This window comes from Tiliqua scincoides, chromosome 5 (assembly GCF_035046505.1).
Source record: "Tiliqua scincoides isolate rTilSci1 chromosome 5, rTilSci1.hap2, whole genome shotgun sequence".
Lineage (NCBI taxonomy): Eukaryota > Metazoa > Chordata > Lepidosauria > Squamata > Scincidae > Tiliqua > Tiliqua scincoides.
This window is the reverse complement of record NC_089825.1, coordinates 30,667,440-31,244,155: the sequence shown is the minus strand read 5'-3', so window position 1 is coordinate 31,244,155 and position 576,716 is coordinate 30,667,440. Positions and strand designations below refer to the sequence as shown.

General features: G+C 43.3%; 5 protein-coding genes, 1 long non-coding RNA gene and 1 pseudogene across 8 annotated transcripts in view; 3 read left to right on the top strand and 4 right to left on the bottom strand.

The window, feature by feature from the left end:
- Positions 1-12,689, bottom strand: part of C5H7orf78 (chromosome 5 C7orf78 homolog) — a 13,610-nt gene extending 921 nt beyond the window's left edge. Inside the window, exons 1-5 of the mRNA XM_066629136.1 lie at positions 12,430-12,689; positions 12,246-12,399; positions 5,598-5,682; positions 4,024-4,166; positions 1,741-1,821 (exon numbers count right to left, since the gene is read on the bottom strand). Coding sequence (XP_066485233.1) covers positions 1,741-1,821; positions 4,024-4,166; positions 5,598-5,682; positions 12,246-12,399; positions 12,430-12,689 — 723 coding nt within the window. The remainder of the gene's footprint in view (positions 1-1,740; positions 1,822-4,023; positions 4,167-5,597; positions 5,683-12,245; positions 12,400-12,429) is intronic.
- A 41,777-nt stretch (positions 12,690-54,466) lies between these two features.
- VWDE (von Willebrand factor D and EGF domains) lies at positions 54,467-110,693 on the top strand. Its single transcript, XM_066629134.1, has 31 exons — positions 54,467-54,810; positions 55,880-55,890; positions 58,250-58,428; positions 59,165-59,396; positions 64,114-64,373; positions 67,384-67,473; positions 68,894-69,038; positions 70,768-70,982; positions 71,445-71,518; positions 74,423-74,696; positions 75,963-76,171; positions 77,944-78,944; positions 80,488-80,624; positions 83,357-83,512; positions 84,346-84,450; positions 86,395-86,509; positions 89,102-89,352; positions 89,474-89,582; positions 91,419-91,556; positions 95,458-95,625; positions 97,761-98,444; positions 100,224-100,319; positions 100,402-100,497; positions 101,549-101,644; positions 105,024-105,119; positions 106,783-106,878; positions 107,743-107,838; positions 107,925-108,020; positions 109,397-109,492; positions 110,410-110,533; positions 110,600-110,693. The coding sequence occupies exons 1-31, from the start codon at positions 54,467-54,469 to the stop codon at positions 110,691-110,693; spliced, it is 5,883 nt and encodes a 1,960-aa protein (XP_066485231.1).
- Positions 110,694-120,215: 9,522 nt separating this feature from the next.
- Positions 120,216-133,133, bottom strand: LOC136652206 (wnt inhibitory factor 1-like). Its single transcript, XM_066629133.1, has 5 exons — positions 132,893-133,133; positions 126,363-126,458; positions 125,169-125,273; positions 124,646-124,741; positions 120,216-120,586 (listed from the first exon to the last, which is right to left on the bottom strand). The coding sequence occupies exons 1-5, from the start codon at positions 133,131-133,133 to the stop codon at positions 120,477-120,479; spliced, it is 648 nt and encodes a 215-aa protein (XP_066485230.1). The 3' UTR covers positions 120,216-120,476.
- Positions 133,134-164,378: 31,245 nt separating this feature from the next.
- Positions 164,379-185,752, bottom strand: TMEM106B (transmembrane protein 106B). 3 transcript variants are annotated; one of them, XM_066628678.1, is made up of 8 exons: positions 185,640-185,752; positions 174,794-175,003; positions 174,473-174,536; positions 172,769-172,925; positions 172,515-172,655; positions 172,285-172,334; positions 171,704-171,757; positions 164,379-170,066 (listed from the first exon to the last, which is right to left on the bottom strand). In XM_066628678.1, the coding sequence occupies exons 2-8, from the start codon at positions 174,999-175,001 to the stop codon at positions 169,928-169,930; spliced, it is 813 nt and encodes a 270-aa protein (XP_066484775.1). In that variant the 5' UTR covers positions 175,002-175,003; positions 185,640-185,752; the 3' UTR covers positions 164,379-169,927. The 3 variants fall into 3 exon arrangements, with proteins under 3 accessions (XP_066484775.1, XP_066484774.1, XP_066484773.1); XM_066628677.1 differs by lacking the exon at positions 185,640-185,752 and adding an exon at positions 182,020-182,146; XM_066628676.1 differs by lacking the exon at positions 185,640-185,752 and adding an exon at positions 182,051-182,146.
- LOC136651927 (uncharacterized) lies at positions 182,454-189,049 on the top strand. Its single transcript, XR_010794551.1, has 3 exons — positions 182,454-182,979; positions 187,109-187,140; positions 188,739-189,049. It is a non-coding gene; the product is annotated as an uncharacterized lncRNA (long non-coding RNA).
- Positions 189,050-305,333: 116,284 nt separating this feature from the next.
- THSD7A (thrombospondin type 1 domain containing 7A) lies at positions 305,334-557,199 on the top strand. The gene is made up of 29 exons (XM_066628571.1): positions 305,334-305,493; positions 408,466-409,297; positions 420,241-420,489; positions 423,568-423,749; positions 426,179-426,247; positions 428,100-428,255; positions 431,776-431,979; positions 464,404-464,595; positions 472,969-473,203; positions 476,254-476,369; positions 479,852-479,984; positions 486,192-486,295; positions 499,148-499,342; positions 504,080-504,343; positions 518,256-518,434; positions 524,680-524,685; positions 526,081-526,214; positions 529,029-529,182; positions 530,956-531,097; positions 531,824-531,939; positions 540,423-540,540; positions 543,519-543,664; positions 545,237-545,411; positions 546,739-546,912; positions 547,227-547,322; positions 550,283-550,365; positions 551,245-551,458; positions 552,957-553,044; positions 557,115-557,199. Exons 1-29 carry the CDS (start codon positions 305,334-305,336, stop codon positions 557,197-557,199), a joined length of 5,001 nt encoding a protein of 1,666 aa, XP_066484668.1.
- Positions 550,733-550,855, bottom strand: LOC136654526 (5S ribosomal RNA; annotated as a pseudogene).
- Positions 557,200-576,716: the final 19,517 nt, after the last annotated feature.

Below are 576,716 nucleotides of genomic sequence, written 5' to 3'. Positions count from 1 at the left end.
TTTCCTGTTTACTCAGCATCTCCCACCACTCCCTCTATTAGACCCCATGCTGAACTTTAAGCTCCTTGGGGCAGGGACTAATTTTCTTGTTCAGGCACACTAATAATAATGATGTAATATTTATTTATTTATTTATTTATTTTTCACATTTTTATACCGCCCTTCCTCCAAAGAGCTCAGGGCGGTGTACACAGCTGCTCCCCTCCTTTTGTCCTCACAACAACCCTGTGAGGTAGGGGAGGCTGAGAGAAAGTGACTGGCCCAAGGTCACCCAGGGAGTTTTGTGGCTGAGAGGGGATTCAAACCTGGATCTTCCAGGTCTAAGTCCACCTCCCAAACCACTACACCACCCTGGCTCTCCACTACAAACCACTACTCCCAAACCCACTCTCCCAAACCACTCTCTCCACTCCCACTCTACTCTCCACTCCCAAACCACTACACCACCCTGGTAATAATAATGATGATGGAGTCAAGAACAAAATGCTTTAACGCATACATCCAGAAAACCCTGGTTTATGTTGCCCTTTTTCTGCAAAGCAAAGGGCGGGTGATGGTGTAGCACAGGTGGTCTTCAAACTGGACACAGCTGCATGCCAAAAATCACTTCCCTGGTGTGAACAAAGCTTACTATCTGCGGCAGAGCCTGCTATATTCCTCTCTGATCTCTCCCAAAGTTTGCACTGGCTAGCCACGCCTGCCCACAAATCCAGGAGCAGAGCATGCTGGGGTGAAGGAATGTGGAAGTGGCTGGCCAGCATGAGGAGTGGGGGAGATCAGAGAGGTAGATAGCAGGCTCCGTTGCTGAACAGTAAACTCTGTTCACACAGGGGAGGAATTTTCACAGGCACTGGATCCGGCCCACGGGCTGGGGTTTGACACCCACTGGTGTAGTAGAACATGGGTATGTGCTGAAATACTGTCAACCACATCACACCTGTGTTCAAACTTAAAATTGTGGTTTGATTCAATTGGAAAACTGCCAGGAGCTGGCAGACATCTCAATTAGACTTAGTACATTGCAGAGAACAGAAGTTTGGTTTTTAAAAAGGAGCTACATACTTCAAGCAAAATCAACATTCAGTTCCATTTCAAAGAAAGTCAGATTCTGTGTACAGGATATGACCATACTGATGTGGACAGGAAAGCAAGAGGTGACCCATTAATGGAAGTGGGAGTAGCGGAGGATGTCTAGGAACAAAAAGCTGGAGCAGTGATTTTCAGCATTTTTCTACTTATGGCACACTGACCTCTGTGGTCTTCTCTATGGTCTTCGCCTCTTGTGATGTCACTTCTGGTTTCTGGGAGAGTGTTCCAGATTCTGCACCTCTGTATCTAGGGCAACTATAGTAAGTGAAAGTCTGCCTCTCTTCCTCTTCTAGTGGAGGAAGAGGGATAGATAATTAGTTACTACAGTTGCCCTGAAAACAGCTGCAGAACCCAGAAGAGTTCTTCAGCTATTTTCAACCACTGTGCTCCAAATTCCTGCAGAATTTTAATGGCACAGACTTTTCATGGCACCTCAATGTGCTAGTTGAAAATTGATTAGCTGGGGCAACATACGGTTTCCCAAGTGCAAGAACCCATTAACTCAACAACAAAGAACAAGACGGACTTGTCCACTCCTTGAGCCTATGAACTCTATCCAGAGATGGTTGTTTAGGGGACATCAAGCTAGTTTAATGCTGCGTTTTTGGGATCAACACATTCAATAAAGAGTATTACTACAATACCACATACCTCTTCCTGCCACAGTTTGCTTAATGTTTCTTCAACACGTTCTATGAAAGCACTGTGAGCACCCCGGTGGCCTCTGTGCCTCTGAGGATGAAATTGTTAAGAGGAGATGAGAGAACTACTGACAACGGCTGCCTGAAGCTGCCAGGCAGGCAGTGTTTTGACTAAATGTGGATCCAGAGATATACTTTAAAAATGTAAACAACCTCAGTCTACAGTTTAGCTTTTATAAAGGAAATTCTTCGGCAATTAGAGTCTAAAAGGGAGGTGCAACTTGGCCAATTAGTTTCCCCTTCAGGGACTGAAGAACAACCATATCAGGTTTCAGACTGATACCGATTAACAAATCAGCATATGCAATAGGCTTGGTTTATAATGCAAGAATCACTGAAGAATTTAGGAAGGATATTAAAATCAAATCTGGTTGCATAATCTGCACTAATCTCCAAATCAAAATTCTGAGCACAGCAGATTCCCACCCACACACATCGCTCAGAATAACTTGCGCATGCAGTATGCATACATTGACAGCCTAATCCAATACAAGCAGGCCACTGCCTAAACTAGCATTCTGATGGTGGAACATGCTTTCTGGTGTTACAAAAAGTGCTCCAGAAGCAGACCAATGCCAGAGAGGCCACAGGAGCCCAGCACGTGCAGCCTAGCAATGCTCATTGCGAACACATGGAAGGTTTCTCTGTGCATTTTGGAACCTGGGATGAACAGGGGATATTTACAATTGGCTGATACAACCTTTTGGGCCCACCACCCCTGTACCGAGGCATTCAACAGTTCTTGAACTGTCAGCGGATCCCGTCTTACTAGATGCTATAAACCAGGAAGGGCAAGGATTGTATGAACAAGTTATCAGCCACATCCCTCCCAGCACCTTGTCTACATCCTCAAGACACAACTGAAATGCACCCATATGAAATACATACAGTCTGGATTATAACTACCATGGTACCCCGAACTATGGATGACTGCGTTGGCACTTTCATGCAGGGGCAATACATCCTTTGGTGGGGTTTTTGTGCAGGTACAATAGCACTAGGCCTGCAAGAACTTGATTTTCAAGTTAAGTATATTTCAACTTAAGTACAGAACCTCTGGAACCTAACAGGTACTTAAGTGAGGGACTTATGGCCCAAACCTATCCTTGGCCAGTACATAGTGTGCAACAGCACCGTGGGCTCTCCTGCATGGCTGTGGGCTGGCTGGAGACCATAACCTAATGGAAAGGTAAGTAAAATCATTTTTTCTTACCGACTCTGCCATGGGTCTGCTCAGGTCTGTGCCGTGCTTTGGCTGGTGCAAGTCTGAGTGAACCCAAGGGGGTGTGACAAGGACAGGAAAGGAGCATAGGATATCAGTGGTGCAGGGAAGGATATCAGGGAAGTGCTCTCATGTTCACAGATCCATTAGATAAGGGCCTCCTAATTGCAGTGGAACTTTCCCATGCACATATTTAGATTCCTGGTTTAAGAACACCTGCGACTCCAGCAATATTGTTAATTAGTTGTATGCAAGAATCTGCTTATCTACTTATGGTATCTACTTATACCACCTTCGAACCTGCATTTCAATTTCCTAGACTCAGCTGCAGCCAGTGACTTCTCCCATTTCTTAAATAGACCAGGACAAAATAGTGCTGAATGGCTAACTCTGGTTTTGGTTCCTCTTTAAACGAGAATCATTAGCAGAAGTCTAGTCCTTTGACTCAGAAGGCTGCAGAGTTGCTTCTGATTCTGGAAATGTGGGTGAATCCAAGGCTATTTCTTTCAACCTGCAGTGTAGCCATTGTGAAACACACAACGTAACATGTTGATTTTGGCTCCCGCCAATTATTTTCATTGTACAAGGTGTATCTAGGAGATCTAAGTTGCAATTCTATGCATGTTTCCATTAAATTCCATTGAATTTAATGGGGTTTACTACTAAGTACACACACTCAGGATTGCTCTGTTGGCGAGGTAAAGCAACACCCCAATGTTCATAGCATTGTTCAATGGAAACAGCTATGCATTTTTCAAGCCAGACTCTGGGTAATATCATTCCTACAAGTTTCCTCTTCAGTTGACGAGGATCACGTTCCGAATAAAAATGTAAAAATATCCTTTCCCACAATTTCAGTTTCTCAGATTTCCACTTGGCAAATCACCAGTATTTCTCTGAAGCACTCCAGCAAACAGATGCCCCCATGAAAAGCACTCACAGGTTGCTCTTGAAAGACAAACTCAGTATATGGAAGAAGACAAATAGCAAGTAGCAGTGTACTATACCAACCGTAAAAGACCCAGATTTTGCAGGCCAAGGTTCCTTTGGCAGAAGTAATTTGGGATCCCACTTGAGTTCTTGAGGTTTATAGGTGATGAACCTTTCCTTAGATACCCTTTTTTTTTCTTCCTTCAAAGGATGAAGGCCATGGACTGAAGGGGTAAGCAAGCAAACACAGCAATCACATAATGATACATGATTTATTAACAGAAGAGGACTTTGAAAGATTCAGTCAGGCAGCCAACCCTTTCCTCCCTGTCACCACCAGGTGCAGTAGCGCCAAAATGGCCGCCGTTCTATCCAGTGGGGCCAGGGAGGCTGCTAGAGGTCTCCTCAAGGGGACTTTTGCCCCTCCCCCTGAGGAAAGCCCCAGGCCCCGCAATGGGGTTATTTGAGTCTGTGCCAGCTATTTTGCTATTTTGCAGCTATTTTGCAGACTGGTCACTAAAGCATGAGTCACCGTAGCGAGGTCTAAACGGCTCAAATATGGTTTCAGTTGGCATACCAGCTTAAGCTGGGTGAATGCACTTCTAGCCACTGCTGCTACCTGATTTTCCAGGGAGAGCTGAGAGTCCAGGAGAACTCCTAAGCTGTGCACTTGTTTTAGTAAAGAGAGTGCAGCCCCATTCAAAGTGGGTAGATGATTCAGTGCCTGCATTGAGGATTTCTTGATCAGAAGAACTTCTGTCTTTTCAGGATTTAGTTTCAGTTTATTGGCTTTCATCCCATCCCTAATGGCATTCAGAGAGTGTCCCAGGACTTCCACAGTTTCCTCAGAGCAGGATGGCAAGGAGAGATAGAGTTGGGTGTCATTCGCATATCGGTGGCACCCCACACCAAATCCCCAGCTGATCTCCCCCAGCAGTTTCATGTAGACATTAAAAAGAATAGGGGATAGGATAGACCCTTGTGGCACCCCATACTGTAAGGCCCAGGGTGCAGAGCAGCCTCTCTGTCACCCAGCATTGCCATCTGGGACCTGTTAGATAGGAAGGAGTGGAAACATTGCAGAGCAGTGCCCCCAAGCCCCAGTTTGGCCAGCCAATCCAGGAGGATACCATGGTCAATGATGTCAAAAGCTGGTGAGAGGTCCAGTAGGACCAGCAGGGATGCAGATAGAAATTAGAAATTAAGCCCGAAGCTCATCTATCAGTGCCACTGCTGCATCCTATCCAGGCTTTTAAGTAGACCGATTTGATAACTGAAAATCCACTATTGTACCCTAAAAAATGATTTGTACCCTCCATTCTAACTTTGCAATCAGTCCTCTGTAATGATTTGTTGAATGCTGAGTGCCCACAATAATTCACTTCAGCACTAATTATCAGTCCCTTGTATAAACTGAGAGCCGGCATGATAATATCATAATATTTGGGGTTATTCTCAAGAGCTAACCTTTACTGCAATTGTTCCCTAAAGAAATGAATGATCAAGCTGTGAATATTTATCTTTCTTCATGATTGAGTCACTTATCACTGTCCAAGCCGCAGCCTTGTTCGGCTTCTTAAACTGTTTACATCCTAATATTTATTTACTAATACAAGATACAAGGTTATGTTCCCCATAATAGGTTCCATACTTACCTTTACTTAAACACTGCAATTTGAACTTTAAATTCAGAGGGTCTCTGGCATAGCTTGTCACAAAATCTGGGATACCTGTTTCATACTGCATGGGGAAAAAAATGGGAAGGGGAGAACACCATAACTTTATGTGGGTAATCCTATACGAAATGCAAAACTGGAAAGAACATCATTAAGTAGGAGAATCACACCAAGCAAGCTCATGTCAGAGTCAAGTAACTGCTTATGGTCACATTGCAACCTGAGTTATGGGCAGCTGTGGCAGTGCTTTCATACAGGCACAGTAACTCCTTTGTGGTACTTTTGCACAGGGGCAATAGTGCTGTGCCAGCAAGAACGGGCTGTTTCGAGGTACATCCAATTTTTGGACAGAAATTTCTGGAATGGAAGTGGTACGGAATGGAAGCGGTACATATGTTGGCAACCTAGTGTATGTAGTTTCAAACTTAAGTCAAAGTCATAGCCAGATTCAGTGGCGTTGCCAGGGAGGTGCAGGGAGTGCGGGTCGCACCGGGTGACACGCACGGGGAGGTGGACACCACTAGAGACCAAAATCGCGGTTCGTAGGAATAATACCATCATGTTATATATCAATTGATGTGTAATTTCATGCAGAATGCAGTGAAACAAACTGTGTTGAAATATTTGTGTTCTGTCAAAAGGTACAGCCAAAAAACCAGCAGGGCAAAGTGATGGTACCTCACCACACGCCCTCCCCACCTGGGGTATTGCCATGCCCACTGCATGGAAGGAGATCCATCATGGGGGTGACACACTGACCTCCCACATGGGGTCATGCAAAACCTGGTGACACCGCTGGCCAGATTATCAGTAGCTGTGTTAGAATACGCAGCAATGTTTTATTATTGCATCTGTACTAGTAGGAGGTAATAAGGATAGTTAGGAATTGGTAAGGGGACAGAAGCATTCTCTCTTTGTATTTAATGTCTATACATTTGTTTCAAACTATTGCCACTAGTAGTGTTTGGTACGACATAAGCTAGATCTTTAAATGGAGTATAGTGAGGCTGTGTTTGTTTTTTAGATTCTAGCACTAGAAGCACCAGAGAGCTGGTTCCTTCCTCCCCCTTCAAGCACACATGCCATGCTAGTGAACTTCCCTGAGAGCTCACAGTTAGAAAACATAGCTGCCTCCCTGAATAAAGTTATCATAATGCTGTGTTCTGAGGAAACAACTGGGCAAAGCCATCTTGTGTAGCAAATAGGGAAGTTGGTGGAGGAGGGGTTTTTGAACTTGGAGCCAGCTTGGAACATTAAAAGGAGCCATCCATTCCTCCGATTATAAAAGCAACATACAGAAGTTAATAACTTTAATAACTATAAGGCAGTGATGAAATGTCAAGAAAACACCCTAAAGTATATTGGGCACCATTTTCCTTCCATTTTTTAAATAACCGTGTTTCTAGCATTCTAGAGATATGTTGTGATTTCTTCCAGCTACTTTCTAGCCAAAAATCAAACTCAGCCTTGGTTTCAAAGTAGAATTAAGTGGCAAGAGAAGAAAACACTTTAATGGACATTTAAATTTGATTTTTTTTTCTGTATGTGTGTGTGAGGCATGGCTATGGGGGGGGGGGATCATGATGAGCTCATGCACTCCAAAATTTACCACCACTGAAGTGCTGAAGAGACTTTTGCTGGTGCCAGTAATCAGGAATGATGAATTGTGACAGTAATCAGGAACTGGTAAATCAGGTTAGAGCAGTTGTGGGGTTGCCAACTCTCCAGGATTGTCCTGGAGTCTTCAAAAAACCACATCAATCTCCAGGCAGTCACTAAAGGCAATTCTGGAGATTTTAACGGTGCCTTCAGGAATTTCCAGCATTACATCAGACTGGAAATAAATCTCCAGGAATCACTTCAGTCAGATTTGGCAACCTGATGCAGCTGTCGAACCTCAGGAAAAGGTCCTAAGAACATAAGAACAGCCCCACTGGATCAGGCCATAGGCCCATCTAGTCCAGCTTCCTGTATCTCACAGCGGCCCACCAAATGCCCCAGGGAGCACACCAGATAACAAGAGACCTCATCCTGGTGCCCTCCCTTGCATCTGGCATTCTGATACATAGCCCATTTCTAAAATCAGGAGGTTGCACAAACACATCATGGCTTGTAACCTGTAATGGATTTTTCTTCCAGAAACTTGTCCAATCCCCTTTTAAAGGCATCCAGGCCAGATGCCATCACCACTTCCTGTGGCAAGGAGTTCCACAGTCCAACCACACGCTGAGTAAAGAAATATTTTCTTTTGTCTGTCCTAACTCTCCCAACACTCAACTTTAGTGGATGTCCCCTGTTTCTGGTGTTATGTGAGAGTGTAAAGAGCATCTCTCTATCCACTTTATCCTTCCCATGCATAATTTTGTATGTCTCAATCATGTCCCCCATCAGGCGCCTCTTTTCTAGGCTGAAGAGGCCCAAATGCCGTAGCCTTTCCTCATAAGGAAGGTGCCCCAGCCCCGTAATCATCTTAGTCGCTCTCTTTTGCACCCTTTCCATTTCCGCTATGTCTTTTTTGAGATGTGGCGACCAGAACGGGACGCAAAACTCCAGGTGTGGCCTTACCATCAATTTGTACAACAGCATTATAATATTAGCCATTTTGTTCTCAATACCTTTTCTAATGATCCCAAGCATAGAAGCCATGCTGATTCTCCCTCAGCAAGGCTAGTTTGTCTATGTGGTTTGAGATTCTATCTTTGATGAGGCATTCCACCATCTTACCCAGTATAGATGTTAGGCTGACCGGCCTATAGTTTCCTGGGTCCCTCTTCCTTCCCTTTTTAAAGATCGGTGTAACATTTGCTATCCTCCAAGCTTCTAGCACTGTGGCCGTTTTGAGGGACAAGTTGCATGTTTTAGTCAAGAGCTCAGCAACGTCATTCTTCAATTCCTTAATGACTCTTGGGTGGATGCCATCAGGGCCCGGTGACTTATTAATCTTTAATTTATCATTGAGGTCTGCAACATCTCTTTTAACCTTTATCTGACTTAATTCCTTGGTCAGGAGGGGCTGTTTAATGCTGCTGGCCATGTGTTCCTCATAGTCTCTCTTGGCCTCCCATATCACCATCTTACATTTATTTTGCCACAGTTTATGTTCCTTTTTATTCTCCTCATTAGGGCAAGACTTCCACTTACGGAAGGAAGCTTCCTTGCCCTTTATGGCCTCTCTAACTTGGCTGGTTAGCCATGCGGGCACCCTCCTGGACTTAGTCGAGCCCTTCTTCCTTTGCGGTATACACTTCCGCTGGGCCTTTGTTACTGTTGTTTTAAGCAGCCTCCATGCACTCTGAAGAGATTGGACTCTTTCTACCTTTCCTTTTCAACCTCTTTCTATCCAGCCTCCTCATTTGAGGGAAGTCCGCTTGTCGGAAGTCAAGTGTTTTTGTGAGAGATTTGCCTGGTGCTCTTCCCCTGACATCCTTGTCAAAACGGATTGCAGCATGATCACTGTTCCCCAATGGCCCAGTAACATTGACTTCTCTAACATTAACACCCTGTCCTGAATAAAGAGGAAGATGTGGTTGTACCACAACTATTGAAACTGCAACTGTTTTGTGCCAACTTCCGTATTTCACTAAACAACTGAGACATATGATACTAGCACTATGAGCCCTTTCTGATTGTGTCATGCATGCATGTGTTTTGTAGACAGATGGAAAACTGAACTTGTAGATTAGAAGAGAAACTGTGGAAGCAATGGAAAGCATACCATGGTGTCTCCCACCCCACTACCACCACCACTACCATATAATTCATGTGTTGTGAAGGGAAAGGGAGAAAGTAACAAGGGTCAGGGAAGACTCCCCTGACACTCCCCTGACATAATGCCTGACACTGAATCGGTTCCGTCCTTGTTTTCCTGACTCCCCATTCACAATGTTCTACCAATAGAACAAGTTCTCAAACAATGACCTATACTGCAACACACAGCCCTGCAACTGGATACTTTCTTGCCCCAACCAACTGGTGTTACATCATTTATCCAAGAACATAAACCGTATTTATAAACTTTTAAGGCCATAAAGAGTTATAAAAGGCACACAAGTGCCTGTTAACATAAAGTCACTTCCTGGTTGAAAGTATAAATAAGTGATTTGTTAAGTCCAGTATATCTGTAGGAATGTGCTAATCTCAGTCTTTAAAGCACCAGAATTAATCATCTCTATACATTAAAGATATATTATATGTCTTAATTTGCCCTGTTTAAGTATTGGTAAAGGCAAGAAAACAGGTGCCTTTTGACCACATTATAACTCTAACTGGAGAATTGGAGCCATCCCAATCATAGAAATCTTATGTCTAATTCTATGGGCCATTTGCGACAGCGGGAGGAGCATCCCTTTGTCACAAAATGCCCAGCAATGATGTGCAGAGAGCACTGCCAGCAGGCCAGTCCAAGCTGCTGCCACAAACCTGCATCAGAACCCCACTGCCGCAGACTCCAAGCTGCATCAGCCTTGGTAAGTCAGTGGCAGGGGCATGTCATAGACTGAGAGAGCAAGGGAAGTTTTGGGAAGGATCAGGAGAGGGCAGGGGGAGTTTTTTTTACTTACCTCTGGGTTTTTATTTACCTCTGGTTTGCCTTCATGTCGCCCCCCCCCCCCCACCAAAGCATGCAGCGTGCATCTCTGTGGCACAGCTACACACTATACTGTGACAGGGGATGGGACTGGGCAGCATTCAATTAAAAATGTGAACTTTGGGCATAATCATGAGCACCCCTTTGGCCGTTGCATGGTTGTGCAGCGGCCTCCCCACACTGATGCAAGCCCCAGGCCAGGTGAGTTTACGTTGGCGGAGGTGCTTGGGGGGCATGGAGAGGGTACGGAAGAGACAGGAGGGAGGCATTTCATGGTGGACAGCGGGTGTTTCCGGTGGCAGGGAGCATGAGGCAGGGCCAGGATCTGGCAGTTATTCCAGATCCTAGCCCTATCCCAGGCGACCCAGGGCAGCTCTGGGCTGCTCAGATTTGCACCACCTCTTGAGGCGGTGCAGATCCAAGTAGACCCATTGGGGCTGCTGTGGCTCTCACCTGAGTAAGGGAAAAATTCTCCTGTTTCCTTGGGTCGAGCCTTAGACAGCCCCAGACTTGCACTTGATACAGTGTAGGCCCACTGGTCTGCCTATTCCAGCACAAGTTAGGATTGGGCTGCCCAAGTCAATGATTGAAATTTTGTATAGAGTTGTGCATGAGCAAAAACCATGTTTCTATTGTCAAATGAGGCATGTATAAGTTGTAGCAGGCATCATCTTGGAAGACTACACTAGACGCACACTAGACGCTGTTCCAGAACCACCTTTCAGAGCGAGATACCATAGTCTTTCGAGACTGAAGGTTGCCAACAACGTCTTGGAAGATGCAGATCTGTGCAAAAGAGTAGGGGAATTGCTCTTTCTAAAGGAGCTTTTGCCATCAGGATGGCTGAGCCATAATCCATGGTCTGAAGTTCAGTCCTCGGCATTACCAAGCAGGACTGGGAAAGACCCCTGTATATGGAAAATCACTTCCATGCAGTGCAGATAATATTGAATTAGCACAAGCGTTGATCTGAGTGAGATAATGCAGCTTCCTATATTCCTAACTGCATATTCTGCTCCACAGATGTGTTTTTTGGAATTACTGCAGTGGAGAAATACACATGAAAGCGTTGCACAATACACAGACAGTCCTAGAGTAATGCTTTCCATATGTATCCCTCAATGGGCGGCCTTTCCAGAGCACTCCCACAGAGAAAAACATGGAGAGACTCTTGTTCCAGCTGGGACTGCTGACGTTCACTGCAGTATTTGGAGTATAAATGGAAATGCAGTGGGGAGGGCTAATCGGTGAAGTCATGCCACGACTATGGGGAGACAAGCAGTGTCACAAAGGAGGAATGGATGAAGCAGACATGGGGAACTATGCTGAAAAAACTTGAGCCCCAGAAAAAGAAAACAAAACAAAACAAAAAAACCAATACTCATACAGCATCCATGATTAAAGATGAATATTCCAATAGCCAAGAACTTTCTACGAACTCCTGGGGTTTCAAAGACATTTTTCAAAGGCTAATATAAGCCACATAACCCAGCTGCACTGTAAGGAAAAGTCAAATGGGCCCCATAGTGTGGAATCAGTTCAGCCAAAGCTTTTGTTGCAAGAGTGTCATCTAGTGGGTAAGTTCATTCTCTACATCCAGATAGATAGATAGATAGATAGATAGATAGATAGATAGATAGATAGATAGATAGATAGATAGATAGATAGATAGATAGATGGCCCCTGTATTATGTAGACTAGAGCAGGAATTCACAGCACTGGGACCAGGATCTCTACTGCTTGCAACCTGGAAGTTGCTTCCGGGTCATGCATTCTCCCTGCATCATTGGCCATGTCATGCCACTGTGCCAGCACGACACACACTTTGGGAAATGCAATGCAGGCAATGTCACGGGAAGTGTGCATGTGTGACCCAGAAGTAACTTCCGGGTAGCCTGCCATGTTACCCTGCACTGTCCTGGCCTCAGCAGGCCCACAACCCACCAAAAATTGGGTCAGTTTGGGAAATGCTGGACTAGAGCATGTTCTGAATATATTTTCCTCTTGGCAGATGCTTAGACCTCAATTCACCGTTATTGTACCTGTCTATAGTCATGTGGTTTGGGATCTTGGTACTTGCTGCTTTTAAACTTCCCCTTCTTCACAAACATTAGCTGGGCTTCATAAGGGCCCACATGAGGAAAGGTCGTGATGATCTTGGGTGGCGGCTCCTGATGGATGACTTGGAGAAGCATGCTGGACCGGATTCTGTACAATTCTTCAAACACCGTGCTCGTCGTCATTGTTTTCTTCTTTTTCTTCTTCAGCTCTTTGGACTTCTTACTGAGGAGAGCCGAAGTTATATACAGTTTGTAGCTAAAATCTGGAGGCGGCTTGATCCAGCTGTCTTTCTTAGGGGTACTTCTGGGCTGCTGGGATGCATGGACTTGATCTCGGGCTAAGGCTAACTCCAGATTTGTAGTAAACAGTCCCTTTGAATCAAAAGTACACTTGTACTGGTTGCTACCAGGGATCCTGGGAAACATGTTGCCCTTGCCAGTCTATGCCAAAGCAAAAGAAAACAACATGCAAATTGTTATTACTGTTTATTCTTAAGATTCATTTCATTATTATATTTATTCAGCTCTTCTTCCAAATAGCTCAAAGCAGTGTATGCACTGCCACAGTTCAGCCTCACAACAACCCTGCAAGGGAGGCTAGGCTGAAAGATGGTGTCTGACCCAGGGTCACTCAGTACATTTTATGGCTGACTGGCAATTTGAATCGAGTTTTCTTTAAGTCCAACACTCCATTAAGTCCAACATGTGTGGCCATTTTGCCACACAACAAAATGTGTTTTTTTTTTAATCTTATAAACCTGCAGTACTTCTAATGCTCAGATTATTGCATTTTGCATCGCTGTGGTCCTTCAGCAAAATTTGTTCTGGACATGAAGGTGCAGGAAACACTGGAATGGCTTGAAATGTGACCACAAGGAGAATACAAGAAGAGTCCTGCTGTATCAGGCCGAATGGCTGGCAACCTTCAGTCTCAAAAGACTATGGTATAAGCCTACAGCCCCTGGTATTCCCAGGCGGTCTCCCATCTAAGTACTAACCAGGCCTAACCCTGCTTAGCTTCTGAGATCACACAAGATCAGGTATCTACAGGCCAAAGGCCCATCTAATCCATATGTCTCACAGTGGTCCACCAGATGCCTCAGGAAAAGCACAAGACAACAAGATACCTGCATCCTATTGCCACTCCCTTGCATCTGGCATTCAGTGATAGCCTATTTCTCATGGCTTGTAACCTGCAGTGGATAAATATGCAGGTTTCATCCATAAATATGTCCAATCCCCTTTTAAAGGCATCTAGGCCAGACACTATCACCATATCCTATGGCGGGGAGTTTCATAGATTCTTTTTCCATTACCATGCTGCTCTAGTAATCTAGGAACAGGCGCTATGAGAGAAATAGATTAAATAAGAGAAAACTTTGCAAAGTTAGGAGAAGCATGGGACAAAGTTAGAGAACAGCTGTTTCAGCATCCAAAAATCTATGAACCAGTGTTTTTCAATCTGTGGGTCAAAACCCACTAGGTGGGTTGCGAGCCCATTTCAGGTGGGTCCCCATTCATTTCAATGTGCATTTTGTTTTTAGACTTGATGCTACCATGGTATGTGACAGCATTTGGGGAAATGTTACAGATCTGTACTTTAACAGGCTGCTATGCATATGCTTTTAATAATGAGAGTCAAAGGGGCTTACTCCCGAGTAGAAAGGATTGCAGCCTTTGGGATGTTTGGGGAATTTTTTTTAAACAGATCAGCTACTATTTGGGAGGGTTAGGAAGGTTCTTTTTTAAATAAACTTCTAAATATATATTGTCAACTTTTAATTTACTTACTTAATTTATGGATTTGATCTTGTCATATGGGGGTGTTAAACATTTTACAGCTTGATGATGTCACTTCCGCCACGACATCATTTCCAGGTTAATGACATCACTTCTGGTGAGTCCTGACAGATTGTCATTCTAAAAAGTGAGTCCCACTGCTAAAATGTTTGAGAACCACTGAAATGGAGGATTCGTTCATTTATGCTACACAGGGTGGCCAACCCTCCTGGATTGATCTGGGGACTCCAGGAATCTGCCTCAATCTCCAGGTGGTGATTGAAAGCAATCCTGGAGATTTGAACAGGGCTTCAAGGAATTGCTGACCTAACATAATGTCAGGAAAAAAGCAACAACCCAGGAATAGCTTCAGTCAGAGTTGGGACCCAAATTCTGCAACTATTTAAGGTACAGATAATCCAATTTAAAGAGGTGAAATAACCCTCCCCAGGCACTGTGGTCCCAGTCCTGAACCTGCATTCTTGAAGCTAGTTTAATTTAAAAGAAAAATAATTCTTTTTAAAAGCATTTAAAAGAAAAATAATTTTCTTTAATAAAAAATTTAGAAGAAAAATAATGCAAATAATGCTTTTAGTATCACGTGTGGTTTGACCATAAGTTAGGTGCTCCTAGTTTGGCCACTGCTTCTCTCCAGCTGCAACTCGCAATTCCATCCCTGGGCTTTGCACCGTTGCTTTTCAAGTGGCATGGGAAACATGAATAGGATTTCATGTTGCACTCTGATCACATGGCCAATTCATCAAGAGCAAAAACTGGGCCCTCAAATGTGTTGATTGCATTCACACATGTGTAAACAAGCGGTACACACGCATGTGTGAAGCAGGCAGCATAATTCAAGCACAAGACCCAGACCTTTCACAAATCTTCAGACACAGACCTTTTTAATGGAGGCTGTTGGCACCCGAATGGAACACTGAGCGATGCACATTCATGTGTGCATCAGTTACTACCCCTGCTTTAAAGATACCTTTGGCTGTGCACACTCCCTTGCATGATTCGAGTTCCTTATGAGTTATGAATAACAGTCAAACTGCAACTCCTGTAGCTGCAAAAGCAAAGCAATTCTACTTACCAACACCAAGTCCATTCCCCTTCAGACTTCACAGGCTGGATCACTGAGGCTGGATCACTGAGACCCCAAGTCTTTTCTTCCCAGTGCTAGAGGAAAGGAAACAAAGAGAAGGATTCACAGAAATGTCTGTTCCAAGAAATGTTTATGTTTTTGTTGTGCAAAGTGTGCATGAATAATTGCATTTGACTCATCCGAGTTGCTAAGAGACCAGGTGATGTTGCCTCAGGGCTTCATTCAATTTCAGCAACAACAACAACAACAACCCCAAAAAGAAACTGTGCCTTCGTTGGCTGCAAAACATTACTTTGAAACCAGGGAAACAGGGACACAAGTTAAAGGCTTGTTTTAAATACTGAGAAACAGAATGCAAGGAGACAGAAAATACAATCTAAGGAAAGGGACGAAGATCAAAAGGGCCGTTGAAAGAGATTTACAGAAAGCATATATATAATTATTAATAGCTCTTTTGCTTACATGGCTTCAGGGCCAGCCCATCCATGAGGCAAAATGAGAAGGCTGCCTCAGGCAGTGAACTGGTGGAGGATGTCAGCTACTCCCCTCTGTTCTCACACCTCTGTTACTCCTCCTCTTCCTCTCCCTGGATTCTAGAAGGAAAAGGGGGCAGAGTGTGCGAGGAAGCACCCTCATCCACCCCCTTCCTGACTTTCTTGCTGAATCCAGGAAGCAAGGGGAAGAGCAACGAGGGCTGGTGCACTGAAAAGAGGGGCACTGCAAAGCCTCTAATGGGCAAACACAATCGCCCTCAAGGAGATCACAATGCTAGAGCAGTCTTGTAAATTAAAAAAAAAACACACACCACATTCAAACTACATGTTATGTTAAGCACACCATTTGAGAAGGACATACTGTATTGACTTTGTCTATTGCGATCAGAAACTTTTCTTTTGGTAAAATGGAACCATAATTTCGGAGGAGGACATAGAAAGGTCAAGTTTTTTTTTCTTTATTTGTATTTTATTTTTGATACTTTGTTTAGCTATTATATTATTGTTTTATTATTCACCAATACAAGAAAATCATAAGACTGGCTCTCTGAGTATTAAAGCAGAAAAGGAGTATCAGACATGTAAAAATGGGAAATTTTTTTGTGCGCCACTAGATGGCAGAGTATTACCTGGACATGAATGAGAATGAGAAAAGAATGAGAAAAACCAAAAATAACTTAATTTGGCAAAGCAAATTGATGTTTTTCTAACCCAAGGCTTTATTTATTTTACATCTAAATGAAAGCAAATAAATATTTGCTCTCTTCGCAATAAATGCAATCAAAGTGCCATAGCATCTTGTTTTGGACAAGGTGAAGAAAGAAAAGATACTTAGATGGGGGACAGGAATGAAGAAGGGATCCCCTAAAAACGCCAAAAGGTTTTCAAGGACTTTTCAAGGGTCAGGGGAAAAGATGAATAAAGATGAATGTCCAAGTTGCTCTAATACCAGATTGAGCAGCCCACCACAGCAGACGTGATACGCTGCTGGCATACAGAGCAATGGGAGGATTCCCAAACACTGGGGGGTGTCAGAGCACAGACAGTCCAAGGGAGTGTTTCAGCTCCTCTCGAATCCAGCCATGGCCTATATTCTCTGTCTTAAAAACTAGCAGCGTGATCTCAAATTCCGTCTGATTTCATTCACATGGGCCGCTTCACTCACTTTTCAACCTCCCTCTTGCTGTTTGTGTACAGTTGTCAAATACAGAAATGCAGGATTTTTTCTTCCAATTGTTTTGTATCAGACTTTTTATTTACATAAGAACATAAGAACAGCCCCACTGGATCAGGCCATAGGCCCATCTAGTCCAGCTTCCTATATCTCACAGCGGCCCACCAGATGCCCCAGGGAGCACACCAGATAACAAGAGACCTCATCCTGGTGCCCTCCCTTGCATCAGGCATTCTGACATAACCCATTTCTAAAATCAGGAGGTTGCACATACACATCATGGCTTGTACCCCATAATGGATTTTTCCTCCAGAAACTTGTCCAATCCCCTTTTAAAGGCGTCAGCACGCCAGCACGCCTTTAAAAGGGGATTGGATTTGATTTACAACTACGCAGGGATGGAATTTAAAATGGCATTTCAAACTTGCAGAGTTTGTGTGTATGTGTTACCTGTGGTAATGCATTCTATCTGAACTGCATTTTTAATCCTCTGTTCCATTTTCTTCCATAGGGTTGATCCCATCTGGGAATAGTGTCCTGCACATTTTTAACTTCTCTTCCGTGTACTGAAGGGGTGGTGGGGAACCTATAGCTCGATCCTGCGCTTCCAGGTACCCAGAGGAGCAGAGGTGCCAAAATGGCTACCACTGTATCCAGTGGGCACCAGGAAGCAGCTGGAGGACTCCTTGGGGGAAGGGGACTTTTGTCCCCTTCCCGCAGGAAAAGCCCTAAGCCCCACAATGACGCTTCTCAAGTCTATGCAGGCTACTTTGAGAGATTCTGTGTCGGGCCAAAAGGTCCAACACAGATTTCTGAATCTGGCGGAGCAGAGCTCCACCGGTCCGCCCCCCCAATCCACCCCATTTCCTCTCCCTGCCCTGGAACGCCCCCCCTGCACCAACATTACCGCCGCCTGGAGTTCTTCCCTTGCTCTGGGAAACATGCAGCTGGCACTGGGCTCAGTGCTGATTGGCGCTGGGCCACGCCAGCACTGACTTGATGGGAGATGTCGTAGGTGTGCCTTACAGCACATTTGCAAGACCCAACGCATGCAGCACACTCACACAGCTGGCGCTGACGAGCTCAGGATTGGGCTCCTACTCAGTGTCACACAGATTTCCTTCATTATCCCCACTTGCTGGTGAAACAAGTCACAGGAGAGGAGGAGTGGTTGATTTGTTACCTTCAAAAGGACATGTAAAGCACAGTGTTACTTAATTTTTTTAAACCAAAAGACCTGGCAAGGCACTGATGAAGCTGACAAGGTAAATACTCTGAAGAATCAATGTCCAGGAGTACATGGGAGATCACACATTCCCACCCACAAACCTGTCTGAAGCCATTTCATAAATCTCCTATTGCAAATGATTTGCATTCCAGCAATCATAGTGCTAAAGGTGCTGTTTGTTGACATCACCGTTCAACATGCAGTCGTGCTTGTCTAAAGAGGGGGGATTATTGGGCTTAACCTTCCTGAAGTCTACAGTTTGGGTTTTAGATTGGCATTCCTGTGTATTGTGTATTGTGTTTGTGCAGGCAGCCACCTCCATTGCTAGCAGTTCAAAGGCCTGGGGCTAATATAGTTACTGAAAGATCAGGGACCTCTTCATAGCACCAAGTTGCCCCAAGAAATGTCATAATAGTGGCATATTGGGACAGGCCCATCAACCAAAAATGGACTGTAGTTCACAAAAGTTTATGTTGAAATAAACTGGCTAATTTGACTCTTTGTTGTGTTTCCTGCACTAAGGAAACACAACTAAAGGCTCAATCCCTTAGGACTGGGGTCCAATCCTAAACTCTCCCAGCACCGGTGCTGAGCTCTAGCGCTGGCGCTGAGTGCCATAAATGTGTTGTAAAGCACGCTTATGGCACCAGGAGAGCAAGGAGCACCAGCGCTGGGCCTGTGCTAGACAATGCTGGTTCCAGCACCAGGAAGCCGCTGCCAGGGGAGCACCTGTGGTAAAGGCATGGGCAGAGGTGTGGGGTTTCTGGGCAGCAGAGGAGGTGTTCTAAGGCAGAGGAGGACAGGGTGGGAGAAGAAATCAGGGTGGGAGGGGGGTGGGACTGGTGAAGCCCTACTCCACCAGATCCTATGAAAGAGGAAGGTTATATGTGTCCTAGAGCTCTGGCCAGAATGGAGAATGTGAACAGGCTGCTTCCTAGGTCAGCCTTAGTGTACTGTACACAGAGAGCTGTCATTTGTGTATGTGTGTGGGGGGGGGGGTTTCAGGAGGGTTTGTACATGACCAGGGGTTGACACATTCATGGAGAATAGCTACTAGTCTTGATGGCTCAGCATTACCTCAAGGTTCCATTGCGGTATGTGCATTAATGCTAGTTTCAGGGAAGCAACTGTCTTTTCGTTCCTGCTCGTGGATTTTCTAGAGGCAGCGGGCCACTCTGGGAAACATGTCATTGAACTGGATGGGCCTTTGGCCTGATCCAGATGGCTGGCTGTGTTGCCAGAGGGGTGGTGGTGCAGTAAGTACAGCGGATGTTGTGACGCACCGTGTAAACACCCCTTCCCACTTGCCGTTGGAGCCAGTGGGAGGGGCCACTTATATGGTGCATTGCAGCACCTACTGTACTTACCACCCCATCACCCCTCTGGCAACGCTGCTGCAAATGGCTTCTCTTATGTTCATGTAAAATTTATTTATAATTAATTTATTTATAATTAATAATAGCCAGCAAACATTTTGTTGTTGTTGTTGGCAACCTTCAGTCTCGAAAGACTATGGTATCGCGCTCTGAATGGTGGTTCTGGAACAGCATCTAGTGTGGCTAAAAAGGCCGATTCAGGAGTGACAATCCCTTCCACACCGGGAGCAAGTGCAGTCTGTCCCTGGTCTGTCTCCCTAGGTATGGGCCTTCATTCTTTGCCTCTTTGCCTCAGACTGTTGGCCAAGTGTCTCTTCAGACTGGGAAAGGCCATGCTGCACAGCTTGCCTCCAAGCGGGCCGCTCAGAGGCTAGGGTTTCCCACTTGTTGAGGTCCACTCCTAAGGCCTTCAGATCCCTCTTGCAGATGTCCTTGTATTGCAGCTGTGGTCTACCTGTAGGGCGCTTTCCTTGCACGAGTTCTCCATAGAGGAGATCCTTTGGGATCCGGCCATCATCCATTCTCACATGGATGATATTTACACATACTTGCAAACTGCAGGAGCTGAGCAATTTGCAGGGTAATTAGCAGCTAGAGTATCTGATTTCTGAATAGCCTCTGGGCTTGAGGCAATTAGTTATCTGATCTTTTCATCACCCTTTGGGGACACACCAACAATCAGGACACAACCCATCAGTGGGTCCCAACCATAGCTTGGGAACCGCTGCCTTAAAGGAAACAGTTCGGACAGAACTGAGGAAACCACAGCAGTACCCCTACTCAACAATCGCCATACAACAATTAGAAATAACTTCCAGTTGTTAATACTGTATATAATTACTTGCCATTACCTACCATTAAATCAATTACATTCTCTTTCCTAAGCTCTGAATATAATGAATTTGGATGTTCACAGCCTGTAGGTTAATTGGAGCCTGCAGTGTATCAAGGGCAAAGCACAGCTTTCCGGATATATTTACTACATTATCATCTTGCAAGTGTAAATAATTCAGCCCATTTCCTGTAGGCCTTCACAGCTTCATCATCCTACCTCTTGTTCTCGCTCATATATTTTTCCCCCCTCTCTGATTTATACCGCCTTCTACACTCAATTTCGTGTACACAAAATGCTTGACTACACAGACTTCCTCCAGTTTCAACAGCCATATATTTATCTGGTAGTTGATGATTGTTATGTCTCCCGGGGCAAAAGGATTGGGAGATTTTGTTACAGATAATTAAACAGGATGTTTGTGTCATTTTCAGCCACAAATTCTGCATTAATTCCTACAGCTCAAGACTCTCATGCTTCAATGAAACATGGGTCACGTCTGCTGTGTTAGCTTATTTTATAGATGCTACAAGGTTTGTCATGACATTCCAAAACCACTGTCATGTATATAATCTGATTTGATGTGTATAACCTTAAATACACATCACATTTAAGATTCGCTGGGATTAAGTACAACTGTAGATGAAGGCTGTACAAGTGTGAAGTCAGAAGCTTCTCAGGTGCCAGGGTCATATAGTTTTCTAGGGCACCTGAGCACACGATGCATGTTGTTGAACCAGCTCACAACAGCAACTGGGTGCTGTAGTTTCCACTGCATCGGCTGTCCCCACTCAGGCACAGTTGAAAGCTACATTTCTCAAGGCTCTTTGCTGACCTATGCATAATTATAGGCACAGTTAAAATTTGACATGGACAAGAACTTCCTGGGGAAATAGTGCTCAATTCTTGTTGCATCCAAATTTTACTAGATGGAATAAATGGTATTCCAGAGGAGGCGAATATGAACTTTGGCAGCATACCTTCACAGACGTGTCAGTCATCAAATTTTTATATTCCAAACCAAGATTTCCACATACTCCCAAAATCAACATATGCACTTGACCCAGAGGTCACACCAAAAATGGCAAGAATATTCTCTGCATTTCTTTCATAGTATAAGAGGCACTTTTTCGAGCGGGTGCTCCTCTTTTTTAAGCAGGGGGAGAGTAACTGGCCCTCCTCACCCCAGCAGTGTCTTTTCTAGTGGCTACCTGCTGGTGTTCTTTTGCATCTTTTTAGATTGTGAGCCCTATTGGGACAGGGAGCCATTCGTTATTTGATTTTTCTCTGTAAACCGCTTTGTGAACTTTTTGTTGAAAAGCAGTCTATAAATAATAATAATATAACAGCAATTTTCAAGGCGCTAAACTTGTCAAGGCACGCCATCAGTTTTTTTGATAATTGCCAAGGCACACCATGCTGCTGGGGGGAAGCTAACATTCCCCAATAAATGGCCTTTCCCCAAATTCCCACAGCACACCAGTAGACCATTTGCAGCGCACCAATGTTCCACGGCACACTGGTTGAAAATCACTGCAGTATAACATAAAGCAAGAAAGTATGCATACATTAAAAATACATATGGAGATGGTTTAAGGGAATTTCTGGGACTAAGGTATTCTAACCAAATGCCTAATCCTTTTTAAAAATGTAACTGGAAAGGAAAAACGGATCACTGGGACACTTGGTTGGTCAAGTCAGAAAATATCACATTGGCCATTGGAGACACTGCTGAGATATACACATTTATTTACAGTAATTTCAGCCTTGCTAGAGATGCTGGCTGTATTATCCATTAAAATTGTGTACAAGCTATCAATATCCCTATGTGACCTCAGCCAGTCTGGAATATTAGTTACTATTCCACATGTGAATTAAGAAAATGTTAACAAAGCTTGGAAAGAAGAATAGAACTGAAGTCATTTTGTACTTTTCCATACCTTTCCCCCAGTCCTTGTCACCCAGCCCAGAAATGCCATTACTACCTTAGTATGGGTCCAATATAGAGAAATGAAAGAAACTGTAGTAAATCCCATTGGATGAGAGCCTTACAAATAGAGCTCTCGTATCATGGCTCTACTAGATGATGGAGAACTCCATCCACCAGTGATCTCACAAAGGCCTCTTTATGACAAGCACTTCTAGAGAACATTCATGGAGGCTGCAGTGACTTCACAAAAGCCAGTTACATGGTGGTGACATCAGTCTGTTCAGCACAAGACCCTGCCTTGAATTAGCCAGTTGTTCCTCAAGCTCAGTGTTGTCTATATCAAGGCTGTGCAAACCCAGGCCCGGGGGCCAGATCCAGCGTTTGGCCAGATCCGTCTGCCCAGTGAGCGGACCTTTATGTTCCACTCCCATGCGGCTTGTCCTCCTGGTAGATCTGGGTAGCAGGGTGCCTTCGGCAGTCACGTCTGCCCAGATGTCCTGTAGAGCAGACTTCTGGGATGCTGGGCAACAGACACAACTGCCCAGAGTGTCCCAAAGCCCAGACCTACCCAAGAGAGCAGCTGAGTGGAGGTGGAAAGGAAAGCTGCAGTCCGAACGGGGACCACATTTTCCGAACACAGCAGTCGCGACTTTGGGCACCCCTGGTCTATACTGACTGACAGCAGCTGTTCAGGGTTTCAGAGAGGATTCTTTCCAAGCCCCATGGAATGTGCCATGGATTGAAACTGAGACATTTTGTACACAAAGCACATGTTCTCCCGCTGAGCTATAGCTCCATGTTCAGGGAGCTATTTCTGAATTTGCTTATTACAATATAACCTTCTACTCCAGGGTGTAAGTAGGTAGGACTGATATATGACCTGGAGGTCTATGAACATATTTGGATTCCAGCCACACCACATGAAATCCAGGTAGCTAAAGTACTAAAGGCTGAAGCGTTTCACATTTTGCAAGTAACTGGGTTTTCCATGGCTGCACTAATATTACACCAGTGTATACTGTGGGCATGTACCATGGTAAAGAAATTAACAGCCTAGTCCAGTGCAAATTCCCCCACGCTGATGCAGCAGCATGGCATGGCTTGTGCTGCATCATGTGGGGGGATTTAGCAAGTGGGAGGTGTTACTGCAGTAAGAGAACATTTGTCCCCTGGCCCTGGGATAAGCCCCAGCAACTGCAATAGGGCAACAAGAACCTGCACTATCTCAATTGCTGATGCAAGTGTATGTAGACCGGTGTTGAGGCATATATTCCTCCATCATAGTGTTATGAAAACTGGAATTCTAGTTTAGTGTGGAAACATACCAGGCAAGAAACCAGGGGAGAAATAACAGAAGAGACATCAATCAAGACTCTGAATTTTACCTACAAAAAGAGAAATTGCGAAAACTTAGCAATTGCAGCTAAATAAAAAAATCAGAAACCATGACTAAACTAGACACTGGAGAAGTTTAAACTGTGTCAGATACCTATTAATATTTGACCAAACCAATCCATATAAATATTCTTTAGGTAGAAAATTGTCCATATTCACTGAAGAAACATATGCAGAATGAGATATCAAATCTTGATTTTTCTATTCTCTATCTAGTTCAAATAAACCAGGATGGCAAGAAATCCATTTCCCACACGCCCTGCAATCACTTTGATTCCCATAATGAATTAACAGATAATACAGTTAGAAATGCCATATTTTATCATCTCAGGAGTCCAATTCTTCAGTGCCCTCTTTATGCACTCCCTGGTACACCAAACCCATATGACCACAGTTTTACGAAAGATAGCCCTTCCCTGGTGCCTGAATGACAGAGCAATTGCTTCTGAATTTCAGGAAGGAGCGCACAGGAGGAAGTTCTCCCTATTGACAGGTCATGTAGGTGAGCCATGTCAATGGGCAGGCAAATTGAGGATGGATTCAGTTACCCCTTCATCTCTATACAGTTCACGCTTGGAAAAGTATCAGCCATGCTAATTTTCTGCAACAAAAACATCAAGTCCTGTGACACCTGAAAGACGAATACAGTACAATAATTGACGTCTCAGTCTTTGGGGGCGACACAGGCCATAACCAGAAATTCTGTACTGAGAGATCCACAGTGGGGGTGGGGTAGAGAAATTGAACGCTTTTAAAGTGTTTTTAATTCAACTAAATATAATTTAATTTTATAAATTTTAAAATAGGTACATATTACAATCTTGAGATTTACTAATAGATAGAAGACAAACACTAATAACTAGTGGTATATCTGAGGGGAGGGCAAGGGGGGACAAATGCTCCAGGTGCCAGGCTGGGGGGGATAGTGCTGTGCTGCCACTCCCCCCCACGGTGCCAGCTGTGGCACTCAGTCGGCCGGCAATAGTATCAGCACATGGAAAAGGTGCAAAAGAGAGCGACTAAGATGATTACAGGGCTGGGGCACTTTCCTTATGAGGAAAGGCTACGGCGTTTGGGCCTCTTCAGCCTAGAAAAGAGACGCCTGAGGGGGGACATGATTGAGTCACACAAAATTATGCAGGGGATGGACAGAGTGGATAGGGAGATGCTCTTTACACTCTCACATAATACCAGAACCAGGGGACATCCACTCAAATTGAGTGTTGGGCGGGTTAGGACAGACAAAAGAAAATATTTCTTTACTCAGCGTGTGGTCGGTCTGTGGAACTCCTTGCCACAGGATGTGGTGCTGGCGTCTAGCCTAGACGCCCTTAAAAGGGATTGGATGAGTTTCTGGAGGAAAAATCCATTATGGGGTACAAGCCATGATGTGTATGCGCAACCTCCTGATTTTAGAAATGGGTTATGTCAGAATGCCAGATGCAAGGGAGGGCACCAGGATGAGGTCTCTTGTTATCTGGTGTGCTCCCTGGGGCATTTGGTGGGCCGCTGTGAGATACAGGAAGCTGGACTAGATGGGCCTATGGCCTAATCCAGTGGGGCTGTTCTTATGTTCTTATGATCTGAGGGCCACCCCCTGAGGGCCTCCCCCCAGAGGCATTCTGAGGGCTGGAGAGGCTGCCCATGATTTTCCTAGCCTTCAGAATGCCTTCTAATAGCTGAAAATCGTCACTTCCATTTTTGGCCAAAACACACTGTATAGCATTATAATTGCACATCGTGCAACAAGATTTGGGGGGGGGGGGGAATCTGATTCCAAGTCTTTTGAAATGTGCAAATATGGACTATGGTTGGGGGTTCCTAGCCCTGCTACATCTGATAGAAAGGAGAGGAATTATATTAACAAAATCGAGAATGATTTGTGAAGCAAGGAGATTAGGCTAATGGGAAAAAAGACCCAGAAACAATGTTTACACATGTTTACTTGGAAGTAAATCCTACTTTGTCCAAGGAGGCAAGACGCCCAATCCTAATTTGTGCTGGAACAGGGAGGCCAAATGGCCTGCACTGTATCCAGCTCAAGGTAGGTGCCAGGTGGAGCGCAACTCAGAGTAAGGGGATATTTGTCCTCTCACCCCAAGTAATGCCCCAGCCACTCCAAACGGGCTATTTGGGTTTGTGCCAGCAAATTCGCTGGCACCAATCCAGGCAGCCAGTGTGAGGCTGATTGGGCCAGGAGTGGGGGTTAGGATTCGACCTGTGCTGCTGTGGCCAATCCCACCCCCCTCCCAGGCCCAATCTGCCTCTCAAACCACCCACCCCACCCCAAAACACCCCCAGCCCTCCCACCACCTCTCCAACCAGCTTGTATCAGCTGACACAAATTCACCTGGTCCTGGTCAGGATCTAGTGTGAGGATGCCGGCTCACTTCCTTTTGCTGGCCTAGCCTGCTCTTAAGGAGACATGAACATGCTTTACAGCACATTCACGACGCTCCTGGGCAAGTGCAAGGGACTTTGCTGGCCAAAGGCCAAGTAAGGATTTCACTCTTATTCCCTAACTGTGCATTGGGTTGGCAGACGGAACCTGTGTCCTTCAGCATGTGCACAACACGGATTATGCTTTGCTTTTGTTCAATTGTTCTGTGGGTCTCATCTCTCCGTTTTTGGTTTTCTTTTCCTGGAAGCAGAAGTCAAGAAGTCGAAGCTTCAGTAAATAACATTCAGTCACAGATGGAATGAAGACACACACCGTGGCAGAACATGATATCATTTACACACAAACGTCCCCGCTGTGACTAATCTTGAACATTCCCTACTGATATTATATACCGTATACACTAACCTGTTCCAAATTGCTCAGGAATTGAGACAATTCCAACAGCCGTCAATGTTTGACTGTCAGCACAGTTAACTCAAGAAGGCTCATTGTCTGTTTCCTGGTCTGCCGTCAACATATGTGCCAACAGCCACATTGCTAGGCTGGCCATTTGACCCAGATAGCCAGGTCTTACCTGTGTCCTTTGCGTGCCAGCCCTGCCTACTAGGACCACTGGCTGACCCATATTACAGGTTTTCATGATTGTTTGTTTTTTTTAAAGCATACTTCTAGCTGCTGTGGTTGTTGAGATATGCTCCCAAATGTACAGGCAGTATTCTGTCCAGTTGCTTAATGATAAACAGGAAGAGAGGAGCAAACACTGCAGTACACTTGAGCAAGAACACATTCGTGCTGTCACTGGAACTGTGTTTTGGTGGACTGGAACTGGAGCAGAATGTAGTCATAGAACTGCTGCTTTGACTTGCTCCAGGTGCTGGGTGTGTGTATATGGGGGGGGGGGGGAGAGAGATTGTCAGCTCCTCAGGGAACCCTCTTTTCAGTCTTCATAAAGTCCCATTTATACTAATGGCACTATAGAATGAATGAATGAATGATATACAGCTATAAAAACCATTTCTAAAATGAAGCTGCCAAGCTCAGCCAACTTAGTCTCTTATCTTGAGTCTATGCCTGTAATTCTGCCTATATGCTAGTGGGCTACAGTGTTACCAAAAAGGGCTGTTATGTTTTAAGGGGAATTATTTATTTACCCTTTTGGAAACCTCAGGATCGCAGGCTGGATAACAAAACAGCGTAAAGCAGAGAAAATCCCTTGTTTAGCTTAAAGAGGAGACTGGGAGAAAGATAACGTTCAATCAAAGATTATATTTTTATTACAAAACACACAAAGGTAAACATAATACATTTCTTGGTTCTAGTACTTGAAAAATGTACCTAGCTTTTATGGTGGTTGCATGTGCTATGTATTTGGTGCATCCGAGAAGGAATCAGAAACGGATAGGTTGTAGGGAAGGATTTTAGGGGTCCCTTAACCTGCTAAACCCAGTTTGCTAACTAAAGATGGGGAAAGAAGGGAAGAATAGATGGGGAAGAAGGGAAAGAGTTTCAGAAACGCAAGATAGTTACCTGTCCTGGGGAGCAGTTGGAGAGGGGAGAGTCCTGTGGAGGACCTTTTGCCTTGGAGGGGGCAGCCAGGGAAAGAGCCATGTGGCGGAGTTCTCTCTTAAAAGGGGCTTGGCTGACCTGGAAGCTGACCTAGAATGACCGGATGTATCCCAGAGCTGTGCACATGCTCGGTATACACACAGTGGTACACGTGGAGTATGTAAAACAGTGGGAGGGTCCAGAGATCAGCTATCAGCAAGGGCTGACCCTGGGGTAGGGGGGTAGCTTGCTTCCTGTTGCTACTGGACTTTGGAGTCAGGATGTAGCTTAATGGCTGTGATTTAGTTAACAATAGGTGGAGGCTAGGTATTTAGACTTTGCTGCCAAGGTCCTCCTCCCTTAAGGTGTTTGCATATTCAGTGATTGACTTAAACAATAAAGACATTTCCAGTGTCTCTAGAGAAAATGAGTCTTTCCAGACTGAAGGTGGCCAACAACATGAGAAATGAGTGAGCTTATGATTTGACTCCTTTTGTGGCCTGTAAGAAGTTTTAGGCCTGCATTTTAGTCCAAAATACATAACCAGATATAAAACCACAACTTGGAAGGGAAAAGGGGATTTTCACGTAACAACAGCAGCTCAGTGACAAATTGAGAATACGTTCTGCACATCCCGAGAGGCACTCTGGCTTCACACACTGAAACGTCAAGCTCTGAAATCCAGCTCTGGAGCTGAGCCCAGGTAAGCCACATGAAAATGTGTGGACATATATCAGCTACACAGCAGCACACACAACATCTTGGAGGTTGTTCCTCAATGCTCTCTCTTTCTCTCTCTCTCTCTGATTATTTGTGCAGGGCAGGGGGAGAGGAGGAAGAAGAAAGCGAGAGAAAAGAGGTGGAACATGGATGCATTAGGTGACTTGCCTCAGTTGCCCCAGAACCTTGGACTGCCCTGATAGGGATACGGAAAGTGGTGCCCTTCCATTGACTTGCCTGGCAGAATTGGCCCCTCTGACTTCCCTCTTGATCTGCAAGATGTTTGTCATAACAGTCAATTGCCAGTTTTAAAAATACATCAGTGCCTCAGAAAATCTGTGACACATTTTTCACAGAAGCCATCAGAGGGATGATAAGCAGGGAAGAGAAGATGCACAGACCAAAGTATTATTGCTTTGTGATTCTAAGAGCTGTAGGTATTTCAATAGCCACTTAAATTGATGTAGGCCCATTAGAGGAGTCACTGAATAGCTCCCCAGTGCAAGATTTGCGAGCTAACTACGATGGATGCTGTGCAAGACTACAAGGCATTCAACAGTACAACTGGCCTTCGATACACACAGTACAATCTGTGTGTGACCACGCTGCTGTCAGTGAAAAAGACAATGCTCTCTTCGCATCGTTCATCTTAGCTCTTAGCAAGAAAAGGAAATGGTCTGTTATTTGTGATTTAGAACTTCCCAGTGTTTAGAATCAAATAAGATCTTTGCCTTCAATCCCAGAATCCAAATGCAACATTCCAACAGCTTCGCTCAAAGGTATCCTTTAATAAATACTATAAAAAGGGACAAAAATCCTATTGATGCAGCTCAAAGGCTCAGCATTTCCATGAGCAGGAAACAAAACTCAACTTTTATGAACCTCAACCTGGGGTGAAGGGATCTTATTATTTTGCTAATAGCTCAAAATACTGAGGAATAGGAAATTAAGAACAGAACGACGCCTTCCTAGACCAGGAAATTCACCACTTCACTCAGATTACTTTAAAAAAAAATCTGTGTAATACTTTTACCATTATATCTATATACATCCACAGAATACACCCACATACCCACATGGTGGTGGGGGGTTTTCTTTATAAAACCACCATACCAAAAAGGCACTACAAAAGTTGGGAACAGTTTGATTCATTCCAAGGAACCTAATATCTGAACGAACTCTGATCTAAGAGGGCTTTTTGTTTTTGAATAATCTACTACAGATCATGCGAGGAGGTGACACACAGTGCTAGCCTTATCTATTCTAAAATTAGAGTCCAATTCTAGCTGAACTCAGTAGAAAGCTTCATTATACTCAGTGGGGCTTACTCCTAGGTAAGTGAGGATAGGATTGCAGCCTAAGGACGTAATCCTAATGTGCCCTTGGACTGACACAAGTCCCTTGCGCCGGCTCAGGAGTGTCGCAAAAGTGCCATAAAGCACTTTTGCGCCACTCAACAGGGAGATAGGCCAGCACACGGGCATGTGCTGGCCTTTCCACATTGACATGGGCCCCAGAGAGAGCGTGAGTTGGGGTCTGGGGGGGGGGGTCTGGGAAGGGTGTGAAAGAAGCAGGAGGGAGGCATTTCAGGGTGGGGGAGGGGGCAATGAACGTATCCTGCGGTGGGCAGGCGGGGAGCGGGAGGTGGGCCAGGATTTGGCAGTTATGCCAGATCCTAATCCTGTCCCCGGGTGGCCTAGGGCAGTCCCAGGCTGCTCAGATCTGCGCTACCTCTTGAGACCCGAGTAGCCCCATTGGGGCTGCTGTGGCTATACCCAAGGTAAGGGGAAGCAATTTCCCTTACCCTGGACTGAGCTGCTTTCAGCCCCAATCCTGCCTTGGATGCAGTGCAGGCCTGCTGGCCTGCCTGCTCCAGGGCAGGTTAGGATTGCACGGCACGTCTCATTGTGTTTCATGGGGTTTACTCACTAGCAAGCTAGGATTGCAGTCCACATTCCGTTCCATGAATTGTCATTGTGCTCCGTTTCTGCTGCGGCCGCCCCACCAGCAGGCCTCCTGCTTTATGACAGCTGGAGCTGGAGAATGTGGCTATACGTGTAGGGAAGGAGTTATGATTGGGGCAAAGATGAGGGTTGATCTGGGCACCTTGAGTTAGTTCGGACACTCGTTTTTGCAGGCATGAGTGACATATGACTTCATAAAAGTTTTGAAGAGTTTGTCAAAAAATCATACAGAACCTAATAGACTGACAGCCCAATCCCACTGGGCTGCCCAGCTGATGGAATGAGTGTTCCATCAGCAGTGACTGCCTTATAGAAAGATAGATCTTATAGACAGTTGTAATGTTTCCGTGGAGGCAGGCTGTGCAACATGGCCTTTCCCAGTTTGAAGAGACACTTGGCCAACAGTCTGAGGCTAAGAGGCAAAGAAGGAAGGCCCATAGCCTGGGAGACAGACCAGGGACAGACTGCACTTGCTCCCGGTGTGGAAGGGATTGTCATTCCCGAATTGGCCTTTTCAGCCACACTAGACGCTGTTCCAGAACCACCTTTCAGAGCACGATACCAGAGTCTTTCAAAACTGAAGGTTGCCAATACAAAATGTTTCCTTGCCCAGAGGAAACCTCTGTGACTACCCCCCCCCCCGCAGGATGCAGCGGTAGCCTTTTTGGCACCACTGCATGGAGGGGGAATGAATAAGATTGGGCCCAAAGTTAGCTAACTGCCCAAGCCTATGCATCTCTACTCAGAAGCAAGTTCAATTGTGTTCAATGGGGCTTCCTCCCAGGTAAGTGTGCATAGGACTGCAACCTAAGACCTTTATCTGCCCTTCAGTAGAAGAAAAATTCAAACCCTAGCAGAGTGCAGGCAGGACACTCATGAGGACACCCCTCATTTGTGAAAAGCTAAGAGGATTGAGGTGTGGAAAGCTGATTATGGGGAAAGACGAACATGAGGAAGTGAGAAGTGTGTGTGTGTGTGTGTGTGTGTGTGTGTGTGTGTGTCTCCAAAGGCAGCATCTGTGGGTCAGAATATTACAGGGATATTACTGCAGATATAATGAACATAAGTGACCATAAATGCCACCAAATGAGACCTAAAGGCCTGAAGGATTTTCAGAAATTGTTTGCAATTGCTGTTTTTCCAGTCCAGTTAGCCTGAGCATAACTGCCCCGTTTCAAGACTTACATGAAGCCATCCTTGCAGTGTCAGTAGGTTTGAACTTCGCTATACAACAGAATTTGTTATCTAGTTTATCTCTATGCCATATAATGCATTTCCTTCCACAGGCCAATTGTGCGCATTACTCATGCTAATATTTGTGGTTTGAATAATAAAAGCTTCCAGTCATTAAGGGTTTCCTGCCATGACAAGGCTGGTTGGAACACTTAAGTCGTCCAGCGGGGCATTTATTTTCTTAATCAAATCACTTTAGAACCACTTTGCCGGGCCTTTTATGGACCAGAGATCCTATCTCAGTGCTGACATTTCAAAAAAAAATCCCTTGTTTTCAAGTGATGAACAAAGCATCTGCTGTACTCACAGCCCAGAGTGTTAAAAATGCTTGAAAAATGAAGCCTCTGAAACCCCCATCACTACAGGAGGCCGAGTGAAAGGAAGTGTCATTTTACCAAATGGAAATGGGGGGAGCCACACAAAAGGGGAATGTTATAGTATCTCAGAAAATATGTTGAAGGCTACTTCCACATTGCTCTTTTAAATACTCTGATTTCCATAGACATTTCCAGCCACCATATTTTCTAATTTGGTTACAGTCGACTGGTCTTACTTACATACATCAGTTAAATCGTGTCACTATTTATGTTCTAGTCTGCCAAAACTCTATTTTGCTTATAGATAACAGACATAGGATTTTAGTGTATTGATCCCAGGGGACTGTATTTCCATCAATAAATGGAGCTGCTGCTTAAACTGTTATGATGACTTGAAGATGGGAAATATTTTTAAAAAGACAATGTTTGCAAAAACCTCTCCACAAGTGTCAGCTTACAAATTATGTGAACTTCAGTTCCACCAGCACATAAATCTTTGCTATCCTAATCCTGAACATCTGGATTGCTGCATGGATTCACTGGTGTATCTGGGGGGGTCAAGGGGGCAAATACCCCAGGGCGCCGTGCCTGCAGGGGTGCTGCCACCTTCCTTGCCCTCCCCACCACCTTCCTTGCCCCCCATCTTGAGGCTTCTGAAGGGCTACTGTGCATGGCCTCCACAGCCCTCCAAAGGTGTCCAGAGGGCCTTAAAACATCGCTTCCAGTTTTCAGCCAAAAAACAGAAATGACATTTTAAGGCCTTCCACAGACCACCAGACATGATGAGGGGTAGCATTCTCCCCAGGAGGAGGGGTGGCATTCTGCAATCCTGGCCCCGGATGGCACAGAAGTCAGGATCACCAATGCATTGATCCCCGTTGGTTTTATGACAAGCGACTGAAATGGAACTATAACTGTTGGGAAAAAGAGTCTCCTCAGCTCAGTCCAACTCTCCCCCACCAATGCAGCCATGTCAATGGGATGCCAACTGGATCCCATGGGGGGAGTTTCAATCCTGATCTCTTAATTTGGATGGACAGTATTTGCCTATGGATTTGGAGAGCCAGGCATGCACTGTATTAGCAAATGGTGCTCCAACATCCAGATTTGCTTCTTGTTGCTGAAGTAAGTAAATGTCCACTCTGGAGGAAAAAAAAATAAATTTGCAGCGGGAAACCTATGTCCCAATCATATCTCCAATTGGCAGAACTAGCGTTCCAGCCACAGGACATGCTTCATAGCCACCTTAAATGGCCTTCTGGAAGCGTGCAGAAACACATGCTTCTGGCCCATCACTGTGGTGGTGGAAAGGATAGGATTGGTCTGCAAGATTTCATATATGTTAGGGTCGCTTTCAGAGTTACTGTGAGCACCCAAAGGTTTTATGAGAAACTTTCTTTGCATTTTAAACAGAAGCATTTGTTAACAAAAGTGACTGGAATGGAGTCCGCCCAACTGACCTCGTGGTTTGCAGGTCATCAGGGATTAGCATGATCATAATGGAAGCAGCTCTCACAGCAAAACCGCAATTATATCTCTGAACTGCCCACAAGGAGCACTTCGTGTTGCGCCTGCTACAATTGCTCACTACACTGCGATACAAGGCTTGTGCCTGACATCTGTTTTCCATGCTAAAGCTTAACCCTGAAATATACAAAGAGCAGATTTTTTAAGCGCCTCTGAGCAAGTGCATAATGCTTTTCTCCCTCCATCAAGTGGCTACAGAATCCGGAGTCTCTGTAGGCAGTGGTGTAGCTAGAAGGGATGCAAAGCACTAAGTTTTTCAGGGAGCCTTACTGTGGTATGCAAGCGCCCCCCCTCCCCTTCAGAGCCATTCTGGGCCACAAGAGCAAAACATTAAGAACATAAGAACAGCCCCACTGGATCAGGCCATAGGCCCATCTAGTCCAGCTTCCTGTATCTCACAGCGGCTCACCAAATGCCCCAGGGAGCACACCAGATAACAAGAAACCTCATCCTGGTGCCCTCCCTTGCATCTGGCATTCTGACATAACCCATTTCTAAAATCAGGAGGTTGCGCATACACATCATGGCTTGTACCCCGTAATGGATTTTTCCTCCAGAAACTTGTCCAATCCCCCTTTAAAGGCGTCCAGGCCAGTCGCCATCACCACATCCTGTGGTAAGGAGTTCCACAGACCAACCACATGCTGAGTAAATAAATATTTTCTTTTGTGTGTTCTAACTCTCCCAACACTCAATTTGAGTGGATGTCCCCTGGTTCTGGTGTTATGTGAGAGTGTAAAGAGCATCTCCCTATCCAATCTGTCCATCCCCTGCATATTTTTGTGTGTCTCAATCATGTCCCCCCTCAGGCATCTCTTTTCTAGGCTAAAGAGGCCCAAACGCCGTAGCCTTTCCTCATAAGGAAGGTGCCCCAGCCCCGTAATCATCTTAGTCGCTCCCTTTTGCACCTTTTCCATTTCCACTATTCTGGGCCATTCTGGGCCACAAGAGCAAAACATTCTGGGCCATTCTGGGCCACAAGAGGCAATGCACCCTTTCAAGCTATGCCACTGCCCATAGGAATCAAGGGGCCATTGCTCCAGATTAGAAGATGGCCTTTTCAGAGAGTTACACCCTGTCTGTCTTTTTGTAAAATTTAAACAACATCAAAATGGCAGTGTGTGGGAGTTCCTTAACCTGAACTTCATTTCATTTTAGGGCTCAACTGACTGAACATAAGAAGCTTTCTATACATGATATTTACATTTGAATGACAAACCTAAAGAACCTCCCCCTCATGAAGTCCACTGAGATGAGACTGCTTTGTTGCAATGCAAATAAAAGAAGCGCTCAATGATCCAGGATTGGCTCTAGCAATTTCCATTAGCCCCTTCACTACAGTATTTTTTTTTAGTACAAGAGAAGAAAAAATGGCAAGATTCTGCTTCAAGTTTTTGCTGTGCATTTTTTTAAAAAATTGCTTTTAAAAGCTACTCCATGGAGGCTTTTGATTTTTCAGGATACTGCCTGCTGTTCCCATTCTTAAACACTAAGGTTTTAAAGGACATGATTTGGTTTCAAGCTGCTAAGAATTAGACATGCCTGACATAAACTTACCTAGCTGTGTCAAGTTTGTTCCGCAACTGCCAGAGTGACTTGTTAGAAGATCTAAAACTAGGAGCAGCATTAAATTAAGTTAGCACAAATCACATTATTTTTAATATATTGCAAAGTGTTTCAGATGAGCAGAATAGTCTGGGTGACATTTAATTGCTTGTCCGATAGACAGCAGCAAATAGCTGGCGAGAGTGTATTGTTATGGACAAGAGATCTCAGAGCATTAATGAGCAGGGATATTAATGAGAATGATGTGTAAATACCTTTGTCTTGAAAAGTCAAATTATATAGCCTTCTTGGGGTGGGGGGCTTATTGAAGAGCCCCTTCTGTAAGGATTCTTGAAAAATCTGAGAAAGACGTTTTCCTTATTCCTTACTGGAATAAGTTTTCCTCATTCAGTATTAAACTGCTTTGTTATGGTTGTTCCTTAGGACAAAATACATGGGGCCTTAAAAAAAAAATTTGCTCTCTCAGCAACAGTATTATTAATAGATGCTTCAAAAATAAAACACAGATATAAAACCCTGTTTATATTTTCCACTTAAAAAAATGATAAAACATGTAAATTAAAAGATCTCAAGTTTTTTTTTTTTTTTTAAAAAACAGTGTTACATATGCAATTGCAGATTGTGCATGAAATGGAGATGGGTGGTCCATCTTTTTGAGATTCATCAGAGTAGATTTGAGTGGGTTGTTTTGTTTTTAAAGGTGCACTGAAAAGTAATCCTAACTCAAGCATTGCGAGCATGGAGAAACTGACCGATTCAACAATTTGACAACTTCCGTGTGGCTTCCTCTTAATTTGGGCTTCTACAGAAGGGATGTTGGATGCGTCTTGCTGAATCAGGTCAAGAATTATCTAATCCAGCCTCTGATTTTCAACACTGACCACCCCGATGTTCCTAGGAAGCTTTAAAGCAAGAGATATGCCTCCGAGAAGACTACAAGGAAGACATTTCTTGTAATATATCCTGGCAGTGGGACTTTTGTGGGTTTTGCAGAGGAATCTGGCTGGCCAGTTTGGTAAATAAGATCCTAGACTAGATGAACTTGTGGTTAGACCTTCTTGCATTCTTATGGTTGTTCACATATTATTATGTCTGGGTGATGCTGGAATTATACTGCCACATTGGATCACGCATTGTTGGAATTGGTGCAACTCCGTATGCTCTCAAGGGGTGGCAGGAGACTGTCCTAAAAAGGGTTAAGCCATAGGCCAGTGTCCTTTGCAATCTACCTGTCCACTTCTAATGACCTATGTGGGAGGGGCGTGACCCAGACCCTATATAACTCCTGAGCACGCTGTCCTCCCCCCCCCCTTACATCTTCCTCACCACAACTGAGCAGACAAGATGGCATGCAGCAGGGATCTGCTGGCGCCGCCATCTTGACCACATGGCATGCAGGACAAGGCAGCTATAGGGCCTTGTTGTCTTACGTCAGTGTACCTCTGAACATATTCAGATGCTGTAACCGTACTACTAAGGAACTGTGAGTAAATGAATCTATTCTTGCAACTTCAACCAGCCAATGTTGTTTGTGTTTATTGACTAGCAGTCAGCTGGGTGTGGGAGGCTCCCTGGGGTTGATTCCCAGCAAAGGGGGGTTCTGCTGCTGAAGCGACTCTGCTCCCCCCCCCAAGGAGGAACCCAGGCTTAAGAGATTCCTCCAAAAGGTTATGGGCCCAGGGACCGTGCACTGAGAAACCCAGGGACCTTGCACTAAGGGACCCAGAGACCAGGTACCAGGAAAACTTGGTGGGTTGTGCATTGGGAAGCCCAGATACCTCGGAAAGATATTTTTGATTTTTGGGAACTCTCCCCACCCAATCTAGAAGGCTGAACTTGCTTGGAATGCAAACAATGGCAGAAGGAACAGAAGTAGGGGCCTTAGCCGGCCAACCAACGGCCAGGCTGAACCCCAAGAGCTTCCATAATAGGCATTGCAGAATTTTGGCAGAAATTCAAATGCATGGAGCATCGTCCGCACTAGAGACAGAGCGTCCAACTAGTGGAGAATCTGCAATTGCGGCATGGAACAGAGAAGATGGCAAAGCAAAATGCCTCATTCTCAGATCGTTAACCGATCTCCAATTGCCCTATGTGCAGGAGGCTAAGACTGCAAAGGAGATGATGACAATACTGACTGATACCTATGCAAAGATGGGAGTGAAGGATCAGTTCAGATTGATCACTGAATTGTGTCACCTCAAGTTGGAGAGGAAAGAGGACTGTGATAAGTATTGCAGTAAACTGACTGAGCTTTTCAGTGACCTAGCGCTCACAAATTTGGTTTTTTCGGAAGACCAGAAGGTGGCATACCTTGTAGGATGTCTTGATGAATCAATTTTGGGTGGCTTTGCATCATCTGTGTTTGGAAGAGAGAGAAGGGAGTATAAAGTAATACTCCAATAGTTGAGGTCATATTGTGCACCCTTCAGGCAAGAGGAACTTGCAAGTGGCTCAGGTTACAAAGCAGAGTATAAGTCACACAAAAGACCCATCCGCTGTTTTGTCTGCCATGAGGAAGGTCACATGGCAAAATTTTGCATCTCAAAAGAACCAGGGAGGAGGGAGCATCACCTGAGCTCCGACCAAGACAAAGGAAAGGGTCGAAAAGAGAGGCAAAAGAAAAGTGGTAATCCCGCCCACAAACCTGCAAGAAACAGCTCAAACCAGGATAGCAGTTTCAATCACTGCCTCAGAGAAAAGGTGGAAAATAAGGAGTGGATTGTTGATTCAGGATGCTCATTTCATACATGTTCCATCCAAAGTTTCTTTCAGGAAATGGACACAGATGAAGAAGGTCAGATTACCATAGCTGACGGTAAGAAGGTCCAGATCCAAGGAAAGGGGACAGTGAAATTGAAATGTGTAGCAGGTGGTTCAATTAACAACTTTACCATAAAAGATGTTAAGTACTCCCCAGAGATAAGTGGAAACATGCTGAGTGTATCAAAGTTGGTCAAAGGAGGATGCACAGTTGTTTTCACAGAAGGGGGCTGTGACATAAGACGGAAGACTGATGACCTTTTAATAGCTCAAGGTTTTGAAAGGAATGGAGTCTATGTCTTAGATTTGTGCAACAAGGAAGCACAACTAAGGAGTGCCAAGAAAAATTGCAACAAAGACTGTTTGGATTTGTGGCACCGCAGGCTAGGACACAGGGACACAGCAGCAGTCCTGGACTTGCAGAACAAGGACATGGCAAAAGGGATACAGGTGAAGCACTGTGAGAACCATCCGGAGAGGTGTGTGTGCTGTATCAAAGGCAAAGCGGTCAGTCCATCCTTTCCAAAGAGGACTGAACAACGCAGCACCAGCGTTCTGGAAATCATACACAGTGACCTGGTAGGTCCAATGCCCTCACTAGGGAACTATAAATATATACTAACGTTTGTAGATGATTTCTCTAGATATACAGTGATTTATCTGCTGAAAGAGAAAGGTGAAGTTCCCGACATGCTGAGCAAATACCTGGCAATGGTAAAGAACAAGTTTGAGAGAAATCCTGGCGCACTGCAGACTGACAACGGTGGTGAGTACACCTCATGACACACAAAGTCAATACTAGAGAGCCAGGGAATTAAACACAGGTTATCAGTGCCATACACACCACAGCAAAATGCCACCGCAGAACGCAAAAATCGGAGTCTGTTAGAGATGGCCAGATGCATGCTAACAGATGCAGGTCTGCCTACAAATTTTTGGAGTGAGGCGATAATCACTGCCAACTATTTGCAGAACAGACTACCTACAAAGGGTGTCGTAAGCGACAAAACCCCTTTTGAGCTGTGGCATGGCAGAGCACCAGACATGAGTCATCTTCGCGTGTTTGGATGCAAGGTATATGCTTTCGTTTCAAAGGAGAAGAGGTCCAAACTAGACCTGAGAGCGGAAGAAGGTATCTTCATAGGATATGCTCCTGGAACGAAGGGTTACAAAGTTATGGACATGCACACCGGAAAGGTGACCACCAGGCATGGTCTGTACTTTGCAGAAAATGAGAAAGCTGATAGAAGCAAGAGATTTATTAATGATCTATCTCAGACAGATGAGGAGCTCACGTATGTGCCAGTTTGTCACAGCAGCATACCAGGACTCTCATCACCAGAGTCTGAGGCGAGTGCAGCAGAAGAGGAGACCAATGCAGAAGAGGAGGCTGATGAAGGAGAGGAACTGCTGGAGCCAGAAGTTGCTGCAGACGCAGACCAAGTACCAGCAGAACCCAGACGTTCATCTCGAGAGAACAAAGGCGTTCCACCTCCACGACTTGGGCTGACCTACCTCGCAGGGTCATCGTCACAACGCAAACCAGAGTCCTGGGAAGAGGTAGAAGCGATGCCCGTGTATGAATCAAGTAAGTGGAAAAAGGCTGCACAAGAAGAAATAAGTGCATTACACAAGAACAAAACATGGACACTTACTAAGCTACCGCCAAACAAAAAGGCGACAGGGTGCAAATGGGTCTTCAAGGCCAAGACAAATGCACAAGGACAGATAGAGCGCTACAAAGCAAGGCTCGTAGCCAAAGGCTTCTCCCAAAAGTATGGAGAAGATTTTGATGAGGTTTTTGCTCCTGTAGTGAAGCACACTACCATAAGACTGCTTCTAAGCATAGCTGCTTCCAGAAAATTGTCTGTCCAACATTTGGATGTAAAGACTGCTTTCCTTCATGGAGAAATTAAGGAGGAGCTGTACATGAAACAGCCACCTGGTTTCATAGATAGCAAGAAGGCACATTTGGTATGCAAGCTTCAGAAGGGGCTGTATGGCTTAAAACAATCAGCCAAGGCCTGGAATGAAAAGCTGCACCACATGTTGACACAACTAAACTTCACACAAGGTGCAGCAGATCAGTGTCTGTACACAAGACAAAAAGATGGAAAATTGACTTATGTATTGGTTTATGTGGATGACTTGCTGTGTTTCTATGAGAGAGGACAAGACTACAAAGAGTTAGTCAACCACTTAAACAAAGAAGTGGAAATCAAAGAACTGGGAAAAACTCATTATTTGGGTATGCATGTGGAGAGAGAACGGGATGGAAGTTTTCTCCTCAGCCAGAGAACAAACATTCTGGACTTTGTGGAGTCATTAGGACTCAAAGACGCGCACCCAGTAGCTACACCGATGGAGACCAACTTTCTAAAACAAACAGATGAAAGTGAACCTCTCCCTAACAACACACAGTACAGAGAAGCAGTGGGCAAATTGCTTTATCTTGCAAACACGACTAGGCCGGACATTGCAACTGCCACTGGGATTCTGTGTAGGGAAAACAATTCTCCCACAAAATGGGACTGGCTTGGAGTGAAAAGGGTTGCAAGGTACCTGAAAGGCACTCAAAACTTCAAATTGAAGTTGCCAGCCAGTGAGAGACCCAGGTTAGTGGTCTACAGTGACTCAGATTGCGGAGAAGATAGAACTGATCGGAAATCGACCAGTGGACATTTGGCTCTGTATGGAGGTGGAGCAATCAGTTGGGCAAGCAGAAAACAAACCTCTGTTGCTCTTTCCTCTACAGAAGCAGAGTATGTGTCTGCATCTGAGACATGCAGAGAGGTAATGTGGCTTTGTAAACTGCTGGATGATTTGGGTATAGAAGAACCAAGGCCAATCCAGATGTTTGAGGACAACCAGAGTTGTATCAGGTTGGCACACTCAGAAAGCCACAATGCACGCACTAAACACATTGACATTAGAAACCACTTTGTGCGTGACATGATAAAGAAAGGACTTGTCAGGATGGACTACTGTCCAACCCAAGAAATGACAGCAGATATCCTGACCAAGCCGCTGACAAAAGAAAAGTTCCAGAGTCTACGAGAAAGTATGAATTTGCTGGACTTGAGCATCCGGAGTTGAGAAGGGGTGTTGGAATTGGTGCAACTCCGTATACTCTCAAGGGGTGGCAGGAGACTGTCCTAAAAAGGGTTAAGCCATAGCCCAGTGTCCTTTGCAATCTACCTGTCCACTTCTAATGACCTATGTGGGAGGGGCGTGACCCAGACCCTATATAACTCCTGAGCACGCTCTCCTCCCCCCCTCTTACATCTTCCTCACCACAACTGAGCAGACAAGATGGCATGCAGCAGGGATCTGCTGGCGCCGCCATCTTGACCACATGGCATGCAGGACGAGGCAGCTATAGGGCCTTGTTGTCTTACATCAGTGTACCTCTGAACATATTCAGATGCTGTAACCGTACTACTAAGGAACTGTGAGTAAATGAATCTGTTCTTGCAACTTCAACCAGCCAATGTTGTTTGTGTTTATTGACTAGCAGTTAGCCGGGTGTGGGAGGCTCCCTGGGGTTGATTCCCAGCAAAGGGGGGTTCTGCTGCTGAAGCGACTCTGCTCCTCCCCCCAAGGAGGAACCCAGGCTTAAGAGATTCCTCCAACACACATCCTATCTTGTAAATAAAACCTGTTCATATTCCTCCTTGGTCACCTTCTGGGTGATAATTTCCCAGCTCTGTCAGTCAAGGAATCAGAGGGAGCTGGTGCTAGCTGATGTGATGCATGGCTACAATGTTGGGATTGAACATAGCAGACTCAGATCCAAAGTCCTGGGCAAATTGCTGTCTCTTCCCACAAGGCAGTTGCCATGTGATTGTTCAGTCTCTTCAAAGGAAGTGTGGAACACCAAATATAATAATGGGAACAATGGCTGGGAGAGAAAGCTGAATGCACATGGGGGAGATATACAGGAAATGAGCCAGGGGACAATGTTTACTCTGAGTATGACAAGTTAGCATGTCAAAGTGAGCAAAAAGTACATTTTGGATGGGATTAGATATTTCTTAAAAAGATAACTTTTTATTCTATATATAATAGAATATATTATAAAATAAGTTATAAGTATGGGGTTAATGATGATTATCAAGGGTTGAACCAGGCAAATAATATTCTACATATTTTATCCAGGACAAGGCCAAACTCCAGAATGAACATACCTGAATCTGAATAATAAAACCTCAACCAATTTCACGCAATGAGATTTGGCTAAGGCCGCAATCCTGTAATAATGTACACCCTTTAAAGCCCCCTTTTAAAAACACTATGGGACTTACTTCTGAGTAGACATGCCTAAAATTCTGTGGCTAGAGTCTTATTGTTTACACTTCATATCATCAGTTCCCCATCTACAAAGCCCTTCATCAAGCTGGTTTTTTTCATTACTGCCTGGACACCAGGTGCCAATCAGTAAACCTCTCTCTGTGGCTGAAGAGGATGACCAAAGAAAGCAGATCCCCTGAAGCAAATTTCTGCTTTTGTCCTGGTCTGAAGAACACAGAGCTTTACAAAGCCCTCAGCTTTATCCTCTGAAGGCATCATTATTGCTATCCTAAATTGCATCCTCTACAAGAAGCCACATGCTCTTTCAAAAACAGGTTGTGTGCTTTGTAACATTCACATAACCCTTTGCTAGGACTAAAGGATCCATTTTTTAGCATACTGAAAAAGCTGCCACACTGGAAAATTGGATGGAACCAAGTTAAGGTTGTTGTAGAAAGATCTTCTTCCAAGGGTTAATTTTCCAAGCAAGCCTGGGTTTTCACTACTTGTTCCCCTTAGAAAACAATGCATTTGTAGTTTGCTGTTGTTGTTTACTTTGATCACGGCTTCAAAGTTGCAGATACATAATAATGCAATTTAAATGCAGGTGCAAATTGCAATTTCAAATCACTTTAAAAATGTGATTATGATTCAAACCAGGCACAAGACGGCCTCAAGCAAGCCACTCTAAACCTCAGTTTGAATGTAACATTCACTATTTTGCAAGGTTGCCATAGGATGACAACATGATAATCCAAAGGAGGAGGATGCCTTTATGAGAACCAACCAAATGTCAAATAGCGCAGAGCTCTCTCTCAGGGAGATGGTAAAGAACAGAAATGGAGATGCAGGGAGGGCCTGTTGTCAGAGCCTCAGAGGCTGGCAGCTTGTAAAATCTAAAGTGAGAGTTCAGTGGTTCCCAAACTTTTTCAACTGGATCTACCTTGACCTACTGGCCCATTGGCCTCAGCTCCCCATTAGGGTTACAATCCTATACATTGTGAAGTTTTTGCGTGGATTCCACAGCTCCCCTGGCTAGTTTTCGTGGCTCCCTGGAGAGCCACAGCTCACAGCTTGGGAACACTGGTTTACAGAGTTTCTTGCAGGTCGCCCAGCTTCTGCGGCTCGGAGGTCTCCCAGGCATGGCAAGTGGGGGCGGGGACGGGGGCGGGGAGAAGGCGTTCCAGGGAGGGGGTAGGCCGGCAGGGGGCAGAGAGAGGGCGGGGGCAAGGCGTGATATGGAGACGTGACGCGGGGAGGGGGGCGGGCTGGAGGCGTGCCTGAGGGAGGGAGGCGGGTCCACGGAGCTCCACTCTGCAGGGTCCAAGGTGCTCGTGGAGGGCTCCGTGCCCTACACAAGGCCTTTACCTTACCACTGACCTTTTGGTGAGTAGCCCCATTGCAAGGCTGCTTACCTTACCTGGGGGCAGGGGATGAAAATCCCCTTCTCCTGAGGTGCCTCCCGCGGTAGCCCAGGGCTTGCAGGATCCGGCGGTAGCCGTTCTTGGTGCCACCGAGCCTGGGCACCCCGGGCAGCTCAGGATTGGGCTGCCCATCAAGTCTTTTCTGGACTGTGGTCAAAACAAGTCTCAACGTGAACCTGAATCTAGATTTAAGATTTTCCCTGTGATCTATAGTCTTAGGGTGCAATCCTAACCGCTTATGTCAGTGCTTTCCAGCACTGGCATAGCTGTGCTAATGGAACAAGTGCTGCATCTTGCAGTTGGGTGAGGCCTCCTCAAAGTAAGGGAATGTTTGTTCCCTTACCTCAGAGCTGCATTGCCCTTATGTCAGAGCTGGAAAGTACTGACATAAGGGGTTAGGATTGCACCCTTAGTCACCTTTTCATATTCTTGGTGCATCTTATGGAATTTATGTCTGAAAGGTAATAAAGTTGTTTTTCAAAACTCCATGTTCTTCTAGCTTTTATTCATTGTCCTCAAGTACTTTCAGTCATCTCCGCAAGCTTTTTTTCCCATTTAAATCAGCTTTAAAGTTTTTAGTGAGACTTTAAGGGAAGTCTTGTTCTTGAAAACTCTGTACTAACTATTGTAGAGAAACTGGCTCAAGCCCATGATCTTGGTGGCCTTGCAGAGGTAGATTAACAGCACAGAAATCCTTCACAGTGTTCATAGCAACAAATGGTAAGGCTACAAAATGTAAGCTTTTTATAAAGCTGAAGCTGGCAGTATATTTGAGTGCTACGCTCACAAAAAATGGGACCCAACAGGTGATATGTGCTTGTCTGATCAATTCCTCCTGGATAACTGATTTGGTAACCTGATGCTTACAACTTAGGAGTTACTGTGAATATCTAATAAAAAAGGAATTACTGTGAATCAGTCAAATTCTTTCTTCTCTCCCCAAAGTCTACCATAATTCACTCAATTCTACTTTTCTAAGTTCCCCTTTCTCTTAATTCCACATGCACACACACACACAAACGTGTGTACCTCCCAAATATACTGGCACCGTTCAGGTGATCCAATAAGTCATATAAGTTAACCAAACATTTAGATAAGAGAGAAGGAACAAGAAGGGGGGTGAGGGGTATGTGTGGGCTTTTTGCTCCTTCGTGATTCAGCAAGACGCAGTTGGTTCAATTACAAACAAGCAAGGATGGTTCAATTACAAACAAACAAGCAAGCCCACACACACCTTTCTCTCCCCTACCATTCCCTTCTCCCTTGCCCTTGAGGCCTTGACTAAATGAAATTTGTTCCTGATTCATTAAACCACAGTTTCCTGTGATATCCAAATCAGGAAACTTGGTTTAAGCCAGGCGTGTTAAATATAAGGCTTGCAGGCTGGATACAGCCCACGGAAGCCCATGTGATAATTGGGCTCTCTCAGAGCAGCCTTTAGCAGCACTACTTCTGCTGATGCTCTGGGAAGGAGAGACGGAAGGAGGTCTCAGGAGGCAAAAAACGCTATGGGGGAAAGGGGTAGATCAAGAGGGATGAAGATGCTGCCAGGAGAGAGTCCAGTTATCACATGGCTGGCCCTTTCAGCCACATCGCTTCTGCCAAAGCACCAAAGTGGTGCCTCAGTGGCACGGCTGAAAGGCTGAAAGCCCACATGATAATTTGAAAATATGATCAATATGCACACATTTTCTCTTCTGTCATTTGTAGCGTGAGTTTCTATGTGAGAACAAAGTGCTTATTTCTGGCCATCATCTGCTTGATTACATCACATCCTGCTTAATGATGCTTAATGATGTCACCAGCAGACACCATGAATGCTATTCAGTCCACTATATGAAATGAGTTTGACACCCCTAGTTCAAGCAATCTCAACAAATCAAGAAATCAAACCATAGTTTGAACTTGGTTTGATGTCCTGGTTTGTTGGAATTTTAAAACCCTTTTCCCAGATTGGATACCACGGGAAATGCCCAATCTGAGAAACTGACTTAACAAAGGAGGACGTTTTGCAGCTGGCCATGTGCAAAGGGAAAAGGAGAGGGGATAGGAAGGGAACGCACATGCAAGTTCATTGCTCCTTCCTTGTTAGTTCACAATCCAACAAATAATGGTTTGTTGAATTCTGCGAACTGGGTCACTATTATTACTTTTGCTATATGGGGTGGGTCATAAGAACATAAAAACATAAGAACAGCCCCACTGGATCAGGCCATAGGCCCATCTAGTCCAGCTTCCTGTATCTCACAGCGGCCCACCAAATGCCCCAGGGAGCACACCAGATAACAAGAGACCTCATCCTGGTGCTCTCCCCTACATCTGGCATTCTGACTTAACCCATTCCTAAAATCAGGAGGTTGCGCATACACATCATGGCTTGTACCCCATAATGGATTTTTCCTCCAGAAACTCGTCCAATCCCCTTTTAAAGGCGTCTAGGCTAGACGCCAGCACCACATCCTGTGGCAAGGAGTTCCACAGACCGACCACGCGCTGAGTAAAGAAATATTTTCTTTTGTCTGTCCTAACCCGCCCAACACTCAATTTTAGTGGATGTCCCCTGGTTCTGGTATTATGTGAGAGTGTAAAGAGCATCTCCCTATCCACTCTGTCCATCCCCTGCATAATTTTGTATGTCTCAATCATGTCCCCCCTCAGGCGTCTCTTTTCTAGGCTGAAGAGGCCCAAACGCCGTAGCCTTTCCTCATAAGGAAGGTGCCCCAGCCCCTAAGGAAGGTGCCCCAGCCCCTAAGGAAGGTGCCCCAGCCCCATATCTACAGATCCCATATTTTTGGTTTCGCTTATCTGCGGATCCATGGGGCCCCCCAAGCCTCCTCCAGAGGCAAGGAGGAGAGCAGGGGACATCCCTCATATCCATTCTGTATCTGGAACGGAACCCTTGCAGATATTGGGGCGTGCCTGTGTATATTTTTTTATTAGTATTTTACCATAAAGGGCCACTTGATTCATAAGGCATGTTTGTGGTCTGATCTTACAACATATTTACACAAAAGTAAGTCCCACTGAGCTTAGTGGGACTTTGAGAATGCTTTTGCTGAAAAGCAGTATATAAGAATTCCTAATAAAAATAGTAACTTTCAATACACATGTGCATAAAATCGAAGCCTAAAAGCATCTCAATGAATGGCCTTAATGCAACATAAATTTATCTGTTCATTACCCCTTTATCAATGTGAATTTTAATTATTGCAATTTTGGTATACAGTATACATTTTTAACAAAAAATCAATAACAATCAAACGAAGGAGGAAAAAAAAGAAAATTGGAGCATTATCTATAATGATGAACTCCTGTTAACTCCAAAGTAATTGGACAGTTTACAGACTGTTGCTTGCAGAGCTTTTGTAGACAAAGCGTGAGGGACAGTTAACTGGTGGGAGAAAATTGCCCTGGCCCAAAACAAGGTAACAAGTCTAGATTGACAGAATAATTACTTTAAGTTGTCCTGGAGACTAGTATGCATGAATCAGCTCTCCTGAAGCCTGCTGTTCAGATTATACCTTTGGAAGCAGGGATATTGTTGTCTGGTGATTAATGTTGCTCACTGGTGCCTGGTCCTGTAATCAACCTGCCAGATTGCTCAGAAAAAGACATTCCAACTTTTCAGCCAAGTCTGGTTCTCTCCTTAGAAGGGGGAAGGGTGCTTTCTTTTTTGTTAGTTTTGATTTTTAATCAATAAATAAAAATAAACACATCGTCTTGGCAATGCAGGACTGAGAATTCTTTAGCGGCATTTAGCACAATGGCAAATGTAGAGATGATTTTGAGTAGCGAATAAGCAGGGCCAGCTTGTCTATGATGACACTTGAGATGGTTGCCTCAAACAGTGTGAATCGAGAAGGTGCACCCAACTCTTCCCAAGCATGCATCTTCACTATTCCTTCTCCTCCCACTTCCTGGATCCAGAAAGAAAGAAGAGTACAGAATGGAGGAGAACAGGAAATATGGGAGAGAGGAAAGTGTTGGGCTAGAGCGTCTCTGACTGCAATACTGAATATTCTACTTTCGGCAGCTGAATAATTTTTTTTTTCCTTTTTGGTTTTAGTTTTTCTGAGCCCAATCCTATACTTACCTCCCACTGGTGGTGCTACTCTTCCACTGGTGCTGACTGTCGTAGAGCATCAGTCGTAAAAGGCACTCTGGCAATATGCTACTCAGAGCAATGCCGGGAATGCTGGTGGAAAGGCTGGTCATCAGTTGCCTGCCTGTATCATCAGCTGTCCCTTCATCCACCGGAGGAGGTAAATCAGCAGGAAAGGGTGGGGGAGGGTGGAACAGGGGTGCTCCAGGTCATGCAGACCTGCTCCAGTTATTTAGCTAGTGCAGGTCCGAGTAGACCCCACCCAGGCTGCAGAGGCTTTCCAGAGGAGACCTTCTCAACTACTTACCACACATGTAGAATTCAGCAGTAGCCATTTTTGGTGCTGCCGCATTGATGGTGGTAGAGGGCAAGAATAGGACTGGGCTCTCAGTTTAAGTTTCTTGACTTCAGTAAAAATTGGCAAATTCATTGGGTAGCCTTGGGCTATTTGCTTTCTCCCAACCTAACCTACCTCACTAGGTTGCTGTGAGCATAAAATGAGGGAACTAAATGTACCGCTCTGAACTCCTTTAAATGAATATATGTCAACTTTCCATTATTCCTTACATAACATGTCGGTAACAACAGAACTCGGTCTTGTTGGTCAATATAACATGCATCTTTTTCCATCAGCCCCTTCTCCATTTCTGTCCTCAGGGATTCTCTGCTTGTAACACTTTTATCGACAGTTTGGTTCTTTGTAGCTTCACGCAGCCTGCCCAGAATCTTTTATACTGACTTCAGCCGACAGTTTTGACAAGGATTTGCTCAAAGCATTCCCTGAACCCCGGGGTGGTCTTGCAATTGTTGCTGTACAAAGTGCCAAGAAGAATCAAGGGATGTAAGGCAGGCGAAGAGGGAGGAGGTAAGCTACAGCCTTTCCCATTTTGCTGGAGTATAGGCAAAGCAAATGTTTCGTGGAATCGTAACTAATGTTTTACTCACTAAGGATAGGAATTAGACTGAGATTTTGCTGGAGATCAGGAATGGACGACTCTTACCTGTCAGTCACGAAACCAATCTAGCATCTTGGTGGTACAACCCACTCACTGGCCCTTTCATGTTGCCTCGTGAATCCAGCCTGGTAAAGGGTTCATTCAGAGAGTAACTTCCTTCCTTCTCATTCTAGCATTTATATGGACAGGTCTCCTTTGTTTTCACCGGGTCAGTCATATTTGTCTGCAACTGCAAAAAAAAGACCAAAAAAAAAGACAAAAACATAAGAACCTTGAGGCAGCCTCAAGGCTCACAAATCTATTATATGCCATTGTTTCGAACAACTGTATTTGATAAAGTTGGCTATTTACACTACAAATACATTTGGAAGTCGTCAAAGTACCACATGACTCTTTGACGTTTTAAGGTACCTTCTGGAAGGTTCTCTGAGTGTCACTGCTGTGCTTCAGCTCAAATGGCTGAAGTTGAGCCCACAATAGTTTCACAGGTACTGTAGTCTGACAGAGGATCAGTGCAGCTTTTCAGCCTAGGAGCCAATGAAGCAGGGCTCCACAGGTCCCACACCACTCCCACCCCAGTTCTTCTGCCCTCCCCCCACCTGGGACAGGTCCTCTCCTGCCCAGATATCCTGCACTGCTGCCTGGTGGTGCACCTCACCGAGGGCACTTCTCTAGCATAGGCCTCCCAGCACTAGGCCCAGCGCCAGCACTCCTTGCTCTCCTGGTGACGTTAATGTGCTCTGCAGCACCTAACAGCAGCACTAGAGCTCAGTGCCAGTGCTGGGAGAGTATTGAACCCTTATACTGCAGGATGGAAAGCAAAATCCCCTCCAGATGTGGAAAGATGGATAGTGGTCAACTTTGGTCACATACTAGACCAGGTGGCCAAGGTAAAAGCAACATCACAAAAGGGCGAACAACAACAAGTTTCTGGCCTTTCAAATGAATTTATACATTTGAGCTTATCAGTCAATGGGTGATTGAGCTTATCAGTCAATTGAGCTTATCAATCAGTCAAAGATGACATCCATCTGCTGACAAGCCTTCCCTCTTTCTTCTCTGTCCCTCCCCCTTCTTATATTTTTCTTTGTACTATTTTACGATTCGCAGGAAGGGGAGATCTTCTAGGTTAGAGCTACAGGGGGGAAGTGAAAGTTGGAGACTGACTAGGTTATTATGGGAGAGGAGGAATGAAACATTGCAAAAAGGGACTGGAAGGATATGACAAAACTGTGCGTATACTCAATTTTCACTTTGTTCTCTTCTCCAAAATAAACAATAAACAACAACAAAACCATCAAAACCATCATTTATTTGAAGAAGGGAAAGGTTGCAACACATTAATGTGTTTAAGGGCCCAATCCTATCCAACTTTTCAGCACCGCTGTAGCCGCAATGCAGCCCCAAGGTAAGGGAATGTTCCCATATCTTGAGGAGACCTCTGGGACTGCAAGTCCACCACAGGATGCAGCACTTGCCTCATTGGCAAGGTTGCACCAGCACGGGGAAAATGGGATAGGATTGGGCCCTAAATCTGCATACATTTGCATATGAATAAAGCAGTGATCTGCATACATTTGCGTATGAATAAAGCAGTGAAGAAGGAAGGATCCTTTGGGGATGGTGCTTAATACATGTTACAACATGCTCCATCTTAAGATGAGACATTCCTTCTTGCGCAGGAGGGAAGACGGAACACCTTTTGTGAGTTTGTGTCTGCCATCTGCCATTTCATGTAAGTACTTACATAAAAAGTAACATGACATTTAAAATATATGTGTTATGTTACCCAATTATTTGGGATGCCGCTTCAGTCAATTTAAATTAATCTATTCTAACCAGTTCATAGACTAAAGGGTAGAGCCCTAGCGAGCACTACTGAATGTTCCTGGACTTGCCGCCAAGTCAAGATGTATAGGATCTGATTGCACATGTGTTGCTTTTACTTTCCCACAAAACAGAATGTGACACAGCTGTGGAATATTTTAAGAGGCTGACGACGGCAGAGCAAAAATGTGCTAAATGTTAAATTCTTACACAAACAAAAAGTGCATTGATTTTTAACACAATCCTTTCTAGCCTTGGGTTTTTTGCAGACAGAATGCTTCTTAACCATTAGGGATTCTGAAGACATAAGCTAAAGCCAAGAAGGTTAGCTAAACAAGAAAAGTGGAGTATTCATTGGTGCTTACTTATGACTTGTTCCAAAACAAAAACACACGCTGCACTTAGCCAAGAAAAGTGCTGTCTCTGCTCACAAGTCCTACTCCAACTCAATCCAAGAACAATAAAACGATTGTGTTCTGCCTGCTGTACACACAGGACAGTTCCCTCCCAGCATTTTCTTGTACAGGATATTTAGAATCCTTTGAAGGTTTGCTAAAGTGATATTAAATACCCCCCCCCCAGTCTCTTCTCAATTTTTATCCTTCTCTGCTACATATTATAAACAGTACTCATTTTTTGCTCTTAAGTTTCTGTTTGGGAATATTGGCATTAAATATACTGAATATACTAATTTTTAATGTATTTATTAAAGCAATGCATTTTTTTCTTTTTTTGCACTTCTGGAACTTCAGAGCAAAGAAGGTCTTCAACTATTACATTAACAGAAAGTTTTATATTATGTGAGTTTCTGGCCAATCATTTCCTTACAATAAACAGGACACTAGAGCAGTCCTGCTAATCAGTGGCAGAACTGCCATTATGTAAAAGGGGCAAATGCCCCAGGGCGGAGCCTCGCACCCCTTTAGGACCGCATGGAAGTCTCACTGAGGCTCCTGACGTGGTCGGAAACTGTGCTTCTGGTTTGCCAGAAGGACAGTTTAAGAGCCTGGGAAAGCTTCAGAAAGCTTCCCCAGTGCATCCTGGAGTTGCGTGAGACTCCGTGAACTCCATGTAAGTGGGGGGGGGGCAGATTTTGCGCATGGGGCAGTGGCATCCCACAGGGGGGCACCATTGTGGACCTTTGCCCCAGGGCACAGGGCTGGGACAGTCTGCTGCTGCTGCTAATATGGCACGCCCAGAAGTACAACTATATAAATTCTATACATGATATACAATACAGATGGACTGGAGGGAGGAAAAGAAAAGGAAATGTCAAGGAAAGGAGAGTGATTGGCTGCTAGAGCATTTCTCTAGCTCACCACACTCTTCTCCTACACACTTCCTCTTCTGTTCCCTCCTCCCTTTTCTTTTTCAATCCGGGGCATGGGAGGAGGAAGAGCAGCAGGGGAGGCAAGTGGACAAATGAAGGTATATACCCCTCACCAATCTGCTGCCTGAGGCAACCACCTCAGTTGGCCTCAGGAATGGGCCAGCCCAGAATGCACAGGTTCAACAAACTTCAGTTGAAGCTTTGAATAAAAGTCAATGCAATATATACCAATCAATACCATCGAAAATAAGATGCATACATAAAAATAACATTGGGAGTAAGTTCCCAGATCTCAGAAAGCCCTCATGATGATGATGAGTGATGATGATGATGATATATTATTACTACAATACTATTACTATTATAAATAGTATATATAAATAGTATATCATATATACTATTTTATATAAATAGTATATCATATATACTATTTATATACTGCTTTTCAACCAAAAAGTTTACAAAGCTGTTTACAGGCAATGTAAAGACACAGTATTTTAATAGATACGTAGTATGTAGAAGTAAACACAAATATATATAAGCACAGGATCTGAATTTGGACTCACAGCAAATACCTATTTCCTTTTTAAAAATTTTTTATTAAGAACAAATACAAAGAAAAATTAAAAAGATATTGCAAGTTGTGTGGCAAATGCAGAGATCTCAATCTACATTTCTTTGTTCTACTACAAAATCATACAACATATGAGCTATCTGATCTTAAACAGTCTATTACTTATTGAAAAGTACATTTTCAACACCTGTTTCCTTATTGGTATTAAAACTTATTTTACTTCTTCAGATCAATTGGTACTAGATTCCTACATTGAGGTCCTAGTTCACAAATCAAATATGGTCATTCCAACAAGTCAAATGTGGAAAAAAATTAAGTGAACTGTGAAAAAGAATTAGGAAGGGAGGAGAATTTAAAAGGTAATTATTGCAGCATATTAGACATGCTGTCAACAGACTGTCAGCATATGTAAAAGGATGTGTGAAAAATACTTGGCAAAGATGTTACAACTCTTCTGCAAAACAAATGCTATTCAGAGCTTAAGCAGATCTTAATAAAGCTTCAGAATGAAATAAATACAAATAAAAGCACATTTTCTCATAGGCCACAGTTGCACTGTCTACACCAGGGGTGTCCAAACTTTTTGGCAGGAGGGCCACATGAGCTCTCTGACACTGTATCAGGGCTGGGGAAAAAGCAAGAAATAATTTACATTTAAAATTTGAATAAATTTACCTAAATGTATATATTAGAGATGGAACTTCTATGAATTAATGAAGGTCTTGCAATAACTCAAGGCCTATAAAGGGCCTTGCACAAAGCAAGACTGGCCTTTCTTTTGCTGCCGCTGCTGCATCACAGACATGAAACAGCAAGCAGGGGAGGGAGCACTCGGCAATTCATGCGAGAGGTCAAACAGTCATGCTGAGAGGAGTTGTGTCAGGCCAGTGCGGGCTCCAGCAAGTCTCCAGTGGGCCAGAGGCTCATTGGAGACTGGGGGCTCCCCGCAGGCCAGATTGGGGGTCCCCGAGGACTGCAAATGGCACCCAGGCTGGAGTTTGAGCAGCCCTGGTCTACGCTGTACAAAATGCCACCTATAACTCCCTGGCGTTTTTCTTAAATACAGGTCTGAAGGTGGGTTTCTCCTAGCTCAAGGGCAGGGGGGTGATGGTGGCTGCAGGTTGCGGTGTGCTGAAGGCAACAGGGCACAGGTAGTTCAATGCTGCGGGTTAGGATTGGGCAGTCAATGGTCTTACTTCCCATGCAGCATGGATAGGGTTGCTACCCTAGGATAAAAAGCACAGAGGAGCACAAACATAAAAGCTCAGCAGTTCGTTGTGCAATGTTTTAGATCAATAAAAGACACAACAGCAACAATAACAACAAGACAAGATAGGACTGGGAGGCAAAATTTCTGCATGTTGTAATTATCATAACATTGTATCACTTTTCCAAGCACTGATTTCTGTCTAATGGGCCCAGACCAACAAACCTGAATCTCCGTTTCTGTTTGGGATCCTCCCAATGTGTCCACTGCTCTCGGGCTCTGAATTGTGTTATTTAAAAAATTTATACCCCACCTTTCCTAAAGTTCAAGGCAGCTTTCAAAACTTAGTCCATAAAAACATAGAAGAAAATGATTTTTAAAAAACCAATTAAAATCTAGATAGTTAAAAACCAGCACAGCAGTAAAATAATAAATATAATACATTTGTTTTGCTTGAGTCCAAGTGGATCTTAAATAAAGCTTCAGCAAAGAGCTCAACTCCTGCAGTTTGCAAGATAGCTGCTAATTGCGCAGCTCCCACAGTTTGCAAGGAACTCTGGTCTTGCAGTTTGCAAGCTCATGTACACATAATGTGGCGCACCCTGCCAAAAGGTTTCCTATTGGGCCCCGCAGCTCCGTAGCTCCTGAGAACGGCCCTGATACCTTGTGCTCCTAAGGTCGGCCTTGATGCTCCTATACTTTGAGAAGGCACCAGTGACTATCCCTTCCACCACAGGATGCGGTGCACCCCGCGAAAGTGTTTCCTATTGGGCCCCGCAGCTCCTGAGGACGGCCTTGGTACCTTGCGCTCCTAAGGCCGGCCTTGATGCTCCCATACCTTGAGAAGGCACCAGAGACTATCCCTTCCACCACAGGATGTGGCGTGTACCCCACTGGCACAACTGCACCAGCACTGTCAAAATGGAGAGGGCTGGGCCCCAAGTTTGGCAGGTGCTTGGCACTTGCCACCCCCTCTAGCTATGCCACTGCTGGGGATGTTCCCCAAGGTGGTGCCCCCCCCCCGGCTCATCAGTGCCAGCTGCAGTGCGCCTGGGCACAGAAGGGTCCAGGGAGCGCAGGGCGCGTGCGCTCCACTCAAAGTCACCCGCAGGGGTGCCTGGTGCGCTCGGGGGCTGCCACTGGGATGGAGCGGAGAGGAGCGGCGGCGCACAGGCTGCTCAGCTCCCTCCCTCCCTCCGCCCAAGTGACCGGGCTGCAGGGAGAGGGCGCGCCAGGCGGACCCGAGCTTGGGAAAGAAACTCAAGCAGCGGCAGGGAGAACTTTGCGCGGCGGAGGAGCCGGGCGAGCCTCTGCCAGGCCACCTGGAGCCGGCGCGCGCCCCCCAGTCCCTGCGCGCCCTGCTGGGGCTGAGCGGAGGACCAGCGAAGGGAGCGATGCGCCCCCGAAGCCCGTCCAGGAGGACGCTCGCCCGCCTTTGGGTGGCACTGCTGCTGCTGCTGTGTCTCCAGGCAGCGCGCGGCCAGCAAGGTAAGGAGGGCTGGCAGGGAAAGGGCAGGGGGCTTCCAGACCCTTCCAGGGTGTTCTCCCCAGGCACTCTGGGAACCCCGTCTACTCGGAAGTAAATCCCATTACAGTCAATGGAGTTTACTCCCAGGTAAGTGAGGACGGGATTGCAGCCCTGGGGCACAGTAGCATGGCTACGCAGACGTCAGTCCATTCTGTTCAGTGGGACTTGCTCCCAGGAAAGTGTAGATAGGGTGGCAGCCAAAGGGCACAAGCCTAACCAGGTCTTACTCAGAAGTAAGTCTTGTTATGTTCAGTTGGACCTATTCCCAGGCAAGTGAGGTTAGGGTGGCAGCCAAAGTGTAGTATTGCCACCTAACATATCATCTTGTACTTGTTTGCTGATATCAACAGGAACAAATACAAGAGGGTATTTTATGTGACAGTCGTGGTCCAGTCCTATGCATGTCTTGATCAGGTTTGATTTTCTTTCTCAAATAAAATCAGTACAAATCTATTATTATTATTATTATTATTATTATTATTATTATTATTATTATTATTATTATTATTACAAAGATTTACAAATAGGAATTGAAAGGCTGTGGCAGAAAAAGCCCAAAGTAACCCCAATTGGCACTCTTGGTGCTATTCCAAAACACCTTGAAGAGCACCTGAACAGCGTAAGGCCACAGAAATTATTATCAATCAGCTGGTCCTTGGGAAGGATTCGATGTCTGGATTGAACAAACCAGTCAATAACACCTACCTGACTGTGCAAAAAATCTCAAAATAATAATAATAAGAATTAATTAGGCACCTGAGTGGGGCCCGACGAGTAGTTAACGCCAAGCCCAACTAAAGAGCAGGCAGCTGTGATATGTAAGAAATAAATCTTTATACTATATGGATCCCTCTTTTATAAAAAGCCCACAAAGTGGTTTACATAACAAAAGAAATGAAATAAAAGTTCCCTGTTTCTTGCATGCCTCTTTGAGCGCTTGGATTAGAAGATGCAAGTTTAAATAAAATGCAACTAGTGACACTACTACTTATAGTAATGATAATGTGAATTGCAATGTTGTGTTCAAAGGTGGTTGAGAAGTGAGTTATCTTGTCCCCTCCTGGATGGGGATTGATCTATGTAAAATGATTGGAAGTACTGTAGAGAACTAGGAGGCAGTAGTGGTTGTGGATAAATTAATACAGTACAGTATAGGCCCCCTACCATTGCCTTTCATTAGAACACCTTCAGGGTGCCTTCACAGCCCACCACCCCCACCTCATTAATAGAATACAATTTTGAAGAACTGAAAAGGGCTGTGGGAAATCAGTGGACAGGATCTCCTGTGGATTTAAAAAAAAAAAATTGATGGCATCTGGGAGGGGTATGTGATGTGGATTGTGGCTAGCAACCTGTGCTGTTTCCAAGATTTTAAATGCCCCACCCCACTGAATTGTGATTTGCTCTATTGAGAAAAAGCTTATAGGTATTTTTATACTGCTTTTATGTACTTCTTTCCAATCAAAAGTTTGCAAAGCGGCTTCCATCGCTAGGCAAATAACTTTTTCCGTGCCCTGAAAGGTTCCCAGTCTAAAAATGACAACAGAGAGATCAGCAACAGCCACTAGAAAAGACACCATGCTGGGGTGAAGAGGGACAGTCACTGTCCCCCCTGCTAAATATAAGAGGATGCTGTTTTATAAGGTGCTGCATTGCCCATTTAGCAAGGATACATACCTATAAAGGTGTGTAAAAAATATATTAAATAAAGTAAATAGGTAGTGACCCAATCCTATGAGCCTGCTGCGCCACTGGAACTCATGTTCTGGCAGTGCAGCATACCTTATGGCAGTAGCAAAATGCAACCTGTCGTTCTGTGGAATAAAAGGGGATTGGACAAGTTTCTGGAGGAAAAATCCATTACGGGGTACAAACCATGATGTGTATGCGCAACCTCCTGATTTTAGAAATGGGCTATGTCAGAATGCCAGATGCAAGGGAGGGCACCAGGATGCAGGTCTCTTGTTATCTGGTGTGCTCCCTGGGGCATTTGGTGGGCCGCTGTGAGATACAGGAAACTGGACTAGATGGGCCTATGGCCTGATCCAGTGGGGCTGTTCTTATGTGGAGCTACCACTGCAAGTGACAAGCAGCCATGGTTGTGTGGCCTCCTGAACAGCCCTGGCACTGGCAAGTCGGCATGTGAGGGAGTGGGCCGGGTGGAGAGAGGGAGGAATAGGGCAGAGACTAGAGCAGTTGTGACTTGCCAAAGCTGATTCACCTATTCACCAAATCTCATTAACCTAATTCATTCACATAGGCTGCTAAATCATAATTCACCAGGACTGTATATCTGAGCTGGGCCATGCTTGGCAATGAATGTGCAATTGTTCATAATGTTATATAGCACATTCATATTATAATCTCTTCCAGATGCCCATTTAACATATAATTGATTTCTTTCTCCTTTCTTTGGATCCCCAGTTATGCCTGACACAGATAGAACAGCCATCTCGAGCATAAGAGTTTGAAGTGTAGTATTAAACAAGGACACTATTGCCTTGAGTAACCAATAGAAAAGGACACGCAAAGAGTACTAAATGAAGTGGTCTTGGCTCACTTGACATTCAGACCAAAGCACAGCAGTTTTATAATCTCTTGAGTAGGTACAACATGTCTAACCTGGAAAACTGTCAAATGGTATTTATATTAGTGCCATCCACTGAAGCGCCTAATATCATAAACAGCAAGCATACTGTCCATATAAAGAATATGGTCACATAAAAATCGGTTTACACTTGCCAAGACAATCTGTACAATTTAGTATTAATTGCTACCTTGTTCAGGTATATTTGTCCTGGATTTTCATTGTCTCCCTCTGGCTCACTCGCTACTCCAACTATACAACCAGTTCCCTGAACTTGCTACAGCAGCAGTGATCAGCCATGACTACTGAGGAATCTCTATCATGCTCTGGTGTAGGCAGCTTCCATCTGCTCTCAGTGTGAACACTTGGTGGGTGAGATAGGCTCCGAAGTGCACTTCATGCGATTTGACTGGTCCACGATAGCCAATAGCAGCTTCCAGTCCTGCCACTTAGCATAAACCATGCATAAAACAATGAGCCCCCTGGCATGTTAAAGCATGCAGAAGCATCATTTCCTGTTTGAGCTGGAGGGGGGGGAGGGAAGTAAAAGATGTATGCTCCAGAGCTGGGAGAGCCTGCAAGAGCATCAGTTTTCTTCTGTTGAAAGAAAAACCCATTTTCACTAAGGTATCTATAGAGCTATAGATCCCAAGTAATTTTATTGAATTGAATGCAAAAGCTAAGTTGTGCTTTTTGCTTTGACTCATAGTATCATGACACCTTCACACTATCTGGTTAAAAGTACTGAATTGAAAACTAGTATGAACAAGTAACTAAAAACGCTTCTGTCTCTATTACTTCTACATCTCTAGAATGTCATTCCAGTGGCCATCAGATCCTTCACAGTCCATACCGAAGTGTCGATTTTGATTCATCACAGCTTCAGCAATCAGCTATTCAGGACTTAATATGTGACCATTCACTGACACCAGGATGGTACCGCTTCCTCATTTTCAATAAGCCAGCAGAAATGCCAACCAAGTGCGTGGAGGTATTGGTGCAGTTCATTAAACCTATAAGCAGTAATAGGATTTTAAGAAAACAATGCACAAAATGGTATTATGGGACAGGCTCCTTTAAACAAATTACTGATGGGAATTGTCTTCCATACATGCAGATCATGCCTAGCTATGCACTGCATGCACTTTCTGGGGTGCCTAATCTGCTGCTGCATCCTGAATCCTTTCTGCACATTCTTGGTCTAACATGATGATGAAGAACTGGAAAGGGAGAGCACTGAGAAGGGGCAAGGATTACTACTGTTTTGCCTCCAGTACACTGCGTGAAAAAGCACATATGTGTCATATAGACATACATTTTTTTATTCTCATTCGCATAGTAAAAAAAAAAGTTTCTCTCCCTCTTCATAGTACTTACCTTGCTGGAAGCTGTTCAGTGGTAGCTGCCGCTATGGGTCTGTGCAACTTGTGAACAAACCAAATCCCTCCCACCAGCCATGTATGTTGCTAGGTGCTTGTCCAACCTCTTGTTTGCAATGCTGGGCAAGGACAAAACGAGAGATTTGCAAAGGCCTCTGTGTACATACTGTACATAGTTGGTGGCCTGCAATCGTCTTGGCGTATCATGAATTCTTTGGGCCTACCAAGATGTAAACAACAAAGGGCCAGTATGTTTCTTATTCCTCAGACTGCTTTTACGTACATTGGGTGGTGGAAGTTTTGTGCAAAATGACTTTTTTCTAATGTTTTGCTTTTGGGTACTAAAAGATGAACCACTGTGGAACACAGGCACCAGTGTGGTTGTCCCTGAGAGACTCAGAATCCTTGCCTCAACCAGGAGAGATCAAACAGTTAACAGCCTGCGCGACTTGGCAGTTTTTCTTCAGCACTGCGAAAGACTGCTGCCTATTCCGCATTCCTATCACCGTGAGGAACTGTGGAGATTTCTTTATATACTTACTCCAGCCCACCCAGGGGTGCATGGGATATTGTGCAGAAGGTGAGGAAGCACACACTGCTGCATTGCTAAATATCAGGGAGGGGGGGGTTGCATTTGTTTCTCTAACCATTAAGTCTCTGTTTTGTTCATTTGTTTGTTTAAAGCAGGTGTCTCCAAACCCCGGCCCGGGGGCCAGATGCAGCCCACAGCCAGCCTTTATCTTTCCCGCAGCCAGCCTTTGATCCTCTGGCCCAGTTGACCAAATACAACTGGAGTTGTGCTTCTGGGGTGGGGGAATGGGGGCCTTTTAAGTGTGTGCTTTATTTCTTGGGCTATGTTGCTGCTTGGAGAAATCCTGGCATTTGAGCCCATTCATTTATTAATTCATCTAAGTTCCATCTCTGATGTATTTATTTAAATTTTATTCTTGAATTTTTTTTCCAGCCCTCAACACTGTACCTGCTATTTGATGCGGCCCTTTGGCCAAAAAGTTTAGAGACCCCTGGTTTAAAGCATTTATACCCTGCCTTTTCAAAAACTCAGAGCGGCTTACTTGATATATAGATAAAATACAAAATAAAATTCAAAGAATAAGGGTCCAATCCTATCTAACTTTCCAGCACTGGTGCAACCACAATGCAGCCCTGAGATAAGGGAACAAATGTTCCCATACCTTGAGGAGGCCTCTGTGGCTGCCTCCCCACCACAGGACACAGTGCACACCCCATTGGCACTGCTGTATCGGCAGTGGAAAATTGGATTGGGCCCTAAGGCAGCAAGCATATAGTACATAATAAAAACAACAGGCCAGATAAAAACAACCAGGAATATCCCACCCTTACCCCTCCATGAAAGCTAATGTAAATAAAAATGTTTTTAGGCCTCACTGGAAACTCTCAATGGAAGGGGCAGATTTTAGATTTTCTGGCAATGAGTTCCATAAAAGTGGTGCCACTGCTGTGTATTTAGAAGTATGTCTATGTGTGGCTTGAGTGCATTACGCCAAGCCTACACATGTAGAGAGATGTGGAGGTAGAATTCTGAGATGGTAGCATGGCATACATCACAGCTGACTACCGAGGAGCATGTCATTTATAAATGTTCCTTCTCTTAAAAACCTCGCTGAAATTGCTTGCTCTGCTGGTGCGCAGTGTTGCAAACGTGCCATAAAACACACTGTGACACCGCAGTCTCCAGGCCTGCTGGCAAGAAGGCCGATGCCTTCGCACACTCACCAGCACAGCAGAGTACACTCACCAAAGCAGGTGTAGTTCACACTATGCAGTGCAGGAGTGGGTGGTGGTAGAACGGGGTGGGGGGGATAGTGATGGGGGCTGGGTTGGGAAAATCGGGCCTGGGAGGTGGCAGGGTTGGTGTAAGCACTTTGTCCTATCCCCCTTTCTGAGCCTGATCTGCCAGTGTGGATTAATGCAGATTTTTGCCAGCTGTGTAACTGGCACAGTTCCGAAATGACCCATTGTGCAGGCAGGGGCTTACCCAAATGTCTCCCTTTCCCAAGGAGACTTTCTGCATGCTAAATTTATGCATGGGATGCGACATCGCCTTTGCTGGTGTCACTGCGTTGGCATGGGGAAGTTTAGGTAGGATTGGGCTGTGTGTCAGATATCAAAAATAATAATTTTTGGTACCTTGGAACAGACCTAGACATCAGTGGTTATTTAAGGGATAGGTTTTGTTCAAGGAGAGCAGTTGCAAGTTACAGAATAAATAGGAAAGTACCATGAGATGTCTTTTTAGCTGATGTGATACAAACTGAAATCATTGCTCGTAGTAGTAGTAGTAGTAATCCTTTGGCTCCAGTAGTAATTTTTGCTTACAAAAAAAAAAAAATTGCACATGTGCAATGCTCTAGCGCAGTGGTTCTCAAACTTTTAGCACCAAGACCTGCTTTTTAGAATGGGAATCTGTCAGGATCCACCGGAAGTGATGTCATGATTGGGCATGACATCATCAAGCAGGAAATTCTGTAAGAGTCCTAGGCTGCAATCCTACCAACACTTACCCAGGAATAAGTCCCATCTACTATCATTGTTAAAAGCATATACACAATAGCCAGTTTAAAGTATAATTCTGTAACATTTCCCCAAATGCAGTCACATACCATGGTAGCATCCAGTCTACTATATTAAAAATAAAATATTGAAATGAATGGGGACCGGCCTGAAATTGGCTACGGCCCACCTAATCCTGACCCAGTTTGAGAAACACTGCTCTAGTGAAAGCAATCCAAGCAGTCAGTGATCACTAAAGAATGGATAGACAATCGGCTTGCTAAACTACCAAAATCATGGTTGTTTTTTCTTTAATGCATCTAATTTGCAAATAATAGTGATTGAACATATATACTGAGAGAAAACTGCTGCTCCATCTGTAAGAATCAGTTGTTTTAGTGAATAAATAATTGATACTCTAAACTGGGTTGTTTTTCAAAACCTTAATGAGTAGATTAGCAAAACTATTTGCATCAGATAGCTTAACAGAGAAGAAAGGATATCGTATTAAAGCTGCTTTGCTCTCAACAGAGGAGATTTCAGATTAGTGCATCTGATGTTTTAATTAAAAGAATGAAATAAACTTTTTATCTTCAAGATGAGGTATCTGTTACTTACTCTGAGCATTACAGCATAATACTGTAATGTGTTTTATTACTTTTAAATGCCAAAGTAAATTATTATTATTTAACGGCTTTTTTTATTATACAAGAGACGGTAAAAAGCATAAACACACTCCATATTTCCATGCAACTTATTTACTGAAATGTTAACTGTGTATAGTATAATACACCATTTATTTTTATGGTGGAGAGAGCAATTTCAATATTAAAAACATTTCCATTGCAACATTAAAACTAAAAGCCAACTTGCTTTCTTAAACAGAAAGTAATGAGCTGTCTTTAAAAGAGAGAAATGCATTTTGTTTAAAAGCTTAATGCCATTTAGTGAAATTACATACTGAAAAGTTTAAACAGTTTCCACAACTTTAATAGTTCGTAGTAAAAACTAAACTTTTAATTCCAAGCTTTTATTTTTCAGACACTTATAGCCCAGTCCTATTAAGAATTGGCCTGCTGCATTGCAGTCTTTAGCGACTGCAGAAGCAAATTCCACTGTCACAAAATGGCTGCTGATGGAGTACATGGTGCTTCATCAATAGCCGTTTGGGAAAGCCGCTGCACAAGGCGGCAGCATTCCTAGTCCGCCAGCAGATCACCAGCCTTCTGCCGGAGCTGGTAAGGCAGTAGTTGGGGTGCAGTGGGGTTGTAACAGGAGCAGGGAGGCTGTCACTTCGAAAGACTCTAGTAGCTTGCACTGTTAACATCCAAATCATTAAAGGCTAGCATGAGCAGACTTCAGGCTTAAACCTTTTTTGCAATACAGGTTGAGCCTCATTATTCCTGTGGGTTTCATTCCAAGCACTCATGTGGATGGCAAAAAAAGGCACTATAGCAAATCAATTTAAAAAACAAAGTTTCTTTGCTCCAGTGATTTAAAAACAGCCTTGCTGACCTTTGTGATGTAAGATAAGGGTCATTAGGAGTCATCCATCAATCAGTCTGCTTCACTCAGTCCCTCCCTTCACCAATGCAAAGTGAACACCTTTCTTTCACATGCCCAGGGGGATGGGAGGGGTTGCCTGGAGAGAGAAGGATTGATGGATTGTCAGCCAGCTGCCCTCTCTCTCATTAACAAGGCTATTGTTAAAGGACTGTTCAGTTTTTTAAACTGATTTTAAAGGGGTGCATTTTCTCCCTTCTCCAGGGATCAGCACATTCCTTCTCATTTGCAGTGGCCGTTCGTGTTGAGTCAAATCCGTGTATAAAAAAATTTGTGTATTAAAAGGCTGGACCTGTACTATGGAACTCTTCATTGTTTTTGCTAGAATATGCTGACATGACTACCCTTCTGGAATCTGCCAGGATAAAAACTCAGACGCTTTTGGATAATTCATGATTGTTTTTTAATTCATGATTTTAGTCAGACTGAAAACAAAACATTAGGAATGCCTGTCAAATGATTACCTGAAACAAGCACACTCATATATGGAATATCTCTAGTTATTTCAGATGCAAAACTGCATGTCTGCCAGCCTGGTGACCCAGAAGCGGAAATGGCCTGTAGCAGTAAGTATTTTGCTCTTAGTGATTGCAGTGTGTTTTATACCATACTCTGATTTTAATTTTGGTAAAATTAATTTTTTTAAAAAGCGTTTTTGCTTAAGAGTCCTTAAGGCAGCCAGAAACTATTGTTCAGAAACTACATATAATTGCAAAGTAAGTAATTGTCACAAAGAGGAAAACCCATATAATGTTTCTGTTGTTTCACGTTTCCACTTACGTTTGTAGGTTTGAACATATTTATTGTAGGACTAAGATTCTGTCCATGTTGCAGCCAGTGGAGGTTTAGCTATTGATTTCTTCTGGGATTCGATTTTGTTCAGGTCTGAAATTGTTTCATGAAATACTATAGGTGTAACGATACATTAAATGGATCTGTGTATAATTTGTGTTGTTTTTAAATCAACAACATATTTCCCTCCCAGCCATGTGTGTTCTGTCTCATTATACTTATATTAGTGTTTCTTTAATTTACTTGTTTCAGATTATTTGCAGGAACCCTTGCTGTTTTGCTTGCTGCTTTATTACTGGGATTCTGCTTTTGCGTATTTTGTACAGGGTTTTTTTAAAAATGCAGTGAGGGGTGTTTTTTTCAGTGTCAGTGGTGGCAACTTGCTTCCCCATTTATTTTTGTCTTATTAGGTAATGCAGCTCCTTCACAATTGCCACTTCCATCACTGCCCCCTCCAAGCACACCTGAAATTGTGGCAGAGTTACTTGAAGGCAGCGTGTTCTTCAGGTGCTCCTTTGATGTCCCCATCACAAACACCTCGGTGGGCTTTATTGTGGCTTGGTCGAGACTGTCTCCTGAAGGCATCAAAGAAGAACTAAGACAAGAGACGACAGTTCAGGCCTTCTCCCTTTTAGAACTGGATGGTATAAACCTCAGGCTCGGAGACAGGGTATATTTAAGGGCAATATTACTATTTTATGTTTCTGCAGACTGATGGCATTCCTCAACAATTTTCTAATAAGGGTCCAAAAAGATAATCCATATTCAGCAGAGACTCTGTACTAAGTAATGAGTAGCTTTGCATGTTATTCTCTTAGTGAAAGCACCATCATTATCTCCCAGGTTGTGATTGTTTGTAGCTATGATTCCAAGGATCATAACAAGTGAATCTGTTGTAATTATAGGATTGAGGTGAGGCTGCTTCTATCTGTACCTGTCTCAGCTCTTGATTGCCAAAAGTAGTTCAAACTACTGCTTAAACTATCTATCTCAGATACTGTCGCAGGCAACAGTTTACCTGGCCCATTGCAAACTCATAAAATGGATCTCAATACAACTCCTTGAGAGCTGACCAAGAGCATTTGGTCTGGAAGCAGTGAGGATCTGGATGGGGGCTAACAAGCTGAAATTAAATCCGGATAAGACAGAGGCTCTCCTGGTTCGGAAATCCTCGATGCAGGTGCTGGATTATCGACTTGCTCTGAATAGTGTTGCACTCCCTCTGAAGGAGCAGGTTCGCAGCTTGGGGGTCCTCCTGGATTCGCAGCTGCTCCTGGATTCCCAGGTGGCGGCTGTGGCTAGGGGGGTCTTTGCTCAGCTTCGGCTGGTGCGCCAGCTGCGACCGTACTTGGATCGTGCAGACCTGGCCACGGTGATCCATGCCACGGTGACATCGAGGTTAGATTACTGTAACGCGCTCTATGTGGGGCTGCCCCTGAAGATGGTTCGGAAACTACAATTAGTACAGAATGCGGCGGCCCGTGTGGTCACCGGAGCCAGGCGGTTTGACTCTGTCAGCCCGCTTCTCCGGGGGCTGCATTGGCTGCCCATTCGTTTCCGGGCCCAATTCAAGGTGCTGGTTTTGACCTTTAAAGCCCTATACTGCTCTGGGCCAGGATATCTTAGAGACCACCTACTCCCGTACAATCCGGCTCGCCATCTCAGGTCATCAGAGAAGGCCTTTTTGCAAGTGCCGCCACCCAAGGAGGTCCGGGGGGTGGCTGCAAGAAATAGGGCCTTCTCGGTAGTGGCACCAACATTATGGAACTCCCTTCCCCTTGACTTGAGAATGGCTCCCTCTCTTGAGAGCTTTCGGCGAGGCCTGAAAACACTGTTGTTTAAACAAGCCTTCTGATTTCTGGCCTTCTTAACTTTTTATACATCTTTTAGTTTTACAGGCTTGATTCCTCGGTGATCTGCTCTTTTACTCTTTTAATCTGACTACTGTTTTATGGCCCTGTAGTGTGTTTTTAAATGTTTTTATCTGTTTGTATTAATGTTTTTTAAATTCTATTGTTTTTTAATATGTTGTTAGCCGCCCTGGGTCCCGTTAGGGAGAAGGGCGGGATAAAAATAAAGTTTTATTATTATTATTATTATTATTATTATTATTTTGCTGTTCCCTCTGTCAAGGGTCAGGTGGAGGATGCGTCTACAACTAACAGTACCAAGCCTATAGACCACTTACTTTTAGCAGAATGAGTGCTCCACTGTTGTAAGAGGCCCAGTGATGGCACAAACATCATTCTGCTCCTGGGCCAATCACAGCCTACAATGCAAAGTGGTGATAGCTTTGCACCCCCACTGCTCCAGAGCCCTGGCTGCAACACTCAGTAAATTGGTGGCAGGGGTGTGTCATGGGCAGGAGGACCTTCAGGGTGAGGAGGAGGCTGGGGAGAGGTAGATCCAAGTGACACCAGCATGCTCCAAGATCCTATCCCCTCTTTTTGAACCCGCCTCATCCCTTTTCTCTCCTCCTAGCTGGTGTAGGTCCAAGGAGACCCATAGGTCACTAGAAAGCCTGCACAGAAATAAGTAGAACATATTTTTACTCACCTATGGCAGGCCTCCTGATCACCCCCAGCCCCCATTGGCACAGCTGCATCACCATTAATAGGATTGGGGCCTTAGTTTCATTTCATTTCCTTCCCCCTCCCTCATAGCATATTGATGGATTTCTGACTGTAGCTCAGTGATAGACCACCTGCTTTGCATGTGGAAGGTCCCAGGTTCAATCCCTGGCATCTCCAGGCACTTCTGGGAAAGATCTTGATTAGAGATCCATGGCCAGTCAGTTAGTACAGTAGAACAGACTGAACTAGACCAGTGGTTTGACTCAGCGACAAGGTAGCGTCCTATGTTGACCTTCTAAGCCATTATAAAATGCAGTTGTGTTCCTTCTATTTAGACTCAACTACCTATTTTACTAAGGGTGCAGTCCTAACCAACTTTCCAGCACTGGCTTAGCCGCAATGCAACCCCAAGGTAAGGTAACAAACATGCCCTAACCTTGAAGAAGCCCCCTTGACTGCCTCCCCACTGCAGGTGAACACTCCCCAGTGCAGTGCACACTACATTGGCACAGCTATGTCAGTGCTGGAAAGTTGGTTAAGATTGTGCCCTATACAGATCTATACAACTTTTGTCTTATCTTGATGAGTACAGCGCACTAGTCATGCATAGTGACCCACCAGAGGGTTGATAAATATCCTGTTTTTACTGCTTGAACTACAGAAATGGGAAGGTTGTTAAGCACCTTGCAGGCCACCATATATTACTGAGTTAACCTTACACAATGTGTGCTTGCCTATTATGAGTGAAACATCCTTTATGTTACAGATAAGAGAGTGTCAAATCAAGATCACACTTGGTTTAACAACTTCTCTTTTCCTTTTTTTTTTCCACTTGAAATGCCAGTTTCAAGATGAGCCTAGTGTGAATTGCTAATAGGGAAGGGGTTGCCTTGCAATCTCTCCTTTTTCATTTTTATTAACATGGATACTAAAACCTGAGACTTTATACCATTATAACAACCTAACTCTGATATAGGGAAAATCAGCCATTAAAAAAAAACCTTGCTTTTTGCAAGTTTTCTACAGTGTATATTCTCTTTATTCATAAATAATTGCTCTGGTACCCTGTAGGACCTTTAACACAGTCTTATCTTACTCCTTTCATAGATTTACTGTAGCAGTTCTACCTTTTCCTTAGAGAAACCAGAAATGCAGAGCTCACGCATTGAGAGCATGGAATTTTTTGCAGGAATTAAGGTACGTAGAAAATAAAACAATGCATTCTGCAATGATGGTAAAATTGCAATAGTGCAAGTGCTCTAAAAAGCAATATTGTCATTTTTCTTTAGGCTGTGAACAGATATAAAACTCAACCATAGTTTAGTGTTAGATGCATGAACAGAACTGAAGACAGCTGAGCCTAGGGCTCACAAGCTTCTCTTTCCTTCTCCTCCTCCTTTGCACATGAGAGGAGATTGAAAGCTTTCACTCTCAGGTTAAAATAAACTACAGTTTACCATTACAGTGTCTCCAAATTCAGGTGACTGTGATTTAATGCTATTCTGACCACAGTTCATGAACCAGAAACTGTAACCACAGATTGTTCCTGGTTTGAGAACTGTTAAGGATGAGAGGGAATTTTACTTTCCTCACTAAGACAGAGTAGCAGTGGGCAGCTTATCTTAAGGCAGAGGCAGTCCGGCGAAAGAACAAACACAGATAGTCTAAGTTTCAACACTAAATCTGTATTTAACTGTGTACAGGATCAAGCAGCTATGAAGAGAATTCAACAGCACCTCAGACATAAAACCTCACCCCCTAATAACTGACATATAACTGACATAACTGACAAATAAGTGACATAACTGACAGTTCCTTTGGGGATCACATGCCCCTGCTCCAATCAGGCCACAAATTTCAGGGTCCTCTGTCTAGGTACCCTGACAAGAACTAACCACAGTTAGAATAAATTGCAGTTTCCTGGTTTCAGATGTAAAGGCAACAGTGGTTTATTCTAACCTGGAGATGAAAACTTCTAACCACTTTTAATCATACATGAAAGAGGAGGAGGAGGAGAGTGGAGAGCGCAAAGCTCATATTCTCTTCTGCTCTGCCCAATTCATGGAATATGGTTTAGGGCACAACCCTAACCAGGTCTACTCAGAAGTAAGTCCTATTGTGTTCAATGGGACTTACTCCCAGGAAAGTGAGGTTAGGACTGCAGCCTTAGTGTTACATCTCCATGCAGTCTGAGTGAGACACTTTAGCTCAGCAGAAAATAAGTAAAATCAAATAATACATAGCAGACACTCAAAACATCTTTCATTCTGTCTATAATTTTCTTCCGTTGACTTTATAGGCAAAATAATTGCATCCATTCTTTGGTGACTTTTTGAGGAATTTCTTCATAAAACCAGAAAGCTTTCTATTCCTTTAATATGGGGCATCTGTTTTGCCAGATTACAAATATTTAATTTTAAGGAAATGTTCATCCTTCAGTAGTATATTTTATTGATTAGTCTGTCAGATCTTTGGGTTTGTTTGTTTTTTACAAGTGCAAAAACATTTTTCTATTTCACATCCTTAAACACTGTTCAGAAAAATGTTATGCAGGTCACACAGTGAGATAATTCCATGTAGAGATCTTGCATTCTTACCATGCTGTCTTTATACCCAGTTGCATCCTGAGGCATTAACTATATCAGAAGATGGAAAGGAATACAGACTGACAATAGAGAGCAAAATTCCCATTCCTTGTCCTCAAGCCAGTCAACTGGAAAATGACTGCAAAATCTCATTAAAATTAAATACGATAGAAGAAGGTAATTTCTGCTCTGATTTTTTAAAAAATTGGTTTGTGCCTTGAATTTGTACTTTTAATCATCATTCAGACGATATCACATTTTTATGATAGTGATGAATTTTTATGACACACTCTAGAATGTATTGACACAACAGGAGAACAGTGTTGATTCTGTTTAATCGAGAGCTGTAGAAGAAATCAGAAGTAAAAGTTTTGCCTGGAAAAAGAGCATTTGTGTGTTGAGTGTATATATCGTCAGCAAAGTCATCACTGTAAACATGCTCCAAATCTATAGTGCATCTAGGTCCTTGTATGAATAGTAAAATATCCAAAAGTTGTTGGTTTTAAACATTATTTGGTACATTTGTGGAGGTTATTGGTTATTCTAATCTTGGTTGTGGCTACAGCGATCAGGAATGTGTTTGCTTTCTCATCTAAGAACTTGCTTTCCTCTGAGGCCACACATAGTAGCATCAGGTGGTACATTAGAAACTGCCACTACTCAATCAGACCATTGCTCTGATTAGCTCAGTATTGTCATTGGAGACAATATTCTCCAGGCAGCTTTTTTCTGTGATCTTTTTCAGCCCTTTGGGAAAGTGTTAGTGTTTGGCAGTCCAATTCCAATGGCAGCAGTGCTGCCGGGTGCAGTGGTGCCAAAATGGTGACCGCTGTATCCAGCAGCCCCGCCAGAACTGCCGGAGACCTCCTTGGGGAAAGGGGATTTTCACCCCCTTCCCAAGTTAAGGGCACAGGGGCCAAAATGGGTCGTCTCCAATCTGCACCCGCTATTTTGCTTCTCAGCCCAATACTAAGCATAGAATCTGACAGAGTAGATCTCTGCCGGTCCCGCCCCACCCTCCCCCATTCCACCCACTCCACACCTCCCCCTGCCTGGAAACTACTCACTGCTGACTGCTGCTAGAGCACCAGCCAGCCCACCACATGGCGCTGGCCTAGCGCCGGTGGCTCCCCTCTCCGGGTGCCGCAGACATGTCTTATGGCATGTTTGCAACACCCAGTGTTGGTGCTGAGGATGTTTAGGATTGGGCCCTAAGTGTCCAGGATCTGAGATCTTCTGCGGATGCTTCACCAATGAGCTACAGTCCCTCTCCAAAGCATGTGGTAGGGAGTAGTTAAGTAGCAGAGCACATCTTTTGCATGCGCCAGTTCTCAGGTTCAATCCCTGGCATCTCCAGGAAGGAAGGAGAGACCCTTTTCTGAAACTCTGGAGAGCCGCTTTCAGTCATTGTACTGTGCTTGATAGGCCAGTGATGTGACTCAGTAGAAGGTTAGCAATCCTACCAGTATTTAGTCTTGTCCTGTGGTATTTTACTTGGTTCACTTAATTGAGGGCTTGACATTGTTTTACTCGTCCTTGCCTATCATAGCTGTGGTATGATACTTTTTTTCTTTTTGGCTGCTGCTTACTGCTTGTGGGGCCATCATAATCTGGATGGTGGGAGTTAATCTGTGTGAATGCCTAGCTTTGAAAGCAGGGAAAGAGAGAAGAGGGTCATGTACAAACAATTCTGCATGGGGTTGCCTTTCTGTTGCCATGCAGGCTTATGGTCCTATTTTTTTTTCCCATCCATTTTACTGTTACTGACACTTAGAGTTGGCATTCAGTGATAACAGACTAGTTTTTGTCTGTTAATTCAAATCAAATAAAATCAAATAAATAATTATTCTTTTTTTTTTTATCCCTAGGAGGATACTTTATTAATGGCTTATTTATATTGGAACAGGTAAAGATCAACCAAGCTTAAACTTGGCTTTTTCTTCTTGTCACGTGGACCTTCTTCAGCATCCCTGCTACAATGGATCCTGTAGCCAGGCCAGTGTTCACTATACTGCTGTGACCAATTTCATTCAAGATGGAGACAAAGTCATCAGGATTGTGGTGGAACCTATTGCGAGTGACAGTTTTCTGTGGGATGGTTACAGGCCGGAAAGCATTCAGGTGGAAACTCATTCCGTTCTCAATTGATAAAAGAAAAAAGAAAACTACACTGTAGGGAGCTGTCTGATACAAACTGGTTATTCTTAGGGTGTTTTTAACAGTCATTTGTGCTTACTATTATTTTGCTTGTCCTCAATATAATCTTAGAAGAAAAGTCACTGTGGTTGCCATTGGAGAACCTGTGAAAAAGTGTCTTGCTGTCTGGCCTCACTATAAGCAGTACTTCAGTCATTTCCAAATTCCTATCTGGAGAGAGGAAATATGAACCTTGAATGTCTATCATCATGTATGATGACTATATTCATTTACCCATTCAATTCTGTGTGTCCCATCCACTTCCCAGTGGTTCTACAGCGTATCTAAAGTACAGGGTTGCAGCTTGAATCAACCTGTGAATAGCTTGAAAGATTCCTTAGCCATTTTAGCATCAGAATTTATGCTTATGTCTTAATTTTTTCAAAGGTTACTGTGAAGGATCTTCCCTCTGCTTATTGCTACTCTTTCACCGACCCACACATCATCACATTTGATGGCAGGTAAGCCATCAAAGTATATTTTCTGCTGAGTTGTTGTTGGGTTTTTGTTTTTTTTTGTAAGGGGGGGATGTATATAACCACATGCCAACACTCTTAAGAGCATATTCAGGTGTGTTGCCATCCATTATTCTTGGGATTGAATTGCAAAGTAGGGGGAAGATGCTTTTCCATTAGTATTGGCTTTGGCTTAATGGTGCTGGTTGTTATATTTCTGAAGGAAAGCTGCTCTCCTTCACTGTGTAGCAATGAAATACAACCTGAGAAAATTACATCTTGGAGCGGTTCTACAAAACATGCCCCTTGAGAAGAGTGATGGTTACACAGAATGCTCCATACCCGCAGTGCATAGCCAGGGACAGCACGCTGTTATTAAAACCTATATTGCATGAGCGTCGGCTGGGCAAGGAAACACTGATAGATTTTGTTCAGTGCGGTCTCCTAGCAACTACCTGAGAGTCACACAGCTAAGTGCCATCTAGCTTAATGGTGTTTCGGGGCAGCTGTTCACCTTGCCTTTCTCACATTGTCACAGAGCGTTTGCATTTATTAAAAAAAACCAAATTCTTCCATGCATTCAGATGGTATTGTGAGCAAGCCTTTTTTTCCCCTGCTTGCTGCTTGTTTAGAGGGATCATCAGCACTTAAGGGAATCCATTGGGAGGAGTTGCTGATGTCCAGAACTTTGTAGGGATAGTTTCATTCCTCACAGTTCTCTTTGCAAAACAAGGGTTTGGGCTGGGACAAATATATTGCCGACAAGAAGGGAATTGACCTGCTTACATGCTTTGATTAGTGGGTGTAGAAGGGGAGAAGATCGTCTTCTCTGTTTGCACAAAATGGGGACAACAGCAGATCTAGGAAGAGTCATTGGTGAAGCACATACTTTGCATGCAGTCTTGGATTCATTCTCCAGTGGGATCTCCAGTACTGGGGGGAAAAAACTACTTGGGATTCTGGAAAGCTGTTGCCAGAATAGATAACACAGGATTAATGAACCAGTGGTTCTGTCCTGATATAAAACAGGTTCATACATTTACTAGTCACAGGATTTCCCTTCAGTACTGAACCCAAAGTGTGCAAAGTGGTCTACCCAATTTGAACATTCCCAATTGCAGACTTGTGCAGTTTTTTTTTATTAATTTCTCCCTGTGTGTATTGTGTCACCTGTGCTGACCCCATGATTCTATGAAAAAACCTCCCTACAGAGAGCCATCAGGCCTCCCTCTCTTCCTGTTTTTAAGCCTTAAATACTTCCTTGTCTTGACAAGGTTTTGATTTTTAACTCTGAACTCTTCCAAGGAAGGATCTACTGTTTTGATTGGTTATTTAGTGCTTTCTTTTTAGTGCTGCTTTTTTTGTGTTTTTGTGTTGGTTTCAGAACATGTTTGAATTTAAGAAATATTAAACTAGTTTTGAAGCGTTACAAAAACCTTCAGAATGTGTTTGGCCTGAGACAGTAGTGAGACAAAGAGAGCAATCCAAACCTGTGCTGTGCCAGGAGGCTTGCGCTGCATCCAGCGCAGGTATGTTGGCAGCAGTGGCTCAGCTAGAGGCAAGGGGAAACTCTTTCCCTTACCCCTGGGTAAGGACTGCTGGCCCCAATGGTCTCTTTGGACTTGCGCCACCTCTGGAGGTAGCGCAAGTCCAAGGAGAGCGGAGCGACTTGAAGCCGTTCTGTTCTCCCTGGAGACAGGGGTTGGGATCCGGCATAACTGCTGGGTCCCAGCCCCGCCTCCGGCTCCCTGTGCACCCGCCCCCGGGGCCGCCCATCTCCCGCCCTCCCCCCGCCCAGAAACACCTCCCTCCCTCCTCCTCCCCGCCCCCCCACACCTACCTTTGCCGCTTGTGTCGGCACGGGCGCAAAAACACAAGCGGTTGCAGGGGAGCTGCCACGGAGGCTTCTGTCAGCCTCCGCGCTTCAGTGTATCTAGATGCACTGACTCGGCTTCCTCCCACGGAGGTGCAAACATGCTTTATAGCACGTTTGCGACCCTCCTGGGCTGGCCCAAGGGACTTGGGCTGGCCCATGTCAACTTTAGGATTGCGCCCAAAGTAAATGAGTTTGCATGCCATAAGAAACCCTGTATCTTTTTGTTCATGGGGGAAAATGCTCTTTCTAAAGGCCATGTGGTTCTTTTCCCCTAAAAACCGTTTTTCTCTCCCTCCTCTTCTGCTTTTTACTTTAGATCAGTGTTTCTCAACCAGTGATATGGGTACCACTAGTAGAACTGAGGTGGTGTCTGGTGGTACTTGCAAGACCCCTGGACACCTGCCTCTTGGCAGCAAGACCAGGAATGTGTTGCAATAATCAGCAATAGGAGGTTCGGTTCAGTGGACAGAGCTCCAGAGCATGCTTTTCCGCATTCGAAAAAGCCATCTCGTCCACCCTGAGCTTCTTAACTGGTGTTTGTTTGTATTGCATCTGGCTTCCGAGCCGAGAAGAAACTGGCAATGATGTCATCGCCAGTTACTTCTGGTGGTGCTTCAAATAACTAGGTGGACCATGTGAAGTGGTACAGCAAAGGTCGAACCTTGAGAAACACTGTCTAGGTGGGAAAAGATACAGATACATGAATCTGTGGTGACAATGCCAAGTATTCCACTTTTAGCTTCCAACATCTGCCAGCTGCATTTTGTAAAAACAAAAACAGAAGGTAAGGGTAAGAAATAGCACACAACTAAAGAGGCCTGTGAGTTTGGCCCTGAGGAAGGCTGCAGTCCTGAGCTATTAAGCTCAGTTGTGGTCCATTAAGTCCATGTGCACCATCTCTTAGTAAACATGCACAGGATCAATTTGTGCAAAAGTGGACAAAAATTAGCCTTGCATTTAAACCAGTCCCACCCAGTCATCATGAGGACTGTAAAAAGAAAGATAATTCTACATGCTCTTCTTTTTGTTTCTAGGATGTATGACAATTTCAAAACAGGAACATTTGTGCTGTACAGAAGCGCCTCCCGTGATTTCGAAGTCCATGTGCGCCAATGGGACTGTGGAAGCCTTTACTACCCAGCATCATGTAACTGTGGCTTTGTTGCCAGAGAAGGGAGTGACATAATCGCATTTGACATGTGCAGTGGCCAGTTACGCGACTCGCAGCCGCACTTATCTGTCAAGAGCAGAGACTCGGCAGACAGCAATGTCAGGATCACTGAGTCTTACCTAGGAAGAAAAGTCACGGTGTGTTATTAGTGTTATATCTTTAGTAGAGTTATTCAGTTCAGGAGGACTTGGGAGGGGGGCAGTTTCCAACACACTGATTAGATGTGTTAGATTAGAACTTTCTGTAGCAAAAAAAAAAAAAAACACCTCTTCTGTAACCATTTTACAACTTGAAAGATGCTTCAACTACTGCAATTTAAAACAACAGAAACGTAGCTCAAGAAGCGGGTCACAGTGCTCAAATCTGTCTGCCCCAGCTCATTTTGACAAAAAATAGAACAAGGAGCTGGTACAGTCTGCCCTTGATCCTGTTTTCTGTCCTTGGTTTCCCTCCTTAGCATCTCACTTCCTTCGTATTTTTTATCCTGAGGTTTAAAAGAGGCATTAACCACTCCGATAAGTTTGAACAAATATATTATGATGTTCCCATTCGTGATTCTGGATTTTCTCCATCATGATCAAAGCCCTTTTATGTTCATTAAGTTATCTTATTATTTTCAGTGCATTCATTTTGAATGTATTTTCTCATTCTTGATAGACTTCTTGCTAACTTCTTCTGCTGGTTTCATTTGGTAATGAAACTTTATGACCTTGCATGTGCCTGGGGGCTTCATAAAGAGTAAATTCCCAAAGACAGTATATAAAGGGGATACTTAATAAAGGAAAAAAAAGGAGTAGGATAAATTATTATTATTATTTATGTACAATTTTCAACAAAAAAGTCATCTAAGCAGTTTACATAGCCAAGGGAATCAGAAAATGATTCCCTGTTGCAGTGAGGTTCAAAATCTAAAAAGGAACACAAGGGAAATACCAGGAAGCAGTCACTGGGGGCACTGTTGTGCTGGGATGAATCAGGGCAGTTGCTCTTCCCCACATCTGACATAATACAGATGTGAATCGCTCAGTGACCTTCCGCTTAACGATGGTCCACATTTATGACGGTGGTCAAAGCACAGCAAAGAGGCTCTTAATGCAAAGAAGAGGCAATCTATCTCCAGTAGCCTGTGCAGGCAGCTAGTGTCTGGCAGGGAGTGTCTGTTTACACAACAAAGGCACTAGATTGGGCTGAATGTTCGCTTAACAACCTAATTGCATAACAATAGGATTGTGAGGCACACCTGTATAAGAGGATCATCACTTTAAAGATGCTTCTTTGCAGAGGTAGAAAGGATAAATGGGACAGAACAAAGAACTAATTTTTTCTTATCTCCAAAGCAGTCCACAAGCGGGGACCGTATTCCAATCAAGTCTTCCTATGTTTGCCATACCATTTGTTTCTAGATCTCGTTTTCTTCTGGAGCTTTTGTTCGAGCCGATGTGGGGGAATGGGGAATGAGCCTGACACTCAGGGCCTCCAGTTCAGATTACAAACACACTTTGGGACTTTGCGGAACTTTTGATGGCAATGAAGAAAATGATTTCCATGATGCAGATGGAATTGAAATCGCAAGGGGAGCTGATGCATATCTGTCTTTTATTAATGAATGGAGGTAATAACTTAGAACAGTTCCACCAAAGGCTTGCTGTTGTTTTTTTTAATCATGTTTTGTCACTTACTGAAAAGGGCTGGTGTTAATGCAATAGACATTGTCCAACATTTTAACTTAATAATGGTCAGTGGCTGTCAGACCAATCCTACACTTCCCTAAGCGTACAGCCCAGGGCTGTAGCTGCACCAAAATGGTGACTACTTCATCCAGTGGTGCAGGGAGGCAGTGCCAGATCTGCTTGGGATCTGGGATAAGGGACTTCCAGGTGGCCCCAATGGGTCTCCTCGAATCAGAATTGAGGAAACCTATGTTGGGTTTCCTGGGACAGGAGGTGAGTTAGGATATGGTGGTATCGCCACCCCCTCCCAAGTCTGCTCCTCCATCCCCCTGCCCAGTTCTGCCCCTCCCTGCCCTCCCCCCACCCCCAAAAGACCTGCTGCCAACCGGTGGTAAAACTTACCACTGGGAGCCCTCGCCACTCGTCTTCCAGCACTGCAGTCCCACACCAGCTGCCGCTTGGCCCAGTATTGGTTGTGTGGAAGTGCCTTACAACACTTTTTGCGACAGTCGGGCCAGCAACACCAGCAGAGCCCCGGTGCCGCAGCACATAGGATTGGCTTCTGTATCTCTTATTTCCTGTACGCTAACCTTTGACCCCCTACCCTTTTTTCCCTTTTCCATCTCCATTGGTATATGTATATTTGCCAATTGACATTTCATGCATCTGATGAAATGGATGCTAACCCACAAAAGTTTATGTTGAAACTATGCTAGCTAGCATAGAAGTGGAATCTATTGGGCAAGAGTTCCAACTGTCTGAACCCCCCAAGCCTAACTTCCCTGAAGAAGTAGTCTCAGCCATAGCAATCCCTCCCATTTCCAGTTCCCTCTTGCTTCCTGTACCCTCATCAGTGAGCCTAAAGTGGAGGAGGAGAAATGCAAGGTTTTTAAGCCAAGCCCTGAGCACTCTTCCCTCTCCAAACCGCAAGGACGAAGCTTAGGCCTCAGGACATTTAAGACCTCAGTTGAGCTCCGGTCATGTCAGAGCAGAGTGACAGATGGCCCGATCCTATCCAATTTTCCAGTGCCAGAGCAACAGTGCTGATGGGGCATGCAGTGCATCCTGTGGTGGGGAAGCAGTCACAAAGGCCTCCTCAAGATATGGGAACATTTGTTCCCTTACCTTGGGGCTGCAGTGTGGCTGCACTGGTGCTAGAAAGTTGGATAGGATTGGGCCCAGAATTCTCTGTGGTCCTGTGCATCCTGCCTAACCTTCTTTACCTTGCCTTACAGAGACCCCACTCAAGCGTCTTACAAGACACCACCTTTCTCCTTTGGTGGAACTCAAAGCAACATATGTGGAGTTCCCCAGTGGTCAGCTATTGAGGCACTGGTCTGACTCAGCCCTGTTTAGCTTCAGGAAGCTGGCTGTGTTATCTGCCCTCAGATCGTTCCCTCAGCTAATTGCAAGCGTGGGACTTTTAAGCCATTTGGAGACAGAGCAGGATACAATGCCTTTATTTACATAATAAATAAAGAAGCCATGTGCCTAGCTAGAGTGTGTGTGTGTGTGTGTTTACCTCAGCATTTCTATTACCAAAGGGGCAAGTCACCTGTCAGTTTGAAAAAGGTCTTTAGAAGTGGGAAGCTGCTTTAGTGACTCCATCACAAAACTCCAGCTGTGTGAGCGCTTCTTCCCTTCCCCTCCACTGTGCATATTGTCTCTCTGGCTGGCAGCCACACTGAGTTTTTCTCTTGTTTTCTTCTGACAGGATCTCACCAGGAGAGAGCCTCTTTGACAAAACCCCAGCTCCTTCAACTTCAGCCAAGAAAACACTTTTCTGTCAATGCAGTGCCAGTGGTGCAGTAGCAGAGCAGCCGAAAAATCAACTGAACTCTGTTTCTGAGGCACAAATGGCTTTGTCTTGCAGAATACATGAACAGCATGCCTGGCTTCCCGCTTTGATCCCAGGACTGGATGTTACTACTGAGTATATTAGTTCACTTGATCATATCAGGGGCTTAAGTAAGCGTGCATCTGTTCTCCAAGAGGCTTCCTCTGCTCTTCTCTCCACAGAGAGTCACGCTCTTAATCAAACAGCTTTTCCGACAGTGTTCCCAGCATACAGAGCTATCTTTCCAAACTCAAAAGCAGGTACTTCAGTAGATAAACAAGCTGCTGGGAGCTCAGGAGCCCAGAGCCACTCTGAAATGCATGGCAGTCGTCCGCGCCACAGAAGACATGCTGTCAGCAAGCGGCGCAAGCGACAACATTATTATGAGTACCTTCCCGTATTTCCATCCCAAAGTCTAAGTCAATCGGATTTGGATGGATTTAGTTATTTCTTCCCCGAAGACCACACAGCCGACACACAATATGAGCCTGCCTCCTTATGGCCCACCCCTTCCGGCCTCACTGAGGCTGATGCGCTGGATCTGTGCCTAGAGGCAGTAGCTAATTCCAGCATAGGGAGGGCTTGTAAGGCTCTCCTTGGCCAAAGAATCGAGGATGTTGTTCACATGTGCGTCAAAGATCTGCAGCTGAAGGACGATCTCAGCTGGGCAAAGGCAGGTTTGGCCCTGTTGGAAAATGAATGTGAAAAGAGAATCTTCGAAGAAGTTAATGGCCACACAAAAGAAAATGACGGCTTAATTGAGGACTTGCTCTTAGCTTTAAAGTGCCCCAACCTCTGCAGCAGGAAAGGTCAATGTGTGGAATGGGGCTGTGCTTGTTTTCAAGGATTTAGCTCTTATGACTGCAGCGTGTCATCTGGTGAGTCAAGCTGCCCAGTTATCAATGTGTTCTCTTTCTGCTGCTTTTGGCTAAGTGGCTCCACACGAGGCCTTCTCATTACCCCACATCTCCATTCAAATTTAAAATGGCTTTTGCTATTCGTTCTGCATGCATCCTTTTTCCTCTAGGTAAACTGTAGCCTGATTTAAGCACTGCTCAGTACATCTGCAGTCTCAGCTACTGGCCCAGGAGAATAATAGTTTCACATCGCTGGCCTCCATTGTGAAATGCAGCCAGATGTGACCATTCCCTGTTTCTGAATTCCTTAGAAAACATTTGACTTTTAAAGGAAAACAGAACAGTTTTCCTTTGGAACTTGCTCCTTTTCAAGCAATATTTCATTTGTTGCCCTGATACTGAATTACAGAGGAGGGACTGTAGCTTGGGGTAGAGCACCTGCTTTGCAAATGGGAAATCCCATGTTCAATCCCTGATTTCTTCAGCTAGAGCTGGGAAATACCTCTCTGAAACAGCTGATGGCTGCTGCTGGATCAGTGCAGGCAGTACTGATGGAAATTGACCAATGGTGTAAGTATTCCATTAGCATAAGGCAGGGGTGTCCAAACTTTTTGGCAGGAGGGCCACATCATCTCTCTGACACTATGTTGGGGGCCAGGAAAAAAAGAATTAATTTACATTTCAAATTTGAATAAATTTACATAAATGAATATATTAGAGATGGAACATATGAATGAATGAAGGTCTTGCAATAGCTCCAGGCCTATAAAAGGCCTTGAGCAAAGCAAGGCCAACCTTTCCTTCACTGCAGCTGCTGCATCACAGACATGAAACAACAAGCAGTGGAGGGAGCCCTCATCCCACAGCTCACTCAAGAGGTCGAACAGTCACCCTCACGCTGAGAGCAGTTGCGCCAGGCCATCACAGGCTCTAGCAAGTCTCTGGAGGGCCAGAGTCTCATTGGAGACTGAGGGCTCCCTGTGGGCCAGATTGGGAGTCCTTGAGGGCCAGAAGTGGTCCCCGGGCCAGGGTTTGCGCACGCCTGGTATAAGGCAACTTTATATGTAACTGAAACAATTTTCTAGACTGTACCACCTCAGGTGATTACTAGCTCTTCAGTATCAAAATTTAGCTGTAGCTAGAATTCCTGATAGTATAAAAGTAGCATATGAGAGAGTAAGCTACACCCCATCTCACTGACATGCTACCTTTCTGTGGGCAGGGATTTTTTTTCTGATTTAAAAATAAAGTGAGCTTCCACCTGCGGCCTGAAGTTATATCACCCAGAAACAAGTATACCTGCTCATCTGCTGTTCATAAGAGCTTGACCTGACTCTAATTGAATCTAGTGTATAAAATTCTCTGGAGGAAATCGGTTCTAGGAAAAACCTGCTCGGTTTTATTTTTCCCAGGTGTTTATTTTTTGTCTGCCATGCCCTATCTTCTCTATGCTTGCTTGACCTGGTAGGCACGTATTGCTATCTGCCTGTGCTTTTTTATGCTGTTTGCATGAAGGGTCCATTTATTGACTTCATGTTTCACTTTCTGGTTTGTATTTTCAAAGATCAGGTTCCAGAAATCACAGAGCTGGAAAATGGAGGATTGTGTGATGTTCGGCAGTATGACTGCACAACTTTAAGAGCTTTTGGCCATGGATTCAGGGAGTCGCCTGGTCTCAGATGTGAAATTAACAAGTTGCAGGTGGCTTATTTCATGCTGTAAAACTGACATTAAGATACACTGATGGTGTATCTTTACTAACAGGAGTTTAGCACTTAGAGTCCCTGCATCACCACATAGATGATGCACTGATGATGTACTACACTGTTTCTTTTTCCCCCCATTCTGATCCCTCAATTGTTCTCATAGCATTTTGCAGGAACTGAAGAACCTGCAAGTTAGAAAGTTCAACATCTGGTTGTCTTTCTTTGTGGGTGCTGTTCCCTATTTTTGGTTCTGTGCAAAACCAAGTCTGAAAACTCTTATGCAAATCAGGGGTGGAAAGAACTGCTTAGTTCTGCTCCAGAAAAGTTCTCCTAAGCTGGACTTTCCTATCCAAATTCTGCCAGATTTCCAACTTCAGGATCTATGGGAATTCTGAGTGGCTGTTCTGGACTCTGGGACAGCCCCAAGCCTTGCCATGCATACACAGGTTGTTCCTGCATGTTACACCAGTAGATGTCACTAACTCATGTCCGTGATCAGCATCACCATCTGATGTGGCAGAGGACTCCATCAATGTGTGGAGAGCCCTAGCATCACCTAGATTTATTTTGTATCAAGCTAGGCCTTCCTGTGCACAATGCAGAGGCCTCTCACATCATTCATTGCAGCCTGTACAATGTATCAAAAGGCATCTGCACACTAAGATGAAGCATAATGCAGCCTATGAAATTCTGGAACCCACCAGAACCACTGATAGATTCTGATATGTTCAAGACTGGGTTTTCTGAGGGTTCCACTGTCAATTCAATTGTAAACAGAGTTTGACTGCAGCTGCATCTTCCTGCCACAATTCCAGTGCAGAAACAAGGGCTGCAGGGTAATTTGTGCCTTTAAATCATAGTATGGCATGGTGTATGTAGACCGTACACCTTGCTAGGCCATACTTATCAGATTATGGTTTGTTAGTTAAACTGAACTGGTCCAGCGTATGCTTCTTACTCCTATATTTACAGCATGGCTAGTTTCATTGAACGTCTGCAAATGAAATTTACAGCATTTTTTTTCTTGGTGGGGGAAAAGCAACTATTCATACTGATATTTATCCGAGATTAATGAGTTATGTTGGAAGACCAGAGCTGAAATTAAGGCTTAGTCTCCATTGTGAAGAAGGAAACATCTTCTTTTCCTGGTGAGTTTTTGAGCTGGCTAACTCCAGCAGATGCTAAGGTTATTTTGAAGGATTCCTTTACAGTACAGGCTATGGATTTTTTTCCTTGAGCACAACATGGATCCTCTCATCTGCAAGTCAGTCTGAAATGAGAAAGTCAAAAGCACATTTACACTCCATTAAGTTAAAAGCCTTTCCGATCAAACTCCTAGAGAGACAATTATTGGGAGTTCACTTACCACAGTTTGAAATGTCTCACTCCTCACTCATTCCAAAGGGGTTTTTTTTTTTTTGGTTACAACACTCTCAGCAGCAGCTTTCTCAGTTCCAAGTATTCCTCTTCCTCCTCTGCCCCCCCAAAAAAGAAGTCACCATACAGCCTTTATTAGTCTTCTGTATTTTCACATGGAGAACAGCCTCTGCCTCATCTGGGGTCATGTACTTTACCAAGCATGGTCTAAAATTCAACACAATCCTGTACATATTTCGTTGGAAAGCGAGTCCTGCTGTGTTCAGCGGGGCTTATTCCCAAGTAAGGACCAAACTCCATATCATGTTAAATGCATCTGGGCATTTATGGACCTGATGTCCATAAATGTTCTCTACTAAATTGTAGCTGCATGAGTGGGAGTGCTTATGGGGATGAATCCAGATTCTGATCTCACCATGGGGAGGTACTATAACCCTTTACTGCATCACAGACCCAGTCTAGATTGGGGCCCCAGGGCTTGCTCTTTGCCCCAGCAAGGAAGCTCCCTTTGGTATCAGGGTCCCTTTCGTATCAGGGATCTGGAAACAGGCATGGAATAAAATACTAAACTCCTCCCCAGCAGTACGGCCCTGGCCTGAATCAGGGGCTCTTATATTTGTATTTACCCATTTTAAAAGTGTAAGTAATTAAGGAGCTGTAGCTCAGTGACAGAATGCTTCATTTGCCTGCCAAAGGTCCCAAGTTCAATCCTTAACAACTTTTCTGTTAGTAAGAAAGCGGAAAACCGCTTTTCTGAACCTTGGAGAACCACTGTCAGTCGGTGTCAGCAATACTGAGCTATAAGAACAATGGTCTGACTCTATAAGGCTGTGTCATGTGTTCATTCATATACTTCCCAATATCTCATCTAGTTTGACACCGACTTGGTAAGGCATAGGAACTACAAAACACTTCCCTGTTTTGTGCACCAGCGTTAGTGGCGGTCCTGTCCCCTGTGTTGCCCCAGGGCTAGAACCTTAAAATCCTCCCCCACCCCACCGAGGAGGCTTTCTGAGGCCTCCGAAAAGTATTTCTGGTTTTTCCTGAAAAACACAAAGTACTTTTCTAAGGCCTTCTGAGAGCCGAAGAGGCAGTGTGTGGTCTTCCTGGGCCCCAAAAGACAAGTAAGGGAGCAGCATCAGACCAGGCAGCATAGCTAGAAGGGTGACACCCCCCCCCCAGCTGTGCCATCCAAGAGCACTTGCATCCATGGACCTCCCCCTCAGTACACCACTGACTAGAGCTTCTTCCCCAGGTCAAAAGTACTAATAGTTCTGTTCAAATATTACTCTGGGCAGCTTTGTTATTTGTAGTTTAAATTACATTTGGCTTTTCTGTTCTTTAATTTAGTACAGTGATAACAAATGGGTTCTTGGGGAATCAGTATTCATCTATGCTGCCTTCCATAATAGCAGAACTGTTGATTGTCAACTTCCGACCGAAGAACACCAGTCTTCCACTACAGGTCTGGTGGATGACAAACCCATTGCAAGATGGCAAATCAGGGTAATCTCCAGAATTTTATTTTACGTAACAATGAAGTTGATTTACTTTATTATTTTAACAAACTGTTATCCCATCTTAACTGACCACATAAAGATGCAATAAATTATAAAACCATTGAAAAGCATAAAAGTGTTCAATATGGGGAAAAAATCAAAATCATACAATGAGTGGTATGCAAAAAAAAAGTGAATCTCAACTAAATACCATGGAAGTCTATGAGACAAATTAATCATAAATATCTTTAGGTCTCATTGATTTCAGTGGTGCTAAGTTAGGATTCTCTTAGATAACAGCCCAATAAAAAGAAATGAATGTTGCTGTGTTTATAATAGATACATAAAGTTGTTGAAAAGAAGGACTTCCCTTCTGGAATCCTCTGAATTTCCTATGTAAGAGAGTAGAGAGAGAATTCATAGATTTGCAGTCATCACAGTCAGGACTCAGCACTGTATTCAGCTAGTGTTGCTTTTCTACTACTAGCTGCAGTGGTGTTAAATGGTGGTATGTGGAACAGAGCCTTGTTTGAGAGGCTAATAAGGGAAGAGCCAGTCCCTAAGATTAGATGCCATAGATCAGAGAACATTTTTCACGTGCAGAAGGTTCCAGAATTATTTCGTGGGCTACTTCCTTGAAGAGTTCTGCCAATGAAATCAGACAACACTAAGCTAGATGAATGGTTGACTCCATATTAGCAGCTTCTTGGGTATTAAGATAGGAGGGTCTGGACTACGAAGGGCTAATTTTATGTTGCTGATTGTAAAATGCTTGATAATCCTGTGTTAGCATTAAAACAGGATTATAACTTGGAGAACTATTGCTATGAATCCAAACAGATTTCGAATGATGGCTTCACTTATAGCAACCCTAAAACAGTGACTTTATTTGATGGAGCTTGTCAGATATGTGATCCACAAGCAGAAGGATTGTGCAGGTTGAAGGCAAGTACTTCCTTATTCTTATTTTGGATATATGAAGCTTCATTAGTGCTACAAAGTTTAATATAGAAGAACTGTGGTTTGATTAAAGAAACTGTATACAGAAGGTACGTGGCTCATGCAAGGGTCCTATTCCGGAAAACCTTACTTAAGTCGCTTTTTGCACATATTAAAATCAGTCCATCTTACCTGCCTTTTCTTCTGTGTGGGCTCTTTAAACAAACCAGAAAATAACAGAGTGTGGTAGAATTGATCCCAGAGTGCTGCACCTGCCCTCTTTTGTTTAAAGAGCCTGGTTGGAGAAGGGATGAAAGCCACTGCTTTCTGATCCACAGAACACAGTGATTTGGCCCTTTGTCTTCCCAGTGAAGGAGGGAGCAATGTGAAAAGACAAAGGGCCAGATCATTGCACTCTGAGGAACAAAATGCGGCAAACTCTCTCTTTCCTTTCCAAAGGCTCTTTAAACAAAAGAGGAAATGTACTGTACAGTCCTTTAATGGCACAGTAAATATGGTGGTGAGTATGGTAGTGAGTATGGGCGACCCAAATCCCAACAGCCCCTGTTTACTCTGTAGACCTGAGATATCAAAGTTAACATGGTCAATTGCTGAACGTAAGTTCTTATTAGATAAGAAGCTTATCTGTTCCAATATAAGTGATTCATTTTTTATGAATGTACATTTTTTATGAATGTACACGGCACGTATATTTTCCATGTGTATGCCAATATTTGCAGTTCAATTGCAAGCTTGCTTACTAAACCCGCCCTGTTTAAGATAGGGTGCAGTCCCTCTGAAAGATCAGCTTCACAATTTGGCAATGTTCCTAGATTCAGCTTGGTCACTGGAGGCCCGGGTTGTATCAAAACCCTTTGTGGTGAGTATGGGCAGCTTCTCTTGTCTCTCTCAGCTGAGACAGCTGAGCATTTACAAACCTTGCATAAAATCTAGTTTATGTAAGCAGAGTTTTCTGTAAGTCGGGGACCTGCAGTACATTTTCATTGTGTCATTTGTGTATTCATTGTATTCAATGCATTCATCAATGTATTCTTAAATCTATATAAATGTGCATGTGAATGAAACAATAGTTAGGAAGAAAAAGAGCATATTCTCTTTATTTTTAAATAAATTGTAAATTCATTTAACTGATTTGTTTAATTGATTTAACTAAATTTATTTAACTAAATTCATTTAACTGATTGTTTTACTAAATGGTACATCCCTAAAATATCACAATAACAAATGAAAAAGCAAAGTGAAAACTTTGAAGCCCCTTCAGTAGTCTTGATGGAGAAGTCAGTATATCTATTACCTGAAATGCCTTGTTTCTTAGGTCTTTTACTTCTCTGGTCTCCCAGGGAGAGGGTGACTGGCTTTGTCCTAGAACAGCTCCTGATGTACGTATATGATGGTCCCAGGAGGAGGAAGGCTTTTTTTTAACCTTTCTCACCTGTTTCCAGGACATGCCAACCCCCTTCTAGTTTAGGGTAGAACAGTTTTAATATTCAGGCTGCTTCAGACCCAGAAACAATGTCATTTCCTGTGTGTGTGTTTTGAGTCATTGCACATTTCCTAGATAATTTCTTAGATCCACATTTCTTAGTTCCTAGCACCACTGCTCCAAAGCAAAGATGTTCTGTGTGGATACATCATCATTACTGATAGAGGTCAGCAACTAACTGTGATGGCTGACACTCTGTACCATTGGCATAGCACAACACTGGTCTAGTACAACCTTACTTCATTTTAACAACAATTGTGTGGGAGATGGTTCTGGAGATTGTGCTTGCTGCTAATTAAAGTTGCTAAATCTCTCTGATATATGTATACTTTATGCAGAAAAAAGAGTAAGTAGCAGGACATTTTTTCCTAAATTTCATGACCTATAAATAAATGTATATATGCAGAAAAGCATCCTAAAGTTTGAACAATGTTGTTTCTGTTAAGGAGAAAACATGCAATATAGATGGATTGTGTTATGGTGACGGCGACCCAAATCCCAACAGCCCCTGTTTACTCTGTAGACCTGAGATATCAAAGTTAACATGGTCAATTGCTGAACGTAAGTTCTTATTAGATAAGAAGCTTATCTGTTCCAATATAAGTGATTCATTTTTTATGAATGTACATTTTTTATGAATGTACACGGCACATATATTTTCCATGTGTATGCCAATATCTGCAGTTCAATTGCAAGCTTGCTTACTAAACCCGCCCTGTTTAAGATAGGGTGCAGTCCCTCTGAAAGATCAGCTTCACAATTTGGCAATGTTCCTAGATTCAGCTTGGTCACTGGAGGCCCAGGTTGTATCAAAAGCATGGATTGGCATTTACCAGTTTATGCTGGTGTACCAGCTGTGACCTCTCCTGGACAGAGACAATTTTCTCTTTGGTTGTCCATGTTTGGCATCTTCACATATAGGTTACTGTAATGTATTGTATATGGAATTGCCCTTTTGTCCACCTAGAAACTTCAATTTGTTCAGAATGCTGCAGCTAGAATTTTAACCACCAATCAGCTGTAAAGTTCAGCATTGGTTGGGTCAAAGTTACCTACAATAAAGGAACACCTGCTGTCATTATATCCTGCCCATAGACATCAATCGCCTGTCAATTCTCTCCTCTGAGTGGTCCCATCATCAGAAGTGAGTTGGGTGGCAACCGGGACATGATGTTAGGCTACAGCACCCTAGCTGTGCATCTCCCATCTCAGTTAAATTGTCTTGGCACCTATTTTGCTGCCTTTTTGTCACCAAGTAAAATCTGAAAACTGGTATAGTTCAGTGGCTGAGTGACTGAGCTGCAAATCATAGGTCCTCTGGTTCTGATCTCACCTTAGCCACTTAGGGCACAATCCTACCCTGCGCTGGAACAGGCAAGCCAAGAGGCTTGCACTGTATCCAGAGCAGGGTAGGGTCCCAAGGCAGCTCAGCCAGAGGCAAGAAAACTTTTCCCCTTACCCCTGGGTAAGGCGCCCTGGCCCCAATGAGTCTCCTCAGACTTGCGCCAACTCCTGAGGGGTCACAAGTCCAAGGAGAGCAGACCCAAGAATGAGGGTTGGGATCCAGCATAAGTGCTGGATCCCAGCCCTGTCTCCCACTCCCGCCCGCTCCTGGGGCTGCCCACCGCCCGCCTTCCCCCTGCCCAAGAACGCCTTCCTCCCACCCCAGAGCCTTGTGTCGGCCCAGCCGGGCCAAGGCAAGCCTTGTGGAAGAAGCCGCCACAGAGGCTGGATAACTCCTGAGGAGGCACAAACATGCTTTACAGTGTAAAGGTCTGCTGCAAAAGTCCCTTGCAGCGGCCCAACTCATTTTCAAGATTGCGCCCTTAGGCTGCAATCCTATTCACACTTACTTGAGAGTGAGTCCCATTGAATTCAGTGGAGTTTACTTCTGAATAGACATGCACAGGTTTGCACTGTTAGTCACTCTCTCTTAAGCATGATCTCCCCAGCAGCAATATGCAACAATAATACGTATTTACCTTATAGGATTGTTGTAATGGAGATCTGTGAAATGCTTTGCATACTCAGAAAATACTATACAAATGCATTTTTCTGTTCTCCCAGGCTTTTAAGGTATTTACTCATCTTAACCTAGAGTTGACAATCTGCTGCTTTATAGTTTTGATTGTTTTATTATAATTGTATTTTGTTTGTCTTGATATGTTGTGAACTACCCTGGAACTGATTGATGATGGGTAGTAAAATGAATCAATCAACCAAGATTTGGGGGGGGGGGTTTGAATGCACTTGGACACCTCTAAGTAAGCATACTGAGGATGGCACTGCACATACTGTAACCTCTTAAGGGGGAGCACATGTCACAAAAGAGTTGGGAGTATACAGTAGTTACTTGCACTCAGTGTTGCACTGCAGAGTGTGTCCTGGTGTTTGAACCTGAATCAGTTCATCTCCTCTTCTTTATGGTGTTCAGCACTGCATACCTCAGCATCCGTGCAGCAAACATGAATACAGCACTGCTGTCATTAATCTAGGCATGCGAAATTAGGAAAACTGTGGATGAAATCCACTATCTAGCAGATGTTTATCGTTTTCCATCAGAGCATTTTGTTCTTAAGCTCTGGAGCAAGAATGAGAGTTCCTAATGGTTTTGTTATTTCCTGATGGGTCTGTGCCATGTTGCTCTGCAGTTTATGCTTCTGAGATGACTGTGTTTATTGAGTGAGTTGTGCCTATTGTAACGTTATATAAAATTAAAACAATAGCCACCGTTTGGTGATGGTAATAATATTTACAATGACTCTGTAAGGTAAATAATGATGGCAGCAATATAATATGCAAGAAGCTCTTTGCACTCTCAGACATCATTATACAAATATTAAGAAGCTCAGGGTTCAAACCTATCCAACTTTCCAGTGCTGATGCAGCCAGACCAATGGTGTGTGTGCTGCATCCTCCAGTGCATGGGGGGGGGGGTTCTGTCATGGAGGACTCCTCAGCATAAGGGGACATTTGTACCCTTACCTTGGGGCTGCACTGAACTACATTAATGCTGGAAAGTTGAATAGAATTGGAGCCCAACAGGGGCTAGCCAAGTGCTTGGATCAGGCTGAAGAGGATAGGAGCTCATCAGTGTTCTTGACTGCTGTCCATCTTTAATTGTCCCCAACCCACTACAATTATTTCTTTCAGACAACCAACCTCCTGTCTTTCAAAATGTGCAAGAGAGACTGCAGACATTTTACAGGGAGGATTTTGTGTATCAGTTCACAGCAATGGACCCAGAAGGCTCTGCCATTGCTTTTTCATTGAATTCCAGTCCACCAGGTGCCAGTCTCTCTCCTGCGGGACTCCTGATATGGAAGGCGGAGTCAAACCATACCCAGAAGTTTACTTTTTCGGTGTCAGATGACTGCAATGCCGAATCCGAAGCTACAATAGAGGTAATAACTATTGTGGTCAAATACCCAGCACTAATTGTTGTAATCTAGTCACAGTCCTTTACAAATGGCACTTCTTGCATTGACAAGGAATAACCTGCTGTTTACGGGGTTTATTTTGTAGGTCAGCGTGAAACCGTGTGACTGTTTAAACGGCGGCTCTTGTGTCACAGATATCAATTTCCCCCCTGGAAGTGGGAAATATCTCTGCGTCTGCTTCCCTGGGTTTGAAGGTGACCTTTGTCAAGTGAACATTGATGACTGTGCATCTAGTCCCTGTGGTCTCGGCAGGTGTTTAGATGGAATAAATAGCTTCTCCTGTGAATGCACACCTGGGCTGCAGGGTTGCAGGGTGAACTGTCACTTATTCTGAATTTGCATTGCAATAATTCAATTACATGCATGATTTCAGGATTAAGTTACTGTGATATTTACTTAAGCAGAATAAATATTTTATAATGGTTGCATGCTGAGTTAGAGTTCACGTATATCTACCCAAGCTTGTTAAATTAAATGAGCCAGAGGATGGCTAGTGCGGAAGGCCATAGCTCAGTGATAAAGCACATGCTGAAGGTCCCAAGTATCTTCATGCTCAGTTGGGTAAACCCTGAAGAGCTGCAGACCAGTGTTTCTCAAACTTTGGGTCAGGACCCACTAGATGGCTCATGAGCCAATTTCAGGTGGGTCCCCATTCATTTCAATATTTTATATTTAATATATTAGACTTGATGCTACCGTAGTATGTGACTGCATTTGGGGAAATGCTTTTACCTGTACTTTTAACAAGCTACTATGTATATGCTTTTAACAATGATAGTAAATGGGACTTACTCCTGGGTAAGTGTGGGTAGGACTGTAGCCTAGGATTGTTAAAACTCTTCCTGCTTGATGATGTCACTTCCGGTCATGACACCACTTCTGGTGGGTCCTGATCACTGGCAAAGCTAGAGGGGAATGGAGCACTAAGTTCTGCAGGGAGCCTCCCCGCAGCATGCAAGCAGCCCCTCCCCTTCTCCTTGGGAGCCATTCGCCTCTGTTTTGCCCCCTCCCTGCCCAAATGGCTCCCAAGGGGAGGGGAGGAGCCGCTTGCACACTGCGGGGAGACTCCCTGCAAAACTTAGTGCTCCACCCCCCTCTAGCTACGCCAGTGGTCCTGATAGAGTCTCATTCTAAAAAGTCCCAGTGCTAAATGTGTGAGAACCGCTGCTATAGTCAGTATAGAACTAGCACTCAATGGAGGTCTGACTCGCAGTCAAATCCTATTGTGCTATTACATTCCCAGAACATATGTTCCATTGACATAGCATGTTCCAGGTGTTGGAAAATCAACACCAGAGAGTGCAGCCTGGCTGCTGCCACAAGTGGCATGCCTCCATATGCGGTAGTAGATCAGCGACACCCATTCTCTGAGCTGAGGCTGTACAGGGAGCCGGAGGAAGGTAAGGAGGGGTGGGACATGGCAGGAGCCGGTAGAACAGGGAGGGGACAGGGCAAGGAGGAGCACAGATCATGCCCAGGAAGGAGAGCAGGTTCAGTGGTGGACATGCTCGCTGAATCCTGATACCCTTCCCGAGGAGGCTTCCCTAGGCCAAAACTTTCTTGCAAGATACACAAGATGCCATGTTAATGCTGCTGCATCACCATGCAGGGAGTTAGGTAGAATTGGGCTGCTTGTGTATGTTCAGTTTAGCCTTAGTTATAAAAGTCCTTAAATGCAGCAAGTTAAAGGAAACTGCCTTATACTGAAATTAGGCCATTGATCCATCTAGCAACTCTCTCCAGGATTTCAGAGAGGAATTTCTCTCTGCCCTACATGGAGATGTATGGAACTTGAACCTAGGGCTGCCTGCAGGCAAAGCATGTGCTCTACCGCTATGCCACATCCCCTCCATATTTTGTTTCTTTCCAACCAATCCAGGGATGCCATCAGCCAAGCATCCTCTCCTGGAGGCAAATGTCCTAAATTGTTTTTGATGTCAGATATATCAAAGACATCTTTGTGCTTATGTGGGGTATAAACAAACATCTGACAAAGCTCTTCAGTGCCCCTGAGTGTCTTTTCTGTTTAGGTAGACATTGCCAAGAAGAGAGTGTTGGGTGCAAATCCAGGCCATGCTTCCCTGGCGTCGCTTGCTTCACTACAATTGATTCCTTTTATTGTGGCCCATGTCCAGAAGGCCTGTATGGAGATGGGAAAACCTGCTCTGGTAAAAGTGAGACTTTTTTCCCCCCCATAAGAGTGTTAACCATCCTGCATTTCAGTACTTCTTTGTTTTGTTTGTTGTACTCGACACACCCAAATGAGTATACCTGATGTAACTCTCTGGATCAGTGTTTCTTAAACTGTGGGTCGGGACCCACTAGGTGGGTCTCAAGCCAATTTCAGGTGGGTCCCCATTCATTTCCATATTTTATTTTTAATATATTAGACTTGATGCTACCATGGTATGTGACTGCATTTGGGGAAATGTTACAGACCTGTATTTTTAACAAGCTACTATGTATATTCTTTTAACAATGACAGTAAATGGGACTTACACCTGGGTAAGTATGGGTAGGATCGCAGCCTAGGATTGCTAAAAATGTTCCTGCTGGATGATGTCACTTCCAGGTATGACATAACTTTGGTGGGTCCTGACAGATTCTCATTCTAGAAAGTGGGTCCCGGTGCTAAATGTGTGAGAACTGCTGCTCTGGATGCCTATAGTGACATTGAACAATTGTGTCCATATGGTGGCTTCCCTAGCCACAGTAGCATTAAGCAGGTAGAGGGAGAAGGTGCAGCTACTTATTCAATTTAGGACCCAATTCAAAGTGCTGGTCTTGATTTTTGGGCCTAGGTGATCCAGAACTATTATACCTTAAGGACCAGGTCCATATGAACCCGCCTCTGCTGTCCAGTCAACACTGAAACCCTGTTATCACTGTCTGCAGTATGGCGGGTAGCAATATATTGCTGGGCCCTTTTCAGTTGTGGCACGTAAGTTGTGAAATGCCCTTTCTAAATAACCTCTTGACTGCTCACCTCAGTGGGAAGCAAATATTTAAAGGCCAGCCTTTCGTTGAAGCAACCTGTAATGGTTACTGTAGGCCAAAGATTGTTTGGAGCAGTGCAGGCCACTGTTGCCGCGTCACCACTTCGTCTGCTGGCAGCCGCTCAGCAGCAAGGCAGAGAGCTAAGTCCTCCTTTTTGTCCTCATTGTGCTGTATTTGTGTTGTGAAAGAGGTGCTGTGAAAAAGGGGGGCAGAAGAAGCGTGGAAGTGAGGAGAACGGTGGGCTAGTGCTTCTCAACAGACTTGTGGGCTGGGGAAACATTCTGTGTTGCCGGTTCTAATTTATCACCCTGTATGTTCTACTTTATAACCCTGTCCGCACCTTGTCTGATTTTGCTCCCAAATGTTTTTTATTCATGATGTTGCTAGTTTTTGTTGGTAGCCTCTTTGCAGGGGGTTGAAACTGAAAGGTGGGTTTAAAATTTCTGTTTAAATCAATAAGATATTGATTTAAACAGACATTGAGAGCCCAATCCTATGCATGTCTACTCAGAAGTAAATCCTATTATAGTCAAAGGGGTTTACTCTCCAGTAAGTGTGGATAAGATTGCAGCCTTAATACATAGTATTGGGTTATAATGCTGATGTCACTGATTTTTGTGTAATCTTCGCTGTTGTGTCTGCACTTATCCAAGCCAACAATTGGTCTGGCATAATCTCATGTGGATTGTGTGGGGCAACTGATAGCAAGCACATAAAAAGGGTGATGATATCAGGGCTGGCACAAGGCCTTCTGGCACCTGAGGCAGCATGCAGAATACTAAGTGCTCCCCTTTACCTGATAATGGGACAGCCTTAAACTCTCTGGAATGGAAAAGGAAGAGAGGAAGTGGAGCAGAAGGAGACTCTATACTTTCTCTCTCTCTCTCTGTCACCTTCTTCCTTTTCAGATCCAGAGAATGAGAGAAGGAGGAACAGTGGAAGCAGGTAGGCAGAAGGAGGTAGTTGCCCCTCTGCCATTTGAGGCAACCATTTTAGTTGGCCTCATGAATGGGCCAGCCTCGGATGTTCCACAACAATCAGACTATTTCCAGATGTACTTACTTGGTGACAATTAACATTCTCAATCCACACACTATGTACGCACAAACTTCATACTGACAATGCTACCCCCCATGCCTTTTGCAGCCAGTTCAGATAGCTTTGACGTGGGCAGCACAGCTCCTGTTGCACCTAAGTGCCAGTGATAGGGCTTACATAACAAGGATTTCTTACCTTCCCTCAACAGGGGATACCTCTTCTTTGGAGTCCCTCCTCTTTTGATTTGTGGATCATTGCCAAGAGCAATATTGGGAAATACCATAACAGGCACCATGTGATGGGCACCATGTTCTTCTGGGGATAAAATTGGGCACCATTTTTGCCCACCTGCAGTGTATTTCTAGCCACCAAACTCTCTCTCTCTGCCAGTAAGAAATTAAAAATGTTATACCTGAGGAAAGCACAGTGATGTGTCTGTGTCCTGGTTTGAGTTGTGGTGACATCATCATATTTAAAATATTGATGTACTGCCTTTCAGCAAAAATGCTCACAAAGTGATTTACGTCGCAGAATAAATGAAGAGATGGCTCCCTGTCTCAAAATGAAAAAGACAGACAAGTAATACCAGCAACATCTGGGAAAGGCACCGTGCTGGGGAGAATAGGGACTGTTGCTTAATATAAGAGAACCTCCACTTAAAATGTGCCTCTTAGCCCATCGAGCAGAGACCTGCCAGGAGGGAACAAAGACCAATTAATTAAAAGGCCAATTTAGGAATGCCTTGGCTACAAGTGACAGGAAGCAGCTAATTAAAGACTTAATAGCCAAAGAAGGTGAAACCACTGTAGGGAAAAAGGGGGGCAAGGACAAAAATCACTAATTAAAGGACCAGTGGTTAGGAGAAGCAGGATTTTTGCTGAATGGGATTTACTTCTGAGAGCATGTATGTTAGAATCTTTCCTGTGAGATCATGTTTCATGAGATTATTGTGGGGAGCAATCCCCTGGGGGCTGGGGATAAGAATAGGCTCTCAGTTTGGCTGTACTTGTTGTAAGAGGCGACTAAACAGCCACCGGGTACATGGGACTCAATAGCCTGGGAAGGCAGCTCATCTGAGAGAAGGAAAACTCTGATCCCAAATCTCCACTGCCTTGTGGCTACATCCAGTTATGGAAAAGGCTTCAGGAGCCAACCTCAAGGCAAAATCCGGATCCGGAGTCCCTGAGGCAGTTCATGGCTGAACACAGTCACGTTCTGTGTTCTGGCAACTCCTGCGATGCAGCTGGAACCAACAGTATTGGCCTCTGCCTTTCCATTGGACCATTTCAGCAATGTGGAGAGGGGGAATTTGCTGCATGGGAAACAGTCTATCCTCCATATCTACTTTACCCAGGCTTCGCGCACTGGAGAGGACTCTCTGTTCCAGAACCATCATTCAGAGCGTGATACCATAGTCTTCCGAGACTGAAGGATGCCAACCTGTGGGGAGCAGAGGGGATAGTGTGACCTGGAGCACTGCCCCATACAGATGTCATGGTTCTCTAGAGAATTTTTTTTTAAAAGCTTCATGTCATGCTTCTTGCATTGCTTTGTCAAACCGGAAAGTGTATGATTTCTGGGTTTATCTCAATAAATCCTACACTTTTGACTTTAAGGAGGGAGGATGATCTGTTACTTGCTTGAGCAAGCAGGAAGTGGATACTTGTGGCTTATATGCTCAACAGGCAGAAGGGGGGCAACAGCAGTGGCAGCACCCCAAATCTGCCACTCATGCTTCAGCTCACCTCATGCTTAGGCCAACAATGAACAGATATATTAACCACGGTTTTAATTCCACCCTTAATTCCACAATGATCATGCAAGAGCAATAGTTCAGTAGTGGTATAAAGTTCTAGTGTGGAAATAGCCTGTAAGGAGAGAAAATAAAGAAACTGCTGGGCAGTGGAGACGTCTGAAAACCATCTAGCTTGCCCTCTCCTGAATCCTAGAACTGGCTCACTGTGGTCAGAGGACCACAAAAGCTATCTTTTGCTTGCTAACCATTTCACTGCAATTCTTTTATGTATGTTTCAGCTGAAATGAAATCAACCAGCAAGGCCCCTTCTTATCCTTTGACCCTAGAAGATGCTTATAGGAAAAAAGAGGACCATCCAGGAGAAACTAGAATGCAAGTGGACATACATCTTAGTACTGATCAAGACTATCAAATTGCTGGTGCCCATCCTGATGAAAATGTTTCTGGCAAGTAAAGGTCTCAGGTTTATGTTATTCATATACCTTTGGTAAAATGGAAGGGGGGAAATGTGAAATCGTTATTTCTGATTTCTTCAAAAGTAATACGAATGCAGCAAAACTAATACCAACTCATCTTCAGTTGTCCCCGATATACTGCAGCCAGATTGCTGATGCAGCAAGGCCATTTATACATATAACATCTACAGGGTGTCTCAAAAAAAATGTACACACATTTTAATGAGTTCTGATTCATATATACTTGTAGAAAACCTGCAATACTCAGGCACCTAAGGCAGAGGTTTTCAGATTGGGGTGTCGTGACACCCCAGCCTATGGGCCCTGGCCTCCTTCCCCTTAAGGGGCGGGGTCAGCCAGGAGGCAGGAAGGAGGCAGCGGCGCCATCCCCAGGATCGCACCACTCAGGGGGCTGCAGGGGCTTGGGTGCACTTACCAGAGCCTCCTGCAGCCTCCTGGGGGTGCGGGGAGCCCTGCACGAGCCTCTGCAGGACCCCCCAGGTTAGCAGAAGTGAAAGTGGAGCGATCGCTCTCCACTTCCGCTTTTGTGGAGGCAGAGCACGATCGCTCCTCTTTCACTTCTGCTGACCTTCGGCGCCCTGCAGGCGCTTGTGCAGGGCTCCCCACACCCCAGGATTGCTGCTGCAGGGACTGGTGAGTGCATCCCAGTCCCTCAAGCCCACCGAAGCGACACAATCCTAGCAATTGCATTGCTGCCTTTCCCCCGCACCCCCTCCCCTCCCCCCCAACTTACTGTGGATTTCAAACTCCCAGAGAGTTTGAAAACTGCAGATCTAAGGGAAGCAATTGAACCATACCTTTGCACACCTGTTGGTGAGTCTGCAAATCCTTTAGTCAACAATGTCAACGGTGTACAGACGCCAGTGGGGAACATTCTGAGCACTTGATCTATTCATTTTACTAACTAATTAATTGTCTGGGTCAAGCAACTGCTTCTTTGTACACCATATGCAGTATTATAGCATAATCAATTTGACACAATAAAGTGTATGTACATTTTCTTGACACTCTGTGTATTTTAAATCAACTCCCGATAGGTGCCAGTCCACCTCCAGATGCAATTCAAGGTGATTATAACATACTATAATTTAATGAACAGATTAAGATTTATGATAAAGAAAGCAACTATCAGCCCAAACCTATGGGCTTTTCACGCTGGTGAAATGAGCGCAAGCTCATTCCGTCAGTGCTTGCTGCTGAAAAGCAGCTATAAAGCATGCTCCAGCAACACGCCAAGTAGTGTGCTGCTGGAGCACCAGTGGGAAGGCCAGAGTCTTCCCATGGGCTTCACCAGACCACAGGCCACTCTCTGGAACAGGTCAGCCAGAAGGGGAGATGGGAGGTGTGAAGGGAGGGTGGAAAGGCTTGGGGAGGGGGCAGAATGGGACAGGGAGGGGGGAGGAACAGAGGATGGGGAGGGGTGGATCTGGTGGCAATGGTGCACGCAGAATCCTATCCCATCCATCAGCAGCTTCCCTGCCTACTTTCTGTCAATGCACTTGAGCCAGCAAAATCTCTGCCTCTGGATACCCATTGTGGGGCAGGAGGCTTACAGAGGGGAAAGGGTATTTAAGTCTACTTCCCCACTGAAGCCTCCTGTTCCCGTCCCCGTCCCCCACTGGATACAGGGTGAGTCTTTTCAGCATGGCTGCACCACCAGGGGTATAAGGATCAGCGACAGGCCTCCCCAGCCGCGCACCCGGGGCAAAGGTCCACAATGGCGCACCCTCCCACAGGCTGTCACCACCCCCCACACAGAAATCCGCCCCCCCCCCACTCATCTGAGGCTCACGGAGCCTCACGTGACCCAGGGCTGCTGTCAGAAAAGCCTCTCTGAGGTTCCCTGACGCTATAAACTGTGCTTCCGGAAAACCAGAATTATAGTTTCCAACTCTGTTGCGAGCCTCAGAGGGGCTTCCACAGGGTCCTAGAGGCTCATGCCTGGGACATTTGTCCCACTGAACCTAATGGTAGGTTCACAAGTGTAAGGATTGGGCTGGGTTTTTACTTAAATCATACTATTTTTACTGATTTAAGAAGGTCTCCTCCAAAATGTAGATCTTGTAATAATGCTCTTGCTTTTCTCCTTCTCTCTTGTTTGGCAGGTTTCCTGCAACATTCAATCGCTCAGGTTTCTAATACTGCTAGATCTCCTCCTAATCCTACAAATGACCCCAAGGATCTTACTCCCACAGAAATAACCAACAGCATCCCCCCAACTTCAACAGCCAAAACAACGTTATCCTCAAAACTATTCATCACCCAAAGAACAGCATTTAGTCAACCTGTTAGTAATGAATACTCAGATTACGCAGTTGGTGTCAGTACTGTAAACATCCTTTCCGGCCATCCAGAGAAAAGCTCTGCAATAGATTCTACGTCTGACACCTCATTTAGGAATAATACAATATCTCCTGGGAAAGCAGTGAGGTCACGAGGACAGGGCAATTCCCCCCTAGAGACTAACATAACATTGGGAAATAAAATTAACTCAATTACTGAGACACTGCTAACAAACAAAGAACTGGAAGAAAGAAGTGATCACAAATTTGAAAGCCTGTTTGACAAGGGAAAAGATAACACTTTGCAGTCCACCTTTGAGAGATTCTCTGTGCCACCCAAAGGTCCTGGCACAGACCAAAAACCTGGCATAACAGCAATGCCGCATCAACTAACCTGTGCAGATTCACCATGTTTCCCTGGAGTTCCTTGCAAGCCAAGTCAGGAGGGAAGCTTCAGATGCGGCCGTTGTCCTTTTGGCTATTATGGAGATGGAATCATTTGCAGAGGTACTGGTGCATACTATAACAGTTGGGGAGAGAAGGTGGTAGGGACCAGGCAGGGGAGGCTGTGCTGAGGGCAGGGGGTTGTAGTTATTGGCAGTGGCAGCAGTTCCAAAATATCCTATGCCCCTTCCCAGTCTTGACCCATCTCCTCGATTCCACATGGAGTTGTGCCAGCTGGAGAGTTGCCACAGGTGTGAGAAGACCTATTGGGAAGCAGACGCTTACCCCGAGGAGGTCTTGTAACTGCTCCTGCCTGCAGGATGCAGCTTGTGCTCCGTTGGTCAAGCTTCATTGACACAGTAGGGGGATGTTAGTTAGGATTAGGCTGAAAACCTTGTGGCTAGGATCACATTTAGCATTGCTGCTCCCCTCTCCTTCCCGGAGACAACAGCTCTTTATCCAAATCTGAACTGTACAAGTTTCTGACCATTCAGCTGTGGTCAGAGCTGAGATTTAAACTGGGCAGATCCTGATTCCCAGCTCAGGGCTGAACAAAACATTATGCAAAATGTGTGTTTTGGTTAGTTCTTTTTTAAAGTTTTTTAAAAATAGCATGCAGCAAAACCATGATGAGGTATAGAGAGACTTCACTCTTTTCCCCATTGTGGGGTTTTGATTGGGTTTTTGTCTTTCCCCATGTTATTTATAGGATAATAACTTCCATTGAACAGCATCCTTTTTTCCTTCTAGACCAGTGTTTCTCAACCAATGGTACTTGTACCACCGGTGGTTCTTGAGGTGGTGTCTGGTGATATGTGCAGGACCATCAGACCCCCACCGTTTGGCAGTGAGACCAGCAATGCAGTGCAACAAGCAGCAGTAGGAGGCACAGCTAGGCAGGCAGAACTCCAGTGCACACTTTTCATGCACTCAAAAAAGCCCTCTGATCAGTGTTTGGCAATGACATCGTTGCCCGTTACTTCCGGTGATACTTCCAATAGGTGAACCATGTGAAGTGCTACAGCAGGGGACAAACGTTGAGAAATGCTGTTCTAGCACGTGGAGGAAGGGTGCAATTCCAATCCAGAGTACAGTGGGGGGGAAACAATAGCATCCTGTCCCCCAACACTCCATCCTGGCACTATTTTAAGGAAAACTTATTTAAAAGAATGGCCAAAGAATGCATTTCTCGTATGTATAGATTAACTTTTAACTGCTGTGCTTCACCAACTCTATAATAAGTTGTTGGCAACCTTCAGTCTCGAGAGACTATGGTGTCACGTTCTGAATGGTGGTTCTGGCACAGTCTAGTGTGGCTGAAAAGGCCGATTCGGGAGTGACAATCCCTTCCACGCTGGGAGCAAGTGTAGTGTGTCCCGGGTCTGTCTCCTTGGCTATGGGCCTTCCTTCTTTGCCTCTTTGCCTCAGTCTGTTGGCAAAGTGTCTCTTCAAACTGGGAAAGGCCATGCTGCACAGCCTGCCACCAAGCAGAACACTCAGAAGTCAAGGTTTCCCATCTGTTGAGGTTCATTCCTAAGGCTTTCAGATCCCTCTTGCAGGTATCCTTGTAGCGCAGCTGTGGTCTACCTGTAGGGCGCTTTCCCTGCACAAGTTCTCCATAGAGGAGATCCTTTGGGATCCGACCATCACCCATTCTCACAACATGACCAAGCCAATGCAGGTGTTTCTGTTTCAATAGTGTATACACACTGGGGATTCCAGCTCATTCCAGGACTGTGTTGTTTGGAACTTTGTCCAGCCAGGTTACTGAGGATGCGTCGGAAACAAAATAAACACTGAATAGAATGCTAACTGATTTTATTTTGCCCCTGACTCTTATAGCAATATGCAGGCATACATGTGGCAGAAACATGGAGTGTGTGGCTCCGAATACCTGCAGGTGTAAACTTGGTTACTCTGGACGTAGTTGTCAGGCTGGTAAGCACCATAAGCATACTCACCATCTGCAACTGAGAATTCTGAATCACATACCTAAGAATTTTGTTTTTGTTTTATACAGCTCTGTGCCAACCAGACTGCAAAAACCATGGGAAATGTATCAAGCCAAATGTCTGTGAATGTTCCCCAGGATTCAGTGGTTCTCTCTGTGAGGAAGGTAACTAGGCTGCCTCTTTAGTATTGAAGGATGATCCCCCAGTTGTGTTCTGGAATTCCATGAATGCTGATCCTGAAATGGTGGCAGTCATTTCATGCTATCCCCATAAAGCACATAAAGCCAGGTTTAAATGGACCTGCTTTGATTTATTCAGTACATTTATACCCTGCTCTTCAATGTCTCCAGGGATGGTATTTATTTCATGCAGCTGTTCACTTGCTTAATTCAAAGTTGGAGGGTTGGCAGGTGACCTTTTCTGTGGTGGCATCCACATGTTGGAGTTCCTTCTCCAAACACAGTTGCCAGTACCATCCTTGTTATCTTTTGGATACCAGGTGACAGCTGCTCTTTTCTTGTGTTATTATACTGACTTAGGCCATTGGTCCACCTAGCTCAGTATTTACACTGACTGGCAGCTGCTCTCCAAAATTTAAGGTAAGGGTCTTTCTCACTCCCTGCTGCCTAATCACTTCAAGTGGAAATGCCAGAGATTGAATTTGGAACATCCTGCATGCAAAGAAGGTGCTCTACCACTGATCCATAACCCTTGTGCCCCATCTTTTTTAGTTCCAATCTGAATATCACCTTTATGTGGTACTTTTTTGTATGTGATATATAGGTGAAAAAACACACTTTCCTTGCCCCTTTGACTATTATAATTTTACATATGCATTTTCTGTTCATATGCATGGTTGAGAGCTCTATATTTTTCCTGATTTTAGCCTTTGTCCTCGGGACTCTTTAAATGAGAGGAGTGGAGAATAGATATCTTACTTATAACCTGTCTTTCTTCCATCATGCAATTCAAATCAAAGCACTATACCTGGGGTCTCCCTTCTAGATAATGACCAGAGCTGGACCTGCTTAACACCAGTAGGGTTGCTGTGTTATGTTACTGGAGTCCACAGTATTCCATGAAATGTACTTCTGCTCCAAGCCATCCCTGAATAAATAGTAGAAGCTTATTTTTTAAACTTTGTTGAAAAGAAATATCTGATTTTAGTGAACTTTTTGGAGCTGATCTCTTGAACAGTCTTATTTTGGCCCACAGCACATTGTGATCCACCTTGTCAACATGGAGGGACCTGTCTGCCTAGAAACCTGTGCACTTGCCCTTATGGTTTTGTGGGGCCATGGTGTGAAACAAGTAAGTAATTTAAAATGTGAGACTCATATAAATGAAGTTGTGCTAAGTGTTAGAAAATAACTTGTCAGATGAACAAAGGTGCTAGATACATACAGGCAAGTGCTATTCTACATTTCAGATTTTCTATATCAACTATCATAACATTTATAAAGATGGGCAGAACCTTTTGATGAACTTTCACAGCAATAAGATATATTGCCCAATCCTTTGCATGTCTACACAGAAGTAAGTCCCACTGAGTTCAATGGGGCTTACTCCCAGGAAAGTGTTTATAGAATTTGCAGCCATATAGTATTTTCTTCTCTTGTCTCTTCAGGTGATCACTCAAAATGTCTATAGCATTTTGATCAGTTATGTTGGTCCTAGATGCTTCAAATTCAGAAAGACTTGAGATAGCTACTGAAAGGTCAAAATACAGTACTATATACCGATTTCCTTTATAAGGCCTTTCCTGTTCTCGTTGCCTGTGAAATTCTTAAGCTGTTTGTTTTTTTTAAACATCTAGTTCCATTGCAGCATGTTTATTTGGGGGGGGGGAATTGTTTTTCAATATAAAAATTGCAAATGGAAGGCATAACATAATTGGCAAGTGATATTAAGGACTATAACATGCTGACTTAAACATATATCATAACTATAAATATGCACTTTAAATGATTCTAAGTAACTTGTTATTCAGCCATGTGCTCTGTCACAATAATTCATTGAAATTAAGATGAAAATGATATCATGTAAAATTACTATACATCTATTTCTTGAATAATTAAGTTATAAAACAGATGAATACATTCTTGATCATCTTTTTTTCACTGAGCATTGGCTGATTCAACAGAATAGTCCAGAGGTTCTCAAACTGTGGTTTGCGACCCACTTGGTGGATCACCACCCAATTTTGGGTGGGTCGCAAAAAGCTGGGCGATGCCATCTTGGAACCTGGCAAAATGATCTTGGAATTTGGCCGTGGGTGCCATCATTTTCCAATCCTGCATCAGTCCTGGGAGAAGCTTCACTCTCTCTGGGTCTAAAAGAGCAGCAAGTGCAGGTACAAAAGAGCAAGTCAGCACCTGTTTCATTTCTCAGTGAGCCTGGTGATCTGCCTGGATGTGTGGGAAGGGGGGGAAACTGGGGTGCCTGGACTGAGCATGTTGCTGATCTGCAGGGTTATGTGAGATGGAAGACTCCTGTTGCATACAAGTGTGCAGACAAGTCTGGTTTTGCTCTATCTGTAGGAGGCTTCAGGTTAGTTAGTTTACAAGGTGCCATGAACACTGATGGGCATATTCAAAACATATCAGTGCCATGCTCAACAGAAGCAAGCACACCCTTCAACACAGCTCATTACAAGAAGTATATTGAATTTTACAGGTGAAATAGTTGGTAGCAATGGTAGCATGGGACAGAGAATTGGAAAAGCTTCTGTGCTGAAATGTCTTCTCTTGTCATTTGAAGTGTATGAGTTCCTAGGTGAGAACCTGGAAGTGATGTCCCTTCCTGCTTAATGACATAACTTCCAGCATTGGTATTGCAGTGATGTCACTTCCTGCTTGATGATGTCACTTCTGGGCATGACATCATTTCCAGGTTAATGACTTCACTTCCGGTGGGTCCTGGACAGATTGTCATCATGAAAAGTGGGTCCCAGTCTAAAACGCTTGAGAACCACTGGCATAGTCTATTATTACTCCACTTTGCTGATGTCACAAAGACTCGCAGTTCTTCCAGGCAATCTATCTTCCAGGCAATCAGTCAGTTGCCAGCTACTTATGGCAGTAAGGGAATAATGGGATATTTCTTTATTGTTGGTGGGTAGCTTTCAGAATAGCATTTATGCAGTCTGTGCTTCTTGGCATCCTTCAGTCTCGAAAGACTATGGTATCGCGCTCTGAATGGTGGTTCTGGAACAGAGTGTCCTCTCCAGTGCGCGAATCCTGGGTAAAGTAGATATGGAGGATAGACTGTTTCCCATGCAGCAAATCCCCCCTCTCCACGTCGCTGAAATGGTCCAATGGAAAGGCAGAGGCCAATATGGTTGGTTCCAGTGGTGTCGCAGGAGTTGCCAGAGCATGACTTTGTTCAGCCATGAACTGCCTCAGGGACTCCGGCTCCGGATTTTGCCTGGAGCCTTTTCCATAACTAGATGTAGCCAGAAGGCAGTGGAGGTTTGGGATCAGAGTTTTCCTTCTCTCAGATGAGCTGCCTTCCCAGGCTAACGTCCCATCTACCCAGTGTTTAGTCGCCTCTTACGACAAGTACAGCCAAACTGAGGGCCTGTTCTTATCCCCAGCCCCCAGGGGAAAGTCTGTGTTAGTGCAAGCCATTTTCCTTGTACATATCCTCCTTCATACCAGAGCTCTCCAGTTCCCTCAAAGTCCTGCTAAATGGTGGACCCTTGGCAGGAGTCTGAAATAAAGTGTATTCTCACCTCTCCTTCATTCTCTTGCACCTCATCCTGCACTTTTACTTGGAGGGGTCCCCTGATCCTCAGGAATTATTTTGGGGAGCTCAGAGGGGGCTGCATTTGGGAGGAGGGATGGGGAAGATATTGAATCATTTCAGTTATGTGAGAACTACTCTGGAAGCTACCTAGTATAAACCATTGAGGGGTCAGTGTTGTCTATGCTAACCGAAGAAGTAGGTTGAGGATACCATCCAGCAGTTGGTAAGAAAGAGGTTATGCTACTAGCAGGAACTGATGATTCAGCACTGTTCCATCAGTATCCTCCAGAAATTAACTTATTTTTGTCAAGCCTATACTCTTATGAGTACAGATAACAATTGTTGATGTTTACCATAGTGCTTTGTTTTATACAGTATACATATAGGCCTGACAGAAGTTAACAGCATGGCTATGCTGTAGCTACCATCAAAAGACCAATACATACCTGAGGCCAGTCAGTTCACTAAAATGAGCTTTTGCATTTGGATTCATGCACCTTAGTTTATAGCAGAACTTTGAGACTCACAAAGCAGAAAAGGAAACTCTGAAACCTTTCACTCTGGAAGGGAATATAGTTAGCCTGTGATTTTTATTTAATCAGTGTGTTCTGGTTGTGAGTCCTTTCTTCAGTCATGCTTTTTCTCAGTCATTCCATATTGTAAGAAAGTATTTGAATTGATGTTCTTTTGAGCACTCTAGGAACACGGAGGAAAGCGTTGCATTGTTAAGGTCTTGTAATCTGTTTTTACGCTTTTCTGTAGCACTGAAACAGGGATATATCTTGTGATGGAATTCTTGTTACTAAGAAGGCAAGGGATAAAGGCATTTTCAGACAAAGTCAGGAGAATTATTTATATACATTACAGTTATAAAACATGACCGTCACCTTTTGTAACAATCTTTTTGTTTTTGTTCTGTTTTGTTTAATTTTGCTCAATGCAGTGGTTTGCAACAGGCACTGTGAAAATGGAGGTGAATGTCTTACTCCAGATGTCTGCCAGTGCAAAGCTGGCTGGTATGGACCTACCTGTAGTACAGGTAAAAGCATCCTCCAGAGGAAATTGCAATGCGATAGAACCACTTGCCCATTGCCACAGACTTGCAAAAGTGTCTCCAGAATTCTGTCATCCACAATTGTGATATTATCATGCTGGAATGTGACATACCAGAATTCTGTCATAAATTGATCTGGATGCAGAGACTAGCTCTTATAGGACTTCCTTGGTACTGCTGTGCTCAGAATTGCTGAGCAATGAAATAATAGCCATTGGAATTATGGTCAAATGTTTACACAGGCCAACACACATTTTGCTTCCTTAAACGTTACACCAATTCCTGGGTATATTTGGAGTGTCTATTCCAAAAATGGCATCCGTTTTGCCCTATCACATGTAGTTTTGCAGACATGGCATAGCCTCTTTAGTGAATGGTTCAAGCAGCTTCCTCATGAGGAAGCCTGCACCATACCTTCCTCATGAGGAAGCTGCTTGAACCATTCACTAAAGAGGCTATACTATAGCTCCAAAACTAGAAGTGATAGGGCAAAACGGATGCCATTTTTGGAATCAGCACCCCAAATTCACATCAAACCACCATAAAGTTTGGGAAAAACTTTTCTGACCTTCAATTTTGTAGGCCTGTGTTTTATGCCCCTATAGTTGTGATATAACAGCCATGTTACCCTGAACATGCTCAATCTTGTCTGATCTCCGAAGCTAAGCAGGGCAGATGCTTTGAGAATGGGTGAGGAGGAAGAGGGGAGGAAGCTTTGTTGCTAGGAGTTGTGTGCACCTGTCCTCCCCTGGGCAAAGCAAAATGCAGGTCGGAGGAGGCAGGAGGAGCCTTACAGAAGCAGGAGAGAGGGTTGGACTCATGGACGTGTGTTTTGGGTGGTGATGAGGGTGCCCTTGGTGGTGCGTATTGAAGGGAAAGATGTTTGTAGGAGTGGTGCAAAGCGTGTTTTCTATGTAGCTTGGGCACATGTATGGAAAGGAGTGCGAGAGACAGAACTGCACATTTTAACTTTCTAACCACATGGTTAAGAAAAAAATATTTTAAGTTGCTGAGGGCCAGATAAAATCTTGTGACAGGCCAGTTGTGGCCCCCAGGCCATAGTTGGAGACCCCTGGTATAGGTGAACATTGCATCCCTGGAGCCCAGTTAACGTCTTCTTTAACTGTCTAATACGCTCTTGTGCTTCTGAGGTCAACTTTGTGTCTCTTATTGCTCACTCAGCATTTAAAAACTGAGTAGGACAGCCACCTGACTCATTTTAAACCAACTTGCTGGGGATTTCCCATTTTTGCATTTTGTTCTCTTGGAGCATTTTTTTCAAATTACAGTCTCAAAGCTAGCTAGTCAAAAGACTGTGCCTCTGTTTAAATAAGCTGCCTCTGCAAATAAGCATAGCTTCTTCTTTTTCAGTATTTATCCTTGTATCGAGCAGATAGCAATCTCATTTCCCAATAAGAGTCTGCAATAAATTACATTTCAATTATCTCTCCTGTTACGATGCCCAGCATAGTTAAAGTTAGTCCAAAGAGTGTTTGCAGGCAGTAAAAATGTAACATGTAGCTTGGGGAAAGGTTGTATAGGAATCTTTTAAATAAATAAAAATAAAAATGCAATACATTCATTACATGCATTTTATATGTGCTTCCACTTAAAATATATTTCCCTCTGCCCCCTTTGTCTTCTATAGCGGTGTGCGACCCAGTGTGCCTCAATGGTGGATCCTGTAGTAAACCGAATATTTGCCTTTGCCCAAATGGATTCTTTGGGGCCTATTGCCAGAACGGTAAATTAAAAAAAAAACTACCTATTTTTGAAAGCAGCAATGTGTTCGTTTAAAAGGGTGAGATTCCTTTTATTTTCAGGGGAGTAACACTGATAGACTAGTGCACAGTTTGGTCTACGTAGTGCTTAAGATTTCATTGTTTGAAGTATTAAAGATGCCTAGTACTTTACACTCCTACCCTAATAAAGGACTTTATGGACACAACAGAAATGAATACTTGCTGCGGTGTGAATGATGGACAAGCCCAAAGGTCTTGCCAGAGTTTCTAGGAGCCGGTGTAAAGTACAGTAGTTTCTCCTTATCAGCAGGCTCAACATCCGTGAATTTGAGCATCCACAGATGCTGAGTCCGCAGATCAGAGGGCTGCAGAACGCCTCCCAGACACAATCAAACGCCATTTCACAGATGTGACTTCTGGTCATATCTGGAAGTTGTTCTGAGTCTGGGGAAGGCCCACGGTCCACTCCACAAAGTTTGTAATTTTAGAAACTTCAAACATGTCTCCCCAAAACTCACCTTTTGTTGAAAGTAAAAATCCCCAATTGTCCTGGTCTTTCCTCATAAATAAAGTGCTCCACCACCACCACCACCACCATCATCCCAATCGCTTTGGCTGCCCTTTTCTGCACCATTTCCAGCTCTACAATATCCTTTTGGAGATGCAGTGACCAAAACTGTATGTTGTATTCCAAATGTGGCCGCACCATAGATTTGTGACCCCAGGACAGACTAATCGCAGCACCCAACTCTATCCTTGCATAGGTTCATTCAAACCCTCAGAGGAAACACAAAGGGATATACCTGTGTGGTGTGCATTGATGGAGCATGAATCTCATTTCTGTGTGTGTGTGTTTTCTCTAACAGCTGTCTGCAACCCTCCGTGTAAGAACGGTGGCCACTGCATGAGGAATAATGTTTGCGCCTGTCCTGATGGCTACATTGGCAGAAGATGTGAAAAAAGTAAGGCAGCTTCAGAAGGCTTGCAGGGAGCTGCTACCAGCACAATGAAATGCACACAAGCAATTCTAACTGCTCTTTGGTTTCAGGTATATGTGACCCAGCGTGCATGAATGGAGGCAGATGTGTTAGCCCAGATGTTTGTTCTTGCCCATCAGGATGGAGAGGAAAGCGATGCAATGCTCGTGAGTGTTTCTCTCAGCACCTTAAAGCATAAAAATGAAAGCCTGTGGCTAAATTGGGTGTATCACACACTTCCTCCAAGCTGCAGCAATAATCATTTAATTTACATTCAGTTGTACTTGGAGAGCACTTTTTCTCTGGTACTCAGTGTGACCCTCAGGGTTTTCCTGTCTAAATGATGGAAGCAGGTCATACCTACTGTTCCAAAATAGCATGTGTAGCTTTCCTTTTTTGTCTCAGTTCTTAAGCATGAGAGCTTTGGGTGCTTAACTCAGTATCTCACTGGCACAGCAGGTCTCTTTAAGAATCCTTTTGAAGAGTCTCCATAGATCCAAGACAAATTTTCATCTCTCATGCAAAAGACATGATATGGTGACTTTATTACACTCATATCAATGGGATCAAAATCAGACTGAATTACTTTCATATATAAAGGCCAGCACACACTGTTACCAGAAGTAGGGAGCAAGGCAGGAGAGGGTTTGTAGAAATGCCCAACTCTTGCAAATAAAATATGTCGGTGTGTTAGAACAACTTCCTGCTTCCTCAAACTAGCAGGAGCCAAAGAATATAGCTGGCAGCAGAGAGTTGCAAGTAGACATAGGCTGTCAGACACCCAGGTTGAGTGTTTGAGAAAGCAGTGGTTCCCAAACTGTGAGTCATGGTGGGAGCCGCGGAAGACAGCCAGGGGAGCCACAGAATCCTCACGGCAAACAACCCATGAGCAATGTATAGGATTGTAGCCCTAATGCGGAGCCGCAGCCAATGGCCCGTTAAGTCAAGGTAGCCGCCAGTCCAAAATGTTTGGGAACCACTAACAGATAGCATGTGGCAGGACCAGTCAGCTTATTAGCATTTTGGAAACTGACTCAGGTTCCAGGAGGTCTTGGGCTGGCCTAAGAATGGCCTAAAGTGCACATATTCAGGCTGGGTGGGCAGGGAACAGATTGGGCTTGGAGGACAGAGACCATGTGTCATGCATTCTCCAAGCTCATTCATTAAAATCCATTTGTCCATGCATCATGCGGTCTGCATTCTCCAAGCTACAAGTTCCATAAGGAGTCCTTTAACTAGTTACAGTTACCTCCCTGCACAAATGATTTGTGGCAAATCACTCAAAGGAATGTATTCCCTTGCATTTCTGATGCTTTAAAAATACCAGATCAAATCTGTCTGTTAGTGACATCTTGCCGGTTGCCAAGGTGCCATAAGACTACCTGTTGTTTGTGCTGATACGTACTGACACATAGTCGTTTTTAAAGTGACATATATAATTTGACATATATAATTTGATCCTATCCTTTTCTGCAGTGTTTGTAAGTTAGGTCTGAAGCAATTGGAAAAGTTAACAGTGCATGCATTTGTCTGTCTTGGGCAGCTATATGTCTCCAGAAGTGCAAGAATGGGGGAGAATGTATTGGACCAAGCACTTGTCATTGCTCTCCAGGATGGGAAGGAGTTCAGTGTCAAACACGTGAGTCAGCCATATAGTGGAAAGATTAATACTTCTGCTAAAGTTTTCATTCTATCACATCCAGAGACACAGTGTGAACAGATCTTTATTGATAAAGTTGAAATAAATCATTGAGTTGAAAGAGAGTCGACAGTAACTCCTGTTACATCAGGTGTACAGGCTTTCAATTTATCCTAAGATAACCAATCACATATACAAACAATGCTGTGGTTTTTCTCTCTGTTGAGCTGTGTTCTCAGTTCCAAAGGTAAATCTAGTGACCAGTGAATGTTCAAGAAAGTCAGCACAGAGTATGCCTGAAATATCCTGGAATGTCTTGTCCATTTAGACTGGTCTCTTTTATTGCAGAACAGAGAAACACTCTGTAAAATAAATCATGATGGTTTAACTGAGTGATGCAGGGCTTGAACAGCCCCTAAGAGCACAATCCTAACCAACTTTCCAGCACTGGCATAGCTGTGCCAGTGGGGCATGTGCGGCATCCTGCAGTTGGGGGCAGTCATGGAGGCCTCCTCAAGGTAAGGCAAAGTTTGATTCCTTGCCTTGGAGCTGCTTTGTCCTTATGTCAGTGCTGGAAAGTTGGTTAGGACTGCGGCCTAAATAGCTGGTGACTCAGTATGGGTTAATATCTACATAGCTACATCACTTGGAAACTTGGTGTTATTGTTGTGAAGATGCATCCCTATATTGTGGGCCATTTGAATGGAAGCTGAAACAGGGGTCTTTCTGATTGCAAATTTCCAGGTTGTTCCTTGCACTAGAGTAGACTAGTAGATGTATTCCCCCATGGCTTGTAGCATCTGAACATGCACTTGTGCAGCTTGCAGTTATTGCAGAATAATTTGGACTTCTTTTCTTTACAGAGAGGAGTCTGCTTTTGTTTGCTAGGTCATACACATGTGCTTTGTCTATTTCAGCTGTATGCAACCAGAAGTGCCTTTATGGAGGTACATGTATACTGCCTAACGTATGCTCTTGTCGACCTGGCTACACTGGAGTCATCTGTGGGAAGAAAATTCAGGTAATGATATTAATACTTTTGTAAAGACAAGGAAGGATGGAAGAAAGTGTTCTAATTGGCCTGGCTTTTTGCTTTTTTGTTTCAAGGTACAAAGACGTCACGCTTGAAGAACCAGTACCTGCTACTTGGAGTATGAGGTTCTTGGACATAGAGAGGTTCTCTGAAGGCACTGTTCCTTAACGGAAAAGATTCAGCCCCTTCATTTTGCAGAGTACAGAGGTGCTACACATAGGCATGCACTGAAGCTCTTCCCTCCCATGCTAGACTGACAGAGAGTGTAACACAGGCATGTTGCAACCTGCCTATCCTTTCAGATTAAGTTGAATTGCTTCTACACCTGTATGCATCCAGTGGCTTGCTTCTCCTCTGGCTCATGGTGCATTGACTCTTTGCTGCAGAACCAGAGTCAATGTAGGGGTCTGGGAATTGGGCTGTTGCATGTCTCTAGGTGAGGTGGACTTTTAGGTGAGGTGGACTCTAACTTGTGCTGGAAGCAGACAGGCCAGTGGATCTGCGCTGTATACAGCGCAAGTTTCAAGCAGTTTGTGGCTCGCCCCAAGGCAAGGGGAAACTTTTCCCCTTACCCTGGGGAAAGTCACAGCAGCCCCAATGGGGCTGCTCAAATCTGCACCACCCAAATCGGTGACACAAATCCGAGCAGTTGGGGACTGCTCCAGGTTGCCTGGAAATGGGGTCAGGATCAGGCATAACTGCTGGATCCTGGCCCCGCCTCCTACTCCCCACTCATTCATGGTCCTACCCACCATCCGCCCTCCCCCTGCCCCAAATGCCTCCCTCCTGCCGCTTCCCCACCCTCCCCCCAGACCCCTGCATCCGCACAGATCAGCCCACACAACTCACCGTTTCCCACATCGGTGCAGGGAGGGACTTGCATCAGTCTAAGTGTGGGTCTGGATTGCACCCTTAGGGCACAATCCTAACCAACTTTCCAGCACTGACATAGCTGTACCACAGTGGCATGCACTGCATCCTGCAGTGGGGAGGCAGTCAAGGGGGCCTTCAAGGTAAGGGCAGGTTTGTTACCTTACCTTGGGGCTGCATTGCGGTTAGGTGAGTGCTAGAAAGTTGGTTAGGATTGCGCCCTTAGTGTACTAGAGCTTACTTTAGCTGAGCAGGTTGCAGTTTGAAAGCATAGCAGCACTGGCCTGCTGGGAAAAGGCAGGACTGCTTCTGCACATTACTATGTGAATCCCATCGTACCCTGCAGTTTGCCAACAGAAGGGACTAAACCGTGTTCAAAGTTTGTTAAAGCAAAAGGACTGATGTTGACAAATCTCAGTTTTATTTAAAAAAACAAAGAGATAATTTTTTTTCAGAACTGGTATAGCCAAAATGATAATATCCAAAACACAGTACACCACTAAACATTTTAATTGGTTTGTTCTTTTTGCTACCTCACAGCTAGAAAACAAAACTTTGTAATTATTGCATTCGACTTTTGGATGGATAACGCAGAAGAGTTCTTTCCTAGCCCCTACTCAGATGATGGCTGGGGAAACATGTTTCGGAAAAGAAATGTCTACATATTGCTTGGAAATCTGTCTTGTAAGTGGCCAGGTGTTTCTTATTGCCTAGGCCTGGCATCCCATACCTGTAAGGTTTGTTTAGGACATGTTGTTGCCACTTTTCTTTTTGTGCTTACAAAAGGAGTTCATTAATCAGCGTAGGAAGGAAATCTGCTGAAAGTGTTTCAAGCAGTTGCTCGCTGGGGGTAGCAAAACATCGCCTGACCTCCCGCAAAGGAAAAGCAGAAGTGTACAATTGGAGGGGTGGCGTTGTCGTCACTTCAAACAAGGAACAGCAAAAAAAGGAGCAGGTTGGACACACAGCCGTTTCAAGACTCGGTAGTCTCTTCTAAGCTTTGTTATTCATTTTTCCAGCAACTGTGAGACAACCATGGGGAAGCACCCATGGGCAGTGCTGTGAGCACTGGTGGAAAGGAGACCTATGGCAGTCAAAACACAGTGGTGGAAAGAAGACCATAGGAGACCTTTGGCAGTCAAAACACAGTAGGGCAATGTATTCAAGAAGCCACAAATGCCGCAAACTTTCCATTTGCCCTTATGAGCACTCCCAATAAAAGCCTAACAGTAGTGTCAAAAGACCAGGCGTGGTGGTTGAGGATCTCTCATTGGGTTTTCTTGTTTGAAAGTCTCTTCCGATCAGCAAAGGCGTGACACGTTTTAAGCAGCTACCGCACATGGTGGAAAGGGAAGCATTTCAGCTTATCTAGAATTTATTTCATTTCAGTCCATGTAGATATGCCAGAGAACAGCTCTTCTCCATGGATTCAGCTAATGTGCTTTGGAGACTACCCAGTGTCAATGAAATTGGAGACGCTAAGGAACAATCTAAAACAAGCCTTAACAGATAGGCAGTTTGTTTGAACATTAAATGTAAAGTGAAAATTAAAACTAAAGTAATTTTAATTTAATTTTGCTAAATAAGTCAAGTTTTAACAGGAAAAAACAAATGTTCAGATCTTGCAACGTGTCCACCTGTCCAATCCTTGTTTTTCTAAAAATTACGATACAGGACTAGAAGAAGAAAATAAACCACCACCACACTGGCTCTCAATGCAGTTCTGCTGTGTCCAGCCGCTCCTTCATGCCTGGGGGGTCCCGGAGGGTGGAGGGCCTGGTGCTTGCTGGCGCTTACCATCTTCTTCCTCAGCACTTCAGGAAGGCTCCCCCGGACCTCGACTTGCACTTCAGATCTTGTTGCTACTTAACTCATCTGTTTATGGCAAGAATTGAAAAAAGCATTAGATCCTACCCTTCAATATACTAATCATCGGAATTTGAAACTCTGGGACAGTTTAAGCATTTATTTACATGTAACATGCCAGCATCATCAAACTGCTGCAGACCCTGTGAACCATTGGAATGCCATATATGTTAGCAATGGACTTTTTCACTGTTAATTAAAGGTTAGACAAACAAAATGATCAACAATCTCTGCTTGATGCTCTGTGAAACTTTATGCACTCTTATGCACTTATGTAGGAGGTTATTGCAAATCCACACCGGTAAGTTTGGGGGCTTTATGGCAAACTTGGAAGAGCTGTCAGGTTCCACCCATGTCTTAGGGATCAGTGCTTCAGCTGCAGTGAAACTTCTAGGGCTGTTGCAGCTTTTGCAAAACCATTGGGCCTCAAGGCAGTAACTAGTAATCACAACTCCCTGACCTTCCATAACAATTCATCTCCTACATAATAATAATAATTAATAATAATTAATAACTAGGTATTTATATACCGCCTTTCTGGTCATCAGATTACTCCTCTGACTTTATTCAAGGCGGTTTACATAGGCGGGCATTTCTAAATCCCTCAAGGGGATTTTTGCAAACATAGAGTTTCTCTCTTTCAAGAACCAACAACATTTCAGAATGGATCTTCCTGGTTTGGTCTCACTTCTGGCCTCCAGTTCTCCCACGCAGGCTGACAAGCAGCTCCATCTCTCACATGGAGGGCAGCCAAGATGCTTCTTGCTCGCACCAAGAGCAGGTGGAATCACTCAGCTTGGCTTGTCAGCTGCTTCATGGTCTTGCCATTCTCAGCCGTTCAGGGAGCTGCTGGTGTCCTCGAGCTGACAGCCTTCTGATTTTATCTTCGGGCTAACAGAGGCTCTACCCTCTAGACCAGACCTCCTGCCATAATCCAGTCTTGCAATATCTTACGTACTTCACTTTAGTAAGTCTAGTTCATAGTATGTTGTTTATCAGGTTTTTATTACTCCATTGTCCAAACAGGCCCAGTCAGGTCTTCAAGTGAGTTGCTTTTTGGGAAACCCAAAGAAGCATTTCAGTTACCCTTTCCATATAAATAGGGAAGACTTGGACTTGTGTTATGACTCCCAAGACCTCAGTCTTTGTCTCTTGATGGTGCCCCATCTAGCCTAGTCCCAAAGCACACAGAATGAAAGCAAAGGGAGAGGAAGTGGTTTAACGAATTGGGGTATGCTTTATGGACCATCCCCTTGCAACTGAGCACACAGGCTTGTGAGCGACAATGTGTGGCACTCATGCATTTGTCTTGCTATAAACTCATTGTCTGGAAAGCCTCCTGACTCTTCAGTAACTTCAGCTGCTCTCTCACTCTTCCACATTTTGGCAGCCATTGCAACCCATGCCCCAGGAGCAACATCAACCATCTTCTGAGATCATTTTCAGCAATAACAAAAATTCATCAGTATTAATGTGGCATTAAAAGTCTGTATAACAAGGCTATTCAAAGTCTTTAATTAGAGCCAGATTTACAGCCTATAATTACAGTAAGTCTCTGCTAATGAAGAGCAAGGGAAATTGTACATCAGCCGCTTACAGCTGTTTTGAGGTTATTTTTGACAGCATGAACATCCAAATGTCTTTACTTCTGTGAGAACATACTCAACTGCATTGTTCACATCAAGTAAGGCTTAATCACACATTTATCTATTGTGGCTAACGGGCCTTATACTGCCTTCGTGGAGATACAGTCATAAGAACATAAGAGCCCTGTTGGATCAGGCCAAAGGCCCATCTAGTCCAGCTTCCTGTATCACACAGTGGCCCATCAAATGATCCAGGGAGCACACAAGACAACAAGACGCAACCTGCGTCCAGGTGTCCTTCTTTGCATCTGGCATTCTGAGGTAGTCCATATATAATAGTAATTGTTTCCTTTGTATGAGCTGCTCCACGATTCTTTATCTGCAGATCCTGCTGATAGTTGTTTTATTGAAAACCTAAGTACAGTGGTTCTTGGGTGTTTTAGACCAGGACCCACTTTTCATGATGACAATCTGTCTGGGACCTGGGAAGTGATGTCATTAACCTGGAAGTGATGTCATGCCCAGAAGTGACATCATCAAACAGGAAGTGACATTGCTGTGATGCCAATGCTTGAAGTGATGTCATTAAGCAAGGAAGGACATCACTTTCAGATTCTCACCTAGGAACTCATAAATTTCAAATGACAAGAGAAGACATTCCAGCATGGAAGCTTTTCCAAATCTCTGTAGCATGCTACCATTGCTACCAAGCATTCCACCTGTAAAATTCAGTAGACTTCTTATATTGAGGAGTGTGTGAAGGGTGTGCTTGCTTCTGGCTAATGTTGAGCATGGCACTGATATATTTTGAATATGCCCATCATGGGAGTCTTCCATCTCACTTAGCCCTACAGATCAGCCACTTGCTCAGTCCACTCACCCCACCGCATCTTTCCTAGCCCCCAGATCACCCACATGCTCAGTCCACTCACCCCATCTCTCCTAGCCCTCTGATCACCCACATGCTCAGTCCAGTTCCTCCACCCCTCTCTCTCCTGGTTGTGTCAGTGCTTTAGTCTCTGTATGTGCTGCACATCAAAACTTTCACCATGAATCCTTCATTATGGGAGGAAGATCCTTTTCTGAGCCCCGAATCCTCCCTCCCAAACTTTGTGCAAGAAGCTTTGCAAAGGAGCCCATCCAAGGCAAGGGGGGAAAGGGGCAGCTTCAGACTCCCACATGAAATTTAAGAGTCAGGCTCTGCTCTGTTCTGCCAGTACAGCCATGCTCACTGGAGAAATGAAACAGGTGCTGCCTCGCTCCTTTGCGCCTATGCTTGCTGCTCTAAAAGAGCAGAGGGAGCAGAGCTTTAGAGCAGAGCTCTAAAAGACCCAGAGGGAGAGGCTTCTCCAATACACGACTGACGCAGGCTTGGAAAATGGCTTGCCCACTGCCAGAATCCAAGATGTTGCCACCCAGCTCATTTTGCCAGAATTCAAGATGGCGTTGCCCAGCTTTTTGTGACCCATCCAAAAGCGGGTCACAACCCACCAAGTGGGTTGCAACCCACAGTTTGAGAACCTCTGCAATAGGAGATTTGGAGTGTGCTCCAAAATCTGTAGTCACATTGGGGACTGGGGCTGTACCTTAGTAGAACAGCAGCTGCTTTGTATGCTTCCATCCCTGGCCTCTCCAGGCAGGGCAGGGAAAAATCCCTGAAACGGCTGATATCCCAGAGAGCAGCTGCTCATCAGTGTAGAGCACACAGCTCTTAGTTCATGCATTCATGAAGCACCACAAGATTACTGCTTATTTGCAAAGCCGTCATAACCCAGAAAGGCAGTCTTGAGGGACAGCAGAGGTAGACCACCTCTGAACATCTGGTGAAGGGAATTTTTGACTTACTGTACATTTGGGGGGCCGACGGGAGGCCTACTCAGGTAATTGAGCATTCTGGTGCAGGCACCACTCATCTGCACAGAGACAGATACAGCCTCACAGTGATGGCCACATTTCTCCTTCCTAAGTTTTATTCTCTTACCTTTGGAACTACAGTAGTACTATATTAGGAATTCCTTTCATTGTTTGTGTCTGTTACATTTGTGCTGGGGAGGGGGGGGGGTTTGATGTCCTGCCAAGTCCATTGGGAGGCAGGGGTGCTCTGTTTTCCTTCCAACCCAGAGTCAGAATCCCAGTCTTCAACTAGGAAGAAGCACTTTTTCAAAAGTGAAGACCGCCTTCTGGTCACCTACGAGAATGCAAATTTATAATAAGTCCAAAGTAGCCCTTTTTCTGTAAATAACATACATCATAATTTTTAAAGTTTATCATCAATGCAGAGTACATGTATGTGCTGCACATAACAATGGTAAACATTTTATTTTTTTCTTCCCCAGAATGATCCTTGGTTTAGAACTTCTTTATGGGTCTAGATCAGGGGTGCCCAAACCGCGGCCCTCAGGGCCTCTCAATACGGCCCTCCAGTCACCAATGAGCCTCTGGCCCTCTGGAGATTTGTTGGAGTTCGCACTGGCCCGATGCAACTGCTTTCAGCATGAGGGCAACTGTTTGACCTCTTGTATGAGCTGTGGGATGAGGGCTCCCTCCACTGCTTGTTGTTTCATGTCTGTGATGCAGTAGCAGCAGCAAAGGAAAGGCCAGCCTTGCTTTGTGCAAGGCCTTTTATAGTCCTTGAGCTATTTCAAGACCTTCATTCATTCATATAAGTTTATTCATTTACATATTCATTTATGTAAATTTATTCAAGTTTTAAATGTAAATTAATTCTTTTTTTCCCTGGTCCCTGACACAGTGTCAGAGAGTTGATGTGGCCCTCCTGCCAAAAACTTTGGACATCCCTGGTCTAGATTTTCAGACACACAGACAACTCACATAATTTCTATTCCTAATTTTCTTTAATAAGTTTATTGTCTTTTGACATTGTTTCTGTGCCGAGAGCAGAATAGGTGCCTTTAACTTGAAAGTCTCACTAGAGCAGACTTGAGGCAAGTTTGACATTCTACAAGCTCCACAGTAGAAGGCCAGAGGCAATGTTGCTATCATCTGAATATAAAGGCACTTCACATGTGCAGCAAAGATGTGCCTAAGGGAGAGAGAGAAGCTTGTTTCATTTTTTCCTCTTCCAGGTTCTGTTACAAAAGTGCACAGTAATGTAGAATATCTCCTTAAAGGCTGATCCCATGAGCCAATCTTTTTAGATGGCAGCTCATAGGATTGGATGTAAGAATTGTAGCATCCGTGCTATTGTGGGACCACACACACACACACACACACACAAAATCCCCAGCATTGCTGTAGCCATACTCTATCATCAGTGGTGGTGTTGCTTTCCCATGTGCGGCAGAAGGCACTAAATGTGAGACAATAATATCGGCTCCTTTGGCCCTGGAACAAAAGTGTAATCCTGAGCCATTGTTCGGTTGTAGAAACAGCTTTGTAGCTTTCTACGGCAAATGAGGCGGAAGAGATGGCTCTTTCAACAGGGAACACAAACCCCAATTTGCACCACAGCAACTAAAGTCAATTCATATAATTAGGCTTCATTCTTATCTACCCCTTTAAATCAATGTAATTATACCTCCATCTACAACACAGACATTGAGATTTTCAAGTTGCAGCCAGCAGTTTGTAGGAGCAATTCATCTGCCCAGGAAAAATCTTAAATGAGGAGAGCAGTCTAATGAGCAAATACTCATTTGCACTTTTGTTCTTTAATGCTGACAGTAGTAGTTAAGCCTTTGGAGTCTGCTGAATTCAGCATGCATTTTAGGAAAAGGCAAAAAAGAGCAACCGGGTTACGTTCAGTATTACATGAATTCGGTTTTAACGCACAATTTGCCTGTTTCAAATGTGACTTCTACCATGACACTGACACTGTTTAAAAATGAACCACACAATATTAGTGTTAAGGTAGTCTTTGTGACTTGAGTTGTCAGCTTCTAGTTTGGTAAGAACTGCATTAAACTGTACCTATGAAAACCTATTCCTATGCTCAGCAATAACATGGGCAATCAAGAAAAAGTTAAAACCTGAACAGCCAGCAGATGGTGCTATATTCAAGCAATATTTTGATTTTTTTTTAAACTACAGTGGCAGTAGTCACTGCCTGACTTTGAGTCCAGACATTGAGCTCTCTGACTAGAAATCCCAGATTAATTTTTTTTAAAATATTGCAGCAACCTGAGAGTTAAGAGTTCTGAAAACATGTATGTTCTGATATATACCTGATCACAACTACAATAAAAAATTCCTTCCTCTTCTGAGAAATCTGGGCTTTTTATAGACAGAAGCAGCCCTGATTGGTTGACATTTATAGGAAGCACACTTACACTTATAGTTACTTTGGATCTGATTGACCTCTGCCTAGCAATAGTCACATACAGCAAGGTTGTGTGTTACAAGTTATGTGCAGGTCAAACAGCCCAAACCTAAACAACTTTCCAGCATTAATGCAAGTGTGCCAAGGAGGGCTGCAATTCTGACATCACTTTCCTGGGAGTAAGACCCATTGAACACAATAGGACTTACTTCTGAGTAGATCTGGTTAGGATTGTCCCCGGGGCGTGCACTGTATTCTGTGGTGAAGGGGAGGACACAAAGGCCTCCTCAAAGTAAATTTGTTCCCTTACCTTAGGACTGCACTGCGGCTGCATCGGCATTGACCAAAGGTGGTCAAGATTGAGCTGATAGCCATGCGAGTTAGCTCCAAACAGAAGATGTATATCCCATGTGCACAACTCTTATGGAACGGGTGAATTCACATTAGCCCTCTTTGCACACAAAATGCTCCTCATATTCAGTAAATCCTGGGAGTGAGGCTACATCTCCCTATGTATTTGCAGCCCACACCCCCCAACAGGTGCACATTCAGGTTTCATGAGAAAGGAGCTGTACCTGTGTACTCCTTGCTGGTAGAAGTCCTGGATTACCAAGACTGCACCATGCAATATATGGCTACTGCCTCTTTCACATAAAACATGAAAGTATGACTGCCAGCAGGTGCAGTGATCGAATGCAAGGAATGTTTTGTGAAAAGGGATCTATGGTGGTGCCGATAGGGCTTGCACAGATGGATGCACCTTTGGGTGTGGATGTGCTTCCATCTCTCCCTGTCATTTGCTGTACAGAGGTAACTGCCAGCTGGTTCCTGTACACATGAAGACCCATGTGTGCACCCAAATTTCTGGACACAGGCATCCAAGCACAGGGTACCCACAGGGTACAGATTCTGATCCAGCAAGATTCTGATCTGCATCTGATCTGATGCAGAAAACTGCATCTGCCCAGAGATGTCTCTTGCTGGATCAGGCTCCTTGAAAACAACAATGCTTATTATATTCATTATATGGGACAACACATTCCATGCATGAGAGTGAAACAACAGTGTTATAGAAAAATGCTTTATTCAAATAAAATAATGTTATATGTGCTAAAATGAAAGTACTCACATGCATTCAAATTCTCCACATTCACATATACCTGGAACACCCTCAATTGGCTTTGTTATTGTCCGGAATATATAAAATGTATTTGCTCTTAAATATAAGAGAGCTTTTTGTTAACATATCAGAATTTGTTTTAAAAACTATTTTAGAACCAAGCAAACATTATCCTTTTCTCAATGATTATTCATTTTAAAAAATGGAGCTCATCTTCAGAGAAGGCTATTTCATTGCTTGATCTTCTTTGTACAATGTAGACCAGAATATGGTGAACGGCATCTGCACACATCTGGAGCAATACATTTCCCTCCATGGTGACAAGGTAGTCTACACAGTGCTGAAAAACAAAACATTGATAAGGGTGCAGCTTCCATATTATGAAACTTCTGCTATGCAAAATATCACTGGATTACTGCAATTATTCCTCAAATGATGGCACGAAGAAAATTTCAATAAAATATAGCATCACAATATCCATCTTTGGCAAGGTCTGAATTTTTTAAGTCCCATTTTTGCAGAAACAATCACCATTATTTTAAAATAGGTAAATGTCAAAGAGGCTGTGGCATCTAAAATCCACAGTTTATTTTAATGTTGTAAGTTCCATGAAGGGTTTGTAAACCTTTTTCAAAGGGATGCCAAAATTGTCCCAAACACAGGAGCCAAAGGCAAAACTATGCAAGTTCCAGGCAAGCAAGTTTTCCCCTCGTAGATGCATTTTTGATATTGGGTAAGGTGTTCAAATGCAGCTGGGGGCATGTATGGTATGTGGTGCTCCTGTAATGGCTAACCCAGCAGATGTGAGCATTTCTCCTACTTTCTCTTTCTGAATGTGCACTGAAAGATAGCTTTTATGCCCCTAAAGAATGACATTGTAGATGCTGCAATTGTGCTCAAAATCAAAGGTAAAAATTAGCCATGAGGACTTTGGCAATTCTCCTTAAAAACTCAGTGAATGCCCTTGAACCTCAGAGTATCCTCTGCCCTGTCTTTGCTGGCTAAAGGTGCTAGAGATAAGCTACCTGGCCTGGGATGGATTTGTGAGAGTTCCTTTTAGACCCAACTAGATTAGAGCACTTAACTGCAGAGTCTAGCAATCTCAGCTGCTTGGGTTTTTCTGTAGTGCTCTGAATCTGTATTACTGGCATTTCAAAATAGCCCCTTTCCACTGGCTATCCATTTCAAAGGATAAACCTACAGGATTAATCCAGAGACTCAAAAGGAAGTAGCTAAGTACTACTTAAAAGTTCAAGAGCAATCTCTAGAAAAAAAGTCTCCCCCTTTTAGAAGCAGGAGGAAGTTGCCACTGATACTTTTACTGATCTGCAAGCGGCTGCATATTGAAAGACGTTGCAGTGAATCTCAATCTATTTGGGAGCTAGAGGTAGGATTAATATTGGATTGCAAACTTTACTCTTCCTACATATAGTTACTTCTACATATGCACTTGTCAGAACAGCATAGTTACCATATTAGTCCTACAGCCCAATCTCACAATCCACCACCATAACTCCAGGACTGACAGTGCAAAGGTTTCTCCACTGTTCCACAGACCATGCAACAGGCATCACTAAGGCACTGTCACTAGTACGTTGGTGGCAGGGACATATCAGGAGCAGGCTGGGTTGAGGGTGGTTCAGGCCAGAGGCAGCATGGGGAGGATCTCAGTAGCAGCCATGCATGCAGAGATCCTATCCACCATTCCCAGCCCCAACCAGACCCCAGGAAACTCCTTGGACTTACGCCAACAAAAGAGCTGGCATATGTCCAAGGAGACCCATTGAAGACCAGGCAGCCTAAAAAAATAAGTTTTTTGTGTATCTCTCATATGCTGTCTGCTCCTCCCTGCCCATAGCATGCAGTACGCACTCTGTCAGCAGGGCTGCACGGTCTGGGCTGGCAGGGGACAGGATCGGGCTCCTAAGAACATAAGAACAGCCCCACTGGATCAGACCATCGGCCCATCTAGTCCAGCTTCCCGTATCTCACAGTGGCCCACCAAATGCCCCAGGGAGCACACCAGATAACAAGAGACCTCATCCTGGTGCCACAGAAAGACAGACAGTTGCCAAATTCAAGTGACTGTATGCCTGAAGATGAATCCTGTCCCATTTTGGGAAGCTTGTCTCTCTACTCCCCAAATATGCTGAGTCCAGGAAATGGTCCAACAATCTGAACTATTTGGGAACTTAACCATACTCAGATATCCTTTAACATTCACCTATGTCCCAGAGCCCAGAAGCTGCTCTCTTATCCATTTGTATTTCTTTGTATCCAATGCTCATGATGCAGTCCTGTGACCCACACACTTGACTCCTCTTTATGGGCTCTGACCCACCGCCCCCATTTTCAAATCACTGCATTAAGAGACTTGCATGTCTCATTCTGGGTCAGCAGTGATGATAGGGAATCTTTTAGGCTGCCCCTGTGAACATTTTTCTTCCTTTTTTTGTGCCCTGCTGAACTGAAAAGAGAAATACTAGAAATTATCTTGTCAAAACTCTAATCTGTAATGTGGTATGATCATCATGTTCACCCATAATGTCCTTACTTTCTCCAACTGAGCCTGCATCTGGGTGATAACAGACATACAACCTCTAGAACCTAAATTTAAATTAGAGAGCAAGTTTCACACAGAACAGACTGCATCAGATGCAGGGCAAAATCTATCACAAACAACCATAGATTCGCCATGGAATCACCATTCATTTCAATGGGGCTTCCTCAAGGATGCAAACAGGCGATCCATTCCACACAGGGAGTCTTCATCCAGTGAGGAATGAAGTTGGGGAAGGGCTGTAACTCAGTAGTAAAGCATCGGCTTTGTATACAGGAGGTCCCAGGTCCAATCCCTAGAGGCCCAGATGGGGCTGAGGAAAACCCCTGCCTGAAACAAAAGCTGTTACACAGCCCAATCATGAGCTGCCCCGAGTGCAGGGTTGCAGCAGCCCCAAAAATGGCTGCTGCAGTGTTCAGCGTGCCCCAGGCAGCAGCCACCAGCTCCTTTGGCAAAGGGGTAAGGGAAGTAGCCCCACAATGGGGCTACTCGATTCTGCAGCAGCTCTTGAGCCAGTACAGAATCAAAGACTCCCATAGGCTGTGAGGCCCAACATGAGCTCAGGATCTGGTGGAGCTGAGCTCTGCTAGTCCCATCCCTCTCCCTCCCCTGCCACGTCTCCTCCCCACCCTCTCCCTGCCCTCCCCCGCCCTGGAACGCTTCCTCCCCGCCTGCCCCCATGCCCCCATTCACCTCTCCAGCACCTGTCAGTCTGAGTGAGTGACGGACAGCAGACCGCCAGCCTCCCACCAGTGCTGGCCCAGCACAGACTTGTGCTGGGAAAGCTCCAGTGCTCGACTGGCGCTAACCCTCGCAAACGTGCTTTACGGCATGTTTGCGACAGTGCACACCAGCAATAAGCTCGCGTGCTGAGCTCAAGATTGGGCTCACAGTCAGCATAGACCAGGGGTGTCAAACCCGTTCCATATAGCAGGCTAAATAGTGCTCATGGTGCCTGCTGAGGGCCAAAAGTGACATCATTAAGCAGGAAATATCGTTAAGCAAATGATGGTCAGAAATAAGCACTTTGTTTTCAAGCAGGAACTCATCAGCGGCAAATGACAGAAAATATGCAAATTTTGATCATATTTTCAAGATATGGAAGAGGTGCTCTGCAAAGTGATACCTCAGCAGAACCAGTGCTGCTGAATGGGCCACCTGCTTGATACTTGAGCTGTTCCAGAACCTCAGCAATGTCTCCCTCTCTCACCTCTCTTGGTCTGCCCCTTCCCCACAGCATTCCTTGCCTTCTGAGACCTCCTTCCATCTCTTCCTTTCAGAGCCTTGGCAGAAGCAGCACTGCTGAAAGGGTGGCACTTGGAGAGCCCAATTATCACAGGGGCCAGATAAAGAGCTTCCAGCCTGTGGGCCTTATGTTTGACACTCCTGGTGTAGACCATACTGAGCTAAATGAGGCAGAGACTCCATGGCACTTGTTCTTTGCTTTTTTAGTTTATGTTCGAGTGTCATGTTTTATTTCATGAGGCCTCTTTTCACCCCCAAAACATTTCTCGTTCTTTAAGATTGTAAGATGGGGTCAGGACTACAGTACTAACATGGGGAGTCCATGGGCTAGAGCAGGACACAAATCAAAATAATAAAAACAACAACAATTGTTGCATTCTTGTTTTAAAGTTCTGTTATAAGCTGCCTTGGGAACTGTCAGGAGAAGGACAGGATATAAATATTATAAAGCAATGTGCAATTTTATCCATGCAAGATCAACTGAGTGAAAGGAGATGATGCAGCATCTTGGTGAACCGCCAACCACCCACCATTACAGTTAGCATTCCTGCAAAGAGTTCCCTTTGCAGCTTTGGCAAATGTTGTGTTACTCACCTAAATGACAGGCCCCACCAACCCATCCGGTGTTACAGCTGCAGATTCCAGGAGCTAAACAAGCTCCCCCATTCCGACACCCTTGGGGACAAATTGCTGAACACAAAAGACCAACAAAGCAAAGTTATCTCTCTGGTTTAGGCTGCAGAATTTACTGATGTTGTAAAGCATTACAAAACTTTAAATGGAAAAGAAATTAATTTTCCCTCTCAGAACCTTATAAAACCCTGCTATCATTAAAGGCATAAAACCGTCAGCTGAACTGCATCTTTACATCTTTATTTTTTCATATTTTTATACTGCCCTTCCTTCAAGGAGCTCAAGCTGATGTTACAGGTTCCTTCCATTCTTTTGTCCTCACAAAAACCCCAGGAGGTAGGTGAGGCTGAGAGATAGTGGCTGCCCCAAGATCATGCAGGAAGCTTCGTGGTTGAGCAGAGATTTGAATCTGGATCTTCCAGGCAGAAGTCCAACTCTCGAACCACTACAGGACACCATTCATAATTGACTGAAGAGCCCTTACCTTCTTGGCATCTTGATCCTGCCCAACCTGATGCACAAAGGCATTTTACCACTCCATTGACAGAGATGCATTCTCCACCATTCTGACACCCTCCTTCACAGGTTACTGGAAGGAAATCACACAAACAAAGCATGTCAGCAGAGGCAGCACTCTGTATCAAAGTGTCTCATTTCAAGTAAGCTGCTTCTTCCAAATAGCAATTCTAGGATGGAGGTGAGGATCTAGACAAAAATGTCCTAATTTAGCAAACTGCCTCTAACATGACATTTGTATCAGCGTGTTTTATTCTTCTAATCATCTCCACTGGCATGATGCAGCGCTTCATAAACGTAGATCATGTAGATCATGGAAGCATATTAACATGAGCCACAGGGCTGTGGACCATGAATCTTGGGGTTATAAGAAAAGGTAATTAAGTGGAGACTTCCAGGTCAAGGCATGGGATTTGCTCTATTAGAGGTGGGCAATATGTTGCCCACAATTTGCTGCATGAGGGCAGCCCAGCTCTCCCTGCTGAGAATTCCAAAGCTTCCTCCAACCCCTGGCCACCTACAAGAAGCAGGTCATCCTTCTCCGGCTGTTAATTTTCTCTTACAAAAAACTCTCTCTTATGCCACTGTTTCTCTCCTAGCTTTCCCTAAGAGCTAGGAGGGGGTGGAGCAGTTAAAATTAGCCAATAAAGAGTCAAAAGATAAATGTAATCAGCCAGATGACAACAGGCTCTTCCTTCCTGGTATGATTGCAGTCCCCTTCCAGCCTTCATTCCTTGTAAGCAGGGCTGCCTTCAACATTCTTCAGGCAAAGACAATTGCCCTAATGTGGCCAGGGCACCATTAGTCCAGCTTTGAATGCAACAAACCTAAGCCCTTGGCACATATTGTGCTGCCACTACTTCATGTATTCAATGGCCATGTATAGGAGGTGGTGGTGGATGCCACTTCCAATCCATACAAATTCACAGAATGCATGACAAGTGCACATTATGCATTCACATGTACAGCTGTATGTGCAGAAGACTCATGAAATCACGAACCCTGCCTTTACTACAAAAGGCTCAGTGCCGGTGCTATGTAAGTATAAGATTGGGCCCTTAAGCAAGCCAAGTTACAAGCAAAAGGCCAACATACACCAGCTAGCTCTTTATTCTATAGTTGTGGGGGGAAGAGACTGAAAATTGTCAAAAAATTAACGCACCTTTATGACAGTATCTTCCTCCATAGCCAGGCTGGCATCTGCATTTTCCAGGTCGGAGACACTTTCCACCATTTTTACATTTTGGATAGCAAGTTGCTACAAACCAAACAAAAGAACAGAAAAAGGATAAAGTGTTTCTGTGGGGGCCGGGAGGGGGGGAAGACTGCAGAATTCTGGCACGTCAGAAATCCTACCAGTGAATTCTCTAGAGCAGGGGTGCTCACACTTTTTTGGCTCGAGAGCTACTTTGGAACCCAGCAAGGCCCGGAGATCTACCAGGGGGGAAGGAAGCGTCTGACAGACACCCCCTTTAATGTATGGAGCCCCTGCTGGAGTCTAGTCAGTTTAGTCAGTTTTGTTGCTGCATGCCTGAAGAGCAGCTAAAGTGTCAGTTTCAGTGTCAGTTTAGTGTCAGCTAAATATGTCAGTTTAGTTTAGTCACTAGACGAAACTGACATATTAACAGTTTGGAGAGACAGGGCTCCAAGATCTACTCATTTTGCCTCACGATCTACCGGTAGATCGCGATCCACCTATTAAGCACCCCTGCTCTAGAGTAAGTGACAAGCTATTTGGTTCAGCTTTTCACTCAACACGGTACAGTAATTGCAAATTTTATCTGCCAATTGGTTGCGAAACGGAAATCATAAACATAAAATATTCTTATCATGTAAACGCAGTACTATCAAGTGGTAGGAGGGAAGTTCATGGTTTGATAGCTACTACCATAACTGATCATATTAATTCGCTGTAACTCTCACATTACAAAATGAAAGATTTTGTAAAATATATGAATCAGCAACAGGAAGTTACTAAACCAAATCTGCAGGGTAGTGACTAGCCCCTCAGTTGCCAACCCAGACACAAAAGAGAGGTGTGGAACAATCAGCAGCTGGATAATAGGACTTGCCCTGATGTCTGGTTAAAAATGGACTGACTTTCATAATGCTAACAAACCACTGAAAAAATTTCCTGGTTTCCAGGCTGTGTGGCTATAGTGCTGGTGACAGCTATGAACTGACATCCAGCTGGCTTTTGGTCCAAGGGGCATGATTCTTGCTTTGGGTGCAACTCAATTCCCAGACAAGACTATGCTCCAAGCAGAAGAGGCCACACATTTTAGAATGTCTAAAGAGACGATTGGTCAGCAAAAGAGCACATGTTTTGTAAACAGAAGATCCCTGGTTCAATACCTGGCATTACCAGGTAGGTCTGGGAAAGATCACTGTTTGAAAACCTGGAAAACTGCTGACTGTCATAAAGACAATATTGAGTGAAATGGACCAGTGGTCTGACCCGGAATAAGACAGCTTCCCTCCTACAATATACCTCCAGCTGGAGATCCTGAGATGATTTTTGATTTGTGCTTGGAAGCCATGTGGAACTACATAACACAACCAACAACCACATAACAATCACAAAACACAACTAAAAACAGATTCTATCCTCAGATCGTACTTTTTTCCTCTGTTTCCAATGCCACCAGATTCTCCCAGAGCCAAACCAGCCTCCCATCTTCTCCCTCATTTTTCTCCAGAAATGGTTTTCCTAGAGCAAATACTGTTTTTCTTGGAGTTCATTCATGCTAAACATGGTTTACAATGAAAATTTGCTGAGAGGACATAATTCCTCCTAGATTCTGAGGACTGACTGACAGCTAAAAAATGTGCCTGCATATGGGACAAATAAAAAACGGGAGATTGTCCAGTTTGAAGTACAGCTGCTCCGATGATTTCGTGTAAACAAATTATCTGACAAAGTTTAGCTGGTTCTTGCTTCATAAATCATTCATGAGCTAGTCCTGATTCCTATGTATTTTTTATCTGCAAACAATTTTCAATAGGGCATTTCCAGGCTTTCCTCTGGACTTTCATTATGGATTACATTGAGATTCAGGGGACCACCAGGAATTTACTGGCAGCACTCTATAATGTGTAGTGGTGGTCTGCTCCCTGAATGAAAAAATGAAATGTCTAGAAAGCAAGGGGGCAAGAGGGGGAAGTGAGCAATGCACACAAAAAAAATAATGAATGGCAAACACTAAGCTTATCACACAAAGAATAACCATTCCTCAAAAACTCATTTGCGAACAAGATCTATTTGCATAAATGCTCATGAATGACAAATAGTAAGAACAAGTACAGACCACATGGAAATTTCATGGTTTGTTGTAATTAGTGTTACCCATAAATATTAGAAAGATGAGTCCATTTCTACTATTTGCTCCCCCTATCCAACCCCCCTTTTTATAATTAAAAGCTGAAACCTAATTTTCAAGACTGTTGGATAAAGACTGCTGTATAGATGTAATTTTTAATTTAATTCAAGTAGTTGATAAAATATATTTTAATACATTTATTATAATTTGTCTTCATTCTGCTATACAATTTTTATTACTATTTCCATTTTTCATATCTCATTCTCTCCAGAGTCTCATTTATCATATGCATTTATACCTGCATGTTTTCTTAATTCTTGTTCTTTTTGTTTGTTCATTTACCATAATTTTATGTTACAATTCATATGTCCATTAACATAGAAAGTGGCCTTATACTGTCAGACCATTAGTTCATCTCCGTCAGTACTGACAGCATCTGTCCAGGGTTCAATGGGGGGTCTTTCCTAGTCCTACTTGGAGATGCCAGGGATTTAGTTAAGTGTCCTTTTGAACACATACAAAAATGAAAACAGTTCCAAAATTAATATATCCCATATAACTTCTTTTTACATTGCAAACACATTACAGTGCTCCACATATATTTTGGTTTCGATCCTCAAAGAACCAATGGCCCAATACTATGCTGTGCCAGGATACTGCACATTGCAACAGCAGAGGCTGCTTTAATGGCAGATGCAAAGCAGCTCCACCAGTGCATGGCGCAGAGCCGATGGTGGAGAGGCCAGTGCAGCCTCTTGCATGCCAGTGGTTGACTAAATACCTGCTGCAGCAGGTAAGTTCACACACATGAGGTGGAATGCAGTGCAGGAAGGCAGAATGGAGGAAGGTGTGAGTGGAACAGGGCAGTGATGGGGGCGAAGAGGAGGGCAGATCAGGCCTGGGGGGGGGGGGGAGAGATTCAGTGGCAGCAGCACACAGTGAATTCTGACTCTCTTTCCAGGCCTGATCTGCCATATCAGATCAACTCAGATCTGCTCCAGCAACAGAGCTAGCGCGGGTCCATGTTGACCCATAACGGCTGCTGGGGCTTTTCCTGAGGCAAGGGGGAAAAATGTGCCCTTACCCCGAGGAGACCTCCAGCATCCAAAAATTCCCTGAGGGATACAGCAGAAGCCGTGCCAGTACAACCGCACTGCTTCGTGGGCATTTAGTTAGGACTAGGCTGCAAGTGCTCTTTTCATGGTGGGGGGGGGGAAACACACCATATCCGCAGATTCCATATCCATGGTTTCAATTGTCCATGGATCCGTGGCCTCCCACCCACCCCCTACACCCACTATGGAGGCTCTTCTGAGCCCCACAGAGGCCACATGCATCTGCCTGTGGCCTCTGCAGGGCTCAGAATGATTATTCCAAGCAAAAAAATTACTTCTGGTTTTTTTGGCAAAACCGGAAGTGACATTTTTATGCCTTTAAAAGGCATTATGTTGGCTGGGAAAGCCCCTCTGGGGCTGTGTATATGCTCTGCCCAACTTTTTCTTTTTTTTGGGGGGGGGGGAAGATGAGGTGAGGGGAGAGATGCATGGTCTTCTTTATAAAAACAAATATTCCCTGCACATCTTGCAGGGTCTTTTCCCCCCATCTTCAGGGACCCACTGCTTTTGCATACATTGGCCAAACCTGGACAGGGACCATTTATTTCTTACTGAACAATTGCACAGACTTCTGCTTGCCCAGTTTTCCTTCTGTTTCCACAAGCAAAAGAACTAGACACATACACGCACATAAAAAGAACATATGAAGCTGCCAACTGGGGTGGGTGAGTGAGCTCTGGTAGCCTGGCCCCCTCTGGAAGATTCCACGCCCCTACCTATACATATAAACATATGTCTATCGCCCACCCGTTGCTGGGAACTTCATCTGTTCTTCCATGCAGCTCTGCCTGGTCTTCTCATTGACTCTCTCTTATCCTGCTGCCAGGATCCCTTAGGCAACCTTCCCTTTACTTGGTCCCCTAATAAATCTGCCCACATACCTCTGCTCCTTCAACCCCTTTCTGACTGAGAGATGCCAATGAACTACAGCAGAAGCCAGCCTCACTCCCTATCACTGCCCTCTGCAATGTGCCACCCCAGGGTGACCTTAGTCCATTTCTGCCCAACACACAGGTGTACGAATTTGGTCCATGTTGCTTATATGCAACATCAGGCAGAAATGGCTTAAAGGGTTGACATTCTTCAGTGTCTTCTCTGCTTTGTGGTCAACCCCTTTAGTCTTCTGCACCCTCAACTTGGCTCTTCCAGCACTTTTGTCCTTTACAACCATGAGCAGAACAAGTGCTTTCAACCTCTTTCCAGACCTTACTATCCTGGGGCCTTCCTCTGGACCTGTTGCAGCTTCTCAATGTCCTCCTCTTAAAATGTGGTGCCGGAACTGACTGCAGGTCCAACATGTGACTAGCCTTTAAGACAAATTATTTGCCCCCTTCCTCCCCCCCCCCCCATGATCAAAGCAGTTTATCCTGAAGACAAAACAGGTTTACAAAATAAAGATACAGTACTTACTATTTCTTTATACAGTCTTTATACAGTATTTTCACCCAGATATTTATTCCAGGACTGCCACTGGCTGAGAGGCATTTGTCAAGTGCTACAGCTTTCTTAGCCACCCCAACAGAAGAATACTTTGGTCACAATTCACTCACGCTTCTCAGGTTACCACAACATTCCTGCTGTCACTCTGAGAAGGGAGAAGACATTTGCTGTCCCAGCGGCACAACTAGAGGGGGGCAAGGCACTAAGTTTTGCAGGGGGCCTCGGTGTGGCATGCAAGGGGCCCTTCCCCCTGCCCTTTGGAGCCATTCCAGACAGGGGAGCAAAACAGAGGCAAATGCCTGGAATGGCTCCAAAGGGGAGAGGCCCCTTGCATGCCACAGTAAAACTTCCTGCAAAACTTAGTGCCTTGTCCCCCCTCTAGCTACGCCACTGCCCTGTCCACTGGGCAAGGTCTCCATTGCAATAAAGAACTCTCTTGTCTTAAGGCACTGAGGCATCCAACATTGCAGCTCAACAACACACATTTAGTCTGGAATAAACAAATAATGGTGGGGAGGTGTGTGCCTTGATTCAGGCACATCTGTCCTTTGCAGGCTTACTTAGAAGTAAGCCCCACTGTGTTCAGTAGAGCCCCTACTACTCCATTGCACAGGATTGCAAGGAACAGGGTGACCAGATGTCATAACCACAAGAGGACAAGGCACCCCAAAATGTAGGACATCCAAGAAAAATGTAGGACATGACAAAATAAAAGCCAAAAACACTAGTATACGTATTGATATCATGTGGTTAATTTAAACACTATTACTTATTAAATTTGAAACTATATTATGTATTATTTATTGCATATAATTTATTAATTACAAGAATGCACTGACTGCAGGGTCCTACTCTTGAGGAAAAGGAGGGCATTTAAGTTATTTTCCAGGACACAAGGATAAAAAAAGGACACATCCTGGAAAAAGAGGACACCCGGTCACCCTGCCTGGGAAACATGCACAAGATTGCAGTTTTGCAAGATTGCAAGTCCAGCTCCCTAAAAGCCCCATCTTAGGCATGTCTACTCAGAAGTAAGCCCCATTACACTCACTGGGGCTTACTCCCAGGAAAGTGTGAATAGCGTTGCAGCCTAACAGCCCGATCCTACGCATGCCTACTCAGAAGTAAGCCCCTGCACAGTCAATGGGGCTTACTCCCAGGAAAGTGTGGCCAGGGTAGCAGCCTAACAGCCCGATCCTACGCATGTCTACTCAGAAGTAAGCCCCTGCACAGTCAATGGGGCTTACTCCCAGGAAAGTGTGGCCAGGGTAGCAGCCTAACAGCCCGATCCTACGCATGTCTACTCAGAAGTAAGCCCCTGTACTGTCAATGGGGCTTACTCCCAGGAAAGTGTGGCCAGGGTAGCAGCCTAACAGCCCGATCCTACGCATGTCTACTCAGAAGTAAGCCCCTGTACTGTCAATGGGGCTTACTCCCAGGAAAGTGTGGCCAGGGTAGCAGCCTAACAGCCCGATCCTACGCATGTCTACTCAGAAGTAAGCCCCTGTACTGTCAATGGGGCTTACTCCCAGGAAAGTGTGGCCAGGGTAGCAGCCTAACAGCCCGATCCTACGCATGTCTACTCAGAAGTAAGCCCCTGCACAGTCAATGGGGCTTACTCCCAGGAAAGTGTGGCCAGGGTAGCAGGGGTGGGTGCAAGTGCTGCTCCCTGCCGCACCAACAAGTGGCTGTGATGACCCACCCGTGAGTAGGGAGAGGCAAGGCTGGTGCGGGGTGGGGGAGAAGCCTGAGGAGCTCTCAGCAGACAGAGAGCAGCAGCAGCAGGAAGCCCGGCAGCCCTGCGGGGCGATACCAACCGTACTGGCAGAGCTCGCCCTCGTAGCCCCTGGCGCAGAAGCAAGTGGCGTTGCGGATGCAGAGGCCGCCGTGCTGGCAGGGCGGGCTGCAGACGGCGCGCGGGTCGAAAACGAAGGGCACGGCCACGCCCCGGGAGGCCTTGGAGGGCAGCGCGCGCGCCGGCTGCGGGGCAGAGAGCAGCAGCGGCAGCAGCCACAGCCACAGCCCGGGCGCGCCGCGCGCCGCCACGCGCCACCCCATCGCGGCACGCGGCGACCAGGGCGCTGCTTCAGCCTGGCCCTGTGCAGCGGGAGGAGCGCCCTCTGGCTCCTTCCTGCAGCCCTCCCTCCTTCCCCTCCTCTGCCAGACCCTTCCTCTCCTCCCGCTCCCCCCCCTTTCCTTTCTTGCCGCATTGCATTTGGCTCGTGAATGGCAAAGGCAGAAGTGCCCTTCCTTAGCCTGCAACATGAAGACCTGGCAGGGGCAGATCCAGTGTTTGTGTCCGGAAGGGGCATGAGCACTACCAACTCCAGAACCCAGGTTCACCAGGCGGGTAGACCTGGGCTCCTGGTTGAACTGGATGGCCTCTCATGGCCAAGGTCTACCAGCTGGGTAGACCTGGACTCCTGCCGGGCCTTAGAGCCCAGTTCTCCTGCCTGGATAGACCTGGGGTCTCGCCTGGCCCTAGAGCCCAGGTCTGCCCCCCTGCTTGACCCACCTGGACTTGGAGCCCAGGTCTGGGTAAATCCTGGCTCCTCCCTGGCCTTAGAGCCTAGGTATACCAGCAGGATAGACCTGGGCTTCCGCCTGGCCTTGAAACCCAGGTCTACCAGCTGGATAAACCTAGGGTCTCACCTGGCCTTAGAACCCAGGTCTGCCCCCCTGGTTGACCCGCCTAGACTTGGAGCCCAGATCTATCCTGCCTGGACTTGAAACCCAGGTATATTAGCTGAGTAGACTGGACTCCCGCCCAACCTTAGAGCCTATATCTCCCGGATGGATAGACCTGGGGTCTCGCCTGGCCCTAGAGCCCAGGTCTGCCCCCCCTGGTTGACCCACCTGGACTTGGAGCCCAGGTCTGTCAGCTGGGTAAACCTTGGCTCCTGCCTGGCCTTAGAACCTAGGTTTACCAACAGGATAGACCTAGGCTCCCACCTAGCTTTGGAGCCCAGGTCTACTGGTTGGGTAGACCTGAGCTTCCATTCCAGCCAATCTCACCGGTGCCCGCCCATGGCATGTTCCTCTGGAACCCAATTTTGCTCCTCAGCCCAGCAGGCACCCTTCCCTACTGACAGTTTGGGGGGACCATGCACCCATGGCCCCCCCTTGGATCCACCCCTGAGTCAAGGAGTGTTTCCTTATGCTCCAAAAACCAATTGTAAGCATCTAGAGAAAGGCTTTAGATTAGCAATTTTCAACCTCTCTCATCTCATGTCACACTGACAAGACACTAAAATCGTCAAGGTACACCATTAGTTCTTGGACAATTGACAAGGCACACCCTGCTGCTGGTGGGATGTGCACACCTCCGCCCTCATGGCCCTACTAATAAATGATCCTCCTCCAAACTCCTGCGGCACACCTGTGGACCACACATGGCACACCAGTGTGCCTTGGTACATTGGTCGAAAATCAGTGATTTAGGTAGAAGTTGATGTGACAGTTTTATGTTCAGCTCTTCGCTGAACATGTCACAAGAAGAGGGTTGTAGATAAACAAACCCAGGCTTCAGGGAAATTCAAACCCCAGGCAGCAGAATTTCCCCAGTCTGGACTTCCTGGTGGGCTGGGCCATGACAAAACATTCTTTTAAATATTTTTGGAATGATATAAAAAATTGAAGTGGGGGTCACATCATGAGGAATGGGAGAGTTTATCTTGTGTCTGCAATTTTCAGCTGTAGAATCTCATAATTTCAGTCTGGTTATATTTGTAGTTATAGAAAACAATGTCACACTTTGACAGAGTAATAGCCTGTAGCCTACCAAGAGCGGGGGGGGGGCAGTACGCCCCAATGTGTGCTATAAGGGGGGTGCCAATGAATGCTTGGCTAGGGGTCCTATCCAATTTTTCAGCACCAGTGCAGCCGCAATGCAGCCCTGAGGTAAGGGAACAAATGTTCCCATGCCTAGAGGAGGCCTCTGTGTCTGTCTCCCCACCAGAGGATGCAGTGCACACCCCACTGGTACGGCTGCACCAGTACTAGAAAATTGGGTAGGATTGGGCTGTAGATCTCCCATGAGGACCTCCAAGTGGAGGCCAGGTCTACCAGCTGCTTTGAATTGCTTCTGTGCAAGTCAATCTAGTAGTCCATCCAGTTACCATAGTATTGTTCAAACTGACTGTCCATGGCTCTGCAGTGTATCAGAGAAGGCTCTTTCCAAGTCCTACCTGGAGAAGTCAGGAATGAAATTGGAGCATTCTATGTGTGCTCTTCCACCTTCACTCATAAACCTTCTATGGAATCATCTGACATCTGACTGAGCCCAAGCTCCTCTCTCCTCAGTCCCACCTAAGCAATAATTGGGCCTGAAAGAGCTTCCGCTCAGCTGTCCTGCTATCAAGAGTGACCTTCTGTAGCTTTTGCAGTTCTTTGAAATAGGTTTTTTCCTCCCATTTTCCTATGCAAGCCTTTTCTTCTAAAACAGTAGAAAACACCAGAGCTTCCATTAATAATTCTCAGTTTTTATTCTTGAGTTCAACTATCGAACAGCTAAATATTTTTTTTCTTGAAACACTAGATGCTTACATAATTACTATTTATGCACAGAGCCCAGTTTTTAATATGAGGAGGGATGGAGCATTGGCAATACTCCATAATACCCCAGAATATGATTTCCAGAGGTCCAGGTTAATTAACAAGCTGCTTTTTTTTTCTATTTTCATCTGTGCTTCCTTTGAGGGTCTTAAAAGGATTAATATGAAAGAAAAAACAACCCCTTAGTATGAAATGTAGTAACTACCCCTTCAATTGAGCTAATTAGATGCAAGGATGAATTAAATAAGCTTGTGCAGGTGTCTCATTGAATTAAATACATTTGTTTAAACATTATCTCCACTATTCGGGATTCGGTTTAATCACCATCTTTGTGCACCTAAATTCATGTAAGGGTTTATCAGTTGGGTAATCTGCATTTTTTAAAGAGCCTGAGTCATGCAGATTGTGCCTCATTTAAAACAGAAGTGTTTGCCTTCTCCTTAGGCATATTTTTTTTTTAATTTCCAAATAATGTTATCTCTTAAGAAAAAAAGATTCAAAAGCACAGATGCTGAACACATGGGTTCAGGATACTGAACCAGACATCCAAATAAATAGATACATTCAGGAACTATGGACACTTTTGAAAACAAAATAACATTTCACCCACCATCAATGGATATTAAAACAGGGTTATACAGTTGGATATACAAGTTGTCGTGCTGGCACTAGGGGGCATTTTGTCACCTTGCAGCAATACAGTGGCCAACCTGCAGCCCACATGCAGTTGATTTTCTTCTGTGCATTACCACTGTGTCACTGAAGAGGCTTGTTTGGGATGGGAATATGAGGGGGGGGCAGTATTTTATATTCGAGGGTAATTACTGCCTGTGGAAGCAGAAAGGAACAGAAGCACAATTCACTACTCCCCTATAGTAAAAGGAATGCTCAAAAGCAATGGCAGTGATGTTCAGTAGTTTCCACCCAAGTTTTTCAGCCAGAGTTGGCCACATCAGGCACTGACAGAGGGCTCAAGTTCAATAGAGATTATTAGAGATTGAGAATAGAGATAGGTTGAGAATGCATTCCTGGGGCTTGTGCTTCCCCAAGGCTGTCCCTTTAAGTGCTGTCCTCGGCCCTGACCTAGAAGTAATTACAGTAACATGATGACACCACTGCATTTACTTCCAGCATGCTCCGAGGCTGCAGTCACTCAGTGGCCAGGCCGCCTGCTTTTTTTTAGCTTTGGAAAAAGCAGGAAGCTGTTCTGAGTGATCACCCACTTCTTTCAAAGTGGGCGGCCAGGCCACACCGAGCAACCATAGCCACTCTGAGTGGTTATGTGTCACTCAGAGCAACCGGACTGCCTACTTTTGAAAGAACTGGGCAGGTGCTTAGAATGGTTCCCAGTGCGCCATCAGGGAACGGGTAGGGGGGAAATTGGGCAACCCAGTACAGGGCGTTGACCCAAGGCCTCTAGCAGCCTGACGGCAGCATTGATTTCAGCCCATGCGCATTGATTTTTATTCCATTAGATTTCAGTTTCAGTTTATTTGCTTAAAACCATAGGTCGTCGCAATACATTAAAAGAAAAACAACAACAAAATATATAACAGTAACCAATAAAAAACACTCATCCTTAAGGTTTATGGAGTTCCGCTCGGATCTTTTTTGCGGCTTTGGCAAACTTTCCTACTTGATAGGTGATAGTAACATCTGTACCCGCAAGCAAACTGCATAGCTGAGCAGGCAAGGGTCTATCATGCAATAATCTAAGTATACCAGCAAGAAATTGATTCCTTGGATGTTCATACAAGGGACAATTAAATAAATAGTGAAAGATATCATCAATAACCCCAAGTCCACATAGACAAATTCTTTGATAAAAGGGGGTATTATTATATTTCCCCTCCAACCAGGCCGATGGCATACATTGAAAGCGAAGGGCCATAAATGCTTTTCGTAACGGAGCAGCAGTTAAATTTATAAAATAATTTTCCAAACCAAAAGATGTTTTATAAACATGAAACCAAAATGCAGATGACATTTGGGAAATAATACATAAATCCATCCTCTTAGAATAAAGGCTAATTTTTTCTTTGAGCAACTTCTTGATTTCATTAGTAATAAGAGTAGGAAGGGACTCTACATATTCCATTAGAATTTTATTTCTATTTATTTTTGTGTATTGCTCTTTCGCTTCAGAGATGTGCCAGATCCATGTCACAAAAACAAGGAGTAGGCTAGACAAAGAAGCAACAGAATAACCACAGGTAACCCTAGTATTATACAAAGAGCATTGGTCTTTGAAGATGTTAGCACTGAGGCTCTTTTTTTTAAACTTGGTAGTATAATATGAGATCTGTTTGAGTGACTAACAACATAACATGATCATTATTTCAGCTATGATTTATTGCCTCCGTCAATGAAAAATTACATCACAGATTAGCAGCATTAATCAAGGCATTTTTTTTCCCAGCCAAAGAATACATCAAGACTTTCAAATAATGACAGTTTAGGGTAACATCAGCCTTTAATTCAGTCAGGACAACTGTATCTTTTAATCCACCGGAACAGTGTGATTTGAAATATATTGGGAAAGCATTGCTGTAATTCTACTGTAAAGTATTATTGCTTGCAGAGTTCTACTCAGTGGAAGGGTTGTGAGAGTGTGTGTGTGTATATATTTAACGTACATGCGTTGATTTATGGCAGATTTGCATCATTAGGCCAGTGCAGTGGCTGCAGTGCTGTGCTGGCAGAGTGGCACTTTTGGATTGTGCTGTGAGTCATCTTGTCAGAACCGGACAGCACAACCCTAAGCATGGCTACTCTAACTAAGTAAGTTCCCATAGTTTTCAATGGGGCTTCTTCCCAGGAAACTATGTACACTGTAGGATTGCAGCCTTCGTCAGCCTTACTCAGTCAAAAAGGCAAAAAGAAGTTCCAGTTAGAAAAGAATTCCAGCATCAACAATTTGAGCTGGTGTAGCATAGTGACTAAGCAACTGAGCTGCAAATCCAGACTTTCATAGTTCATATCTCAACTTTGCCATGAACTCTTTAGGCAAGCCTTCCCAGCCTCAGCTGCAATATGGGACGATGAAAATTAGAGGCGTTTGAAAATGGTGTTTCTGTATTGACCTTACTCTGAAGTAAGCCTATTGTACTCAGTAAGACTTGGGATGTAAACCTGTCTTACTCACCAGAAACAGGTGTTGTAAAAACAAACACCTGTAATCCTATTTATAGAGGCAAAGAAGGAAGGCCCATAGCCAGGGAGACAGACCAGGAACAGACTGCACTTGCTCCGGGTGTGGAAAGGATTGCCACTCCCGGATTGGCCTTTTCAGCCACACTAGACGCTGTGCCAGAACCACCTTTCAGAGCGTGATACCATAGTCTTTCGAGACTGAAGGTTGCCAATACAATTTTTAAAAAAAGTACTTTGTGGTACTGACCTTACAAAGTTGTTTTAAGGGCTACATTATAATACACGTGCTCTGCACACTCAGAAATCCCAATACAGATACGAAGGAAACATTGGCTTGCATCCTAATTATTCTTGTGCTTGCAGAAGGGGCTTTCTCACAGGGCAGTGATAGTGAAGAGTTGTCAAACTGAGAAATCTGAATGGAATCCTGACTAGATTCTGCAAGTGTGCAGTGTTTCACAATTTTGTCACTGGTAAGCACAGCATGTTTAATTCACTGTTGTCATTTACATGTGCTTGTGCAACCATATGAGGGAGAGTGTGACATCATGCCTTATTTTCTTGTGAATGCTTTAGGATACAACCCAGAATTATTTATTTTGCTTAACACTAATCCCAGTCTTACAGCCCTATCGAGCCTGGGGCCAGCATTAATCTCAAGCATGCTGCCCAGAAGACAGGAGTTGCAAAAGTGCAGTAAAGGTTAGAAGGAGGCCAGAAGGAGGGAGGACCTAGCGCCTTGGCCAGTACAGGCAAGTGCTGAAGTTCCACACTGGTTGGAGGAGCCCTGGGAGCCTTTGGCTGTAAGTCTACCTCCAAGCAGCTCTGGGGTGTTCTGTGGCAGAGAGAAGGTGGGGAGGGGCAAAACAGGGCAAGAGAAGGCAAGGAGAAGAGCGGTTCAGGGTTGCAAGGACTGTGAAGGAGGCTTCTGCCAGTTCCTAACCCCCCTCCCAAACCGGAAAGCCCTACACAGGGCTACTCTGTTTTGTGCGAGAGATTTTGGTGGTCCAGTTCGGAGTAGTAGGGATGGGAATGAGTCAGGTGACTCAAGTCTGAGTTGCAAAAACATGTATTTTTTGCTGACTCGTACACTTGAGTCAGGCGTGTCAATGACTCAGACACTGACTCAAGTCTGAGGTTACTGACTCAGCATTGAGTCCCCAAAGGCCCATCTAGTCCAGCTTCCTGTATCTCACAATGGCCCACCAGATGCCTGCTGGGACTTGTGATACCATCACAGAATGCAAGGTTGTTCTTGATCAAAAGACGTTAACATAAGATTAGCAGGAGTTTGATTTGTAATTAAAACTTATACAAATTATATAGTATTTGGATTAAAGAAACCTCAGAAAAGAATTGGCTACTTTGCCATGCTTTTTGCTTTTTAAATGAAGGGGGGGGGAACCCACATCATGACTTCTGCAGTTCTGCAAATGAAATGCAAAAAAAGTGCAAAAATCCTCCTCATTTGATCCATCAATTTGCTTTGATTGTAAAAAGATTAGAGCAAACATTAACTGTAGTAAATGAAAGACAATCAGCAATTCAGCCATCATGCTACAATCTTTATTGGGCTCTTATCTGTCAGAAACATTTGGTAACAACCAAGCTAAGAACCTTTCAGAATTAGCCAATAGCCACTCATTTGGTTTTCTGTTTGGAAAAAATTGCTCTCCCAGTTCACAAAACAAAGGCTAAAGAAATCCTCCCATTATTGAAGACACAAAGGATATTGTCACTCAGTGCTAATATTAAAAAAAGGGGAGGGAGGTCAGGAAAAAAGTAGTATTGCATGAAGGTCATACGGTCAATGATACATTTTTCAATGACAGTAGGGTATAAATCATTCTAGATTTTCGGTTCCAGGATTTCAAACCTGGTTGGTTGGGAATTTCTGTGTTCTTGCAAATGATGGCTCGTTTGCATCTGTAATAGCTGTTCCTTGCAGAATATGCACTTACTTATGTACTGTAAACACCTGCTACAATCTGCACTACATGCTGCACTGTAGGGAGAATAGGCAGTGTTATTCCCCACCACCACCACTCCCCACAGCACTGTATTATAACTATGCCAGCTTTCCCTTTCTTTCAAGCAGTATATTGCCATGTCTCCTTGTAAGCACATTTGCTCATAAGTAGTCGTGATAACATGCTATTTCAGGCAGCAAGCTGCCAGGCATAATCAAGCAAATAGTTACTTGCAAGTACAGGTGGAGCCTGTTTTTCCGCAGATTTTACATTGTGGATCTGGCTCAACGCAGGTCCCCCCAACCTGTGTTGAGCCAGACTTGGCTCCACTTGAACTCTTCGAAGGGGACCGGAGCTATGCTCCAATCCCCTCTGGAGGCTTTCTGAAGGCTGCACACTTTCACCCATGGCCTCTGTGGGCTTCAGAATGACGCCATAGTGCAAAAAAGGCTACTTCTGGTTTGGGGGCATGGCCCAGAGAGCTTCCCCAGCCCTCCTAATGCCTTCTAAGAGCATAAAAATGTCACTTTCAGTTTTCATGGATGCACACAGCCTCTGTGGGCTTCAAAAAGCCCTCCAGAGGGGACTGGAGCACCGCTACAGTCCTCCTCAGAGGGCTTAAAGGGCCAAAAAACTGCAAAATTTCATTATCATAGTTTTCTGTATTGGCAGGGAGGTCCAAAAACAAATCCCCCACAGATATGAGGCCTCTCCTGTAATCCTAGATAACGTGCTTTTTTCTTTTTTCTTTTTGAAGCATGTCTACTGCAGATAAATTGAAAGCCATTAATCCCCGCCCTTTTAAAACATAAAGACCCAATTTCTAAACATATTCAAATTTAGTTTGTTTTGTTTCTGTAGAAGCATCCTTTAAAGAAAGAATCATCCCTGTCTTTGCACATATGTACATAATAGGTGGTTATGTGCAATACTTAGAGAACACACAAGGACAAATCAAAACAGCTGTTAAGTGTAGATGATGCTGAAGACCCAAACAACACTCAATGCCCAGCAATAATAAAAAGACTTAACACAATGTCTAGTGCCTTCTGAGTGTGCAAACCACTTCACATGTATTATCTTGATAGACTCTTTACCTGTAAGGTAAGTTATATTGCAGCCAGGGAACTGAGGCAAAGATGGAATCACTTGCCTAAGAGTATCTAGTAAGTCCATGGCAGAGATGAGCTTCAAACCAGGGAAGTTCTAACCCATAGCTCAGTCTCATAGACACTGGCCACACTAGCAATGCCATCTACTAAAATGAAATGGTGAAGTGCCTTGGAGGGCCCATATGAGGTTAGAAGACAGATTAGTTAATTAGTCAAGTAATTAAATGACACCAGGCCTGCCGTTAATGCAATCCAGAGATGCAATCCAGTTCATCTGGAAAGATATTGCATTTGCTTCAGTTGTCGCTGATATATATTGTGTCCCTTCTCTCCCTTGAGGCTTTCATCTTTTTACACAGGCAGGACCACAAGAGAGAAAGCCTTTTCACCATTGTTTCATCATGTTTTTGTGCCCTACAGCTTCGCTGAGCTCCCACAGTGGCTACTAAAGAAGCTGATCTCAAAAGTGCTCCTTTATTTGCTTCTAAGGAAATTGTTTTCTTTCTGGCAAAAAAAAAGAAAAAATTGTATCCTCCCAGAAATTGTGGCACTGCACAATGAAGAGAAAATTTAGATAAGGTTCCCTTCGATTTTTCCTTAACCACCTATTTGTCACTTGGAAAGTAGTGCTAAATCCTGTATAATTTTGCCCAAGTGACAGTGATCCTACCTCTGCACCATATTATTCCAGTGCCAGTCCATGGGGGCCCTTGGTCAAGTGCCTTTTTGGCCCCTTTACTGTGGTGGGGAAGTGATGGAGTCACCACCTTCTTTATAATACAATGCCCCATCCAGTGATTCATTGTTAAGGACAGGGGCATTGCATTATATGGAAAGGAAGGGCAGCCACAGAGTGGCTGCTGAACAGCTAATGCCATTGCTAACGAAAGCCGCCACAAGCATTCCGAGAAGGCTTACCACAGTCACAATGGCATGGGGCGCTTCTCATTGGTTGCCATCTTTTTTCAGCAGTGCCCTTGTTGGCTTACCCCTGACGCTAGTCCTAATCTAAAGCATTTGATTCTCACCCTTCAATGTTATTTCAACACAGCTAACAAGATATAGATTTGGAAGCAATCTTAACATGATGAATTAAAAGTTCAATTCCTAACAACGATTGCTGGTCAAGTAGCAATAAAGCAAAACAAAACGGCGATAAGAAAACAGTAAAACAGCAGTGACAGAAGTAAAAAAATGGACCATCCATACCAAGCTTGTGAGAAGGAGACTACTTTAAAACATGGCACCTCAAAGTAAATAAAATACACACTTCCTATGCTTGGAATCCTGTCCTTGTAATACTACCTCCAGCTTGCTTCCCCACATTCTTCTATGCATTCAGCCAGGAACTACCCTATCCCATTGGCATAGCTGGGTCTTCTTGTACACAGGGCCATGACATCAGACGTAGCCCCTCCTTGGAGGCTACCCAGAAGTAATTGCAGTGAAATGATGACATCACTGCCAATTATTTTCAGGTTTATGGCAGCTCAGGGCAGTTGTGAGCTGACTTTTGCTCGCTGGGAGAAAAACATGAGAAAAGCTGTTGGCTGTTGAGAGCGGCTCGCAACCGCTTGCGAGGGGAGGTGGTGCTGGCGCTGCAGTACCTTCTCCAATCAGCACTTGGTTGCAAGTTGCTGAGCAGCCTACGGTTTTTCTCCCTTTTTCCAACGAAAAAGGGGTGGAAAGCCATCTGATTCTCAGCAGCTCACAACCACTCCAAGTGAGTGTTGGCAAAGGGGATTTCGGAGTTGATGTTGCCCCCCCCCCGAGGTGTGCTGCCTGGGGCCTGCACCTCCCAGCCCCTTCTTAGCTATGCAAGTGCCCCTATCAATCTGTACGTATCATTGTACCAATAATGAGTGACATCTTTTTTTATTCTTCATGTCTGATAGTAATAATTCCACCTGCTCTTGGTATGAGCAAGAAGCATCTTGGCTGCCCTCCATGTGAGAGATGGAGCTGCTTGCCAGCCTGCGTGGGAGAACTGGAGGCCAGAAGCGGGACCAAACCAATAAGATCCATTCTGAAGTGTTGTTGGTTCTTGAAAGAGAGAACCTCTATGATTGTAAAAACCCCCTTGAAGGATTTAGAAACGCCTGACTATGTAAACCGCCTTGAATAAAGTCAGAGGAGTAATCCGATGACCAGAAAGGCGGTATATAAATATTATTATTATTATTATTATTATTATTATTATTATTATTATTATTATTATTATTATTATTAACAGTATTTATATACCGCTTTTCAACTAAAAGTTCACAAAGCAGTTTATAGAGAAAAATCAAATAACTAAATGGCTCCCTGTCCCAAAAGGACAAACAAATACCTTGTTGTTGTTGTTGTTGTTGTTGTTGTTGTTGTTGTTGTTGTTGTTGTTGTTGTTAATAATAATAATAATAATAATAATAATAATAATAATAATAATAATAATAATAATAATAAAAGTCTGCAGTCCTGTGGCTTTGCAAGTGCCACTGAATTCCATTGTTCTTACTTCTGCCCCATTGTACTTATTGTTGAATATGCGTAGGATCTGGCTTGATGGCATGCATTATAAGCATTGTTTATATTGTGTTCTCATTAGTGTCCTAGGAAGGCCTCTGTTTCTCTGAAGCAGCCCAGGAACTCATTATAGTGTAAGAGTTAATTAATGTTAGTAATGCTGCAGATACCAAGGGTGAAAGGTGTTGTATAAACACACAGTAATCTTGTAACTGAGTTGCTGTAACTTACTGGAATCCATGCAAGCAAGGAGGCAATTTTTCCCTTGATGTGTGATGTATGCATTGAAGCAAATAATTGCAATTATAGTTGTGGCTGTGTCCTTATGCATAATAGCAAACCTAGCATTCTAGGGGTCATAATTTGCTGCTTATTTTTATATAATCTTGACATACAACATTAAACACAGTAACAAGATATTTCAGACCGAACAAAAGCCAGTCATGCATACTGGTTAAAACACTAGAGCCCTGATCCAGCTCTGCTGGAATGTAGATGGGGATGTTGATTTGAACATTGAAAGCAAAGCAGTATAAAACAATGGCATCCCCAAGCAAATGTGCTTTGGATATGGAAGTTACGCTTGCATTTCTTGATGTAGCAAGTGATGACACAGATGGAAGCATGCTTTTGCCCATCGATATCCTTAACTGTACTAGGGCATCTGAGAATAAAACCTCCAGATACTTGATCCACAGACTGCTTGGATGTCAATCTTAGAAGCCATCTTAATGGGTTGGGTTGAGTTTTTGCAGAGCAGGTGAACTATTCCAGAAACATAACCATATAGCAGGTGTGGCCAATTCCCAGCTGGCCATGTGCCACTTTTTACAGACATAATCTTGCATGCCCACCTTATTTCAATCCTCTTGAGAACAGCTCGGCTGGCTTTGCTGGTCCATGAGATCTGCCAAGCCTCCGTCCTGGTATCTTAGCCCTATTCTGGCCTTTTCATTACCTTTCTGGGCTTTGAGCTGAAAGAAGCACTGTGCTGTTACAGCTGTAGAGCCTTGCATCAACTGGCACGGCCATGACAGGTGACTTTGTGAGCGTCACATTGAAATTCACCTTGTGCCACCAGTGGCATGCATTCCATAGGTTGGCCACCCCAACCATATTACCTGTAAAACATGCTATGAAATATCATGTAATTCCTTTTACTTTACATGAAAGGAGACTAGGGAAAATTGAGTTCACCATGAAACACAATGAGGGCGCAATCCTATCCTGGAACAAGCAAGCCAGGAGGCTTGCGCTATATCGAGCGCAGGATAGGTGCCCAAAGTGGCTCAACCAGAGGTAAGGTAACTTTTCCTCTTACCTCCGAGTACATCATCCTGGCCCTCCTCAAACTTGTGCCACCTCCTGAGAAACACTGGGCTCCCGTTGCTGGGCTAGAGCCGGGCGGTGGCCCAAGTTCCACAGCTCGGCGGTCTCCCAGACCGCCAGGCTGCGAAACGGGAGGTGGGGGCATGGACAGGGATGTGGGGGAGGCATTCTAGGGAGGGGGGAGGCCGGCAGGGGAGGGGAGGAGGCATGCCAAGGGGCGGGCAGGAGGCATGCTAGGGGGTGGGTGGGAGGAGGATCTGCGGAGCTGTGCTCCACATAATCCAGGGCGCTTGTGGAGGGCTGCGCACCCTACACAAGCGCCTTACTGCCGAAAAGGTCAGCAGTAAAGTGAGTAGCCCCATTGTGGGGCTGCTTACCTTACTTGGGGGAAGGGGACGAATGTCCCCTTCTCCCGAGGAGCCTCCCGCAGTAGCGCGGGAGGCGCAGGATTCGGCGGCAGCCCTTTTCGGTGCTGCCAAGCCTGGGCGCTCCGGGCAGCTCAGGATTGGGCTGCCCGTCTCTTTCACACTAATGTCCACTAGTGTCCATTAATGCCAAAAGTCTGTTAAAATCCATTTCTGCCCAGCCCACAGGTGTACACATTTGAACCTGTTGCACATATGCAATGTTGGGCAGAAATGGCTTAACTTGAATGCACTGAAGTCAGTGGAGACCCACATGGGCACTTGTGTTTAGTGGAGCAGAAAATATTCACTGTTTCCCAAGTCTGTTAAAGTGAGGTCCATTAAATCGAGGATTCGCCCTGAGCCCCGGAACGAATACATGGTAAAATGACAGGTCCTTTTATGTGGGGCCTAAAGATATGGTTATTTAGATCAGTCTTCTGAGTGCAGATACTTTGAGCTACATGGGATTCCCATGTGTGCAAAGGCTTTACCAATCACAACATCAACAACAGATTTTCAACAGCATACAACATGAGGATGCACTTAGGAAGCTGCCCTATGCATATCAAGCACATACCAAGATTTGGACCTAGGTTATAGTGTTCAATAGTATAGGAGTGATTGCTTTTCAGTCGAGCAGGTTGTACATATATGTAGAAGAAGCAAAATGTCCAGTAATGTTTTTGCTGATATAAAAATCAGTGGGTTGTGCTACCTCAACACCTTTGTGACAAGCACATCGTAAATGTCTAGCTACAACTAAACTAGCCAATTTTGGGTTAGCAAAAAAATATCAGTGGTAGGCAAGTTTGGGATAGTCCAGAAGTATGTTCCTGGGTTCATTCGGATAACATCGTTTATCAAACCTCTCTTCTTTCTTCATTAATTCCCAGCAAGCTTATCATTTATATATACTCACACGTTTTCCTTTGAAACTGTTGAAGGGGGTTATATTTTCTCTTCAAAAAATTTATTTCCGGACTTGAAGTGTTCCACTTCAAGACAATACACAGGAGAACAGTTACAGCGAGATATGTTCAAAGCACATTTTTCTTTATTACCATGACAACTTTCAAAAGCACCTTGTGATTTGACATCATTTGGGAAGGGGAGAAAGTGCACTTGCGGCACAGAATCTTACCTTTACTGTCTGAGCAATGAATCTGACAATAAAAGCCAATTGGATAGCCTTGTTGAACAAGCTGTATCCTCCTCTTCTGTTTCCAGTCCACTTGTGCATCCCCACACACTACGTTTAAGCATAGACTCCAAAATCAAATTTATGTCCCACAGAAGTGGAACAATGTTTTTCAGCAGGGCAACAAATTAATCAACTGTTTCTGAACTTTGAATTTTCTAACTTTATTATAATTACAGCACAATCCTGAGCTGCACATGCCATAAGACATGTTTACACCTCCTTAGGAGTCGGCAAGGCCGACACACAGAGGCGTGCTGGCCTGCGGAGGCTGATACAAGCCTCCATGCCGAAGGAGGCAGCAAGCCTTGCCTCAGCCTAGCTGGGCCGACGCAAGTCTCTGGTGTGGGCAGGGAGGAGGCGGGAGGGGGGTGTTCCGGGGTGGGGGGAGGGCAGGTGGTGGGCACCCCATGGGCGGGCAAGTGGGGAACAGGAGGCAGGGTTGGGATCTAGCAGTTATGCTGGATGCCAACTCCTGTTCCCAGGGGAGTTTGGAGCAGCCTGAAGTTGCTCTGCTCTCCTCAGACCTGTGCCACCTCCAGAGGTGGTGCAAGTTCAAGGAGACCTATAGGGGCCAGGGCATCTTACCCAGGGGTAAGGGGAAAAGTTTCCCCTTGCCTCTGGCTGAGTCAATTCTGGTCCCTATCCTGCACTGGATACAGTGCAAGCCTCTTGGCTTGCCTGTTCTAATGCAGGATAGGGTTGAGCCCTAAAAGAAAAAAAACAATAAAATGTAAAGAAAAACAAACAACATTAAAAATGTAGTTTAAAAGTACAGATAAAGAAAACCTCTAATAATGTAGCATGAGCGAAATTGAGTATTCTAATTACTTACAGCTTTAAATCTTAATAATCTAAATTTCCACCCATATATATGCTAGATCTCCAACAGTCCTTTTCAAATTGTTATTCCGGAATAATTTCTCTATCCCTTAAAATCTAATCCTCAAATCCACATCTCATTAACTAATCATCTGTTTCAATTTAACTGTGCACGGTGAATCATCAAGAAATGACAGTGGTAATTAATGAAACATGTATGTTCTATTCTAAACAATACGCGCCATAGAATAAATGAAAGGGAAAAGTCATTTACTGATAAGAGATTAGACAATAGGTGAGGCAGTACTTCACTGAAGATGAATACTACAGATGGCTGAAAACTCATATGTTGTCATACTAGAGGTTTTGTGATTAGTGATCATTTAACTAAACTGTGTTCTGTTCCAGAACTGATACTAATTGCTAAACCAGAGAATGACTTTTGCAAAGCTACCTCTCCCTCACAGTAATGGCCTGCCATCGTTAATGAATATTGGAAATTAACAGGGCTAGAAGCTACTTGCTCTATTGTCAATTTATTCATCAGAATGCAGATATTAAATATTGTACAAATGTTTCATTAGAATGCACAGCCAGGCATCTTTATATTTCTTTGTCCTCTTCTAGACTGTTTCTCAAAACTGATACATGATGCATGTATGCACAGGGCATTTTATATCACAGCCAAATTATTTGACAGGATCTGGATGAGTGGAACACACTGTGCTGGTTTTAAAACAAGAAAAAGTGCTTTGCACATGGTCAAGGACAGTCTCTTCACCTTTGCTTGGCATGCTCCCATGTTGAGCCCTGAATAAAACACCAGTGCTAACCCCCATTTAATGCTGCTGCCATTGTCTCCTCATGAATTGCATCTTGAGAATTCTCCAGCTTAGGATTTGTCCACACTCCCTGCTTTTGAAAACTGGGCCTGCCTCAGATGTCCATTTGATTGTCAGGGTGTGCGTTATCCCATTGAGATCTTGCTCCTTCATATGCTGTAGTTAGTGCTAGTGAAGAAGAAGATGCCAGGGATGGATCCAAGGGGGACCCCTGGGTGTGTGGCCTCCCCAAACTGACACCAGAGGGGAAGGGCATCTACCGGGATGAGAAACAACCCAAGAATGACTGGGAGCCCAGGTCCACTTGCCTGGAAGAGGCAGAATGGGAGCCCACATCTACCAGGCAGGTAGAACTGGGTTCCAAGTCTAGGCGGGAGCCCAGATCTACCGACCCAGCAAACCAGCCACAGAGGCCATCAACCAGGAACCCATGTCTACCCGACAGGCAGGAACTACCTAGTCCGGGCGGGAACCCAGATCTACCCACCCAGCAAACTGGCCATGGAGGCCAGATGTTCAGCCAGGAACCCAGGTCTACCCAGCAGGTAGAGCTGGACCCAGGTCTACCTGCCCAGCAAACCTTGACCATGGAGGCCAGAAGTTCAAGCTGGAGCCCAGGTCTACCCAACTGGTAGATCTGCGCTCCATGTCTGGTTGACCTGGGCTCTGGAGCTGGTAGTGCTCATGCCCCCCCAAACAAAAACACTGGATTCGTCCCTGAGAGGATCACACAGTTGGAGCAATCAATCCTACATAAGGAATTCCTTTCTTACACTCTTGCTGAAGCAGCATTTTTTGCAGGAGGATAAGAAATTTTGAACTGTGGCCAGTGCAGACAAATGTTTGTGGAGAGACATCCCAAAATATGCACACGTGGCCTGATTACCATTTGGCACCCAGCTGATGTAAGGCAGGACTTCAGCCCATTAACTGTGAAGGGGAGAAAAAGCTATCCCTGCATTCTTTCTTCCAGGAGGTGATATCTCTGAATCTTAAACTAAAAGATGGTACCATGAAAAATGTACATGTTCCACAGCATTTCATAGTGTTTCCATCACTTTATGAACACCACTACCTCAGAAACATTTTCAAACCATTTACACCTTTGTGGTTTGTTAATGACACTCCATAGGTGAGAGGGGGAGAAAATAGCGTAGTTAAGGCCAGAAGCCAGTCATTAGTCTTTTTGTCAGCAGCGCTATCTCCGTGAACTTTATAAGTAATTCATGTCATCCCTTCACTCTTACCCCTCAGCATAAAGGGACCATCCATTAAGGCTGTGATTCCTTATGGAGCTTTACGGCAGCCAGTGGATGACCAATATGGGACAAAAGAGGCTTGTAAGTCTGAGATAAATTGAAAAGCTGTTAAAGTTCCCAATTAAACTTGAGCTGAGGGACGATGCCATCCTGAAATGAAAGAAGAACATTTAATTCTTGTTCCAAAGACTAATAAATCACAGGCTGCTGTGTTCAGATATTATTTAAACAGACATTATGTTCCTGAAGAAACCTTTGCCGAATTCAGCAATATGCACCATAAAACTTCCATCCCTGGAAATGGAGAATCTATTTGTATTACATTCATTCTGACAACAGGCAGCAGCTGGGTCTGCTTTCTTTTAGAATAATTTTAATCCTATAATGATCTTTGAATAAGCCTAAGTGAAGGGAATTCCAAGTTGGTGTTATGTTGGCATCCTTCAGTCTCTGAAGACTATGGTATCGCGCTCTGAATGGTGGTTCTGGAACAGAGTGTCCTCTCCAGTGTGCAAAGCCTGGGTAAAGTAGATATGGAGGATAGACTGTTACCCATGCAGCAAATCCCCCCCTCCACGTCGCTGAAATGGTCCAGTGGAAAGGCAGAAGCCAATAAGGTTGGTTCCAGCATCGTTGCAGGAGTTGCCAGAACGTGACTGTGTTCAGCCATGAACTGCCTCAGGGACTCCAGCTCTGGATTTTGCCTTGAGGTTGGCTCCCAAAGCCTTTTCCATAATTGGATGTAGCCACAAGGCAGTGGAGGTTTGGGATCAGAGTTTTCCTTCTCTCAGATGAGCTGCCTTCCCAGGCTAAGGAGTCCCATCTACCCGGTGGCTGTTTAGTCGCCTCTTAAGACAAGTACAGCCAAACTGAGGGCCTATTCTTATCCCCCAGCCCCCAGGGGTAAGTTGGTGTCAAATGGTCAATATATTAAAAGGGTTAGCCAAAGCAGCATGGTAATCAAAGCAGCATGGCAAAGGTAACCTCTTTAGCTGGTGACACACAAGCCACTGTTGCCATTCGTCCTTCTCCTGCCCTCTAAATTTGAAACGGACAAGGGCAACAGAGCAGAAGTAAAGCATGGACAGGAGGAGAACAATGAGGTAGAACACTGAATGCAGTAGGGAGAGAACAGTGATGCAGAAACACTGCAGTAACAGTGATGGAGGCCTACACCCACCGTCAGTCCACTGTCTGAGGTAACCATCACTTCCCATCTCATGAACCGGCTAACTCTGAAGTACAATCTCTTAATTTAGAACTCATGCATACAAGGAAAACTTCTCATGATAAAGCATGCGATTTAGCATGATCCATGAGATACGCGCTCAAATTTTTAAAAATGTATCTGGGCATCTATAAGTCACCGTTCTACCTCAAAAGAGGCCTTTGGGGTGGCTCACTTTCTGTTAAAAACACAAAATGTAATCAACACATTATCAAACAATAAACAATCCATTACAAACAACAAAAGAACTAAGAAACTCCAATGGAAACAGGAATTAATAAAAAGGCAAAGTATATCAACAAAAGAGGAGTACAGGTTGGGCATCCCTTATCCAGAATTCCGAAATACAGAGTATTCCGAAATATGGAACATTTTTGAGCACCAACATGACTCTTTTTCTAAACTTTTTGGCTTAAAAAAATATAAAATCACAGTGTTTCATGCACAAACCTTGTTTCATGCACAAAATTATTAAAAATATTGTAATAAAATTACATTCAGGCTATATGTCTAAGGGGTATATGAAACATAAATGAATTTTGTGTTTAGATTTGGGTCCCAGCCCCAAAATCTCTCATTCTGTATCTGCAAGCATTCTGAAATATGGAAAAATCAGATATCCAAAATGATCCCTTAGACCAGGGGTCTCCAAACTTTTTGACCACAGGGTCGCATCAAATATCTGGCGTGATCTGGAGGGCTGAAAAAAAAATTTAAATTTAAATAAATAAATTAGAAATAGAACTTAGATGAGTGAATAAATGAATGAATGGGCTCGTTCATTCAACCTCTCTGGCCCTCAGAACACCCTCTAGACACAACCAGAGCACAGTTCTGGTCATGTTCAGTTGAGTAGGCCAGAGGCTTTCAGGGGACAAGAGGTTGACCGCAGGCCGGAAAGAGGCTTGTTGCAGACTGCTTCTGGCCCCTGGGCCAGGGTTTGGAGACCCCTGCCTTAGACCACTGTTTCTCAAACTGTTTCTCAAACTGTGGGTCAGGACCACTATGTACTGGGCCCACTCAGCACTCCAACCCGCTTTATATTTTATCTTTATCTTTTTCCTTCACCTGCAGAAACAAAATAGGAGATTAATGAAGAATTCTTTGAGCAGCAGAAAAGTAACAGCAGATCCCTTAGACCACTGTTTCTCAAACTGTGAGTTGGGACCCACTGGGTGGGTTGTGAGCCAATTTCAGGTGGGTCCCCATTCATTTCAATATTTTATTTTTAGTATATTAGACTTGATGCCAACATGGAATGTGACTGCATTTGGGTAGATATGTACTTTTAATAGGCTACAATGAATATGCTTTAAACAATGATAGTCAATGGGGCTTGCTCCTGATTGTGGGTAGGATACACTAAAACATACCGGAACCCAGAACAGAGTCTCAGGGGAAGCATATTGGTGGTGGGAAGCAGAATCAAGAATCTTGCAGCAAGATCATCAAAGGTTTTACAAGTCAAAACCACACCTTTGGACTGAGCCCGGAATCAAACAAAAACCAAGCAGTTGCCTTAAAAATATAGTCGGCCCTGAAGTATGTTTTCTAACTTATAAAAGAGAAAGGAATGAGAGCAGGAAAAGAGTTTAAAGCACGCAAGGGAATCAAAAGAGCCAAAGCAATTTGCTAGTTTTTCCACTGGACTCCACAACAAACACTGTACGATACATCAACATGAGATAGTAAGGCCCACCGGAGTGCAGTAGAGTGGAAAATCAGTAGGGCAATTCACTCTATCATCTGTTGCAATATTGCAACAGCGATCTGTCAAACAAACTGACAGGAACTGGCTTAAAAAAATGGCAATAAACGTGTTTGCACGTGGCACCATTTCTTTGGCCTGATCCAGAAGGGCTCACGTTGATTGTGAAGTGATTTTGCAGCTGTTCCAGGAAAGCCCGACAGCATCTCAGTTTGAACCTCATTGTTACAGCCAAAAATCTAATGCGATATGAAGCTGGATAACACAGCACTGAGCAGAGAATGATGCTGGCACAGGGATCTTTCTGTGCCAAACTGGAGAATAAATGATCCTTTTGCTGACAAGATGGAAGCATCTTCATTTACACACACACACACACACACACACACACACACACACACACACACACACACTTTGGGTGAATGACAAAAAATTGCTCTATCAAAGAGAAAACTGATCCCACAAAAGAATTAAACTACACAATTTGTTCACCAATTCTCAGTAATCTTGCTCCCATGGTTTTTTTGATATCGCACATCACAATAAAGTTGGCCTTGGAAGCCAACTGTAGGCCAAATTTGTGAAAGTACCTTTGTATCAAATTTTTGATTTTTGAATTGCTGGTTGCTACTACCAACAAGGGAAACCATTCAGCAGGTCAGGGTCAGCCTTAGGGTTATTTGGCCAAACTGGGCCCCGTGTCTGGTCCCACGTCTGGTCCCCACATCTGGGGCAGCAAGCGGAGCGCCCACAGCCGGCACCTCACTCTGTAGCTGACACTTTGGCATAGAATCTTCTGTGTCAAGGCATCGCAAGGAGAGCATGGTGAGCGGAACATTGTCACTGGATGGTCCTCCCTCCTGCCCAACCCTGCATCCAGTTGGCGTGAAATCACCTCCCCCATCCCCAGAAGCAGTTGGTGGTGACATCACTCTTGAATGCCTTGCCACTGCTGCTCACCCTGGTGTGTAGGGGGCTCTCGTGGTGATGAGAAGTCCCTTCAGAAATGTTTTGTATTAGGCCCTGCAGCTCCTAAGGTCAGCCCGGCAGCAGATAACACATCACATGATGGAATGCTATGGTCTAGTAAATGAACCTTATTCTACGCGTAAATACTGTATCTTAAATAGGTTATATAGATCACATTCCCTACTTATATTTGATCCATTATAACATATGTTTGTCACCAACTTAAACCCACACATCTGTACTGTAAAGATATCCTGCAACACTGGAAACACCAGTCACTCTATGTGTTCCCATCTCCTACATATCCACGTACATTAAACTAATAGTTAGTACAGACACCATGGAAGAAAGTGATTTTTTTTCTGGCAGCAGAAAGTGACAGTATGAATTGGCGCTCATATCAGGCGAAAAAGAACTTCCAAAAATAATATTGAATAATTCCCAGTCTGTTTTTTTGGAGAGCTATACAGCAATAACATGTTCCAAGAGGAAACAAATATTAGAATAATGTACTGTTTTTCCAGTGTCATTTCCTTCTCTCGGCTCAATGGATTTTTTAGACACTGGTCATTTCAAATAGTCGGATGCTAAGACTGAAGGCCTAATCCTATCCAACTTTCCAGCACCGATGCAGCCACAATACTACCCAAAAGTAAGGGTAAGGTAAGGGAACATTTGAAGATGCCTCCATGACTGCACCCCCACCACAGGATGCAGCGCATGCCCTGTTAGCAATGGCTGCATAGATGCTGGAGAGCTGGCACACACATGCTTCATATGGGGCAAATATAAATGGGACAAATATGCAAATAACTATCTTGTCACATCTAATCTGGCTCTTACATTGTGTAGCATAGGATCGGGGTCTGTAGAATTGTCATGTACCTGGCTGACCAAATGGGCAAAGCAGTAGAACATGCGTAATTTCACACAACTAATTAGTAAATAAATAAATAAATAAATAAATAGTGCCATCACCTGATTAGCCGACTCTTACTTAGTTTAAATCAATTAATAAATTAAGGGCACAATCCTAATGCACCAGTGCCAGCCCAGGAGGGTCACAAATGTACCATAAGGCACATTTGCACCTCCTCTCGAGAGCTGAGCTGGTGCAGGGATGTATGCAGGCCCTCAAAGGCTGAATCCAGTTTCCACGTCAACCTGCAAGGGGAGGCTTGTGTTGACCGAGCTCGGCTGACACAAGGGTCTGGGGAGGGCGGGGAGGAGACAGAGGGAGGTGTTCCAGGGTGGGGGGAGGGTGAGTAGGGGGTGGTCCTGGGGTGGGTGGGCCGGGAGCGGGAGGCAGAGCTGGGACCCAGCAGATATGCCAGATCCTAGCCCCCGTTCCTGAGCAGTGTGGAGCGGGTGCAAGCCATTCCGCTCTCCTTGTACTTATGCCTTCTCCTGAGGTGGTGCAAATTCGAGGAGACTCATTGGGTTTAGTTTAGTTTGGATCGGACTGGTATCAGTGGTTAATTAGGCTGAGTACTGTCTGAAGGCCCAAGCCCATTAGAGGTTTGGGACCTATTTGGTTAGGCTGACCCCTCAGCCCTCAGAACCAACCCCCAATGTACCATCAGGGAGCATAGGAGACCTATGAACTTAGACCCAGAACTAGTTTGGATGGCATGGTCAGTAGTAACACCTTAATAACTCTTAAAAGCAAGGACTCCTTCCTCAGGAGGAAGACTCCTTTTGAAAGAAGAAGGAAACTTTAGGATACAACTCATTGTTTTAAAGCATGATGTTTCAAACTTCCAAAACTTGAAAATGGGACACGCTTTCTATAATTTATTGCAGAAAGATTTTGATAAATTCCAGTTCTCATCCCTTAGGTACTGAATAATTTTCTCATTAGTGTTCATGTCTTCCTTCTTTCCTTCTCTAGCACAATTTGTATAGAAACGGTTGGTATCATTTGTGACATTTAAACTTTTTCCAGAATTATATATTCATGTTTGCATCTTTAAAAAATAATTTTTCATTACAATTTTGAACTAGGGTTGAGGGGAGAGCTGGTCCTTCAGGGAGACACTGCTGAAAGCTTTTTTTTTTCCTGCCTTTATAATAGAATTAAAGATGTACACTGATAAGAACTAGCATCTTCCTTTTCAGCAGAATGAGTTGTTTATCTTTATGTCCAATTATGTGAAATGCTATTAAAATTATCTTAATTATACCCATCCTGTTGTTTTATGCAGAGAATATTTTAGTTTTCATTATCAAACTCTTTAGTTTTAGAAAATGACATACATTTATTTGTTTCCTAGCTTTTAATTAAATGATTAAACTGACAAAAGAAAAACCAAGGGGATTGGTTGTGGGGGCTGGTCTGGCCGTTCCAGAAGGAGGGTTGGTCATCAGCAGGTCACCTGTCTTTCTGGGCCTTTCCCTAACCCAGCCATTTTCAACCACTGTACCATGGCACATTGGTGTGCTGCGAGTGGTCCACAGGTGTGCCACAGGAATTTGGGGGAAAGGTCATTTATTAATAGGGCCAATGGGAGATGTGAACCCCCACTGGCAGTATGGTGTACCTTGTCAATTGTCAAAAACCTGGTGGTGTGCTTTGACCATTTTAGTGCCTTGTCAGTGTGCCATGAGATGAAAAAGATTGAAAATCACTGCCCTAACCCCAGAGAATGTGGTTTGCCCAATAGTAACCCCTGTGGTCTAAAATTACTGCTGTTAAATGCCAGGTCTGTTAATGATGAGACCTGCCTGATCCAAGATTTAATCCTGGAAGCAACCTTGCTTGCATCACAGAGACCTGCTTGGATGCAGCTGGTGGTGTATGTCACAGCTGTGCCCACTGGGCTAATGGGTGATTAAGCAGCCATGGTTACATAGTTGCCCCTCCAACAGTTTTATTGTTTTAATTATTTTATTTATTGTTTTTATGCAGTGAGAGAATGGGGGAGTGCATGAAGGTCAGCTGGCAAACAGAGAATGACCTTGAGGACCTGTCCAGGCCTGCTTTACCATTGCTTGCTGAAGCTTGATGGCACACAGCTAGAAGAGATAACTGCATTCTGAAGGCAACATCTGGTGACTGAGGGGTCTGTTAGTCTTTCCACAGAACATATTGTAAAAACCCCATTGAAAAATGGTGGTTTAGATTAGCCAACCTATGTAAACCACCTTCAATACTGCGTAAACAGAGAAAGGCAGTATATAAATGCCTACGTATTATTGTAAATTGTGCTCTTGGGATCTTTGTAAGCCACCTTGGGCATTTGCTCTGGCATAGGAAAGGCTGAATATAACATAAATAAAATTGTACGCAAGAAACAAATTAAATACATGGCAATTTTTACCTTGGGCTGGAGTGGGGGAAGATACTTTATGTTTAAAAAAAATACAAGATTAAAGAGAGCCAGGATGGTGTACTGGTTCTGGTGTTGGACATACACTTGGAAGATCCAGGTTAAATTCCTGTTCAGTCGTGAAACTTCCTGAGTGACCTTGAGCCAGTCACTATTTCTCAGCCTAACTCACCTCACTAGATTGTTGTGAGGACTAAAGGTACTCCACCCTGACCTACTTAGAGGAAGTATGTTTGAAAAAGTGAATTAAAAAGAAAGAATCTATGACTGAAAAACTAAAGCTCATTAGCATTAAGGAGAATGTAGACACTCAGGACTTGTGCATATAATTCCTATACTGAAAACACACCAGTTACAGGACAATGCATGCAGAAATAAAGCTCTTTAGCTTAGATTAACCATCCATGCACCCAAATTGTATGCATACACAATACTATTGATACTTGCTATATAAAGTTAACTCTACCCTCCTCAGCAAATGGTTACAGAGTGAAAACCCATACACAAAAACCTCCTTAACATTGCATCTGGTTAATTTTCCAGACATTCGTGTCTTGAAAGGGAAGTCTATGTGAATGGAAACAGCTGTTTTTTTCAGTTTTGTTGTTGCTGTTTTTTTCTTTTGGCTTCCTATAGAGTTGTAATCCAAGACAGATGCTTACCTTGGGGAACTTCTGCTCAGAGCATTGGATAGTACAACTAGATGTGAGCTATGTGAATGAGGCTGTTGGCCATTTCTCTGTGCTAACAGCAATTAAGAGGCAGATTCTGAAGTTTTCTGCCAGCACTTTGAAAGGGGCCAACCAACAGTTGGGCTAGTGCAACTCCATGAAAGCTGACATTATGCTGGTCTTTGGGGCAGAGCCATTGGTGCAAATAACTGGGTTTTTGAGAGAAGGAAACTCCCCTGAAGTCTCTACTATAGCAATAGTCCACAAAGTCAATGTCACATGTGTGCTGCTGGGTGTTTTCATTTATATTTTCATTCCAACAACCTACCTACTGATCAGACCTACTACTGTTTGAAAAGTTCCCTGCCTTTGAAATACATATGCATGGTTCAGAAGAGACCTACTATACTTAGGTCTGCTGAACATGGACCTCTAGTCAATAGCCAATGTACTTAGGACTAATGGGCTGGATGACACAGTATTAGAGCATTTGACATGTGTCACAGCATTTTTTTGGGGGGACAGATGACATAATATGGCATTTAAAAGTCAGTATCCTTCTGCAACCCATGTAATGATTTGCAAGTAGATATTCAAGAAAAAAAATGTGTCTTGTCTGAACTCTCATACAATAACTGTTTTTCAATAAATCAATTGACATCACCACTATTATACCTTGTAGCTCCACTCCAGACCTGTGCATTGGAAACTACATGTTCAAGCTATTCTTTCATGGGAAGCTGTCTTAGAGCAATCCAAATTCTTGGTCTAGCTAGCAAGTGCCAAACCCCAGCCGGTGGGCCGGGTCCAATGCCTGCAATAAGCCTTGCGCTTTGTGAGCAGCAAGTACCGCACTGCTCTGTCTTATCTTCCAATCCAATCTTTTCACAAAGTCGCACCAGGCAGCCACTTCTACTGCCTGTCTCCCCAGCAGGCTGTGAACCACTTCACGGTGGAAGTAGCTGCCCAGAGTGACTTTGTGAAAAGATTGGACTGGAAGATAAGATTGACCAATGGTAAGCCCAGAAAGAAAGAGTGCTCCTAACGCAGCGGTCCGCAGTTTGGGGGGCGCTACTAATAGCAATTTCCAACCGCTGTGCTGTGTATAGTCTGCAAGTATGCTTTGGGAGTTTGGGGAAAGGTCATATTAGTAGGGCCATTAGGGGATGCAAGCCTCCGGCCAACAGTGTGGTGTGCCTCGTCAATTGTCAAAAAACTGATGGCTTAAGAACCCGAAGAAAGAAGGTAAAGCAGTATTGCCCCTATAATGAAAATTGTCTATGTCGTGAAATTGGTACCACTCTGAAAATTAGAAGGCGGGGAAAAGCAGAAAAATTAGCAAGGGGACATTGCCCTGGTGACACAATTTGTAGCTGGGTTGAATTCCCGGGGACTCCAAGGGGTTTTGAAGAATAACAGAAAACCATTTGATAAACCAGAAGGGGAGAGGAAGGGTGGCTGAGTTGCAAAGGCATGGTTTCAGCACAGCTGATATAAGGGAGAGGGAAGTATAAATTAAAAGCGAAGGCTTCAGGCAAGTGCTAGAAAAGGTTGGCTATTCCTTGCAGTTCAATATTCTCGACCAGGGTGCTCCAGACCCTATCCTGTGGGCCAGATCCAGCGCTCAGCCAAATCCGTCCCTGGGGCTAACAGAACGCTCTGTTCTACTGGAGAGCCTCTTTACCATGCTGCCGATCTCCCCCAAACTGCGCAGCAGTCAGCTGCTTCTGGGGTCAGTCTTTTTCAGGACATAGCAGTCTCCACTTTGATGACCACCGTTCTTGATCAATGATTCAAGGCCAAGAGGCAGGAAATGGGGAAGTATTGTTCAATATGATGCAAATTCCACTAGCAGGAATTTCACTGGCACTGCAGGGAAGCATGAAGCATAGCCCAATGTTATACTGCAGGACCTATGACAGATGAAGGCTGCAATTCTAATCCGTTTCCTGGGAGACAGCCCCACTGAAAACAGTGGGACTTACTTGTGAGTAGACATGTATAGGATTTCACTCTAAGAATTATTTCCCCAGATGATTAACCAAGGAACTATTTTCTAGGTAGGTAAGGGATACAAGAACCAGATTTCATGATTTGCATATACCACAGATCTTTTGGGTGTACTAATTGTGCCTTTGCAATTATCTCCTTTAAGTTACAACAAATAATAATAAACTAAATTATTAATAAAGGCTGTCTGTATTGGCCACTGGTACTGACTGGAGGAAACGGCAGCATGAGTCTTCGATATAAACATATGCGTGTGCACACTAATGGGAAAAGGGGACATGTTTTTTAAGCTGAACATTTCTAGAATAAGTTCTGGTCAATTAACTAAATCATTTAGGAACATTGATTGCTGCATACAATTTTTGCAATGCAAAATACATTGAGTGCATTGATTGGACTAAGAACCCATCTTTTAAAATCTCAACAAGGTTAAACTATAATGTGACCATAATAACCTTTGTGAGATTTGAAACACAGTGCTGCATTTTCAGTATCAGAAAGTATCAAGGTTTTAGGAAACCATCACTCTCAGCTAGGTGAGCAATTCATGTATTTAAAAAAGGATTTGGCACTATATACTAATGTGCAGTACACTGCTATACTAACGGGAAAAACCATAGCTCAGTTGCAGTGTTAGAACCAAAAAGGTGCTTCCCAAAGTGGAGCTGCTCTAAGAAATTTGGGTGCCAATTCTCAAATCCCAAGGGGAAAGTATTTCCCAAAGAGGTAGTGAATCTTATCCCTTCAGCTAGGAGTTCACGCCCAGTCCATGGTAAAGAATAAAAACACTTTGCTGATGGACAGGACATCATACAAGCAGGTCATTACAAACAAGCAAGGCTCACTCACTCCCACATACTCACCAAGGCTAGCCAGAAGAATAATGCATGCATGATGGAAATAAAATAGAAAAAAAATTAGGATAGTACTGGTCCATAGGCTTAGATACAATAAAATGTATATTGCTTTTATGAATATAAGCAGCGTATATGACACCCTCTGTTGAGAGAAATCAACAATACAAGCTATTGTCAGCATGTTCTCACTGTAAGTATAAAAAATTACAGTACAGTATTCAAAAAGTTAAGTAGTAGACCAGGAATCCAGAAAAAAAAATTGTGAAACAGTAGATTCAGCAAAAATATAGCTCAAACTGCATTAACAGAATTAAAACTGAATTAGGGTAAATATTCTCTTAGGCTACTAATACAAAAAATACTAATATTTTTTGCAGTATTTCCATTAATTTTGCCTTTTAAAAACCACACAATTAAATCATTGGTCTCGGTACAAGTTAACAAGATGCCACAAAGGTATTTTTGGGAAGGCAGAAAAGCCTGTGTGGGACAGAACATTTGCTAAGATTTTGCCATTATATAATCCTTCAAGACCACAAAGTTTGTCTCAATAAAATTATCATAAAAAATATCCCAAACCAGTTTTTCTATTGAAAAGCAGACCAATGTATTGGAATGTTTGAAGGATGCTGTTAAATCAAACAATAAAATACATAATGGATAACTACGCCTATGATCTTATCATATTACGAAGAATTATCTATACCCAAGTCCATAACAGAGAGCCCAGAGAGTTTTTGGAATCAGTGAAATTTAAACCATGTTACTTTTGGTGCTCTGCTTCAACTTGTGGAGCTGCGGGAGCCATGCATCTGAGCACTGACACAACTGGCAATGATATCATCGTTGAATGTCGTAAGGTGAGCAGAGGGGAGCAGTCCTGAGCAGGCCAGCTGATTAGGAAGGGGTGGAGTTACCAAGGCTAGGAAGATTCAAGAGAGTACAGATCAGATAGGGAGGGAGAGATGGAGGATGGGACAAAAGACCAAGGGGGAAGGAGGCAAGCAAAATGGGTGGTGAAGGTGGAATTAGAAGGATGAGATGGCTATGGAGTGGAGAAAGGTATGAGAGGTTGGGCAAGGTGGTGAAGATACTCTGAAGAAAGAGGAAGAAGAGAGAGAGAGAAAGAAAGAAAGAAAGAAAGAAAGAAAGAAAGAAAGAAAGAAAGAAAGAAAGAAAGAAAGAAAGAAAGAAAGAAAGAAAGAAAGTTTTCAGGAGATCAGTAGAGGACAAAGAAATACTCTTCACTCAGTGATAAGTATTGGGAGTAGCTTGGTGACAGTAGATATTCCCTTGCCTGTGTATCTCTCCCTTCTTGTTCCTCTCTTGTGATGTGATGACCAATAAACCTTCCACTAGATTTCATCTTGGGCTACACATAGTTCATATGAATTCTCTTAAGGTCTCTGACAAAGCAGGCTAGCTTTTCAAAAGCTTTTGATACAACAAATACGTTAGGGCACAATCCTAACCCCTTATGTATTTTCCAGCACTGGCATAGTGCCAATAGGACATGTGCTGCATCCTGCAGTTGGGTGTCACTCACGGAGGCCTCCTCAAAGTAAGGGAATGTTTGTCCGATTACCTCAGAGTTGCATTGCCCTTGTGTCAGTGCTGGAAAGCACTGACATAAGGGATTAGGACTGCACCCTTAGACTTCAAGTGTCACAGGTACCTGTTGTTTTTGCTGCAGGCTGTATCACAGCTATACCCCATCCTATGGAAAAGAATCAAGCTAACTAAGAGCCCGATCCTGAGGTCTGTGGCGCAGCTCCGTGCCACAGACCTCAGTTGCAAACGTGCCATAAAGCACGTTTGCGGGGCTTACCGCCGGGCTCCCACCAGAGCTCGCCCAGCTTCAGCCGGCGCTGGGCTAGCGCACAGCGGTCACCTGGGTTCCGCAGCTCCATGGTCCCCAAGACACCAGGCTGTGGAAGAGGAGGCGGGGGTGTGGGGGATGCTTGGCCGGGGGCTGGGTAGAGGCGAATCCGTGGAGCCAAGCTCCACAGGATCCTAGGCGCTTCTGCAGGGTTGCTCGCCCTACACAAGGGCCTTTTAGTGGTGACCTTTTGGTCCCTCCCGTGGTAGCACAGGATCCGGCGGCAGCCCTCCATGGAGCTGCCAGGTCCGGGAGCTCCGGGCAGCTCAGGATTGGGCTGTAACATGGTTGTCATGCAATTCAGCAACCAGGGCTATGGGGAGGGAGTTAGAGGTTCTGGGTACTGAGTCTGCAGCCCTGCTGGTTACAATCATTGGCATACCATTGCTAATTAGAAAATAACCTGAGAGACAGCAACCCTGTTTTTGGCATGGAAATGAATTATCTTTGTTAAGTCAATTCTGCTGAATATTCAGTTAGAAACAGATAATTAGTAAAGATTTATAAAGTTCTATAGCAGTGGTTTCCAAACTGTGGATCGGTTCCAAACTGGTGGGTTGCAATCTGATTTTTGGTGGGTCGCATAGCAGTGGAGCAGAGCCTCCAATGAAAATACAGGTGATCAGATAACTGCCTCAAGCCTTGAGACTTTTCAAAAATCAGAAATGCCCTGCAAAGAGCTCCTGCAGTTTGCAAGCATGTGTAAATATACGGAGATAAATGTTGGACCACCTTTTTTCTGGTTTAATTACGTGTAAATAAGTAAGGGCACAATCCTAACCAGGTCTACTCAGAAGTAAGTTCTATTTTGTTCAATGGGGCTTACTCTCAGGGAAGTGTGGTCAGGATTGCAGCCTAACTATATTATTTCTTTCTAGATTTCTTACAGTCTTGTAAAACTAATTGGGTCCCAATAGTGTGTCAATTTTAAAAATGGGTTCTGGTGCTAGAACTCTTGGGAACCACTTTTGTTGACATCCATCAGTCTCGGAAGACTATGGTGTCACGCTCTGAATGGTGGTTCAGGAACAGAGTGTCCTCTCCAGTGCGCAAAGCCTGGGTAAAGTAGGTATGGAGGATAGGCTGTTACCCACGCAGCAAATCCCCCCCTCTCCACGTCGCTGAAATGGTCCAATGGAAAGGCAGAAGCCAATACGGTTGGTTCCAGCAGCGTCGCAGGAGTTGCCAGAACGTGACTGTGTTCAGCCATGAACTGCCTCAGTGACTCCTGCTCCGGATTTTGCCTTGAGGTTGACTCCTGAAGCCTTTTCCATAACTGGATGTAGCCAGAAGGCAGTGGAGGTTTGGGATCAGAGTTTTCCTTCTCTCAGATGAGCTGCCTTCCCAGGCTGACGAGTCCCATCTACCCGGTGGCTGTTTAGTCGCTTCTTACGACAAGTACAGCCTATTCTTATCCCCAGCCCCCAGGAGAAAACTGGGGACCACTGTTCTATAGCCATCACACAAACCCTTAAAAGGCATACCCAAACAGACAACATCTTAGAGAAGTTTTTATTTATCATGCTTTAAACACTGCATACAGAGTTTGTCACACACAGTTACAGGAACAGGAAGTTACCGTTCTGGAATTACAAAAATAGTTAAAACTTTTTAGCATTTCTATACATAAATTATATGCAGTTTTTTATACAATAAGCACGAGTAGTGGTTAATTAGTGGATATTTTTTCTTTTAAAAAACAAACACACCGAACAGTAAACTAGATCATTAAGTTTGTGTTTTTATGTAGAAATCTGCAGGATCCATTAAAACTGTAGGGCCTGCCCCACTTTGCCACTGCTAAGAACATGGCAGTACAATTACTCGATGTGTCACCGTGCACAGTATACTTGGCTATAAAGCCAAGCACAAATCCAGGAATATTGAAACACAGCCATCTCATCCCAGATAATGTTGGTTGTCTATATGCTCCGAGCCGGAGTCACACAGGGCACCTAGGGCAGCTGCCAAGACCCAGTGCCCCATGGCCTCTCCACTACTGACATGGACCCTGCCAGCAAACAGAAGTTGATGGCTGGGTAGGCCTTCCTCCCCTTTCCATGGTAGCAATTGCAACTTTTTCTTATTTTCTGTAGGCCACTAGTGGCAACAGCAGTGTTCTAGCTGGTGGCTGCTGTCCACTATCTCGCCCCCCTCCATTATGATGCTATACAAAGTACTGGAGAAGGAGGGGGAAACAGGACAAGCAACAGCCACTGTCACAACTGCTGCTGCCGCCAACCTGCAGAAAAGTTGCTTTTGTGACAATGGTAAGGGGACGGGGGGCCCACCAGAGGTCACTTTGCCGAAGGAACCCCAAACCTGGAGCTGGCCCTGTAAACGCTAGCATTTAAATTCTATTAATACAATTTAATTTCATACACAAGAAAAATGTTCTTCCATTCTTGTGACAGTAGTGTTTTAAGCCTACCTAGATATAACAGTTCTCAGGAAAAAAAAGGCAATGGAAATATACATAAGATGTCAATGAATATGCTACTTTGATTATATTCATCCAAAACATAATTAATATGCTAGATTTCTTTATACTATTTTCGTTAAGTACCTTCGCTATTCACCTAAATACCCTTTCCCAGTTACTCAGAGAAGAAATCACAGCAGTAGAATCTGACTTGGGAGTGTCCTTTGCATTACAAATGTATCAAAGTTTCAGAATATTCTGAAACAGAATTTCAATATTCTGTTGTCATTTCATATTTCATTTTGCTGTCAGTTTATATGAATCACACAGCAGTTGCACATGGAGTTACCAAAGTAATTACAGATTATAGTACAGTATTGTGTACAACATACACAATCAGAAATGCATGACATTTTAGATTACAAGTGAGATGATACACAAGAACAGTGCCAAAAAAATTACTTTTTACAGAGCAAAAATTACTTTTTACATTTAATCTGAATGCTTGTGTATGTGTCTTTAAGGAGTGTTAATCATGATTGCATTTTGACCACACCATAAAGGAACTCAATAAGTTAACATTTTCTAGTTAGGATTTACATTAACTGGGCACTTTTAACACACTTTTTAGATTTTTCATCTTCTACCAAACACACATGGTGTGTATGGACTGCCATAATTTACCCAGCCACCTTCTTCCATTTAAAGTGCAATGCCTCTGCTACAGGATACAAACTACAAGATTTCAAGCAACACACTGCTAATGGAAGTCTGCTTTTAGCAGCACGGAAACAGCAGCTGGTCAAAGTTAAAAGAGAAAAGGAAAAAAATTTACTGAACAAGTTATTAAGAACTTAAAAACTTTGTTAGGAATCAGCTGGATCTCTTAAGCAAATTCCAGATCATTTTCCACAGGGCCAACAATATGGCACAAGTAAACTGTGATATACTATTTCCAGGTGGAATTATAGACATTCAGACTGAACTGATGATTAGCCTAGGAGATATTCAGAAAATGGGAGGCAGTTTATGCATAGATTAGTTAAGGACATTTGTTGTGGGTCTTCCATGCATCTTTAAGGATTTCTGCCTGTTAACTTTATTCCAGAGACTGACCTTGTCAATAAGAGTTCCCCCATTACCACTTGCAGGGTCAAATCCTCACCTTTTCTCTTGAAATGTTTGTACTGCAGGACTCTCAGTAATTCATTAACATTCATCTCTTTTAAGCAAAGTCTTTCTTAAATGGCTCCAACACCACATATAAATGATACGCTATAAACATGTAAAAACCTGTATATCATACTGAATAAAGCTGTATGTGCCCAGTTTGGATTTGCTTGTTACGGCACATTTTTCAACCTGCCTACTTAAAAACACAAGGGATGGATTTTCAGAGTCCAGGGTGTTGGGGGAAATCTATTCTCCAGTGGTATGATTTGCTCTAGCATAGAGTTCAACTGAGCTGACGATGTTCCATTTCAGAAAAGAAGCCAAACATTTATATACTGTACTCCCCAAATATCTGAAGCCTACAAATTTTATAGCACAGACTATTTAAATTGAAAGCTTTGACCTTTAAGTTCTTAAATGACTTAGGAAAGGGTTTTTGAACATCATGTCACTGTGACCTCTGAAAAACATACATCTATGTGAAAACCACCCCACCCCCACCCATATTACAGCAAGTCACATCCCACACTTTGGAGTTCCTGGAGCAAGATAATTAGTCCATATAGCTCAATGAGTGTAGACTGTGGCTTTCTTCCGTCCTGTCTCAGGAGATTCCAAGGACTGAACTTCATTCTTCAGAGCTTTCCAACCCAAGCTGCTCATGATTCTTGGGGGCCATGCCCCACACTTCAAGTATTATGGCCCTAAGCCTGGAGCTTTTAATGGACACCTTCATGCTTACAAACCTGCCCAACTGATAAAATCTGCAGAAGAGGCCCTCCCACTGTCATACCCAGGCTGTGGAACTCTCCCAGGGAGCCACAATTGGCCTGGTCCATGCAGTTCTTCCACTGGCTGGTGAGGATCTTTTTATTCCAACTACCTTTTAATCTGCCCCAATACTGTACTCTGTTTTGCTGCTTCACTGTTGCTTTATGGCTTGCTTGTTTCATATGGTATTTTTATATGATTTTATTACAAGTCACACCATACTTAATGTGATAATAGAAAGGCAGGCTATAAATGTCTAAAATAAATGTATTTTTACGCTTCTAACAGCGTAACTACTCAGATGTAAGTTCCAGTGTATTCAATGGGGCTTACACCCAGGTAAATGTATCACCTAAGGCTACAATCCTATATATACTTTCCTGGGAGTAAGCCCCACAAAACACAATAAAACTTACATCAGAGTAGACACATATAGGACTGCATTGTAATTTCTCCTTAAGCTTAAATTTGTCTCTTTTTTAGCATTCTGACCATCAACTTGATACTTTGCAAAATGTATTTTCTTAACATAAAATATGCTGCCTTGTATCTGTTTACTAAACAAAACTCCATTTTAAGGCCTCTCTCAGACGTCAATTATATAACTCATTTATTTTCTACTAGTTCTGGAATGGTCTTATGATTTCGACGGCTGTACACAACGGGTCTATTGAGAGTACCAATGTAAATAGCTCATTGTACAGCAAAAAATTGCTATGGTGAGATATATTTTCTTCCGCTAAATTGATTTTCAAAACATACTGGAAAATATTAACATATCAATACCCATGTTGTATACAAATTTATGACAATGCACTCTTCCATATTGCAGCAATCATAGCAACCAGACTTAAACCCATAGAGATTCCTTCCCAACACCAAAATTCATACCAATCGTGTTCTTAAAACACAGCTCAATTATCAGCATTAAAGCTGACAAAAACGTTTATATGAATTTACAAGTTTGGCTACCTAAATTGTTGAAATACCAAAGGCTACATATTTGTAAAATGATACATGATGTATGCAAAAATGAACATGATCCAGCAAAAATTAGGTATGCACCACTGAGTTTCCATGTACATATGGAAAATCAAGTAGCTGCTTGAATTTCTCCCACAAAACTCAATGGGGCTTTAAAAATGTTCAACTTAGGATATGCCCTTTTTTTCAAATTGTCAGTATGCACTTTATCATATACTATGAAAAAGGCCAATATGTCCTATGACTAAACAAATGTGTCAATATTCTATAATTTCTAAAGCAGACCCTCTACCAATTAAAGCTACAGTAAGTTGAAAATGTTAAACATTACAACTGCACAATAAATATATAGCCTTGTACCATTCAAGCTAGATGCAACTTAAGCCTTATTCATACATAACCTGAACAGTGTATAGCTGGTTCCTATACATTTCCAGTATGCTTAGAACAGAAGCAGTCCAGACAGGTAAACTAACAAGGTTGCTGGCATAGGAAGTCACTACATTGGCCTGACTGCCTATGACTAGACCAGCATGGGTAACAACCATGTTACTAATACTGTACCATTCATTCAGCAACTTCTCCATCCAGCTCAGTAGAAAGGGACAGTCAAGTATAACCATCCTTCAGCTCTACCCAAGCTCAAGCTTATGAGCTCATAGGCCTATGAGCTCTTAGGGGGGAAAATGGCTTTCTTCTAGGAACTGAAACTGTCAAGCATAATATGTGAAGATGTGATTGGTTTTTATCACAAAACGTCAACATTCTGAACTATGACTGGCATATTTTACATCTGCATCAAGCTGTCCAAAGTCTATAGTTAGATATTACTCAAATGTCAATAACATGACCTTAAACCCAACACACAAAGCACATTTAGAGTTCTTACTTACTTGAGGATCTGAGAAAACATGCACATACTTTTCATTCATCAGCAATGACTGAAGACACAAAATGTGGACGAGTGTGGTTCAGTTTAAGGAAAACTGAGGACTATGTACTGTTTTTGCTGACCCACACCCCAATTATGTTTTTAGGAATTATTCTTTGCCCTGTACCCACCACTCTGAAAGTATGCAACAAACTGGAATTCGTACCTTCAATTTACCTTTTAAAGAATATCAATATATTCTATGCAAAGGCAGCAGGTACTTCATCTGTAAAATAATTCTTAAAGAACAAAATTCTTTTACAGTGAAAAGTGAACTGCCATATGGTTATTAATACAAATGTGTGTCTTCTAATGCAGTAAAATAGCCAAATATGTTCCAATAGATGTGTAAACCTCCATTTGATTGATGTCATCAGAAACCACACTAACATTTTGTCATTAGCTTATTCTCCAAAACATACTTATTAGGCACAGTCATTTACACAGTTATATGGTTACACACCAACTTTTGATGTCAGGTACTCTTCTTTCTTCCATTTAGGAAAAATAAAATAAAAAATCATGGATTTAAGATTTCCATCCCACCCCCCAACGTAACAGTAGAATACTTACACATGGAGTGGAAAGTTATCAACAGTGAATATATACAAGTTTGCCCTTTTTCTGTTCATGCCTCAAAGTACAGAAACCTTCAGAATTGCTAAGTTATATACATCTCACCCCTACTACGAGACACAATTGAAAGTTCTACTCAGATGAAAAAATCAGCAGCCATCTTCTTTTCTCCTTCAGGCAGAAACTTCTTTTATTGAGGTGGCTGGAGTACATTTAGATATTCTGACTGTCCCACCTGATAAGTTGTGTTTCCACCACAGTCTACATATTGGTATCTCTCCTGAGATATTTGTTCAGAGTGGCCGAAGTAAGAAGTGGTCACCGTCACTCTTGAGGAAGGGGAAAAAAGATATTTAGTTTATAAAAACTAAACGTAATTATACATTCAGAATTTAAGAGTTGCTGTACTGGATCAGGTCAAGGTCAATCATGCCTGGCTTGTTTCCTAATCACCAATCAGGTGTCCCTGGAAGCTGACAAGTAGAAGATACCAGTCTCCCACTGTGGCTCCCTGACAACTGAGATTCAGAGCCATACTGCCACTGAGTGCAGAGGTAGGATGCAGTCATCATGGACCATTAGCCACTGGCAGATGTTTGCCACAAATTTATCTAATACAAATTTAAAATGAAATGGACTAGCGGCAAATCTCCACATCATATGGCGACACATCCAACAGATTAACTATACACTATGAGGTAGAATTCGTGGTCCTAAAGTTAAGGTTGTCGTCAGTCCTAAATTCATTGCTAGACAACCCCTGGTTCTAGTGCTGTCAGAAAGGGGGTAAATACTCTGTCACTTGCTCCCCACAACCCCGAAATAGTACCATCCATAACACACTTACTGGAAGGTAAATCTCACTAAATTCAGTGGGACTTGTTTTTGAGCAGACATGCATACGATTGTGCTACGAGTCACCTTTTTCCCCTAAACGTATGAAATACAAGCATTTTAGCATTTCTTCATAAGGAAGGTTCTCCAGCTCCTAGATAATTTTGGCTGCCCTGGTCTCCAGCTTTTAAAACTCTACAATATCCTTTTTGAGATCTGGCAACCAGAATTGAACACAGTATTGCAAATGATGCTGCACCATAGATTTGTGTAAGGCAGTGTTTTTCAAGCAATGATAGTAGTACTTCACAGCATGACAAGTAAGACCTGGTCCCATTGTCATGGTGAACACATCACACTGCATCACCCAGTTTGCGCCCCCCCCCATGGGGATGGCTGGGGTAGTAGTGTACTGCGCCAAGATGTGGTTGTGCAGCTGCCTAGCCCATCAAAGGGGCATAGTTTAGGGAAGGAGGGAGCACTAACTAAAGCAAACTGCCCAGTCCTACGCACAGCTGCTATCACTAGTAGCAGTGAAACATAACATTGTACTTGGAAAAAATGATACCTGCAAAACCAAAAAAAAGTCCTGGTATAAGGGCATTATAAGCAGTCTTCAGTTCCTTTCTTAATGAACTCTAAAATGGGATTCGCTTTTTCTGTAGCTGCCAAACTTTCAGAAGAAAAATATTCTATGCTCCAAAGTGTGGTCATAATATCCTAATTTTAAATCGTCTTTATTGGATTAACAAAGACAGAAAGGGGTACCCTTCTAACAGGTGGTGTGAAACTGGAGTATGAGACACAACGTGTTAGACAGAACAAAATCTTGGTATGAAATGTTTTGTAAAGAAGAGCAAGACTAAGGAACCTACAAAATCACTGAGTCCAGCCTCCTACAGGCAATCCATAACTACAACATCCTCAATAGATGGCTATCAAGCTCTGCTTAAAAATCTCCAACAATGGAGAATCTACCACCTTAAGGCATCTGTAACCTTACTAGATAGATGACTAAGATGCTACTTCAGGCTAAAAACTGATATACAGTAACAAGTAGTTCACTTTCAATAATCTGCAATTATTTGCCCAGTTAATTTTGTTTGCAAGTGAAAATATAATAAGTACTTACTGCATCATGACTACTATGTTATGCACTTTGATAGCAGGTAAGGTACAAAAATCACTGTAAGAAGAAAACAAGCATTAGAGCACTTTATACAATGAACAAGCCAGTAAGGTAAAATTAAAACATGTTCCAATTCTTATTTCTAACTCATTAGGAGCAAATTTCCCCTCCACTTAAGAAAGGACTTGACTAAAATGTGTCGTCCCCCCCAAAGAAAAGTCAAACTTCTTCCCATTCTGAAACTGAAACACCATTGTGCTCCCCATGACATCAGATCTTCAAGGCACACAATGACCTACATTTCCCAAGATATCTAGCACAAGATACTCCCATTTCAGCATTCAAGATGATGGGGAGGAAGGGAAGCCCTGGTGAAAAGCTTCCCTGTTGCAGCTACCAGATAAGAGGGTTAAGGGACAGCCTCACTGGTTTGCTGACAAACTCATCATGGGCTGGGCCCAAATTTTGTTGATGTTTGGCCTCAACTCATAACAAACTCAAAAGGAGGGCAAACCCATTCCCTAATATAATTCTAGCACCAACACTACTACACATCTTTTTGAAATTCAAATCCAGTCACTTACTACATGTAGCTTAGTTCCTCTTGCAGGAGCGTGGGCACCATATAATCAATCTGAAACACAAGAAAATTCAGAAGAATTTAAGAGATTGCTACCACAAAACATAGCCACATGTTATATCACAACTGTGCAACCCTACACATGCTTACTCAGAAGTAAATCTCACAGTGTTCAATGGGGTTTACCCTCAGGTATGTTTGTACTGGATTGCAGCCCAAGTTCACTACATTTACCTGCTTCATATCCAGTGGACCAATGTGAGTAATATTGTTCAACCGTGCTTTCCCAATAACAGTCTTTGCAAACTGTACTTGTGCTATAATGTTCGCAACCTCCACAGAATAATAGTTGTTGTTTGTTATGTTCAGTGAATTCTGCAACAGAGATAATTCAGAATTCTAAATTAAATACAGTCAAAAATCTCAAAAATCCACATCAAATGACCACCACAGAAGGAAATAAAGGTTAATTTAAACAGCATTCTTACCGTGATATTTAAATATATACGCTTTTCTGCTTCATAGTCAACATATACCGATTTTACTCCAACGTATTCCACTTCAATAGACCGAGGAAATAAGAAAAATACCGCCAGACCAGAAAGTAGTAAGCATACGATTACAGATGCACTCACGTACAGCTTTCTGCAGGAGAAAGAAAAGAGTTACTGATAAATACTCCTCTATCAAATTCATGTGCACATTTTCCTTGCACTCTAAGGCAGGGGTTCTCATACATTTAGCACCAGGACCCACTTTTTAGAATGAGACCGGAAGTGATGTCATGACCAGAAGTGACATCATCAAGCAGGAAAATTTGTAACAGTCCTAGGCTGCAATTCTACCCACACTTACCCAGGTCCCATGAACTATCATTGTTAAAAGAATATACATAGTAGCTTGTTAAAAGCACAGGTCTAACATTTCTCCAAATGCAATCACATACCATGGTAGCATCAAGTATTATATTAAATATAAAATATTGAAATGAATGGGGCCCACCTGAAATTGGCTTGCAAGCTTGAGAAACACTGCTCTTTTTTATCAATAGCTTCAGGAGAAGCTCCATCCAACCAGCTACTTCTTTCACTATTCACTCCTTTGCAGAAAATTCACCTTTCAAAGGTGCAGGTGTGTGTACATGAGTATCTTGACTCTCCCTTTGCAGCTATAATTGCAAAGGATGCCAGCCAGCATAAGCTGCAAACCAACCCTCTAGAGGCTCGAATATGCAAAACCTGTAGCATAAATATGCACTATAACATGGTGCTGCTCTTTCCTAGTTGGGACAGAGTGCCGAAATCCATCAGAACCGCCCTACTTCAAATACTGGGCCAAGCAGTTCAGACATTGTGGCAGGAAAAACCACAGAACTAGGAAATGAAGGGGAGGGATGAAAGGGTCAGCCATCTACCATTCTCAGGCTATTTGTATCACTCCCTTAAGATGGCACCACAATGGCCTCGGCAATAACAACAACAACAACAACAACGGTATCTATATACTTCCTTCCTTGGTCATTGGAGTACTCTTTTGACTTTATTCAAGGTGGTTTACATGGGCAGGCTTTCTCTAAACCCCCCAGGCAGGTTTTACAATAAACAAGGAAGCTCTGTCTTTCAAGAACACACTACATTTCAGATGGGTCTTTTAATGTCTGGTCATCATTCTGCTGTGTTGCATCCCACACTGACAAACGGCTTCTTCTCTCCCACTCAGGACAACTCAGTTAAGTTAGTCAGCTTTCAGGTCTCGCCACACATGGAAGCTTCCAGTGATATTGAACTGGTGACCTTCAGATACTGTCTTCGGACTTAACAGCAGCTCTACCCTCTAGACCAGATCTTCTGCCCATAATGCCCTTCTCCCCCCCCCATTAGTACATGAGCCATGGCACCCAAAATGGTGAATTGTTGCCATCTGTGATTAATACATTTGTGTACTGAATAACCATTACAATGTCTGAGCACTCAGAAGTTTGTGAAAATTGCAGGCAGAAGTAACTGTAGCATTAAAGTCCAATTCCTTATGATGTACTTTGTCTATTGCATTGAAATGAAAGGGTCCGGGGGGGGGGTATAATTTCAAAAATGATATTGTAAAATATCAGAATTAAAAGTTTGGATATTATATTTGATTATGGAAGAATCTAATTTTAAAAGAATTATCTGGCACCATGCATTGATACTTACGTTCTTCTTGGCCTCAATCTCTGATCACTGTAAGGAATTAGGGCAACAAGCTGATTTTCCTGTCCTAGAAACAGGGAAAAACTATTCAGTGTCTTGATTTGTATGCATATTCAATACAGCTGAAAACCAGTAGGTTATGCAAAATCCTATGATGATATTCTCAGATACAAAAATCAGCATTAAAAAAAATATCAGCAACCCTCCAGTAGGCATTTTCTATAATAGATATTCATCAATCTCTCATCTGAAAATAAAGACTTGTAGAGAAATATAAATACATTTAGAATTGTACCCATCAGTTATTTGTGTATTTAAACATACCACGAGGGATTCTTCCCGTTCCCTGACACGTGGGACATGTGACGCTATCTCTTCCTGTGAATTCCACATATGGAAACTGTGACACATCTCCATTTCTTCCATCATCATTGTGATGCTCTGAGTGAACCAATCCATCTTTCATATTGTCAGATGATGTATTTCCATCTTCTTCGGGTGTATGCAAGGACATTGAAAGAGATTTCCCCATGTCTGAATGAAGAAAAGGTTAGAGAGAGACTTTAGAATGCAAGATATTTGCTTGGTAGCAGACCTGTTGCAGACTTTGCTTGGGAGTTCAGACTGTTTTTCATAGTTCTTGCAAACAAAAATCTTCCAAACACTTTTCTGAGAGAGAAAATTAAGCAATTTCTGCCCAAAGTTGCATATATGGAACAGGGACCCAAATGCTACACCTGTGGTCTGGGTAGAAATGGGTTAAGGATGCTGGACAGCTGCTTTGTGAAGCGGTGACCAGATAACATACACCACTTTGGGGAATAGCAAGATCACAGAGTGCCAGTTTCTGTATCCATAGGAACATAGGTAGCTTACATTACAGTGAGTAAGACCATTGGCCCATCTACCTTGGTACTGTTACACTGACTGGACTTTGCCATCCCTATCAGGGATTCCATCCCTATCAGGGAGATGTCAGGGATTGAACCTGGGACCCTCTGCATCCTAAAGCATGTACTTTTCTATTGAGCTACAGCCTTGCCCACTATTCATTACAGCTGATCTGTTTATATAGCATTACCAGATATGCTTTTACAGAACATGTGTTAACATGCACACCCTGGGGAACTGATCCTGTCTGCTGGGACCCAAAGCAGTGGCCAATGGCACAGCTCAATGATCTGGCAGGGAAGGAAGAAGAAAGTGTGAGTGAAGGTGCAACAAACAAAAACTTTATTGTGAGGATAATTTTACAAACACAGGCAACAGGAAAGATATGCAGGAGGAAAGTGATAAGAGGCACTAAGCATGTCATAGATTTGATTTCACACAAGACAAGGAAAAAAGAAAGGAGGGAAGGTGTGGATTGATGGCAAAGCTGCACCAAGGTTACAAGTCCCTTTCTGCTGTTTAATGTGTGCTGCACAGCTGCACTAGAATGCCAAGACCAAGCAATTTCCTGGGCAGGAAGCAAAGTGCAAAAGGGGAAAGCGCAAAACAACTCAAAGGTCTAGGCCAGCCATTTTCAACCAGTGTGCCGCGAATGGTCTGCAGGTGTGCCACGGGAGTTTGGGAAGGGTCATTTATTAGTAGAGCCATTGGAGGATGAGACCCCACCAACAGCATGGTGTGACTTGTCAATTGTCAAAAAGCTGATGGTGTGCCTTGACAATTTTAGCATCTTGTCAGTGTGTCACAAGATAAAAAAGGTTGAAAATCACTGGTCTAGGTAGTATCCATAGCTGATGACACAGAGGAAAGCAGAGCAAAGAAGCCTGGGCTACTTTTCTGGAGAAATGGGTGAGCTTGCAAGACAGCCTACAAAGGTGAGCTGTCCAGCCTGCACGCACACAATGACTTTTGTTTGCACTTGGCAAAGGGGAGAAGGAAAGAAGGGGAAAGCGTTGGAAAGAGAAGGGGATTTTCTATTACCCAGCCTGGTTGCAACTTGGCACAGTGATCCTAAGTGAGCAGCTGGAGCAGGCCTGGTCCTGGTGGGTCAGATAAGCAGTGGCAGCAAGTCAGACAGATCAGTGAGGGACAATAGACATGAGGGTCAGCTTTTTATACTATTTTTTCCCCATGGACTCCTATGGGGTGAGCTCATTATGGAACCTTCCTTGGCGACTTGATGGCCTCCGATTCCTCCTACCCGAATGAGTGCTGCCATTGTTTTACACCTTGCCAAGGAACTCAAAGAAAGCTCTGGAGGCCAGTTGTGCCATAAAAATAACTTGTATTAATAATAACTTGTATTCAATTAATAATTGAATTTGGCCATGCAGCTGTTGAGGATTGGGGATCCTTCTTTTGTGTTGCTAACAACTTTATTTATTCCCAGTCAGGAAGCTCCCAGAGTCTGGCTTTTGTTCACAGGGCAAGGTGCAGGCATGGAATTTTCCAAGAACAGGAATCAGGCAGGGCTTCTTCTAAGCTGGCCTGATAAAAAGTGAGAGGTGATCACTCTGACAATAGAATATGTGGCCTTCCTCTAAGCTTTGTGAGATCTGAGGCATCTTGCCATGCTTCTGAATCATGGTACTGGCCTAGGTCACGTAGACACCCAGTGCCATGTACACATGTATATAAACATATCACACATCTTTCATTTCAAATAAGAAGACTTTTCAAGCAACAATAGCCCATTGATTTTTCAGAATGTGTAGAATTTTCCTTCTTAACTTAGTTATTCAACAAACAAACCACTGTAGTTGTAAAGTTCTGAACTGACCTACATTTTATTAGCGAAAAAAAATGTAATTGTACCTTCTGGGTCCAATCTATAAAGAATCAGACAGCTATTCTAGTAAATTGCATCAATAAAGTGAACACAGTGTTGCAAGACTGGTCAGTACAATTGCTTTTCAATATTAACAGTTAGCAAAGGAACTGCTTTGCAAACAGTTTACTTAATATACGCAAACTAAACAATACGACTTCATATGGATATCTAACTGCCAGGAATTTTTTTTTAAGAGAGTGCATAAGGGGAAAGTATTTTCTGATCAAATGTAGGCAAGAACCCCTCTAAACCTTTTCTAGAAGACCTAAAGAAAGGAGACAGAATGAAAGAGAATGATATAATAGAGATCATAAATAAGTTATTTTGGACAGAGAAAATGAAAGGAACACGTGTGAACACTTGTAAGTCCTACATATCTTTTATCAGAAAGTAAAAGAGCAAGCGTATACAGAACCGCAAGCTATATTAACTAATTTCAGTGTGACTGATGCAGAAAGTTAAGCAGATACTGACAAGCACTGATTGATGGGGGACAAGTTCTGCAAACCCTGTTATTAGGCATATCCGTCATTGCCTGGACAACCATGAACGGCAACCAGGTCGTGCATCAGAATGCCTTGTGGCAGCCAGATAACACCCCAGAATGCTTTGCAGGCCCCGGAACAGGGAAAGAAGGCAGCTAGCTGGTGAAAGTGTGAAAGGAAAGCATGCAAAGCGCAGGTTAGCCAATTGAGCTGGCATAGAAGAGAAGGAAGCTAGCCCACTGAGTTTGGTGGAACCACCATAGTAGATGCAGTTCATCACTGGCCAGAATGTCACTCTGTGGTGCATATCTGTATAATGCCTTACCACAAGTTTAAGGCAATAAATCAGTTAAGAGCTCAATTGTACACAGAAACCATGGTTCAGCTTGCTGATTCTAGGCCTGGCTCAGAAGGCATGTTCACGTCAGAATGACCTGCTTCCAAACTTGCTAGCAGACAGGCTGAAAGTGCAAGGAAGCCACCTTAACTTGCTGTATGAAGCAAATACAGTTTGCTTCAACTATGACTGCAAACCCACCACAAGAACTACTAGCTTGGCAGCAGGTATTGCAGGGGCACAGGATGCTGGTAGCTGATGTGTGGGCCCAGTCCTCCCTGAGAAGACATTTGTGTGAATCAAGGTGAAAACTAGGTGAATCAAGCAGAGGTTAGCATGCTAGGAGCAAGCCAAAAATCTGATGTTTTTTGTTTGGCCTGTGTCTACTGTCCTTTAGATTTTCACCTTAAATATTTAACATGAAACCAAAGTCAGTTACTAAGCATGCAATGGATTTTGCAAGATAATTACTGCTACAATTTTATGCACACTTACTTGAGAGTAAGCAACACAAAACAGAAGACATTCAGCACAAGTTTAAACTGGTTTACTCAGAAGTAAGTCACACTGCTCTCAATGAAACTTTTTCCTAAATAAGGATGCTTAGGATTGCATTTGGCTTTCAAGCCCTGCTCATATATCCTAGTTCCCATTCTCAGGTTCCATAATCAAATATTTAGAGGCCAGTCCTAGGCAGGGACGGAGAGAGCATCAAGTTCCCAATTTCTAGGCATTTGCAGTGTTTTGAACTTTTATTTATGAATAAAATTCCAGTTTTGGAAGATTCCCTGCCTCTTATCTGAACTGAAGCCAACTGTGACTGCAACTGTACATACACTTACTTGGGAATAAGCACCACTGAACTCTATAGGATTTACTTCTGAGTAAACATGCATAGGATGTAGGAGTGCCAATTCTGACTGAAGTTACTCCTGGATATTCTCCCACCCTCAACATGATGTGACATCATTTAACCAACAAGACTCTGCCAACATCTCAAGGATTCCTTTCAGTAGTCTCCTAGAGATTGATGTTTATTCCCAGAGATTCCAAGTCAACTTTGGAGGTTGGGAATCCTAAAAGGACTGTGCTGCAAATCTCACGTTTTTTTTAAATGAAACACCAGGGTAGCAAAGTACAAATTATTCACAACACCAAAGGTAAAGCTGCTGTTATACTGAACTTTCTTGTACCAACAGCAACACATTAGGATGACAGATTCTTTCCCAGTAAAGATCTCAGAGCAGATGCAGTACTAAACCATGGGTGATACAAACCATGATGTGCAAAATCGAAACAAACTATAATTTAGGACTTCCTAGACTGCTTTTTATGACCAGGAGTGCTTGAGGGCACAGAATTCACTAGACCAGCGCTTCCCAAACTTGTTAGAACCACGACCCATGTTTTAACATAATCTATCGTGACCCACTAGACCAAAAAAGGTTATCTAGAAAGAATATTTTATCTGTTTTTACTACTAATAAATAATTAATAACAGGGTTCCAGGGCTCCCAAGGGTGCTAGAGACCTTATGTATATAGTAGGTGTGTGTAGACATTTGCTAGTTTCTCCCTAGAAACTGAGTTCAAGGACTGTTCCACAAAACCATTCAGGGTAACTGGAAGGTTGAACCACAGAACAAAATGTACAGTTAGGGACTTCCAAGTCAGACAAAATTCTGAAACTGAGTTCACACATGATCTACAGCACACCAGCTACTAGAGAAAACTAGAAAATGTGATATTTTAATTTAGGACAGTGGTTCTCACACATTTAGCACCAGAACCCATTTTTTCAGAATGAGAATATGTCAGGACCCACCAGAAGTGATGTCATGATCGGAAGTGGTGTTCCTGTGGTGTGTGGGGAGGCAGGTGAGGCAGAGCCTCCGCACTGGAGTCCTTTGAAAAGCGCTGCCGTGAGGCACCCAAACAACCACAACCCTCCAGGGACAAGTGGTGCGTGGGGAGGCAGGTGAAGCAGAGCCTCCCCACTGGAGTCCTTTGAAAAGCGCTGCCGTGAGGCACCCAAGCACCCACAATCCTTGTGGGTGCAGAGACAGAGCATCCCCACTGGAGTCATTCAAAAAGAACCTCACATGGTAGTGGCGCTTTTTGAAGGACACCAGTGGGGAGGCTCTGCCTCACCTGCCTCTTCACCCACCGCATCAAGCAGGAAAATTTTTAACGATCCTACGCTGCAACCCTGCCCACTTACCCAAGAGTAAGTCCCATTGACTATCATTGTTAAAATAATATACATAGTAGCTTGTTAAAAGTACAGGTCTGTAACATTTTCCCCAATGCAGTCACATACCATGGTAGCATCAAGTCTAATACATTAAAAATAAAATATTGAAATGAATGGGGACCCACCTGAAATTGGCTTGCGACCCACCCAGTGGGTCCCAACCCAGTTTGAGAAACACTGATTTGGGGGCATGAAGATTACCTTATACAACCAGTTAGTGTTTGAGCTAACAATTTTCTCCTCTACAAACTAGGCAGTTCCTTGCAAAGTATTTTTTTTCTGTTTTGAAAACTTTTTGCAGCCCACTAAAAATCAGCTCACAACCCACTGGTGGATCCTGACCCACAGTTTGGGAAACACTGAATTAGATACCCTGGTAAGAGCTTGGAGTTTTGCTGTGTTGGGGGGGGGGGGGGAGAGAACAGTTTGGCTGCTTTGGGTATTATGCTTGCAGTTTCTACAGATTTTATAGCTGGCTCGTTTCCGATTGCTTGTTTGTTTTGGGGCTTTTCATTATGCTGATTATTCTTGCAAGTTTTACATTGTGATTTACTACTACTTCTACTCTACTGGGTAAGAGTAGACAGCCTAAATATCTTTGATAAGAAAGACAGCCTAAATATATTTAACAATAAAATATATGAATGCTGATATGAAAAATAGTCTAACAAACTTCTTACACAACCCTATGTACAAGCTCCACCTCAAAATAGCTCCACCCCTTTGAGGTGCCAAACCAGTTCTGCGGGAAGTGGACCTAAGTACACAAAGACAGCCAAGCACTGAAAGATGCAACTCAAGATAAAGAGAGAAGAGGGAAGGGGAGCAGTAAGACACAGCAAGGCCACATCCAGGACAGATGTCGTCCCTATGTCATCAGAGGGACAATTCCAATGGCAGCCTAGCAAGTTCAGCTCTCTCAGGGGGGCCACTATGGAAAAGGCAAGAAAAAATTCACCAGGTTCTGTTCCCTTTCTGCAGGTCAGACTTGAAGGCCCCAAGCCTACCCAACTCTCTAGCGCTGATGCAGAAGCTGTGTGCTGCATCCTGTGGTGGAGAGGGCAGTCAGAGGTCTCCTCCAGGGACATGCGGTGGGTGAAGAGGTAGGTGAGGCAGAGCCTCCCCACTGGTGTCCTTCAAAAAGCGCCACTACCATGTGAGGTTCTTTTTGAATGACTCCAGTGGGGATGCTCTGTCTCTGCACCCACAAGGATTGTGGGTGCTTGGGTGCCTCACGGCAGCGCTTTTCAAAGGACTCCAGTGGGGAGGCTCTGCTTCACCTGCCTCCCCACGCACCACTTGTCCCTGGAAGGCTGTGGTTGTTTGGGTGCCTCACAGCAGCGCTTTTCAAAGGACTCCAGTGCGGAGGCTCTGCCTCCCCTGCCTCCCCACGCACCACTTGACCCTGGAGGGCTGTGGTTGTTTGGGTGCCTCACGGCAGCGCTTTTCAAAGGACTCCAGTGCGGAGGCTCTGCCTCACCTGCCTCCCCATACACCACACGTCCCTGTGTGCCTCCTCAGGGGAAAGGAACGTTTGCCCCCTTGCTTGGGGGCTGCACCTGCGCTGGAAAGTAGGCTCGGCCTGGGCCCCCAAGCTATCTGCGCAAACAGGAACCAAGGCCAGACTCCCAGCAGCAGCCGCCCAAGGAAAGGTGGAGAGGCAAGTGGGCGCGCGCTCCCTCGCCTCGCTCACCTCCCGCTTGCAGATCCCCAGCGCGCGCTACCTGCAGAGCCCGGGACGCGGGAGGAAGCAGTCCCCGCGCCCGAGGCGGCGAAGCAAAAGCCGAGGCCTGGATTCCCGGGACGCCCCCAGATGGCTTCTGCTCCCAACGCGTGCGCAAAGATGCTCCGCCAGCCAGGCATCCCTCTGACGCAGGGGGCCGGCAGCGCCTCCCCGCCGCCTGCGTCCGCCCCTCTGACTACGATGTAGCCCAACAACAGCTACTGTGTCTCCAGAAGCCTCGCTAGTCCCGTCCTCCCCCATGGACCCGGAGCAGGCAGCCTGGCGCACTGGGAGGGAGGGCCTAAGCCTAGGCAGGCCTACTCAAAAGTAAGCCCCATTCTAGCCAACGGGCTTACTTCCCAGGAAAACGTGGCTAGGCTTGCAGCCCAAGGAGGCAATCCTAGCCATACTTCCCTGGGAGTAAACCCCACTGAACATAATGGGGCTTACTTCTGAGTAGACACGCATCGGCTCGGGCTCCTGGGACCCCACAGGGCTTACTTCTGAGCAAGCAGGCGGAAGATTGTGTTGTGGTGGCGGCTCTGAGCCTGCAGGGCGGGTGGAGAGTGGCTGCAATCCGAAACACGCTTCTCGGCCTGAGATGAGCCCTGGACGTTGTAGGACTTGCTTCCGAGTAAACACAGATTGGGTCGCGCTCTTGGGGGGTTGGCCACTTGCTCCCCTCTTTTGCCTGCCCCGAAAAGCCGAAGGGAGGTAAACTGGGGAAGGGCTGCGGTTGCAAGAGGGATCCCCAGCTGTAGTTTCGCTGCCTGCTCCGGATCTGCCCGACAGGAGAAGTAAATCGCTGCCTCGTTCCTGATATCTTCCCATCTCGCTTCCTTTGAGGCCTCTCCGTTGCGCAGCCATCCTTTCTTCCTCTCTTCTACAACTACAGCCTGACAGTGCAAGCCCATTCTTGTCTACTCAGAAGTAAGTTGCATTGTGTCCAATAGGGCTTACTCTAAGAAAAGTGTCTATAGGCTTGAAGCCTGAATCCTGTCCACATTTACCTTGGAGTAAGACCCATTGACTAAAATGGGACTTACTTCTGAGTTGTCATGCATAGGATTGGGCTTTGAGGCCCCCTGTATGTCTACTCAGAAGTAAATCCCTCACTTCGGTGGGGCTTACTCCTCCCTGGCAACTGTACTGAAGGTTTGCAGCCTAGACGTGGCCTCTAGTCAGTGTACAGTGAACTCCTCCTCTGTCAGGTGTTGTAAATACAGCCTCTAATGAAAGGAGATCCATTTTTTCAATGTGCATGTTTACTATTTGCTTGTATTTGTCACAGATGCTGAGGTTAGGTGCTCACCACTAGGCATGATGACCCTCCTCCAATTTCCAGATTCCCAACCTGGCTCTTCAGCTAAGAAATTTACACAGGTGCAAGTGCTCACTTATTTGTTAACTAGTCGCAGACCTTCAGGTGGCAGTGTTAGGAAAGCCATCTACCAAAAACAGGGGGCTCTTGAAGTTTATTCATTGCACACACAGAGCAATCCTGGAAAGAAAGTTGCCAACAGGGGGGGAGGGAGAAAGCTACTTGCAAAACACAATCCTGGCTTTATGGGGGTTGTAGTATAGAGGCTGATATTCCTATTGCTAGTACTACAACTCCCAGCATGCTTTGTGCTCCAGTTTCCCCCTCCCCCCAAACACATACACACTTTTTCACATTCTGTCCTGCAGGGTGGTTTTATCCTCATCCTTCAGGACAGGGATTGTCCAGAGCTCCAAAAGAGTCTCTCTAAACTGAGGGAATGGGCAGCAAAATGGCAGATGGGTCTCAATTTAAATAACTGTAAAGTGATGCACATGGTGAAGAGAAATCAAAACTTCACATGTATGCAGCTAATATGGGTTCAGAATCGGCTGGAACAGATCAAGAGAGAGATCTTGGGGTGCCTGTGGGCAGCTCAATGGAAGTGTCAACCCAATGTGTGGCGGCAGTGAAGAAGGCCAATTTTATTAAAAGGAGATTGATAAAACAGCCAAGATTATGATGGCTTTGTACAAGTTGGTGGTAAGGTAAGGCCACATCTGAAATTTTGCATCCAGTTCTGGTTGCCACATTTCAAAAAGGATATCATGGAAGTGGAAAAGGTGCAGAAGAGAGCAACCAAAATTAGTAGGCTGGGGGCCAAATCCTATCCAATTTTCCAGTGCCAAATCCTATCCAATTTTCCAATTGGGCATGCACTGCATCCTGTGGTGGGGAGGCAGTTCCCTTATTTGTTCCCTTATCTTGGAGCTGCATTGTGGCTGCACTGGTGCTGGAAAGTTGGATAGGATTTCACCCTGAGGCACCTCCCTTACAAGGAAAAGTTACAACATAATTTAGGGCTCTTCAGTCTAGAAAGAAGGCGTGGGGGTGTGATTGAGACATCTACAGTTATGCAGCAATGGATAAAGGGAAGTTCTCACACAACACCAGAACCAGGGGACATCCACTAAAATTGAGTGGCAGGATAGTTAGAACAGTCCAGAGAAAATATTTCTTTACCCAGTGAATAATTAATCTGTGGAACTTCTTGCCACAGAGTGTTGTGATGGCACCTGGTCTAGATGCCTTTGGAGAGATTTATGGAGGAAAAGTCTACTCTTGTTGTTTTGCTCCTGCAACAGACCAATACGTATGCCTAATCCTTTGGATGCAATTTTTTTTGAACTTAAGTTGATTTGGAAACCTTCCTTCTGCTTTTCTGAACTAAAAGACAGAAACACATTTTTTTTCTTCCAATTTTTTTTCCTCTAGAAACAAAATTAAGAGGATGGGGAAGGAGGTAATTTGTCTACAATATCCAGATTTAACCAGTTGATCTGCTGCACTTCTCTGAAGTCTTTAATACCTGTGAAGAAATTATTAGGGCTACAGATATTTCCCCAGTGGCCATCTGTTCATGATATGGCACTTCCTCGTCTAGTAGACACAGGCAGCGTGTTTAATGGCATGCAGTGTAAATTAATGAGCTATAGATTTCCAGCGCTCCCATTTACGAACACTACTTCAAGAAGAAACATGTTTTGCAGTGGGAAACTTGATCACAGCATATATGAAATCAACAAAGGTAAGTTAATACAACAGACACTCCAGTGCCCAGACTCAGGAGGCTATTGAGAGGAGGGGGGCACAGCAAGGTGATGTAACAGCACAATCCTGTGCACATCTGTGCAAAAGTAAGTCCCATGGGGGTTACTCCCTGGAAAGCATAGAATTGCAGCCTTGATGCGTTGCCAGGGGGAACGTATCCAGTGCTGGCCCACAGCAGCCTAGCAAAAAGGCAGCCTTCCCATGGCCACTACAAAATGGCAGTTAGCAACTCTCTCTGCTCCTGTCTTGCAATCGAAAATTCCTCCTGCATATCCCCCCTTGCATTTTAGCCCAGCGCTCTGTGCACACCGATGCCCCACCAGCAGATCCCCTTATACCCCACATACAAAAACACCTCCCCCCCCCCCAAAGTGCTTGCTTTGATCAACACAACAGACTGTGCGTTTGGCCCCTGGCACGCACCAAAATAAATGCAAGCCCCTTTTCGTAGCATCTCCTGGCAGATCCTTCCCTACCCTCCTGCACTCCAAGAACTCACCAGTGCTGGTGTGATGGGCAGTCGATTCCCGGCAAATAAAAAAAACAAAAACCCAGTGATGGTGGTGATCGAGTCTCTGCTACTCTCCCCCGTATAGCTCCAATCGATGGGAGCAACCCTTCCAAATTTTAATGCCAGGTGCTACGGAGCATGCTCGGTAGTACATACTGAAGCCCTGTGCCCTTTTCTTGCCCTTACTTGGAATGAGGTTTTCCAGTCCTGCTGAAAATGTGGGCACTGAGCACCAGATCTGGGGGCAGAGTGAAGGCACAGAGTCCAGGGTTATGCCCTCTGATCTTTCCCAGCCAAACAAAGCTAATATACATGGAGAGAAAACTATCAGTAGGGCTAATTGTAGTAGAGCTGCAGAGATGCAACAGACTGGAAAGCCTACAGCTGGTCAATTTCCGAGCATGCTCAGTCTCTCCCAATGTAGCCCTTGCCCTTACTGATCTTCCGAAAGAAACCCTCGTTGATGCTTGTTTGTCCGGATAACTACGAAGCTCAAAGGATGCTAAAGTGACTTAGTTCCCAGATCCAGTTCCTAGATCTTTATTCCACAAAGTGCTGCATAAGCAACCTGAATGAGGAATCCCGATTTCGTGCAACTGCATCCTCAAAATAAACTTTTAAGCCATTTCTGCCCAACGCAACAAGGTTCTGCATATAGGCAACCAGGATCAAATGTGTACGCCTGTGGGCAGGGCAGAAATTGAATTTATGTACTAGATAAAACTGCCCCCCCCACTGCCCCCCCCAATGCGATGCATAAGGACTGCATTCAGTCCCAAGGATTATTTTTGTGGAAAATGTTTTCACATGCCAGGCCAACAACTTAAAAATAAAAATAAAAAAATAAGAGGAAACTAGGAGTTTTACTCCCCCAAAATAAATTTCAGGGGACCCTGTCTATGAATTGCATTACTATGGTGTCATTGGATTTTTAGAAACTTAATATGGTCATGTTGCCAGAACCAAATTCTGCCTGACCCCATAATCGGACCCCAGGCTCAGTTATGGCTGAGCAAGTCTAATAAAACAGGAAGTTAGTGTGTCTTTCTCAACACCAAGAAGCTACTTTAGCTGAGTTCACTGTCTGTTTATGCTAAAAATAGTGAAATGAGAAAGCACTTACTGAGACAGAAGCTAAGCAATCAGTGAAGAGCCTGGGAACCACAAGAAAATGCTATATAAAAATGTGAACCTTCTTTTGCCAAGTGCTACATTCTGACATGTTGGGTCGGGGTAGCCCCTACTTGCTAGTATGAATAAAGGCCTTAAAAGTCCTCAATGGTTGTTCTGTGTCTCTTTTCCATCCAACCCCGCACTCCTTTAAAGTTGAACTTGCCCATCATTCCCCAAAGACTGGGCAAGTCACCACATGGAAATGCAGATATAATTTTGTTTGATGTTTGTCATCAGTTATTAAAATTTGCAATAACTCGTATCTCTTTATGATTTGATTACAGGGCAATATAACTCATTGAAAATTCTGAGCAAGGTAAGTGTATTAGAGTACACTCTAATTCTGATGTTAAAATGATGTCAAAATCCAAATACTTTTTTTTCTTTTGTGGTTATCTTAGTTGGCAACCTTCAGTCTCAAAAGACTATGGTATCATGATGCTTATCAACTAAATTAACATCATCTACAAAGGTTGCTTATTAACTGTGCAAATGGTGTTTCTATCAAATTCATTTCGTATTCTTATTTTTTTATCTAAATTGTTTTGTTATCCACTTTGGTTGGTGGGCTGAGGAGATGACAAATTACCACAGGGTGCCCTGCACCTCCCACTTGCCATCCTTCACCAGACCACTACCCACCTGGCTGATCTCCCTGCCTGTTACCACAATCCTCCTGGTTCACTCTCTTTACTACCGGGAAAGGAAATGAGTGAAAAGGTGGCGGGCCTGTAAGACAAAATGGAACACCACTCATCTTCTGTGGTGATCATTGCTGTGATCCTTTTTGCAGTTTTCTTTTTTTAAAGCAGATTGGGTGGGCAGAGCCTGGGGTCAGAATGAAAAAGGTAGCCCCCACCTACCCAGCTTGTTTGAAAGAGAGTCAGGAAGAGGATTGCAGTGGGGCTGTTGGACGATGAGGAGTAAGTGGAATGGAGGTGTGCTAATGTATGCACAGGAGTAAAAAATGGGGAGGGGGCACCAATTCAGCTGGGATGGGCCTGTCACTACACGCCAAAAACTGTAGGCACCAATTCAGCTGGGATGGGCCTGTCACTACAGACATGTGCACTTTTCATCTTGTGACAGTGCAACTTGGAACTCTTCCTGATGCATCCTTTGGTCAACCAGTCTACACACACAAATGCATGTGTTGCACATCCACTCACAAAAGCAGCCACTTACCACACTCTTCATGAGGTTTCTTCAGTTGTCAAAGTGGAGGACTGCCATGTTTCTTTTAAAGAGGCTGAACGAAGGAGCTCCTTTGTTCATGTGGTCCCTGGAAATCAAACTAGAAGTCTTGAACTTCTGTGTTTGAAGAAACCATGTTAGGAGTAACATAAGGAAGAGGGTGGAAACTGCTTCAGTGCAGGAAGCATCCATGTGGGGGGGGGGGCTGGAGGGAGACAGTGGTGGCAGAAGACTCAGGGTGAAGGGCTGCCCTCTTACTCCCCCCCCCAATTCACTGCCTTTTCACTCCCCTGCAATCTGCTGCTGATAAAATCTATCACCTCCTCTAATGGATGGGCCTTCCCTGTGTCCAATTATGCAGTAGAGTTATATTGTTGACTTCACAACCTGTTCCATAGTGACCAACTATGCACAGTGGAATTTGCAGATTTACCAGGGTTGGGGTATAATATTATAACAGAATATATATTATGGGCACAATCCTAACCCCAGCACTGACATAAGGGCAATGAAGCTCCAAGGTAAGGGAACACACATTCCCTTACTTTGAGGAGGCCTCTGTGAGTGACACCCAACTGCAGCACATATCCTATTGGTACCCCTATGCCAGTGCTGGAAAGCACTGACATAAGGGGTTAGGATTGAGCCCTATGACTATCTCTTTTCTGTTGGCTCTGCTTTTTCTTTAAACTTTTTTTAACACATAAAGTTATTTTTCAGGAAATCTTCAACAAACAAACCACTCAAGTTATGCATAATAATTTAGCTTCTGTTCCAAGTTCCCACCTAACATATGATGGGACTTAACTTTTGCCCTTGATGTGGGGCAGGCTGCAACATACAGACTTCGTCTCATTTGTATTCTTGAAGACCATTCTTCTGGCACTTAATTTGTGATAGCTGATGTCTGAAAGCTGATGTACAACTCCATGTTCTCAAGAAGCATGGAGCCAGATATATGGGGTGAGCTATAGCCTCCGAGATGTAGAGTATGCTTTCCTGACACAAAATGTGACAGGCAAGGACAAGTGCTCAAGTAAATAAAGACAAATGCCTCTTGGGTTTTGATTGAAAACAGGAGAAGTATTCAAATATGCCTACACGCTTTGGATGTATTGAGCCTATCTATTACTTCTAAATCTGTTCCACAGTAACATATACAGAGCTTCTTTTGGTTAATAATTTAAAGGCAGATAACCAGCAACTCCACACAGCTGCTTTCTTGTTCATACATACAACTTCAATCTAATCTTTTGTTGCTGTACTGCCAGAACGTTATGCTTTAGGGATGTGCTGTTGGAAGGATGCCATAACAGGTAATAACTTCCAGAGGTATGTTACATTCGCAGCTAGATCTGATCCTCCTGCACTTATGCACACTCCCAGTCCCTATCCCAAAGCAGTGGAGTTACACTGACAGTCATTATAGTATCTGATGTCCAATAGGCCACTGGCTCCCCCATTATGGAGAGAAGCAGATGCAGTCCTTTGCTGGCCATTTCATGGCATAAGTGACTGAATTTTTTTTTTTTTAATTTCTCCTTGAAGCCTAAATGATATGGTCAGTGTAGCTCTGAATGATACTGTAGTTATCTTCAGTTGCAGGTAATTATTCATCTGCCATGAATGCTGTTGACCTTATTGATAAGCAACAGCAACTCGTCAATGTCCAGTAAATAATTAATTAAAAACCTATTAAGTTATTAATGAGTTTGCAGATGATTGTTCCAAACAAAGAAGAGAAGGTTGCTTCAGGTAGCAGTGGAAACAATTCTTGTAGGTATTTGTCAAAAATTGCCTTCTTCATCATGATGTACTGAAAGAACATTGCAAATAATGAAAACAAACAAACCCCCCACTGTTTTGTTTTGGATCAACAAAAATATCTACCAAAATGCTCTTGCCACTTCTCCATTTTTGGAGCCTACAATCCCTAGAGTTTTGGTGTGTTTTTTTTTCCTTTTAAACCAAAAAATTCACACACATCTATACATCACTGTGTAAAAGCCACTGTGAACTGGGCCATACATGTGGGGATCTGTGGGAAGATGGCTTCCATCATAACATCTGGATGTTTTACAGCAGCTGCAAACAGTGGTGTGGCTAAAAAATCTGGCACCTAGGGGCAAAAAAAAATTTCTAACACCCTCACGTAGTGTGCGTGAAGTGCAGAATGTCCCTTGGGGCATTTGGGAGGTAGTCTGAGGTGCGAGGAGGTCTCTCAGAAGGACTGCCAGATGGAAGGCACTCCCAGTTTTCATGAAAGTGCCTTTCTAAGGCCTCTGGCAAGCCTTCTGAGGCCCCCTGGAACACAGCCTCCCTGGCCCCAACAGGTCTCCAAAACGCACTCCCTGATACCCCCAAGGTGTGGTACTTGGGGCAACTGCCCCCCTTAGCTATGCCACTGGCTGCAAACATAGAGATGTTGGCTCTCAACACCTACAGTTCAGTTCTTAGTCCTATAACTGCTGTCCTGGCTTCATTTTTAAGAGAGATGTACAGGGGAACCCCGTATCCATGGATCCCATATCAGAGGTTTCACTGAACTGCAGATGCAGCCCCCCCTCCCACATGCCCTCCACCCTCCAGAGGTGAGGAGGCGGGGGTGTCCCCAGTATCTGCAGATACTGGGGCAATAATAATAATAATAATAATAACAACAACAGGTATTTATATACCGCCTTTCTTGGTCTTTATTCAAGACTTTATTCAAGGCGGTTTACATAGGCAGGCTTTATTAAATCCCTATTAAACAGGGATTTTTACAATTTCAAAGAAGGTTCTTTCTTTCAAGAACGACTACATTCAAGGTGTTTCGTTCCGATCTGGCTTCACATTCTGGCCTCCATCCTCCCACGCTCAGAGCAGATGGAACTGCTCGGCTTCAGCTTGTCAGCTGCTCCAAGGTCGCACGGTGCCAGTGGCCTCGAACTGGCGACCTTGTGGATGTTATCTTCAGGCAGACGGAGGCTCTACCCTCTAGACCAGACCTCCTGCCCTGTACAGGGCAAGCCTGTACATCATGACCACTATGAATATCTTATGAGTTCACTTTTTAAGGTATGTGCATCGGTAGTGTTTCACGTGACTGGTAGGCTACAGCCACTTGGCTGGTTGCTTGGATGCTGCCACCTCTTTGTCTTGGGAGAAGCACTGCACCCTGCAGCTGCTTTTCTGAGTTGAGAGGACGTGGTACATTTTCCTTCTTTCAGCACCAAGAGGCAGCATTGGCAGCAGTAGGTGAGAAATCGGATTCCTTGCACACTCCTTACTCCCCACATGGATAGAAAATTTGACTCACTGCTGCCTGTGCCTGTTGCTGGGGTGGAGAGTTCTCCACAGCTGAAACTTGCCCTCATCTCAGACCAGCCGTGGCCACTTTGTGGTCCACTCAGACCACTTTGTTCCCTAAGAGGAAGTGGTGGCAGTGATGGAGCAGCCAGCCAAGTGGCCACAGCATATCAGCTTTCAATCCGCTGCTGTGTTTCAGACACATGTACTTTAACCAGTGAGCTCACAGTGCATTTACAACACATTTGTCTCAGCCCCCTTAGAGTGCTTTCCATTTATGTTTGCTACATTATTTATTTCGGAAAACATTATAGGCCTTGAAGGGTTGGCATTTATGGCGGTCTAGTTCATTTACGCCGGTTCTGTTTCTCCATAAAAGCTCTAGCCCCTAAGCTATCCGTTATGGCATACCTAAAGACAGCCGTTTGTTAGTCTACCTACATGGCTGTAGCTCAGGATGTGATGCTGGCTCCAGTGGCCATTGACAATCAATACATGTCAATTAAGTGCACCTATTGACTGCCAGTTTAAATGCACTTAACATTTATTTATTTATTCCAGGTTAGTTGCTAACCCTTTATTTCACCTTTTATCAGCTAGTGGCAGCCTGCAGGTTAACAATGAAAGGTTATGCAAATGACCCTATTGACTGGCTTGCAGGATTTTGTTTCCTTGAGAAAGAGAGACTGAATGCGTGTGTGTGGGGGGGGGGAGGAAGACAACAGGATAATTGGCCAACAATGAATTAACATGGACTAAAGCCTCAGCTTGTGATCTCATTAGATAAGATTCTTGAGTATAGCAACCCAGCATAACCATACTGTAGAAGTAGCATTTCTGGCACTGAAGCATCTTCTCTATGGAATAATAAAATATGAAATAGTATATATTGAGATTCTTGTGAATATTGAAGACATTGCTAAAAAGCAGCTGCTAACAACAGAATCTTGCAAGAAGCCAAGTGCATAGTGTATAAAGTATAGGGCCAAACTGTACAGTGGTGGCATCTGGGGTTCAGCCCAAGGCAAAAACATAACCCAAACCAAACTATAGGCATACTATTTTTGAGCCAAGTCACATGACGTGATTGGACCTCCAACGGAAAGCAGCTATGCCCACTCCAGACCTAGACTGGGGCCATAGTGTATTGGAAGGGGAAGTCCAACTTTCCTCCCTACCCCAACATGAGTCACCCCCCTCCCCTGCCCTGAGGCTCCTATAAGTAATGGAGAGGAAAATTTGCACACCTGTACAAAACAGTTCAGTCTGAGACCGAGCAGACTCATATTGTAGGGGGAGAAGATGGCCTTTCAGGTTGCTCACACGAAGACCCCCAGCCTCTAAGCTTTCTCTCACAGGGTCTGGTGGAGCTGGATTGATCTGTCAGGTCAGTGCATTTAGTGCTTTGTCAAGTGGTGGGTCGTGTACTGAAGTATAGGTAGTGCCTTTGAGAAACACCACTCTGTGGTAGCAAAGAACACAAGAAGAGCCCTGCTGGATCTGGCCCAAGGCCCACCTAGTCCCACTTCCTGTAACTCATAGTGGCCTACCAGATGCCTCAGGGAGTACACAACAAGATACCTGAACCCTGTTGCCACTCCCTTGCATCTGGATTCAGATAGGTTACATCTAAAACTTGGAGGTTGCATATAGTCATCATGGCTTGTAACCTGTGTTGGACCTTTTCTCCAAAAATCTGTCCAATCTCCTTTTAAAGGAATCTAGGCCAGGAGCCATCACCACATCCTATAGCAAGGTTCCACAGATTAGTTACATGCTGAGTGAAGCAATTTATATCTTTAGTTGAGGAGCTGGAGCCTGGCTGGGGGGATGTCCCATTTTGAAACATGCACATACACCTTACAGTACAGGTGGAGCCTGTTTATCTGCAGATTTTTTATCCATGGATCTGGTTCAATACCCTCAGAGGTGCTGTCTCCCAGGTAGCATCTCGGCGCTGACTGGGCCGCCCCCCCTCCTTTAAAGGAGGAGACGAGATGGGCACCCTAGAGCGTCAGTGCCTCTCTAGGGCGCCTGTCTCCTATCCTCCTATAAAGGGGGGAGGGGGCGGCTCAATCAGCGCCGAGATGCTGCCTGGGAGACAGCATCCCACTGTCTCCCAGGAGCGCTCCTGGGTGCCCCTGCTCCACCTCTGAGGGCATCCCTCAGAGACAGAGCAGAAGCAGCGCACGCCCCCTCCGAAGTCAGAGGGACTCTCCACAGCGCTCTTGAGCATTCCTCCTGGGGGGCGGGGGGGTGGGCTCCGAGGTGCCCCAGGAAGGTTGGCGCTCAAGGCATTTGCCCTGTCTGCCCCCCCTAGGTATGCCAGTGCATTGGGCCAACTCCTGTTCAGATGCCTGTTATTGTTGTCTTAGATAGGGGGTGATCTACCGTCTAAATTCCTATGTCTTGATTCACCATGCATTCCCAAAGGAGCAAACGCTACATAGCAAACTCTGCTATGCTCCGCACAACTGATGACTTACAGGTGTATTTAAGCGAGTTTCAATAAAATTGCTCCTTTTGTCAAAAGAATTTCTCTAATCTAATTCAGTTAAAGTTGCACTTACCATTACGAAGATGCTTATAAAACACTATGCAAGTATCACGGAACAATGTCAGATATCCAGACAAAATATGCATCATCTGGACGTAGTGGCTTCAGCGAAGAATCTATTTAATTTGGTTTGTTATCAATATTAAATAATAATGGTGGTGACACAGAGAAATGTCTTAACTACATTCATACCCAACATATGTATTGAGAGTAATCGTGTTCCAGCTTTCTCGGATACTAAATTGGTTGCAGAACAAGACTTCCATTTCAGGAGTAAGATATAATTTATTTCTGCCCTCTCCCTTCCATTCCCAGCATGGTAGTTTTATCTCTTAACTACTGCTGGGTTGCCAGTTCCAGAGCCCTGCCTGTGATGGATTCTGGGCCCACGGTCATATGACAGCAGAGCAGATGTAGAAACACAAAAGCAGGCTTGTCAGAGCTGCTTAGTTCTTTCAGTGTGTGGCTATATTCTTTCTGAATGGCAGCTATTTGACTGTGTAGCAGTTGGCAGCCTCTTGGATAAATTTGTTTGTTCAACAAATTTGTGAGGGAGTTGTAGAAATAATGAGCAGTAAATGGTATAACAAGCAATTTACCAAATTGAAATGCGGAAGCAAATGTATTCATTCGTCTGTGCCTGGACGTCGTGAAACACGAGCTGGGTAGCCAAATTGCTTAGCAAGAGTCCAGGAGAAAAGCAAAACTGGGAAATCATGATACCTGTGGTTTGAAGGCTCAGTAAGAATGGAAGCCAGGAGCCAAATAAGACCCCACCCCCACGCACAAGCGCACACACACACACACACACACACACACACACACATGCACACACACACAAGACAATGAGGGTCAGGTGGGTTAAATGGGGGGGTAAGAGGAAGCTTCCTGATGAAGCCTCCTGCCCCCCCCCCGAATGCATCATTCACTAGTTGGTGTGGTTGCAATGGTGGGGTGGCAGAGAGAATAAGATTGGGATGTCAGTTGAGTATTTTCACTCTCATATTAGGTGCAGAACAACTGTTAGGCCTTGTCAAGGTACAGTTGCCCCAGGGTTGGAGTTGCTGCTGGTTGTTGCTCGTTTTCAGTGAGTTTTCAATGCATTTCGGCACAAATTGTTGCGCCCCCCCAATCAATATAACTATCCCCATGTAATTGTGTAATGAACTGGAACACAAGGACGCGTGACTATCACAGAAGGAGAAATTAGAGAAAAGAGAAAGCTACATACAAAGTAAGGGAATGAGAATGAATATGTATGAAAGAATAGCAGAGATCTGGTCAATGTATTTTCTGTTTCCAATAAATGCTAGTTTTCGCTATTGGTCTTTTGCACATGTGGGAAGTTTCATGCAGATGTGCTCATATGCACATATGCATCTGATCGCATGGAAGGGAATACACCTGTGGCCTCCACATCATTCATTATGGTAGTAGCCCCAAGTTGAGGTTTTCTGTGTTGCACCTCAGTATATTTCAGATGGTTGTGCCAGAGCCGTGTTTAAATAGGTTCTTGGGATCTGTAAGGTGCCTGTGTTTGTGCTGCAGAAATATTATTGTATGCGCTTCTGTGTGTATTGGGGGGAGGAATGGAGTTAATGGTGACACTTCACAGTTAGATCCAATTAGTCTGTGGGAAGACAAAGCCAATGAAACCCATTAGAAGTTATAATGGTGAAGCTGTATCTTACTTCGTTCTTATTCAGTACAGCAGTGCAGCAGGTGTAAAGAAGATATTCTGAATTAATATTAATCCATGCACCAGCAATAGCCAATAACATTCACTTTTTTTGAATGCTGTTGCCCTTCAACCATTAGAATTGTTCTAAATTGCCATCGCAAGTCATTTTATTGCAAAAATCCTCCGCAAAAAGTCCTGAGATTGCATTTTGACAGCAGCAAGACATTGGTTTACACAGAAAAACCTTCCACCGGCAAAAACAAAAATTGCCTGGGGTTTTTTGCCCCCATAGGGGGTGTAATGTATTAAATTGTAATTATTATGACCAGACTCTGAAAGCACCAGGTCATTTTGTGTGTGAGCAAGCGGTCTCACCTTGTCCAGTCCTTGTCAGAAGCATTTCTTTGTCAACCCTATAATATAACTTGTGACTGGGAAGATAACTGAACAGCTAAACAGTTTACCATTACAAAATAAGAAACTGAATTGTATACCACTACGTTAATCTGGACAGCAAAGTATACCTTCGCAGGAAGCTCAAGTTGGAGGGAGGCTTCTTTTCTCTTTTTCTGTTCAGGATTCTTTGCCTCCTCCCTCCGCCACCCCCATCCCTCTAGTTGAAAAATTGTCCTCTGTTCAGTAGCTGCTACACACTGTGAACAAAGAAAGGCAGGAAAGGTGCAAGAGAGCAAGTCGTGTGCGCTGCTGAGATTTAGCAAAGCAATACAGCCACTTTCTCAAAAGAAACATTTTAATTTGGTCATGGCCTTATTTTTTTCCTCAAAACAAATGACATTAATATCAGTATACTCAAAGCTTTGAGGAATTTGTATACATATTTGAAAGCTTTACATCACACAAAGTAACCACTGCGCACAATTTGATGTTTTAGTTCAGTTTCAGTAAGACCTTTATTGGCATAAAATACAGAGAAAGAACAAAACAAAACAAAAATATACAAAGACAACACAACATAGACATCAGTCTTTTCCTCACATACTGCCCAGAGTTCCAGAGCTCTGCCTGGCAATTACCCCAGATAAAAAGGCAGCGACCCTATCAAGGGTCTCAGAGTCAGGTGTGGAAAAGAGAGATTGAAGCATGATTGAGTCCTCCCAGCCCTGCATCCTAGTTAGCAAAGGGCCTAGATATTTCTTGCGTGAGACGTCATGAAGTGGGCAGTAGAAAAGGGTATGTGTTATGGTCTCAATACAATCCCTACCACACTTGCATTTCCTCTCCGAGTAGGGAATATCACTGAACCTACCCGATAACACGGCTGATGGAAGAGCATTACATCTTGCAAGTGTGAATGCTCTCCGAGCCTGTGGGCACTCCAGGTGATAAAAGAAGGAGGCCGGTTTCCCGAAACTGATTGGAACATGGAGATAGAGTGGAGAGCATGTGGTTCTGGCGGCACTAAACAGCTCTTGTTGTTCAATGTCAAGAATTCTTTCTTTGACGCTTCTGTAAGCAGCATCACAACCAATCATGCCTAGCTCTGCAGTGTCCAGCCCTATTGACTTGAGTTTGGTTAGAAGATCAGTGATCTCTAATGGCAGGACTGAATCCGACAATAATTGGAGCATTAGACCAGAGGAGGTAGGGTTAAATAAAATCCTAAACCAAAATTTCAGTAATCTTAGCCAAGCAGTCGTCTTTAGCCGAATTAACCCCACCTCAAGACACAGAACCGAGTAGGGAACGCACCTGGGTAAACCCAATTTGATGTTTCCATATAATGCCCTGGAGCTCCAAGCAGAATTGAGTAACAAACTTCATGTAAAGCATTTTGAGGGTGCAATCCTAACCCCTTATGTCAGTACTTTCCAGCACTGGCATAGCGGTGCCAATGGAGCATGTGCTGCATCCTGCAGTTGGGTGTCACGGAGGCCTCCTCAAAGTAAGGGAATGTTTGTTCCCTTACCTCGGAGTTGCATTGCCCTTATGTCAGTGCTGAAAAGTACTGACATAAGGGGTTAGGATTGCGCCCTGAGTTGCTTTTTAGCCAAACTCTCAATGCAACAGACAAGAAAATCTTGCAATTTTTTAAAATTAGTGGTTATGTTAATTAAGGTGACTGAGCATTGCTGTTCTCTAACAGCTTCTGGTGAAATAGTTTGTTCTAATTCTGGTTAGTTAATAAACCACAGTTAACTGGGCAGGTGGTCTGGTCTAGATGGTAGAGCCTCCATTAGCCTGAAGATAACATCAGAAGGTCGCCAGTTCGAGGACACCGGCAGCTCCCTGAACGGCTGAGAATGACGAGACCTTGAAGCAGCTGACAAGCCCAGCTGAGTGATTCCACCTGCTCTTGCTGTGAGCAATAACCTACATTTGATAGTCTGAACAATTTCATAACAGTAGTCTCACAGTCTAGTGCACCCCTGGTATCTGCAGATTTGACATACATGGATTTGACTCACCACAGATGCTGTGGACACCATGGGAGAGCTTGTCAAACCAAGTTTTTTGTTTCTCTTTTGTGACTTTCTGAGGCCTCCTGGAGGCCTCAGTTATCACAATGCATTGTGATGTATTCTGGGGCAAACCTGGGAGGAGCAAGAAACCTCCACATGACCCAGAAGTGGGTCTTTCAAGTCTAAAAATAGCCATAGAGGCTGGGAAACACTGTGCTTTGGTCACCCAAAGGTAAGAAGCCCTATACCCTGGGCAGGAGGTCTGGTCTAGAGGGTAGAGCCTCCGTTAGCCCGAAGATAACATCAGAAGGTTGCCAGTTCGAGGACACTGGCAGCTCCCTGAATGGCTGAGAATGGCGAGACCTTGAAGCAGCTGACAAGCCCAGCTGAGTGATTCCACCTGCTCTTGGTGTGAGCAAGAAGCGTCTTGGCTGCCCTCCGTGTGAGAGATGGAGCTGCTTGTCAGCCTGCGTGGGAGAACTGGAGGCCAGAAGTGAGACCAAACCAGGAAGATCCATTCTGAAATGTTGTTGGTTCTTGAAAGAGACAACCTCTATGATTGTAAAAATTCCCTTGAGGGATTTAGAAATGCCTTGAATAAAGTCAGAGGAGTAATCCAATGACCAGAAAGGTGGTATATAAATACCTAGTTATTATTATTATTTCCCAGGCTTGTCAACACACACACACACACACACACACACACACACACACACACACACACACACACACACACAGTGGCTTGCTTCACAAGTATGAGAAGAGGAAAGATGAAGGTGGTGCCCATGGTTTGTTTGCAGGGTGCAAGCTATACCTTTGATAAGGGGCAGACCGTGCATGAGACTGACTGAAATCACAGCAGGTCGGGTGAGGAGGCAAGCTGGCAGGGGTGCCGCACTACCTGTGCCTACTGCCTCCCCACGGCCCATCACCTGCATCATCAGTCCACCCATCTGCTGTCCCAGTATGGGGGGAAGCTTACTTTCTCCTCCAGGTCTGCTGCTACTGCAGTTCTTTCCCTAAGTGCTCTTGTAAGCACTCAAGAAAAGAGCAACTATCTTTCCTTCCCTACCTCATCTTGTAAAGTGGGTTAGGGAGGTGTCGGGGGCAACTTTCCCCATGGCCCCTGACTTACCTTCACAGGGAAACAACCCCCAGGTCCAGACCCCAGTGAAGCCCCTGAGTGGGGAGAGCCCTCATTGGCCCCACGCTTGCCAGACCTTGCCAACGACAGGGCAGGCAAGAGACAGCCCCCCCCGACCCTGGCGGCCGCTGGGACAAGAAGGGAGGCGGAGTCCCACCAGGGCGGGCAGGCGAATGGCTGCCCACCCCTCCCGACTTGACAGACGGGAGAACTCATCTTCCAGCAAGCGGCTCTCTGCCCAACCACTAGAATGGCACCACCATCCTCACCCGTTGATGTCAGCGGTGGGCAACGCCTGCCGTGTGCCCGGCCTGCTGATGGGAGCTCCTATACGTCTCAGGGGGGAAGGTCACAGCCCAAGAGACCCAGGGATACAGCAAGGCACAGCCAGGGGAGAGCCAAGCTGGGAGTCTCTCCCCACGCCCTCCTCAAATGCTCTCTATGCAGGCCTGCCCCTTTTACCCAGCCCAAGCAGGAAGGGGTGGAGCCAGGTGGAGTCTGGAGCCTCCTTAAAGGTTGGGCTGGCCAGTGATGAGGGCAGGCTGCAGTGAGGTAGGAGGTCCAGCTTACCTACCTGTGAGCTGGGAAACCTGCCCTGAACCAGAGAGGGGGAACAGAGTGCAGTTAACCCCCCTCCCCCGGTACTCTGAGGCCAACCGGACCTGCTCATCTCAACACCCCGCCGTGAACGGGGGAAGCCCATTGTGGGGCTAACCCCTCTCCTGTTTCAGAGGGAAGCCTTGGGGGGGTTGTTACCCCGCTCCTCCCTCCAACCCGAGCCCAAGGATCCCACAGGAGGGTTCTGCAAGAGGTTCTGTTCCCAGGATTCTCCAAATATGACACAAGACACTTTAGCAGGCTGCAGTTCAGCCGAGAAGGAGGAGGGGTGGTGAATGCTGATGTGCAGGGTGGTGGTGCAAGCTAGCCCAGGGGTTCTGGTGTTTCTGGCATGTGCTGTTGGTGGGGCTGCAGAACTTATACACCCTCTTTCTCAATAGATTCAAGGCAGTTTACATAGGCTGAACATTAAAAAAAAACACATGATTTTTGCAAACATTATTACATGAGAAATCTCATAAAAACGTTCACTTCCTCACAGGCTGCTGCAGCCATGCTTCAGGCTGGCTTCTCTTAAGCGTTATCCTTTTGCCAGCTCACTCCTCCACGTGGATATGCCAGTGGCCTTCTATCCAGCAACTGATCCTGCTTAGCTTTTTGGCAGGTGACAGCTCAAACCTCCAGAGCACCCCTCCTGCCCAAGGTGCCGCCATTTCATGTTGTGGATTGGCTTGGGCCAGCTGGCTTTGCTGATAGGAATATAACTGCACTGGGCCTGTGGTTCTGTTAATTTACCGCTACTCTTACTTTTCAGCTGTTTTTTTGATTGCCTCCTAACTTGACATGCCTGGTGGAAGTTCTGTAATGGACTTGTGTGTGATGCCTGCTGAACTGCCAATCATTCAGCTCCTGCTTTTCTGAGGTGGCCCCTCCCTCCTTCCACAGGGTTCTTGAGCAACCATCTTACCCTGGGCGGAGGGGAACAAGGAGAGAACCTAATTTTAAAATGCAACATGAAAACATCAAGTTTCTTAACTATTTTTCTGCTGTTTGTCTTTGATGTTTCATTGTGTGATTTTTTTTACATTGATGGCTATTCTTTTAGCAATGTTATATAAACCACTTTATGAGGTTTGCCTGAAAAGCTACATATATTTTAGGAATTTATATCCCACTTTTCTGTTATTAAAATGATAAAAATCTTAAAGAAACATACCAATTTTGAAAACAAAATTAGCAGTTCTGACTTAAGGGAATTTCATGATTGTGATTTGCCATGAAGATGTTTTGTGTGTGTGTGCGCGTGTGTAAAATTAATGTCAAGCACAATTCCTTTTCTTCCTGTAAAGGCTATTACAAATGGTGCTCATTTCCTCCCAAACAGTGTTCATGAAAAGGATGCAGTCATGTGTCCACTTACTGTTTCAAACACATTGTAAACCTTTTTGGCCACAATCCAGCACAAAGAAGAATTATCTCCCATCTCTTAATGAGAAATACATAAAAATGGAAGAAATTAGTTTCTGTTTAATGAAAAGAATATCCAGTGGTTATGAATCAAATAATCAAACTGTGTCTGGAGGTAAGAACAGGCTTGTTAAGTGAATACTTGCCAAGCTCATTAGAGTCTTATGATTGCACATTTAGATTCATTTGTACAAAAGGAGAAGTACAACTTCCATAATGACAGGCATACAGTTTCATCTCAAGGCATGATTAACGGAAACCAAAGAACAAAGGGACCAATGAGAGCAAGAAGTGAATAAGGGATGAGCGCTAGCTAGAGAACAAATAGTCATATGCGTTATTTTAAAATCTAAATTTGAGATGCCTCTTTGGCTAAAGCACTGTTTCCGAAACTTACCCAGCCAGCAACATTCCCATCAAGCTCCAGACCCAGAAGTAAGTACCAATGATGCGCTACATGCTGATGTGATGACATCAGTGACACGTCTGTGTTGCATAGTCAAAAAAGGCTTAAAAATAGCATATAACAGACCAGAGAGGGCAAGTGGGCCTTTCCACAACTCTGCAGACAGCCCATCTGCCGCTCTGGACCTCACTGTGGTGCTCCAGCATGTTGTGTTCCACTTGTGCTGCCAAGTGGCTTGACCAGCATTGGTCCTGTGATGCCCCTGGGCATGTGTCACAATGCCCTAGGGTGTCACAATGCCCAGTTTATGAACCTCTGGTTTAATGTATGGGATACTGGTTCTTCGGACAGCATTTAGGAGGGGCAGGGAGCTATGAAATCACTAATTCTTAAATAAAAGCATCTAATTCTTTGTCCTTTATATGAATAATCCATACAGTATTGTAGTACCTTTCTTAAATCTACAACCCAATTGAAATTGATGGTTATAACTTTACAAGCAGGGGAACTATTTGAATTACTTTTCTAAATGGTTATCAGTTTGCCAATTCAAACCTTGAAGTAGAACTGGATCTTACAGGTCTTAAAAAGTGGACAGTGACAGCAAGAGTGTAAATATAAGTATGCACACACACAAAATTTTCAGCCTCATCTAATATCAGAATCTATTTCCCTACAATTTGCATTACCTCAATGTAAACACAGGGCAATGTATAACTTAAGCATCAAGAGAAATAAACTGATAAGCAACAACAAGCCCAATTAAAACAGTCCACAAGAAAATCAGCAGCTATAAACATATAAAATATTAACAGTGTATATAAATATTTTAAGTTTAGTGTCCATCTGCTATAAAGTCAAGTAAAATTCTAGCATTGGAATTGGAAGTGTTTTCTGGAGTTTTCTACTCTGATATATTACTGTGGTCATAAATGTGTGTTCATCAGTGCTGGTACCATATCACTGGAGATATTGGGGAAAGCTTTGCACTCAGCGTCCAGTGACACACAGGGCACTATTCCTGCTCCCGAAGGCTCAGGAGCATTGCTGGATTAACCTAGTAGCAAAAGCAGCATATGGCCCTGCACTAAATGTTTGCAAGCTGTCTCTGGTGAAATTGGCATCTCACAATCTGGAACCCTGTTGTTTACATCTCAGGGAAGCTACATGCTGCGTGGTACATAATCATTATTGAAATCATTAATAACATGCAAATAAATAATTTCGTTCAAATTTACTGTGGGCACAATCTTAATGTGCCTTAGCACTGGCAGAGCGCATGCTCCAGAAACCCTACAGCACCCAGTATTCCCCAGTGGTCTCCCATTCAGGTACTAACCAGGCATGAGCCTGCTTAGCTCCCAAGATCAGACAAGATCCAGCATGTTCAGAGCAGAAGGATTATAGATGCTTAGCTTGCCTGCTTTGCCACCCTGTATTTTTCACATGCCCATGCTGCATGGAAAATTGGATTTCAAATGCTCCTGGAAACATCCCTCCAACATGCACCACCATGAACATCCTCATCATCACCCAAAACACTCACCCATGACTCCAAGCCGTTCTCCTGCACCCGAAGGGTTCCTCCTGCCTCCTCCTCTGGGAGAACCAAAATGCAGCTTGGAGGAAAGGCACACACAATGCCTAGCAACAAAGTGTCCTCACCTCTTCCTCCCCACCTGTCCTCAAAGTGTCTACCCTGCAGGGGATGCCCTTGAGCTACTACCCCCATCCTTGAACCTGTGCCTCCAGGTCCATCTGCAGCAAGGACCAATGCTCAGCTGAGGTGGACAGGAGGAAGTTGCCCAGTAGAGAGCCTCTGCAAAAGGAAATGTGAGTCAGCAAAGCTCTGGCCCTTTAACCCCACAGACTGCAAGACTCCATAGACCAGGGCCCCATAGACCAGGGTCTCCAAACTATGGCCTGGGACCCCATCCGGCCCACCAGAAGATTTTATTTCGCTTGTGGCAAATTAGAATATTTTTCCCCTGACCACATGGTTGGAAAGTTAACATGTGCAGTTCTATCTCCTGCACTCCTTTCCATATGGCCAAAGTGGTGTCCGCCTGGCTAACCCTCATTTTCAGTCACCTGGGCCAGATGCTTTAAGAACCTCAAACCATAATTCTTCAGTGTTACCCTCACCCCTGCTGGCCACCTGACACGGAGGCTCTGAATTCTACTCCAACCTTTGGGACAACGTAGAATTGACTAGCTTCATTGCAGGGCTCGCTTTACCTGGGGGAAGGAGACGAAAGTCCCCTTTTCCCGAGCAGGAGGGCAGCGGCTGCCTGGAGCATGCTGGATGTGACGGCAGCCATTTTCAGCGCCACTGCAGCCCCATGTGCTGGGCAGCTCAGGATTGGGCTACCCGTCTCTGTCTTTTATATGATCAAATTCTCAGTTTTCTGCAAACATAACTTGATGAGCATGGAAACTATATATAGGTCAGTTGTGAGATCATTAACAGTTATTTAAGGCCACATGAGTCTTACTCCAAAACAAACTAGTTATGTGAATGGGCCGCACAACAAACGACGACAACAACTTGTTTCAGGGTTGTGCCTACATCTTCTAAATACAATGTAAGCATTTCAGACCAATGCAGTACTTATTCATACTGTACGAATCCAGTACTCTTCTGAGCCTCCAGGTGGCGTTAATAATATAACACAATATGTTGTGAAAAACAAAGAAATGAAACCTCTCGCACCAGAGAATGCAAACGCGTAAAGCAGCATTATTGAACACGGCAACAAGCGTAATTTGCAATGCAATCATGTAATTTTAAAAAATGGTTCTGAATGGCATGGGATATGCCACCAGTCCTTGAACATCAGTGGACCTTTATTTTGATAATACTACACTGCTGACTTCACCCCAACTCTAACAGAATTTCGTTCTGATGCTGGGGAAATTCCATGCTGACATACCCCCAACACCAGTGCAACTCCAACCAACATAAGCCCCCAAATAGGGCAGAGATGTGGGCAAGTCAGGGAGAAGCTACTTGCACCATACCCTATACCCTTTCCAGATGATATATGTCCCCAACACAATCATAAGAAAATCAATGGAGAGCAGGACACTACCAAAAACTCACCACTTCCTCCCTCTGCTATGACGGAGCATAGGATACGGACTAAATTCATCAATCACAGCACTCCCACCTCAGTACTTATAGCTCAATTCTTTGCTTCCTGGCGCTTGCTGAAGCAGCAGAGCCAAAGCAGCTATCTCTGTATTCAGTGGGCACCAGGAAGCTGCCGGGAGTCTCCTCAGAGGAAGTGGACTTTTGTCCCCTTCCCTAGAGGAAAGCCCCGGCCCTGGCAATGGGTCTCCTTGCATCTGTGCCAGCTACTTGCAAGCGCAGATGCAAGACCCTCCATGTCAGGCTTTTGGGAGTTCAGGATCCAGCGGAGCTGGGCTCCATCGGTTCCACCTGGTTCCTCCCCATGCCCTTGTTCTGCCTCCCCCCACCCCACAGAGGCTGCACCACCACCTGGCAGTCTCACCTCCAGCAGCAGCACAGTCTCTTCGTACCGATGCTGCGCCCAGCCCCTGACTGGTGTGGGCCCAACGCTAGCACACCCTACTATCCGGTGCCATAAACGTGATTTACAGTACCCAGTGCTGGTGCTAGGGCTCAGCGCCAGTGCTAGGTAGATATAGAATTGGACCTTTAAACTCCTGTATGAGATCAGAGCTTGAACTATAGGGAAAAGGCATGGGGTTAAACTTCTCTGATCTCATATTATACACACTTAGAGCACACAAAAAGAATCTTTGGTGATAGAAACTATGGGAAAAGAGCACTTTGCACCTAAAGGGAGCATTTTGCAGAAACAGTCAGTGGCCCCTGGAGAACGTATATGAGAAGAGTACTGTGTTGTCTTCCCAGAATTCTCATTGCAGGTGCTCTGCCTCAGGAGGACACCACATAAACACCCAAGTGGAACTTCCATTCCAAAACAGAATGAAAGAGTAATACAACCAATCCAGGTAAGATGGGGAGGGGGGATTCCATGCTTCAAAAGTTGCCTATATTTCTCATTACTCTTCCCCCTGCTTCATTTTGATGACATTCCATTATGACCCACTCAATTGTCCTACAAGGACAGACCAAAATTCTGTCAAGGCCACCTGAGGATCAGCCATAGGTTGCCTTGAAAGACCACAAATCAACTTAATGTATTCCCTAAGTTAGGTCTGCCACTACCTGGTTGCTGCTAGTCCTTAAACCCAGGAAAGGTAAAAGGCCTCTAAGCATCTCAGCTACTCAGAGGAACAGAAGCGCTGAAGCCTAAGAACTTCCTCTCCTCCTGAGTAATGGCAAAAACTTCAGTACAGTGATTTTGTACTCAGCACCATATTCAGCTGAACCAGAAATTCCCTACCAAAAATCACACACTGGTGTAAAAATTAAAAATAAGATACAATACAACATTAAGACTCTTGTAATACTGATATGGGAATTATACAGAAAGTAGTATATGAAAGCTAAACTCCTAAGCTAATAGTTATCCTCATCTGGGAGCACAGCTCAACCAATGAGAGGTTCTAGACCAGTATTTCTCAGCCAGAGGTAGAAGTACCACCAGTGGTACTTGAGGTGGTGTCTGGTGGTATTTGTGGGACCCTTGGACATCTGCTGCCCAGCAGCGAGACTAGCAACATGACATGACAAACATTGGTAGGAGGCTTGGTTTGGTAGACAGAGCTCCAAAGCATGTTTTGCACATGCTCTAAAAAGCCCTTTTGTCCACCCTGAGCCTCTTCTTGGTGTTTATCATGTCTCATCTAGCCTCTCAACCCATGATGTCATCACCAGCTACTTTTGGTGGTACTTCCAATAGTTGGATTATGCAAAATGATATGGCAGGGGATAAATGTTGAGAAACGGCGTTCTTGACCCTCAAAAAGGTTAGAAGGATGATGCAACATCTCCAGGCAGCTTGCATCAGGTACCTGTCCAGAGGCTTTAGCCAATCACAGGCCTCAGATCACAGAACCTTCTAAGTGACTGCATGACAGAAGGTCTGCCTAGGAGCAATTTGTCCTGCCCTTGTGAAACACACAGTTGTGGCCAATTTGTAATTAGCAGGTCAAGTTACCTGACCTTGAAGCCTTGGTATACCCTGATAATCAGGTATTCTCTCATGAAAACCACCCTAATTAGCAATCCCCTTTCTCCCCCCCCCCCCCACCACAAACCTGTGAGATAGAGTAGGCTGAGAGATTTTGCCTGGACACAGGTTATCCCAGAAGCTTCATAGCTACATGAAGATTTGAAACTTAGGTCATATCTATCAGTTACCCCATATTGCCTCACTTTAAATGGCCCTTTTTCATTTTGTAAAAGCACTTTTGTTACACCTTTGTATTTTAGGTGGCAAATGTGGGAATGCAAGTGTTAGATAGAATCGACAAGGTATTTTTTCCCCAAGCCTTTTAATGATTCAGTAAAACCTGTTTTCAGCTTGCCATCATCATACATGTTACCACACTGACATCACATTATCTAGCTCCTTTAGAACCCCATTACAATAAAAATTTATTAAGACAGTAGGCAATGTAAGGGGATAAATAATTGAATGCAGGTAAGTGCAAGGCATGAGGTATAAGTATAATGAGGCATTATAATTTTCACAACCACAGGGATCCAAAAGATGGAAGCTTTCTTTCTGTGTACCTCAATTATTCTCAACTTTCCCAATAGTGTTCTAACTAATGGGTCTGACTCATCAGATAATGAACATGCTACCAGTCATTTATGATATGTAACAGATTGATTTCTCACAAAGAAAGCCTCTATTTTATTTTTCAAAATGGAAAAAAACACAATCTATTCTAAGTCATCATGACCTCACTTTTTCTGCCCTTTCTGCTTTCAGCTAGGGTCAAACTAAGAGTGATGATGGCAGATCTATGTCAGAATTGGGTCACTATATCCCTTGGAGGGGAGAATGGTTTAAAGCACTGGTTCTCAAACAGGTGGGTCGTGGCCTACTAGGGAACTGGAAGAAGGTCATTCCACCTTAAGGGGAGTGGCCAAGAAATCAGCAGAACAGGATCGCCATGATCGTGCTGTTGCTGGGAAGGAAAGGGATTTTTTAGCTTACCTGGGGGTGGCTATGGCTTTCTGGAGGGTCTGGGGAGCCTGCGACTCCTTCTGTAGCCCTCCCCATGCCTCCAAAGTACTATAAAAAGAAAGAAAAAACTTCTGGTTTTGCGAAGAAAACAGGGGAGGGCTGCAGATGGGGTTGCAGACTCCCCGGACCCTCCAGATGCCATAGCAACCTGTAGGTAAATTTTTTTTTTAAAAAGCAACCTTCCAGGCAGCTGCAAGATTCTGGCAATCACATTGCTGCCCCCTCTCCTCCCCCAGAAACACCCTGAGAGTTTGTGAACTGCTGATTTAAAGTGTAGTAGGGGCAAGAGGGGGTGCTGAATCCTTTCCTTATGCATACTCATATTTATTTAACCTACTGAATATATGTACAGGTTGGTCCGCCTCATCCATGGGTTCGGGACCCACAGATGTGACCCAGCGCAGGTCATGACCCACATCAGAAGGGCCAACCTGTACCTCCCGCACACAGCCTCCTGGAGTCTCAGATCCCTTCTGGACACGGTGATGCTCCCCACCCACAGATTCAATCATCTGCAAGTTTCGGAGTCTGCGGGAATCCAGGAACAGATCCCCCATGGATACCAAGGGCCTATCTGTACTGTGTTTCTGTGAAGGCAATCACTACAGTTCATTCAGTTGGCTTACAATTTAATAGTCACAACACAAATTGGAAAGGGACAGGGAAGGAACGGGAGAATGCGTGTGTTCCTGGCCACCGGAGATTTCTGAAAGGGGAGGAGCCAAATAGCAGTTTGCCAGGCTGAAGATGGGAGACTTACTCTTACTCCCTCTCTGATGCAGCCAGGTGAACTAGCTGCTGATGGAAGCAACTCTGGAAGGGAAGGAGCCAAATAGCAGTTCATCTAACCATGACAACGGAGTGAGCTTCACTGCCTAATGCCCTCTGAAGCAATCTGGAAAGGCTCCAAAATTAGAAGGAAATAACTACTGCATAAGAAGCACTTTCTGGAAGAAATTGGGCAGGGAAAGGTTTAGCACACCCTCCTGCTTTAAATTGTCTTCCCAAATTATAGGGATTTGTCATGTGTAGAGGTGTGTGCGTGTATTTTGGAAATACAAAATAACATGATATACAAGTAGGGCCAGATCCACGGATGAAAATTCCACGGATAAACAGGCTCCACCTGTAATGTGAAATTTGCATCACCATGGGTTCTGTCATCTTATTGGTACAGTACCGGTTTCCACCACTAGATGGCTTCAGCTTGCAATTTTCAGAAGGCACCCATTCCTTTCCCAGGGGCTTATTCCCCATAGTCCCATTCTCCAAATGCAAGCAAGTGTGATACTGGGCATTGCAAGCAAGCACACAAGCTATGGTTGCTCCCACCACTTTGTGCTAACAGAATTCTGGGCTGGCCAGGTAAAATTGCCTATTGATGCATGATATGGATTCCCCCCTGTAAATGTTGGAATATTGGACTATATCTCTGTTCTGTACCCCTGGCTGGATGTTCTGGATTTGTGTGATTTTGAATGTTTTATTTTTATTTTTTTGCTATTTAACATGCCTCCCCATATTAAAGTAGCTGCTGTTTGCATTTTTTTTCTGTGCTGTTTTCCATGCCTCCCTTTGCTTCCTTCAACACCTACCAGGAACACTGGACTACCTGTAGGCTGCACCTGCTTTCACTATATCACCTAACTAGTGCATATATGCTCTATATCAGGGGTGTCCAAAGTTTTTGGCAGGAGGGCCACATCATCTCTCTGACAGTGTGTTGGGGGCTGGGGAAAAAAAGAATTAATTTACATTTAAAATTTGAATAAATTTACATAAGTTTACATAAACAAATATATTAAAGATGAACTTATATGAATGAGTGAAGGTCTTGCAATAGCTCAAGGCCTATAAAAGGCCTTGCACAAAGCAAGGTTGGCCTTTCCTTTGCTGCTGCTACTACATCATGGACATAAAACAACAAGCAGTGGAGGGAGCCCTCATCCCACAGCTCACGTGAGAGGTCAAACAGTCTCCCTCAAGCTGAGAGCAGTTGTGTCGGGCCAGTGTGGGCTCCAACAAATCTCTGGAGGGCCAGAGGCTCATTGGAGACTGGGGGCTCCCTGAGGGTCGCATTGAGAGGCCTTGAGGGCCGCAAGTGGCCCCAGGGCCGGGGTTTGGGCACCCCTGCTCTATATGAACACTTTGACAACAAATTAAAAATAATACATTACACTGCTTTTTGCCTTTTTCAATTTTTTTATTTCTGTCTTTCAACCATGGCATGGCACTGTCCTTGTAGTCTTGGCTGACTGTCGTCACAGCAAGATATCTAGGAGTAACTGCACCTTGCTTATTGTATCAGCCCTGACTGTAGCCAGACAAAAGAACGTCTTGATGTATGAAATTGGCTGCCCCAAGATGTGAGTAATGGCCACTGGGTAAGAAGGCTTTAAAAAGATATTAGACAAATTAATGGAGGACAGGTATAAAAATGGCTATTAGTCATCATGGTTTTATGCAGTCCTCATGTTCAGAAGCAGCTGCTGGAGAGCAACAGTAGGAGAGAACTGTTGCCTGCAAGCCCTGCTCCTGGGTTTTCAGATGGATATGGTTGACCACTTTGCAAAGCAAGATGCTTTACAAGGTAGTACAGTGGTTCCCTAACTTTTTCGACTGTCAGCTCCCTTGACATACTGGGCCATTGGCCACGGCTTCCCATTAGGACTACAATCCTATACATTGTATAGGGCAGCAGGTTTTCACAAGTATTCTGCGGCTCCCCTGACTGGTTTCTGCAGCTCTCTGGGTTGTTGTGAGGACTACATCAAGTGTGTAGTGGTTTTCATGGTCAAAAAGCACTATACAATGTTAAGTGTTATTATTATGCATGTTGAATATTATAAAACAATCATGAGTTTGTGTTAACGCTCAATAAAAGCGGTTGAAAAGCAGTATATAAATACTGTTGTTAATAATAATAATAATAATAATAATAATAATAATAATAATAATAATAATAATAATAATAATAATAATAAAAACCCAAGTCTGGTGTGCTGCTAAAAGAGAATGGCCATTAGTGTTTGGAATCAGGCTATCTATAGGATGCAATCCCAGTCCACACTAATCAGTGCTATTTGCGATACTGATATCCAGTGAGATGCAGGCTGCAGTTTCAACCTTTATTTCTGGGGTTGTGTAAGCTGATCGGTGAACTCTTTTTGTTAAAAAGTGGTGTATTAAACATTCGGCATAATAATCACAACCTGTTCATGTTTCCCTTCTAAAAGGCTTGGAAGCACAGCAATCTATTTGCAAGGGAGGGCACCAGGATATAGGTCTCTTGTTGTGTATGCTACCTGAGGCATCTGGTGGGCCACTGTGAGATACAGGAAGCTGGACTAGATGGGCCTTTGGCTTGACCCAGTGGGGCTCTTCTTATGTTCTTATCCACTGAGCTTATATCTTCTTCAGTGTACTTTGTCCTTAAAAGCTGTTAGCTCTGTTTCCTGAAGTCATGACTGTTTGGCCTTAAACACACAGCCTGACAGGCCACTGTGCATACATATGACTTTCTATATAAAATCACTGTCCTTGATGCCAGTTGCAGTTTCATTTCATGCCATCTCAAAATGCATAATTCAGTTAAATGCTCATGCTGGCGGAGATCCAGAGAAGCTTTTGCATGATACACAAAGATACGCTGCACGCCCAGTCTGCTTGTCTGTTGTATGTGCTTTCTGGCAACAGCTCCTCGTGGGTTGCCACTCTGAAGGGTCTTTCGGGGGGTGCAGGATTGCTGCCAGAGGACAAGAGCAGAAAAGCCCTCTTGTGTACAAACACCATATACAGTGCTTTCAATCCTGGCCATGTTCTTAGCACTCGTTGGTTTATTGAAGCAATGATTTTTAATTTTTGCATCCAGTGTCACTCTTTGAACCTATAAACATATAACTGAAATGAACAGCACAGTCCTATGCATGCCTACTCTGAAGTAAGTCCTATTGAATTGAATGGGTCACTGTTGGCAACCTTCAGTCTCGAAAGATTATGGTATCGCGCTCTGAAAGGTGGTTCTGGAACAGCGTCTAGTGTGGCTGAAAAGGCCATTGAATTGAATTCATTGAATTCATTCATTGAAAAGGAATTGAATGGGTATTATTCCCATATAGGTATGTACAGCGGGCCTGCTACCTCAGCAGATTTGTGATGTGCAGATTTCATTATCCGCAGGTCCACGAACCTGCAGGTTGGACCTTCATGAACCTTCCAGAGGCAACCAAAGCTGCACTCCAGTCACCCCCAGAGAGTGTTCTGAGGGTTCCCAGAACATCTTCTTAGGTCTTCAGGAGGCCTTAAGGTCACTTTTAGGTTTTTTGTTTTTTTTAATGGAAGTTATTTTAAGGCCTTTAAAGGCCTTCCGAGAGCAGGGGAGATCTTCCCCAGCCCTCAGAAGACCTTTTAAGGTCTTAAAACGTCACTTATGATTTTCCCAAATAACCAGAAGTTACCTTCTAAGACCTTCCAAAGGTTTCAGAACATCCTCTGGAGGTGACTGGAGTGCAGCTCTGGTCACCTCTGGAGGATTACAAGGCCCCTGAAACCCACAGATTTCATCATCCATGGGAGGTTCTGGAACACCAAGTAGACACTATTGGAACTAAAATCTTCTGAGTTAACTAGAGGGCAATAACTGTCAGGATTGTGGGATTAAATGGTGCAAGCTGTGCAAAAAGGAACTAAGTGGTATATTGAAAGTTGAAGTTTCCCTTCTCAGGCTGGGACTTTATTTCTTACGTGGTTCTGGGGTGAGGAAGGAGTTTGAGGTTCTCCCTCCCAAGTGAAAGGTCACTGGTTTTTCAAACACAGCTTATCATCTTTCCCTTCCTCTCAGCTTTCTAAAAAACCTCTCTAGCATGCTGACCAGCAAAGCAATTCATGAGAGGAAACTGGACAGAGAAACATGATATCATCATCATCTATATACCGCTTTTCAACAAAAAAGTTCACAAAGTGGTTTACAAAGAAATCCAAATAACTAAATGGCTCCATGTCCCTAAAAAGATACAAGAAAATACCAGTAAATAGCCAGTAAAAAGTGGCTAGATACCTTCATTCAACACATAATTGAAAAGAGAATCCCTGACTTTGGCAGCTTCACTAGTGCAATTCAGATCTTGTAATATGAGAAAGATATATGCACTAACCAATCTCAGTAATTCCATGGAAAATAGACTTATTTCACCATCTGCTCCAGGAAAAATGAGATTAGAATTGATCTAGAATGAAAATGCATTATATTTGTAGTGCAAGGGAGACATCATTAGGAACTGCTAGAGTTGTGGGAAGCCCTCTTTTCTGTCTCTTGCCAATTAACAGATCCGTGTTCTTTTACCTGTTTTGATGTACGTTTAAAGAACTTATATTTCTTTCTGCTGAATTGCATAATGTATATAATGTTTTTTAAAAGAATTGTCAACATAGCAGATGCTTCCTGCTTCTATATTCTAGGTGGAATATAAATCCAAAATAATGAGATGAGGGATCTAGTTGCCTGAAAGCTTTAATGCAAGTTGAAGCAACACTGTGTCTTGAGAAGGAATAATTTAACCGAGACAGATGTTTTGATACTGCCTTAAGAAAGATTTCCAAAGATCCAAATTCTACTGTTGCAAAACTGCTGTCTGTTTGATGAAAATGGTTTTGCATTGTAGCATCTTATTTCCAATTTTTCTCCATCAATTAATTATTAAGAGGTACCAAAACTTTTTCCACATCTAGAATAGCTCATTATTCTTGTTCAACCTTTGTTTTGCTATAGGATGGTAGCCCCTATAGTTTTGGATCTATCCATGGAGAGAAAAATCTTCTGGTCCCATGCATCTTCCAGAATTCATACCAACAATTTGAGCTTTTATTTGACTGTGTAGCTGCCATATCCAACTGGATAGCTATATGCTTTGACCAGCTGTGATATTAGGCAAGCCCAACCCAAGTTAGACCAGTGCCCAAAGTGGCAGGTAAATTCTGACCCTCTTTTATTTTTGGCGGCTTCTAATTCTCTCCTACTTTCAAAAAAGGAAAATGGCAGTGTTTTCCCCAGTTTCCTTGTTCCAGCCCTACTACTCTGTTTCAAAAGATAAAGCAATAAAGTAAGAAGCAAGATGTATGTGGGAGCAAATGAGAGCAAGGTGAGACTGCTGTATTTACCCAATGAGCATGGGGCGCTGTCTGTGCCCATCTGCTAACTGAAGCGGCCTTTTCTCCTTGCCTCATATATCAGCCAGCCCTGATATTAGGGTATTTGCTTATCACATCAGATCCAATCAGTGCTGTGTATACATATATCTTGTGAAAGCAAAGATGAAAGCAAAGGATAATTACGGTTGTAGAGGAAAGGGTTAATATCCTGTTCAGCTGGAAGATGCCAGCACTAAAGGATAGCCTTATTTGTGAGGTAGTCCTATTAAAAAGCATGTGAAAAACCTAGAACTGTCTTAGCTCTGTCACTAATAAAGAAGTTGCTGTCACAAATCCGTTTTCTAATGCGAAAGTTGGCATCTCTCTTGTTTACTGTAATTGGTCTGTGCATCAAGTAATTAAGTTCTGCAGGCCTATCAAGCACACGTCAAAGACTACTACTTAGTACAAGACTGAGTGAGAGCTTTGATATCCATTCCTCTCCTGTCTCCAGTAAACTGAGATAAGACCTCCATGCTTTTATTCCTCTGAATGGAAAAGTTAAGTAGATTTTAGTATGAAACTTGCAAGTTTACTGCAACCTGTCTGCCATATAAAATGGGATGGATATCTTATCTCTTCTAAAGATTTTATGTGACAGGGGAAAAAAATTAACAGTGATCTTTTTCAGTTGCTTCAGTATCTTTTCTCTCTCAATTCCATGCTATCTTTCACATCCTCCCCCCACTCTTTTTGGTTCAATCTCAGCAATGCACCAGTTGAATCTCCTAGCTAGCTTAATAGTTAGTTTCACTGGAATTAATTATTTGCAGTAAAATCCATCACTGTGTGCCTTGCAATGTAATCCTATGCATGTTTACTCAAAAGTAAACCCCATCGAGTTCAATGAGGCTTACTCCCAAGAACATTTTTATAATATTGTGCAGCAAAGACTTAGTGCAGCAAATTCATACTACAGACACAAGCTATTTTATTTTTCCCTTTTGCACTGAAAGATACAGTAAGAACGAAAGGACAAAAAGCAAAAATATAACAGTCTACATGTACACACAGTCAGTCTTGAAAGTAATGCATTATTTATATGTACAAGAAAAACAATATGGGGAGAGACACTTATCCTGAAAGCCTTATTTCTAGTATTGAATAAAAATGACCCACTTTTGTTTAAATACAGCCATTGTATAATTCTCTTTTGAATAGCACTAATGTGATCTTCATCATAAATGCAATTAGCCATAAATATATCAGCCTCGATAGTAGGTAAAGTTAGATTTTTCCCCCCCACATAGTGACTATATACAGTACATTTTGGCAGATGCTGTAGGTGCCACCTGGGCACCCAAAATGTGGAAAGTAATAACTGCAAACTTTATCCTTCGGTGCAGAATGCACCCTGCTCAATAGAACCACCCACCAACAGCACCTTCATCTTGTTTAGACTGAGCTCCAGTTGGTAGTGTAGACAAAAACTAAAAGAGGTTGGATCTAAACCAGGGGTGTCCAAACTTTTTGACAGGAGGGCCACATCATCTCTCTGACACTGTGTTGGAGGCTGGGTAAAATTAATTTACATTTCAAATCTGAATAAATTTACATAAATGAATATATTAGAGATGAAACTTATATGAATGATTGAATGAAGGTCTCGTGATAGCTCAAGGCCTATAAAAGACCTTGCGCAAAGCAAGTCTGACCTTTCCTTTGCTGCCGCCGCCACTTCACGGATGTGAAACAGCAAGCAGCAGAGGGAGTCCTTGGCCTGCAGCTTGCGCAAGAGGTCAAACAGTTGGCCCTTGTGCTGAGAATAGTCACGTTGGGCCAGCATGGGCTGCAGCAAGTCCCTGGAGGGCCAGAGGCTCATTGGAGACTGGGGACTCCCGCGGGCCAGATTGGGGGTCCCCAAGAGCCACAAATGGCTCCCGGGCTGGGGTTTGGGCATCCCTGATCTAAACTAAAATACTACCTTCAGAAAATACTTTCTAAGATACTTTATTGGGGACCTCCCAGATTCTTGAAAATAGGTTAACAGTGCAATCCTGCGCATGTTTACTCAGAAGTGAGTCACACTATGTTCAGTGGGGTTTCCTCCCAGGTAAGTGTGCATAGGATCTCAGGCAAAGTTATCTTTGAAAATAAAGTCATTGCTAAAGTTATTTCCTACAATTAAGAAATGAGAGCTTATTATAAATGTATGGGGGGGGAAGTATTCATTTCAGTGAGACATGCCTGTGACAATTTGTACATTAAGTGGTAGCTTTTTATAAGTCTCCAATTATATAGACTATGTATTGTTCTAAGAAATGAGAAATAATGTGTATTCACAGTCTTTGTTCTATTTTAAATATGACAGATCTGGTCTAAAGGAGCCATATTTCAAGTTGAAACAGCAAAAACAGAAGAGTTTTAACAACTTTCTCAGGTTTAGTGACTGAAGGTTTCCACGTGACTTCTTCCTCAGCCATACTACAGCGGTTATCTGCAGGGGATACACCCCTGTGGATACAGAAAAAGGGGACCCTATACAGAAAAGTACAGTACTTTCTTCTCTGTGCCCCTGCCCCCCTAGCACCCATTATCTTCCTTTTTCTTCATTGCCTTAACATCAAGCATGCATGATTCTTCTTTCACAGAATGCTAGAAGAGGAATATGACAAGCAGGCAGGAAGCCTGAATGCTACGAGACTGAGAGCCTAATCATATCCAATTTTCCAGCACCGGTGCAGCCACAATGCAGCCCCAAGATAAGGGAACAAATATCCCCATACCTTGATGAGGCCTCTGTGACTGCCTCCCCACCACAGGACGCAGCGCATGCCCCATTGGCACAGCTGCACTGGCACTGGAAAATTGGATAGGATTGGGCCCTAAGTGAACGGTAACAGGAAACAGGAAGCAACAGTAATAACAGCCTTATAAAAAAAACAACAACTCAGTACTATCACCAAACCCAGGCAACAGGAGACCTTACCACCAGACCATTACAGATGCAAACCACATTGGTCCACTTCCTTATCATGCTGAGGCATGAAGTTTCTGCCAACCAGGAAGGGTGGGACTTTTTCTTTTTTTATAAAGAAACTGCCTGAACGAAGGAGCAACTTTGTTTGCACGGTCCCCTTAAATAAAGCCAGTAGTCCTGCATTTCCTGGTTTGTGAAAACCATGTGATGACTTTTTAAAAGCACACTATGATGGACAGCAGTTGGTCCAGGGCAGCAATGTCAGGTAGTGTCCCTGATTGCATCATTCCTGAGTCTTCCCTAACCCTACGTGGAGATGCCAGGGACTGAACACATTTAAAAATTAAAAGCACATTTTATTTTCTTTACTCAGTCATGATCTTATACATGCCTATTATGGATACCATAACTATGTTTTTGCTAAATGGAGTGCCTGGTGCTGTTTTGCCTGTCTTGTGCACGGATGCCACTTTACAAATGTTGTTGTCCTACACAATGTTTGTGTGCTTTACTATACAAGAATGGCAGCTGTTTTACAGCCAAATCTTATGCTGCCCAATCTTATGCTGCCAAAATGGCTGCCACCTGTATCCAGTGGACACCGGGCAGCTGCTAGCATTTCCTCGGGGGAAGGGGATATTTGTCTCCTTCCCCCAGGTAAAGGAGGAGCCCCCATAATGGGGCTACTTGACTCTTTGCCGGCTATTTAGCTGGCACAGAGTAACGCTACCCTGTGTCAGACCAGGAGGCGCAATGCGGGGCTCTGGATCCTGTGGAGCAGAGCTCTGCCGGTTCCACTGCTCTCCTTCCTCTCACCTTCCCCCCACCCTGGAATGCCTCCCTACTGCTCCAAGTTACCACTTTGCTGCCTGGCGCTCGCCTGAAGCTCTGGCAGTGTTTGTCCTTCTGCCCCCTGGCACTGGCTCAGTGGTGGTGGTAAGTGTTGCAGGTATTTCTTTCGGCACGCTTGTGACACTGAGCACCGCTGCTGGGCCAGCATGGGACCAAAAGGATCAGGTCCTTAGGGCCCAATCCTATCCAATTTTCCTGTGCTGGTGCCCAATGGGGCATGCACTACAACCTGTGGGGGAGGCAGTCACAGAGGCCCCCTCAAGGCATGGGAACATTTGTTCCCTTACCTTGGGGCTGCACTTTAGCTGCACTGGTACTGGAAAGTTGGATAGGATTGGGCCCTTAGTCTGTTGCCAAAAGACAAGAAAAAGTTTAGTAGCACTGTAAAGGCTTACCAATTTACTTCACCATAACCTTCCTGGATAGTAATCTACTTCATCAGATCATCTATTAAATAGTTAGAGCATATTACATCACTGCCCCAAATTTAATTTTATTTTAATCAAAACATTTAATTTTATCATTCTCTTGATTGAATTCTTCATAATGCACAATCACTATGGCTAGGATCCAATGAGTTACTTTAGATATGCCCAAGTGCTTGGGGATTGCCCTGTGGGAGTTGTTTTTTTTTTTTTTTAACTTTTTAGAAGTTAAACAATCATCAGCCTGTGTGATATCCAAGTTGCCTTTAAAATGCTAAACTGTGTGTTGTTCTTTGGGTCTCAGTCTATATTATCAGGTTCCCTTTTTACTTGTTTGTATTAACTAATGAAAAAGGAATAAACAATCCCGCTGCCACTATTTCTTTTTCTTCTTGGTCCTAGAATAACAAAAGTGAGCAGTTTAAAAAGTGCTCCAGTTATCTTATGTTGGCAGTCTGTCCGGCAAATAAACATTTGATGTGATCTGCCTGAATATATATTTGTGACTGTTTTTTTCTGAATTACACTGTGGATTATCTGATCTGTTGTATTTAATAAGAAGGTTCTTGTCAATGTAACTTTTTGTCACCTCCTTCAGAGTTGAGTGAAAAGACCAGCACACAGTTTTGGATATTCTTTTTAGGGATAATCAAAGAATCTGCTAGTTGTCTGTGCAACTTTTGATAAAAGTCTGGTTGATAACGATACAGATTGCCATCCACCAAGAATTACACAGATGAAATGACAATTTATGGCAATAAGAAAGATTGAGTTAGAAAAGTAGAGAACCCAAAGTGCTGAAGGTCTGCGGCTTCATCTGGCTCCCTAACTCATATGATGTGGAGTTTTTGCATTATCACAGGGATGGACTCAGATGACTTGGACTTGAGTTGCGAAAATATGCATTTTCTGTGATTCATACAGACTCAAGTCACTGGTGTCAAAAACTTGGGCACGGATTCAGAGATTTTACCCTAAAAATGAAAAAACTCATATAAACTTGAGTCAAGACTCACTTTTGTGTGTGCTTGCTTGCTTGTTTTTTTTTTTTTTTCACCACTCAACAACTTGACTTGTTTCTCCAAAAGGCCTGAAGTCAAAATGACTTGAAAAACAACTCTGGACAAGTTTCAACAGCCGTTTGTTATTGGTGGGCAGCTTGAGTCAAGGGGGCTCAAGCTGCCCAAGTCGAGACTCACGACTCGACTTGAGACTTGGCACTTGGCACATCTCTGCATCATCATCACATTCTGAAGAAAGGTTCTAATAATCATAAACATAGCATTGCAGAACACACCAACATATAGATGCATATACTAATTGGGATGTGCATCTTCCACTTGGAAACTTCCCATAGGCCCAAAACTTTGAATTTTCTGAACTTGGGAGACTGTAATGTTATTCTCATCCTCCCCCACCCATGGCAGGCTCAGAGCCAAATCCTAATCATGTCTACTCAGAAGTAAGTCCCATTATAGTCAATGGGGCTTACTCCTTGGAAAGTGTGTAGGATTGTAGCCTTATACTCCCCATCTCTCTATGAACTGGTAAAATACTGAAGGACTCAGAAGTATCACATATGAAGTTCCAAGGCACACCGACTCATGGGGAAAGAGGGAAATGGGAGCCAGACATGATGACATCTCAGAATCATAGGACTCAAAGGAGCACTTTCAGATCTTTAAGGGATTCCCAGGCTATCCAAACACCTGAAAAACGTAGCTCGAAACACCCTGATAGCTAGAAAAGTGTGAAAGGAGGACATTTGTTCAACCCACTTCAAAATGAGAGATTTTGAAAAAAAAATGGCACCACACGATTAAGGGAGTCTTGTGCTAGTCATGAAGCTGAAATTTGTCATGTACACAGTCCAAAAGTTGAAAAAGACTTCTGCCTCTTCCTAGAAATGTAGGGGAGAGGGAACAGGAGGAGGGAATACACGTGCCACTGTATGCTTCAGGTCAAGAAATTTACAGACCACTCACATTCTGACAGCTAGAATACAGGTCTGCATCACTTAACGATGGGGGTACATTCTCCTATCGCTTTTGCTATGTGATTAGGTCTTTAGGTGAACATTCACCCCAATCTAGTGCCTTTGGGTGCAATCCTAACCCCTTATGTCAGTGCTTTCCAGCACTGGCATAGCGGTGCCAATGGGGCATGTGCTGCATCCTGAAGTTGGGTATCACGGAGGCCTCCTCAAAGTAAGGGAATGTTTGTTCCCTTACCTCAGAGCTGCATTGCTCATATGTCAGTGCTGGAAAGCGCTGGAAAGCACTGACATAAGGGGTTAGAATTGCACCCTTGTGTAAACAGGCACTCCCTCCCAGATACTACCTGGTTGCACAGGCTGCTGGAAATAGATTGCCTCTTCTTTGCATTAAGAGCCTCTTTATTGCATAAAGAGCACACACTCTGCTGCAGGCTATGGGAGACCTGACTGCCTCATTAAGAACCTCTTTGTTGTGCTTTGACCATCATCCTATATATGATCTGTAGTTAAGTGGACGGTTGTTAAGCGACACACACCTATATAAGAAAACCACACCACTGCACTGGCCAGGTGCCAGTTTTAATGTCAAAATATGATTCTTTGAGTAAAGGATGTAGTATCTCTGAATGTGTTCAGAATATGCCTGCACTCCAACTAGTGATACACTGTGTGATGAATGTGAAGAATATGCCTCCACTTCAACAAGTAGCACATCCAACTAGTGGCACATTTATACTTTGAGTAAAGGATGGAGTATCTCTGAACATGTACAGAACATGCCTCCACTCCAACTAGTGGCATATCTAACTAGTGGCACACTAATTCTTTGAGTAAAGGACAGAGTATCTCTGAACATATAAAGAATATGCCTCCACTCCACTTAGTGGCACATCCCACTGGTGGCACATTTATTCTTTGAGAAAGGATGGAGTATCTCTGAACGTGTTTAGAATATTGTGCAATATTGCAATAGTGCAAATATTGTGCAATATTGCAATAGTACAATAGCAATAGGCAAAAGTGCAATAGACTATTGCAACATGCTCTACATGGGGCTGCCCTTGAAGACAGTCTGGAAGTTACAGCTAGTGCAGAATGTGGTGGCCCATGTGGTTGCTGGAGGTCAGCGGTTTGACTCTGTCACACCGCTGCTCCGTCGGCTGCCCTGGCTGCCCATTCGTTTCCGGGCCCAATTCAAAGTGCTAGTTTTGACCTTTAAAGCCCTAAATGGCTTGGAACCAGCATATCTGAGAGACCACCTTCTCCCGTATATTCTTCTCCCGTCCTCTTTGGTCATCAGAGGGGGCCCTGTTGGTTGTGCCGCCATTAAGAGAGGTGAGGGGGATGGCAGCCAGAAATAGGGCCTTCTTGGTGGTGGCGCCTGTATTGGGGAATTCCCTCCCCTTTGAGCTGAGAACAGCTCCTTCACTGTTAACCTTCCGGTGAGGCCTGAAGACGTTTTTATTCCAGCAAGCCTTTGATGCCTGATGGCTGCTTTTAATTGTTTTTACTGCTGATTTTATTGCTGCTGGTTGCTTTTTATCTATTTTATTTCTGTTTTTATGTATTTTTTGTGTATTTTAATATATTTTATTATTTTTAAATGTTGTTAGCTGCCTAGGGTGCCCTCTGGGGAGAAAGGCGGATTGCAAATCAAATAAATAAACAAATAAATATGCCTCTACTCTCTAGTGGCACATCCAACATTTATTACTGAGTAAAGGATGGAGTATCTCTGAAGGTGTACAGAACATGCCTCCACTCCAACTAGTGGCACATCCCACTAGTGGCACATTTATTCTCTGAGTAAGGATGGAGTATCTCTGAACGTGTACAGTCTATGCCTCTGCTCCAACTAGTGGTACTTTCCACTAGTTGCACATTTATTCTTTGAGTAAGGATGGAGTATCTCTGAACATATATAGAATATGCCTCCACTCTAACTAGTGGCACATCCCACTAGTGGCACACTTATTCTTTGAGTAAGGACGGAGTATCTCTGAACGTGTACAGAATATGCCTCCACTCCAACTAGTGGCACATCACTGCCCCCCACAACACATCCTCTGGGGTGACAGTGGCAGCTGGAGAGCAGCAAAGAAAGGGCAGCTGGAGGCCGAGTCACAACCGACTGGAGCTCTGGAAGCGGCCAGATGACCCTGTGCAGGAAAGGCAGAACCTTTGGGAAAGCGAAGCGCAGCTTCCTGGCATTCAGGCTGCTCTGGCAGCGCCCCAGATTTCCTGCGAGGCTGTGGAGGAGCCACCCGCTTCCCTTGAAGCGCGTGAAGCTCAGTCTTTGCTCTGCCACTGCGCAGGCGCTCTGCAGAAGGGCTCCGAGCGTGCCCAAGAAGCGTCGCCTCCTGCCAGTCAGGGCAGGACGGTGCCTCCGAAGGAGAGCGAAGGGGGGTCGCCAGCCCCCAGGAGACTGTCAGTTCCACCCCCCCCCCCAACAAGGACACTGAGGGAGCACTCAGGGAGTGGCCGGGGGCGCCCTGCGTGCAGCGTCCCTTCCCTCTTTCCAGCTCCCACCCAGCCCGCCTGGCGCAAGTGGAGGCGCCAGGCAAGTGGCGGGGGGGGGGAAGTGCCCGGGACTTGCGGGAAAAGGCGGGGGGGGGAGAATGGCCGAAGAAGCTGCATTGCGGCTGCAGAGGGAGAGAGCGGAGCGCGCGCAGGCTCTGGAGGCGAAAGCTGGCCAGGCAGGGAGGTGACTGGCTGGGGGCGCGCGGCGGGCTTGGGCGCTGCTGCTGCAACCCGGCTGGTCGTGCGGGGCTGGCGAGGCGGGCAAGCCGAGCCCCTCAGCTGAGGCGAGGCGGTGCCCCTGACCAAGCCCCAGCCTTCCCTCGGTGGAGCTGGAGGGAGGAGGAGAAGGAGAGACGCACTGCGCGCACTCTAGGTCGCTGCTGGCAAGGGGGCGAAGAGCCCAGCCTGTGCGGGTCTACTCTGAAGTAAGCCCCATTGCAGTCAATGGGGCTTGCTCCCAGGAAAGTGCGGACGGGATCGCAGCCTCTGGCAGCAACCCAGCCGACCGAAGAGGTAGGAGTGGCTTTGCGTGTCCTTGGACGAGCCCCGTCGCCCAGAAGCATCAATCAAAGGGCTCCGCTTGTTTTTGTTTTGCGCACTGGTTAGCAGAGCACGTGGGCTGCGGTGCTGCTGGTTTGCAATGGGAAGCGCTGGATTGAATGAAAGGAGAGAGGTAAGGAGCCTGAGAGCCCAAGCCTGTGCAGGTCTACTCAGAAGGAAGTCCCGTTATAGGCAGTGGGGCTTACTCCCAGGAAAGTGTGGGTACGATTGTAGCCTATAGCTCCTGGCAAACTGTGTTCTCTGCTATCCTAGCCATGCCTACTCAGAAGTTAAATTACGTTATAGTCAGTGGGGCTTACTCCCAGGTAATTGTGTGCAGGATTGTAGCCTTAGGACCCAATCCTATCCAACTTTCCAGCGCTGATGCATCCCCAAAGTAAGGGAGCAAACATACCCTTACCTTGTGGAAGGCCCTGGGACTTCTCCCCCACTAGTACATGCCTCAGGGTTGCACCTGTGCTTGCCCTTAGTTCCTTATCCTATTCGTGGATGACACAGAAAGGCATCCTTCTGTAAGGGAGTGTGTTCTTGCATTTTTTTTTTTGTCTGGGTCGCTTGGCAGCTGGATACTACTGATTTGGTAGTAAGGTCCACCTTGTTTAGAGGCACACACTCCTAATACATTCATGTTTACTTGAGAGTTAAGTACTACTGCATGTTATGGGGCTTACTTCCCAAATAGGTGGAAGTAGAATTTCGGACTGATCCTATGAATGTTCACTCAGAGTTAAATTCCCCAGTGAGTGCTATAGAATTTGTCTGCCAAGTCAATGTGTGTAGGATTGTACATTATAGGGAAATCCTATGCATATTTATTCATTGTTCAATAGTCTTTACTTTCAGGAAAGAATTGTAATACCCGTGTAAATGTATATAGAATTGCAGGGTTCTATACATTACAGCTTACATGAGGATAGGTCCCATTGAAATCAGTTGAATGTAGTTTGAAGTAGACATGCGTAGGATTGCATCTAGGTCACCTTGAGAGATTGCTATTCAGGGCACAGTGGTGTATAACCAGAGCTGGCCCATCCATGAGGCCACTGAACCCCTCGCCTCAGGCAGGAGATGGGTGTGTGTGTGGGGGGGAGGGGTGCCCATCTCTGTCTTCTTATCTGACTGTCTCCTACTACTTCCACTCCCTGGATTGGAAGAGGGGAACAGAGAGGAGGAGGAAATGTGGTGGTGGGGGAATTGCTGAGCTAGAACATTGGAGAGTGTTGAGGCACATCACAGGATAAGGGGTGGCAGTATTTGGCATGCTGCTTCAGGCATCAGGTTGTCTTGGATTGGCCCTGTGCAATACTTGTTTGCTCCTGCTGCCTTCTGCTTCTGGCATACCTTAAGCTTAATGGTCTTCAAACATTTTCAAAATTGGGGATTTTTTATTTTACCCCCCAAAAATAAATAGACTGGGAACCCACTGCTGATCTTGCCCCCTGCTGGGACCTGGTTTGCCCACGCTGACCCTGTTTCCCACCTCTTGAGTCTTCCCAACTACCCTATGAGTAGCAGACTGAGCAGGGCTGGCCTTAGGAACTGCATTACAAGACAGCAAGAAGATGCTGTGCAGGATTATATAAAGAATGCAGTTTTGATAAGGCAGTACCATTATTGTATTGAATCCAAGCCCTTTCTTGCACAGGCTTTGAAAGGTTGCTGCAACTGCCCAAATGAGGCTTTGCAACTCCATTGGGGTTGAGACCTACAGGTTGAAAAGTATTGATCTAGATCAGTGGTTCTCACACTTTTAGCACTGGGACCCACTTTTTAGAATGAGAATTTGTGAGGACCCACCAGAAGTGATGTAATGACCGGAAGTGACATCATCAAGCAGGACAATTGTTAACAATCCTAGGCTGCTATCCTAGTCGCATACCACAGGAGCATCAAGTCTAATATATTAAAATAAAATATTGAAATGAATGGGGACCCACCTGAAATTGGCTTGCAACCCACCTAGTGGGTCCCAACCCACAGTTTGAGAAGCACTGATCTAGATCTTGATGGTGGAATATGTAAATATACATATTGGGAAAGAGGCAGAACAAGCTTATGCATGCAAGGAACTCAGTGTCTGAGAGCCAAATCCTCTGTATGTCTACTCAGAAGTAACCTCCATTATAGTTAATTGGGCTTACTTCCAGGAAAGCGTGACTAGGATTGTAGCCAAAGTTCCAAAGATTTTGTCATGTCTGGAAGTTTGGGCACAATCTGTGGAACTTTTACCTTTTCTTTCTTTGCATTGCAAACTCTGGTTCCATATAACCAGACTACTTTCTGTGGCATGGGGAACTTGCTGTTGGAAAAATATAAAGCCAAAACCCTCTTGCATATGTGGAACTTATTGTGTTGTTCTTTGGATCCTGGCCACTGTATGCAACATCTGGCCCTTTTTTTCTGACAGTGCCCATGTGCATTTGATAGCTATCTGACAGGCAGATGTTCAACAGGTGCAGTGTTCCCTTTACCAAGATGCAGTGGTGGGGGAACTTTCCACCACTGAACTTTTGCCTTTCTGACTGCAGTTATTGGCACAGGAGCCCTTCCAAAAAAAAAAAGATGACAACATCTTATAGCTACAGAAAGGAGCAGGAAAAAGAAAAATGCCTGCTGTGCATTGTTTACTCAGTGGAACTTACTACCTAGTAAGTGTGCTTATGGTTGGAGCCATAAAAATGTTTATTGTGGCCTGGAAATCTTTCCAAGAGACAGATGCAGCAAAGGGAAAATCAAAATTATGTCATAGATTTGTATTCTGAATCTTTTGCCAAGTAATCAAGCTCAAATTATCACTTTGCCTTATCTCCAGGTCAATCAGAGGGCAAAACCTTTCAACTCTGTAAAGTTTGGTTTCTCAAGGGGAGGCGCCAAGTTTCTCAAGCAGCAGGCAGGCACTGCTCCTTAGAAGCAATTTGTTAACCTTTTATTCTCCTTCCTTCTGCTGCAGCCTGGTTCTGCTTTGCAAATGCTTGCAAAGCAGGTCTGTTTTTTGAAACACCAGGATGGGAATCCTCCTTTCCATTTGAAGCAGGCTACAATTCAATGCACCCTTACTTAAGAACAGGGGTGTCCAAAGTTTTTGGCAGGAGGGCCACATCATCTCTCTGACACTGTGTCAGGGGCCAGGGAAAAATAAGAATTAATTTATGTTAAAATTTGAATAAATTTGCATAAGTTTACATAAATGAATATATTAAAGATGAACTTATATGAATGAATGAAGGTCTTGCAATAGCTCAAGGCCTATAAAAGGCCTTGCACAAAGCAAGGCTGGCCTTTCCTTTGCTGCCTCTGCTGCATCACAGACATGAAACAGCAAGTAGTGGAGGGAGCCCTCATCCCACAGCTTACGCGAGAGGTCAAACAGTTGCCCTCACGCTGAGAGCAGTTGTGTCGGGCCAGTGTGGGCTCCAACAAATCTCCGGAGGGCCAGAGGCTCATTGAAGACTGGGGGCTCCCTGAGGGCCGCATTGAGAAGCCTCGAGGACCGCATGTGGCCCCAGGGCCGGGGTTTGGGCACCCCTGCTTAAGAATAACACCCATGGAAAGCAGTGGGTGTACTTCTCAGTAAAAAGGGTTGCAAATATATGCAGCTCCATCTCTCTGCTGTGAATTGAATTGCACGCTCCCAGTTATGTGTTGTGAGTTGTATGTTGTATGTAGAGCTTCTGGCTTAACACACCAGACATCTTAAAGGTGGATTTAATTCATGGTTCTCCTTTAGTGGTTTCCAACCTTTTTCACTTGCATATCCCTTGGCAGCCCATTTCCATAAATTGTGCCCTTCATATTAGCAAAATGTTTGTAATTAATAATAGAAGCCCTCATCTCCTTTATATGAAAGCCCAGACTTCATGTATTTATCACAGTGTTTTCTCTTTTTATCTGTTTGAAGAGCAGAAGACTCTGAGCTTGGACTGTTTTGCACCAGAAGTGTGCTGAGAAATTCTGGGTGATAGATCACTTTCCATATTATGTTTTAGCTTTTTTACTGTGCTGATTTTCAATCACTGGTTCATATTTGAATTGATGACCAAAAACTAGCTATTGGTGGGGCTTTCACAGCCAACTAGCTACCTCCCTTCCTGCCTTGCTGGTCCTTGCAAGGCATTCTGGAGCATGACCTGCCTTTTTCTACCCTTATTCCATTCTTTTTCAAGTACCCCTAAAGGTCCTGTTGAGTGTCCCTGGGAATACATTAATACCAGGTTGGGAACCACTGTTTTACTGGTATGTTGTTTACAGTGCACTTACTCTGATAGTGCTTACAAAAAGGTATTGAAGACCAGAATTTAAAAAGAATAAAAATGTGTCTTATGATCTTTTACTATGCTTTTAATAAATTAGAGACTACAGTTCTTAGGTAACAATTAGTGGTGGGTTATTTTTCAGGATCTGGCCTCATGTAAAATCAGACAAAACTATAGTCAGACACCCCCCTAAGTTTAACCCCGACTTATTCGAGGCTCATAGAAAATTCCATGATTGTTGGCTCAAAACCTGCCCTCGGCTTGTCTGTGGGATCGACTTATAGGCGAGTGTCTACGGTAATTTATGACTTTTCTCAGATGAACAGACTTACTTTCTCTGAGATGAAAAATGCTGGTCTGAATTAGTGTTTTGTTTATTCTCATTAGTTAGCTGCCAGTCCATGCTGTGTAAGATTTTTTTTCTTTCATCCACCTGTTCTTGGCTTGTGGTATGTTGTTCCTGCAAATCTATGCTTAGTCATACAAGTCATACAACATTTTTGTGTTGTAGATAGTATTTAATACCATTGACTTTAAGTACTGTGCTGTATTTTTGCATGTGTTTTTGTTTGTTTGCCACCTACCTAGGACAAATCCCAGAGGCTGATTAGTAACATTTACACACAGCAATAATTTGCACACAGTGACCTGAAAAGATTTTTTCCCCTTGTCACCTTCACACACTCTAATGAATAATAGGTTTCTGTATGTGAAATGGTTGTGTAACAGGCTAATGTTGCAATCCACAGCACACCCTCAGCCAGTGCAAGTCTCTTGTGCCAGCCAATGAGTGTTGTAAAAGCGCCGTAAAGCACTTTTGCGCCACCTGCCTCTGGACGCTGGCCTAAGCCCTGTTTGGCTGGTGGATCAGGTAGGCCTGCACCAGCCGAGTAAGGCTGGCGTGGGGGTCTGGGGGAGCATGGGAAGGGCAGGGAGCAGATGTTTCAGGATGGGTGGTGGATGAGCCCGTGGGCGGGCAGCAGGTGAGTGGGTAGCAAGGCCAGGATCCAGCACTTATGCAAGATTCTATCCCTGAGCCTGGGGCAGCTCTGGGCTGCTTGGATCTGTGCCACCTCTTGAAGTGACCAGATTGGAATAGCTCCATTGGAGCTTCAGCGACTTTACCTGGAGTAAGGGGAAGCGATTTTCCCTTGCCCCGGGATGAGCCACTTTTTGCCCCAACCTTTCTCTGGAGGTGGGGTAGGCCTGTTGGCCTGCCTGCTCCAGTGCAGGTTAGAATTAAGCTGTAAGGTTGCAATTCTATATATGCTTACCTAGGAATAAGTCCCATTGAACTTAATGTTTCTTTCTTTTGAACAGTTATGTATAGAATTGCACTGTTGGTTTTTTGTTTGATATTGCTCCTTATCTGTTTGGCTGACTGAATGGGTTTTATTGGTGTAGCAAAATCGGAGGAGCATAATTGCCATGAAAGAAATAATTGGTTCTTATGGATTGTGCTGCAGGTGATACTTTACTGGGTGCCATAACTCTCTCTCTCTCTCTCTCTCTCTCTCTCTCTCTCTCTCTCTCTCTCTCTCTCTCTCTCTCTCTCTCTCTCTCTGTGTAAATAAATGGAATGAGATTTTGTCACTTTAGGAAGATGTGTCATAGTTGTTCCTTCTTCCATTATGTTAGAATATTCACATAATGATCAGATTATTTTTCACATTTGGTTGTAATTGCTTAATAAAAGTAGGAATTGGCATGATATCACTAACAATAATAGTAACATGGTCTGAACTAAGATAATAAGGGTTTTTCTGGATAAATAGTAAGTTGTCTCTGGCAGCCTGAGCATATCATGTCTACTCAGAGTCTAACTGAGTTCATGGTTCTTGCTCACAAATAAGTCTGCATCAGATTGCAGCTGTATAGCCCAATTCTGTTCATACTCCTTGAAATAAATTCTGCTGTGGTCAGTGGGGCTTAATGTCCCAATGCATGTAGGTTTACAGCCCAAGGCTGCCATTTTGTACACACTTATGTGGGAATAAGTTCCATTTAATTAAGTGTGGCTTACCTTTGAGTAGACACACATAGCATGGTGCTGTAAGGTTGCAATCCTGTTCATGTTTGTTCCCTAATAAGTTTCATTGAACATAATAGAATTTACTTCTTAGTGAACAAGGATAGGTTAGGGTTGTGAGGCCTTTCTGTCATGACAGGATTAGGACTGAACTGATCATCTTCAAGCGAGTGCTTTATTTATTGTTAAATATCCTGTACTTGAGATATCTGGCAAAAAATGGCTACTCCATTCATGTTAATTATAGTATAAAATAGCTCAGTCAACGTAGAAATGTTGTAGACCAAAGGTTCTCAACCTTTTCGCACTGGGACCCACTTTTTAGCATGAGATTCTGTCGGGACCCTCTGGAAGTGATTTCATGACCGGAAGTGACATCATCAAGCAGGAATGTTTTTAACAATCCTAGGCTGCAATCCTACCCACGCTTACCCAGGAGTAAGTCCTACTGACTATCATTGTTAAAGCCTATACAGAGTAGTCTTTAACAATGATAGTCAATAGGACAAAGCCTATACAGAGTAGTCTGTTAAAAGCACAGTTCTGTAACGTTTCCCCAAATGCAGTCACATACCAAGGTAGCTCAAGTCTAATATATTAAAAATAAAATATGGAAATGAATGAGGACCCACTTGAAATTGGCTCGCGACCCACCTAGTGGTTCCTGACCCACAGTTTGAGAAACACTGATGTAGGCATTAGCAGTGAATAGGAAAATGTTCTCCGATGGTGTAAAATAATCCTTGTTGCACCAGGCTAGAAATGCTTTGAACCACCCTGATGGTCATTGCGACAAAACCAGGACAACTTAGGACCCAATCCTTTCCAATTTTCCAGTGCTGGTGCAGCTGTGCCAATGGGGCATGCACTGCATCTTATAGTGGGGCAGCAGTCACAGAGGCCTTCTTAAGATATGGGAACATTTGTTCCCTTATGTTGGGACTGCATTGTAGCTGCAGCAGTGCTGGAAAATTGGGTAGAATTGGGCCCTTAGTTGAATGGGACAGGGATGGAGAAGAGTATCATTGTAGTGTTTTAAAGGTATGTCTGTATATAAATAACACACAACATAATTGGGTATTAAGATTGTTTGGAGCATGAGTGCACATACATGGTTTGTGTGATGGAGCAATCATGTTCCTTTGGCATATGTTTATGGTTGGCAGCCATTTTGAAAGCTGTACCCATTCACAGTGCCCTTCTAAGGTGGTGGCATGCAAACACTGGTAGAAGTAAGTTGGTGGAGATAGTATTGGAAAATGGCAGGGATGGGAACTTGTATCAGGGAACTTGAGATTGAGTCACAAAAACACATATTTTTTGCTGATTCGTGTACTCTCTAGGCACCTGTATCGATGACTCTGGCATTAACTTGAGTCTGAGGCCACTGACTCAGCACTTGGTCCCCATGTGTGCAGACCCGAGTCTGTGTCTGGGTGTGCTTACTTTTTTCATGGTGTAAAAGACTCGTGGGGCCATTGTTCAGACTGGACAAGCAGCAGGGAAATTCCAGCCAGCTTTTCCATTGACGGGGTGGAGGCAGGAGTGGGCTCTTCTGTTCATCTCTGAAGGAACCGATGATCATTGGACGAAGGATGGGCAGTCTGATTTTTTTCTTTAGATGAGGTATGGCAGAAGGAGTTGCCCAAGGTTCTTGCTTCAGAATTGACTGGAGAAGCCCAGAGAGGGGGAGGAGGCAGGCAAGCCGGGGGAAGGTGGTTCGTAGTGATCATGCTTTCCAACGGCTCCTGTGGGCTCTATTGTTATGTGAGAGGAGGACACCTCATTGAACAAATGGGGCAAATGGGACTACTTTTGAGTAAAGCTGAAAAGGCTTGATAAGCCTTGTAGCTGTTACGCTTGACCCTTCTTCCTCTTGCCACTTCTGTCCCTGCTCTTACACAGTCTGTTCCACCCTCTTTTGCATACAGATGGGATAGGGACATCAGGGGAGTGGTTAAAAAGGACTTTGATGCACACACACAACCTGGCTGTAGTTCTGTTTTTTTCTATGGAGTTGCCGCTGGCTTTTTAAAGGGGAAAGACTCGTGATTCGAGTCTTTTCACGTCACCAAAATGATCTGGGAGACTTGGAAAGTCCGCCTGTTAGGATTCATTTTCAAGTCATGGGAGTGGAGACTCATGACTTGACTTGGGTCAAGCCGTGCTGGATTTCCCCATCTCTGGAAAATGGTGCCTTCAAAATTGTGGCTTGATTTGATTTGTCTTGAGGCTTACCTGAAGTCATCTGTGTCTCCTTAGAACAGTGGTCATCTGGCAGCAGTGCTCACTGGATACCAAAGCCCCCATTTGAAGGAACTTTGGTATCTGCAGGATTGATATATTCTTAATTGTAGTCTTTAAATTGTTTCTTAATTGTATGAATTAATTAATTCTTAAACAATTAATTTAAATTGTTTAAATTGTAGTCTTAATTGTAGTCTTTAAATTTTGTGTTTAAGTATGATTTATAAGTATGATTTAAGTATGATTTATGTGTTTAAGTATGATTTATAAACCCCTGGGGGCTGGGGGCTAAGAATAGGCCCTCAGTTTGGCTGTATTTGTCGTAAGAGGCGACTAAACAGCCACTGGGTAGATGGGACTCGTCAGCCTAGGAAGGCAGCTCATCTAAGAGAAGGAAACTCTGACCTCAAACCTCCACTGCCTTGTGGCTACATCCAGTTCTGGAAAAGGCTTCAGGAGTCAACCTCGAGGCAAAATCAGGAGCCGGAGTCCCTTAGGCAGTTCATGGCTGAACACAGTCACGTACTGGCAACTCCTGCGACGCCGCTGGAACCAACCGTATTGGCTTCTGCCTTTCCATTGGACCATTCCAGCGACGTGGAGAGGGGGGATTTGCTGCATGGGTAACAGCCTATCCTCCATACCTTCTTTACCCAGGCTTCGCGCACTGGAGAGGACACTCCAACTTCGCCATACGGTGTCGGCACAACACGGGAAGCAGCAGTTTACCGGTTATAAGTCTTTGCTCGATTGGCGTAGAGCATGACGCCAGGGGCTGCTTCCGACGGTGGGAGAGATCATTGCATCTCATTGGGCAGCTACCGCCCGCCTTAAGCTGGGCAGTCCCCAGCCAGTAAGGTGTTGCCTCGCCACGGTCCGTTAACCTCATGGGGTGCGTGGGGTTTAGGGTGAAAACCGACAAGCGGATCGACAACTCTGCACCATGCAACAGAAAACAGAAAACTACTGCCCTAAAGCTGGGCACCTGGAACGTTAGGACAATGACACCTGGCTTCTCTGATGACCTGCAAGAAATAGACGACGCACGCAAAACAGCTGTCATCGACATGGAGCTGAGCAGACTGCAGATGGACATCGTCGCCCTTCAAGAGACTAGGCTGCCAGATTCCGGATCTGTCAAGGAGAGAAATTTCTCATTTTTCTGGCAGGGAAAACCACCAAACGAAACCAGGGAACATGGCGTTGGCTTTGCGGTCAGAAATACCCTGCTGAAATCCATCATCCCACCTACTGTGGGAAGTGAAAGAATTTTGTCCCTGCAGCTCCAGTCATCAGCAGGACCTATCACTCTCATCAGTGCTTATGCACCGACTCTGTCGTCTCCAGCAGAAGCCAAAGACAAATTCTATGATGACCTGGCCACCACTGTCAAGAAAATCCCTGTAAAAGAGCCATTGTTCATCCTCGGCGATTTCAATGCTAGAGTTGGTGCTGATAACAGTTCATGGCCCACTTGCTTAGGTCAGTTTGGCACTGGGAGGATGAACGAAAATGGCCAACGCCTGCTAGAGTTTTGCTGTCATCACGGTCTCTGTGTCAGCAACACATTCTTCAACACAAAGCCCCAACATAGAGTCTCTTGGAGACATCCAAGATCAAAGCACTGGCACCAGCTCGACCTGATCCTCACCAGACGCTCCAGCCTTCCCAGCATCAAGATCACACGCAGTTATCATGGTGCTGCCTGCGACACTGACCACTCCCTGGTGTGCAGCAGAGTGAAACTGCAAACAAAGCGACTGTACCACACGAAAAAGGAAGGAAGACCTCGCATTGATACCAGCAAGACCCGGGATCAGAGAAAAGTGGAGGAATTTGCACAAGCGCTTGAGGAATCTCTTCCAGGCCCGGCCGACGCAAACGCATCCAACAGATGGGAACATTTCAAGAATACCGTTTACAACACCGCCTTGTCCATATTCGGCAAGAAGACCAACAAGGCGGCAGACTGGTTTGAAGCCCACTCTGAGGAGTTGACACCAGTCATTGAGGAAAAGAGGAGAGCTCAAGCAGCATACAAGGCCTGTCCCAGTGAGCGCAACCTGCAGGTCCTCCGAACTGCTCACAGCAAAGTCCAACAGACTGCCAGGAGATGTGCTAACGACTACTGGCTCCAGCTCTGTTCCGAGATACAGATAGCAGCTGACACGGGCAACATCAAGGGGATGTATGATGGTATCAAGCAGGCCCTAGGTCCAACACAGAAGAAAATTGCCCCTCTGAAGTCTGCCACAGGCGAGGTCATCCAGGATCGGGCGCAGCAGATGGAACGCTGGGTGCAGCACTACTCTGAGCTATATTCCAGAGAAAATGTAGTCACCGAAGAAGCACTGAACAACATTGAGTGCCTGCCTGTGCTGGAAGAGCTTGACAGTGAACCAACCCTAGAAGAACTTCACGTGGCCCTGGACTCCCTTGCCTTTGGCAAGGCACCTGGAAAAGACAGCATCCCTGCTGAAGTCCTAAAATGCTGCAAAGAGATCATCGTCACTGAGCTGCATGAAATCCTCTGTCTCTGCTGGAGAGAAGGTGGAGTACCTCAAGACATGAGGGATGCAAACATCATCACGCTGTACAAGAACAAAGGTGACAGGGGTGACTGCAACAACTACCGCGGCATCTCTCTCCTTAGCGTTGTAGGAAAGCTGTTTGCCCGAGTTGTACTAAAGAGGCTCCAGGTACTTGCAGAGAGCGTCTATCCAGAATCGCAGTGTGGATTCCGAGCCAACAGGTCCACCACTGATATGGTATTCTCCCTTAGACAACTGCAGGAGAAATGCAGGGAACAACGACAGCCACTCTTTATAGCCTTCATAGATCTCACAAAGGCTTTCGACCTGGTCAGCAGAGACGGCCTCTTCAAGATTCTCCCCAAGATTGGATGTCCACCCAGGCTCCTCAGCATCATCAGATCTTTCCACAAGGACATGAAGGGCACTGTTGTCTTCGATGGCTCCACATCAGACCCTTTTGACATCCGAAGCGGAGTGAAGCAGGGCTGTGTTCTTGCACCAACCTTGTTTGGGATTTTCTTCGCTGTCCTGCTGAAGCAGGCCTTTGGAACTGCAACAGAAGGCATCTATCTCCGGACCAGATCAGACGGAAAGCTCTTCAACCTCTCCAGACTGAGAGCAAAATCCAAAGTCCAGCTGAAATGTCTGCGTGACTTCCTCTTTGCCGACGATGCAGCTGTCACTACCCACTCTGCCAAAGATCTCCAGCAGCTCATGGATCGTTTTAGCAAGGCCTGCCAAGATTTTGGACTGACAATCAGCCTGAAGAAAACACAGGTCATGGTTCAGGATGTGGACTCACCTCCCTGCATTACAGTCTCTGAGCATGAACTGGAGGTTGTCCATGACTTTGTGTACCTTGGCTCAACGATCTCCGACACACATTCTCTCGATACCGAGCTAAACAAGCGCATCGGTAAAGCAGCTACCACGTTTTCCAGACTCACAAAGAGAGTCTGGTCCAACAAGAAGCTGACGGAACATACCAAGATCCAGGTCTACAGAGCTTGCGTCCTGAGTACACTTCTGTACTGCAGCGAGTCATGGACTCTTCGCTCACAACAGGAGAGGAAACTGAGCGCTTTCCACATGCGCTGCCTCCGACGCATCCTCGGTATCACCTGGCAGGACAAAGTTCCAAACAACACAGTCCTGGAACGTGCTGGAATCCCTAGCATGTATTCACTGCTGAAACAGAGACGCCTGCGTTGGCTTGGTCATGTCGTGAGAATGGATGATGGCCGGATCCCAAAGGATCTCCTCTATGGAGAACTCGTGCAAGGAAAGCGCCCTACAGGTAGACCACAGCTGCGATACAAGGACATCTGCAAGAGGGATCTGAAGGCCTTAGGGATGAACCTCAACAAGTGGGAAACCCTGGCCTCTGAGCGGCCCGCTTGGAGGCAGGCTGTGCAGCATGGCCTTTCCCAGTTTGAAGAGACACTTTGCCAACATTCTGAGGCTAAGAGGCAAAGAAGGAAGGCCCATAGCCAGGGAGACAGACCAGGGACAGACTGCACTTGCTCCCGGTGTGGAAGGGATTGTCACTCCCGGATTGGCCTTTTCAGCCACACTAGACGCTGTGCCAGAACCACCTTTCAGAGCGCGATACCATAGTCTTTCGAGACTGAAGGTTGCCAATACAATAAATTGTTTCTCCAGTAAGGACAATGGAAACTTTTGAAAATGGATCTCAAGGAGGACAAAATTGGACCTTAATAGTTTAATCGAAATATAATGTGCTATTTCTCTTGCTAGCTAGCTATCATGTGGCAGAAAGCACATCTTCCTTAAAATAATAAGAGATGGGGGTCAAGAGTATTTTGAAAAGTCATTATAGAGATTGTGCTGTTATGTGAATTAGATTAACGCTTTAGCTTTAGGAATAATAAATGGCTATTCATGTAATTGTTGGTGAGGGGGAGAACCCAAACATTTAGTTTTCTCTAATTAAATGTATGTTGTAGAGTGTTGCTCATATGTATGCAGTGACTTTTGCTGAGGTCAATGTAAGGACTAATTTATCACACAGATTAGTATTGATCAAAGTAAACCTAAGATCAATACTGGATTTTGAGGGTCAGTAAATTTGTAAATGGGATGAAATATTGAAGGCAATGTATCCATCAGGTCTAATTTCTAAAACAGTGATAGTAGAGAAGAAAAGATTTGTTTAAAGAGATAATGCCATTAAAGGCAGAATTAAGTACATAGCCGAACATTTAAGTGGTTCAGTGAAACTAGACCCAACTGCTACACTGCTTTGTTGGAATTAATAGGTGAAAAGTGACCTGTCTGTTTCATTTGGTCTGTGTGAAAGATTGTCTCCTGGGTGATTTGCAATCTTCCATGTGCATACAATTTCCACCTGCAATTTACAGCTGGTAGCTGGAAATGAACATTTTTTGTACAAAGTTCCTCCATAGTCCAGCACTGGGGATGTGGATGGAGTGCATGAGTTTCTGTCCCTATGCAACCAGCAAGCCTTGATCTCCCACAGCCACGTAAAATATATTGTGTACAAGAGCACTTAGATCATCTATCAAGCTGTGACATTCAAATAAGGTTATTGTATGGTTCCTGCTCCCTTGACTACAAATGTAATCAGAACATTCTCCTTTATTAGACAATGCCTAATTTAAGAAATAGGTCATCTGAAAGTACTTGGTACCTTATGTAGGGTGGGAGCCTAATTTTTAGTTCGGTTTCTTTGCGGAAAGGTTGTCTAACTTAAGACAGAACAGCCCTTTCTATCAATTGTTAACAATATCAGTTTAGTCATTGTTTCGTTGGCATTGCATATAGAGGGGTGGTAGTTGCACTAAAAGTGCAATAAATTGAGAACTGTCTTTGGACTAAAGCAGAACATTTGCATTTAAATTAAGCATATGCTTGGAAATTAAACTTTGCCCAAGGGCCATTGATATTGGGGGTGTCCTAGAAAAATAGTACCAGCCAGATTGTAGAGGACCCAAACTGGGACAGCCGTAACCCATTTCTGCCCAGCTCACAGGTGTACACATTTGGTCCATTTTGCGTATATACAATGTTGGGCAGAAACTGCTTAATTCAACCAGGTACAACTCTCGTTTCTACCTCTGTATGCACATTGTTATTAGTAAATCCTTAGAACAGTGGTTCTCGCACATTTAACACCGGGACCCACTTTTTAGAATAAGAATCTGTCAGGACCCACCAGAAGTGATGTCATGACCAGAAGTGACATCATCAAGCAAGACATTTTTTAAAATCCTAAGCTGCAATCCTACCCACACTTACCCAGGAGTAAGTTCCATTGACTATAATTGTTAAAAAAAATAGACATAGTAGCTTGTTAAAAGTACTGTTCTGTAATATTTCCCCAAATGCAGTCACATACCATGGTAGCATCAAGTCTAATATATATTTAAAAAAAATTGAAATGAATGGGGACCTACCTGAAATTGTGGGTCCTGACCCACAGTTTGGGAAACACTGCATTAGAGCATGCACCTGCTTATTTCATTTTAAAGATCAGGAAACAGAAGCTCAAAATCGGGCCAGATAGATTGCACGAGGAGATGAACCAAGGAAGAGTCACAGACCATGTTGGAATTGATAGGAATAATTTCTTAAGAAGCAAGCATCTTATGTTTGAAATTAATGATTTCTGACAAAGCTGAGCACCATGCAGGTAGGTCATGGCTTTGCCCAGGATCAGGGGATTAAAAAAAACACTTTCTTTGAACAGCTGACTCTCATGCCATTATCACAGACTACTTTTGAAACTCTATTCAGCTAAGTTTCCAAAGCAGTTCACACTGTGACATGGACACCGCTGTTCTAGGAAAATAAATTTGAAGATTCCTTGGTATCACAAAACCAACTAGCTCTACAGTTCTTTGGATCTTGGCTATTCTGAATCCTGTGTTTTTGTTTTAATGCTTGGCTTGAAGAATAAAATATTGTATCATACATGCACAGTTGGAAACCAGTGGCGGACCTCCCCAGCCCCACGCTCTGGGGCAAAGGTCCGCGATAGTACCCTCTGCGCACAAATCCCCCCACTTACCTAGAGCGCGCAGTACCTTGCGCGACTCCAGAACGTGTTGGGGAAGCCTCCTGAAGGTTCCCTGATGCTTTGAACAGTGCTTCTGGAAAACCAGAAGCTCAGTTTCTGACCTTGTGGGAGCCTCAGAGAAGCTTCTCTTCGGGGTCCTAAAGGTACGTGAGGCTCCTTGCACAGGGCCTTTGCCCCATAGAGTGAATGGGAGGTCTGCCATTGTTGGGAATTAACTCTTGTTTTATGCTATCCACATTCTTGCAAATCTCATTCAGATTGTTAATGGCAATTAAATATGCAAACTAGACACAGTTATCCAGCATATAATTTGCTTTCAGAGTTGCCCTAGAGCTGGAGAAGTTGCCCATTTTTGCTTTGACAGATTAATTGAAGTGCTTTGCTGTCTGATAATCTCTGCCATAAACACGTTGCTATAGTTTTGTTACAAATGCTTTTGATTTCTGAGTGTGTTAGTACAAAAAGTCAATTCTCCAGTTCCCAAATTACTGTTTTAAAATAAACACATTAACCTTCAAAATTTTTAAGATTACAGTATGCAAAAAAATTCAGAAAATCAGTGAATAAAAACATGAAATATAAAGCTAAAAAATCATAAAGATCTGGTTTTCAGATATTTATTGCTGTGCAAAAAAGGGTTGAGCTTGGTGCTACTGCAGATGCTTTGAATGTGAAAAGTTCCAGGTTCAATCCTCTGCATCACCAGGTGGGGCAGAGAAATTCCTGTCTGCAGTTGCCCCATAGAGTGAATGGGAGGTCTGCCATTGGGGTGATGCTTGGGGGTGTTTGTGTCCTGCTGCTAGCACCTACCTCCTTTCCCCTGGTCTGGTCATATACCAGGACTACAAATTTTACACTCTGTTGCAACTAGAAGGACAAAAGGCCCAATCCTAACCAGCTTTCCAGTACCAAAGCAGCTGCATCACGGCCCCACGATAAGGGAACAAATGTTCTCTTACCTTGAGGAAGCCTCTGTCCCACTGTCCCCGTCCTCTCTCCCGCCCTCCCCCAAGCAGGATGTAGAGCACGTCCCATTGACATGACTGCATCAGTGCTGTAACTTTGGATAAGATTGGGCCCAATGCCAGGCAACGACAGACTGTCCTTGGAAGCCTTCCTTCCAGTTATATGGAGAATTCTCCAAATATCCAGAATGTATCTTATGCTTTCCTCTGAAGAGCTGTGAAGGCTGATTGTGCCCATGTTTACTTGGAAGAATATCCAATTAATGCCAGTTGCTACCATACAGCCTAAGCCTATGTGTATTTACTCAGAAGTAGGGCTCACTAGCTTCAGTTGGGCATGCTCCGAACAGGTATAGATAGGATTGCAGCCTTAGAGCAGCAAGTGAGTTGCCAAACTCAATGGCCATGAGAGGGTTAATTCTAATGGAATCCTGTTTAATTCCTTCCTTCTTGGATTCTCTGCCTCTAATAGATTTTTTGTTGTGTTAATAGAACTGTAATTTAATTTTCATTTATGCAGAAAGCTGTTTCTGTTGGTAAATTATGTTTGAAATAGAGGTGGGAGTTGGAGACATCATTGTACTGTGAAATGATATAGAAGCTACTCTAAGAACTCACTTTAAGTTGATGGATGAAGCAGACAGTTGTGCTGCAGACATTATTACAAGCTTAGGTTGTAAGGAACATCACTGCAATGCAAATGTTCTCTTTAGGAAGGAAATTAACACCCTTTAAGGTTACTACTGGCAATTAGAAGGGAATAAGAAGTCTGTGAAATGTTAGATTAGTCTTGTGTTCTGTTGGTATCAAACATGGTGTTGAAAGAAATCCAGTGCTCTTTTTATAAGAGAGGAGAAATATGTGGAAATTAAAATTAGCGCATTGTTCCATTTTTATGAACACAATCGAGCACAGCATACAAAAATGCAAGAAGTACAATTTATTGGATAATTATGTTCCTTTGCTATGCAACATGCTGGTTTTAGTCCTGCTCTTTTTACGGCTGTTCCCATTATCTGGACTAGTAAGTTATATATACTATAAATTATTAAAATGTGAAAGTCATAGTGCTGGAACATATTATATATGCTATGGTACTCAATCAATTCTTGCAATAAGTCTTTTTTATTGCTATCTCTGTTATAAGTCTATTAGATTCTGCCCTCGGGCTCAAATTCTGCTTACTTTCCTTTCACAAATATTCCCTTGAAATATGACATCATTAGTGAGGTAATTAACAAGATACTATCAGATAATATTTTTTATGATTGAAAGACTTAGACTAGCTCTGGATAGTTCATCTTTTTAAACACACAGACTGTTCTTCCTTTTCTGTAGAAGATAGATTAAATTATACTATGTATGCTAAAAAAAATGCACTTAATTGTAATTCATCTTCCTTTCTCTTTTTAACCTTCTTGGGAATTAAAGTCAGATTCCAGTCTCTGTGCTTACAGGAGTAGCTCCCTTTAAGCCCTGTATGTCTGCCTAAACATGCATATGATTGTGCTGTAGAATTTGGTAGAATTTTATTTGAATTTAAATATCAGTGCATAAGAATTTCCAGATCAGTCCCCTATCTCTAACCACTACCAAAGTGGTACTACCAAAGTGGTTAGTGCTATGTAGTAAAACATGATAGTAGCATTGTAGGTGCGTATATGGGTGCCTATATGCAGACATGAGTAGTACCCATTACAGGACATTGTATGTTTTATGCCAGCGCTTCTCAAACCTTTTAGCACCAGGACCCACTTTTTAGAATGACCATCTGTCGGGACCCACCAGAAGTGATGTCGCTGACCTGGAAGTTATGTCATGACTGGAAGTGACATACAGCCCAATCCTATCCACACCTTCCTGTGAGTAAGCCCCATTGACTATAATGGGGCTTATTTCTAAGTAGACAAGCATAGGATTGGGCTCATAGTCAAGCAGGAAAATTTTTAACGTCTCCCTATACAGCGAAATAAAATCAATTAATTTATTTGCAAATTAAAAGTAAATTAAAAGTTTACAATCCATATAAGTTTAAAAATGTCTTTAAAATAAAGAAGAATCCTCCTAACCCTCTCAAGCAGTTGCTAATCTGTTAAAAAAAAAATTCCCCAAATATCTGAAGGCAGCAATCTTAGCCACACTTACTTAGGAGTAAACTCCATTGACTATAATTGTTAAAAGCATATACAGCGATGCCTCGCAAGACGAATGCCTCGCACAATGAAAAACTCGCAAGACGAAAGCGTTTTGCGATTTTTTTCTATGGCTGTGCTTCAGGTAAGACGAATTTTTCTATGGCCGTGCTTCGCAAGACGAATTTTTTTGCATTTTTTTTTGTTTTGGCTTGTTTTAAATCGCACAACCGTTAATACCCAGGATGCATTGTGCCTGGAGGTTTAAAAAGCCTCCCCAATGCAGCCTGGGCTCACTTCTCCACGTGCAGTTCCAGTGCCTTTAAAGAGCACTTAATAAACACTTTGTAAACCAAATTTGACTTTGTTCTGACTTTTTTTGCCCATAGGAACACATTAATTAAATTTCAATGCATTCCTATGGGAAACCGCGCTTCGCAAGATGAAATTTTTGCAATACGAAACGACTTGCGGAACGAATTAATTTCGTCTTGCGAGGCATCACTGTACATAGTAGCCTGTTAAAAGTACAGATCTGTATCATTTCCCCAAATGCAGTTGCATACCATGCCAAGTGTAATATATTAAAAATAAAATACATCTTGAAATGAATGGGGACCCACCTGAAACATTTTATACTACATTGTTTTATACTATTTGAAATAAGAAAATCTGATTCTGTGGTATTTTAATTAAAAAATAGATGTGTTTCTGCCCCCCAACTCTGATTGTTCTTAAAATTCTTTTGATATTCACCCACACACTCTATCTACAAAAAACTAATTTTTTTTCAGAACGGAACTGAATGATTAGAATAAAAGAGTTGTGCTTAAGGTGCTGATTTAATTTTAACATTCTGGTTCTGTACGCTTGCAAAAAAAATTGTTTTTTTGCAACCACAGGCATTCACAACCACAACCACGGGTATTCAGTGGCAACTGCTGCTGCAAGCCATACATACCGGGCCTAGGAATGCATCCATGACGTCCCTTAACACAGTGTCAAATCTGGGAGGAAGATTCCAGTGTCAAATCTGCCTGCTACAGTAGCTCTTCGCTGTGTAGATCCGCTTGCCACGAAGGAGTCTATAGGATCTCAGGGACCCAGCTGCGGGGCTACAGCTGCTGCAGAAGTTCATTTTGGTGCACATAGCACATTGTCCATTCTAATGTGAACCCAAATATGAAGATGCTAATTTTCTGCAGTGGATTTTCTATATTTCAAAGATTTTAGAGAGACTTAAGGAGTGTGTTTGGTTTTCCGTATTGCTTTATCTAGCTGCCAGTGCCACGTGGTCTGGTAGACCTGGGCTCTGCAACAAGAAGCCTGGTAGACCTGGACTCCAAAGACTATTCTGGCTGTCAGAACTATTTTGTGCCCTATTTTACCCCCTGTTCTGCCTGCCCCCATTTCCCCCTCCCCTTTTGAGAAGGGGCCCAAAGGATACTTTGTACCCCCTGATAAAATTCCTCTCAGACCAAATCCTGTCCGCTGTCCTGGATTCAAAAACCCAAAAGGGGGTTTCTCAAGTCTGCACCCGCTAAATAACTGGCACAGCTCTGAGAAGCGCCATTGATCAGGCTGGGGTTTTACTCCAGGGTAAGGGGACAAATGTCCCTTTACTCTGAGGAGACCTCCAGCCTACTCGAATACAGCTGCTGTTTGGTGCTGGTGTTACTTTGCTGCATAGGATTGGGCCCTGTGGGTTATTAAACAACCACATTTAAAATAAAATCATGGCTTTGCATTATATCTGAAGTGAGATTTATCTATGTCCCTGGGTCTGCCAGTGTGCAAATTACTCCGTGTCCTCTGTGTCTCCCAGATCTTGCTTATAGGCCAGTCAGCTAACAAGTCAGTCAGCTTGCTTGCTTGCATTGGTACTCTACCCAACGTCTCCCAATGTCTCCCTCATTTTCAGAATTCCAATTCAAAATGCACAGATCTTCTTTTGTGCTAGTGGTTGTGAGGCCAGGGTTCAAATGGGCAAAATATTGTAAATAGGAGGGAATTAGGGCAACTTTTAAGTGTTATTTCTCATAGATTAAATCCACACAATACTGCAGAATGTTTTCAAAATGTTTTCTTATCGGAAAGTTCACTTTCTGGCACCAACCATTCCAGAAGGACGCCTAGTAAGACAGCTTAAAAAAATTTTTTTTAAGTTCACTCAGCATTATAAGATAAAAAAGTAGATGATCAAGTAGTGTTTTGGCATAAAATTAGTGTTTCTTTTGCCAACATGGAAACTTGTTAATCTTTTTTCCTTTCCTCCAAAGGAAGCTTAAATATGCTGACTTTACTTTTTTCCATAAAAAAATTAAGCCATCATTTATTTTTATTATGGTACATAGCAATTATAGCTTACAAAAGGAAGCTATACAAATGTATGATTTACATCTTGGAAATGGAATGCTACTTTTCTTTATTAGAGGACAGTAAAGATATAACTGCTTAATGTAAATCTGTCACTGCAACTCTAAAGATTACTAGATTCACATCCATCTGTTGGCTGATCTGAGTGTTCTTGATTTGGAAGAACACACACACACAAAAGGTTTAAAAGTGTCTAAGCGCTGATGTACAGTGTTATGCTTATACTGTAGTAGTTTAATGCCCTCCTTTTGGTGTGTACATTCTAGACTCCTTACATTACAGATACTTTTCTAGTGATTGAATCGAAAGAAGGGGCACTGTGCACTTTTGTTTAAGCTTTTGTTGTCGTATTCCAAATTCTGTGCAATACTTACTTATTTAATTTAAAGCATTTGTGCCCTGCTCTTCAGCCAGCAAGGTTTCCAAAGTGACTTGTTTAAAATTAATGTACACACATTAATAACACAAATTAAAAACACAATAAAATTATGCGTTCAGGATCAAAAGAGGGGCTGCCAGTGATTGCATGCTGATCTGAGGCGGTAGCACCCAGTGGTAAGTATGCTCACTCCCTTCTGTCTTCTGTTTGCACATGCAACTTACCTGGGAGAAACCCTGATGGATTGAATCCATCTAAAAAGGTGGCAGATCTGATCCCTGGGGGAAAGCCAGCAGGAGCCGAGGGGCATCTAGTTCGGGACTCCTCATCCCTATGGGACAAGGATGGGGAGGTTAGAGAACAATGAGGTAAAGGCAGAGTAGGAGCAGAAATTGGGAATGGTAGTGTGATGGGATGTGATAGACGGTTTGGCACAATGAGAGGATTCAGGGATAAAGGAGCTAATAAGCAGCCCATCCTAGGGCATTCCATGTACAAATGCTTTTATGCAAATGCCCGAAGTCTCCGAGCAAAAAATCAAAACTTCACATATAGGCTAATGGGTTCTGAGCTGACTGTGACAGATCAAGAGAGAGATCTTGGGGTGGTGGTGGACAGGTCGATGAAAGTGTTGACCCAGTGTGCGGCGGCAGTGAAGAATGCCAATTCTATGCTTGGGATCATTAGAAAAGGTATTGAGAACAAAACGGCTAATATTATAATGCCATTGTACAAGTCTATGGTAAGGCCACACCTGGAGTATTGTGCCCAGTTCTGGTTGCCGCATCTCAAAAAGGATATAGTGGAAATGGAAAAGGTGCAAAAGAGGGCAATTAAGATGATCACTGGGCTGGGACACCTTCCTTATGAGGAAAGGCTATGGCGTTTGGGCCTCTTCAGCCTAGAAAAGAGGCGCCTGAGGGGGGACATGATTGAGACATACAAAATTATGCAGGGGATGGACAAAGTGGATAGAGGGATGCTCTTTACACTCTCACATAACACCAGAACCAGGGGGCATCCACTAAAATTGAGTGTTAGGAGAGTTAGGACAGACAAAAGAAAATATTTCTTTACTCAGCGTGTGGCTGGTCTGTGGAACTCCTTGCCACATGATGTGGTGACGGCATCTGGCCTGGATGCCTTTAAAAGGGGATTGGACAAGTTTCTGGAGGAAAAATAGGTTACGGGTTACAAGCCATGATGTGTATGTGCAACCTCCTGATTTTAGGAATGGGCTATGTCAGATGCAAAGGAGGGTACCAGGATGCAGGTCTCTTGTTATCTGGTGTGCTCCCTGGTGCATTTGGTGGGGCTGCTGTGAGATACAGGAAGCTGGACTAGATGGGCCTATGGCCTGGACCAGTGGGGCTGTTCTTATGTTCTTAATTCACTGCCACCAACCTGGGCAGAACTCTCCTCCTAGAAAATACTGAACCTCAGGGGTCTCTGTCAGAATCAGGCTGCAATCCTAACCACACTTTCCTGAGAGTAAGCCCCATTGAACAAAATAGGACTTACTTTTGAGTAGACCTGGTTAGGATTGTGACCACAATGTCACAGGAGCAACTGAAAAGCAAAAAGACATGGCAATCCATAGTATTTTCCAGAAACAGGCAGATTCAAGATTAAAAAATTTAATAAAAGTCTAATTAAAGAGACGGGATAACAAAACCAAATGAATAAGAAACAAAAAAGTAAGGAGAATTGAATTAGGCAGAAAAAGCTTAATCACCTGCAGTCATACAAATGGTCAGCAGATTGTGCTTCTGTTTGTAGGCTTCCAAAGGTAGCTGGTGGGCCACTGCATGAAACAGCATGCTAGATTAGATGGGCTTTGACCTTATCCAACAGGGCTTTTCATGTGTCTCTCCTTTTGGCTCTGCCCCGGCCTTCAACATGTTACACGAAGGTAGCAGTAGAAATAGAATGTAGCAGTAGAAAATCATAGGCCTGCATCACTGGTCAGAAGTTAAATAACATAAAAATAATATAGTATTTGAACTTTACTATTTTCCTCCCCAGAATAATTTGATGCTTATGATTAGCAAGGTGAATTTTAATGGCTGAAAGAAAAATGATAACAGGGAGCCACCTGTGAACCTGTTCATGTGAACTCTGTGGGTACTGAGATGGGTTCAACAGTGGTTGTCCAAACTTATATAACATCATAGCAACCCAACGCTAGTCCTGTCCACATGATGTTGCATGCAGTATAAATGGGATTATCTGTGGAAAGAATGTGTTCACATCTTCTTATTTATTTTTCACATTTTTATACCACCCTTCAAGGAACTCAGGGTGTTGCTATTATTTTTGTAGGAATATTTATATCTTGCTTTTCAGCAAAAAAAGTTCACAAAGCTTTTCACAAAGTTCACAACGCTACAGAGGGAAAAAAAATCAAATAGTCCCCTATCCCAAAAGGGCTCATAATCTAAAAAGATGCAAAAGATCACCAGCAAACAGCTGCTAGCAAGGACACCGTGCTGGGATGAAGAGAGATAGTTGCTCTCCCCTCGTAAATATAAGAAAAGTGCCACTTGAAAAGTGCCCACTTTGCCCAGGGATCTAATATAGCCCCTCACAATTTTAAACAACATATCAACCTATATGATGTAGAAAATGTCACAGGATGCTACACTGTGGGCAAGACAGTGTCCTCAGTTGTGGTTTTTGCTGGCTATCCTTCCATCTTGTGAGATCCATTCAATTCCAGGTTCCTACTGGCAAGTGGTCTATGTCGTTTTCTATCTCTGCAGTGAATATCTGTGTGCCATGGAGAAAGATTAGAAGATCATTTCTTTGAATAGCTGCATAGCTTATTATTCCATAAATAAATGGTTGCTAAAATGCTTAATTTGTTGATTGTATAAAAAGATGTAAATAAACCAATTTCAAACCAGCAAAGAGTTGGAGTTAGGCTTTGTCTCTCTGAAACTGTCCACAAAGCTTGCAAAAATGGTACTTCTGCGTAACTGTGCTAAACTATGGTGAATAATTTGGGATTACTCATGTGGAAATTTCCAACAAAAGTGGGTGTTTTTCATGCTGTACTTTGAGTGCATCTTTAATCATACCATTGTACAGTGGTCTTTGAAATCATCTGAATATTTACTGAATAGTAACAAAGAATAACAACATTAAACAGATTCAAAGGAAGTATAATGATAGGAAGGAGAAGTTCCGCAGGCTGTGTAAAGTAGAAGTGCATAAAAATGCATTATGGAATTGTAATGTGATAATCTGGTGGAATTCTGATTAAACCTGTAAAGGAACAACAAAAAAGATTAGATTAAAATGCTTGTCGATTATACGCTGTATTTTCCCATACTAAAGAGATGATTGATGTCATGTTTGATTTTTTTCCCCTCCATGGATCTTAACTCAGCAGGGGATTGGGGAAAAACAACCATCTGAAATGTTTTCATCTTAATGACCTTCACTGCTGACTTTCTCCAGTTTGTACTGCATGCAATTACATGTTAAAGAAAAAAAAAAGACACTAAAAACTGTTTAGTATGACAACACATGAAAATAAGATGCTGGGCATGTATTAATAGTGTCTTGAAAATCCACAATAGTAGAAATGATCAGATTTCAACATACTCTCTTGACTTAATGAAAAAGGCAACAGATATGCCAAGTACTATACACCGAATCTGTTAGCATAGCATGAGTTAAATTTGATCATCACAGGGTGTTTTTCTGTGTTGCTGCTGCCACAATACTCTACTGCCATTGGAGGAAGAAGATGGAATGATAAAGAAAGGGAACAATGTTGTAGAGCAGCTGACCCCACCTGAGATTTGGCATCCAAATGGTTGTTAACAGTTATCTGGTAACCATCTATCTAATTTCTTCTCTGGAACAGAACTTCATTATCTATAACGCATATACAGTAGACCCTATGTATCCATGAATTCAGGACTTCCCTGATCCTCTGAAAACCTTTTAAAGCCTTAAAAGTCACTTCCAGTTTTCTATGGCCTCCCTTTCCCTCAGAACACCCTCTGGAGGCAACTGGAGTGCAGCTCTGGTTGCCGCTGGGGGACTGCAGGGTTCCCCAAACCTGCAGATTTCATCATTCTAGGGGCATTCTAGAATGGAACCCCTGCAGATCACAGGATGTTGTGTACTGGTAAAGACATAAATTGGTGGGCCACTGTGAGATACAGGAGGCTGGACTAGATAGGCCTGTGGCCTGATCCAGCAGGGCTGTTCTTACGTTCTAATGTTCTTATGTACATACGTACTTCCAAGCATAAATACTTGCTCATAATATGTGTGATGAGCACATGAGTTTGACCCTTGTTTCTTTTTCTCATTTAAACTGCTTGGAGTGAGTACACAAAACACTGCAAAAGCACAGCAAAAGGTGGGGGTAGGACTTTAGCTCTTAATCCACACTTCAGTTTCTGTCCTTATTACATTTTCCGCACATGCAATTTACATTTTTTTAAGCCATGGATTCAGATGCGTGCAGCAGGAATAGAACTCCTGTAGTCTAATATTTGGTTTAAAATGTGACTTTGCTTGTTCTATGCTGGAGTTTTCGTATCTGTTATGAAATAGATAAATGCCATAAATTTTGGATGTTAAACATACAGTCGTCTTGTTTTCAGGCTGTTCTCAGCTACTCTGGGTGTCTTAGAGTTAAACTTAGATATTCTTAGGCAACTGCCTTGTACTGATCCCTTTTCTGCCCAATCCTATCTATCAGTCAAGGGGGGGGGAGAGGGCAGGGAGGGGGGGACAGAGGAGAGACAGATTTGGTTTGGGATAGGGGCAGGCTTGGTGGATGCAACCAAATCCTAATTCCCTTCCTGGACCCAATCCCATGGCACAGGTTCACATGGACCTGCACCACCTGCTATTGAGCTAGCACAGGTCCAAGTAAATCCCCCTGCACCGCTGCTACCACTGAGCCATGACCTTTCCTCACGTTATATGGAATGCATAATATGACCCTGTGTTTTCTTTCTTTTTTGGTAAATAGCATACCAGAGAAACTGAAACCAGGCAAAATTGGGTGGGGATTATGCCCCCACCATGGTTCATGGCACAAAACCGGTTGTGCTGCTGCTTACTAAGTTTGTTTCCTTCAGTTAAGAACAACAGTGTGTGGGGGGGGGGGGTATATTTGAGATCAGAACTATGATGGCTGCAAAGTCCTAAAGCCTCTCCCCCACAGTGGGCCTAGGAGAGAGGGGTAAAGAGGATAATTTGTACCCAGACCTGGGTCAGAAAGGGGGCCCAGAAAGTTCCTGGTGACTGACATTTTCCTATCTCACCTGAACTCTCTGCCAGCGCATAATTCTGTGGCATAGCCACATGCATGCAGTGATAACTGCTGCTGCAAGCCATACACACAAGGCCCAGGGAAGCATCCATGACCCTCCTTAATACAGTGTCTAATCTGGGAGGAAGTGGCCTGCTACAATAGCTCTTTGTCTTGTGGATCCCATAACCATGAAGGAGTGTATAGAAGCTCAGAGACCCAGCTGTGGGGCTACAACTGCTGTAAAAATTCATTTTGTTCCTGTAGGGGCCTTCCCCTGGAGGGGCCTGGAGCAGGCTTGTTCCGCCCCAGGGAGGCCTCAGATTGGCTGGAGGGGGAGGGGGTTCCAGCACCCTTGTCCTCCCTAGCAGAGCTGCCAAACCTGGCCTAGGAGCAGGAGCTGTTTACCTCACAGCTCCCTGCTTCATACTGACTGCCTCTCATCCCTGGCCTCCCTGTTTTATGGAGCAAGCCCGCCCCCTTTGGCCCCTCCCGTTCCTCCAGGTGGGGCAGAAAAGGCCTTTCCTGTTCCTGGCTTGTTTCCTGTAGTGTCCCTTGTTGGCCCTGCTAGCCCCCTCTGGCTGGTTGAGGTGAGCCAACCTGCTTTGCCCCCTTCAAGGGCAGTGAAGCCTCCCCACCCTGGGCATGGGGTGCCTGCTCCTGGGTAAGTCAGGGGTCAGGGCATCTGGGAGGAGCCCTGACAGATCCATTGTACTGTGAGCCTAAATATGATGTTGCTAATTTTCTGCAATAGATTTTCTGTATTTCAAAAATTTTAGAGAGACTTAGGAGTGTGTTTGGCTTTCCATATTACTTTATCTAGCTGTGAATACTGCATGTTTGTGTAGACCTGGGCTCTGTATCAAGAAGCCTAGTAGACCTGAGCTCTTAAGACTATTGTGGCTGTCAGAACCTTCCCCCTGGCCTATTTTGCCCCCCACCCTGATCTGCCTGCCGCCATTGCCCCCCTTCCCTTTGGGAAGGGGCCCAGAAGAAACTTTGTACCCCCTGCTAAAATTCCTCTCATAGGCCCTGCCCCCACACTGTGCTGTTTTACCCAAAAATTATTGTTGCTTTTGGTTTGATACAGGTCACAGTTCAGCTTCCTAGTTACTGGCAAAATCTGTTGAGCATTTGAGTTACCCAGTGTTAAGTGTCCAGCTTTCCATCATAGTTACATGTTGCATAGCGACAATAAATAACAGTACTTTATGACCAATGTGTATCTGGATGAATTTGGTTGTGAGTATGTCATCACTATTGTCATTTAGTGCTATTGAAAGAATTCATCTTGACCTTTTGCTGTAGAACATTATTAAGAAGTCATAAATCTCTCATTGTCTTTTGAAAATGTTATGACATTCCTAGTAGACTTTATTAGCTTATTTGTGTTGAATGGTCCTTCTAAAAGCAGAGGGGGAAGGGGTTTTAAATGTCATTAGAATTAATTACCATATATATGGTAAAAATATATTGTAGTCTGTGTCCTCAATGAATTTCAGATAGCAATGTAATAACTGGCATTTTGTCAAAGATAAATCCAGGGGTATATTTTTCCCCCTGATTTGTTCAGATTCCCCCCAGGACAATGTGGAATAAAGAGCTAGTCTCTGAATTCCCTTTGGAGTTTTTATTGCTCTGTCCTGGAGGTATTCATTAAATGGCATCACAATGAGACACAAAATAGGCTGGATGACAAGCTGTGAACCACATTGGTGGGAGGAAATGAAAAGGCATCAGAATTAAATACTCCAATTTTTCATGACCAGATATATGCAGGTCTAATATATATAGTAGAATATATAGTAGAAAGTACTATAGAAAATCACTGATAGGACTGTGGCAAGCAAGCACCAATATTTATTATTGTTTATATATGCACAGTAATAGTTCAGGCAGGAGTATAAATGTATGCTTTGTATTCTTTTTGGTACATGAGTGAATTTGTAAGAACCTTAACTCTGCAGATTAAGTTTACTGATGGTGTAGGTAGTAACATTTTGTTTATTACATTTTCTTGTAGGATTATTCAAAGGTACCAAAATGGCACTGGCATGAATGGCAGAAGACAATATATAGTGAGTCATGCATTACATCCAGTTAATCCGCAAAGCAGTTTATGATTAATTTAATCTTCTTCTAGGATCTGCCTGGCCTGTTCTAACAGTGGAATACATCTTCCAATAGATTAAGTTAGCTAGGGAGTCTGGAGAGTTTCTCATCTTCTTTTGTAGTGTATGATTTGGTTCACTTGCTTGAGTCATCTGGGGCTATTTGCCCTGCAGGCATCTTTCTGCTGTTCTTGCTTTCTTCTTGTGCTATATGTGCTTTAGTGTGCTTTAGTTGTGCTTTAGTTTGCACATTGATGGTTTATCCTGCCATTTTGTCTGGAGATTGGACTACATGAAGTAATAGTTTATTTCAACTTTTTTTTCTGTGGTTTTGGGTTTGGGGGAAATGGGAGGGAAAAAAGAATTGTGATCCTCTCCTGTGATCAATGGAAATCTGAAGAATTTGATCAAGACTAAGCACCCCTATTTAAAGGATTTTATCCTATGTGTTCTAAGTGAAAGGCTCTGGAAATTCCTTAAATAGGTTGCCAGTGGGGCCTTTTTAAGCCAGTGCGGACCTTCTTGCCAGCATTCCTTCCTCTAAAGTCATCTCAAACATGCTTTACGGCATATTTGCAACACTTAGTGCCAGCACAGTGGTTGCTGTGCCACCGTAGCCCTGGTTAAGACTGGGTTGTGAATCATGGTTTGTTTGATCAAGCAATGACCTGAGACTGCATGCTTTCCTCCCTCTTTACCACTTTCTTTTGCATTCTGGAGGAATTGGGCAGCCTGATCCAGCACCTGGGCAGCGCCAGTCTTGTGTGTGCTGCCTATGCAATGGCTGTTGCAGATGTGCTGAAGGGAACCTTGCATTAGCTGGGAGGGAACAGGCACTGGCAGGGAGGCTTGTGTCACTCAGTGCTCTGATCTGTACCAGCGACAGGAGCAGCTGGAGCTGCGAACAGTAAGCTCCTTGCCTGGCAGTGAGGAAGTTTTTCCTGGGTAGGAGAGAAGGTGGGTAGGGGGTGAAACTGAGCAGGGGGAGGGCAGAAAAGGAAGTAGATTGGGTCTGGGAGAGGGGCAGGGAAGGTGGCAGAGATTGCCACCAGATTCTGTCCTCCCTCCTGAGCCTCAAAATTCAACATGGGTCTCCTTGGTTCTTGAGCTGGTGCACATCCAAGTAGACTATCAGGCTGCGGGGACACTACATGGTGTAAGGGAATCAATGTTCTCTTATCCCGACTGCTTCTCCTGCCCTGCAGGAGTGGCAGCTGTTTCAATACTGCTGTACCGCGGGGCAGGCAAACAGCATAGGATTGGGCCCTTAGTTTGTTAAGCCACCACTCTTTGGGCTTAAACAAACCTGGAGCTGTGCTCTCACTATGGTTTACAAACCATGATTAAACCAGCAATTCAAATTAAGATTTAACCCTGATTTAAAATTCTTGTTCACTTGTGGGCATGTGAACTTAGGCTGCATTCAGTATCAGTGAAACCTAGAGCACAATCCTAACCAACTTTCCAGCACTGGCATAGCTGTGCCAGTGGGGCCTGTGTTGCATCCTGCAGTTGAGGGGCAGTCACAGAGGCCTCTTCAAGGTTAGGCAATGTTTGTTCCCTGATCTCGGAGTTGCATTGCCCTTATGTTGGTGCTGGAAAATAGGTTAGGACTGTGCCCTTAAGGACCTTAAGTCATTTCTATTTACGATGGCCTTGGATGGTGAATGCTGACTTTTGGACCTAACTCTTGAACATGAACTGATTGGCATTTTAACTGCTTAACTGGTGCTGATCCATTGGTGTGTATGTGTGTGTTGTTGCTTTAAAATGATTGTTAGCCACCTTCAGTGCCCTACTGGGAGAAAGGCAGGGCAAAAATCCATAAAATAAATAATTTAGAAGTCTCAGTGCACCTATTGTGTGTATTCCTGTATCGTTGGTACATAATTGGCAGCTGTTGTCATTGGAGGCGGGCAAACTTGTAATTTGATGGTGCTACAATATGGTGTTATAGATCAGGTGTGCCCAAACCCCGGCCCGGGGGCCACTTGTGGCCCTTGAGGCCTCTCAATGCGGCCCTCAGGGAGCCTCCAGTCTCCAATGAGCCTCTGGCCCTCCGGAGATTTGTTGAAGCCCACACTGGCCCAACGCAACTTCTCTCAGCGTGAGGGTGACTGTTTGACCTCTCGTGTGAGCTGTGGGATGAGAGCTCCCTCCACTGCTTGCTCTTTCACATCTGTGATGCAGCAGTGGCAGCAAAGGAAAGGCCAGCCTTGCTTTGTGCAAGGCCTTTTATAGGCATTGAGCTATTGCAAGACCCTCATTCATTCATATAAGTTCATCTTTAATATATTCATTTATGTAAACTTATGTAAATTTATTCAAATTTTAAATGTAAATTAATTCTTTTTTTCCCCCGGCCCCCAACACAGTGTCAGAGAAATGATGTGGCCCTCCTGCCAAAAACTTTGGACACCCCTGTTATAGATCCTACATTTTATTGGGGAAAAGGCTAGAGCACAGAGATGTTATTTTTAGCACGTATATAGTTTCACCCTAAAAAGTTGTTATAAAAAGAATTGAGAATAAGTGAAAGTATTGAACTGAAACAATTCCATAACTTTGATAAAACTGTGAGACAGCTGCGATCAGGTTGGAATATGGCCATCTGACATCATCAGTTGCCACATTTCATTGCAGCTGGTTAGGTGTGCTTCCATGTCATCATAGTAAATACAATTCTGGGATTTGAGCAAAGTTTTGTGAATTTTTTTGAATCTCATTTAAACTTCTGGAGCTTTTCAATTCTATGCTGCTCCACAGCTGCACAGCTGCAGTGAGTGGTGCCTAAGAAAATGTACCATTTTTAGAATTGCTGTAAGTACAAATTTACTGATATTGAGAGTAAACAAAAAAACTAATCAGTGCATGTTACCAAGCGATATATTCCGGCAAGTCTGTTGCAAAATAGGATTAAGTGTTGGGAATTAAGGGATGAGACTGATTTGACTTCTCGCTTGGAATTCAGTTTAATCCCATTAAGAATTACATTTTTGAAGCTCATTAAAAATATCTTCACATATTAAGGTGTTCTTTTGTATGAATACAATTTGATTAATATTCCTTTCTTCAGTATCCAACACATTCCACAGATTGGATTTCTAAATTACTGCTCAACCATAGCAGTACCACTGTTTTCCGTGGAGCATCCTTTCAAATATTTTGTTTTGGAGCACAATCTACATTGCAGTTTACACAAAGTTTAAGGAAATTATAGGGCTTTGAAGCTGCAGTCCTATTCAGATGTATTACAGAGCAAGTCTCATTGTAGTTGATCACAGTTTATACTGTATAAACATGCTTAGGATCATGCAGCAGTAGTATAATGGCAGATTATTTATAAATGCAGTACTAATTTTATGCTAACAAATTCAAAATTCTTGTAAGTCGTTCACTTTCTGTTGATTAGCAGGAAATTTCAGTGACTTGCAGACCTAAGTTGTGTTTGAGTAATACAACTGCCAGTAATACATGTTAATAAAAAATTTGGCTGTAATAATTACTTGCAGAAGAACATCAGATATTCACATTTTATTTATTGGTCAATTTTGTCATCATAAAACTGAAAGTTGCTTTTTTGGCCATTCTGAGGCATGCAGCAAATGCAGGCTTCAACTGTGGCAGAATTTGGTATGACTGGTGGAAAACATTAGTTTGGGGCTATGGAAAGAAGGAGTCAATGCTGTTGAAGGGAAAGGGGCAGAAAGGAAGGCTATGTATCTGTGAGGAAACAGTCTACAAGCTGTGATGGCATGTGCAACCTTCTGATTTTAGGCTATCTTGAAATGCCAGGCGCAGGGGAGTAGCAACAGGATGCAGGTCTCTTGTTGCCTTATGTGTTCCCTGAAGCATCTGGCGGGCCACTGTGAGATACAGGAAGCTGGAGTAGATGGGCCTTTGGCCTGGTCCAGAGGGGCTCTTGTTATGTTCTTACAAAACCACGGTTGTGTGACTATGGAGTGTAGCCTTGCAGGCAGGGTGGAAGCTGAATTTCACATATTGATTCAAACTTTATGCCACAGGGATGGCACAATTGGTGTCTTGGAACTTTCTGTCATTTTGTTGGTTACACACAAGGATGGCATCAGGGTTTAATCAGTTCAGGTGCTATCAAAGGACATCCTCCATCAGAAGACCCGGGCTGTCCCTCAGTACTGGTGGCAATGAGATAGGTTGGGGTACCATGGGGACCCTGGTGCAGGACTTTGCCCCCCCCCCGCCTGGTATTGGCACTGGTCATGCATCACCAGAAGCATACTAGAAATATTAATGTGTGTATCTGAATCAAATACTGGTGGGAGTTCAGATATTTATCAATCTGTGTAGTTCTATTTTGGTCCATAAAATGAGGGGCTTAGCCTATAAGAAATCTTATTCTTAATGCCCTAACATGATAGCATTTTATTACAAGCTTCTATGACTCTTCAGAGTATACACACAGCTTCCTTCAGGTTGCAGTTTGGTTTGTGAGATGTCATAACCAAGTTTGTCTTACCACAATTTTCTTAGATTGAGGGAAACAAAAGACAGATTTGTTATTTTTTTTCTTTATACCGACTTCCACAAATTAAACTGAATGTTGGGGACACAGGAATGTCTGTGCTTAACAGAGAATTTCAGATATGTACAAATTTTAAAGACCTCGAAAGGAAATGTTTACTTAGTAGAATGCATACTGTTTTATAAATCTGGTTGCCGCACAGAAAAGCAATTTGTTGCGTAATTGCATGCTAGCTATTGTATACTTGAGTTCTGTAATGTTTAGGGATTGTTGTGACATTGTAATGTTCTGTCAAACTAACACTGTCAGCTATCTTGAGGAAAGAAAAAAAGACATGAAGCATCAGGGCTGTGATCAAGAAAACTGAGTAACTCGATGCATCAGTAGCCCAGCTATGGGGGTGACCCAGTAAGCACAGAATGGCTCCAACAGGGAGTGGGAGGGGCCGCTTACACAGTGCGTTGCGTTACCTGCAATACCTACTGTGCTCCCCTCCCCAGCTACGCTGCTGCTATGCATTCAAAACTGCCTGGTAGAAACAGGAAAGAAGTGGCAAAAAGAAAAGGGTAAACACTTCACTGCCTGTCACACTTCCTCTTCAACTCCAGCTTCAGTCACTTTCCCTCACTTGACTGCATGTCCCAGGCTGCAGTCCTAACCACACTTTCCTGAGAGTAAGCCCCATTGAACAAAATAGGACTTACTTCTGAGTAGACCTGATTAGGATTGTGTCCCCAGTCTCTCAGACAGAGATAATCTTGGGCTGAGATTGAGGATCACCTAGGTTAGGCAACTGCAATGGCTGAGGGTCCATGACCATCAGAGAGCTTAGTCAATCAGGCTGTTCCTGAATCCTCAGTACTTGGGCAGTGGTAAAACGATTGTGCCATCAGTGCAGGGTTTTGTCTCAAGGACTCAAGGACAACCTGGTGCTGACACTGGAGACATGCAGGATTTTGAGATACAGGATCAGATAAATTCGACTTTTAGGAAGCTCCAGGATGACAATGCTTGCTTTATGTACAGCACCATCGTTTTTGTTTCAGATGAGCACAAGTTTGTGCTACTGTGGATTACCCCAGATTTATGGTCAAGAACCTGCAAAGGACTGTTCTAGAGTTCATCAGAGTGGAAGGGGTTTATTATCTATTCTAGGAGAAATAATTCCAAGTAACTATTATTCAGAGAAGGGCAGGCGATCATTAAAAAAAATGGACAGCAGGTATATATGTGTATTGGAAAATAAGGGATGGAATAAGGACATTAGGTAGCGAAATCAACTGAAATTAGAACCCTTACAGCCAAATCCTCTGCATGCCTTCTTAGAAGTCCCATAAATTCAATTGGGCTTACGCTCAGGAAAGTGTTAGAGGATTGCAGTCTTAGATTAATATAGATAATGTGCTGAAGTGGCATAAGTGAAAATGAAAGAGAACAGCAGGTTCACAGCAAATGTCCAGAAGTGGTTTTTCCCCCCAACTATCAAAAATATGTGTGGCTTGTCCTTCCAGGCACAATTATGCTATGGATGCTTAACTATGGAGTGGTTTGACAACATCTGATAGCTTGCTTAGGCATTTAGATCAAAAAGAAAAATGTGCTGTAGATGGGGATCTGTGGATTTAGCTTCCTACATATAAAATTTGCTTATGCACATATGTCCTTAGGTATAATGGAAATGTCAGTGTGTTAAAGGGTAAACTTATTATAAGATTGTGCATAATTTAACATGAGTTGTATGCCCTTCACATTCATAAGTGGTCAAAGAAAGGCTTGCTTCATACATTATAAATTAAAAGAGTTTATCACATGTGTACATGATGTATATCATGTTTAAAGCAGCTATGTACTATTGCTGATATTGTTAATATTTATTAATGTTAGATTCTAACCTTTTTTCCAAGGAGCTCAGGGCATGATGCATGGTTCTTCCCTACCATTTGATCCTGTGAAGTAGATTAGGCTGTGATATAGCAGTTGATGTAAAATCACCCGATGAACTTAATTGCTGAGGGCCCAATCCTATCCAGTTTTCCAGTGCCGGTGCACCTGTGCCAATGGAGTGTGCACTGTATCTTGTGGTGGGAAGGCAGTCACAGAGACCACCTCAAGCTATGGGAATGTTTGTTTCCTTGCATTGGGGCTGCACTGGTGCTGGAAAGTTGGAAAGGATTGGGCCCTGATTGGTCATTTGAACACAGGTCTTCCTAGCCCTACCCCCTATCCACTGCACCCTACTATCTCTCCATTTCCTTTACTTCGTTTACCTGCATTATGGAACCAATCAAGCCAGTCATGGTTCTCTGTCTTCCACACAGTGAAATAAAAGCAGATAAGCACTTGTAGATATTATGATGTGTGCTTTCCGTCTGTAATGTTGGGGGGGGGGGAGAAATCCTATTGTTTCAGGTAGTTTATATTTAATAATATTTTAACATGATATCCAAATGACTGCTGAGAACGATGCCCTTGACTAATGTCAGCATTACGTCGACGTCACACTTTTGGAATTCTGTTGTATCATCACCAACCAGCATCAGACACCAAAAGCTATTTTTAATCAAAACATGGTAAAATCTTCAGCCATAAAACAATTTCAGGTTTAAACTTCGTAACAACCCAATCCAAATAAATTGCTGCACCAGTGGAATGCATGTTCTGCTGTTGTGCAGTGTTGCAAAAGCATGTAAAGTGCTTTGCAACAATGCTACCAGCAGACAAACTGGTGGGAAGATGAGAGCTTTCCTGCTGCCACTGGCGTTTGTAGGGACAGCGACTGAATCAGATACATCTGGCTCTGGGGCAGGCAGAAGGTGAAAAGGGGTGGAATGGGAAGGAGATTGGACAGGTTGGGTGGATTGGGCCCAAGAGGAAGGCAGGATTGGCACTGTTGGAGTGTGCTGTATCCAAACCCCCTTCTTGATCCACCTGCTCAGATCAACTTGGACTCGCTGGTGGAGGTCTGAGTTGACCAATTGCAGCTACTGGAGCTTATCCTGGAGCAAGGTCACAAATGTTCCCTTAACCCAAGGAGATTTATCTCTAGCAGCCAAAATTCCCCTGCAGGATACAGTGTAGTCCATGCCGGCACTGCTGCATCACAGTTTGGCAATTTAGTTAAGTTTGGGTTGTAAGTAAATTGGACTCAAAACTGGTTCTATTTTTTAGACATTCTTGACAAACTAAGACGTGAATATATGTAAAGCATAAGTCACATGTTTTGCTTTAATAGATATCAGATATGAGGGCTATAACATGTAAATAAAGCAATCTGTTGTGGGTTTAATCTCCGATATCTCTGCAGTAGAGGAACAGACATGCATTTTGTTGTAGTCATGCTTCCAGAGTGATACTGGCGCAACAGTGGTTTGTTTCAGGGTTTGTTGGATTTTTGCAACATTATTAATTTTTGACAGCCAAAAAGATGTGCCCTCACCTTTGCCAGATGTACTCTGGGTACCTGTTACTTTTTGATGGGGGATAGTGAATCATTTGACACCTTCAAACACTGGGTGGAAGTGGATTCCTATTTCTTTGTTTACTTAAGATAACTTGTTTGTGCTGTGTTTCTTTCATATATATGCACAATTTTATTGGGTTATAGGCTGTATTAGCATTTTTGTGGGAGGTTTTTAATCCATTTACGGTCCAGTCCTATGCTGACCACCCTTCCTCCCCTGTGTTCTGTGGGGCCAATGAGCCAGTTGGAGGTCTCTTTGGGGTAAGGGAACATTGGTTTCCTTCCCTGTGCTGAACCCCTGCAGACCCTATGGGTCTACTTGAAACTACACCAGCGAAATTGCTGGTGCAGTTTCAAGTAGCCTGTGTATGACTTTCAGTAGCATGCAGGGGTAGGGGTGGGAATAGAATGTGGCAGCTGCCAGGGCTGCTGTCCTTACCTCCATGGGCCTAAAATTCCCTGGCCCTCCTCCCAAAATTGCCATCTCTCCACTGCCCCTACCCAGGAATGCCTCCCCTCTGTGGGGAACTGACCGTTGCTGTGCCTCTGACCGGTGCAGACCGCAGAAGCCCAGTGCCAACTGGCCTCCCTGCCAGAGCCCTTTCCCTCTCAGCTGCCGCAACATGCGGCCAATGCTGGAGCAGTGTGTGGGCTGCCAGCACTTTCCGGCAATTGGATCAGGCTGCTCCGCACACAATATTCTATATTCCTTCCTATTGTGTGAGGATTTGTTGTTATTGTTTCCAGTCTAGATTGCATCTTTAGGCATATTCCGGAGCCATTTCTTTGTTTTAAAATATATTTATTTCCAAATGCATTCTAATGGGGCGTGGATGGGCACAATTATTCTGAGGCAGTGTTAGCATTTTAGATCTTTCATGTTTTATTGCCCTCAGACACAATTTATTTTATTTTTTAAATTAGTATCACAAACAATAACATGATGATAATTGCATGGCAGCTATTGACAATGAAACAACAATAGAATATTCCTTTATTATCATGAGAAAGAGGAGGATCACAGTTCTTTTTTGATTGGTGCATTGTATAAAATAATTGGTTCATTATCATAATTGTGCTCCTATTTAAAATAACAAGGTCAGATGCAATGGTGGGATATTAGCATAAGAGACATGTCAACGAACAGGTGCTAATTATCAGCAGAGAAAATAAGAACTTTTGATACATTTTATAGGAGTGAGATTCCTACACATAATGAATTAAATCTATACATTTTAGTTAGAACTGAGTAGTTTGCCTGCATTGTTGACTTCCTGAAACATAATTCTGTCTTTTCCAAATGGAAACATGTCAGGCTGACCAGTCTAAGCCTAGATCATCACAACAGTTTTCAGTAATTGTGAATTAGATAACAGCCATGTGTCTGCAACAGGTATTTCTCAGTGTAGTGACATCTATTAAACTGAACAGAAGTGTGGCTTGTACTAAGTACTGTACTGTCATCCGTTTTGCCAAATTCCCTTTCCAAACTTGGTCTAGGGAACATATGCCCACTTTAAGTTAATAATTTCCCTTCTTCACTCAAAATAGCCATTCTATTTTTATATTATTATTATTATTATTATTATAAAAATATTCTATTGTTTCATTGTCAATAGCTGTCATGCAATTATCACGTTATTGTTTGTGATACTGATTTAAAAAATAAAATAAATTATGTCTGAGGACAATAAAACATGAAAGATCTAAAATGCTAACACTGCCTCAGAATAATTGTGCCCATCCATGCCCCATTAGAATGCATTTTTCTTGCCTGTTCAACCTGCAGAATTCATCCTTCCTCCACTCCCCTGCAGGTAGCTTTTCCAGCCGCTACAAGCAACACCTTGGTTCCCAGCAGCTCCTGGGGGTGGCAGCCACACACCACTCTCCAGTGTCTCCAGTAGCCTCCATTAGTTCTGTCCACTGATCAGTCCATCCTTTTCTTCAAGCTCCTTCCCTCTGCACACTCAGTTTCCCCAACTTCCTTCCAGTCTCTCCAACCTCCTTTCTTCGGCACCCACACCCTTTTCCGTCCTCCAGGTGCAGCTTTTATCCCTTTGGGCCTTGTTACCTCCAAGTGGCTGTAGCTGTGCAACACACTCACTGCAGTCTAAGGCCCTGGTGTTAACCCCATGCTTGCCTGCCAGAGCAAGGGGCCACTGTTGACACCACATCCTATCTCCTTGAGGGATCTTGTGCAATTCTGTTACCCTGTCCCATTCAAGAAGTGAGAAAACTTTTATTGCAAATGTCAGATTGAGTCGGAAAAACAATGCATCTGCTGTTATAAACCCCTGGTGAGCGTTTCCACTTTGCAGTAGTTTGTATCTCCAGTTCATGATCTTGTCACTTTTCTGTTAGTTGTATCTAGCAAAATATTAGCTAGTACTGGTCAAACCAAAGTAAAACAAAGGTACTGTCCACCTTGCTCAGTTGTAATTTACTTTTCAAAGGTAATATGTTTGAGAACAACTTGTTCTTTATCTGCTGGCAGACAATATCTCTACCATTCAGTGTTCCTTTTTGCAGGGGGGGAGGGGGAGGGGTGGCGGGGCGGCGGGCTGCACCATCAGTGTTACATTGATGTAGTCCTTCTTGTTGCCAGCATTCTTCTGCTTCCCCAGTTGTGCTGCCAATCTTCATCCCAAGCTGATCTGAAAATGAATGTAACGGAAAAGGAAATGTGGGGAAGACAAAGGTGGTACATAAGAACATAAGAACAGCCCCACTGGATCAGGCCAGAGGCCCATCTAGTCCAGCTTCCTGTATCTCACAGCGGCCCACCAAATGCCCCAGGGAGCACACCAGATAACAAGAGACCTCATCCTGGTGCCCTCCCTTGCATGTGGCATTCTGACATAACCCATTTCTAAAATCAGGAGGTTGCGCATACACATCATGGCTTGTACCCCGTAATGGATTTTTCCTCCAGAAACTCGTCCAATCCCCTTTTAAAGGTGTCTAGGCTAGACGCTAGCACCACATCCTGTGGCAAGGAGTTCCACAGATCGACCACACGCTGAGTAAAGAAATATTTTCTTTTGTCTGTCCTAACCTGCCCAACACTCAATTTTAGTGGATGTCCCCTGGTTCTGGTATTATGTGAGAGTGTAAAGAGCATCTCCCTATCCACTCTGTCCATTCCCTGCATAATTTGGTATGTCTCAATCATGTCCCCCCTCAAGCGTCTCTTTTCTAGGCTGAAGAGGCCCAAACGCCGTAGCCTTTCCTCATAAGGAAGGTGCCCCAGCCCTGTAATCATCTTAGTCACTCTCTTTTGCACCTTTTCCATTTCCACTATGTCTTTTTTGAGATGCGGCAACCAGAACTGGACACAGTACTCCAGGTGTGGCCTTACCATCGATTTGTACAACGGCATTATAATACTAGCCGTTTTGTTCTCAATACCCTTCCTAATGATCCCAAGCATAGAATTGGTCTTCTTCACTGCTGCCGCACATTGGGTCGACACTTTCATCGACCTGTCCACCACCACCCCAAGATCTCTCTCCTGATCTGTCACAGACAGCTCAGAACCCATCAGCCTATATCTAAAGTTTTGATTTTTTGCCCCAATGTGCATGACTTTACACTTACTGACATTGAAGCGCATCTGCCATTTTGCTGCCCATTCTGCCAGTCTGGAGAGATCCTTCTGGAGCTCCTCACAATCACTTCTGGTCTTTACCACTCGGAAAAGTTTGGTGTCGTCTGCAAACTTAGCCACTTCACTGCTCAACCCTGTCTCCAGGTCATTTATGAAGAGGTTGAAAAGCACCGGTCCCAGGACAGATCCTTGGGGCACACCGCTTTTCACCTCTCTCCATTGTGAAAATTGCCCATTGACACCCACTCTCTGCTTCCTGGCCTCCAACCAGTTCTCAATCCACGAGAGGACCTGTCCTCTAATTCCCTGACTGTGGAGTTTTTTCAGTAGTCTTTGGTGAGGGACCGTGTCAAACGCCTTCTGAAAGTCCAGATATATAATGTCCACGGGTTCTCCCGCATCCACATGCCTGTTGACCTTTTCAAAGAATTCTATAAGGTTCGTGAGGCAAGACTTACCCTTACAGATGCCATGCTGACTCTCCCTCAGCAAGGCCTGTTCGTCTATGTGTTTTGAGATCCTATCTTTGATGAGGCATTCCACCATCTTACCCGGTATGGATGTTAGGCTGACCGGCCTATAGTTTCCCGGGTCCCCCCTCTTTCCCTTTTTAAAAATAGGCGTGACATTTGCTATCCTCCAATCTTCTGGCACCGTGGCCGTTTTGAGGGACAAGTTGCATACCTTAGTCAAGAGATCTGCAACTTCATTCTTCAATTCCTTAATAACCCTTGGGTGGATGCCATCAGGGCCCGGAGACTTATTGATCTTTAATTTATCAATGAGGTCTGACACATCTTCTCTTTTAACCTCTATCTGACTTAACTCCTCGGTTAGGAGGGGCCGTTCGGGCAGCGGTATCTGCCCGAGGTCTTCTGTCGTGAAGACAGATGCAAAGAACTCATTTAATTTCTCTGCCATCTCTAAGTCTCCTTTTATCTCCCCTTTCCCTCCCTCACCATCCAGAGGGCCAACCGCTTCTCTGGCGGGTTTCCTGCTTCTAACATATTTGAAGAAGCTTTTATTATTCCCCTTAATGTTGCTGGCCATGCGTTCCTCTCTTGGCCTCCCATATCACCTTCTTACATTTCTTTTGCCACAGTTTATGTAACCAGGAGCTTTAGGAGATGCTCTAGGCATGCAATTTAGGCATGCAGTTTAGGTAACCAGGAGCTTTAGGAGATGCTCTAGGCATGCAATTTTCAGCCAGTGTTCTGTGGCACATTATACATTATTTCCAGATGCTTTTGCTGATGTGGGCAAAAGTGGCCTCACATGTATAATTAACTACTGATCTGGTGGTTTTCAAACTTTTTAGCACCAGGACCCACTTTTCAGAATGACAATATGTTGGGACCCACCAGAAGTGATGTCATTAACCTGAAAGTGATGTCATGGCCGAAAGTGACATCAAGCAGCAAAATCATCAACAAACATCAAGCCATATGGCAATATCAAATTAAATGACTTAAAAGTTTATAGTAAGTATCCGTTTTAAAATTTATTTAAAATAAAAAAGACTCCTAAACCTCCCAAGCAGTTGCTGATCTGTTTTTTTAAAAATTTCCCAAACATCCTGAGGGCTGCAATCCTATCAACACTTACCTGGCAGTAAGTCCCGATTGGCTTATCACTGTTAAAAGCATATAAATAGTAACCTGTTAAAAGTACAGATCTGTAACATTTTCCCCAATGCAAATAGTGCAGTTGTACCATGATATAATCTCCAAGCCTGGAATAGCCACTGCATTGACTTTGTTGGTTTGCCCAGGCATCTGTAATAAGTAGTCTGGATCCTTTGTAAGATTTTATGGTCTCCATTAGTATCAGACCTCAGGTAATATACTTTAATGATGTTTCAATTAAAAAAGAAAAGGAGATGGATATGTGTTAATTAAATTTTTCCTGGGTATTTTTTCATTCATTTGCCCTGCAGCATTGAAACAGCTGCTTTTAGCCTAAATGCAAAATCCCAACCCACTTAATAGAGCATTTCAAGAATGTTGGGGACAAACTAAGAATTGTATGAAAGATATATATTATCATCTGTAGGATAACTTAAAGCTCCAGCAGAGAGCTCCCTAAAGTTATGGAATTGCTTCCTGGGGATGAATATTCTTCCACAGAGACTCCTTGGAATATTTCTGTTTAATTCACTTGTTGGCCTCTTGAAGCATGCATGTAAGGAATTGACTGGAAAATGGTCACTTTTTAATGTGATTTGACCTTTTGCAGAAACGGATAAACTTACGACTTTACTTAAAGAGAAATCAACAAAAACCTTTATGAATAACTGGAAACCAATCATTGGCTTTTTGAGAGAGAGAGAGAGAGAGAGAGAGAGAGAGAGAGAGAGAGAGAGAGACGATTTAATGAGTTTTAGATTTGAAAATTAGTCATAAGAGGGACTGTTGGAGATACAGGTTTTGTAAGTGTGGAAATTTAGATAATATAAATGCAGTTATGGCCCAATCCTATCCAGCTTTCCAGCGAGCCCCAAGGCAAGGGAACAAATGTTTCCTCACTTTGTGGAAGCTTTCATAATTACCCTCCCACCACAAGATGAAGCACATACCCCATTATGAGACTCAACACAAGTGCTGAGCTATCACTTTTGGAATTCTGTTCTAGAAGTTATGTTGACAGGCAATACACATCTTTTCTGAAACTATAACTATGACAAAGCATTACCAAAAAAAGAATCTCTGTTAACTGCTCAAAAACATCAGCTGTCTCTTTGATCTGCCATTTACATCACAAGAATTCAGAAAGATTAAGAATTATAATTGCCAAACTGATTATCACTGACAGTTCCTTGAAACTCACAGTGCTAATTACGTCAGTGCTGTCAGAGGACAAAGCACAGGAAGGAATGCAAGTCAAATGTACATTTCTGCCCACTATTTGTTGAGAGCCTAATTAAACTGGTGGGTGGGGGATAGTTTCACCACTGGGTAAACATGTGTTTCATGATGTGCCTGCATTTATTGTCTAATGACAGCACTGCTCAAAATTCTTGTAGGTAAACTGTGTCTCCAAACCTTCCCTATCTAACTCACTCAGAAAAAATTTAAATGTACGTATTATTGTTATATATGTGGAGGTTTGGGAGTAGGGATCCCAAGTAGTTCAAATCCCTATACCAGGGATGGTGATCTAACCAATAGGAACCCAACTTTAAGAATCTTGTTTGGGATGAGATGAGGAGACTTATGCCTAAGAAAAAGCAGATGGAACCTCCATTCACCACTAAAAATCTCACATTACGAGCAGTTCCATCACCAGATCTGGGTCCTCTGTGAGGCAGGGATGATGACAGTGGGTGCATTCACAGCATGTGGCATGGGGTCTAAACACCTCAGAAGGAGCTCCAATGAAGTGAATTGTGGACAATGTGTTGGTTGCCAGGTTGACAGAGACCCAGTGAAGCTGCTGGGAGGAGGAGGAGGATCTGGATAAAGCCTTTAAATCTCTCCCATCTCTCCCATATGTCTGAGGTGCGAAGTGTGACAGGAGACTAGGATAAGAGTTTTGGAATTGTGCTGTCCTGCAGAGCCACTGGGTTTACAATGTTCTGCTCCTTCACAGATGGCTCCTGGGGCAGTGAGCTGTTTACATCTTGCTTGGACATGAAGTTTCTCAGATGACCTCAGGCAATTTACTGTTATTGGTTCTGAGCTTTCATAACAGACACTACCACTGATTGATTAGATTAGAAGGAACCCACGTGCATAACCCAACCTCGTGATGTCACTTTGGACCATTTAAAACACAAAATCTTCACTTCTCTCTCTCTCTAACACACTCTTCTTAGCCAGCAGTGCCCTTCTAACCTCATCAATCAATAATAATTTTCTTAAATTGGAGACAAATTGCTGGAAGTTTGAGATTGATAATCCATAATGCAAGGATGATTTACAGCTGTCAAAAACGTTTTATCAAAATGATAGAAACTGAAAGGAAGGAAATGGTTATTAAAGGTACCTAATGTAAGCTAAAACCATGTTTGTTCTTTGGCATCCTGATACATCTTTTATTTTATAACAATGTGGTGTGGTTTGGACAGATGACCATGTTTACCCCTGATGTAACAATTGTTACTTTCATGCCTGCTACTGATCACACTAATTCCACCACCCTGCCCAGTCTTAGGGACAGTCTACACGTTATGAGAAATGCGTATTTTGGCATGAGGATTTTTACTTTTATTGTTTAAATAGCACATGACTCGAGGGGAGGGAGGCATGAAATGGAGAGAAACCACACCAGGGGTAGAGAGGCATTAAAAATTTGCCTTGCTGCGATTCTGACTTCAGTCATGTACAGCAAAGTTCTTAAGCCTGCCTTTCCTCCACCACATTTTTTCATTTTGCACATCCCTCAGCACTATATGAACAATAAAAGCTAAGCATTTGGGGCTAGATTACATGCTTCTTGTAACATATACCTTGTCCCTTAAGCAGAAGTGTTTTGCTCTCGTATGCTGGTTTTGTTATGCCAGCTACCTAGCATGCAGGGAGACTTGAGTTTAAGAAGAAAGAGAGAGTTTTCAAATGGATTTAATGAAGCTTAAGGAGAATACAGAACAAGAATCATTTGGAGTTTTTACAATAATACAAGTGAATTATAAGAACACAAAAAACCTTCACACTACTCTAAACTAATCTGCTTCCCTCTGTCTGCTGTTTGCCAGAGTCCCAGTTCAATTGCCACTCCTAGCAGTTGATCGTCTTCTGAATTCCAAGGTTTTGAATAATAATCCTCTTGACCAGTGAAAGGCCAACTGGTTCTCTCACATAGGCATTCCAAGGTGTTTAAGATTTGTTTGCAACAACAGCATAAGAGTCTTTTATTTCTACTTCCATAGCAAAATCATGGTATTAAAAATACTTCCCTTAGAGAGGCAATTCAACACATATAGTATTTATTGGAAGCATATTGGAAGCACTCATTTTTGGAAATGAGTGGGGCTTAGTTCTAAGTTAAATATGGTTCAAGACATGCTGCTGGGCCCTGAAGTACAGGAGAGGATCTGGAAATTAATGTCAAACTCTTGCATCCCACTCCGGATAGGATTCTCCACACATCAGTTCCCCATAGGTGCTACGTCACTGCAAATGCTGTGTCAGGACTAAAAGTACAACTTTTGTTGTTTGTAGCTTTAATTTTTTTTGTGTGTGTGTGTGTCTCTAGGATCAAACTAAACTTGACATTAAACAACTCACAGCTGAATCTAAACTAGGATTTGAGTTGGCGCAAATATGCCATAAGAGCCTTGGCCCAGCTTACGAGGGCGGGATCTAGACCCTGTACCAGCTGGGGAATTTGCACAGGACAGTGTGGGGAGTGGAAGGGGGTGGTGGGAGGGTGTTCAGTGGGTGGGAAGGGGGAATTTTTGAGCAGTGGGAGGGCAGAACAAAGGGTCGATCAGGCCTGGGAGGGATTGGCGGAGACCTCCTCCTCTGTATCCTCACCCCTGTTCCTGGCCCAGGTAACCTTACATGGGTTGCTCGGATTTGTGCCAGTTAACTAGCTGGTGCAGATCCGAGTAGCCCCATAGGGCAGGCTAGGTTCTCAACATGGGGTAAGGGGAAAAATATTCCCTTACCCCAAGGTGACCTCCAGCAGCATCCCAAGCTGTGCTGGATACAGCACAGTATAAAAGTAGCTGTGTAAATTTGCTCAAAACTGTGTTAAATAATTTTTGATAGTTGAACCCTTGTACTTTGTAAAATCTCTCTCTTTCTCTCTCTCTGTATGTGTCTGTATGATGGTTTTTCACCATCGTAAAGATTTTGGCTTTTTAGGTAAGATATTCATAATGCAATGATTCTGATTTACAAACAGGTTAGTATGTCCTCTCTAAGAAATGTTGGTACCATATTTTTTTTTCAGTAGGAGAAGACAATGACATTCTTCCGTTAAACCATACGGAAGAGAATAAATATCTGGTATGGTCAAAGCAAAAGTAAATTACATAGTTTGCAACATCTGTACAGGTAGTTCTTTTTCTACATTACTTTTTTGGAGGTCACATGCTAAAATGTAAAGAATTGGGGGGGAAATGGACACAGGCACATGTCCTTGTCAAATGTGATAGCTGTAATGGTTGCTGAGGTCACTGCAGTTTGGTCCCACCCCGTATCATCCCATAGGCTGTTGGACATGATTATTTGTCCCTGGTCGGTAATGGTGAGGGGTTTCTGTGTGGAGCTGTATACTCCATCCTCCATTTGTGGAAAACAGTACCTTTTCTATACAGTGGTATAGTTAAGTAAAACTTATGTTTTTACTAGCCGGCAATATCTTTAGGGCAACAGTCACAATGAATTCCTCTAGCCAAGAGGATATATTTTGTAGTGACAGAGAAATTCCTATTGTTGATACCTGTCATGCTACAATTGAGAGCAAAGCAAAATTGGGCCATCCGCTTACATTTAGGAACTGATGCTATAGTATAGAGCAGTGGTTCTCACACATTTTGCATCAGGACCTACTTTTTAGAATGATAATCTGTCAGGACCCACTGTCAGGACCCACAGGAAAATGTTTAACAATCCTAGGCTGCAATCCTACCCACACTTACCCAGAAGTAAGTTCCAATTACTGTCATTGTTAAAAGAATATACATAGTAGCTTGTTAAAAGTACAGGTCTGTAATATTTCCCCAAATGCAGTCACATTCCTTGGTAGCATCAAGTCTAATATATTAAAAATAAAATATTGAGATGAATGGGGACTGACCTGAAATTGGCTCGTGACCCACCTAGTGGGTCCGGACCCATAGTTTGAGAAACACTGCTATTGAGCATGTTGTGCTGTGAACCAGCATCTTCACAATGAGCCTTTCTGTTAGGAAAGAAATAGTTCTCACTCTGTGGCTGCAATCCTAACTTTCCTCAGGAAACCGCACTTTCCTGAGAGTAAGCCCCATTGAACAAAATAGGACTTACTTCTAAGTAGACCTGGTTAGGATTGTGCTCTGTGTCTTCCAAAGATTCTCCCATTCTGGGATAGTGTTGGGACAGATAAGATGCATGTTCTGATTCTGAATTAGGAGAGGGCAATTTCTCTGATTCCTAGTTTCCTTCATATATTGCTGGGCCTTATTTGCTAATTTTATTTTTTTGGTATAAGTCTCATACTCTCCCAACTGACATAATGATGTTGCAATGCTCACAGCAGATAGCAAAATGACTAATTAGCCTAAAACCGCTTGGAGCCTACAACCAGGTATCCCAGCCTTTCTCCAATCTAGTCAAGAATGTCTTTGAATGGTATTTTTTGACATGCTATGCGCTGTTGAGCAATTATGGGTAAGGCTATGAATCTGCCTACTGACAGTTAAGATTTCGGTGAACCTATAGAGACTGATCGAGTATGACAATTTCTAATATGCACTGAATGGTTGTAAGAACAGCATGATTGATTCCTCTGTGACTGTGCTTTGAGACTTGTAGATGCCTAGAGTCCAGTGGCTACAGTCTGTGGTTTGGATGCCTTTTAGGACCTCTGCTGCACTGGATTTCTCCTATAGAGGCTGTGATGGGAAAAATTTCTGAGGCAAGATTGAAAAATTTCTGAGGCAAGTTTCTAACCAGTCTCTTGGTGGCTTTATTATCTGGAAAACTGGTAGTAGAGATGTGAGTGTTTGGAAGGCATGCAGATTATGAACATGTGTTTGAGAGCACTGTGATTTTGGGTAGAACAAAAGAGAGATTTGTAGATTTACACATTATGAAAGTTGACCTATGCAAATAATAGCATGCAGATAATGTGGGGCTAGTTGTTGAACACAGTGCCTTGTGGTGAAATTGTGAAAGGTTTTTGGCAAACAACTTGGAGACCTTTTATGCATGCCTGGGAACTCGAATTATTGATGTAGGATTTAAAAGCTAGATATTTATAAGAGTGAATTCAAAGATGTTAAAAAACTGGACATCTGTATAGTAGAGGCATTGAGGTGTATGCAATATATAGAGAAGATGGAATAAATGATATCAGAGTATACAGTATGTCAACAGCACAACTGGTACAGATGAAATTAAGAATTATGCAATTCTTAATTATGAAATTAATTATGAAATTATTGAGCAGGAGATCTGGCTCAGTTGGTAGAGCTGCCGCCTTGTATGCCTGAAGATCTGAGGCTGCCAGTTTGAAACAACCGGAAGTGCCCGAGAACTGACGACACGCTGATATACTGATGAGCTGACCCTTGGTGGCAGAGAGGAGTTGCCGTCAAGTGGAGTGTGGGAGGCGAAGGGCCAAAGAGGCCAGACTGGGAAGAAATCCAGCTGGAACAAGGAGTTCTATGAAAGACTAGAACTATTCAATTGTAAAACTCCCTACGGGGGTTTAGAACAGCCTGCCTAGGCAAACCACCTTGGATTAAGTCTGAGGAGAAATCTAACGACCAATGAAAGGCGGTATATAAAAACCTGTATAAATATAAATAATAAATAAATTAAGAATTAAGTGGGTAAAGTATTCCACTCATCTAAGGCAAGCATAGTAAGTAACATTAATGTAGCCTATTTAAGAAGGTTTGAAACTAGCATTCCTCTAGTGAGGGAGATGGAATCTGAAGAAAGACTATAATCTTCCATGAGATTTTTGCTATTATTTTACTATTGCATATTGTTTTCCAACTGAATTACTTTCTGTGTATATCTTTTCAATTCTTGAAACCTTGCATTGTCTCCTTGTCAGTACATTCTGATGTTTAAATCATTAGTAGTAATATCAAATATACAGTACCATAAAAAAAGAAAGCTTTAGTGGGTATTGTTGGAGTGATAGGATCGTGAGCATCTGAAACCCAGTGGAAAGAAGTCTCTAATAAACATCTTACCATTATATTGTTTACTAAGTTCCTTCAGGATCCCCTTTTTTCACACGGACACATTTCTTTTTAAGAGAGATAAGAGTGCGTGACTTTATGTTATGGCTGAATTAAATTTCCTAATAAAAATTGGAAAATAGTGCTATTATATGGCAATATGATATGGGTAATTTTGTCCATGTTAAGAAATTGAGGGCAAGAGATGAAGGTTGTTTGCACAGGCATATTTCACAGTTGTTTCAGAGGTTTGCAGGTCATTGCTTAAAATAATTATCTTAAATCAATATGCCTTGTTTACACAAGCAGAGAATTCCATTGTCATATGCTATAATTCCAGTATTCAGAATAATGAATTGTGCTAAACTAAAAAAAAATACACATTTTAATGACACTGGTTTTTCTGAAGACTTTTGTCTTACCAGAAAATGTATATCATTACAGCTGTCTCTGTTCTGTCTTTAATAGTGCTACTGAGGAAAAATGTAATTAGAAATAGAGTAATAGACATTTTGAATTGGAAGGCACTTCATGGGTCATCAGGTCCAACCCTGAGCCAGAAACAGGAAAACTTAAGGGGAAAAAAAGACTGAATGTGATGGTTTATTCATTATATTAAAAGACACAGCATTGGAGATTGCTTGGCGCTATGGAATGCCAAGCTTTCTTCAGTCCAATGTGATTCCACCTATGGGAACAGTATTGGAATCCTTTCCAGTGCACCACTGCCAGAGACATCACTGCTAATTTGATTTCTCAAATTCCCTTTTCCTTTGTTTCACTGATGCTACTTCGTTTTAGTGGTATTACTCTTAATCCTGGTTGTGGTTCTTCTTTACATCCTAATTAAGTTCTTGTTTCATACTCTGCTTACTTTTTGCACACTAAAGCACAAACCAAAAAGAAAGTTACAAAAATTGCTCTTCAGAATCTTTCTTTTTTTTTTTTAAATTATATTTGCATCCACCTCTTACTGGTGGATTTACCCTTTTGGTTCTATTACTCTGCCCATCTTTTCAACTCCTTTTTTTTCTTCCCCCCCCCCATCCTTCCATCTTGTGCCATGGTAGGAACGTTATACAGTACTTTGTTTTGCCTGTTATTACGAGTTTTCTTCTTTTTTCTATCTTCTCTTCCTCCTCTCTGGTAGCAGGTGATGGGGGAGACCTTTTCCACAGCTCTCCAGGATCTCAAGCAGAGGTCTTCCACGTCACCTTACAGATGAATATTTTGATATTGGGGTGTTAAGTCGACAATGTGGGAGAGATGGAGCAATGGCCTGACCTGGTATAAGGCAAATTCATATATATTCATATATGAATTTCATACTGTTTGTCTCTTAATCTTTGTCTCATAGTTATTTACTGCCTGTCCAGCCCTTGTTCTGTTTTAGGATCTGAATTTTACTCTTTGCTCCCTTTCCATCTTTTCCTGTTATTTTTATGGATGACTTTATATTTTTCTTGATCTTTCTTGACAGTTTTCAGAGAATTTTCCTTTGCTCTCACTCCTCTTTCTTTCTGTTCCTCTTCCTTATTTTACTCTTTACAATCCTCATGAAGTCTGTTCTTTTGCTGATTATTTGGTTTCTCTGAATTCAATTACCAACTTCTTTCTTATTTCCTTTTCCACTTGGCCGAAAACCAGTAGTAGTGATTTTCAGCCTTCCGGAGGTCTCAGAAGGCTTTCAGAGGGCCAGGAAGGCGCCGTTTGGCCTCCCCAGCTCTCCAAAGGCCCCTGGATGGGGTGGTGGTGGTGGTGAAATGCAAGGAAGGTGGTGTCATCCCCGGAGGCATGGTGCCCTGGGGCATTTGATCCTCCTGCCCCCCTTGCCCCCTAGGATCGCCGCTGCTTCTTGTTCCCCCCTCTGCCTGTACTTTCTTTGCCTCTCCAGCACACCCAGTGTCCACAAATGGGAGTAACACTTGAATAGATGTACTTGGATGAAATTCAGTCTGCTTAAGTTCAAATTGTACAGAGCAGTGTTTCTCAAACTGTGGGTTGGGACCCACTAGGTGGGTCACGAACCAATTTCTGGTGAGTTCCCATTCATTTCAGTATTTTATTTTTAATATATCAGATTTGATGCTACCACACTATGTGACTGCATTTGGGGAAATGTTACAGATGTGTTCTTTTAATAAGCTACTATTCATATACTTTTAACGATAGTAAATGGGATTTACTCCTACATAAGTGTTGGTAGGATGGTTAAAAATGTTCCTGCTTGATGATGTCACTTCCAGTCATGGCATCACTTCCAGTGGGCCTTGACAGATTCTCAATCTAAAAAGTGGTTCCTGGTGCTAAATGTATGAGAACCACTGGTACAGAGGATATCCTCCACCAAAACTGGGAATTGGTTGAAATGTAGGCCTGTGCATGCTGATTCTGTGTGTCTTATTCAAACATTGCACCCACATGTGGATCCATGGGTGTTGTCGGTGGGATTGTTGTGCTTACCCAGTGGGAATTCACGCTTTCATTCTCCCAGTGCATGTAGAGAGATGCCAGATAAGAGTACTGTCAGTGTTGTTTTTCCTGTTACCTTTTTTGATGTTTTCTCACTTGACTTCATATGTGTCTATACTGAAATGATGACCTTGTTTAATCAAGGTTTTTCTCCTGGATCGCTTTGTCATTCAGCTACCCTTTGTGTTCGTATTTCACCTCTTCAAAATGTTTCCTTACTTTTTAAAATTGTGAGCCTATGATCAGGGTGCATCTTTCACTTTGCCTCCATAAATTGTTATTCTGAAAATGTTGTAGTGACAGTGATAATTTTACCAGATGGTAAAACAGAACTTAAAAAAAGAAAATATACAAAGACCATATGATGTACTTTTCTGTACTTCACACCACAATAAAATAATTGAAATCCCAACTGGTTCAGTACTAATTGAATTAGTTCACTTGTGAAATACCTCTTGGAGTATAAAGCAGGTTTTTGTGTTACAAATTTTAATAATTGCTCTGTAGTTGGACATGCAGCTTTATATTGGATGGAAGTATTTTTATAATACCCTGTTGTGCTATGAATTTCACACAAGCAGTCCCCATGGAGTTCTGTAGAGAGCTTTGTCTTAAAACTCAGGGCAACCTCTCAGTGATACTCATTAGTTTAATTTTTGCTTGCTACGAATTGGATACATATTTTACTGGAATACAGGGATTATTTTTGCTCATCTCAAGGCTATATTTTGTTAACATAGTGGCCTATGTGTTATAACAATTGTTCTACGATTACTGGTTTAAAAAAATTAGCTTCTAATTTTGAAATGCCTCTAATAAGGTTTCTGGTAGCCCAGTCTAACCTGCACTGAAACTGGCAGGCAAATCCAAGCAGCCCATGTAAGGTTGCTCAGGCCAGGGATGGGGGTTAGGATTCAGCAGGGGCTGCCACCACTGATCTCACCCCCTCCCAGGTCTGTTCTACCTCCTGGACCACTCTCCACTGCCCAAAACACCCACTCCCCACCTCTATTCTGCCTCTCCAACCCCCCTGCACTGTTCTGCCTTGTCTAGCGCAAGCTCACCCTGTCTGGGGTTGGATGTGGCCTCTGAGATCAGGCGTGGGCCTCCGCACCAGCACACCGAGCTCTTGAGTAGCCATGTATGTGCCTTAAAGCAGGTTCATGACACTCCAGGGAGCTTGCACTGGCAAAATGACACATCAGGACTGCGCTCCCAGTCCTAGCACATGATCTACTGGAGTGCAAGGAACTTGGTCTGAAACAGTGTTGCATGGATTTTAATCCAGAGGTCCTGAACATAAAGATCTCTCTATGAAATATGGCCAGTTCTTTCAGTTACCATTGCAGGGGAGTCTTCAACCCTCTCACCAAATTTGAATCCTTTGCATGCCTGTGATTTGATTCTGAAGGTGCACCTGTCGAAGCCTACACATATAGGCAGGCTCCAGTAAGTTAATGCAAGGCACTGGTTAAGTGCAGTGTTCAACAATTTTCTTTGAAGAACTTCAGCCCTTTACCGTATCACCATCTGCTCTTGAAACTCTTTGCATTTTCAAAAGTGGTTTGCCATGCAATGCCCAGTCACTGGTCACTGAAAAAAATAGATGTAACACCCTTTTGGGCTCACAGAACAAGTTTCATGATTGTTTGGATCCAGGCCATAATCAATTTAAAAAAAAACAACACACACACAGAATTGTACAGTGCAAATATTTATATGCTAAAATCTGTACAGATTTCATGAACAATGCATTTCATATATTTTTGCCATAGGCCATAACAAAAGGCTCAGACAAATACAAAATACCACAGGTAAAATAAAAAAATCATTAAACCAATATGCCCGTGAAGCAATCAATCACATCAGTTTTTACAAACTCTGCTTTTATTTTGGCAGCTTGGACGGCAAAATGAATTTACTTTGTATGTATGATGCACTTTTTTTCTTTCCACTAAGGAGATGTTTATACATTTCATTTGGAAAACCAGTAAGGAATCTTAGATTGCAAAAGAACATTTGAAGAGATGCCAAATGTAAAGGTACAAATGGTTAAACTATGATTAAAATATAAATAAAAAATACATTGTTAAAAGCATTCTGAATGAGTTGCCTTTTTCTAGACATCCAGCAACCTTTCGTATTCTGGTATGGTCAAAAGATCAAATATAAATATATCAAAAACTTGAACTAGAGTGGTTTATTACAAGGTTGGCTATTGATTTTGTGAGTTCAGCTGACAGTTTACTAACCATGACAGAATACTACAAATTAATTAAGAGGTACGCTGATAGATGGTTTCTAGACAAGTCTGTACAAAACTCTTTTTTCATATCTAGCTATACAATGAAAAGTAAAAGGTGTAAGGTGGTGGTTCCCAAACTTTTTTGACTGGTGGCTCCTTTGACCTACTGGGCCATTGGCCGCAGCTCCCCATTATGGCTACAAACTTATACATTATATAGGGTGGCAGGTTTTTTGTGAGGATTCTGCAGCTCCCAGGGGAGCCATAGCTGACAATTTGGGAACCATTGATATAAGGCAGTTGTTCCCAAACTGTGAACCATGGCTCCCCAGGGAGCTGTGGAAGCCAGCAAGGAGAGCCTTGGAATCCTCACAAAAAACCTGCCATCCTATAGAAAGTATGGAATTGTAGCTGTAATGGGGAGCTGTGGCCAGTGGCGTAGTAAGTCAGTCGAAAATGTTTGGGAACCACTGGTATAGTGGCTATATATCTGAGGAGAGGAGTTTAGGTAAGTATCTCATCTCATTAGTTTTCATACTTTCATGCAAGTAGTATGTATTTTTCTCATAGATGAGAAAAATAAGATGAGTGACAATCAAGATGAGTGAAGCTACATGGTAGTATCCCAGAATTTTCTCTGTTTAATCATCATTTTCAGCATGCTGGCATGTCCACATGTCATCCCTACCTAGAAGCCTCTATCTACCAGGGAGATAACTGGTTAATCTGTGTCTGTGGGTGGCATCCTATAGGGAAAGTATTAGAGTAAAGACAGATGTAATATAAAAGGAGAAGAATTGGTTCTTTAGTCCCTGGTGAGCTTGGCTTTCCACCATCTTTGTTGTTTGTAGGATAAGACATACATGTCAGCTAATTTTAATGCTTGTTCAGACATTCATATTCACCCTTCTCTCTGACTAAACTTGTCAGTCTAGTTTCCCAACTTTTTTAATCTTTAAAATGTCACATGGACATTTTTTAATTTTTGTTCATCCTTTACTTACTTAAGAAAACAAAAACAACCCTGCATACTATATGAGCAGCAAAACAGCCATAGGGATTAAAGAGGAAGTGTGTTTATAACGTAGGAGGCTTCAACCAAAAAGTGCTGTTCACAGGTGAATTTTCTCTGTTCAAGGTCTGCCATATTACATCTTCTTTTAAGCCTACAGCTTGTCTATATTCTTAATCTTCACTATGCTAGATAGACACCAAGTAGGAAGGGCTTTAAGTAACCCTTGTGTCAGCATCTCCTCATGCCCCAGTTCCCAACCTGTTAGTAAGCCATCCAACTAGCCTAATGCTTCAGGTCCATGTTTTGAATCTAGTGAAAGGTATTGGAATTAAAATGTTGGTGGAGTTCTGTGCATGTGTTTCCTATTGAGGCAAAACAAGTTTTTGAAGGCACTTCCACATTTTTCTCATGTTTGTAAAACTCGGAATTTTTCATATGAGTCTAAACTGGAAAGACCTAACGTTCTTTCTTGTCTTCTGCCTAGATTCAGAATTGTCCATCCACTGACCCCTATTCCTCTCCAAAGAGCATTATGTTCTGAGCAAACCACAACCCATTAAGGGCCCAATCCTATCCAACTTTCCAGCATTGATGCAGCTGCAATGCAGCCTCTAGGAGGGCCTCCTCAGTCCGTTGAGGAGGCCTCCGTGACCACACCCCATCACAGGTTGCAGCGTATGCCCCGTAGGCATGGCTGCATTGGTATTGCAAGTTAGATAGAATTGGGCCCAAATATTCTAATCCAGGGTTGTCAAACATAAGGTCCACAGGCCAGATATGCCCCTCGCTGAAGCTCTTAATCCGGCCCATGTGGTAATTGTGCTCTCTTAGCACCATCCTTTCAGCAGTGGTGCTTCTGCCAGTGCTTTGGGAGGAAGAGACAGAAGGGGCCTCAGAAGGCAAGGAACACTTTGGGGTAAGGGGCAGATGAAGGGGGCAAGAGAAGGAGCTGGTGCCTAAGTCCTAGGAGTGCCCAATTATCACGAGCTAACTTTTAAGCAGCACTGTTTCTTCCATGATGTCACTTTATGGAGCACCTCCCAGCTCCTGAAAGGGCAACCCACTTGATAATTGGGTATCAGTGTAAATTGGGCTGTCCTGTGTCTTGAAAATATGATCAAGATTTGCACATTTTTTCTCTTCTGATAGTCACAACCACTGTATTTCCATGTGAAAACAAAGTGCTTACTTCTGGCCATCACCTGCTTAATGCTGTCACTTTCGGACTAATGATGTCACTACTGGCCCTTAGCAGACGTCATGAATGCTGCTTGGCCCACTGTATGAAATTAGTTTGACACCCCTGTTCTAATCAATTTCTCGGCCTTGTTTTTTAATGTAGCTGTTTTTAAATTGTTTATCTTTGATGAAAAACATAAAGTTCGACAGCTTTGAATTCCCAATTAGAAAAATGTTGCATATTTTCTGAGTTAGTTTTTGTTTTGGGCTAGATTTTGTTTGAAGAACCCAAGTTCTTAAAAAATAAAATTAATGTCTTTGTGAATACTATGCTTCATGTATACACATGCAGCTGATCTGATATGCATGATTTCAACTGCATGATCTCAAATGTAAAACCTGAGATCAAGGCCTGCTTGAGACCATTCATACAATTCAGATTGCCCTCCACACAACACACCTCTCTTTGAAGGTGTGCTAGAGATGGAATAGGCAAATGGGAATGCATTATCTGAGCAAGCACATATACAGTGGACAGTAATTTCCATAATCAGCTGCATCATTATCACCTGCTTCGCATGTTATACAAATGTATATCCGGAGACATTTGGGCTGTTTGTGTATATGAAGGCATTTGTGAGATCTTGCCCGAATGAACCTAGAATGAGCTTGATGTTTACATTTAACAAATACTATAGATGCAAGTAAAGAAGTGCACATCATAAGCAGTCTGTAAAAATATTTTCTCTCAAAAGCAGTGATTTTTCAAACCTGCAGTGGCAAATGTGGATTGCATTCAGAAGCAACACTCAAGATGTTTAAATTAATGCAGTTTCTTGTCTGTAGCTATTGAGAAACAGATTTTCATGATGATTTATTCTGAAGACGATATAGATCCCAAAATGTGTACTTGCCATTGTGCTCTGCGGGTGAATTACTGGAGCTTGCAGACAGCATGCTATTCCATAGATGATTCCGCACAAAACCCTAGCTTCTCTTTTCCCCCATGATGCATCGCAGATGGAGTAAATGGGGCTTTAACTCTCAAGGGTTTTAAAAAATTCACTGTCTTGGCTCAGAAAATGTGGCTGCATCATTGCCTCGCTACTAGAACCATCTGATTCTGTCTGGCATTCTGGATGTAAAGCCTTGCTAGATTAAACTGATAGCTTTGCTTAGAATCTCTTTATGGATTGTTAATCACCAAAGCAGAGATTATAATGTATTGCAAATATTTACTAGGCAAGAGGTTCCTTTTGTACAGCTGTGACTGGATAATCTGATCAAGACCTGAAAGGCAATTTCTTGAGCAGAGCTTTGTTATATTAAAATAAGATTAAAAAATAACACTGAGCAGTATAATAATATTTTATTTAGCATTATTTAATAAATCCCTGTTATCTTGAATCTTGTAAGGTTGTGCATCTCATTTTTTGACAGCTTCCTCTCTATTTCAAAAACCTAAAACATTTATTTTTGATATGATGAGAAGCGATGTCATTTGCTTCCATATGAATGCTCACTGAGGGATTCCCATGGGACAACATTAGTGTGACAATTTTTAAATGAAGTGAATGAAACCTTCACCTCGAGGTGTCACATTGTAGTTGACAATATTGTCTTTTATTAATGTACAGAACATGTTTTTAAAGTACACATACAATTTGATTTGGATTACATTAACATAAACCTTGCTGGTTATACAGGCAGCTGTCCTCTCAGCCCTGTATTTACAGAAGCGGCTTTCTGTGTGTTGGCTTTAGAAAGAGGATAGATTCTTGGGATTTTTTTTTTTTTTGCCTTTTTGAAGAGAAATATAATTAATACCATTTTTAAGGCTTGGAAATTCAGTACAACTCAAAGAGTGTGTAATTTAGTTTTGAGTAATTCTGTAAAAGATTTGTTCAGTTCTCCAATTTACACTGAAATCCTTTGTGTGCACTAAAATACTATGTGTATTTCCTTGGAAGTAAGTCCAACTGTGTTTAATGGGATTTACTCCCAGATAAGTGAGCATAGGATTGTTACCCAAGAAGTATGTGCATCTCTTCTTAAGAGAAGATTCATTTACTTACACACCCCCCCAGATTTCAAAGCATTTACATTGTCAAAATGATAATTTAAATGATAATTTAAAATATTTCTATGTAAAACAATATCTTATGGCAGTGGTTCTCAAACTTCCCGGGGGTTTTACTCCCAGAGTAAGTCTTTGCTGGGGAGGGGGCGAGGGCAGTGACGCGATCGCCAACGGGTGGAAGAGAGGTGCTTTTACTCACTGATGTGTGCAGGACATTGCCAGAGGAGCGGGGAGCCCCGTGTAGCCCTCCCCAAGTCTTAGAACATTGGAAAAATGTAAGTACAAAGCACTTCCCCCCTCGCTCCCTCCCCGTTCCTTAAAGTTATTGGGGCAGCTTTACGTGAGTTGGTGGTCGCGACCCACCAGTTTGAGAAACACTGTTTATGGAATTACAGAACAATCCTATCTCTGGCTGTGCCATCAGATGCAGCAGTGCCAAAATGTTTACCACTGCATCCAGCGGCACCGCCAGAGGTCTCCTTGGTGGAAGGGGACTTTTGGAAAGTTCCAAACTCTGCAGTGGGGCTTCTCAAGTGTGCGCAGAGCTCCGCCGGTCCCAGTTTTGCTTTCACGATGGTAACTGGAAATGGTTTTGTTTTATTTTTGCTTTTTACAGTTTTTTGGAGATGCAGGGAGGGCTGCAGAAGGGGTTGCAGGCTCCCCAGACTCTCCAGAGAGTCATAGCGACCCCCAGGTAAGTTAAAAAACCGAGTTTCCTTTCAGGCAGCATGACTGGGGCAAATATGTTGCTGTTCCCATCTCCGCAAACAGTTACCAGTTCTCAAACTCTCCCTGGGGGTTTGAGAATCAGTACTATTTACACTTTCGTGAGAGTAAGCTCCATTGAAAACAATGGGACTTACTTCTGAGTAGACACTCATAGAATTGCACTGTTAGTGTACTACTGTTGATACTAGGGTCTGATGCACGAAAACCTTTATTGCTGTAGAGCTTCAGTACCAGAAATCCGGAATCATTCCTAGAATTTGAATATGACATAACCCACCCGCGTACTGTGAAACAGCCTTTACACTACTATGATGGTGGGCTAGCTATACAGTATCTAGATTCCAGATATGTCTAGGATTTGTTGGTATCCACTAGCATATATCAGAGTGTATGTTTCTCAGTATTTTATCAATGCATATTTTTTCTAGTATTGATATGGGACTTTGTATTGCAATTTTATTGTTGAGCAATCCTTTTAGAAAGAGATCAAATGGATAAATAACTGTGAAGATCCTTGTTTGAGTTTGAAAGCGTGGACATCTTCTTCTCAAACTTTTTACTGATCACACAATGTAGTCTAAGAATAACCAGGATATATACAGCATATAACTGTAGCCTTATGTACTACTATTCTTACCAGGGGGACTTGAAACACTTTATCATGTTTAGTTAAATTTCATAAGATGGGCATCAAAACCCATGAGAATCTTGTATCTATATTCAGATAAGCAAGAAAGTGTTCATGAGAATTCCCAATTCATATCTGCTCTCTTTGGGATTCATATTTTTCACTATACTTCAAGAAGCTGAACAATATGTATCCCGCTCATTAAGTGGTTCTTATTGAGCTGGTTTTAAGATTTCTTTATTTTTACAGTTATGAATTTCTATGTTGGACAACATTTGTTCCTATATACAAATCCAAATCATGTTCTTTATTTTGTTACTTCTGTCATACTTTAGTGTGCCAATGCAGTAGCTCTTGGGAACTGATCTGAGTAGCATATACAGTTATTCCCCATTATATGAGCTTAATGTGTTCCACAAAAACTGTGTAAGGTGAAAACTCACATAGTGAAAACAGTTTTTCCATATGATCCCATGTTATAATTTCTAAGTGGTTCTTGAGTTCAGAATTCATCCCAAAATCCAAAAATTGATCCAAACTGATTGCAGAACAATACCAAACTATGAAACCAATACAATTCCTACTCAACTATTTACAGCTGTGGTTCCCAACCTTTAGAAGCTTGCGGACCACTGAAGCAAAAATGGAATTATTGTGGACCACACTACCCCCCCTGCACAGAATACAATTCAGTTTGTAGAAATTAGAGAATATTATTAGAGATTTATTAGATTTTTTTATAGAGAAGATTTCTGGATTGCTGCTTTTGTTGTCAGCTGTGGCTGCAGGCGGTCCATTCTCTTTTCTCTTTGATGGTCTGTGGGGAAGCATCACCCAAGCCAGTACCCCCCCCCCCCCATGGACTGCCAGAGATGGCAGAGAATGGACTGCCTACAATTGCAGCTGATACTTCATTGAACAGTCTGTTCTCCACCCTCACTGGTGGTCCATGGAAGAGCATTTGGTGGGCGAGATGCTTGAAGTGATCAAATCTGATATTTTTTTCCTGAGATCTCATGGGCCACTTTTCAGGGTCTCATGGACCACCTGTGGTTTCAGGAGAAGAGGACAATTCATAGCCTGAAGTAGATGGTTAAGGACCTGAAGAAGACAGTGAAGTAGATTCTTTGGGATTAAAAAACTTGTATCTTGTTGTTTCTTTTGCTGCTCTTGTTTATAGGCTGTAGAGTTCTCGGTAGCAGTGAAGAAGGAAGGCCTGGCTGTACGAGGGAGAGGGAGTGCACATGCACCAAGAGACGTGCACGCAAGGTGCTAGAACTGGGCAAACTGTCTGCCCTCATGGTCCAAAACCAAAACCAGTCTTTCCCTCTTGTATCTTCTCTAGCACAAGTTTCAGGAAGCACTTTCCAAGCAGAAATCTTTTGTAAGTGTAATGTATGCTTGTATACATTGTATATACTCATATATTGAATTTAAAGGTATGAATTTGCACACCTTATTGTAACGAAATCTTGTAAAGCAATTGCTCTTATACCAGAGGATAAATGTAGAGCCAGAAGTCAGTGTTCCATGAGTTTGTATTTGCCATTTTTTCCCATGTAATATTAATGCATTTTGATGTACATGTCGTTTCTAGAGTTTTCACTGTTAAAAAGATATATGACCTGATCTGGAGATTCCTTGGCTAGGCAAGAGTTTACCTGCACATATAGGAGCTTATGTACACCTAACTGCTGCAATCACTGTGCAGTCAGGGTTGGCAGAGCCTCACCTGACCTGGGAAGTTTAAAAATAAAAAAAAGAAAGGAAGGACCCAACAATTTTTTTTAAAAAGTACCATTTGCCTTTCCCAATTTGCTCCTTTCTGCTCCAGCTCTTGCTCAGACTGTTTGAAGCAGCATACACACAAACATGGAGAACATATACACAATTTGCTCAGTTGCTATGGTAGCTTGCAAGCGACAAAACAGGCAGTGATGCCTGTGCAGTTAAAGCTTCTTCACTGCTACCAAGAACTCTACAGGCTATAAACAAGAGCAGCAAAAGAAACAACAAGATACAAGTTTTGGGCTACCTCTATTTGCCCAATAATAAAAAAGACAGCACTTGTGTCATCAGTCTCTGGGGAGGCATCAGGAAGAGCTGCCTCCAGCAGGTTAGGCTGTAATCATGGATGTTTTCCAATAAAAAAATACAGGGTGGTTGGCTAGCCAATCAAAAAATAGCAAGATGCCTGCATTTTGTTGAGAAGTGGTATGTAAATGTTTAAAAAAATAATAATTTATATGTTTTTCCTTTTTTTTAGACCGTTCCATTAACATTATACTTCTGACTTATAAAATGGTATGAGAAGGACTGTGTAATCTCATGCTCCTGCTACACTGATGGACCACTTGCTGGTATAACAGTAGTGTAACCATGATATAATTAAAGCAGAGATTTTCAGCATTTTTCATCTCATGGCACGCTGAGAAGGCACTTAAATTGTCAAGGCACACCCTCAGTCTTTTGACAGTTGACAAGTCCCACTGTACTGCAGACCTGGGGTTCACATCCCCTAATGGCCCTACTAATAAATGACCTTCCCTCAAACTCCCATGGCACACCTGCACACCATTCACGGCGCACCAATGTGCCATGGCACAGTGGTTGAAAATTGCTGAATTAGAATGTTAGTCCGAGGTACACGTTCAAATGCTTTCTCAGTCACCAAATTTATGAGTTCACCATAGGTCAGTCTCCATTTTTCAACCTAATCTACCTCTCATGTTTGTTGTGAGGAGACAAGGGAGAGAGCATGTACCCTGTCCTTGCCTCTTTGGAGGAAGCATGGTAAAATGTATAACAAATACATAAACAAAATGTGATTAGAAATGGACTGATATAAGGCCTTTAACCTGCTAAAGGGAATCCTGCAGTAAGCTTCCTGTGCCTATCCACAGAAATATAATGTGCTCCTTTAGTAGTGCTTTTGAGGACAGAGTTCACACTGAATTTGTCTTTCATAACTCCTGTGAGACTTCACATGCAAATTTTTTTTGGAGAAAGTAGAGATGCTAACAATCCATTGGTCCTCTGACAATGATCACATATTAGGTAACTAGTTACATGAGTGCCTTAGAGTTATAATTTCCTTTTTCAGTAGTGAGCTACAGTTCTCATAAGTGTCTCTTTTATAGTTGTTTTTTTTAAATAATCAATTAATGATTTTACATGATGGGGGAAGAAGTATGAAGTTTGTAGTGAACAATAGTTTGAATCAAACCTGGGGAGTGTGAAAATGAACAATGGAGGCATGTTTTCATTAGATTAGAAATATTATTCCTTAGAACTCAAGGTGCAAATTATGCTGTGCCATAATGTTTCTTTCAAGCACATAAGATAAAATTTGCATATCTAAATTGGATCAGCCTGAATGGGTTTCCCTGCTGTCTCATCCTCTCAGCTGCAGTCAGGCTGAAAAGGCCTGCAGGTGGATCCAAATTGTGATTTCAAGTCCATTTTCAAGAGTCTTACTCCAATAAACAATTATAGTAGCATTATATTGATTTCTTGGTGTGAACGTCAGCAAAAAATTTTCCCCATATGCCACATCCAAAGCTAATTTGAATGATAATTGGAAATTTAAACAGTTTTCATGGATTTTGTTCTTAGGAAAACTATTTCAGCTAACTTAATGCAATCTTTTTTCTTTTTTCTTTTTAAAGTGTATGGCAGTACTTACATGGTTACAAAATAATAGACTTCTGATCCTATGTTAACAAAATGCATCCCTAGGGCCTGCCCCTCTCTTCAGTGTGTATCTGATATTAAAACAGAAATATGCTAATAACATTTCACTTCTTATCTCTTTTGAAAAATCACAGAAACTGCAGAATCATTTTCAACTTCTTTAGTACATGAGACTTGAAACTAAATATCTAACTACTGGATGTTGGTGTTTTAACATCAGACTTTGGATATTGCCATCAAGCCCTCCTTGTTGTACTCTGTCATGTCTGGATGCTCTACTGATGACAAACTGCTAAACTTTACAGTGAACCCTCACTTTACAGTGGATTCACTTTATAATCAAATCACTTTACAGTGGACTCTCTGTAGTAATACAGAGTTCACTATACAATGTTCCAGGGTTGCTCAAACTGTAGGTTGTGACTTACATGGTGGGTTGCAACCCAGTGTGCAGTGGATTCTGAGTTGGGCCCTCCTATCCGCCCCTGTGTCTGGTTGGCTCCAAATTGGAGCCCTCCGGTTGCAATTGGAGGCTGTACCGGGCCTCCACAGGCCTCAGAAGGTCTCCAGAAGCAACTGGAAAGTCACTTCCAGTGAAGTAAAAAGTGACTTCTGGTTGCTTGCAGATGCCTTCTGAGGCCTGTGGAGGCCCAGTGTTGGAGAAAGACGTGGGTCATGGCACCTTATTCACTTTACAGTTGTCTCATGGTTGCCATCAACAGGACCTCATGGGTGATTGATAAGCCAATCAGTGATGCAAATGCAAGTGTTGGTAGCATCTCGGCTGGTAGCTGTGCTTTTAGTATCATGGCTTTGTGTAAGGATATAGCCAACGATATAGCCAATGCTCCTGGGGGCTGGGGGATGAGAATAGGCCCTCAGTTTGGCTGTACTTGTTGTAAGAGGTGACTAAACAGCCCCCGAGTAGATGGGACTCGTGAGCCTGGGAAGGCAGCTCATCTGAGAGAAGGAAAACTCTGATCCCAAACCTCCACTGCCTTGTGGCTACATCCAGTTATGGAAAAGGCTTCAGGAGTCAACCTCCAGGCAAAATCCGGAGCCGGAGTCCCTGAGGCAGTTCATGGCCGAACACAGTCACACTCTGGCAACTCCTGCGACGCCGCTGGAACCAACCGTATTGGCTTCTGCCTTTCCATTGGACCATTTCAGTGACGTGGAGAGGGGGGATTTGCTTGATGGGTAACAGTCTATCCTCCAAATCTACTCTACCCAGGCTTTGCGCACTGGAGAGGACACTCTGTTCCAGAACCACTATTCAGAGCTCATATCATAGTCTTCCAAGACTGAAGGATGCCAACAACATAGCCAATGAGAATTCTGGTGCAAGTGCAAGCCCTGAAGTAGCTTTTCAGCCAGTAGCAGCACTTTTAACATTGTGACTGTGTGTATTGAGGGAAAGATACAGACTTGTAATTTGGGTTCTGTAATTACAACATTGTGTAAACTGATAATCATGGCCCCCTAATGAGTGTCATGGGTTTTAGACATGACATTACCTGAAGCATCATATTTAAATAGCCTGCATGTAGCAACCTATTGTAGACTATCTTTTGAAACATTCAAAGCTCTGAAAAAGTAGTGGGATATTAGGAGCATGGTATCTGTTCTTTATATTGGCACATACTTGCGCAGTTGGTTGAACTGCACCATTCAAAATTTAAACATGCCAAATGGTAATGTCCCTGGAATTGCATGTTACAAAACCGTCACTTGCAGTAAAAGTACAACTGTCCATGGTGCTGATTCTGGTATACTAACAAAGAATATATTTCTCCAGGGCAGTGGTTTTTATACCTTGTCATAATAACCAATAACTGAGTCTTCCTAATCCAAGCTATCACAGTTGAACCAAATCAAAGCCATGCAGCACAGGCTCTAGAAATTCAAGTGTTCTCTTGTGTGTGTGTGTGTGTGTGCCTGTCATTTGGCAGGGTTACGATATACTGATACTCAATGCTTAGAATAAGATTTCTGAATTCTTAACCATTTGCCCAAGAAAATAGTGTCTGGCTGAGAATATGGGGAATCATAACTTATTTTTGGGGGGGGGAGGGGCAGTGAGTACTGGAAAAATATGTTTTACTATACTTGCACTAATTCAACAGTTGCTCTGATTCAAAAGTTACTGTGTGTACATGGAGTTCCAGTCTTAGGTAATTTCACATGACAAATACGCATACCTTTGAATTATCTTCACTGTTTGCAACAGCACATGGAAGTTTGCATAATTTGGGGCAAATACAAAATCTCTGCTCATATTAACCACCATGTGCCTGAGGAGCCCATATGGAATTTTGGATCACAGCAGCAGCTCACATAGTGGTATTGTATCATTTTATAATAAATAGGCTGGAGGAGTGAAGGTCATTGGTAAGGTTATATTGGGATATGAAAACATATAGCTAAGGAAGGGCAAGACCATGGAAGACCTTGCTGATCAGTTGAAAGTCAATTGATAATACGTACCCCATCTACTTACTGGTGTCCAACTCTGGCAATGGGCAGTCAAGTAAAGGTCTTTAAAAGTTATCTATATGTCAAGAACCTGGTTGCATTCTCTTTGGATAGCAGATGATGCATACCTTTTCCAACACAAGTTTTTATTTATTACAAAGCATTTCATGATCAGATAGTGTGTGAGTCATTTTATAATTAAGGAAATTGATATACAAAATTTAATTAAAATGGAAATAACTTCTTCACTGTAAAAGATGAAATATTTGGGGAACTGCATAATTACTTTTGTGAAAAAGCAATGTGCATATGTATGTATGCTTAGAGAAATCATTTGTTGTGCTACAGCAAAGCTAATTATTCTCAGCATGCCTGGCTCTATCAAACTGCAAAAACAACAGACATAGCTACATGTTTCAAGAATTTAAATACTATCAACCGAAAATGAACTACCGCAGATACTCGAGCATAAGTCAACCTCACAGATAAGTTGAGGGCAGGTTTTAAGCCATAAATCATGGAATTTTCTATGACCCTTGGATAAGTCGGGGGCTGATCTTAGGGGGGGTGTCTGACTCAGTGGCATGCGAAGGTCATTTGGCACACAGGGCCTATAAAGTTTTGGCACGTCCCATACAATGAAATAAAAATTAAATGATATATTTGAATTAATTGTAGAATACATTATTAAGAAGCATTAATACACTATCAATCTCTTGCTGTGAAATTCAGCATGCTCTGACCTCACAATTTAGTCCAATTATCTCCACTTTATTGAAAGAGGGTGAGGTGAAGGAAGACCACTGGAAATAAGGTAAGAATTAGCAACCATCAAAGCACCTATTCCACCTAAAGCAATTATTCTCTCCTGACCCTTTCAAAATTTAATGTATTACTAGTAAGGATCAAGAAAATAGTCATTGATAATTTCTCAAGCATAAGATTATTCCCCCCCCCCAGTGGTTAATGTAGCATCAAAAGCCTCTAGGAACACATATGCAAGAATTTAATTTAAAATATCCATATTATAATAAACAGGACAACTAGCAAGGCTGCAAGAACACAGCTAGTAAAAAGCCAAAGTGTGAAGTACAATAGAGCAAGCCAATAAGATTATTCACACACAACCCAAAGTGGGGGGTGGGGACCTCAGGGATGGCAATTAATCCCTTACTTCTCCCCCAGGAGGGTTTCAGTGGCTCCTGCATAGGTGCAGTACATTGCAATGGGATCTCAGAGGCAGCTAAACTTTGCTACAGAAATGCCTGATTGCCTGGGGATACTGCAGAAGTAAGCATGCTCTCCTAAAAGCTTACCACATAAGCAGCTGTTGCAAGTGCTTCCTAGCTCCTGCCAGCATACAGCAAAGGTCTCTGGCTAAAATAGCTGTTGCTGCAGAATAATTCTACTTTAAATTCCACTCTCTGCTTTTCCTGTGTTTTTATCTTTGCAAGGTCTCCAGGACTCTTCCAGTGAAAAGGACACACACACAGGGAGATTGCTTTTCTCTCTCTTGTTCACAGATGCTCCCCCCCCCCACATACACAAATGCAGGGACTTTTCCCCTCCAGTCCAACTTTATTGGTGAGGATAGGGGGAAATGAGGTTAGCAAGGAGGTTTGCAAAAAGTTTTGCAAAGGAGAGACTGAAGTGTGACTGTATACAGTAAGGGGGGGAGGTGGAGAGGAAAACAAGAAGAGGGAATAGACTGGGAGTCCAATCCTAGGCATGCCTACTCAGAAGCAAGTCCCTTAATAGTCAATGGGGCTTACTCGCATGAAAGTGAGGATAGGATAGTGGCCTTAACTGTTTTAAGTGCTCGCTCGCTCTCTCTCTCTCTCTCTCTCTCACACACACACACACTCTTTTCCTTTTATAAAAGTTAACTCTTCTCCCCCGCCCCCCCACTACAACTTCATCAGTGGTGAATGATTATGGGGAGAGGCGTTAGCAAGCCTCAGCTTTGCAACAGAGAGTTTAAAGTTTTGATTCAATAAGGGGGGAGGGGGCAGAAACAAGAAGGAAAGAGGAGATGGACTTAACCCTTTCAATGGCTTGAGAAACAAAGGTACAGCCTTCTGTAGGCTGCCTCTCTCTCTTCTATTTTTTTAAAAAGATCACTCTCCCCCTTTCCCCCACCCAGTCCAGCTTCATCTGTGGGGCAATGGGAAAGGGGTTAGCAAGTTGGGCTTTCCAACGGAGTGCTTGAAGTTTATATACAGTAGGAAGAGGGGAACAAGAAGGAAAGAGGAGATGGACTCAGCTGTTTCAAATGACTGCTTCTCCCTCCCACACACGCACACACAGTTCATTGCCTCCTGCACATCCTGCTCCGTCTTGGGTGCTGCTCCATCAATGCCTCTGTGGGCACTGGTGCTGAGCAAGGGGGGGCTGCTGATGGCTGCGGTGGCAGATGCTCCTGCTCCGCCTCACCCAGTCCAGCCCAGTGCATCAAGCTCCTGCAGCTGGGCAACAGCCTGAAGGAGCATGTGGAGCGCGCCCGCAGGCAGCTGTGAATGCTAAGTAGCAGCCCCAGCCTGCACAATGCCTCCTCTCCGCAGTTCACTTTCTTTCTCATCCCAGCTGGATAGCTCCCTCCCTCCCACAATAGTGATTGCCTGGCTGGCTCACTCACCTCCCCTCCCCCCCTGCTTGCCTGCCCTGGAGATAAGGCGGGGCAATGATTCAGGCTTCTTTTCTGGGAAGAAATTTTTTGCCTTATAGGCAAGTATCTACGGTGGCTTGTTTTTGAATGTGATAACATGAAAGACACTCAAAGGAATGCTGAAAACCCCATCATTTAGCAGGAGAGGAAAACAATGCATGGTATATTTCATATTTATTTGTTAATTCTTTGCAGCTTGAGGGTATAGAATGGAGATGGCTAAATATTTGGATCATCCCCTTTTAAAAGAATTTAGGGACAAGTAGTGATCCATTCTCAATTAATGAAATTTTATTTCATGTACAGCCAAGGAAGACTTCCAGCTACTTACCTTCTTCCATGGGGAGGAAGAAGAAAGGGGAGGGGGGAAATGGCTTTTTAACCATGCCTGGACTTCATGCTCTTCTGGAATTAATCCTGGGTCCAAAGACACATGTCTAATGCCCCACTGGGAGTAGAGGCCCAATCCTATCCAACTTTCCACTGTCAACGCAACCACAATGCAGCTCTCAGGTAAAGGAACAAACATTCCCTTAGCTTGTGGAGGCCTCCAGGACCGCTGCACCACCACAGGATGCAGTGCATGCCCCTCTGGCACAGCTGCATCAGTGCTGGAAAGTTGGATAGGATTGGGCCCCTAGGGAAGTAATCCAACTATGAACTATAATCCAAGCAACTATAATCCAAGCAAGGTATGAATAACTATAGACAGGGCAAATTCGGCTCTGACTTTTCCAAAGGTGATTGCAGTATATGCTGATGTTTGGACCCAATCAGAATGGCATGAACATTCGAATAGCAGATGTAGGATAAGAAAAGCCCTGCTGTACAAATCAAGGACCCTGACCCCTCATCCAGATACCTGCCATCTCTCCATTCTACATACCTTTATCCCTTCTCACTCAAACATTTGGTAAAAAAGTAAACCCAGTCAGCACCTTGAAAGGTTTCCAAAGACCTTTCCTTGGAGAGGATGATAAATTACAACAGTGGTTCCCAAACTTCTCTTCGGATGTTGGGAACCATCTAAATATTTACGTGGGAGGACAATGACACAATTGCCATGATCATGCGCTGCTGGGGACTAAAGGGGTTTTAAAAAACTCTATGCTGCCGGCTTCCCAGGAGGCATGGGGAGCCCACAGATGCCCCCACAGGGTTCCCCAAGCCTCAGAATGTCTCCAAATAGCAATCACAACACACTTCTGGTTTGCGGTTGCAAAACTGGAAGTGGGTTGTGATCGCTATTTTGAGACATCTTGAGACTTGGGGAGCCCTATGGAGGTATCTACTGGCTCCCTGGATTCCCAGGGAGGTTGGCACTGTGGAACTTTTTTTTTTTAAAAAAAGCCCTTTCGTCACCAGCAATGGTGCTATCCTGGCAATAGCGTCACTGTCTTTACTTCTCCGTGCCCCTTAAGGGGGCAGCTGAAGGGCTTTTTCTGGCTGGTGGGTTGCTGTTGACCAATGTTTGCCAATGACTTATGAAAATAATAAAAAATTATAATAATTCTATATTTTGAAGAAGATGGCATGACTTCCTTAGCTAATCAGGACTGTTCCCTGAAGGGTTAGATCAGCGATTTTCAACTAGTATGCCACGGCATATTGATGTGTTGCAGATGATTTGCAGATGTACTCAGGAATTTGGTGGAGGGTCATTTAATAGTAGGGCCATTGGGGGATGTGAGCCTCCCACCAGCATGTGGTGTGTCTTCTCAATTGTCAGTACACTGAGGGTGTGCCTTGACAGTTTTCACACCTTGTCAGTGTGCTGTGAGATGAAAAAGGTTGAAAAATCACTGGTTAGATTATCCAGAAGGGATACATACAGAAAGGAAAATAACATCTAAACTATAATTTATTTTGGCTGCAATCCTAACCACACTTTCCTGAGAGTAAGCCCCATTGAACAAAATAGGACTTACTTCTGAGTAGACCTGGTTAGGATTGTGCCCTTAGTTGCATTAATGAGACAGAATTTTTTAAAGTGTGAAGGGCAAGGGTTGCACTCCTCTCTGAGTTCCAGGGTGAAGTTAGCATTAACTTGGATTATATTTATTATCAAGATATAAATATCAAAGCTTTCCCTAGTATTTTATACTTTACATGCATATATCCATGCTGATGACAGGTTGTCTACTTACCGTTTTATATTTATGCCTCTTTCTTTCGCCATTCATTTTCTTAGCTAGATAGTGATGATAGGTTTGTGGCCAGCAAATCCTGCCATTGCTACTCAGCAAACTCAAGCATTACATGAGCAGTGCAGCGATCATAATGAACATTCATCACGCTCTTACTCATATCATTTCTGTGTCATGCAGAAGGCATCTTGCTTCGCTGAGTGGCACAGCAGAGACTGAATTATGCTCTCCAGAAAATGCTCTGGTTCAGAAGCAACTGTGACAAGTTATGACCAAGGTTATCTTCTGGTTCTGAAGGGATGAACTTTTTGTATTGCCAGAGCTCTCACTTGCAGTTCATTAGAAAACTTCCCTTACTATTTGGAGTCACTATAGCGCTGTGTAGAAATCAGTAATGATGTCTGTTGTCATTATAGTGCTCCACAGTAGTACTAATTTACATCCATAAAAAGTGTCTCATCTTCTTAAGGCTCATTTGATCTATGATGGGGCAGTATAATTTGATATGCCAGTATCCTCCTAAAGAGAAACTTTTTTTATTTTTTTTACAGAGTGCAGATTTTCAATATTTGGCATTTAATTGTTTCAGTATAAAATTATCCTATAATTATGTTAGGTAATGTCTTCCTGCAGAGGTCTGTGCATGATTCTTTGCTGCTGAATCAGATTAGAAATGCAAACCTGGAGGATAGACATTGCTCTGATGGTGTGAAGAGAGGTGGAAAATATAAATAAAACAAAAGAAACCATATTAAAGGATAAGAGCAAAAATGATTTTTTTAAAAACTTTCCCCAGAATTGCTATTGCAAAGTTAGGGAAAACAACAGAAGCAAGGACTATAAACTGTTTATAACAAAGCAAAAAGCTTTATAGCATAATCCTGTGCATGTCTACAGAGAAGTTACAGCCCATTCCTATGGTTCCTTGTGCCCATCACTCCAGTGGTGCCAAAATGGTGATGGCCTGATCCTGTGGGTTCTGGGACACTGCCAGAGGTCTCTTCGGGGAAAGGGAGCATTTGTTTCCTTACGCTGGGTAGATAGCAACCAGCGGCAATGGGTCTCCTTGGCTCTGCTCCCATGTTTGAGCAGGCTCAGTGCCAGGAGTCTTGCGTTGAGCTGCCTGGGCTAGGAGGGAGGATAGGATAAGGCAACAGAGCCTGCTGCCATCTCCACCCCCCTCCTGGGCTGGCTCACCCCACCCTCCCCCCTGCCCTGGAAAGCCTATCCAGGAAAGCTATCAGGGGGAGGCTTTCCTGATAGCCCTTACCACCTGATAGCCCTTACCACTGCCTGGAGCTTTTACCTTGCTCCAGGCAGCATCCAGCCGGTTCCTCCCCCTGCTCTGGAACACCTTGCCCTGCCCCAAAAGCCCTTACCACTTCCTGGAGTTCTTACCTTGCTCCGGGTGGCATCCATCCAGTGCTGGACCCAGCGCCAGCACTCTCTCTCCACGAGGTGCCATAAACATGTTTTACAGCACATTTACAACACCCAGTGCCAATGCTGGAGGTCAGCACCTGCGCGGGAGGTCCGTTGGATTGGGTCCTAAGTCTTACTGAATACCTTGAGTGCATAGAATCTTATATTGCATCCCTTGCTGGTTATTTTTTAAAAGCCATAACCTAACCATTTTCTTGCAGCTTTGCCCCATAGCAACTGGTATTAGTTGTCAAGCAAGAGAAAGGAGAAGTGGAAATTGATTGAATTGGGAGAAATTGGGTTGAGGATGGAAAGAATTGGGTTGAGGATGGACAGGTAAGTCAGATAGGCCAGAGAATGGAAAAATAAAAGTGAGCTAGGAATGAGGAAGAATGAGGAGCAGGAGGTCAGGGAAGTGGGAAGTAGAAAGATCATGATGGAGAAGGCAATGCTAGAAGGCACCAATATCAAATGGTGGCAGATACGCAGTCACTACCAGAAGCAGACCTCAGTTATCTAGATTCCTCTCCACTCCCCAATTTCTTGATTTCACATGTCCTGATATTTTAATTGCATTGAATGAGCAACACAGAGAACTCAGTTCAGATTTTCAGCAGAAACAGAGTAAATCAAGACTCAACCCAGACCGCCTGGTCTGGTGTTATGACATGTTATAGAGCATGTTCAAAAGATTTGGGTACTAATTGTGCTGACATTGGTTTGGATTATGCCCCTGTTGGAATTTACAGTTTTCCAGAAATGTCCCCTGAGTCAGTGCCAAGGTGTCCTGTTTGTATAGACTGCCATATGAATAGTTAATTTTCTGGTGGATATTTTATGATTTTTGATTTGATCTGGCCTCTGATCAAGGGATGCTCAAGACAAGAAAAAATCCACTATGTTAACGTGGGCAGAACGTCTCTGTGAATATTCTAACGATGCAGGATGGATTTATCTCCTTTACCAAATGATGGATAGGAAATTGGAACAAAGTGCTTCACATCCTCAAACAATAACCTTCACTTGATACAAAATAATGAGAGGTCCCACTGAATGATATTGCTGGCTTAAATGTGGTCAAGTATGACACCTAGAGGCCAGATATACTTGTATCTTTAGAAATATATGCTTCTGTTATTTGGAGTTATTAATTTTTTTGTCCAATTTATCATAATTTTGATTTTTAAAACCCCTAATAAATATTTTAAAGTTTAAAGTAAATAATATTGTATTCTGTTTTATCTTCTCTCATCTTTTATTTCTCAACAATGTAATAATATTGCTACAAATTTTGTTGGTAAAAACATAAGATCCTTGCTGATCAGGACAAGGGCCCATCTAGACCAGTTTTCTGTATCTCACAGTGGCCCACCAGATACCTCTGGCAACACCCAAGACAACAAGAGACCTATATCCTGTTTTTTTCCCTTGCACGCGGCATTCAGAGATAGGCTGCCTCTAAAAACCCATAGATTGCATACAATCATCATGACTTGTATGTGATCGACTTTTCCTCCATGTATCATACATGGATGAACATCACTTGGAATTAGCTCAGTTTTCTGAGGGAAGCTTTATTTGATATTCTCATACATGCTGAAATTAAAGCATCTGTCCTGCATATATACTTGGACATAAATCCATGAAATCAATAGGTCTTCTTAGTAAATATGCTTTGGATTTGATTATCAGTCCAAGCCTATGCATATCTACTCAGAAGTCCCATTGTGTTGATTGGAGCTTACTCTCAGGTAAATGTGTTTAGGATTGCAGCCTGCAAGTCTTAAATATCTCACAGATTGATTTAGTAGTGTATGTTCACTTAGAAGTAATGCTGTTCAACTCAGTGTTCAATAGGATTTACTTTAAGTAAGTGCATAGAATAGGAATCCTGAGGAAAAATAAGAGATCTACATTGTTAAATTAAGGCAAAGCCTATGGGACTGTTTCAGTGGTACCCTGAGTGACTGTTCTTCATTAACTGGGGAAGGAGTATAGACACGCAGTCTTCTCTCAACTCCTAAGGTACATTTTGTTCCTTTGGGGGAGTGGTTCATCCCAAGCATTCTTAATTATGCGAATTAAATACAACTAGTAATAATTAATTTTATATGTGTAGTATTCACACATTTAGAAGTGGTTCAGATGAACCGCCATCCCCACACAAATAGAAGTAGTGGATGGTGCCTTACATGGAGGAATATAGGTGCATCCATACTTCTCCCGCATGTGATGAGCATGGGCTGGTCAGAATATTATCCAATCTAGCCCTCTTTCAGAAAAAGTGTGGCAACTACAGTAGTGCAGTACTGAATATTCTCTTGGTTTTGGGGCTTTTGAAAGAGGATATTTATTGGGGGGGGGAATATTTAATTGTGAGAACATTTACTGTTTCAATCCTGATTGATGCAATTGTTTGTCCCCTTTATTGATTCATCACCTTTCTGCCCCCCTCTCATTCTGGTTATGACTTTCCTGGACAAGTCACATGATTCACCAACTGGGGATCATGGAGTGCCATTTGAGTTAAAGTTGATTAACCAAATACAGTGGATCAAGAAGCGACTCTTTTCACGGAGTAAACTGTGAATATGAACTGCCACTCATTGGCCAATAAGACTGAAATGACAGTTATGATGTCACAGTGAGATGCAGAGACAACTCAGGACAAGGTTCTATCACTCCTCTTAACTTGAGAGAAAGGACGGAAATGTTTGTCTCCAGAAACCAAAGCCTTACTCTGAGTCTTTGGAATAGTCTTTGAGGGTGTAATCTATTTTGTGGACATTCCCACAGAAAGGAAGTTGGCTTATGAACCAATCTGGAAGCAAGAGGTAGATATGAATGAATATATGTTTGAGCGTATATGAGTGAAGAAGGGTTGAATGTGTGATAGGTTTTTGTTGTTTGTTTTTAAGAACTATGCTGTAAAAGCTAGCCATGTGTAAAGACTGCCTTAGGGCAGGGTGTCAAACTTAATATAATTGGCTGAATATCATTTATGGCATCTCCTGAGGGCCGGAAGTGACGTCATTAAGCAGGAACTGATGTCATTAACCAGGTGCTGACCAGAAATAAGTACTTTTCCCCCACTTAGGAACAATTTAGCTGCAAATGACAGAAGAGAAAAATATGCAAATCTTGATCATATTTTCAGGATATGGGACACCTGGACCAGCCTTTTAGCAGTGTCACCTTTCCTGAGGTGTCATTACACAGCTCACCAACTGAGAGCAGCTGGTGATGGAGCTGGAGATCCCAATTACCATGAGGGCAAGATAAAGAGTTTCTGTGGGCCAAATTCAACCCATGAACCTTATGTTTGACAGCCCTGCTCTAGGGTTTTGCAACAGTATTTCTTGAACTTGAAATCTGACTTTCTGTGGTTTAACAGTGGGTTTTGACACATTCAGTTCACATGACAGTTCATTCAATGTGACCAATTTCTTAAGTAATGGCATCCAGTGGATGTGTGCTATAGTGTATCATGGGTTTATAGTTTTCTGCCTTCATAAACAGGGCAGGTTTCAGATAATGTAAGAATCCAGAATTCTTAATTACGGTATGTTAACAAGATACGAGTATTTGTTGAAAATAGGTTGAAATTGGAGTGGCATCTAGAACTTCCATGTTAGGATTTCAAGAATTCAAACCAAATTGAATTGAATTTCTCCCATTTTAAAGCAGATCTCATTAGTTTTAACAGTAGAACATAGTGTTTCTAACTGAGGCTGCATGAGGCAGCATCCTTCTTTTTCTATGTTTTTGAAGATTACCAAAGAAGACACTGATCTCCCATAGTAGGCTCTTGGTACTTTCAAAATACTTCTCCAAACATTTGTCATAAACTCTGTGACTTGGAAGCCTACTTTCCCATGCTTGGTTCTGTCATGGACAATAACCAACAATGCTCCATAGATTATTCATACCAAACAAAGATTATCAGGGCCCAATCATGTCCAACGTTCTGGTGCTTATATAGCTATGCCAACAGGGTGTGTGCTGCAACCTGAGATGGTCAGGCAGTCATGACTCCTCAAGGAAAGGGAACATTTGTTCCCTTAACTTGGGACTTCATTGGCACTGGAAAGTTGGATAGGATTGAGCCCTGAGTTGCAACATACTGCTAAAGAAAAGAAGATAGACATGGAGCACAGTCTTATACTTTTTATTTGGAAATCCATTATGTTGCTTCAACAAGGCTTACTCTCAAGTATGTGCATATAAGACTGCAGCTGTTTAAGACCAAGACCATCAAGACATTTGAAAGTAAGTGCAATAAGCTTAAAATGTGAAGGCTGGGAAGAGAAGACCAATGAAGAGAATAGTACATGCTATATTAGCAAACTCAAATAGTTGAGTACCTTTTTATTTGTACACAGAACAGAACCACACACAGACAAGGTAATGGTTTGTACACACTCAGGAGACTCTTGTTATGCAGAAGAAGATGAATTTGTAAATATAAAGTAAAAATAGAATAAAAAAAAAAAGAAGCCAGCGTGATGCAAACTGAGCATGTTCAATGGACCCTATGAGATGTTGAGGTGGCAGTTGTAAAAGTACACTCTTACAACATAGAACGGAGGGAGAGGGAATTGGCCTGTTTGAGCCCACTGGGTGTTAGGGCATTAGATGCAACATTTTGTTACAAATTCCTCTTTCGTAATCTGAATTATGAAGGAAAAACATCAAACAAGCAGCAACATTTTGGTTAAAGTAGTTCTACCCAGTAAAATGACACTGTGCTTTGGATACAACTTTTTGGCTTTATTCCCAAGAATGAAACAATATACACTATGGTGCCCTCTTATTGAACTGACTTCTGCTGGTTTATGGATGTGCAAGCATTGAGTTCCTAGAGCACAGTGTACTATTGTGTCTCTGTGTCTGTGTTCAGATGCTTGCTCAGCTATGGATTTTCTGATGTTCTTATTTTCTTACTGACTTTCAAATCAGCCTTATTCCCTCATCAAATTTCTAAGGAAGGTACTGATTCAGTCAACAGACACTGAGATGCCGTTATGTATTATAGCACATAATACATAACAGCATCTTGATAAAGCTGTAAATGTTGTATAAACATTGTAATTATGTATAAAACAATAATAACGTTTCTGTAGCATATGTCTTTCCTAAACTACTTTTGGGAATGTCAGAGCTCTGAGATCATAGGAACATAGAAAGCAGCAACCTTACACTGAGACCATTTGTCCTTATGGTATTGTTGACACTGACTCACCAAGATTTCAAACAGGAATTTTTCTCTGCCCTACCTAGGGTCCTGTGGATTGAACCTAGGACCTTCTGCAGACAAAGCATGTACTGCTATTACAAAGCTCTGGCCTTTCCCTTTCATGTGGGAGAACTAACCGTAGGGCTATTTTTCAGTTTCCCAGGAGTGGGGAGAATTCTGCTGAAACCACATTGTGCCCCCCACAATGACCAAGCACTTCTTATTTTACTGTAAGGGGCAATCCTGTCCAACTTTCCAGCGCTGATGCAGCTCCAAGGTAAGAGAACAAACATTATCTTACCTTGAGGAGGCCTCAGTGACTCCCCGTCTTCAGGATGTAGGGCCTAGCCTGCTCGCACAACTCCATCAGCGCTGGAAAGTTGGGTAGAATTGGGCCCTTAGTGAAATCGGATGGCTTTTTCCTGCAGAGATGGCACTGGCAGGGGAGGCAGCCTTGTTGTGAAGCTCTCTTGTGTGACCTTTCTTTGAAAAGGTCAACAGGCATGTGTTGGTGGGAGAACCCGTGGATATTCAGAAGGCCTTCGACGCGGTCCCTCACCAAAGGCTGCTGAGGAAATTCCACAGTCGGAATAAGAGGGCAGGTCCTCTCGTGGCTCCCAGCACCTCCAAACATCTTTAAAAAAACAAAAAAAAGAGAGCACTTGTTTTCATTGCGAAACTAGAAGTGCCCCCCTTTTTTTTAGATTTCTGGAAGTACAGGGAGCCTTGTGGAGGGCTCTCTGGACCCTCCCTCCCAGGACTCCTGTGCTGGCTCCTGTTACGTTGGAAAAAAAAATCCCTGTTGTCCTTGGTAGTCATGCAAACCTGGGGATTCCATACACACTTACCTTGGGTCTTCAACTCCTGAGGAGTTTGAGAACCAAGGGACTATAAGTATGGCTGGAGTGGGATAAGGGAGAGTTGGTACCGAGTATGAAAACCTGCTGAAAAAGAGAGGGCCATTTCATGGTGACAAAATGTTCATGCAATGTGCTCCCATTGTCAGTTGAGTGCAAATATAGACAGGTGTTATGTGTTGCCCTGCATTGCATTTATTCAGAGTATTCAGTAGGGATTTATTACATGCTCACAGCCCTCCCATTCAAGTGATGCTTTCTGACCAATACCACACTGCATAATGAACACAAAAAAGGTGATTGAGACATTAGCAGTAACACATCCAATGTCTCTATTAAAATGCCAACTGCTTGATTACTCTTGTGGTTTCAGTGGGTGCATTTTATGGACTTTGTAAGGGGAAACTGTTCTAAACTCCCTTACATTAGTTTTCTCACCTGGCATGTCTGCCAATAGATATCTTGTAGATTACAATGTGCGCATATGAATATATAGTATTACAAGTTGAGGTACATAATACGCTCTGTGAAGGACCCCTAATAGGTCTTGTTGCTTATACATGATCCTTAGCCTTCTTCTTTCTTCTGAAGAACCATGTGCATGAATACTGTTAGTAATGCAGATGGGTACTGGTCCTTCAGCCCAATCCTAGCTAACTTTCCTGCACTGATGCAGCCACGCCAATGGGACATGTGCTGCATCCTGTAGAAGGAGTCGGGCACAGAGGCCTTGCAATTGTACAAATCGATGGTAAGGCCACAACTGGAGTATTGCGTCCAGTTCTGGTCGCCACATCTCAAAAAGGATATAGTGGAAATGGAAAAGGTGCAAAAGAGAGCAACTAAGATGATTACTGGGCTGGGGCACCTTCCTTATGAGGAAAGGCTATGGCATTTGGGCCTCTTCAGCCTAGAAAAGAGACGCCTGAGGGGGGACATGATTGAGACATACAAAATTATGCATGGGAAGGATAAAGTGGCTAGAGAGAGGTTCTTTACACTCTCACATAACACCAAAACCAGGGGACATCCACTAAAATTGAGTGTTGGGAGAGTTAGGACTGACAAAAGAAAATATTTCTTTACTCAGCGTGTGGTTGGTCTGTGGAACTCCTTGCCACAGGATGTGGTAACGGCATCTGGCCTGGATGCCTTTAAGAGGCGATTAGACAAGTTTCTGGAGGAAATATCCATTATGGGTTACAAGCCATGATGTGCATGTGCAACCTCCTGATTTTAGAAATGGGCTATGTCAGAATGCCAGATGCAAGGGAGGTCACCAGGATGAGGTCTCTTGTTATCCGGTGTGCTCCCTGGGGCATTTGGTGGGCTGCTGTGAGATACAGGAAGCTGGACTAGATGGGCCTATGGCCTGATCCAGTGGTGCTGTTCTTATGTTCTTATTGTGGTTGCTTCAGCACTGGAAAGCTGGTTAGGATTGGGCTGTTTATGTACTGAAATGGCTAATGCATAAAGATGTTCTAAAGCTTCTACATGCATGGTAAGGGTGTCCCATATTTTGGAAATGGCTTTTTGGGTAACATGCTGCTTTTGGAAAAGGGAACTGTAGAAGCAGAACAAGGAGAAGCTTCCACTTGTGGAGCTCGCCTGCAGGTCTTTGCATTAAGGCCATTGAATGTAAGGCATTAGTAGAACTGCCAATTCATATCCTTACTTGACGAGAGTAAAAAGAATTTTTATAATTATATCTCTTCACCCACTGAAATTGGTAGAACTTTTGAACATCCACAACTGATTCTTCGTTCAAAATTACTTATGTGAGACAATTTGCTCTCCCTGGTCCAAAACAAGTTCAAAAACTAACCTTGATCCATGACAGTACTAACAAGCACAGAATAGAACCACAATTAATAGTTGCAAACTTCAGCTTTATATCTTCCTATGTTTAAGTACAGGTTCACCCCCTTATCTGTGGGGGTTCCATTCTGGAACCACCAGCAGATAGCCAAAACTGTGGATATGGGCAAATGCCTGTCCCTGCGGTCCAGACCCTCTGTGGGCAAGGGAAGGCTGGCTCCTCTCCCCTTCAGAGGGTCCTCTGAGCTCAGCAGAAGCCATGGATCCTTTACCAGGTTGAGACTGAGCTATAGAGCTCAAAACACATGACTTCTGCTTTCACAGAGAAACTAGAAGCTACTTTTAAAATATCTTATAAGGCATTAAGTGGTCCGGGGAAACCCTCCAAGACTGACAGACATCCATGGCCTCTGTTGAATTCAGAGGACCGTCCATAAGCAAGGGGAGCAGAGCTCCGGAGTGGGGCATGTGCAGAGGAGGGCTGTGGACCTGATCCAAGCATAACTGAATCCGTGGATATGTTGGCTTTCCTGTATCCAAGTATTTATTTATAAACTGAGGATTCAGATTTGTTCTGTGACTTCTAAAGGGAGCTTTTACATAAGCTACAAATATTTTAAGAGCTCAAATGCAACCTTTTGAATCTAGGGGTTTTGTTAATTCAGGTGGTACAAATATGAGTGTTCCCCAAAATAAACACTCACCTTCAGTTCCTGGATTTTAAAAGTTCTGATCAAGAGCGTTATCTGAAAAAAACAAAATGATTGAAGTGCACCCACTTTTGACAGTACCTTAGCTGGTGCCTTGAGTCCTCAGTTGAGGATGCTATACATTTATTAGGCTCATGGCTTTCTGTGTATCCCTTATCAACCTATAATCTCCTGATTGTTGCCTCTTTTTCAACAGCTGAGGAACAGTAATCCACACTTGCTTATCTCTCTTAATCACAGCCTCACAGTGCTAGGGCTTCCTGAGCCTTTAATTCCCTCTTAGAGGCGTAACAGAGTGGAAAGTAAACAAAGACAAATTTGCAACCTTCAACATTGCTAATTTGCTCTGATGTCAGAATATTTAAACAGACTGAAGACTTGGGAATTATTTGATCAAGGCTGCTTTTAAACCCAGAGCATGTGGAAGAGGCAGACCCTGGGCAGTTCTGCAGAATGACAGCTTTCCCAAGAGAGGTCTGCTGAAGGTTTTCTCTTTCGATAACAGTAGCTTCATCATTTAAAACTCTCTCCGGTTACTGCTACAGTGCATTTTTTTTTTACTAGATTAAAAAAAAATGTCTTACAATAGCTCTTCTGAGAACACTTTGCTTGTGCCTTTTCCTTTTCTGGATACATGGAAACATAGGCCAGCATTGTCTTTTGTTCCAGTGTACATGGGGCGAATTTAAAATAATACCCTCTGCTGTACATGAAAAAAAAGTCAAACCTTTCCTACTTTTTGCTCATTCTTCTCAGCCAAGTATAGCTTGTTAACACATTGAGATCAAAAGCGATTTAGGACATGCCCTCCCAATTTCATGTTTACAAACACACTCCTTGGTAATTGCACCTCAAAATCACTTGCAGTTTTTACATTCTGAGCATGTAAGAATTATTTACATTATTGAGGCTGGCAGTATGTGTGATGTGTTCATTGGCAGTCGGTGCCATGAAAATATTTTGATAGATGATTTTAGAAGTATTAAGTTAGATATATTGAATTACAAAATGAATCGCTTTGCCTGGCAGTTAAAGTGAGATCATTTTTTTCTTTCGTTCCTTATTTGCACCCAGATAGGAGAGCAATGGATAAGTGACCAGATAAAAATACTGGATCCTTTTTAAAAAGCTGTGTTGCAGTATTTCTCTTCTTGCTTGAATAGCACAGGACGATTTAATAGCATGCATGTCTGAGGGACTGGCGTTAGTCTTTTACTGTGTGTTCAATGTGTACACCAGCATTCTGATTGTCCGTAAACACGGTTAAGTCACCACATTTACAATTCTCAAAGTACGGATTCTCTCCAGTACTACGTTTTTGTACTGCATCAGTGTCAGCTCAACTAAGTGGGAATTACAAGCTGGCAACTTGCTTTAAAGGAGCAGGGAAATAATTGGTGTGGAAGGGTTACAACTTGTCTTTCTCAAACTTGCACAGCAATGATTTTTGAAAAATCGTATTTCTAGTAGGCTCATGTGCTTTTAAACATGTTTGTCTTGGGGGTGCAGCATCTTTCCGTTGGTTGCATGCATTTGATTATAGCATTTGGTTATTTGTGCTTCTTTCTCCTCCCCTCTTCTCTCCTCCTCCTCCTCCTCTCCCTCCCCTCCTGTCTCTGTCTCTCTCTCTCTCTCTCTCCAGCTGGTGTAAATGACTGTGGCTGCCTCCCAGACCAAGATAACCTGCTCAGTCAGCTGGAGCCCCCTGTGGACAGCTGTCTCTCTCTCAGCTGATGGAAACTGCTGCTAACCACTGAATGGGAGAGAGTGGAGTAACAACCACAGCCGCAGCAGCCGAAACAGCGACTACATCGGCGGCGGCAGCAGCAGGACCGGCAGCAAGCAAGGGCTCTATTGTTCCCTGGTGTTAAACAGTTTTTCCTTTTCAACTGACATGCACAATAGCTGGGAAGTGATTTCCATTCTGTCCTCCCTGTGAAGAAATTCAGAAGGGGGAAAGCTCACTCACGCTAGGGTTATCCATTGTGCTGCAGGTTTTGACTGCGAAGCAGGCTTCTGGAAGGCATGGGGCTGAGAGTGAAGAACACAGCTTTGGTCGGTGGTCCAGGGGCTTCTGCTCTTCCAAGCAAGTGTATTGGAGTTCTGGTGGTTCTCCTCTTTGGAATCTGGGAAGCTAAAACGCAAAGTGAATTTGAAACTTCATCTGTGTATTTGTGGAAGACTGGTAAGTGAAGGAGGGAGGCATATTGTCACACTGCCTTTAGTCACATTGGATATTGGTGATTGATGTTCCGGTCTTAATACATGTCCCTTGGATTATTTTATTGGAGAATTTCAGTTTGCGCCATTTCATGACAGATGGCTTTCTGGGCTGTACTCTGATTATTTAACCTTTTTTGTTGTTTACTAATCGCTCTATACCGCACGTTAACAGAATGCATGCTAAGTGATTAAGAGGAGAGGGCAAAAAATAACAACAATGCATGAGAGTATGCTAAGAATGCAAAAAAAAAAAATCACAAAGATGCAATCCTGCATGCATTTCCATTTGAAAGACATTAAGAGATATAAGGTATGAGGAGTTGGGGTTGTTTAAATTTAGGTTTGCTGCATGGTATGTAGGATGAGTGAAAGCTAATGATGGATTAGGTGAAATAATCCAAGGGTTGCTAGATCTCATCACTGAAGACCCCATGGCAAATAGGCAGTATGGATTCAGTATCACACCAGACAGATTATTTTCCTGACTCTGACACTAAGGACTGATGTGTTTGATTTCAAAGGCTGTACGGTCGCTGCTGCATTTGTTCTCAACTTTTTCCAATAAAAATCAGTTTTCTGCATGTGAATTTACTGCACTGATCTACAGCTTTCCCTGATGGGTTAGTGATACTGGTGCATTTCTTAAAACACTGTCACATAACCTACTTCCTGTTTCAAAGAAACTTCAGCTTTTTTGAGAGCAATCCTTGGATTTCAAAGATCAATCAACTTGAAATGGGTCAGAAAGAAGCATCAACTCTTCAATAGTTTTAGGAATGAATCACCAATGAGATAGTGTTGTTATTTCTTATTAATATTCAGCAATACAAAAATGTATATTAATCGTTATGTGTTGGTGTGGGAAAGGCAAGGTTGCAAGAATTGGGTGTTTTTGCTGTTTAAAGAACACTCTTGGCTTTTTTCCAAAGAGACAGATCAATTTACAATTACACTGATATCCTGAATTTTTAAAGACTGTCTCTATCCAGCAGCTTGAGGAGGAGATTAAAGGGGAATGCAATTCAACTAGAAGGGAGGCTCACTTAATAAGACTAGAAGAAGAAAAAAATCTGAAAAGAGAAAACAGCCTATGCATTGAATATGCACATATATCTTTCATTGCCTTGATTCTGAAAGATCAGCATCTGTATCATGATAGTACTCCAAACCTATCAGTATCCTGGTGTTGTTTCTTCAGTTGATCTATGGGCAAATTCAGGAGATTGTCTATGAGCCATTTGAAGCCATTGGTCAGTTTAAAATTGCAGAAAGTACATAAAGACAATAGTGTAACTTTAGGGATACTTGCAAAACCATATGTTTAAACCTAAGTATTTTTAACAGAGCAGTGGTTCTTTGACCAAATTAACCCAAATGCAGTCTACAGAACATGCAATTCTACATCTTACCACCCCTGTCATCATTTACTGAATAATTCCTTTAATGTAATGACTGGTATTCAATTGATTACTAAAAAAGCATTATAGATTGGTGTTGCTGATAAATATATTTAACAATTCAGTGGTGGAATTTTATGATCACAAATGGCAGGGAAGTTTGAGAATAACTAACATTTAGCATGGAATAAATCCAGGGTGATCCATAGATACCTATGCTATAATGCAACTCCTTGTAGATAGTACGAAATCATGGCGGAGGAGGGGAGAAAAGGATAAATATTTAGCACGTGGCTGTAAATGACATCATTTAGCCTGCCACTTTGTGACTGATAGTTTGTGTATCTTTTTTTTTAAATAGTGGATCTTTTTACTCTTTTCTTTCTATGTTTCTTTTTTCCAAATAATTCATTCTATGTTGTCCTTCACAGTAAGCTTGTGGAAGATAGACCTGTTACAGCTGGTGCAAATAGCATCCAGGGCTTGTTTACTATTAGAGGAGAATAGATGCAACTGTGAAAGTTGGCCACCAGTATCTTGTTCAATGTGTAGGGAAAAATGCTACCTGATCTGTTTTTTTGTTTTTTCTTAGCTTGTTTCTGCTCATCTCTTAATGAGAACGTGCTGTACTTTGATGTCATTTCCAAAGACATTCAGAGCCTTCCCTAGTTGTATGACCTCCAGACGGTCAGTCCTGGCTAAGAAACAATGCTTTCCAGAATGAACGCTGTCAGATGCTCAAAGAACATCAGAGTCACTTAGAGAGAGGTTTAAAAATTGGCTTCTTGCTACTATCCTATCAATGATCAATAAAGCAAACCTCAGTGCTACCAAGCTTTCAAAACATTGCACTACTCTGTTCAGCCATCAGCCCTCTGTAGAAAGTATGGTATAGCAAGGAACATTAGAAATTAGCTAAATTCCTCAGTATGACTCTCTTGCATTTCCAGAAGATTTAAGAAGTAGGTTATCTCCTTCTCATTTGGCTAAGTGTATCTTCTGGTGTAGGGCAAAGGTTGAATGCATCTGTTGATTTTTTCTTCTTCTCTTTGTGACTATATCTTAACAGGGTAAATTTATATAGTATTTATATTTATATAGTATTGTCTTGGGCTAGATCTGTGAGAACCTTTTTTCTAACTCAAAGGTTGTTGAGCAACAGTTCATCAGTCTTGAATGAGTGAATAAGTATTGGGGTGTATTAAACATGAAACTGTAATCACAAACACAAATATTTCTTATAAAATGGGACTTATGTTCGGATAGACACATGTAGGATTGGGCTCTGTGTTACATTTCCACTTTGTTTGTAATATATTTGGTATTTGTTTTGCAGTTATAGCAAATTCACCCACAGCTGTTTCATTCTACTCTCTACAGCAAATGTTACTGGTATTATTATTGGTGAAGGCGAGACATTGGATAAAACAACAAATTGATGACCCTTAGTTCTTGCTAGAGGCCGTGACTCAGCAACTTTAAGTCATGGCTGGTGCTGGATGGCAAAGCAGTTTGCTAGTGAGAAAAACCAGCTGTTGCTTCATGGCAAATGAGAGAGAGGTTGAGGGTATTGGTACCCATTGGGAAGCAGTGGAGGTAGTTCATTTAGGACTGCTGCACAGAACTGCCAATGCATCCCACTTGGAAAATTCATGCTCAGTATCCATTGGAATGGCACTGTTCATGGGTTTATGTGAGTGGATCCCAGCTAGAGTACTGGGTGTCCTGCCACAATTTTGCTCCGTTAACATCTTGCTACCACCAGGTATGTTTTCGTCAGAAGCAAAGGATGGAGTGGGGAGATGTCTGGAGTGAGATAGGACAGTATTGTCCTTAGCTCAGAATGGGGCCAAGCTTAAATGATTTTAATTTGTAATGTGAGATCCTTGCCTTGTCATGAAAGGTCAGCAGGGGGTGTGTGTGTACTCTTCTCAGATGTTTCAAGGATACTCATGATGGGAATTTTTCATCTCTGTTTGCAAGTTGCATCAGCTGGTGTTTTCTAGCAGGAAAAGACTATCAGCTGACGTAGTGTAGTGAGATTGAGCTTCGAGCCAGGACTTCCCTGGTTTGAAGTCTGCACATACACAACTACCACATATGTATTCAATGGCTTCAGGAAAGCTGCTGCTTCCCAGCCATAGCTCAGTCGCTCCAGTATGAGATGGTATAGGATTGTTGTATGGTTTGCATCAAGATAACACCTATGAAACAACCTTGTACATATAACAAGATTATACAGACTCTTAAAAGGTGCGTATCCTATGGTGGGGGACGGGACGGGTAACCTGAAGGCAAACTGGAAGTAAGTAGAAAATGCTTGTAGTTACTGCCAAGTAAGCCCTCAGTCTGCCTATGGGTCTGCATACCTATTTTGGTGGTGTGTATCTAAGGAGGGAAAAGGGGCAGAGAGGTTTACAAAAGAGGGGAAAAGATCTCACAGGTGCCATTGCCCCTGGATCCACCCCTTCCCACTTCCTCCTCACCCCCAGTTTCTCCCTCTTCCCTTTCCAGAAACACACTGTTCCTCCTACTCCCTTCCCAGTCCCTCCCACCACCTGCTCACATTGCTGCCTTATGTGGTGTCCTGGTTGCTGGTGTACTTGTGCGGCCACCAGCAACTTTGCTGGCAGCTTTATTGCATGCCTCAGTGAGCCTGACATCACGCACCAGATCCAGGCACTTCTGCCTATTATCCTGATGCTTCTGTTGGCAGCGGCACAGCTAATGATCATGTAGCCCGGTGCCAAGCTCAAAATGCTGCCCAGGAAGTGATGTCACAACCAGAAGTGACGTCACACCCAGGCTTTTTAAAAGGTGAAAATTGGGAGGAACCCACCTCCTCCCCCCACAGTTCACCACCCACTTGCTCTGCTGCCTCTCCCAGTCAGTAGCATAGCTAAGGCATCTGTTTACAACCTGGGGTCAAAGAACATTTTTGTAGCCCCCACCCTCACATGACAAAATCAAATTTAATTAAGTAAATAAATAAAATGTTATTGGTTCCATGCTGTATCATATTAACATCTCATTGGCACTCAGAACAAACAGTCTCATAGGTGACTTTGGAGTTAAACAAATCCACATTTTGTTCCACAAGGCAGTTGTGTTTTCATTTTCTAATTAATTGGCCATAACTTTTGATAGAAAAGTTATTCCTGTGCAGTTTGTTTCATTGCATTCTGCATCAAATTACCTTTCCAATGATATATAACATGATGGTATTATTCATACATACCTAGATTTTCACAATTTTGATCACTAGTGTCAAGCTCAGCTTGTTGCCCCCTAAAGCTTGGTGCCTGGTACAACTGCTACCCCCTGCACCCCCTTAGCTATGCCACTGTCTGTTGGTTCTTCTGGCAGCTCCCGTCTGATAGGATTGGGCCCTGACAGGGCAATCCCATATATATGTACTCAGAAGGAAGACTCACTGTATTCAGTAGGGCTTACTCACAAGTAAAAGTGTATAAGATTATGCTGTTAATCCAGTTAAATAGTTTGAGGAAAATCATTTACAGTTCATGGACTGATGCTCACAACCTTTCTTCAGCCTTTTCTGAACTGCATTGACAGTTCTGGATTCTATAAGAGAAGGAACCAGATGCAGTGTTCAAAATTCAAAATTGGAATTGCAATAAAATTTGTAGAAATAGGACTCCAGGGATTGGTGATAATTACAGCACCAGCAATTGTATCAGCTGTTCCCTAAGCAACAAGGAGAGGAAGACAGGAAAGAAATTCAGGCAATCTGGGGTCCTTGGGTGTCAGTGAATGAGGGTTTAACTCCAGAAGCTTAGGACAATGGAAACAAAGAGTGACACATGTGTGTGACATTCTGGAGGCAGGGTTTTTGCTGAGGGGGGTGGCAGGGGCCAGCTGTGAGTTTGTCGAAGTGTGCAGCTGTTGCTCCACTCCTAGACCAGTCCATGTTATGCTCCTTTGTGTTACCTCTTTAGATAAATATCTAACACTGTTGGGGGGGGGGAATGCATAAATATCCCAATTCTTGAACTGAAATCAGATGGAGCTGTAATCAATGTTCTAAGCAAATGCCTGGAAAAACTTGAGCCTTTGTGAACCATTAGTTTGATTTGTCGCAAAGGCTCAGATGTGCCCAGAGAAGGCAGAACTTTTGTAAGCATCAACCGCTTGCAGAGTTTGAATGAAACATAATCTTTGCGTGTGGTTGATTTGCTCACAAAGATTCAAACTTTGTGAGCGCATTAATTTGAGCAAACAAGCTGTTCAGTATTTTGAACTACGCTGGTGGAATATTTGCAATATCTCTAAACACTGGGCCTTCACCCCTTCACACACCAAGGAGGAACCACTTCATTTTAGTATGTTCCCCCTCGCCCCTCCATGCAGTTGTTCTGCTTGGGAACATGGGAAGATGCCCTTTGCTGAGTCAGACCACTGTTCATCTAATAATAATAATAATAATAATAATAATAATAATAATAATAATAATAATAACTTTATTTTTATCCCGCCTTTCTCCCCAAAGGGACTCAAGGTGGCTTACAACATATTAAAAACATAATTTAAAAACAAATAAAAACATATTAACACATCATAAAAAACAGCAGTCAGAGTAAAAAACAGGTAAAAAGAGCATAGAGCAGCAGCAAGTCATAAAAGAATCAGGCCTGTAAAAAATATTAAAAGATGTTAAAAAGATGTTAAAAGACCGAGAACTCAGAAGGCCTGTTTAAACAGAAGGGTCTTCAGGCCTCGCCGAAAGGTCTCAAGAGAGGGAGCCATTCTTAAGTCAGGGGGAAGGGAGTTCCATAGCGTTGGTGCGACTACTGAGAAGGCCCTATTTCTTGCAGCCACCCCACGTACCTCCCTAGGCGGTGGCACTTGTAAAAAAGGCCTTCTCTGATGACCTAAGAGGATGAGCCGGATTGTACGGGAGCAGGCGATCTCTAAGATATCCTGGTCCAGAGCAGTATAGGGCTTTAAAGGTCAATACCAGCACCTTGAATTGGGCCCGGAAACGAATGGGCAGCCAATGCAGCCGCTGGAGAAGCGGACTGACAGAGTCGAACTGCCTACCTCCAGTAACCACACGGGCCGCTGCATTCTGCACTAGTTGCAGTTTCCAAACCGTCTTCAAGGGCAGCCCCACATAGAGCGCGTTACAGTAATCTAATCTCGATGTCACAGAGGCATGGATCACCGTGGCCAGGTCTGCACGATCCAAGTACGGCCGCAGCTGGTGCACCAGCTGAAGCTGAGCGAAGGCCCCCCTAGCCACAGCTGCCACCTGGGAATCCAGGAGCAGCTGCGAGTCCAGGTGGACCCCCAAGCTGCGGACCTGCTCCTTCAGAGGGAGTGCAACCCCATTCAGCGCAAGCCGATAGTCCAGCACCTGCATTGAGAATTTCCGAACCAGGAGAGCCTCTGTCTTATCCGGATTTAATTTCAGCTTGTTAGCCCCCATCCAGATCCTCACTGCCTCCAGATAGCGCTCCAGGCCCTCAACCGCCACCCTGGAGTCTGGAGGAAAGGAGAGATAGAGCTGGGTGTCATCGGCATATTGATGGCACCCCACTCCAAACCCCCGGATGACCTCTCCCAGCGGTTTCATGTAGATGTTAAATAGCATGGGGGACAGAATTGAGCCCTGTGGCACCCCGCATCTCAAGGGCCAGAGTGTCGAACAGGCATCCCCCAGCACCACCATCTGGGACCGACCCTCCAAGTAAGAGCGGAACCACCGCAAAACAGTGCCACCAGCTCCCAACTTGGCCAATCGGCCCAGAAGGATACCATGGTCGATGGTATCGAAAGCCGCTGAGAGGTCCAGCAGGACCAACAGGGACGCACTCCCCCTGTCCAGTCCCCGGCGTAGGTCATCCACCAAGGCGACCAAGGCGGTTTCCGTCCCAAAGCCCGGCCTGAAGCCAGATTGAAAAGGATCCAGATAATCCGCTTCATCCAAGACCCTCTGGAGTTGGGGCGCCACCACCCGCTCAATTACCTTGCCCAGAAACGGGATGTTGGAGACTGGCCGGTAGTTATCCAACACAGTGGAATCCAGGGAGGGCTTCTTCAGGAGGGGGCGAACCACTGCCCGTTTCAAAGCGAGTGGTAACGTCCCCTCCATCAAGGAAGAGTTGACCACCCTCCCTGTCCACTCAGCCAGCCCACCCCGGGCAGCTCTTATCAACCAAGCTGGGCAAGGGTCGAGCAGGCAGGCAGATGGCCTCACACTCCAAAGGAGTCTGTCCGCATTCTCAGGCTGTACAAGCTGAAAAGAATCCCACAACACTGGACAAGCAGTTGCCAAGGGGACATCGTCAGACACTGTCAATGTGGCATCCAAGTTGTGACGAATACGATTGATTTTGTCTGCAAAATGTTGCGCAAATACGTCACAGCGGCTGACCGTGTATTCCTCCTGGTCTACTGGGGGGGCCTGATGGAGGAGGCCCCGCACCACACGGAACAGCTCTGCTGGACGGTTGTCAGCAGACGCAATGGTAGCAGAGAAGAACGATCTCTTCGCTGCTACCACCGCCACGGAATAGGCTCTGTAATGGGCTGTACTCCGTGTCCGATCGGATTCATCCCGAGTTTTCTGCCACCGTCACTCTAGACGCCTGCCCTGCTGCTTCATCATTCGCAGCTCCTCAGTGAACCAAGGAGCTGCTCCGAGTCTGCGACGTGGCAGAGGTCGCTCCGGAGCAATCTCATCCACTGCCCTGGTCATTTCCCCATTCCAGAGGTCAACCAGGGCCTCAGATGAGACGCCAGTCTTGGCAGTGGGGAAATCCCCCAGAGCCCTCAGGAAACCTTCAGGATCCATTAGCCTCCGGGGGCGGACCATAGAAAACGGTCCCCCGCCTCTGCGGAGGTAGGAAGTCGCAACAAGCCTAAACCTTACCAGGAAATAACCTTACCAGGAAGTATCTAGCTCAGCATTCTCTACACATGTAGACTATAAATGGGTAGGTAGCAACTCTCTAGGCTTTCAAACATTGGTTTTTCCCAGCTGTACCTAGAGATTCTGTGAATTCAACTGGGGACTTGCAGCATGGAGTGGACCATGGGCTTCCTCTTGGAGGCAACCAGAAGCAAACTGGAAGTTGCTTCCTCTTGCATCCTGGACACCTTCTGGACACCTTCTGAGGTGCTCATATGAGTTGCTTATATCTGCAGATGTCGAGCACAAGGGTAAGGAGGACCCACTGTACTATAGGGTTCCTGGGGACAAGTACCTAATTTTTTAAAAAATTTGTTATGAGACTTAGGGGGCAATCCTAACCAGGTCTACTCAGAGGTAACTCCTATTTTGTTGAATGGGGCTTACTCTCAGGAAAGTGTGGTTAGGATTGCAGCCTCAGTCCCAGTTGCACCACCAATGGCATGATATTTTCACCAGATCTGAGAAGTGTTAAATTCTAAGTGGCAGCTTCCTTGGCCATAGTGCTCGAGTCATTGGAGGTATATTATCCTTTCATAATGTTTTTAATGGATGCAGTGTAGTTCTTCCTCCAGGCATGTCTCTGGATGTCACGTTGTGGGGAAGTGACATATCAAAATTGTTGCTCCTTCATTCTCCTCCACGAGTAGTCTTATTGCGGTGATATTTCTATAACACAGCAGCTACAAGGCATTGGGCTTAAGCAGCAGAATAGCAGGATAAGTTGTTAGCCATAAGGAAAAGTCCAGGGTGCTGGAGGAATTGGATGTGAACTTGCAAAAAGATTCAAAATGACTTGACATTTTTGAAATGAAAAGGATAGCTAGTGCTGGGAGATTAGCCAGTATTTAAGTGATTTGTTTCCAAAACCTAAAGCTGCCACTTAAAAGCACACCAGTCTGCAGTGTAGTCATTCCTGCCAAAAAGTGGTTGCCTTTTACTGCAGGGGTGGTTGCAGTAGAAGATTATGTTTAAATACTTAGTCCATTTGCTAATATTTGAAAATTTCAAATCTATTTCCTATCATTAGTCCATGATCTAGAAGTCCCCATTGTGTTTACCTCCAACAAAGAAAAAGCTAATGAAGTTGGTTCAAGCCCCTTGTGTTTCTGTACCATAACAAACAATATATGTGAGCTCAGTCCTTACCTGCCGATGTGACGTTTGTGCCTCCTTGTGAGCTGGGTAGGCCAGTGCAAGGATGTGTGCTGGCCTCCTGGCGCTGGTTCCCCTTCAGAGGTAAGTTTGCGGAGTGTGGTGGGAGGGTGGGATGGAGGCATTTTTTGGGTGGGGGAAGGCAAACCAGTGGGCAGACCGGGCCTGAGAGGGGTGTGGTACTGGCCTCTGCAACTTAGGCCAGATCCTAACCCCTGTCCTGATTGGCCTTACATGGGCCTCTTGGATATGCATCAGCAAATTTGCTGGATCTGAGTAGCCCCAGGGGGTGACTGGTGTGTGACAAGGGGTAAGGTGATAAATATTCCCTTATTCCAAGTTGCACCACAGCCACCTCCTCGCCTGTGCTGGATGCAGGATTTGGCTGTCCAAATAAATAAAATTATTTGTAATTAATGTAATGTGGTTCCCCCCCCCCTTCTCTCCATTTCTCTCTTTCTTGCCTGTAGATTCAAGTTTTCAGTTGTGCCAGGTCACCTTTGGCAACAGGATTAATCTTTGTTGATAAAGCTTTACTTTCCCAATGATCACTGTCAGCCTTGAGAGGCTGGAGGCCTCATTGTTGAACTGAGAGGAGGAATTGCAATCTCTGGGGAAAGGAGTCTGTCTCCACTGCCAAATAGTTTCCGAAACACTGTAGAGAGGAAAGTAGGAGACTGCAAGTTACAATAAGTGGATGGATTGTATTTTCCCACCATAGAGGGAACCTGCTGAGAAAACTTGGTTAAAATGTAAAATATTGCTTTAGAAAACTAAACTCTTTTCTTGCAAACATCTGGTCTTGAAATTGAATTATCTTCTAGGAAACTTTTTTTTTTTTCCAAATCTTTGCAACCAGTAGTAGTATTTAAGAAACAAGAGAGATATGTCTGTTGATCTCTCTATTGCTGATTTTTATGCTACTGGAGATGGTTGTCTGTTACTGCTTTTCTTTACCTTTGGAGCACCTGTTTTATATGGGGTTTTCTTTGTTAGCTGTATTTTTGTAAACTGCTTTGGGTAAACTTTTTTTTATAGAAAAGCAGTTTATGAATGAATGAATGAATGAATGATTGGGACAGTTACTGGGCTGGTGAATCATTTCCAGTCTTCCAGGGATCCAAAGTGGTCCTGTTGGCAGATGTGTTCACATTTTTTCCTTTCATTGAAGTTGATTATTAGTTGCAGCCTGCAACCAAAGATGGATATAATGTCAAATTCTATAAGGCAGTGTTTCTCAAACTGTGGGTCAGGACCCACTAGGTGGGTCGCGAGCCAATCTCAGGTGGATCCCCCTTCATTTCAATACTTTATTTTTAATATATTAGACTTGATGCTACCATGGTATGTGACTGCATTTGGGGAAATGTTACACTTGCATTTTTAACAAACTACTATGTATATGCTTTTAGCAAGGATAGTAAATGGGACTTACTCCTGGGTAAATGTGGGTAGGATTGCAACCTAGAATTGTTAAAACTCTTCCTGCTTGATGATGTCACTTCTGGTCATGACATCACATCCTGTGGGTTCTGACAGATTTTCATTCTAAAAAGTAGGGCCCGGTGCTATATGTGTGGGAATCACTGCTGTAAGGCAAATAATTTCCAAATTGTGTTGGCGATGCATGGGGATGCGATGGGAGAGTTGCTAGAGTTTAGAATGATGCATGATTAGGCTGTTTGAAGGTGGGCAAATTCAGAGCAGTAAATCATGCAGAGATTCAGTCGGCAGCCTCCTTGCTGGGTGAGTTCATTAAGTTCACTCTTGTGGAGCATTGTTTGGGAATTACTAAGCTTGAGCTAGACCAAAGCATGTCATGTCTCAATATTAGGTAAAAGCATGTAAGAATAAAATGCTCTTGAAAAGTAACAAATCATCATCCATTTGTTACATCCATCGTAACAAATCATCTATTGTGGTTTTGTCTCATATGATTTTGAGTATTCCAAATGTGAAAATTGTTGGCTTCCAAGAAGCAAGTGCAACACATAGTTATCATCAATTTCAGTGCAGAATAGAAAATTGTCTGGGTCCGTTGATGTTTTCTCCTGCTCGCAACTGTCATTTCATAACAATGCACTCCTACGTGCCGCACTCATGTGCCGCTGATTGAGCTAGAGGCATTTACTGCCAGGAGCAGAACTCTGCTTTACTCCTCCTCACCTTTTGCTTCATTAGTTTTTGTTAGTCAGCTGACACAGTGAGCAGCGATGAGCTGTCAGTAATAGGTCTGATGGCTCCTTGAGAGTTGCTGGTATAATTGCAGAAGAAAAGCTGTAAGGAAAGTGACATCTCGGCATGCTTCAAGAGGGAAAGTTCGGTGCTTGGAATGGGAGAGTCATAGAATTAGCCTTGGAAGTTGGAATACATTAAGAAATAAAAACAGTAACTTGTGGTTAATTATACTGTCTCTGAAAATTATACATGCAGTCAGTGAAATTACCATGCATGGCATGTCCATGTGTTAAAGTATTTTATTATTGTTTATTTTTTAAACTTTTATGCTGCTTTTTCATAAGCGGCATTGCATTTTTCAGTAAAACTATTAGAAATCACAATATCGTGAAATTGTTCAAGAGCAGTATAGAAACACATCCCTCAATATCAAACAAAATTAAATACACCGGGGTACAATAATTCAAAGGAGGTCCCACCTAAGTGGAACAGTCCGCTAAAATGTGAACTGTCAGGAGAGGGAAATCTTAACAAATCCCTCAAAAGTGGGATTTTTTTATTGGTTTGTGATTAATTTTTTCCTTGCTGATGTTGTTTCCTTGGTTCAAATCTCGCCTCTGCCAGGGACTCATTAGGTAGCCTTAGTCAAGTCACTCCCTCCCAGCCTCAGTCGTCCTCATCTGCGATATGGGGATAATAGTACTTACTTACCTTACAGGGTTATTGTAAGGATTGCATCAAGAATAATGCCTGTGAAATGCTTTGTACACTTTGAAAATGCAATACAGGGGGCCCCCCATATTCGCAGATTGGATCCACATGCTCCACACACACCCCCTCCAGAGGTGAGGGTGTTCCCTGGTATCAACATGTTCAGTTAACTGTGGGGGTTCTGGAACAGAACCCCCGCAGATATCAGGACATGCCTGTATAGAGACTAAGTATTATTATTTATTTTATGTTTACTTTTTCCCAGATAGTTTCAACTATTGTTGGCTGTTTTGGGTTTGTCTTCAGCAAAGATACAGGGGGTCCCCCGTGTCCGTGATTTCAGTTAACTGCAGATGTGAGAGGGTCCCCTGCACCCTCTAAAGGGTGTTCAGAGGGTCTTCTGGGTCCCAGAGTGGCTGTGAGCATTCCCTTTCGTCCTCTGTGGGCTCAGAATGATGATTAATAATAATAAAATAATAATACAGGTATTTATATACCGCCTTTCTTGGTCTTTATTCAAGACTTTATTCAAGGCGGTTTACATAGGCAGGCTAATTTAAATCCCCGGAGGGATTTTTACAATTGAAAGAAGGCTCTGTCTTTCAAGAGCCACAACAAATTCAGATGTTTCGTTCTGATCTGGCCTCCATTCTGGCCTCCATCCTCCCACGCTCAGAGCAGATGGAAATAGCTCAGCTCAGCTTGTCAACTGCTTCAAGGTCGCACAGTGCCGGTGGCCTTGAACTGGTGACCTTCGGATGTTATCTTCAGGCAAATGGAGGCTCTACCCTCTAGACCAGACCTCCTGCTCATTTTTCATTAGGAGTGAAAAATATCACTTCCAGTTTTACTGAAAAACCAGAAGTGTCTTTTTATACCGAAAACCTGGAAGTGACCTTTTTTGCTTACCTACAGTCAACTCCAGAGTCCTGGGGGTTCTATGGAGCTCTCCACAAGACTCTCTGAACCTCCTAACATCTAAAAATTTAAAAAGGCACTTCTGGTTTCACAACGAAACCTGGAAGTGGATGTTTTTTTGTTATTTTTTGATGTTAGGAGGTGTGAGGAGGCTTGCGGAGGGCTCCCTGGACCCCCCAGGACTGGCACTGCATTGTACTGCGCCTTACTCCCTCCCCTGCACACACCTATCTCGGGTCTCAAACTCACGAGGAGTTTGACAACCAGGGAACTACTGTTCTGTCCGTGCAAGTTCCTTTATGGCAGCATGGAAGGCATGATGTTGCACATTTATGGGCCACTGTTATAGATGGGCAGTTGCAACATCTCATGCAACAACAGTTGCAGAGGCCTTCATCAGCCTTGGTAAGTTGGTGGTGGAGGTCTATCATGGGTGGGGAGGTACAGGGGAGGGGGAGTTCGGGAGTAAGGAGGAGGAGGGCAGAGGGTACGCTCTGGAATCTTTTCCCTTCTTTCTCAGGCTGTCCAGTCCCTTTTCTGTCCCTGGACATTCTCCAGCAAAATGGCTAGTCTATGTCTAAAGAGACCTATAGGCAGTTGGGCAACCTATCAGGGGGTAAGCAAGCAATATTTGTACTTACTGCCTACTGGCTGTCTGATCACCCTGCCACCATTGGCTACAGCGTGTGTTCCCCCAGTGTGGCTGCATTGGTTCCAATGGTGGGGAAAGGATTGGACATTATGTGAGTAAATTGAATTTGAGATCCAAATCCCCAATTCCTTCTCCTGCTGTGTGTAGTCTATATTGCTCTTCCCTTGAACCACCAGTTGAGACAATTAATTGTTGTTGGCAACCTTCAGTCTTGAAAGACTATGGTATCGTGCTCTGAATGGTGGTTCTGGCACAGTCTAGTGTGGCTGAAAAGGCCGATTTGGGAGTGACAGTCCCTTCCACACTGGGAGCAAGTGCAGTCTGTCCCTGGTCTGTCTCCCTGGCTATGGGCCTTCCTTCTTTGCCTCTTTGCCTCAGTCTGTTGGCAAACTGTCTCTTCAAACTGGGAAAGGCCATGCTGCACAGCCTGCCTCCAAGCAAAACGCTCAGAGGCCAAGGTTTCCCATCTGTTGAGGTTCATTCCTAAGGCTTTCAGATCCCTTTTGCAGATATCCTTGTATCGCAGCTGTGGTCTACCCGTAGGGCACTTTCCTTGCACAAGTTCTCCGTAGAGGAGATCCTTTGTGATCCGACCATCGCCCATTCTCACGACATGACCAAGCCAATGCAGGCGTCTCTGTTTCAGCACTGTATACACTCTGGGGATTCCAGCTTGTTCCAGGACTGTGTTGTTTGGAACTTTGTCTTGCCAGGTGATACTGAGGATGCGTCGGAGGCAGTGCATGTGGAAAAAGCGCTCAGCTTCTTCTCCTGTTGTGAGTGAAGAGTCCATGACTCACTGCAGTACAGAAGTGTACTCAAGATGCAAGCTCTGTAGACCTGGGACTACATACCTGGATCTTGGTATGTTCCGTCAGCTTCTTGTTGGACCAGACTCTCTTTGTGAGTCTGGAAAATGTGGTAGCTGCTTTACCGATGCGTTTGTTTAGCTCGGTATCCAGAGAAAGAGTGTCGGAGATCGTTGAGCCAAGGTACACAAAGTCATGGACAACCTCTAGCTCATGCACAGAGATTGTAATGCAGGGAAGTGAGTCCACATCCTGAACCATGACTTGTGTTTTCTTCAGGCTGATTGTCAGCCCAAAGTCTTGGCAGGCCTTGCTAAAACAGTTCACGAGCTGCCGGAGATCTTTGGCAGAGTGGGCGGTGACAGCTGCATTGTCGGCAAAGAGGAAGTCACAAAGACATTTCAGCTGGACTTTGGACTTTGCTCTCAGTCTGGAGATGTTAAGAACATAAGAACATCCCCACTGGATCAGGCCATAGGCCCATCTAGTCCAGCTTCCTGTATCTCACAGCGGCCCACCAAATGCCCCAGGGAGCACTCCAGATAACAAGAGACCTCATCCTGGTGCCCTCCCTTGCATCTGGCATTCTGACATAACCCATTTCTAAAATCTAAAATGTTGAAGAGCTTTCTGTCTGATCTGGTCCGGAGATAGATGCCTTCTGTTGCAGTTCCAAAGGCCTGCTTCAGCAGGACAGCGAAGAAAATTCCAAACAAGGTCAGCGCGATAACACAGCCCTGCTGCACCCCGCTTCGGATGTCAAAGGGGTCTGATGTGGGGCCATTAAAGACTGCAGTGCCCTTCATGTCCTCATGGAATTTGTCCTCCTCGCCTGACCCCTCCCTCGTCCATGTCCCACAACCCTCTCCTCCCTCTGCTTTCTCTATCCAGACAGTTCATATATATTGTTGTATTTCCATAGCACCACACAAATTCCAAAGAGGCATTAAGGATAATATATATGTAATGCGGTCAAGAAGATAAACTGTAGGTGTTAAAGTGTAAGTGCTGTGAAGAGTGATGAAATCTGGAGCAAGTCAAAAGTTATTGAGTCATTTCTAGGAAATAGTTGCCAAACTGCTTTTTAATGTTGCTGCATCAGTTTCAAAGCTGTGATGCAAAAAAGCCTACTGTACTTGTCCAATCAGAGCTATCTGGACAGGTCACAGGTCCATAGATTCCACAGATTGAATTCAATGAATGGCACAGAGTCAATGAGAAGTAACCAGAAGCCCATTTACCTAACTAAACTGAGATAGAAATTTAGATGTTTTGCAGGTCTCAAAATATTATTAATTACTTGCCTTCAGGCACAGGTTGCAAACCAAATTTGCTTACATGCCCAAGCTATTGCTACAGGAACAAAAAGTGCAGCATTTTTTTTCCCCCTTGATCTACCGTAAAAGGCTAGCCAGCAACTGCAGCTTTCCCTGGTGCTGTGCCAGGTTGATGAAGCAGTTAGTGGCTGCTGACACCATCCGCTGCCCCCAAAATAATATTTCAGTGAATATATTGTTTGACACTATCAATGCAAGGATGCCACAATCTAGGCTTCAAAGTAGGACGGTCTAAGAAATGACTGAACTGACTGAACCGTAACCGAAATGAATGAACTTCAACATTATGCACTTGAGAAATAAGCATTTGATCTTCCTCTGTACTGCAAGCAGGCCTGTGCCTTTTTTTTCACTGCTTGTAACTGAAATGTCAGGTTACCTGAGATGTTTCCTGCAATACCTTTGTACTGGCAGAATTATCTTCTCTAAACTTCAGTCATAGATGCCAAATAAAAGTAGATATGGTTTAATCTCATATACTTTGAGACGGGCTCCTTTATACACGAAAGAAAATGTATAGTACAAATAACTCTGATTTACTCTATCTCAGCTTGCACAGTTTTTAGTTCCCACGTATAAAATTTATCTAAGCATTATTATTTTTTATATGTTAGATACATTTAAAAAAGGAATGCCAAGGTAGCAGCTGTGTGGTTGACCCCTTCAACTGAAGACATACATTTTCAATCATTGCTGTGACAAAAATTGTTTATGTTGAATTTTTAATGTTTCTTATACAATTCAGTGGCACTGATTCCAATGATACTTGGGCAGCCCAATCCAGACGGACCTTAGTGCCAGCGCTGTAGCCCCAGCACTGGTGCTGGGTATAGCAAACATGCCATAAAGCACATTTGCTCCACCCTGTGAGTAAATAGCACTGGAGGGAGGCCTGCATCGTCCCATTGATGCTGCAGGCAAAGCCCTGGCCACCGGTGGAGTGCAGGTAAGCACTGAGCGGTGCGAGACATGTGGAGGATGGGAAGGAGGTGTTTCTGGGTGGGGAGAGGGTGGAACCAGGGAGGGACAAGCTCAGGAGGGGGTGTGGGACTAGCGGAGGCCTCCTCCACTGAATCCTATTGGAAGTCCTACATGGGGCTTCTCAAGTCTGTGCCAGTGAAATAGCTAGTGCAGACTTGAGAAGCCCCATTGAGCAGGCTGAATTTTTACTCGGGGTAAGGGACAAATGTCCCCTTTCGGCAAGGGGACCTCCAGCCCTCTCAGCGCCAGCACAGGATCCAGTGGTAGGCATTTGGAGCTGCTGCTACTGTGGTGGATAGGATTGGGCCCTTAGTTTTATTGGAATCTTCAAAACTTTTGTTTTGCTTCATTCAGCCTAGTTCAACACTGGTTGGTGTTGCATCCTGAGAATTGCATATGCAACACTTTCTTCATAAATGGAGCCAGGGGAAAATGCATGTGCTCATTATTCTTGAACTTTTTAATTCCACTTTTATAATTGTATTCTATAGATTTTATTTTAATTTTATTTATAGAATTTGTATCCCGCCTTTCTATTCCAACAAAAGGGCACTCAAGGCAGCTAGATCCATCATCAAACTCATTGGAAGCATTTGTATTGATCTGTGATACAGAAAAATGCAAAGATGTTTCAGAAAGTTTTGACAGCTTTCGGCACACAGCATTTGCTACTTTGCAAGACACTCTGGCAGATAGGCTGCTACTCATTCTCCTACTATAGCCTTTGGTAATATCCCAAAGGTAGAGGAGAGGAAATTATGGTCAGCTGGATCCCAGATATGGTTATTCATGCAGATTCATTAGCAACCACTCCAGACAGAATAATTGATTACTAAGTTGATTTAAGTCAGCGAGTTTCACATTTTGATCTGCAGCTGTCTCCTTTTATAAGTACATTTTGTTTATTTGTGTATTAAAAGTATGGAATTAAGAAGATGGGCATAAAACAGATGAAAGCCAAACTGCTTAAAATTCCTCACATTTATTAAATCCCTCCCTTTTCTTGTCCCCAATGCACTATCCATATTCATTGCCATGAATGACATTTTCTGGCTTCTTGGTCGTCGTCCCCCCAAATGTTGTCATTGATGGTTGCTAGTTGTTGAAGCGCTTATTTGACAAGCTACTCAACATAAGTTCTGAAGTTACAGCTGTGTTAAATGTATTTATTCAGATTATTTATTCAGGGGCGTGGTTATGTAGCATAGTCTTACAATTTCTATATGTTTAAATAGTATAGTTAGTTAGTTAACCTTTATTGGCATTATAAATATTACAGCAGACAACTGACAACAAAGTGGAACAATACAACCGTTATCCACTAGACTAATTCAGGAAAACTAAATAGAGAAAAAAGAAATAGGGTCTAGAAAGAAAAGGAGCCAGAAGGGACAACCTTATCCTTTCAGTAAAACAGGTGTTAGATGGGAAAAGGTAACTACAAAAATTTTAAAGAAGATTTTATAGAACTAAAGTCCGGCGTTTTTTGTAATATATAGACCAGGAAACTAGCCACTGAATACGTCAAGGGAGCAATAGAGTCTTCCAACAACTGGGGAAGGGGAGATACCTGAGGGGGGAAATTAGAAATCCAGGATTCTAAATAAATCCTACGATGGGAGTCATGAGAGGGACAAAAAAGCAAAATATGTAAAAGAGTATCCGGGGTCTCCCCACAGAATAAACATAATCGTTTCTCGCGAGGAACTCGCATGAAACGACCATAATGAACAGCTGAGGGAAATATGTTGAGTCTAGCGAGCATGAAGGCTCTCTTCAGTCTAGGATTAGTGAGGTGAAAAAAATAATTTGAAGTGGCAACAGCAAATTGAGGAAAAAGACCTAGGGAGAGGGGGGAACAGGTCAAATTAAGAGAATTTTTTAAAGTATTGAATTCAGCTAGGAAAAGGTGGTCTTTGATAATTTTATAAGCTTGAAATAAGTTTAGATCAGCAAGTGATTCTACTGATATGTTAATGGAGTGGAGTTTAGTTTCCACTATTTTAAACCAAATAAAGATATACGTGTCACTCATTAATTCTGTAATTAAAGAGTCAGGGGAAGGAGATAAATGAATCCTTAACCAAAACTTAAAAGTAAAAAGCCAGGCATAAGTGGAGGGAAGGTGTAAACCAAGTTCTAAAAGAATAGTGGGCAACCGTATGAGATTAGGAATACCTAATATCTTTCTAAAAAAGGAAGAAGCAATATGATCCAAATCCTTAGAAACTGCCTGTATCCATATCGGGATACCGTATAATAAATGAGAAATAATTTTTGCTTTAAAAATTTGAATCGCTGCTGGGATGTATTGGTTTCCTGCATTAAAATAAAAATTTGTTATAGCCAAAAGATGGGTAGTTGTTGAAGAAATAACTGACTTTTTATGTTGAATCCATGATAAATTATAGTGAAAATGTAAACCTAGATATTTAAAAGATTTAACTTGAGTGTAAGATTGGGAATTGATTGACCATTTAGAAGGAGCCCAGGAGCGGGAAAAAACCATAATTTTTGTTTTGTTGGCATTAATTACAAGATCATTTGAATGACAATAAACTTGAAATTTGGAAATGAGCTCACGAAGACCGGATTTTGTGAGAGAGAGAAGTACTGTATCGGCGTAAAGAAGAATCGGAATTGGCTTTTTATTTATTACAGGAAAGGAATGAGAGGTGGTGGTTAAGCTGGCAGGAAGATCGGCAATGAATAAATTAAAAAGAAGAGGGGCAAGGATGCAACCTTGCCTCACTCCTTTATTGATAGGAAAACTAGAAGAGAGAATATTGGTAAAAGGAAGACGGATTTGACATTTATTATGGGAATGAAGTTGCTGTAACAAAAACAGAAGCCTCTGGTCAATGCCCCAGTTGAATAACTTTTTCCATAAAAGGGCTCTATTTATCGAGTCAAAAGCACCTTGTAGGTCGATAAAGGCTACATATAGATTTGATTTATGATGTATGGAATATTTCTGGGCTAGAAAAGAAAGTGCAAAGGCATGATCCAGAGTAGAAACACCCTGGCGAAAACCTGATTGTTCGACTCCTGGAAGGTTTTTCAAACGAATTTAAATAGTATATTTTTCATAATTATGCATATCTTATAGGGATAAAAGTCTCCCTTCTACTGAAGGAAACCTCTTGCTGACACTGAGATTCACAATTTACACATATTGCAATGAAAACAGAGTGAGCTATAATGAGCTTCACTGCGTATTGAAGAAGGGTGAAAAAGATTCTTTCGAATGGGATGTGAGCATTTAGAAAAGGAATAAGTTACCAGCTAAGGTTTTTCAAATCTCAGTAGACCCTCTGAAGAAGTTTGACCTAGATAGATAAGTTTATTTATTCAAACTACTTTATACCGCAAAAGAATGCTCGTACACCAACTTACACAAAATATAAAATCAGGAAGACTGCCAGAAACTAATGAGAATATTTCTGTTAAATGGGTCACCTTGTGTATCTGACACTTGGTTAAATTATGCTTCACTTTTTTATACTGGTTATGTGCTTTGAATATAGCAATTGGACAGTATGAATTTTAAGGACAAGATAGACGAGGCTCTCTGAAGATAAGAAAATGAGTTCAGTATGAAAGCTTTTTGGAGAGTGCTTTCTGTTAAGCTTTTTTTCATTTTGTATGCCATGCAAAGCAACTGCTGCTTTTAATGAAATAATAATGCAGTTCGTTAATCCGAAGAACTTCTGCAAGTAGCTATGTCTCCCACAGAATTCTGGGTATTAGTTTGAACATAATTGGTTGGATGTCAGTAATAAAATGCACACTAATGAAAAAAGAAATATTTGAACCATGATACTTCCATTTTCATGATATACAGTTTAATAAAGCTGCATAATTTACTTTCTGTTTTGTCTTTGTTCTGCATATAAGGTCTGCCTTTAGTCTTTAGCATTAGTATCTTATAACAATACCACTTTCTGAATGTGATTTTATTACTGTCTGCAGATTTTCGTTTCAGTAATGTTTGTGCTAATTGCATTTCTTGATTTCTCTTGCTCACAGCCCCACCTATTAATCCTTGTCCTGACCCCGTTTTTTTTTGTCTAACCTTTCACTTGACTTTTCCCCATCACATTTTAACATTTCCAAATCTTTCTGTAGAGTTTTCATTTGCCGCTGTGTTATTTTGCTAACAGTCCCTGGCTTCAGAGCCTAATCCTATCCAATTTTCCAGTGCTGGTGCAGGTGTGCCAATAGGGCATGTGCTGTATCCTGTGGTGGTGAGGGAGTCACAGAGGCATCCTCAAGGTATGTTCCCTTATCTCGGGACTGCTTTGCAACCACACCAGTGCTGGAAAGTTGGATAGGATTGGGTCCATGATTGGATAGGATTGGGTCCTCTCTTTTTTTAAAGATATTATGTCAGGCACATGTTAAAGATCAGAGAATCCTCGCAAAATGATTGCTTTACAATGAGGCAGTGTGACTTGAGTGCTTGGACAACACCTTCTTTTCTCTTACCTTTGCAATCATAGTTGACTTAGGGCCCAATCCTATCCAACTTTCCAGCACCAGTGCAGCCACAATGCAGCTCCGAGGTAAGGGAACAAATGTTCCCGTACCTTGTGAGGAGGTCTCTGTGACTGCCTCCTCACCACAGTAGATGCAGTGCACATCTCACTGGCACAGTTGCACCGGCACTGGAAAATTGGATAGGATTTGGCCCTTAGTTGAGTGCAATGAACTCCAGTTTCCAATGTGTGAAACAATTATGAATTGTGTGTTGAGAATTTTGCTGAGAGTGATTCATTGGCCCAGTTTAAAGTACTGCTTTGATTTTTTTAAAAATGTAAATCATTGCCTTCAGCGGATGAATTAGAAGACCCAATTGTTATACTTCTAGTTTACTTTCCGAGGTGAACTGCAGCCAGTGGGGTTTTCTTGCTCAGTTGCATTCTCCCCCACCCCCTTGTTTCATTTTAAAACACTGCTAGTACACCCTTTCTTTCCTCTGTAGGGAGAAGCTTTCTATCTTTGTCTCTTTCTTCAGTTCTCTCCTGGGGCTGCAGAGCTTTGACAGTACAAAGAGCCCACCAAATTAGAACAGTTTGGTGGACCAGACCCTTCTGCAGTTAGGAAATTGGGTCTTTACACTATTCACTTTCCTTTCTTTCTGATTACACTGGCTCCTTTTCTTGTGGGTCTTCTTTTGATTATAGTGTCACCGTGAAATTGTTGCCTTGAGCTGCAAAAAAACGATGTTTGAAACACAGACTCTTAAAAGGGACCGAGTCAGTGCTGCTCATTAGGAAGAGAATTCATTAAAAAGAAATCATATTTCCTTATAATTCTAGTCAAGTATGATTTTGAATGTTAGGTAGTATTTTACTTGAAACTCATATAGGGTGATGTCAACCCTAAATTCTAAACTGAGTCATATCACTTTGGTTTCACTGGAGATATTGGAACAAATATTGGTATTGTTTTAGTGGCTGATTTTAAGCATATACCTTGTTTTGCTACCTTTATTTTTTGATAGTTCCATGAAAATCCACGTTGAATACTTCATTGTGGATAAACTTTTGGCATGGATTTGCATGTGCAGCAAAACTCTTGGAAACAGAGCTATAAAGAACTCATTTTAAAGCAGCAGTTCTCAAACTCTGAGGGAGTTTGAGCCCCACTGTAAGTTCTTGCAGGGGAGGGGGGAGAAAGCGAAGTGATTGCCAGAATCACGTTGCTTTGGAGGGGCGCAGGGGCTTGCTTCCACTTGCCAGAGCCTGCAGCAGGCTTCTGGGAGTGCAGGGAATCCTGCACCAGCCTCTGCAGAGCTCCCCAACATGCAGAGAATGTAACAATAATGATCGTGACCCACCTCTGGTTTCGCGATTGCAAACCAGAAGTGGATTGCGATTGTTATTTTGAGTGTCTCTGCATGCTGGGAAGCCCTGCAGAGGCTGGTGTGGAGCTTCCCACACACTTGGGAGTTTGCTGCAGGCTCTGGTAAGTAGAAGCAATCCCCTGTGCCCCTCCAAAGCAATGCGATTCCGCAATCGCATTGCTGCCTCCCCCCCCCGCCCCTTAAGGGGGCAGAGGCCAAGGGTCTTTGGCTGGGGCATTACGATGCTACAGTTTGAGAACCACTGTTTTAAGGTGTTATTTTTGATGTTGCAAATCGAGAAAGGTTATAGGTAGCACTGAACTGGACCTTTGTGTGTATGTATTTTTGTTTGAACTTTGCATGTTTTATGAGAGAGAACTTTATGTAGAGCAGCTATTCAGATGGCATGAAGATTTAGAATGTTTCTTGCTTTTTATCCAAGTCCTGGACACTAATCGCAACTTTCACTACTCACAGCAAATGCTCCCAAAGGTTGCTTTTTAAGGCTCCCGGAAACTGCGCAGCCTATAACAATCTTTTGTCTGTTGTTTTTGTGTAACTATAGTGAAAATAGAAGGGAACCTGCACTGAATTCACTTTCATCTTGCTAGGAACAGTGAAAGGAAAGATTATTGGAAAAGGCACAACTCTTGGAGCTTGTGATGAATTGTTGAAGCATTTTTTTGCTTTTTATTGGGCTTTCTAATGTGGATTTCTTTGGTATATATTGTCTTAAACAATTGTCCTCAAATGTACTTAAAAAAACAAAAAAACAATGAAAGCCAAAGTCTTGGCATGAGCTCCTTTTGGATAATTAAATTTTTCAGAACTATTATCTACTAAGGCTAATATGACCAAAAGAAAGAGAAAGGGATTCAAAGCACATCCTATACACATCTACTTGGAGGTAAGTGCCCTTGTGTCCAATGAGGCTTACTCCCAGGAAAGTGTGTACTGGATTGCAGCCTCAGACCCAGAAAATAACATTACTGTAAGCTTAGCTAAAGCATATGAACTTAAACATTGCTGAACGTTTTTCATAAATCTTTCTCAATTGGGTGACAAGAAGTCTTTTGCAATCAGGCGTGCACCATGCACACTTCCTCTGTGTGCAGAAGCAGCCCTTGTGCAAGAACCCCTTCCAAGCGCGGGACGCTCCTTCTGTTTACAGAGAAAGCTTTTGTTTGCACTGTAAGCTTCCAATAGTGGAAATGCTAGTTAGGATGCCTCCCATTTCTTTTTTTTTTAATTTGACCCTATACTTCACTGGAACCAGTCTAATTTGCCACGTAATTTTAATTATGTATAATTAACTAGGGTGATACTCATGCTGTGCTATGTTATTTAACTAAGTACATGATGTGGTTGACCTCCCCTTGCCTTACCTTGGTGTGGTAGGAGTAGAAGCTCACTGCAGAGACTGTCTTCTTGAGGGGCAGCTTGGTCTCGGGGTCACGCTGAGGCAGGGCAATGGAGTACAAAACAGGAGTGGGTACTGCAGGGTATTGTATGACTAGTGGATCTTGCTGATGCGCCGCAGTGTGTTGTCATGGCTCTTCAGCATGATGTTCGACTCGCTAACGAACAGTTGTGAGAGCTACCTCTTTTGCTTTTGGTGCATTGAAGTGACCTCCATCAGTGTTAGTGGGCTTTCTGTCAGCTTGGATGACAACTCTGAAGTTCTTACAGGTTGGAGATACCTTGTCCAGGGTGGTCTTCAGGTGATTTATGTAGCTGTTGGTGTTGAGTGGCATCATCTGCGGTTGTTTGACCAATCCCTGTTTGATATCAGGGAAGTTGCTGCACCTCAAGCACATTTCCCTTTCATTGCTGCCCATGAAATAGATTTGCAGGAATTGGGCTTCCTGTTGAGGTGGTGGCAGCAGACATCCTACTAAGTGATATACCTGCCCCTTTGAAGGTCAGTATGAACTTTGTAGGTCGGTATGAAGCCGTCTCGTAGGTGGCCCTGAGTGATGTCACGCTGGAATAGCCATTGTATTTCCAAACATGGTCCATGAAGTGGACGTCCTCAGGGTGGCTGCCCATTACTAGGCTGTAGAAAGGCTCAGGCAGAGGTTCAAAGGGTGGGAACTCCACCTTGCCAGCGCTGCAGCATATGCCGGGGGCCTCCTCCTTCCACTTGAGGGCATTGCAGTATTGGCACTTGAGGCTCATGGTACCCAGAGCTACCGTGCTTTCTGCCTTATAAGCCACGTCAGGATCCTATGCCATGCCTGGTTGAGCCTTGACTTTCCATGGACTGCTTTGCTCATTTCGAGACTGTACCACTCTGGACCTTGGGGTAATTTTGTTGGTCCTTGGCCACCGCAGCACGGTGCACCACAGCACGGTATACCACTCTGCGTATATTTTCTTGCCATATCCTTCAGTTGCTTCCTCCTTTTAGCGTCAGGGTATCTAGCACATCATTTTACAGAAGCCTTCTTGGGGATAGAAAGAGATGATGGCTGTGAGAGGTGTGAGGCACAGTCGGGCTGAGGGAAGGGTGGTGTGGTGCACACTTCTTCAAATTCTCATGACAGGTATGCATTGAAATGGCCCCTAGAAAGGTCCTGTGTAAAGCATAGCCTCCTCATGGGGTGACCTTCAGCACTGAGACTCTTATAGAGCTCCCCATTGTGGTATACCTCAAAGACTAACTCAAACCATAAGTAAAGGTTGGGGCATATGAGCAAGGTACTCAGCGGAGCTGGTGTAGTTGTCTCCCTCATTTTTGTGGGACACGATGAAGAACTCCTCCCTGTTGTCCACCATGTGCCTCACCGTGAGCTCACGCACCTTCCTAGCCAGTAGCTGAGTGTCATACATGAAATATGAGAGGGGCCAGAAGAGGCAGGCTCCATCTTCTGTGATGGGGACAGTAGTGTGTGGCACTATCTCCCCATTGACATTTAAATACTTAATTGCCATGCTGACATCATCACGCTGTACAAGAACAAAGGCGACAGGTGTGACTACAACAACTACCACGGCATCTCTCTCCTTAGTATTGTAGGAAAGCTGTTTGCCCGAGTTGCACTAAAGAGGCTGCAGGTACTTGCAGAGAGCGTCTATCCAGAATCGCAGTGCGGATTCCGAGCCAACAGGTCCACCACTGATATGGTATTCTCCCTTAGACAACTGCAGGAGAAATGCAGGGAACGACAGCCACTCTTTATAGCCTTCATCGATCTCACGAAGGCTTTCAACCTGGTCAGCAGGGACGGCCTCTTCAAGATTCTCCCCAAGATCGGATGTCCACCCAGGCTCCTCAGCATCATTAGGTCTTTCCACAAGGACATGAAGGGCACTGTTGTCTTTGATGGCTCCACATCAGACCCTTTTGACATCCGAAGCGGGGTGAAGCAGGGCTGTGTTCTTGCGCCGACCTTGTTTGGGATTTTCTTTGCTGTCCTGCTGAAGCATGCCTTTGGAACCGCAACAGAAGGCATCTATCTCCGGACCAGATCAGACAGAAAGCTCTTCAACCTCTCCAGACTGAGAGCAAAGTCCAAAGTCCAGCTGAAATGTCTGTGTGACTTCCTCTTTGCCGACGATGGAGCTGTCACTACCCACTCTACCAAAGATCTCCAGCAGCTCATGAATCTTTTTAGCAAGGCCTGCCAAGATTTTGGACTGACGATCAGCCTGAAGAAAACTCAAGTCATGGCGCTGCTGAAACAGAGACGCCTGCGTTGGCTCGGTCATGTCGTGAGAATGGATGATGGCCGGATCCCAAAGGATCTCCTCTATGGAGAACTCGTGCAGGGAAAGCGCCCTACAGGTAGACCACAGCTGCGATACAAGGACATCTGCAAGAGGCCTTAGGAGTGGACCTCAACAGGTGGGAAACCCTGGCCTCTGAGCGGCCCGCTTGGAGGCAGGCTGTGCAGCATGGCCTCTTCCAGTTTGAAGAGACAGTTTGCCAACAGACTGAGGCAAAGAGGCAAAGAAGGAAGGCCCATAGCCAGGGAGACAGACCAGGGACAGACTGCACTTGCTCCCAGTGTGGAAGGGATTGTCACTCCCGAATCGGCCTTTTCAGCCACACTAGATGCTGTTCCAGAACCACCATTCAGAACACGATACCATAGTCTTTCGAGACTGAAGGTTGCCAACTACAACTACTATACTGTCTTAATTTGGGGGACTCTCAGCTCTTATTTACAGCAACTACCGTCAAGAGAAAATGTCTCCTGTGAGGGAGGCTAGGCTGCACCAGAGAACTCCTGAGCCAGTGCCCTTCACTGGAACACAGGGGGAAGCAGAGCAATGCCTTCTTTGAGACATTCTTCCTTTTACGAGGGAAGTCAGACTGAGGGCGTAATCCTAACCAACTTTCCAGCACTGGCATAGCTTTGCCAGTGGGGCATGTGCTGCATCCTGGAGTCGGGGGCAGTCATGGAGGCCTCCTTAAGGTAAGGCAATGTTTGTTCCCTTGCCTTGCAGTTGCATTGCCCTTATGTCAGTGCTGGAAAGTTGGTTAGGATTGCAGCCTGAACCACACAACTCTTGCGCCAGTGCCCCTTCCTAACTTCTCAATGGAACACAGGGATAAACAGAGCAAGGGCTGGCGATCGCACACATTCTCAGGAGAAATGCTTGTCAAAATTTTGGGGCAGCAGAACTTTGCAATGAGCCAGAAACACACTTCATTTTACTGTTCAGAGTTAAGACTAAAATGACTGTTATTTTTCTGTTATTTTACTGTTACTATCCCTTGCCATACCAAATACTTAAAAACATTGTTCAGGATTTCACCCTAATCAGCTCCTAAAGGGGAGAATCGAAATTCAGGTGTGAATTTTAGAACCCTTCATATCACTTAGGCCTGGCTGGCTTTTTCCCCTGTGCTACTGCCTGAGAGAGACCTGTGGCCAACATTGCAACCAAAGCCAGGCCAGCACTTTTAACTTAAAAAGTTGTAAGTTTTTTTTCCCTTACAACAATTACTGTATTTTAGAATAGAAACTATTCATGCTATATAGATGATTAGAATGCTTCTCAAATTGAATAGATTCAAATGGACCACTGTGTTTTTTTGAGACTTACCCTCAGGAAAGTGTGTACAGTATTGCAGCCTTAGGCAAGGAAAAGCAGCAGGCTTGCAAAGAGGAAGTCTGTGCATCTTTCCTGAGAGCTTGCAAACTCGGACCAAAGTGCAATTTTAGAATGGAAAAGGTCTGAGACAACAGTGAGTTATGTACACAAGCATGTCAGGAGGAACTGCCCAAGGGGATAAAGGGTTGAATTCAAGGCAGCAAAAACATAGGACTCTCCATCATTCTTCTCCCCAGTCTGGACTGGGTGACAACTCTCACTGGATTTTTGGACAGCTGAGAGAGAGAAGGAAGAACTCTGCCATCATGTGTTCTTTCAGTCTAGATGTGATCGTCTGAGCACTGTAACATATAGTAGTTGTCTGGCCAGAACTGAGTGATCGTGGATGCCTGGGGGTGGGTGTAGCATGTCTTGCTGTAATCAATAAAACTTCCTTTAATTGGATTTCACTGGTTAGTTGTCTCTTTCTGAGAGAGGAAAAAGATTCTGCCATAGGGGTCAGAATTGAGAAGTACTGATCACCTTCCTGACCCTTCCTTCTTGTGAGGTAGGTCACTTTGGTCAACCAATTTGACCCTGACAACCATATCAACTAATTTTTTTTTTTTTTTTGGAAGCACATAATTTTGCCAGTTATCTCCCATCTTTCAGTCTGCAATGGAGATTATACCTGGTCACTGTGCTCCAAGGAACATTCTGATCTACCAGTTAACCCAAAACAGGGGAGCAGAGGAAAATGGGCTTACACTGGCTTCCCCTGCCTAAAACTGACTGGTGGAATTTTAGTAGATTTTACATGTAGATAAAGCTGCTGGATCAGTGAAGGCACTTCTGCATAGCACCTGTTCAGTCATACGGTTCTGAATCCAGCTGGAGATGAGGATATTAATAATACTTTCCACTGAATATATTTTATCTAGATGCTGCCCTGAGTAGTGAACTCTGTAATGTAGTTATTTCCATGTTGCAGCTAGGAAACTGAGGCTAAGAAAAAGTGGCTTGCCCAATGTCACTCAGGCCCCAAATTTGAATGCGCAAGTCCCTTTATAGCAGCATGAAACTTGGGCTGCAGTAGCATGCTGCCAAGTGGCTGGCACAAATGGTGAGAGGCGTGGCATGTGCAGCAGTGGCTCCAGGAGGCTGGTAAATTGGGGGAAAGGGTGAGGAGAAGGAGGTTTTTGGGGGGGGGGGTTTGAGGCTGGGAGAATGAAACACAGGGGCAGGGAGTGGGCCAGAGAGGGAGGATCTCATTGGCAAATGTGCATGTTAGATCCCCCATGGTTTGGCCCACCCTGTCTCCTTTCTCTTCTTGGACTTATGCCAGCTATATATGGAGACCCATGGACCATCAGGGGGCTGACAGAAGTAAATAAAAGTATTTTGACTTAGCTCTGACAGGCTTCCTGATCGTCCCCCCATCAATGAATGCTGCAAACACCCCATTCATACCATTCTCTGGACTCCATTGAGGAGGCAAACTTTGCAGCATGGGATGGATTGTTGAATACCCTATTCTACAGGCCACTGAAACATAGATGATACTTTTATTTTAGAAAATCAAATTTTCCCTACTGGGCGACTTGATATAGCAGTTATTAAAACAGCTAAGTACTGAGTTCTGGTAAAAATCATTACTCCAGCAGCATAAAAGCATTACCATTTTAATTTAAAAGACTATGAAAATGATTAATTTCTACTAATTTTGGTTGTGTTTCTCTCCTGACTACTGCCATCTTCTAGCTGATAATACTGAAACATTAGTTTTATATTTCCATTTAGCATTTTGTTTGTACTTAAGGACCCAGTTGTTTTTCACTGGCTACCAGGACTGAGGAGCATATGAAATTGTAGACAAATGCCTGACCTTTCAGTATTATGTATTGCTTGCATTTAGAAAGCTGGGAAGACACAGATAGCTAACAGCTTAGGAATTTGCTTACAGACAAATGAGTCACAGCAGCACCAATGCATGCATAATGTATATATGATGTATAGGCTTCTTGTTAGTTTAATGGAAAATCCGATTTAAAAAAAAATCGTACCTTTGTTTTCTTCTGTAGTATAATGAAACTGTTCTCTTCTAAGATGAGACTAGTGATGATACATCCTGTTCTATTTCATTATTATGATATACACCCCAAGCCTATGCAGGGCTTACTGCAGCGAATCTCATGATCTGCTGTTATAAGTCCTGTTATGGTGGCATGAAAGACTGTCCTGTGTTCTGGAGTTGCTGCTGCAAATAGCCAGAGGCTCCACATGCCCTGCAGTGGATTGTGGACACTGCAGTGGAGCAGATACCGTGGTGGCAGGGGTAGTTCCTAGGTGGTTTGGTGGAGGAGCGGAGCAGAGAGTGGGATAGGCAGGAGGCAGCTTGGGGGCAAGAGGGTGGTGGATCTTGGTGGGACTAGTGCATGCCAAGAACGTATCCTAGTTTTTCAGTCTCAACACACCCCTTGAGTCTCTTCGGACTTATGCCACCTAAATAGCTGGCATAGGTCCAAGGAGACTCATTGATGGCCAGGCAGCCTACGGAAAGGTATATTTTTTACTTACCTCTCCCAGTCCATCTGATCCCCTCCCCCCCCCACCACAAGATGTAGCATGTGCTTTGGCAGCATGGCTTGGTTGCGTAAACGGGTGGGGGATAGGATTGAACCAATGGTCTCTTTAAATAACCACTTCAGATACCATGGCAGTAAAGAATAATTTTATACAGGTTTAATAATTGAAAGATCTCTCTGTTCATTTCTCTCACTATCATGCTAATGATACGTGGCAGCTTGACAGATTATCAGTTACTCAGCAGATGGACAGACTGTCGGTAATCAAATGCCCCAGCTTTTTGTTTTGTTTCTAGTCTCTTTCATTTTTAGGTACTGAACTAGGACAGATGGATTCACTCCTACTGACAAAATGGTGCTTGTTGTTCCATCTTCACTTTTTGGTACCACAAAAGCTGCTGTACATATGGATAGTAAGCCAGCTAGTGCAGAAATATAGTAGTAAATGAATACTAGCGGGGGGGGGGGGAGGGCTTGTGGATATTAACTTCTTGTATTTCTGGACCTCAGTCTGCAGGCAAGCCTGCTTCTGTGTAAATTGAGAAGCTTTCTATGATTAAAAATGTGTAGCGCTTAAAAAAATGTGTAGCGCTTTATTAAAAGTGGCACAGTAGAATGTTTCTGTGTGCATTTATGTATACACACACACACACACACACACACACACACACACAAAATAGTACTATCCAAATCACTTTCTCAGCAAATGATGTAAGGCAAATCTGAGACTTTCTTCCATCCATTATTTCTCTTTACTGGATTATCAAGTCTTGTCATTGCATTCCCCCAAGAATAAAATACGATGGTTGACCCCATTTATAAATAGAAAGCGTTTACATAGCGTTTTCATATTATTTTCATGCAGTTGTAAGTTCTCCTATTGTCCTGTTAGTTTGCCTTCAAACACAGCAAAGTACTTTGGGGCTGTATTCTTAGTTTTCTGGTGCCAAGGACTCCTTCCTCCAGAGGAAGAAAAGCCTATGCTCAGAACAAACATGAAAAAAACTCGTATGGAAATGCCTTTTGCCACAGAATAACTGCATGTTTGGGTGCCAAACCCATGTGGGTTTTTTTTATCTGTGAGCCATCTGTGAGATTTTCCCCCGCAGAGTATCTTTTCCGCTTTTTATTCCATAAGTTCCAAAATATGGATTTTGAATGTACAATAGGGAAACTTAGGGCGCAATCCAAACCCGCGCTGGAGCAGGCAAGCCGGGAGGTTTGTGGGCAGCAGTGCAGGTTTGTGGGCAGCAGCGGCTCAGCCAGAGGCAAAGGGAAAACTCTTCCCCTTACCCCTGGGTAAGGGCTGCTGGCCCCAATGGGTCTCCTCGGACCTGTGCCACCTCTGGAGGTAGCGCAAGTCCAAGGAGAGCAGAGCGACTTGTAGCTGCTCCATTCTCCGTGGGGACAGGGGTTAGGATCTGACATAACTTCTGGGTCCCATCCCTGCCTCCGGCTCCCCACCCACCCACCCCCGGGGCTGCCCGTTGCCCGCCCTCCCCCCACCCAGAAATGCCTCCTTCCCTCCTCCTCTCCACCCCCACGCCTACCTTTGCTGCTTGTGCCAGCACGAGTGCGCTGACACAAACAGCTGTAGGGAAGCCGCAGCGGAGGCTTATGCCAGCCTCCGCAGGCTGGCACTTCTCTGAGCGCCGGCCTGGCTTCCCTGTGTGGAGGCATGTGCTTTACGGCATGTTTGCGACCCTCTTATGCTGGCCCAAGGGACTTGGGCCGGTATAAGGCGCCCTTTGGATTGCTCCGTTAATGTGGTTTTGATATCTGTGAGTTTTGGGTTCTTGGAGGAGGTGAGACAGCTCCTTAGATTGGCTCCCAGCAGAGCCCACCTTTGCTGTACTTCCCTTGTTTTAAGCTTCAAGGGGCAGCTGTCTCTGCCCCTTTTCCAATAACACAATATCCCTGCCCTGTTGGTGCATGACTACATCACAGTAATGGTATGGTGGCCACCAAGGAGCATTCCATGTCATTGCTGCCCTTATTGGTTAGGTAAACTCCACTTAGGTTATTCCCATTTGCACTTGGTCAAGGTGTCCCATGAGCCTGGATGCAGCCCCATGACTGAGGGAGTTGTTTAACCCTTGGAACTGCAGTTAGCCTTGTCAGGAAACAACAGTCTTTTCCATCCTTGATTCTTTACAACAGTGGTGGGTCATGGCTGGGAAGTACTGGCTGGGAAGTACTACCAGGTTGGGAAGTACTGGCCAATGCCCCTTTAAAGGTTTGGGAGAGGGGAAATGCAGTAATGCAATCCCCAGGATTGTGTGTCACTGCCTGGGTCAGGAGGGTGTTTTTTGCTTACCTGCAGCCAGCTTTGCAGTCCTGGTAGTCTGGGGAGGGGGTTCAAGGAGCCCTCCACAGAGCTGCTTATGCCTGCAAAAGTGTAAAAAAGGAAAAAAAAAACAGGCATTTCCAGTTTTGTCACGAAAACTGGAAGTGCCCTTCCAGATGGCAATGATAAGCCAGTTTATCACTGCCATCTTATAATATCCTAAGTAATAATTAACACACCTCTGAAGTAAATCAGCAAAGTAAAATCTGCTAAAGATAAATAATGAATGGAAAGTAGACTTCTCATTTCTTCTTCAAGACCAGAGCACCTCTGTAGAGGAGCATGATTCATACACACATTCCTTTGGGTATGTAAAGGAACTGCAAGAGATCCACATACAAATATGAATGCGCATGGGTCCTCAATTTGGAGGAGGGATATTGTGCCTGAAATGTTTTAATTTTTTCTGAGATGCTAGGAGTGTTTGAAAGCACCTCATCTTGTCACCTGCCAGTTACTCTGGGCTAGTTTTGTGTGAAATCAGGAGATCTAATGCAGTTAAGAGAAGGAAAAGTGACTTCGTTCTCTGTGGAGCTTTCCTTTCTAAAAGGCTGCTTTAAATGAACAGAAGGATGACGCCCAAGGGGTAAGTTTCAGTTTTCTCCTCCAGGCCAATTGACATATTGTTAGGAGAAACTGAAACAGACCTCCCAGATGAAATGTGACCCATGGGAATGAGCCTGCACAGGAGCAATCACACTCGATAATTGCACATATTGTGCTACTGTGATTGAAATGCCTGAAAGGAAAAGTTGGTTGTTCTTTGTGCCCTGGAAGGAAAAAAAAAAAAATTCCTCTTCAGACAACTATACACATCTGTCACTTGTTAATATATCAGAGCTGGAATTCTGCCCATAGTTATCAGTAGAACATTGTATGGCACATTTTAATGTAGGCAGAACTGAAGTCTTAAGTTTTTTTTAGTAGCCCTTTAAAAAGATCTGCTGTTATACCTCGTACTTCACTGCAGTCCCAAAATATGCACAAAGATGAGGGCAAGCTTCTCAAACTGTATTTTGCAACCAGATCAGCTTAATTTAGGTTTGATAGTGACGAGGATGTAGGCAGCCTCTTTCTCCCTAAGCACTGACAGAGTGACTCAAAATTATTTTAATTTGATTCTTCATCTGCATAACTCTCTTATCCTGTTAACGCACATGAACATTATAAGGAAACAGAAGGCGTGAAAAAACTGGAAAGCTCTCTTAAAGACTACAAAAGTTCTTCAAGAGTGGAAGCGTGTCACAAATGAACACGGATCCCAGTGGCACCTCCAGCAACGTATTGGTTGAGAGGACAACCAGCTAAGGAATAAAGAAGATGACAAAAGTTAGAAACAATATTGATCTTAGCAGTGGCATCACTTGTGGGGTGCAAAGTGTGCGGACCATACTGGGTGACATCATCAGGGGGGGACTTGTCCAGTTACATCTGCTTCCATGGAGCTCAGCCGCATGACTGTGATTGCTTCAAGAACCTGTGTTCCCCCCTTGTGCTGCATCTATGCGTTCTGTGAAGCTTGGTGTAGGAGTGCATGTTGTAGGAGCGCACAGCCCCACCTGTGCAAGGGAACACTCTTGGTGCCTCCTCATTTTAAACACACCTCAGCTGAACTGAAGTGGCATGTGCAGCCTGCCCAGGGCCCATGTTGAGTTGGAATTCGGCAGCCACAGACAACCAAGAGAAGAGCAAGAGGCAGTAATGTGAGTGGACCGTGAAGGTCCATGGGGGTAGACCATGACTACACAGGGTGACACCAACTCTAGTGATGCCACTGGCTTAGGTACAGGGGCAAATTACATTACATGGGAGATCTTTGATTGGATCTCCTGATATCTCTTAAAACTTAAAAACAGCTGCAAACAGCCCAAATTGGCTTTTGTCAGCTTTCGTCCCTTCCCCCGACCACTGTCTTCCAGGTCAAATCCACTTCTCTGAAGCTGATATTGGTGGGAAAAGAAAGATGTAATTTGAGCATCTGTTGTTGTTCAAAGCTTTGAATGCACAGGGGGGCCCTATATCCACAGATCCCATATCCGCAGATTAACTTCCGATCAGGTCCGCACCCCAGGCCTCCTAATGCCTTATAAGGCATTTAAAAACATCACTTCCGGTTTCTCTGTGAAACCAGAAGTCACATGTTTTGAGCTCTAAAGCTCGATCTGAGCCTGGCAGAGATGATGGATGGATGCCTGTGGCCTCTGCTGAACTCAGAAGCCCCTTTGGAGGGAAGGGGAGCAAGGCTCCCCTCGTCTCCGGAGGGGCCTTACTGCAGGGACAGACGTTCACTCGTATCCGCGGTTTCAGCTATCTGCGGTAGTTCCAGAACAGAACCCCCATGGATAAGGGCACAGTTGTATTGTTCAAAATAACAATAATACTGTACTCTAACATGTCTATGAAGTTTCTCTTGGAACAGATTTTCTCAGGGCCAAATAGACATGCAAAATGGGAATGTATGTGTGGGTCTACCTTCTGGCACCAAATTCAACAGGGAAGTCTTTGCTTGAATCAAAGCTATCTGTGCATACAAAAAAAAAAATCACCTGGATAACCTAAAGACCTTTAAAAGGCCGCTGTATTTTTGCTTTTTGTGCATCTCTAGAAATAGCTGGACCAGTGCTGTTGTGGCCAGAAGACGCTTCATTCAATAGTTGACGTCTTGTTTTAGGAAATTCATATATGTGGTTAATTCAGACTTGTGGTTTAAGTAGCTTGTCGGTTTTTATGGTCCAGCACTAAACTATTAAATTAACATGAATATCAGCAACAAAAATGTGTTGATGAACTGGTGGCCACCGTACATATACCAATTCCTGCTGAATTTTTTTCTCATTTGGATTTAAATTCTTGTTGAGTAATCTCTGCTAATTCTAACTGGCAATACTTTTGCAACATGAACTCTGTGATATTCTCATGAAAGGCCCTTCCATTTTCATCTGCATATTTGCATGTTAATGGTCAGTTTCCAGGCAGGGATGTAATGCCAAAATGGCATGTTGCTTTTGTCAAGACAAATATATTGCGATGATATCCCAGCAGAATATCAGTCTTGAGGAAAATGATACCCCTCTGCCCTTTCTGTGCATGACCAATGGGGACTTGTCTGGCTATATAAAGTTTTGCATCTGTTTCATTTAAAGCAGAAAGCTTCCCATGCAAAACATAGCTCAAGGATGACATTTATGTGTATAAGACTATAAAACACTCTAGGCCATAAACCAATGAATGGACTACATAATCTCTGAATATGTTTGTTCCATCTGTGGCAGAAATAATACTGACAATATTCATTTATTTTATTGGTCCAGGGCTGCTCCAGATCATCTAGCACAGATGGAACTGGAAGGGATGGGGCATAGGGGTTAGTATCATTTGATGCATCTCTGTAGGAAACAAACAAAAAAAAATCACCTGTTAGTTATTAGACCATCAAAGTACTACCAATTTGTGACAATCTTCTTTAAAAGCTCTTCTCGAATTTCTGTGTTTGTGAATTGATGTCTCTTAACATGCAAAAGATGAATAAAATATTTTGATTTTTGTAAGGAGCAGGTTGCTGCTGTCCAGCTGATTGTGGGGACTATCTCGGCCCCGAGGTACTGCAGTGAGAGGTCCATGCAACTGAGGGAATACACCCCGTTCAGGACTGAGCAGTTGTGGGGGCGGTAAACCACTGTGGGGCAGACAGAGCCTTTAGTGCTGCCTCAGAGCTGGGGTGGAAAGGGGGTTGAGGCACCTCCTCCATCCTGGAGATTCAAGAGGCCTCCCAGGGAGGTTGTGGCTGGTGCCAATCAAGCTGGGCCTCCTTACTACTCTCAGATCCTTCCCCCACGGCTCCTCATCACATTCTCATCATAGGCAGGCAGTCCCTTTTGTAGCTTTCCCACCAGCTTGCCTTCCCCCTCCCCTTCCTGTCTCCTCCCTGCTCTTTCAGGTGTCGTCCCCCCCCCCCCCGCAAGTATGTTAGCTGAGGCAAACCCAGGCATGTGCCTGTTTAGCTTGCCTTCAGGCTTGTGAGTGTCCCAGCTGCTGGCATTACTGTGAGTCCTTTCCAGTCCCCCAGGTAAGTCAGCGGACGGACAATTTTGTTAGGCTTTACATATGCAACAAGTCTTCTGAATGAAGTCCAAACTAGATGATATGCCAGTCAAGTGATGGGGGGGGCTACATGTATGGTTGTTCAAATTTAAATAGCACGTGCTCAGGATCCTGATATGGGTCAGGGCTGGAGTGCTGATCTTTCATCCTACCTCCTGCTAAGGTCCCAATCAGGATCTCCCTGCTTGCCTGCTAGTTTGCAAGGAATAAAGCTCCCATTGCACCATTGCATGGCTGTCAGGGATGGTGGGGAAATGATCTGGATGTGAACCATGGGAGCCAAATGATTAAGGGTCCCCACCCCCATTTTCAGTCCGGATCTGAACTGAGACTTTGTGTAGCTATTTGTATGTAAAACATCAAACGCACAGGCCCCAATCATGTGATAGGCATATTTAAGTTGGACCTGAACAGTATATAAATGAAGACTGTCTCAGGTGCTCTCTCCTACAAAATCAGAATTAGGGTTCAGCTAGGTTGGGCAGTGGATGAGGGGTCCCATTCATCAGAGGGCCCAGCTGGCTGACTTCCACGGTGGTGGTAGTGGTGGTGTCCAGTGTGTGCTATAAGAGTACAGGTAAGGGTGTTTGGTGATCTACAGGGTAGCACCAAGAAGGACTACATCTACCCTTGAGAAATCTGATGTTTCTCCCCAACTTGAAATCATGATGAAAATACACATGCAATCATGCCCTGGTTGTGTGTTTATGTGTTAGAATTTCCTATAAAGTCCCGCAGAAATGTAGGATAAGGGTCATATTTCCACCCCTTCACCCTGCTGGGCATCTGTCTGCCAACTGACAGCCCTCATCCTGAGTAACATGAGGAAGGAAAAGGATGGGGAGCTTCTTGACTGACTTCACTGCTTCACTTCTCTCCCTCTGTCATCTACACATCCCCACACGATCACACACACGCACACACACACACACACACACTCGAGCCTTCTGGGTAGCATGCAAGGCTGAGCCAGGAGGTCAATTGCTCTGTGGGTTAAAGCACTAGGCAGGTTGTTTTAATCAAATCAGAGGAAAAGATTTATCAGGGATTAAAACAGAATAAGAAAAAAACTGACAATCAGATTCTATATTTAAGATCTAGAGGCAAAGTTCCAAAGAAAAATGAGAGGCTAAAAATACTTCCCTGACTTCAAGCATCCACCTCCTGCCACCAGAGGGGAAGATTGTCCTAGGAGTTTAAACTCTTTCCTAGCTGGTCAGCATAATGGCTGACATCTTGGCTGAGCTAACATCTTGCAAAACCCAACTCATGCCTTGCGCATTTTGGCTCTGATGTCCATGTGCTCCAGCTCTCCCCCTAAACCCAAGTGGGCAGCACTTTGATCCTGTATCAGAAAGCCCAGCTCCTCCTTCCACTTCTGATGGACTGGCTTTAAGTTAGCCATCATTCACATTTCCCACTCCGAAGCCAGCTGAACAAAATTGGACCAATCCCGGTGTCAGCTGGTATCAGTCAAGACTGTTGTTCTCTGGTGATTCCAAGCAGTCCTGGGACTCTAGTTTACATCTGAAAGAAGAAACTTATGCATGATATGTGAACAGAGCTTGTTGTGGAATCTTTGGATCTTTGTTGAGCTGGCAGATGGAGAGAGTTTCTGCTAAAATCTATGTATCAGGACTGGAATCCAGGTACTGCATATAATCCAAGTCAAGGGAGCTGCCAGTCGAAAAGATTTGGCTACCACTGAATTGCAGCAGTGACCCATTTTGGACACAGTTTGCCCTTGACAAAGTCCCCTGTGTTTTTGGTACCATTTGAAAATTATCAACTGCATCCAGTTTTCTCCAGCTGCCTTTTCTCCAATTTGCTAAGCTGGACCATTGGGCTCTCTGCTTCCTGGTCTCATGATATCAGAAGTCAGTGTTGCTAAACCAGTGGTATAGGTACTACCTGTGGCACTTGAGGTAGTGTCTGGTGGTACATGCAGGACCCCTGGACACCTGCCACTCAGCAGTGAGACCAGAAACACAACTAACAGCGGTAGGAGGCTTGGCTTGGCTGGCAGAGCTCCAAAGCCTGCTTTTCTGCACTCGAAAAAGCCCTCCTGTCCACCCCAAGCCTCTTACTAATGTTTGTTGCATTGCATCTGACCTCCCAATTCAGAAGTAACTGGCAATGACATCATCCAGTGGTACTTCATATAGGTGGACCATGTGAAGTGGTACGGCGGAGGACAAACCTTGAGAAACACTGTTCTAAGTGGTCCTGCTGTTTAAGGAGACACTACTACCTGCATTTTCCTCTCAGGAGAAACCTCTCAGGCAGCCTCATTTGTGCCATCCTCAGGTTTCTTAGCTGAAAACAACAGGAAAACAATTCTAAACCCATCCAGCTGGAGTACAGGTCTGGTTCAGACCTCATTGTTAAGGTGTTCCCTAGCACACCCAGAGTCTTTCCAGGGCCAGACAGTCTTTCCAGGGCACAACATTTGAAAATGCCAGATATTTCAGAAATTTGTTCCTCTGTATAGCCAATGACTGTCTTGATTGTCAGTGACATCTTGCCAACCAATGATGTGCTGCAGATTTGAATGAATACCATTGCTACTCAGTGTTTCTGTAGGATAGTTTTTTTTGTTTTTGTTTTTTACATTTGCAGTTATTCTAGTTGGATGGATTATTGATGACATTGCTGTTCAGATCTGATGACAATTTAATACAGTACATGGTAAACTGGACTGGATGACCTTTGCTACAATTGATGTTGGCCTTTCTCAGTATTAAGTGACCACTCAATTTATCTAACTTATAGGAAATATTGTGATTGCTAAATGAACTGTCCAAGGTAAAGATATCTACTGTTCATCTTGAAAAGGTTCAGTGCATACAAGTAATAAAGAAAGGTCGAAGACCATGACTTTGTAGATTTTTTTGTTACAAAAAAACTAGTGCATTTTCAAAAATAAAAGTGGTAGAAAGCAGCTGCAATCTAAATAGTTACTGCATCAACAATTGAATATAGACCAACTGAGAACATTTTCATAAAGCACCAGGGGTTCCTCAATATCAAGTATCTATTAATGAAACTAATTTTCTGTGCTAGTTTCTTTTCCAACTTGTAAATCAAATATTAATATTTTGAGTTCCATGATAAAGGTGAACTACAAATCAACAAAAACCACAAATTAAGTAATTCTGTGTATGTTTATTTGGAAAGTTTTTGAGTTATTTAAATTTTGTTTACAAAATATCTTTATTTGTGTAATATTGTTTGCATTTTCCACTTTAAGAAACTCTGTTATCAAAATATTGTCCCAAGCATGAAAATGTGATGGCATACGGACAAGAACTAAGACCTAAGTTTTTATAAAGAACAGAAGAAGAGTTCATCCTGTCTGAGGATGTACCACTTCAGGCTGGGAGGGTCACATCAAGGCAGCCCAATCCTATTCAGCACTTGTGCAGTGGGGCCACATGGCCCACACTGTATCCAGTGCTGGGATTAAGCAGGCCAGAGGCCTTCTTGGAGCAAGGCAACTTTTGTTCCCTTACCCCATGTCAAGCCCTAGCCTGCCCAACGGTTTTTGCTGGTTTTGCTAGTTGCTAATTTTGCTGGTGCTAGTCTGAGAGGCCCCACGTAGAGCTTTTGGCACCTGGGTGGGGATTAGGTTATGGCAGAGGAGGCCTCTTCCACCAACCCTACCCCTTCTTGGGCCTAAGCACCCTGCTTCACACCCCAAAACACCACCTACTTCTGTTCCACTCTCCACACCCCTGCTTTGTTTTTTCCTGTACTCACCAGCACCAGTGGCCAGAGGTCTGGATGGGGTGCTGGTGGGGCAGTGCAGACCTTTTCTTTCTTTCGTTCTTAAGGAAGCTCCTTTATAATGTGTCTGACAGTTAGTCCATTTAGTTCAGTCTTTCCTGCGTGACTGATCGTGGCTTTCCAGGAATTCAGACAGGGATCTATCCCAGCCCCAGCTGAAGGTGCTGAGACCTTCTGTCTTCAAAGCTTCTTTCCTATCATTGAATTGTGGCCCTTCCCAAGGAAATGTTGGAAGAAGGATGGCAGGCTAGAACTCTTCCCATTGACTTCTTCTTTTCTAAGTGGAAGGATTTATTTTTCCCCCTCATAGAAGATCATTCAATTATTCAGGCCTCTACCTGTGGTCTGGAGTGGTAGAGTCAAAATACAGGTTTGCAACTTCATCTGCTTCTTTTAGAGAATTAGGCCTTAAATAGTTTGTGAAGTACGAGGAAAACTGTCAGATGGTTGTTCTTGAGGGAGATGCCTAGTTCATCTGTATGATTAGTTATTTATAAGTGATTCATCAAGTTGATTTGTCAGTGTTTTTAATCACTTGCAGACAGATACTTTTTAAATCATTAAGCTTGGTTTTTAAAAACAACCACACACATTTAATCACATTTTAAAATTTTAGTTTCAGGCAGTTGGTCCTTAAGCAATGATATGTGAAATGCCCCAGGTTCTTTGACATTTCATTGTGTTTTCCTCACTTTAAATGGACAAATCTAAATGTGTTGCAGTGTCCACAGGTTACATTCCTACATTTACAAAACTAGTGCAATAACCTGAGTTGTTTTCCCTCATGCACACACACATTGTAGTTTGATTGAGATTTCATTATAGGCTTGTTAGCACTGTCAAGTGAAAGGGGTAGGGTAGATTGTCTGGTTGTTAATTAGGTCCCATCAGCAAAATTATTAGCACAGTAGGCCAGAATTACTCCTGCAAAATGAAAGCTGTAATAATCAGTACTGTATGTAGGTCAAATAGAAGAGCAGGCCGATTATGAGGGCCTGGAGGGTGCAATGCTCACCATGAAGCTGGAGATTTGGAAGGGTTCCTGAATCCTTTTTATAGCACTAACATTGGGATTTGGCATTATTTGCCATTAAACACAATCAAATCAAGCTAAATGCCCAAATAGAGACCAAGAACAATTTGACATTTTGTCATATTCTCCTTGAACTGTTGAATGTGGTTCCTGTTCAGAACACACATAAAGCAAAACTTATGAATGTGTTTGTAATGTTTAAATCACAACATAGAATGGACGCTGAGGGTTCACAACTGGATTCACGTAGGCTGGGGTGGGCAAACATTTTGGCAGGAGGACCAGTGTGGCTCCAACAGTCTCTATTGGGCCAGAGGCTCATTGGAGGCTGGGGGCTCCCCGCGGGCCAGATTGGGTCCCTGAAGGCCGCAAATGGCTCCCAGACCAGGGTTTCCCCACCCCTGATTTAGACAGGTGAATATCAGATCCAAACTGTGGAAATGTATATTGTTCAGATTGCTAGTTTATTTGCATTATGGAAATAGCAAGGTTAGTGAGTAACTTTATTAATTAAGATACTTACATCACAATGGATTTATGAAATGTCGAAGACTTAAAAGTAACACTGATGGTAGCTGCAAGCCTTTGCTTTGTGGAAAAAAAAATGAAGTTGAAATCATTTTCATTGGCTTGTGAAATATACTATTCACATGCCAAGGGTCTGGATGCTTTCTGCCCCTGCCCATCCCTTTTCACGCATGCATTCCTTCAACCCAAGGTTGTTATAATGTCTGAATAAAGAGCATTGTTAACCCTGGTTAATATAAATTCTGGCAAAATCCTAACCTCTTGTGGTAGAGCACAAGCCTTGGTTCAATTCCTGGAATCCCCAGGTAGCATTGGGGAAAAAACCCCAACCTGAAATCCTAAAGCAGAGGTTCTCAGATTGATTGATGGTCGTGAGCCAACAGCCTGGGAAGCCCTGTCCCTGCTCTCCTAAGGGGTGGGGTGGGGGGATGGATGACTGTGCCCCAGTGGGACAAATGGGCTTTTTTTTTTACTCCCCTCTGCCAGCACCAGCCTCCAGGGGACACAGGGAGTCCTGCGGAACCTTCTGCAGGGCTCCCTGTGCCTCACAATGTTTAAAAATAGCGATTGTGACCCACTTCCAGACTGTGATTGCAAAACTGGAAGTGAGTTGTGGTAGCTATTTTTAGACATTCTGAGATGCAGGGAGCTCTGCAGAGGGTTCCACAGGGTTTCCAGCACCCCCAGAGGTCAGCGCTGGCTGAGGTGGGTTTTTTAAAAAGCCCCTTTGTCCTCGGTGGCAGCACAATTCCAGGGATCACTTGGCCACTGTCTCCCCTGCCCCCCGCAAACACTTAGAGCAGCTCAAACTCTACATGAGAGTTTGAGAGCCACTGTCCTAGAAGCCACTATTAATGTATATTCAGTATTGAATTAGCAATGATTTGACTTAGTATAAGCCTGCTTTCTGTGATCTCCCTATGATCAGGGTGCTGAAATGGTTTCAGGGTGTCTCTAATGTCACTTGAACCAGAATTAAGAATAGCCGAACTTAATGCTCGGGCAGTGCATTAAGAATTTGTGCATGCGAAGGGATGGCTTGTGCAATCTTGTTGCCTGCTCTCACCGTCTTTATCCCAGATGGTGCTATTGATCTCATGAGCCTCATGTGTGAAACATGACTTTTTTATTGTGTAAAATTGTCTGCTTAATAAACTCTTCAGCTGCATCACATTACATTTAAATAAATGTTTGACTTGTGTTTTAAGTGCTTATGGGCAAATTTTAGTCAATGGAAGAAATCAACTCTTATAGAAGAGCTTGCTTAAATTTCTTTATACTATAAACCACTGTCTCTTTTTGTAGTTATAATGATTATGCATCTTAAATCTTTACTGCTCAAGTTATTAGCAACTCATTAGTTGCTGGGGAAAAAATTAGTTCTCTGCTACAGTGATAACATTAAATTCAGTACTAATAAGTGCATTCATAAACAAAATGTTAAAATGGCTTTCAGCATATTACTAAATGAGCAAAGCTTGGATAACGTGTTGCACTAAGTCAGATCACATGCTATCGTTCCTTTAAAAATCTTTTTTTTCCCAAATCAGCATCATAAAGAAAAATCTTCTTCCTGAGGCATGAAACTTTATAACCTCCTATAATGAGCCTTGTCTTGCTCACCAAAGAAATGGTTTATCCCTCTGATTGAAGCTGAGTTTAGTATTGATACTGGCTGCTGCTGGTGTGCGCATGTACATGTGTACAGCCTACGTGTGTACATGATGCTAACTCTGTTCGCAGGGCTAATATGGACACTTGTACACTGGGTTCCCCTTATCTGCAGGCTTGGATTTGAGCATCCAGAGATGTGAAGCCCACTTCTCAGAGGGATTCCCGGATGCGACCAATAACTGCTTCCAGTTTGCATTGGCAATTTCTGGTCAAGTCTGGGAGGTGTTCTAAGGTGTTGGGAGAGCATGCATGGCCTCCGCATGCCTCAGCCAGATGTGACAAGGAGTCACCGTCGTAAACAGAAAGTGGCTTCCAGTTGCATCCGGGAGGCCTTCTAAGGAAGCTGGGAGGCCATTGTGTCCTCTGGAGGGCCCAGAACAGCCTTTGGGTAAATTATTATGGCACCACAACTCTTGACACCCCGCAGATTTCAGCATTCACTGATTCTGGTATCCACAGGAGGTTGTGGAACCAATCTGGTGTGAATACCAAGGGCCTACTATACTATTCACGCAACCAACTGTGTATACTAAATGCATTGAAGGTAGACTCTGTGCAGAAGAGCAAATTAACTCATAGAGGTTGGGGTCAGAACTTGCTGTGGCAGTTCCTCTCCTCCAGATGTTAAGTTGACTCAGTTGGTCACAGGATAAGGGCTATTGTGTTTGTGATCTGAACCTGTTTACTCACAGAGAACAAAAACTGCACCAATGGTCGTGTGTCACAACTCTGCAGCTGCTCAAGGTCCAGCAATCAGTGCCCTTGGGTCCAAATCTCACTGGGTGTTTATCATGCTTATAGCATGATACGTTGGAGTTCTATCAGCTCCTAAGGTTGTATATGAGTTTTTGTCCCAGTCTGAAAGCAGAGCTGGCCCAGTAGTAAGGCTAACTAAAGCAGTCAGCTCGGGTTGCAGAGTGGTGAGGGAAGGATGCCTGTTTTTGTCTACCTACTTGCCTTCAGTGCTGCTCCTTCTCCTTCCGCTCTCTGGATTGAAAAGACTCTCTGGATTGAAAAAGGGGGACCAAGAGGAAGAGAAAATGTGGAGAGGAGTAGAGTGCTCATAGGAGATTGAGAGACGCAGAGTCTGGTACATAATCTGGTAAGAAGACAGCATTTGACATGCTACCTCAGGCATCAAGAAGTCTCGGCTTGGCCCTACTTGAAAGGAATGTGTTCCAACAATTCATCACACTTGAGCCTAATTGCCCTACTGTTTTCTTCATAACCATTCAAAACTGATTTTGCAGAAGAAGCAGTAGGTTTCGTTCATGTAACCTTTCATAGCCGCAGCATCTCTGCCCTGTATCGCCCCAGTTTGCCCCTCATCCGGATCCATGTTGAATCTTTGAAGCCTATCATAACCTCACCCCACTAGATATACACATTATTTATCTTGACTGGATTATCCAAAACATTCCTTGAGCATGCAGGTGTGTTCTGATCCTAAAGACCATGAATAGGATGATGAAAGATGCGACTCAGAGTGTGGCACAGCTCATGAATGGCACAACTCTGACAACTTAATTCTTTCCGGTGGTTTTTAAATTGCTGTTTGGAGCAGCTTTCATCATACTTTTTGCTTCTTTACATTCCAAAAAGACATTTTTTTGCCGCTGTATTCCTCCCAGCAATATTATTTTGCGACTTCATTGTGGCCCATACAGAATATTTCTGTTTTGGGGCTACAATTATAAATACCATTAGAACGGTACTTTGTTGTTCCGTATTCTAAATCCCTGTTCCCTGTGTAGCATCTTCTTGTATCATTCCAATTAATTTGGTATCCCTGCTTTTCTCTCTCTCTCTCTCTTTCTGACTTTCTTATGATGTTTGCAACCTAAACATTTCATTAGAGCAGATTTTTGCATTTAATTGCTTATTTGTGGCGCTGGATGTGAGGATAAAGAAGGGAACTCCTGAATTATTCATAGTCGCTCTTCACACTGGAGGTGTTAGCTGATGCTGAACTAGACTCAGAGGCCTGGGTGTAAAACGGGAAAATCACATTGTTTTATTTCTGTCTGGTGGTTGCAACATGGCAAGCCTAGCTTTTAAATGTTAACTTCAAACATAGCTTTGCATAATCGTATATATCAGCATTACATGTGACTCTGATAACTGCAAAAGATATCAATCAAAGTACATAAATCTGATAACTGTATAGTGAAATCAGTGTTGGGTTTGATCTGCACATCTGTTTTGGTGCTGTTGGGAGACACAACCCTATTTGTTGTGTTAGATTAACTGTATCTACTGAGTCAAATGCTTGTGAAGTAACTGGAATTGCACAATCCATTGTGAAACCATGTGAATCTCTGACCTGAACATTTCAGCAGCTAATTCAGTGCGTTGACTGTGGCCCAAGTTAACAGACAGTGGGTGATGAATGCCCTTCAATGGCAAATACATGCTAAAAATATCAAATAGTAATTGCCAGCCATTGTTCTTTCTCTGAAAGATAGAGATTTAATGAGCCCAAATACTGAAGTAATCTACCAGTAAAAGCCGCTACAGAGCAAGTTTCAGCTACTTGACGGGAAATATGGAAGCGACCATGTTCTTTTTTATAATGCGGATAATTAACTTTATTTTCAGTGACACTTTTGACAGCATTATATTTGCCTTCAGTGTGGATTGTTAACTCCCCAGTGTGTGCGATTTCATTCTTTATGGAAATGTTGTCAGAATAAAACAGGGAATAGAATGGAAAGTGGGTCATATGTACGGAATCCAGTTCCACATTCACTTTCCAGTCTAGCTTAATAGAACCTGTTTAACAAGTTGACAGAAATAGGCCTTATGTCTTCAACTTCTCTATTTCGTACCCCTTTTCCATTATAATAAAGTGAAATCTTAGTCAAGGCAAATAGGACAGAGCCATAGTGTCCATTCCAGAGCTTGGATTCTCAGTCTACTATTGAGGAAGGGGAGCTGTCCAACCTGGTAGCTAGGACTGGAGGACAGAGACAAGGAGCTAGTCAGAAAAGTCAATGGAGCCCTGATCCTGAGACTTATTTGAGTTCAGGCGCAATCCTAACCAACTTTCTAGCACTGGCATAGCTGTGCCAGTGGGACATGTACTGCATCCTGTAGTTGGGGGGCAGTCACCGAGGCCTCCTCAACATATGGCAATGTTTGTTCCCTTACCTCTAAGTTGCATTACCCTTAAGTTGGTGCTGGAATGTGGGTTAGGATTGTGCCCTTCATGATTCCTCCTCCCAAATAGGGCTCTGGGATAGAAGACCTCATGCTGCCAGCCATAAGCTATGCCTTCTGAACCTAAGCTGGCCTTCTTGCTGTCTCTACTCTTGGGGTCCTGCAGATGTGATTGGAAGAGGAAGTATGGAGCTAGTAATGTGAGACCAGCTCAAGTATGTCAGATCATCCCAACTCAGCAAACACTCTGGGTGGGTGCCTCTAGGGCTGTTATCCCACCGCTTTGGGTGTACTGACGCCTCCTGGATCCTGCAGCTATTAGGCCCTACAGTGGACATAGAGGCCAGAGGAGGGGGTGGCTAGCCATTGTGAAAGATGACCCTGTCCTACTTGGGACATTCTTTGCTTTTTAAGCTCAGTATGATCAGTAAAAATAAAGCAAAAATAGTTAATCTTGTCTGTGGAAAACCTGGGGAAGACAGTAATTGGGGAAGAAACCGACCTCTGGTTAATCTCATGAATGATTAGTATGATCCCTGCAGGAAGAAACCATACAAAGCAAAATGGCGGCAGCAACAGGAAAACCTAGGGAGATTAAAGCATCTAGCTCTCTAAAGCAGAGGTTCTCAAACCTTGAGGGAGCTTTACTTCCTCAGTAAGTTCTTGCGGGGGAGGGGCTAGGGCAGCGACGTGACACCCAGGATCGCGTTGCGAAGGGGGGCGAGGGGGGTACTTTGCACTCACATTATGTAGGCAGGGCTGCAGGAGGAAGCTTGGAACTTTCACTAAAAGCGGGCGCAAAGCATCTCCTGCAAAACGGAAGTGCTTTTAGCGAATGCTCTAAGCCTTGGGGAGAACTGTGCAGGGCTGCGCAGGGGTTAGGATTGCGCCCCAAGTCTTTTAAGGTTTGTGCCTGAGCAAAGCAATGTGAATGGAGTGAACCATTTATGAGTGATTTCTTATCATTGGGCTTCCTTTTCAAATTGATTATAATTCATGAATGCATCCAATGGTCCTTCTCGACTAGACATGAAGCCAAAGAGCTTTTTAGCCATCTGAAGTTAGATTTCCCACAATCAGAGATGGAAACCAATAGCAACCTTGCAGTAAGGAATCTGGATCTTTGACTACACCAAAAATCTAAGGAAAATAAGAAAAGACATGGATGAGCAGTTTGATCCACACCAACACATGTACATATCCCTCTGGTTCATTCCTTGGTGAAACTATAGGCAAAGAAAATAGACCAGCCATTTTCAACCACTGTGCCGTGGCACACTGGTGTGCCGCGAATGGTCCCCAGGTATGCCTCGGGAATTTGGGAGAGGGTCATTTATCAATAGGACCATTGGGGATGTGAGCCCCCATTGATAGCACAGTGTGCCTTGTCAATTGTCAAAAAGCTGATTGTGTGCCTTGACCATTTTAGTGCCTTGCCAGTGTGCCGCAAGATGGAAAAGGTTGAAAATCACTGGAATAGACTGTTAAGTCCAATTCTGTATTGATTTTTGTTTAACTGTTGCAGATTTGCAGCTTGTTCACCTAAGGTTCTCTCTGTTCTTCTATTTGTTCATGATACTGTATGTTCAGTTAATGCTGGATATAATGTTAAGATGCTTAAGCGTTCATTGTCTGGAGGAAAAAGAGGAAGGAAGCTTTTGCCTTGTTAAGTAACCCACTATAATGATTCTTCTATGCCAAGTTACTTGCTGAGGTTCAGTTTAAATTCCTTTCCTAATCTGGAGGGCTTGCATACTGGAAAGGTTTAAATTGAATTTCTGTGTTGTTTATCCTTCTGAATTATGCTGTTTTCATAGTTAGTAAGAAGAGTGGCATCATTTTCCTGAAGCAAAGATAACTATCTGAAGGTACTGATCATTCTTCTGGGATTAGTAAGGACTTAGGAAACAGTTGTGGACCTACCATTAGGACCGATGGGGCAAATGTCCCAGGTGTGAGCCTCTAGGACCCCGTGGAAGCATCTCTGAGGCTCCTGACGGGGTCGAAAACTGTGCTTCTGGTTTTCTGGAAGCACAGTTTATAGTGTCAGGGAATTTCAGAGAGGCTTCCCTGATGTGGGCTAAGGTCACGCGAGCCTCTATGAGCCTCAGGTGAGTAGGGGGGTGAATTTTCGTGCGGGAGAGTGGCGACAGCCTGCGGGGGCACCATTGTGGACCATTGCCCTGGGCACGGGGCTGGGGAAGTCTACTGCTGTTAGGAAAGATTTCATGATAGATCATGTTGTCTCTAACTTTGCAATGATGTGTTCTAAAATAGTAAGTTTGAACATGAAGGACTTAGGCTCAGCATTCAAAATAGACATAATGGATCAACTTTTAAACAAAATATATAAACCAGACCTTTGTCGTTGTAGGAAATGTACCATGTGAATGTAACCATTCAAGTGAGGGTGTCACTTCCCAAGTGTACTTGATTTTGATTTGGCAGTATAATTTTATCTGTCTTAAAAACTGTTTGGGAATCAGACTTATCTTGCACAATACCAGACAATGTCTAGGCAGAAATCTGGCATGTGAGTCCACTAGTGTCAGCCTGTATTAGAGAGATGACGTCATACTTATGAATGAAGATGGCATGTTACACCTTAAAAACTTCACAAATATATGGGAATCGCTTGAATTGGAGAGGCTATGGAAAAATGGGATCATGGCTCCACATGTGGTGGTTGTTTCTGATTGTTCCTGCACAATCTTTATAGAAATTTTTGTTATTTTTGGAGTTTCTGTGAATCCAAATTCTTTTCTAGTCTTAATTGGTGATCTTGCCATGAAGGAACAAATATCCCATTACATGAACCTGCTCAGTTACTGCTTTACTTCAGCCAAGATGGAAATTTATAATTCATGGAAGTTGCCTACAGTGCCAAGTATTCACCAACGGTACTAGAGACTTTAGAAACTTTCATTAAGCCATTTTTGCCCAGCCCAGAGGTGTACACATTTGGTCCCTGTTGCATATATGCAACATTGGGCAGAAATGGCTTAAGCAACAAATTCAGTCCCAGTTTAAAGTTTCTCACAGGGTAATAAAAAAAAAAAAAGAATTTCCTTGATCTATGATTTCCTTTCATAACTCTTTCTAATATGTGTCCAACCATGCATCATATTAAGAGGATCATCTTACATTTTGGAAGGACATTTTGATAGAATAAACAGATATTGATCCTTCCTTTGTTGTTTTATTTGCTCATTTGAAGGGTGTAGACAAGTGTCTTTTATTTTCTCTCTGTTGTTTTTTTATTGTTATGATTTTATCTACAACTGTAAATGAACAGTGTTCTTTAAAAAGTAGAAAAAAAGATTGTGTGTTCCATTTTAGCTTATCAATTTGTAGGAGGTTGGATACTCGCCCTTTGAATTTATAGAGGAATCAGCAAATGTCACTTCTGGGTCAGTTCATGGATGGTGGAATATGATATTTACAGCCCAATCCTACCTAAATCCACTCATGGTGATGCAGTAGCACCAGCACAGCTTTTGCTGTATCCTGCGGGGGATTTTTAGCTCCTGGAGGCTTTCTTGGGGTAAGAAAACATTAGTCCCCTGGCCCCTGGGCAACCCCCAGCAGCTACCATGGGTCAACTTGAACCTGTGCCAGCTCAATTGCTGGCACAAATCTGCTTTCACCCTGGAAGAGAAATAGGGCCTGGGAAGGGGGTCAAGTAGCATGTGTTGCCACTGCCAAACCCGACCCCTCCTGGACCTGATCTACCCTCCTCCCAGCTCCATCACCACTCTGTTGTAGTAAGTTGTTTTTAATATTTTTATAATTGTAAGCTGCCCTGAGTGGGATTTGCATTTAAAAAATAAATAAGTGGCACGGTCAGGTGTACTGCCTCATTCTGCTGTACGTGCAGACCAGAACTGAGACTGGGGACACCCAATTTGAGCTCCCTGATCAGCTGTGAAGCTCACTGGTTGTCATTGGGCCCATCTTTCTCAGAATAATTCCCCTTTCAAAGGGTTGTTGTGAGGATAAAATGCATGGGGGGAACCAAGTGTGCTATACTGACCTGATTTGAAGATGGGCAGATTTTTAAAAGTATAATAAATTGAGGGTAAGAATTTAATTTTTTTCTGCCTGATAGAGTGAGGTGACTTGGACAGCTTTGTATTGTATATGGTGCTAACCAGTTTCCTGATTAACTTGTATTCTAGGGCTTATGCAAATATGTGTCAATGTACAAGTCCAACCTTGTTATACATGGATTTTTTATACATGGATTTGACTCAACACGAATAGCCCCTGCAAATGAGAAGGAATGTGCTGATCCCTGGAGGAGGGGAAAAATGCATCTCTTTAAAACCACCATTTTACAAACTGCTTTTCTTACTGTTGTAGAGTGACAGTCATGCAAGCGATCATTCCATTCTTCAGCTGAGCCAGGCAAAGGCAAGGGGTCCTTTGCATTACTAATTGCTGACTGCCTCTCTACAACAGTAAGAAAAGTTGTTTTTAAATCACAATTGTAAAGGGACACACTTATTATTATTATTATTATTATTATTATTATTATTATTATTATTATTATTATTATTATTATTAACAGTATTTATATACTGCTTTTCAACTAAAGTTCACAAAGCAGTTTTTCAGAGAAAAAAATCAAATAACTAATGGCTCCCTGTTCCAAAAGGGCTCACAATCTAAAAAGATGCAAAAGAACACCAGCAGACAGCCACTAGAAAGACACCGCTGGGGTGAGGTGGGCTAGTTACTCTCCCCCTGCTAAAAAGAGGAGCACCCACTTGAAAGAGTGCCTCTTACCAAGTTAGCAGGGTAAGAGCAGGGGTAAGCAGGGTATTTTAATATTTTTAAAATTGCTTTTATTTAACACATTTTATGGTATTATCAGAGAATCTCAGAATCAAACCCCTGTGAATGTTGAGACATGACTTTACTAGGAGCAATGGAGGGCAAGAAACCTGGAAGTGGGTCTTCAAATCTATTTTTCCACTGTTTTTTTTATCCACGGATTTTTTTTTAATCCACTAGCGGTTCTGAAACGGAACCCTAGCGGATAACGAGACATGACCTGTATTTGTAAAGTTTTCATTACAGTTTGATTTTTTTTAATTTTAAGTTGCTGGACGGAACAAAATTGCATGCTTATTTTTGCCCCATTTAGTAGTCAAACCCCTTTTCATAAAATTTCCTGGTCCCAGCTGAAATTATTAAAAAGTTGTGTTTGCTTGTTTGCTCGTTTTTTTTTTTAACAAAACAAATGATCACTTAGATGTGGTACATGGCCCTGTTTTTCTCCAGTTACGAATTAATTATCAGCTACATATATGCTAAATATGACATTTTCTTCTGCAAGTAGCATTTGCAAATAATAAACCAAGTGGGCATATGTGACAAATGGAGCTAATTAATATTAAATGGGGTTTCAGTATATCACCCTTTCGAAGGATTAAAAACCTTATGTAAAAAATATTGTTCCCCGCAGATGATTGAAAATCACACTCGGCTGGGCATTTAGACATCAATATAGCTCGAAGAACTGGTGTAATACGTTTGGTAATTTCCACAAGACGTTAAAGGGCTTTACAAACACAGACTTGCCAGCAAGACTTTAATAAAGTCCTGATCTTGACGGTGGATATGTGTATCAAATGCGTGTGCTCATGCATCTGAAAAGGATTTACATATGGAATTTTTTTATAATTGTAGGACCGTGATAGGCAATGGGCAGTCTGGGAGCCTGATCCCAACACAATGTCGATCCCAATAAGGATCTTATGTACTGAGCTACTTTCTCTCAAGCCAAGACACAAGCAAAGTTTCTGGCAGAATTCTCCTTTTGGGTGTTTCAACTACTAATTCCCAGACCAAAGACAAGCAGCAATCAGCAAGTTCAAGCAATGTGTAATGTTAAAATTTTGCCTGGGATATGTGAAATTCAGTTGAGCCATTTCTGCCTAATGTTGCATATACGCAACAGGGATCTAATGTGTACACCTGTGGGCTGGGCAGAAATGAGTTAAAGCTCTTGAATAATTTTATACAGTACTGTTGTTTTGATAGACTTCTTTGCATTAACAGTCAAGATACAACAATTACAAAAGCTTCAATGACCTTGTATGACCACATTTTTTCCTAAAAGTTCTTACCATTACTGCTGGTCATAATACAATGTGGCTGAAACAGTCATCTCATCTCTTAAATGCTGTAATCCTTGCTAACAAACAGCAGGGGCACCACAGATAACGTCTGTCTACAATTCACTTTCTGTTGGTACCCTATTATTAATAGTAGGGGAATAGTGTCCTGTAGGAAAGGACGTCTGACATTGACAGCTAATACGTAGTTTGGTCAAGAAGGGGAAAATGCTTAGAAGATACATGTTTCTGAATTCTAGTCTCTCTTTTCTCCTCAAATTCCTGAAGGAATTTCTTATACAGGTAGTCCTCTAATTAAGGCCAGGTTAGTTTCTGAAGGTCTGTACTGAAGTAGAAATGTTATTTATTTATTTATCTAGCTATTTATTTATTTATGCGACATAAGCAAAATTGTGAGCAGCTTTCTGTAATGGGTGAAAAACAATATAGAAATACAGTTTGAGACTAATAATTATTTGTGTGGGTTCCGTACCAAGTACTCACATGGATGGCAAAAAACGCACTATAGCAAATCAATTTTAAAAACAAAGTTTCTTTGCTCTGGTGATTTAAAAACAGCCTTGCTGACCTTTGTGATGTAAGATAAGAGTCATGAAGACAATCCATCAATCAGTCGTCCTCCAAGAGCTTACAAAGGCACTTCACTCAGCCCCATGCCCGATCTTGTCTGATCTCAGAAGCTAAGCAGGGTCAGGCCTGGTTAGTACTTGGATGGGATACCGCCTGGGAATACCGGGTGCTGTAGGCTTATACAAGGTCCAAGGCTGGACCTGTTTTGAGTCTTTTGAGACTGAAGGTTGCCAACCATACTCATATACTCACTCAGCCCCTCCCTTCACCAATGCAAAATGATCACCTTCCTTTCAAGTGCTCAGGGGGAAGGGAGGGGTCGCCTGGAGAAAGATTGATAGATTGTCAGCCAGCTGCCCCCCCCCCATTAAGGAGGCTATTTTTAAAGGACTGTTCAGTTTTTAAAACTGATTTTAAAAGGGTGCATTTTTCGCCTTCTCCGGGAATCAGCATATTCCTTCTCATTTGCAGGGGCCATTCGTGTTGAGTCAAATCCGTGTATAAAAAATCTGTGTATAACAAGGCTGGACCTGTATATACATTTTCATCTATAAAATGGATAATAATTCACTTTCTAGTGAATGTAGCCCTGCTTTTTTGTTGTGTGATGTAGAAAATGGACTTTAGAACAGCTTATATGGGCAGGGGCTGCATTAGTATTAGTTGCATCTCATGACTTGCATTTTACAAGTTACATTCTGAGTTTGTATTATCTGGAGAGGAAGATGACTACAGATTTATTAAGTGCTGTACTGGCCATTTTTTACCCACCATTTCTGCATCTCCAAAATGCAACATCTCTATCCTACCGAAAAACACAGCTTCTCTCTCCATCCCCCAAATCCCTCTCCCTTTTACAACCCTCCACCTGTACCTATGTAAAAGCACAATGCACCTGTCCTTATTGACTGGATGTTCTTAAGGAGGGGACTGTGCAACTATGTGAGTACCAAACCATCTAGCTGCATACTACTTTAACAGGCCTGTCAAATCCCTGGCGGGGCCACCAGAGGTAGCAGTACCAAAATGGCAACCGCTGTATCCTGCAGCTCCACAGAGGTTTCTGGAAGTCTCCTCAAGGGAACAGGACTTTTGTCCCCTTTCCATGAGGAAAGCTCCGGGCCCCGCAATGGGGCTTCTCATGTCTGTCCTGGGTGTTTTGCTGCTGGCCTCCTGGGCTGGTTCCTCCCCCCCTTCTCCTGCCCTGGAACGCCTCCCCCTTGCCCTGAAAGCCTGCACCACTTCCTGGAGCTCTTACTTTGCTCTGGGCAATGTCCTCCCGGTGCTGGGCCTAGCGCCAGTGATCCCTCCTCCCATGGTGCCATAAACATGCTGAAGGCCCATAGGATTGGGTCCTAAGTAATTTGCATTAGCAGGACCTAGGAGAGGGGGGTAAAGGGGGTAATTTGTACCCAGGCCCAGGGTCAGAAAGGGGGCCCAGAAGCCAAAGGTGGGGACCCAGAAATTTCCTGGGATCTGACATTTTCCAATCTCATAGAGACTCACTGTTCACGCGGGATGCTGGGGGCATTACCATGGGCGCATGACAATGATTACTGCCACAAGCCATACACACCAGGCCCAGGAATGCATGCATTCCTTAACAGTGTCACATCTGGGAGGAAACTGACTAACCATGAAGGAGTGCATAGGAGCTCAGTGACATAGCTGCGGGACTGCAGCTACCGCAGAAGTTCATTTTGGTGTACACAGGACACTTTCCATTCTAGCATGAGCCTAATGCTAATCTCCAGCAATGATTTTCTGTATTTGAAAGATGTTCGAGAGACTTGAGAGTGTGTTTGGTTTTCCATATTACTGTATCTAGCTGCCAACGCTGGGCAGGCAGGTAGATCTGAGCTCTGCATTGGGAAGACAGTAGATCTGGACTCCCAAGGACTATTCTGGCTGTAGCCACTTTCCCCTTGCCTGTTTTACCCCCATTGCTACCCCCCCACTCTGTTTCATCCCCTCCCTCTTTGGGAAGGGGCCCTAAAGAAACTTTGCACCCCCTGATAAAATTCCTCTCAGAGGCCCTGTGCATTAGCCGTGTTGCACTTGGTTAATTGTTTAGTACAGGGGTGTCCAAAGTTTTTGGCAGGAGGGCCACATCATCTCTCTGACACTGTGTCGAGGGCCGGGGAAAAAAAAAGAATTAATTTACGTTTAAAATTGGAATAAATTTACATAAGTTTACATAAATGAATATATTAAAGATGAACTTGTGTGAATGAATGAAGGTCTTGCAATAGCTCAAGGCCTATAAAAGGCCTTGCACAAAGCAAGGCTGTCCTTTCCTTTGCTGCCGCTACTGTATCACAGGTGTGAAACAGCAAGCAGTGGGGGGAAGCCCTCATCCCACAGCTCATGCGAGAGGTCAAACAGTCACCCTCACGCTGAGAGCAGTTGCGTTGGGCCAGTGCTGGTTCCAACAAACCTCTGGAGGGCCAAGAAAGATCATGATTGTTAATTACAGATATACATTTTACGCTCAACAGTTGTAGTGCTATAGGAATTCTGTTTGAAAGCCACAGTTTTTATTGTGCACCTGAATGAAGAGCATCATAAACACCACAATAGTCAGTCAGTCATTAATTTGTTCTGAATTACTATTTTTTTCCCCTAAGTGTCGTCTGTGGAAGCATGAAATGCCATCTTGAATGAATAATTTTTCCTCTCCAATCTGACCTCCTCCCATTTAGATGAGAAAGTGATAAATCATTGACTGAAGCAACAGCAGGGATCCTTATTAATAACAACCTCCAATTCTCCCAGCAGTCACTCCAAGTGCAAATGACACTACAGAAAGGTTTTATTTCTCACCCCCTCGTTCCTTCATAGAGAAAGATGAGAATTTTCTGCTAGTAGTTCTTGGCAATTTCAGATGTAGAATTTTATAAACCTGTGTGTGAAACCTCATTTATCTTACACCTCAGAGACCCTCTATGTTTTTTTGAACAAAGGTGACCAAGCTATAGTAACTGAAGTGGTAATTTTGAAAGCAGAGAATGGTTTCTACTTTATGGTTGCATAAGATAGGATGCTCATGGCCTAATCCTGTCCCCAGCTGGCACACAAGTTGCAGGGCTATCAGTGCAGCAGCTGGTGTATTCTGCATTCCTGCAGAAAACCAGGCTGACCAGGAGAGATAAGTCAAGTTTGAGGTAAGAAAAAAAAAACTTTCCTCCCTGACTGCTGCCTGATCCCCTTTGGGATTCCTCAGATCTAAGCTGGCAGTTTTGGGGAAGTAGATCTGAGAAGCCTGCTGGGGGCATGTCAGGTCTTGGATGGGGGGTTTGGGTATGGTGGATGTCAGCTGCTGAGATCTGCCCCTCCTCTACCTGCCCCAAGTCTGCCCCCACTGCTTTCAGAACCCCACTGATAGCCACTTGCACTGTGCTGCTGGTGGTGCATGGCCTCTTGGCCCTTGTACAAGTGGAAGTGCTGCCAGAATGGCTGCTGCTATGGCAGTAGACCGGCCCACCTTGCGCTATACCAGTGTACCATGAGGATAGGACTGGGCTCTTAAATTTTTTACGGGGTAGATTTGACTTTAATCATTTGTTTGTGGCTTAGTTTTACTTGAATCCTAAAGACCCTATATTACAGATGTCAAACATATAGCCTACAGGCCAAATATGAAAGCCCTTCATCCAGCCCATAAGATACCTGCACCACCACCATCTCAGCATCACCATCTCATCTGCTGAGATGCAAAGTAACACCTTGGCAGAAGCAGGGTTGCTGAAAGTGTAACCCACGTGATAATTGGGCTCCCTAATATCTTGAAAATATGAGCAGGATTGAGGTATATTTTCTTCTGTTGTTTGTAGGTAATGAGTTCCTAGTGAGAAAAAAAATGCAAATTTCTGGCCATCATTTGCCTAATGACATCATTTCCTGTTTAATGATGTTACCTTGGCCTCTCAGCGGATATCATGAATGCAGTTTTGCCCACTGTATGAAATGACAGTCCTGCTCTCAATGGTCTTTAGAACCACATACCTTAACATACTTTATTAGCAATTGCATTCAGCTAAAACTCTCCCAAACGTACAATATCCTTTTGCTTTGATTCCATATAAAGTTAGACACATCAGTTGACACAACTGCAGTTAGCTATGGGATAATCCTGTTGAATATGTGCTTTTCATGACTATAAGTGTAGAAGGCTGTTCATACCTGGAATGTAGTTGTATTCATCTCCCTATTAGGATGGAAAAGAGAGTTCTTAATACACAAAGTCCTGCACAACTGCCAGCCTAGGGACTTCAAGCAAAATGAGACAGCAGATGAAATTAATCATGAAAGTGAAAACCTTTTATGTCATTAGGAAATGGTTTACTGCAGGGATTGGCAACCTTAGGCTTGTCACCCAAAGTCATCAGGCCCATGTGGAGCTTGGCTTGGATGGCAAAGCCTCCCGCTCAGTTTGCCGCTCTCTGGACAGTAGAGCCACCTGCCCAGATTCATGGAGTCCCTGTGCTGCACAAGGGTATGAACCTGGGGAGGCGGCTCTGCCATGCCCTATGTGGCATGCAGCAAATTGGGTGGGAGGCTTAACCTCCCAAGCTGAGCTCTGTGCAGCCACTTCCAGGAGTTTAGCAACCTGGAAATTTGGTGATGACGTGATGATGTCATCGCTGAACATTTGGCCCCTTTGCGTGAAAAGGTTGTTGATTCTGGTCTGTTGGAATGTCTATAGTGTTCTCAACAAAATGGTAATAGTGAAGAGCTGCGTTTTACAGTAGTAGTTTATGTACCAAGTCACAATCTCATATAGCTGCGACGTCAGACTGATTTAGATACGGATGTAAGACTATAGATCAGTGGTTCTCAAATACTCCAGGAGTCTGAGAAGCACTGGTAAGTCTTGATGGTGGGAGTGTCCCGATGGTGCCATGGCAATCACAGTGCCGCAGGCACCCAGAAGCATTTTAACATACCTGGGGGGACTGTGCAGCCTCCCAGAGGATCCTAGAGGCTCGCAGCCTGCTCCGCGAGCTTTCCGTCTGCAGCAGTCAGCTCTGATCTGCAGTTGGAGCCCACTTCTGGTTTCAGAAGCTCTGAGCTCCGGAGCTCCGACTACATACTGGAAGTGGGCTCTGACTGCAGAGCAGAGGTCACTGCTATGGGGGGGAGGCTTGCAGAGGGGGCTGCGAGCCTCCAAGACCCTCTGGGAGGCTGTATAATCTCGCCAGATTTGTTAAAATGCTTCTGGGTGCCCACAGTGCCGCGATTGCTGCGGTGCTGTTGGGACACCTATATCTGAGTCACACCACCCCTTAAGGGAAAGTGACTCATTTCAGTTCCAATGGTGGGTTGTGACCCACAAGTTTGAGCACCTCTGCTATAGATTTTTCCTGTGAATGTTATGGAGATTTTGATAACATCAGAATATAAGATGAAGAGCAAGAGTAAAACAAAGAAGAAAAAATCCAGCTTATTATATGTAACAAGGGGCATTTGAGCCCCTGCAAATAATAATTTGAGGTTTTAGGTATTTAACTGTAGGTTTATTGAGCTGCTGCTCTTAAGTATTGAATCCATAAATCACATTTCCTGGATTTAAACAAGATTGTTTCCCATAGGGAACATGAATTTAATAACTCAGAGGGATATGACTAATGCTGTAATACTATGCACAATTACCTGGGAGTAAGCTCCATTGAACACAGCAGGACTTTCTTCTAAGTAAATACACATAGGATTGAAGTCTACGAGATTATTCCGCCATTATGTCGAACCTATGCCTATTGTTATTCGTGGTGTTATCTAGAAAGGCCCACATAATAAGTGTACATGACTAGAATTGTCTAAGACTATTGTGACTTGTGCACTATATTATTGTTTATTAACTCTTTGGGAGTTTCTAGCCCAGATGAAATCTAAATCAGTCTCATCAACTCCTGTATTTGTTCCCAGCTGCCTAATACAAATTGGGATACCTGGAGAGAGAAATAAAATTATAGTTCAAGCATTCATCTGTAGAACCTCTGCTGTGCCTGCCCAAGATAGATTTAATCAAGTCATTTTCCCAAATCTGACATGTTTGGTTCCAGAGTTGTAAAATTGCTTTTCAGCAAATCTAAACAATTGCAATGAAATATTTATACTGACATAGCTCAGAAGATTGATGAGAGCCCTTTACAGACATTACAAGCATGTAGAATGAACACATGCAGGCAGTGGTGACAACAGACTCACCCTTGATCTATTTATTACATGGGTGTGTTACAGTGTCTGAAGCAACCATCTGTATGTACCCTGTGTACCTTATTATTTACCGTATAACTGGAGCCTGGTCCAGATTCTTCCAGCACATTGAAAATTGCATGCAAAAGGGAAAACACTGTCAATCTTCATTTCAGAGCTCTGAAACTCAAATTACTTGTTCAAAAAAAAAAAAATGTGTCATTTGAAAGACTGTGTCATGTAGGAAATTGCAGAGTGATTTTAAGAAAAGTTGCCCATGTATTTTAAAGGTCGTGGTCTCTCATGCCCTCTTTAGTACTCTGCTGTCTAGCCCCAGACTGACCAAATTGCTTTGTGATTTCAAGCAACAAAGCCAATGGTAGCCAAAGAGGCTATGATGATTCAACCCTCTCCATACTGAGTGAGACCACTGATCCATCCTAGCCTAGAATTGATGAAAAGTTTCAGTGGTAGCCCTGAATTGATGAACTGATGAAAAGTTTCAGGGTTTTCAGACTAGAGTCTTTTCTAACCATATCTGAAGGTATTGGCGATTAAACCTGGAACCACATGCATGCAAAGTTTCTTTTCTTCCACTGAACCAGAGCTCCTCCCTTACACTGAGAGAGGCAGGGTAGGAAGAGAGTTTGCCCAGAGGTTTAGGAGGGGATTGAGAGAGTGCCAGGAGGTTCAGTGCCCTGTGGGCTGGGAGGATATTCTTAAAGATTCATCCAGGGTTCTGATAATTAATACCATGTTTTTTGTGCTAAACATCGCTGTTTAATTTTTTTTATGCATACTTCCATTTTCTCTTTTAAAAAAATTAATTGGGCCTTTATGGCTATAGTAAGGAATTACATCTGTTAAAAGATTTGTAAACAGGGATATATTTTTTTAGCATTTTGTATGAATGCCTAAGAGGGGTAATGCTTTATGCATGATAACTCCAGGCGTTTCTGCCTAAACAGTTTAACTTGTGTCCTTCCCCTCTGTACTTCAGTTGCACATCATGCATAATTTAGTTGTAATGCTCTACAAATAAAATGGGGTGAGTGGGTGAGAAGTTAAGGTATAATTGTTGCGTTTCCTCACCACTTGTTCAGTTATACAGGCAGCTTGCTGGATTTTTGCTGCTTGTCTTTTCCTCAGATCATGTGTTGCCCAGATCATGCGCAATGAAGCGAAGTTCATGTCGCTGGCAGTATTTTTCAAGATATGTGTTGGTTCCTCTCATTTATCTTTATGTTATACTTCTTAAAACAACAGACTGTAATGAGAAAAACACAATCTTTTTGTTTAAAAATTGAAAACTTAAAGAACTCAAAATGATGCAGACGTTTTCTAATTTGGCACATGTTTACATTTAACCATTTACTTTGCTGCTCATAGATCTTTAAGAGAAAAGAGGATTTAGGGGACAATCCTATCCAGCTTTTTAGTGCAGATGCAGCCATGCTAATGGGGCATGCGCTGCTTCCTGTGGTGGTGGTGGGGAGTCACAGAGGCCTCCTCAACTTTGTTCCCTTACCTTGGGCTGCATCAGCCCTGGGAATCTGTATCAGATTGGGCTCTTAGAGAAGTGGTATTGTGGACATGACTGAGTGGTTTTTCTTCTTGATTCGTTCTTGTGTTGGCTAGTATTAGTATTTGTAGATACACATTTGGATTAATTTTTTTAATTATTTGTTTAAATAATACATTTGAGCTGCGTTTCAGCTTTTTTGGGGTTAATGGTGTTAAATTTATTATGATAATAATTTGAAAGTTTTTGAAAAAGGTCTAGCATATAAATGGCACTGAGATTTACAGCCCAGTCCTAACTTGCATTGAAACAGGCCTGTGCTGTATGCAGCGCAAGTTTAGGACCAGAATCAACGCAACCTGAGTCAAGGAGAAAACTTGCCCCGTGTCATGCTGCACTGGCCCCAAGGGGTTGACTCGGATCTGCGCCACATTAGGAGGTGGCACAAATCTGAGCAGAACGGAGTGGCCAGAGGCCGCTCCGCACTGCCTGGGAACGGGGTCGGGATCCAGCATAACCGCCCAGCACCTGCTCTCCCCCACCCTGAATTGCCTCCTCCCCATGTCCTCCCTGCCTGCCCCATGTCCCCCCAGACCCTTGTGTCGGTTAAGTTTTTGGTCAATGCAAACCAACCCCACCAGGCTTGGATCCAGCGCAGGGAGGCCAGTGCAACTCCTTGTGCTAGCCTCCCCAATTCTAAAGTTGCTGCAAATGTGCGTTACGGCACATTTGCGACACCCCCATGTCGGCACAAGTTAGGATCGCGCCGTTAGATACATTCATGAAGCACAACTGTCCATTAAATAGGGCTTGCATCTAGGTGCTGGTCATGTATTCTGTTTCTTGAAAGTATGGGTCAGTTTTGTTAAGCTGCATTTCATGACTGTGGAGTAGAAGTGCATTCAGAAAGGTCCAGAAAGAAAGGGCTAATGGCAACAGAAAGGAACCTTTTCTGATAATAGAAAATGCTAAAGAAATGGACAGATTAAAACAAGGGGCAGCTCAATCCTAACTATGCTGTTGTAGCCAGGCTGCATGGCCTGTGCTGTATCCAGTGCTAGTTGGGAGCCGGCTGGAGATCTCCTTGGAATAAGGGCACATTTTCCCCCTGAACTGAGTAACACCCCAGCCTGTCTTATGGGGCTACTCGGATTTCCACCAGCTATTTCGCTGGTGGAAGTCTGAGCAGCCTGGTGTAATGTCTGGAGGCCTGGGAGCGGGATTAGGATATGGCAGAGGAGGTCTCTGTCTATCCCACCTCCTTCCCGGGCCTGTCCCACCTCCGTTCCGCCCTTGCCTGCCTAGAAATGTCCCTTGCTGTCACCCTTCCTGCACTCCTGCCCCATTTGGTGCAAATCCTACCTCCACTGGCCACCTTGTGTTAGGATACAGCATTGGTGGGACAGTGCAGGCCTCCCTGCTGGTGCAGCTAACTCTTGAGTTGTCACGAATGTGTCTTACGGTGCATTTACAACACTCTAGGCCAGCGCAGCAAAAGTACTCCTGTAGGATTACACTCAGAGTGATATTGAGAACCACAAATGGTTGGGCTTACAGACCATACCCCTGCCGTGAGTTTATTTCTGGAAGCTTTGGTGGTAGAGGAGGAAAAGCAAATTCATTAGTTGAATTTAATTGACATTTTAATGTATATTGCTTGGGGATATGGGCAGTATTATAAATTCTATTGTGTGCAGAAATGATTTTGCCTGAGAGGGAGTCATGCTAGGTGCAGAAGTTGAAAATTGCCTCTTTGCCTTTGAGAGACAGAGTCCAAATGGAAAATTGGCTATGTTCATTTTGTTTCAGAATGAGCTTTTTTTTCTTTTTCTTTTTTTTAAGTGAAAGGTTATATTATAACCAGAGTGATTCCTTTCATCAGTTATGTGGCATATTGAAAGCACAAATATAATCACAAACCAACTTTTTTTGTTGACATCTTTTTAATATAGATCAATTTATGTCATCTTTTCCTTATTCTGTGGAAGCATTAGATGTTGAGTAATTTGCTGACTTACTCTTTCTTTTTCCCATTAGTTCATGCAAACCCAACACTCTTGCTTTTTGTATTGATCTTTTAGTCTTAACATCATTCTGGGCTGAATTTTGAATTTCAGCAAAATGGATATCTCAAGTTATGGCTGTTATTCCATACTTCATTAGAAGACCATATTGAATATTACTGAGCACGTTAAGCTTGTTGATCATTCCTTTCTTTAACTAACATTTATGGTAAAGGACCATATGTATTTTTCCAAATAACTGTTTCTTATTTTTGAACTTCATAGAGTCTGCAGAGTCAGGACCAGAACCAGATCATACTTAAAGCAACTATAAAAATGAGTTGTTAGAGTGGTCTGTTGAGTTAACCAACAGATGGAAAGGAATGAGGGATTGGTTGGTGTAGTCTCGGGAAGAGATGGCAAGAGAGATAGACTAGGGTTTTAGCAGGAAAGCAGAGAGAGAAGAGTGGACCCTGTTGAACAAAGCTGAAGGTAAAAGGAAAAATGGAGGTTGGGAAGCAAACTGCTGGAGGATAGGTTTATTCAGTGAAGATAGGATCTGTGTATCTAAATAGAACCTCCATGTTCAGAAGATGTATGCCATTGAATACCAGTTGCTAGGAGGTGATAGCAGATAGATGTTCCTTCCTTCCTTCCTTCCTTCCTTCCTTACTATGCATGTTTACTCAAATGCAAGTATAACTGAATACAGTGGTACTTCCTTGGGGCGTATTCCCAAGTAAGTACACTTGCATTCCTGCCTTAATCTGATCCAGCTGGGCTCTCCATACATTCTGATTATTGGAATAGCATGGGGTAGTTGTGGTTGCTTTAATGTGGACTTGTCGGAACACACTAAGTGGAGACAGGATGTGTTAATGGTGCAGAAGCATTCTAATTGCTAAATCCCTTTCATCAGGCTATTTCTCTCACTTTTACCTTGAAACAGTTCACAGTATTTCCCAGAACATTGATAAGTTCCTGCATGACTTTCCATTCTCTCCATCTGTCTCTATCTTCCACTCTTTCTTTCTTTGCTGATCGTGACCTGGCTCATCAATCTTCATTCATCATATGACTCGTTCTTTTGATTCTATCTGCACTTAGCTCTTTACCTCCGTTGCCCCCTCTCATTCCTTCTGTGTCTCATGTCCTTTAATTCCTTTCTGTCCTTTCACTTTTTCCATTCTCCTCTCCCACACTTGCCTGTTTAATGCCTTGTACAAAATACACTGTCAAAGAAATATTTCAAACACAAATAGTGGTGCAATCCCCAGTGAACCAAAGAGTCATGGGGAAAAAAATTGCAAATAGCAGAGTGCAAAGTAAATGTGTCTCAGTGTAGTACACACAACCATAATCCTGTACTTGAGGAATGCCAATCACAGAACTGAAAAAAGAACCACTTGTTCTGAATATATTCTTTACTAGGAATTATTCTGAAATACTATTTTTTTCCTTCATGAAAATACTTGGTAGTAAGTACTAGAGAACATGTGAAAAATTATTACATTGGTTTGGAATCCACATGGATTTTGTCTCCTACTTGTATGTTGTTGTGTCCCCCCTTTCTGAAAGGAGATAGGCCTGCCTAGCCTAGCTAATCAGCCAGGCCTAGGTTGGATTCCTTTGGAAGAGAGAGCACTGCAGACCTATGGTATTCTTGTAATGTCTACTGTATTTATAAATATTTAAATAGAATTTAAGTGGAGGCAAACGGCAGGCACAAAGCGGCAGATCCACTGTATCAGATCTCCAGAGAGACACCCTACCTACACCCTCAACCATCTTCCTCCCACTGCTTTGCCAATGCCATCCAGGAGAGGAGTCACGTGGTACCATCACCCGTGTCTCTGATAGTACAGTACTTGGTGTTCTAGAGCTATCATTGTGAGGGCAATAGGAACCCCTTATCAATTCTGATGATGATGTTTTGAACGACTTTGAGAATCCATCATGGTTGAAAAGCAATACACAAACATTGCCAATTAGAAATCTCAGTGCTCTAATGGCCATCTGCTTCACAACCAATAAGAGATATATATCTCCAGATATCAGGAGACCATTTCCTAACAATTAGCTCCCATAAAGAGACATAAACTAACCACTCTGGGCTATTCACAAGCTCTAACTCAGGGGCCAAGAACCACAACAATATACTTCCTGCAGCTTCCTTAGGAATCCTTCTGGCTCATAAACACAAAGCCAGGTTCTTATTCCACTCTACAGTTAATCTAAAAATAACACAAGTAGCTTTGTAAATGGTCTGTGTCTGCCTTTATGGACCATTTTGCAGGGGTTAAAAGTTCTCAGGCTTGCTGCACTGGACAAGATGAAAGCCTCTTGGCAAGCCTTCTGCTGAATTCAATTTGGCATTTAGCACAAGAAGCTGTTAACACTTCTGACTGGGCTAACCATTCTTCCTTACTTTGCTGAATTGAATAAAACCTTTAAATCGAAGACGCAGAGGTATTTCAGAAGCATTTGTCCTTCCTGTTAGTGTTTTTTGTCGCACAACTTTTTCTCCTTCTCTCCTTGATGTGCTACTTAATGGCTTTTGGCATCTCCTTTGTGTTCATTAGTCTGTAATGCTGAATTGACAACCGTTTGCCTCCAAGAGCCCTGGAGAGTTACTCTTGGTTTGTACCATGGTACAATTCCTGTAACTGAAAAACAAAAACAAAAACACGCACATACACAAACGGGGGTGGGGAGAGAATGAGCATACACAACAACCAGGTGGGCAGCCTGAATACTTGACGAGACTAAGCAAACATTGACAGGATCAGGAATCTTCCTACTTCCTGTTAATGTTCAGTCTGTGGTCCTCTGGTGTTGCCCGGATCCTGCAGAGCATTTCTTATGCTTATGTCTTGCTAGGGTAGTTATGAATTTGCTTTAGAACTCAAATACTAGAAATCAAACCCAGTGCTCCTTCCTTTCCATTGTTAGATAATAATTTAAAATTGAACTTCACTGGACCCAAGTGTACACATGTGTGAAGTTCTTTCAAACAGATTTCTTAATGCAAAATAAATTATGGATTGTTATATAATGTATTTGAGATCTGCTGCTGCTCAAGGCCTGAATAACTAGAATTTTGGGGGGTTTTGTTATGTGTCTTCTGGAGTGCCAAGTTAATCCCACTGGCTAGAAAGGTTGGCTTTGATGACTCTGCATAATGGAGTAGCTGCAGATATTTTATCTTCTTTGGTAGGAGTTGCATTTTCCTGCAAGAGCAAAACAAAGTATCCCCACTCATATTTTTGTAAGAGCTACATTTTTGTTCACATTTTGTTTGCATTAGAAAATGCATTCCTATGTCCATCATCCAAAATTGTTCTGATTCCTGATGTACTTTAAAGTGAAATCTGAAGTCTTCAGTGGCTAGTGTGGCGGGAATATTCCAAACCAGGTTTCTGTGAAGCCAAGTTCAGTGAAGTGCACTGAAACGGACTTCATAATGTGCTATGAATGATATATTCCTCCTCCACTTATTCCAGATTATCTGCTTCAGAGTAAAGTCCTGACTCACAGCTCAGTCTCTCATAGCACAATCCTATTTTGCCCTGGAACAGGCAGGCCAGAAGGCCTGCACTGTGTTCAGTGCAAGATAGGGGCCCAAAGTGGCTCAGCTGGAGGCAAAGGGAAACTCTTCCCCTTTAGTCCCAGGTAAGCCACCAGAGTCCTAATGGGTCTTCTTGGACTTGTGCCACCTCAAGAGGTGGCATAAGTCCAAGGAGAGCGGAGTGGCTTGCAGCTGCTCGGGGAACGGAGTTGGGATCCAGTATAACTGCTGTGTCCCAGCCCAGCCAACTCTTGAGGAGGCGCAAACGTGCTTTACAGCATGTTTGCAGCCCTCCTGAACCAGTGCAAGAGACTTGCGCTGACACTGTACACCAGCTGTACAGTATTGGGTAGACAGTTATGAGCTAGACCAGGGGTCTCCAAACTTTTTGGCCAGAGGGCCAGATCAAATATCTGGCATGATGTGGAGGGCTGGAAAAAAAATTTAAATATAAAATTTAAGCAAATAAATTAGAGATGGAACATAGATGAGTGAATAAATGAATGAATGGGCTGATTTATTCAACCTCTCTGGCCCTCAGAAGACCCTCCAGACACAATCAGAGCACAGTTCTGGTCATGTTCAGTTGAGTGGGCCAGAGGCTTTCAGGGGACAAGAGGTTGGCTGTGGGCCAGAAGGAGGCTTGCTGTGGGCCGCATCTGGCTCCCGGGCCGGGGTTTGGAGACCCCTGAGCTAGACCATAGACATAGAACTAGACCCCTGAAATTAAACCGTTGGTCCATTTGTTTAACTCAATCTACTGCACATCTTGAGGTTCCCAGTTCACATTGTGAAGTCTTTGATACAAGATCTGCTGCATCCTACCCAAGGCATTTCACTGCACATGTTTTAATCTGTTCTTGTATATCATACATTTCTATGTTTTTCAGTGCAAGTGTGCTGCTATAAATTTCAACACTGCAGCTGCTCCCCCAAGAAAGGACCATAGCCTGCAGTTTGGGGTTTTTAAATTAATCACTTTCACTGTTTCAAGTCTCTTCACATGAGATTTTTGTCCCACTGTGCTGCCCAGTGCAAGAACATCTGCTCTTAAAATTTTGAATGGTATGACACGCCTCATCAGAGCTTTCTTTGGGGTAAAAAGTATTGATACGAGGCAGCAAATTCCAACACAGATCATCCCTGTGGGAGAAAAATGCATTTCCGAAACACATTAAGGTGCACTTTTAAGTGAAAGTGCTGTTGTTCTGTGATCCACTGAAGTCTAGGAGGGAAGAATCGTAAGGATATAATGGCCTGCAGTGCTTACTTTTTCATTAGTTTCAAAAATCTCATGGCTGAGGAAAGCATTTAATTCAGGCATTGCTACATATGTGGTTAAAAGGTTGGAAGGATTGAAGTCTGGAGAAAAATCCAGATGTATAACTTAGGGCTCAGTCCTATCCACTTTTCCAGTGCTGGTGCAGCTGTGCCAACGGGGGTGTGTGCTGCATCCTGCGGTGAGGGGGCAGTCACAGTGGCATCCTGAAAGTATGGGAACATTTGTTCCCTTACATCGGGGCTGCATTGGCGCTGGAAAGTTGGATAGGATTGGGCCCTAAGGCTGCAAGCCTAACCTCACTTTCTTGAGAGTAAGCCCCATTGAACAAAATAGGACTTGCTTCTGAGTAGACCTGGTTAGGATTGTGCCCTAGATGTATTATTGAAAAATATCAAGATTTAAAAATTGTGGGAATAGTGGTGTCACCTCCCTGTGTGTGTCACCCAGCGTGGCCCACATCCCCCTAGCAATGCCACTGCATATCAGATAGCAAAAGCAGGAAACATATTGGTGGAACTCACCCCACATTTTAAAATGAAAGCAAGTTATCCATCATCAACAGTTGTATTATACTGCAAACGTACCTATTACTGACTCTGTAGGAACATATATTTCTACAGTATGCGCTTGAAGTGGTTCATGAGATGAAACTGAACAAAAACCTCTTGGTCTGCATACCCTGGATCACAGTCCTTACGTACAAATGTGCCGATTTAAGTGATTTGTGGAATAGGTTTTGGGCTCCAGTCCCAGACACATTTGCAAGAAAAGAAGCCTGGTGGAGCTCAGTGGGACTTGCTTCCAAATACTAGATGTACTTAGAATAAAGCTGCAAGTGTTCAGATTGCAGCAGGGAGCTGATCTTTTCCCCCCAATCTTCTGTGGCCTCCCCTAAATTGATGGAGATGTTTCCTGCAGCTTGGGGGCTATATTACAAATCCACCACCACTTAAAGCAATTACACAGGGTGATAAGAAAGCAGAAACCGTGCCAGCAGTATGCTTAGCGCAGACCAATACTCTGCCATTGGCTCATTTCACAGCTATATCAACTCTTGTTCTGTAAATAATCCCATTCACTTTCATGACTTCAGCCTCTAATTCCGTACAGAAGACTGTCAAAGATCTGAACTTTTATCCAAACGTTTCTCCCAACGTCTCACGTCTATACTGTGCCTGATATTTTCTACATGTTTCATCATTGTTGCTGTCATCATGAGACCCTTCTTCAGCTCCCCCTTTTTTGTTTTCCTTTCACAAAAAATGCAAATACCTCAATTCCAGGGCAGCTTTATTAATTGCCAGCTTTATTAATTGTCAATCTGCAAATGAAGTTAGCACCCCTGTTTCCATTCCCACTGAGTAAATACACAATTCCTATAAACAGTGGCTTCTCCTATAAACAGTGGCTTCTCCCATGCAGTGGGCAGGGCAACGCTTGATACAGTGGGCATGGTGATGCACCGTGGTTTCGCCGCTGCTGGTTTTTTGGCTATAACTTTTGATAGAATAATTTCAACGTGTTTTGTTTCATTGCATTCTGCATGAAATTATGCATCGATTGACAAATAACATGAGGGTGTTATTTGAAAATACCAAGATTTTGATAATTTTGGTGAGTAGTGGTGTCATGCACACCCCGTGCGCATCTCCCGGTGTGGCATGCACCTCCCCAGCAATGCCACTGCTTGTACAACAGAAATTATAAGGGAGGCATTTAGATTAGAGGTGTCCCAAGGCAGATGAACTCCAGCCTCTTCGTTACAAATCAGTCATCCTCTGTTGGAAACATGTAATATAGTTCTGCTCCTTACATGTAGATTTCCTTTTAGTATTATATCATAAGAACATAAGAACAGCACCACTGGATCAGGCCATGGGCCCATCTAGTCCAGCTTCCTGTATCTGACAGCGGCCCACCAAATGCCCCAAGGAGCACACCAGATAACAAGAGACCTGCATCCTGGTGCCCTCCCTTGCAACTGACATAGCCCATTTCTAAAATCAGGAGGTTGCGCATACACATCATGGCTTGTAACCCGTAATGGATTTTTCCTCCAGAAACTTGTCCAATCCCCTTTTAAAGGCATCCAGGCCAGATGCTGCAGTCCTATACAGGCTTTCCTGGGAGTAAATCCCACTGAACTGATGTCAAATGGGAGCTCCGTGTTTGGAACTTGATGTGGGAATATTACATTTTTTTTCTTTTTCATACAGCAGCTGGGGGAGGGATGAACTTTGCTTGGGATCTGTGTTGATATACCAGAGATGGAGAGGGTTAACTTTCCCATATATGGATATGGAATTATATTCCTCCCCCACCCCGCTTTCTGTAGTGAGTGGAGACTGGCATTAATTGTAGCCTTTTAGGGAACATGGAAAACTGCCTTATAATGAACCACACCAGTTGTCCATTTAGCTCAGTATTGTCTGCGGTCTGGGGGTGTCAAACTCATTTCATGCAGTGGCCTGAACAGCATTCGTGGTGCCCGCTGAGGGCTGGAAGTGGCATCATTAAGCAGATGATGGCCAGAAATAAGCACTTTGTTTTCTTGTAGGAACTCATTAGCTGTGAATGACAGAGGAGAAAATATGCAAATCTTGATCATATTTTCAAGATATGGGAAATCCTAGTTATCACAATGGGAAAGCCACATCATTACATGGGTCACCCTTTCAACCATGCCACTTCTGCCAAGGCAGCAGTTTGCTGCTCAGCAGCTGAGAGGTGCTCTGCGAAGTGATGTCTCGGCAGAAGCAGCATTGCTGAAAGAACCACCCGCAGGATAACTGGGCTCTTCCAGTGCCTCGATAGCATCTCTCTCACCCCTCTTGTTCTGCCCCTTCCTCTGTAGCATTCCTTGCCTTCTGAGACCTCCTCCTTCTCTCCCTTCAAGAGTCTCAGCAGAAGTGACACTGTTGAAAGGGCAGTTCTGGGAGAGTCCAATTATGACCAAACAAAGAGCTTCCGCAGAATGAATTTGGTCCATGGGTGGGACATGTTTAATACTCCTGGTCTTCACTGACTTACAGTAGTTCTCTAGGGTTCCAGACAGGGGTCTCTCTGAGCCCTAACCTGGGATGCTAGGGGTTGCACCTGAGACTGTCTGCATGAAAAACATTTGCTCTTCCATTCAGCTGTGGTTCCAAATATCAAGTCAAATTATATAAACATGATCTTAGTAGTATTATATCTATGTAATCCAACTTATAGAGATGCTGCTATTTGCTGATCAGAGGCTATTACCATGGTCCATAGCTCCTTATGGAGCTAATCCTATGAAAATTGCAATAAAAAAGATCCTCCTGCTGAGGATGTCATTGTACAAATCTATGCCGATGTACAAATGCCGTTGTACAAATCTATGGTAAGGCCACACCTGGAGTATTGTGTCCAGTTCTGGTCGCCACATCTCAAAAAAGACATAGTGGAAATGGAAAAGGTGCAAAAGAGAGCGACTAAGATGATTACGGGGCTGGGGCACCTTCCTTATGAGGAAAGGCTACGGCGTTTGGGCCTCTTCAGCCTAGAAAAGAGACACCTGAGGGGGGACATGATTGAGACATACAAAATTATGCAGGGGATGGACAGAGTGGATAGGGAGATGCTCTTTACACTCTCACATAATACCAGAACCAGGGGACATCCACTAAAATTGAGTGTTGGGCGGGTTAGGACAGACAAAAGAAAATATTTCTTTACTCAGCGTGTGGTTGGTCTGTGGAACTCCTTGCCACAGGATGTCGTGCTGGCGTCTAGCCTAGACGCCTTTAAAAGGGGATTGGACAAGTTTCTGGAGGAAAAATCCATTACGGGGTACAAGCCATGATGTGTATGCGCAACCTCCTGAGTTTAGAAATGGGTTATGTCAGAATGCCAGATGCAAGGGAGGGCACCAGGATGAGGTCTGTTGTTATCTGGTGTGCTCCCTGGGGCATTTGGTGGGCCGCTGTGAGATACAGGAAGCTGGACTAGATGGGCCTATGGCCTGATCCAGTGGGGCTGTTCTTATGTTCTTATGAGCTAAAAACATGTTGGGATTTATACTCTACTGATGAATGGTCTCCTCTGCCCATTGTATATCTGTCTGTTGCAGCTTTGTGGTCCTTTCCTTTTAGTGTATACTAAGATATACATAGAATACTATTGTTTGCATTGGGGTTCTGCAGAAAACCCTTTATTTTACTAGTGAGTTTGATCTATTCTGTAGTACAGTGATCTCACTGTATCTGCAGATTTGAGAGCTACAGATTTCAATAACCAGGCCCATGCGTACTTCCAGGGGTGATCGGAGCCCTCTGAAGGCCTTTTAAGACCTTTAAACATTACTTCCGGTTTTCCCAAAAAACCTGGAAGTGACTTCCTAAGGTCTTCCAACGGCCCTAGAAGGCATTTTGAGGGCCTGGTGGCAGGAAGCAGCCTCCCCAGCCTTCAGAACGTCCTCCTGATGTGACATGAGTGATTACAGGGAAGATTACAGGACTCCCCAAACCCACAGATTTCATCATCTTTGAGTTTCCTTATCTTTGGGGGGTCCTGAAACAGAACCCCTGTGGATAATGCAAGACACCCTGTATTTGAAAATTGCTTGTTTGGTCTTTTCCTCTTTTATTTTTTGTTTTGTGTGGGGTGTTCATTGAGTAATTATTGATGTCTCTGTAGCCCAAATTTGTGTACAGCTGTACAGTAGCTTAGGTCAGTTGGCTCAATTCACCCTCCCTGCATTGTCTGAGTAAGCAACTAGATAGCTGAAAAGTTTAAGACACTTGGGGCGCAATCCTAAACCCTTATGTTAGTACTTTCCAGCATTGGCATAGCGGTGCCAATGGGATATGTGCTGCATCCTGCAGTTGGGTGTCACTCACAGAGGCCTCCTCAAAGTAAGGAAATGTTTGTTCCCTTGCCTCGGAGCTTCATTGCCCTTATGTCAGTACTGGAAAGCACTGACATAAGGGGCCAGGATTGCACCCTTAATTAAGAAATTGATGCTCAGGGTGTTCAATAGCAAAAGTATTGAAAGCCTTAAGGAATTGTTACCATTTTGAAGAAACTATTTCCCAGTCTGAAATAAAGACCACCTGGATTGTTACAAAATGACAGGTGGCTTCTTATACATGACATCCCCCTCCACTGGGGCGTTATCCGAGACAACTTTTAACATAACCTTTCCCGTAGTGACATTCTGTCATCTGACCCTTCCCTTGGTTCAGCAGCATTTCATTTCAATTATTGCACATCCTGGTTTGCTGCATTTGTAAATTGGGTTGCATAACTGGAGAGCAATGACAGTCACGTGGTGGCAATATTCCATTTCTGCTTCACTATACAAATGCAGTGGTTTTTAAATCAAACGCCAATCTCATGAAAGGTTTTGTGGACAAAGGTCTCTTGTTTTTGTACAAGCAGGCTTAAGGAGTTTACAGGAAAACAGCAGCTTTTGCAAGCCCCGTGCATTACACAGTTTGTACCCCTGGATTAAGTTTAAATAATGTCTTCTGGTTCAGGGCTATCACTAATTAAGTGATAAGTAGCATGCTTTGTTTGAGGTTTCTCTCCCTGCCTGTGACTGTTGCCAATTATAGTCCAATTAGTTCTTGTTTCTCTGTCAAAAGCTATTGTAGGTTTGTTGTCATACTGTTTTTTTTTCCTTCCAAAGGGCAGAAATGACATGTTCAAGGGGATTGTTTTGAACCCAGCAGCAACAAAAGAAATGCTAGCTTATCTATTGTGTCCCAGTAAAGCACCTTTACTTGCCTTTATCTACCTGGTCCCTTCAAGTCTGTTTCTGTTCAAAAGTTGGCCTTAGAGCTGCAGGCTCAAAGAGCAAAAATAGAATAGATATGTTTATTCCACAATGACATAATTGATACTTTTAGTAGATTGTTAAACACGTAGCACAAAAGGATACAGGCTACCGTGGATGGATAGCGCTGGGCTCAAGCGCTGGGGCTCAAGGCCACTCTAAATTTGGAGTAATGGAACTAGTGAAAAGAACATTCCAAAATAAGTACAGTGAACCCTCAATTTAATGGACTAATGGGAGGGGAGAGGTGTTCATTAATGCTGAAAGTCCATTAATTCAAATGCATTTATGGCAATGCACATATTGCACATCAATGCCAGCACAAAACATGAATGATTAGTTTTTACAGAAGCAGGCAATGTCCATTATTTCCAAAGTCTGTTAAATTGAGAGTTCACTTGAAGTACTTGGTACTGCAAACAGTGCTGTCTATAATTCTTTGCTCCTCTGCACAGACCCCTTCCATGGCCACACAGTGATGTGACAGCATCTCCAAGTGCTTGGCGATGATGCTACATGTCATCACCAGATGTCCAGGAAAGCCAAGCTGCATGGACCTTGTTTTTGAGTTGCGCAGCTATGCAGGTTGGGGGCAATAGTGGCTGCAAATCATCCTGTCCCATCATTGTGTCCTATCACAATGCCAGCATGGTTTGTTTCAAGCCTACTCCTTAGGCAAACCATATTCAATTCACATACGATTGCAACCCTGCCACTGTTCTTTGGGTGGGCAAACAAAGTCAAATCAAGTTGACTAAAGTGTCCCTGAAATTGCTTAGATCATTGTTTGGGTTTTGGAGTTATTTTATTTCCTTCCAACCCAATTGGTTAGCAAGATTTGCCCAATACTAGGTGACTTGAAGACTAGTTTTCAGGTGGAAAATCTTCAGCACATTTAGTAATGGCAAATTTGGGAAACTTTTTCCCAAACGTGCCTCACTTGGCCATAGTTTCACTGGCAGATGATAAGAATGCACTGGCCAGAACCATCCAGCTAGCCTACAAAGTCTTCCCACAATGTCTGTACATTGAGCCATTTGTGAATTGTTTCCCTGCTACTAAAGGAAGCTATACAGGTGGGCTGAGAAAGACAAATTGGACATCAGGTGGCCCTAGCTTTTTCACAGCCAGTGACAAAAATGTCTAAGATTATCACTGTGCTTGTTCACAATTTTTCCCCCCATTGTTGAACTTTTTAATCTTTCCTACTTATACATGGTATGGAATGGACAGAGTTTCTGTGGATAGTGTTATATCATAAGCCAGGAACAATCATGGAGATGGAAAGAGCTGAATTTCACTATGTCTCACGTTAACTTTGATCATTTGCAAACTAAACCTCCCTCCAACCATGAAATGCAGTCTATAATAATGCTTAGCATTTGCATAGCACTTTCAAGTACAAGCTTCCCCCCAATATCCGTGGATCCAGCATTCACAGTTTCAATTATCCATGGTTCCACAGATACTAGGGGTTCACTTTAAAAATATCTGGAAAGTAAAGGAAAAAACCCCAGATAGTCCCCTATTGCTACTATTGCGCAGCAAAACTACTGCATTTTGAGTAGGCAGTCTTCTGAGCTACCTGCAACTTCTTTCAGGTTCTGTGGAGGCTCCTCTACAACCAAGCTCGCCCCAGATGCATTGTGTTTTCGAACTGCTGGTTTACCTTTTATATTGTTTTAGTGTTAGCTGTCTTGAGCACCTCAGTGGGAGGGGAAAGTGCGGGATAGAAATATTTCAAGTAAACAATGTCCATAAGGAGATATAAGGAGCTAGTGAGTTGTTCACCCCCAAGTTTTCAGCAAAGCAGGTTGCTATAGAATGACTACCATTCTATTAATGTTCTGTTGTTTTGTTGCTGCTTTCAGCAAACGATGAGGGCAGGAAATTATTATTATTATTATTATTATTATTATTATTATTATTATTATTATTATTATTAACAGTATTTATTAATAACAGTATTATTAACAGGAAATCAATGATTTAACGTACTTGACTTATAAAGATCACCTTGAAGGCATTTCTTTAAGAGAAGGTAGATAACAAACTGTGGCACTGGAATAGCAACCTGTTCTGTTTCATTTCCCGATCCTTCAGATTATAGAATTACAAAGTGAATAAATGCCTTAATTAAGTGTTGTCAACCTTTACTATGGAATTCACACTCCGCACCAGTGCTGGTAACTTAACCGGTTTGCATGCAATCCTATATGTGTGTACTCAGAAGCAAGTCTTATTGTATTCAATGTGGCTTACTCTCAGGTAAGTGTGTATAGGATTGCAGCCTTATTTCACAGGATTCTATATGCAGCTCCCAAGCAAGACTACTTAATGCAGGTTTGCAACAGGCTCTCCTAAGCCGCGTAAAAACAAGGAAGAGTCAGAAGGCTCAGTTGTGCTTAAGAAGACTGTGTATGGTTAGCTTGCTACTAACAGATTTTACTTGCATTTTGAAGAAACAAAGGATTCCAGAATTCCTTGTTTGGGAATAGCTCTCCTGTGCCAACTGTAATGTTTACTGTCTGCTAGAATTGAAAAATGAAAACTCTTCTGCATTTCAGTGGTTCATTAGTAGCTTGGTGCATAATGACTCAGCCGAGGATCTGAGAAATTAGTCAGTTGTACCGCATGCTCGATGCTGAATTGAGAGATACAGTACAATGAATTTATAGTGTCACTACCTCCGAAGTAAACATACAAGTACAAGTTCCAGGGCAAATTGTGGGTTATCGGTTATGATAACCATTTCCTTTGTAGTTCAGCTGGTCTTTGAAAGAAGGTTACAAAGGGTTTGATTCTTTTTTCTGTCATTTTCTTAATCAGTTTTGTTTAATGTTTAGAATATAATTACCCATATACTTTTCATCCAAGAGACGTATGTGAAGTGCTTTGAATGCTACAGAGGTGTGCCATATAAATGTTGTTATATTTCATCTCAAAAGGATACAATGACTATACTGCAGGTGCAAAAAAGAGATAGACAAGAAGAGTGGCATATCGTGGACTAATGCCAAATTATCGGACATCTTTAATGAGGTCATAAGAACTCAGATGCTGTTGGAATTTCCTAAGTAAAGCAGTATCATGCTGAGTGGACAAGCTTCCGTTTTGCTCTAATCATCAAAGTAACTTTTTGAACCTGCACCAGACTGAGAAAAATAGGGACAAAAAGTTATTAAGTTAAATGCTTCCAGCATGAAATAATAGTGTTTAAATCACTGTAGTAAATCAGCTCAAGTACTACTGTCTGATTTACAAGCCCTGTCTTTAGAAATGCTGTATTTGTATAAATTATACTATGCACTTCATGTCAATTGGCTTGTGTAATTCATGGGTGAAGGATAATGGGTTATGTAAAGAGAAAAAAGGCTCACCTCCGAGCCCTAAAGGTATCCTAAACCATCTAAAATGTCAGTATGAAGGACAGTTTCTTCATGGTCTCTGTGCAGTCGCACCAGTGGAATTGGCACCTGTAGGGACCAATTCAGGAAAATTCTAGTGCAGCAATTTTCAACCACTGTGCTGTGGTGCATTGGTGTGCCAGGAATGGTCCAGAGTTGTGCCACAGGAGTTTGGGTGAGGGTCGTTTATTAGTAGGGCCTTTGGGGGATGTGAGCCCCTAGCTGACAGTGCTGACAGTACCTTGTCAATGGCCAAAATACTGATTGTGTGCCTTGACCATTTCAGCGCTATGTCAATGTGACATTTGATGAAGAAGGTTGAACATCACTGTTCTAGTGTTTAAAAACTGGTGCTTATCTGTCCCTCCAGGAGTGGGGTCAATCTGTCTAAAGGAGTGGGCCAAGTGCCTTCCTGCTCAGTTCTAACTGATGGGTGAGCACAGCTTTGGAGAATGTTCTGCAGTGCTTGCCCTGTGGCCTTAGTCAGGTTCTTTCTTTTCTTCCTTCCCTTCTTTTAACATTAAAATAGTCTTGATTTTGTTGCCTTGGTGTACTTAGGGAATTTTATTCCCCTCTGTGAGACATGGTCTTGGAAACACTACAACTCAGCCTGCCTGTTGTTTCTATTGATTCTTTTCCCCATCGTGAAATTGATTGCTATTCTAGTGTGGAGTCTGTCTTCAGGCTACTAAGACATTCAGATTATCCTAGAATTGAAGGCAATGTATCCTAGCCTGTCTTGTTCTTTTCCTCTCTCTGTATCTCAGAACTGGCTATCAGGGATCTTTGTATTTCCTCTTCTTCATATTCTCTTTATATTTTGCTCCTCTGATCAGGAAGTAATGGAACATTCTGAATGTGTAACCATGCACTCTTTGGGACTAGCTGGGCTATGCTGTGCTCACTGTCTAATTTCAAATATAAGATAAGCACCTTACAGATGTTCTTTGCATGGTCAGTGAATATGAGTGGGGAAGGGGTGATGGCATTTTTGCAGCAGCCTCTGCCCTCACACATTTGCATTCAACGTCACGGAGAGTTGTGTACAGCTGCACTCATAGAGGGCTCTCTGCAGGTCTCATGGTGAACATGAGAAGGTCAGAGCAGTGCCTGCCACTGTAATGCAGCACAAAGATGCTATTTTCTTTAGTACACAAAGAACATTTTGTAAGGGACTTTAACCTCTTGCCATTCAACTTCCCCTACTTGTCGCTGTATATGTTCTTGGAAAAAAATTCCGCGCCCTGGAGATCCAACTGCAAACCGGAAGTGGACTCTGACTGCAGATCAGAGCACACTGCAGTGGAGGGGAGGCTCACAGAGGGGGCTGCGGTAGCCTGCACATTCCCCCAGTTATGTTTAAATGCACCTGGGTGCCCATGGCACTGCATAAATTGCATCAGGACACACATTTATGGGTCGCTCCCCTTAAGGGGAAAGTGAACCTTTTATGTTCCAATGGTGGGTTGTGACCCACCACTTTGAGAACCACTGGACTATAGATTAGTATATATTGTATTGAAAGGGGAGCATGCATTTGCCTCTCATATGCTATTAAATAATATACTTGGTTCACTCTCTTTTCCATAGTCAAAAGTGCACAAGTATATGAGTTAACTCAGTCCTTATCTAATTCATCACAGAGAATTGACCTACAGTCTTCTTTATTTAAGACATCAACTTTGTTTAGAAATGTTGTTTTTGCCAACAACACAATAAAAGGTTAATGCAACATAGGCAGTTGCCTGGGAACTGACTTGAGCCATTGGACAGTCTAAGTCAGAGTTGTCGACACTGGCTGGCAGGGACTCTTAAGATCTCAGGTAGGACTTTTTCCTCTCCCTACATGGAGAGTGAACCTGAGACCATCTGCATGCAAAGCAGATGGTCTTCTATTGAGCCACAGATCCTCCTTTAAAAAGAAAATGTTAATTATTTCTTTCTCTACCCCCCCCCCCCATACACCAAGTCCCCTACTTATGGAGAGGTTAGGTTCCATAAATCTTTATGTAGCGTGAAGCTAATCTAGGTTGGAATAAATGTTTCCTGCCAGCATGGCACTATTACACCTATGTAGAAACACCGCAAAAGATGTACTGTGCTTGCCTGAAAGTGCTGACTCAGATGTCTGTAAGTCAGACATGCAAGGACCCAATCTTAAACTGGCCCAGCACCAGTGCTGAGCTCTGGTGCTGGGTGCCGTAAAGCATGTTTACGGCACCCTGAGAGTAAGGAGTCCGTCAGGCACTGGTCCTGGTGCCGGCAGAAGGAGGACTCACTGCCAGCGGGGGTAAGTGTGACCACTGGACAGCGGTGCAGCCTCTGGGGGCAGGGGAGGGTGGAATGAGGTCAGGGGGAGGGTGGAGTAAGAGGAAACAACCAGGGCAGAAGGGGATGGGTTTAGTGGAGCTCTGCTCTGCAGTATCCTGAACTCTGTTTCAGCCCAGAAGGCTTGACACAGAGTCTGTCAAGTCTGTACTGGCAAATTAACCCATGCAGACTTGAGAAGCCAAATTGCAGGACTTAGGGCTTCCTCCGAGGAGACCTCTGGCTGCTTCCCGGCTGCCACTGGATAGAATGATAGCCACTTTGGCACCACTGCTCAGCAGGTGCTGGGAAGCTCAGGATTGGGCTGTTAGTCAGGGAGCATGTCAGACATAAGTAAGTCAGAGTATTTGTGTACAAACATCCCCACCCCAAACACAGAAAAATAACAAATACAGAAATAATGACTGCATAGTTTCCCTCATTGGGAGAAAGATGGGGTATGAATCCCTGAAATAAATAAAATAAATTATAAGTCGTTTTATTTCAATGATTGGGGAACAAAGGAAAAAGATAGCAAGATTACAATAACTGTAGCAAATTTGGAAATACAGTAAGTGCATTTTGATTTAAGAGGTGCATGCTCAGTTGGGAAAAAGGCTGCAATTAGATGTAGAAAAGTGAGTGTACTTACTGCCTACACAGACAAATGCTGGGATTCCAAAACCTGAACTGACAAGGATAGTAGAGTCAATAATGCCATTGACTAGAAGCTTAAACATGTTGCACCAATGCCATTGTTCATATGACCCAAATCAATGTGTTCTTACTGCCTTTGCAGTTGGTGGTATTATGTATGTGAGACCTAAGAGGCAGTTTTCACTGATGTCCACATTGCGTATTCTGAGCATAACACCCCAGAGAAAAAACCGAAGTTCTGTTCAAGTAACCAGAACAGATTTGGAAATGCATATTGCTTTACAGGGTGTACTGAGCAATCTCCAATTCCAAAGCGCCCAATAAAATAAAGCAATTTTGACAGTTGTATCTAGCATCGCATTAAGATTCAAGCAATGCTTGAAGAGATTTCTAAAGTCAGCGCTTGGCACTCATTGACCTGAAGATACAAATATCACGCCAGTATTAAATCTGTCACAACTCTTATTCTCATCGCAGCTAATACGTATTTGTTTTGCCAAAATAAAGCAGATTAGTTAAAAATGGTTTTAACACTTTTCCTGAACTTAGTCATGTTTTTCACAAACTCAGTCCTGATGCCAGCACACAGCTCCCTCAGGGCCAAATCCTGTCCAATTTTCAAGTGCCGGAGCAGCCGTGCCAATGGGATATGCGCTGCATCCTGTGGTGGGGGGCCAGTCACAGAGGCCTCCTCAAGGTATGGAAGCATTTGTTCCCTTACCCCAAGGCTGCATTGTGGCTACACTGGTGCTGGAAAGTTGGATAGGATTGGGCTCTTAGGGTGCAGTCCTAACCCCTTATGTCAGTGCTTTCCAGCACTGGCATAGCGGTGCCAATGGGACATGTGCTGCATCCTGCAGTTGGATGTCACTCTTGGAGGTCTCTCAAAGTAAGGGAATGTTTGTTCCCTTACTTGTGCTGCATTGCCCTTATGTCAGTGCTGGAAAGCACTGACATAAGGGGTGAGGATTGTGCCCTTAGGCAGCTCCCAGGCCCCAGTACCCTGAGCCCTGCCAAAACAGAATAAAACAAAAACATATCAGAGCTGCCCAGGTTTCTGCCTCTAGGATATATAGGAATGTTACTTTGGATACACCAGGACACAGAAGTTGGCTGCCCTACTTAAAAAAAAAATGTAACATGGCAAGTGCTATTTATATATATATATATTTCACAACTGGCACTTTGAACCTGTGTACGGGCTTTACACACGTTGCCAAATGTTAAAACTCTATATGGATTCTTTCTTCTGTTTTGCAGCTATTGGTCATCTTCATTTACGTTTGTACTGTGGGACCCATTTTCACTTAGTTTCTTGCAAACTTATCCTAACGTTAGTTATCTGTTCCTAACTTATAATTACTGATGGGTAAACCTTCTCAGGGCATGACTCAAAACCAATTATTTTTCATTCCAAAGTTTAGGCTCTTTCACACTCTTGAGGATACCACCAAGGAAATGACAGTCAACATCCCTTGCAATGCTTTAGCCTTTGCATTTCTGCACCCACTTTCCTTTCTACACAGTGGTAGTGACAGCAGCTTTTGATAAGGAAGTCTGGCTCCAATAATTTCAAGTTTTCATGTGGGGTGGGGAGGGGGAGGTTGGATCTCAGTTCCAAAAGCATACATTGGATCCTATCTCTGGTGTTTCAGTCCACCTTGTTCTTTTCCTCTCCTTGGACATATACCAGCAAAATAGCTGGTGTGCGTCTGAGGAGATTTGTAGGTGATCAGGTGGCCTACTGGGAAGTAAGTAAAACACTTTTTGTAAACTTTGTGTTTCCTGTGTGTCGTCCCCCCCTCCCAGAATGCAGTGCACTCTCTGTTAGAATGACTGCATAGCAGAAGATGGAAGGAGATAGGATTGGGCTCTGAGACTGCAATGTACTTACCTGGGAGTAAGTCCCATTGGAATCAGTTAGATTTACTTTTCAGTAGACATGCATAGGTTTGCTCAAATTCAGCCACCTTTGCTGAGGTTTTGTTAGTGTGACTTTAGTCCTTGTTACATTATAACAGCCCTTTGAGAAAGGCAAATATTACATTATGCGTTTCTGGACAATGGGATTACATCTGTGTCATCAGCAAGAACAACAAATAATCACACAAACACAATTAAACCAACACCCTCCAGTGTATTTATTACATTTTGATTTCAAAGAAGGAGAGGAAGAGATCAGAATTTGTAGCGTGGATGCAGCACTTATTCAGAAATGTTTTATTTTTAATGCCTTCTTCCTGGTTGCCAATCTGCAGACATAGCGGACAATGTGATACTGTGGCACCACATTCACTTGACAGTTTGCTACAGGAATGTGGCACTAATGTTCCAGTCACAATAGATTGGAGTCAGCACAAAATTGTTCCATAAATAGTAACAGTAACTAGGGTCTGATTTATGTGATAATCTCGCTATCACATGCAATGCCAAGCATGAAATGAATGGTTGGATATTTGTGCAACCAGTCTGATTTTCTTTCTCCTTTCTGTAATGTAAGAGGCTTGGGTTTTTTGCAGGTGAAAATAATTTGAAATGTCTTTTAAGATGGAAAACAAGTATTTATAGATCTATTAAGAGGTCCTATCTGGTGTTCAACCTTTAGAAGTTTTACCGCAGTTTTCAGCCAAATTCTGTTCTTTCCCCCCCTCGCTTGTGCAGCCATGCTGAAAAGGCACACACTCTATCCAGTGGGTGATTGTGGTGGATCAGGAGGCTTCAGAAGGGAAAGGAGATTTAAATCCCCTTTTCTCTCTGTAAGCCTCCTGCCCTGCAGTGAGCCAGGGATTTCACTGACAGAAGTCAGAGAAGAGAAAGGTAGTGGGGAAACTGCTGCCAGAGAGGATAGGACCTGGCTCACATTGCCACCAGAGCTATCCCTTCCCACAGCCTCCCTGCCATGTTCCTCTCCCTCCTACCCAGTGACGTACGGGAAGGGGAGCAGGAGAAATGGAAGGAGGAAGTCAGATGGTTGGTGGAGGTGAAGAAATAGGGGCCGTAGGGGCAGTGGGCTCGCGAGGGTATCACCTGGTGTGGGAGGCCAGTGCATCATCCCCCTGATGGACCTCCTTCCATGCAGTGGGCGAGGCAACACTTTGGGCGGTGGGCATGGCAATGCAGCATCGTTCCACCCCTACTTGTTTTTTTTTTGCTACGACATTTCATAGAATAGAGATATTTCAAAGTGGTTTGTTTCATTGCATTCTGCATGAAATTATGCATCAAATGATATATAACTCGATAGTATTGTTCCAAAATACCAAGATTTTAACAATTTTGGCTAGTAGCAGTGTCACACTCCTGTGTGTGTCATCCAGTGGGGCAGGTGCCCTCTGCCCCCCCCCTCCAGGAGCCACTGCCTACGGGTAGGAAGAGTAAAGGTGAATGTTGCACTGTACTCTTTGTTTTGAGATGTTCAATGTTGAACATGATGTGATAAGCCCTTCATGCAGCACACTTCCCTTGAGCAGAGAAAACCCCAAGCATGTCCTACCCCACCCCATTTGATGTAGACCTCTTGGGAGAAGGAGGGAGGGGCAGGGGTGGCCACCAGTAACAAGAAGGAAAATTAAGTAGAAGAGAGAGTAGCAAAGAGAAATAGGACAAAAACAGAGCAATAAAGACAAAGAAGCAAACTAGTTTATTGGCAAGGACAAGAGAGGGGTTGTTTAATAATTTATTTTCATTACAGTAATTTTTTTCTTGATGGACTGGCTAACTTTCCGTACTGATTTTTTGTTTATTCCGCCATCATTTTGTGTACATTTTGATTTTCTGTATTACTGAAAATATTTGCATATGGTGTGCAGGTAACTGGTCATTGAGATGATCTGTGCTTAGCCATTGAATGAATGCTGACACACCTGGAGCTTAATTTTTTTCCCCCCAAGGGAATTATGTACATCATTGCCAATAAAGGAGTCTGTTAGCACAGCTGGACTGGTGACTGAAGCCAAGGTTTTAAAAGTCATTAGGGGAATAATGGAATCACTGCCTGAGCTGTCCTCCCATAAGGTTTTGTTATTGCTCTTTTCATTACTCTGAAAATGGAAAGTAGCCCTCTCATCTGTTTTGAAATTGAACCCTAATTTGTGTGAATGATCCCTGCTTTCACTTTAAATATCTTCTTTCTTGATGTTTTATACTACAAATCAGTCGCATGCAGTTTTAACCGTCATAACCAGAGATTTTTACTCCAACTCTATTAAATAAAGCTGTTGATCAGTGATAATTATTTGCCATGAGAGAACTTTACTTATCAATACAGAATAACAAAAGTTACTCCCCTTTTGCAGAGGGAGATCTGATTGGTTTGTTGCTCTCTTTCAAACAGAGGTCAAAATTTTAGCCTATCCTTAGAGCAACATAATTAAGACAGCTTCTGGGTGGGGGCTGTAGCTCAGTGCCTTGAATCTGTGTCTTGAACCCCCAGCATCTCCAGGTTGGGTAGAGAAAAATTTATGTCTGAATCCTTGAAGAGCGTCTCCCAGTCAGCAGATAACTGCGTCTCCCAGTCAGCACTATCAGTACAGAACTAGATGGACCAATGATCTGATTCAATATGCTTGGGGCAGCCCAATTCTAACCTGCGCCAGGACAGCCAGGCTGCATGGCCTGCGCTGTATCCAACACAGGTAAGAGGTGGCTGGAGGTCTCCTCAGGGCAACAGAATATTTTTCCTCTTACCCTGTGTCGAGCCCCAGCCTGCCCTATGGGTCTTCTCAGATCCATGCCAGCTATTTAGCTGGCGCAAATCTGGGAAACCCCATGTAAAGCTGTGATGGCCAGAAATGGAGTTAGGATATGCCAGAAGATCCACTCCCATCCTCTCTCCCCAGAAACGCCCTCTTCCCACCTTCTCACCACCCTTCTCATGCCTCTGCACCATTCAGTGCCATACCTGCTTGCACCAGTGGCCGTGGGGTTTGGATGCAATGCTGGTGTGGTGGCAAAGGTCTTCCTGCCAGAGCTGCTGACTCTCAAGTTGTTGCAGATGTGCCTTAAGGCACATGTGCAACACTCTCGGCTGCTACACTGGCTGAAGAGGACATTAGGATTGTGCTGTCATGCTCTTAAGAATAAGCCAGGTGCACTGAAATACCTTCAACCAGGTATTTGATTACACTCTACACAGACTGTGGAGGTTCTGCCATTTACAGGTATTGGATATTGTTTCCATTTTGAAAATAGCTGAACTTGTACAAATACATGCTTTGGTTTTAATAGTGTGTATCTATACCATGATGATTAGTTTATCCTTTGATTTGAATTAGTTAAGATGATGATTAGTTTATCCTTTAATTTGAATGTAAGGTGGAAATGCAGATTGTTCCAGCTAGCGCTTTTCACAGCTAGCTTTGTGATATGACACATAATTGTTTTCTTAACAGATATTGGCATGGGGGTTCTGCTAATATTTTGAAACATTTTTTCTTAGTTGAGAGCAACATCATCTTGCAAAATGCTCAGAAAATCTGGCAGCTGGCATGAAGTCAGTTTTATTCTTGCAAGACCTCCTGTCTTGGCACAGTGTTCTAGGCTTTTAAAATAGAACTTCAAAGAACAAATCCTGTGATTTATTACAGGCCAAAACACAGCAGTGTCTATGCAATGAATTTGTGAATGTGGATGATTCCTGGAATTATATTCTATTTGTTATAAAACCCCTTCTGGAAAAAAACAACAGCAAAAAAAAACCAGCCCTTAGGAACGCACAATAACATACTAATTATAGTAAAGTATAATAAAATGGTACGTATATTAAACTGCTGTAAAGCCCATAAATGTGTGAAACAGTAGATTCAGAGTTCAGCTCTTATTAATTAGCGGAATACTCACAAAAACGTCTTGCAGGATTTGGCTTTGGTGGGACTAGTATGGTAGTTTATTACACAGGGTTGAAGCCACTACTGAAAAAGCTTTGTTCTGTTTCCACAAACTTCACCTCACAAAACCAAACCAAACCAGAATTCTCATGTAGATCTAAGGAACAAGTGGAATTTTAGGAGGAATATTTTTGGGGGGTATTTTGGACCGAGGCTGCTGTATATAATCATCTCCCCTTATTCACAGGGGACAGGTTCCAAGACTGCAGATAGTAACAAACCCTATATATGTCATTTTTCATTTACTTGCATACCTATGATATTTTCACAACACTGCAATAATGTGGCGATGAATGTGGACAGTGAGAATGCTAGACGCTAACTGGAAATAAGTAAAGTGGGTACAGAGGACAAACAGAGATGAGTCATGAGGGCAACAGAGCGGGTAGCTTTCACCATGTTACTCAGGATGGCGCACGATTTGAAACAGCAGATAACTGAAAATGTCCAAATTAATCTGGGACTTTTCTTTGGGGGAAAACAGTATCTGCTGTCCCTGTCTCCAGATTCCTGGCTCCCAGCTCTCATTCTACTCCCACTGCTTCTATAACCCAGCAGTGTCAGCTTTGCAAACCTTCCTGTCCCAATGCCTCTTTTCCTACTAGGTTGACAGTGTGGGTGGAGAGGCAATCAGCATCCCTCGGGGGACCAGATTTGGCATAGAGGCCTCCAGTAGCTGAACTGTACGGTAGAAATTCTGCCCTCTTTTGAAGGTGACAATTGAGTATCTCTTATTGGACTGGCTTCTAAGTAATTAAATATCACTCCCGCTATGTTCTTCTCTAAATATAAATGTCTTTGCACCTACTGGAGAACACATATCATGGCATATTTCCACCTGCTGATGTCAGACTGTTTTTGTGTTTATTTTTAAAAGTCTGGGTAATATTTTTAAAGCCTTTTTTCCACCCTGCTAGGCAGTGAAACAAGGTGACCTTTTTTTCTCTTTGTTTTGGTAGTCTCTCTTGTCCAGAAGAAGGTTTTCACTACAATTCAAACTGATACGAATCTTCAGTTCCCCTCTTTGCCAAGGGGTCCTGAATTCTTTGTCCTATGCTAACCTTACCTCTCTACTCATTATCCATGGTGAGGGCTGTTTTAATTGAACTTGTTTCTTCTGAAACTTATCTTTAACCCAATTCATTATTGATTTTGGAGGACTTGACCTCTTAGAGTTTTCCCTGGTAATGAGTTAACCTTCTTGCCTGTAGGAGAATTGAAACACCGAGTGGCATTTCTAATACCTTGAGAAGCAGACAGCCTCTAAATGGCCACTGGTCTAGCTTTTGTCTTTTTTTTTTTTTAAAGGGCAACGCTTTTCATTTTATGTATTGAGGGCAAAATCCCACCTTTTGCCCTATGTAGGGAGCTGTGAGGAATGTAGAATTCTCCCTCATTTTGTTGTTGGTTTTCTCAGTTGCCTCCTCAGAGGACGGGGTATGGTTGTCAAGATGGCACAGTCAGATTTGTTCTTCTGCTGTCCTGTAAAGTTAAAAATCCAGCCATTTATATCCAGTCGAGCTAGATAAATTAGCGGCCATAAAGTATTTATTGTGCCGTACTGCGGAAGAAGCTACTTTAGCCAATATGGGCTATTTGCCTTAGTGTTGCATTTGTCACTTTCACCTCTTGATCCTAATTGAGTGCAGACAGGGCATATTAATCACAGTGCTGTATCCTTTTTCCCCCTGCTATGTCGTTGGTAATCAATTATTATATTTCCTATTCAGGAGCTGTATATCTCTTCTAGTGGATAAATATTTCATGTTTTGAAATTAAGAGTGCCAACAAGAACCTTACCCAGTGGATTTAGCAAATCAGTGTAAATTGCTTATAGCAGGGATTCTCAAACTTTTAGCACTGGGACCCAATTTTAGAATGATAATCTGTCAGGACCCATTGGAAGTGAAGTCTGGACCGGAAGTGGCATTATCAAACAGGAAAATTTTTAACAATCCTATCCACATTTACCCGGGAGTAAGTCCCATTGACTATCATTGTTAAAAGCATACGCATAGTAGCCTGTTAAAGTACAGGTCTGTAACATTTCCCCAAAAGCAGTCTCATACCATGGTAGCATAAGTCTGAAACATTAAAAATGAAATGAATGGGGACCCATCTGGAATTGAATTGCGACCCACCTAGTGAGTCCCAACCCTCAGTTTGAGAAACACTACCTTATAGCAGTATACACGTAGGGCTTCTTCAGCATATTGAGAACGTTAGCTTCGACTGGATTTTATGATACATGAGAAAATGAAAACTGATGCAGGATTAAAATATAGAGTTCCACAAAGCTAATTTATCGATATGCCTCAGTTGTCCAAGTGATTGTCATTGGCCTGAAGCAAATGTTTGAGAAAACAAAAAGTCTGATTAGTATGTGATATCTTCTGAGATGGATTTCATCACTAACATGTCACTTTTATGGCATGTTAAATAATGCAGCAGTGCCTCCCCCCCCAGGTATTTAATGATCAGCCCTGTGCTAAACATGATCATTCAACCATCATTGAGAATAGTGGTTGGAAAGCATACTATAGATTCACTAAATAAATGATAAATAAGTAAGTCACACTGAGTTCACTGGAAGGTTCTTGATAACTATACTTAGGAATACTGCCCTTGAGATTTGCTTGAGAAACCTGGAGATGAATTTTCCAGTACTCAGAAATTTTGATTGTCAAGCAGAAAAGACACTAATGGAATTTAAATTTCTGCGTCTATGGATCATATCATTTTAAAGCCTGGGTAAAAGTTCAGTCACATCACCCTATTCACTTTTATTCCAAAGTAGTAGGAAGTCTGTCATGTTTGGTCAGACCTGCTTTTCCAAACCTGGCCATGCTCCTGTTGCCCCTAACTTAACATGACCTCTAGAACTTGCGAAAGTGAGGAATGCTTTCCCATTCCTTATCCAGGAACTGTTCCATGCCTTCCCCTCCTTTACCTTTGTCCTAGAGCAGGGGTCGCCAAACTCACGACTGCTATCTGTCAAAAAAACTGTCTCTGTTTGGACCAGAGCTTACCTTTCTGTCTCCACGTTACGTATGTCTTGGTAGATCCGGGCACCAGGACTCTCTGGGCAGTTGCGTCTGTTGCCCAGCATCCCAGAAGTCTGTGCAACAGGACCTCCGGGCAGATGCGACTGCCCAGAGCATCCCAGTGCCCAGATCTACTGAGAATACATGTGGCATGGAGTTGGAACAGTAAGCTCTGCTCACAGAGCAGAGGTCTTTCCCTGAAACCTGGATCTGGCCCTTGGGCAGGGTTTGGAAAGCCCTGTCCTAGAGCGTTTTACATTTTTCAGTTGGAAGCATTGGAAACATACTGACCCATCCCCAACATCCTTAGAGAAGGATGGCAGTTCAGTGGTAAGCACAGCTTTTGCTTGCAAAAGATCTCAAGCTCAGTCTCTGGCATCTCCAGAGATGGTTGGGAAAACCTCTGAAACACTGGCAAGCGGTTGTCATTCATTGTATATGATACCGTCCTAGGTGGACCAGTGGTTTGATTTCAGCATAAGAATGCTCTACCTTCAGAAGGAAAAGGAGGAAGTTGTTCCCTCCTATAGTGTCCTTACGGATGGCTTTGAACACTTTGATATGTTGTCCTCAAGTGCACATTGCTTTTCCCCATAGGAATAAATGGCAGCTAAATAGGAATAAGTAAAGGAGTGGACCTGGGGATTTCATTTGGTGATGTCCAAATTTGATCCTGGTCCCTGGTAAGCAAAATCAACCTATCTGCATTGCCATGTCCTGGGTTCTGTTGCTTGATAACTTTAGGATGTGTTGAAATTTTGGAAAAATGGGGCACAGTGTTGGCAGCTGGCTTTTATATAATGGGTGATGACTGAGAGAAAGAGCATTGCATTTCTTCTTGGGTTGTAGCTTGATTATATTATTGCTAGATTAGGACATGCCAGTATCATTTAGAATCCACTTAAGGAAATTGCAATAAGTTACTCGGAGAGTTCCTGGGATATCACGTGAAAATGGAATGTCAGCAAGAAACGTCTAGCTCATCTGGTGGGGACACTCTTTCGTGTACCGTACCATATCAGACTGTATAGGAGGATTCCATTCTGAATACCCCCCCAAGTGGTGTGATGTGGGTGGTAAATTAAACTACGAACTGATCAAGACCACCCCCTATAGCAGCTCTCCATTAAAACTGCAATAAAAATAAGTAAATGCTACCATTAGAGTGTTTTCTTTCCTTGCTACTTATTTTTATGTTGATTTTTTTTTTACTTCATGTAAAGAGCTAGATCATTTCATTCCAAACTCTTGGAGTGGGTTTCAATAGTTTTAAAACATATTTATAGAAATTGAAACATGAAATTAAAAAAATCCAAATCCCTCAGGACGGATGCACCCCCGGAAGCTTTTTATCTGGCCCCCCTTCTAATTGGGCTCTCCCAAGCAGCGCTGCTTCTGCCGAGGCTCTAAGGAGGCAGAAGGAGGGCTCAGAAGACACAGGTGAGGCCTCAGACAATGGAACATGGGAGGCCTCAGAAGGACTGAAGACACTGTGAAGGAGCAGACCAGGAGGGGTGTGGGATGGAGACACTGCTGAGGTGAACCCAATTATCAGTTAGACTGCCCATTCAGCAGCACCACTTCTGCCAAAACTTCACAGAGAACCTCTCAGCTGCCGAGCTGCGACGTGATGCCTCAGCGAAAGCAGCGCTGCTGAAAAGGTGGCTGTGTGCTTCCATATCTCAAAAATATGTTCAAGGTTTGCATATTTTCTCTTCTGTTATTTGCAGCCAATGAGTTCCTAACTGAGAACAAAGTGTTTATTCCTGGCTGTCTGCTTAATGACATCACTCCCTGCTTAATGATGTCACTTGTGTCCCTCAGCAGACACCATTAACACTGTTCAGCCGGCTATATGAAGCGGATTTGACTACTCTAGTTTAGGCATACCGGCTGTGCACAATATGAGACAGAGTGCCTCTAACTGTATTCATATATCTTATAGATTGTACAGCGAAGAGATAATCTTCAATAGGATGTTCTTCCACTGCATTGAAATGAATGTTTTTGCTTGCTATCAAAGGTTAGACAAAGTAATACTTACGCCAGCTGAGTCTGATTATGAATATTATTATAATCTTGGCTCATCAGACAAAGAAAAGAAGCAGTGTGATTCAAATTTTATTAAGCTAATTCTTTATCTAGTTATTTATGGATTTGAATAAAGCCATACTTACACAAAGCTCTTGGAAATCACTGCATGCTTTCCATGCTAATAATATGAGATATTTTCTTTTGTTGTGGCAGCAAACTCATGTCATTAATGTAAATCTATTCTCCATTGCACAGTGATGCCCTTCCCTTTATATGGCTCTGTTTTAGCATGGCTTTACAGAAGAGAAAGAGAAAATGACATGATGTACCCTGCCTGTCAAGGGGGAGAACCGGAATTTGCAAGTTGAAAGTGCATTGGTTGAGGCTTAGTATTGAATGTAAATAGAATAGGCGAGGTTCTTTTTGTAGAATAGGTGAAGTTTACAGCAAGGGTTGAAAAGTAGATGGAAGGCTTGTACTTCTGCGTCATTTATGTGCCTGGCATATTACAGCTTGTTCTACTGATGTGTGCTTCTGTTGTCCACCAGGGATGTCTTCGCCATCTTCTCATTTTCATTCTGCAACTTGACATTCATCTATCAGAGGCTGCCTGGTATTATTTAAACTGGACCTTTCCATGCTTCTCGAAAAAAACTTTTAGCCTCTCTGCAGGTCCGTGACCTTCATGCATCTCCATGTGATACAATTTTTGTGCTGCACCAACTACCCTTTTAATCCAACCACCCTGAATATCCTGACTTCTCCCAGGTCCCTCTATACTTGAGGGCGGTACAGTCTTCATAAGCTGACTCCCAGCAGAGTCACTGAATACAGTTCTTTCTAAATGTTTAACCTTCAGTAATGCCTAGACTGCCAGATGGGTCCTAGAGCTGCACAGGCTATTTTAGGATGAACTACACACTGTGTGCTTTTGTTTCTCTGGAACAACTAACACTATGTGCTGGTTGTTTTTTATGTTGCTGAGTTTGTATCATTACTGTTTTTATGCTTGATTTACCTATAGCTGATTTGTGATAATTTTGTAAGTTGCTCTGGAAGTTTTTTAACCAAAGGGCAGGATAAATATATTATAAAAAATTTATGTTGCCACATAAATGATAGCTCTTTGAGGCTGCAGTCCTATTCACACTTGGGAGTAAGCCTCATGGACTAGTACTTCTGTGTAGACATGCAGAGGATTGGGCTCTGAGTGTGCAAAATGCTTCAGATGCCTTATCTTGATAATCGTCACAAGTCTCAGTGCCAGGTCACTGGGGATCTTGGTCAGTGTCCTACACTGGGTGCCCCATGACACCCCCACCCCCCTCCTGATTGGGTGCTTTCTGAGAGTTCATGGGTCATCTTGGCCATGTTTACTGTCTGATGGGCATGGACTCTCAGCCAGTGTCCAAACTGACTGACCCCTGTAAGGCCACTTTGTGAGATCATGATAAAGGTGAGATCAGAACTGGGGAAGTTCTGATTCACAGTTCAGTCTCTTTAGCTGCCATGCTACACCATAGTGATCTTATATACTAAGACTCTACCTGTTTCTTCTGTGTGGATGTCAAAGTGCATAAGGGATCTCTATCAGCAGACAGTAGTAACTACACTTGTGGTTGCAGTGAATTGCTTTTCTAAAGTTTTGTGCAGCAGTTGGTATAATTGATTGAGGTGGGGTAGTTAAGTCTGTTTCTTACTGTTTTTGCAATCTAAAATAGCACCAGGCTAGGAAAGCAATTGAAACTATCCCTGTAAACATACTCACACACCCAACTTGCATAGAAATCAAGAGGCCAACTCAAGTTTGTAGCAGGTATAATGACAGGCTCAAGAAGGTGGTACATCAGAATTTTACTCTTTGGAGCTGATGGTAAACTTCTCCCTCTTCCCTGATCTTGCTTGCCATTTCTGTACTCTTTTTTTTTTTTTAATGTCATTTTAGCAATAGGATTTTTTTTTTCCCTACTATTGGTTTTCCCTGACTGTCCTCATACTCAGCCCTTACCCAGTTGGCCCTCACCCAACTCTGTAAGGGCCTACATACAGGTAGGGTTTCATTGTGCCAGCATCTCAGTGCTGAGTAATCATAGTCCTAACTATTCCTAGCAAAGCAAGTTCTTCTTCCACTTTGTCTTTTCATATCTTTGTGTTCCATTATGTCGCAAGCTATCATCCAAGGAAGAACAGCTCTTTGTGCCTTTCCTTAATTCATCCTTCTGAAAGCAAATCCAATGTTAGCAATTTTCTTTCATTCTACACTCATGCAATGAATAAGGTAGCCAATTCCTGTATTAAAGCAATAGTAGGCAGTTGCCTAAGGCAACAATAATGGAAAAATGGATAAAACAGCTGACCCCTTAATTGAGGCACTAGTTGATGATATAGTGATTGATCTACACATGATTGTAAAAAAAGACCTATGTGTATATGATTGCACAAAACAAAACCAGACCATGACACTGCAAGGAAGGTTGTAGAGGGACAGTGGTGGACAGGTAAGGGTTAAGCAAACCTCCACCGCCCATTAGTCTTCAGCTGCAGATCATGTCTTCCCAGTACTATTGTGCAGAGAAGATGGAGCTATTGCGATTATAGTATATAATGTAGTGCAGCAGGTCTCAAACTCTCAGGGAGAGTTTGAGCCACAATAAGTGGGTGTGGGGCGGGGGGAAAGCAGTGAAACAATCCCCTGGATTGTGCCCCTGGATTGTGCCTCCATACAGGGGCTTGCTGCCACTTACTCAGGCAAACACACATTTTACTTCCTTAAACACATCAATTCCTGGGTATATTTGGGGTGCCGATTCCAAAAATGGCATCCATTTTGCCCTATCACATCTAGTTTTGGAGATACGGCATAGCCTCTTTAGTGAATGGTTCAAGCAGCTTCCTCATGAGGAAGCCTGCACCACGGCTTCCTCATGAGGAAGCTGCTTGAACCATTCACTAATGAGGCTATACTAAATCTCCAAAAAAACGGACGCCATTTTTGGAATTGGCACCCCAAATTCATATCAAACCACCATAAAATTTGGGAGAAACTTTTCTGACCCTCAGTTTTGTAGGCCTGTGTTATTGGAGCCTGCAACTGGCACAGAAGCTCCCCGCAGCCCCAGGAGGCTGCTGCAGGCTCTGTAAGTGGCAGCAAGACTCTGTGCCCCTCTAAAGTGACACAATCCAGTGGATTGCATTGCTGCCTTCCCCTCTCCCCACATCTTAAGGGGGCAGAGGCCAGGGTTCTCTGACTGGGGCGTCATGACGCCCCGTTTGAGAACCACTGATGTAGTGGTATAAAGTGTATTTCTAGTCTTTAGGAGGATGCAATCCCATCAAGAATAGACAATTGTTTGCAAACTGCAAGGACCATCCAGCTGCATGTAAATAAGTGTTTTTGTGTATTGTTTGTTGTTGTGTGCATTCAGAATGTTTGCCTGTATGTGAGACGATGTGTTTATTAGTCTAATAAAAATCAACAGGAGAAAACTCAAAAGTTCTTTGTTCAGCCTTTGCAAAACTCTGACCCTAAATTTGTTACATGGAAGTAAACCACACTGTGTTGAAAGGAATTTGTTTCCCATTTATATGCTGGTAGACTCACAGCCTAAAGTGTCAGTGCATGAACACTTTGTGTAGAATATCATCCCTGTATAAAATTATTATGCTGTTTGCAGCACAAATTGTAGTCTAGTACCTTGATTTTGGATAGTTTGTTCTTTTTCTTTAATGCTATTATACTATCCTTTAGAAATGTAGGAATACACAAACACTGTCATCATCACTGTTCCCTTTCAGCTGCAAATGTGTGTCCTGCAAACTTGAAGTCCTGGAAAACTGAGCCCTGTGCAGCTCGGATCTTGACGTTCCTGGAATTTCAGCGGTGCCTTGTGATGTCACAGCAATGATATATGCATCCAAAAATGGCAGTGGGCTACCACAGCAGCATCCTAAGTGCAGCAGTGCTGACCCCTTAGAAGGAATAGTGACTACAATCCTCTTATCTGTTAAATATTGTTTGACACGATGGTGCCAGTGCACCATCTTAAAACTGGAGGAGAGGGAGCACTGCATCTATACATTTTTTTCAACTCCTCTGCCCCTTTTAGCTAAATTTCCAGTCAGGGTATATCTGCCCATGAAATGAGGATGGCAACATTCATCTGATGAACTGAACTGTTGGGCACAAAACTTATGCTGAACTAAATGGCTCAGGGCATAATTCTAACCAGGTCTACTCAGAAGTAAGTCCTATTGTGTTCAATGGGACTTGCTCCCAGGAAAGGTTAGGATTTGCAGCCTTAGTCTTAAAAGTTTTGTAAAACTCTTTGTTATTTTTGCTGCAACAGAATAGCCCAGCTACATCTCTGGAAGTCTGAAATGGTTTGCAGAATAAGCTAGGAGGACTTTCTAGTGCTAGAAAGTTGGTTTTTCTCCTAACCAATTCACTACCTCCCCTCCCCCCCCAGTGCATTTGTGTTCTGCTTATAATGGATCTTATTCTTCAGTACTTTGCACATGCTACCCTGGTAGTCTCTGCTGAGATCAATGCCTTTGCAAGGAATGGGTAATTTTGTTTTATGTCAGAGGGAGCCAGGATATAGGTCTTTTGGGGTCTGTAGCTGATGGAGTGCATTAGTGGAGCTATCTCTAGAAGGAGCCTTTGTAAAACAATGACCTGGGAGTCATACTGTGAGCACTAGCTCACTCAGCGGGCAGTGGCTGTAACAGAAAAATAGCAATAGAACTGAAATTCCTATGGGATTTTTGTTTTGTTCAGGCTGGCGCTGCGTCAAGGGCACCCCAAATGTTTAAGAGTAGTGTGCTCAAGACTTATTCCAGCTCCTGCTCCACCATCTCATCTCTGTTGAGGGAAGCTCTGATGGCCAAATACTGCTCTAAGAATATAATGCTGGGGTAGGGCATTGGAAAGGGTTCTTGCGCTTAGTAATATATGAAGTTGTCACACTTAAATAACAGGCCTACAAAATTGAGGGTCAGAAAAGTTTTTCCCAAACTTTATGGTGGTTTGATATGAATTTGGGGTGCTCATGAGGAAGCTTTTTGAACCATTCACTAATGAGGCTATACTATATCTCCAAAACTAGATGTGATAGGGCAAAACGGATGCCATTTTTGGAATCGGCACCCCAAATATACCCAGGAATTGGTGTAACGTTTAAGGAAGCAAAATGTGTGTTGGCCTGTGTAATCAATGGAAATGAAAATATAAACTTTGTTCCACAGTTGTAAAACCCTGTGCATACTGACCCAAGCCTAGATAGAATTGGGCCGTGAGTTACAGCAAAATCCTGTATGTGTTTACTCAGAAGTAAGTCCCACTGTCTTCAAGTAAGCATGTACAGTGGTGCCTCGCAAGACGAATGCCTTGCGCAACGAAAAACTCGCAAGACGAAAGCGTTTTGTGATTTTTTTGGTGACTCGCAAGGCGAATTTTTCTATGGCCATGCTTCGCAAGACGAATTTGTTTCCTTTTTTTTTTTTTGGTTTGTTTTAAATCGCACTCGCAAGACGAAAATTTCGCAAAACAAAACGACTCACGGAACGAATTTCGTCTTGCGAGGCACCACTGTATAGGATATGGGCCTGTAATGCACTACCTGCCTTTTGGGGCTGGACTCGGGTCCAGTCCAATTCTGAAGACTTGGGCTGACTCCGGGCATCGTGAATGTGTAAAGCACATTCACTGCGTCCGACAGTGAGTGACCGCCGCGCCAGTCGAGCTGAGCCTCAGCACCATGAAGAAGATGGTGTGCTGCCTCCCGAGGTAAGCGAGACTGCTGGGCAGCAGTGTGGCTGTTTGGGGTGGGGGGGGGGAAGGCATGGGGAAGACAAGGGAAGAGTGGGGGGAGGGCAGAAGTGAGCAGGAAGTAGGGAGGATCAGGCCTGCCGCAGGGGCAGAGATTGTGGCAGCGTCTGCCACTGCATTCTGAAACCCCCCTCCCCAGTGAGCTGGGCAGTCTGACATGGGCCTCCTTGACTCTGCACCTGTTCAGACACGGATGCAGAGCCATGAAGACCCATTGCCAGCTGCTGCTCTCTGCCTGGGGGAAGGGAGCAAACAGCCCCACCCCTGAGGAGACCCTGGTGGTAGCTGCGGCTCTCACAGGATCCGGTGGTCACCATTTTGGCACCACTGGAGCCCTAAGCATTGCCGGCTTCAGGACTGGGCCTTTCATCTTTATAGCAACTCTTAATTTGTTGCAGGAAATGAATTTTGCCAGTTATATTTTTCAGCGATTTGCTTTAATGTTAAATCAGGTTCTCACTTCCAACCGTCAATTATTCACAGCCTGATCCTATGCAAGTCTGCTGAGAGACATAAATCTCACTGAGCTAAGTGGGACTTATTCTGAAGTGTGGGATAAAGGAAGTGACTAACATTGCAGTCGTATGGTCCAGGTTAAGTCACTTCCTTTATTCAGTACTTAGAGCTTCAAGCTTTAACTCAGTTGCATACAGTGTGCATCAGTATTGCCTGCTTGCGATTAAAATAAAAAGCCTTTTCATAAGTAATATTTTTGAGTTATTCTGCATTTGAGGTTAATTCATAATCTCTGCCAAATCCTCTTTATCTCCTCCTCTCATGTAAAAAGCATTATTTATACACAGAGCTTGATGGCCTGAAATACTAACGCTTCCCATATTAGTTTGCTCATTTGTCAATTCAGACAATAAAGCAACAAGAGGTTTCAAACTAACTCCACTGTGTATTTTCTTATAGGCCAATGGATACCATTGATTATATTTATGCTGTTAGGTAGTTTTATTTTTTTGTGCACTTTCACTCAAAGCATTGCACACTGAAAGCATTGTATCTGTCTGCTCCTGCCTTTGAAGGCTGCTGATGAAGGTAACTATAAAAGACTCTTTAAAAAAAAAAAAAAAAGGAAAACAAACCATTTTAAAACTATCAAACATATTAAACGATTGTACTCTTACCCATGAGAAAGCCTCCAAGGTGCAGACAGGTTTACTTGGACGTATGCTTGCAAAATTGCTGGCACACGTCCATGAGGACCCAAGCTGATGGATTGGATCCGGGAAGGGAGTTTGAATTTGATGACCACTGCTGCCAAACCTGCCCCCTTCCTGGACCTGGTCCACTCCAGTTACCTTTCTATTCATTCCACCTCTGTTCTGCCCTCCCCATACCCTGTCCCACCTCCCCCATCATTCTGCCTGAGTTGGCAGGTCTGCAGTGATTCTCCATTGCATGGGGAAAGGCTTTGCTCTTCCCATAGGTGCTCTGGTAGTGCACAACTCATGACTTTTATTTCTGCTGCCAGTGTAAGAGTGCAATAGGATTGGGCTGTTAATCTCTGTAGGCTGGATCCTGGCAAAAAGAGATGCTTTCAGGTGTAGTCGCATCAAGAGGTCACTTTTTGTCTTCTTTGTGCTTCTTGATTCCTCAGTCTGGATCCTGTGGACTCCCGCCTGTGCTCAACAACTCATAAGATTGGGTTGTAAATGCTTTATGAAATCCTCCCAAGTTATCATGTGCTGTGTTTGTAGTACCTTTTATAGGCATATTAGAAACATACACCTGGAAACCCCTTGCTTAGACTTAAAGTGTCATCAAAGCAATCAAAGCTGTGCCATCAAGACACAGCCAAACTGTGCTGTCGTTTATCACCTTTTTCCAGTTCAACGCTTGAAAGTGTTTTTTTTCTCATTTACATTGCTTCAGGTCTCGCTTCATGCTATAATAATGTAATTTTATTTACTTACCATTTGCAGTTGCAGGAAGAGATTGGTTTTGGGGCTGACAAGTTTTAGGTCATCAACATTATTCAATCTGCTTATTGCTTCCAGACTCTGGAACACAAAAGCAGTAGCCCTTCATCTAGAGTAGACCAGCAACAGTCTGATCTGTTCAAGGAGGTCTGCTTAATTGAACAGACACAACATATGCAAGGTGTCATGATGTGATAAGACAGAAGCTCGCAGTATTGCAGGTGAAGGAGTTTGCTTTGTGTTCAGCTGTGATTATATTGCATTACATGGTGATTTGATGCATTTTTTTCTATCCTCTAAATGTGGATAGGGTTCTTATGTAAAACTCCTTGCAGACATTTTCCCCACCCTGCGCATTTGCAATCTCTCTGTACATAATGTAAATACACTTGGAGTAAAATAAATACAGCATGGATCATGTCATTTGTGGAAGGTTGGTTAGAGATAAACTAGGGTAATCTTGCTGAAATGCATTTGTGCTTAAAACATACATTTATTTTGCTGCTATCTAACTAAATCTTGGAAACGCTAATTCAAACTTAATCTACCAAAAACAGCCCAGGAGTTTTCATGTGCTGAATCTATCTCTGCCAGCTGGCATTGCTATCAAGGATGGGATGCTTAAGGTTTTAGATTCTGTGAGCAAAATACTTGACTGCAGTCTTCCTTCTGTAGTGTGCTCCGGCAGAGTCCATCAAAGCCGCAGTGAAGCGCAGTGCAATCTGCACTTTACATTTGTATTAAAATCTGTTTTGTCAACATCCCGCACAGTTACTGAAGACCAGTGAATGTTTTTAAAAATATTTAAGAGCTAGCAGTTGGATGGGGCTCCCTGTTGTAACAGGAGACACTTGTTCTGTAGACCTGACTGGAAAATGAAAACGAAAAAAAGGTTAAGAACCATGGTTGTAAGGCTTATTTTGCCTGGTATTTTGGGTAGTATCTTGACTATGTAGACAGAAATTGAATCATATCTGAGAGTGATTTCCTGCACAGTTGTGCAATGTGGTTCAAACATCACTAAAGAGTTCCTCAGACAATGCAAATTGTATTTTGCCAATGCCCATGGACGTTTTCAACTAAAAGAATTCCGCTGAAAGCATCGCAAGTAGTTTTAATGTAATGAATATGCAAAAATCAGACTGTCTCTTTTAAACATAGCCAGAAGCCAGATCTGAGATGGCATTGCTTCAATGACTAGCAATCAACTGAACCATTCTTTGGAAACACATCAAGGAAACCCATTGCAGATTCTGCATCGTTATTCAATCCAAGCAATCCCGTATAAATCTGTGTGATTGTTTTCTCAAATTTAAGAAGCACAGGAAATCCCCATGTTTGAGCGTGCCACATTCTGCATAAGTATGCTTTTGATGGACATTTAGATCAGTGTTGCTCAGACCAGTCAATTGTAAAGCCTTAGTTGTGTTTTTATTGACTGGGTACACAGGCAGGGTTACGATCAAAGCCGTACCCTCATCCTTGGATACCAGAAGACCCTCTAATTAAACCTTGGCTTAATTTGTTAGAATCTCTGATTTGCCAGACCCAAAGATGTTATAGTATTCATTGGAAGATTATCAGCCTGCAGGATCCAGGAAAAGTTCCTAGATCTCCTTACAAAGATGCAAAATTGAGGTCAACCTTTTACACATATGAAGGAAGGCTGTTTGCCCCAGCTTCTGTTTGCATCTCTCAAGCCCTGCAGATCCTGATTCATAGCTTCACTACCATGTCCCAGATATAGGCTATCGGGGCATTTGTTGCATATGGCAATGTGAGCTGTATACTTGCTAACACTTTCTGTTGCCCCTGACCATCTGTTGTCTGGGGGGTGGGGGGGAAGGAGGGGCCTATAGCTGAGTGGTAAATCTCCAGGTATGACCTGGAAAGACCTCTGTCTGAAATCCTGGAGAGTGGTTGCCAGTCAGTGTAGATAATACTGGGCTAGATGGGTCAATGATCTGACTTCATGATGGTCTGACTTTTATATGTCCTGTTTTCCTTCCTGTGTCTCTCTCTCTTTTTCCCCCCCATTGTGCCCATGCATTTCTGCCCAGTTCATCCAATTACGAGTACATACGAACTCCCCTTTGCATACCTTGGAACCTCCTTCAGTTGGTCCTTCATTTGTGTTCTCTTCTCATTTAATCCCTTTCCCATTCATTTTCAACCAAATTCCCATCTGTAATATCTCTGTATCTGGGGTATTTGGTGGGCTGCTGTGAGATACAGGAAGCTGGACTAGATGGGCCTATGGTCTGATCCAGTGGGGTTGTTCTTATGTTATAAATTTTAGTGAAAAACAGGACTCTGAGTCCTCTTGCACGCCCCTGTGCATGCACCTACTCACAGCTTCTTAAAATATAGGCATTAAAGATAATCTTGTAGTAAACTGCAAAATTTTTCTCTGTCAAATACAGTTTTTTTTTAAAGAATTAAAACCTCATGTCTTACTAATCTCCTCCTCCTGGCTCTCACAACCTCCAGTCAATAGAAAGTACGGATTCTTTCCCCTGTATGGCCAGCTACACTGTCACTCACTTTGTCCTATCAAATTCTAACTGCTTCTTTCCTTGCTGTTTTGCCAAAAATGGGTAGATTGCAAAGGGAGGGGTAAAATGATGGAGGAATTTGTGCAAAATACCACCCATAGAAGGGATACTTAACAGCTGAAATACTCACTATGGTGCTGTTAGAAACCCTCTGCCTTCAGAAAATAATGTCATTCTAACATGATCAATCCCAGATGTATTCCAGGAGGGCAAATGTTTTATTTATCTAACACAGAAGAAAACACAACTGTAATCTCAGAAAGATGAGAAAGCAGATGGGCAGCACTGTGGTTGTGTGCTATTATGTAGGCTGTTAAGTAGACTAACAACACAATCCTATACTAACCGGCCATTGTTGTTGCACCTCTTCCGCTGGTGGTGACTGCCATAAAGCAGTCAGTGCTGTTATAAAAGGTGCTCTAACAGTGCGCTCAGCACACTGCTGGGAATATTGGTGAGAAGGCCAGAGCCTTTCTGCCCTTGTTGTCAGCTCTCCCACTGCTGGCCAGGTCAGGTAAGTCAGTGGGAGAGACGGGAGGAGGTGGGGATGTCAGAATGTGAGTGGGGAGGGGGCGAAACTGGGAGGGAGGGGCAGGGGAGGGGCAGATCAAGTCCCAGAAAGGGGTGGTTTCAGCTGCTATATCCTATCCCTCTTCCTAGACCTGATCCTAATCCATGGGTCCACATGGGCATACTTCAGCTATTTAGTTTGTGCAGGACTGAGTAGACCATACAGCTGAGGCTTACCCCCAGGTAAGAGAACGATTGTTCCATTACTCAGAGGAGCTCTCTGCAATTTCTCTCCCCCCCCCCCCTTCAGGATGCAGCAGTAACCATTTTGGCACCATTGCATCAAAGATGGACAGATTGGGCTCTGTAACATGTAAGAAGTTACATCCAGAACTTTCCCCACTAATCATTAGAGTTTCTGGAAAATACTAAGTTCTGTTTCATGTCTTAAACGAGGAAGCTGTAATTATTGGGATGACAGATATTTCAGTCTTCACTTTTTCTCCTTGTTTTTCTAGGTCCCTGGGGCAGGTGTATGGGAGATGAATGTGGTCCAGGAGGCATCCAAACTCGAGCAATCTGGTGTGCCCACGTGGAAGGATGGACCACCCTGCTCACAAACTGCAGGCAGGCAGAGAGGCCTGACAACCAGCAGAACTGCTTCAGGGTTTGCGACTGGCATAAGGAACTGTACGACTGGCAGCTGGGCAACTGGAATCAGTGCCAGCCAGTTCTTTCGAGGAGTGTTGAAAAACCAGTGGAATGCGTCAGAGGGGAAGAAGGGATTCAGAAAAGGGATGTAATTTGTGTCCAGAAATCAAACGGGGTGGTAGCAGAGGATAGTATATGTGAGTACTTTGAGCCAAAGCCTCAGCTGGAACAGGGGTGCCTCATTCCTTGCCGGCAGGACTGCATTGTGTCAGAGTTCTCGGCGTGGTCAGAGTGCTCCAAGAGCTGCGGGAATGGGCTGAAACATCGTTCCCGCCACATTATGGCCCCACCTCTTTATGGGGGCTCTGCGTGTCCTAACCTGACTGAATTTGAGGCTTGCAGCTCTTCCCCATGTACTACTGAAGAAAGCATGTACAGCCTTAATGTGGGGCCATGGAGTACGTGTTTGATGTCCCACTCGCGGCATATAAGGCAAGCGAGGAAGCGTGGGAAGAACAAAGAAAAAGAAAAGGAGAAAGAGAAAGCAATAAGGGATCCAGAGGCCCGCGAGCTTATCAAGAAAAAGAGGAACCGTAACAGACAGAACAGACAGGAGAACAAATATTGGGACATACAAATTGGATACCAGACAAGGCAGGTCATGTGCACTCACAGGACTGGGAAAACCGTGGCCTTGAGGTAATCCTCTTTTTTTCACTATATTTGTTATTAAGCAGACAGATCTTGAAAAAAGCATTCAGAAGCCCCACAGTGCTATGCTGTAGTGCAGGGTGGGCAGAGATTAAGTTTTCGGAAGCTTCTCTTTTTTATTGGAATATTGGGTTTTTCCAGTGTGTTTTACTCAGAAAGTGCTATACAAATACTAAGAATTATTATTAGTGTGGAGCCACAATGTTCCTCCCTATCTGCACTATTCCATTCTGTTTCTACAATGCATAATTGGGAGCATTCCAATGATGTGGGGTGTGGAATTGCTGAGAAAAGCCAGCTTTGAAGTAGTGTTCATCCTCTCAGTTGCTGATGGTTGCTTTTTTCCCCCCAAACCTAAAAAGCTTCCAAGTGAAGGCAGGGCACATTGCCATATCTACTTTGGCTTCATGACAGTACCACATGGTGATACGATATCATTATGAAGCCAAATCAGAGTGAGGGCAATGCTTTCTGCCCAAACACTGGAACATTGTGGGTGAAAATCAAATGGTGCCATCCAGCAACAGGAACTTCCAGGAGCATAACTGGCATGCTCACTCCCAGACCATAAACTAAGTGGTGGCAGCAGAAAATTGGATTTTCTGATGGGGTTAACTTTGTGAAACCTTTCACATAGGCACTTCCCGGAGTCCTTTGAGCAAAAACGTTCTGTGGAAAAAAGAAGATACATATGTACAAAGGCAGTCTCATGTACCCTACAGTAATCCATTATGCAATGTTCCGTGAGTTAATCAAAGCTCATAAAATCAGAGCTCATATAAGGGGTCAACTTTGGCAACATGTTCAGGAAGAGTGTGCTGGCATTCCTTCTTTACACAGAATAGTGAGCAATACATAGAACATACTTACACAGAGACAGCAATGTTTTGGAATATAAGAGGAGAAATGATTCTGTTGGGAAAATGCCACATGAGTAAATTCTCTAGATGAATCTGTGCACCAATGTGTAGTAAAGAGACTGTGGAACACGTAAATCAAAGTATCTGTTATGCAGTTAGTACAGCATGACTGGAGTCTCCTGTGAGAGCTGAAATGTTGTATTCAGTAATGTTCACCATACAATAAAAGTGTACAAGTTGCACTTTGATATATATCAAGTGTGTGTGTGTGTGTGTGTGTGTGTGTGTGTGAGAGAGAGAGAGAGAGAGAATTCAGTTGCACCTAGAATTCTTGAAAATGGAAGTGAAGAAGCTCATTGGAAAATCTTCACTATAGTATGTCCTAATTTTGCAATCCAATTTTCTTATGCATGATTTGGTATATATTCAATTAACTTTTACATATAATGCTATTTTTTTCTTTTCTATTTGCATAATGCAGTTATAACAGCATATTTTAAACTGGCAGCATGGAAGCTTTTCCACTCAAGATGAAAATACTGAATTCCTGTAGTGTCATAAACTCAGTTTTCTGGGTATTGAAGGGAAGGCCAGTAGACTACATGTGTAGGTCCTAGTGGGTAGCATTTAGAACACAATTCCTTGCTCTACTTCTCTCTCCTTTACTAGGCAAACTGGGGAAAGCTGGTAATGAGTAACTGCCACTATCCAATGCTTGGGAGAGAGTGAGCTACAGAAAAACCCCACTTCCAGGTGAACAGGAAGTATCAAAATCCTGGAGGGTTCTCTAAAAACTCAGCAGTAAACCAAAACAGGGATGGCCTGAGGAAACATGGTAACTCGCCCCTCCTCAATGAACTGTTACCAGGCAGATGAAAACCGCAAAACTATATGGAGTTTAGTAAAAGAGGGTTACAAGATTTGGAACCACAGGGAAGGGATCACTTGCTTAAATGAAAGCAACACAGCCTTAAGTGCTAGCCTTCACTCTTCTGCCCAGTTAGGCATGTTAAAATGTTGCATCCTTGTCCGCTGTTGATCTTTTGCTGGATTAATTTCACTTGTATCTGGTATAACTGGAAAGTATTTTTTTAAAGTGGCTGTTCAGTCTCTTCTTGAATGGTAAATGAATAACAAGAGGTTTTTCTGTTTTGCTGTTTGGTTATAACAACCCATTATACTCAGAGGTTCTAAGAGCTGCTTAACAATATACAGTATGAATGATGGCAAACAGTCCAAATCATTACTCATGGTTATCGCTTAGTGAGTGCCGTGACATTTGTCACTGAATAAATACAAATAGGCTTTCAAAAACCTCCCTCAATAACATGCTCACATGACATCACAGGCCTAAAGGTACTGCAGTGTCTTCATGCCTTGAAGCAGAACCATCTACCTATAGAGGCTATAAGAAAAATAGAGCTGCCACCTCTGTTTATCTGTTCCTTTCTTTCAGGTAGTATCTACCAGAAAGGTATGAACAGGAAAGGTGTTCCCAACGTGACTGGCGCTTATTGTTCCACCAGGCAGCTGTCCTTCTTTGCTCCCAGTCTCCCCCATACAGAGCTCCAACCTGCTGTGCTGGCCGAGAAATCCGGGCACAGTGGCTGCTGGAGCAGCAGAACCCAGAAGCGCTTTTTGTGGAACCCAGAACCCTGGAACTCAGTTTGGGAGAGATCAATTGCTGGGAAGGATGGAACGGTAAACACTGTTCATGCGGAGGAGGGAAAAGGCAAGGCACTGGATCTGACCCACAGGACAGGGTCTGGAGAGTCCTGGTGTAGATAAACACAACCCATATTGTCCTATGCATCACTCCAGCCTTGCCTCATGCATTTCATTGGCCATCAGCTAGGTGGCCAGGCAGTGATTGACATCCCGTTTAATTTATTCATTCATTCAATTTTTTCTGTCCTGCTTTTCATAGAATCATAGAGTTGGAAGGGACCTAAAAGGTCATCTAGTCCAACCCCCGTCTGTAGCAGGAAATCCTCCTACAGCATCTCCAGCAGGTGCTTGTCAAGCCTCTGCTTGAAGAGCTCCAGTGAGGGAGAGTCCACCACCTCCTTTGGCAATCTCTTCCACTGCTGAATCACCCTTACAGTCCCGATATCCATTCAGAATATCTTCCCTTGCAGTTTGTACTTCCAGCTGAGCATCATAACCCACATTATTTGGTAGAAAATGGGTGAACTGGATGATGCTTCTGAACTGGCCTTGCTCACATATGATTATGGACATGGGTGTCCATGCTCTACTTCTTCCCCAGTATGCCGGTTCTTGTAATTTTATGGGAGACCACTTTGAGAACATAAGAACAGCCCCACTGGATCAGGCCATAGGCCCATCTAGTCCAGCTTCCTGTATCTCACAGCGGCCCACCAAATGCCCCAGGGAGCACACTAGATAACAAGAGACCTGCATCCTGGTGCCCTCCCTTGCATCTGGCATTCTGACATAGCCCATTTCTAAAATCAGGAGGTTGCACATACACATCATGGCTTGTAACCCATAATGGATTTTTCCTCCAGAAACTTGTCCAATCCCCTTTTAAAGGCATCCAGGCCAGATACCGTCACCACATCCTGCGGCACTGGCTGCGGCAAGGAGTTCCACAGACTGTCCATACGCTGAGTAAAGAAATATTTTCTTTTGTCTGACCTAACCCTCCCAACCCTCAATTTAAGTGGATGTCCCCTGGTTCTGGTGTTACGTGAGAGTGTAAAGAGCTCTCTATCCACTTTATCCTTCCCCTGCATAATTTTGTATGTCTCAATCATGTCCCCCCTCAGGCACCTCTTTTCTAGGCTGAAGAGGCCCAAATGCCATAGCCTTTCCTCGTAAGGAAGGTGCCCCAGCCCAGTAATCATCTTAGTCTCTCTCTTTTGCACCTTTTCTATTTCCACTATGTCCTTTTTGAGGATAGGGTATTATAAAAGGAAGCAGACCGTGCATGATCACCTTTTTAATCACTTGTAGCAGGGGCCAATGGAACACAAAAATGCTGTAGACTCATGTAAAGGCAACTCAGGTATTTGAACTGTTTTGCTTGGTCGCTTCCTGCACGTGGCAGGTTTTCAACTGAATATGCATCCACCCTCATGCAGAAAACTGGTTCACGTACAATCTGTTTCTTAATTGCAGTAAGCCAGCCAATTTAAAATGGTCAGCGTACACTCTTTGTTTTGCTCCTACATTTGTAGGTTATTCCAACTGTTTTGATACTGATAATGGTCTTACTGCAAATGTAGCCCCTTTAATGTTTTTGCTGTCCTCGTAATGTGGCAGTATTTTCTATAGCTGTGGGAGGATCATCTCTCTGTGGTAAAGTACATACTTTGCATGAATATGGGACTAAACTAGTCCCTGACATTCCAGATTAATGAATCTACGATAATAGGACTGAGAGAGAGACCCTGGAGAGCTGCTGCCAGTCTACATTCTCCAGCATGGTGCATGCCCCGTGGGCGGTGAAAGATGCATGAGTTGGGTGGCACAGTTGTGCTTCTTGACCTGTGCATAGTGATGCTGCATCCTGCGCTGAAATTACCAGGCTGTTGCCCCAGGAGGTAGAGTTGATAGGTTTGTGTGTTATGTGTGTGTTTTTAAGATTTAAAATCAGTGTCCAAATACTCTCTCTTGAAGCATCAAATTTGTTGACTGTACTCAGTGCAACAAAGAATAACTGGTAGGAAATGAAATGATGTTTTATAAGTGCTCAGGTCGTGTGGGATGCTAAATAAAGGACAATTAAGGCACAATATTGTCAGCAATAAGTGAATAAACCACCTTGAATAGTTCCCCAGATAGCTGCAGAATATAAAGCCCCAAATCTTCTGGAGTGTGGGGCCCTCCCCTGCTTCACATACTGTTAATGGTCTATTGCTGAACATTCTTGCATTGTTCATTCATAAGGCATTCTTATTTATTTAATCCAGAATCATTGTGGTCTTAGTAAGTAGGAGGCTTTCCCCCCTTTTGATTTCAAAGCTGGAAATAACAACTCAGCATTCAATTGTTTTTTATTTCTGCCTTGTACCCAGAGATTAGGTTGGCAGCATCCTCCCTGCTGAATTTAGTTACTGTATTCTTTCCAGAACAATGGAAGAGCGGGTATGTAATCAAAAGGGAAATCAAGTAGGGAAAAATAAATGTTCATAGTTCTCCTGTGCTGGGAATAAAAACGGGGAGTAATGAGGAAAATGCCATAAAAGGTAAACTAATGACAGGAAATTCAAGCATAGTAAGTGATATAGCAGAAAGAGAAAAGGGCAGGAAAAGATTTCTGGCTGGCAGGAGAGAGCACTATACACAGCGGAGGTCTGATTAAGGTAGTCCTCTGCTTAACATAGATTAAGGGAAGTCTGGTAGTCATAGTAGGTAATACAGGAGCAATGGCAATATCTCTCCAGGAAGCCCACTTTGTAGTTAAGAACATAAGAACATAAGAACAGCCCCACTGGATCAGGCCATAGGCCCATCTAGTCCAGCTTCCTGTATCTCACAGCGGCCCACCAAATGCCCCAGGGAGCACACCAGATAACAAGAGACCTCATCCTGGTGCCCTCCCTTGCATCTGGCATTCTGACATAACCCATTTCTAAAATCAGGAGGTTGCGCATACACATCATGGCTTGTACCCCATAATGGATTTTTCCTCCAGAAACTTGTCCAATCCCCTTTTAAAGGCGTCTAGGCTAGACGCCATCACCACATCCTGTGGCAAGGAGTTCCACAGACCGACCACACGCTGAGTAAAGAAATATTTTCTTTTGTCTGTCCTAACCCGCCCAACACTCAATTTTAGTGGATGTCCCCTGGTTCTGGTATTATGTGAGAGTGTAAAGAGCATCTCCCTATCCACTCTGTCCACCCCCTGCATAATTTTGTATGTCTCAATCATGTCCCCCCTCAGGCGTCTCTTTTCTAGGCTGAAGAGGCCCAAACGCCGTAGCCTTTCCTCATAAGGAAGGTGCCCCAGCCCAGTAATCAACTTAGTCGCTCTCTTTTGCACCTTTTCCATTTCCACTATGGTTTTTTTGAGATGCAGCCACCAGAACTGGACACAATACTCCAGGTGTGGCCTTACCATAGATTTGTACAACGGCATTATAATACTAGCCGTTTTGTTCTCAATACCCTTCCTAATGATCCCAAGCATAGAATTGGCCTTCTTCACTGCCGCCGCACATTGGGTCGACACTTTCATCGACCTGTCCACCACCACCCCAAGATCTCTCTCCTGATCTGTCACAGACAGCTCAGAACCCATCAGCCTATATCTAAAGTTTTGATTTTTTGCCCCAATGTGCATGACTTTACACTTACTGACATTGAAGTGCATCTGCCATTTTGCTGCCCATTCTGCCAGTCTGGAGAGATCCTTCTGGAGCTCCTCACAATCACTTCTGGTCTTCACCACGCGGAAAAGTTTGGTGTCGTCTGCAAACTTAGCCACTTCACTGCTCAACCCTGTCTCCAGGTCATTTATGAAAAGGTTGAAAAGCACCGGTCCCAGGACAGATCCTTGGGGCACACCGCTTTTCACTTCTCTCCATTGTGAGAATTGCCCATTGACACCCACTCTCTGCTTCCTGGCCTCCAACCAGTTCTCAATCCACGAGAGGACCTGTTCTCTAATTCCCTGACTGTGGAGTTTTTTCAGTAGTCTTTGGTGAGGGACCGTGTCAAACGCCTCCTGAAAGTCCAGATATATAATGTCCACGGGTTCTCCTGCATCCACATGCCTGTTGACCTTTTCAAAGAATTCTATAAGTTCATCCATGCATTGGTGCTAACTGTAACTGAACCCCTGGGGGCTGGGGGATAAGAATAGGCCCTCGGTTTGGCTGTACTTGTCGTAAGAGGCAACTAAACAGCCACTGAGTAGATGGGACTCTTCAGCCTGGGAAGGCAGCTCATCTGAGAAGGAAAACTCTGATCTCAAACCTCCAATGCCTTGTGGCTACATCCAGTTACGGAAAAGGCTTCAGGAGTCAACCCCGAGGCAAAATTCGGAGCCAGAGTCTCTGACGCAGTTTGTGGCTGAACACAGTCATACTCTGGCAACTCCTGCGATGCCTCTGGAACCAACCGTACTGGCTTCTGTCTTTCCATTGGACCATTTCAGCGATGTGGAGGGGGGGGTTTGCTGCATGGGTAACACTCTATCCTTCATAACTACTTTACCCAGGCTTTGCGCACTGGAGAGGAACTCTGTTCCAGAACCACCATTCAGAGCGCAATACCATAGTCTTCCGTGACTGAAGGATGCCAAGCTAAGGTGCTAACTGACACTCAGGAATCATGTCTCATGAAGTGACACACTCAGGGTCCCAGCAACATGGTCCTGGGTTCCTCATGTCTCCATCAGTATGAGAGCAGCTTTGTTGTGACCTAGTGCAAGAACCCAGCAATGGACACAACTTATTGAGAGAGTTTGCATGCCATGGACATGGCAAATTTTATCTTGTATGTCAGATATCAACCCTGATGACAAAACTCAGTCTTAGCACTCCATTTTGCACTTAGTTCACTTAGCACTTATGCTGCAATGTTCAGTTTCACAAGAACCTAAATATCAGGTTTTTAAACAGGTTACTGAAGCTCTCAGCGTGCTTCAGGCATGCTTTAAATAAAATAATAAGACTTCACATTTTATAGCACTTTCTGGGTGTGCAAAGTATTTTACATGTATGGTCTTAATGTTGTCCTTATAACAATGTCCTATAAAGTTAGTAAATGTTGTTATCCCCATATTGTCATGAGGGGGGAGGGAATAGAGACTGAAAGAGAGTGGCTTGCCTAAGCTCACCTTTTGAGCTCATGACAGAGACAAGATTTGAACTGGGGAAATCCTGATTCACAGCTCAGAGCCCAATCCTGTGCTCTGTGGCATGGCTCCGTGCTGCCGAGCACTGTCGCGAACGTGCCGTAAGGCACGTTTGCCAGCCTCACCACTGGACTCCCAGTGGTGCTAGTCCAGCGCCAGCTGGTACTGGGCTAGCGCGGGGTGGTCATCCAGCTTCTGCAGTCCCGGACCAATGAGCTGTGGCACAGTAGGTGGGGGCGGGGATGGGGGCGGGGAGGAGGTATTCCGGGGAGGGGGGAGGCCAGCGGGGGTGGAGAGAGGGCAGGGGTTGTGCTGGGGCCAGGGGAGGGAGGGAGGTGGGTCTGCGGAGCACTGCTCCGCAGGATCCAGAGCACTCGTGTTGGGCACGGAGCTCTACACAAGTGCCTAAAGTGAGTAGCCACCTCCCACGGTAGCTCAGGAGGAGCAGGATCCGGCAGTAGCCCTTCTCAGTGCCGCCGATCCTGGGCGCCCCAGGCAGCTCAGGATTGGGCTGCCCGTCCCTTATCCACTACACCAATTCACTATGAAGAGTACAGTCATTCAGTCACAGTAGTCATGTCTCATGAAGTGACCATTTGCTTTCTTTAAGCGTGCAGATTTTGGCTTCTTCTTGGCTGCTTCTGCTTTGAAATCCAGCTTCATGCAGTACTCCCTCTCTAGGTCCCTTTAAGCATTAATCTATCCAGGTAGGAGCTGCCTTTCCATGCCTGACTTCACCAACTCTGCTCCCCCATAGCCTTTCCTAGTGCTCTCCATTGATTCCTGTGGGAGTACATGTACGTACTTGCAACAGGTTATTGCAGTCATAATTTTATACAGGCTGAGGACCTAGCATTGCAGGGAGGTTAAGATGCAAATTAAGCTGACCACATCTGCACATGCAACACATAACAAGTTTGACCCTTGCGCAGTTGCATTTGCAACAGTGTAGCATTCCACTGATGTCAGGTTATGATAGCATAACAATATTATTGTGCTGTTGTGACTTACTTCCAGTCTTATCCTTGTCTATCCAATATAACTCGAGCAGAAGACTGCACCATTAGACTTGTATAAAGAACTGGACCACATTGCAAGTTAGTTTTTGCAACTCCATTAGGTCCTTCTTTGACTGAGAAACCATTCTATGGTGTTTTGGTCTTGAAAATCCCGCTGCTCCCTGAATGAAAGCAAATTATTGGTAATAGCCTCTTGCAATTAGCTCCAATGGCCTGTGTGATTTGTTTTAAATTAAAGCAAATGCTGGAACAAGGCACAGCAGTTAATGTGCTTGTGGCTTCCTTATTTCAAATTACTACATGTCTGGGTGCATTGCAAAAGGGAGAGGTTAAGCTGATTTTTTTTTTTTTTAAAAAAAGATAGTTATCAGCAATTTGTGATACTTCCAAATTATTTACCAGTGTATAAACAGTGTGGGATTCTGGTCTATAGCAGTAAGCAAGTTTGCCTCTGTCTCTTTTATTTAAATAATAATAGCCTGCATAAATGTGGAAACAGTCTCTATTAGGACAGTCTTACTTGGGGGGAAAAATGGGAGAGTGTTCTACCACTATTATAACAACTTATTGTTCCTGGATCTCTTATAACTAAAGTCTTGCAAATTAGCCCACCAATTTCTTTCACCTATCTACCTTCAAAATTGTAAATGAAACATACAGCAGCTCACACAGGACTCCATGTGCCTGCAAAAAGTCTTTTTTTTTTTAATAAGGGCACTTCCTGCAATTGTGTCTGGAAGGCTTCAGTTTGGATCCAACTGGATGCAAGGTGAGTGGGAGAGCCTAACTCAGGACCCACCAGACATTGGGTTGCAATCCACCAAGTGGGTCGCAAACCACAGTTTGAGAAACCCTGGGTTAGATGCAAAATATTGGTCTCATACTCTGTAGAATGAAAGCTAGTGAAAGGAAGTTCAATGTATATTCTTACATCTTTCTGCTACCTGAAATGAATTAAAGCTATAATGACAAAAAAGTTCTTTTGAATATACATTTTGGTGCATACGCACAAACAAATATTTTGGTGTATTTCAAGAACAGTGGTTTCCAAAGTGGTGCATACCCTTAATGGGAGTGGTCTTGCTCAGATGGTAGTGACAACATTGCAGCTCTGTTGCTACCAAGGAGTTTGTTTTGTACCTAAGGGGCAGAGCTGGCCTCTTGCATGCTCCTGGGGTCTTGCAGCCTCCTCTGATGTCCTCTGTGGCCATTTTCATATGAAAACAGGAAGTAACTGCTGATCGGTTGCACCAGGATGAGGTCTCTTGTTATCTGGTGTGCTCCCTGGGGCATTTGGTGTGCTGGTGTGCTCCCTGGGGCATTTGGTGGGCCACTGTGAGATACAGGAAGCTGGATTAGATGGGCCTATGGCCTGATCCAGTGGGGCTCTTCTTATGTTCTTATCAGAGACAAGGGCTGTTTACATCAGAGGACATTAGAGGGGTTTGGGAATCACTGTTCTAGAGTAAACTGTTGGAGATATGAGTTTTGTCAATGTATTGTTCATGTACTTTAAATTTGACTTTTGTTGTAAGTTAATACCAGTGAAGATCTAGTTGCATACATTTCTTCTGAGTTTATCTTACTTGGCGCAAAATCAACTATGTCATCTCACAATAGTGCCCCTTCTCTACTTTTATTTTCTTAGACTGTAGTTATTTTCACTGATATATCTTTATGAGTATTAAAAAATCACTTAATTTTGTTGTAATTTCTAGGAGATATTGCTATAACACAAAAAGCTCATAAAAATATAGGAGAACAATCAAAATTATGTTAACAAGTTGCAAGATGAACACAACTGGCCTGAACTCTGATCTGTTGCCCTGAACATATTTTACATATTACATTTTAGTTTTACGCTATGTTAGTTATATACAATGTTTTACACACACACACACACACACACACACACAGAGAGAGAGAGAGAGAGAGAGAGAGAGAGAGAGCAATAAAAGTAATGTTGCTAGTTATCAAAATATCCTAAACCAGAGCTCTTCTTACTATAGATATATAAGCAGATTCTTGTCATCTTTTAGCCAGTGTAGCTTTAAGCAAAATACAGTGTGGAAATGTCAGTTTCACAAAGTAATCTTCAGTTCCCAGAAGATATAGGTATTTACTACGCTTGCAAGTTTTATGGTGCAATGGATATAATGCACTCAATGGAATTCATAAGTGAATGCATTTTCTGAGAATCTTACTGCTCTCCCTTTTCAGTTTTTGCCAACAGGAGAAGTTGCCAATTACCTTCCAGTCTTGTGTGATCACTAAGGAATGCCAGATGTCAGAGTGGTCTGAATGGAGCCCATGTTCCAAAACATGTTTTGATATGACATCCCCTAAAGGCAATCGAACAAGAACGCGGACCATTAAGCAGTTTCCTATTGGAAGTGAAAATGAGTGCCCAGAACTGGAACAGACAGAGCAGTGTGTGTCTCAAGGAGATGGAGTGGCACCATGTATCACGTAAGTATTAGCATGTTCCTGGATTTTTAGCATTACATAGGCTCAAAACTCAATATCTTGGCAGCATGAGAGGTGTTGTGTTGACACTGCTTCTTTTTGCAGTGCTGGGATTATTTATTTATTTATTTATTTATTTATTTATTTATTCCTGCCTTTCCCAGGCTGATGCAAATGCCCAAGGTGGCTTACAAAGCTTTATACGTAATTTACAAAGTATCACAACAGGTAAAAAGAAAAAAAACATCGAACAAGGCTTTAAAACATTAATTTTCACATAACACATTGAAATGTAAACTGAAACAGAGCAAAATCTAAGAAGTATCATCAGGCCGATGGGGAACAAATTAGTCCAGGGAAGCAGTCAAGTCACAGCCATCCTTCCTAGGCATAGAGGGCAAATCTCTTCTCAGCAACGAAACAACAGATGAAACAGGTATGTTTTGAACCTTCGCCGAAAAGGACATGAATAATAGTTTTCAGTTCCCCCTGGAAGGGAATTCCATAGTTGTGGTGCCACTACAGAGAAGGCTTGCCCCCAAGCTGCCACCCTCACTTGGGTGGCACTTGTAGAAGAGTCCCTTCAGATGATCTAAGAGGGTGAGCTGAAATATATGGAAGGAGGCGGTTTTCAGATAGCCTGGACCCAGATCATGGAGGGCTCTAACTGTTAGTTAGAACTAGCGCTTTGAAAAGGGATTGGAAGTGAGTGGGCAGCCAGTGTAATTGCTGAAGCAGTGGTCCACCTGAGTCATATCATGTAGCCCCCGAAACCACTCAAGCCGCCGCATTCTGCACTAATTGCAGTTTCCGAACTATCTTAGAGGCTAGCCTCATGTACAGCATGTTGCAGTAGTCCAGTCTTGCTCTGAACTCTGAACTCCTTAATGCACTTAAAACAAACCACCTTTACCATGATCTCATATTGTCGCAAACTCTCACACTGTCCCTGTAAATGAAGCCAGAAGTTCCACACTTCCGGGGATTTCCACACTTCCCACACAATACACAAGGAAGAAGGCAAGGAGGAGAAGGATCTACTTCATGCTCACAAGAGTTCAAAGCAGGTAATTGCACTTTGGAGAGATGTAGCAGCAGTAGAATCGGGGTGAAAAGCACTCTGAATCTGTTCCCCTCTCAGATGCCTCATAATTTTGTCATTGATACAGCCCACTACAGGTGGCTGCATGGATGGGCCAGCACTGGTGAGGAAGCATTTGCAGAGTCCTTTTGCGGAGAGTGTTCCAAAGTGCCGTAGCGTCTCTTACCTCAGTAGGCATCATGGAAGTATATAGGCGGGTAAGAGGCTGAAGTCCGTCCCCTGACATTATAGCAGCTCAGCAGGTGGCAAGTGATATTTGTAGGAAGTAGGAATGTACTCTATAATAGGTGTATATGGCAAGATGTCTTCCTGAAAGTGTTGCAAGCTGGTATTCAGGCCAACAAGATATAATATATAGCACTGCATTTAGGGAGACTGTGTATTACACAGTATATGGGGACGCTATATTCCACAGAACATTGCATGCAGAATCTTTGAAGTACTCTGCACACACAGGGATGAAAGAGCTGATCAATGGGTAAGTCTGATAAATATTCCTGAAGCATCCTGGTATCTTCAGCAACTGGCAGTAGGGGGAAAAAAACTTAAAAGTAGTTGTGAATAAATTAGTTCTGCTTGAATTATATAAGCGATGGCAGTAAGGAGCTTACATTGAAGTGATTGTTTTAATCTGTAGCTTCTAGTTGAGATCAATATTAATACCTAAATGCAAGAGACTATTTTTTTTCCTTTATTACTCTAGCAAGAAACTTGTACTAGAGGAGCAGTTTTTGATGTTGGGTCATTTTGCTACTCTGATTGTGGGACACTGTCATTTTTCTTGGGAGAAAAGAAATATTCTCCATCTCCTGTGGCCTGTAGAATTGGTTCCCTTGGTATCTGCTTAAAGCTCTCATTGAGCAGAGCGTCTCATGACATTTCATTGACTTCATAAGGCTGATTGAGATTTTAACTTAGTATCACAGATCTTCTTTCTCTGTGCACTGGAAAGCTCACAGCTTCTCATCATTCATCATTGCTCAGCAGGGAGGCCCCAGCAGTACTCATAGAAACCACCATAATCTTGACAATGAAAAAAGAACTCAAATATCATTTTTTTAGGGAAGGACGACTAGTAAGGGAATGAAACTATAGTCTTGCCTTGTTGTGTGAAGATAAACTTTTATGTTTCTAATCAAAGCGAAATGGCAAATGTCTGTTTTCAGTCAGTGCAGCCATACCTAAAAATTCTTTTTGTTTTCACTCTGTGTGTGTGTATGTGTGTGTGTGTTGTAAATGATCATACAGCAGCTCAAATTTATTTATTTTATTTATTTATTCACATTTTTATACCGCCCTTCCTCCACAGAGCTCCAGGGCGGTGTACACAGCGCTTCCCTCCTTTTGCCCTCACAACAACCCTGTGAGGTAGGTGAGGCTGAGAGAAAGTGACTGGCCCAAGGTCACCCAGGAAGCTTCATGGCTGAGGGGGGATTCGAACCTGGATCTTCCAGGTCTAAATCCACCTCCCAAACCACTACACCACCCTGGCTCTCAAATGTTCTTGTGACACAGCCACTGTCAAAAACAGCTGGCGGTTCCCTGCCCTGAACACTCTGCAGGACCATGTAAGGTGGTGGAGGGGGCAGTCTGTAGCATTTTCCTGTCTATTGGGGAAAAAATGGAAATAATGTATTTATTTTTTGCAATTATTATCTCTCATTTAGTATAAATAAAGATTTTTCCCAAAATGGAATAAACTATTGTTAATTAAAAAAAAAAAAAAACAACTCAGGTGTCTTTACGATAGGTTCTATCTTAACCTTTTGTGGACTGTTGCTTCATCATTGAAAACTCTTTTTGCTCATAGAAGGAGACTTGCGCTCACTGTTCTATTCATGGAAGTATATCTTTCATAAATATCTTCTTCTGTGAGTGGAAAGCACTACTGACAAAAGAAACACATTCCGCAGAAGGTTAGAACGCAGCCCTGTATGTTTAAATTGCTAATTTATCAAATGACAATTTTTTTTGTTCAGGTATGGCTGGCGGACAACGGAATGGACGGAATGTCGCATTGACCCTTTGCTTAGCCAACAGGATAAACGACGAGTGAATCAAACAGTTCTGTGTGGTGGTGGGATTCAGACTCGGGAGATATATTGTGTGCAAGCTAATGAAAATCTTCTCTCCTATTTAAATACACTCAAGGAAAAGGAAGGTATGTGTGAACTACTGACAAATGAATGAACATGAAAGTTGAACATCCCAATATATCTATTTGGATTCCTCTTTAGAAGTTATATTTCATTTATAAAACAGATTTGGGCAGCCCAATCCTATGTCCTGTCGTCCATAACATGTAGCACCACCAATGGAACATGCACTGCTTGCTATGGTGGTGGTGGTGGGTTATCAGGCAGCCTGTAAGAAGTAAAAATATTTTTTACTTACCTCTCTGTAGGCCGCCTGGCTATCAATGGGTTTCCTTGAACCTACACCGCTATTTTTAAGTGGGAGGAGCCTCATGGGGCAGGTCCAGAATGGGAAAGAAACCTACCTTTTCTCTTCCCATTTAACAGTAACCATCCTTCCCAAGTAACAACTTGTGATTATGAAATCCCTCTTTACATGCATTCTGCAGCTTCAGGTTATATGTGTCTTTGATCAAATAAGACAAAAACACAGTGCCAGGGGGAGAGATGTTCCCATCTGTGGAGATGGCAAAAGAAACTAGTCATAGACCATCTTTTCATAGAACCAGTATTCTTTTTGAGTTAATCTCTCTAAACAAGTAATAAAAACAAAGGAACTTTTCTCTATACCTACCCTCATTGAATTGGGGATTGTATAAAATCACACGCTCTTGACAATTAGCTTTTGTACAATTCTCATTAAGTTCTTTGTGAACCACACAGGTGAACTTTAGAGTGGATTATACTTTAAATAAGTGGAATAGCCTAAATGACCATAAAACATGCTCCAGTAGCATGCCAAGTAGCACACTGCCTGAGTGCTAGTGGGAAGGCCGAAACCTTCCTGCCTGTGTCAGTGGAACCAAAAGGACCCACCAGGGCAAGCTAGAGAGTGAGGAGGGGACAGGGGATGGTGGAACGGCAGGGAGGGTGAAACTGGGCTGGGAGGGGGGAGGAATGGAAGTGGGGAGGCTGCACAAGGGGGTGAATGTGGCGGCAATGGAGTTTGCCAGATACCATCACCTCCAGTACTAGCCTCCTGCTCTGACCCTGTGCTGGATGTAGCACACCTGGTTCATCATCATGTGGGTGGAAAGATAGGATTTGGCTGATCGTAGAGTTGGGTTAACTTTTGGTGGAAAAGTATTCCATTACTAGAAGATCCATTCATGGACAGAAGGAGAATTGCACTCAGGTTGGCACTCATGGAAAGACCTGACACACTTGACACTCATGGAAAGACTCCTTGTGCAAGTGCAACTCTCTTTCCATTCAAGGGTAGCGTTTCAAACAATGGGAGTGCTGCTCTGCCAAAGATTCAGTTCCAGCCCATATAATATAATTAATGTTTTTCTTTACATTTTAAAATGACTGATAAACACCAAATAAAACCTAATAAATCTAGCCCACAGTTTAGAATGACCTGAAAAGACCAATATATCCAGGCATTAGAGTATACTGCTAAAGAGACAGCCACATACTCCTGGAAAGAGACGTCCTTGACTTGTTTCACCTTAAAACAAGTGGTCCTCAGAGATCTAGTATTTATACACGCAGAGATCTAGTATTTATACACGGAGGTGTAATTTATTAATTCCATGTAGCCAAGTGCCAGTTTTTATCTTGGAAACTGAATTTTTAAAAATGCACTTTTTGGAAAAGGTTCTGTAGTTTGTGAGGTGCACACTTCTACCCAATATGGAGGGAGTTTCATAAACAGAAACCACTTGAGACCTTAGGACTCTTGGCCAGTCACCTCAATGGGTGGGAGGGAGATTGAAACAATCCTTCTGTTGAGATGATGAGAATCAAAATTTTATAGATGATGTTTATTCTTGTCTTATGCTACAATCCTGTGCACACTTACTTGGGAGTAAGCCTTGTTGAACACATTGGGATTTAATTCTGAGTAGGCATGCATAGGATTGGCTGTAAGTCTTTGAGATCCAGTGATAGTTCTGCATTTTGAATGAGGACAAGGATTTCAATAGCTTGTGAATTCTAAATTGGCATATAGACTGGTTTGCAATCTGTCCAAATGGTAGTGTGCTAGGAGCCTATTGGGCATTAATCTTTCTGGACACACACAAAAAAGCAGATTAAAATATAACTAGTTGGATGTATAAATGCTAGAACGTTTTCTTTCCCTAGAGCTTTGGCTACTGAGAGGAAGATTGAATTTATTTTACAGTTCCCTTAGGGGGCAGGCTGTCACTAAGGAGACCTACAGTGAGATTTCTGTGTGTCTTCGGAAGGGAAAAAAGGGAGCTTATGCAAAGATTGTGATTAAACTAAGGACTATTATATGAAAAGGGAACATCTACCACTGCAGCAATGGGGAATCCTGTTCTTGCAGCATAAGTTTTGTATTCATAACTCCTAATCCTGTCTTACGCTGCATCAGCACCCTCCCATTCTCTTGTATTGATGGTGGTCTTTATCCCTGTTATTTCAGAAAGTCAGTCACAGAGCACATCGAAGGCTAGTGCTGCACCACTTCTGTCAATCACTTTTGAAATAACAGGTATGTAATTAAGGCCTTCAACCTGACGTTTCAATGAAACGTGTCTAAGGACTCCCTCTCCCTCTTGATATAATTATATTGGCTGTATGGAGTATGCAGCTGTATAAAATAGTTTCTCTGGTTCTGAATCTGTGGGCTTTTATTTAAAAAAAAAAACAGTTCAGGATATTAAAATATTAAGATATTAAAAAGGAGAATAAAAGAGCTTAATAATTACACTTGAACCAACATGGATGAACCGGGAATTCCTTTCCTATAGTCCAGGTTCCCAACATTTTTGACTGGCAGCTCCCTTGACCTACGACAATCCTATACAGTGTATAGGGTGGTGGGCTTTTCATGAGGATTCTGCATCTCTCCTGGCTGGTTTCCGTGGCTCCTTGGGGAGCCACAGCTCACAATTTGGGTACCACTGCTATAATCCCTTGTGAGCATTTCAGTGTGGTCTCAGGCCATCAGTCATAATTAACTTTTAATTGCATCATACACAATTCTTGTTGCGGTTTGCTTGTTCTCTGGCTTACATACTTTTCCCAGCATGCAAGTATATTACTGCTGATATATGCAAAATGAAAGGAATATTAGTGAAACTTGCTGGCTTTAGGCCCAGATACGATCTTCAGGAGCTTGTAATGCTCACCTCAAAGGTAAACATTAGGAAATCCTGAATTTTCTGCCTCAGATTAAGATGTGAGCCAAAGAGTAATTCCCAGTTTATCTACCTACACGTTCTGACCTTCTAATTCCTTTTCTGAAACAGTCACTAACCTGGGGAAGAAGTAGCAGCAATCCAGCTGATCTCTCTCCTTCCATCCCTTGTCCAGTGCACTGGTAGCGTGCCACGAAGAAAAGCTCCAGTCTCCCTCAGGGAAATGTAGTCCCAGTAGCCCATTGGAAGAGCACTGAACCTTTTCTTTATCACAGTGCACTGCTAGAACATCAGAGAAAAGAGGGAGGGAGAAATCAGACAGATATCCCTCCTTTTCTTTTCCTATAACTATAGTGTTGTTGCCAGAGTGCCAGCAAATGAAGTTTTATTAAAAGGGAAGTGGAGGGGAGTTGGAAGTTCGAGGGAACTGTGTGGGTGGGAGAGAGGAAGGAGAGAAGTGAACACCTGAGTGAAAGAACCAGATCCTAGAAAATGCTGCCGTAGTTGCAGAGTGTTTTGTTTTCGTTTTAATTCCCTAAAATCCAGTTTGAATTTTCTCTGGTGCAGTGCTTGCTAGGTTTTTTCCTCCCGTTCCAAGACATTTGCTCTACCTACTCTTCACCAGATTAAAGAGATGCAAAGGCATTTGTAGAAGTCAGTATAGTGGGCCCGCCTTATCCACAGGGGTTTGGTTTTGGAACCCTGCATGGATGCCAAAATTTACGGATGTTCAAGTCTGCAGAGGTCATGCTGACAAAACGGTGTAAATTTGCATAGTTTGCATAAATTTGTGCAAATTGCCTGAATTTGCATAAATTGCCAGTGATTTTTCAGTTCCACTTTCCATAGGGCTCAATACATTTGCTTTGCCGGCTATCACTTTGTCAGTTTCATGACCCACCAACATTCAGGTTGCAACTCACTGGTGGTTCTGGACCCATAGTTTGTGAAACTGACCTAAAACATGTGTAAATTGCCTACGCTTTTGTGAATGGGCAGGCATGAGGCAAATACTGTGAAATAGCAGGGTGCAAGGCGAACGAGGCTACAGCAGGATATGTGAATTTTAAAAATACATTCTCAGTCCATGGTTGATTAATAATCAGGTGTGGAGCCCATGAATACAGTGGGCCTACTGTACTGAGTTGTAGCAGAGTTTCAGTCATATGTGAGAAAAATATGCTTTTTTCCCCCTCCCAACAGCATCCAAACCTGTGGATTGGAAATTGTGCACAGGTCCCAAACCTAGCACCAGCCAATTGTGCCATATCCCGTGTCCCATAGAGTGTGAGGTATCCATCTGGTCATCTTGGGGACCATGTACATTTGAAAGCTGCAATGACCAACAAGCCAAAAAGGGTGTGTACATTTCTTCTCTCTCTCTCTCTCTCTCTCTCTCTCTCTCTCTCTCTCTCTCTCTCCCCCTCCCTCTCTCTCATATATATATATACTGTATATATATAACCAAAACGGGTATGTATGTTTTCTAAATGAAGTTTACTGCTTGTATCATATACTAGACCAGAAGAACATAATGCCTGAGCTCCAGGTCAATTTGAGATAAACCTTATATTCAAATAGAATGAGGTCTTTTCAATGTGTCAGCAATTTTCAACCAGTGTGCTGTGGCACACTGGTGTGCCACAAATTGTCTGTAGGTGTGCTACAGGAGTTTGGGGGAGGGTAATTTATTAGTAGGGCCATTGGGCATGCAAGCTCCCCTGCCAGCAGTATGGTGTGCCTTGTCAATTGTCAAAAAATTGATGATGTGCCCTGACAGCTTTAGCACCTTGTTAGTGTGCCATGAGATGAAAAACATGTTAAAAATCACTGGTATGTGTAGTCACATCAGAAGATGATGCCATTAAATTCTGATACAAAAAGACTGAGAAGTGTACAGAATGTTATTTAATCCAGAATTATTAAAAAGATATTTTGGCTTCTGGGAATGTTCAGGGAGCGTAATAATAAATACTTGACAGGTAACTTTATTATTTTGCTGTGTAAGCTGCTATGTGAACTTTTCTGTTAAAAAGCGATATATAAATTTTCTTAATAGTAATAGCACTTTCTGAACGTTCAGAGTATTTCATATATATTTTCTTGATGCGGTCCTTACAACATCATTTTAAGGTATGCATTATTATCCCCATTTTTCAGTTGGAAAGTTGAGGTTAAGAAGGAGTGGCTTGCCTTAGCTATTGTGAGCTCATGGCAGATGCAAGATTTGAACTGGCGAAGTCCTAACTGGATGCTCTTTTTCTTAGCCACTACGCTAAACCAGCTCCACAGAAGGCATCAGTTTAGAGCAGCAGGTGCCAAACCCTGGCCCGCAGGCCGGATATGGTGCCTGGAAAAGAGCCTTCTCCATTGCGCGTGACACTTACTGTTCTGCACTGCTGCCTCTTATCTTTCAAGCCAATCTTCTCAGAAAGTCACGCCAAGCAGCCGTTTATGCTTCTCATCACCCCAGCAGACTCTGCACCCTGATTTTTGGGTGGAAGCAGCTGCCCAGAGCTACTTTCTGAGAAGATAAACTTGAAAGCTAAGAGGCAGCAGTGTGGAATGGTAAGTGCCATGCATGATGGGGAAGGCTTTTCTACCATGCAGTGGTCCACTGGTAGAATACTGAGTGGAATACACAACTATGGAGTCATTGTGTGTGTGTGTGTGCGCGTGTGTGTGTGTGTGCGCGTGTGTGTGCACGTGTGTGCGTGCTCTGCATTCCCAAACAGCCATTTTCCTAGGGTCTAGCAAAAAATAAGAGCCAGGGCGCAATCCTAACCCACTTTCCAGCAGGACATAAGGGCAATGCAGCTCGGAGATAAGAGAACAAACATTCCCTCACTTTGAGGAGGCCTCTGTGAGTGCCACCCAACTGCAGGATGCACCACATGTTCCACTGGCACAGCTATGCCAATGCTGGAAAGTTGTTTAGGATTTGGGCCTCAGTCACGGAAGCCTAAAATTCTATCCACCTCTTCACTTTCAGCCTAAAGCTATGCGCATCTGTTAATAAGTAAGTCCCACTGACTTCAGCAGGAGCTATTCCTAGATAAGCATGTATAGGATTGCAACCTACCTCACAATGTATAATGAGAAGCAATGATTTTGAAAATATATTTATATTTGAAAATGTTATTTTGTTCTTTTTCGAGACAAAAGGTTTCTAAAATCCCTTAAATGTTAGCCAAAGCCACCCAAGGAACCCCCAGATGCCTCTCCTATCTATTTTTTTTTTTCAAATGCTTTTCAGGTCCTTGCAGTCACAGTGACTTCTAGACAGCTATATACTTCTCTTAGAACTCATTTCCTTATTCTTTCATTCCCTCGTTTGCTTCCTTCTCTATGCTTTCCATGGTCGGTCTAGATCGGGGGTGTCAAAATCTTTTCAAATAGTGGGCTGCATTCATGGTGCCTGCTGAGGACCAGAAATGACATCACTAAGCAGGAAGTGACATCCTTAAGCAGATGATGACCAGAAATAAGCATTTTGTTCTCCCATGGAAACTCATTAGCTGCAAATGACAGAAGAGAAAATATGTAAATCTTGTTCATAATTTCAAGATATGAGCGAGCCCAATTATCATGCTGGAAGAACCCAAATTATAATTGGGGCTGGATAAATTTCTTCCCAGGGCCACATCTGGTGTGCAGGCCTTATGTTTGACACACCTGGACCACTCCTCACTTGCTTCCTGAAGTCTGAATCTGAGACTAGCAGCAGTTTATGAATTGTCTAGTGAAGCATGTATGAATGATGCATGTTTGGTTGACAGATTATATCTCTGATTACATGCCCATGAATTGTGGGTTGAGTGAAGCATGAATGAGTAAAGCATGTTTGGTTGACAGATTATATCGCTAAGAGTTTTTAAAGGATGTTACAGTATTAACCATTGACACACAATCCACTACTGCCAAATAAATGTCATCGCTCTTCAAAGGTTTTCAGCCTGGAAGCTGAATGGGGTTTTGTTGACACAACCGCAAACTCTTAATAGCCTTTCAGTGGAAACCTCAGGTTTCCTCTTCAAATTGCTGGGTTCTTAAAGAGTTCTTGGCCTTCCTGTTCCGCTCAACTAGGTTCCTTCCATCCTGTGAGTTGTACAAGGCAGTGTTTCTGGAAATCAGGAGGCATTTATAAAACATTATTCCTTTCCCAGTTTTGAGTAAAAGCAAGATATTTTAAAAGAGAGCTATCAGAAGCTTTTTAACAGGCTGAACCCTGCCTAATTGTGCTCATCTTGGGTCTAGTATGCAAAGATGAGTTCCAAAACATACATGAACGTGATTTAGTCTATAGTCTAATAGCCCAATCTAAGCCAATTTTCTCGTGCCCATGCGGCCGTGCCAACAGGGTGTTTGCTGCATCCTGGGTGAGGAGCGAGGCAGTCACGGAGTCCTCATCAATGTAAGGGAATGTTTGTTCCCTGACCTCAGGGCTGCATTATGTCTGCATCGGTGCTGGAAAGTTGTTTAGGATCGAGCTGTAAGTGTCTGACCACCTGCAGTGATGCTACACACTGCTGAAGGCAAGGATCCAACTGGAAATAAAGATGAAATATTTCTCTCTTTGAATTCGAAAGCTAGGCTTATATTTGGATGATTCCTTTGATATTTCAGTTCAGATTCAGTTCATTAGCCAGAGATGAGTTCAGGTTTCTTAAAGCTGGTTATTATAGCGATGTCCACTACTTAAGGTTTTAAAATGTTTTAATGTTTTATATTAGTAGTCATAAGGAACGGTATATCACAGCTGTCTATATCGGAAACATTTGGCAACCCACACCTAGTTTACAGTGTGAGTGGAGAACGGTGGTTCCATCTCATATGTAAAAATCGTGGTGATAAAGGTTTCTCATTTTTCATATTTCAGGTTTTAAATTACGAAAACGTCGCATCACAAATGAACCCACAGGAGGCACCAGCAACTGCCCTCATCTGCTTGAAGCTATCCCATGCGAAGAGCCGTCTTGCTATGACTGGAGGATAGTAAGGCTGGAGGAGTGCATTCCAGACAATGAGAAGGAATGTGGACCTGGCACTCAGATCCCACAAGTGGTCTGTATCAACAGTGATGGTAGGTTGCTCTGCCAAATTTCTATTGTTTGTCATCCATTTACTCGGAGGAGTTGAGAGATTTTCTGCATATTTTTTTAAAAACAAATTCAGTGGATTGAGTTCCCACTATGTGTACTAGGGGCTGAGAGTACACCACTAAGAACATAAAAACATGAGAGTCCCGCTGGATCTGGCCAAAGGCCCATCTAGTCCAGCTTCCTGTATCTCACAGTGGCCCACCAAATGCTTCAGGGAGCACACAAGACAACAAGACACAACCTGCGTCCTGGTGCCTTCTCCTGCATCTGGGTTTCTGGGGTAGCCTGCTTCTAAAATCAGGAGCTTGCGCATACCTATCATGACTTGTTACCTGTGATTGAGTTTTCTTCCAGAAATTTGTCCAATTGCCTCTTAAAGGTATCTAAGCAAGATGCCATCATCGCTTCCTGTGGCAAGGAGTTCCACAGACTAATTACACTAAATAATTTCCCCCCCCCTGATTCCTGGCATCTGCCTTTCTCCATCCAAAACTATGTTTTGAACTCCTGCAGGTTTAAAATAAATTAGTACGTATCCAAAGAAGAGGGAGTGGATTGTGGCAAAATTTTAAAGAAAAGCCATTGTCTACACATGTGGACCTCTGAATCATGGTCAATGTGTTGGCTAGAAGCAAAAGTCCTTTATAGGTTATAAATGTTGTGGTAATGACAGAAGTCCGGCATAACTGCTGGGTCCCAGCCCCCCCCCCGGCTCCCTGCGTGCTCGCCTGTGGGGCCGCCGATTGCCTGCCTTCCCCCCGCTCAGAAGCGCCTCCCTTCCGCCTCCTCCACGCCCCCCATGCCTACCTTTGCCGCTTGTGTCAGCGCAGGCGTGCCGACATAAGCAGCTGCGAGGAAGCCACCACGGAGGCTTCTGCCAGCCTCTGAGTGTCGGCACATCTGGATGCACCGATGCGGCTTCCTCCCACGGAGGCACAAATGTGCTTTACAGCACGTTTGCAACCCTCCTGGGCCGGCCCAAGGGACTTGGGCTGGCCCAAGTCCGAGTTAGGATTGCGCCCTAAGTAAACAAAAGCTTGTTGCACAGCTAAAATGAGAGATCCAAGGGGCTTAGCTACAAAAGCTCCTCCAAAGGAATATAAAAGGTGGATGGGCAGAAAAGGAGAAAATGGTAAGGATCAAAAATCAGGACTGTGAGTAAATGCAATTAGATAATTACTTAGTTTTGCTTACTTTCTTTCACACATACATCGGCCTTGTGTAAATGTAGGAAGGAAGCATTTCTGTTAACAATGGTGTGCTCAAAATGGTCTATAAAATGAAAATGACAGTGCCAGTCGGACTGCAGAGCCAGGAGTCTTGTAAATGCTTCAGACAGATTGAAGCAAGAGGTCACCTGGTATGCATTTAGCCGTTACACCAAATGTTGTTTTGTAATTAAATTGGGCAGAGGGAATTGGAGTTGATTACTTGTGCACACAGAGCTGAATCTAGTCTTGCACCGTGGCTCCAGATTTTGTTTTATAATTGAGTTGGGGCTCAAATGGGAAAATCAGAATTAGAGTGTAAGCTTTATTTTCATGTAGCCAGCTAAGCACATCATATGTCGTTTTCCTAACAGTATTCATTCCCCAAGGTGAGGTTTGGTATGCAAGATGATACAGAAATTCACAGCACATCCACTCTACCTTATGGAGAAGTGGACAGTATATCAAATCTGCAGTATTTTTGATCTCTGGAATTAAAATGAGTGATTTGAAGGTGCTAACGTTTGGAAACATGACTGGGAATCCACTAAATGATTTGGAATCTCCAATGCCAAACATTTTGAGCCTTTTTCCAACGTTAGCAGCTATAAATTCCCATTGTGCCTTTATGTTAATTAGTTGTCCAACATTAACTCTTTTGCAACATTCTATCCCACTTTTTAAAAAATCCCACATTAATATGATATGAAGCAGTCATGGGGGATGGGGCTGTAGCCCAGTTCCAGAGGGCATGCTTTGCTTGCAGAAAATTCCAGGTTCAGTCTCCAGGTAGAGCTAGAAAAGACCTCTGTCTGTCTGGAGAGGTAGCCAGGGGCTAGAAAAGGCCCCTGGAGAGTGCTACCAGTCTTTGTGTAGACAATACTGAACTAGACAGGCCAATGGTCTGACTCTAGACTCACCTTAAGGCAACTTCCTTTTTAGTTGGTGAGGTGGGCCTCTCTTTTGTTGCTGTTATTTTTACAAGTGACCTCCTGCTGTGTATCTGACTTAGCTTGCGTTGGCATGTTTTCCACTTAACAGTATTGGAACTAGTGATGTACTGATGATCTTGCAAAGGAAGGAAAGTGTCAGGCAATATGTAATTTGATGCTTCTGAAAGAAGTAGTTGCTCCAGCAGTACTCAGGAGCCACAGGTTGGGAGACTTATTTCTCCTCAATGTGACATGATGCTGATGAGGACAGGTGCTGCCATGAGTCATCGGCTTTTCTACACCTTACTAGCTGGTGTCTTTTAACTGGAGGTCAGGGATTAAATCGGAGACCTTATAGATGTGAAGCATCTGTTTTGTCACTCAGCTACAGCCCTCTGTGCTGTAAGTGAATGGTTGGGAAATTGCTTTTTTGAAGTAGAAGACCATAGTTTTTCCTCCATCACTCTCTTGATGGATTAATGTCATCTGCTGCACTTCTCCATTGAAGCACTGTGTTTAGAAAGGGCATGAGATGAGCCCAATAACATGGAGAATCTCTTCATGCAAAGTTTTCTGTTTATGGCAACAATAATACCAAGTGTTGCCAGTAGTTAACCTGTGGCCCCTGCCACTTTAATAACACTTCCTTCATTAAGGAAGTCTGGTATGTCTTTATTTGTAATATAATATAATGTAACCTGAAAGTTAGAATTTCTAGACTGAATCTCTCTCTCTCTCTCTCTCTCTCTCTCTCTCTCTCTCTCTCTCTCTGTGTGTGTGTGTGTGTGTGTGTGTGTGTGTGTGAGAGAGAGAGAGAGAGAGAGAGAGAGAGAGAGAGAGAGAGAGTTCCAGCTTACCTGTTTGCCAACTCTTCTCCCTTTTTCCTTGCTGCTACATAGTGGTTTACATAGTGGTGATGCTTCTGGTGATTTGGTGGCTGCCATTTGTATTCCCCTGAGAATGATGCTATGTCACCAGATTGATACTGAGTATTCTCAGGGAGAATTCCAGGATAAAATGATGGCTGTCAGTCCTTCATCATCCTTTTTGACCCCATTTTGCAACATCCCTGTCAGAATGCCCACCCCCGCCAAAAATGGGGCAGTGAAAATGGGAGGGTTATTTTGGGTCACATATGAATAGAATGTTGTAAGAAAACAGCTCTAGTGTGCTAACTGCATGATTGTTAATCATTCCTTAACTGCCACACACTGCGGATTTAGGAAAGGGTTTTACTATAAACCTCATGCTTATGGCAATGTCGGACTTGGAAACTTTATTTGTAATAAGTATAGTGTGTAATAGCCTAACTTACCTCTTAGTGTTATGTGGACAAAAAGGGGAAGGAACTATATACACCACTCTGAGCTCCTTAGAGGAACAATGCTATAAAATGTGAAAAATAAAATAAATAATAATGATAACATCGATAAAGAAATAGTGAGAAGAGAAAAGAGAAGACTGATTTGCACTCTGAGTAACAGCTGCATGTGGCAGGAATGAAGAGATCTTCTTAATTGTACAGCCACATTCTCTTTGGGTTGATGGCCACAGCTGTCAAGTATTGTTCTTCTCAAACAGCACTCATAGGCATGCTGACCCTTTAAGTCACAATTTCATGGGGTTTCCTTAATGGCGATGCTCAAAATAAATTACATAGTTCCTAGCTTCCATGATTAAAGAGGTCATTTCTAGCCCTTGAGGTTTCCAAGGGAGGGCTGAGACAATTGATGAGGAAGGGTTCTAAGGCACTGCCCTTTCGCATATGTGAAAGAGAGTTGAAATCCCTTTTCTTTCCCACCAACATTCATATGTAGTCTTTTATGCCACCTACAAATGTGGAAAACTCTGCATTGGTGACACAGATACCATGTCAAAGGAGAGAAGAGGAGAAGTTAGGGGACAGTGAAGCTGAAGGAGACAGCACACTCCTGTAGCTTGGCCCAAAAGATGGAGATGCTTCTTGATGCTCTCCTCCTCCAACAAACTGGAGGATGGCCAGTGACCTTGTCTGGCTGTGGGCTTGAAGTTCTTTGAGATCCAAGGAAGAAGCAAGTCTAGTCCAAGGTTGTCATAAAAGAACTTTATTTGTCTAAATGAGTGGTTCCCAAATTGTGGGTTGCAACCCACTGGTGGGTTGTGATTTGGTGGCTTTCCAAAGGGTGATGGAAAGATCAGATAACTAATTTCCTCAAACCCTAAGGCTATTGAAAGATCAGATACGGTAGCTGCTAATTACCCTGAAAACAGCTGAGCTCCTTCGGTTTCAGCTGCAATTCAGCTGCTAACTGCCCTGCAAAGAGCTGAGTTCCTGCAATTTGCAAGTATGTGTAAAGATAGAGAGATAAAGTTTGAAGGTTTTTTCTGGTTATTATTACTAATAAACAAACAAGCAAGCAAGCAAATAGATATTATTTCTTTTTAGATCTCTGTTAAAAAGTCTGGTAAATCTAGGTGGGTCCCGAAAGAGTGTTGTTTAAAAAAGTGGGTCCTGGTGCTAAAATGTTTGGGAAGGCCAGGCCTCACACCAGCCAGGCCGGGCCTCACACCAGCCGCTGCAGACATCCAGCCATCATTGACATCAACAATGATGGAAGTCTGTGCAGTTGCGTCTGCCCCCCTCATCCCTCCTGAGCCTCAGCACTGTTTACAAATTTCCATCTGTTGTGCCCATCTCTGGTGGCTTCAGGTGACAGGCAGTGTGAATACTGGGAATATTTGAAAATGACCTGTTTAAGGCGTTCATTAAAGATTTTGCATAATTGCCTCATGCAGAGTGGCACAGAACCCAGCAGCCATGAAGGATGGGGTAAAGGGAGACAGGTTCAAGAGACAAATTCAAGCACTGAGTTTGCAAAGCAAAGGACCTTTGCTTAAGACTCCTTTATCTCAAGTGATTCCTGTTCAGCTATCCCTTCCTATAGCCTTCAACGCCTTTGACTTAACTCAGATTAAGCAGTCAGAGTTTAAAACCAAAACGTCAAATAACACTTGATCAAAGAGACATAAGCACTTTAAGTGTCAGTGTTTTTCTTAGCTTCTTTTTCTGCCCCAGGGCTCTTCACTGCATGCTCACATAAGCTAGTATTTTAAATCTCAGGATGGGTGCTGGCTGCTATATGGTAACTTCATTGTTTTACCGTAAACTAAGCCCATAAAGCAGATCAGTATCTCTTTTCTCCTGCTCCCTGCATCATTTAATGTGTTTGGAATATAATTAGCTGGGATATTACGTTTAAACCTGAGGTCTCTTATTTTACAATTAGGCTCAAATAGCAGTGTCGGAGGGGGTGTGGTGTATAATTAGGGATGAGCATGTCTATTCAATTTGTTGTAAAGATAGGAGCCATTACAGCCATTCAGACAATACAAGATAATAGATTTATCCTCCAGCATTACTGCTGCAAGCTTGTGATTGTCATTGCCTTTCCATAGTGCATGGCAGTAATCAGAATTTTAATTCAGGCTGAAGGGGGCGAAAAAAAGAAAAAGACAAACCCTTGTCAGTTGTACCCTAAGTTGTCATTGTCTGGATTACAATATATGTTCATGTGTGTTATTATTATTGATAATGGAATTTCACCCTTCTGTGGTGACAAGGAAGTATTCATAATGTTTTCAGCTTGGCATTTATATTCAGAGCTGCTTCAGTACGAAGAAACGAAAAGGCTGTTTTCTCTGGCAAAGGCTGCAAAATTAGATCAAGGCTGATCACAATTCCTATCGCATGGATTAGTTTGCTAAAGGTCTTGGGTGACGGGCAAAGAATTTTCCATGCTGTGGATTAACCTTTGTGAACGGCAAAGGTACGACAAATGTGAAATATGTATTCAAAGATTAAACAGCATTACGGCAGGTATCCCTTTTTTGCCCTGAAATATTTTAGGTATTTCATTTAGAGAGGATTTAAGTGAAAGAGGCCAGTTTGACAGCAGCAATAAGTGAAGTGCTCTGTATCTCTCTATTCTGTTCAGAGAGTGCAGGCATTCCCACATTTATATGTATGTTTCTGCTTGCCTGCTATCTACAGACTGGAATTCTAGGATCAAAGCTTATGTTCCTGCAGCGCTGATGCAGACAGCAGCAAAGTAAGCCAGCATAAAGAACTGTCACTGATAATAACGAAGTGGCTTTTTCCCTTTCAGTTTCTGACCTTTCTCCCATGGTTCCCAAGGCTGCTTAGAAAATGCGTTGCAACATATTGAAATAATAGCAAGGTCCCTGTCAATCATGTCCCAAAGGTCGGATGGAAAGGGAGGTTTTGGAGCTCTTTTAAAAAGCTGAGTGGGCATGTCATACCCCCTGTGGAAGTGAGTTCCAAAATGTGGGGGCCACCACAGCAAAGTCCCAGTCCTGCATACATGCCAACTGAACCTTAGTAATTTGTAGGAAAAGCATGGCAAGAGTAGGGCTTTCCCATAAGGTATCAGGATTGAGGATAGGATCAAAATATAGAACCACTGCAGCCAGCCCCACACAGCTCCAGTGCTTCCTACCTGTTGCTTGACAAGAGTCTACTTTTGGCTAGCAATGGTCCTTTATTCAAAGTTATGAGTGTGGTAAAGATGCATGATTCTTGCCAGCCATGAGTACATTATTGTATTTATTTTTTTAAATGATTTTATCCCTCCCTTCCATTTTGGCTGAAACCTCAAGGGTAGTTCATTTTGTCAATCTTATTTAGGGGTGTAAAACATAAGACCTGTGGGCCAAATGCGGCCCCCAGAAGCAATTTATCTGGCCGTTGTTATAACTGGGCTGTCCTGGCTTGAAAATCAGGCTGTCTCATACCTTGACAATATGAACAAGATTTGCACATTTTTTTTCTTCTCTCATTTGCAGCTAATGAGTTTTATGTGAGAACAAAGTGCTTATTTCTGGCTATCATCTGCTTAATGACATCACTTCCCACCCTCAGGCACCATGAATACTAACTTTGGCCCTCTGTATGAAACAAGTGTGACATCCTTGATCTTAGCTTAGGTTATATACTATATTGCTCTTTATGTTTTAGTTATGTAATTTTATTAATATTATATCGTCATATTGTGAGTTGCTTTGAGGGCCTCTGAGTACTGAAATGACCTAATAAATGTGTAGGCAATAGTGTAGCAAGAGCAGGAGAGTGGGGGATCTGCCCGAGTTGTCAAGTACACTTGGGGTGTCAAATGCACCACTGATCAGCTGGTAGATCTGGCCTCCATCCTGAAATCCTTTGGTGGAGGTCAGTCTACCAGCTGTTCAAAGCCATGGGTAGACCTGGCCTCTGCCTTGAGATCCTCTGGTGGAGGGAATCTCTACTGGCCTCCTGAAGCAAAGGGTAGACCTAGACTCCACCAGGGGATGTTGAGGAGGGGACCAGGTCTACCTTTCACTTTGAGTGGCCCACCTCAAGTGTCCAGTTCCCTAGCTATGCCACTGTGTTTAGGGGTTTCATAGGCAGAACACAAAGCAAGTGTAGATTGAGCACAGAGCTGTCGCTTTGATTCTGGTCTCACCCATGTGTAATCACTGTACACATTTTGAATGTCTGCACAAAACTAATGTTGGCTTGGGGTTCAAGGATCCCAAAGGCCATTTTCCTCTGTATGAGTCTTCCCATCCCCTAAGATTGTCAAAGAGGTTTCGCTTGCCTCATCCCACTTCTGTCTGAGATGCAGCTAGTGGGGACATATGACAGGATCTCCTTGGCAGTGGCTCCATCCTGCATGAGGCAGGCCCATAACCAGGATCCTAGAGGTGGGAGGGGGCAACCATTTTTTATGGGGGGCAATTAGGTATCTATACTGGTGTGCAAAATGAAGGATAAGTATGGAGAAACATCAAAGACCCATAACTAACCCAAATTTCATTAGGAGGAAATATTTTGGATTGTGTTTTTTTTTTTTTTTAAAGATGCATTCATTATCTGTAAAGCAATCTAACAATGATCTGCATAGAATAAATGCATCTCTATATGCAATGTAAAATCTATTTGTCTACGTAGAAATAACATGCTACTTGTGCTTTCATTTTGGACACCAGTGCAATACACAGACTTGAAACACTGCAAAAGTAAAACATATCACTATGATACAGGTAGTATTTACTTGTATTGAAAGCCTTTCATTTGCTGATGACAAAAGTAAATTTACTTTACCTAAAAGCAAGAGGAAAGATATTGAAGTAAAATATAGCAATGCCATGGAACATTAGTTTTTTACATTATTCATTACTTTTAAAAAGCAAGGTACAGAAGATTTGAAACTACCTAGTAGAGCTGAATTCTCCTATCTTTCTGAGAATAGAATCTTCTTAGAACCTTTTCCACACTTAAATTCTTGGTTCTCTTTAGCTCAAAAGCTAGGTATACTAAATTAGCCATTCTTGAGTGAGACATTGATAGTCTTTGAGGTCTGTTAATTCGTGTAAGCACTGAGAAGGTCGATTCACAAACTGCTGTGCTACATGCAAAAGTTCTTACTGCCCCTAACATACTGAAACAATCTTCAAAGGCACTCCAGTGTTTGTATATTTCACTGAAGAAATTTCGCTTTTCAATTTTGTTCTTCTCAAGGAAATGTTTTACTACTTTCATTTCTTCCTTACTTAAGATGGAGACCAGTGCTAAGAACCACATCTTCCCCAGCAAATCTTTTTCCATTATTTATTGATATTAGTTCAAGCGTTTCTGATATATGTTTGTATTCTTCAAAAATTGTCCTACATACCTGAAAATGTCCTGACCATCTCTGTTCCAGCAGATGAGAAAGAGCTTTGCCTTCATACTCAGCAGCTACTACCCCACGGGACAGAAAGTTGTATAATTCCACACATTGTCCAAAAAATTCCCTCACCATTGGCACAACTTCAACTGCTTTAACTACAACTAAATGCAGCCTGTGGTTAAAACAATGGACGTGTGGAATTTCTTTCTTCAGTTTTTTTTTTAAATTAATGCCTGGTCACCACCTTTCTTGCCACTCTGATGCTCCATCCTACTGATGGAGCTCCATCGTAACTGATGCTCCATCGTAACATTGGCTCAAGAGATTGTTAGGATTTAAACCATACCTTTGGAACATACCTAGAGTTGTGTTTGTAAAAGTTTCAGCATCCAAAGCAGTTGTTGTCTCTATGGATAGCATGGATTCATAAATTTCACCATCTTTAACATATCTAGTAGCAATTGCTATATTTTCTCTTCGATTTTTGTCTTTTGTTCCATCCTCCAAGACAGAAAAAAATGGGACCTTTGCATTCTTTATGTCATTGGAAACTTCCTCTTGAATGAGATCAGTCATTACTTTAACTATTTCATTTTGAATTTCTGGGGATTGGTAAGTGGGATTCTTTGGAATAATTTTATAAGATTCAGCTAGTTTTGGGTCCTTTTTGAAGGTATATTTGAAAAGGTTTTTAAATAAATTTTCCTCCACATGTTCTTCAGTGTTGTATATTCCCCTCATTGGAAGCTCATTAGCTACAAGAAACTGAATGATTTCAACAGTGCTTGAAATGTAATACCTATGTTTTTCAAGCACATTGTCTAATTGTTGACAATAGATGTCAACAATTGAAAGAGTTGAAATAGATGTGTTTGAATCAGTTCTTTGGTTTCTTTCAGACCACATTAACATAGCCTGCACATGGGTATCAGATGAAGCATGCTTGCAAAATCCTGATTTAGTTTTATCCAATGCAGCTTTCCAATTGCTAAATCCCTTTTTTATGTAAGCTTGCTCTTTAGTAAATGGAACGAATTGGCAACACGGATAGCAAAATGCAGCATCTAGTTTTGAAGAATATTCCAACCACTTAAAATGTTGAAACCACTCTGATCTGAATGATCTGTCATCTTTGTTCTTTGGATATTTACCAAGTTTAATTTGTTTAATAGGCTCACCTACTCGTGCTAAATCATCAGGAGTCTTCTCATTAATTGCCTTACTGGTGCTAGCAGAAGCAATGATACCTCTGTCTTCACCTGTTGTTTCCAAAGTTTCTTGATTACATGAGTTTGAAGCTCGGTTTGTTCTTACAACAAAACGGTCCATGTTGGAAGATTTCAACACTGATTTTTTTGCACTCAGGTTCTTCAGAGTAAATGTCTGTTTATTTGGTGGTATAGATATCCAATACCCATGAAAAAAAACCTCTGAGATCTCTAGGAAAGATTCAAAATCTTAGAGGCCAGACCCTTGCTTTCCTCTCCCCCCCCAAAGAGAAAGGCCCTACCAGACCCAAACAGCAAAAATGGTCCATCCAAAATCTCAGATGCCAGAGCCATGCTTTTCTCTCCCCCCCAAGAGAAAGTGCCTACCAGACCCAAACAGCAGAAATGGTCCATCCGAAATCTCAGATACCAGAGCCATGCTTTTCTCCCCCCCCCCAAAGAGAAAGGCCCTACCAGACCCAAACAGCAGAAATGGCCCATCCAAAATCTCCTACCTGCTTACTTCCAAATGATGCCAGACTCACTCAGCAGCAGCCTCCAGGGTCCTGCAAAGTGCCTGCACAGCCACTCAGCTCCCAGGAAGGTGATTGAAGGCACTGAGCACATTTCCTCCAGGTTTTTCAATGCCCACCTCTCTGGTGTCCTGTGACTATCAGCAGGTCGCTATGATTGGCCCCTAAGGTGAGTTACTAAGCATTAGCAGCCTGAGCTGATTGGAGGAGGCTGCCTGCAGGGAGAGGCTGAGCTCTCAAGGAACAGGGGCTAAATTGGAGGACATTCAACCACATTTACATGACAAGTGTGGAAAAAATACCGGGGGGGGCAAACTGCTGGCTCAGGGGGGGCAAAAACCCCCTGGTCCCCCTAGCTATGGCCCTGGCATGAGGTATAGTTGACCCCCTACTGACCAGTGTTTTGGTGGAGTTTGAAGACAGCCCCATTTATCTTTCTTTTCATCCTTCTCATTTCTTTTTTATATATTGTTTTTCTGCTTAAAAAAAAATTCTGTTTTGAAAACTGTCATATGCACTTTAATTCTATTGGTAACTACCTTGAATCCAACTTGAGAGAAGTGGGATATACATCTATTAGATAAATAATGTTAAATCGTGTTCTTCATATGTGCAGTCAGTTTTCAGTGCATCAGGCATCCAATGCCAGTAGCTTAGAGGTGTTTGAAAATGGTATTTACCTTACTCAGAAGTAACCTCATTGGTTCAGTAAGACTTAGTCTGCAGTCCTATAGACACTTACTTGGGACTCTGTGGGACTTCTGAGTGGACATACATAGGATTGTGTTGTGAGGCTGTAATCCTATTCTACCCACTGGAAACACGCACCTTTATGTGAATAAAGGAAATCCTTTAATATTGGCCCTTTACTCTTGATGAAATTATTATTGTATGTTTTGAATTAAATGGCCACATCATCCAACCAAGCAGCCTTTGGTTTAGATCAGGGGTGCCCAAACCCCAGCCCTGGGCCACTTGAGGCCCTCGAGGCCTCTCAATGCGGCCCTCAGGGAGCCCCTATCTCCAATGAGCCTCTGGCCCTCCAGAGATTTGTTGGAGCCCACACTGGCCCGAAGCAACTGCTCTCAGCATGAAGGCAACTGTTTGACCTCTCATGTGAGGGCTCCCTCCACTGCTTGCTGTTTCACATCTGTAATGCAGTAGCGGCAGCAAAGGAAAGGCCAGCCTTGCTTTGTGCAAGGCCTTTTATAGGCCTTGAGCTGTTGCAAGACCTTCATTCATTCATATAAATTCATCTTTAATAAATTCATTTATGTAAACTTATGTAAATTTATTTAAATTTTAAATGTAAATTAATTCTTTTTTTACCACGGCCCCCGACAGTTTCAGAGAGACAATGTGGCCCTCCTACCAAAAACTTTGGACACCCATGGTTTAGATAATATTGTCTGTTCTGGGATTGCTTCTCTTGACTTTTCTCGCAAATATTTCATGTGATTGATGTCACTCATAGAGAACTGAAGAGCCTTCTTTGTTCCTCAAAGGAGTGTTTTACTGGTGCCAGTTGAATTTCTCTGGTGCTTTGGGGTAGGTGTAGAGCAAATGAAACCAAACTACAATTCCTAAAGAGCAGAGGAATCCTGCAGGTCCTGCATAGTAAACCTGCACCAACATCACAAGCCAGCAAAGAAGTCTTGGAAAACACTCTGAATGGTTTTCCAAATGCTCAGAGAATTCACAATGCTCATTCCAAATTGAGCCAAAGGGAGTTAAATAGACCATTGCTACTTAAATAAAAAGGGACTGAGATAAAGACAAAGACAGCAAAAGGAGAGTGGGACTACAGAACTACAGTTCTGTGTGTGGAACTACAGAAAGAGTTGGAACTACAGTGGAACTACAGAAAGTTCTGTGTAACTACAGAAAGAGAGTTTTGATGATGTCACAGCCCATCTTTTAAGATGGATGTTTTGCTTACATATGATGCATTTTTGCTAAATTCATTTCATTTCATTCACCTTTATTGGCATAGACAATCCAACAAGAAAACAAAATTAAAACATTCAGGGTAACCATCAATCATTGATCAGGCAAAGAAATATAGAGGAATTTACGCCTCGACAGTTCTTTAAATATATATATTTTGCTACATTTGATGAGCGGCACTCATTTCTCCCGTCTAACAGGTACCGGACCAAGTCTGTATCTGAACCATGAAAGCTTTCCAGGAATGGATATAAAAATTGATGACATAAATCAGTATAGTGGGTAGAATACAAAAGTACATGGGTCAAGGACTCTTTTGAGGTCAGGTCGCAAGAAAATGACTGAGAACTTTCCAATGGTCTATTAAATCTTGCTCTTAGTACATTAGTAGGTAAGATATTAAACCTACCCAGTGTAAAGGCTGTACGGATCTGAGGTGAACACATGAACGATAGATAGCTTGAACCCAAATCAGAGGGCCATGAAAGACCAATATTTAGAGGCGAACAAGACTTACGGGCTGCAGCTTGCAAATCCTGTTTCTCTATATCAAATAGTTGGGTCCAAACAAGATTGTAAGCCGCAGACATGGGTAATCCTTCTATCAGATCAGTTGATAAACCTAGGAGCTGGAGTCTTTTGTGAAATAAAGTTAGACGAGGGGAAAAAGAAACATCAGCAAGAATATTGGAGAGCATGATGTTCTGATTGCCTCGAAACCGACCCTTAGCCAAAATCTCAAGAATCTTAGCCAGGCCAGTGTTTCAATTTTATGCAGACCAGCTTCGAGGCACAATGCTGCATAAGGGACGCAGTGAGGTACTGCAAAGATCTTATAGAGGAATCTGGATTGAACACGTTCTATTAGAGTGGAAATGGTTGAAATCCAGATAGGGGTACCAAACAGCAATCGTGCCAGAACCTTGGACTTAAAGATCTGCACCACTGCTGGGATATAAGAATTTTTGCTAAATGGTATCCAACACTGAAGAAATGAAAATATTGCATTGATAGATGGATGATATAAATTACACACACTTCTTTTTAGACTGGTTCTTTTTCCCTTTTGCTGGCCTGTCATATCTCTTTGTTTCTTCCAGCTCTTACTTGCTGATTGTTTGACCTTCCTTTCAACTAGATCACAATTTTTGTTGAGTTCTGATGAGTGTGAAAGCATTTCTTTATCCGCCATGAAATATATGAATTCACAAGAGGACATCAGCAACAGCAAGTAGAAAAGCCCTGATATGTCACTTCATTATAATGTTCTTATAGTTCCAGCTGATGGATAGCCCAGGATTTGAGGCCATTGTGAGTCTGAGACATGGTTCAGTGCATTAGCAACACAAGAAAGGAAAGCTGAAGATGATCTATTTTATAGATCAGGGTAAACAAGACAGGAGTTACAGGAAAGCTGTTCAATAATGTCTTTTCAGATGAGCAATTTGTGGAGCATAGACCCCTAATTGTTTTGTTTCCCTACAATGCTTTAATTATTGTTCTGAAATTTTGAGGGCTTTTTTATTTGACTTGAATGTATGAGAAGTCCAACTGGAAGTGACAAGCACCACTTTATTCTGTCAAACAGCATGCTGGAGGACCAACCACAGTGGTGCAAAGCGAGAGTTAGGATGGTGCAGTGGTTTAGGAGTTGGACTTAGACCTGGAAGATCCAGGTTTAAATCCCTGTTTAGCCATGAAGCTTCCTGGATGACCTTAGTCTCTTTCAACCTCGCCCACCTCTCTGTGTCCTCTCTGAGGACAAAAGGAGGAAATAAACCACGTACACTGCTCTGAGCTCCTTGGTGAAACGGCGGTATGAAAATGAAAAATTGCATAGAAAGTGAAAATTGCATAAAAGTGAAAAATTGCAAGAATAAAATTGCAATGTGGAGTAGGAGGGCTCTAAGACTCTGTCCCCCACCATGGTTCTGATCCAATTCCATGACCCTGCATGCAATTTTAATTGTAAAAAACTTTTCGCTGAAAGTGATGGGAAAGCATTTTTTCCAATTCAGATAGCATGTGGAAATGGGCAAGATAGGGATTGGAACTGCAACAGGGTCAAAGTCCAAAAACCCTCTACACTCACTGCGGTATGCTCCATTTCAGCCCCTACATGCTCTTTGAGAAAAAAAAAAAAGACACAGTGGCATTTACACTTTCTAGGTCATCTTATGTTTGATCATTCTAGTTTGATCTTATGTTTCAGAGAGGCAACAGTCTGCCTTAGAATGAATGCAGTGAAAGAAAACAGCAGAAGATTGGCACGTATGGAATGATTCTGATCCTCTGTATTCACGATCACAGCTTGCCTTCATTCCTATCAGAAATGGATCCTATTCATGTAGCACTTGTGTGACATGACCTTTGAAACTTTTCCTATATGTAGAGGGTCCCTGTGATTAGCACTGTCAGACTGCATTCACCTTCTCCAGCCTTGCCTTGAGAGGGGAAGAGCTTTTAGTTCAGTGGCAGAGCAAATGTTTTGCATTTGCAGAAGGTCCCAGGTTCAAACCCTGGCATCTCCAGGCTGGACTGGGAAAGAATCCTATCTGAAACTTTAGAGAGCCACTGCCAGCCAGATAGACAGTTCTGAGCTAGATGGACCAATGGTCTGCCTCCTAGTAAACTGGATTAGTAGACAGAGGAAGTGATCTGGTGTTTAAAGGCAAGGTTGTTGTAACCACTACTGGAAGGATGGAAGCCTGTGAAAAGGGAGCGGAAAGATATACCACTTTTGTGCATGGCCCAGCTGTAGTGCACTTTGGAAGTGAGAGGGGGAAAAGGCAGTAGATCAAGAGCAGATAGAGAAGGGAGGTTGCACTAGATCCTTTGCATAGGCTTCAGGGAGCAGTAGGACCCATACTAGATCCACTGTTCAGACACAGCAGAATGCCTGTCTGGATCCAATGCAAAGAAATATTTGTCAATGCTTATTTTGTGAATTGGAATGATTTCAGCTCAACACTGTGTTACAGCTTCTTAAGTCTGCCATCTAAATTATGAGAGATTTAGGACTTAACTACAGTACAAGAAAATCTATGAAATGTGGAGCAATAGCTTTAGCAGAAAGACATGTAGATGCCTTGATAGTGCTGCTCTGGTTACTTGCTCTGCATGTTTTTAAAATCTGGGCAATTGCCCAGGCTTATAAAATAATATAACTGTCAGTTCCTGTACATTTAAAGAAGCAAAGAATTGTAGCCTTGCTTTTTCTGTTTCATTCAAGCCAACATCCTTCCCCTTCCTTATCATTCCATTCATTGATACTGAACCCAGATGCGGAATTGAGTATGTATCCTCTACCAAATCCCCACTTTTGGCAGCCAGATAGAAATGCAAGCTGATAACTTCTACAGCTACTGAGAGCCAGTGTGTGGTAGTGCAGTGGCTAGATTGTTGCACTACAACAGAGAACTGTTGTATTGCAAAAGTTCACTGGCTGATTTTTGGATCAGTCACTTGAAGACAAGTGACTAATCTACCTCCCATGTTTTGTGAAGATGGAAGATGGGGAGGGGCATGCCATGGCTGCTGCCCCAGTCCTCAGAAGTAGAGCCAAATAAACATGTTATAAATTAAGAGGAGTAGAGAGAACCTATTTTGGATTAGTGGTTGGACATGCCATAGACATTATAGGTGTTCTCTCATATCTATAGGTCCCATACCCACAAATCCCATACCCACATGGAACCCACAGGTCCCATACCCACTTATCCATGGTTCTCAAATTTCCCTGTTGCGCTCATGACGCAACTCCCCTGTTGCGCTCTCTCAGTTTGCAAGTGCTTTGCAAAAGACAGCTTTTTCTTCCTTTTGTTGTGGAATGCTTTGGAAAAGGAAGTACCCAGCCAAAACCTAGACTTACAGCTGCTAGAGGAACACTAGAGGAAGTGGCAGTGAGAACGCTAACAGGAAGCGGAGTCTGGAATAATTTTGGTAAAACACACAATAAATATTTTACACACAACAAATGTTCAGTGTGATCCTTGAGCTTGTTTTGAGGCACATCGTTTTGTGAAATCAAGTTCAACAGGTATAAGATATAGTCTTAAATCTGGAATGGCATTCAGCTTACTTTGGTATTTGTTTTTTATGAAAGCTTAAGAAGAGAAAGCTCTCTCCGCCAGTTCCATTTTTTGTTTGTATAACTGACATGTTTTCTTTGTATATACCACAAAAGGAAGGTTTCCTGCTACCCCGCACGCTACACACTAGGGCTTGGGGCAGTCCTCATCTCCTATATATAAAAACCCTTAATTAATTAATTAATTAATTAATTAATTAATTAATTAATTAATTAATTAATTAATTAACAGTATATACCGCTTTTCAACTGAACGTTCACAAAGCGGTTTACAGAGAAAAATCAAATAACTAAATGGCTCCCTGTCCCAGAAGGGCTCACAATCTAAAAAGATGCCAAGGAATACCAGCAGACAGCCACTAGAACAGACAGTGCTGGGGTGAGGTGGGCCAGTTACTCTCCCCCTGCTAAAAAAAGGAGCACCCGCTTGAAAAAGTGCCTCTTACCCAATTAGCAGGGGTTAATACTTCATGTATTCATTGAGGAATTTTCTCTTTTTACGTTTTTGAAGATTATGTCTTTTCACTGTTTTGCACCAAAATGTTAGATGTATCCTGAGAAACTTCTTAGTGATTGATCACTTTCCACGTTATGTTTCAGCTTTTTTACTGTGCTGGTTTTCAACAGCTGATCCATACTTGATAATACATGAATTGATAACCAAAAACTAGCAGTTGGCGGGGCTTTCACAGTCAGCTAACAGCCTTCCTTCTTGCCTTGCCAGCCTTGCAAGGCATTCTAATACAGACCTGCACTTTCTCACCATTATTTAATTCTTTTTCAAGTACCCCTAAAGATCCTGGCACATACCCCTGGGTGTAGATGTACCCCAGGGAACCTAGCAGCTACAAGTCTAGATTCTCACTATCTGCTTCCTTTTCCAAAGTGTTCCAAAGCAAATGGAAGAAAAGCCTGCCTTTTGTAAAGCATTTGAAAAAAAGAGGGGTGAGTTATGAGCACGGCAGAGGGGGATTTGAGTATTCTATATATAAATTTGAGTAGGCTACTATCCTTGTATTCTGGTATCCTTGGTAGCAGCAGGAATGCATCCCTGGCTGATACAGGGGTATGCCTGTCTATTGGTATCTTGAGGAGGGAAATTCAAGATACGCTAGCAAATGCTGTAGGTATTTGGCCTGACATGGTTATAACCAGGGCTTTTTTCCTAATGGAACGCACCAGAACAGTGTTCCTGCACCTTTTTGATGGGCTTCCCCCGCAACAAGCAGCTGCCATGCTCAGTTCTGCCTCCCAGCCCGTCGCCTGCCTCCCTCCCTCCTCTCATAAGAACATAAGAACAGCCCCACTGGATCAGGCCATAGGCCCATCTAGTCCAGCTTCTGTATCTCACAGCGGCCCACCAAATGCCACAGGGAGCACACCAGATAACGAGACCTCATCCTGGTGCCCTCCCTCTCGAAAGCACAGCCACTGGATGAGGGTCTCCCTAGCCCAGCACAACCCCCCCATAGGGCTCTTCTCCCCCCACCCCATCCTTTCCCAGGCAGGCTTCCTCCTGCACCAGGCAACTCTGGCTGAACAAGTGCGAGGGTGCAGTGAGCCCCGTTGACTCTGATGGGACTGACTTCTGAGGAGACAGGCAGAGGAGGGGCTCTGAGGCTGCAGTCCTCTCCACACTTTCCTGGGAGGAAGCCCCATTGACTCTAATAGGACTGACGTCTGAGGAGACAGGCACAGGAGTGGCTCTGAGGCTGCAGTCCTCTCCACACTTTCCAGGGAGGAAGCCCCACTGCCTCTACTGGGACTGACTTCTGAGGAGACAGCCTTAGGCTTTGGCTCTGAGGCTGCAGTCCTCTCCACACTTTCCTGGGAGGAAGCCCCATTGACTCTAATGGGACTGACTTCTGAGTAGACAGACACAGGATTGGGCTCTGAAGCTGCCATCCTATCCACAGTAAGCCCCATTCACTATAATGCAGCTTACTTCTGAGTAGACAGGCACAGGATTGGACTCTTAGGCTGCAATTCTAGGCACTTTCCTGGGAGTAAGCTCCATTGACTAGAACGAGACTTACTTCAGAATAGACATACCTAGGATTGGGCTCTTAATCCTGGCAGAGATATATATCTGCACCCGTTTTCACATGCTAAGGGCAGGTGAAAAGGGATTCTATGTGTGTACAATGTGCTGTCCAGCCTTGCCAGAGATACTCCTCATCCTTCCCCCACAAGCATGCCCTCCGCCAGCCAGCGTTTGCAGCTCCTCTCCAGCAGTGCACAGCAGCTGCTCAGGGCAGCAGAGAACATACAATTGCATGCCAGGCGCCTTCCCAAAGACACAGAGTATTCTGATACCTGAATTAAACCATAATTAATCGCTTGTTTGCAAACGTAGCTGTTTCTGTGTACACCTAAGGACCCCTCTCGTGTAAGAATTCCTTTTTTGTTCTTACTCCCACAGTTGCTTAGAGTAATTTTACTACATGGAACTCATGTAAGCCATTTTCTGGAATCCATTCACTGCTTCCTCTCCTGGAAGTAGTGCCACACTACATACTACATGCTACAAGTGCACCTGTACAGTATTTTTCCCCATGTGTAGAAAAAGTAGCTAGGGGGAAGGGGATGTGGAGGTTGACAGCCCAATCCTATGCATGTCTACTCAGAAGTAAGTTCATCTTTAGGGGGGAAGCACATAAAAAATATTTTATTTCTCCAATAAAAAATGGTTTAAAAATAAATAAATAAATAAAAGATTAACAAGTTGTGAGTGCCTGCACCTTTTTTTTTTTTTTTAAACAAAAAAAGCACTGGTTATAATGCAGCAGTTCTGTCCGCAATTATACGTATTTAATTGAGGACAGAACTGCTGCATTATAACCATGTCAGGCCAAATACCTACAGCATTTGCTAGTGTATCTTTAGTGTAACTGTATATATAGTTAAATATATCTCATTGTTTGTAGTCAAATCCCCATTGTAGAAGATCTTGTAACAATACTTTCCTTTGTACTAGAGATTATGTAGACGAAGTTTGTTTGGTGTATCCCCCCCCCCCGCCTCCACAATGCAGCTAGAAAAGCACTAACAATTTTGCAAGCAATGTAATCTTCTAGATTAGCACCGTCAGCATTTTTGTTCCCCTTGCTGTGTTATATTGAAATGTAGCCCATTGGTCTGATGGATTGATTGGTTTTGGTCCCATGGCTCAGATTGATTTTGTTCCCTATAGAGCCCATGCCTGTCTTCAAACTTACTCTTTTTTCCTTTCATTTTTACCAAAATGACACTTGATTGACTCGGGAGTGGGAGTAGCGGATTGTGCTTGGTTATGATCAATACGGTTGGTGTTCACTGGTCCTTATCATTCTCAGTATGGCTGCATTAACAAATGAACCCTGAAAATGTTTCAAGGAACTGTCGAAGTACGTAGGAGAAGCCGACCGATATTGGACCCAAGAATGCTGTGCTGTTTCAGGACATGCCAAATATATCGGAAAACATTGACCATCCCACCATGCCATTTATGTGCATTAGAACCTTTGGCAAGACCGATAAGCATCAACTGAGCAGTTCCTCTGTGACGGTGCCTGCTTCTAGCAAAATCACCAATGCTGAGTAAGCAGTGCTCACTATGCACACACAGCTGTGCATAGCTTTGTGAAGGGCTGTGGCTTTGTTTGTGGAAGTCTCTGTTCCACAAGTTTGATGTTCAGTCTCTGACATCTTTGGGCAGGGCTGGAAAAGTCTCCTGCTTGAAATTCTGGAGAGCTACTGTCAATCACTGTGGACGATACTGAGCTAGATGAACCAGTGGCATGAATAGCTTTGTAACTGCGTCCTTTCTGATGGCTAGGTCTCTGGAAAATCTTCCACAGGGTTCAGTCAAGTGACTGCAACCACATGAGAAAGTGGTCCAGCCTGATCATTCACAGTTATAGGCACTGCATTGTGGCAATGACAGATGGAAATGTGGTGACTGAAAAAATGTCTCAAAAGCAACATGTAAACCTGGGCATGCCAGGTCAAATCATACTGCTAAGATCCTATTCCTCTGTCTGTAGCTCTACCCTGAAATAGCACTAAGGGTGCAATCCTAACCTACTTTCCAGCAACGACGTAAGTGCAGTGCACCTCTGAGGGAAGCAAACAAATATTCCTTTACCTTGAGGATGCCTCTGTGACTACCACCCAACTACAGGATGCAGCACCTGTCCCATTGGCCCAGCTGTGTCAGTGCTGGAAAGTTAGTTAGAATTTGGACTTAAGTGTGCTAAGTAACAGTATCCCGATTGCCTAATTAAAAAGGTGATCGGAGTTTGTTTGGCCTGGCCGGGACACGAGAGTCCCTCCCCAAGGGGGAGGGAAAGGGGGCTGGGTCTGGCAGCTACGGCGGACCTTTTAAAAGGGCAAGAGACCCAGCCCTCTTCCTCCTTTGCACGTGGGCACCGTGGGAGTACCCCCCTCGGATCGCATCTGGGCCTCAGCCCAGCAGTGCAGGTTGCTTGGTTAGCCAAGAGGGGCATGAGATGGGGCCAGCTGCTGCCCGTGTTGATGGAGTTCCTGAATGTGAACCCCCCACCGGAAGTTTTGGTGCTCAACCTGGGCGAGAATGACCTTTGCAGGATGTCTGGTCTGGCTCTGATGAACAGAGCTCGTGAGGACATCACCACCCTTATGGGTTGGCTGCCTGATACCACCTTGGTTTGTTTGGATTTCTTGCAGCATCGTGTATGGCGGGGGGCCTTCTGCTTTGCTAAGGTTGAGAGGATGTGCAGGAAAATTACCAGGAGCATTGGCAACTTTGTGTCTCGCGCTGGTGGCAGGGTGGTAATGCATCCTGCAATTGTGTTCTCGCTACCTTACATGTACAGGGGCGACGGTGTTCATTTGTCGGAGGAAGGCGCAGACATCTTTCTTAAGGACCTGCAGGACGGCCTTAAGGCGCTTCTTCCCCTGTTTGGGAGCGGGGGGGGGTCAAGTGCTAGGCTGACTCCTCCTTGTGGCAGGTGGTGCGGGTTAGGAGGCGTGAATGGGACTTTGGCATGCACCTTCAGGCGGCGTAGGCAGGGCAGAACCCTATTTCAGTCCTCAGGGGCTCGGCGGCACGAGGACGTAGACGGGGCCCTGGCCTGGACCGCGGGGCACACCTCAGAGGTTCAGCGGCTCGAGGTGGCACAGTCCGCGGTCCGGCTGCCTTCCCCTTAAGGGACAGACATGAATGAGACGCGCCGCCCAGCAGCGGGGCGCGACTTGGAGTCGGGTGCATGCCCGCCTGGGGGCAGAGGTTTCTGGTACCGCCCAGAGGTCCCTCCCTGCACCACAGGGGTTTTCACTGCCTCGGATGCTGCAGGTCTCAGCCTCTGCTTCTCTTGCTAATGTGAAGTAAAGTGGCCCTTTTTCCCATATCTGTTGTCTCGAGTGTTCATTGGACAGTGCGGAAACAGTAAGTCTGCATGACTCTGCACTGTATCTTAAGACTCTTGTGGACCAATCTAATAACCCAATTTACAGCAACAGGACATTGTCCTGCCATGTAAATTGGCTGCAAATGATACGTGGAGCAGACCACCAGTGGCCATTTTCAAGCCATTTTCATTGCCGATGCAATGGTAGCATCGGCAGCCTGCTGCTGTACTTGGTGGCCTGTTCCAGTGCTGGTAAGCCAGTGCAGGGGTGATTCATGGATGGGGAGAGGCATTAACAAGGTATGTGGGAAGGAACTGGCGGACCTGTTAGGGAGGGAGGCAGAGGGAGTCATACACACCATATCTTCTCCTCTTTCTCCAGAACCTCCCTTCCCCTTTTCTCTCCTTGGACATATGCCACCAAAATGGCTGGCGTATGCCTGAGGAGACCCATAGGCTGCCTTGTGTGGCCATCGTACCCCCCCCCCACTGTAACATGTAGCAGGTGCCTTTTTTGACCTGGCTCTCAAGTTACAATCCTATACACATTTTCCTCAGAGTAAGCCCCAGTGAATGCAATGGGACTTACTTCTGAGTAGACATGCATAGGATTGCACTGTCATAACCTGCAGTTTGGTGGGGGAGGGGGGCTCTGCCATCATGCCAGGTAGCCTGACATTATGGAGAACTCAGAAAGGTCCAAACTTTGTGTCGTCTTGATTGGTCCTGGGAAACGTATTAGCAGACTAACAGCCCAATCCTATCCACACTTTTCTGGGAGTAAGCCCCACTGACTCTAATGGGAGTTACTTCTGAGTAGACATGCATAGGCTTGGGCTCTAAGAGCACAATCCTGAGCTGCCCGGGGCACGCAGCTGTGGTGGGCACCAAAAATGACTACTGCCACATCCTGCACACCCAAGGCAGCCACTGGCAGCACCTCAGGAGAAGGATACTTTTGTCCTCTTCCCCCGGGTAAGCACAGTAGCCCTGCAATGGGGCTACTCAATTCACCGCCAACCAAAAGGTCAGCAGTGAGGTAAAAGCCTCCCAATATGGAGACTTTAACCCAGTGGAGCTTTGCTCCACCGGTCCTGCCTCCCTCCCCGCTCCCTCCTCCTGGCACGCCTCCCCCCACCCTCTCCCTGCCTCCTCATCACACCTTCTCCCCACCCTCCGCCCGCCTCTTCCCTCCCTGGAATGCCTCCTCCCCCTCCCCCATACCCCTGCTTACCTCTCCGCTGCTTGGCAATGCATGCGACCACCGAGCGGCGGAGGCTGGGCACCTGCCCAGCACTAGTCAGCACCGGCCAGCGCTGGGCTAGCACCAGCGCTTACCCGGCGTTAGGGCTCACAAATGTGCCTTATGGCATGTTTGCAACAGTGACGTCCTGTGGCAAGCTGGCGCACAGAGCTCAGGATTGGGCTCTAAGGCTTAGTAACGTTAAGTGTGTTGCCCTCTGACTGCTAACACATAGACCCTCTTTTTTGAGATGAGAAAACTAATAGAGTTGTTTATAGAGGTTGGAACTGTTTGTGAAAACATGTCTGTCTCATGTCATAGCCCTATCCTATTACAAGCCAGCTAAATTGACTCTGGTTGCCTCCTGTCTCCAAAAAGAAAAGGAGTCAACTTTTCTCCCACTCCATTGTTCTCTCACCCTCTACTTCCCCAGCAGACATTTCAAACAGATCAGATTATGAAGGCAGGAAAAATGGGTTATCTCAGCTTGAATGCTGGAGGATATTAGATTTTGAAATATATTTTCTGAAGTACCCTGGTTATGGAAAGTATTTGTTCCATACGCTTGCTTAATATATCCTCTTCGCATGTCTGGCAGATGGTGCAGTATTTTACAACTAAAAATAATTTTTTAGACTGGGAAATACTATTCTATTCCTTGTTTTATTTTTTATTTATCCCTGTTTGTCAAATTTAGACTGTGCCTACACGATCATAATCCTGATGGATGGCTGTAATATAAATGGAGATACATATGCTTTCCCATTAGGATACCTGATGGTAGGATCTGAAAAGATATTAATATCGCATCCAAATATATATATATATATACCATTATCTTTGCTTGTTAGAATGATATGGTGTGTATAAGCACATGAATTGGTTTTATGGGAAGGAACAGCTTTATAGTTTAATTTTTATTGCTTTTTTTCTTTGAAAAAAATAAAATCAGAGCTATTATGAATTTATAGAATAATGAAAATGTAAAGAAAACAGTTAGCATTTTTGATTCTTCTGGGCATACCATGCAAAATTATATATTTATTTAACTACTGTAAAATCTATTTAAAAAACAGCCTGTTGGACAATCACGCTGAACTTTAGAGGCCTGGACAGGAGACCTGTGTGCACAATTGTCCTTTTCATTTCCTGAGCCCCAGAATTTCTGTTTGTTTCACAAGGAGGGCACAAGGAATCAGAACTCTGTAAAATAGGAAATAATTAGCTGCCTGTCTGTATGTGGTCATGGGGCAGAAACGTCCTGGCATTGCTGAATGGTGCTGCCGGTGATGGAGAAAGCAGAGAGCGGGGAAGAAGTGGACCAAGCTGCAGAATACCTTTGCATCCAAAGGTTTCCTTCCAGTCACAGTAGGAGCTGCCTTCAGGGAAAGGATGAGTCCTTTCTGAGAAAAATTCCTTCTGTTGGAAAAAAGAAACCTTTGGGTGCACCCCGGGGTCTGTAGAGTGGCAAACAGTGCCCCAGTGGAGATACAGGCCAACCATGTCTTCAGCCTCTACTGGGCAATGTTAGCAACTCCGCAGGTTAAACCAGTAACATACCTAGATGGGGGGGGCACAAGTATAGCAGACACTGTAACACACTGGATAAGCGAACCCCTCCCACATGTCATCAGAGCCTGCATGTCACCTGCACTACCCCATAATGGCTCCAACGATGACTGGAATGGGTCACTTACAGGGTGCATTGCGGCTTACCGTGCCAAACCCCTCTAGCTACGCTATCAGGTGAAACTACCCATTGTTTCTGCCAGTGCCTCCCTCTAGTAGCAAGCCTCCCACCCAATCACCTTGACCATCACTAGAGGTGCTTGTTTCCTGTAAGAAAGGATTACAGCCTAAGCCTTACTAAACACTTATTTCTGAGTAACAAAAACACACGCTTTCTGAAGTTTCAGAACTCAGTACAACTTCAAGCTTTCCTTCACCACCACTTCCAGAGGCTTCACCCACACTGCCATTGATCATCAGCATGCAACACCTGTATAAGTATACCTATACAGGAATTTCCCATGCTCCATGAATGTCTCATACTCTGCAAGAAGTGCAGGAAGCAATGCGCAAAAGAACAAATAGAATACTGTACACTGATTCCATGATGGTGCTGAACACATAACCTACAAGTCCCCACTTACGTTTTGTGTATGATTGGGGGCAGGGGCCCTGTGGAGTTTTTGTCATCCTTTTACAGTGGTGAGATATTTTCCCTTTCAAGGCCTTTTTTCTCTCACCATGCCTAGGCGTTGAAACTAGTTCTCTTACTTGCTTCTGATACCCAGGATGAGTGCTTCCTCAAGATATAAATCTCTTAGAAGCAAAATACTGTTGTGAACTTGGAATATGATGTTAAGAATGAATCTGGCCCCAGATCCAGGCCCTGAGGCAATGCTTAGCCAGTTTGTCTAGAATGGACTAAAGAGGATTAACTGCTAATGGCATAAGAAGCTCCTTGAATGGAAGCCTCCATTGGAACCCTTGGGATACTTGGGTGCATTTACTTTAGAGAAGGGACTAAGGTTGAACATCTCAGGTGACTCAACCCTTTCTTTGGGTGGGCAGAAAAGAGAACAAAGAGAAAACTACAAACTGACTTTCTGGGGAGCGTGTTTTCTAAGTGAGGCCAAAGCTGGATTTGATCTGAAAGAGGCAAGCGACATGGAATGAAAGCTAACACATCCCCAGCCAAGGGCTACAGCATCTTTTTTGTGCAAAGATGCCTGGAGAATTGATGTAACCTGTTAATTGCTTGCAGAAATGTTATGCTAGCTACTTCCATCCAATAATCTGTATATTTCTAAATAGCACATATATAACAAAGACATCATTAGCTCCCAGTGATCTGTTCTCCAGAGAAAGTCAGAAGCCAGGTAGTCCTATCTTCCTGGAACCTCTAACCTTTGGGGTAGTGGGGCATGAGTACATAACAATACATTACTCTCACAATGACTGGTTGCTATGCTTAGATCCACTATTCTGCATGTGAACTATCCTCATTCTGCATAAGAGCTTGACAGCACAATCCTATGCATGTCTTCTCAGAAGTAAATCCCATTGTGTTCAATTAAACTTACTCCCAAGAAATTGTACATAGGTACAAATTGTATATAGCTTACTGGCTGCGCAGCCCGACACAGAGGCTCTTGATTCTACGGCAGTTCAAGGGCTGTCGCAGAATCAAGTAGTCCCACTTCTTCTTCTTGCTACTTCCCTTACCTGGGCAAGGGGACAAAAGTCCCCTTCCCGCAAAGAGCTGCCAGAAGCAACCCTGTTGCATATAGGATGCCGCAGCAGCTGTTTTGGCACTGCTGCAGTCCCAGTGCAATGGGCAGCTCAGGATTGGGCCTTGTAATTATTGACTAAGGGCCAATTCAGAGTTTGTCATCCTCAATGTGACAGGGTGATGTGTGTCTGACAATACGTGGTTGCCATGAATCCGTGATAATCTGAGCACCTCTAGCATGTTCTAAGGGTAGGTTTTGCCTCACAAACCTCACATGCACTTCAATGTCAGTAAGTGTAAGGTCATGCACATTGGGGCAAAAAATCAAAACTTTAGATATAGGCTGATGGGTTCTGAGCTGCCTGTGACAGATCAGGAGAGAGATCTTGGGGTGGTGGTGGACAGGTTGATGAAAGTGTCGACCCAATGTGCGGCAGCAGTGAAGAAGGCCAATTCTATGCTTGGGATCATTAGGAAAGGTATTGAGAACAAAACGGCTAATATTATAATGCCATTGTACAAATCTATGGTAAGGCCACACCTGGAGTATTGTGTCCAGTTCTGGTTGCCGCATCTCAAAAAAGACATAGTGGAAATGGAAAAGGTGCAAAAGAGAGCGACTAAGATGATTACTGGGCTGGGGCACCTTCCTTACGAGGAAAGGCTACGGCGTTTGGGCCTCTTCAGCCTAGAAAAGAGACGCTTGAGGGGGGACATGATTGAGACATACAAAATTATGCAGGGGATGGACAGAGTGGATAGGGAGATGCTCTTTACACTCTCACATAATACCAGAACCAGGGGACATCCACTAAAATTGAGTGTTGGGAGAGTTAGAACAGACAAGAGAAAATATTTCTTTACTCAGCATGTGGTTGGTCTGTGGAACTCCTTGCCACAGGATGTGGTGACAGCATCTGGCCTAGACGCCTTTAAAAGGGGATTGGGCAAGTTTCTGGAGGAAAAATCCATTACGGGTTACAAGCCATGATGTGTATGCGCAACCCCCTGATTTTAGAAATTGGCTATGTCAGAATGCCAGATGTAAGGGAGGGCACCAGGATGAGGTCTCTTGTTATCTGGTGTGCTCCCTGGGGCATTTGGTGTGCCGCTGTGAGATACAGGAAGCTGGATTAGATGGGCCTATGGCCTGATCCAGTGGGGCTGTTCTTATGTTCTTATGTTCTTATGTTCTCATTGTGTCCCTGTGCCTTTAAAGACATCTTCCCTGCGCTGGAAGGTCTCAGTGTACCAGTGTTGGGTTTTTTTGGGGTGTATCGATATACATGCATGGTTTCTAGCATGAATTGACCATGTACGTCAGGATAGAATCTTTTATTTCAATTCTGCAGTTGTAGGGATTGTGCTCAGAGGAGAAACTGAAACAAAATCTAGATATGCTTTTTTTTTTTGCATGCATGCATGAAAACATCTTATCATTTAAAAAGGAAGTCATTAAATATACAGAGCTAATACTTTCTACTGACCATAAATAAATTTTTATTTAATTACCTTTTCTTAATGCTATTGGAATGGGTAGATTTGTGAAAATTGGCCGATCACAGTACTGAAAATGTCTTGGATTCTCATGTGCAATCAGTAAGTGCAAAGGTGCACTAATAACAGATCACATGTGGCTGATTTTAACACAGATGCATTTATTGTATTTAAACATCTAGAGAAACATTTTCAGATATCGTAAGCAGATGTAAGAAACACTTGAATATTTGTCTTAATTGAAATCAATGCCATTTTTACTTAGGCTTCTTAAAAGGAAATGACTTAAGAATATTAACTGCCAACTAATTAAGACACTTAATTAAATGCAGATGCTACTTAACAAGTAATTGAGTGAGAGAATATGAATAGGGAATCAGAAACTCATTAAACACATACAACTAACAGAGCTTGGAGCAGTTTGATTACGAAAAGTGCCATATATAGAAAGTAACATTTCTGTTTCAATTCCATGGGTTAGGGCTCCATGAATAGGGGCTGCTTTACAGTTTACATTTTGTTTTTTACACTGGATGTTTTAAGTGTACATCCAAAAATGTTTGAATGGGACAAAGCTACTTAATCTGTAGGAAGTGTTGTTCAGATTGAAGAGTTTGAGACGAGTATTACTTCATGAAAAGCTTTGGAATATTTTTTCCTGTTTTATTTGATCCATTTTGAACTACCGAACTACCCATGTTTTCATTTTTAGAATCTTCTTATAAAATATTCAACAGCAAAGTGGTTATGCCGTTATAATTCCATTTGCAAATGCTTTGCTGTTCCTGAGACACCCATCTTTTAGGCCACAGAAGTATCGGTACTCTGATAGTCTGCTTAAGAGGTAACGTTGGAGTAACATCTTTGCAGATATTCTATGACATTTAAAATGAGTTTATTGACTGCAGCTCAGTCCATCCTTAGAATTTAGGCAGGATGTGGGGACTGTTGTTGGCCTGTATGTTTAGAAATCCCCCCCACCCCAGTATCACAGTTATCAAACCAACAGCTTTCACTAGCTGTAAATGGGTCAATTTTGCATTGAAAAACAGGTTATTACTGTTAGACGCCAATGAGATGCAAATATGCTAGTAATTTCATGGAAATTGGCATCGTGTTTTACATGGCGCAGCATAAACATTGGCGGCTATGACCCTCAACTCAAGGGGCCTTCTGGGAGCCAGTGTACTTTCAGTCTTCTACACTCCCATCAATCACTTACACTGCTGCATTGGCCTCGGAGCATTGCTGGAAGGTATCTGTAAATTTAAATAGCTTTGTGGGTTTCCTGTAACCTTTAGAGGGGTAATAAACTAATTTTGTGGGTCCCACCTATGCTTTTATATGCAGAAATATGCATAAAAACCCAGCTATTTCCAAAATTTCAAGACTATTACACAGTAGCTCATCTTATACTGCAATCCTATGCACATTTTCCTGGGAGTAAGCTCCACTGAGTGCAATGGGACTTCTAAGTAAAAAGGCATAGGATTGTGCTCTCAGTTATATAAATTGAAATGTGTGTCATTAATATTGTATAAGTAGAAGAATCAGTTTTTAAAATTCGCAGATTTAAATTGCAATTTTTTAGTCCGTTCAAAAGCTGCTTGTGGGTTTTAAATGCCTGATCCCACATTATGCCCCATGTTAATTTTCTCTTTAAAGTGTCTTCTATGTCATTCATGCTATATCAATAAATCAGCAGTCATATTTTCACTAAGTAATTTTTCCTCCACTGAACAATAGAATATCATGGTTCCTGGAACAGCTAATTCCAGTCTGTGTAAAAATGTTGAGAGAAATACAGTGTTTGGCACCTAGCCACCTGCCTACCCTTTTGTGGTAGAAGAACGAAAAGACTTGACTGCTCTTTAACCTATTTCTACTGTGACTGGCTCACAGACAAACTAGATGTGGTGTTAATCACATTGTTTGTCCTTGTGTTTTCATTTTTTCTTTGTTACACAGTAGCTATGGGGGTACCTGATCAGAGTTAGGACTCTGGTGAGTGGATGTGAGCTTTCACACTTTTCTCCCGCTGAGAACCTATTGAGGACCCATTCTGGATTGCCCCGTGAAAATGGCAGCTTCTCTTCTGGGCTGTATATGTTATGCGCCCCACTTAGGGCCCAATCCCATCTGACTTTCTAGTACTGATGCAGCAGCAGTGCAGCCTTGAGAAGGCCTCTGTGACTCCCCCCCACCCCCACTGCAGGATGCAGCCCATGCCCCATAGGCACAGCTGCATCAACTCTGGAAAGCAGGGATGTGTGGTGAGGGGCTGCAGGTGAGGCAGAACTGCCCTGGCGTTGTCCACCACAGTTACCCCACTTGCTTACTCTCGAGGAGGCTCTCCTCAGGTGTAAGCGGGTGAAGTGCTGTTCCACAGATTGCTATGGGTCGGTTTTGTGTCACTTGCCACTCCACACTGCATATGCTTGCTGGAAAGTTGCATAGGATTGGGCCCTTAGCAGTTAGCCTGAAGCAGTTCAGCTAAATGGCAAATCCCTTTATTGCAAGTGATAGCAAGATATCAGCTGTTTAAAAAAGGAAGAAAGGAGGTTTAAATACAATATTATGGCAGCAAAACACAATTCCAAAGGGAAAATAAGCTTAAGGGAAATTAGAATAATAGGACTACATTTTTACATGTATGCAGAATATTTTTGTGACTATTGTACATTTCTGTATTATAACACAACACTATTGACAGTGGCTGTTCTATTGAGATTCCTGTCAAGCGATGTGATATTTGTATTGAAATTGCTTTTCCAGCACATTGTTGATCGGTTCCTGGTTGCGTTTTACATCATGAGATAAAGTATGGGGCCCACAAAGGTCAAGCTGTTCATAAAATCATTAGTGAAGTATTAGAAACAATTCAATCTAAAAAGCATATACCCCCAAAGAGATGAATTAACCATTATAAATTATTTCCTTGTTCCATTCTGTTGCCTCCAGTCAGATAAGACTTGCATAGTGGTAGTCTGGATTTTTAATACATCACTTCAGTATGCTGTTGCTGACAGTATTTCATTGCCTTTTGGCAATTTTGATTTTTAAAAGCCTATGATTATATGCTACTGTGTTTTCCATATGCCAATCAAACTCCAGCCATATCGGAAAAGTTGGGGGTGGGTATTTGTAAGCTCTGGTGTGATTCTCCATAAGCCAAGCTTATACATAGCTTGATCCAGTCTTCTTCTTCTCCTTCTCCTCCCTCTCCTCTTCTCTCTGAGAAGAAGATCCCCATTGCGGCTTACAGCATATTTCTCTCCCTCTCATTCACTCACACACTTGTAACATACACACACACACACACACACACACACACACACACACACACACAGCATCATGTTTAAAATGATGTTCTTTCTTCAACAACACCTTAAAGACAAAAACACATTTATTTCATCATAAAATTTTGTGGCTACATTCTACTTCATCTAACTACCCATCTAAACCAGCTGCCAGCATTTCATCACACTCTACCATGACCAAGACACAGCATAGCTCCTCCCCTGTCACTTCCCTTTGTGTCTGTTCATAAGACTTTTACATTTTTAAAGGAATAAATGTCAGAGATTTGGTAAAAGACAAATAATTTACTTAACATGATCTGTTCTTTCGATTTCCTGGCTGCCACAACTTCATTGACTGAACCTCTGATAATTATGCAATTATTTATCAGTATTGACTCGTGTCTTGAATGCAATAGTAGTTACAAATTGTATTTTTAATCACATTTTTAATAGTATTGTAGTCTTATTGAACAATGATTTCTTGGCATTAGCTATTATGAGAGAATGCTTGACCTGATGGACCACATTATAATGTGACATAGTTAGCTCTCTTTAAGTTCCCGTTATCTGTGCTGAGACTGTGTGCACTTCAGAGGTCTCAGAAGATAAGCCATACATAGAAGGCTGGAGTTTGAGGTTTTTTTTTAATCCCACTGGCACAGCTATGCCAGTGCTGGAAAGTGGGTTAGGATTGCACCCTTAGTTATGTCCTCTTGTAAACTGAAATATTTTTGTTGTTAATGGCTCAAATATTTAGTGACTGTATTCAGTGAAATAGTTCCCATGGAGACATTTGGTGCTCTTATTTAAAGGAAGATATCTTTCCCTTCTGCTGTTTTAATTCTGAGTTTCTTTGCTAACTCCTAGGCTAATATTTCTGAAGGATAAAAATGAACATCTCCTCCATGTCTTCCTTCAGCCCAACTTTAAATGCATGAGGGTACCTGATCATGTTAGGATAGTTCTTTTAGCATCAATCGTGGAAGACACAATCATTTTGATAATTAATCGGTTTACTTTGTTTTAACAAAGCAACATAATTTAATTTATTTGTGTGCCCATCTGGGCTAAGACTGTTCCATTTAAGTTAAATTAGCAATGATAGACTGCGACTGGCCTTTTCTTTCCCAGGAGAAGAGGTTGATAGACAGCTGTGCAGAGATGCCATCTATCCAGTCCCCATCGTTTGCGAAGTTCCATGCCCAAAGGATTGCGTTCTCAGCACGTGGTCTCAATGGTCCTCCTGCTCACACACCTGCTCAGGCAAAACCACCGAAGGGAAACAGATGCGTGCCCGCTCTATATTGGCATATGCAGGTGAAGGTAAGGTCATCTTCTTCAACAGCTTTGGTCTGTGGTTACTTATATAAAGTATACTATTAGTGTTACTTTGAAAATAGAGTTCATGTTTGCTAATGCTATTTTGTTAAGTCACCCTATGACATTATTATTCTGAATTTGAAAGTGAGACTTCATTTTTTTCATCGTTGTTGATGTTTTCTTTTTAAGAGAAGTGTGAGTTAAAGGAAATTGGCTCCTATTTTGAAATTGTTGGGCTATGGTCTCTGATGCTGCATCACAAACCCTCAAATCTCAGGTGATTGTAGACAACATTACATATAGTCTTTAAAATAGTTATGTGTGTGGGCACCGCAACTGTGAATTAATGGCTTTATACATAAAGCTAAACATATGCACAAGTCTTTTGCTTGTTGCTCATCAACTCTTGAAAAAGTCAATACTTGCCCACGATAACGCAGTGATGTAAGTGTGTTTGGAATTTAGCATTAATGGAGAAACTAACCCAACAAGTTTTCAATAGATTAATCCATTTTGACTCCTTTATTGAACAATTGTTTCAGTTCATTGCCTTTGTAAACAGTGATCTGTCTGTTCAATTTTATCTGGAATACTACAAATAATATTGTCAGACTTGCTCAGTACATTACCTCTGTGAATCTTATTTTCTTGTATCTCTTACTGAGTTACATCTCAACTCTTTTGTTCTTTAATTTGCCTATCCTGCTACAGTTTTTGTTTTCCTGTTATCATTTTAGTTATATAGCACCATATTTCATTTTTTTTTTTTGCATAGAGTGACTTGTGTTTGGAGAAAAAAAATGTTGGAAAATGTAATAAAAATATAGATTTGGGTAATGAGCAGCAGAAGAAAACGTTTTAGTGCAGTTCCACCAATACTTGTGCAAGCTGTTATAGAAGGTGTTTTGCAGTACAGAAGCACAATGCGTTGGAGCTTGTATTACACAGTGTGAGAATCATGGTGAATAAGGAAGATACAGGCTGTAGCATATATAGAGGGCCATGAAATGGTATTGGAAAGAACTTTGCACCAAATTGTATGTAAGACTGCAGTTACTTAGCTGAGTGGGTCACAGGAATGCTGTGACCCTGGGTAGCACTCTGTGACCTGCTGTGGCCACTGGGGTCTGCCCACTGCCCCTGCACCTCCTCTAAACACATTTGGAACTGTGTTCTGGTTACATCTGGAGGGTGTTCTGACAAACAGAAGTGGTTGTTTGCATAAAACTGGAACTGGAATTTTAAGGCCTTTCTGAGGCCTTCTGAGGCTTGGGGAGGCTGCTCTCTGCTTCCCCAGAGCTCAGAAGGCCTTCTAAGGGCCTTAAAACGTCACCTCTGGATTTGCCTGAAAAACCAGAAGTGACATTCCAGAGGCCTCAGAACACACTCCAGATGTGTGTGTGACTGGAGTGCAGCTCAAGTCACGTTCAGCGGGTTACAGGTCAAGGGGTGGCCCTAGAAGGTGTGTCCCAGAGTGGGACTCCTTCCAGCTACACTGCTGTGAGAGTGTGCCCACATGTGAAGTTCTGTTCTTGGAGGTGGAGTTTGTATGAACGTGCCTTTGTCATAATAGCTAAAAGTGAAATAAAGCTACTTCTAGCATGCATACAATTGTTTGGGAGAGCAAAAACCCTTCAGAGTACTTGGTGACTTTAATGCTTAGCTGCTAAGGGACATCATTGCTTCTGTCTCTGGGTCCAGTGAATGATCTGGGAGCATCAGAAGCTAAGCAGGTTGAGTAATCGAGACGGCTGATTAGTAATCTAGACAGGAAACCAGTGGAACCCTCTTTAAGAGTTGGATATATGTACAGTAGGTAAATAGATAAGAGAAGTTACAATGTGCTTAAGTAGTTTTAAGAACTTGGGCTTTAGATACAGGGCATTTATGAATAAAATATCCCCCAGAACTGTAGTATCATTTTCCAAGTAGCTGACATGTCATTTTTACCTCAAGTTACATTCTAAATTCAAACCAGATCAGTTTAGATTATAACTTTTAGGCTTCCTTTCAAAGAAATCTGTTGTCATGCTCATGCCAGTGAGTCCATTATGCAGTTTTGTCGCATGCTGCCTGACAAATGATGGTGTCTCTTCACCTTCAACGATGCCTGGCGATGTTTTAGCCGTTCCAGCAGGATGCATTGTGTCACTGCAGGCATTAGTTTGCTGGGAAGTCATTGCCAAACTTTGCTTCACATAACAGATATTGCTCTTGATGTCTGCACCCTGTTTTTTAAGAGATAAGAACTGTGAACATCTTGAAAGGCGGGGAACACTTCCAGTGTGAAGCTGTAAAGGCAATACTGAACTGGAGAGGGTTGGGATATTAAATGGAGATGAAAGACAATTTTATATGAAACATTCAAGAATGTTTTAATTGAGCAAGATGTTTGTTTTAAAATAATGATTCATAAAGCTTGTTTAGCACCATAGCAAGTAAGGTAAATAATCTGGGTAACTTCCAATTTTCTACATTGGCAGCTATCATTTAAGAACTTCACCAAGAGAGGGGCTAATACCATGCAGCGGCCATTTTCAGCCTTGTCATTGCACGGCACACTGATTAGGCACTAAAATGGTCAAGGCACGTCACTAGCATTTTAACAATTGACAAGGTACATCATGCTGCTGGTGGGGGGGGGGCTCACATCCCCCTGTGGCCCTACTAATAAGTGGCCCTCCCTCAAACTCTCATGGCACACCTGTGGACCATTTGCAGCACACAAAGTGCTGCAGCACACTGCTTGAAAATTGCTGCCATACGGCAAAATAAAAAGTAGCAAAATCAATGATTGGGGGCTGCTTTATCGATGGGATGATTTTCAAATTTCACAGTGTATTTTGAACTCAAATATTTTTTCCCTTGGTTACTTCTGCTTGAGTAAGAGTATAGAGCTCATTGTATGGCATGTTTTCCATGCAGAAGGCCCCAGTTCCTGCGGCCACCAGATAGTGTGGTGAAAGATACTTGTCTGACAGCCCAATCCTGAGCTGCCCTGAGCATGGGGCTGCTGCAGTGCTGGAAATGGCTGCTGTGGCATCCCACACGCAACCAGGCAGCCGCTGGCAGTTCCTCAGGAGAAGGGGACGTCCGTCCCCTTCCACTGGGTAAGAAAAGTAGCCATGCAATAGGGTTACTTGATTCTCTGGCAACCCTTGGGCTGGTGCAGAATCAAAGAGCTCTGTGTCAGGCCACATGACCCAACACAGCTCAGGATCCAGTGGTCCTGCCTTCTTCCCGCCCCGCCACGCCGTGCCTTCTCCCTGCCTTCCACCCAAACTTCACCTGCTTTCCCCTGCCCCAGAATGCCTTCTCCCTTCCTCCCCCCACACCCTCACCTACCTCTCTGCTGCCCCTCAGTTTGGGCGACCGCCAAGCAGTGCAGCACCGGCTATCCCCCGGTGCTATCTCAGCACCTGTTGGCACTGGTCTAGTTCCGGTGCTTGGCTGGCACAAAACCCTGCAAACGTCCCTTACAGCACATTTGCGACAGTGTGCACCGGTGGTGAGCCAGTGCGCACTGCATAGGATTGGGCCCTGAAACCCTGAAGGACTGTGTCCAGCTCGTGTGCTGGGCTAGGTCTGAATCAGTATAATTCCAAATCCAACCTGACAGTGGACACCAAGAGAATCTCCACAATAAGAGGTTTGATACAACACAATAAGAGGTGTTTAGGGAAGTAAGCAGAATTAAGGTGCTCATCTTGATATTCGTTGTAGCCATTCAAGCAGAAGTGTTTGGATATTTGAGCACAGCTACTTCAAATGAGCACCCTCGTACCTAGTTTACAGTCTTGTTTGGGTAGGGAAGACATGAAGACAAACATAATCTGTGAGGATGAGGTAGATGGTAGCTGAAGGAGAAATAGGCACGTTTCAAGGAATGCTTGCTTTAAAGTGGGACTTGAAAAGAGACTTGAAGGAGATCAGTACTAGAAAGGAGAGTTAGGTAAAGGCAAAGTTATATACCTTCTGTCTTTACCCTTGCTGCCACCCTTGTATTCAGATAAAATCATTAGGTTGTATATAAGAGAAGTCTCTCCAACTAAGCACCACTGCAAAAATTAGAGAGTTTAATCTTGACTAAAGTAAGTCCCATTAATATCAATGGCATAGCCCAGTCCTAACTAAACTCCTGCACGGCAGTGCAGTGGCACTGGCTTATGCTCCACTGCATCCTGCTGGTGAGTTTTGGCTGCTGGAGGACTCCTTGAGATAAGGGGATCAGTTGTTCCCCTACCCTGGTGTAAGCTCAAGCAGCCACAATGGGTCAACTCAGGCTTGCACCAGCGATGTTGCTGGTGCAAGTCTGAATTGATTCATGTTAGCAGATCAGACTGAGCAAGGAGGATAGGATATGGTGCACACAGGTGCTGTTGAACCCACCTCCTCCCAGGCCTGATCTGCCTATCCCCGCCCCATCTGCTCTTCATTCCACCCCTCCCTGCCTCCTCTACCCCCACAGTGGGCATTCCTGTGCCCGCTGGTGTGCCAGGGCCTTGTGCTGTTGCAAAGCACCTTCAGCGTTTTTGTGACAGTGCGCTTTGGTGGAACGCGTGTTCTGCTGGCACGTCCTTTGCATAAGATTGGGCTGTTAGTCAGGATTGACTGTCGTTGAATTCATCCTATTGTTCTTCGTAGATGTATTTCGTGGTTAATATCACTATTTTAAATTCTCCTTTTCCCTATTCCCCTCTTCTTCTCCCCCTTGGGCCCATTTACCTGTTATGCTTCTATTTATGAGCCTATCAAAGGTTATGGAGCACTTCCATAATTTAAATCTTCTGTTTCCCTCTTCACTTCCAAACCCTTGGCATATGGCATGATATAAATGTTTTAAAGATGCTTTTTGAACCAAAAGGGGGAGACGGTTCCAGGCATTGGTCTGTGATTTATGAGGCACAAATGAGTTTCAGAATTGTTCCATGCTTAGTACTTAATTTTTCATGATGTTCAGGACTTGAGAAAGATGCCAAGGCTTTATAAAGAAGTTAGGCCTTAAAATCCCTTCATGTTTTAATTAAGACTCCTAACATGCATTCATGCCTTTGTTGTACCATTTTGGAACCCTGGAGGTGTCCAAAAATACTGCTGAAAAAGAGTGCAGCAGCAACCTCTGGGAAGGTCAGAGTTAAATTAGAGCAGGCATTGGGAGATAGTGTCCCAGTGGATGGGAAAGCCAATGAAGAAATATATTTATGGAATGGGTAAATGGTTGGCAACCTTCAGTCTCGAAAGACTATGGTATAAGCCTACAGCACCTAGTATTCCCAGGTGGTCTCCCATCCAAGTACTAACCAGGCCTGACCCTGCTTAGCTTCTGAGATAAGACGAGATTGGGCATCTGCAGGGTAACAGTTGCTGCTGTTGGGTATGGGATGGGTATGGAATTGGGTATGGAATGGATAAAAATGTGCCAGAATGTAACCACTCTGCTAGTTAAGACGGAGGCATTCTTTGCCCAGCCCAGCCTTGCCTTGCATGAGAGAAGACGGGAATGGGCAATACCTGGTTGTTGCACTGGTCCTGCAGGGCAAAGCTTGAACCGTCTTTTTGCTACTCTTGTCTGCAGCTCTTCATTCAGAGCTTGGAGGCTTCACTTGGCATAGTCTGAAATTAGCTGACTGCCCACTTGGGGGGTGGATAGGAATTTTTTGTTTCCTGCCTAATGGGCAGTTGGTGGTAAGTTTTGTTTACCTACCCCAGATTGTTTCCTTGTCAATGGTGTCACTAGGGAGGTGTGGGCTGCACCAGGTGACTTGCATGGGAAGGGGGGGTGACACCGCCACTGGTCAAAATGTTTAAACTCTTGGTATTTTTGAATAATACCATCATGTTATATATCATTCAATGTGTATTTCCATGCACAATGCAGTGGAACAAACCGCGTTGAAATATCTATGCTCTATCAAACATTATAGCCAAAAACCCAGCAGGGGGCAGGGCGATGGTGCATCACCATGCCCATTTCCTCAGGGCATTGCCCAGCCCACTGCATGGGAGGAGGTCCGTCATGGGGGTGACGCGCTGGTCTCCCGCACAAGGTGCAAACCCTAGTGACATCACTGTGGTATGGTGTTAATTTAACCAGATTGGCCACTTCGGGCAGGTATGGTTCAGGACTGGGAGTAGGGATCTTGGCAGGTATTATCAAGGCAGAATTGTTTGCTGGTACAGCAGCATTCTTGCATCTATTCTGTGCAAATACAGAATAGCAAAAGCATAGCAAATACCAAATATGTACAAACCTATCTAATAACAGTCAATTCCTGCTATCTGTACACTCCATTCCTGCAGATTCACTTATAATAATAATAATAATAATACAGGTATTTCTATACCGCCTTTCTTGGTCTTCATTCAAGACTTTATTCAAGGCGGTTTACATAGGCAGGCTATTTAAATCCCCGTAGGGATTTTTTACAATTGAAAGAAGGTTCTATCTTTCAAGAACCACAACATTCAGATGTTTCTTTCTGATCAGGTTTCACATTCTGGCCTCCATCCTCCCACGCTCAGAGCAGATGGAATAACTCAGCTCAGCTTGTCAGCTGCTTCAAGGTCGCACGGTGCCGGTGGCCTCGAACTGGCGACCTGCAGATGTTATCTTCAGGCAAATGGAGGCTCTACCCTCTAGACCAGACCTCCTGTCCTTATCCACGGGAACAGGAAATAACTCACATTGCACCATCCACTGCCTGTTCTTGGCTGTCCATGGCCAATTGCTGCATCCACATCCATTCTAAAGCTCTCTGCCAGTTGACCATTAGTTTCTAACACCACCTTTGTTATTGGGATTTAGCTGTATTGCATGCCAGAAACAAAAGAGACATTATTCTCTTCTATGCTTTATGACTGATTTTATACAGTGTATAAATATGTGCACCTTGAATAATGTTGTAGTTTTGTTTGCAGTCAATGCTCCTTCCTGTTGACTTTTTCTGTGCTTTCCTTGAATCCACATTTTCTGAAGGGTGCTTTTCTAAAGCTTTATCACAAACTAATTTTAGGCATGAAAACATTTGGCTGACTAACCACTCTAATGAATCAATTAATGCTTTGGTAGCAGATTAGCTATGTAGTTCCAGTTAATATTCTGTGCTGTTGTAGGGCTGTGCTTTTCAGCTGCTAAAGCGTGTTCAGATTGATTAATTTTAATTCATTGGATAAAAAATGAACTGATTGAAATTCTTATATGTAAAAAAATAAGAAAAGAAAAGAAACTTGGGCTACCTTCTAAGGTTGCTAAGGGTAAAGCCTTGAATTTCCAGCCTATCTTGCTGAAGCCCTTTTTGACTTGCTTGTTAGTGGCTACGAACATAGAATGCAGTTCTAAATATGTTTGCCTGATTCAGACAATCCCACAAACAAGATTGCTTATGACAGCAGTAGCCCTGACTGTACACAGAAATATGATTTAATGCATCATTTTTTTATTGCGGCCTCACCACAACAAACCCAGACCTCAAATTAAGCTACTTTATGGTTTCCTGTACATAAAAGATTGTGTGTGAGATATAGTGTATTTATTCTTATCTTAGGTCTTCTCCTTCAGTGGTAAACTTGTATCTGGGCTGTATCGCATTGGACTGCAGGTGGGGGCTTACATGATTTACTGTTTCTCTATTTTAAAATTCCTTGCACAGAGAAAACTAAATTCTTTACTTTGACATGTAACTTGCTATGTGTAGAGATTTTTTTTTTTTTCGGTGAAGCATTTAATCATGCAGGGGTGAATCCGAAGTTTGTGTTTGGGGGAGGCCTCCAGTCCTCTGCCGGTCCTTTGGCCAGGGGCCGAGGCCCCTTCAGGCCAGGCCAAAGAAGGGCAGCAGGCAGGCCTCCTCAGGTTGCCTCCTTGGAGTTTCCAAGGAGCGACCTCCCTCCTCAGTGGCCCAGCTCCTTATGAGCCCAGATGCCGGGTCAGGGAAATCAGCCCTTTCCAGTCACATGGCTGGCCCAAGGTCTCTTGAGAACTCAGGTCAGCCAGATCATTGACTGGGCATGATCCTACTGCAAATTCCCCATCCAGTGGGCGTTCCCCTGGTGCCTGACTTCGCTTCCCATCCCAGCGGGTGCCCTTCCCCGCTGGTGCGATGTACCCATTACTCTCCCCCCCCCCGGATCTGCCCCTGTAAACATGTGAACCCACACCAGCAGTCCAAAGCGGTATAGCCGAGGCTTAGGTTTGCCTCAACCAGAACTAGACCTCAATACTCTGTATATTTTCTTTCACTTGCCTTGGTTAAAATTGCACAGTCTAGGAGCACAGAAGAAAACACCAATCTTATTCATTTAGCATTAATCTTCTAGCTAGAGTTACAGTACTTTGTTCCCCTGCCGCTTTGTAACACATGCACTGGTTGCTTCTTTCAGGAGGATCTCAGTGCCCAAACAACAGCATGTTGCAGGAAACACGCAACTGCAATGAACATCCGTGCACAGTGTACCACTGGCAGACAGGGTCTTGGGGCCCATGCATAGAGGATGTCTCTGTATCGGCATTCAACTCTTCTGCTGGTTGGAACGGGGAGGCCACCTGTGCCGTTGGGATGCAAACAAGGAAAGTCATTTGTGTGAGGGTCAACGTGGGGCAAGTTGGACCGAAAAAGTAAGTTCCATCATCCAAACGTTGGCTTTTGAAAATTCCATGTAGTTCCATTACAACAGTGGCAGCCCAAGACTTTTGGGATCTTGGGGTGCTGCCACTCCTTCTCCTGCCACTTCTCCAGTGGCTTCTCCTGCCACTACGTGACCTGCTATTCTCCTCTTCGCAACCTCCCTTAAGTTCTGTGGCATCATTTGGTCGTCCTCTCCATCCTTCTTCCGTGCTTGCTGCATTGGAAAAAGAAAAGGAAGGAGAATAGGAAGTGTGAAGGAAAAAAGAGTGATTGCCTAGGCTAGGGTAGTGGTTTTCAGCCTTTTCATGTCATGACCCTAAAAAACCAAATAAATAAATAAAATATGAGACTGGAGACCCACTGTCTATCCCCCCTCCCCCCCTCCTGGGACCCCAAACTGCCTGCCCCTGTACTGTCCCCATTGCTGCCCACTCACTGCCCTCGCCTGCCCCATTTCCTCCTACCTCTTGTGTCTTCACAACAACCCTGGGAGGTAGCAGCCTGGGCAAGACTGACCTTAGGAGCTTCAGGGCGAGAAGAGGCCACGCAGCATTATATCAAGAACTCGGTTTTGATAAGACATTACCATTATTGGACTGAATCCAAGCTCTCTCTTGCATAGGCTTTGAAAGGTTGCCACAACCTCCCAAATGAGGCTTTCCAACCCAATTGGGGTCACAGGTCTGTCCTCAGGTATCTCCCAGTGGACAATGGCTGCACCCATGTATGCTGCTTATCCACCTGAGGCAACTGCCTCAGTGATCAAAACAGTAATTTGAATGAGTCAGTCTTTCCTATTCAAACTCTTAAGATTGCAAATTACAGTGTTTTGGCCAATAAAATTGCAGCGGTTATTTATATTCTTGTTTCTGAATTTTTTTTTTGGTGCTCATTATGTTTGCTTTTGGAATAATAATGTTTTGGTAAAATTATGTAGATAGTAAGCTGCAGACAGTCTGTAGGAGATGCAATTTTCGAAGCAAGGACTGTTTGATTTCTTGAACTATCATGTTAACGTCTCTTAAGTTTTTGAAGAGCACAGAAGATGTACATGAAAGTATAAATGTAAATTGCGTTTTAAATGCCCATTAATAGAAAGCATTGCAGTAAAATGACAAAACCATTGTTGCTGGCCTTACTTTCAAAATAACAGGCCTCAGCTTATATTATTTCAGTTTAATTTGACCTTGAATAAGGTTGGAGGCAAAAAAAAAAATCAATAACCAGGTTTAAAATGCAGCTGCTAAATACAAGCAATAGAAACAATAGGTAGAATTTGGCTTTGTCATTGAAGGATCACAAAGAAGATTCAGATGAACAGCTGAGGTAGTGACTAAGATGACAGGCTCACCACATGCTGACCATTTTGTTTGTATCTTTCTGTACATCAGTGTCACATGGCAAAGTTGCAGCTCACCACCTTCTGGTTAAACTCAGACGTTTTTAGTTTTCCATGATTTGGCCTGCAATCCCAAGCACATTCACTTGGAAATAAGCTCCATTGAACAAAATGGTACTTATTTCTGAGCAAACTTGCAGGGTTGTGCTGTAAATTAGGGCAAAAAACAAACAAACTGAATTGTATTTTTAACTCCCAACCACTGTCCAACCATGCTTCTGACTCTATTATTATTAGCATACAGAGGGACCCATATCCTCAGATACTGTATCCATAGTTTCACTTAACCACGGATGCACCCCTGTTCCCCTCCAGAGGCTCTTCTGACCCCCGCCAAGGCCATAAAAGGTTACTTCTGTTTTTTCTTAAAACTGGAAGTGACATCTTTAAAGTCTTTAAACAGCATTCGGAGGACTGAGGAAACTTCCCTGGCCTTCTTAATGCTTTTTAAAGGCATAAAAACCTCAATTCTGGCTTTATGAAAAAACTGGAGGTGACTTTTTTCGCCTAAGAGCCCTACTGAAACCCACAGAGGCTGTAGATGAACATGTACAGCCTCTGCAGGGCTCCAAAGAGCCTCTGGAGGTGAGGGGAGCACAGCTCCCTTCACCTTCTGAGGGCAGGGGAGCATCTTTGGTATCCACGGATTCAGGGATCCGTAGGGGGTTCAGGAACAGAACCCCCGTGGATACCAGGGCACTCCTGTATTTATATAGAGTATTGCTTTTCCAATAAATAAAAGGATGGTTCCCTGTCCCAGGGAGAAAGGGTGAATAGGGATAGTTATTCTCCCCTGCTAAATATATGAAAATCACCACTTAGACATGCCTCTTAGCCCAGGTAGCAGGAGCTTTTAAGTATAAAAGCCCAACTTTCATTCAAGTATGTGTTAAAGAATCGGTTCCATTTGATGGCTTTGGAGATAGGATGAATTATACAATGATTGCTAGCCCACCAATCTCTCCGAGATACACATTTGAAACCCCTGCTGTCCTCTTTTTCTGGTACCTTTACTGACCCCTTACTTGTCCTCTTGAGTGACAATTCCGTGGTCACTAGCAGTGCAGTAGCAGAATTTCTTTCCGCAGTTATTAAGCTAAAACCCCCACCCTGATCCTATTCCCCCTCTAGTTTCCCCCCTTTATATCCTTACCAGTCCCTTGTTGCAACTTTCCCTCTCGGCAACACAGCCACTATGCTGGCTACTGTTACTGCTATTTACTGTTTTTAATGCCAATAAAGGTTATGGTATGGTACAATGATTGCTAAATATATATATATATAGGGAAGAGAATGCTGTTGGGATTGTTCCAAACAGCTTAAATAATCAGTGTATAAAGAAAATCCTTGCTTTATCATTGAATTCATTTACCGATTGAATGGAGAGATCCTCACTGTGGGGATACAAATAAGAAAAACCATCTGTAGTAAAATTGGTGTGGGAAAAGTGAAAACAGTTCAGGTTTCAGTGTCTCAACCATGCTTATCATGAATCATGGTTTGAATTCTCTCTTTGTCCCCATATATTTCCCTGAAAATAATGCCATGATGTCAATGTTGTATTTTTTAAATATCTGCATTCAACATTACCTACTGTTTAATTTTCATTCAATTTTTGTGTATTGCTCTTGCTCATTTTAGGTGTCCTGAGAGCCTTCGTCCTGAGACTGTTAGACCTTGCTTGCTTCCTTGTAGGAAAGATTGCATTGTGACTCCATACAGTGATTGGACACCATGTCCTTCATCATGTCAAGAAGGTACTAGTGTTGAGTGGTTTTTGTCCCAGCTTTTCATTGTGACTAATTCCACAAGTCTTCAGGGCCTAAACTTCGAAAATTCAATAGGACTTATCATTACATGAGTCATTACATGCATTCTGGGGCAAGCCTGAGAGAAGGAAGGAATCTCCATGCAACCTGGAAGTGGATATTTCAGTGCTGAAAAAACTCCTCAGGCTTGGCCATCATGGTTTGGCCATGAAATAATAGAAGCCCAATTTTCATGCTTTTTGTTTGTTTTAAAGGCATTTAAACTTGGACTCTGGTATTTGTGGATACCAGAGTCTGACTGCACTAGCCTACACAGCAGAAGAAACAGAATCACTCTGTGTGTGCCTTTGAATCTATGGGCACAGAAAAGGAGCAGAGCATGTGAATCATGGCAATATGGTTTACCATTGGACCAAATATGGTTTAGCATTAAACCTCCCTGTTCTTTAATCTAGTATGCACGCTTACAAAACTGCCCTAAACAATGAAGTCATCAGGGAATTCTTTGCATATATGAAGCTCTTGCATGTGAATGGGAGATCCCATGCATGTGTGTAGCAAATGGAGCAAGTTACTATAGTTAATTATGGATGGGCTTTATTGTTGGAAGACAATCATGTATTTATTCTGTTGAATGTGTAGTCTTCCAAGCCTGAGGGCTTAGATTGCACAGCAACATTCACTTTCATATCAAAAAGAATGTGAACGTTTGCCCTCCACCCTAACCCTGACCAGCAAAAACCACTCTAAGCATGTAAAAGTGTAGTGCAAAACCATCTATAATTTCTCCAACAATCCAGACGCAGTTCCTTTTCTTACTGTCTTTCGAACAAATGTCTTTGTTATATAACTACCTGCTTCTAACACAATACCTTTGTCAGTTGCTTCTGACTCTTCAGTCTGTCAACTAGTGTGAGTCATCCAACACGAATGCTTGTTCTTTAGTATCCTCTTTTGTAATATAGTGCTGCTACTACAGTGGAGCCAGTGGTTCAGAACAATAGTGTGGTCCCCCTTTGAGTTCACTGCACGTTCATATTATCAGAGCTTGTGAGGGAGTCTCATTGAAATGAGCGCAGGTTGTGGTACACCAATTCTTTGTGGATTTCACCTTAGGGACCAAGTCCAGAAGTGGAGATGGTTTCTGTTTTCTTACAGGCTGTAAATAATTGAGTGAGAATTTCCCCAAGAGTTGAAAGAGAGAAAATTTTCTTATAAAAAAATATATATCCCAACATTAAATAATGTCAGTATCTTATTTAAGCCACACTGCCAGATGTTTAATGCTACAACTCTCTGTAGCTGTTCAACACCCTACATTTCTTTTGATTTTCTTCTGCATTGTAATTATAGTTACACAACATTTTTTTTACTGACTTAATGCTGCCCAGATATTTCTGCCTTATCCCTTCTTCCCCCCCCCCTTTGGATCTTAGCAGGAGGCATTCATCTTAATATGCACTATCATAGTTGCAGTCAATAATATAATTCCTTGTTCATGTGTGTTAATCCCCTTGTGGCATACGGCGATTACTCATTGCCACCTGTTTTCAAAAGGCATGAGATCGTTGCACTGAAAAGATCCCCTTTATAGTTCACAGTGAATGCTTCTTGCTATAAAAATGAGACAAATACAAAGTCTCTCTTACCACCATCCTGGTTACTAATTAGAGTATTCTCTAACTAATAAAGGATTAGACAGATTAAACGTAACCTTTTGAGAAATTAAAGAGCAGGTGGAGCCTGGGACGTTTAATGTGGAGCCTGGGAGGTTTAATGTGCTGGAAGGGAAGCACTGGGCATGTTCCATCCAACATGGCAAATAATAAAATGCAGAATATGATAGAATGAAAAGCATCTGCAGATTGGTTCCGCTGTTCTGTAGTAGCAATGTGGCACTGTCTTTTTAAATTTTTATATACATATTTTTAATGCAGAGATTCCCTGCATTCATATGAACAAGTTAGAAATGAAGGGGACAGCCAAAGCTGTTAGATTAAGACTGACTTCTAGATGAACTTAAGTTCTTTGATTAATAGTCAATAGTTAAGCAGTATTAATGTAACAGTGCTTGCCTTCATTGGCAGAAGGTGTCCTGAGCTTGTTTTCCATCTTTACCTATTGCCAAAGCAAAAGCTGTCATGGTTAGCTGTCATGGTTTTTGGTCAGTCTCCCTGTATATGCAGACCCATAGAAAGCTTGCATGCGTGACCTCTTTTGAAAGATGCATTGAACGTTTGCGCTATGGGCGAAGTTAATCACTCTTGACATTTTGGAGTGGCCAAATTTATTTAGTACCAATGTCATACACATACAGATGCATTTCAACTTGGCAGATTCCACTTAAATTGGGATTTCCAGACTGCAATTTATGCCAGGTAGGCAAGATTTTAGGTGCATTTTGCAAGGGAGCTCAAACTACCAAACTCAGGGCCCAATCCAACTTTCCAGAACCAGTGCAACTGTAATTCAGCCTCCAGGTATGGGAACAAATGTTTCCATACCTTGAGGAGGCCTTTATGAGTGCCTCCCCACCCCTGGATGCAGTACACAACCCCATTGGCACTGCTGCACCGGCACTCGAAAATTGGATAGGATTGGGCCCTCAGTTGCTTGAATGTTTGTAAGCAGAATCAAGAGGATGATGACTATGCGTGCAAATGTTCAAATCTTTACGATTGATTGAATTGACCTCTTGCAAAGATGCAAAGAAAAGCATCCACTGCTGTCACCCCTTATTGCTTCTCCTCCAAAGTGCTTGTCGATGGGATTGGTGAATGTTGTCATAGCTATGGCAGGTGTTTCTAGGGCTCTACTGACATTGCTTTCCAGCGAGGACCAGAACTGAGACTATCATTCCCAGCACTGTGACAGGAAACTGATGTTGTTTGCATCATTTCCACCAGGAAGGAGGACTTCAGAGGACCTTCTCCCCAGCAGAAATGATACAAATAGAGTCAGTTTCTTCCTGGGGTGCTGGAAATTGTAGTCTCAATGTCCCTACCCCCAATGGAAAAAGATATTCTCAGGGTCATTGAAGTGTCTGCTGATAGTACTGCTAACTTTCCCCAAACCCAAAGGTTTGGGTTTGGGGAGAGAGGAAAGGGAACCAGAGGCAGTGGATGCATTTTATTTAAATAGTTGTGAGTCATTGATTCAATCATACACAAAAAGTTCAAACTTTTGAAAACACACTCTTACTGTTGTGGACAATCAAACTGATTGTGCAGGCTTCTATGGGCTTTGTTTGGAACATGCTACAAAACGTGATTCATGTCAGTCACCTGAGCTAAACTGTGTTTAAAGCAAGTAACTTAAAATTTACTGTCTTATACAAAGTCTTTCTGCCACTAATTCCTATGAAAGTACGAAAGATCGGTATGATGTATCATCATACTCAGTATCAGTATGATGGTAGAGCTTCCTTTTTAAAAAGTGGAGAATAAACTGTATTTTACTTTCATTTGCAGGGGATATTGTAGTAACCAAACAGTCACGACATCGAGTCATCTTGCAGCTCCCTGCAATTGGCGGCCGAGAATGTCCAGATACTTTGTATGAAGAAAGGGATTGCAAACCTCCTCCCGTCTGTTCCTTTTACAGGTAATGCTGTTAATGGAAGTAGAATCTTTTAACCGGTGTCATTCCAGAGCTTGTGGCACACTTTTTTCATTTTAATATTTGTGCACTTCCATAATTTTCTGCCATTAGTTTTACTGAAGTAGGTTTTAATAGTGTCTTGTGATATTATTACTGTGTTGTAATCTTATAGGAGGACAGTTGTTACAATTTATGCCACCTTTGCAGAATTAATACTAATATGAATAATAATTAGCATTTGCACAGTATCCTTTGAGTGTTCAAAGTGTTTCACTTGTGTTATTTCACGAGGCAGTCCATATAAGAACCCTGCAAGATAAATTAGTGTGATTGTCCCCATATTGCAGCTGAGGCTGAGAGGGAGCTGCTTGCTTAACCCATTTCCGCCTGATCCACAGGTGTACATATTTGGTCCCTGTTCTGTTTCTGCAATGTTGGGCAGAAATGGCTTAAATTCACCTAGTGAATGCGTTGCAGGGGTGAGATTTGATTCAGAGAAGTTCTGCTTTCCAGCTCAGTCTCTTAGCCAGTTGGCTAAGCAGCAGGAGTATTGGCCAGTTGTGTGCCTGCCATGGGGCAAATGCCCTGAGCACCAGCCTCTAGGGCCCCATGGAAGCCTCTGAGGCTCCAGATGGGGGTGGAAACTGTGCTTGCCGGAAAACCTCACAGAGGTTTTCCTGGTGTGGGAAGAGATTGTGTGAGGCTCCGTGAGCCTCTGGAAAGTAGGGGGAGCAAATTTCTGAGCAAGGGGGGCGTCAACGGCCTGTGGGGGGGTGGCGTAGTGGAGCTTTGCCCGGGGCGCTTGGCGGCAGAGGTCCGCGGCTGGTATTGGCTTTGGCTTTGTAAAATCCTCCTTCCCTGGTCAGTATGCAATAAGTTTCTTTGTGTATGAAAGGCTTACCTCAAAAAAATAAATACAGCAAATCCTCACCTAAAGTTGTTGATAGGTTCTTGGAAACTGCAACTTTAAATGAAACAACTTAAAAGAAAACCCATTTTACCATAGGCAGGTTCAGTAACACTCTCTCAGGTTGTGGGCTTGCTGCACGTTTTGCTATCATGCCACAAAGCATTGTCATGCCCCAAAATACATGCAAGGCATTCTGGGGCACAGCAACACTAAGGTCATGGACCTGGCACGACCGAGAAGCGGTTTATGGTAATCCAACAGTGTGCAGCCACAGAGGATGCGGAGGTCAGAAGACTGAAAAATGCTGACCAACTTTGAAATGGAACAATACTGAGTGAAACAACTTTAAATTAGTACTTGCTGGACTACATGTAACAAACAAGTATGCTGGAGGGAAATGTAAGGTAGCAGAGCAGGGTTTACAAGCTCTATATCATTTAAAGACACTTGCGGTTGTAGAGCATGGCAGGTTGAGAAGGAGTATTTTTCTAAGAATAGCAGAAGAGTAAGAAAGGCAGTGAAATGTGGAAGTTTTCTGAGCCCTGATGTTAATTCCTTCTCCCCATAATGAGATGTTGCCTGAGTTTTGCAGGCAATTTGTCATCCTAATTTAGCAATAAAAACATGGCTTGTTCAGACAGTAATGTCCTTTGACTGCTTTTAAATGTCATGATTATCTCATGGCAAAGTGTTAGTGAATTCATCCCAGTTGTGTCTGGTAACATCATTCCTAGACTAAGGATGGCAAGTCAGACATTGTTTGAATCTGGTGTCAATATCATAATAGTAATCTCATAATGACTGATCGATCAGAAAATTTTCATTTACAGGGGCTAAGGGATAGAAAGCATGCCAAAAATCAGGTGTGGGTATTATTGAGGATTGCCACTGTAGTAAAGAAATGGGGTGGCAAGACCTAAGACTGTCTGTACTCACCACCACTATTATTCTGTGAATAGCTTCTCCAAACAAATAGATGGAGATGTCAGTGGAATAATGGTGGCGAAGTACAGATGGTGGTGCCAAATCATCTCACTTTCCAAAATGTGCACAGTCTCTTCTCATGACAACATTTTTGCCCTGTGAGTCAGCCAGGATTTCATCCTGGAGGGGGTGAGGCACAGCTCCCCCTAATCAAGTTTATGCTAATGAAGAGCCACAGGCTGAAATGGAAAGCTGGAGCGCTGTGGGACATCTGTGTATCACCTTCGTCTACTGCCACAATCTCCAAAACATGACCTGCTGTGCCCCCAGTTTACCCATCCCAGTGTAATGGTGGCAAAGCTTTTCCATTCTCCCTCCAATAGAGACTTCCACCCTGTCTGTTTTTGGTGAGGTTTTTCCTGTTTGGAGAGTCCCTTGCTTCAGTAGCCACCCTCACTTCTAGAGAAGCTACTCTCCCTGCCCAGCAAGGGACAGCTTTTTGCCTGCATTTTGCCTTTTCCCCCAGGACCTGAAGCTGTGCACCCCTGTCACACTTTCCAGAAGCGCATCATATCCCACTCTACTTTAGCAGGCCAAGGATAGGTTATTTCTTGTCTTCTCTCTTTTTCTAACCTTGTAGCAACTCTCCATCTATCCTAAAACTCTCAATTACCCGATGTCGGTTGTATAGCTCCAGCTAATCCTCTCCTTCCCACTTGTTGGGTTATCTCTGGTGGAGGAAATTCAACCCAGCTGGCAACCCAGCTCTCACTCTCTCTTTTTTCTTCCATTTTAAACCATGCCAGTCCAAGCGGTGCTATTTACAAATATTATTTCACCCACAACCACTTAACCCTTTGTGCAATAGGTCTTACATGCAAACCATGTTTTCCATTTTCCTATATCTCTTAATAACATTCTTTTGGAAAATGCTGTCTTGTGGTTCCTGTTAGCCTATTTCTATTACCATTTCTATTTCTGCTAGCCTATTTCATTACTATTTCTAATGAAATAGTAGTTTCATTAGAGGCACTTTGAGGTTGTTCGCTCTGCTTTTCAGTGAATGGCTCCCAAAACTACCATACACTGCATTTTGGCCTCTCTAGTTCTAAATTTGTCCAATTGAGTTTAATTTTGAACCAGGCAAATCAAGGTTCAAGATTGTGTGTGTGTGCATGTGAGCGGTAAACACGTATGAGTGTATGTGAGAGCAGGGCTGACAACAATAGTGAACAAAGTGTGTTTACAAAGTCTTCTTTTGAGGATTGGATGTGCTCATGTTGTACATCCAGTTCAGGTAGTCTACATGTTGTTGTTGTTGTTGTTGTTGTTGTTGTTGTTATTCCCTTTATATACTACCTCCTTTCCTCCAAATTGCTCAGGGTGATGGTAAAGTCTCCCCCTCCTTTTATTATCACAAGAACCTTATGAATATCTGTGATTCTGTAACACGTGCTGGGCACATGCATGCCCAACTCTATGGCACATGGTGCTATGGAAAGCAGGCCTGATAGCAGGATTAGTGCAAACTGAACTGTGCAGGGTCAAAGACATGATAATGGCACCACAATATGTTTCCACAATGCATTGTAATCCTTTATCAGGGAATTTTAGATTGAAAGTGAGTGCATGTCGTGTTCATATGATATCCATGTTTTTGTTTTATTATAATTTTAATATGTATACCACCCTGGGTTCCTTGGGCTGAAGGATGGCTTATATATGTTCGAAATAAATGCATAATATTCAAATGTGTTGTGGAAATATCCTGTACCCTGACAACTGAGAATCCCTCATAGTTGTTTTTTTCTTATGGAAACTAAAGCTCCAATTCAGAAAACAATCCCTCTTTTAGCTCATCTGAAATGCCTTTATTGCATAGCAATATAAATAAAGGCTATGAAAGTAATGTGTTACCTTGATCATCTACCAGAGACATATCACTTAAAATCCATTAGAAGATTACTGCATAGCTAACTGATGACTGTTTTAGGATTCAGTCACAGGGCTTATGACTGCCAAAAGTGCAACACTACAGACACTGTAGAGCAGGGGTCTCCAAACCGCGGCCTGGGGGCCAGATGCGGCCCGCAGCAAGCCTCTATCGGGCCTGCAGCCAGGCTCTTGTCCCCTGAAAGCCTCTGGTCCACTCAATTGAACATAACCAGAGCTGTCCTCTGGTTGTATCTGAAGGGTGTTCTGAGGGTCAGAGAGGTTGAGTGAATGAGCCCATTCATTCATTCACTCACTCATCTGAGTTCCATCTCTATTTATTTAAATTTTATATTTAAATTTTTTTTCCGGCCCTCAACAGCATGCTGGATATTTGATGTGGCCCTCTGGCCAAAAAGTTTGGAGACCCCTGCTCTAGAGCAACACTTAAGAGTTTGTCTTTGCTGTTTGCACCTAACTTCTCAAATGGTTGTAGTTCAGCAGTTAAGTACTTTTGTTAGGTGTAGAAGCACCACAATAAATAGAAGTAGTTTACGTCTATCGCTTAGCAATATAAAGTATACAGAAGAGATTAACTTTACTGCTTAAGGTACTACTGGAGTAAACGGCTGTTGGGATGTTAAGTGTGAATGTGCCCTCAGATGCAATGCTTGGTTATCCCTATGTGTTTCTTATTTACCTAGGTGGGTTGTAATCATATGGGTTCTTAAATTCTCTTGGAAACTATCAAGAGAGCAAACCTCTAGGTTTTGTTTTGTTTGGTGGCCTTTTCTGTCTGTGCATGCGGGGAGATCTAGTATTTGAGACCTGCTTGCCCCTAGAATAGTCTTTGCTGACTTGAAGAATATGGGGGAGCCCTGCACCCCTCCACCACTTCTAAAGGGGGCAGGTCCATACAATAAGAGCTTGGAAATGACTCTCCTGTGCATGGATGTACTCACAGCACTCCAAATTGCTGCTTTCATTTTATTTATTCAAAGAAGGGAAATAGGTCACATCAATAGAGGGCTTGGTTTGAGGAGTGGGGGCAACTAGTTGCTCATCCTGTGGTTCCCTGGTCAGGGTCACACGAATGCCTGTCTTCCTTTCTTTCCCTGGGTTCTTTTCCCCTTTCCCATGCCGTCTCCATCACTGCTGATCACTGTCTATGAGACCTTAGCCGCCCCCCCCCCCCAGAATGTTTGTTGCTGTGGGAGGCCACAACATGTGAATTGAGCATATTTGGGAAGGGCCATAGCACAGTGGTCGAATGTCTGCTTTGTATGTAGAAGGCCCCAGATTCATTTTTGGCATCTTCAGTAGGCTTGGGAAAGACCTATGCTTGAAACTGGAGAGCTACTCTGTCTGTAGACCATACTGTGTGGATGGACCAATGGTCTGACTCAATTTCAGTCAGATTCATATGAGTATAGACTTCTGGTGCCTGCCTCTTGTTTTGGTTTAGGAATAAGCATGTGGTAATCAGCTCACCTGAATGCTTGGCAGTGTGAGTTCTACATGTGTAGAGCTATACATCGCTAGACTGTTACTACCTTTTGCTGTCGCTACCAAATTGGAGAAGCTATACATACCCACAGTAATTTTTTTCTTCATCCAGAACAGTTCCTGTTGGGATGACTGACTGAGGAGAAGGATAATAGCCATTCTATCTATATATTGCACTGTGTGTATTCTTTTCCAAGTTGGATGTAAAATTGTGTTATATATGGCAGGTTCTCTTTGGAAAGAATTCAGCTGTTTCAAAAATGAAAACTTGGGGGAGAGAATTTTGCACAGTCTATTTTTGTGAAAGCTGTTGAGCAGCACACTAGACGCTGTTCCAGAACCACCATTCAGAGCGCGATACCATAGTCTTTCGAGACTGAAGGTTGCCAACATATATATATGAGCAGCACAGAGCATATGGTTATGAGTAGCCTTTTGTGTGAAAATGTTTATGTATGAGACAGATAGCCATAGGTGTTAGAATAAATATATAAAAAGCAATAAATAATTGAGTGCAGTAGGTGAATATTTCTGTAAACATTTATATTGATAATTTAAATGTTGGCTTTGTTCAAGCTCCTGCCATTTAATGTTTTTCAGAAATATTAAATGGCAGGATTCCAGCATTTCAGCAGCACACGGTCCTTTATGGCTGTTGTAAAACGCAAGGCGCTGTTTTGCGCAGTTGGGCTGTGGCTATATGTGATGATTGGCCGAGGCTGCATGCCAGCAGCCCACCCACAACTCCCAGTACCAGTAAGACAGCGTGGGAGAGAGGAAGCGGGTGAGTGGAATAGGGTGGCAGAGAGGAACAGGGCAGAGAATGGAGCGGGGAGGGGAGGGGGGCAGATAAAGGCTGGGAAGGGGGCAGTATTGGCAGCTGCTCAGAGCAAGTTCTGAAGCATATGTTTTTCATGTGTTAATTTTTTCCTCTGCAGGTGGAAGACACACAAATGGCGCAGGTGTCAACTAGTACCATGGTATGTTCGCCAAGACAGTCCAGGTGCCCAGGAAACATGTGGTCCCGGTCTGCAAGCAAGAGGTTAGAATCATTGTAGTAATTTACGGTAGTTGTTACAATTGGGTGTTGTTTTGTGTAAGCGGCGTTCTAAAACTTTGTGGAAATGGGAAGGAGATAGGGTGGGAGATGGGTAGATTGGGCCCAGAGGGGGGCAGGTTCGGTGGCAGTGTTACATACCTAATCCTGACTCCCTTCCTGGGCCTGATCTGCCTGCATGGAGTAATGCGGACTTGTGCCAGGGATATCTCTGGTGTAAGTCCAACTTGCCCCTTAGCAGTTGCAGCAACTTACTGCAAGACAAGGAAACAAATGTCCCCCTACCCCAAGAAGACCTCCAGCAGCCAAAAATCCCCCATAGGGTACAGTGGAAGTTGTGCTGATGCTGCTACATTGCCACGCAGGTATTTAGATACAGTTACTCTATTTATGCCCTGGAGGAAGCCTTAAATGGGAGAATGAAGCTACTGTTCTCTCAGTTCTTGCGTCTCTCATTCTGTGCTTTTAGTTCTTAAAGTGATGGTACGTATTTCTTGGCTTTAAGGGAGTTTTGACTGTACGCATTTTTGGTTTTACACACTGATCTTGGAGTGTAACCCACACAGAAGATGCAGGCTGACGGTAATTTAAATGTGCATATACTTGCTTATTTAGCATAATTTATTCTGGTCTTGTTAATAATAGGTAGGCTCTAACCCTAGAAATACTAATCAGCTCCTTTTTGGTTTCAGGTATTTCACCAGACATTACACATGATCTTTCAAGTTTGTTGACGTAGCCATGAGGACTGCAAACTTGCTTGTAAAGCTAGTCATAGGATTTGCATAGGACAGGACAATTCTGTCATAGGACCGGATTTTCTTGTTTGATTGTAGAAATAGGCATTTATAGATTTGGTACTGGGTTCAGCTATGTGGCTTTTCTTATCTTAACATGTGGGCCTACTTTGTAGTTGTAGTTGATTGTAGTTGGGGTGTATGGTTGGAGACTGGGAGTGCAGCTGCCCTCTTGTCCACCTGAAAGGTTCAGAAAGATAGACAATCACTTTCCACTCTGTCACAGTCTTCAAGTAGCTTTGGAAATTGAGAGCCAAATGATTTCATGTAATTGTGGCGGTATCATTTATAGGCCAAGGTATTTTGAAGAGTAATGAATTCAGTGTGAAACCATAATTGACATTTCTGTTTAACTACATTAACCTAATGGAAAATCTATGTTCTATCTATCAGATCTGAACTTTAGGAGATATATCTCTCTAGTGAGAGGAGAAATTCCTGTTTGTAATAAAAAGCTTAAAATTAGGAGCATACAGAAGAGCTTGTAGGAAAAGAGAAGCTACAGATATCACATGCAAGGTTCTAGGTCAGTGTTTCTCAACCAGTAGTATGGGTACCACTAGTGGTACTTGAGGTGGTGACTGGTGGTACTTGCTGGATCCCTGCCTCCCAGCAGTGAGACCAGGAATGTGACACAACAGACAGCGGTAGGAGGCTTGGCTCAGCAGGCAGAGCACCAAAGCATACTTTTCTGCACTTGTAAAAGGCCTCCCATCCCCTCTGAGCTCCCATCCCCCGACTGGTGATTGTCGCATCGCATCTGGCCTCCCAACCCAGAGGTAACTGGCAATGGTGTTACTTCCGGTGTACTTTGAATAGGTGGACCGTGTGAAGTGGTATAGTGGAGGGTAAACGTTGAGAAACACTGTTCTAGGTGGTAGCATATGTTCTATGCTTGAGGAGATTAATGGCCCGGTCCTATTCGGATGCCATGCTGATGTCACAAGCACACTGGTGCAACGTCTGTCATATCATAAGCCTGTCCTGGCAATGCCATACCAATGATAATGGTTCGACAAGGGCCAAATGCCAAGCCTGTCCTTGTAAAGCAGTGATGGCACAGTCCTTCCCAATAACACCTCCGCTAGTTCTTGGAAACACCAACAAAACTTCACGGAGCAGGGTCCTGACAGAACATAACCTTTCCTTAGGCTCTACAGTGAGACACTGCAGAGGACCCATGTTCAGTCACCTGTGGCAGTAGTGCAGTCCTGAAAAACGAAAGAGATTCTCATGAGTGTTTCATAACCAGTAGCAATGGTTGGAGTCCCAGGAGAGCCAACACCCCCTGCTCTTAGCTGTTGCATAAGGAAAGAATAGTTAGGCAATGGAGTAGAATGCAGAGACACATATGATAATCCTGAGGCGCCAGAAGTTGGGAGGTAGAGACATGAGACAGAGATGCAGTATCAAAACATTGCTGCATGGACAGAGTACAGAGAGCGAAGCCATCTCAGTTATAGCAGCCAAACTCTGAACTCCTTCCCTTGGGACACTACGCTTTCCTGCTGACTTTTTTGGGTCAAATCCTATCCAACTTTCTAGCACATAAGCAGCTTAGCCAATGGGGTGTGAACTGCATGCTGCAGTGGAGGGGCAGTCAAGATAGCCTTCTCAAGATAACCTTCTCTTGTGTCTGCATTGGCACTGGAATGTTGGATAGAATTGGACCCTCAGCCCAATTCTGAACTGCTGATTGCTCTGGATTGCCACAGCGCCAAAATTGTTGCCGCAGCATCCTATGCAAAACAGGGTGGCGGCCAGCAGATCCTCTGGGGAAGGGGACTTTTGTCTCCTTCCCCCGGGTAAGGCAAGTAGCTCTGCAATGGGGCTACTTGATTCTACACCAACCCTTGGGTCGCCGTAGAATCAAGAGCCATGGCCCAGCATGGAGGTTCTGGATGTGGAGGAGCAGCGCTCCTCTAGTCTCGCCTCCCTCCCTCCCCGCTGCCTCCTCCCTGCCCTCTCCCCGCCCTCTCCCCACCCTCTGCCTGCCTCTCCCCGCCCCAGAACACCTCCCCCCCGCCCCCACCTATCTCTAAACCACCCAGCGGTTCAGGCGACCACCAAGTAGCGGTGTAGCACCGGAGCTGGACCAGCGCTGAGGGCTACAGACATGCCTTAAGGCATATTTGCAGCTCTCGGCACCGGCGGTGGACCTGTGCTAATTGCTCAGGTTTGGGCTCTCAGTCTGCTAAGCTGGTAAGAACCATTTTATTCCTACAGTCCTGTATGGGATGATTTCCTTTTGTGCTGCTTAACATACATTTTAATACCAATAAAATAAATATAAATGCAGTGCTGGCTATGGATGGTCAGTTCTGCACCTCTTTCTTTTCTTTGGTATTGCAGTGGTTCTAATGTTATATTATACCTAGTACTTTATAGGTCATTTTTCTACTGAGTACATTTATGATATCTCCTGTCAGTGCAGAGACTTCATGATAAACAGTTATTTTTGATCTAATAATCCTGGATTGAATAGTACTAGCACATGAAATTCTCTTATTGAGTTGATGAACAATTACCTTATCTCTGGTAGGCACAGGCCTGCATATATAGGAGACTCTCAAATATTGTGGTTTGCTAGTTGCTAGCCTCAGGACTGAAACTGTATTTCTTTTTAGTAGCTCATGTAATTCTAATCTTAACCATGGATTGGTGGTTGGAGATTCTTTATTCTTGTTCAGCAGATGAGGGCTAAACTATTCCAGAAATGCCTTTTCACTAGAGTCACTATTCCTCCCATACCAGCAACACTAGCATCATAATATACAGGTGTGTGCCACTTAATGATGAGGATACGTTCTCCTATCCCCATTGTTATGGGGTTAGGTCATTAAGTGAACTTTCAATCCAATCTATTGCCTTTGTTGTGTAAATAGACATTCTGCTACATGCTATGGGAGATGCTATTGCCTCCTTAAGAGCATCTTTATTGTGCTTTGACCACCATCATATATGTGGTCCGTTATTAAGCGAACTGTTGTTAAGTGGCAGATGCCTGCAATTGTAGTCGTTACAAGGTACATGATGTGATGGACATACCTCAATCATGCTTGATTTTGGGGGGTGTCGTAAACTGCCAGGGTTTTGGGGTGCTCAGAGTTCTTGGTTCTTGAACCCTAGAGCCCTCAAAGACCCCTGTTCGGTAGTACTGCCACCACCCTGTATGTGCCAGTGTCTCAGTCCAGGGACACTCAGACCCTCTAGGCTTAATTCTATCCCTTGCAGGCACTGAACACTTTCTTTAATTAAAGCCTCAGTCCTCAAGTTACTAGTCCTCAATGAGGATTTGGTAGCTTGCTGAACGGCTAGGCAGGATTTTGAACCTTTGTCCCCAACAGACAATGAAACAACTTAGTAAAAGGATTTTTACTTTATTAAATACATAGGGTTACATAAAGTTATAAAGGCAGCAAATGCTAGAGGCATAAAACTTCTAGGAAACATATCAGCATTAAAATAACAAAGCTAACTGGCTATCTCTATTATTCCCTAACTCTCACGTGGGTAAGCTTCTTTTGTAGATCTTTCCTCCAAGTTACCTATGAGGCCACATGGCCCTGGCGGGCTCTCCCACGCCAAAAGACAAAGACAAAAAGACCAAGACACCCCTTTGGGCTTTGTTCTTATCCTTCTCATGCTAACAGGATGGGGTGGCTCTGTACTCATTTAAACTGTCCAATCAGAGACCCTTGGGGCCAGAATCTTCCCGAAGTGGGGCTGGATGCTAGTCCTTCCCCTCCCCACTGGAGATCCATGGGCGCCTCTCTGTCTGTTTAGGTGCTACATTATCACCTTCCATTGAGTTGTAAATTCCTTGCAGCTAGGACTGCAAGCCACTTCTCTGTTACTGGGTTACTTTGGTTCAGGCTTTACATGCTCCTAGGCCTAAACTGTACATATTCATGACAGGGGGGCACAGTCTGTGCTTCATATTTGATGATAGTGTTATTTGTCTTGAAATAGCTGGAAATTTTAAATGAAGACGTAAAGAGACAGAAGCCAGCAAAACACATATGAAAGAAACTTCCCTTGCCAGATCAGAACACTTCCCTTGCTGTAATTAGAACACACACATACCTTACTTGTATAATGAACAACTAAATATGCTTGCATTTTTCAGCTTTAAAAAAAAATCACACCAAGCTTTTGTGACTGCAAAGGTGCCAGTGTGGATCAGAAAATAAGCACAATGATTCATCCTCCAAGACAGCTCTGATCATTCCAGATGCCCTGTTTAATGGAAATGCCCTGTTTATTGCAAATCATGTCAGTGTAAATGAACATGTCACAACTTTGGACTGTGGCAAAATGAAGTAAAATTTGTTTTAGGCTTCTCAAAGAGCATCTTCCTTTTAATGTTTTCCCCTTTCCTTCTTTTGCTTGTCTGTGTAGCTGTAGATACCTACAGCAAAATAAAACTAATGATATTCCATGCACAAGATTAAAAACAGGCATCATACAATAGGGAAATGATGGTCATTTGTAATCAGGGGAATGAAATTTAAATGTTACTAAGCAATGGTAAGTCAGGAGTATGGTCAAGACACTAGGGCATGTAGGTCAAGACACATAGGTCAAGACCCAATTTATGAACTAAAACTGCACTGGTCTGGACATCTCAGTACAGATTTTGATTGTCATTCAAACGGCTTAGCTAACTTCTGAATCTTAAACTAAAGAGCTTTATCTGTACAGCCACATGTATTCTTAAGAACATACGACCTCTGGCAATCTTGTAAGAGATGGCCTGAAATTCCAGGTTGAAAGAAGTGGAGTGACAAACAGTGCAGGTTTAGTGTTCCCTTGACGTTGCCTCCTCCACAGCATGTCGTGCCTGACCTACAAACGACTTGCTATTTTGGTCGTGAACCTCTCTGGAGCTGAGCCTGGGACTTGTGCTGGAGTCTGTCCTTTGTTTATGTTTCATGTAACCATGCAGCAGGGACTTGATCTCAGAGGTGATTTCACTTGAGCTGAAGTGCTTTTCTGTCTCATAGTGCTGTAAAATGGTGAATGTCTGTGCAACTCTGTTCTGGACCATGAAGAGGTTTAGGGTGCAATCCTAACCTTTCAGGCACTGACATAGCTGTGCCAATGTTGTGTGCACTGCGTCCTGCAGTGAGGAGGCAGTCAAGGGGGCCTCCTCAAGGTAAGGGCATGTTTGTTACCTTACCTTGGGGCCTGCATTGTGGCTAGGTCAGTGCTGGAAAGTTGGTTAGGATTGTGCCCTTAGTCTCTATTTCTGGAAAACTACCCAGCAGAAGGCAGTATCTGTGCTGGAATTGCATTTCTGGTTTGCTTTCAGACAACACAAACAAAGATGTAAAAAAAAAATTGATTTACTTGGAAAGAGAACATGCAAACATAGGAAGAGCCATGCTGCATTGGTCAAAAGCCCATGTGGCATATCATTTGTTCCTATAGTGACCAACAAGTTCCTTCTATCCAACAAGCAGCATATGAGCAAATATACCCATTTTCTTGCTGTTGCTCCTTTGAGCCTGTCATTCAGAAGCATAGTGTCATTCAGAATCCATAGTTCTCATGGATTGAGAATTGGTTGGAGGCCAGGAAGCAGAGAGTGGGTGTCAATGGGCAATTCTCACAATGGAGAGAGGTGAAAAGCGGTGTGCCCCAAGGATCTGTTCTGGGACTGGTGCTTTTCAACCTCTTCATAAATGACCTGGAGACAGGGTTGAGCAGTGAGGTTGCAAAGTTTGCAGACGACACCAAATTTTTCCGAGTGGTGAAGACCAGAAGTGATTGTGAGGAGCTCCAGAAGGATCTCTCCAGACTGGCAGAATGGGCAGCAAAATGGCAGATGCACTTCAATGTCAGTAAGTGTAAAGTCATGCACATTGGGGCAAAAAATCAAAACTTTAGATATAGGCTGATGGGTTCTGAACTGTCTGTGACAGATCAGGAGAGAGATCTTGGGGTGGTGGTGGACAGGTCGATGAAAGTATCGATCCAATGTGCAACGGCAGTGAAGAAGGCCAATTCTATGCTTGGGATCATTAGGAAGGGTATTGAGAACAAAACAGCTAGTATTATAATAGAAGGGTATTGAGAACAAAACGGCTAGTATTATAATGTACAAATCTATGATAAGGCCACACCTGGAGTATTGTGTCCAGTTCTGGTCGCCGCATCTCAAAAAAGACATAGTAGAAATGGAAAAGGTGCAAAAGAGAGCGACAAAGATGATTACTGGGCTGGGGCACCTTCCTTATGAGGAAAGGCTACGGCATTTGGGCCTCTTCAGCCTAGAAAAGAGACGCCTGAGGGGGACATGATTGAGGCATACAAAATTATGCAGGGGATAGACAGAGTGGATAGGGAGATGCTCTTTACACTCTCACATAATACCAGAACCAGGGGACATCCACTAAAGTTGAGTGTTGGGCGGGTTAGGACAGACAAAAGAAAATATTTCTTTACTCAGCGTGTGGTTGGTCTGTGGAACTCCTTGCCACAGGATGTGGTGCTGGCGTCTAGCCTAGACGCCTTTAAAAGGGGATTGGACAAGTTTCTGGAGGAAAAATCCATTATGGGGTACAAGCCATGATGTGTATACACAACCTTCTGATTTTAGAAATGGGTTATGTCAGAATGCCAGATGCAAGGGAGGGCACCAGGATGAGGTCTCTTGTTATCTGGTGTGCTCCCTGGGGCATTTGGTGGGCAGCTGTGAGATACAGGAAGCTAGACTAGATGGGCCTATGACCAGATCCAGTGGGGCTGTTCTTATGTTCTTAGTGCCACTACACTATAGTGCAGTGAAGGTGAAGGTGCAGAAATGATGGAATGGGTGATTAAACATGGAAGACAAGGCACCTTCACTTCTGATTGCGCACACTTCTCAACTCTTCTAGATCAAATCAAGTACCCGATAGCCAAAAATAAACCATATCTACATTTATACAAATCCAGCAGGTCTTAGTTAAAAGAGCCCCTGTTTTTTGTCCCTGTTTCACAATATACTCTGAATGCACAGGCATTCCTCAATTTGTGAAAGAGTATCTGGGCATGTCCATGATTTGGGAGTATTTTGTAACATGTAAACAACCAAGTTTAGTGAAGTCCATTTTTACAGTAGTGGCTTGCATAAAATTATCAGCTTCAGGTGTATTTTACTTTTCAGGGCGCAATCCTAACCAACTTTCCAGCACTGGCGTAGCTGTGTTAGTGGGGCATGTGTTGCATCCTGCAGCTGGGGGCAGTCATGGAGGCCTCTTTAAGGTAAGGCAATGTTTGTTCCCTTACCTTGGAGCTGCATTGCCCTTACCTCGGTGCTGGAAATTTGGTTAGGATTGTGCCCTCAGTTTTATCTTGGAGTACGTCAAAATGACACAGAGATCAGCAGTTCCTAGAATGGTTCAAATGACTATGAAAATGAATAGTAATTAATAGTACAAATTGTAACCAGAACATTGTTAAGAAATTGAGAAATGATCAATGAGAAATTGAGAAAAGAAATGGGCAATGAGCAATGGAACTTAACTATTAAACAATTCTTTAAGAAAAGCTTAGGAAGCAACAGCAAGATGTGAAAGTGATGGTACTTTAAACCCAAATTTCACAGAAAAATTGCCTTTTTGTCTTTTACAATTTAAAACCTGAATAAGAAAGAAATGGCTGCACAATTGTGTATTGTAAGGCTTTTTGTTAGTAGGTAGGATTTGGAGAAACACAAACATTCTTCAGCAGCTTTTTGTTAAAAGACATTGGCTCCTGTAGAGTTTCTTCATAGCATGTTCAACTTGCTTCAAGGTTTTTCAAGTGTAGATGTAAGCATTAAAGGAAACAGAGTGCTCATGAACTACTTGCTTTGAATGTAAGAGAGAATGACAGTGAACACTGAATGGCATTGTTTTTATCTGGCCAAAAGCAGATAGCATGTCCCATAATAAATAGTGCAATAAAATGCCATAGGTTCACTGCCATAGGTTCACAGTCCTTCTGAAGTTGTATAATGTGCTGGTGCATGATCTGTGTACTTTATGTATTTATTGTTTTTAAAAAGGCACCATAAAATGTCACTTAGGGCACAATCTTAACCCACTTTCCAGCACCAACACAAGGGCAATGCAGATCCTTGGTAAGGACACAAACATTCCCTTACTTTGAGGAAGCCTCTGTGAGTGCCGCCCAACTGCAGGATGCAGCACACGTCCCATTGGCACAGCTATGCCAGTGCTGGAAAGTGGGTTAGGATTTGGGCCTTATTCGTATAAATTGAGCAGACTTTGTATTTAATTAACCCCACAACGATAACATATCAGCTTATGGCCCCTTATGGTGTAGTTCAAGCTATGCTATAAGCTTTAATTATATCAAGGCTTTTTGTCTGCAAAATCTAAAATGCAATTTCATTCCATATCAATCTTCTGGAAGACCCCAAGTGTTAAATAATGTGTTAAGTGAACTGAAGCTGTGTTAAATTTGATTTTACTGGCAAATATATCCTTGTGTTTTACAAGTACAGAATCCAGAATAATCATATATGTTATTCTTGCTGATAAAAACTGTAATCAATTTGCTGTGAGCGGGAGAGATTAATTAGTCTGGCATTGTGTGATAAGAGACTGATTTTTGGTCCCAGGTGCCCTTTGTAAGATGTGAGTAAAGCACTGTTCACTTGTTAGAGGGAACATGTAATTTTTCTAATGACAAAGATGACTTCTTGGCATATTTGTGAGGGAGATCTTCTGCATGGGACCTGTTCTTCTGGATTCATCACTTGTTAGGCAACCATGTGCCCAGCATATCTTTGCACAGAGGCTGGCAGAGTGGCTGTATACGCAATGACCCCCATTTACAAAATAAGCATACTGCAGCTTTCTGCCTTTGCATACCAAAAAGTCACTGTGTTGTGAAATAAATGACATGTGAATCAGATCTAAAAGAACTTTAGAGCTTTTCCCCACGTGCCGAGCATTAGGCACAATTAAACTTTTTCAACATTACAGCTCTGTCCACACTTTCGTTGTACAGGCATTGATTGAATGGGGGGGGGGTATGATTGTGCCTGCTGACTCCACCCCCACCTTTGCAGGTGCAGTGAAAGTGAGACTGGAATGCTAGATGCAATTCTCACTGTCTTCTGAACTCACAGTACAGGATGGAGCCAACAGGGTCAATCTTTCATGTTCTTTATCACCATGCATTCAATCATTGTCAGTACTGGAAGTGAGAACAGGGCTAAAGACCTTTGATTTAGGCTTACCCCCCCTTTCCATTTTCATAGAGGCATCTTAACCTAATAACTAGCTTTAGATGTTCTAGTCTAGATGATACTCTGATAATCATTTGCAAATGTTTCCATGTGTGCAGTTTGCATTGTGAGGTTTCACGTATTCACATCATTTGATCCATGATAGAGTTATTCTGTGAGTTCTTATTTGCATAGAATTTGTGATGTTAAGAATTGCTCCATATGAGACAAGGTCATATTTCCACCAAAGCGGTGTTTGGGAATGCCAGACTGGCTGACCTTGTGGAGTTTATCTACTCTTCAAATCTCTATGATTCTCTCTTAAGGTACTGGTGTACTTTGTCTGCCTGTCCATCCTGTGCAATGATGCTGTTTTAGAAAAGGACGAGCATTTCCTCTTTGAAACACCTTGAGATATCTTCCAAGAAACAAAAGGAAAGACAGTTATGGACTTGGCCCCTGTGTCACCCCAGGGTGCAGGTTCTTAATGCCGCCTCCCCGCATCACACCACCCCCAGGATACTTACCTAGCTGCACTGAGCCTCGCCTTTGGTGGATACCTTTCTGTATCCACCAAACTTCTCATGCATCTTTAGTCCAAACAGCTCACATAATAATGATCCACCTCAATTATTATGTCCCCTCATATATTTATACATAGTAGGAGTAATTTTTAGATTTGATCATAGTATATCCAAGACAGTCTGGTAATGAGATATTTTATGGGTTTCAGAATGAATTATAGAAAACACAGACTGATAGTCAACTTGGTTTCTCATGTATGTCCGCAACAACCATTCCAAGATGTTCTCTACTAGCAGTTATAATTGCTTACTGGGAGATAGAATCTATTTCTGGATGACGCTTGCATGGCAGATGCAATACAGATTCGGTTATAACCCTCTGAATTCCTCATGGTCCCCTTCATGCTACACTATTTCAGATTGTGCCTTGAAGGCAAAACAGTATATTTCAGTTATAAATGTGGAAAGAGCAAAGACCCTACATGATCCTCCATTCATATTCATCCTTAAAGGGTCCTTTGTGTACCACTTGCACATTTGTGACCCACATTTATTGTATTGCTTTCTTGGTGATACTACTATATCAGTAGGTTTATTGCTGTCACTTTACCATTTAGAAATGCACAGTTCATACCCTCAGATATGTGTAGTTTTGTCACCACGCAGTAGAAATTAATCTCAAGCCAATTAACTGGGTTTGGTGACAGTGAAATAGTATTTGTTATTCTGGTAACTGTGAGGGTCAAGGTTAGGAGCTGGCTTTGCTGTCCTGAGCTATAAATAAAAAATTTTCAAGGAGTCACAATTATAATACTTACTAGGGAGATATTCAGTTTTCTGATGATGGGGTAAAAGCAAAATCATAACCAACCACTATTTTGATCTTATAACTTACCATACATATAAGAGAAGGAAAACTTGTGATTTAAGTAAGCTTTTTCATTTGATTCAAAAGGAACTCTCTTTATATACATTCAATATAAGTTATCTCATGCACTTCTAAGTAAACATTTATAGAATCAGGCTATATAACTATTGAGCAAAAGCTGGATGAAGTTTAGGATCATATTCAAGTTCTCTTATTGAAATACAGGTGTGCGCCACTTAACGACGGGGATGTTCTCCCATCCCCATTGCTATGTGATTAGTTGTTAAGTGAACATTCAGTTTAATGCCTTTGTTGTGTAAACAGACACTCCCTGCAAGAAACTAGTTGTCTGCACAGGTTACTGGAGATAGATTGCATCTTCTTTGCATTAAGGGCTTCTTTGTTGTGTAAACAGACACTCTGCTGCAGGTTATGGGAGTCCTGACTGCCTCATTAAGAACCTCTTTTTTGTGCTTTGATCACTGTCATATATGCGGTCTGTCATTAAGTGGAATGTTGTGAAGCGGAAGATGCCTGTATTTTATTTGAGCTTTAAGAAAGCCTAGAATGCGCTTATCTGAAACAATGTATGTTATTCATTTATTTAAAACATTTATACCCCACCTTTCCTCTGCTGGATCAGATGCCCAAGGTGGCTTACAATTATAGACTTTTAAAAAACAAAAACAAATAAACACCACAATATAAACAACAATCTATTTCTATATAGCATTAATGAATTAAATCTCAGGAGATTCTTTCAAGCCTAATATAGTTTTACAGGTATGTATTTCTAATTTAAGATACCAGTTTTGGTATCCTCCTTTATAGCTCCTTTAAGACATAGTTGGAGAGAATAATTTCTGTTTCGTTTTTTGTGGAGGTTTAATGGAAATGTTCAGTGTTTCCAAATGAACATTTCTATCTTCCCTATGGAGAAAACATATTTCTCAGAAGAAGTTTTATCTTTTCACATTTTCAGAACTGGGCATGAACATAATTATAGTGTATTTAGAATAGGAATGTGGCTCCTCTCCCCATTATATTGTGGAAAATCCATTATATGGTGAGGTTAGTAATATAAAGCAGTTAAATAATGCACAAAATTGCAGCACACTAAGAGATGGTATTCTTCCTTCTTCCGCTGAAAGGCTTGCTTTGTATTTCTATGCTGCGTTATTTGTGTCACTTGCCAATCCAAATCGCATTAGAACGATGCAGTATTTTGTGTTTTCTAAAATGAAAAAACAAATTCAGAGCCCCCAAGAGTTGTGCTCTTATTCACAAACACATTGCTTGGTATACGCTACTGCCTGATTGTGCGGGAATTTCATATGTGGGTGATTGTGGTTAGCTGCCATATTTACAAGCAAAAGGACTATTGACTACTAGTGATAATTTTTTTTGCTTTTCTGCTTCCAGCAATTACTTGTCGCAAGCAAGACGGTGGACAGGCTGACATAAATGAGTGCCTTAAGTATGCCGACTCTTTGCCACCCTTAACCCAAGTGTGCCAAATCCCTTGCCAGGATGATTGTCAGTTCACAAACTGGTCAAAGTTTACTTCCTGCAACGGGGATTGCGGAGCTGTTAGAACAAGGAAGCGATCTCTTATAGGTAAGTGTGGAGAGGTTACCAAGAGAAACATCCTTATTGACTTTGCTGCTATCTGAACACCATGAAACTATTGATACATGTTGAACCAGGGCCAGCTTTAAGCCCATTGAATCAGTTGCTTCCAGTCAGACCCCACACCTAATGGGCCCCGTGCTACATTAATCTATTCTAGTCTTGTATGCAATTCTATATTAACATGTGCTTAGATCCATTTGGAACATTAACAGCGCAATCCTAACTTGTGCTGGAGCAGGCAGGCCACTGGGCCTACACTGTGTCCAGCGCAAGTTTCATGCAGCCAAAGGCTTGCCCTGAGTCAAGGGGGATCTTTTCCCCTTACCCTGGGGAGAGCCACTACAGTCCGAATGGTGTTACTTGGATCTGCACCGTCTCAGTCGGCAGCGCAAATCCAAACAACCCAGAACTGCTCCAGGCTGTCTGGGAACAGGGCTAGGATCCAGCATAACTGCTGGGTCCTGTCCCTGCCTCCTGCTCCCTGTCTGCTCCTGGGAACGCCTGCCCACCCTCTGCCCCACAACGCCTCCCTCCCGCCTCTTCCCTGCCCTCCGCACACCCCCTCTAGATCCCTGTGCAGGCCAAATCCAGCCGGCGCAAACTCACCCTCCACAGGGTCCGCATTGGCACAGGGAGGTCACCGCAAGTCCCTTGCGCCAACCAAAGTGCTGTTGCATCGGCAGGAAAAGTGCTTTACGACTTGTGCCAGCCCAACTGCACCTTTGGATTGCTTCCCTCCTCACATGCACTTTTTAAGTGCGCATTTTGGTTACCATAGAGATATAAAATCTAGAATAAATTTTATTGGTATCTCTAAGATATTACCAACTTTGGCTGTGAATCTGGGGCCCTGCAAGCAGTGTTTCCAGTTGGGCCCCACAGCTCCTAAGGCCAGCCCTACGTTGAACAATAGCAAAAAAAACTAGGGATCACTAGGAACAAAGTGACCTCTATTGTCCAAGAACTTCACTAAATTGTGTGGAATAAGCTGTAAAATTAGACATACTTCACAAGGTTTGGATTTATATTGCATACCTACACTGTCCTTGACATCAGGCAATCAAGGGGTTGCATCAAAATAAATGTAATTATTTGAGAACCTATTCCTCTTCTTTCTTTCATGGAAGAAAATTTGAAAAGTTGATGGTAGGCAACAGAGGTCTTGCAGGTGGCCTCTACTTAATGCTTTTCATCCCAAAAGGTACATAGCATTATTTGAATGTCGTTTTTTTTGTCAGTGTCATCCCCTGAGCAAAATGCAAATGACCTAGAAGGAACTGAGTTCATACTGAGGAACTAAGTATCATTTATTATTGATACTGCTTTAGTGCCCACATACCCTAGAAAGAGTTGATGCTCCATCTGCCATGATAGTTAGAAATAATACGTGCAATCTGCTTGGCTTCAGCGACAGAAGGATTGACTGTCTGTGTTACAGTGGAAAGATATTTTTTCACAACAGTGTTTTTGTTTGAACATTCAACTTTTTTTTTTATTTGTGTGAAACTTCACAAATACTATCCAGCTATTCAATTATAGTATTATATATTAGTATTATATACACTGTGTTATTATATACACTGACTTCAGAAACAAGGTTAAATAGCTTAAGCTCTAATTCTGTGCAGAGTTTGGCCACTTCAATCCAGCTAATCAATGAAATTTTAGCAGCCTGTGTGTAGAATTGCTACATAAACAAACAACTGGAAGTCTTGGCTTTGAGCTGCTAACTAGCCTTCCTCATTTGTTCAATAGGTCCATATGGGCACTGTATCATAATTTCATAATGGGCATTGTATCATAATTTCATAATTAGAACTCAGAAATTTATAGGCATGTGCGTATTTTGTTGATGGGCTGAGGGCTTCAGTAAATCCGACATAGGGAACTTCTACATAAACCAAATGGCAGAGCTAAAAATGTGAAAATTTAAATAGTTCTGTCTGACTGAGAATCTCATATACTGCTAAAGCTTCCTACCCAAATGGACGTTAGTTCAATAAAGGCTATACATTACCTGATTTTTATCCCTAACTCTTTGGGGTATAGTAATTATTCATGAGCAATTGAGAGAGTTCCCAGTTTAATCAAAACAAAGGATTATCCATGCTGTATAGACTGTCTTTGTTCTGTGCAGGTAAACATTTTAATGACCTGGTGTCTTTCCGAGACACGTCTTTTTAACATCCCATAAAAATTTATATTTCTAAACAAAGGAAAGCAGTATGGCAGCAATTTATGCTGCCATTTTAAATGGCAATGAGATAGAAGCTGATTTAGATTTTGGTAGTAAAAGGTTCAAATAATGATGTACTAAAGAGAGCTTTTTGCCAAATCCACTTAAAGCTATTAAAATGATGAAAAACCAACACTAGCAAGTCAGAGAACCACAAACTCTTATGACATTTCTGTAGATATTTGAGCCCCATTGATTTATATGAGCTTTCCACCCAGAGAACTGAAATTTGGGGTACAAGGAGAAAGTTGAAAATTCAGGTAAGACAAAAATAAGCAGTTGAGGAAAACAAAATGATGCCAAAGTACCAAGTGAAACCAAGTGCAAGACTTTACAGAAGGAGAAGTAGTATAGAAGTATAAAGATTGTGATAAAATGTGGAAATTAATAACCTGGATAAGTCCATAGATATCACTGAGGAAATTATTTTTTTCCTTTGTACATAATGAAACATAAAATAATCCATGCTATACTGAACAATACTAACCATGTTTACTGAGAAGTAAATCCCATTGCAGTCAGTGGGTCTTACATTTGAGTAAATATTCTTAGGTTTGTAGCCTCATCCTATAAAATGAGCACTGCATTACTCTTGACTCTCCAAAGACTTGGTATTCTAGCAAATAAATAAATTACCCCCATGACCAATGTGCTAAGACCACTTTCCTAATAATTTGGCTCATCTGCATGGGTAACCAGTATGATTTTATATGCAATCCAAGGTGTTGATTTTACACTTTAAGGCCCTAAAGATCTTTGGACAAGAGTATTGGAAAGGCCTCATCCCTCTACATGAAACTGCCTGTCTCTTGAGATCATATGAGAGTGTTCCAATAATAGCAGAAATGTGCTTGGTAGTGATGTAGGGAATGATCTTCTCTATAGTGGTGCCCAAGTTGTAGAAGTGCCTTCCCCAGAACTTAAGGTTGATGCCATCTCTGTTGCAGCTTCAGCACCAGCTAAAGACTTCACTTGGCTTTTGACTTATGGTGCAGTGCTGGTTTATTTGTTTTTGTTCTGATGTTGCACAGTTGTGCTGCTACTGCTGTTGGTTTTGTATTGTTCTTTGGTTGTATGCAACTTACACCCAGTGCAAATTGCCTGGGAAAGCCCCAGCCTGTGCAATGGGTCTACTTGAACCTGCAGGAGCCATGTAGCTGGCACAAGTCCATAAGCACCCGTGTCAGCAGACGAGGCCGGGGAGCAGGGATAGGATGTGGTGAATGCCGATGCCACTGATCCTGCCTCTCTCCTGGGCCCAATCCAACCACTCCCCAACCCAGTAACAGCCCAATCCTATCCAATTTTCCAGTGCCGCTGCTGTTGTACCAATGGGGCATGCACTGCATCCTGTGGTGGAGGGGTAGACATAGAGACCTCCTCAAAGTAAGGGAACATTTTTTCCCTTTCCTTGGGACTGCATGATGGCAGCACCGATGCTGGAAAGTTAGATAGGACTGGGCCCTGTTAAATATTAGCTTCAATATAACGCCTTTGAAAATCACCTTTGAGGCAATTAATAGGACACTCATATGCATGTCTACTCTGGAGTAAATTCCCTTTGATTTCAGTGTGACTTACTCTCAGGGAAGTGTGTGTCTAAGATTGCAGCCTAAGAGCCCAGTCTTATGTTCCCCTTGGGATAAGGCACAGAAATTTTAGTTGCAGCGCAATATACAGATAGCTCATCCACTTTGCTCCGGTGCTTCCTCTGGGAAAGCTACAGTAGCAGGGAGCATCATACATGGGTGTTGTGTGTGTCCTCGAGGCACAGATTCTGAAGATTCTAGAGACGGCAGTCATAACTAACTGGTGTATTAGCAAAAGATATTAGCCAAATGTATTTTGTATTAGCCAAAATGCTTGAGCCAACCAATTGGTCCCGTTTGCCTTGCATAGGTGCCATTTTAGCAAGAGCTAAAGGTTGGACTTCGCATTACCTTTATTAGTCTCCTCTATGGAGAACTTGTGCAAGGAAAGCGCCCTACAGGTAGACCACAGCTGCGATACAAGGACATCTGCAAGAGGGATCTGAAGGCCTTAGGAGTGGACCTCAACAAGTGGGAAACCCTGGCCTCTGAGCGGCCCGCTTGGAGGCAGGCTGTGCAGCATGGCCTTTCCCAGTTTGAAGAGACACTTGGCCAACAGTCTGAGGCTAAGAGGCAAAGAAGGAAGGCCCATAGCCAGGGAGACAGACCAGGGACACACTACACTTGCTCCCAGTGTGGAAGGGATTGTCACTCCCGAATTGGCCTTTTCAGCCACACTAGATGCTGTTCCAGAACCACCTTTCAGAGCGCGATACCATAGCCTTTCGAGACTGAAGGTTGTCAACTATTATTAGTTTTGAGTCAAGTAAGCTTGGCAGTTGCATTAATAAACTCTTATCTTGTAGGCAACCTTTATAGGAAACTCTTCTATAACTTGGAGTTCTACAACTGCTTTTTTGCCGGATGATTTCTGAACTTGTTCACGTTCTCTTCCAGGAAAAAGTAAGAAGAAGGAGAAATGCAAAAATCCTCAGATGTATCCATTGCTGGAGACCCAGTTCTGCCCATGTGACAAATATAATGCCCAGCCTGTGGGCAACTGGTCTGACTGTGTTTTGCCAGAGGGTAAAGTGGAGGCACTGCTGGGGATGAAAATACAAGGAGACATCAAGGAGTGTGGGCAGGGCTACCGCTACCAAGCCATGGCTTGCTATGACCAGAACAGTAGACTTGTGGAAACATCTCGCTGCAACAGTCATGGTATTTAATACTTCCCTTTTTTGGGTATGGGTGGCGAATGTGAGTGCTGATTAATTTTTGTTTATCACAGATATGTTACACTGTTGTTAGAATTTAAAACACTTAAAATATGCTGATTGTTTACTCCCACATAAATGATAACATTTATCAAATGGTAACGTCTGTGTGGCTGGATAAACACGTAGTTATCCCGTGTAACTGAAAACCTTTCCAGAGTTTCTAATTTCCACGTATGCAGATAATTAGTATTGATTCATCATTTATTTTTTATATACTGTATTTTTGTATACTGTATAATGTATTTAATAATAAATACATTATTTATTATTATTTAAATAATATACTTTTTAATATTATTTTTTATAAAAATTTATATACATTTTTATTTATTTATTTTTTCTATACTGCCTTTCCCTCCAATTAAACAGAGCACTCAAGGTGGCGTGCAAGACAGAGAAAAACACAGTAAGATGCAAAATTAGGAGTGAAATATAAAGGGCAATAATTGTATACATCATACAGGTTGGTGCAACAACAAAAAACATGAAAAGTAAATACAGGTGTACCCCCATATCCATGGGAGTTCCAGTCCAAACCCCACGGATACTGTGAAATCCATGGATACTTGGGATGAACTTTAAAAACATCAGGAAAGTTAAAAAAAAAAAAAAAAAAGCCAAAAATAGCTTTGCTTACCACTGTGTTTTGAGAGCTCCAGGCAGTCTTCTGAGCAGCCTGCAGCCTCTTCTTGGTTGCTTGGAGGCTCCTCCCTTTGCTAGAGGTTGCCCCAGAATGCATTGTAATGTCTGTCTACCATCTATATTGCTTTTTAAACAGTATTGTAACAGTATTCACAACAACTAGGTTTGCTGTTATTCCTGTTATATACAGCAAGTCATTGTCTGTGTGCTTCCAAACAATTATCACAGATTTGTATGAGGTTGTGTTTTGTTTTACTTTAAACCAATCTGTTAATTTGAGTTATAAAACCTTTGAGGGGGGATCTCAGGCAGGAAATACGTGCTTCCAGGCCTATAGAATGTTGTGAATTGATCCACTTTCATCTATGGGAATGGGACATTTAAAACAATGAAAGGTTTTGAGTCCAACAAAAGCCAGAGGGAGCCCAGTGCCAATCACTACAGCTTTGAAAGATGGTTCTTCGTACAAAAACGTGGTGAAAATGCTGGGAAACAGAAGTCATCTGTTCAACAACACAGACTAGTCAAAGCCTGGGCAGTGGGCTGATGGAATTGCTCTCCTGCCAAATCAGAAGGGAAATCATGTTCTGTCAGGGAAAGTCCAAATTGCTTGTCACATAACATGGTGCTGAAAATCCCTGACTTTCTCTTTATTTTTTTCCTTTCCTTCCACCTGTTGAGAACTTCCAGTTGCCTCTGAGGCTCCTGTGGTGCCTGAATCATTTAGAGGCAGCAGCTATGTTGCCCTATTGCTGTTGTTTATTGTTTGCCCTTCTTCATAAACTGACATGTAAACAAAAGACTTGGCTTTGAGCCACTTCATTGGACTGTAAAGCCCACCTAACTCCCAAGAGCAGGAAATTCAAGGGTCTTGGGTGACCCCAATTAGCTAATCCCACTGGTGAAAACTGGCTAATGTCCAGAGGTTATGAAAAGTGAGGTCAGGCATCCGCTTTGCACATGTACCCTGGTTCCTCTTCCAGTGCGTTGGATGCAGTCACAGGGACTATCTGCCTGCTGGCTAAGGGTGTGGGTAAGAAACAAAATCCTCAACTAGCATGAATATCTAGAGCAGCCGTTCTCAACCTATATACGTATTTTGTTACGTATAATTTAAAAAAACACTGCTACCTTTTGCCACTACTGATACTGGAAAGAGTTAAAGCTGAGTTTGCCCAAGAGCACAACAGGATTGGGAAGTACTCTTTGTTGAAAAGTGATATATAAATATTTTTAATAATTATCTAAACCAGAGAAAGTAAGAGAAAGGCAAGTCTGACTGTTCCATGCTGACGGCTGCACCCAGCCCCTGTAGCCTAACAGCATGATCCAGGGCATGCTTATTCTAAAATAAACTCTGTGGGCTGTAGTGGGTTTGCTCCAAAGAAAAGAAACATACTGTGATGATTTGTTGAGGGATCCCTCCTGTTTTATCTAACTCAGGGGCCTTCAAATGCCAGACTGTGGGCTGGAACCAGTGCACCAGCATAAGCAGCTCGGACGCAGGAGTGGTAAAGCCTAACATTCTGCCTCACAGCTTCCCGTCTTCATGCCAGATCTTTGCAGAAACTTGCACTGGGCAGCTGCTTCCCCCAGGAAACTGGGGTGCAGAGTCTTCTGGGGCAGCATGCAGCAGAAACAGCTGCGCAGCGCAAGTATCTGCGAAGTTTGGGTGTAAAATTAGAAGGCTGCAGGTGGAATGGTAAAGCTTTGCCATTGCCGCACCATGCCCAGATTGATAATTATGGTGTGTGCCGTGGGCCACTGATCTAACTCCAACTCGACTTTCTCTGTAAGAGCTGCTCTATAAGTTATGTATTTAATGTATAACTGTAGTAAAAATATGATGTGTGCTATTTACAAATAGGTTTCTGTAGAGTATGAGCACGTCTCCAAGAAGTCCCAAATTGCCATCGCACTGCATCCCATTTTTCGGCTGTATCATATGAAGCAGTTCAGGCTGTGGGAAGATGCTACATTCCTGCATCCAAAAATAAAGACGTTCATGGACTTACTGCAGCTTGAAATTTCTGTTGAATATCTATGTCGCATTTGTAATTTGCACTGCAGTATTCCCCCCTATCAGTTCCTGGGCAAATTAGCTGGAATATTTTCATGGCGAATGCTCATTTTGTTACCTCACATACAGCTCTCTGTCTTGTTCTTTTGTTGCCTCTGTAGAATTTCTCGTCTCTTCCCATTTGGTTTTAGAACAATACGGTTTTTATCTTTTTATTTTCCTGTGCATGAAGATGGATACTAAACGAAATCAAATCTAACAAAGATCCTGGGTATCGCAAAAGAGACCGCTGCTAACTCAGTATATGTTCCAGTTTTTCATCAGTCTTTGTTTTTATGCCTTCAGCAAGATTTTTATGTTTGCCCATCTGTGAATTCTTATCGAACCCTGTTTGTTTTTCTGAGATCTTTAAAAATGTAAAGCTGAATTCCAGAGTTAATACATTTCTTGTATTCTCTCAATCTTTTTATTTTGCAGCTTAGTCAAAAGCATATATTTTTTTTGCAAAATTAGCCACTGGGCAGCCCAATCCTGAACTGCTCAGTTTGTGCGGCTGAAGTGGCGCTGAGAACGTCTGCCGCCACATCCTGCACGTCTCAGCCTGCCACGGGCGGCGCCTTGGGAGAAGGGGACTTTCGTCCCCTTCTCTCAGGTAAGGGAAGCAGCCCCACAATGGGGCTACTCACTTTATATCTTTAGGTAAAGACGTTCGTGTAGGGTGCCGAGCCCTATACAAATGGACAGGATCCGGTGGAGCGGAGCTCCAACAGACCCACCTCTCTTTCTCCCCACTCCCTCACCCTGGCACGCTTCCTGCCCTCCCTCTCTCTGCCCTCCACCTCCCTGTCATGCCTCCTCCCTGCCCTCTCTCTGCCCTCTGCCCACCTACCCCCTCCCCGGAACGCCTCCTCCCCACCCCCCTTTCTGCCCCCATTTACCATGCTGCAGCTCTGAGGTCTTGAAACTGCCAAGCAGTGGCGGCCGGGCGCCTGCCTGGCGCTAACCCAGTGCCGGCCAGCACTGGGTTAGCACGGGCGGTAGCCCGGCAGTAGAACTTGCAGACATGCCTTAAGGCATGCCGAGCTCAGGTTTGGCTTTCAGTTTGTTAATGGATTCAGATTTGTTGGTATGTGATGATGTTGATTTTTTAAGTGTTCATGTGGCGATCTTTTAGAGGCATGCTGGAATTCAGAACAGATTTTCATACTGTTGAATTGGTTTTTTTTTTTGGGGGGGGGTGGACATTTTGGGTCCAATCCTATCCAATTTTCCAGTGTTGGGCAGTTGGCACAACATATATACTTGTTGATTGTCTTGGAATCTAATTAAGAAAGGATATATGTAGTGCCAGCACCAGGTTGCTGGGGCGCCTTGGGAGTGGGGGGGGGGTGTCTTGGGGCCTTGACCAATGGTGCATCCCTTGATGGTGCATTGGGCATCACCACTGCCCCCAGAACTGTGAGGGTTCAGGAATTGATCCTTCCAGGTGGGATTGTGATGGGTTGGACTCCCAATCAGTTCTTGACCTTTCTGACCTCTGACAACCATCCCTGCATGTATGCATTTTTTTTTAGTACAGGTATGAAATAAGTATCTGATTTTAATCCAACAATTGAAGAAACGCTTTGCCCCAGTTTCTAGCATTTAGGAAATAGTAATGTAGATGACCAAAGTACAAGCATGTTAGCAGCACTTCCCCTCTTTCACCATGATCTCAGTAGTGTTCCAGTACCAGTGCTGCCCAGATAAATTTGGATATGTCCTTTAAACTTTTTCAGTGCATTATCCTGGTACAGCAAGTGAGCCTAATAAAAATGATTTTAAAAAAACAAACCCTATTGCCAATGCTATTTTTTTTATGTTAGCAATGGCAGAACGCTCTTTGCCAAAGTAATTCAGGACAACGCTATTTAAGAATTACGACTAGCTTCATTTCTCTTGGTCAGCACTGTGATGCAGTGGAGAGATTTAACATTTTTATATATAGGTTATAATGCACTTCTTAATTCATGTCGGTTTATTTTTAAGACCTCAGGCACAGTCAACCAGTCCGAGATGGCTTGTCTGCTGCCTTATTAGTGTGAGATTATTTTCCCCTTTAGCATTAATTAAATGAGATACATTGATTTGTGCTGACTCTACAAATCTCTGTGTGGTTGCAAGGCTTAGGCAGGGGATTAGAGGGGAATATCTGTGCATCAGTGAACGTTTCTGGAACAGCTGTTGGGAGGAACCATGTGAAGTGCAGAATTTCTTATTTAATTGCTTGTGTGTCTCCTAGTAAAACTCTCAGATGCTATAAAAGAGTCAATGTGGTTGCAGACTAAGCTTTATTGTTTATGGTGTACACTTTTATCACTTGAAAAGTCTTTCTGCGTTCTCCACCCTGCTGCTATGTGAAAGGAAAGCAAAATGGAATAGAAATTCAGAAGTAAAGCTTTCTAGCTCTGTTTTCCTTTTCACCAACACTTAAGCAACACACAGATAGGATTGTGGGCAGACCGGGTCCAGGAAGGGGGCAGGATCGACTGTGGCAGCACATGTCATGTCCTATCCCCCTTCTAGGACCTGATTCACCAACGTGGATCCACTCAGACTTGTGCCAGCAGTTTAGCTGTCACAGGTCCAAGCTGGTTGGTTCTTTCCCTAGGGCAAGGGAACAGATGTCCCGTTACCTTGAGGAGACCTCCAGACTGCAAAATTCCCCTGCAGGTTACAGCCCAAGCTGTGCTGGCTCTTCTGCACTGGCACCCATCTGAGCAAAATGCTGGGTGTACACTGATCCTTGGCATTATAGCTGAAGTCCCTGTTTAGGAATTCTAGTCCCATGTGCTGCAGAGCTGTTGAGCACGTGATTATATGATCACCTATATTGGAATTAACTGGACTACATCCATGGCAAATGAGTAGTTTTTATACATTACATTCAATATCCCAGATTAACCTCTGCAGTTCTAGCAGTTTAAAATGTACACAGTTTCTACATTTAACCAGCATTTTTACAAAACAGGTGAGATGTATGAAAAATTAAGTCATTTGACTTTGACCTTTGGTCTGGGCTAACTTCAGTTCCCTGACTACAATGCATCTGGTAGACCTTGGATACTGGATTTGTTTAAAATGTACTCTAGGGAGTAGAACCTCTGTTGTACTATGTCACAAGAGTAATCTCTTTGAAGAGACAAGCATGAGTTGATTCATATCAACTCAAAAATACTATATGGTGATGTGAGAAGAACCGATCTTTGAATCCATATTCATTGGCAGATAATGAAAATCCAGATGTTTCCTAATGGTAACTTGGAGGAAAAGTGCATGTGTCTGTCCAAAATTTATTTGCTGAGAACTTTCCATTGGAACAATGGGACTGATTTCCAAATACTTGTTAGCATTAGCATGTTAAAACTTGAAGGAAAAGGACTGATTAACTGTCCCATCAAAACAGTATACTGGTCAGTAGACCTTACCTATGTAGCCTCCTGTACAAATTAGTGAGGGGCATAAGAATGTTGGAATGAATTCTGTAATATCTTTCACGAGCTAGAAGGTATCCTTATGCTGCGATTGCTAATCAAAATGTTGCCAAGAGAATTGAGCAGCAGTTTGCTGCAGAGATGCTATATTTGTGCATTCTGTTCCGGTTGATGGGTCGTTGTAACATTTTGATGTGCAAGGAAGACTCAAACTAGTGTCACCATTTCTAATGTCACAATGAGCCATGGCCCATGAGATGTCCATTAGCATGAAAAACTAGGAGAGCCTCTCTTCAGTAAAGAAGAGACCAAACTGCTGATGCAGAAGATCAATTGCTATGTGCCACTGAAGCCTTGGAGGCTAATCCTGAAAACAAGATAAAAGACATGTCATAGTCCAATTCATCATTCTGTGGGCTCCTGTGACATAGCCATGAATACAAATAATGTCAGGTGGACGGTAAATACCTTTGAAAGTGGAGGACCGTTTGAGTAGTGATGCCCTTCACAAAACACTGGAAGATGTGTGAAAATTTAGATTGCACTAAGTAAAACTTATGGAACAATCACAATGTTCAATGCAATAAATGAGTCCATAATTCCAAGCTGCTATATCTACAAGAAAGCAGCAGTGTCAGTGTTGATTGTGTCCCATTGTCTGTGGTAGCCACATGTTTTCAAAATGTACCCAGCTTTAGGAAGGGGGGCCTAATCAGGCATCTTGCCCCGGGCCCATTGCCAGCTCTCAGCAACGCTGTCTGGGAATGAGTCTCAGTAAACTCAGCAAACTAACTTTGGAGTAAACATGTGTAGGATTATGGACCCAGTCCTACTGATGGGCAGTGCCAGTCTCCCCCCTCCAGGACCTCGGACCCTTACACAGGTTTCCTTGGTTCTCGCCAGTTAAGTAGAAATTCTTCATGGATCTTCTTTTCCCATTACAGATGCTTTCTCATTTCACTCATTTCCTGTTTTCTTTTGTCTTCTAGCTGTTCCCTCTTTTAGTCATCACTGATTCACAATTGGACAGTCTCTAGAGTATAATTACACTATATGCTTGTCCCTCTCTCTGGGCCCATCAATCTTTCTGTGCACCTATTCCCTTACATATGTGTCTCTCTTTCTCCCTGGATACTACTCTGTCGCTTTGAGCATTACTAATTTTGCTCTGTCTAAAAAGAAGGAACCTTCCTGAGTCTCTCTCTCTCTCTCTCTCTCTCTCTCTCTCTCTCTCTGCTGTGTTTTTCTATGTGAGTGGCTGCATCTGTTTGGTCGGACCTGTGTCTTATTAAACAGAAATATGGTAGTACATTTGGTCTAAACATGGGATAGATGATGAATATCTTTGCAAAGTGTTGAGAACATCAGGTCAAAAGGTTGAAGTTAAGTGTGCTGTTCATTGCAATTAAGATTGTGCAATTTCAGGAGTCATTGTCAACATATTAAATGTGATATTTTGTTTATGATTCCTCAGTTTTTAGATGTAGATAGTAGTATTTCTTTGTTGCTGTGTGGGATTGTGGGAAGGCTTAAATCTAAAAATTTGGTCTTATAGGAATAACAAATGGGAAATGCACTATTAGTGGGGGGAAGGTCTTGCAATTCTGGTACGAAGAATGGGAAATATGTGTTTAGGAGCTATCCTCCAGCTCTCTGAAAGTACAAAAAAATGACACATTCTATATAGGAAAAGAGAGTACTAAGTTCTGCACATTTCCCAAGTGAGGCAAAGAATATAATTTTTGCCATTAGTACATATTCATTTTTAATGTTTATTGTGGTCTGGTATACAAAGTGATATAAAGAGCCAATAGACAGGGTCACACAATCAAGTAAAATATAATTTATTGCAGTGGTTTTCCAATTGTGAACTGTGGTTCCCCGGGGAGCTGCAGAAACCAGCCAGGGGAGCCACAGAATCCTTGTGAAAAACCTATTGTCCTATACAGTGTTTAGGATTGTAGTCCTAATGGGGAGCTGCAACCAATGGCCCAGTAGGTCAAGCGAACCACTAATAGAAAATGTTTGGGAACCACTGGTTTATTGGGTCAGGAACATAACTTCAAGTCCCACAAACCTGTGTACTTCCTTAATAACAGGTAAGAGAGTACACAGGCTTATGGGACTTGGATGTTCCTGAGCCAATAAGGAACGTATTGCAACTATATAGATGCATAAAAGATTATAAGTATTATGTATCCATGGCCAGCCCATCCATGAGGCCACCTGATCAGCTTAAATCCGTGGCAGATTGTGAGGGCTCCAAAGGGGTGGCAGATTTGGGGTGCCTTTTACCCAAGTCTGCCTCCATCTCCCTCCAGCAAGATGCCATACCAAGCTGCAATAATCTGCTTCCCACTTGCTTGAGCAAGAAGCGGATCATTCTCCTCCTTAGCGTACTCCTTGTGCAGTGACATCAAACCTCAGGTGGCAATCTGGGTCTCACCAGCCCTGGACACATTGTTGGACCCTCTGTCAACATCACATGTGAGTGTGTTGCACTGTGATTCCTGAACAGAACAACAGAGGATTCATGTTTGCCCTTTTTTAATACAGTGCGAATGGCAGCAGATTTTTATGCGCTTTTATTCTTTCATTGGATATAAGTTTGAAATGCTTCTGAAAGTACTAACTGAGCATCTATCTTGTCTGACACTATCTTTACAACTGCTTTTCAGATATCATTTTGCAATTGCACATTCATTCATGGCTGTTACTGTGATGCTAGTCTCCTGTGTTTGTTTTCTGTGGTTCCCAGGAATCACTTCATGGACCCTGGTGGAGATGTGCAAGATGGGCCCCCTTCCTTTTCCATGAAGGCTCCCTTGTGTGTTTCAGAAGTACTTGAAACTGATTGGTGTTAGTTCTCATTTGTTTAAGCTTGCTGCATTTCTATAGGGCATGTATGGATGTGTTGCATTTTGTGAACCGCCTACTGGAAAGGCAGGGAATGAATGAATGAAAGTACATAAGTGGCAAATGCCTTTTCGATATGGTTTCCTGTCCCAGGGATCTTGTGTCTGTTTCATGTACTCTGGAAACAGGGTTCTCAACCGCATAGGGGTTCTAAAACTTCTCCCTGCCGTGACCCACCTCCTTCTCTGGCACCAGGCCCAAGAGGTCTCCAGAACCAGAAGTTATTTTCACAAACCCGAAAGTAAACCAGAAGTGACTTTCTGGCTGCTTCTGGAGGCCTGCAGAGTCTGTGCTGCCTCAAATTACATCTGGAGGGCTCCAGTTTGGAGCCAACTAGATGAAAGGGTAGATGGAAGGGCCCAACCCAGGAACCACCAGACATCAGGTCACAACCCACAGTTTGAGCAACCCTGTCTTACTGACGTGTGTTCTGGAACTTGTTCATCCTACAGGAACACTGGTTCCCACTGTCCCTGAGATCTCAGTGTCCCTGATTATTAAGGTTTGTCACACCCTTGTGCTGATAAACTGCTGCACCCTGTTGATTCTTCCTGCCTGTGCAAAGGAAACTCCTTCTGGGACTGGCAGTTCTTGAGAGAGCATGCTGCATGTCACACTTCTCTCTGTCTCTCAAATGTAAAATTCCCTAGTTTCCTACGAAATACGCTCTCTCACAGTTCTAAAGGAACATCTGCAAAGCACTTGACTGTTGCCTATACTGTTTAAATACTGCTTCTGATTGGTTTCAGAAGATTTCATGAGATCTGGGCATCCCATATAGCTATGTCTGCATGCACATACTCACCCATGATCTATGATGTAGCCTCCATTTTTTCATGTTAATAGGCTTGAAGTACAGGCCAGGGTTCTGGACCTCCAGGCTCATCTGCATTGTCCCCCTTCCCTGCCACCCATGCTTGGGGCCTGATCCCAGGCTGAGTAGAGGCATGCAACAGTGGTATCAAACTATCTGCTCTAGGCTGCCTGAGGGCTCATGCATGGACACTGCTTTCTGCTTTGCTAGGTTTATTCATTTTCAGTGAGGCAGGGCAGAGTCCAATATACCGAGAGCTTGCTAACATCAGTGCAGCTTTGTTGGGATCCTAAGGTTCTGCAGCTGAAAAAAATGGAGCATAGGAAAGTGTTGTAACAGAAGTTAGTGAATTTAGGTGTACAAAATATATGGTGTCCTTGATAAAAAAAATAAACTGGCTGACCATTATTTTATGACCTCTCATAATCAGAAAATTAGAGTGAACTTCTGTTTAGTTTCAAGGCACAAAGTTCAACTTGACTATAGTTTTCTAGCAGCCCAGAGATGGCAGTTTTGAAAGTCTTCCATTGCATTTATGAATAAATACCTGTGTTTATATTTAATGAATATATTTCATTATATTTAATATATTTCATTATATTTAATGAATAGACACACATATATTTCATTATATTTAATATATTTCATTATATTTAATGAACAGACACACATATTCCCTTTTGCCAGATGCATTCTTTTTTAAAATTAAGATTCCTTCATTTTGGCAGGGGAAAAAAATCAATGGATAAATAAAATGTACTGGAATCAGCTACTACATTCTGTAAAAGAACCCATTATAGGTTGGGAGTCTTGATGGCCTCTAAGCTACAAATTAATGACCCTTTGAAGTCCTCTTCCCCTAGTGTTGCTCATAGTGTTAGGAGTCTGCATCAGTTTCCAGTTCAGGATTGCCTGTCTGAGCTCTTACTCTGCAGCAGATGAACTGTGGGCCTGTCACTCTGCATATCAGCTGCACAGTCCCTTGACGAGTTAGACATTGCCTTACTTTGCTCTGAGCACAGTAGTTGTCCATCACCACATATCTGTCAGTGGTCATTATAGTAGTTGGCACCTGAGATTCCATAAGCTTTCCATCTGTACGTCTTGAATCACATGTGGCATACATACTGTGGTTGGAATTAATGGCAAATTGTGACATACCTGGCCCCAGCTGAGTGTGAAGATTTTGCATGTGTTCTGTGTTGTATATATATATTTGTGGCACAGCTCTGAGCCACAAAGTTGTTTTAGAGACTGCAGCAACTGCTGTTGCTCATGGTCACCTTTGAACGTGGTGTCAATCCCAGCAAAGCCTCCGCATTTTCTTCAAAGCAATTACACTGTGTAAAACAGAGGGCAGATGGCTGTTAATCTGTAGCAGATCATTGATGTGGCAGATCACTCTCTCTTTATATCCTCAGCAGTGTGCAAAGTGTTAAGTTCACTGGTTTCAGGGGGATCATGCACATTTGGCATCCTGCGAGTGTGTCAACATATGTTGTTAGTGCCGCAGACCTCCCTTGATTCAGACTGTGGAAGGGTGCGCTGCCAGACTGCTTCGCATGGCCTTTTATTTCATGGATCTTTGTGCAGTGTGAGGGTAATGCAACAAAACACTGGATGGTGTCAGTTACACTCCAGCTGTCAGAATGTCAGGTCTGTAGATGTCTGACGAGCATGAGTCCTAATAAGATGCTGCAGCAGGTACTCAGATGTTACTTCAGCACTGTCTCAGGGTATACGTATCAATTTCCCAGGTGAATTTTAACAGAGTCCTAATGATGAAGAAATGCCTGCATTAACATGCTCCTCTCAAGACAGAGTTTGGGCCCTGTGTATAAACTGCAGGTAGTGGGGAGGAAGGACATCATAAAGAGAAGTATATACACCTTTCACATCTCTGCTAGAACTGCAGGCCAATGAAATTGGCAGTAGTTTCAAAACAGGCAATAAAAGTATTCTGCACAATGCAATTCCAAAATGTATGGAATTTATGGAAATATGCACAATTTATGGAATTCATTGCTGCTGCAAAAGGGGGAATTACCATAGATACTCAAGTATAGTATGGGAAATTTTTGCCAAGTAATCAAGCTCCAGTTCTCACTTGCCTGATCTCCCGGTCAATCAGAAGGCAGAGCCTTCAACTCTGAGCTGTTGCTCAGCTCAGGCAGGCACCTCCTTAGTTGCTATAGTTACTTTCCAGGGACATTCCAGCCAAAGTTAACCTTTTATTCTCCTTCCTTCTGCTGCAGCCTGGTTCCGCTTGGCAAAGCAGGTTTGTTTTTGGAAACACCAGGATGGGACCCTCCTTCCCAGGCTACAATTCAGTGCACCATTATTTCAGAATAGCACCCATGGAAAGCAGTGGGTCTGCTTCTGAGTAAAAAGGATTGCAAATATCTCATCTCTCTGCTGTGATTTGAATTGCACACTCTCAGTTATGTGTTATGGGTTGTATGTTGTATATAGAGCTTCTGGCTTAACACACCAGACACCTTAAAGGTGTCTTTGATTCATGGTTCTCCTCATGTCCACCTTAAAGGTGGATTTGATTCATGGATCTCCTGCAGTGGTTCCCAACCTTTTTCACTTGCATATCCCTTGGCAGCTCATTTCCATAAATTGTACCCTTCATATTAGCAAAATGTTTGTAATTAATAATACAAGCCCTCATCTCCTCTCTATGAAAACTCAGACTTCATGTATTCATCACAGTGTTTTCTCTTTTTATCTGTTTGAGGAACAGAAGACTCTGCCTTTGCTCTGTTTTGCACCAGAAGTGTACTGAAAAATTCTGGCTGATTGATCACTTTCCATATTATGTTTCAGCTTTTTTACTGTACTTGTTTTCAATCACTGGTTCATACATGAATTGATGACCAAAAACTAGCTATTGGTGGGGCTTTCACAGCCAACTAGCTACCTCCCTTCCTGCCTTGCCAGGGATTCTGGAGCATGGCCTGCCTTTTTCTGCCATTCTTTTTAAAGTACCCCTAAAGGTCCTGTTGAGTGTCCCTGGGAGTACATGAATACCAGGTTGGGAACCACTGTTTTACTGGTATGTAGTTTACAGTGCACTTACTCTGATAGTGCTTACAAAAAGGTGTGAAGACCATAATTTAAAAAGAATAAAAATGTATCTTATGATCTTTTACTATGTTTTTAATAAATTAGAGACTACAGTTCTTAGGTAACAATTAGTGGTAGGTTATTTTTCAGGATCTGGCCTCTGGTAAAATCAGACAAAACTATAGTCAGACACCCCCCTAAGTTTAACCCCTGACTTATCCAAAGGTCATAGAAAATTCCATGATTGTTGGCTCAAAACCTGCCCTCGACTTATCTGTGGGGTTGACTTATGGGCGGGTTTCTGCGGTGGATGCATTCGGGGTGCATAGGTTATTACACAGGCCTACAAAATTGAGGATCAGAAAAGTTTCTCCCAAACTTTATGGTGGTTTGATATGAATTTGGGGTGCCAATTCAAAAAATGGCATCCGTTTTACCCTATCACGTCTGGTTTTGGAGACATAGTATAGCCTCTTTAGTGAATGGTTCAAGCAGCTTCCTCATGAGGAAGCCATGGTGTAGGCTTCCTCATGAGGAAGCTGCTTGAGCCATTCACTAAAGAGGCTATGTAGTGTCTCCAAAACTAGATGTGATAGGGCAAAACGGATGCCATTTTTGAAATCAGCACCCCAAGTATACCCAGGTATTGGTGTAACGTTTAAGGAAGCAAAATGTGTGTTGGCCTGTGTTAGTGATCAGCATGATGGCTCTCTGAAATCAGCATGTTCAGAGCCATTATGCCATTGAATAACAGCTGCTTGAAACAGTAGACAGTGATGTCCTTGAAGCTTTTATTGTGGACTTTTTAGAAGGCAAGCAGACCATAAAAAGACTACTGCAAAAGGAGAATACTAGTTTAGGTGGACTTTGCAGGGCCATTCTGATGTTGATTGTGCCTCTGTTTCTCTTCACTCAGGATACATTGAAGAAGCCTGCATTATTCCATGCCCCTCAGACTGCAAGCTCAGCGAGTGGTCGAACTGGTCTCGTTGTAGTAAATCTTGTGGTAGCGGGGTGAAGGTTAGGTCTAAATGGCTCCGGGAGAAGCCCTACAATGGTGGAAGGCCCTGCCCCAAGTTGGATCATGTCAATGAGGTAATTTTCTAATTTCCTTCACCATCAGTATTATTTTTACTTTTCAAAACTTGATTAAGAATAAGAGGTGTTGTCCCTTTCTAAATAGTTCATATAAGACACAAACATCAAAATATACGAAGAGTCCAATAGAGGGCAAATTATTTTTATAAGCTGATTCAAAGTATCTGTCTTGCTTTGATGACTTATTAAATTGTATGTACAATTTGATTCCTTTTTCAGTATTCAGAGCTCAGTTTGAAGGTCTGTTCATAACGTTTTCTTTCTTGGTGATTAAAACCATTTTAATCAGCTAGAAAGACATCCTCTGTTTAACAGGGCAACACACAGTTTCTTTGGGGAAAAAAATTCAATATACTGTACAGTTTTCCTCTGATGCCACAGGGGTATGTTCCCCAAAAGTTGAGCACTGCATGGAAGTGCACTACTGGAGACATTGTTTCTTTCCTATGATACGTTTCCAAATAGTGTGAGGCATGAAACTGGCGCTGATTAGGTGTGTGCTACTGAGAATGACTTGCTTCCATTGGCTGCAGTGGCTGTCATTCACAACTGGGACGAAGTGTGTTGTAACACATCAGCACTAAAGGAAGTGGCATTCTGGGAGGTATTGCTGTAATTCTATATATTGTTGGTCTTCCTTATACATGAAAAACTGAAAGTGCCTCTTAGAAGCCTCTGGGAGGCCTTCTGTCATGCGTGGCTTTCCATGTCTCAGAATATCTCTGGACACAACTGGAAGGCACTTCCAGTCATGTCCTGAGGTCCTCTGGGGGTCCCCCATCCTGATTTGATTATCTGTGGATTTTAGTATCCGCAGGGGTTCTTGGACAATGAGGGCCTACTGTACAAACTGCATGGAAACATCAGGAGGGGATTCCTCTTCTAATATCATATCTCTGAGTATGCTTTTTTTCTTTGTCAAAACTGTTATTTTAGTCATATGCATGTTTATGCAGATTTATTCAACTTATTAGCAAACTCGTTTGATTAACCAAGACCATTTATAATAGTTTGGGGCTTCCGGAGAAATTTACTTTTTATGTTTGACCAAACAAATTGAGAGATGGCAGAGCCTCCCCCCCCCCAGGCCTGACAAAGAATAGAAATAGAATAGAATGTAAATGAATTATAATGCTGTGATGGACTTCATCAGCATTTAAAAAGCTCTAGGCTTACAAAGCACAACAGAATGGTGTCTAAAACCGATGAACCATCTTTGTATCTCTTCTCAGATGTGATTTATACCACTCTTAAATTTTGATTTAATCTGTATTTTTTTCTCCCAGCAAGTGAAACAGCTCCTGTTTTCATTTCCATAAATTCCCTGGGGCGTGGGAGAGGAAAGAGGCAAAGGGGAAGGACTGTTGCCCATTCACATCTCAGTAAGATGTACATTTTCTAAATGCCATCCTGTTGACATTTTGCAGGCACAGAAGGAAATGGTCTGTTGATTTGATTTTCCACTTAAGAGGATGTAATTAGTTCTAGTTTAGAACATAATAAGTGTTAAACTAAAGCTAATAAACCAAGTTCGTAATCCAATTTAATATCAAACATAAGCGAGCATTGGTGGGGAAAGGCATTCAAATCGGCTAAAAAAAAGAACCCAACAAAAAACAACTTTAATGGAAAGATTTGATACCAGATCCTCTGCTTTCAGACTAATTCAAAGTACTAGGTAATGCACTCCCATTCTTCCGTTATCTAGAATAGCACAGAAGGCTAGATGTCCCCAAGTCTAAAGCTTGTTTCTATTCTACAGCATTGCTGCCCTCTAGTGGAAGCTAGCATGATGCTTGCGGACCATTTTTGATTGACCTTTCCAGAAGGGTTCATCCAGACTAGCTCTTCTTTTGTCTCTCACTATCCTTGACTAATCTTCCGATGTTTCCCATGCACACATCCTCCTTCTTCCTAGGATTACAGGCTTGGAGTTAAGATTTCTGTGCGGCATCTGCACAATTGCAAACACTTCCCTGTACTGAAAAATTTGGTACAGTTAAAGGAAATGGGGCTGGACAGGAAGGGGACTTGAAGCAGGATTTTAACACTGGCCAGGTTGCGATGTTGTTCTGCTTTTTGCCAAGAGACATTGGGAAGTGGAATTAGCAAGGTTTATGGGAGGGAAGGCCATCCAGTGGCAATGCTCTGCTGACTGTACTCTCCTTGTGACACCTCAGCATGGAAAATTCCATGCCAGAGCTATGGCTGCTCACAGCCCCAGTGCAGGGCCCTTCCAGTAACAGGGTCCAGTTTGGCCAAATGGGTCAAATTGCCCTGAGGCTGGCCCTGCAAGTAAGGAGCAACAGAGCAGTGGCTAAAAAGTGAAGCAGTGCAAGACTTTAATATACACCTTTCTCACCAATGTTTTCACCCACCTGATGAGTGTAAGGTTTTGCATCAAAGAGAAAAGAATGGGGCATGGTGCCAGCTGGCAAAATGAGAGCGCATTGCACCACCTTCTCAAACAGTTTTCTGTAGCAAATCACTCAAAGAAATTGCTGGAATGGAGGCAGCAGTGGCAACAAATTAATAACCATGTCATAGTAGCCTGAGCCCTACATGGTGAGAACGGTATGCTGAAGAGCTGAGGAGAAAGCTTGGAGGCTCTATCCTTCATACGAAATACGTTTTACTGTAAATCTGTAAGTGCGGAAATCACACACAGGCAAGTCAGTGCCAGTGGCCTGACAGCTGCCTCTGTGTAATTAATCTGCACCTTATCTCCAGCTTAAAGGAAATCAAGAAGATGAAGACACATCTGTGTTTGCAATAAATCAGTGCGTGAAAAACATTTATGAAACATAAATGTTGAATTAGAAGCTAAGCAGCCGTGGGAAGCAATTTTAATTTATATATTAATTGGGTGGTCTGTTTTATTGTGTCTTTTCTTCAACAGTTGTTACCTGCTCCAAGCAACTGGGGAAGGGCGGGATGGAAAGTGCATCTAATAAGCAAAATAAAATAAGGATTGGGAATAACCACTTCCTAATTGCAACAGCAGAAAATGAAGCTGTTTGGGCGCTCTCATTTGTGCTTTAAACTTGAATGCCTAGTTCAGTGGTTCTCAAACTCTTAGGGAGTTTGAGCCCTGCTGTATGTTAGTGGGGACTTCGGCGGGGTGGGGGGTGGGGGGGCAGTGACACGATTGCCGGGATCACGTTACTTTGGAGGGGCTTGGCTGGACTTACCACAGCCTGCAGCAGCCTCCTGGGGGTGCAGGAATCCCCACGCCAGCCCCCACAGGGCTCCCCAACATGCGAAGACAGGCAAACTAACTATTGCGACCCACTTCCGGTTCGCGATCGCAAAACTGGAAGCGGGTCGCGATTGTTATTTTGACTGTCTCCGCATGTTGGGGAGCCCTGTGGAGACTCCTCCAAAGCGACGCAATCCTGGCGATCACATCGCTACCTCCCCCCTCCCCACCCCTTAAGGTGGCAGAGGTCAGGGCTTTCTGGTTGGGGCGTTGCAACACCCCAGTTGGACAACCACTGACTTCGTTCCTTCCATAATAGATCTGTTACAGCCCAATCCTGCCCACACTTTCCTGGGAGTAAGTCCCATTGACTCTAATGGGACTTACTTCTGAGTAGACATGCATAGGATTGGGCTGTTAGTTCCTTATGAAAGATAAAAAGAAAGATTCATATATAACTATTTCAGTCATTATGGAAGAAAAAATTCATAATTTTAAATTCTTTGTTGATTATTTTAATCATCCTGCAGTATGGCACCATAATATATGAACTATATTGTTCCTGCTAGAAGTGTGTGATAAATTTCTGTAAAGGGAAAACAGAATTATAATCCAGATTTTCAGTTCGTAACAATTTGTCATTCAAAAGAGTCTAATGTGTGTTTATTCAGAAATAAACCTAACTGTCTACCTGGGGTTTATGCCATAGTTAGTATGGAGTAGTCATTAGTGTTTCTGGTGGTCTACAGTTGGAGAATCTGATCCCATTTCTATGACAACTACTGTCGCAGTCCTAAGTCACCTTCAACCAAAAAGGATTATGGAAATTCTTAGAGTGTCTGTCTTTATTTTATTTTTTTTCCTGGACCTAAAACACACATAAATGCTGATGATGTCAAAAGAAATTCACTGCCAAGCAGAACTTTCTGAGTATTCTGCCTAAATCTGAATACATATAAAGATTTTCTGTTAGGAGTGTGGATTTAGAATATCATTCAACTAAAGAACAAGGTCTTGACTTTTAAATAGTGTACATGGAATTAGTATGTTCTGCAAACCTTTGGAGATGGGGTTTACTTTTCTTTGAGTTGATTGTATGCTTTTCAGGGAGCAAAAAACCAAAAACAAATGTTTCCCAAAACGTGTAAGTTCCTCTTCTTATCCTAAAAAAAGGTAGAAATATTTCCTGGTAGAAAGTTGCCTTTAAGCAACTGTAGCTACAATCCTTTCCTCTGACTCATTGACTATAATGGGACTTCCTTCTGAATAAGCATGCATAAGATTGGGCACTGTGGCCCCAATCCTGTCCAGTTTTCCAGTGCCGTTGCAGCCATGCCAGTGGAGCTTGCACTGCATCTTGTAGTGGGGAGGCAGTCACAGAGGCCTCCTCAAGGTATAGGAACATTTGTTCCCATGCCTCGGGTCTACACTGCAGCTGTAACGGTACTGGAAATTTGAATAGAATTGGGCCCTGTGTTTCTTAAGTTCTAGAAGTTGTGGTCCTGGGGTGGCAAAAGCCCCAGGTGCCATACCTGTGAGGACTTTGGGGGTGGCATCAACGTGTTGCTGCTGCCAGATTCCGCCTGCCCTCTGGAGCCGTTCCTAGGTCTGGCAGGCCCTGTTCTGTGTTCCCTGGGCACTCTAAAAGCCTTCTGAGGCTTGTGGAGTGCCATTAAACAATATTTCCAGTTTGCCAACTAAAACTGGAACTACTGTTTAATGTCGTTCTGGAGACCTGTCGCCCAGGCACCTACCTGGGCGGGGAAAGGTCTCCCAGGGGGGAGCAACCAGGTGGAGGCAGGAGGCGGACCCGCCAGAGGAGGGGAGCCAGGGAGGGCAAACCCGACCAGGGGAGGTGAGGCCCAGACCCGGCCAGGTCCAGGAGCAGCAGCCACACGTGGCTGGGTCACCCATTGGGCGAGGCGCTGGCTGCCGACTGCCTCCATCGGCCACCCTTCAGCCGCATGCAAAGATACCTGTGTGTGGCTCTGATATCGGGCGACCCCAGATCTCGGGCCCGACCTGAGACTGGAAGGGGGGGGACCAAGAGGCAAGGCAAGAGGGCTCATAAGGAGCCCGGCCACCAGCCGCAAGGGAAGGTCCTCCCTGGGCTCCAGGGAAGAGGTGGAGAGGACAGGAGCCAAGGGGCAGTCCCACAGCGCCCCTTTGCCTGTCACTCACCCCTGGGGGTTAGCACTTACAGCGCCCCCAGAGCACGCCTGGAGCAGCGGCAACTCCAGCAGCAGCTGGCAACAACAACGCTGGGTACCCTGGTGGTCATCCCAGCCTGACCCCAAACCCCACTCCTGGACCAAATCGGCCCGAGATAGCAGGGACGACCACAAGGAAGGACAGGAAGACCAATGGTCTTCCCCACACCCCACAACGGGCTGTTCTGAGCTACTATCCCCAACCAGCAACAATACCCTGCCAGGGGGAGGACGAACCCGCTACTCACCTGAAGGATCAAAGACTGCGCCACAGGTCATGCTGAGAAACTCGTTACAGGGGCTCCTGTGAAGTAACAGGACCCCTGATGAATGTAAAAGCAATCACTCAATTAAATCGTGTCAGCAAACCCCTCTTCTCGGCTCCTCGTGATCCTCGCCGCCGTGTAAGTCCTTGGCCTTGCGTCACCCTATAGACGAGGCCCCGCCCCTTGACGTCACTCGGGGCATGGACATCACAAGACCTCAGAAGGCTTTTGGAGGGTCTCTCTCCTCTGGGGGGGGGGGTGCATTTGGCATGTTGCAGTCCTGTGTCCCGGGGCAGCACAGGGGTCAGGTCTGCAACTTGAGTTAACTCAATTTGCAATCAGAGCCCAGCCTGAAGAGTACAAGCTCTTCATCAGGTAGCTGCAAGAAATTATTTCCATGTGGAAAGAAAACTTTTACTTTGCAAAGATCTTTGCTTCTTGGCAGTGTCAGTTAAATGTTTTGTACAGAAAATGCATGCCTACTTTTGTATGTCTGATTTGCTTCCTAATGGTGGTTTTTTTTACCTTCATCTGTTCCCTTGCATTCATGGCCAACACCTGCCCCAGGCTCAGGTAAGAGTCTGTGAACCGTATGCAGAGCGTTCAAGCATGCTTCCAAATACAATTCCCTAGTGTGTGCATTGCCTTTTGCTGTAACTTTCCTTGATACTGTGCATATGTTACCTGCGATGCTTTTATATGCACAACATTAACCTGTGACATATAACATTAACTTGGCCCACACTGGGACAGGGGAGGAAGGAGTGACAGGCACCCAGAGCTGGGATAGACTGAAACTTTATTGTGAGTCATTGCAAGGTTTGGTACATTGAAGGGAGTGAGCCTTAAAGGAACCTCACAGATGGAACACACAGTAGCTCTCAGTCTTGCAGTCTTATGGTCAGCCAGGATGCCTAAAGCCTCCTAAAACAACGGTGGTTCAGGAGCTAGTAGTGGGTCTTCTGGGCTGCTGGAACTTTGATCGCTGATGAGGGATGTGATGCCAGCCCTGAGCTAGCCCCACCCCTTGAAATTCACCATTGCCATTAGAAGTTGACCTGACTAGACTGCTCTTGTTGGCCAGCATGTCTACCAGAGTGAGATGGTTCAGCCCAGCTGATAAGCCAAGTTAACAAGCTGTGCAGTTGGAATGGCCAGGCCTCCCAGAAACAACTCAGGAATGGTCAATATTCATTCATTCATTCATTCATTCATTCATTCATTCAATTTTTACCCAGCTTTTCTCCTAGATGAGCACCCAAAGCAGTTACCAATGTAGCCTGCCTTAACTGATGACAGATTGCCAGCTGGGCACTAGGCTTTCCACTAGGAGACCAGGTCATTTGATTGGTGGTACAAGGGCTGGTTTTTAGGTCTTCCATTGCAGGCTGATTGTACTACGCACTATCCATATTGTACTTCTCCCATTCCATTTCCTGGTACAATGGCATAACATAATGTCACCAAGTGGGAGTGAGGTATCCTGTCCAATGTCTTCTGCATTTGTGTGGTGCAGGAAAGGGAGAGAGAAACATCAGAATATTACTGATGCTGTAGGGGGGAAGTGAGTGGTGTGATTGTAGTGGGAGGCATTTTTTAGTAACAGAAATTGGAAGGGTGACTGCCTGTCTGTAATCTTGTGAGGGAGCTCCACAGAAAGAGTAGCAATCATGGATTAACCGGAGGGGGGGGGGGAGAGCTACGCTGCGAGCCTGGAGGAGGAGTGAACAAAGATAGACATTGCTAAATGAATTAATTCTCTTTTAGACTCTTGCTTGCCAATGCCGATTGCTAACGCATGGCTGCTATCTTTCACATCCAGTGATTTTTCTTCTTCAAGCTTACAGGCGTAAATATTTTAAGCAATTTTACAGTCAAATAAAGGTTGTGATCTTGTTGATTCCAAACAATCACAATAGTTATGCAGCTGTGTGTGAAGCAAGTTCATCTTTTGTGTGTGCATTCCAGGTATACGAGGTAGTTCCGTGCCATAGTGACTGCAGCCAGTACATAGGAGTCACAGAGCCATGGAGCGTGTGCAAAGTGACTAATGTGGACCTAAAGGAGAATTGTGGAGAGGGTGTGCAAACCAGAAAAGTAAGGTGAGCTAGCCATTAAAATCATCAGAGGGGGGAAAAAAACCCCACTGGAATCTAATAAAACTGCATACTTTGGTTTACTAGTATCCTGCCACCAACTACAGAGCGGTAAGGAAGGGGTTTTTATGAGGCTCTTACTTACCCAGTTCTTTTGGGTATTCGACTGTGGGGTGAACCCAGAAGTGACAGGCATCGTCACCTGACAGGCATCAGGTCCCAACCCTGTCTTAAAGGGACAGGACGTTGGAAACCACTGTCCTACATGTGGGAGTCAGGTGGTCTGTGCTTTGGTTGGGTTGAGCTGAATTAGATTAAACATGTGTCTTGATCTGCCGTATTTGTGCAGACACAGAAAACATATCTGAATGACAATAAATGTATTGGTAACTTTGAAATCAATCAATGTTCTTCCAACCTACAATTTAAAAAAAATGTCTAGATCCAGCATCACCCCTTAGATTTGACCATAATCATTGACATGGGTGAGCAGAGGGGAAGGTCCCTTTAACTTTTTTTGGCCTTTCTTTCTGCTTCCTTTATCCATTCTTTCATGGATGTATCCAGCAGAGCCTATTCGACCTAACTCAGATTTGGCTGGGTGGGTGGGTGGCTTTGGTCAGGTTTTGATGTTCCTTATGTTCCAAGCACAGTTGTACATACAGATTTGCAGTGTGGCTTTTGAATCATGGGGTTTTCATCTGGTAGGAGACCAGATTATGACTGAATATGAGAGAAGACTCAATTATGAGGCTCTCCTGAGAAGTGTATTGTTTGCGCCATTTGCACTGACGTGCCAAATGTTCGTTTCAGTGTTCCATGCCAAAGTCTCACAAAGTTGTGTCTCAAACAAAGGCACACTTTGAGGTCATTAAGGTTTATTGCAAGTAATCACTGAGTACATTACATCTTTGGCAATATCTGCAGAGTAACTGATTGCTTTTTTTAAAAATAATACATGTTTGTATGTAAAATGTATTGTACATTTGTATCTGTGTGTACACGTAGGTGTGCACATATACATATATTTGTGTACTACTTAGGTTTATATTCTCTCTATGGTTTCCGTACAGAGTCTTCACCTACCAAATGCTTATGCCTAATAAAGGTTGACTTGACTTGAATTAAGGTTTATTTGAGGAAGGTCGTCTTCTAGCTTTAAATTGTCACTCATAGACAGTGATATCGCTAGGGGGGTGCAGGAGGTGCATGCTGCACTGTGGGGGTGACACTACTTCTAGCCAAAAAAAATTTTAATCTTGGTATTTTTTAATAATACCATTATGTTATATATCATTTGATTTGTAATTTCATGCAGAATGCAGTGAAACAAACAGCATTGAAATATCTCTATTCTTTCAAAAGTTACAGCATAAACCCAGTGGGGGGCAGGGCAGTGGTGCATCACCACGCTCACCACATGGGCGTTGCCCTGCCCACTGCATGGGAGGAGGTCCATCACGGGGGTGACATGCTGGCTTCCTGTACCAGGTGGTGCAAACCCTAGTGACACTACTGTCCATAGAAAACCAAAGTGGAATTTACTTCAATAGTAATTAGATATTCCTTTTCCCTTAATAATGTGTTCTCCCTACAGCTCTGTTCCACCCCATGGAAAAGGAAGGAAAGGGGCATGACTTGCTAGGCATAGAAGAAAATGGATTTTGACTCTAACTATGAAAACTACTGAAGAAAATCTATTATTTAGCCAAAGGATAGCATTTCAGCCCATTGGGATTAAAATACAAAAATGCTTTTAACTCTTGCACGATAAATGCACACATTTTACCAAGTCAGTATCTCTATAGGCTGCTCTCGCAGGCGATCCAGCTTCATTTTACAGGTTCCTTCTGAATCTGACAGCTTGAAAACATAAAGTGAACAATAACTAATAATGCAGTAAACTGACAGAGCTTGAAACTATTGGATTGGGAATAAAAGCATTTCAAATTCATCCCCCTCGGAGTGGGAGAATCATAATTCAGGTGTGTGATTGCCGGTCATAGAGCATGGAGGAATTTGCATTATGCAGTCCTCTCTGGAAAGGGTCTGTCTTTGTCCAAACTGGGCGTAAGAAACCTGGATGATGATCCTTGATGTATTACTAGAAATAATTAATATCTTTGCTGCTGGCATTCATAGCAACCATGGAAAATAAATAAATGGGTGTTTAAGATTTGACTGAAAATAGGATCTGAAGAAAGAGAAAAAAAATCTTGAAAGGAAAGAGTTTTAAAGCAAAAGAAGGCAGGGCCTAATGACCAGGTTTTGGTTCCAGGATTTAACGGCAGGTTATGCGAAGTCATAAAAAAGTAGGGGAGGGGCCATAGTGCAGTGGTAGAATCCCAACTGTTCAGGTGGAAGGCCCCATTGATCTGCTTTCCCTCTACTAAAAACAAATGGAAAGCAGATTATCCACCTTGTTACCATGCTCTTTGTGTGGTTTCTTCAAATACGGACATACAGGACTTCCATGTTTTATTTACAGGGACCATGCAAATGAAGGTGCTCCTTCATTCATCTAAATTAAATTAAGAGGTCCTACACTTCTGTATTTGGAAAAAAAACTTTGCAAGGTGCCTGGTAAGGAGCTTGGGGGGGGGTAGCATAGAGGTTGACCCCAGGTGGCATCAGTCTGAGGTTGCACTGCCCCTTCTTCCCTCCCTTTTACCTCCCCTTCTTCCATCCCTTTTTCTCTTCCCATTGTTAGACTAAACAGTGTTTCTTGTGCCAGTCTGCTATATTTATTTTCTTCACTGTGCAATAAATCATGTTACAAAATATGCAAGTATATTTTATCTTGGCTTTATTTTTTAACAGATGCATGCAAAACACTGTGGATGGTCCTTCAGACACTGTTGAAGACTACCTTTGTGACCAAGAGGAGATGCCTCTTGGGGCAAGAAAGTGCACGTTGCCATGTCCAGAGGACTGTGTTATGTCTGAATGGGGCCAGTGGTCTAGGTGTCCCTTGGTAAGACAGCTATTATTAAAATGTCATAGTTGCCATGTAAGAATATAAGAATTGCAGTGCTCAGTCAGTTCCACCTTCTGCAGCATCCTTTCTCCAATAGTAGCTTGCTAGATTGCTGACGCTTGCAAAGAGGGCATGCTGGTGATTGCCATGCTGTGTTTTGTGTGCCTAGTGTTGCGTTGTTATTTCTAATCATTTGTAGTAATTGGGTTGGTGGAATCCCCTTCAGCTGATTTGGATTGCAGCCAGCAGTTATAAGCAACATGTCTAGAGAAAAAAGATGTTTTTCTCCCTGAGACTTGTAGATATACAGTGGGCCCTCGGTACCCATGGGGTTTAGTTTTGGGACCCCAAGGTGATGCCAAAATCTGTGGATGCTCCAGTCTAAAATTTGTGAAATTTGTGCCTTTTTTCAGCATTGCATCTGCAGAGAAGTGACATAAATTTCATAAAATTGTGCAAATTGTATAAATCTGTGCAAATTGCATTAATTGCCTAAACTTGCATGAACGAGGCAAGTGTTGCAGCCAGAGAGCGCTGTGAAATGGTATGAAAATACAGCAGGGCAGGTGAAAAAAAAATTAAATACATTTTCAATCCATGTACAGTTAAATCTGTGAATGTGATGCCCATGAATACAGCAGGCCCACTGTACTTGCTGTTCTTTGACCCTTTCCCTCCAACTGTGACCTTCCCCTAACCTTTTACCTGGATCTGCTACTAGGCAGTGGTAAGCAAGGAGACCTCTCCCTCTTTGCTCTCTCCTTCTGGCACCTGAGAAAACTACATTTCTCAGGGAGGATGGTAAAGGAAGAATAAGACAAATCCTTTAGAGCAGTGGTTCTCAAACTTTTCGTACCAAGACCCACTTTTTAGAATGAGAATCTGTCAGGACCCACTGGAAGTTATGTCATGACTGAAAGTGACATCATCAAGCAGGAAGATTTTTAACAATCTTAGCCTCCAATCCTACCCAAACCTACCCTGGAGTAAGTCCCATTTACTATTATTGTTAAAAGGATATACATAAAATTTAAAAGTACAGGTCTGTAACATTTCCCCAAATGCAGTCACATACCATGGTAGCATCAAATCTAATATATTAAAAATAAAATATTGAAATGAATGGGGACCCACCTGAAATTGGCTCGCAACCCACCTAGTGGGTTCCGACCCACAGTTTGTGAAACAGTGCTTCAGAGGAAATGGATTTTCCAGAGTCCCTGTTGCTTGAAACTCAGCTGTGCCTATGAGGGAATGAAAAGGATTGAATGCATTGAATTCAAGACCACAGAGCATTCCAGCAGGCTTAATATCTTGTTTCAGGTTATACAATGAAATAATTTTGTTATTGTCCAGTTATACATTCAGCACAAAGAATTCAAAAAATATACTTTAAAGCAGGGTTGTCAAATTCGTTTCATATAATGGGCTGAATTGCAGTTCATTGTGTTGCTGAGGGCCAGGAATGACATCATTAAGCAGGAAGTGACATCATTAAGCAGGTGATGGGCAGAAATAAGCACTTTGTTCTCCCATGGAAACTCATTAGCTGCAAGTGACAGAATAGAAAAAATGCAAATCTCGTTTCCTAATTTCAAGATATGAGAGAGCCCAATTATCATGCTGGGAGAGCTCAATTATAATGGAGGCCAGATAAATTGCTTTCAGGGGCTGCAAACAGCCCATGGCCTTATGGTTGACACCCCTGCTTTAAAGGCTAAGCAGTATTACGTGTATCTAAGTAAAATGATTTGTGGTTTCATTTCTTAGCCATGCAATGGAAGCAACGTGAGGCAGCGCTCAGCTGAAGTCATGAGGCAACCTCAAGATGGAAAGCCCTGTCCTCCTGAGGTGGAGACAGAACCCTGCAGTCTGAACAAAAACTGTTACCACTATAGTTACAATGTGACAGGTACCGGTGATAGTTATGAACTGGTAGATGGCTAATCACATGTTCTGTTTTCTTCATACTGTATTTCTTATCTTTTTGATGCAGAAGTGTTAAGGACTTGTTTACACTAATAAGCAGACAAAGATTTGTTCAATTGTGGTTGCGATCTTAACACCTAAGCTCACATGTGTCCACTTACTTCTTCTTCTTCCTCATCAGAGGAATTGTTTGTTTGTTTGTTTAAACAGCTCCACAATTCATCTTAACCCAGAACTCGTTGCTTAACTGTGGTTTCTTAACTACAATTAAACCAGGGTGCAAAACTGAGCCACAAGTCTGGTTTTGTCTTTTGCTTAATTTGTGGTTTGGAAACCACAGTTTAACAAGTGCAGATTTAGATGAACTGCGGGGCTGTGATTGAACAAACCACAATAATCCTGTGAAAGCTCCTAACCAGCATTTAAGAGGTAAGGGGAGGAGGAAGTGCATGGGTTTGAGAGCATTTCCACAGCCAAACTATGAGGTCATTTCTTGTGGGTTGGTCATTTCCCAGCAGTGCCCTTGACCTCCAGTAGGCTATCATGAAAATCATGTAGGAGCATTAGGAACCCCAACTGTAGGTCATTGGAACCGAGACTGAAATGGAATAAAATATTAATAGTGGGGAAAAATGAAATTTAATCCATCATGTCTCCATCTGATCCAGTGATTAGGCCTGCTGTTCCAATTTGTTTCCTTCATTTCTAGACTGGAGTACATGTCAGCTAAGTGAGAAAGCTGTGTGTGGTAACGGGATCAAAACAAGAATGCTTGATTGTGTTCGAAGCAATGGCAAGTCAGTTGACCTGAAGTACTGTGAGGAGGTAGGTGGATGCTGTTTTTCTCCGTTTTGTGGCTCTGAAATATATTTAAGCTCTTTCATTTGGAGTGATGCTTTTTGTCCTACAGCCCCATGTTCTGACAGATGTTTCCCAAGGCTATTCAAGGACCGTTAAGTACGCCTGAAATGAGCGTGTGCCATAATCAGTGATTTTGTCATTTAATTTCCTCTGTTTGCTTAAATATGTGAACACAAAAGTACACTAATCTCCTTTTTCTTTTTAATCTCCTGAACGTAATGGTTTGGGAACAATAAACAGTTAAGGTGAATAAGTATAATAAATCTTAATCAGAGAGGTAATCATCATTCTAATTTGAAGTGATTCCTTTGTCGCTCTGTGGACAGCTGCCAGAATCATTTTATTCATAGTTTTGGGATGCATGGAGTTTTGATATCCAAGGTCCATACCAGCTCTTCAGACCTAAATGGGTATAAGGCAGTGGTTCCCAAACTGTGAGCTGTGGAAACTGGAAACCAGCCAGGGGAACCGCAGAATCCCCATTAAAAAAACCACCACCCTCTACAATGCATAGGAGTGTAGCCCTAATGGGGAGCCATGGCCAGTGACCCAGTAGATCAAGGGAGGCACCCGTTGAAAAAGTTTAGGAACCACTGGCTTAAGGTGAGGAACCTCTGACAGTTTTAGCACTCAGCACTCAGCACTTAGCACTCAGCAAAGACATGAAGCTTCTTCCTGACACCTGCTTGGAGAAAGTGGCCCTCAGCTAGCAAAGTTCCTAAGAGGTGGAAGCTGTAATCTACTGTGGCTGCAGCATTGGAGGGGAAGGAGACCCAGAAGCAGAGCATGGGTCAACAGCAGAGAGGCTCAGGCTGCATGCAAGCAAGCCCCCTACATATAGCCTTTACTAGTGCACCAAACTCGGAGCTTCTCCATTTCAGGGCAAAAGGCACTCCACTTCCCGTTTGTTTCAGTGGGAAGTGCACATTAATTGGATCCTAAAATGATCCAATTTTTTTTTTAAGTACAAAATGACAGCTCAAATTCATATCTGTGACAGGTGGTAGTTTGCTACAATTGGAACAGGATTTCAGCCTCGGGCACATTTGACAGGATGGACTCCACATCCTGTCCCATGAGACCTCAAGTTGGGCTGGTGACACAGTATTGTCTAGGCCTCTACAAATCCACCTATATGTCCCTGGGTCTGTTTCAGTTTTAAAGGAAAGTGTGAGATTTGCATTCAGTCAATGCCAATATGATCTTCTGAATCCACAGATTTAATACAAGAAGAATAGCTGAAATATGAAAGTATTTATATAGCTGGGTCTATTTACAGTCTCAGGCAGCAAAATGCTTCTTTTGGATCTTTGCCAGTAACTCCTGTTGGAGTTAAGCCCTTTCAGCCCAACGTTGCATATATGCATCAGGGATCAAATGTGTACACCTGTGGGCTGGGCAGAAATGGGTTAATAGGAGTGTGTGTGAGTTTGTTTGTGTACAAGTGCATGATCTCCAAACAAAACTTGGCAATCGGGGCTCTGCTTCATTATTTTATTTTGGTTACTTAAAGAGATGTGATATGAAGTGTGTCTCTTGACATGGCCATTTGAGAGGCATGAATGCTTTTCTTGAAACAGCTAGTAATGGTGAATTTAATTCAGTGGGAAGTCAGAATCGTTCACTACGTTTTATGAAACAGGAATATTTACACCAACGCCTAGATGATATGGCACTGAGCACTTCAACCGTTGTTAACCCCCAAATTGTGATGTGTGCTCAATAATTGGTCTTCCTTTACTAAAAAAATAAGGCTACCATTTTGAGTCAGACCATTGGTCCGTCTATCTCATTATTGTCAACACAGTGACCAACAGCAGCCCTCCAAGGTTTCAGGCAGGGGTCTTTCCCACCCTCTATGGCAGTCATTTTTAGCCACTGTGCCGTGGCACATTGGTGTGCCACGAGTGGTCCACCAGTGTGTCACAGAAATTTGGAGGAAGGTCATTTATTTGTAGGGCCAATGGGGGATGTGAGCCTCCACTGGTAGCATGGTGTGCCTTGTCATCTGTCAAATGACTGATACCTTGACAATTTTAATGCCTTGTCAGTGTGCCATGAGATGAAAAAGGTTGAAAATCGCTGCTCTATGGAGATGCCAGGGATTCAACCTGGGCCCTTGTACACACAAAGCATGCACTCTGCCATTAAGCCACTGCTCTACCCCCTGTCTCTAGTTTGCTCCACAGCTCTTATTTACTGGTTCTGTTTTCTGTTGTGGTCCCACTGCAAGCAAGAAATACGAACTTGCCTATTTAATTCAGAAGTGCGACTGGCTTCCCTGAGTCCTCAGAATGCAACAGCATTTGATCCCTAAATAAACCATATGTTTAAATAACTAAGGCTAACTTAAATAACTAACCAACTTTCCAGCTCTGGCATAGCTGTGTCAATCAGGCATGTGCTGCATCCTGCAGTTGGGGGGCAGTCATGGAGGCCTCCTCAAGCTAAGGGAATGTTGGTTCCATTACCTTGGAGCTGCATTTCCCTTAGCTTGGTGCTGGAAAGTTGGTTAGAATTGCACCCTAAGTCACATATTGTGCATTAACAAAATGTAGATTTTAGCAATAAGTAAAACTGAAGTTATGTGCAGCTTTCCCATATTTAAATGCTGTGCTCATTTTTTGCCAGGTAACCTGATGGGTGGCACTGTGCAGATAACAGAATTGCCACTTCATTAATATAGCCAATATGATAGCCATTCCAGAAGATCCACTGGACTACACTGGGGTGGTGATGCTGGTTGGTAATGAGCATCCCAGTGGTGTATTAGCCTCAGGGCGCAATCCTAACCCCTTATGTCAGTACTTTCCAGCACTGGCATAGCAGTGCCAATGGGACATGTGCTGCATCCTGCAGTTCGGTGTCACTCACTGAACCTTATAATCTATAATTAGATTAATTTATGCTTTATCGTATAGTTTACATGTAAATTATAATTACATTACATTAATTACATTAAACTTGCCAAGGTGTTATATTTTTAAAAAGATGTCTGAAATCTGTGGGGGAATGTGATTTGCCTTGCAAAGAAAAAACAACAAAGTAACTCTAAGTTAAGAGAAAACGGTTCTATTAGAGATCCAAGCTCTTCTGCTTGCAACACAAGGACATATGAAGTGACACAGAAAGATCAGCAACTTATCCAATAAGCATGTCCTATAAAACCTGTTTGCCAGATTAACTGAAGAATCACATTGCTAAGCTCTTGCAGGTCCTGCCGTGGAAGAGTGAAAGTGAACTCTGAATGCCCGCGTAACCATGGGGTATGCAATGGGCTGCAAGCCCTAAAGTGAACATAAATGGGCTAATTAGCTCCTTTATTTTATACATGGACGGCACCCACTTTTTGGGAATTTAGACAATGTAACTGTTGATCTTCAAACATTTTTTTAAAGAATGCACAAATTGTACATTACAAAATAGTAGAATGTAATATTTGGTTGCTGCTATAGTTGTTTATTGTTGTTGTAGTATTTTTTGCGTTATTTGTTGTTGGGTTGCATCCGAAGTGGCTTTTGCATGAACAGAAGCCAGTTTTTTCACTCAGGAAGGTTTCACCAATCCTCACTTCTCCCTGCAGCGCTTCCCACTCCATTTCATTCTGCTTAAGAGGGTCCCATGACACGCAAGAGTGAATAGGGGTGTGTGTGCAGGGGCTTGCTGTAGTAAAGAGGAGGCAGGAAAGTTAATGTCTGCTGGCTTTACTCTGTTTACACTCCTTAGGATTCCCATTAACTTTTTTGTATAAACCTTAGTGAGATACCACTAGTATCATGAATCTCTTAGACATTAATTCCAGTTCATGTTACGTGGTACCAGAGATGAAAAAGCAAGTAGTTTTTATTTTTAAAATAAAAATAAAAAAACCCACTGGAGCTAGGCGGTTTGACTCTGTCAGTCCGCTTCTCTGGGGGCTACATTGGCTGCCCATTCGTTTCCGGACCCAATTCAAGGTGCTGGTTTTGACCTTTAAAGCCCTATATGGCTCTGGGCCAGGGTATCTTAGAGATCGCCTACTCCCATACAATCCGGCTTGTCCTCTCAGGTCATCAGAGAAGGCCTTTTTACAAGTGCCGCTGCCTAAGGAGGTACGTGGGGCAGCGGCAAGAAACAGGGCCTTCTCAGTAGCGGCACCAACATTATGGAACTCCTTTCCCCTTGACTTGAGAATGGCTCCCTCTCTTGAAACTTTTCGGCGAGGCCTGAAGACCTTGCTGTTTAAACAAGCCTTCTGACTTCTTGGCCTTTTTAACATCTTTTATACATCTTTTAGTTGCTTTTTTACAGGCCTGATTCCTCCATGAACTGCTGTTTTATGCTCTTTTTTATTTTTGACTTTTATCTGACTACTGTTTTTATGGTTTCTGTTAATGTGTTTTTAATATGTTTTTATCTGTTGTTAAATTATGTTTTAATTCTGTTTTTAATATGATGTAAGCCGCCCTGGGTCCCTTTAGGGAGAAGGGCAGGATAGAAATTGTTTGTTTGTTTGTTTGTTTGTTTGTTTGTTTGTTTGTTTGTTTGTTTGTTTGTTTGTTTTAGGAATGTTTTTCCCTCTCAAAAAAAGGGAATCTCTTTTTAAAAACAAAAATACATTTTAATAATCCATTGTTGAGATGTTTTAGAGCAACAGTTGCCAAACATTCAGGCTTTACAAGCCACCTCGTTGTCCTTGGTAGGTCATGGGCCCATTGCAGGCTGCCAGGTTGTCAGCCATTATGACACAGAAGTCGTTTCCGGGTCTCCCTCAATATTGACTGAGTTGTGCCCATAATGTGATACATTTCCAAACTGTGGGTCTTCTTTTTGGTTGGTTGGTTGCAGGCTCACCACAACCAAGAAGCTGCAGGACAACCTGAGACAAGGTGCAAAGTGTTGCGCTACAGCCAGTGATGCGGGTCATGTGCTGGCATGACCCAAAGTAACTTCTGCATCATGATGTCTGCCAGCTTCCTGGTCATGGTAGGCTGCATCCTACCAAAAATTGGGTTGTAACTCACAGTTTGAAAAATGCTGCTTTAGAGTAATACAGGGTTGTATCCTAAGAAAGTGAGTCCTGAGTAAGCAAATTTAGGAAGGGGCCCTGAGCCCAAAGCCAGCCCAGACCCAATGCCTCAGGTCCAGTGCCAGCTCTCAGAGGCCTTGACAGCCCATGATGCTTTTAAATTCAAATATTTTGACGATGTTAAAAATCAGATTGCACATTTCCATGGAAGTACTTCTTTCATTATTATTTTTCTTTTCAGTGTTCAAAGGAAACAGAGGAAAGGCATGTCTATCATGACATCCCAAGAGAACAATGAAAGTACTTCCTACATTAACCTGATGTTTTGTCATCCTAGTGTACTGCCCAAGCATGAATGATTCTTGTAGCTCGGGGGGGGGGGGGAGGTGGGGGGAATGGGAGAGTTATGTATATCAGCTATCAGTGCAATCTCACCTAAGTTTTAGTCTTCTGTCCTATATTCGTATTATTCCTTGTCTTACAGTACAGTCCGAACCTGCACTGGTACAGCCAGACTGCACAGCCTGCACTATATCCTACACAAATTAGCAGGTGGCTGGGGGGTCACCTCGGGGTAAGGGGATATTTTTCCCCTTCCCCCTACCCCTTATCCAAATCTGGGAAGCCTTGTGCAATGCTGGCCCAACCAGGAGGGGGTGCACTGTTACTGTTGCATACAGCGTGCACTGTTGCTGTTGAACCTGACTCCTTCCCGGGCCCCATACTCCCCCAGTTCCACCCACCCTCACCCAGAAATGTCCCATCCCTGCCTTCACACTACCGTCCTGCCACCCTCTCCCTTCCCCCGCACCACCTTGTGTGAACTTAGGTATGCCAGCCAGCATGGGGAGAGGATCCAGAGCTGGCATTCTGGTGTACACCTTTGTGCCAGCATGTCTGCAACACTCAGAGCTGGCGCAGGGAAGCCTGCCCCAGCAGAACAGGACCTTAAGATGTGGCTGTCCATCAATTTCCAGAGCATATTTTCAGTGTGCATCATTATTCAGAAGAAAATCTCAAAGAACAGGGGAACACAGTGTGCAAAACATGAACACATCACAGAATGTTTTGTGTCACTTCCTTGAGGCCTTTGAAATTCAAATAATCTAAATTCAGGACAAATCTCATGCTGTTCAAATACCCAGAAGCTTATTGTTGCTAATTTTACCTAGAGTTACAAACCAGAAGCGTTCAAAACAAAGCTTTTTCTCTGCCATTCTAAACCACTCTTGTAAGCAGGGTAGCAGCAGATAACACTTCACTTTCTTGTTAGTGTGAATATCTGAATGCCTTGGCCTGCCTATGAGACAGAGCACCTGCTGAGCTTAGACAAAGATCTCTTGTTAAATTCAAGACATCAATACAGCTTCTCAAGTGGATTTTCATATAACTTTTTCCATGTAGAGTTTCTTGAGTCTTGTGACTAGAGAGGTAGTAAGCATTCATTTAGGAGTGCTGGAAATCCTGAACTCCTCAGTGCAAATGTTTGTGAGCAAAGCCAGGATGAACACAAATGTACCTGCAAAAGTTTGTGCCTTTGCGAGCAAATGGACCGCCTACAGAATTTATTTTTGTTCAAGAAAACTGAATGGTCAACCATCGCAAAGGTTTGGCCTTTGAGACTTTATGAGATGCTAGATTAACTGCTGGTCCACAAAGGCTCGAGCTTTAGAATATGTGCAACTTGATTTCAGGTCAGACACTGGGATGCTTGTGCATCCCTGCATGAGTCTGGTTGTACCAGTCTTCAGAACTAAGCTACCCAGCTCAGCAAAGTTTCAATAGACATAGACACACAGCCCAATCCTAATGCTGAGCAGTGCCAGTGGCCCATGTGCTGCCCTAGCAACAGCCATCACAAACATGCCATAAGCATGCTCCAACAGCCAGGAAGGGAGAGAGGAGTGAGGAGGCCAATGCTAGTTGGCACAGGGCCTCCATGCCAGTCAGAGGCACACCAGCAGTAAGTTCCCTGCTGAAGGACAGGGAGATGTTCCCGGGCAGGGGGAAGGGGCAGAAATGTGCAGGGGTAGGGCAGGCTGAGAGACAGTTTAGGCCCAGGAGAGATGCAGGGCCAGCAGCTTCAGCTGCTGCCGAATCCTATCTCCCCTTTCTGGAACCTGACACAGGTCTCCTAGGCTCCTAGGGGCTTCCAGGTGCCGGAAACCAAAGTTTCCTTACCCTGAGGAGACCTCCAACTGCATCCCTGGTCCCGCAGGATAGAGTGGCAGGCATTTAAGCATCACTGTGCCATGGGGCAACAGCTCTGATAGGACTGGGCTTCTGATTCTTTCAAACTGTAGATGAAGTTGTAAACCTGTTTCCAGACTGTATCCCTTCAGACTGCAGATGAGAGCTGACATGATTGAATATTCCTCCATAAAAAATAACACTGCACACAGAAAACTGGCATGTCAGGTAGAAGGCTAGACTTCAACCTTTCTACCTAGAGTCCAGTTTTCAATATGCAGGAATATTATCTGAAAAACAAAGGGATTAAATACTCAGCCCTCAGATCCTCCCATTTTCAGAAGGCCTTTCATGGCACTGTAAAGCATCAATTGCTGCTGCTGCATAAGATTGGGCTGAAAGTAGCTGGCAGCTTCCAAGAGCTGAGCATTTTATCCTTTTGGTTTTGTTTTTTTTTTTTAATTTCAGAAAATATTCATATTATATTCTAGATCTGATGCCCAGTTCTGGATATCAACATCAGTTTAAAAAAAAAAAATTTTTTTTAAAGCTGCTTAAGGAATTGCTTGTGACTCATCTAATTTAAGAAATATGTTTAAGGTTCTTATATTAATTGGGGCAAGTCTAAGGAAACACATTCTGATTTTATATATGTGTAGCAATTTTTTTCTTTCTCCATAATAAATTAAATTTAAATTAATTTGCAGTTGTTTCCTCTCCAGAACTCTCTTGAGAAATAATTCTTAACGTTTGTATAGTCAGTCCTTTCTGAGAGTGTTCAGGCACTTCACATGTATTATCTTGATGGAATCTTATAACGATCTTATAAGAAGGTATTATTATCCTCGTATCCACCAGGAAGCCAGACTGAGCTGGAGTTACCTGCCTACGGTAACCTGGTGAGCTGATGGCAGAGGTGAGATTGAAACAGGGAAAGTCCTGATTCACAGCTCAAGCTCTTAAGCCATAAATTTACATCATGAGCTCCCTGGTGTGTATTTATTTTATACTTGCTGTACTTTAATGATGTGTATCTGATGTATATGTAAATTTATCAGGCAAATTTCACTTGTCATAGAAACACATTTGACTTCCATTGCAGATTTTTTATGCCTTGGTAAAATTCAGCAATTCTCTACATTTTTTTTTTAAAATTTCTGTATCAATCATACTTCCTATTCACATGATACTCAGTGGTACGGAAGTCCTGCACACACATCACACTAATTGTTGTGTCTTTCTGTTTTAGCTTGGCTTGGAAAAGACCTGGCACATGAACACAACTTGCGTGGTGGAATGCCCTGTGAACTGTCAACTCTCGGACTGGTCTCCGTGGTCTGAGTGCTCTCAGACTTGTGGCCTTGCTGGTTAGTTCAGAAGCTTTCCCTTGAATGGTACAGTACTTAAATGTTTTACATATGAGCCCCAGCTCATATCAGTCCACCAAGAAGCAGAAGGGATAGTTCTTGGATAAAGAGATTAGAAGGTCAGGTAGCTTTCCTTTGCTTGTCTCCTGATGTCATGCTTGTGCTAAGAGGATCAGGATTGTCAAAATCCATTTCCGATATAGATAATAGAAACGAGTCATGGCAAATGCAACATGGGACTACTGCAGAAGGCTGTATATGCCTGACATATCAGGGGACCCACATGCCTCACAGCTTACTAAGCCATTTCTGCCCAACGTTGCACGTACGCAACAGGCACCAAATGTCTATACCTATGGGCCAGGCAAAAATGGGTTCAGGCCAACAAGGGATGACACCCTGAGATGTTGTGCTTGTTTCCTGCAAATGCATTTCTTCAATAGATTATCATCATGATTATTGTCACAAGCCATCACATAGCTTTAGCTGTTGGAGCTGTACAGGTCTAGGTCTGGTCATTGCTTCAGTGGGTGACCGTCTGAGAATGCGGCCTTGAGTGACACGAAGGAAGAAATGTAGGATATAAATTAAATAAATAAACCAGGTTATGTTGGTACAGAAATGGTCTCTCTCCTGATTGTGCTCAGAACTGAATTATGAAGAACAATTCTTTAAATATGAGTGGGGGGAGAAATATGGAGAGCTGGCACAGTTGAAATATATGTTTCCTGTTTACCTGGGTTAACTAATCAGAGCCATCTTTAGCAATACATATTTACTGCATCAGTTCTTGAACCTAATTCCTTGTATTTCACCTAAGTTTGTTGGTGCAACCATTAACAGCCCAATCTTAACCATCACGAGCTGTTGCAGGCCCCCTGCGCCAGTTCCCGAGTGTTGCAAGCATGCCATAAGGCACTTTTGTGCCAACTTGGGAGTCAGCTAGGCCAGTGCAGAGGTACGCACTGGCTCGTCCAGGCCAGATCCACCCCCCTGCACCAGCTGGAGGAGGTGTGGTTGTGCTGGGTGGCACAGGGGGTGGAAGAAGATGGCAGGAGGATGCTCCAAGAGTCGGGAGGATGCGTTCTTGGGTTTGGGAACGGAGGGAGCATTGGGCCCAGGATGGGGGCAGGATTGGTGGCAGCAGCTCATGCTGTATTTTAACCACAACTCCTGGGCGTGGCAGGCTTAAATGGGCTGCTTGGATTTGTGCCAGATAAATTGCTGTTGCAGGTCCAAGTAGCCCGATAGGGCAGGCTGGGGCTCGACACAGGATAACCGAAGTGACCTCCAGTAACTCCTAACTTTCATTGGGTACAGCACAGGCCACTGCGGTCTGGCTGTGCTGGCACAGGTTAGGTTTGTGCTCTAATGGTTAAGAAGGTTAACCAGGGTTCATATTTAACCAGGATTTGTAACTGGACTGGTTCACATCATGTCATATGAACCAGCCTTGCTTCCATGGGATTACATATCCCCCCACCCTCACAGAAGTTGCTTTCATCTTCTCGCAATTACATAGGGTGACTTCAGGTTTCATACAAGCCCCTTTGATTATACAAGTACTATTTAGATTGCATTTGACAGGGATATTCAGACACTGCTCCCTCCATGAAAAGGGGAAGGGAAATGGCACAGCAGAAGGAGGATGGGGGATGCTTGTGCACGTACTATAAACTACACATGTGGGTGGCTGACTCAGTATCATTTGTATCATTTAATTTGTATCCAATTTATATCCTACATAGTATCATTTGAATTGACCGCAGTGGTTTGAAATGGCTGAAACGTTACAGTTTTTCAAGCATACAACCAGTGGCAAAATCAGTACTGTACAGTGTAAAATGGGGATTCTTAAAACAATCAACAAACAAAAATCAAACAACAATCAAACAAAAATCTGGCCTCCCAATCTGGAAGTAACTGGCAATGACATCATCGCCAGTTACTTCCAGTGGTATTTCCAATAGGTGGACCATGCAAAGTGGTATGGTGGGGAACAAATGTTGGAAATCTCTGGTTGATTACCCAACATGTCAAAAGACAGAGGAGCATGGCTTCTCGTGTAGTTCTGCTGCCACCCTGTGGTACCTGAAGGAAAGCTCCTCTAAACTTAAGTTACTTTGGGGACAGAACTTGACTTTTTCCACTGTATCACAGTAACAAACAGAAAATTGAAGGGTGATTATGATTGCTTATTGTTACCAATTATAGTTTTTAACTGAATTCTTGTCTGCTTGCAGCAAGCAAATCTGTACATTTTGGTACAGACAATATAGAGCGTTAAAAATAAAAGTTTACTGGAATCCAGAGCTTGCCAGTAACTCATGAAGTGTGTGTGTGTGTGTGTGTGTGTGTGTGTGTGTGTGTGTGTATAGTGTGGTGGTGTATCAGTCTTAGCTGGCCTTGAGATTAATGACAGCTAAACCCATTCTCTTTCCATTTTCTTTAAGTCTTGGAGACATATTCTCTGCTCTGTTAAAATTCTCCATTTATAATAGTGTCTAAAGAAACAAAGTGAATAAAACAACAAATTCCCTCTGCTTTCCTAGTTCAACTATCCATCTGTTATCACAAAAAGGTGATATGAACCAGTAGCGTAGCCAGAAGGGGGGTGGCATGGTAAGAATTGCAGGCACTGCAACACACCATGAAAGCGGCCCTTTCCACTTGCCATCAGAGCCATTCTGGGTGAGTGGGAGGAGCCACTTACATGGCACGCTGTGGCGCCTGCAATACTTACCATGCTGCCCCGTAAAGTTACACTGCTGATATGAACAAGTCACCTTTGTTGTCCACTCTTAGACTCAAAGCTGTGGGACTAGGAATGAGATATCTTGGTGAACGAAGCCCCAAGTACCCGCTTCCCTCATTCTTTACATTATAATTTGAGAGGTTGCCAAAGTTGATTATCTAGCCAGGTTCAGACTGATGCTACATTCTTGCTTTTCTCTTTCTCTCTCCCCTCTATTTTGAAGGAAAGATGATACGAAGGAGAACAGTTATCCAACCCTTCCAAGGAGATGGGAGACCTTGTCCTACACAAATGGAGCAATTCAAACCCTGTCCAGTAAAACCTTGTTATAGATGGCAGTACAGTCAGTGGGCAGAATGCAAAGTTGAGGTAAAACACAAATGAGATTTTCTTTCTGTTCATTCATTGATACTATATTTGTATAAACATATTCATGAAGACCATACAAAACTTGGATTGTTTCTTTTGTGTTTTTTTAAGTACTGTACTTCTGAACCACAGTGTCTTGTGCTGTAAAAAGGATCCAAAGAGAGCCAGCAACTCTCTCTGGCTTCCTAGTGTCAGTGGCATCGCTATGGGGGTGCAAGGGGTGCAGGCTGCACCAGGTGATGCGCAGAGGGGGTGACACCGCTACTAGCCAAAATTTTTAAAATCTTGGTATTTTTTGAATAATACCATCATGTTGTATTTCACTTGATGAGTAATTTTACGCAGAATGCAGTGAAACAAACCATGTTGAAATATCTCTATTCTGTCAAAATTTATAGCCAAAAAACCAGTGGGGGCAGGGTGATGGTACATCACCACGCCCACTGCCTGGGGCATTGCCCCACCCACTGCATGGGAAGAGGTCCATCATAAGGGTGACATACTGGCCTTCCGCACTGGGTGACAGAAACCCTAGTGATATCCCTGCTTAGTAAAACAAAACAAAAATGGGCACAGACCATACTGACATCACCCACTGTTCTGAGTTCAAATGCCTTTAAAGTACATGTGGCTGAACTATCTCAGGCTGTATGTCTGGAACTGCATATTTTAATGTTAAAATATGCCTGTGATTGCACAACATTTATGGCAGGGAGTCGACTTCTAGCTTGATCTTAAAAATGCCTCCGTTTTGCTCCCACTGCCTGGAATGGCTCCGAAGGGGAAGGGCCCCTTGCACACTGTGGTGAGTCTCCCTGCAAAACTGAGTACTTTGCACCCTCTCTAGCTATGCCACTGCTCAGCACTGATGTTCAGCACTCAGGGGAACATTAAAAAGAATGTGAAGATGAGCCCATAATCGAAGGAATGGACATTACGTAAAGGGCTCTGGAATAGACATTGGCCTTATTGGATAGACCACAAATGTTCATTGGGGTTGGGAAGGGAACTTTGCTCCCTAAACCCAAAATTAAAATTCCACAGAACAACTTTATGTTATGTAAAATTACTTTCAACTATTTTACATTCAAAGATACATTTTGTTAAAGAATATTTCTTGCTGAGATCTTCCTTTCCTGCTGAGAAAATACACCTATTAATATGCACATAAATAGGAAAAAGAAAAAGAAAGACAGCCTGATTTCCCTCAAATTATTTCTATGGTTGGCTAAGGACTAAGTCTAAGGACTAAGGATGCAATCCTAACCCCTTATGTCAGTGCTTTCCAGCCAATGGGACATGTGCTGCACCCTGCAGTTGGGTGTCACTCACGGATGCCTCCTCAAAGTTAGGGAATGATTGTTCTCTTACCTCGGAGCTGCATTGCCCTTAAGTCAGTGCTAGACAGCACTGACATAAGGGGTTAGGATTGCGCCCTAAGTAGCATAACACTAAGAGGTGAGCAACCAGACAACAAATTTGGAAAGTGCTGTGATGATACCAGTAGAAACTGAGCCAGTGGAAACTTTTGTTTTCCCTTGTCTAACATGTCTGATGCACCTCCTTTTCAAGGATGCCCAGTGTGGAGAAGGGATCAGAGTGAGAAACATTTCCTGTGTGGTCTATGATGGAACCAGTGATGACATTGGCAAAATAGTGGATGAAGAGTTCTGTGGGGAAATTGAACCCGTTGTTGACGGCAATAAGAAAATGGTACTTGAAGAACCCTGCACCTTACCTTGTCCAGGTAACCAATTTAGATAATGCATTGTAAAGCTCTCTCATTGCTCATTAATTTGTTGAGAGCATTGATATGTAAATTCATTCTTTCCTACATCTGCATTGCTGTATATCACATGTCAAAGCAATTGCCAGTCCATTCCAAGCTTCATAAGAATGATTCATTGATTGGTTGGGAGATCCTAGGTAATCAGGGATCCCTCAATGAAATAAATTGTTTTGCAGGTCTTTTGCAATGATCTCCGAAAAGTGTTTGAGAAGGGAGGGGCTTTAGATTCTGAAAGCTTTTCACAATATTGGCTTCTCATTTTGGTTCAGCTCTAATTTCTAATACCAAGTCAGTAACAAGTGCTATAATACTTCAGTCTCCAATTTATTACTCTTTTTAAACTTTTAAAATACAGCTTATTTTGGGTTCACACTTAAATTTTGCTGAAGAAATGACCTTTGCTTGAATGGCCCCACAATTCACCAAGAGAAGATTAACTGCCCTGTGGGGATGGGTTAATGACGCACTCTAGTTAATGTTTCCAAAGATCACTACATACTCTCCTATTATACATACATCGTTTATTCAATAATTCATTTCTTTACACGATTGCTTAATGCTGGCAAATAAAACCCCTTCATTAAGGCATCCAGTTAACATGGAGCTGATTTCATTTGTTGTCAACGTAATGTAAGGCAACATGAATCTTTAATAGTCCTTTTGCTGAAATAATTAAAGCTCTAGGCTCATTTGCAAGCCAGGATGCCATTTTAGCTTTATAGCCTCTTTACACAGGACCACTGTTGGCAAGACTGATTTTCAAGCAACCCCCATGTTTTTTTAACATGCTGTGCTGGTGTGGATTTTATTTTCTAATCTCGTCATAAGGAGGCTTTGTAGATTTTTATTGATGGGGTGGTGCCTTGGCAAAGGAAGTGTATCAGATTATTCAGAAATATTAAGCACCTTTCAGGTTATTAAGGCCAAAATATTCAAATACTTCTGAGCAAAGTATCTGGACAGGCTTGAATAAGGGTGGATCAAAAAACTTAACTAGGAGAAGATTGGGCTGTTTCAGACAACATGTCCACCAGGTCCTGCATCAAGTGATGAAGAAGCTGTACCTGTAATGCACACATCTCTCAGGAGGGGAAGCGGGGTGTTCATGTTCATGCCACTCATTGCGTAGTTAGCAGGGCCAGTCAAACATATTGTCCAAAATGGCTCTATATGTGACTGTTGCAACTAAACTGTTCCACCCATATATTTATGACTAGAGTTTAAGGTTGTGACTGATGAAAGTGAATGCCTCTTGTTCTAAGTATCATCTATCATTATTTGACAGGTGACTGTTATTTGAAGGAGTGGTCAGAATGGAGCCTCTGTCAATTGACCTGTGTCAATGGTGAAGACCTTGGCTTTGGAGGAATACAAGTTCGATCACAAGCAGTGATTATTCAAGACTTGGAAAATCAACATCTGTGCCCAGAGCAGGCTTTAGAAACAAGACAGTGTGATGGTGAGAGACAAAAGTAGATCCTATTTTGATATCATCCACAGTGAGAAATATTGTTCCTTGGTTCTTGTGAACATAGATAAACATGGAAAGGGTGGAATAGAAATGTAACTTTAAAAAAGTTTATTGAACTTGGAATTCAACAATTCCTAATTTATTGGTGCTGAACAGTTCTTCCCTGGATTATTGTCCATGTTGTGATTAATGGAGCTGCAAACAAAATGGAAAAGAAAAACACAGCTGTAAACTTCTCATTGGTTTAAAGTACATTTTCCTCGAGCCACATGTTTCTGACTGCTGTACTGCTTTCAATGCAGATGGCCAGTGTTACGAATACAACTGGATGGCTAGCCCATGGAAGGGATCCTCGCGGACAGTGTGGTGTCAAAGATCGGATGGTTTGAATGTTACAGGTAATTGCTCTTCCAATCTTATTTTCTTCAACACTCAAGTTTTAAAAAGCAGACAAAATAGTATTATCACAATAAGCATAAATAAGAGTTATCCTTCAGTTTAAAGAAAGCAACCCTCCAATAGCTGTAGCTGCTGTTTACTTGAATAAAACAGATCTCCTTGAGATTCTACCAAGATTTGCAGCCCAGTCCTAATTAACTCTCCAGTGCTGATGCAGCCATGCCAACTGAGTATGTGCTACATCCTGCAGTGGGGGAGAGGGCAGTCATGGAGGCCTCCTCAAGGTAAGGAAATGTTTGTTCCTTTAGCTTGGGGCTGCATGGCAGCTGTATTGGTGCTGGAAAGTTGGTCACAATCAGGATGAAAGATATACAAGTTTAGTCCTATCTATATAGAACATTTCTGCAGCCCTCCTAAAAAGGCCAATCAAGTGGTTTTGCCATACTTCTAAGAGGAAAGAATTCCATTGTTGATGGGCCACTATTAGTAGTGACCAGTCTTATCTTTGGTCTTGAAGCATCTGCAATGAGACTTCAACTCTTGATCTTAAAACCCAGAAAGGTTGATATGAGAGGAGAAGCTTCATTGTGTATCCAGGGATAAACCGTATTGGGCTTTAAAGAATTAAGACCTTGAATCTAGTCTGGAAACTGACTGGCAGCACATCTTGGAGTCCTGGCAGAATGGGCTTTGCACAGTTATCCCTGGATAAAAGCCACACAGTTGCATGTTAGCCATAATCCAAGGGGGTTTCATTTTCATAAGACTGCTAGGTAGGTGAGAGAGAGAGAGAGAGAGAGAGAGAGAGAGAGAGAGAGAGAGAGAGAGAGATGTGCACACTTTATAGTCTCACTTTAAAAGATTACACCACATACACACACACACACACATAAGGGCACAGAAAATTATTCAACTAAAACTGATCATCTTGAGAGTCTACTGAACAACCTGGTGACAATTGCAATTAAGATATAATGAGACCCTTCAAACCTGCATTTTGCCTTTTATCCAGCAATGCATTTTGTTTGTACAAAATGTGACCGTTTTCCTAAGGGTGGATACTGACTTACATAAAATATTAATTGTGTGCCGTTTTTGGCATGGATTAGTTCAGTAAAAAAAGAACTGGCCTGCAGCCCTTAAAAAGACATTCAGTATTCATCACCCAAGGAAGCAAATTATCCCAAGTATTACAGTATTATCTGCAGAAGTTTCTCTGACTCATTAAAAGGCTAAAATCATGTTATGAATGCAGACAGGTGGTTTCTGCTGAATTGCAGCTCTAAGGACCTGTGCGCTGTGGCCTGGGGCTGAAGTTAAGGTCTGCTAATGGTTAGCAATGTTGTAACATTGTCAAAATGTCGCTGATCTGCTTGAAACACCTACAGGAACCTGCATTTACATTGATAGTTACTTAGTCCACTGTTTTTTTTCAGTTTGTTCAACTTTAACACAGTCTTGTCATTCTGAGCTGCCTTCTTATACCTAGGTGTTATTTTTGCAGATACGTTAATTCAGACCGAAATGGGTGACAACGCAGCTCTTTCCTTCTGCAACTCTCTAGATGGCTGACTTTTAGTAACAAGGGGGCTTACAGGCCTGTGCGTCGTATGCCAGGACATACAGAATTGATATCATTTCATGTGCTGCTCGCAAGATTAATTGGATCCCTGTCAATTCTTTGGTTAACACACATTGGCTACCTAACTGCATCTAACTGCATCTGCTGTTATCAGGTTTTCATCATCCTTTCCCACCAGTACATTAGCGCTATGATTTCAGGATACCTGGGCTTGCGGTTAACATTGCAATGGCTGCCTTATGTATACTGCTGAGTTTTGGCTCATGAATATATTTATTTACCCTTTTGCAGAGATAAAATCAGGGAATTGGAATACTGAATACTTCTTGATGAAGGGTGTAAACCCAACCCAAACCCTCCTGCCTGCCTGCCCTCCCCTCGAAATAATGGCAAAAGGATTCTGGCAGAAAATGATGATGAAAGCCTTGTGTGCTTATTAAGTTAAAAACAATAACTGAGTCATTGGTAACATAGTAGCCACTACTAAGAATTAAGAACAGGCCCTTGAAAAATCCTCCTTAGAACCAAATATTTGAATTCAATACTTGCCTCCTAGGACACTTTTTTCTCCTTCCACACTTATTATACAACAGGGTCTGGAGATATAATACCATAATGCTAAGGGAGATAGAGTTTGTCCCTTCCGTCAGCTAAGAATATTTTAGAACATCATAGGAAGTAGTGATTCATTTTATTACATTTTTATCCCATTTTTCCTCCAAGGAGCTTAGGGTGAGATACATGCTTTCCCCCCATTTTGACTGCCTCAAGGTAACCCATTTTGCCCCATAACTGAACTAGTATTTAAACCTTAGTTCACCCAGATCTAGTGTAGCATTTGAAACACTGGACCATATTGATAAAATCACAGCTACAAGGCCATTAGCTGCTCAGTGACCAATTAAAAAAACATTTACAGAGTAATCTGCCCTGTTCTTTTCTGGGGCTTACAACTTTGCTCAGTGCTCTGAAGATCAAGATGAAAGATACACATAGCATAGGGCAAAATGTCCTGCGCCCTGTATCACCCTTGACAATAGGTCAGTGATGTTAATGGTTGTCAGTGTTAGGGCCATCCTGCCAAGAATACAATTACCTCTCAAAGTAGAAAACCAATTATTCACTCCCTGCACATTTGCACACATGCAGCCAATTACCTGTTTGAGCCATAAAAGTTAAATGGCATCTGGCACACCAACATTCTTAATGAGACATAGAGTGATGTAGATAAATCTCATCAATTACTGTGATCTTCCTTGGCTAAACTGTGGAGTGAGAGCTCATCCTCTGTTACAGAATGGCACTTTTCCTGGCAGAAAGGAAAGACGTAGGTGGCAAAATGCAGTTGTGTCAAAATTGATTTGTTTTGTTCTTCAGGAGGCTGTTTAGTGGTGCGCCAGCCAGAGGTTGACAGGTCATGTAAGCCACCGTGCAGCCAGCCCCATTCTTACTGTAGCGAGGTATGTGCTTTTGTGTAATATGAACCAGAGAACCATCATGTGGCTGCAGTAAATGTTTTGCTATAATAGATTGGTAAAGTCCTGCAGACAAAATCCTTGCAGCATTTTGTTCCAAGGAAAATTGCAGTACGGAATCATGGTACTTAGTTGACAGACCAGTAGTCAAAAACACTTGTGTTATTTTCAAGCCATTGTGGAATTCTGGTTTTTTTTTGTTTTGTTATGTTGGACAGGTTTAGTGAGAAACTTCACACAAATACATACATGTGGAGGAAGCATTCATTCAGCCAGGAGTGGGTGGGTCCCTCTATTTCCAATCCATCAAATGGTTGGTTGGCAACCTTCAGTCTCGAAAGACTATGGTATAAGCCTACAGCACCCAGTTTTCCCAGGCGGTCTCCCATCCAAGTACTAACCAGGCCTGACCCTGTTTAGCTTCCAAGATCAGACGAGATCGGGCATGTGCAGGGTAACAAATGTTGCTATTTTCCTTTGAGTTCCATTGTGCCCCAAATCCTGAGATTTGTTTTCCAGTTCACCAGAAAAATTCCCATATTTAAATATGCATTTAAAATATATACTTATTTGCAAATATTTTTGTGCATTTCCTATGCAAAAATTAGGCATGATAATATGTTGCTAAGTTTCTTTTAAATACCTGTTTTTACATAAATGTACAAACTTGATAGTATCTGCAGATGTCTTAGCGTTTTATCACATCCACTCCAGTGGGGACAAGGAGGGGTCCTGAATCAGTTGCAAATTTCAGCAGCTTCCCTGTACTTAAGCCTTCTTTTTTCTTCTGTTCCACAGCATGCTGTGTAGCACTCAAAGCTGTGTGATTTTGCTACAGTTGTACAATACTTGTTTTCCCTGCAGATGAGAACGTGTGCATGTGAAGAAGGATACACAGAAGTCATGTCCTCCAATGACACACTTGAGCAATGTACTCTCATCCCAGTGGTAGCCATCCCAACAGTGGAGGATAAAAAGGGAGATGTCAAAACCAGTCGAGCTGTGAACCCCACACAACCACCCAATACCACTCAGTCAGGACGAGGAAGGACTTGGTTTCTGCAGCCTTTTGGACCAGGTGACGTTTCTTAGGAATAGTTAGTGCTGCAAATTCCACTGAATGTGGTAGATTTTGTGGCATCTTCACGGTTGCGGGTGTGTGTGTGGTAATGCAACGTGCCCTGTAAGCAGCCCCTTCCCCTTGCCACGCAATGGCTACACGCAGGCTGTGTGCCGCTATCAATGCCTGGAATGGCTCTGATGACTAGTGGAAGGGGCTGCTTTTACTACATGGTGCATTAACTACATAATGTTAACAAGAGGCAGTGAAAGCATGAAAAGCCCCAACAAATCCCAATTTCCTTCTGTCATTAATAGTTAAAAGAGGTGGCATGTTTTTCATAATTTTTTAAGCTTTTCCAGTATCCTGTATATTCAATGATTTAAATATTAAGATTTGCAATGGGACCCCTATTATTAGAAAATAGATATGCACATAGGGCTGTATTAGAGAAAACATACCCATTGTAGGACTTTGTGCCTTTTGTTACTCTGATAGGTTGTCGATTAAGGCTGCAATCTTATGCACACTTACCTAAGAGAACATTCCACTAGCCATAGTGGGACTGACTTTTGAGTAAACATACATAGGATTGTGGTGCCAGTCCATAATATATTTGCTAGCTGAGAAAGACAACAAATTGATCAATAATGTGACTGGGACTCTAGTCTTTCCCCAGAATCTATCTGGGTTCTAGGCATCTGCTTAGGTGCCTGCATGTGGCCAGAATCATGCCCATTCTTTATTGTCCTAAGTTGTAAGCAATGTATGCTTACCTAGGAGTAAGTCCCAATGTGACTTACAGCCCAATTCTACCTAACTTCCCATGCGGAGATGCAGTGGAACCAGCGTGGCTTCTCTGCTCCCCAGTTTTGGCTGTTGGAGGTCCCCTTGAATTCCACATCTGGCGCAGGCATGGGAAGGTGGTCAGGATTCTGTGTGTGCCACCACTGATCCTGCCGCCCTCCTGAGACTGATCCACCCTGTTTAACCTCCTCCTTGCTGCCTGCCAACCTCCCTGTGCCATCTTACCTCCTCCGGCAGGTGTGAGGCACCTGTTGGCATGTGGAGCTGGCTGTTTACCACTTGCAGCTGTGACCAGTGTGTGCACCCTGGTCGAGTTGCGTTCTCTGCAGCTGTAAAGTAGGGACATGCATTCCACTGGCGTACTCTTTCAATTGGGTCATTAGTTTTGAGTATAGACATGCATAGGATTGCACTGTTCATAATGAAAAATGCTCAACTTGAGTTCATGGAATGAAGAGAACAAGCTTTGTTCTTCACTCTGGCCTATTTTGTATGGACGTATTTCACATTGTGTAGCAAGCAAAGGTTGCTTTCAGCTTTGGCTGAAAAGGTTGCCTCAGCTTTCAGCTGAGCAGTTTCATATTGCATGCAAGATACATTATTTTGCAATGTTACTAACTGCCCCTCTGCAAGCCTTTTATTACAACATCCCAAAAAATTATGTGCAGTACTAACTTGCAGACTAATTACTAACGTTCACTTCTTTTAGATGGGAAGCTGAAGACCTGGGTTTATGGTGTAGCTGCTGGTGCATTTGTTTTGCTCATCTTTATTGTTTCTATGATCTATCTAGCCTGGTGAGTTCAATCAATCTTGTCTTTTGGACCACTCCTATAGAAATAATGAATGTGAGATTCATGTAGAGAGATGCCTTTGCCTTTAATTAATGTTTTCTCCCCATTTCCTTACTGCATCCATATCTCTTCCTTTCCTCTGTAGTCTCTGAAATTGTGAGCCTTCATGTTGGGTACCTGTTTCTTTTCACTCTGTGTAAAGAGCTGTGCACATGGATAGGACTGCACAAGTAACACTAATACTGTCTCCTTTTACTGGTAACAACTTTCCAGGATCTCAGGCAGTGTTTTTTTGCCAGAGCTCCTACCTAAAATCTTTTCACTGGAGATACCGGGGATTGAACCTGGTTTGTTCTGCATGCAAGCACATGCTGTACCAGTGAGCTAATCCAGATTACAGTAGAGAACCAGAATACCATGTTAAAGATGCTTATAAAGTTTAGAGCTACAGGTAACTCATGCATGAGGTACAAGCACATTCTAGCAGAAAAGCAAAAGACAAAAAGTCCGTCATTACTCGGAGTAAGGAATTTCTTCCAGTCCACATCATGAGACACCAAGCATGAAACAAGACTAACCTTCTGCCCCACTGGAATGGGGCAGTTACCCATACTGAAGGTAGTGCTTCTCAATTATAATTTGTTCAGCTTGTTGCATATCATCTATAATTTCAACATCAATTGGTCCTCGGTTCAACCCACATCTATATGTCATTCAGATTATGCCAAAATGCCTCTCCTAACACTTGCATGTGGCAGAATTGGGAGGGTCATTTTGGCAATTGAAGAGGGGGTGAAATAGGGCAGAAGCCGAGGGCCAACATACTGCCTGTGGCTACAGGATTCGCTGGTATCCACCAGCTGTTGATACGATGGGAAGCACTATAGTTTAGGGAGCACTAGCACCACAAAACATGTAGCAGCAACAGAAAAAAAAGGAAGCTCTGGTGGCCTTTTGCCACCATAAATGTTTTCAGTTCAGCTGCACTTTTGGCCAAAAAAGTTTGACTCAGCCCTGTTATGTATTTATTTAAAAGATTTATAGATTGCTTTTCCAAAAGCTCAAAGCAGTGTATAATATCATATAATAAAACTGTAAGAAACATACAAGGATATCTGCAAGAGGGATCTGAAGGCCTTAGGAGTGGACCTCAACAAGTGGGAAACCCTGGCCTCTGAGCAGCCCACTTGGAGGCAGGCTGTGCAGCATGGCCTTTCCCAGTTTGAAGAGACAGTTTGCCAACAGACTGAGGCAGAGAGGCAAAGGCCCATAGCCTGGGAGACAGACCAGGGACAGACTGCACTTGCTCCCAGTGTGGAAGGGATTGTCACTCCCGAATTGGCCTTTTCAGCCACACTAGACGCTGTTCCAGAACCACCTTTCAGAGCGCGATACCATAGTCTTTCGAGACTGAAGGTTGCCAACATGAAGAAAATTGAAAAACAGTATTTATTAGTAGAATTTATATCCTGCCTTTCCACTTCAGAAAGGAGCACTCAATACATACACATAAATGCAATAAGTGATTACCTACAACAGAAGGAGTGGATAAAAACATTAACAGCAGCAAAAAAGTAAAATCATAAAAGCAGCACAGAGTAACAGTATATGTCAGCGGTTCTCAAACTCAGGGAGTTTGAGGCCTGCTGTAAGTTCTTGCAGGGGAAGGGGGAAGGCAGTGATGTGATTGCCAGAATCACGTCACTGTTGAGGGGCACAGGGGCTTGCTTGGACTTACCAGAGGCTTGAGCAGGCTCCCAGGGGTGCAGGGAGCCCCCAAAGCATGCAAGGCCCCCCAAAGCATGCAAGCCTCCACAGGGCCCCCCAAAGCATGCAAGCTATCAAAGTAACAATTGTGACCCACTTCTGGTTTTATGACAGAAAATTGGAAGTGGGTCTTGATTGTTATCAAGTCTGCCAGAATCACATTGCTGTTAAGAGATGCAGAATCACATTGCTGTTAAGAGATGCAGGACAGTGGCATCACTAGGGTTCGTGTCACCCGGTGCAGGATGCCAGCCTGTCACCCCCCATGCAGTGGGCGGGCCAACACCCCAGGCGGTGGGCATGGTGATGTACCATCACTTCGCCCCACACTGGGTTTTTGGCTGTACCTTTTGATCGAACAAAGATAGAACACATTCTACATGAAATTACGCATTGATTGATATATAATATGATGGTACTCGTATTATTCCTCCAAACTGTGAATTTAGTGATTTTGATCCCTAGTGATGTCACACCCCCACCCCCACCAGGCGTCAACTTACTAACACCTTATTGCAGCAGTTCTCAAACGCTGAGTGCCGGGATTCACTTTTTGGAATGACAATCTGTCCAAGACCCACCAGAAGTGATGTCATGGTAGAAGTGTCATCATCAGGCAAATTAAAATAAATAAGTATAAATAATAGTAATAAACTTTATTTATATTTATATTATATATGCACCAGCCTCCACAGGAGCCCCCGAAGCATGCAATCATGTCACTGCTTCCCCCCCTCCCCACAAGGCTGCAGTTGGAGAACCACTGGTATATGTACTGATTAAAAAGGGGTCCCTAAACAATTATTTATAATTATTAATTATAATTAAATAATTTAGATGATGTGATGTGCACGGCCCTGTACAGAGCAAGATTTACCTCTATAGGCATTTGCCTGCCTGTCCTTTACACAAATGAAACACAACTGCTGTTAGGAGGTCATAGCATCGGTTTCAACTGTACAGTAAGCAACAGGCAACAGGGTCAAGAGGTATGACGTGGCTCCATCTGGTTTCAAGGACCAATGAGATCAATACTCCCAGTTCTCCTCTTTTCACAGTCTTTGTCAATCATTTAGCTGCCTCGCCACTTTCCAGCAGTCAGCATTGGTTGTTCTATGAGGTCAGTGTTTTCAAACCCTGAAATGAATGGTTGCAATGCCACTTTAAGAACCTGGTGCACTTACTGAGTACACTGTGAAAAGCAGTCTTATAGTGATTCTTAGCGGAGAAAACAAAATGCAGTTCAAGTCTTACTAAGAGAGTGTCATTAGCATTCATTATGGATCCTCAAGCAAATCAAAGGGAACAATCAGTAACATGTGAATGGTACAGTTTATCTCCAAGAAGGGGATCCCTGGTGGTGGTTCTCTCTTGCTGGAGATCTTCAAGGAAAGGTTTCAGTGATTTTTCTGTTTCAAGCAGGGGATTGGACTACCCTGCCTTGAGGCCTCCTCCCAACTCTTTGATTCTGTGAAATTAAAAGTTGGTTCCTGCTCTGTTGGAATGAACAGGGAAAAGTACTCTTTCCCAACTAAAAATAGTGATCTTGACCTTGCAATTTGTTTTCAACACTGGCATGTCAAGTTGTCAGTGAAGCCTGTATATAGAAAAAAAACCCTTGAATGACACCTTTTGTCATGGAGATACCATGGTGGCTGGTGGAAAGTGGAAGAATACTTAGATTCCAAATGTTACCATTTCTACAGAATGTTATGTCCATTTAACAGGATAGCTTCCCATCCTCCAAAAACAAAACCAAATCATAGTATTTAAAATAAATAGCCAGTTATGGCTGTGAACATACTCACTTTGAAGATGTACCCTTATTCATATTTGGTGTTAACAGAGAAAGTTTATAAATAAATAAGCTTAATATATAAATTGGTAGTGGGTTCAGATCTGTTAAAAAGTCTGCTGCTTTTTTGTTCCATTCAAATCTATGCTCTAAACAAGAAAAAAAGACCAATCGAAATTATTTGCCTTTCTGGAGGCGAAATGTGAGCTTCCCATCTCACTTGTATCAAGCCCTTTTTAAACATTTTTGAAGTATAACAAACTTCTGATGAAACTTGACTTGAATAAGAACAGCAAAATGCAACAACTGTAAAAATAATCCATGCTTTCATTTAACTCATCAAGGCTGTCAGTTATTAGTAAACACTTTCTGGCTGCAATCCTATCCGCGCTTACCTGGGAGTAAGCCCCGTTGACTATAATTGGACTGACTAGTCGCGCATAGGACTGGGCTCTCCGATATTATTGCTTTGACACCCGAATTTTTTACAATTTGTTTTTATTCATTACAGCAAAAAACCAAAGAAGCCACAGAGGAGACAAAACAACCGTCTGAAACCTTTAACGCTGGCTTACGATGGAGATGCGGACATGTAAAATAGAGGACTTCCTATGACCTTAGTCTCTTGAAACTGTTGTGTTCAAAAACAGCATGTACATTGTGTACATTACAGAGCAGGTGTTACCACACAAGATACACACACACAAAAATTGACTTTATAATGGCCAAGGATATTCCAAGAAACATGCTTTGTTCTAAACCATCGATCAGTACAGCAGAGCTGGTGGCAAATTTGAATTTTGTAAGCACAGCTGCTGGAAATGTAAACGTGGCCTTCTTTGAAACTTTTGAACTGCCTAGCCACTTATGTCTCCAGCCCAGTGTATATGATCTAGTATTGACAGCGGAGAGTCTTGATGCCAGAACTATCTGCTGCATTAACCTAGTGTATCAGTAAGCATGAAGAGATCATACCAGGATGTCTGTAATGCTTTATATCCAACTTATATACTCAGTTGCACCATACGTATTAATCCGTCCAATGGTATACTGGCTAAAGAGCATTTTAGTGCTTAGCAACTTGTTAACTTTAACTGAGAGTAACAATCCACTGAACAAGTTTGGCGTTTCGGCAACCGGAGGCAGCTTTTCTTAACCCGTCAGTCAGAGGGTGAAGACCTGCAAGACTCCATTCTATTACCAGTTCCAGGTATTAAAAGCGCCATACACCCAGTTATGGAGGAAAGAAGCATTTTCAGGTTCAATATTTTATAGAGGTTGTCTGGAAATTAATATCTACGTGTAATAAGTTTTTACTTTCTCTAACTCTCAAAACTTGCCTGCAACTTTTTTGCTACATGTAAGGCAATTTTTTGCACTATATTAGTGCAGCATGATATGCACTTATTAACTAGTATTGCCATAGAAACGGCCTCTTTTCAAAAAGGATGATGGTGAGGTTGATGCGTCTTTTGCAAACAGCATCAAATAGACATTAACCAGTATGTTCTCGAGTCCTGATGAGAGTATCGCTAAGTTTCTGGACTGTGACTGGATTAGGCCAGCTAACACAAGTACTGTTTATACCACTTCTTGTAACAGCAGCTGTTTTGTAGTCAATGCCATGGCAGTAATGTAAGTGTCGACTTTCTGATTCTGTCCAACCTCTAACAGATAATAGATTTTCAAGTTGATTTCTAATTACTTTGAAGGGTTGTTTATGACTAGATTTTTATATTGCTAACTTTGTAAAAAAAAGAAAAGAAAAAGTGGTCGCCCTCTAATCTTGGGGAAAATACTCATTCAAACAGTGTTGCAAAATGCTCTGCAGAAATAATGCAAAATAACCATTTAAAGATTTTCCATGCAAATGGAAATTGTTTCATCGATGCAGAATTCATAGCTCTCTTCTCTTTCCACATAGGAGAGTTCAGATTTAAGTTTTTCATTCAGACACATTAGGATAATGGTTAATATGGAATATATATATTTTAAACAAAATCTGTGTATACCATTGTCCAGCTATCTACATGAAAGAACTCTGAATAACTCCCTTGTTCATTTGAATGGACAGAGCTGACAGACCGTCAGTCCTGAATGGACAGACCATTCAGGAATTCCTCTGAATGGGACATGACCACTCATTCGCTCCATGAGTGCACAGAGGCCTCTGGACTATAATGACTGTGTGCAAATTTTTATACTACTTCTGACAATATAACTACTTACAGCTGCCTAATATTTTAGCTATTAATTTCCATTCCAATGGGTTTCAGTGTATTATTTTCACAGTGAAGTCTATTTTGCTGTTAGTGATTCCCAACCTTTCTTAGATAATGATGCAAAATGACTCAGAAGTCATTCTCTCACAATGTCATCTATATCAACTTATAAACAGTGGAATAAGCAATATAACAAATCAACTTTATCAGGCATACACAATATGCCTGATAAACATATCAGGCACAATAACATTTTTACACAATAACACAATAACATTTTTAGTTCTGTATTGGTTTCTCAGGTCTGTATCGATAAGCTAACCCATTTTTTAATCCACCCAACCACATTTCTTTGAAAAGCATTGGATTTTAGCACGACTAACTGAATAGGGTCACAGTGGCACTGTCTGCAGTTGAAGTGAATGCTTAAAATGGGATGCATTATAAATTAAAAAAAATAAGTATTGGCTTTGTTGCAGTTCCTGGGGAAGTCCCCTTTAAAGCAGCAAACAAAATCCCTAATGTTCCATGTCACCTGATTATTCCAGTTCCTACTCTGGAATCCCAGTGGTGCAAAATCTTTCCTAGTAGCTTAAGGCCCAGTCCTAAAGAGTGTGCACCGGCTTACCACTGGTGCGCGCTGTCACAAACACGCCATGCAGCACATTTGCAGGCCCTAGCGCCGCTGGAGCACCAGAGCTCCACCACTTGGCGGTCACGTGGACCACAGGGCAGCGGAGAGGTAGGTGGGGACATTGGCGGAGGAGGGGGAGGGAGGGAGGGAAAAGGGCAGTGAGGAGGTGTACTGGGGGAAGGAGCAGGGTGGGAGGCAAGTGGGACCAGTGGACACCAGATCCTCCGTGTTGGGCTGTACACCTGACACGAAGGCTCTGAATTCTACGCCAACACTCAGATCATTGTAGAATTGAGTAGCCCCATTGTGGGGCTACTTGCTTTACCCGGAGGAAGGGAATGAAAATTCCCTTCTCCTGAGGAGATGGCAGCAGCTGCATGGGGCATGATGGATGCAGCAGCAGCAGCTCTTTTTGTTAGCTGCTGCTAACAAAAATTCAGGATTCAGGCAGTTCAGGATTGGGCAGCAAGATAGCACATAGTGCTATACGAAAAATAGGTTTGGAAGACAGATGTAATATTCCAGATCTTTTAGACTTCATGCAAAATAATTATACTGGTGCTTAAAACTAGACTATCATGTGACCAACTGCAATACAATATTAATATCCCATGTCATATATCATCCTAATACTTTCTTTGGCATTCCAAAGAATTCTCACATAAAGCTGAGATGTTAATTTACATCAGGGTCATGGAATTCATAGAAACATGTTTACATATACAGAAAGTAATGATTGGGTACAATAATTAGCATAGGCAACATGCTCCTTATAGATTATCAAAGAAATCCTAGAGACCCTTGCTGGAAGAACACTGCATTAGAATACCTTTATCTAAACTGTGCAGTTTGGTACAGATATTCAACATACAGATAATATTGGACTATGTGAATAATAACATTTGCACTGGTTTTGGACCACCCCCACTCCCACTATTCTATACATTTCTATACATGGGAAGAGTGCGCACCCACAGTCCCGGAGTTTTGAGAAGCTGAAGGTGGTCCTCTCACTTGCAACACAACTCAAAAGCTAAGATATCAGATTGAAAAAAATATATATCTTTAGGGTTTTAGAGATGTTGTAAGTAAAAGAAAACTTTGAGTAAAAGAAAACTTTGAGTTTGTGTTCTAGTAGAAAGCCTGGGTGGGTTGGGCACGTTCAGGTTCATATACTTTCAATAAGATTTTTTTTCCCCACCTTGACAATTATAAAATGCAAACTTAAGATTAAGGCCCCGATTCAAGCTGTTTTCTGGATAGTGACAGACTTCATGTGCTGAAGAAGAAGCAAAGGCACCCCTTGTGAACTGTTGTTGTGAAGGCCTTCACACACAATGGTCCATTTCATAAGATCCTGAGAGAGGCTAAAAATTACATGAACGGGACTCAATGGCATAGCTAATCCACCTGGCACCCTGTCAAGGAAGATTTTTTGGAGCCTTGCCAACATCCCCCTCCTGTTGATAGAGTCTTTAAACAGGTCCAGTTTTTGCCAAAACCAGAAGTCCTGTTTAAAGGCTCTGGGAGCACCCCCAGGCAGCATGGAGCCTGGGGCAATTGCCCCCCCCGTCTCCTAGCAACACCACTAATGGGACTCCAGGTGTATTGAAGAATCATATGATACTTTAAGGACAACGTGGAGGAGAGGAACACCAGCAGTTCTCCTCCTGCACTTGGAGCCTGTCATCAGCCAACAAACATCTGAATCAGACTAGTATATTACAACATGGAATGTAAATTTACTAAAGCCCACCGTCTCAGTAGTTTCAGGCCAATGGGGCTGCCTAATGGGAGAAAGATACTCTCACTTTTCACACAGGTGTAGTTTACATTCCCGGGCTTGTTGGAAGTTCTTCCATATACTTTCACCACAAGGTTTGCAATCTTCTCACACACGCCCCTTCGTAAGGGATCCAGTCTAATGCTGCTTTTGTTATAAATAAGGATTTACCTGTGGAGTCTGTCTATGATTAGCAGTAAAATTACTGGAGAGAGAAAAAAGGATTCTTCTAAGCAGCTTTGAGCAGAAATCCTCTGGCAAGATGGCTGATAAGTTTCTAAATAAATAAATACAAAGCATAGCTAATTTACTATTAAAACATTGAAAACTGGCAAGCTGATGGGATGGTGGTTTGACTGTTGATATGTGAAAGACACATGCATCTCAAGTTTACATTACTGGTGTAAGAAATTAGCCGCAAGAAAGATTTAGCGTCAGGAGGGTTTTCGTTCATTGTAAAGAGAGAGAATTATTTTAAGAAGGATGATTGGGATAGGCTACAATTGCAGTCTGGATTACAATAAATCTAGATACCAGGAAGGTAGTATTGAAGCTGTAATTTAAAAACTATATGTATAAAATTAAGTTACTTTGAAAATGTGAGTGTTTCTACAGATCCCGTGCCTAAAGCAGCCACTACTGTAGATGGTTAGTTTGTGAACATGTTTTCGGTGATCAACTACCCTTAACCCATTCTGAAAATAGCTGACTAGACATTTTCTTCATATTGTGGCCATCTGTAATTTGTTTTAAAATGGTGAGTTTTTAAAGATTATGATGTCTGCTTTGAGTCCTAGAACCGTTTCTCCTCAACATTTACCGGTTCTGCACATGCCTAATGATACCTTCACAGTCATTGGCTTTTTAAAACTCCCACCGGATGACAGAAGTGTTAAGCATCTTTTTTTTTCTCCCCAATTCAACACTGCAAGAAGATTCTTTCAATAACCCTCGTAAACATCACTGTAAAAGGAAAAAAATCCCCAGAAAGAAACTGATCTGTCTTTTTACCTTTTGTAAATTGTGCTCACCCAAAGTTAAAGACTTTATTTTGCCTAACTTAATTTACTTGAATTTTTGTTTTGTTTTTGGTAGAACATGGAGGCGGCTGTCTGGGGAATGTTTACCTTTTTGTTAATTTTGTAAATGGTGTAAGGCATTTTTATTTTTTAAATTATGTATATTTCTTTTTTTAATGCACAAAACATACAATTTACCACAATTTGTGTACATTGTCACAGAGCTTTATTCAGTTAATACGGATCACATGTGAAAATGTAATTCTCCTTACGTTTTCATATGGGATAGTTGTACGTAACTGAGGTAATGGGGACAATAAATATTAACACAAAACGGGTGTGCGAGTCTGTTTTATAACTCAGTTTTTGTTTTTTTTTGATGCAACAATATGCACCCTCTTTCAATATTGAAACCAACACAGTGCCAGGGATTTGCACATCAGTGGGTACATTAAGAGAATAAGGGCAATTGTGTACTCTTATGGGGATGTCATTCTCATTTGCATCAAAAGATGTGTCTAGACCAGAGGTTCTCAAACTTTTTAGTACTAGGACCCACTTTTTAGAATGACAATCTGTCTGGGACCCACCGGCAGTGATGTCATAGCCAGAAGTGACATCATAAGAACAGCCCTGCTGGATCAGGCCATAGGCCCATCTAGCCCAGCTTCCTGTATCACAGCGGCCCACCAAATGCCCCAGGGAGCACACCAGACAACAAGAGACCTGCATTCTAGTGCCCTCCCCTGCATCTGGCATTCTGACACAGCCCATTTCTAAAATCAGGAGGTTGTACATACACATCATGGCTTGTAACCCGTAATGGATTTTTCCTCCAGAAATTTGTCCAATCCCCTTTTTAAAGCATCTAGGCCAGATGCCATCACCACATCCTATGGCAAGGCGTTCCACAGACCAACCACACACTGAGTAAAGAAATATTTTCTTTTGTCATCATTGTGATGCCAGAGCCTGCTGCTTTCCTGAGAATGCAGCAATAAGTTGGCTTATTTCTCAGCCATTTTCCAATAGAAAAGTGAATCGGAAAGGAAAAAAGGCTTATCTACAACCTTGATATAAGCAAAATAACCACATAGCCCTCTCCCTTTCCAGCATCCCATCTTCCCCTATTTTCAGTGGTGGTTGTGCTAGGGGTTATATGATCCACCAGAAAGTGGCTCACGACCCACCTATTGGGTCCCCACTGACAGTTTGAGAAACACTGGTCTAGTCAGTTCAGTGGGATCCTGATGAGGCTGCATATATGGAATTCTGTCACAATGCACCCATAGGTGGCACTTGTTGGATCAGGTCAAAGGTGTGGGATTCAGTGAGACAATCCAGCTCCAGAGTCTCCTATGATAAACTCTGAAATGATCTTTTAAAAAAATGAAAATAAAAAAACTCTGCCTTCTCTCCGCTATATAGCAGATGGCCATGTAAACTTTATAGTAAGTATGCACCGAGCACATTCATTTTACCAGACCTATTTTCAATCCGTACGAAGGCCTGAAGGTTGCCAACCTCTAGATCCAAACAGCTTCCCCAAATTTGTGTATGTTTTGAGATAAAGCTTTCAGAAAATATGGCTCTGGTTTTCATTTGTGGGGGAACAAATGTTAACATTGTGACATGACAAGAGAGCGAGGGTGACATATGCCATATTGCACACCCCCCTCCCCTCTGTGCTACCCCATCCCTGGACCACTTTGCTTCCCGTAATTCCATGGAGCTGAAGTGATGGGAACAGATGGCCCTTTCCCCCTCAGCTGTATGTTTGCTTCGCTTTTATTGATTCCTCTGACAGCCTTAATTCACTTCGGAGGTGACTACTCAGATTTAATTGGCTTTAATGTTATCAGAGGGGTGTTCGTATGACAGCTTTTAAGAAACATCAAACCAAAAGGTCATTGAGCACAAAAGCAGTCTTGAAATACACTTCAGTGATCGAGTGTATCCCTTTTCTCTAGCCACAAGCTAATTATTTTCTACTGAACATGCAAGCAGGGTGTCTGCAAGATAGTATTATAGGCTGCTGGGAAGCTTCTATGCATCCTGGAGTTGCCGGCCACAATGCCGCAACCAAGCTGCTAAGTCTTCTTTTGCCAGGAGCAAAACCTCCCATTTGCCATATCTTCTCTTTGACAATTGCTATACCTCAAAAATAGACCTGGAGAGTCAAAGGCTGAAAATGTGGTACAGGAATCTTTTATCTCAGTCATTCAGCTTGGCCAAAGCATGACGGCAGCGCAAGTATTTTGAGCATTAAGCTCTCTGAGCATCAATGCACGACCTAGCACAATGGACAAGACTACATGCAATGGAAATGTGCCAGCTAGCCACACCTTCCAGATTCCAATATGATCAGTTGCTAAACTCCTGGCTTCCTCTACACACAGTGCCTTATCTTCAGAGGTCAATCCTCTATGGGGGGGGGGGGGGTTTCTCACAGTGAATTGGAATGCTCCATTTCCCCTGTACCCGTTTACACAGCACCCAGTTTGTATAATGCATGAACCAAGCTAGCAACTAAAGTGCAACCAAACGTGGATTAAATGTATTGTTCATGGGGGACGGGAGAGTAGCTATTTTGCCCTGTTGCAGCATAAATGGAGTTTTGCTATCTCTTTGTTCGCTTTTAAGATGCCACCAGACTCATTGTCATTTATTGTCATTGCATTTGTAGCCTGCCCTTTCTTCAACCTACATGGTTGCTTCAAGATACGTGGTTGCCCTCAATAAAATGTGGGGCATGCCCCTGGTCTCATTAGGGGCAGCACTCTTTGCAACACTATCTGATGCCGAATCAATGAGATTCTCTCTCCATTCAGAGCTGACTTCTAAAGGTGTCTCCAGGAGTGCTCTCAAAGTCTGTGGAGGAATATTTCTCTCTCATCCTGAATATCACATATATATACTTTTAAGTTTGCAACGACTGTGTATTTCAAGGACCATAGGTGCAGCAATAAACACATTTATTGGTATGATTATATATAACTTTGCAACCTCATATATATACAGTATAAATATACAAACTTACAAAGTTAGTGGCCTGTGTGTGTGTGTGTGTGTGTGTGTGTGTGTGTGTGTGTGTGTGTGTGTGTGTGTATACGTGTACAAAAAGTTCAATAAAAAAATATTCACTGCACTTCTCTGGCCATTGTTATTCATTTCATGTCATGACCATTACTGAATTTAATTTCATCATTGGGGTGTTGCCAAAAATTTATGGGCTCTGGGTGCCAAATGACCTTGGTACGCCACTGGTGCAAGCTATTTTACCAAACTGTTTCTTTGTTCTGCAAACGCTCTGGGGCATTTACAATGGCAGCTATGTAAAGTAGTCTCCTTTTGCGAACTGCAAGCTCTGCTATTGAACCACTTGTTTAATCTGCAGTGTCTGTTCACTATGTTGTGTGGGGCTGACAAGCAGCCTAGCAGTTTGACACACACCTGCATCTTAGCATTCACCCCTCTGAGTACTCTATGTCCTGCTTTGGTAAGCACATATGCCATTTCCTGACTCTGTCTTGCACCACGGTGGTCATGCCCTTGCAATGAGGAGAGTGACAGCAGCAAATGAGAGACCCTTACAATGTTTTCTTTTGATTATTCAATAAGGATCCACTTAGCTTCCTTAGTAGGTTGGGGCTCTACTGTCAAGGGTTTGGGGCTTTCCTGACTTACCCTGGCCAAGAAGGTCTCGGGAGAGGGCAGCACTTAATTCTTGTTTACATTCATTTCACATTCATTGATGCTGCTACTTCACAGGAGCCACGCTGGTACAATAATCCTTACAGAGGTCTCTGCCCAGTCCTGTTATGTCACAGGGATCACAGGCATCCAACAGTCTTTGCTGATAGTCCTTGTTAAAAAGACCTTCTCCTGTTACACCTCACAGGAAGAGGCATTCACAAGTAGGCAGCATCTGGAGCCTTGCCCCCAGTGGGCTTATTGCCTCTGACAGGTGGTATTGTCCCTGCCGGCCTGGGCTGGCAGCAGTAGAGGAATTGCCTCTGGAGGGCTTCTTCCAAGGAGCTGTAGCCTGGGACAAGTTCGCAACAGCTGCTCCCAGATGAGTTGGGTACCTGGTACCCCTGGGCAGGTGGTCTTCATGTCCTGCTGTGGTTTGCTTATCCTGGGCGGGTAGCGCCCTCCATTCCCCCAAGGGGCTCTTTCAGCCCCTTCTAGGCCAGGGACTGGGCCCAGGACAACAGTTTCCCCTTGTTCGCTCCCCTGGTTTGGAGCCCAGGGAGGAGCAACCTCTCCCTCTAGCTGCTGGACTCCTTATGAACCCTGAAGCCAGTCCAGCCAGCCCCCACCCCTTCCAGCCATGTGATCCGCCTGGCCAGATCTGGGCAGTACTTATTCCCTTCCTCTGCTCCCAGGGAGATCCCTCCTCTTAAGGAGACCCCAGCTTCCAAGGAGACCTGTTGTGGCAGGGCCTGGCCCGGGCAACAGGTACATACAGTGGCGTAGCTAGAGTGGGTGTAAAGCACTACATTTTGCAGGGGGCTTCACCGCAGCATGCAAGTGGCCCTTCCCTTTTGGAGCCATTCTGGGTGGGGGAGGGAGCAAAAAACGTTTCCATCTACCTGTGGGTACACAACACAACACAGCACAGCTCCATCTAGTGGAGGAGACTCTGGAACTGTGCTTATTGTCCCATCCTAGGATTACTTAACCCAGCGTAACAGAAACTGGTCTTGAGTGTTTCCAAGTAGGTATTATGTATTTCACGAAAGGCCTGGCTTGCCTGCTATCATACTACTAATGCTTAGCTGCGGCTAAAGACCTGGAGAAGGAGGCTACTTTTGGGAACCATCTTGGAAACCTATGTGCCCCTCTGCAAAAGGATGAGTAGCAGTTCTCCTATGAAGAATTAAAGAGCAAAGGGAGGTTGAGTGTGAGAACAAATTGCATCCTGGGAATCCTTTTCCCCTTCTCTGCTACAGACCTCATTTGCTCTCTCTATAACTCTAACAGAAGATCAACTCTGGTGGGAACAGGATGATTAAATTACTGCCGTATACCTGACCAACTGCTGTGGAAAATGTGCTCCAAATGCATTTGGGGAAGCTCACTGTGTCTAACCATTCTGTTTATGATGTGATCGATGCAACTGGGAACAAAGCAAGTGTTTGGCACTGAAGGCTCTCTCCCACCTAGCAACTGCTAACAGAATCAGGGAAGATACAACATCTAGATACTAATTAAAGAGGATCTAAATAGCATTCCAGGGTCAGTTCAGATCAGGGTCAATTGCAGCTGTGCCGGTGTCGCCCCTCTCCCTGCCCCCACAAAGACATACTGGTTCCCAACTCCCCTGTAGAAGTTTGGGAACTACTGATCATGTATTCACATACAAAAAAGGTGCACATATAATCATTTCTAATGTCCTATGCTGTCATCTTTAATGGTAACTCTAATAGAACTGAAGAAATATAAAGCCCCCAAGAAGTAAATGAATTAGTGTTATCAGTCCAACACCAGGCTACCAAAAGCTTTCACAAAAATTGAGTTGTAAACAAAATTTTAAACAGTTGGTCAGTCCCAAGTGAACCTTTCAGTGTATCTTTCAGTGGAAAGGAGGTTCCGATCTATTCTTTCCACCAGGTGGCAGGCTAGTCAAATGTCATTGGGATATCTCAGAGCCTAATGATTTTCATAATAAGTCTGAAGTGTATAAAAATCCACCCTCAAAGGGCAGTCAAAACATGTGCATGTGTGTATACTGCACATATATTCAGCCACTCCAGTTTTTCAGAAAAAGAAGTTATTAGCTATGCTCTGGATTACATAGTCTAGATCAGGGGTCTCCAAACCCCGGCCCGGGGGCCAGATGTGGCCCGTGGCAAGCGTCTATCCGGCCCACAGCCATCCTCTGGTCTCCTGAAAGCCTCCTGCCCACTTTGCGGAACGTGACAGGAACTATGCTCTGATTGTGTCTGGAGGGTGTTCTAAGGGCTGGAGAGGTTGAATGAATGAGCCCATTCATTCATTTATTCACTCATCTAAGTTCTATCTCTAATTTATTTATATAAATTTTATATTTAAATTTTTTTTTCCAGCCCTCAACACCGTGCCAGGTATTTGATGTGGCCCTTTGGCCAAAAAGTTTGGAGACCCCTGGTCTAGAGGAGTGGCTGTATCTATAAAGAGCTGTAGCTCAGTGAAAGAGCACAGCATTTGCCTGCATGCAGGTTCAGTCAAATCACATACATTAAATTCTAGGTTTAGTCTCCAGGTAGGTTAAGAAAAACCCCTGTCAAAAAGTCTGGAGAGCTACTGGCAGTCTATGTAGATAATACTGAACTTGATGGCCCAAAGGTCTGATCGAGGATCTTGCTATTCATATAAAGCAGCAATTTTCAACATTTTTCTTCTCATGGTACACTGACCTCTATGGCCTTTGCATCTTGTGATGTCATTTCAGGCTTCCAAGAGACTTGTCCAGAAGTGACATCACAAGATGTCAACAGAGGAAGAGAGACAATTGGTTACTACAGACAGTTGCCCTAGAAATAGAGCTGCAGAACCCAGATGAGTTTTTCAGTGACATTCAAAGCTGGGCTTCCTCATGAGGAAGCCTATACCATGGCTTCCTCACCAGGAAGGTTCTTGAACCATTCGCTAATGAGGTTAGGCCATATCTCTGAAACTGGACGGAAAAATGGATGCCGTTTTTTTAAAAATCAGCACCCCCTAATTCACACAAAACCACCATATGTTTTGAAAAAGTTGTTTCACAGGCCTGTGTAATTCCTGTTAAGTTCCAGAAAAAGCAAAACAAAATATACAGCCACTTTCCACAAGAGGTCAGCAGAGGCCTGCTGTTGGAAGACTGTGAAATAAGGAAGCCGCTTCTCATTGTGTTCTTTGTTTCTCTCTCCATCCTCCCCTTGCACTATAATTTCACAGAAAACCACTCGTACATGCAAATAAACACTGATGGTGAGTAAACAGCAATACTTAAATTGTATTTTGAAACCACGGCCTGACACAAAGCACCAGGCAGATTACATGAAAAGGAGCAGACCACACAGGGGGAGAAACTCTCATGTGACTGGTGTTCATTTGAGCAGGTGCATATTTTGTATAGTCTTGGGTTCTTCCAGTGCAAGGGAGAAGCCGTTTCATCTATTGGTTGCCAATACAGTATTTAAAGCATTTGAATATTCAGTATAAACCAAACCAGACCTCTTTCAAGGAAAGGACATGATATTAAGTGAAGTCACAAAAACAAATGCGCTCGGTTCCCCCATTCACATGTTGATGTGGGATCATCAATCAAACACATCAATCTTCACATCAATCAAACAGTGTCACCCAGCACACCTCTACACTATTTGGTCAGCACAGGTAAGGGCATGTTGCATGTTTGAAGTATTTTGGGATAGAGGTGTAACCAGTGGTGTAGCCTACAGGGGGCAGCAGAGCAGTAAATACAGCAGGCACCACAATGTGCTGGTAAGCAGCCCCTCCCACTTGCCTTCACAGCCAGTCCAGGCAGCAATAGCTTGCACAGCATGTTTTGCAGTGCTTACACGCCGCACCCCTATAGCTACACCATTGATTGTATTTGCAAAACACGTGCTCTACCACTGAGTTACAAAGTCCCAAGTCCTCTCCTTGGCATCTCCAGGCTGGAAAATACCCCTCGCTGGAACCCTGGAACCCTGGAGAGCCATTCCTAGCTAGCGTACACAGTTCTAGAGCTAGATAGACTCATGGCCTGACTCAATATGATACATCTTCCTAGGCTCTTTCCATCACAGGTCTTTATGATAATGAATAAAACAAGGCTATAATGGGAGCCAGTGGCACTATGGTGAGGGGAGGGCAAATCACACCAGGTGACACTGTCAGAAATGACGTGCCCAGTTATAGCCACTTTTATGGAGCTCAGCCACATGACTGCCATTGCTGGAAGAGGCTGCATTTCCCCCCCCCCTTGCGCTGCACCTACATGTTCTGAGATGCTTGGTGCAAAGCGGGCAGCGCTGCCTGGCTGCAGCGCATGCTATCTGCGAGGGAAGGCTCCAGTGCCTCCCTCTTTTGAAACACACCTCAGCTGAACTGAAGTGGTATGGGCAACTTGCCCAGGGCATGCGTTGAGCCACAAACTGCCAAGAGAGCAGGAAGAGGCAGCAATGTGAGCAGATACTGCACACATGGGGAGATCCATGGGGGGAAGGTGACACCATGACTGTACTGGGTGGCACCAACCCTAGTGACGTCACTGATGGGGCATTCATTTTTCATTGGTTTCCAAACAAATGCCAACGGTATCAAATTAGTAAGAAATCACCTTTTTGTTCTCCATTGTCATGTCTTTGTGGCTGTTGTATTTCGTTATTGTTGTGGCCCCGTGGCAGTGGCATCAATGGAGCTCATGTTGGCAGTTACCTCCTGGTAGCTGCCATTCCCACCCCCTCCCAGAGTGCCAGGATGTTGTGTCATCAATCAAGGACATTCTGATGAAAAACATTGGCGTCTAGCAGCAGTAGCCATTTTCTTGTCCCAGCATACATTCTGGCTACAGCCACTGCAAGCTGTGGCAAAAAAACCCCCCAAACATTAAAATTAAATGAAAATGAACAAGTAACCAAAAGTTAATGAAGCCAATGTGATTTTTTACAAATGAATAAACAAACAAATGAGTTTTTTAATAGTGAAACGCATGAAATTTTTAAAAAAATGAAAACAAATTTCTTGCATGCCCCACAAGTGGCATCGGTTTCTCTGGGCCCCTCTCAATCCAGCAACAGAAGAAACAATTAGGAACACAAAGTAGTGAAGAAACTGCCCTGTTGATGGGCTGCTAGATGAATGTGATAAATTGAAACTTCAGGCAAGGCAGGATACTATTAGTCCAGGGCTCGCCCATCCGTGCGGCCAACCAAAGTGGTCACCTCAGGCAGCAGACTGGCAGGGGGTGACCACTCCTGTCTACCCATTCATTTCTATTTATCCTATTCTAACTCCCTGGATTGGAAAGTAAGTGGCAGAGGAAGGGAGGGGGCGGTTTGGGGGCATTCCAGAGCAGGGAGGCGGGAGGGAAGAGAGTAGGCTAGATGGGGTGGATCTCCAGGGCCTGATCCTATCCCCCATTTTCCAACCTGCTCTGCCCCCTTCCTCTCCTCAGACATATGCCAACTATGTAGCTGGTGTGGTCTGAGGAGAACCATAGGGAGCTAGAAGATCTACCTAGAGGTACTTACTTACCTGTAGTTGGCCTTCTGATAACCTCTCTACCATAGCATGCAGCAGTGCTCCATTGGTGTGGATACTTGCTTTCACTTGGCAAGATATAGTCTTGGGCTGTTAAGCCTTTTCTGTTCCTGTCAGATTTCCTTGAGTTTTGCTGGTGTAACATAGTGGCTAACAGTGCAATCCTGTGCATGTCTGCTCAGAGTTCAACAGGACCTACTTCCAGGTAAATGTGTATAGCAGTAGTTCCCAAGCTGTGCACCACAGTGCCTCAGGGTGCCACAGTGACCTAACAGGGTCCACTGCATGATGTCCCCAGTGGCCTCTTCTCCCAGGCTCTCCTCAATGCCTCCATCTTGGATCACACAATCCAAGATGGCAATGCCCAGGAAAGCTGGGAAGAAAAGTCCACCACAAAAGAAGGGCACTGTGACCTTGGTAAATTTAGGAACCACTGGTGCATGGGATTGAAGCCCAAGACACTGAGCTTTGAAACAGGATTTCCCCACTTTGAATCTCATCTCTGTCATGAATTCACATGAGGTGACCTTAGACAAGCTACTCCCTCTCAGTCTCACTTCCTTCATTGGCAATATGAGAACAATACTTCTCTTACATAAGCAGAACAACCTCAGCAGCAAAGGTATTAAATCCTTTGTGACTATTATTACGATCTCGTCTGATCTCGGAAGCTAAGCAGGGCCAGACCTGGTTAGTACTTGGATGGGAGACCGCTTGGGAATACCAGGTGCTGTAGGCTTATACCATAGTCTTTCGAGACTGAAGGTTGTCAACCAGTCATCCTTTAGGGAATCCTTTCATCGTTGTCCCCCTCTGCTTGGTTGAGAACCACCAAGCAGAGGCATAACGCACTGACGTAGAACCTCTAGCAGTGACTTCACACGACACCTTGTCACTTCTGGGTTCTCCCTGGAAGAGGGGCTCTTGCAGCAGTGGCTTTGCAACTCGGTCCTTCTCCTTGAAGGCGACCATCCACAGGAGAAGGAACAGGAGGCATGAAGCTGCAGCACTTCCTCCATGACTAGAATGGAGCCTGTGGGGAGGGGCAGTCTGTGCCCCCTCCTTGGTTCATGGGGAGATCCAAGAGGGGCCATGGGTGCATGCCCCCCAACTGTCTGCCAGCAGGCAAAGGTGCCTGCTGGGTTGGGGAGCAAAACTGGGTGCAAAAGGAATGCCTACTGGGTGGGCCGGGGCAAGTTTGGCTGGAATGGGAGCCAAGATCTACCCAGCTGGTAGATTTGTGCTCCAAGTCCTGGCAGGAGCCCAGGTCCACCCAGCCAGTAGGTGGACCCACCCAGGCAGGAGCCCAGGTCTACCCACCCAGCAAACCTTGGCCATGGAGGCCATTAAGCCTGGTTGCCCTGAGTTGGTAGTGCTTATGCTCCCCCCAAATACAAACACTGCATCTGCCCCTGCCTTGGTGTAGCGCCTGGAGCAGATGCCCCTCAGACTCCGCCCCAGTTATGCCTTTTCCACCAAGATGCCATTCTGAATTTGTTATGGAGAATTATAAAACTGTGCATTCAATTCATTATATTCTTTATATTACACTCCACTGTATTCTTATTGGTTCACATTGCTAAACTGAGATCAGGAACCATTAGAGTCCTAAGGGCATTCCTACTCGCCGTCATAGGAATGATCAATTTTGAAAAAGTCTTGCCGCCATTTGCGATGTATGGGCTCACTTAAACACAAACTTAGGCCGACGTCTCGGTGGGCAGTACAAATGTAGTCCTTAAAATCATCAAGAACCTCCAGTATAAAAATGTCAGCTGGTATGATGAAAATGTATTGAAGCGGTCTGGCATGAGGCCAGTCGTCTTTTGTAGCTTTTTCTTGTCAGCAAGTGCCTTCATTTCATTATAGCAAATGTGCTTTTGGAGAGCCTTCCTTTATCAGATTTCACTTTTAAAGACGCCGCGGTTTAAATTCTCTCCATGGTTCCATGCTGAACTTTACAGAGCTGTGAGAATTATGGCCGAAGCATCTCTTTAAAGTCAGTATGTTGGCTTTCATATTGGCCAGCTTCTGCTCAAAGCTTCTTTGTGAATCATAAATCAAATGAATAGCATAATAAAATCACACTTTCTTTAAAAGCGGCTGTACAATGCATTCACTTTGGGAACGGGGGGAAAAAATTCCCTTTCCCTCTGTGAAATGGTTGAAATAAAATACAAATGCTTGCTATTTATCCTAAGGTGCACATACAGTTTTTATACGTTGTTATTTATTCCTTTAAACAGGTATTCACTGCAATATGGCCCCAAGAGACTTTGCAACAGTTTTACAGTAGCTCTTGCTGCAGAAGGAAGGGAGGCATTGCCCAGTGCAATCACAACTGGAAACAAAAGTCTTTTGATTTTATAGGGGGCACAAATTAAGTGGCGATTAAAAAAAAAGTTGTAATGACAACAGCTACTCAGTGCTAACCCCCATTGTGTTTTGAAGGATTGCTGGTAGGAAAAGGTCAATGATACTATGAAGATGTAATTCTTTGTATCTGGGAAGAGATTACACTCACTGAAACAGATTACATGCGCTGTGGAGGCTCCGGAGAACGGAAGACATGAGATATTACAAATATGTCAGATTAGAATGTTGTAACATAAACATAAGTCTTCACGTTTAGAAAGAAAACATATGATAGAATCCCCCTAAGATCAGATCTTAGGTAGTGGAGTTCAGGTTAAAATTGCCCCCCCCCAATCAATAAAATATTCCAGTTTGTGAAAAGCTAGCAAGCAAGAGAAACATGTTCTAGAAAAGTCTTCTTCCCTTCTATGGCGATCTAAAACAGGAGAGTACTGTGACAAACAACTGTTCCCCAATGGCATTTGAATCAGCACCATCCCCAGGGAAATATATTACATGGGTCTTTTCCAAAATATATAAGGCTGTAATCCTATACACACTTTCTTGAGAGCAAGCCCCCTTGAACACAGTGAGACTTACTTCTGAGTAGCATTCATGGGATTGCACTGCAGGAGTCTGACAACAGAATGGAATAGAAGCTAATGGAATGGAAGTGTCAGGATATTTCTTCTTAATTATTGAAAAAGAAAAGCAATAAGATGCAGGCTTAGCATTGTAGCAAATGAGTATTTTCATGCAATAAACTGGTAAAGGACATGAGTATATAATTTTGCACTGTATTAACGGTTTGACAAAGCTTAACGCATTTCAAAGAGAATTAATCTTTCCTACAAAACATGTCGTGGGCAGCCCACTCCTAGCTAGACAGTAGCACCAAAATGGCTGCTGCTATGACCCACGCAGGCAGAGAGGCCGCTAGAGGTCTTCTTTAGGTAAGGGATCATTTGTTCCCTTACCCCCTGTCAAGCCGCAGCAGCCAATATGGGTCTAAATAATAATAATATTAATCATCATCATCATCATCATCATCATCATACAGGTATTTATATACCGCCTTTCTTGGTTGTCAGATTTCTCCTCAGACTTTATTCAAGGCGGTTTACACAGGCAGGCGATTTAAATCCCCGTAGGGATTTTTACAATTGAAGAAGGTTCTATCTTTCAAGAACCACAACATTCAGATGTTTCTTTCTGATCTGGTTTCACATTCTGGCCTCGATCCTCCCACGCTCAGAGCAGATGGAATAACTCAGCTCAGCTTGTCAGCTGCTTCAAGGTCGCACGGTCGCAAGGTCGCACGGGGGGACATGATTGAGACATACAAAATTATGCAGGGGATGGACAGAGTGGATAGGGAGATGCTCTTTACACTCTCACATAATACCAGAACCAGGGGACATCCACTAAAATTGAGTGTTGGGCGGGTTAGGACAGACAAAAGAAAATATTTCTTTATTCAGCGTGTGGTCGGTCTGTGGAACTCCTTGCCACAGGATGTGGTGCTGGCGTCTAGCCTAGATGCCTTTAAAAGGGGATTGGACAAGTTTCTGGAGGAAAAATCCATTACGGGGTACAAGCCATGATGTGTATGCGCAACCTCCTGATTTTAGAAATGGGTTATGTCAGAATGCCAGATGCAAGGGAGGGCACCAGGATGAGGTCTCTTGTTATCTGGTGTGCTCCCTGGGGCATTTGGTGGGCCGCTGTGAGATACAGGAAGCTGGACTAGATGGGCCTATGGTCTGATCCAGTGGGGCTGTTCTTATGTTCTTATGTTCTTACGGTGCCGGTGGCCTCGAACTGGTGACCTTGTGGATGTTATCTTCAGGCAAACGGAGGCTCTACCCTCTAGACCAGACCTCCTGCCCCAGGATCCACACCAGCGAAATTGCTAGCAGAGAACCTAGTAGCCCCATGTAAGGCTTTCAGGCCCGGGGGGGGGGATCGGATCTGGTGGTATCCTCTATCACCACTGCTGTCCCCTCCCAGGCCCAGCCTGCCCACTTTTTGTCCCATCACCACCCTACCTGGCCAGTTTCACTCTCTCCCTACCTTCCCCCCATCCTCCCTTGCCCCAGAACACTTCGGCACCTCTCAGCAGCAGTTACACTGCAGATGGCTCCAGGGCATGTAGGCCCAGAGCCTGCTAGCAGTGACATCTGTGCCAGTGCCTTCCTCTTCCTGGCTGCCATGAAGTGCTTTATGACACTTTTGTGACGGCTGTCTTCCTAGCAGCGCGAGCAAGACCAGTGCTGTGGGAGTAATGGGCCTTAAGATGTGAAGCATCTTAATTAATTAATCTAAAATTAATCAGCCATTTGATTTGCTAAAAGCCTTTGGATAAACTAAAACTTTGGTGTCTTCCCCTAAATAGTCAGGCAAGTCATTCGTTTAAAACATTAATTTTTTTTCCCCTAAATACAAGCATTTTTACAAGTTGGAAGTAGCTTGTGCACTTGAAAGAGGCATTCCCCATCCTCTCACACAGAGGGAATGCCTCTTCTAAGACAGTGGCTGCTGTGACATATACCTGTATTATCTAAAAATAAAGGCTGCTTTTTAATAAGCAAATACATGGCTTATTCTACGTGAATTGCTCTTCAGATGGATCCTTCGTAATAAGCTTTAGTCTTCAGTATTTTAACTTTTATTTTTTTAAAATGCCATTGATAATTTAGTATGCAGTTCTGAGAACTGCAAAACAACCAGGAGGTGCCAGGATGGTGGTCTCTCTTGAACAATAGCCCTCTTTCTGGCTCCTACCCACATAGGCAGACAGAAGAGCAAACCACTACTAGGGGAGTTTCAAAAGTAGTTTGGGACACACCATGGGAGTAAGCAGATG

Excerpts from the sequence above, each read along its gene's own strand:
- VWDE (XM_066629134.1), top strand. The coding sequence starts at position 54,467 with ATGGAGCGGAGAGGAGCGGCGGCGCACAGGCTGCTCAGCTCCCTCCCT. Across the intron at positions 64,374-67,383 it reads ACCTCAGGCTCGGAGACAGG|ATTTACTGTAGCAGTTCTAC; the intron begins GTATATTTAAGG and ends CTCCTTTCATAG. Across the intron at positions 101,645-105,023 it reads GGGGCCATGGTGTGAAACAA|TGGTTTGCAACAGGCACTGT; the intron begins GTAAGTAATTTA and ends TGCTCAATGCAG.
- LOC136652206 (XM_066629133.1), bottom strand. The coding sequence starts at position 133,133 with ATGGGGTGGCGCGTGGCGGCGCGCGGCGCGCCCGGGCTGTGGCTGTGG. Across the intron at positions 126,459-132,892 it reads GGGCGAGCTCTGCCAGTACG|CAACTTGCTATCCAAAATGT; the intron begins GTTGGTATCGCC and ends TTTGGTTTGTAG. Across the intron at positions 120,587-124,645 it reads TGGTGGGGCCTGTCATTTAG|CACTGTGTAGACTACCTTGT; the intron begins GTGAGTAACACA and ends TTTGTTTTTCAG.
- TMEM106B (XM_066628678.1), bottom strand. The coding sequence starts at position 175,001 with ATGGGGAAATCTCTTTCAATGTCCTTGCATACACCCGAAGAAGATGGA. Across the intron at positions 172,926-174,472 it reads AGATTGAGGCCAAGAAGAAC|AAAGCTGTACGTGAGTGCAT; the intron begins GTAAGTATCAAT and ends TTTCTCCTGCAG. Across the intron at positions 172,656-172,768 it reads GTATATATTTAAATATCACG|AATTCACTGAACATAACAAA; the intron begins GTAAGAATGCTG and ends TCTCTGTTGCAG.
- THSD7A (XM_066628571.1), top strand. The coding sequence starts at position 305,334 with ATGGGGCTGAGAGTGAAGAACACAGCTTTGGTCGGTGGTCCAGGGGCT. Across the intron at positions 499,343-504,079 it reads AAGGAAGCGATCTCTTATAG|GAAAAAGTAAGAAGAAGGAG; the intron begins GTAAGTGTGGAG and ends GTTCTCTTCCAG. Across the intron at positions 504,344-518,255 it reads ATCTCGCTGCAACAGTCATG|GATACATTGAAGAAGCCTGC; the intron begins GTATTTAATACT and ends CTCTTCACTCAG.